This window comes from Falco rusticolus, chromosome 7 (assembly GCF_015220075.1).
Source record: "Falco rusticolus isolate bFalRus1 chromosome 7, bFalRus1.pri, whole genome shotgun sequence".
In the NCBI taxonomy this organism is placed as follows: domain Eukaryota; kingdom Metazoa; phylum Chordata; class Aves; order Falconiformes; family Falconidae; genus Falco; species Falco rusticolus.
Genome location: NC_051193.1, coordinates 10811114 through 11387829, shown reverse-complemented (window position 1 = coordinate 11387829; position 576716 = coordinate 10811114). Strand labels below are relative to the sequence as shown.

At 42.7% G+C, this 576716-nt stretch overlaps 1 protein-coding gene and 2 long non-coding RNA genes across 3 annotated transcripts; 2 read left to right on the top strand and 1 right to left on the bottom strand.

The window, feature by feature from the left end:
- Positions 1–60787: 60787 nt before the first annotated feature.
- On the top strand, positions 60788–66537 carry LOC119151840. The gene is made up of 5 exons (XR_005105570.1): positions 60788–61317; positions 61434–61534; positions 63686–63689; positions 65973–66020; positions 66207–66537. It is a non-coding gene; the product is annotated as an uncharacterized LOC119151840 (long non-coding RNA).
- A 91186-nt stretch (positions 66538–157723) lies between these two features.
- On the top strand, positions 157724–159519 carry LOC119151462. Its single transcript, XR_005105424.1, has 2 exons — positions 157724–158000; positions 159267–159519. It is a non-coding gene; the product is annotated as an uncharacterized LOC119151462 (long non-coding RNA).
- Positions 159520–214949: 55430 nt separating this feature from the next.
- On the bottom strand, positions 214950–547715 carry AGBL1 (ATP/GTP binding protein like 1). Its single transcript, XM_037393817.1, has 23 exons — positions 547557–547715; positions 487776–487839; positions 486317–486463; positions 484008–484139; positions 481818–481911; positions 459253–459290; positions 447976–448184; positions 443034–443199; positions 441982–442055; positions 439125–439241; positions 437839–438440; positions 435853–435936; positions 434677–434763; positions 434158–434306; positions 430719–430806; positions 422201–422345; positions 418596–418749; positions 391624–391804; positions 352188–352317; positions 346576–346707; positions 342369–342545; positions 304754–304914; positions 214950–216812 (listed from the first exon to the last, which is right to left on the bottom strand). The coding sequence occupies exons 1-23, from the start codon at positions 547713–547715 to the stop codon at positions 216506–216508; spliced, it is 3597 nt and encodes a 1198-aa protein (XP_037249714.1). The 3' UTR covers positions 214950–216505.
- Between the last annotated feature and the right edge of the window lie 29001 nt (positions 547716–576716).

Sequence of the window (576716 nt, the reverse complement as noted above, 5' to 3'; positions counted from 1 at the left end):
TTAATCTCAGTTAATGTCACTGAAAGTTTGCATGAGCAGAAAACAAATCCTTTGGTGATGTTTGCTGAATTGATTTTTTTTGGCAGACTTTTTTTACCCATGCACCAGTCTACATATTTTCTTAATTTAGGGCTTATTTCACATCTTCTGAATCCTATTTGCCATTTTGCAACTGAATTGCTGGTTCTTAACCTTTTCCATCCTGCAGTCTCCCCTTCTCCAAATCAAAACTCACCATTTTCCCCTGCTGGGAGCAACCCAGGTTACGTGGTGAGAGCAAGGTGGTTGTGATCTCTGCCTGCCCATCTGACCCCCACTGGCTCAAATTCAGAGGATGAGGACCCCTGATCTGAGTATTGACCAAGGTAGGATCCCTGCTTCTCCCCTACCTTCCACTTCATGTGCATCAAGCACGCTGCTACCCTGGAAGGGGACGACTGATACAGTGTTAGTCAGACTTACAAGGAGACATTTTAAATTAAGGATTTGCAGTGAGGTCAAGGGACCTTTTAAAGTGCTGAGGTATTTACCCTCCCCAGACCTTCCCTTCCCCTCCTGCTCTGCTTTGTCCCTTCTTCTCTCCCCAGCCTTGAAATGAAACAGAAAATTATTTTTTTAAAACTGTGTCGATAATTTATGTTTAGTATAAAGGATGGTTTAATGGCATCACCAAAGGTCATTTTTTTCATCTCCGTGTTACTGCCCCAGCCCCAGAGGCTGTGCGTCCCCTCTTCCCCATAATTCCACTGCCCTCCCTTTCATTCACCTCACACATCCCCCGTCACCACCCCACCACAGCGTACCACACACCAGAAACCTGCTTCAGGTTCAGCCAATGACCATTGGAGAACAGAGATTTCAAACTGAAACCTCCACTCCAGACCACCACAAACTGGAACCATTTCCGCCTTGAAGATAGTCAGTTGCTGCAAATGGCAGGCAGACTCATTTCTTGAATTACGTAAGGTTTTTTTTTAAAGCCTTTTATACCTATTTACGTGTACGCGTGCGTGCACCACGTGTACGCAGTGGTATCTGTGTGCACAAAGGCACACGAATATCTCTCTCAAATATAAATATATTGTATGTTAGAGCTGTAAATATTCCTTGGTCATGTGTCTATGTCTTCTTCAAAGTATCATATCCTCAGTGTTATGTTAACAGCTCCATTTATTGATTGATGAAACTGTGTGTAGACCTGTACCCTCCTGACATAGTTTATGTAGCTCTCTCTTCTCAAATAAAGTACAAAACTACCACTAGCAGGTCCTCCTTTTTTTTTTTATTCCATGATGAACATTCAGCTTTAATTCATAAAAGCCTATGCTGAAAATTAATGCAGTTTCCAGCTATCTCAACAGCGCAGGAACCTCCAGATGATGCTTTAGGACCTGTGTATCGCTGGTCAGGCCAGCAAGTGTAACAGTAGTTAATGGAAGGTAATAATCTGTAGGTAAAATGTTGCCTCAGCTGTAGTAAACGAGGGTCTTGTTACTGACCTGATTAATTCTTCCCACCTATCCCCAGGTGCAGCCAACACCAACTGTAGCTCACTTCATCTTGTTAGAGAGAACAGGAGTCCATGCTGCTCCTCCCCTCTGTCAGTGGGTCTCCACATCTTTACATCAGGCAACCCTCCCACAGTGCAGAAAGCTCTCCTTGACTTAAAGGATCCAGTCACCTCCCTGCAGTGGTGGTGGTTTGTTGTTGCCTGGATTACTCGGCACCTAAACTCAACTCCCCTGAGTAAATCTTGGAGGTGGGAACAAGATTCAGGATTACAGCAAAATCCACTGCTGCCGTTTGCTTCCCCTTGACACTGGCTTCATTCTGAAATCTCAGGGACCAGAGGATATTTACCATTGCAAGTTGGAAAAAAAGCCTTTGCACAGATACACTTACTGGGCAAAACCATAAAGGTGATTTGTGAAGTAACACTTAATTTACTGCAACTGACACCAGACTCTAGCTGCCAGGAATTTGACTGACAATTTCTATTTATTTATATCCTGCTATACAATATCTGCCTTAATGTTGTAAATTTTTCTGATTAGAATTTCACAGTGTCTGCCTGGATATTTATTGATCATAAAATAATCTGCACAACCTGTTAAAGTCAAGGCAGGGGGAACGGGTGCCAGAGAAATCACTCGACAGGATCCGGGTACCAGTGCCCAGGTAACAGAAGATGCTCAGATGCTATTTTTACAGCATTATGTATTACTGAGAGCCAACCTTTTGAACTGCTTTGCTGCTGTTTCCCGAAAGTCTCTTCTGAAAAGCTTCCAAGAGCCTGGTGTTGAGTTCCTACCAGCAACTCGACATGCACCCTGCAACATGCCTCATTTGCAGCTCCTCACCACTGAGAAATCCCACCTTTACAATGAAATCTGGTGTTTCCACAACTATTCACTAAGACAGCCCATGAGGGAAATGTTTGGCTCTTTCTGGAGCAGTAAGACCACTTTCTCTTTTTAATTATTATTTTTGGCAGGCAATGATAGAAGCATAAAATTTCTTCCCACAGGGGAATTATTGTGAAACTTGGTCCCAGCTGGGAGTTTCCATATTGCCCAGTGAAGAGTCTTTTTATTTCGTTCACAGCTTTAGTTATGCAGCTTTCCAATATCTCCAATGTATTTTGCCTTCTGACTTTGGGCTTTTTATTTGTTTTGGTTTTTGTTTTGTTTGTTTGTTTTTGTTTTTGCTTGTTTGTTTTGCTTTCTGTTTTTTTGTTTTGTTTTGGTTGTTTGGTTGTGTTTGTGTTTTTTGGTGGTTTTTTTTTTTTTGCTAAAGGAGACCTTTGCTCCCCTCTGGAAACCAGAGGTGTGCACTCTCCTCCAGCAGGTGCACACACAGGCATACCTCGGTCACAGCCTAACCCACCTTTTCCTCCACAAGTTTACTCATCCCACCCCCAATCCAGCACACACCTGTCTTCTCACCAACAGCCTCCCAGTGTGACAGCCCTCCAAACCCAGTGCATACACCCCTCTTCTGCCTACTCCTGCTCTTGTTCAACAGGAGCCTGCTCTTCTCCCCATAAATGCTGCACTAGTTATTCATTCCTGCTGCTTTCTGAGCCCTCCAAAACCAGGCTGCACCCTCACCCGTCATCAAACACAGCTCCCTTTTTTTTCTCTGTACATCAGAATAATAAACCAGAAGCTAATGATTTGCAATTTTAGCCTGGTGGACAAGGTTCCCTTTTATTACTGAATTAAGGCATATATGTGATGGAGACCTTTGGAGATTCACTAAAAATACAATAAAGAAGAAAAAAATCCTCACAATTTGACCATGTTCCCTAGGAGTCGCCTTGTTCTTCCCCCTCCCTGTACCTGTTGCAATTTGTCTTTGCCTATCCAAGACGAGGTTGGTTACATGAGCATGCAGCAGCTGGTGGAGCATCTAATGGACTGGGAATAAAACCACACCAAAATAAACAGCAGCTGAGGCTGCCTGCAACTGGGCTGTCAGTTTGGAGGCACGTGCCCCGGACCGGACAGCATCCCTTGTGGGAAAGTGGGTGAAGGAAAGACCGGATCCGCTTGGGGCTCCCTGTACTTCATTCCTGCCACAGCCACCCTGAATCACCCCAGTAACCTTTTCAAGCTCCATAAAACCTTTCACAGATTACCCTTTAGAAAGCAGGAAAGGCAAGCAGACCCCTGCCATCCCCTCTGGGTGGAGGGGAGGGAGAGGACCTGGCCTTCCCCCAGGTTGCAGAGTGCACCAGACGAAAGGTTAACGGCACAATGTAATCACAAGGTAAAAGTACAGGGCGGGAGTGGGGGAAATTATTTCCTGTTGAATTGTGACTTCTGTTATTCCCAGAGAAAAGCAGCAGGTATTCAGGAGCTTCTCATTAGCCAGCATGATTTCCATTAGGCTGTCTATTAACATTTTGTGGCCGTAATAAACACCTACATAATTAACACAAAAAAAAGGAGCCCTTTCTAGGCTAACAGAAGTAGCCAGAACAAGCTGGGAATAGCACAGGCAGGCCGGTTCCTGTCTGGAAATTTCTACCTGAAAAGGAATTGCTCCTTTCATCCTCCTGGGACAAATTCCCTTGCAAAGAGTTAAGTTTTAATGTTTCTGTCTGCCTGGCTCAGTCTAGGAGGACATCTACCTCTACAGCTGGGGAAAAATGTTACAGAGCAGGGCAGAAATGGTCCCTGCAGGTCCCCTGGGGGAGACTCAGGACACCCCAGTATTCCCTGGCCCTCCGTCATAGCTCTGAGGAGCCTTTTCCTGCTAAAAAATGACAAGGAAAGAAATCCCTTGGGAACACATGCATGATCCCAACTAGCAGACAAGCCCCAGGAGCTCATACAAAGTCCCCATGGAAAGAAGAGGGTGCTTATTATATCTCGGGCTTGTTTATAACCATGAAGTACTCTAACACTTCAGGTCCACTGAGAACTGATGAATGATGGGGAAAACAGACGCAGAGATAAAACATGACCCTCCCAATGCCTCAGTCACAGGCTTTCCATGTCTTCTCCATCCTGCTAAGGGCATGAACAACATTTCTGAGTGTGGTACTCACAGGGGGAGCTTACAGGTAGCTATGTCTCTTCCACAGCCCTTGCCCTCCTCCCCACCAGTTGCCAAAGGTGCTGCTGCTAAGCCTGTGCACAGGAGATTGAGGACATGCCATTTTGACAGGGCTGCCTGTCCCCCCCCTCTCATTTCAGACTCCTTCTGCTAAGAATATGTGTGCCCTTTATCATAGCTTTGAAATAGAGAGAGACACTTTGGAATTCAATTAGTCAAACAGTTGCCACAGCAACAAAAACATATAAACTTAAATGATTTATACTCGCAGACACCACTTCAAATAGGAATAAATTTAATACAGCAGCTGGGAATGAAATGCATTGTACAATAAGAAAATTGTATTTTTTTCTCTCCCCGATGATAAGCCTCAAGGTCTTAATGCAATATAGATGAAAAAAGATATTTGGGCAGAAGGAAGTGGAATACATTGTGCTGTAGGTACAATGCCTGCTTGGAGAGTACAACACATAATGAGCATGTACATCTAATCACAGAGCTGAGATTCTGTTTGCAGACAGCCACAGATCAAAGATTGCAGCTAGCAAATTGACTGCTTGGTTTCGCTTTCTTTCTTTGGCTCTCCTCCATCTCATGAAACCTTTCCTGTCAGCCCCCACCCAGGAGAAAAAATAAGAAAAAATAAATCTACCCTTATTCCAGCAGCTTCTCCATCCACTACAGAGCCAGATCCCAGCCTGGTAAAGTGAGATTTGTGGGGTTTTTTTTCTAGCAGAAATGCTTTGATTTAAACATAGTGCTGGGACTCTTAAGTAGAAATTAATTCCAAGAAATATACAGGAAAGTTTTTCCTCTGCAGGAAAATTGCAAAAGCTTGAAGGAAATCTAGAATACTCATTCAAAGTGACAGTCACCTGCAGTATTTCTGCCCCTGAAAGGCTGAACACACAGTGAATGCCACCCTCCCTACAGCTCTCCTTTGGCTCTGAGATTCCCTGGAGAGAACTTCAGGTACATGGGCTGTGAGGCTGCACAGAAGATAATACATGTACAGATCACTTGCACTAGCATCTCTGGTGCATCCTCAAGTCCGGTACATGCAAATACATCTTTTTCCAACGAGAAAAGGTTTCACAAATGAAAGTGATGTAGGGGCTTAAAGAAGCCTTATGGTTAGTGTCCAGTAAACAGGAATTGTCCAGAAGTTGTGCAGAAACTTCCTCCTTCCTTTCTAAAGGCACAACTTCTGGTTTGACCCAGAATTGTGGAAAGCTGTGTGCTTGCAGCTCATCTGCCTCTTTGTTGAAGTGCCAAAGCCAGCTGCTGTCAGACCTTGGCAGTGCCTGGACCAGAAACGGCCAAGCAGTGCCTAGAGTGCAAAAGAAAGTGGAGAACCAGCCACTGGCTCTTCATTTTCCCCTAAGTGGAAGTTAGCCTGTCATCCTAGGAGGCATTTTCGAAATCATCACCTGTACCCACAAAGCCTGATCAACATGGACACCTACTACTATCAACAGGAGCTGAGACTGCTAACACACTTGGAGGGCTAATACAACGTTACAAGCAATTGTACGAGATCTTTCATCTGACCTGCTCAAATAGACAGCATTTATAGTGCGAATAAGATCTTTATTTCTTGTCCAGATCATGCTTATATCACCTTCCCCTGCACTTCACAAGAACTTAAACAAGATGAATCCCATGTACTTTGAGACCATTTGTGCAAAGGCAACTTCTCTGGCTTAGGTTGTGTATTGACTAAGTATTATAGGTCTGAGGACAAGAGGGAAAAGGCAGAAAAGTACCTTTGAAAGAAACTGAATACTTTTTTCTGAGTATAAACAAACAAAACACAAGCTGCAGCTCTAATAGAAGTTATGGGCACCTCAATGTAAAAAATCAGTGGGGCAAGATTTTTACGGTTTGTTTTAGGTAGGAGGTCAAGAGTGCTGCTCGTTATTAGAGTTGGCAAGTGGGGTAGAGAGTTCAGGATGCTTTGGGCGCAAATTGAGATCAACACCTGCAATTCTCTTTGGCAGCTTTGGAAAGGAAAGCATGCAGATGCAGAACAACAACTAAACAAAGCTAATAATGAAATCATATTTATGTAGGCAGGAAGGAAGCTCAATTGCCAGGAGAGTACTAAAGTCTACAAGTGTAAATACATACCAAATAAGTCAGCTTGATGAGATGCCAAGTTTGTTCAGCAGAGTATGGCACTTTACTGCTGAAGTGCTCCTGCAGGAGGAAAACGAGGAAAATGTCAAAAGGGTCAATGGGTGAAATCCGTAGCTCCATCAGGAAACTATGCAAACAAGCTCATGTCAGTAGAATTTAGCACTGTCTTGCAAGGTGTTTTTTGGTCTTGTCACATTAAAGTACAAGCATTTTACTCCAGAGCTCTCCGTATTACTGATCTAGAGCTCACTGTTCTCTTCACATGGCAAAGCAGAAAACACCACAATTCATAGAGGAAGGAGCTGATGCACTGAGTTTGCCCACTTGAAGTTTTTGGATTTCAAGCACAAACTCAGAGAAACAAACGTCTTTCAGCAGGCAATATTGATGCCACGAGGGATGTGGTGGGGCAAGTGTGTGAGGTTTTCTAGGACTTGTACGGCCAGTGTTTGACTATGAAGGATCCAAGGCAACGAAGGAAATGAGCTTCACGATATCTCTGAGCCTCACTCTCAGACCAGATTATTCACAGACTCTGAGTCAAGGGGAAAAAAACCCTACAAAACAAGAACAAATAGTACATAGTATCTCTGGAGATGATTAGAGAGGAAATCAGAACCATCACGATATTTAGACTCCAGATCAATCTTCCACAGAGGTTGCAAAAGGCAAGATCCTAAACAGCTGAAAGATGGAGTTGAGCCAAAAGTATTCAGCCTGTGACAGCAAAAGTCTTGACTCAGCTGGGAAGTCCGCTTCATCTCCCTGTTCCTATGAAGTTAACATCTGTTCTACTCTCTCCCTGCTCCATCCCTCTGGTATGATGGCACAGAGAACAGCAGGTTGGCGTGTCCATCCCTGCTTTGCTCCTTCTGGATTAGGGGATGGAGCAGTTCAGCAGCCAGCTCCCCAAGCCACAAACTACATTTATCATCATCTTTACACGCCTTTACACAGCTGGCTCTCCTGATGATAATGTGTTCTACAGTTTCCCTTGCTGGCGTGGCTTATGTTAATACTCCATTAACATTGCTAATCTGAGACAGACTTCTGGCAGCATCTCCAGGGGATGAGCAAATGTTGTCCTATGCCTTTTAGTTTAGGAGATCAGACTTTCAGATGAAATCCATTCCCAACATCTCTGATTTCAGCAATTAAATGAAGCTACAACATCTGGGAGCTGTTCAATGCTGGATGCATGTGGTTCCTACCACTCCAAAATAAGTCCTTTTAAACCCCCTTTTACGCCAATCGTCAGATATATGACATTTGGAACTTTAATTCACTTGGGAAATCAAAGGCTGCTAGAAAGAAGAGATGGAATCAAATCAATGATAAAAGGTACAGAAGGTCCTGAAGGTCTAAAAGTGCAGATGGCTTCATCCCAGGAGATGAAAATCTCAGTGTGGCAAACCTTAGTCACAAGAGATGAAAACCAAGACATGTGATGCATGTCACCCATTAGAGCCTTGAGCAAGTTTACAGGGTTCCTTCTAACTACAGTGTGGTTGCTGTATTTCCTATTCCCCTGAAGCTCTGCCTTCTGGAGAAGCCTCTGAAAGGAGACCATCTGCCAGTTTTTGAGCTGACCCCACCACCTTTTGACACTACTGCTTTGCCCTCCCCTTCTCCAGCATGTTCTCAGATCAGCTTATCCCACCCAGAAATGTAGATTTCAGTTGGATGTACTCCTTCTTACATTTCAGGAATACTTACAGCCCCCCCTTAGCTTTGTAAAAGAAGTCTACTTTTGTTAAGTCAAGTAGAATCTGGCATCATGATGTATTTGGTCTCAAGAAATTGTTTGGAAGTTCTAGCTGCATACGTAAAAAGAAGGCAACTGCTCATTAACACAATTTTCAAGTCACCTCAGACATTAGGTGGAGCGCCATTCTCCACAGGATTCAGAGGGAGTATAAGATTAATATTTGTTAAACAGAGAAGGCAAAAGCCAAAGCCTACGCAATGGAAATAACTTTATTTCCAAGGAAAAAAATCATAAATGGGGCAGAATGAAACACAAATATTGAAAGGAGATGTAATGCCTGTAAATTTCCCCAACTCCCTCAGCAACACACAACAGCTAAGCAGGAGGATGATGCAGTTAAACCAGTGAGTCTGATCAGCAAATTTATGCTCTCATTCAAACAGATGCATAAATCCATTTGCCAGTCAAAATTAGGACACACTTCCTCTATAGTGCTCCTTTTCCTCTCCCCTTGCAGTCCCCCTACATCTCATGACTTTTGGTCTTAAATGGAAGGTACTTCCATTGCAGGAAGCGATGCTTACTGGTGATTCTCAGTGATACAGATACAAGGAAGAACAGCTTGGTTTTAACAAGCAGCTGCAGACCAGTTACATCTCACAGCAAAGCCAACACTTGCCTTTCCCAAAAAAGCCAACTCAATTTACAGAAAAAGGAGAACTCACAAACAAACAATCTACATTAGTATCTAAATGATTAAGTGGTATATGACTCATATCCATTTGGAAAGGCTTCTCCAAAGCCCTAGAGACCTCACCAGAACCTATTTAGAGGCAGAGCTCAGACATACAGTAGCTGCAGGTTTATTTCAAACACTTCTAAGGACTGCGGTTTCTATGCCCACTCATTTTAAAGGTCTGAATTGCAATTTCAGCTGAGAATGTACCATGTTCACTGAAGATGGGGAAAACTGTGCATACATGCAAAGTCCACGGCACATGGATATCACCTTCATTCACTGGTTGGAAGTGATTTCTAATCCATCAACTCATTGCTATAGTAATGTGCTTTGGAGCCATTAATTAACTCACTGCCCTCTGAGGAAATGCTCATTCCCTTCATCATTCATGTCTGCTTAGAACTGCAGACCCACAAAAGCCATGTGTGAAAGCCTGAGCTATCTGTGGGATGTAGCCGAGCAGACCGTGGGCAGGTGCTATGAAAACTTCCTCATACAGCACTTCAGCGCAGCTCCATCGCGTCCTATGGCACCAGACCAATGCTGCCAGAGCAACACTCTCTCACTCTGCTGCACTTAGTTCAACCGCCTACCCCCAAAAACCACTGCCACCAGGACATCCCAAACCTCAGTTCCATGACCTTTGACTCTCCAGCCTCACATTCCACCTTAGCGGAAAATACCAATTAATGGAAGATGAAAAAAAGCGTAGTGAAAACATTTGCCTGTTCCTCCTTGACATAAATTGTTGTCTCTCTCCAATTTATTCATTATTCAAATGTTTTTGCCAGCCTGTTTATGAATTTTTCCCTTCTTGGACTGGAGCTTGTTTGCAAGTAGTTAAATACGTGCCCTCCCTATTCAGTGCCAGAGCATGAGTGAAGAGCTAGCTCACAGACACTGCTGTGATGAGGGTCAACTGCCTTGAGCGAGGACTGAGGTCCAAACCCCAAAGATGATGTGTGCCCCCCATGCCGTTCTGCAATATTAACTATTCTGCAATTCACTTCTGTTTTGTTTCGGCAGCCTCCCTCACTGAATCATCAGAGAGCAAAATTGCTTCAAAATAATAACCAGCTACGTGGAGAGTTATTTGGAGATGGGAAGGGAAGAGTTTTATTCTAGATTTATGTAACTCTCCACTCACACGTTTCACTTGCAAAGTCAAGTGTGCTTACACCTCTTTCTTCAGAGCCAGTGCCTCAGGAGCCCACCCTCTCAGTTTGACCTCTGCTTCCTCTCTTTACAGGTGAAACATCCCCCCTTATGTATCACAGATACCACTTCTGCAAAGACTTTGGACTCTGAACGGGAAATTTTCCAGGTTAGGAACAGTAATGAATGGATTTCAGGCAAACTCAAGTCCCACACACCCCATCTAATATTGTGGGGCTGCTGAGCGTTAGTACTTCTGAAACCTGCAATAAACTAGTCCTGTCAAAGCATATATCATCTCTGGCTTTGACTAACACCACCACACACTCCGAAGCAGGTCTATCCAGCAGATAGAAAGTACATTTGTAAGATTTCCATTGCACTTGCCTCTCTCTTTCACGCACACAAACAAATCTTAAAGTTCAGATTAATATTTAAACAATCAGGGTTACAAATATCTTCCAACCCTGGCAAGAAAGTTCTTGTATAGAAAAACAGAGTGAAGAAAATGCACAGGGGAAAAAAAACTCTTTTCAAATGGGAATTTACTTTTCATTTCCGCTCCCTTTGATATAACCAGGATTAACTGCATTTCATCCCCTTCTAAAGGACACAGTGGGTCCCCAGCTGTTTTTCCACTATCAATCCCTGGAGAGCAAAGCTTAGGAATTTAAATTAGTTTGGGAATCTCATCTTTGCTTTTAATTAATTTGAAACGAATGTATGCTAATGACAGCAAGATTGCCAAAACTTTCCCCGTCTGAATAAAGAAATGGTGAACACCAAAGAGCTTGGGAACTCACCAACCCCTTTAACCCCTACTTGCTGCAACTACAGCCAAAACCTTGGCATGGAGTAAGGTCTGAAGGGTTCAGAGTTGTCACCTCCGTACACCCCATGGACACATCCTGACTGCTCCAAGCAGAGAAGGGAGCTAGCCCTATATGCCCTCTCCTGCTGGCTCTCAGAGTCCCTGCAAAAAAGAATGACAATCAGAAATGCATTTTGCTGGGTTCAGACTGTGAGTAGCAGAACTGCCGTTCCCATGTTTAGAGCCGCACTTCCAACTCTTCCTCTTCGTTTTACATAAATTATAAAACTTCAAATGCACTTCAAATCCCTCACATGGAAAAAATGACAGAAACAGCCTGGTTTCTCTCTTATTTTCCTACCATTAGCCTCACTCATGGGTGGCAGCACTTAGAAGGCTACTGCTTTTTTGTTTTTTAAAGGCAAAGTGGGGAGTCAGATTAAGACAATGAGATGAAGTTTAGATTGCTTCTGGTGCTGACAAGGTGAGCCACAGCAGGAATGAGTCTTGAGTCAGGGATACTGAAAATATGTGTCTAGAACTGCAGGCTGTTAAATCTGAGAACAGCTAACTAATTTTGGCAGGGAGCTTACAGGGGTTGGGGAAGCCATCCTGCAGAGACCACAACCCTAGCTGTCAGAAGTAATAAAAGCTCAGCTCAGACCGTGATACAGAAACGGTTGAGGGAAAGGATAAGCAGGAAAGTGGACAGGATTTGCTGATCTTGCAAGGAGATTCACTTATAGTCACTCCTGGTAAATGGAAAATAGAATGGGGAGCCAGATCTGTGCTAGAAATTATGCCAAACGAAAAGAAGGAAATCTAAGAGAAAGGATTTATACCCATCAATCTGTGTTTAAGGGTCTTCAGTGCAGACTTTAAGGACACTGTGGAGGGGAGAGAAAAAGTTTAAACAGCAGTTCCCACTGCCCTAATTCGGTGGGAACCTTTCATCTATCACAGCTCTGGCTGGCCTCTCTTGTTCTGAGCCTACAGCTATGCAGGAATTAGGCTCAGGGCATCTGTCCCAGCAGTGTCTCCTTGCTTTCCTGCAGAGCTTCTGCCTCTAGTCTCGTCCAGGCTCCCAGTTTGTCCATCCTCTCAGTGCAAGTGTAAATACAGAACATGCCTTGCCGTCCTGTAAAGGAAGGTGCTTGCTGTCAAAATGACAAGGTTCAGCACAGAAACACAGGTTACAGAGGTAAAGATGACCACAGATAGGAAGGAAGAGAACTAATCCATCAAATAAGCTTTGATACCCACCTACTCTGGACCCTGAGTCTGGTTATACAGTCGAGTGGGCAGATAAGTGCAGATATATGTATAAGCACTGGCTGTAACATTTAAAAAGACCGTGCCCAGAGGAGGCTTTTGTTCAGGCAAGACCTAAAGCATTAGCACCAGCCTGGCTATGATCTGAATTTTGTTTGAGCAGGTAACCAGCCTGCAGTCTGAGGTTAACATTAGAGTGCCTTTACAGATGGCAGAAAGCGATTACCTCATTTAAATTAAACAAAGATTCCTATAGCTGCTGTTGTGCAATCGCTTCCCCTCTGTAATTGAGCACCAGCATATTTTCATGGGGGCTTTTGTGGTTGGGTGTAAGTCATTTGCAAGATATTTTTACTGCTTGCGGGGAATCTATGAAAAAGGATGAGGCAGAATGTCTTGGAATGCAAAGTACTGAGCTGGATTTTAACCACTGCACAACAGCAAATGGGTTATGCTTGGCTTTTTACTATTCAGCTGGTAGCAATAAAACAGTGCTTGGCTTAGTCCTTTACAGAGCCAAGTTCTTTATCTTGAAAGAACAACAGTGAAAAAAAGCCTGTAAAGGAAGGAGGCAGCCTTCTGAAAAGTCCCCTTAAGACCGCCTCAGAGCTGAACACAGGAGACTTAACTCCTACGCCTCCAGCCCCCGCGGTGACAGCTGTCTCCCTGGCTCCTCCATGCACCTAGGGTTAGAAAAGCTACAGTTCAGCCTTGTCTCTGGTTAGTGAGATAAGCACCAACACGCCATTTACAGCTACTCATCTTAAGGGACAGAGAGACAACTTCAGCTGCTTCTCAAGGCAGTGCTCACTAATAAAGTGTGGAGGAAAAGTCCTTCCAGGCGGTAACGGTGCACAGCTTTGCCTCTGCATTCTAGGAGCTTTCCACTAACGGCTGCAGAAGTACCTAACTGCATCGTTGGCAGCACGGGTATCTGGAAGGATGATGTTCACCCAGAGGCTCCTAATCTTAGCATCCACTTAAGGCAGAGAAGAGACAGGCCTCAACATCAATGAATAGAAAAGGCTTCTTAAGTAAGACTGATGGGCACAGACAGATCCTCTGGTGCTCTGCTTTACCAGCTCCCAGATCTGTATCAGCATCACATACATTATATGGTCGTCTTACTGCTTGGCTAGGGACACAGTCATGGTTCACTGTTTTAATTAGCCTACTCCAGGCTATCTTGGTCATAAAGGCTCACAGAGAGAAAGCTAAACAGTATGCAGAAATCATGTTAATTTATAAAATATTCAATTAAAGAAAACAAACAGTATAAACTAAGATCATCAGAGCTAGATGATGGGAAAACCATCCTGCTGGGAGTCAGCTGGCTCTGGCCTCGGGCAGGCTAACATACTACTCTGCACTTCTTGCACCAGAAGCTGTCAGGGAGAACAGGACCACCTGGGAGGTGAAGTTACAGAGTAGGTCCTGCAGCAAGTGGTTTTGGCAGCTCAGTCTGGTGCTCCTTCACCCCGTCAGAGATCAAAACACCTGCTTTCATCAAGTTTTCTTCAAAGCAAGGAGAGGCGTAGTCCATCCCAAGTTCATTAATGTGCAGCAGAGTTCTATTTCTTTAAAACCTAGTCCCACCATTTGCACTTCAGACATCTGTAAACTCAAGTATAAAGCTGACTTTCAGAAGCTTCTCTTGCACCCACACCAAACTGGGACTCTCAAGCCCTGTTGAGGAAGGATTATTTTCTAATAGGATGCATGAAATGGGAGAGAGGATGCCGGGAATGAGAGCAGCAGCATGTTCTGCCCCCAGGGCTGGGCACACAGCTGCAGGAGCAGCAACTACATTCGGTGCTGGATCTCATAAAGGAAATGAGGAGTGAAGAAAATCACAGCGTTGAGGGATGGAAGGGTTCATTTACTGTCTCTCCTAGCCCACCAGTGACAGATCGCTCCCCTGTGCTTTGTCCTGTGTTTAATGACCCAAGCAACCAGGGCTACTATTTACTCTCTCAGGGAATGACTCTACAGCTTCCGGAATCTCCATGGGAAGAAATCTTAGAGGCACAGCCTGTATTTGCCCCAGTTAACTCAATGGGGTGGAAAGTGGGGATGAGGATAAATAATGCGTTTAGCCTGTGCTGTGCCTCTGGAGTACTTGGGGCAGGCTTGTATCAGACCTCCCACCATCAGTGCTTCAGCAAAGTCCTTCTTGCTCGTGTGAGTCCCAGCTGAGAGCTCAGCATCTGGGCTATGGGGACCTGCCTCCTTCCCTGCCAGCCTGGCAAAATAAAGTCCCTCTGCGTACACTCCAGGCAGCAACAAAGCAACAAGTAGAGAGCTGCCTGTGCCGCTGGCCCTTGGCATTTCTTCTGCACCTTTTCCCAGCCTTTTTCCTGCAGGGCCAGTGTTGCTTTCAGAGAGGGAAAGAAAGCAGCGACCCTGTGAGTGTTACAAACCGCTAAGCCTCTCTCCGGGGAACAGAGAGACAGGACTGCTCTGTCCTCAGTAAGTTGCATGTTATGTCACTATCCGAGATTCTCATTATCTCCAATGGAAGCTGTGATTTGTTTCTCAGTTCTTGTTTCTCTTTGTACACAGTTGCCTCTCTTTTTAAAGGCAGCTTTTCCTAGCAGCTCTGGCCTCAAAAGTTCTTTTTTCTTCATGTGTGAATTACAGATGTCACAAACACCTCTGACATGGTGCATGATTTCTCATTCAAATGCAGACTAGCTGAGGGGGAAAACAAGTCTTTAGATCTATAGCATCCCCTGGGGATATCAGTATAGGACACATAAGCATGCCAGTGATAAGCCAGACTAGACACTGGATGTCACCAGCACTCCACTGGAAACACGGAGGAGGGAGCAGGTATCTGGCAGTAAAAACCTCCACTCTTAAAGCAAGCAGCAACACTAGCTAAAAGAAGTGTTGGCTGGTCATAAATTAAGAAGGATCATCTAATGTACCCTAGAACCAGAATAAATCCAGCAAAAGAGACCTAGGTGAGGAGAAAAGATGAAAGGAGATTGCTATCCTATCTTGGAGGGAAAAGCAAGACCAAGGATGGTATAAGAATCTCCCAAATAGCCAACAGTCCACAAGCCTTAACAACTGCTAAAGAAAATAGGTGGTGGGATGGAGAAGGCTACCTCTCCTACTGCAAATCCTGCACGCCAACGTGCTTTGAGGGCTCTCCAGAAGGGCCCTGCTTATCAGCACAAATGAGAAATACCCGCCACCATAATCTGACATCTCCCAGTGAAGAAAGCCCATTGATACACATCAGCACCTCGACTTCCATGCTCACAGAAGCCTTTCACTTCACCTTACCAAGCAGTGTTCTCCCCCAAGGCCCTGTGCTGGTATAAGAGAAGAACAACCTTGACAAGATCTCAGCTTGGCTGCTGCTCAGATCCCAACATGGGAGAAGAGGAGGAGAAACCTTTGGCAGAGCTGTAGCTTGCTCTCAAAAGTGAGATCTGCGCACGGAGGGACACAGAAAGGCAAGGTCCTTGAGGAGAGGGGTTGTTACACACGTGGCCTGTATATACCAGACCAGCTGTTCAATCCACAGTAGCACAATCACACTGTGTCTGATGCTTTTGGGAAGGGTCCCAACCTCACAAACACATGTTGCACAGTGGATCTGGTTGCCTCCTTCAGAGATGGGATTACAGTGTGTGCAGCAGCTTAGGTAGATGTGATCCACACTGGGCTGCCAGACGTGGAGCTCCTGGACAGATACAAAACCATGGATCTCCTCAAAGCCCTGTTAGACTATAGGCAGACTCCTCTGAGAGAGCTTAATGTCCCAAAATGCTGTGTGAAAACAGGGATTCACACCTTCGGGTGTGCATTGACAACATTTCCTTCTGGATGGAAAGAAACAGCTCGACTGCCTGTCATAGGCTCAGTCCTGCCAACAACCAGAGCAGAGTCCCTTGTGAGTGGGCTGTGTTTGGGCAGCAAAAGGTGAGATTTTGAAACACACCTTCCTCCCAGTTCTGCAGCAAAAATCTGGATGGGGGCTGTGAAATACAACACAAAGCTCTGGACAGCCATGGCTTTATTCCAGTTTGGGAGGTGAAGGTTCCCACCACATTTTTCCTAACATGAAGGGCCTCCTACCTGGCTGCATAATTATGTTTCTGTGCCCAGCTGCTTTGTTCGGTTGCCTGTTTTAAGCTCTCCTCTGTTTAATACCTGGCTTTTCTGGAACACTGAGACACATGCTTGAATCGGCTGTCACCCTGCTCTCTCTCTCCATAAACGAAAGCATGGCAGTGCTTCACTGACCTTCTAAATACAGAGGCTTCAAATTAAATTATAACATTGCTGATAATCAGCAGACCAGGGATTTAACTGATTGGGGCCCTGCCAGACCAGATTTAGCTTTCATTAAGTTCTGCCCACAAATCAGACTTGCCCATACCCTTGCTCTCAAAGTTATAATGTGCACAAACGCACAGAGGGAGAGTAAAAACCAAAGTACTTTACTGTTTAGAATTCTAATCCTTTCAAGGTCTGGAAATACCTGGAGTCTAGCTACCATGTCGTCTATCCAACATCTGCCGTTAGAAGTAAAAACCTGAAAGCAAGTCATTTACATGAGGTTTTAAGAAGGATGCAGAGAAACTACAAGAGCAGGGATGTAATCAGTAGCACAGAGAAAAATCTGAAAGGAGCTTGTCGACCCCTATGAAATAGAGCAAGAGGCTTATTTAATTTTTTTTTTCTTGTGTGTGTAAATTTCCTAAACAGCTGACCTAAACGAGTTCTTACCACGATCAGATAGCCTAGGACAACAGAGTAATCCTTCTAATAGGATTACAGGCTGTGCTAAAGGAGACTTCAGGCTTTTCTGCTCTGCATTGTAATATGTACACATACGCACACACAGATGTTGTGCCTGGTACCTGCAAACCTAGCATTTTTCCCATTCCCTATTTATCCCCCTCATTACTGAGCCATTCTCACCCCACTTCTTGTTTTCTCCACAATTGCTATAAAGTAGCTGCCAATCTTGGATTGAGAAAGGAAGAGGAAATAAATCAAAGAGCTGAAATCATAAAACTGGACGGATGCAAGTGTGAGGAAATTATCATCTGAAAAGGTTAGTTTCAGTAGGGTTCCAGGGGAACTGGTATTGCCTGATGCCAGTCAGCCTTTCCAATGCTGTTCAGCAAAGCAGCATAAAATCCCTGCCACTAAGAGTTGCAGGCAGTACAAAAACTGGCAGACCAGCATATAGCAGTTCAGCAGGAGGCCCCACAGAGCTTTGCAGACCCCCTGGTATGCTGGACCTGTGCAAACCAAACACCTTAATAGAGGCAAACACAGAGGTATGCATCAGGGAACAAACAAAGCAGGACAGATCTACCTACTAGCTGTGGATGGAAAGCTGCAGGGAAGTCTAAGGGAGTCTCTGTACACTGAGAACAAGAAAAGAAAGCAATGCACACACGCACACACAAAAAGCAGAGTTATTTCCCAATAAAGAAGTAACTGACTGTGAGCTCCCAGAGAAGAATACAGTCAGTAGTGTCTAATACAGTCTTTAGTCACATGCAAAGGGATGGAGAGGGTGGCGTGTAACTTCAGACTGCATGAGCCGAGACTGATATTAGTGAGTAGATAACAGCTTTCACAAATACCTTTTTCAAAGGTTGCTAAGAAGCACTTAGAGATGGTGCTGGGGAGAATTACAAAAACCACCAGATGTAGTGGGGAAAATGCCTTGCTGTGAGGGACTGAGAGTAGCTCAATTTGCTTCATCAAAAAAGATAGTTGTGGGGGATAGGAACTTAAGAACTTTCAGCAGCAAAGATCTCAAACGTTAGAGAGGTTTCTGCTCACACACAGAAAGGCATAGTAAGAACCACCAGCAGCTGCTTGATGGTTCATTCAAAAAGCCAGATGAGCCCAAATGTGAAATCAAGTATACATTTGTAATGATGAGGAATAGGAGGAAAGGACAGGTTCTCTTTCTTTTTCTTTATGCCTTCAGATTAAAACTTGGAAGACACTTGGAAAAATCCCTGGAAGGCATCCTTCAGCCAAACACATTCCTGCATTCGGTGCAGAAGAAAGCAAAAAAACGCCCTGCCTTGCAGCATTTTAGTGTGCAGCCTAGATCAGGTGGTGGTCTGCAGACAGGTCTCTGCTGCAGGATGACTCCATCCTGCCTGCCTTTCCCTGGGGATACTGGGAATAGCTGATTCCATCAGCCAAGAAAGCCCCAACAAAACACCCTGCTAACACAAATGTCTTCTCTTGTGTTCATGCATGGACAGACACAGAACAGTCCAGCCTCTTTGAGAAGTCCATCTCTTTTGAACATGTACAATCTGCATCTGAGAACACTCCCCTCAGCACACACTAGCTCTCATGTTATGGCTTAGAGCAAGTGTCCCAGGTCTGCTCCTGGTCCTGAAGGAGCATGGAAGCGACAACATTCACAGTACTGAAGACTCACTTGAAGACCGGGTCAGTTCACAACATAGTGCTCCTTGGTTTGAGCTTTTTCTGGCAGGACACATGCCAGCCTTCCAAGAACACCTGCTCATTAACCATGTTATCTCCAAAGGACCCTCTGCCCAGCTCTGCCAGCCTGGCACCATCACCTCACCCAAGGACAGAGGAGCTGAGCTCCTCCCCCGTTACCTACCTACCAAAATTGATTCTACAGAGATGCTGATTTTTATTTAATTTATTTATTTTTATAAAGAGAATTAATGAAAAGCACCAGAACAGACACTGCATTTCTTTTGGCATTATGGGCTTCACTTACCAGGAACCAAAATGAGAGCTCACAGCACAGCGAAGGGCTGTCAGATGAGAAGTTAATCCCCAAACCAACAGGAAAGGGAAGGAGGTTTGAAAGATTTAGAAGTAACTTATTGCTTGACCTGGAAAGAAGATGCTGGAGCCTTGGGTCAGCAGCTCTCCTGGGACTGTGATCAAGTAGGTGACATAATACAGATTACTGTGGCTGAAAATTAATTGATGTTACATCCCTTATAAATCTAGACTACCTGGCCAAAGCATAATGCTTTCAAAGTGACTGAGAACTGCTGAAATGTTTATAAAGAATGAGGTATAACTTTGGACTAGCTGAAACGGAGAATTGACCCCATCACTCCCTCCTCTCTCCTCTCTTCCCCCCAAAATATGAAAGCTGCCTCAGAAGAAGGAAATAAAACTTTTCCATTTCCACCGTAACAAAATGTTACTTTGAAATCTCACTTTTTGGAAGTATGTAATCCCTGCAGGCTGCATAGCCCCATAGGTGTGCATGCAATGTATAAATAATATCAGGGCTAGCACCCCTCAGCTCCCCCATGGAACCATACACTCCTCCCAGCAGCAGGACTGTATGAACAGAATTACTTTTGAAGGGGAAGACAAGATGAAGGCATAGGATTCCTTTTCAGATGCTGTAATAAGCCATTAAACACACTCACATGGTTGAGCTTTACTCTAAAAACTATCACACACACAGCAGTGGAAAACTTGTCCCTGAAGCTGATCCATGCTTTGGGAAGGGGAAACGGAGCAAGAGGAGATCTATTGCTGCCAAGAGAAGAAAGCGCTGTTGGAGACCTGTCCTTTACGCAGCCCGTCTCCTAGGTGAACTGAGGGCCCTAACAAAGATTAAAACAGCACAGAAATCCCTGCAGGGCTCTAGGTCTTTCTTGTACGGATGGGAGAAGATGGGAGGGGAGAGGCTAGGGGAGATGCAGTGATAACTAATCCAAGGAGGAGGAGGAAATGAGGAGAGAGGAAATGAAAACAGAATAGAATGGGTGAGGTGCTGAATGAAGAAAATCCAGGCAGGAGCAAGAGCCTTCACATGTGTACTTGGTGTGGTCCAGCATCTGAACCCACATGTCCCTGAGCTGGTCCCCACCTAATGTGCCTCCTTTGTACAACAGACATGAAGTTTCCATCCATCTATCCCCCGTCCAAAGCCAGGCATCCCCATGCTTAATAGCACCTACTTGATCACACAAGCCATGTTTCCTTTAGGTCTTAGCACTAGTTATGAAAATTTATACATATTATATTATTTGTAAGGTATTTTATGATTATATTAATAATGAAAAAGAAATCACATCCATCTCCTTCCTGCTACCCTGCTCTCCCCAGCACAGCTGTGGGCTGCCTTATGTTGTGCATGCATGGAACATTGTCCAGGCTGGACAAGGCTTCCAGTTCTCTCTTCGCTAGTGCGTTTGAACCCTGGCAAGACGTCATCTGTCACCTTAAAGCCTTCTCACTTCTCAAGAGATGGTTTTCACCCTTTAGACATGCAAAACTGCAGCCAATTTCTTCACCAGTTGCCTAACAGCTGTGGCAGGGTAGGGAAATGGGGGATATTTTTGCTTATGGGCCAGGGACAAAACAACAAGAGTAATTCCCCGGGGTCTAATACATGAAGTGCCTGTGTCCATCACCTGCATGGTGGTAACAGCTGTGGCAAGTGCTAAAGCTCTGACTTATCCCACCAACTCTTGGCATCATGAGCCACTGCTCTAAGCTAAAGAAAGACTTAGACTATGCTTGTTAACAGGCCCAAAGTTTGGGAATGATCCCACCATCTCCTCACCAAGGGCAATGGCTAAACTCAGCATGAGGAAAAGCCCGATCTCATTTCTTTGCTCATTTGGGTAATTGGGGAAGAAGTCTGACACCCTCTTAGCCACACAGTCAATATCAATTTATTCCAAGCTCAGATTTGCCCCTCTTCCACCAGCTTCTTCCAACCCCAGCCAAGCATCATTTCCAATAAGCAGCACTTGCTGTGCAACCAAGATCGAGGACAAACCTTGTCTTTTTCCAGCCCTAAGCCCCAGGGCCCTTCCTGGCGGCTCCAGCAGCAGCAGGTCAATTGCAGAAAGGGATATTATTAAAACATCCTTTTCTCCATTGTCTGGGTCTCTACCACAGCTCTGAGCCACACAAGAGCTGATGGCTACAAGAATGACAGCGCTTGGTGAAAAGCTCTCCCCGCTTTGCTGTGTGATGGGTTGTGCATCCAGCAGGATCGGCACTTCAATAGCAGCGCAGAGAATTTTTAAAGGCATTTGTTTATCGCGGCCATGTGCCACCATTTGATCGCCTGAAAAGCCCAGGAGGGCACCTAAACACAATATCTCCCAGAGAGTGACAGTCAGGGCAGTCATCAGTTGATATTAAACAGACACCTTCAATACAGATGGAAAAGACTACAAAAGAGGCATTAAAAGAGCAGTTACATCCCTCTCTTACCCCTGGTGCCTGTTTCAGCTTCCCAGCCTGTCATTAGGGGCTGCCATAGGGGACTGTATCACAAACAAGCAGGGCGAACAAACACAGACAGAGAGCAGCTCCTGCTCCCTCGGCACACTGCCAGCAAGTAAAGCCTCCACAGCAACAAAGAGCAATGGGGTACAGCTACTGGTATGCCAGTATCAGCTACAGACCTCCCTTTTTCCCTAAAGGTGATGATAAAACATGGGGAAGATGGTTTCTCAGTGCAAGAGAGGATAAGCAGCATTGTAAATTTGCTTTTGGATTTCTCATGCAGTTCTGCAAATGCATCAGTTCCCAGTTGTTCATGCTGGGAAAGACATCATGATGGTCTCACCTTCTATGGGCTTGCTTCCAACTACAGCTTTTAAAGCTGGTAGAATTTTTAAAGGCCATCCTGCCTCTCTAGAGAGCTGTCCACCCACCCTACCCCAACTTGTCAGTATTATTTTCCAAGAGAAACCAAAGACAGAAAAATTATTTTGTACTAAGTTTGAGGTTTTTCCCTCCTCCTCTACGGCTTGGATTGAGAGGCAAGCCCCAGAAAATTCTGAACCATCCAAATAAAAAACATATTACTCACGAACACTCTGGGATGGTTTAAAGCAATGAAAAATTCTTCCTGTTCAAAACCTGCAGATTGTCAAAACTCCTCACATTTTGACAAGCTCAAACTATAAACCCTGTAAGGTTCGCTGCCCATTAATGTTCTCAGATGATTCCTTCCTCTATTTGATTGTCACCAAATGCAAACATCAGTTCTTCCAGACATTCTCATGTCTTGCAATGAACAAAAAAGTAAGCAAGTCAGAAAATAATCTGAATATCCAAGATCTTGCAAACGAGCACTCAGTCTACCTATAACTAGATTGCCTGAGTTCATCATCCTTCTTGGCAACTCTGTACAGGTAAACAAAATGTATTTTTACTCTGTTTTGCACAACCAATTTTTCACACAGTGAAACAGAGCTTATGAGGGCATCTCCCTCTCCAGCTTCCAGTGTTACACACCTAGGCTTGTCCAACCAAAATGGACAGGGAACTAATATCTCTGTAGCATAGTAGCAAGGATCCCCCCCAGGGATCTTCACACCCAGGCTGGCTGGGTAAGGAAATATCAGCAACATCCAGGAAGTCCTACCAGCTAATCTGATCCCACGAACGCTCCTGGAAGGACCCTATGGGCCCCACTTTGTGCACACCCCTGTTATATCACCTGGAAATAGTTATGGGTAAGAACTGCACTTTTTTCCATATGCTGTGAGGCACCGTGAAGATCTATGCTTTGTACTTGTGAGTATTTTTAGGCATTGTGGATGGCTGCAAGATGGGCCAGAAGTACCACATGTCCCTCCTTACCCAATGGCCCATGCTTCACAGTGGGATTTGGTTGACAGGGCTAGACAATGGCATAGATCAGCAAGACTCTACACTCCTGTGAAACTACATCAATAAATGTACAGCCAAGACAAGGGATTGCAGGGACATAAATATATATGATTAGATTCCCATTGGCTTGAATGTTTCCTCACACAGTCTGCCTCTGGGCTGCATCTTGCCAGCTAAGTTGAAGCAACAGATATATACTCCATCAGGGCTTTGATATATTAAAAAAGGGAGGTCTCTGAGTCCACTGTAATCCTTTTCATGTGGCTCATTTTTAACCAGGCTTTCTCATAGGAGCCATCCCAAGGACACCTCCTCCAACTGAGTAGTGGGACTGGCACATCTGCAATGCACCAATGACTGAAAAGTGAGGGTATTCTGCAGAAAAAGATCTTTTTCTTTTCTCCTGTCCCAAATATTGAGCGTGACTGGCTGCTGCCACTGCAGCTCCAGTCCAGCTATGCAAATACCAGTCCCTGTGCTAGCTGGGGAGAACCACTGCCTGGATGCTGCAGGAACAAATGGACATTTCACCTGGAAGAGAAGTGCATAAGTAAAACCGATAAAAAGTTTTGGGACTCATGGAACGTGCATAATGTGCTTTATCAGAGATATCAGCTCCTGTGCTTAAACACTGCTAGTGGCTGCCAGGGAAAGAAAAATAAGAGGTCTCTTATAAATTTATTACCCTGTCACTTAAGTCAACAGCAGCGATACCATGATAGAAGCCAGCAGTTATGTCACATTGTTTTATCACTATAATTACATCAAGAACACAGTAACTGTCTGCGAGAGATAAGATGAGGGAAGCAGCTCTCCTGAAGCTTCCTGTTCACAGCACTGGGATTAGTAGACTCGTTTGGGGTTTGGACATTACATTCAATTACTGCCCTTGAGCACTGAAGAGCCATGTCACTGAAGAAATACAACCAGAAGGCTCCCCTGACTCCTCCTGCTGCAGGTGGGTTTGTAGGAGTTATCAAGGTCAGTCCTTAGGACCACAAAGGACCAAATTAATGGAAATTGTCCTCTGGAGTCTCCCTGGGCTTCACAGGCAGCCCAGGCTCCTAAATATCCACCGTAGGGTGGCATGAACACTCCCGCAAAGTGGCGGAGGAGGGCGTATAGCCGCATTTGCTGAGCAGGAATCGACCTCTCCCCAGGCACAAGATAGATAGATATATATATACACCTGAGAAAAACCCATTTTGTAGGCCAGGAAAGGACATGGCATGAAAAAGAAAAGCAATTTGTGCAGCTTGCAGAGTCACAGGGAAAGGCACCGAAAATTCTTCTCCTGACCCTGAAACGATCTGCAGTCCTATATCTCACACACGTGTACCCAAACCTGTCTTACACCATGCCAGGCAGATGCAAAGTGGCATAATCCCTGCAGACCCCACTTCCTCCCCAAACAACCTGACATCCTCCAAGTGCTTCCTTCAGGTGGGCAAATTCCTAATGTATCATGAGGTTGTCACTATTTGCTGTTTATTTACCCTGTCTTTCCCCTTTGCTTGGGAATACACTGCAATGAAGTTCCTTCAGAAACCTAGCAAATTCCCTACTCCTATATCCTGCTGACAACTCATCTCTTTGACCCTCTTTCCCATGGATCCCTCTACTTATTGTAAATTGTTCTGAGGCACCACGACACGCAACACGCTTACAGCGGAGCCTGGAAAGCTGCAATTGCTGCAGCTTTTAGTTGTCGAGTGAGAATGTGAAAACAAAAAATGAGTTTCAGAGGGTAAGTAGTTGTTTGAGGGTTTTTTGAATAGCAAAAGACAAGCTAGGTCACGGACTATTGTAAAAAGGGAGAAGATGCCAGAATGGCCCAAAACCTGTTTTTCTACCACCCCCTTATTCAAAAATTCATTGAATCGTACAGTTACTGGGCCTTTCCACACTTGGACAAACAGGATTCTGATGAGTACATCCGAGACTCTCCTGCATTCTGATCAACAAGTGTGTTTTGATTGCAATTTGTTGTCCTCTGCTTATAGTAGGGAAAAATCTCACAACAGTATTGCCGCCCCCTTCACCCCAGAACCACTGCTTTTCAGGCTGGGTGGTGGCTGCCCTGCAGAGCACAACACACAGACACCCTCAGCAGGAGCACTGATGGGGGGGACAGTCTTTAGCATGGCGGGCACATGCCTCAGAGGACCTAACTCATCTCCTACAGAAGATGCTGTCCACCTTTCAGTACTTCATTAGTATTATTCTAGGTTGCAGAGAAGTCCCAAGGGAACCTCAGTGCTGTGGAAGATGGATGCAGGCACCATCTTCTCCACCAGACATAATGCAGAGGAAGAGGGTGTTGGGGAAAACAAACCTGTTTACTGTTTACGACTCTTTCCAAAAAAGTCTGAAATAAAATATCCTCTTGTCGGAAGTCAAGAGCAACAGGGCTGTTAAGGATGATCTGTCATGCCACAGAACTTTATCACAGTAGTTACATCAGGAACAAGTTTACTGTTTGAAAAAAGAAGAAAGATTACAAGAAGCAATCCACCAGAACAGCAGCAGTGTCACAGCTGAGAGATATGCAGAGAAGAGAAATGCATTACATGGGAGCAGTTGAGAATGAGTTCAGTGTGGAAAAGGCTACATGTTGCTGGATTGTTTACAGCACTGGTGAGCATGTCGGCTTACAAGCACACAATCCATGGTTCTGCAAGCACAAGATTTCCATTTTCATCCACATGTGCACTTTTGCTAATTATGCAAATGGCTTTCCAGAGAGCCTTCAGAAAAACACAGAAGCACACAAAGATTTTTCCAGATTCCTGAAGAAATTAGCTTAATCAAAATCCCTGACAGCTACACAGGCTGGAGCTGTCATGCATCAAGAAGGGATTGTGCTTTCATGCCCCTTGACATCTCAGATGAACAGCACAACCATCAGACTGAATGCTTGACCTGTCAGCAGCTCAGGGAAGGGACCTCTGTTTTTTTTAAAGCCTTGTGGAAGCACACAGAGGATGCTAAACTGGGATCTTGTATTAAGCCTGTACCTAGTATGGCAGGTGTACACAACAGTGAGACGACATGCTTTCTTGCCTGTAGAACAAGGGTTGCATGTCACTGAAACAAAGTTTTTTTTTTCTTTTTTTTTTTCCTCTTTGACTCAGCAAATTCTTGAGGGGGAGCATCACACAACCCTTCTGAGATAAAATGAAGGTCATTACAGCCAAGCCAGTGGTAAGCTCCCAGCAGCAATATAATTTAAGGCATTTCCTCTGCCCTTGGGTCACCCTGGTGTCTTGCTTATCCCAGAAAATTACCCTGCTCACTTTGTGTGTGACCCACTAGGCATGTGCTCAAGGAGGTATATGTGGGAGAGAGATTTGGAGTGAATGGCTAGGAGGGAAAGCCACATGGATCACGATTACCCAAAGGAGATGTAGAGCAGGGAATACAGAAGGAACAATCGAGGCAGCACAGCTTGCTGCAGGCTGATGCAGGCACTAAGGCTTTCTACTTGGCAAAGTCCAGCTCTGCAAAACTGCTGCATGCTGCAAAGTGCTTGACAAACCTGGATACTTCCTTGCCACTTTCACTGAGACCTAGCTCTGGTGTGTCTTAGGAGGTCACCAAGCACAACCGAGCAAGAACAGAATGAGAGAGCATGAATCATTGTCCTCACAAGGAGTGACCTTCATATAGGTCATGAGTTTGACAATCATTTGCAGGGCATGCTCTGCAGCTGTGTCCTCACCTTCCTTGCACAGGAGAGCACAGAATAAAGACCTGAGTGAAACAGGCTGTTGGCTTTTCTCGGGCCTGGATAAAATTGCCATAAAGCCTACCACAAATCATCACCCCAGTAATAAAGGATTCTCCTCTCTCTCCCATGCCAGACCCTGATCTTACTCTTCTAAGCAACTCTGAACAGCACACACCAGTTAGCAGACTCCAGTCTCACCTGCTGGCTGCTGTGATCCCGGATCCTTTCCAGCCCAGCTCCAGGCCATAGCACAATACAGAGGAAACACCATTGCTGGGAAAATTGTCCTATTGTGACAGACTGGTTCACTCATAGCCCTCTGGCTTGATATTTCCATGGTGTCTCTAAATGCGGATCCACCAAGGATTCCCACCCCCTCCCTTCCTCAATGCGCAGGAAATCTGCCTGCTGTGTGATACATCGTAATCAGAGCTACAAAGACACAGCCCCTCTGATCTTCAAGGTGCTTTATTTCAGTGCCTAAACAGAGCTCAGGGTGTGCAGATGCAGACACTGGCCTTTGCAAGCTGCAGCTGGAGGAAGGCACAGAAACATGGAGTTCAGGCACAAGCTGGAATGTCATTAAACCAAAAACAGAGCCAGGGTCCAGTCTGCCCAGGAAAAGAGCCCAACAGCCCATTCATCTTCTCACCGGGAAGTCTTCATGCATGCTATTCCAGGCAACACTTTAGTGGTTATGATAAAGTCCTTCAAAGGTGCTATACTAAAAGGCAATAACTTTTAAGTGCCCAAAGAAGCTGGTAGAAAAACAGGCAGATTAGGAATGGGGTCAAGACAGGTGAGAGGGAAGTTTTAGGAACAATTTGCAAAGGGCAAACACTTTGGTTTTGTTATTGTCCAACCTCCTGTTTTAAAAATCATCAACAGAGCAGGAAAAAAAACATTTTGCATATGTGTGTTTGCAAGCAGGGGGTCTAAGAAGTCGGCTGTCTAACACGATAGCTGTATTATTTATTTATTAAATACCTGGTAGCTGAGGTAGGATTTATGACACAAGTTGTCAAGTAAGTTGAAAGTATTAACAACTAGCCAGCTTTCAAAGTGATTTAAGAAAAAACATCCGTAATAACAATAAAATACAGATGAGAGACCAATTTGCTAGGAAGTAAGCGTCAGTCATGATACCCTGCCCCAAAATATCTTGAGATATGGTGTGGGTAATTCCTCCCTGCCTCCATCAGCAGACTGCTGCTGCAGCTGTGGCTGGGATTCAGGTTAGGGCTGAAGCCCTTCTGAAATCTAATTGTGCCCTGACAGCCAGAATAAGGGCTGGTGTCAGGATGGGGCTTTATCTCTGTGCCTGTATTTCACAGTCAAACGTATGCCAGTGTTCCTAAGGTCCCATTACCTCCAGAACAGGGCTGTTAGATAACTGGGCAGGTACTGCTTGCTGGGGCAGAGGGGAGAGCAAATTCTTCAGTTTTTTTGAAAAGCAAGAGGAAAGCTGGCTTACCCAGCCACCACATGTGTTTTTTAAAGCCATCAGTGCGTTCACCCTAGCATTCAGATGGGTGAACACTAAAGGGACAGACACACCAGGGGTGCACCTGACAGAATGGTTTCTGCTTCCCTCCAAAACCAGATCCTCTCTAACACAGCAGAGACCAGGTTGCAGCCTAAGTTACACCTAGCTCTAGGACAGCAGGGTCCCCCTTCTGTCTGCATCTGCCTGTGAAGGACAAATTATAAACCTATGAAGTCTTTCTGGTATTCAGTGCTTTACAGCTCAAGCACTTAGCTTCTATAGTCCATTGAGCTTGTAAAAACAACGTCACATCCCCCATAACATCACTTGGAGTAACCAACACCATCCTGACAGCCTCTGGTCAGGGCCCAGACAGGCTGACAATACGCTTCCCATGCACATCCTCTGACAAAAACAGACGCTCTCAGTACCCAGGGCTTTCAAGCCGATATTTCACTCAGGCTTTAATCTCCAAAATCAATTAAAAGCAAGCAAATAAACCCAAGAGATTCTCTCCCCTGGGTTTCTTTCAGCTTCACAGGCAAGAGAAAAATTATCCTTCATAATATCACATTGAAAGCACGTACTGCAGATGGCTGTCACTCAGTCATTAAGTGCAGTTTTGCAATTCCACCTATCGCTCCATGAACCAGGATGATTTGTGCATACTCAATGCATGAGTAACATACTGGAGCGTTCTGCATCCCTTATGAAAAGCCATTATAGATAAAACAGCCAGATCCCTGATAAGGCTTCAAAAGGCCTTCAAGAACATTGCCAGTCCCTTTCTGAGATAAGTCCCACTCAAACTTGACTTGCACCCAAGCTCAGTCAAGCTCACTTTCACACTCCAGAGCTCTGCTTCTCATTGCTGTGACTAAATACGTCATCTTGTCTGCAAAGCAAGGATGTATGAACAGGAAAGAGGTTGAACCCAGCTCTCACAGTAAAATGCCTCCTTAGTCACAAACCGAGCAGACTTTTGGATTACCAGATGCAAGGCACAAGTTGTCAGACCCAGTAGGTTTTTACATGATACTTAGCTGAGTCATAAAGGAAATTTTAACTCAAGTCTTCACCTTTTGGTACTGCCAGGTGTCACCTCCTGGGTAGTTTGCATGCAACACTGCAAGACAGCAGTGTTGAGTCATCCTCATTCATTGTGTATCACACTGTGACCAGTCTCCTGAAATTACTTGTGTTGATGTATGTTCGATTAGTTTGTGAGTCACCATTGGCATATAGCTGCTAGCTTCAACTACAAAGGAATATTGGTCCACCTCCCATCTGAAAAGTTAGTGCCTACTTCTTGCCACAAGTGAACGAGTGGTCAACTAAGCCCCTTTGCATGCCAAGGATTGGAGGAGACAGAAGTATAACCCATGAATGTTGATAGCAAAGCTCATATTTTGTTGGCAAGCTTTATAAGAAAGGATCGTTCTTCAATAATAATTTAGATATCTGATGATTTTATGAAAGGAGCCACTAGGACTCCATAAACACTCCCACAGTAACACAACTCCCATGCTCCTTAACACATCCATAACAGATTTCTGAGCATTCTCTTCAACCAGAGCTGCAGAGACACCAGCTTGTTAATTATACTAAGATAAAGAGGAAATCTGGCAATTAAACTCCCATTTTTTTGCATATGTCCCTGGTAGGCTTTTGATAACGCTGTCTGCTGCCTCAAGGCAACATTCCCCCACACAAGGTTTCCTGGAGACCTGCTGCTATGACTAAGCTTTCCATTACTGCTGTGTAATCACGAGCTCACACTAGGAGGTAAAGCTGCTCAGACTGTGGCAGCCATTGTAACTTGAACTTTCCTCACAGAGCGTCTTAGGATGAGTTTCTCTAGCTGCTGAAAGCTCAGGAAAGCAGCTTTTAATGACTGCCAGCAGGAGCTGGTGGAATTTTTTGCCCCTTTATCTAAGGGAGGTGAATCTCAAGGACCTGTATTTGTGTGTTGGCTCTAGTGGTTACTAACGTTTGATCACTGGAAAAGCAGAGGAGATGGAAAAGAGCACAGCTGGTTATTTCAGTCTGCTCACATGCACACCAAGCCTCTCTGAGCAGACACGAACATGGAGATAAGTGTATGGCACATGCCGATTCTGCTTCTTGCCAGTCTATCCCTATTCAAGTGAAGTCTGAGGCCATTAGGATGACCTGAGTACAGTGTTTAAGTACTGCTGTACCTTTGCCAGCAAAAAGCAACCAAGCATGGGGGACAATATGGGAGAAGAGAGAGCAAAAGACACAATACAGACTATTTTGCTACCACATTTCTTCTTCTGGTTCAACAGTTACTGCAGCATGGAGGGTTTCATTCTGGATGTTAATAATCCTCATGAAGCTGCTGGTATGTATTACCAACAGTAATGAGACACAGCAAAAAACCATCCCATTCCTAGTCCCTAGCACATGCTTCCCAATAAAAGAAAGTAAACTGAACTGAGACAACAAGACATCAGTGAAATCTGAGGTAAAGAACCTCTCCACATCCCAGTGACGCTAAAGACCTGTTGACTGTGTAATACTACATAAAGTTTGATAGCCAAACTTTCAACAAACACTACTTGTTCTACCAGCCCAGCAAAGCAAAACAAGCTGTTTCTTGGTTTGTTACCTCCACCCAAATGCCAACCTTTATCAATAGCTCAGGCACAAGTGAAAGGCTTCTTTCATGATTGTTGCAGAGCATCCCCCAAGCTGGCCCTCATCACTAAGGCAGCCATGGATTTGAGGGCAGGAACTGGTTCAAGAAGGAGAAGTACTGGGTCACTTGGGTCACAACAACCCCACACAATGCTACAAGCTTGGGGTAAAGTGGTTGGAAAGATGCCTGGAGAAAAGGACCTGAGGGTGCTGGTTGACAGCTGGCTGGACATGAGCCAGCAGTGCGCCCAGGTGGCCAAGGAGGCCAACAGCATCCCGGCTCGCATCAGACAGGGTGTGGCCAGCAGGAATAAGGCAGTGATCGTCCCCCTGCACTTGGCACTGATGCGGTTGCATCTTGAATCCTGGGTTCAGTTTTCAGCCTGTCACTTCTGGAGGGACATTGAGGGGCTGGAGCATGTCCAGAGATGGGCAACGGAGCTGGTGAAAGGTCTGGAGCACAAGTACCATGAGGAACGTCTGAGGGACCTGGGGGGATTCAGCCTGGAGAGGAGGGGGCTCAGGGGGGACCTTATTGCTCCCTACAGCTGCCTGCAAGGAGGCTGTAACCAGGTGAGGGTCTCTCTCTTCTCCCAAGTAACAAGTGATAGCACAAGAGGAAATGGCTTCAAGTTGCACCAGGGGAGGTTTAGGTTGGGTATTAGGAAAAAAATTCTTCATTGAAAGGGTGGTCAAGCACAGGAACAGGCTGCCCAGGAAGGTGCTGCAATTGCCATCCCTGGCCGTGTTTAAAAAACTCTAGATGTGGTGCTTAGGGACATGGTTTAGTGGCGGACTTGGCAGTGCTGGGTTAACAGTTGGACTTGATCTTGAAGGTCTTTCCAACTTAAACAATTCTATGATTCTGTGATTCTAGCTGAGACAGATTCTGGGTTGGAGCCATTAAGTAACAAAACACGGAGTACAGTTTGAGGAAAAGGACAGTGTTCAAGGGAAACATTATATTTTATTTAACTCTTCAAATAGAGTAGTACTCAGCGTTTAAACAGTGGGCAAACACATTGTCTTATCTCGACCATTATTTAAGTATTTAGCTAGTTTCATCCCTTGTCTGCCTCTGGAAGATTGACTTTTTCTTCTACTTAGCTGAATTAAAGGCCTTTTGCTCTTTCTCCTGCCCTCCAACTCCCAGCCAAGCAAACAAGCTGTTTTCTGAAGAGCCAATATATTCTCTTGGTTTCACCTGAATAAATTCTGAAGTTTGAAGCTTCTTCTGCTTCCACCAAATCTGACCTCAGAGATAAGTGGTAAGTTGGGGTTGAGGAGAAGGGAGGGAAAACATGCTTAATTAAATTAACTTAAAATATCAACCATCATGATCAGGAAGTGGATTTATTCATTTCTAAAAGATCAGGAGAAAGAGGATGGAGGAAGTGAAAAAAAGAGATAAAGGCCTTTGGTATTGCATAAAGTGGCCATCAAGAGGCCCAACTAAATTTTCATTATTTCCTGATAGTCAGTATAAAAGGAGAGGTCAATTCACCACCTCAGAATAACGAGGGAAAACACTCAATTTGAATTGTCCATAAATACCCTGTACTTTGAGGCTTTGCACTGCTGAACATTTAAATGGCACTTTAAAAAGAAAATGACATGAAGGAGAAGGGAAGATGGTACCCTTAGGGGTAAATACAGCAGGCCTTGGGAAAAGCAGGAAAACAAAGATCTTTTTAAGCATTTGCCCTATCAAGAGCTAATTAGCAATGGAAAGATAATGTTTCTTACTATTAGGATGTCTATAAACAGTGGTTTGTTAGAAGCAGCATTTGCTTCTGTGAAATTCAACTACATTACAGTCTGAAAAGCACATGCCTCATCTATAACCTTCGTTAGCGCTATACAAGCCGCTGCTTCCACCAGGGTTCAGACATCTCTGCGCTTGCTCTAACACAGAGGCACTTGAAAGCCCCCTGCTGTGATCAGGGCTCTGTCGTACAAAGCACTGTACAAATACTCAACAAGAAATACTCCTTGTTCCACAAGCAACCAGCCAAACAGGCAAGACTGACAAAGGCAGGAGGAAAAGTATCATGATCCCTATTTTTTGTACAAGAAGCTGAGCCATAGAGAGGTGAGTGTGTACTTAGAGCTCATCTGCTGTGCCAGTGATATAATCAACATGCCTTTCTTGTTTACCTGTACATGCTAGGAGGTCCTGATGCCTTTGTGAGTCCCAGTGTTAACTGCATAGGCTCCCAGGCCTGTATTTGTTCAGATTTGATAACAAGCAGCAAACACAAGCCCTCCACTCCCACGCCACTGGTAACTGTTAGAAAGCCAGCTAAATGAAAACTGAAACACATCTATGATATTTAAACAGATACTGAAGCCCTTGTAGTCAGAGCAGAAATGAATCCTTAAATTGATCTTCAATTCTGTCCATCCTAAAGCTCTCCCTGAAAGGCAACTCTTGCATCCTGCCCTGATGAGCAACCAAATTGTTCTGGGATATATTGAGAGGGGATTTTCCAGCAAGTGCCACCTACCATATCCCTGCCACAGGGTCACATGATCCCAGTCTAAACATCCCTTGGGGAGCACCACAGAGTGGGGAAAGCTCCATTAGTGGGAGGTTTCAGGACATTTACTGCATCAGAGGTCTCACACATGGAGATCTGAACCTTATCTATGAAGTGGGGTAGTGCCTGCAGAGCTATACCCTGGTACAAAGCAGCTTCAGGGCAGTTTTGAATTGAATACATGATAATGTCCTGCTCAATCTGCCTGAAAGAAAAGCCCCTCCTGCCTCATCTAAGGACACAGGGTGTTATTTGGTAGTTATATGATGCCCTTCTATAAATCAGGCTGTAGTTGAGTTGTGTGATGCAAACAGGCTCTTTGGCCATGACTTGAAAAGGGGCCAAAGTCATCAGACTTAAAAGGGATGAAAAGCGTATCCTCGGTAGTAGACATTCTCACTGTATGTCCCCACAAACTTCCCTTTTATTATATTTACACCAAGCAGTTCTCCCTCAGCCTGACCCAGTACCAGCGAATGCTGGAAAAAAAGTCGTAGCTGCAAAATCCATGTTAGAAAACAAACCAGTCACTGAAGTCATCTTAACATATGCTTCCTGCTAATTCCTCCTTTCTCTCATATCACACCACACACATTGTGCAAGGGAAAGTAAAATGGATCCCTTAAACTCAGAAATACACTTCCCACTAGGAAAAGAAAGGGAATTGTTACATACAGTTCAGCCCAGGATATAGAAACGAGTCCTCCTGTTCTACCTAGCCTTCTTTCCATGATCTCTAACCACATCAATAGCTTTATGTAACTAGGAATACCCGGGAGAGCTGATAAGTCTAATAATCAGTCTCACCTTTCTTGCAATTACTGGAGGAACCAGGGGCTCTTATCAAACTCAGCTCTACCTTATCACCTTCTCACTTCTTCCCTCTTGCTTCTGACATACTCTCCTGTAGGTGTTTCACTGCTGGCTTTGCACAGCCAGATAGTTTGCAGACCTAATAAGAGTAGGCAAACAATGTCTATGTCTGAATGATTAGCTGATAAGCACAGACATGGTCTTTGCCAAGTTTTTTGAACACGGAAGCCCAGTTCAGCCTTCCTTTACCCAAGCATCCCGCTGCCAAAGCCCACAAATCACATCAATGTAAGGAACAGGTGGAAAAAAAAAATATCCAGCTCATACTGTCTGCCACCAAATGGCTGCTAAATAATGCAAAGAAATGAAAACAATTTGGTTTGGATGATTGATTATAGGGAAATTGCTCATACCTCCAAAGCGTGGCACTTCCAATCACATCTTTGTTTCATTTGTCAGCAAAGAAATTTCTCCTGGCACAGAGCCTGTGCTATCCTATTAGCTACATTTGGCACACTGCGTTGCATTGCAGCAGTTTCTTGCCGCACTTTGACACCTCACCTGCCCCACCAGAACTGCCAAGTAGTGACCACCTGGGACATGAGGTTCAGCTCCAGTTTAGGCGACTACAGTGGCTCAGCTCTTCCTCAAAGCAGTTCTCCCAGCTGCTCACGTTAACCCCAAATGACACTCACTCCAATCAGCACAAAGTGTTTGCAGCCTTACAAAAAGTCAAGAGGACACCCAGCACCTGAGGATTTGCAGTCTCCTTCAAGAAGTTCTTCCCAGATTTGGAGTTCCCTGCTTCGCCTCTGTGCCATTATGCAATTTTAAACAGAGATCTGACCTTTGGATCTTCAAAGGAATATCAGTAACTGCCTCACACATGAAAAAACACAGGGATGAAAGAGGTACGTTTGTGTTAATAAAGAGCAGAAAACAGTCCCACTGGCATAAAAATACTTCTCTTCTTCTCAGCTCCTAAACTCCAGCAACAAAAGGGATCTTCTAGTCCTGGACTCTGCCACGACAGGCAGTAGTTCTCTATAATGCTTTAAATTAGTTTAGCAAGCACTATTTTAAAAACAAGTTCTGACTTTTGCCCCCAGCATTCCCATTATGAAAGACTGTTTCAGAATATTGCTGTTCTGACAGTTTGAAACTTTATTTCAATTTCCTGCCTAATTTATGCCTGGCCAGCCTTACACTCATGTTGTTACAACAGTGATGTTCTTCGGTTTAAAGAGCTCGCTTTCCTCCTGGTGTCTGCTCTACAATAATGTATTAACAGAACTATCACATAAGGCATATTTTACCTAGTTTTATCATTGAAAGATAAAGACTTTATCTAATTATAGATGGGTTTTTAACTCCTAGAGGAAGAGGCTGTGTTTTTATACTGTGCTTAATTATGAGTACGTATGGCAGAAGGGCATTTCATGGGATCATCAGAGGCAGGATCAAATATACTCAAATAACTATTTTTCCTAAGTTGTTTGTCTAGCCCGTTCCCAAAATGCACTAAGAAAGGGGATACCACATCTTTCCTAGACAGCACACTTCAGTGGTTTACCCTTCTAGGTTTTAGAAGGGTTTTCCTAATAAACATCTTAAATCATCTTCACTAGAATTCAAGCACTTTCTTACACCAGTGACCATGGAAAACAGTTAATCATCAGCATTTTTATAAGTACTATTTATGTGCAGGAAGACTGTATCTCATTTCCATCATTTCTCTTCTAAAATGAACAAATGCAATGCCTTCAATCTTTGTTTGTAGGACTTGTTTGCCTAACTTCTTATCATTCACTTTTGTTGTTTGTTTTTTTCATCCTGGACTCTCTCTCCAAATTTCTTAATGGGTGTAGACAAAATTTCACATCAGTTCTAGACACCCACACTTGGCTGAAGCTCTGCCAGCCCCAAGCAGGTTGTAATAATTGCCTTGCATATCTGACAAAGAGCATTCTTGTCAATGGACTATTGGATACAATGAGTTGTTTTGCAGCAGCAGGGCAGGGTTGATTCATATTCTACTTGTGAACCAGTGCAACCCCAGTCCTCTCCTGCCGTGCTGCTGCCTCATTGTGCATTCCCGGTTTTGTGTTTGTGTATTCTGCTTTTCGTGCCTAAGAGGAGTGCTTTGCACTTGTCTTAATTTCATCTTTTTTGCTTTCAGGCAAGATCTCTCATTTGTAAAGATTGTTGTAAGTGCTGAGCTTTCCTAACAGGGTCCCATATTTACCTGCCACAATGACAGGCAGTATTTAAGACCTCCAGACAACAAGACTACGACGTACCCACTGCATAAGCACACTGCCCTCCAGCACAGCTTAGCCAGGAAATGGATGCAATCTCTACAACTAGTTACATTTCTCTTCCAACTACTATTCAGGTAAAGTTCTCATAGCCCTGATTTTAAAGACTACTTCCCCCAAAAGAGATCAGGTAACTTCTCTTGAGCAACCTTCTACCACAACATCATCCAATGATATTCCACAAGATCTGCCTTTCAGACCTCTTCTCCAACCACCTAAACCTTGCCATCTACCACATGACGCTTTTCCCTACTCTATGGCCTTACTCATTCCTGCCAACACTCTAAATCAGGCGCAGCCTTGAGGCAGGACCTCCACTTTCCTTGAGGCAGCCACATGACACTGTCCAAAGCTGGAATACACTAATGCAAACTTTAGCACAGGTTTCTCTAAGGACAGGTTAAATAAGGAGTCAGAAAACAAACTTACCTTCTGGTTATTGTGTCCCTACAGCACAAAGTCCTCTTCTGCTCTGCTTCCTAGCAGACTTCAGTAGTTCTCTGCATCTGGGTGTCCTCCTTCACAGCTCCATAAAGGTTGGCCAGGGGCATTGAAAAGTTCTCAGGAGTCTCCCACCTGGCACTGCCCCAGTCTGAGTACGTTCAAGATCAAGGTCTCAAAAAACCATCTCTGCAACAGAGGGTTCTCCAGGAGAAAGAGCCCTAGAGCTCAGCCAATGCCTTTTAACAGAGCATGATCCCAGTGTGTGGGGAACAAGCAAATTAAATGCTTTCACCACCCACTCACTTTTGTTTGTTTTGACATAATTCCACTTCTCTCCCCTCCTCACAGCTCAATTTTGGCAGTAAGGGAAGGGGTCTTTAAAGCTGGTGTGTTGTGAAGAGCAAAGCTTTCTAAATTACCTTTCCCTGAAGGACATGACACTGTCCTGGCATGCTTTCACCTGAGGATTTCAAAGCACATCCCAGGACTGTTACCTCCCTTGGCAGTGCACTGAGGTGTGAGGACAGTACAGCCTGTGTGTTAAGCATGGAGGGGTTGCCTCAGGTTGTTCCTTTTGGAAGTGATGACACCAGCAGAAAGCTGCTGAGAGCCCAGCTTACAAGGGGCACTAAACTTAGAACCAGAACTGGTGTGACAGCAGTTTTAAAGCGGAGCATAATACAGGTTAAGAGTTGTCTTGTCAGTCCTCTTGGGGATGGCTGTATTGGTAGTAGGGGAGTTAGAGGCTGGGTAATTGCATTCTTGCACCACTTGGAGAGACCTTCTCTGCACAGTGAGTGCCATGGTCTATCCCTAGAGGCTATCAGCTGCTTATAGAATCATAGAACCCTTTAGGTTGGAAAAGACCTTTAAGACCATCAAGTCCAACCATTAACCCAAGACTGACAAGTCCACCACTAAACCATATCCCTAAGAACCACATCTACATGATTTTTAAACAGTTCCAGGGGTGGTGATCCCACCACATAGCTGGGCAGCCTGTTCCAATGCTTGAAATCAGCAAATGATAAACAAAACAAAAAAATCTTAGGGCAGCTTGGTGCTGGTGCTCGTGTTCCTGTTATAAGGGAAAGTAAGCAGCGTATCAGCAGAAGTGCTGGGCTAAATGGAGCAAAATGAAATCAGGTGGTGCTGCTGTTCCTTGTAAGAAAGTGATCTTTCAGGATTTGTCTGGAAAGCTGCTCCAAACTGCTGTCATGGACAGAATTCTGATTCCAAGCACAGCTCTCTCACCCATTGGCATTTTCCAAATGGCATTTTCTTGTGCGTGCTCAAGCACAGAGCAAGCCTTTTCCCCCTGATGCTGCCTGCTCTCATTCTCACGTCTGCTCTCCATTCACGCTAAGGTAGGGCAGGATCTTCCTGCTTGCCAGAGGTGTGAAGCCAATGTAAATTACTTTCCTTTTTGCATTGAGGGAAAGTCTTATTATCAACCTGTCAGATCTAGTCAGCTGCCAAGATGCTTTATAAGATGAATTAAATCAGGCTCAATCAACAGATAGATTCTCGTCCCTCTTCAGGGGCCCCATGCAGTGCTCTGGCCTTTGCCAGCAGCAGCAATGTAGATTATCAGTTTTTTTCTCTCTCAGCTGAGTTTTATTACTCAACGCCAAGCATGTGGGGGAGACCACAGCAGCATAATACAGTCCACTATCATCAAACAGTAGGTCATAAGAAAATTGTTTCCCAGGCTTTTAGCCAGAGACATCTCACAATGAGCTGACAGAGGAATTACTTGATTTCATCCTTGAAACACATCCCTCTCCAATATTAGAAATTGGTGGTCAGTAGAGACCAGTACAGCCCCCAAAGCAGTTGGCATGCCAGAAGAGAAGACAGTAGCTCTCACAGATAAAAGAAACAAAGAGGGAATTTTGCATGACCGAACAAGATTTTCTGCTTTGCAATCCAGCCAAGATACTGAAAGAAAATGCATCTTCCCCTCTCTGGCTTGGTAGGTTCCCTCCACACATCATTGACTCCAAAGTGGAAGTAGTGGTTCTGGCACTGCTGTGGCAGGGGTCAGGTAAGATATAACTATTGTTTCTGTGGGATGCTCATTTGTTCAGTTCACTTTTCCAGCACTGAGAATCAACATATTTTCTTGTGTTATGAGACCTAATGAGTTCCCAAGACAAAGTTATGAGGCTGGCATTCAAATCCATGTGAAATTCAGCAACCTCTGGCTCCATAAGCTGTAAGCATTTCGTCTTTCTCTACAGGTGTGGGAAAAAAATACTTACTGCACACAAATAAAATGAGTATCTCCTCAGGTCCGTTCTCACCTTGCTCTCCCATCTTCCAAAGCCTCTGCAGCCTGCATGCTTCCATAAACTAGCTGTGTTGTGGATTTGATTTAATATGATGACAAAGCACATTGAGTCTGGAGCCCCCCTGGCTATTCTCTGCTCTGCAGGGTTTCACCTATTTTGCATTAGCTTTGACCTAATTCTCAGTGAGGTCATGCTGGTGCATCAAGGGTTGTGCAAGAGCAGCTATACTGCCTTTCCATTTGAAAGGTTAGCCTGAAGTTAAGGGCTTAGAAAAGAGAGGTAAAGATTTGTAGTCACACCAACCCCTTCAAAAGAGACAGGTCCAAGCATGGCAATGTTGGTCTCACAACCAACAGCAATAGACTCTGCATGACCCTACCCATTTGGCAGATGGCAGTGGTCATGTTCAGAAAAGCAGAGTGCAGAATTCATGCCCAGATCTATAAAGCTGCTATACCAGATCCTAAAGGAGAACGTTTCCAAATGGGATGAGTGAGTTGCATCTTGCACCTGCCCAAGATCTAAACCCAAGGGGACAGGAAATGGATCCTGAGCCAGTTCTCACCAAGCATAAATGAAAAGAAAGGTTTGTGGATACTCCATGTAGGCAACATTGAGAAGACCAGAGGGGAGAAAAGGGTCTAGAAGGTAAAAAATTACAGTTGTCTTGAAAACAAGATGCAATTTTGTGTCATAGACCCTCGAAAGACCCAAAGGTATCAGCAAATCCTTTTCAGCCTATTGAATATAGAAGATTGATTCGGTCCTGAGAAGGTGGAGATGATGGGCAGAAGGAATTTCTCCGGTCATTACTGGTCTGCAGAAGCCAGAGGTGACCAGGTGAGGTTGCTGTCCATGGTGCTCCTGAATGACTCGGATACATGTCACGGATATAGGGGGACAGCATGACTTCAGAACACTGCAATGGTTCAGAACAGCGAATCCACTTCATGTGACCATCCCTTCTTTCCCTGCTTCTGCAGTCATCTCTTTTCACCTCCTCTTCCCTAGGAGGAACATCCTCCATTCTCAGAGCGTGAAAACCTTTGAGATAAGAGAAGAAGCAGAAACTGAAACAATACAGACATAACACTTTTGTTCTCTCAAAACACTCAAATGGCAATTTATAGCCAACAGCTTTTCTGATGGGAAAGGAAAGCTGTTATTTAAATAACCTTTACCCTGTCTGTGCTCCTTACTGCCTTTACAGCAGCAATGCTGGCTGCAGCTCTGTGGGGAAAGATTTTATGAAACTCAGTAGTCATGAATGCAGTGGAAATTAGGGTAGCAAGAGTCTCTGCCTGTCTCATCATTTCCATCCCACTCCTATAGTCTACAAACTGGGATATGGATATGCAGGGTCACAGCTGCATTAGCTAGCTTTTGCGCAAATCACACAGACACACATACGCTCACACTCCCATGGAAACATGCTCATGGCCTATGCTAATGATTTGTCTCATGCAGAACTGACACATTTTAAGATCTAATTATTATCACAAAGCTCTAAACATCGTGGAGCAGACTCTTAGCCTTTGCTTATCAAAGTTCAACTGCTCCCACTGATCTCTTCTCTTGGAGCAGCAGTTTGTTAGCTGTAGGAACCGTCTGTAATTTTGAGCTTGGGAACTATCAGACTAGAAGAGGTTCAGCCCAGGATTTGTTATCTCCTTGCCAGAGGCTTGAATTTGATGCCTGCATCTCAGTATGTGCATTCTGGGTATTTGAATTCTATCCCCATGTGAGCCATGACAGACTGTGGCTCTTGCCAGTTGGTTCATGTCCTAGAAGGTTACAATTTCTGCTGAGGATACAAGGCATCTGAAATGGGATCAGGTAACTGTATGCAGACAAAAAGCAAACTCACATTCCTTTCTTATGTTTTGTACATAAAACAGCCACTGTTCCATAAGTCCTGCTGCCAGGATGCCCTGCCTTGCCTGCAGCAGAATTCTCGGAAGGACACATACTCGGTTTGTCATTGAGAAGGGAAGCCAAGGCATCTTGGATTCCTTCAGATTTGCTGTTCCCTTTGAGCTGGCTGGATTAGGACTGTATGTAAAAAGAAACAGTTCAGCTATAATTTTTATAGCCCAAGTCTAATAGGAAGTCTCCTGTTGCCAGTGTGCTCTCAGGAGTCTGCAAGACATCAGCCTCCATGCAAGCTGGCTGGATGCTTCTCCAAAATCAGCCTACACACCTTGGCAGCACAGCCTGTCACTAATCCCTAGAAAACAACCCCCTTTGTGAGCTAAAAATAGAGGCTATTTTTTTGAAAGAACAAACTAATAATTCCTAAAATTCTGCGTACTAGAACTATTAAGTCTCTACTTTACAGCTGCCCCCAAATTGGCTTTTCACCTTCATTTACCTGTTTCCACACACATCAATGATGACAGAAACTGGCATATCCAGACAGTGCCTGCAAATTAAGTGGTCTGTGAACCTTCTTAAGCCACAGATGGAGAGGCATGAAGTTTGTGTGCAGAGACTTGTGCCATCAGTTTATTGCTCACAGATGAGCAACCCCGACTGGAACAAAAGCATTCAGCATAACCAAACGCCAAGGAATTAGTAGTTCGGTATTTCAGCAAATCAAATTCAGATCACTTCCCCTTGTTAAATCTATCCTTTTTAATGGTCATGGGCAGCACTGAGGTCTTCATAGCAGTTTTTAACACAGAAGAATTTCATGCCCTGGAACTCTGGAAAGAAAAGGCAAAAATAAAATATAAAATTGCTCTGTCAGCACAACACGTTAGTGTTGTGTAGCAATATGGCTGTTTTGTACAGAAGTCTTGTCCATTAAGTATATTTCATACTTTTAGCAAAAGCATTCATATTTTCAGAAGCATGAAACTAATTTTGTTCTTCTACTACTTTCAGTTTTGCTTTTGTAGTATGGAAAAGGAATGAGACCTAAAAGCCAGGGAAGTTTCCATTGAAATCTGTGGGTTTACCCGCAGTGAGGAATCACATAGTCTACTAATCACCATGGAAAGAACCTTTTTGTGGCAACCACCTCCATTAGGGTCATGCCAGCTTCCACTGAACATAAATGAAAAGTATCTGGGATTTCACCAGAAGCTGGATCTGTTCTGCAACAAAAACTTCTTTCCATCCAGCTACAGGAATACAAGTCAAATCTCTGGGACCTTACAATCTCATTGCAAAGTACCACTTTACCTGTTATACATCTTCCCCTACCTCATGGTGCTTATGAGTCCACCCCTGCCAAAGATATCAGCTAGCACAGCCTTGCACTTGTTTGACATTCCTGAGCTTGGTTAGAGCTCAAAGACCAGGGGAAAAAAAAAAAAAAAAAAGGAAAATAATTTCTTATTTGAACTTAAGCTCTGGTTCAATTACAGCCTGGAGTAAAACCTCTGTTTGATTTAATTTTATCCCAATGGCCTATTTCTTCTTTAATCTGACCCCTATCCTTGCACCTGTCATATAAACATATAGAAATAAAGAAAGCCTTAAATCAGCACTCCCTCATTAAACAAGGCTCAGAAGCCTTTCAGACCAAACACAGATGTGATTATTTCAATTCATTCTTATATAGTGGGGTCTTCAGTGACTTTAATCAACACCATGACACTACAATAAAGATTATAAATTAAAGAACATTTTTGAAACCTGGCCTGGTTTCCCTGTGATAAAAAAGGATAAGTTGAAAAAGGTGAAAAAACACTCACTGCACTGTACTGCTATCAATAGACAATCCCTCTAGCTCAACAGTCTTGGATTTTATCATACACACAGAGCTCACAAGATAGTAATCAATTAAGCATTTTGCTAAAGCACTTAGTCAGAGTGGGAACATCTGGAGTTGAGATTCAATTGTCCAGAACTAGCTGCCTGATAATTAATATTCCTGCAAATGGCTCTTCTATAAAGGTGTCCCTCCTGTTTCACCAGCCATTCTCCTGTGGCTTGGATACACTACTGGTAGCTGCTCATCCCCCAGCCCAAGCCTTGTATAGAAGCAATGGAGACAGATGAGCTGGAGAACTTATGTTTCAGCATTGCCTCAGGCATATCCACCAAGACTATGTATGAAGACTGTCACCTCACTTCAACAGCAACAGGAAAAAAACCCACACAAACACTTGAGGAAATATTCTAGGAAATATATTTGTATTGCCTCCGCAGAACAAGTGCAAGGAGTCGTCACCATCATAAGACCTCAAGGCAGTTCACCTCCAGTTCTAATATTCTCATTTTACAATTCTAAAGGGTCACATCCTTCAATGTCCTTTGAACCATGCTCTGGTGCAACTCAGAAATGCATCTTTTGCCATCACTGCTCAGGCCAAGACCTATATCTCTATCTAGCTTACAAATGCAAGTTCAGGCTCTTCAAGCATAAACTGATATCTGTATAATTGTTCCACACTTAGGAAGTGGTTGCTGCTTCTTAATGCAGCCCTAAAAGCATGTCCGGTTGAATTTTAAATATTTCACTCTCACCCTGAGGGCTGGGCAGCAAGGGAGTCCCCTCAGCTGTCTGAAAAACGTCGTTTCAAAGAAACCTTGCTTTCTAGTTGCAAGGAAACAAAATAACTAGACTGGAGGGAATGCACAGACCCTACATCAAGCAGGCATGTGTCTATAAATATTGATAGATTATATGCCAAGTATTGATAATGAGCAGCTGCATATCTTCACCCAAGAAACTCTTGGTACTTCTCAACTTTAACTGAGTTCGTCCATTATTTTCTTACCTTCTTTTTGCCCCAAATCATCTCCTTCTGGCAGGTCTGTACACTGATTTAGAGCCCAGTCCTATCTTCAAAAGTCTGTCCCAGGGCATCTTTATTGCTCTCTTTATTGAGCTCTGCCCTGGGGAAGGGCAAGGAAAATCAAAATTCTGACTCAATCTGCAAGTCCAGCTATGTCTATTTGGTTTCAAGTGCATTTCTAATCACTTTAAGCTTCCAACAGGGAGAGAAGGATCTGATTCTATGCAATCTCATTCACACCTCTTCTCCTACTGCTGTGGAAGCATGGTGTTGACTTCTCAGCAAATATAGCCCCATTCCTCAGGGTCTCTGCATTGCTTGCTTAGCTGAGCCCAAACAAATTATGTTCAAATCACACTAAGACGAGAGAAAAACCAGAATGTGCCCCTTTCATACCTGGCTTTTTTATTTATTTGCTTCTAATAGAATTTATCATCCAGAGGAATTTCAGTTTTTACAGAGCTGCTTCTTTTTCCCCTCTGCAATTTGGGTCAAATCCTACCACTGAGCTCTGCTAAATTTGTTGCAATATTAGCATTGCTGTCCCTAGCCTGGTGGGGATGTGACAAGTAAACATTGCTGAGCTGTGCCCCAAATCCAAGCTGAGAACACCAAAAGGGCCGCAGAAGAAAACTAAGGCATCCTGGCCCAGGTCCAGGGAGCCTGAGACTGGAAGGGGATGAGACAGACACAGAGCAAGTACTGCGCATACCTCGCATGGGAAAGGAGAGCTGGAACAGCCCCTGCAAGCTCCACATTTCTGGACACTGACACAGAGACTCTTCTGGAAATCCTGCTCTCTATGTTGAGAGCTATGCTGGAACCATCAGTCTAAGAGCAGACATAGGGCCAGAAAGAAATAGAGGATGACAATAGAAGGTCAAACAGACAGGGGAGGTAAAATCACAAGGAAATAAAGAGAAACGAGGCTTTTTATTGGGCCCATTCTGATGATGCACAGGTGGGAACATGACAAGGGCTCCTCTGACATGTAATTCAGACTGGCTGTTGCTGAGAAATGGCTGTGTTTCACCAGAAAGGCGGCTGATATCCTCATTTCTGTATGTCTGGAAAAATGGACAGTGTGGAGAAGAGAGTGGTCAGGAGGCACTACCTACCTACATAGGCCAAGAGCTTGGAGCTTTGGAACAACACCAAAACAGCTCAGGTCACCTCAGGGGACGTATTTATGAGCAACAGCACCCTTCACCAGGGACATCTGCCCCCTACTTAATTCAGAGCAACTGCAGTTTTAAATAAGCATCTTCAGCATGGATCTCCATCCCCTACCTCCATTGAGACAGTGGACCAAAGGACCTCGCTAGCACACTATCCCTTAAATACTGGCATGCTGCCCCCAAGCTTATCTCTAGTGGGCCTGGTTTTATCCCTTTACCCCTTCAAATTTAGTTTAAAGCACTTTCAATGAGCCCTGCTAACTCCTGTGCAAAGAACCTTTTCACCCTTTGAGACAGGTGTGCCCTGTCTGCTGGCAGCAGGCCTGCTGTCATATAAACAGACCTATGATTAAAAAATCCAAAATTCTGCCAGTGACACCAGATTTGGAGTCAGATATTGATCTGCTGGCTCTTCCTATTTCTTCTCTTATCATTGTCTGCAACTGGAAGGACAAAGGAGAACACTACTTGTGCTCCTGATCACAAGTTGTCCCAAGGCCCTGAAGTCTCTCTTCATTTTCTTTGGGCTTCTTGTTGCAACTTCATTGCTGCCTACCTGAAAAATCAATAATGGATAATAATCCGGTGGCTGGACCAGGGCAGGAAGCTTTCTCTTCATGTCTTTAACCTGGACCCCAGGGAGACAGCAGACTTCCCTAAGATGCAGGTCTGGCCTGCATATTGGCCCTTCTGTTCCTTCAGACAGGGGTGTTCTATGACGACCCATCTTTTTTTCCTTTACGGAGCAGTTTTGATGCAGCCCATAGGCCAGCTTCACCTTGGCAATCGCCCCACAACAGATGAACCATTGTCCTCGTTATCATTTGGTTCCACTTGCAGAGCCTCACGTGGGCAGGTGGGGCAGTCATGGAGAGACATGCCTACCATGCCAGGCAGGAACCTGTCACCATTCCTCCTTGTCCCTTCAGTCGCTGTGTTCAGCCATGTGGAAACAGGATAGGGAATCCTCTGGATCATGGGCCTGTCTGCCTGTTGGGCCTGTCTCAGGGTAAGTAGGGTGTGAGCCCAGTAGTCTGGTTTTTGCTCTCCCTGATCCTCCTCAACCTACACACCTCCCTGGTGCTCTAGCTCTCCCCAGCGCACCCCCAGGAGCACGGGCTGCTGCCGCTGGCACCACCGGGAGCACCGGGCACGGCCTGCAGCCCGCACCGGGGCGGCCGCCTGCTCCCACCGCAGCCCTGCCTGGGCGGCCACCTCAGTTACTGTGGGTGCAGAGTTTACAGGGGCCGTGGCTTTCTGCTGGGTGGATGCCATTGCTCCCTGGTGGATGCCATTGCTCCCTGGTGGAGCTGGCAGAGCCCCAGCCCTTCCTGCACACCCTCCCATGCCAGCCGCCCCGCCAGGCCCCGTCTGCCAGTGCTCCCCAAGGGCTTTTATAGGTGTGGGGGGCTTGGCCGCCATCGCTCCTGGCCCTCTCCTCAGCTGCTGTCATGCTAGCTGCTGACTCCTGGAAGGTCTCTTGGCTCCCCTGAGGTTCCCCAGACCGGGAATCCCCCATTCACCATGCTGGAGCGCACCACCATGAATCATGCCAGCACCGGAGCTGCTCGCCTCAGTGGCTGGGGAGTAGCATTAGTTATACCACCTTTAAATCTCCCCTGAGATTTAAATGCGTTTAAAGATTCCCCTGAGTCTTTAAATGACTCAGTCAATATGTGGAGGACATACACCTTGGAGCATATGGCATATCTGCTGACTAACACTGTAGATAATGTCAATAATAACGCTCCACAGCACACATGACCTGCGCTGCTCAGCCTTCCAACCGAGGAGTTCAATGCAGGCCTGGCTGCTGTGTCATATTTTCAATGTGTGACAAAAATAGAGATGACGTAATGGGTTTCTGTTTTCAAATAGGCTTCCAACTGTGCCACCTGGCAGTCAAGGAGATGTGGTAGGACAAAACCCAAACCAGTAGGTCATAAAAGCTCCAGTAGAAAGCCAGCTAGCATATGCTAACCCAGGTCTCTTGCTCTCCAAGGTGCCGGTGCTCAGAGCACCCTGCAATCTATGGAAATGCTCACAGTTTATTCCTGCAAATTGCTACAGCCAGGGAGTTTCATGCTCTTGGAGTGGGCTCAAGAAATTGCCTCTTGGTAGGGAATAACAAGTCCTGAAGACTAACCAATAACTGTACCTAATAGCACTGTGAGACAACATTTATTTTCCATATTAGTTCTAGAGCTGAGTCATTGGCTTCCTGCCTTTACAACAGTATCATCTTGGAGGAGATTTGCATCTCTCACACGAGGGGTACCTGAACTGTGGATTGACTTAGCAGCTAGGGTTTTGTAGTGGAGAGACACTTGTGGAAGATACTTGGCAAATAAATAGTACAGAACAGCCAACAGACAGTCTCCCTTTCACAGCCTCTAACGAGCCCTTTGCTTCTTATCAGAACAGGAAGGGAACAGACATCCCTCCAGCACATAACTGGCCCCTCTCTGAGGACCAGGAGATGAAACCATAAGCAATGACTTACAAACATGGAGTATTTCTGAACTCATTTGTCTGCTGATAGGATTCAGGCCTTATTCCAACCTGCAAATGGGATGTGCTTCACTAGTTTTAAATCACTCAGCAGGTGATAAGTGGTTAATGCCTGGAGCCCTGAGGTGCCTTCAAAACATAATTGCTTATTAAAATAAAACAATAAGTGGAAGACACAGAACCTTGTGATTTCAGAAAACTGGATCATTTTTTATAATGAATCTCTGAGGCAGGGAGCAGACAAGGTGTAGCCACAAAACAAGGGAGAAGAGCTGAGTGAGACTTAAGGGCACACACTGCTCTGGCAGCTAGGGAAAGGAAGAAGTGACGTCCATAGAAAGGATGCTCTGGGATGCCACCACAGAAAAGACATAGCTGCATTTGATGATCAGGGAACTATTCAAGTTTGCACTGGTGGGCCAAACTTCAGGCTGAAAGGGTCCAAAATCAAGACAACCATGGCATCCTTTCAGAGTGCTGGGGGAAGGGGTTTACTTGGTGACAGCTCCTGCACTATCATGTGGCTGTGGCCTTGGTAATATGGATGGAGAGTCACAGCTTCTCAGTTCCCTTCAGGCTCCAATTACGCAGTCTCAGTAACTGGTACCTAGAGTAGACCTTTCTGTAGACAGCATAAATCAAAATTTCTCACTCTCCTAGCACCATCCGTCAATGACTGATCTTGTCTATGTTAGGATCCGTGTGCTGGAAACTCAAACAGGACATCTCTTACAGAGTTTCTGATATCTGAGGTGCCAGGAGACACTTTATATTCCTGCATTCCCACATCCTTCTCTCCTAAGCACAGAGACCAGAAGTCTCTACCTCTTCTTCAGGCAAGATCTGCTAAACCCTGCCCACCCCAAGAGCTTTGATTAGTCAGAGTAAAACCCACTGCATTAACTGTTCAGTAAGTAAATACCTGACTGTTTTTATCCTCTTCACCACAGTGTGAGCTGCGTAGTTTTAATCATGTCTTTAGGCTTAATCCTGATTATTTCATTGCAAACTGCAAGAACCTATCATTATTTACAGTGCCATTCTAGGCTATTACTCAGTCCTTCAGGTCAGCAGGTGATAAAGGGAATCCTCATGTGTTACCAGCTTTCTATGCCCTTACTTCTCATGTGATGACAAACTCCTGCAAGCCTAGAGCTGAGGATTAATGAGAAAGCATCAGCATAATTTAGGTCCTAAACTTGCAACCCTTCCAGCTTTGTACACTCCTTGCAGATATAATCCCACAGAAGAGGAACAGGGATATACAAGTGAAAGTGTTACCATATGCCCTCCAAACACATGCCTTGTTTTACAAGTTCACCATAGACAGTAACAGGGAGCTGGTGTTACACACAGAGGGCTGTCCCCTATACTAGGCAGACTATCAAGCTCAATTTGTCTGTGTAGCAGCTTTAAAATATATCTTAATCCAGCCCCAGGTACCACATTGCAAAACCACTTAGTGTTAACTAGCCCTTTCTTAGCAACCTCCACAGAGGGTCAAGGCTGGCTGGAACGGGACAATGGAGAAGCTGTCTCCAGAGTGAACTTCTTACCATCCCCTTCCAGGCCAGGGTAAGGAGAAAAACCAAACTCCACTGTCTGCCCTACAACCGTTCTCGGGGCTCCCCATATTGGCAAGAGGTGCCAGACAGTTTTGGCTTCTAAACATTTCCACATTAAATATGACTACCAGCATTTCCAACAGATCTCCGGCCCCAGCAAGCAGGAAGGAGGCAGCTAAATGTAGAGGCTATTTTTAACCTGGGCTCATTTCTTAGGAAAGAAATTATTCATAACCTGTACGCATGCAGTGCATCGGATACAAGAGGCTTGGCTGCAAACGTTCGTTGATGGAGCTGGCAGCTCCCTCCTTGCTGCACTGCAAAACAAGGGCTCTTCTCGCTGTCTTACAAGGGATTGCAGGGAAACACTGAAGGTGTGAGGATACCTATTTTCTGCCCACCTGCACAATGGCTGCTGTGGTAGGATAGGAAGCAGGGGCTTTGAGGCACATCATAATTTTGGCACTAGCTGCCCAACTCTCATTTCATCCTCGCTCATGCTCAGAGCCATCCTTGTGGCTTTCTCACAGCTCCTGCTTCTTCTGTTCCCTGCAGCCACACTGAACACATTGGGTCCTGCACCCTTCTGGGAGGTCCTCTTCTGAAATGTAGACATTAGCTTAGCCTAAAGGCAATTCACATTTCTCTCCAGTTTTTATCTATGTGGGGAAAGAGCAGGTTTCCTGATGTTGGAAACCCTTTTCTTGCATCCCTCTTGCTTCTCCAAGCACTTACATCCTTTGCTATAAAAATCAGTGGTCAAATGCTTCTGGCCCAGCAAGGGCACAGATCACTTTGAACTGCAGTCCTGATAATTGGGTTTGGCAGGCAATATTTGGCTTTAAGACCTTTCTCATCTTTTTGATTTCACTTTTATAAAGAATTTCAACTCTGAAGGTAAAAAAAGACTATTATGGTCATCTAATCTGACCTCCCACTTACCTGTGGATGTATAAATTCACCCGGTGGTCCTTTACTGAGCTGAGGAACTTCTGGTTGAGCTGGATTGCCTCCTTCAGAAAAGTGATCTGAACTTGATATATTGGATTTAAGTAACAGAGAGCGTACTGCATCCCTTAGGCAACCGCTCCAGGGGTTCATCATCCCGTTGTTAAAAACATCCACCTCATTTCACAATTGGAAATCAATGTTAGACAAACACAGATATTGGATCTTGTTACATTCCTTTCTCCACTTGTCTAAAAAGCCTCTTAACATTTGGTATTGTTGTGTATTTTCCCCTGAACTGTGAACAAGCTACTCCTACCATCTATGCAGTATGCCAGTTTTAGAGCAGAACACACATAACAGATATACAGCAACTCTAAAATATACTGGTTCATCATCAGTCCCAGCTTGAGGAACTGGGCTTTTTGATGTTTTTCTGCTTGAAGAGCCCCACTCCATGCCTGTCCCTAGTGGCTGCTTTCAAGCCCTTGCATCTCAGCCAACTCAGAGGTGCTATGTGCCACTGACCTCATCCTGACAGCTCTTTTACATGCATTAAGCATGAAGGCCAGGTTAGGAAATGTGCTTTTGGTTTGTATTAGCTTAAACCTCCTGCTGTGTTTCAGGCTCCAAAAAGCTTGTGACACCATTGTAAAAACATTCAGTTCAGTTTAGCTGCTTGAAATTAGACTGGGAGTCTCGAGGTCCCTTGAGATGGATACGCACATTGGGGAGAATGGAAGAAAAGAGAAAGAGACAAAGCTCAGAAGTCAGCCAAAATACTTCAGTTCTGAGCTTAGCTCACAAACAGTTGCAAACCATGTTTTCAATATGCTGCTTAAGGACACCTGGGATCCACAGACAACTTCTAAGAGTTCATAACAGGTAGTTAAGAGAGCAAACCGTCATAAATCCTTACAAGAAAATCCATCATGCCACTCAAAAAGTTTTGGGAGCCACATTGTAAGTGGGGATAAGACACATTGACTACAGGACATGGGTACAACACCACAGCTGAAAAGCAGCTTGTGGTCCTTTTCCTCCATATCAAAGAGCATCTGCTTCTCAGTGAGGGGAAGAAAAAATAAAAAAAAAATCACACCTCAATTAAGAAAGCATGGGCATTCCAACTATCTCCAGAAAGCAACTGGAAAAATAAACATGTCTAAACAGAACATAGTTTTTGCTAGTTGCCCACAGCAGACCAGCAGCTCTCTAGCATAACTTCCCCCCAAAACAACACTAGAGAGAAAGGAAAACATCACAGACAACACAGAAGAAAGTTTTTTAAAAAAGATCAGAGCTAGCAACAATCTTCCAGCTAAAGTTGGAGGGGAGGCGGGGCAGGCAAGATACCAAAATTCTCCAGTTAACAAAGCCCCTTCTCCTGACCCCACTAACTCTAAAACACAGGTCCTCCTTCATGGGTCTTTTCAGTGTGCAGAGGAAATTGAGGTGAGTGACAAACTGATGCCCAGCAGCTGGGCCGCTTTGCTAGCCTGGAAGTGCCTGCACTCAGTTGAGCAGCTGTGTGCCCTCTCCCAGGCAGCCAAGAGGGCTATGATTAGCCCTTTCCCCCCAAATTTCTTCCATGAGCTCTTCACTCCAGCAAGCAGAAATATATCATATATTGAACTTGCTTCTGTGTAAAGGCAGATAGTACAGGTGGGAGGGATTAACCGGAATATAAATAAAAAGCCTAAGGTGCAGCAAAACAATGTCAATAAAAATCCACCTTTATCATGAGCTCTGGAGAAAAAAAATAAATCTTTCTTCAGACACTGTGGTGTACACACACCTCCATCTTTTCTATGGCTATGAGTCCTGCACTGCTAGCCTGAAACTTCTTTTCCTGAAAAGAAGTATGAGGCAAGTACTTTTTTGGGGGGAGAAAGGACAGAGCAATCTTTGTATGAATCCATAAACCATAACTTTTCTTATCCCCCCATCTGCTTTCCCACCAGATGGCATGTATTTGCAAAGCAGCCCTTGGAGGCAAGGGAAAAGAAGGAACGAAAGAAAGTTGCCATGAAGAACTCCAAAGTGATGGGAAGTTCTTAGGATAGCTGTTGTAATTTATAATCAGCCCATTTAATACAGAACACTAATGCACAGCTGCTCAGAAAACTTGTCCAATATGTTTCTACAACAGCAAAAAAGTCCTCTGAGGTCATCTTGGCGCCTACGTTATGCTACAAAGAAATTGTCTAATTGCAGAACCTTGTGTAGTCCAGTTTCCTGAAGACTCTTCCTCACAGCCAGCCAAGCAACACAGCTCTCTTGTTTAGAAAGCCTGGAGTAGAATGACCAAGGGAAAATGGATTCATAAATCAAACATGAAGAGTCTTTCACTGTTGATTGTAGATTTATATCAGGAATAATTTGGTTTTGTCCCTGAGCAGAGTACTAGGCCAACAACACAAAGCAGGACTCACCTTAAAACCTAATGATGTTTCCAAGTTCCCTTCTTCCGTCCAACTTGCCCGTCTCTGCCACATCTCTGGCTCATTGTGTAGGGGCTGAACCTGTACATTCTCCTGGCTGGTGCGTTCCCGTGGTTTTAAGGTGCTCAGTGCCTTATGATTGCAGATTCAGAAGGACCTTGGTCCTGCAGACAAAACACAAACAGTTTCAAGGGGGGCCCCGGACAGGGTGAAAAAGAGAGCACAGAGCCCAAGAGAGCATCGCAGTACTAGGGCAGAGCAAATGCACTATTTAATCCTTGTATGCAGGGGACTGGACAGTGATTTGGGCAGCTCTCAGGCTGGCTGCTGATGGAAACTATTAGTAAAGCAGCTCAGTGTCTCTGAAGAAGCCATAAAGCTTGGGAAGTAACTTGGAGAGATGGCTAAGACCTGTGAGCAGAAGTTTCTCCTTGTGGTTTCTAAAGGATCATCATCACAAGCTGAAATGAAATTACTTGTGTCTCAGAAGTATAGGAGGTATCTGCAGACCGAGGTTATGTGCAAATGGGCCCCAGCTAACAGCCAGCTCCCAGAGGAAAGAGCAGTGTGAGCTGTAATTTCAGTTCTTAGGGGTCTACATGAGAATTTCAGGCTCCCACTTTGCTAAGTCTGCATCTCTGAAAAATGGGTCTGAAACAAGCCTCAGCACTTGCTTATAATTTCCAAGTTGTGAGAAGTTCGGCATTGCTCAGGCAAATGCTGTAACTGCCTGTTGACAAACTTTAAGAGCAATCAGCTGTATATAGAAGGTAGAGCTTTTAATTTTAGTTATAAACATACTAAATAAATTTAATTAATTAAATCATCTTGTGTATGTTGGATACTATCATAACACAGCCTTACAGAAATGCTGCTTCTCAGTAACCTTCCAGAAGCCTCTGCAAGAAAGTAAAAGTGTCAATGAACTTTGAGCTCTTGTTCATGCAGATGGTGCTGAGATTGTTAATCAGAGGACAAAAAAATTATGGCTGAGCAGGTACCAGTCTGTCTACAAAGACTTCTCCAATTAAAAGCAAAGTTGTCATGGTAAGGGTAAAGCAAAGGGTTCCCAAGATACTAAATTTTGTCTAATTAGCAATTGCTAAGAACCAGTGAGCATTTGGATTTGGATAAGTTTGGAAAACTCTATGTTAACAAAACCATATTAGAAATGGAAACTATTCCAAGAGATCATGCAATAGAAAGATTTAACTAGACTAGTAGTTCATTTTGGAAGAGCCTAGCTCTTCCCCAGTGAACTTAGGTGTCAGCCCATGAAATATATTTGGCTGCATTGGGATAGTTCTGGTGTGACACAGAAAATGAGGGCAGTTTAAATAATAAATCTACTAGACTATTCCTGATGTCTGTTTGTGGTCTTTGGATTAAGGTCACAAGAACAGTTTTGACCTTTATTATGCTGAAGCTGCTCCCTCTAACATACCCAGTCCTTTAGCTAATTCACAATATTTACTAAGCACTGTGGGGTTCTTTCCTTCTGATCCCTGCCTATTGCCAGAGCAGTGACAGCAATGGGATCCAAAGAGTTTTATTTTTATTTTTAAATTGGTTTGTGGTTTAATATTTACTTTGTATTCGTGTCCGCAGCTTGTGCCTTCGGAGCCTGCAATCCCATCTTGCACTCCCAGTCCAGTATTAGCCCAGCCTGGGATTAATTGGCTTCCAAGATCTGGACTGACTGCTGGCAGTCTGATGTGACCACAGGTGGTTGTGCTACTACAAAGCTTACACTTGCAGTTATTTTCCTGGCTACAAGAGGGTGACATTGTCACACATAGCTTGGCATTAATGCCATTTTAATCAGAAGAAGTCATGTTCCCTATCTCAATTTTCTCGTGGTACTTCTAAGGCAAGAGAGATTAGACGAAGTCTACAAAGGCTACAGAGTTTTGAGCCTGAGCTTGAAAGTTCAGGGAGGAAGGATCCCTGTTTTACTTCTAAAACTTACCTCCTTCCTAACCATTGTAACAATGGGTTTATTTCAAACTCCAATAATTTATGGAATAATTCAGTCTATTAGTTTTGTTTCTGAAATACAGCTAGAGTCCACACACAAAGTATGTTATGCCTGGGACATTTTCTCTTATTTCTGTGAGCTGCTATCAGTTTTGTCCTGATAGATATTTGGCTCCATTGTACTATAAAAAAATCACTGAAAAATTCAAGCATCTTTAATTCTTCACCTTTGTGAATCAAAACATCCTCATTTCGATGTCACACCAGAAGACTCAACACTGAAGTGGCCAGAAGAACAAGGGTCATTTTACAGATATTGCTAGGTGAAGTAGCTGAAAACAAGATTTTGAGGAACCACTTTAGAGGGGATATGAAATCTCCATGGGGAATTTATTAAAGCCAACAATGCAGCTATTCTGTAGCTTTTTGAGGCATACAGAGGATCAGGTATTCAGCCTCTTTCAAGCTTGTTTCCGCACTTGAAATTGCAATTGTTATCCACAAAACTGGCTGCAATTACTGTGCTGGAACAAGTTAGGTTGTGATGGACTGTATCTCTGCACACCCAGCCTCAGGAAAACTAGATGCAAATGCAGAGTGTTTCATTTTGCACGTGAAAATTGGAATTTTCTATCAAAAACTGCGATCCTTACTGCCTCACCTAGTAAATCAGCCAGTTTGAGGTGTGAAGTGAGGATCAAAAAATGGATCATCTATGGCTGCTTTGTAGTATTGATTGTATAAGCACCTTAAGTGAGTCATTCTTTGTCATTTTTGTACTTCAGTCTGGACATAGGAATACGTTATTAGCTCTGTAATTCATGGGAACCTCTAGTTATGCCTAGGGCAACTCTGAAGGAAAGCTGCTGCAAGTTTGAGTTTGATTTCTCCTTCTTTCTTTTGTCCTTTTCATTTCTCTTTCTCTTCTTTTTTTCTGGGGGCAGCTGGCTCCATGTGTTTTGCTCTGTGCAGCATTGCCACAGCCACGTGTTGCTTGTTTCCTACTTTCTGTGTGTGCTTCCCAGACCTGAAATGGCACAGATGAAGCAGAGAGCATCACTCTCCCTGCAAACTTACCCTGAGCCACCCAACACTCATCACAGCTGTGTCTCTGACTTCCTTCTCAGCCAAGCCTACAGCCCAGCAGCTCTCCCACCCTTCTGGTTATACTCCACTCACATATCCAAGGCAACAAGCCTGTAGCTGTGCTGTTTGGATGGCCTTTCCCAGGCCTAACTACTACATGTTTTCTTGTTGTGGTTGAAGTAATGGTTCAAATCCACCATCATTTCCCATTTCCCATTTTTTTACAGAAACAGCTATTAAAATCCTCTTCCCAGAAGCACATCATTTGCTTTGAATTCTTCCTGCACCAAGCTTCCATGTGGGAAAGGATTTAGGTGATTTTTTTGGGAAAAAAAAAATATTTTTTTAATCAGCTAGATGTGGACCAGGTTGTTGGGTTGAATGTAACACTGATGTTTCCTCCTCCATTTTCTTCATATTCATTCTGGGGTAATACAAGAGGCAAGCAGGTTCCTCCATCTCTTTTTGTTCCTTGTGCTAGCATTTCCCCACAGCTTTTTGATTTTTATTTATGGTAATCAGTCTTTTCAAATTATTTCTCATGATAGCAATGGTCTGTCTTTATTTTCCCAAATTATATATGTCTATCCTGGCACAGCCAAGTCATGATCGAACCCACATTAAAGCACCAATTCATATTTATTATCTTGAGATGTCTGGCCATGCCCTGGCAGCTGGGACATGGACCAGGACCCTGCTGCGCTGAGCCCTGTGTGCACATGCAGGCACATGAGCAGGACACTTTGTTCCAGACCTCGCTCAGTCACTGGCAGGATTTCAAAGTGTTAAAGTTCTGATATAGTTTGTGAACCCACCTCAGTTTATATGAGCACTCAGAGAGTTAAAACTAGCAGTTTATTCCATATTTTTTTTTTATAGTGACTGTGCACTTCTCAATTTCTGTATTATTCACACCTCAACAAATCTTATTTCATTAGATTTTGGGAACTGCAATGGTAATTTTGGTGATTAACTTTAAATTGGGGATAATACAAGAGCAGATATTAACATAATGTCAAAACAATTTTGTACAATTGTTACTTAACCTCAGTCAAATCATTTCCACCCCCAGCGTCCTCCCAAATGGACCCTTATTAATATGACATAGACAAACACAAGAGAACCCTGAGCTTTGTGCAGGGAAATGATTAAAGAAGAACACTTACCAGAAACGATCATGCAGGGTAACAAGGCAGCAGGGCAAATCTCTGAATTCTCATGTTCTTAAGGCTGCATCTGGCCTTCAGAGGAACTACATGAATGAGCCCTCGACAGGATGCTCAGCAAAGGTGTCATAAATTGTCTTGCCTGGATGACAACTAGCGGAAGCTCAGCAGCAAGATGTTTAGCTTCTTGCATTTATTATACACAGGTGATTTTAAAGCTGATGGATGGGTATTAATTGCTGTGGAAGCTGAAGATCTTTATTTATATCTTGATGCCTCAGCTAGACCTGAGATAATCCATTTTTTAGGGCTGAAAGAGAGTTCATTCTCTGTGGCCTCTTCAGTTAATGGACAGACCAGAAAAAAAGAAAAAAACGAAACCCACAAGGAGTGGTGTGTCAGGGACACGTTGGTGCCTCACAGAGAACCAGGGGATATGTTTACTCCTATGAGGACTCACTAACTCCTCATTGCAGGAGGCTGCTTGTCTGAGCTGTGTTCATCACTGCACAGGAGCCACATTCTCATCATAAGCTGTAATTGTCAGAGAATCCTCCTGGGCTTTCATCTCATTAACTGTCAGGGGAAAGCGAAAATGTTCAGCCAGGTGTCCAACTTTCAGTCTCACTGGATTTTCTAGGGCCTCATCTTGCAATTCCCAGAGCTTTTTTTACAATCAGTAGACCGGCTCCCACTGGCATCAAGGGGAATAACGTAACTCCCTGGTTACTCCCTGAGTAGGGAACTCCCTGAGGATGGGATGGAGGAGTGCTGGACTTGTTGCAGCCATGCTGGGGGACTGGCTGGCCAGGTACCTACTTTGCACATGTAGTTGCTTGAACAATCACTTCCAAAGTATGACAAAACTGGAAATTGTGGAAAAACTGAAATTTGTGGCTTTGCTCTCCAGCTGGGACCATTAAAGGAAAACGCAGGGTAAATGGGGAGAAAACCCTAATTTGTCAATAGACCAGCTTTTAACCAAAGTGCAACCACAGAGGTTAGTGCTGTTGGCAGAAGAACTCCCCTTTGCTATCTAGCTGAGATTCTTCTGACTGGTTTGACGTTATTTTGTGTAGCCCCATATTCTTGGAGGGGAAATCCTTCCCACAACCTCTGCTTGGTGTAACACCCGGTGGTCCTTCAGGTCTGGACTGTGAAGACGTTCCTATCAGCACCATCAAGCTCTGAAAATGTTTGGAAGTTTGAATATGTTTTGCTCTGTAAGGTATATCCTCTTGTACATGTCCAGCCAAAGACACCCAGCTTCCTAAGAGGGGAAGAAGCAGATAATCACCTTGCAATCACTGGGAATGGATCCACAAATCTCCTTCTGCAACTAAATTCACTCATAAGAACCCTCATTTAGATACTCAAGGTTTTAAAATCTCAAAACCAATGATTGCCTTTGACAGTGTTGACTTAAATTCATCCTGACATTTATCCCAAAAGTGTTGGGGGATAAAAAAAGGAATAAAGGATAAATAACTTTTTTGTTTTGTTTTGTTTTGTTTTGTTTTAGTTCATGTTCTTGTTAGAGTTGGTGTTGTTTTCTTTTTTTTTTATTTCACATAATCGGTCTGAATGGAACATAATAAATCTGAGAAGGTAATAAACAGCTCATAAAAAATCACTTTTCAAACTGTTGCTAAAACAACCTCACAACAGTTGGTGCACTAATGGCTCACTGGAGGGATCAGAGAAAGCTTAGGTGAGCTGTGAACTGCAGGGTAACAAAAAATGCTAGTTGTTAGCACAGTGCCATGGCTTTACATTAGGAAAAGTCAGTACCAGTGCATGTGGAAAGCATGAGGTAACTATTAGGAACTGTTTGCTCCTTTCTTTGCCTTTGATGTCTCCCATTTTTCTCTGTAATACACTGCAGTTTTGCAGGTTTTGTCTTTTCTACACAGGGTCTGAAGTTTATTGCGAGGTCTTGCAGGGAGGTGTTTTGCGGCTTGCGGCAGGTAGAGGATATGGCACAGATGTTCTGGGGAATCATCTGGACTGAACATCTGCTAAGGGGTTGGCAGTGATGTGAGGAACATGATTTGATGCATGGGACAGTCTCTTCTCCATTGTGTTAATAGCTCCTTTTCCGTTTGGAGGCCTTTTCTGTTTCAGATGGATATGGCCAATGCATATGCATTTACCGCATCTGCGTTTTACCAAAAACATATTTCTTAGGGGGAAGAAAAAGACATATATCCAAAATTTCACAGCTAGTAGTGTTTGGTTGAGAAGAAGCCCTTATTACTGCCAAGCCACACTGCAACAAGCCCTCAAACAGAGAGACCATGCATTAAACAAAGAATCATGCCTCTGCCAGCACCTGCTTGAGGAAGGGGGAGCAAAGCATGAGTCACTGTGACGTACACAAGTGAAATTATGAATGATAAGCTAAAAATAAAATGCTTTCAAATATAGTTGTGTTCCTACTTCTGAGGAGCACATTCCTCCAGGGCAGATGATACCTTCCTATCTCAGCTGGGCAGCACTGTCAGCCACAGGCAGAACCCCAAAACAAGCAGATCCCTAACTGCCCTGCAGCTGCAGTGCAGGGATTTGAGCCTGCTAGATGATGCCAGCCACACTCTTACAGAAGATGGGACACTCTCTAGTTGTGGCATCATCACTCTTCACTGCTCTGAAGGCCAGACATCACCCATTCAGAAGAGGCATCTTCTTGTCAGCTGTCCCTTAAAAGGAGACAGAGCATCTTGTAAGACTATCAAAATGTTGCGTTTTGAGCCTGCACTGAATGGAGCCAAAGGTACAGCATTAAATATCACCAATGATAGTCTTTTTCTCTGACAGGTACCGTGATTAGCTAATAAGAATACGTGAGCCAGGCTGTCAATGCAACGAAGCTCCTCCTCAGCTCTTTAGTGCACTGATATTTTACAACGTAAATTGCTTCATCCCGAGAGATGTCCCGGCAATGTAACAATATGAGCACATAAATTCTAAGGCCCTTGCTTGGTTGTCACAGCTTTTACATAGTGTTTAGCCACCGTGCTGAGCAAGGCCAGGGTAAAGCCTAGACTTTAGCTCTGCTCCTTTACAGTTGAAAGAACTGCTAGCTCTTGGTAACACTTCCAAGTACATAGCAGCTCCTGCTGGATGTTACCGAGAAGGGGAAGAAGACAAAATACATGGTGGGGTCTTTTAAAGCTTATTTGCAAGCTTGAACACCTTCCTCTGATTTTGCCTATTTGCATAAAAAAAGGAGAACTCTGACATTCTCCATGTGTACAATACAGCACCAGGCCAGACTAGGATCTTCAAATTCTGGGAAATATTTGGAATTGTACCTGTACTCCCAATCTGGGTCAGGCTAATATGCAAACCTAAGCAACTATGAGTGAGCAGAAGCAAAATAGCAGAAAGCCACCACCAGACAGGACTGGATCCACCTTGATGTAAAGGAGGAAACAGCGTCAGCAGTTGGGTTGCCAGTACGTAGTGCTGCTCCCCATGCTGTTTCCCAGGTGTAGCAGGAGCACTGAGAAGGTGATAAATGAGCACTGCACAAACACATTAAGTGACTTCATGAACATCTGCAGACATTATCACAGGACATGGAGTCCAGGACATTCCTAAGGCTGTGAGACAATCCTCGGTGAAGACAACAGCTTTGCCTTGAGTTTGAAGATGAAACATTGCTGACCTCCATGGGCTGGGGAAGGGGATGGCTTTCAGATCTTTAAAAGAAATGAGGAAACCACAACAGTGCCTGATGTGTGTTGTTTTTTTTTTTTTTTTTTTTTTTTTTTGCTAATGAGCTATTAGAAGTTGGTTTTGAGCCATACTCTTTGCCCTCATTATAACTGTGTTCCCATACGCTCTGCCTGTTGTAATGAGGAGAAGTCTGGACTGGTGCACAGTTTTAATGAGATACAGTATAGACATAAAGCAGAAAGACTAACATCTGAAGCAAGACCTCAAAGTGGAGTAACAGAAACAGGTAGAGGAATTACCTCAACAGAGAAACCTGGGTAGGAGAAGAGGAAACAACCATTTTTATGTCACAGGCAGAACAGATAAAACTTGGCCTCAAAATTGAATGTGAATTCAAGAGGCGATATCTAAAAGGACTTAATTCACCAAGAGGAAAGGAGGGAAGCTAAAAAGAGATCCAGCAGCTAATGACATCTAAGAGTTGAATGGTGAGAGGAAATGCTCGCTGTCGACAACACCAGTGAGGAATGAAACAGCCAGCAGAACATTTCTTTTGTTCTTGTTTCATATCTTTTCATGAAAATTAAAAGGGCAGTTTTCACAGCTGGTGAAGGACTTTTTTTTTTTTCCCTTCGCTCTGCCATCTGATGCTGTCTCCACTTTGAAAACAGCAAATTTATGCCTGAAGCTGAACGGGTAAAAATTGGACTCTGTTGCCTGTGGGTATTTTGCCATGAAGAGCAGCAGGATCTGATGAGAGATTTCATCCAGATCAAATCAGAGAATATTCAACAACATCTCTGTTTTCGCAGGAGACTCTTCCGAGCAGTAAGAGGGAGCCAGGAGCCAGAGCTCAGCTGGGTGCGCCCCAGGATGCTCAAGACAGTCTGTGCTATGACAGGGAGAGAATGGGGTAAGACTGTCATTTTTTTTGTCTGCATTCTCTGAACCCAATGTGCCAGAGTGAGAGATCTCCAGTCTGAACCCAGAGGGGAGGATTTCCTCACCATGCAGCTACATTATGTCTCATGATGCTAAAAAGCAGGGATAAAACTTGTGTGAGTTCCCACCTTCTCAACAAATCTCTGTCTGATGGTGCTGTGCAGGTGCACAACACTGCCCTCTCATCTTTGGTAGCATCCTGTTTCTCCTAGAAAGATCAGTAGTGAAGATTACCCTGAAATCATTCCTGTCAAGCACCAGGACAGGTCATGGGTCTTGAGACAAGTAGGGGAAAACCCCCTTTCTTTCAGGGGTAACTGAGGGCTCTTTTCTGAACCTGATTTACACCAGGGCAGCGCCATTACTTTCTGCTTGTGCTTTGTACCTGCTCAGACTCATGCCTGCTTCTTTGAGCTGTGCATAAGCATATTCATATGCGGAGTACTATAATGGCCACATTCAGAAGATAAGTCTTGCAGCCATAAAGACTAGAGACTTCTGATATTATCTTCAATGAAATTTTAAACACTGCAAATAATGATATGGCTGGCTCAGCATCCCAGTGCTGACTGGCTCGTTCAGACTCTGGCTATGAGTCAAAATTATTTAGTCCCCATGTGTGTCCCTGAGAAGATTTCTGTTCTGGGATGATGGTGGGCTTCAGAAAATCCCATGCATGGAGGGGTTTACTCCCTGAACCCCCAAAACTGCTCTCATCTCCCTGACTGTACTAAACTGTGACCAGATTTCTGTGGCTTCTCATTAGGAGAGAGGAAGCACGAACATTAAATGCAGGCTGCTTTCTGCAGTGCTTGGCCAGCTGCAGCTCTCAGTCCCAGAAGCCTGTTGTGGTGTATTTCCCAGCCTCTGTGCCTCCCGGGACTTGCTCCTCACTAAGAATTGCTCTGCTGTGACGGTGTCTCTCATTTTGCAATAGGACAGCCAACATGATGTTTTCACATGAAGAGGAGTGTGCTGTCCCCTGATGCAGCCTTTGGAAAATGCAGGATTGCTGTTAGATGTCAAGGATTCAAAACTGAGCAGTTCTGAAGGGTTTTGTTATTGCAGATGCTGTTGGTTTGGGTTGTAAAACCATGCTCTGTTTTCCTGCATCCCACCTGGAATGAGTTAGAGGAAGCAGACAATGAGAATGCTGCTTTTTACTAATTTCTTCCCCATTAACAGTCATCAGAGCAGCCACTGGCAGAAAGTTGGTGCATATATATGTGCCACAAAGAGTGTGAAATAAGGGTGAGTGCTTGCATGTGTGAAATGCATAAAGCGTGGATCAGGCAACTGAACACCAATATATACATAATCAAGGGACGCATCTGTATGCATGTGGGTGCCTGAAGTGCCTCTATATGTGCATGTATATGTCTGTGCACCTAAATGTAGCAGGGAGGAATTATGAAGATCCGCTTTGGGTCTAAGAAAGGGTAACTATTGCTGCTTGTAGGAGTACAGATCTATGTTCGGAGGGAAGTGCGCTTCTGTAGGCCAAGGCTCTGTGTGCATGGCTGAAGGACTGAGGTGCTGGGCAGCTTGTAAAGCTGGCACGTGGCATAGAAGGGGTGAGGCAGGGATAGGCCTACGCCCAGTTAAATGGAGGGGCTGTGCAACTGTGTGACATCAGCTGTGTTGCATGACCCAGGAATATGTGGCATCCACTGTTGATGGGGCTAAACTGCCCTTGCCTCTGTGGCAAATCCCCTTTAGCAGTGTCGTGACCCCCTTTCAGACCCACTGGGATGGCATTTGTTGGCTTTTGCAACCTGCTGGATGTTAGTACCCATTCAGTTCTGGAACATTTTCACTCTTGGCAAGAAGCTGTTAAAACTAAAGGGGTGGCAGGGAGGGGGAATGTATCACCTAATTGATTAGCTCCGTGAATCACTGAGATGCCAGCCTGTCAAAGAGTAAATCACTGAAGCTGTCTTTGATGTCTCCTTCGGTCAAGGACACACCAGCCTGCTGCAAATGTTGTCTTTTCTTTAATGTGCTTTCTCTCCTTCTCTCTCTCTTTTAGACTTGTGCGTGTGCATGTGGGTATTTTTTTTCCACTGGATGCCTGCAGCTGCCATACCTTGTGTTTTGATTCCTTTAGCAATTACTAGCCAAGCGAGGTTGGGTAGGACAAGCCTGCAGAGAAGAGATTACTAAGGAACGGGAAATGCAAGGAGGGGTATTAGAGACCCCTCAAGGGATCTCTCTCCCTCCCACCACAGTGCTGTCACTGTCACTCAGTCTGAAAAATGCCTCCCACTGCAAATAATCTTCCTGAAGGTAAAAGGGCACCTCCAGTTAATCCCATCTTGTGGTAGCATCAGTTGCTGGAGGAGAAGGGAAATGCAAATGGAGGTGGCCGTTGGCAGAAAGACGCGGTCTTTTTGCATTATCTAAAGAGCTGTTGGTTGTTCCTTCTCATTTCCAGCATGGCTGTAGATTCACTAGCAGTCATGTAGTGCTGAAAGTCTATAATAAAAAGCTAAGTGATGATGCAGCTTTTGTGATGGAATTTCAGCACTCCCAACAGGAGCTGAAGCCAGAAGCCACATGGAAAAAAAAAAGGTGCTATTCAGACAAAACAGAACAAGTTAACCAAATTCCTCTGAATTTCAAGCCTGAACTAGTTCCAAAGCTTCAGAAACTGTTGTAAGGCACATCTGATCTTGCTGCCAATACACAGCACATCTCCTATCACGTGCCGTCTTGGATGGAAGACTACTCCCCAGGAATGAACTGCTTTTTTTTGGTTTCTTGCCAATGCCACCTGTCCGGCTCCGTCTAGGTAAAGCAACCCAGCAATAGCAAGCATTGGCTCAGACAGTGAGTCGGATCTGGGCCAGGCTGGGAGATGGCCTGTTAGTAGCTGTCGCTCGCTTGGCTGGGTTGGTTGTGTGGTGCTGGGAGAGGGTTCAGCAGTCTAAGGCTCCTGCCAAGATTTTCTGCATGACAGCACCCTCCTTACCGCAGTCTGTTGGCCGGACTGAGTGTCTTCCCGTGCTTCCCAAGAGCGGGCCTGTAAAGGAAAGGAGTTCTGACATTTTCAGGCTGTTCTCCTTGGAGGTCCCTGCAAATACAAGCTGCTCCCTGTCCCAGTGCATGCAGCCTATGTGTTAACAGCAGAGAGGTACTGGCCACGCAGGCGGAGAGAGTGAGGCTCTGGTGCTGGCTTCCTTCCTTGGAGGGTAGTCTGACCCTAAAAATGCTCATGTGTCTTGTAGTCGGAGGATGGTGCTCCCCGAACATGCCTTGCTGTCATTCCCTCTCACTCCGCCTCCCTGAAAAGCAGCTCAGGGAAAGTCATCACTCAGCTGGCTTAAGACAAGCCCGAAGTGTCAAAAGCAAATGAGAGAAACCGTTGAAGGATTGAAACAGCAACAAAGGTACTAGTGAAGAAGGATGACATAGGCAGTAATAATGGAAAGATTCTTTATGCTACATGCACCAAAACACAGTGTCTAGCTCTTACTTCAAGTCACTTAATTAGCTGTTTCTGTCTTCCAGGCTGAGCTTATTGCCACAATGTTCCTCGTGTCAGAGTTTCCAAAGTAAGTCCATCAGCTGGTCTTTGGTACTTGGGAAGAGATTTGAGTCTTTGGACTTAGGAGATTTCTTGTCTTTGAAACAATTACTGATACTTTTTTTTCTGAAAGCACCTTTCATTTGCCAACAGCTTGCTTGAACTGCGAAAACCAGCACATGGCATAGCTTTCCAGTGTGGACACCTGCCTGTAGTTAATACCAGCTTGCTTTTCCTACTCTCCTTTCTCTTTGTCTTCAGCCCATATTCTTAGAGGACACTGAACACATGTTCCAACCTGAAATCACTCATGGATATGTGTTTCTGGGGATCATGGCTTCCCGAAAGAAAGAGAAATACCAGTCTTGGAGGTTACACATGGAAATCACTCTAAGCTATTTCCCTTTTCATTCCCCACCTCCATTTTGCACTCTGTCAGTTTTAAATCCACTTGCCCTGTGTCATGTCATCCTGCATTGTTGTAAATGCCTCCTCAAAATAACAGTCAGTATCTATTCAAACGCTTCATACGGCAATCTTATAATTATCAACCAAACATGTAATTTCCTCCTCCTGTCCATTCCTCAAAAATATATGATCTTAGTTTATTAGATTCTATTTCTATAAAATAAGCCATGGTATGAGGTACAACAAAAATATAAAGAAATGCAGTGAGGCATCTTGTTGTCGTGTTGCCACTTCTGAATTCTGACTGGCTTTCCAGATATGCAAGATATTAAGCCATCATCAAGAACAAGCATGTTAATCCCTCCTAAAATCTTAGCTGCCAGAGCAGAGGTGACCACTGGTGGCTTTTGAAGGGCATAATACCGTTGAACTCAGCAGTAAAGTAACTTGCTGTGATTTCCTTTTGTTTAATGAGAACCCCCTGACAGGATGCTAATGGCTGGATTCATCTACTGGAGAAAAGGTGATTACTAGAAGCGTAGAGATGATGGTTTAACATTACAGTGTAAGTGTAAGTTCTTTATCTTGGACTTGAGATTTTAAAGATCCTCTCAAAGGTAATCAATGGCACTTTAGTACCCTTTGAAGCTTTTATTCATAACACTTGTGTGGTACTTTGTGCCACATTGACTTTACTATTTTCCTACAGTTTTAAACAAAATGACTCCAGACCTGCACTGAAGATGCTGTAAATGTGGTGACTGGTCAGCCCCGTTCATGCAGTGCATCAGGGGCCCCCTGTCTGCAGTAAAATCTTGGGTCACCATTACGTTTTCCTATGCTCTAGGATATGCAATGGACTAATTGTTAAAGTCTTCACCTGCCATTCTGTGAACCGACACACTGCACCTTAAAGGAACACAACAGCATCGGCATTGACCTATCAGAGAATTACAGCACCTGAAAGTAAAATTGATGTAACACTAAAATAAACTGGGCTCCGAGGCTTTGAATGGGCAATATTGTATATGTTAAGTGAATGAGGGCTAGATGTTCAAACAGCTGCTTTAAAAATGCAAAAGCAATTTCCTAAGTCTAAGTCTCCATATATATTTAGGGGTTGATTTGGGACCTTAAACAGGCACCTTTTCTTTTTTCTTTTTTTTTTTTTTTTTTAGCTACAGTTTTAATCTCACACAACCATATGAGCTAATCAGTGTCAGAAACAGCTGCATTGGTCCAGTCTGTAATATCCTTCATGAGAAAGAAGAACCATCACAAACTACCTGTAAGAGATATTAATCACATTCCTTGGTGTAATACTGGAAGCACCCAGATATAATGCTGGTGAAAGTGGTGTGAAAGCCAATTTAGAACAGAAAAAAATAGCTATGTGCAAGGTCTTTGAAGAAGAAACTGAAAATGTGCAACATGAAACAGGGAAATTGTTTTAGCTTTCTTATGATTTTAAGCCATATTTCATTTGCTCTGCGATCATTGCTATCGCAGCAGTGAGGATATTATAAAACCTGTGAGAAGGAGTTGAGAAGGCTTCTTACACCACAACACCAGAAGACTTACTTTTCGTAATCCCTTGAAACTCACAGTACCCCAAGAAATCCCACCACGCTTTGTACTCCACCCCAGAATCCACCACTCAGGGTTTTGCCATTCACCTTGCCTATCCCACTCTGCAATGCCTAATAACCTCTTGCTTTCTTGTTGATTTCTCTATGTGAAAGAAGTCAAAGGCACTGATACATTATGGATATAAATTGGAAAGTGCACCTTTAAAAATACATCCAAAAGTATGATTTCTTTGTCTGCCTGGGACATGCCATGAATTCTTCCATACCTTACGTTGAGCCAGGCTCTTTCCTGCTGCAGGTACTATGCATGCAGTTCTCCTTGCAGCTCAAAAGGCTGGGATCAACCTCACTTCAAAGGAAAGCTTCTTCCCAAGTGCAGCATTGTGACCCACTTGCAGAGAAGACCACAGAGAGTGCAGGGATCAGTGCTCCAAAGTCATGCATGGGCCAGGCTGGACTTGGCTATGCCATTCCCTCTGACTGGGAGTACTAGAGGTTTAGCACGAGGCATGAAATACTTAACCAGACTGCGACTATGTAAAAAAGATAGAGTGTGCCTAAGCAGAACATCTGTCAGTGAGGTGGCAGCTGGCAGAGCCTGGCAAGGATTTTCTGGAGAGAAACGGGTCATAGCTTCCTAATTGAGCTGCGGTGCTGAGCTGCGTGGGAGGGCGAGGGGAGCATGTGTGAATGAGTGTGTTGCTCCAAGAAGAGCCAGAAGAAGAAGCACCCTGAGGAACCTCATTTGGGAGGGCAGACCTGAGTGCTGCAGTGTGAGAGATGAGATAGGGGTGGTTGTGGGGGTATGTGTGCTCAGCGGGGTGGTTCCTCATAGCCCAGGGAATGGTCTCTGACTGCCCACAGGTTCTCAGGCTACCCTGGCTCTGTCAGTGAAGCATGATCCCAGACTTCTTTCCTGGCAGATTTTTTTTTGTATGTGCAGGGGTCTAGCTCCAGGCCTTTTAAGAAGGGGACACCTGAAGCAAGCTGATGGTTTCACCACGAGTCAAAGCTCTTGTCTTGGTGGTCTTATTGCAGATGGAGCTGAGCAGCCCAGTCCACAGGCAGGTATCCAGGACCTAGCTCACCAGAAGGCAAGAGCTTTGAGTCTGAAGATCATTCAGTGTAGTATGGAAAGAGATGGATCTGATACTGCTCTCGTACTGCTTTCAAAGAAGCTATATTTGACTTCCTCCAGGAGCAGACTTTGTATGGCCCATCACAGGCTTGCTCTTTAATGCCACCATGAATCCACTTCTCCCAAAACAGAGCTCACAGGAGGACTTCCAGGGGAAGGGATGCTCATGCTCAGGAGGGCATTAGGAGCTCCCCACAATGGCGCAGGGAGATGAGGCTGAAAGAGGGATGGGGAGAGGTGGGGAGAGGTGAACAAGGAGAGGCTGAAACTGGCTTTGAGAGGGAGCAGGCTTGTGGGTGCTGAGGAGGGATGTTTGGAGAGAGAGCTTCAGAAATGAGATGGTCTGTGAAAGTTAGCCTGGTTGCAAAAGCTCTTTGCAAATACAACAGGGCTTAAGTTCACCATTTTGATGCTTTGGCTCCATGTCAGGGTAACTCCTTATGTTCACACATAAGTAAACACCCCCTGGCTCTCTTCTTTCACCAGGTAATGCAAAGGTGAAGAAATGCAGTAATTTATGTCCCCATCATTACCGCTGCCATCCAGAAGGTACTTCTGCTGGCTTTTGAATTTAGAGTACTCTGAAAGCAGATATTTCCACTTTTTCACTAAGGTAGAGATTGCCAGGCACTAAGAGTTTTATCCATGATGCAGGTCACTAGAAAGGGTTAATCAGCCAGGGGGACATATTTAAGAGCAGGAGTGTGGGAGTGAGACAATAAGAGAACAGAGTTGGACTAAACTTCTTTGCATTCTCCCCCACGCTCCTTTTGGAGGGTGTTTCAGGGACAGGCTGTGAGGAATGCACACTATCTAATCTGCATGTATAATGTAAATATGCACATTTTTATTTGCTCTCTCCATCTGCAGGGAACTTGCTGGCATCAGAACAGCCATGTGGTCTCACAGCAAAGTTTCCTTGTAAAAGGGAAGGAGGAGACTTAGCAAGGCTGCTTGGTCTCTGCCTTGTGCATGCTGTGCAAATGGGTACACAAAATCTGTCCTACTCACACCTCCACATATTTGCTCTTTGGTCTCAGGACCTTGGAAGAAAGGCTGGACCGGGCTCCTTACAGGGAGCTGGTTCACTGACTAAGCTGGAAAATCGATGTGGAGGGAAGGAAAAGAAGAAATTGCACTTGGCCAACCTTAAATCATCATTTAAACCAATTTTTCTAGCAAAGCAGAAAGTTAAAAAATAATTAATATTTAGGATAGGACAAATAGTTTTCATCTTTTGGAACAGACAGAATTAAATGGAGGGAAATTCAAGAATGCTAAGCTTTTCAGCATGAGGAAATCAAAATGTTTCATCCGAGTTGTCAAAATAAAACATCTAAGCTGTATGTTTTGCAGGTTTTTTTTTTCCTGTTTGCATTTGAAGCAGATTGAGTAATTTGCAGATTGACTAAAGCAGCCTGATTCTGCATTTTTGCCTAAAAAAAAAGTAATTTTCATCAAGAGCTGTTACCCAGCTGCATTGTGGCCTTCTGAACAATGGTCATTACATCGGCTGGGAAGCTGCAGCAGCAGCTGGAGTTGCTTGCCCTGCCATCAATAGTTTGCAGTGCTTGAAGCCCTGGTTGCCCTATAAATTGTCTCCTGACTGGCTGAAATATCTGACTTTGCTCTGCAAAGCATTTTAGACTCAGGTCACTTCACTTCAGGGAAAGGTGTTGCTGTGCAGAAACTAAGGGTGCAAAAGCATAGAAGTTTCCACAAAGATACCAAGATCTAGTGAAAAGTTCCTTCATAATGTCTTTCAAGAAATCTGCCTTTGGATTTTTTTTTAAAGGCATGACCAACTCAGAAGGATTTTGGATCTGTTTTCCTTATTGTTCCACAGCATGTGTGTGTATTTGTGTGAGGTATTTGTGTGTATGTGGTTGTGACAGTATAAATATTAATAGCGCAAGGGTGAGAATACATGTGGCCCTCAAATGAGGTTATATAAACACACAGCTGCTGCGCTATTTGTAAATTTATAAAGACACATTTCCATCAAGAGTGTGAAAGTCAAATAAGCATGCAGAGAGAGAGAGCACATATGTTTCATAAACTACACAAGAAGCCTATAGGAATTACATGGTGCTACTTAAATCCTGGTCCCACTGAGGTCGGCTGGAGCTGTGTCACTGACTTCAGTGGGATCAGGACTTGGCACAATGCACTTGCTGTGATTTCCCTGGATAAAGCAGATCGAGCTACTGGAGAAACAAAAGTCACACTCCCATCACAGCAGCAAAAATGCCAATCCCTTGTGCCTTGCTGACATCTGAGCCTGATGGGGATGATGCAGCAGCATAACACCCCACAGAAGAGAGCCTCCAGCCTCACCTCCTGCATACTCTGCTGTTGATGGGAAAACAGGATCTGGATAGGGTGGGGAACAAGGAGGAAAGCAGCTTTACATTTGCCTCCCTGCATTCCCCTGCGCACTGAGCTCTGCTAGAGGGAGGCAGTAGTGGTGCATCAATCGGGGCAGCAAAAGCACATCGCTTGTGCGTTTTAAAGGGTGATAATGTTGACAGTATGCAAGCCAGATCTGTGGACTGCCACACAGTCCCATTTGTGTGGCTTTAGCAGCTGCTTGCACTCACAGCCTCCCCAGGGAGGTTTTGTCGTCACTGTCAGACTGCATTCTGGATGACAGGAGTTGATGGATCTAAGGTTTCCTCCCATGGACAAGGTGGAACATGAAAGGAGATGAGTCAGAGGCAGGAAGATTTCAGACACAAACAGGAATTGTTTGGGCCATGAAATGGATTAAGAAATTTTAAACCCCCTTGTTTTCTGGGACTCGTTAATTCTGAAGTGCAATATTACGTTTTCCTACAGCAGAAGACCCCAATGGCAAGTCTAGGAACATTATTCGAGCCTTTGGAGAAGCTCATGAGAAACTATTCCATATACTTCCTGAGGCAGCCTACCCCATAGGAAGGGTGTTGTGCAAAAATCTGCTGATTTGGGGGGGGGGGTGGTGGTGGTGTTTAGGGTCACTGATGCTTGAAGAATTAGGCCAAGGTGTATTTATGTAGTCAGCCAGTCCTGGGAAGACATTTTTCATGGGCACCAAAGGAAGGGATTCTTCCTTTCTAGCTTCTTCACCAAGGTGTCTAAATTGGTATAAGGTCAGCCCAGAATCCCCAGGTACCCACTGAAGAGAAACATTCATGTCCAGATGGCAATTCAGGCCTTAGGTAAGCTAAGGAAAGTGGGTTGAATTTAAGCTTCATTCTTCCTTTGATCAGGAAAACTTATATTCTAATGGTCTAAGTTTGTCCTCAATGGAGGGCATCCATACGGGGGAGGTATTATGCAACAGGTCGGGTTATAAATGTGTGCTGGAGTGTGCTGCACACTCACCTCCCTCTGCAGACAAGACCTTGCACTGAAATGAGAATAAGAGCTTTTCAGGTAATTGAATTTTCGGTTCACTAGCAAGAATGCTTCTTTTCTGTGTTGTTTTTGACCAGTTATTTTCAAGCTAAAAGTAAAAGGAAAAAAAATCTCGGTTTGAGCAAAAACATTCCTTTTGTGCCTTTATAAGAGGTAACAGCTGGGGTTTGAGCACACCTTTCAAAATAAAAGGGAAGGCAATTTCTAACCAAACTAAATTCACAAAGGAAAGACAAATATTTTGTTTGAAAGTGGCAAAATGAAACATTTAGATTTGAATAACAAATTCAATGTCAAAATGAAGTTTCTAAATTCCCCCTCCAGCTTCTGAGAAGGATTCAGTGAAGCAAATATAAAATCACGAAAGGTTGCTGTTACCAAATCTGCATTGCCCACTGGAAGAAAATAATCCCAGAATGTCTTGCTGATCTAAAAATGATTCTACAAATGCAAGAGATCAGGCAGCTGTTTCTTGGACACAGTGCAGAGCTGTTTTAGCTAAAGTTTCAGCAAGTCACCCCTAGGCTTTACAATAATGTCTCTGTTCAGTGATCACGAATCCCTTGTAATTTGGAACATAAAAATGCCCTGCTACTGCTATCATAGACAGAAGACAGTCACCTCATTCAGACCATAGTATGAGAGCAACCTGGGCTTGATTTATCATACCTTCCTTTATTTGTATTTGTTCCAACCAGCAGACTGGCTTTTGCTGTGTTTAGTTTCATTCTGGGGAGAAGGGCTGAAGGGAGTGAAACAAATTTTACAGGAATGTTTTGTATTTTATCCCAAGCATTTCTTTCTTTCTTACGCAAAACATAAGGGAAAGAAGGGGGTGACTAAAGAAGTTTCCCAGACTAGTGCAATTGTGTGAATGGAAGAGCCACACGGGTTTTGCAAAGGAGGACAGGGAATGAGTTAGAAAGGATTGGCAGATGTTGATCTCCCAGTCTGCAGGGTAGAGGGAGTACCACTGGTCGTCAGTCAGCAGCCAGCCCTTTTCTGGGTGTGTAACATACTGGCAGTGGGTACGGCCAAGAAAAGACTGGAGATGGAGACTTCAACTGACCTATGGGCATACACAGAAAGAAGCCAAGCTCTCAGTATTCTCTAACACATGCAATATCATGGACACCTCATGTTGCCTTTCCTGGGTTAGGATTTGAGAGCACATAGAGGGAGGAAGCCACTACCTGATATGAGCTGGTCTATCTGCAGGCGATTGAACAACGCCAGCAGAACTGCTTTTCTCAGATGCCTCATCACCCCCAACACCATTCTTCAGACGTGTACTTAGCTCAGCTGGACTGCCTGGCCTGACGCACCTGCTCCATCATTATCTAGATGGGGATTTCGAAAGTTACTTGAAATGCCCATGATTGTGCACGCATTAGGTGGCAATTTGCCAGCTGGAGCCCTGCATTGCGGTCGGCAGGACAGCAGGCGACTGGCGGAGATGCCAGCTCCCCTCAGGCAGGCGAGGGGTGGGCCTGTGTGCATGCTCCTTCTTTGCCTTCCCACTGTTGTTCCCTGGGTTCCTCCTTTCTGCTCTGGAGAGCAACCTGTGGCAAAGCAGCGTTGCTAAACTCTTTCCTCTAGGCCTCTCTGAATGCATTTGACAGAGAAGATGATTAATCTCCTTGTGGATGAACTCATGAGCTTCACTTCAGAGGTTGAAATCTGCCTAGTTTTAGTTGCCTAAACATCTGAAATATTTTTCGAGCCATGAGGTCAGGGATATAAAGAAGACTGCGTGTTACCACTGGTGAAGTTATTCTGGACTTAGATCGCTGCACTGAATACATTGCAGTGACTTTTCCTCCCCCATGCAGTCTGCAGGGAGGTGTGTTTGTACATGGAGCCATCAGCCTGGCAGCTTCCATGAGCTTTGCTCAGCTCATGACTTTTGCTTGGGGTTGGTGCTGGTGTGAGCTGTGGCCACTGTTTGGACAAGAATTGCCCCTGATTTTTTCCAGACATACTCCGTATAGACAAATCAAAGGTCCAGAGCTGCTGTCCCTCCGATGAATGCATTTCTCACTTTGATTTTCCTCTCCTGTTGCACATGGAGCTGCCAAGCATCCAGGTTGTATGACTGCATATTCCCCACATCCCTTCATGATGGGTATTAATCTGCTCAGCTTTATTTCACGCTGATATCCTTCAGTAAGCGCTGGGCTGGAGTACAGGAGAAGCTGAAAGGAGTCATCGTGCAAGGTCAGGCATGACCCCTGGCAGCAGCAGGGGTTCAGCAAGGACAGGGCTGTGGCTCCCCCAAGACTGTGTGCTGGGACAGCCTGGGAGTGACATGTGAGATGGAGATACTGGTGCAAACATCCAGCCTAATCAGGAAACACATGAAAGTTGCCATCCTCAACAGAAAATATGTAGATTTTTTGAGGAAGGAAAAGAAGGAAAAGTGGTTCCCCCAAAGGGCAACTTGTGTTCATGTTACAGAAAGTCATTGATGGCTGAGAAAATAAGTAAATCCTCCACATGAACAGGAGTGTTTGGGAATTTCTCTAGGAAAACTGCATACAAAAAGTGAATTTGCTAATTGTTCCACACCAGATCATTTTGGCTCCAGTTATGTCCTCCCAGCAAAATAAATTGTTCCTTATCCCCTACCTGATAAGCGAGCAATGGAAGAATTACCTGAAATACTGCACTTGAACAGGGAAGTCACCATTATTAAAGCTACAACAAACTACAGGGTATTGCTAACTCTCACTGTTCTCCCTGCAATATTTGTCTATTGAGTAATTCCAGATCTATGACACCTGCTATTCTCAGTCCCTTTGAAATAACAATGTCTGCTTTTATACCTCACTTTTCAACCACAGATATCAAAGTACTTCGCAAAGGCAAGTATCATTATTATCATTTTACGGATGAGAAATCCGGACACAGGGAGGTTAAATGCCATTGGACTATCCTACATTTACTCTTCTACCAACAGACCATTCATCTACGATGCAGGTCAAATTTCTCTCTTTCATTCCTGGATCGTTCTCTCTTGCCTGTACATCCCAATAGAATCCCAAAGCTTATGCAGAGGTTTAAATTTATGTGGAGTTATTGACACTCTGTTCTGCTTTTTGTCTTCCTGTGGTTCCTGGAAATTCTGCTATTTCTGCCTGCTTTAGAAAGAGCTGGGATTTGTTTGGTTTTTTTTTTTTTTTTTTTATTGTAAGTACAGATTACAAAACCAGATCTGGTTCACGTATCTCCCAAACTTTGAAGGAGCCTGACTGTGGGAATCCAGTTAAGACTGTTTGCAGGATAAAGGATAATTACAATATTCATTATTTTAGACTCAGGTTTCCACTCCAGCGTTGCACCTGGCTTCATAGGGCAAAATGCTGGTGTCTCTTTATATTGGAGTCTTGCTAGCCCATCTCTGCTCAACAACGCTTATGGTTGTGTTTAAAAATCCGGAGGAACTGTATTTTAGGCAGTAGCCTGTGCCTGACCTTTTTCACCCAGCATCAGATGTGGCAAGGAGAGAAAAGGAATCTTTGCCTTTGAATGATGAAGTGTTTAAAAATGAGGCTTATAATGGCAGCACTGACAGCCTTTCATTTATAGCAGCTTCAGCAGGACGAGGATAGTATATTTCATAGGACAGGAGAGAGCAAGAAGAGAAAAGAGAAAAAGAAAAGAACAATATTTATCTCTGAGGGTTCCCCCAGAAAAACCAATTACTGGTCCTGTTCTTCTGAAGGATGTGAAATGGTGAGCAAAATATCAAATAATGGTGCAGAAGATGCTTTTGTAACACCTGGATTTCCCTTTGAGACTTGGATAGGACACCAAAACCAGAACAGATGAAAGGACGTAATTCAGTCTGTCTCAGTAGATTTGCAGATGCTGATTCGTGCCGGAACCTTCACCCTCTGAGACTCTTTTCTGTTAGTGCAATGTACACTCGTGGAAGCAGTAGACTCAGAACATCCTCATCAGAAAAAAATAGCTGCACAGGGGCAGCTGTCTTGGCAGGGGTCTAAAAAAGAGCTTAAAAATAGGGCAAGAATTTATGATGCTTTCCTTACATCTTCCTGAATGTCTGATGGTCTTAGCTCTTCATTGCTCTAGTTCTCCTGTTGCACTCCCTGTGCACAGATACTTCTGAGTGCACATCATGATACTGTACAGGCATTTGCATCTAAATCTTGAATCCGAACAATGAACCTCATTGTGTAGGGTCCCTGCAAACTAAGGTCAAAGCCACTTGGATCACAAATAGAGATGACTACACAAAGGCTTTAGACTAAATTCTTAAGGAAAGAATAATTGGAGACATGGAATTAAATGTAAACCAGGATAAAATTTAGATAGATTTACCAAAGACACAGAGAGTGCCAGACTAACTCGATATCCTTCTTTGATAAAATAATTGATTTTCTAGACAAAGGAAATGCAGTAGATCTAATCTATCTGGATTTCAGTAAAGCATTCGATATGGTGCTGCATGAGAAATTATTAGTTTTGTTGGTGAATATGGGGTTTAACACAGGGACTATAAGGCAAACAAGGAAGCAGCTGAAGGGGAAAGAGCAATAGTTTTGGGTTTTTTTTTTTTTTTTAAAGGAAGAAGCATCAGGTGGAAAGAAGGGTAGAAATGGCAGAACTAAAGGGGCTTCCTGGAGTCTCATCCATGAATACTTGGTGTATAAAAAGTCCATATTACATTTGTACCTGTAGATATCAACCTGGAAAACATGGTAAATGGGAAGTGCTGGAATATTGTAAGAAGAGTTAGAAGATTCTTAGAGTTCCAGTAACAGAAACAGGATGGGATCTACTAGTGTAGACCACTAGATCATGTATTTAGGTTACAGTAGCAATATTTTTTACTATGATCTGTGGATCTGTCAATTGGCAATGACATAAAAGGAGAAAAACACAGGTGTAACGGTTGATAACAAGGTATCTGTGAGCCACCAATATGATGTCACCATTAAAAAGTCATTGTGGGGTTTAAGTATAGCAGTTGGTATTGTTCTTGAAATAGAAAAGTGTTGATGCTGTTGTGCAAGATCAGACCTCCTGACCTGAGATTTGACAGTCCAGAAGGATGGATTTGAAATGGAGCAGTTGTGGAACAGGACAATGTGACCGAGAGAATGGAGAAGTAGTCCTACCAGAAAAGCTAGGAAGACTTGGCTTGTACAGCCTAAAATTTTGAAGACTGAGATAACTACGTAGTGCTGTAAACACCAGGAGAGGGCAAAACCACTTTAACCTAAAGGACAAGAAGATACCTGTTGGTAAAAGGTATTAACAAGCATGATTAGCTTAGATTTCAGAAGACGATCTCCTTCCACCAGAATACTGAACACCAGTTAGGAGAAATGCTTTTTAAGAAAGCCTGCTAATTTAAAGATGGAAAGGGATTGATTGTGGCAGAGCTGTTTTGGGGAGACTTGAACAGCATATGCCCAAAATATTCAGTCTCCAACACTGTTTTTCAGTCCCTTTTTAATCAGCACAGAGAAATGAAATCATAAAACAGTATGAATAAAGAAACAAACAGCCAGTCTCCTGGTTATATGTTCTATCAGTCCCCTGCTGGTGCCTTGGCTTAGAATTATTTGTGTTCATTCTCAGTGTCTCATATCTTAACAGTTCAAGTTGATTTCTAGCACATATTTTTGCATTGCAGTTAGGTGCATTGAGCTCAGACTGAAATACAATATTCACAACTCCCTGATAGCTGTGAGATTCCCTTTAATATGGATTCGAGAGGTAAATCCTGCACCCCAACGACAGGGACATATTATTCACCTTTTAAAATGACCTTGCCTTTCATCCAGACCTCAGTGGTCAATCTAAATTGTATTGCTCCTATAAAATGTAGTTAGGTGATGAGGTCAGAGACATTATTTTTTCTTCCCTAGGCAAAGCCTGCAGGCTTAGTTTGTACTGGGTTAGTTGGCACTGATAGAGTGATCTCTGCATTGGAAAAACAGATTGACATGATGGGCATGAACAGTTTAGCAGTCTGGAGGCAGGAAAGCAGGGGTTTACAAGCAAATTGGTTTAAGTACAGATTGTTTCGTTTTTGAGAACAGCAGCAGGGTGCTCTGAAGTTGCATGCTGCTGCAGCTGTTTAGCTATTAGTTGAAGAAAATTAAAAAAAGGCAAGACAAGGGAATAATCTTTGAATTGCAACAAAATATTTCGGAGTAGGGTAAAACTTTAAAGGGCATCTTTTTTGAGTGGTAGGGGACAAGAGGTGAGGTTGGCATCAGCAAGATAAATAGGGATGACTATATAGAGTAAACTTGAGAATTCATGCTCTGTACTATCCATAAAACACCAATTCAACACCCTGGACTGGGAATCCATTTAGTAGGCATGAGGATAATGCAAAGCAAGCAGTGTAAATGCAAAAACAGAGTAAAACCAAGTAGAGTTAAAGCAGCATGTTTCGCTGGGAGTTTGCAAACAGCACGGCTGTGACAGGGATTACACACTGCACAGCCCTGTGGGGCTCTGTCCCTGCTGCATGCATGAACAGATCAAGACATCACGGTAATGTCAACACAGCTGCATTCTGGAGCAACTTCAGCCTTTCATCAGGAAGGTGTAAACTTCTCTACTCGCAGTCCCTGCTATTAGGGTTTTAGAAGTTATTTAAAGATTAGCTGAGATGTTATTTCTATCAAGAGCTCTTTAAGCTTGACCATTAGCAGCAAATTGGCTGTGAACAGTGTCAGAGGACCTTTCATTCTGAAAGACAGCTTACAGATGAGGGACTTCCTGCACTAGAGGTGATATCCTTCTATTTAATAATCCCTTACATAATTTTCTCTCCATATTTATCCAACCACTTTTTAAACCCATACAAGAAATTTAGCATCCCAAACATCCCATGACAAGGGGTTCAAAACCGCATTGTGTGCAGAGCAATCTCCTGATGTATTTTTTGAACTTGCCATCAACTAAATTTATTTGATAACCTGTCATTCTCTTATTGAAAGAGCCAGTGCATGACAATTTCCTGTTTATATTTTCTACAGTGAAGTAACAGCAGAAGGAAACAATCTTCTGGTGTGTCCAAGTATCTAATTTCGACCACAACATCCTCTGGCATGTCAGACTTTGAGGGCATGTCAGACCTGGATCACAAATATCCCTTTCTGCACAGCTGGAACAGTGAGATGGCAGAAATTAGGACATCCCAAAGACCCTGTGTTTGCTGCTTTTTTTTTTTTTCCTTCCTTCCATTTCCCACACTTATTTTGAGAATGATCTGCTTTACAAAGCCAATGTAACTTGCAGGTGTTTCATGTCAGTTTTATTTCTGACCATATTGGCTGAAGCTCCCATTATACAGGGAACAAGGCATATGCACAATAAATAGGTATTTTTTAGCTCGAGACAATAATAACAGGACTTAAGTTTCACTGATTTGTTGTCAATGTCATAACCTGCCTATGAATAGCATAATAGCACAGTCATAGAAACATAGCTAATTGAAGTCCATTTTGGTGAAACTACAAGGTAATTTGGCCTCTTGTTTAACAGCATTCACTTAATTTACTATGTTCCAAAGAAAGGGTCAATAAACAAACAAAAGAAAGCTTTTGAGTTTATTCAGCAGAGAAAGAATTATGGCATGAAGGATAATGTCTCCCTATTTTATAGTACCTCTGGCAATAATATATTGAAATTGTTATGAAGCCATGATCATATCAGAGACATTGAGCAAAGAAACAACCACAACAAAACTCAATTTTACGTATATTCCCTCACATAAGAGACAAATCAATCCATTCTCATAAATAATATACAAAATCCCTTTAATAGCTCAAAATTCAATACACTTATTAGAATGTCACTAGAGCCCTGGGAACAATGTGCATAAAAACAGAGGTGGAAAGAATGATCCAAGTTCCATCATTTCAAAAATTCTTAGATAAGAAGTGGTCATTAAAGATCCCATCAGATTTTATTGGAGGGAAGGGATTTAAGGTATTACAGGGACCATACTCTTTGCTCTCATGTTGGTCAGCTGTGTTTATTGAGAGGTTACTAGGTTTTATGCAAGGCAGATGAAATTGGATGAGGATGTGGGTAAGACTGGGGATTAGACATACAATTTATCAGGCTGTTTGGGCTAAGAAGATAGTACATCTTTTGTAGTAATTTATAATCTAATTTTTCACTGGTTTGGGTAACCTTTGTGTCCTAGCAAGGTCATATATAAAGATCTTTTTCTGAACATAAGTTCCTCCTTTTTTGTCTTTCTGTCTTTCAGGCATGCTTATATCCTGGTGCCCCAATATGAAAGTGCTGTGGAACAAGTTCTGAGTGTCAAAATTAAGTTGGTTTATGCAAATAAAAACTGCTGAAATATCAGTTCTTTTACTGGTCATATCTGGGGGACTTCACATACAAAATGGATTAAATGAAGATCACACATGGTGCTGTTCCAAGGCAGAGCTGTTTCATATTTTTTAGCTTCATCCGCCTTGTCTGTGCAGAATTAGTAGCTATCATGTCTACAAGAGATAGACCTCTTCTTCCTGCTTTCACAAAGGCTGGCGCTGGCCTCAAACTGATATAAATCCTCTTCTTTTGGAGGAAGGGACTCACTAAAGTTGCTGGAACCTCACAAGTATTACATGAGAATAGCAGGCCAGGTTCAATGTGCTTAGCTCCAGTCTGTAGGTCAACAGTTGTCTCCCATCCTAAAGCTTTACCCAGTGCATGGAAGAGCAATAGGTGTCTCTTGGGACAAATATTATTATCACTGTAAACAGGGATCTCTAAACTAAGCCTAGAGCTGCTGTAACTTTGTCCCTTAAGGTGCACTAGAGTTTTGCTTCTAGGTTCTTGCCCCATCCTGATCTGATCTTGCTTTGAGCATGGGTGTTTCACAGAAGAGTTTTGATTTTGCTTGGGATGTTTCTTACTTTGCTAGTAAAAATCTCCAAGGGTCATTCCTGGTAGTAACTAACCTGTACCCTGACACTGAGAAGTATGAAAAAAATCCATGTACACTGCAGGATACATCTGTGTGTCCTCAAACCCCATCATGTGCATATTTTGCCTCCAGACATCTGCTGTTTGTTGATATTCCCATAATCCTGAGTCTAGAGACCCCCAGATTCTTCTGGTTCTTCTTCCTTCCTCATACAGCATCCCTGGTGACTTGATCCACACTAGGCCACCTTGTCCTTCCAAAAAGGCTACTCTGGAGTCAGTATTCCATCTTTCCTCACTTAAACCTTCTCCAACATTACCTTCCCTCTTGCACAGGCAGAGGGGAGTGAGGGTGTCAACCAGCCCCACACCAAAAGCAGGGCTTTGTGCAGGCTGTAGGGCTGAGAGAACCACCAAGTGATGGATTATTTTACGACTTGTACTGTGTGTTTTTTAAATAAACTCGGGAAAAGCTACATCTTACTCTGAGCATATGACTACCATAACAGTTTGTCTCATAACAAGATTGTTAGCCAGAAGGGAGAGTGAAATTGTTGGTTTTTCTGTGTGTAACTAACCATGCCCGGACAGAAGGATGCTTTTGGAATAATTCGAAACAGTGATGTGTCTCCGTGAAAGTTCCCCCTCAAGGCTATGGGAATACCCTACTGGGTGCAGTCTGGGGAGTTGGAACAAACCCTGCATGATGTGCACAAAGTGAAAGTAATGACTGAATTACTTGAGTATTTTAGGCACAGATAAGCTTGTCTTGACAATGACAAGCATGTCAAGAGTTCAGATTCTGCGTCCTGGAGACACTAAAGCAAATGAGATGATTCCTGCTAAGTAGCTACCTTGGGAAGAATTGTCTTGTTTTTATTATTTTTAAATGAAAAGCTTTTAGAGATTCCAGAGGACTGAGTAGACCTAATGCACCAGGAATGCTGAATGCTGATTCTTCACCATAATAAAACCACTGATATGAATAAGAGAAGGAACAAACCATACCAGCATAACTGGACAGCCTATCCTGGTGGTTCGCTTCTGTGCTTTGGATTAGAGTTCCTCCTATCTTCACAGCCCATTTAACCAAGTCCAAGTGTTTCCTTTCACTGCCTGCCATCCTAATCTATGTAAACCAGCTCAGTCAGGCATTTTTCATTGAATTAATACATATTAATGGGCAGTAATACATTTGTACTATTGCATACATTTTCTTGAAGTACAATTTTCCATCAAAAGCATTTTATTCACATTGCTGCATGGTAACTGCATCCACAATAATATCTTTAGTGATTATTCATTACAGGAATAATACTGCTGTGCCAAACACTATATTTTAGTGGCTTTTTTTTTTTTAAACAGAATATGCAATTATATTTCTAGACTAATGGTATTATTGTCATTAGCTGAATAAATAATTTTCTGCTCAGCTATTGGGAAAAATAGTGGACAGGTAGAAGTCAGGCATCTGTCAGATATGAACAGAAATTGTTTTCAACAAGAGATGGAAAACATATGGGGTTTGGACTAAGCTCAACTCCATGATTTGGATGTAGAGATTATGAAGCACATGAAAGGTAGTAAATACACATAAGTGCCAAATGCTATTATAAATTGGGCAAAACTGTAACTTAGATTAGATGACTGGAAAGTTGTCAAATAGATACATAACTCATTCACATTGGGGTTTACATGTACTTACAGACCTGGCAGATATCCTATCGGTGTCTGTGTTTAAACTCAGATAGAACTGCGTGTGAACGAGGGACAGTTGCTCTTAATGGTCAAACAGTTGCTCAGTGTAACGCAATGCACATGTAGTAAGTAGGCATTGGACCTTCCTATGTTTCCTTTGAAATGAATACTATGTAATGGAGAAATAAGCAGGTAAAGAAGGTGGTGGAAGTAAATTTGGCTTCAGTGCACACTGAGTGATCTTTTCTCTGGGCTCACCTTTTTCCTCGTGCCCTGCAAGATGCCCTCACTCCATCACGGGGTACCCTTGGGAACACAGACAGACTGTTCAGTGTGCCTCAGTCAATTTGCCGCCACAGTAGGAAAAAACAGAGATACAAGACACCATGTGGAACAAGATTGATGGGATAATAATGTGTGTCCATCTTTCTCACTGGAAAACTTCAGCATCAATTAGTGTGTCATCTGTAATTGTGTTGTCTGTTGAGGAGAGGCAGACGATGCCATTGTTCTAACGAGGCAGGAGGCTCTGTCCTTTCTTATCATGATCCGATATCTTCCTGAAGGTTATAAAGGCATCTTTTGAAAACTTAGCTGTAACTGAACAGGTAAACCATAATTAGCTGCAGCAAAATAATTAGCAATATAAACACCTTCAGGCAATAAGCAACTCCACTTACCCCTACGGAGGCAGTTTGACCTCACTTAGTGTCTGTTATACATAACTTTCTAGAGTCTTATTGACACTATTGTGCCAAGACCTATGGGATCTGCCAAAGTTTGTTTCCATCTCTTACCAAGGAAACAGCAGTTCTACAGTTGCTTAGGAGATTAATTAACTTGTCAAATAATTAAGTAGACAGCCTGTAATGGAGGTTCCCATTTCATAACTGATTTATCACTTCACAAGGTTCCCAGATTTAGCTTCTTTACATGAAGACTTCCATACCAAGAGAAAAATATGAAGATCTGGCTGAGTTGAAGGGAGCTTTGTGTACGTTTAACTTACCTGTCCAGGATTTTTTCTGATTTTGCCCTTGGTTAGTGAGGAATGTGGTAGTGGTGTAATAAATCCCACATATATTCCACTGGAACAACAAACTGCAAGTAATATGAGAATTTTGGGGGCTGGATGACTATTTTATGTTTTGGTGGTAGCAGATTAGCATTGGCCGAATGACAAGACCAGGTTTTTAAAATGAGCTGCTACTGCAGTGAGCATTAAAATTGTTTGGTCATCTGCTGGTCTAATGATCAGGTCATGATTTTGGCAGACCCAGGTTCAGCTGTCTCCTCCGCTGTGCAGCTACCTCGCTTTCCTCTGCAATACTGGTCAAGTCTTGCAGGACTGTGAGAGGTCCTGCATATGAGAACCACATTCAGAGTTGCTTAAGCTCCCACTGCAGCACTTAAAGGCAGATATTCCAGTTTGTTTCACCATCTACTGACTGAGGATATTGGGGTCTTTGGAAAGCCGTGGATCCTTCATCATATTGTACATCACCTGTGGACTAGGGATGAATAGGATTGCCCAGCAGCCTGAGGGAGGTGGGTCTTATGGGAGACGATGAAGTGTTCAGTGATGAGCTAAGTACTGAGTGAATTAACACTTTTTATGTGCATTAGCTCATATTTGCATTTACCATAGTTAAAGGGCTTCTTCGGAATTTGTAACACTGAATAACCAAAATTTCACTGATGTATTAGTTATCTGAGATGGAAGGCAGTAAACAGAAATACCGCACATGATTCCCCTTGCCCCTGAACATAGAACTTCATGTGAAAGTGTGACACACAGGACTGTGAAGGCTGGCTCTGCTGGTAAGATAAGTTCATTTTCATTGATTTTATTAGAGGAGTATGTAGTACTTACATGAAGATGCTGACATTTTGTTGGAGCACACGTAAAAAATTCTGTCTATTTGCCTGCCAAAGACCTTCTCAGGAAAACAGTTGTGCTAATCTGTTTAAAGAAAGCATCCACCAGCATATTTTAATCCTGGGTGAACAGAAAAAATACATCAAGAAACAAATCTGACACTGGATTTTGAGCGCGCGTGTGTTCTGAGGGGACATTGGTCTGGGGCAGGTTATTCCAGCCTCTAGTTAACATGAATAATTGTTTTGTCTCAGGCCTGAAACTCTTGACTATCAATAAAATGTAGTTGGTGTAGTCATCCTCCTATGGGGTACTTAATGATCCATAAAACTGTTTAAAGGGAAGCTGCCAACCTGATTTTGGCCCAAGATGTGACTTTAGTTTTGATGTATCTATATTATACACATGCATATTTGCATTTTTTGGCTACAAAGTGGAAACTTCAGAAAGTGTAGGACAGTCTGTTCAAACTTCATTTGCCTCTTTCATGCACCTGGAATTGCATATCATATTTCATGACATGAGTGTGACTGTAGCTTTCAAATCACCAATGCCCTGTGATCCTTCTCCCAGAGTGCTAGAAGACAGGGTAATGTCATTATGGAAACAATGGAAAGATGGACAGGGCAATGAAAATGACTGGAGAAGAAGCCTCCACCTTCAGTACCTGTACAGATGTGCATGCACTTGCTTAAAAGCATTACTACCACGCTGCTTGCCTGGCCACAATGCATGCGTACATGCATCTTCTTACATCCAGATGTGCTGAGGAACATGTGGCAAATATGATTCGTGATTGCATCATGCGGCTGTAAAACACCAGCGTGTAGGCAGTGACATGAGCACGGCTAGGATCTTGCAGACAGTTGAGACTTTTCCACCCCAGCTGTGGCAAGGAGTATGGCATCACAAATTAACTTGGGAGCATCCATTTGCCTTGTCTTCGGCCTTGCTTCGCTCGGCTTTGAATGTTCTCTGCTGAGCCTATCAGGACGGGAGTTGACAATGCAGTTTTCTACATTCCTGTTCCTTCCCCCCCCCTCACTTTAGACTAGTGCATCTCACTTGAAATTGGTTGCTGTCATAGTCGATTTCTTTAAGGACTCACGGAAGAACACACTAATTAGCCCTGATGAAGTGGTAGAAGCCAAGTAAAGCCTGGTGGCTCTTGCTCTCCTTATGTTTGTGTTTCCTGCCGTGTATACTTGTTGGCAGAATTTTAGACCTGGCTAATTGCTCTTTATGGTGTCTAGACATCTTTAGCAAGTGCCTCTTTCCTTTCCTACTAGTTCTTATAATTTATATTTGCATGCTCCACCCCCTTTGCCTTGCACAATCTCCAGACAGATACGTCACACAGCACTTTACAATCAAAAAAAGAATGAAGACAAGCTCAGAGGAGCCTGGAAATTGCACCATGACAATCAGCCATGATGTCCCAGATTCTTCACTTGCTGATGGATCCTTGCATCAGTTTTGCATCACTTGCATCAGCGAGGGCTTCTTGCATCAGATTCTGGTCCTCGCCTCCCAGTCTCCCAAGGAAGATAAATCAGATCTTTCACTGCAGAACCATTGCAGATCCAAATAAATGGTATCAGCTCCTCACCCGCTTGCTGTTATTTTTCTGTCACAGTGAAAGAGCTCCAATGATGAGGAAAGTATATGTCATCTTTTAGAGAAGCCATCACATCATGTGAATGTAGGTGTGTGTTACTAGTAATGAGAGGGCCATCTACCCTAGACTAAATAGTCAAGGTGGGATTGTGGGAAGAGATACACCTCTAGACATAGAGCTGTGAAATTGCACAGGCACATCAGTGGAAAAGCTTGTGGCAAAAAGGGGATCTGTTGGCCTCACCTCAGCATTTGTCCCCCCTCAGATGTATTACATTTGGGTGTTACACAGAGCACAGGGTTCAAGCTTATGACCAATAACGCTGATGTGTCACTGTATCCTGAAAGAGCACCAGGAGTTGTCCATCTATGCTGAACCTTCCTCAGTAGTCTGCTCAGGTCCTTACACCATGCAGTGGAGCGTAGGCATGGCCCAGGGTATTGCAGAATCAGTCCTTCTCCCTTCAGCTGCATCTCATTTGCTCCCTCTGTGTGTCTGGAACATGAAAGGTTTTGTAAGCTGTATTAGAAAGCAAAATCTCCCTTCTACTCTGTCCTTCAAGAGAAGAAGCACAAACAAGCCAGATGCCCAGCATATGACTTTGTTAGATATTGGTCTAAGACAGAACAGATGATCATCTGGGAAGAAATCATCCCGTTGTTAATAGATCCTTCAGGAATATCAGCAGATTGCTGTAGCTTATGTTAGTCTCTTGAAGCTCAGCTGCTTTTTCCTCTGTGCATGTTCCATATTCACCCTTCTCTTTCCCTCCTTATAGATAAAGCCATCATCTTCATCTGCCACTCCAGCAATTTTCCCCAACTGACCTTTCAATGATATTCCTTCACTTTTCTCAGTTACAGTCCATAGTAAATGTAGCATTAATAGGCTAATATCTAACATCTAGTTCTATACCAAGGGGATGGAAAATAGTTAACTTCCATGGGACCAAAAATAACCTGAAAACATTGTAATTCAATTCCTTGCCTGCTGTGTGCCTGCTTTGGAAAATTTGGCCCATGACAATTAGGAAGGTAATTTTTGTGCATGAATTGATCAGAATCTGTGGAGATGTTTCTGTGGATGAAATGCTCCTTTGCTCCTACCATGATTGCTGTCTCGAAATTCATCAAGCCCAGTGTAATAATTATATTAATCACCCTGCAACTCTGTCAGGATGTCATGCATCATGAAACCGTAGTCTGCTACAAAGTGGTTATTCAAACCTTCCCCCTCGGGAGAGAGCAGTGCATGGCCATCCCTAGGCAGACACCCAGGTCAGAGCTGAGGTGCTGTGTAATGCATCTGCGATGAATTCTGCTGTGAAACAACTGTATTTGAAGCCAGCAAGTTAAGGCAGTTAAAACTTTTGACATGGAACCAAAAATAGATATGTTGATGTGACAACCTTTGAATGCTGTGACAAATGAATGCTTTTTTTTTTTTTTTCTCCCCTGAAAACTGTTCCTTGTTTTTAAGCAGTTCTGCTAGCTGAAAAAGGACAACGTGTACATGTTGTCCTGAAAGTGTTCAGGAAAAGCATTTCAGGATGACAATGCACAGCCATGAAAGTGTGTCTTTAAACCTCCAAATCCAAGAAACAAGGCAGGAAGGCTTCCAGGGAGGTGCATCTTCTTGGCTAATTTCTGAAACAATGGCTCTGAAACAGAGCAGGTACTTCCTTCTTTCTCCTTACTTCCCTCCCTTTTCACCCTTAGTAGGACTGGCATTCACTTGTGAAATGCCAGATTGGAAACAAATGCTGCCACTTATTAATAAATACCTCCCGATTAAACACTCTGGGTAATGACTGTGAAAAACAATGGGCCCTGGGTGACTCCCTTCCTCTCACAACAGTTCATGGGCTTCACTGCAATTATTTCCAATGATAACTGTAAAGATAATACCATTTAAAATATCTAATGTTTTATTCAATATTTCGGTGAGTTTCAATTACTTCCAATTATAATTCAACAGTTTTCTATTTAAAACAATTATTGTCCTTTATAACCTGTTTCAAGTCAAATAAATTGTTTGCTTTTATTCATCATTGGCTCCTTCCATAGGTATTCATTTTAGGTCTCCCTTTGGTTTTCCAGTTCCCCATTAACTTGTGTGGCCTTTCATTAACCACTTGTGTGCCCTCCAACTCTACAACACAATCAAGCCCCTGACAAAAAGCTGTCAGTGCAGCCCCTGAGACAATCACAATCAATTAAACTCATTAAAATTCAATATAATTCAATTAGAAGCAACAAGATGCAATGCTGGTTGTTCGAATAGTGCTGGGGTAGTTGGAGCTGAGCAGAGGTGAGGATGAGTTCTGTCTTTAGGAAATGAAGGTGTCACCATGAGCAGCGACTTCTTACGTGAATGTGAACATAAGGCAAGCGAGGGGAATATTGCTGTGGTCCATCTTCAGACAGGAATACTGTGGGGTAAGACTGTTCTTTGGTTCATTGACTTTCTGGGGAAATAGTGCTTGAAAGGAAAAAGTCTCTCCAAGATATGCTTGTAGTGATGTCAGTCTAGATGTTATTTCCTTATCTCTTTGAGGCATAAAATATAATCATGCTCTGATAACAGAAACTGGTTATTCTGTGATTTTGAAAAAAAAAAAAAAGTTTGATCATAAAGCTATTTGAATCTATGAAAACCCCCCTCCCTTTTAATATGGGACAGGAAGAAACCCTTCATTTGCAAATTGTTGTCTCCTTGCAGTTCTTTGAAGGTGAGAGTTCCCAGTTCAGTAGCTTTACATAACTGCAAGAGCTAGTAGAGAATAAAAAAGTTTATTTTGTGTAGATGTAGAACAGAGGCACTTTGTCCTTCATTTGACTCAATTTCTTTTTCTTTTCTTGATGAAAACTTGCCAGATCTAAACCAGTCTTTGTTTATTAAAAAAAAATATTATTCATTGTATTTCCTAAAAGAAAAGAAGTAATACACAATCTTTCAGTTAAAACCCACAATTTTAAAAATCTTTTTTTCCTGATGGGATATTACTCAAATTGAAAGCATGTGTTCTTTTGTTTGGATTTTTTTCCACAGTGTTTTCGTTTAAGTAAGATTATCCCCACTGCCCCCCCCCCCAAAAAAAAAAAAAAAAAAAGTACACATTAAGCTTTATGGATGTTTTTAGTCTAAAAAAATTCCATTTGGGATTTTTCTTTGGAAATGGAAAATTAGATGAAATCAAAATAGGTCAGGAAAAGATTTCCATTTAGCCAAAACAGTACTTTTGAATTAATTTATTCTCAATCAAAACACTTCACTCAACTCTAATCGCTGGTCTGAAGTCACCCTGCAGCATTCAGGAGTTGATTTAGATTCTCCTGTGGGTTGCCATGAATTGGAAAAATAATCAGTCAATCATCTTCCTGCTCTCAGTTTACTGTTGTTGAGTAATTCTCAAGATCATACTATCCTCTCGCTGTAACACTTTGTCTGGCTTATATTTTTACCCAACAACGATGACTGCATTGTCTACATCGCCAGTCCAGCAAAGCACTTTACACATATTCTTTAGTTAACATAGTTTCCTTGATGTTAATGAGATATTCATGTACTTAAAGTTAAGTCCAAGCTTAAGTGATTTGTTGGACAGAGCCCTAAGCCCTGGAAAGGGGAGGTGCTGAGGTCTGTTTTGTGCAAGTGTCCACAGCTTCTAAAGCAGTGTGGTTTGGCGGCAGTCAAAAATTGTATTGATTCAAGTAAATCAGTTTAGAAATTGATGAAGATCCACTTAAGCATCTTACTTTCAAGGCTCCTTTCTAAGTCTCCTTAAAGCTAATTTGATGAGAGGTGCTCTCCAAGCAGTTTAAACATGGGGCTTGCTCTGACTGACCGAGATCAGTTAGTGAATGATTTGCTGAGCTCCTGTAGGCATCTGCAATGAGTAACGGATTGTGCTGAAAAATGTGAGATTTGTCCCTGGACACACATCAGTAATCACTTTGCTGAAGAGGAGGTCTGAACAAGTAAAGTCAGCTTGCTGAGGTTTTATACAAATTACATACTTTATAGCCATTTTTTACATCAAAGTGATCAACCTATTGTGGTCAAAGCTCCATTTCAGGTGCTATAACCTGGAAATTACATTACTGTAACGTATGTGCTACTATTAGTTACATTAAAAAAACCAAACACCAAAACAACCAAACAACCACCATTACATGTAGTTGGAGGCAAAAGAAGGTTCTTCCCATCTTCTTGCACTTTGTAATCTTATGGATCCCTCTGAAATGTAGCAGGCAACATCACTCAGGTTGTATAAATACAGCTGTGCAGTGCAGTGCAGTGATATCCCTGTCCCTAGGGCTTGTCAGAAAATACCATGTCTTTCCTACAGAGGAGGAAAAAAAAAATACATTTCTTGAAAGTCACCAATCAATTGCTTCAGTGTTTTCCTCCAGACCTTACATAAAAAAAAATATGTATTTGAAATGTCAGTTCAAAATGATTCAGAGACAAGTTTTCCTGACTGGCAAAAGCAGACTCCTTACTGACAGTGCTATAAGAAAAAAAAATATCTGCTGAAAAACATTGGCCAAAGCCTTTGCCTTGGTCTGGGAAGCAGATAATGCAAAAGGATTGTGTGATTTGATATAGGTCCACTGTTGGGCCAAGTGAATTACAGGTTTGGCCAATATCAGTAAAGTACATCTAAGCGAGGCCCAATTTTCCCTGTTGAACCTAACATATACTTCTGGCACTCAGATTTGGGTGGGTTTTGGTACAGCTGTAAGAGGTTGCCATGAGCTCTCAGATGATCCTGAAAAATCCCAATCTGTGAGTTAATCTGAGATCTGTCAGGTACAACAAAGAGGCACAGTACATTTTACTGCTTGCATATTAATCTCTTCTCTCTACAGAGAAAAGTGATGAAATATCAATGTATTAAATCTCTAATTCATTGATTTCAGAATTAGTCTTCTATTTTATCTCTGTACTGATCACAGCCATCCAGACACAAGTGACAGGTATAAGAAATCCATAAGTATCAGTGTGTGGTTAAAGGAACAGCTATTCAAGATAACACACACCATTTAAACAAGGACAGAGTGGAGTCAATATGCCCAAGCATATTTTAATCACTTCTTAATAAGTGGAAATTTTTGAAAGACTTCATAACTCAATTATCTTCTACTTTTTCCATCCGTTCTTCTAAAAATCCTCTGTTCCTAGTTCAGGACAGGGTGGGAAAAGATGCTGGAGCACACTAGTGCCTCTTGCTTATGCTGGCTGGATTGGGGATGCATTGGAGTCCATTGACAAGATGGGTCCCAGTGTATTCCCATGCCTCTGGCATAGCCCAGTAGAGATGCTGACCCCTTCCTTTCTCCTCTGCCATCGTTGCCTCTCCACCTTCCTCAGAGGGTTGAAAAGGTGCGTTTCTGCACTTCTCATCATGGTTCCACCTGGTCTTGCCTCCAGCTCTGCCACTGCATCCCTGTGCAATGCCCAGCATCTGTAGTCCTGGGTTAACAGTTGGACTTGATGATGGAAAAGACCTTTGAGATCATCAAGTCCAGCTGTTAACCCAGGACTATAGATGCTGGGCGATGCATAAATAATTATAGGATTCTACCCCTGGGGCATTCTGTGCAGGTCCATCACTGAGCCTCACTCAGCTCCTGCAGCCCTCTTCACAGCTTGAGTAGCCAAGCTGGTTTGGGCTGCTGCCTATTGGATCTGCCCCCACACCAGCGCTCTCCTCAACCCTGCTCAGTGATGCTCGGTTTCTTCTCAAAGTCTGCCTGCATGACAGTTTCCCCCCAGGAGCATCTCAGTACACAACCATCTATGGTTTATGTTAGCAATGGGGACAGATAGTCAGGGTCTGCTCACTTGAGGCAGGGCTGCTGCTGAGGTGAAGTGAATAAAGTATTAACTGCTGGAATAGCTGTCCATCCCACTCATCTCAATCAAAAGCAATTAATATGGATTATATATATATTTTGCGAGAAGAATATCTTTCCTTTCAAACCTTGGAGTAACTCCAGAGAGGATTAGGTGGAAGACTGAATGAGCTAATTTGCATAAATTAGGTAAAATGTGAATAGCAATTTGCATTCAGAAAGGCTCTCTTTGACTCTTTATGATATATTGATGCCATCTGGAGAACCTAGCTATGAACCAGATATTTGTTGGAACGATTTTCCCCAGGCTGTTCCCACTAACTTTGTGGGTATGTTCAGAAATGTTCCCCTTCCCTCTTCTCGCTTGGGGCAGGGTGAAAGACCTTTTTATGTGACTGGTCTTTTTTTATTCAACAGAGGACAATTCAGATAGCTTAAGGAGAAATAGATGGCATGTCGGAAATACTCTAATTGCTGTTCTTCACCTGGGGCAAATGCTTCCACAGAGTGCTATGTTGAATGCCATGTTAACATTATAGCAGGGTACCAGGATAAGGAAATGGTCAGGCTGGAGTTTTATATAATTTTTTTTCTTGACTTACATAATTTCTTTGGGAACCGTATTTTATGAGCTTCTTTATGTCTCACTTTAAGTTATATGGCTTTTCCTTGCAATATATTATTTTTCAGCCACAGTCCTTCCTTTGAGTCAGGGAGATGTCTTATGTGCTACTGACTTTCTCACACAGTCACAAGGAGCTTGCTCACCCGTGCCCAACTCCATGACAGGCTAGAGCCAGTAATGTCATAGAGACTGTCCCCAGTGCCTCCAGAAGAAGATATCTGCTGATTGCCACCCTCTTTCTCTAGTGGTCACCCACTAGAGAAATCACTAGAGGTGATTGCCACCCTCTTTCTTTAGTGGGTCCCCTGCTTTTTACAAAGGCAGGAACTGAGGCAATTTGCCACAGGCATCCTTAAATCTCCAGGGCTCATAAATATTCTTCAAGACAAGGGAGTTTTTGCTGCTGCTTGGAGCTGCTGGTGCAGCCATCACTACATACCTGTGTGGGTGGTTAAACAAGTGACTTGGTCTGTAGGCTCTCCTCCCAGAGCTGCTACTGTTTCTGAGGCTCATAGTAAGGACCTGCTGAGCCTCAGCATCACTACTTTGTACAGACAAAATCATCTGGCTGGAGCTAGACCAGGCACAGGTAACGCAGTTGGGGCATTCGTGGAGGAATGACAGCTAATGCCATAAAAGCTTTACATGCCCAAAGGTTTTAGGGTGAAAAGACAAAGACAAAGGGTCAGAGAAGTTCAAGATGCTGGAAATGAGCAGAAAACCTCTTTAGATGTAACCTTTTTAAAGCACGATGGTAAAGCAAGCTGGCATCAGGTTTTGACTGTGATTTATAGTATACTTATAAAATCAGAATTGCCACCAACCCCCAAAAAACAATTATTTCTACAGCTCTTCTCAAGACAAATGTGTCTGAGCTAAGAGAGAAGCACGAACTGGGGCATGAGTCACTTGCTCAGGCAGTTGCCAAGTTCCCAGGCTGAACTCGGTGACAAGTCAAGCCTGTATCAGCTGCCCATGCTTGAGAGAGGCTGGGTGTGAAATATCTGAGATGAACAGCACTTACCTAAAACTGGTGAAACTAGGTTAGTTGTAATAAGATCAGATTTATTCTAAATAAGCACCTTCAAAAAGTTAAAAGGATGGATAACGGTTTGGAGATTATTTTATAATTGTACAAAAATAAACTTATATAACCTGGAATAAAATTCTGAGAGCCCTGGGAAGCTCTCCTAAAGCTGCAGAATTAAAGGTTATTTCCATGTGACCTGAAGGCTGAGATGGTATCAAAAATATCTGAGAAGTTTCAGACTCTAAATCCCTGATTGTGCCTAACTCCTGTAGGCCGTTATTTTTTCCTTTTTGAGAACACCAGTAATAACTTTTTATGAAACTTTGTATGTATTATATAAACTTTTGATAGTAAATGGCAAGCTGACAATTTTCAGATTAATTTTTTTTTTCTGGTTGGTAGTGTCAGTAGGTCAATACAAACTGTTTGTAGAGAAGTTCAGTTTAAATTAATTTTCCCATTTGAAGAAACCATAATTTTTTTAAATGGCAAAAACATCCTATTTCCTCATTTTCAACAGCTAAGTTAATTATGTTTTTATTTCAGAAAGCTCAACACCATCTAAATGAAATATTTTCAAGGTATCTAAATGAATTGTGCATTGATCTGATCTGTACTTCTTTTTCAGATTCATGCTGATGAATCCAGAACAGGGAAAACCATTTCAAAATCTTGCAAATTCCCACAGATAGAAAAAGCATTTACTTCACTGATCTAATAACAAATAGCAATAATATTGAATGTCATAATTACAGTGATCGTGAGAATAGTTATTGGCAATTTGATTCAAACCTCTCCCAGAAAACAGGGGGAGGTGGGAAGGAGTGAGGTGGGTGGATGATAGCTTAGAAGGATGGTTATTGATTGAGTTGTTCATGGTGGATTAACTCAGGAAGGGAGAGTTAGGTTTATTTTAGCTTTTTCTGTGAGGAGACATTGAATATTTTCTTAATTTTATTGCATATGTATGGCATAACTTGATGATTACACACAATTTATAAAAAAACCCAGTTAAACCCCAACATACGAAACCAATTAAATACTCGTTGTGTTAGTTTTCCTGGCTCAGGAGGAGGACTAGATACTTCCTCAGGGTCTCCTCCAGCCCTGACTTCTGTGCTTCTATACCCACAGGCCAGCCCATACAAAATGGACCTTTACTGGGCTGGGCTCAGAGCCACCTGGGCAGCAACAGGAATTTCCATTAAGATCCATTTTAAGTCCAAAGAGCATTTGGGTAGGTGGCTTGGCCAGGAAAAATGGGAGGCTCTTGTACACTCTCCCTAGGCTCTAGAAGAAGTTATATGCGAGTGTTTCTCAACCTTTTCCAGTTTGCTGGCCTCTAAAACCTACTTGCTTTCTATGTGTAAGCCCCGTCCAGCAATTCTGAACCTACTGCCAGTAGCTTTACAGCTCTGCAAGATTATAGCTGCCCACTGCAGGTCCTTTAGGCCAGAGATCCTCAGGCATCCTTGGGTCAGCGGGTCAAAACCCACTGCTTTGCACCAAAGGACTCCCAAAGAAGACCTGCAGAAGGGTGGTGTAGCACCCTGAGCGGGCTGGAACTGAAGGGACAGGCACAGATCTGCGCTGGAGGTAACAGAGTGGAGAAGGATTCATGGCTTTAAAACTGCCTGCTTGGGTACTGGTTACAATGCAGCTCTGCTTGGCAGAATTTGCTTTATTCTCAGGCAGATCTTACAGCTCAGTGGTGCTGCTCGGTACCGTGGCGCTGCCAGAACCACACGGTTTAAAGCCGGTTTGCGACCCAGCCACTGGCGGGCACTGCGGGCGCTGCCTGTCCCGGCAGGGAGGGCAGAGAAGGTGCAGTGAGCATCAGGGCTGAGCCGCTGTTTCCCTGGCAGTCCCGGGGGCCTTTTCCATGTGCTTTAGCTCAGGAGGCTTCAGAAGTCCCTGCCAAGAAAAATCATTGATGACTTTGTCTGGGATAACGCTGAGAAGTCCCAACTCTGATTAAAGGTGGCTTGTTTGCTTGCCCTCTCTGCAGTTACTTGCGGGTACGAGGTTTGCCTGTATCTGCTGCGCTTTCCCCACCGGAGAAAACATCTCAGCAGTGCTGAGAGGAGTCTAATCAGGTATTAAAACCAAAGTGAATTGCAATTGCTGTAGAATCAGGGGTAAATTACCAGTGCAATGATAGAGCCCCTCTCCTGTTTTAATCCATTTTAATCTCATTGTTGAGTTAATAAAACCTATTGGTTTACTAAATCAATGTAGGGTGCGATTCATTATTATGCGTGCTGGTACATGGATCCTAACGCAAACTCTGCTATAGACCGGAGCATTACTGATCCAATGGAAGTAGGCTCCAGGGAAAAATTACCTCTTACCAGTTGCCATAGAAAGATACCCGCTATGGTAAATTTTTGCCTCTGTGAGACAGAGTTTTTATTTGACTTTGTCGATGATGACTCCACTTGAAATATTTTTACAAATGATTTAATCTACAAACAGAAAAGAAACCTCCTTTTGTTTGAGTTCATATTGGATTCATTTGTGACCATTAAGCAAAACAGCTATGTCCTATAATGAAGAGGGATTAGTAGGGAAACAAATATATTTGTTAGTTTTATTCTACCCCCCTGCATTTATTAGAACAAGCCTGTATTTCCAGTTTGCATTTCATTTTCTTTATGGCAGGCTGCTGGAGTTGAGACATAAGTTAAAAAGATAAATTTATATAAACCCTGAATTTTTGCTGTTTTTCTGTCTCAGATCATATCATTCTTGCCAACTGTCTTCATTTAGGAGGGTCAATCTATAGTCTACTAGAGAAACAAACACCATTTTTTCATGCTGTTCCTCCCAATAGCTTTCTGAAAGCTATGAAGTTCTATGAACTTAATAAGTATCTATTTATAGCTTTGCAGATATCAGAGATTTGACAGAACCTTTTTCTTCTTTAAAATCCCTTTTCAGTTTTCATTTTTTTTTTATTTTTAATTTTTGTAAAAGGACTTGAAGGGGCTTGAATCAGAAAGTGCTGGTCTCTTGGGAGGTGTACACTTGTTTTCCTGATCAATAAAAAGCAATCTGTCATAGTCCATGTAAAAAAAATCTAGATAAAAAATCTGTACTACGTGCAGCCACAAGCCCTTGCAAATAAGAATACATCCCAGGGTAACAAAACCAGGACTCCCAAGGACTTCATGACAGCTGTGAAGGACTTCAGGCTCTGACATATGATCAAGTGAGAGCAACTTAACAAGTTACCAAACATCAGAAGAGCTGAGGTAGCAGTCTGGGCATACATTCTTGGCTTGTGACGAGGATGTAATAATGCAATTTAACTTAGCTGACAGTGAAACAAAGTGAAGCTACATCATATTATTTTGCATTAGCTCCAGGCAAAAGGCATATGTATGGACAGGTACGTTTGGTCTGCTGATGTGCAATAACGCATTAAGTCTCCATGACCCGATGCTTTATCCAAGCCCTCAGATCTTCTTGCTTCAAATATCTTAAGCTTTTACCACATCAGCCAAAAGAGATTCTTCAGCCAATGTTCATCAGGGAAAGGCAGCAGTGGCACACCACCCCCAGTGCGGATTAACGTAATGAAAACAGATTGCACTGAGCTAATATGGGGTCTGCAGCTCAATACCACCAACACAAGGAGACAATGTGCCACAGGACAGACTCAAATCTTCAAGCAGAGGCCAAACACCTAAACCTTAATTCACAGCTGGGTCAAAAAGAGGCCTCAGCTGCACAATTGAAAAGCCTGGATTTCAGCCTCCTCCCAAACATCAAGGGATTTTTACGGACTTAAATGGCCTTTGCTCTGTACTTGTTCAGGGTGCCCTCTTCAGCGAATGGCACTCTGGAGGCTTTTAAAGAACCAGGAAAATGTAGGGAATTTACTTTGAACCTGGTGTATTTAGTTTGAGAATTAAACAGAAAGAGAAAAGGAGAGCTTGAAAGTGGAAAATCAATCATGAATGAGTTCATTAGACAGCAACAGTCTCACCTGAGAGGGTTGAGCCCCTCTGAGCTCCAGTTGTACACTGCTATAGATTGCTGCGCTGTGGTGGTGGTTGCCCTAATTTCCTCCAGAAAGCCAGGTTGGACCTCAGAGGCTGGAGTCTTCCTGTAGATGGGGCAGGATGGTGGGATTAGTGCTTACCTTGGAGAGCTAAACTATGTGAGAAGAGAACCTGAGCATTGGTTGAGTAGAGAGAGACAAGGAGGGCTTAATTTATTGTATATCTGGAAAGCTGCCTATCTCTGTGCTCCCACTTCAGATTGCCTTCTGCTCCTTCTGCTTTGGCATCATGCCAACAGCTCTCAGCAGTTGCCAGGGATGGAATTAATGATGGGAATGTTTCTGAGAGTTATATCCCAACCAGCCTTCTGGAAGCTGTAACCTCCAGGACTCTTTTCAAAGCTTCCCTTTCTTGTCCCTGCTGAAATCTGAGGCCAGCCAGGGTGAAGTTGTCTAGCTTCAGCCCCAGGCCTGGAAAACAGGTTGGGGAAATGGGGAAGACCACGTTAACTTCCATCTATGAGAAGATGATGGAACTGGAAGTGCGAGGGCTGATATTTGCTCTCTGTATTATTTATAGAATAGCAAATGAAAGAAAAAGGCAAGTAAATGTCTAGTTGGTTGAGATTATGGTTAGCTGCCTATTGATTCTCTCATTTGTCCCGTTCCTTCCTATTATTTTCTCCTGGCTGGGATTATATCTGTTTAAGAAATTGTCCTTTTTCCTCTAAAGTTGCCTGGTGAACAGCATACAAATGTTTTGCTCTCTGCAGCACCTCCTGGCACTACTGTAACACAATTACCTGGATGTGGGAGACAGCCACATTCAACGTAACCTGCCTGGCTCCGCAAGTGAGTTCATGGGAGAAAAAAAGTAGGTAAGGAGGACAAGGATAGAGCTCCCACCTGGAAGAATGCAGGTATCTTCTTTCATCTACTTGCTGAATTGGCATATCTTGGAGCCCTGAGGTCCTAATAATGGATTAAATACAGCAGAACAGGGTCAGCAAACTCTTCCTGTAAAAGTCATCGCTCAGATCAGCAACAGCTGTGGAGGGCAGTTGTGCTTCTGGGATGCAGTGTTCCTTCCTCCCATGACACCTGCATGCTGGAGTAGGCTGGAGAGGAAGTTTTGCCCAGCATCTGTGCCTCTTGCTACCTTTCCTTTCACGGTTTCCTTCTTGGATCATGAGTTTTGAATCACCAGTCCACCCTTGCTTTTATACTACAAGTGACCTGGCAAGAATTGCATCAGTAAAAAAGATCCTTTGACTGAAATTCCAGCTACAAATCACTGTCACACTTCAGAGATGTCTTTTCTACTATGGAGCTGGAGTAGACGCGTGTGTGTGTGTCTCACCAAAAGAATCTATTCATCTAGTCCGTGGAGTATTTTCAGTTCTTGACCCAGGGTTACATCTGCGTACAGAAGAAGAGGAGAGGAGTGCGGAGCAGGAGACAGAGAGAAAAAAAAATAGGACAGTAGTATCTATGCTCAGTGGTACAGTTATAAATATGATTATAAATATGAATTAATTGATTTAGGGCAGTATGACAGTGGGGGCTGCTGAGGTTCCCCTGATTTTACACAAGCAGGTGAAATAGCCATAAAAAAGCCTACATGGAAGTCTCTGACCGTTCTGGCGTGTCTCTGCTACTCCCAGTGCAAAGTTCTTTCCTTGTGCACTCGTGTATGAATATGCCTACGTACCCTGGAGATCAGGTTTGTCTTCGAATGAATCCCCCGGTGAGTCCTGCAGCTCGCTGGCAGCTGCCACTCCCGGCTGGCCAGGGCTGGATGTGCCTGGATTGTGCATCCTTCTTCCCAGCACGGGGCAGCTCCAGCAGGGAAGAGACACACACTCCGTTTTGTGTCAGGGCCGGGAAAAGAAAAATCTTCATGCATATAGCTTGTAGGCAGACAACTCAAAACTCTGGCACAGAACTAAACTCTGGAGCCTTCATAATACCTGGAGGATTGTTCTTCTTAACCTACTTGCATTTTATTTTATTCATCTCTTATTTCCACCTCTGCCACTCGAATCGCTAAGTTACAAATCTGTCTAGTAGAAGAATCTCTGCTTCGTCAAATGGCCTCCCTGGGCTTTAGAACTCCATTAATTAGCATCTTTTAAGTGGTTGGGTAATATTCGTTTCTCCTTTTTGAAACCATTTCCCCAAGCTCTAATTTTAATAAAGCTGGTGCTCATGAACATTTGAATATTAAAGCCCTTGGTTACAGAAAGACGAAAGAGGCATTTTAAGAGACAGCGGAGCAAGGATTACTTAAATGGCTGACATAATTTTGTGCGTATGTGTGAATGCGCAGCACCTCTCAGATAAAACATTGTCTTAAAGGCATTTCTGTGTCAGTGTGTGTAAGGTCAGAATAAGTGTAATTTGGGAGGCGGCTGTTTCTGTCAGGATAGTAACAACATCAGGGGCCCTGGGGACATGTAGTATGGTGCAATATGTTTAAGTGTGGATGAAAACTTACTTCAAAACACACCAGAAAGGGCTGTGTTTGCTTTGTATAGTTGCATGCACTGGTTTTGGTGTGAAAGGTGAACCGAAAGTTACTGTGTACTCAAAGATCTTATCCTGGGAAGGTTGTTTTGTAATTTTTATCGAGAGCATAAAATTGGGGTTTCTTTACTCAGACTTTACAACCCCACTAGCTGGGGCTGATGGTGTCAAAGGCAGAAGCAGTCTGCCTGATTTTTGTGCAAAGCACTTACCTGATGGGGATGATGCTACTGAATTCAGATAGGTGTATTTTTTTAATTTTTTTTTTTCATTGGAATTAAAGACATCTGGTTCAGCAGGGTATCAGTAGCAGGGGTTTCCTCACCTTGCCAGCCAGGTTCAGCTTTGCCCTGGAGGAACCAGAGGGCAGCCCAGACTTTGTCACCCTTTCATTTTTTCCTCTGAGGCTGCCAACAGAGGTGTCAGACCGATGATTTTTTTGTAATGTTGAAACATCTTGTCATTTCTGGACAGGGCATAGACTCTCCGATTCATATCTCACAGGCTAGCAGGTCAGATGGCAATGATTTCTGTCTTATTACAAATCTAAGGCTTGATGATCAGTGAGGTATAAGTATTTTTTCGGATACTTCAGCCTGCCTGGGCAAGATTTACAGCAGTTTCCTTGCTGAAAGGCTTTATACACTGTCAAACCTCTCCAAAGTCAGAGCGTTGCCTATCAATGGGTCGTTATTTGCTCAGAAAGCAGCTGTGTTTTCCCACTAAATGTAATGGCACAGCCATGATTTGTAGCTGTTGTAAAATGATGATAATCTGTTATTCACAGCCCACCAGAGGTGTGGTCATGGGGTTTTGCTGAGCTGTACCTGCTACTCCAGCTAATATAATACCTTAAAAATAGATTGGAAGATCGGTTCTTCTTTTAATCCACCTGCCATGCCCCGATCGCTCTGTCCTCTCTGCTTGGCCCATTGCTGACCCTGAAAGCATCCAAGGAAACCTTAGGGAGCCGATCCCAGCTGCCAGCCGATTCACACACTGGCGATGCTCCTCACCTCTGGTGGAGCTCAGCTTCACGCTAAAAGACTCAGGTGACAGAAATAGCCCATTTTTCAATAGCTTAATTCTCTGTATTTGATTCAGCGATGGATTTGGGCAACAGTTTCAATTCTTAAGCCATTTTCTTCTTAACAAAAAGGCTTTTCAGGAACCCTGAAGCACTCTCTATCTCTCTTGTGCAGGAGCAACGCTCTGTGTGACAAGAATGTGTGTGCTGCATGGAGTCCTTGTCCCTTCTGCCACATGTGGGCCTCTATCAACTTAACCTTAAGGAGGTGTTCTTTAGCTGACCCCGCTCACAGGACAGCCATAGGTGGTTAACATTGTACTTTGGCTTGCAAACAGAAGGCCGTGCTGTGTTTGGAGGCCAGCATGTTGAATTCGAAGGAATTGCAGCAAAAAGATAATGCAAGAGAGCCCTCAGGCTTCTGTGCTAAACCTAGGCCATGAACATAGCTCCTCATTCCTGGGCAATTCCCCCCTAAGCCATTGGAAATGTGCATGGTGCAGAGGATCTATCTACAAAGGTCTGACTGCAAAACTCTGGGATATATATTCATGCTTTGCATGGTCACAAATCCAAAATTAGGGAATAGAAATTTGATTCCTCTTCCCCCTGCTTCTTTGAGTCATCTTTATGGTCTGGGCTTGTTTCCAAAGTACACCTTTGCAATTCCAATTGCTGGGTGCAAATGGAAGCTGGGTGAAGCAGAAGTTAATTTACATTTGCTGCAAATAAACCTAAATGCAGTCTATGGGTTTGGAGATACTAGTGAAAAGCTGAAGTTGAATGGGTAACACACAGGAGTAAATGGCTGGCAAGAGTGACAATTGGCCACGCTGTGGCTCTTCAGTTGCATGTGGATCATGAGCAGGTCTGTCTTCCGTGGCTGCTTTTTGAAAGACAGTTCCTTGTCCTGCAGCGGACTTGCCCAGCAGAGCACCAACCATCACACACCACTCCTGAAGCTCCCCTGCATCCAGCTTACCCAGTGTGTGTGGGTCCTGAGTGTGAATATTTTGGTCTCTGGTTGGGAAAGACAGAAAATTTACACTCTTAGAGGAGGTTGAGCTTCTTTACCTAAAGCAAGAGCAATCAGCTGCCAGGTCAAGGGATGCAACAGCAAATGCAGTGTGACAGAGACGACATTTTGCTGCTGTTCTTGTAGGGTTTTGCCAGCTCCAACCATCCCACGATGCACAGGATGAACGTGCCTTGTTTCCTGCACTGCGCGGTCCTGTGCTTCTCTTAAATTTTGCTTGTCGTTAAAATGTATGATGATTTGGTTTAAAACTTGGAAAGCTCTGTCTTGTCCACATTCACATTGCAATAGAAATCTGATCTGGAAAGAAAGAAAGAAAAAAAACAGAGAACAGGAATTTTAAAAGCTCAAAGTCAACTATTTACTTTCTCTATCTTATTTCTCTGCATCTGATAAAATAATTGCCTAGAAGTGGAGACTGTTCTAGGTGAGATGGAGAATAATAATTTTTTTCAGTAAGATGCATAATAGGTGAAAGCGATGATTACTGGTTCTAAGTGCAGAATAAAACCCAGCTTCAGGCCTTCTTGGCTTAGGATGAAAACATCTTTTCATGATTTCTATGCACATGGAGGAAAGTGAATCTTTTTCTCTTGTAGTAATTGCATTTTTAGTCACAATTGCCTGTTATCTTTGCATTTCCCACAGGTGGAGATACTGGTTTCCACAGAGGCTTTGCTGTAGCTGTTCATATCTCAGAACCCTTTGTGATATTATGAAATACCAGGCGGCCAAGTAATCAGCATGTTTTTTTTTCTAATGAACACACATGCGCAGGCAGTAATTTGTTTATTCAACTCCTTGTGCAGGTTTGCAATTTACTTCAAAAGCAAGCAGTGGCATACAGAGAGACCAGATTATGGTTCAGAGTAGAGATGGGGTCCCTTCTCGGGGAGTGCCCTGGGAACAGACCCAAAGGCCATTCCTTCACTGACGGTCCATCACACCCCTGTAGGAATCTGTTTAACTTTCCCCCATTTGGAGGATTCGAATTTGAATTGTGGATTTCTTTATCAGGAAGCCTTTCCTGTATCATTCATGAAGTCTTTTTGTCAGTATGGAAATAATTCTAATCACCTAAGTTTATTTTCCCCTTGCTCTCTATTTTTACTGCAGTCTGATGAAACTGGTTTGGTCAGCTTCCCATTTGTTAATAGGCAGATTCACTTTTTGATTTTCAGTCACGCACAACACAGCAAGAAAACAGCTCACGGGGGTGATCAAAACACCTCACTGCAACCATTTCTGCTTATTTTGTGTTTTGCAATTATTCTTTTTCTCTTTTTCCTTCAGCATCATGGAACTATTGAGTCAAAATTAGGTTGCCAACACCATTTAAAAATAGATGAACTATTTTAAATCCCCCGTCAGTGTTAGAATCCATAGGCAGTCTTCAAAAAAAAAAAAAAGGAAATATTTATCCTTAGAATCACATAATTGACATAGTTGTTCTTTGTTTTGCCTAACAAGCTCTGAATTTCATATTGCTTGCATTTTTTTTTCCACTGGTGCTGGTGAATATCAAAAGTGTGCAAGCAAAGACAGAATGCCAGATTCCTGAAGAAAAAAATTATTAATCCATTTTCCTCTTATCCTCTGGCTTCAGTCTGTTGGGAGGAGAGGAGTGTGAAGGTGAAAAGGGCAGGGAGACAATTTCTGAAAACCTGTGCGGTGGCTGCAGGAGAACAGCATGAAAACAGTTCTGAAACTCCTTGAAGTATTGTTTTATCCCTGTGATAACCTCACTCAAACCATCTTTCACCTCCTTATTAGATTCTGCCACAAAAGAAAAGGGGAAAAACAGGCCAATGAAGAGGGATGGCAAGAGATTTTTCTGTTTCAGTCTTTCCCAGAAATTTGGTGGTATCAAAAAGGAACGGACCCATTTGCAGGCTGAGCTTTAGGCTGTACACTTAATGAAGACCCAGTTTGCAGCAGATTTGAGCTCTGCAAGGCCAGAACCACCCTTTGCCGAGCAGATCCTGTCCTAGAAGCTTAAAGAGAACTGTCAGTAATGTGAGGCTGGTGGTCTTGCCACTGGGTGCTGCTTCCATGTGGGGCTGTGAACACCAGGCAGTCAGCAAACGGTGGTCCCTGGCAGTGTGTGGGAAAAGCGAGGCTCCTGAGCTTGTGCATCACGTCCTGCTGCAAGAAGGGAGCTGTGATATCAAAACCTTCCTTCCCTCAGAGCGGAGACCTACCTACCTGTCATGACTCCTAACTTGATGTGTTTTCAATGCAGTTTTACATGATAGACGGTTTGGGCCCCCTACCATTCACCTGCCAAAAGTTAATGTAAATGCTCCAGAAGTTTGCAGAGGAAATGAAAGCCCAGGATGTTTCTGAAATCTGGGAGACAATTAGTGTGATTTACATCCTTGGCATTACAAGGAGCTTAAAATTTCTCGTGTTCCCATGAAACGTTATTGGAGAGGTGGGGGTTTGGGAAAGTTGTATTGGCTGAAATACATGGATCAGGATGCTTGTGAATAGTGTAGCTGGTAACACAGATGGAAAGCTGATAACAGGCTAAGGGGGTTTCAGATCACGCTGCCGCACAAGGACATGCTTTTACAGATGCTGGCACTGCTGACTTAAGTGCTTTTCATTTGAAAACTACTGCTTTGAATGGGCAAGAAATGTCTTTGCTATACTTAGAGGTGGATTATGCGATGGGAAAAAATAGAAGGGCTACTTCATGTGCCAGCACATGAAACTGCCTCGAGTATTGCCAGAAAAGGAGAAAAGCACAGCAAAAGCTTCTCAAAATCTGGCTCTAATGAGGAGCAGGTGTGAATTTTGCGCAAATGTAGGTTGCAGGGTGGCTCCAGGGGAAAGGCAACATATTATTGTGGTACGGAATGAGAACACAGAGGAGCAGAGAAGCAGGAACCTCTGGAATCCAGGCCTTAAGATTCAGTTTGGTGACACATGACTAACTATCCAATGCTCGCTGTTCTTGGACATCAGTCACTCTCATCATCAGGATTGAGGCTGTGGAGTTTGGTGGCAGGATTGCTGTAGGTCGGGAAGGTCAGAGGGGCACTGGGTACAGGGAAAATGCTGCTTGGCAGAGAGGAGCCTCCACAGGATGGAAAAGCCTCAGTGCTGGAGGCTCTGAACCAGAACAAAAACACAGGACAGTGGCAGTCAGAAGTGAGGGATGCTGATGGAATGGAGCTAATATGAGGTTTCCCTCTTTCCAGATTATTTAGGGAACTAACCAGTGTAATGGTGCCTTTATTATTTTTTTTTCAAATATAATTAAACCTTACACATTTTTGCCCTGTATAACCTCCTCTTGCCATAGAGATTATTTCAGTCCACGCGCTGGCGAGTCGCCATGGTGACTACAGCCATGTGATGGCAAGACGTGACTCCACAAAGCTGGAGCCTAACCACTTAATTATTTATTAATAGGCTTTTACCCTTGTAGCCTCAAGAGATGCAACATCTTGTTCCAAAGGCTGGGAGGGAAACGAGAAACAAACACACAAAAAAGGGGCAAAAAACACAGGCAATTACAAATAATTAATTAGAAACCCTATAAACATGCCAGGAAACAAGTAATAGGAGTGGAAATTGAACTCAAAAACCTATAGATCAATATTGTTTAGCTGAGGAAATATCTGGCTAGGTAGAGGAAAGACACTCAATGTACAGGAAGGTAAAGATTGTGGCCTCGGTGTCTGCAGGGTCAGTTTGCTGGGTGCAATCTGCTGGGGGTTGTGAAAAGATATTGTGCACCTTCTCGGCTGGAAATGAACCCTAATGACTAGACCCTCTTGCCATGACTTTAAAATCTTGCTGTAAAGATTTCAATCACCCACATCAGGGGACAACAGGACCATGCGGCTTTGATGACTGGTCCCAATTTCCGAAGTGCAGAAGGGTCTTTGGAAAATAGGTGTGTAAACCTCTCCTCACTGCCTGAATTTTTGGTTAATACGGACCTGGCAAACAATGGGTCGATTCACAGAAATGAATACCAGTTTATAAAAAAGGTCAAGATGCACAGCAAGATTTCCTTGCTTTGCTTTTGTTGTAATTGAACAGCTAATCCAGCCTATTATCATGGAAAATAAGTAGAGGCAAAACACTTATTCCAGTCATCTTCTTTGTATCTCTTTACCTTGCTTTTTCCCCAGACCTTTATAAGAGCTACAGCATTGACAGACCAGGTACCATTTTTTCTGAAGTCTTCTGCCCAATCTAATTAACACAACAGTTTTCTTAGGGATCCTTGTGACTGCTACAATTGGTGACTTTATTCTAGGAGGAGACTGAAAACAAGCTGGCACTTTTAGAGGGCTTGTAAGGGGACATCTGTGCCCTCTGGATAAATATCAGACGTGACAAGACAATGCACTGGGCAAGAAAAGTGAAAATAATTTCATAATATGCCTTCAAAGGGAAAAAAAACCCCAAAACCTTCAACCCCAAGTACAATATAAAGCAAAACTAGAGGAAGTGTATGGCACAGAGCCAAGCAAATTTAAGGAACAAATCTAGCAAACAATGAAAAGTAACAGCTCTGACCAAAAACAACCATTAAATGTTAAATGCTGCTCTTGTAACTGACAACACCAACAACTTTAAAGGGCTGTTTTACTAGCATGTGTATGTGTGTGTGGGGAATAGTTAGCTTCTCAAAGCTGACTGTAAATTTGTATTTCTTGTGGTTTCGATTGGGGTTTCTTTGTAGGATTTGTTGTGGTTTTGTTGTGGGGTTTTTTCCCTCCTTTAAAAATTTGTGATAATTGAAGGTGAAATCTAGAGCCCAGCTAATCAGAGTCAATGAGGTTGGAGAACTTTGATCCTGGTCCGCATGGGCATGAAGGACTGTAGGCATTACATGCTTGCTTACCCTCAAAGCTTTAGGGCAGGTTCACATGGAGACACCTCATTCTACCGCACATGAATGAGGCAGAAAATCTTGCAATGACTGAACAGAGAGGTGAGGCAGTGGAGCACCAGGAAGGGAAAGGGTTTGCTGGCATTCCAGTACACTTTAAGTAGCGTTTCCATTCTTTCCTCTTTCCCTTTGCTTGTAATGCACTCTCCAGAAGCGTGATGCACTTCTGGCTGCATAGGTAGCCACACAGTGGCCTTAGGTGGGATCTCAGTGTTTATCTCAAGCATTGTTTGGTGTCCAGGCTTCTGGCATTTAGGCATCCAAGAGTCTTTATTGTATCTTTCCTCACCGTTTCTTCCCCCGTTGAAGAATGATAGTGTTTGGGTCAGCCTTTTCTACACAAAGGAGACTAAGGGGAAGGACTTGGGTACAGAGGAACCTGGGGCCATTGCCAAAAAATGATGTCCTGGTCTTCCCCTGACTGGCACAGTTCAGCAGTGTACATCAAACCCATCCCCAAACACTTTTCTTGCTAGTCCTTGAATGCTTTTGCTCATGTGTGCAAAACCACAGAGCAAAAAGACTTGTTCAGGTTGTTCGTGTTGTGGGGAACAAGGACTTGGGTTACCCCTTTTTCTTTGCTGCTCCACTCTTATCCTCTTGTTTGTCCTCCAAGAACCCCAAAGTCTGTCAAGTTTGTCTCATCAGCCCCTGTTGACTCAGCAGTGCATTTGTAAGGAATCATCCTTAGCCATCCCCCTGGATTTTTTTGAAAACAACTCCTAACACTCTTGTATTCCCTGACACTAGCCAGACGATTCTCTAATCATATTTAATACAGCAAGATTAACCTGTCATTAAAAATATAATTGTTCTTCAGTTTGCACTTCTTTCTTAAATGGAGCCTAAGCAGAGCTCCGAAGCCCTGACTGGAACTTTGCTGCAAAGCCTCTGGCAACAAAAAGCTTATTATTTGCAAAAGAGGAGATCCTAATTGGAAAATATGATGGAAAGAAAACAGTGAATCCCCAGTAATCTCCTTCCAAAATGATAATGCATGTGGTATAATGAATATTAATGTGTTATATTTATAAAATAGGGACACTGGAAAGCACAAGATAAGTTTTCCTTCTCTATGCGTTGTATTTGACAAATAACTCTGTGGAGTCATGTTCAGCCAGCAGCCATCCTCCACACCTCTGTCTCACACACAGCTGAACTGCTGCTAAACAAAAATGCACCCAAATTTCCTTTATTTATCACCCTACAATAGCTACCATCCCACCTCTGGTATTCCCTACCCACAAGCATCTTCTTGGTCATTGCCCATCTCATTCAAATATGATACTACAGCCTTGCCCATCCCTGTGAAGCCAGGAAGTCTCATAAACATGGACCAGCTCTGCTGAAAACATGGTGTTGTTCTAATTTTCACTATTGCTAAATACTCGGCATCAACCTAAGTGGTTTTGGAGAAAGGGAGACGCCTTATCTCTTAACATTAAATTTTAACATCATTCCACTGGATTTTAGAGCGACTTTTTCAGCCTTTCCTGGCCTCTTCAAGGCACAGGAACTACTTGTGTGAGTAGGTGCTAAGCCAAAAAAGTCAAGAACTCATAAATTAGCCCTTACTGTTTAAATATTAAATGCTAAGAAGTACTGAAGTTTGTTCTGAAGCCCTTAGTGGAGATGCTGTTACCCAGAAATCCCCCCATACGGGCTAAATTCTTGTTTCCAGCACTGTAACCATAGTATATAAGTTTTCTAGGAGAATTGCCTCTCTCTTAAGTATATTCATTACCTGTTCTGGCAGACTCTGTCGTAATCTAACGTTGTAGACTTTAAAAATAATTCCCAGAGTATCGAGGTTTATTGGGGAGAAATATTCTTTTGTTTACTTGCTCATTCCCACAATAATATCTTCCTGCTATCTGCTTCCTTTGGAATTAAGTGGTTAACATCGTTACTCTGCAGAAATGCAGATTTCCCCTGGCACTCCTTGGAGTGAAGAAAGGGTAATTTCAGACATTTTCTTCTTTAGGTAATGCATCTGCCAGAACTATCTTGATATTTCTGTGGGACAAATGAGACTGACAGCCTGGGGGAGCAGGAAGGGAAGAGCCATCACACTGATAAAAGAGCTGGGTGGCAATCCAGGGATCTGCACTCAGCTCTGGCCACAAACTCAGTGTGTGACCTTAAGAAAACCATTTAATCTCCCTATTCCTTAACTCTCTACCTGTCAAGAAATTTGCTTTCTTTCAACTCTTTTTCTACCATGTTGGTGTAAGTTACAAGCTCTTAGATATAGCCTCCATCTCATCCTGTCGTGTTATTTAGCAGAAGGGAACATGAATCTTTGCAGGAGCCTTTAGCAACTAGAGAAGAGGTAACAATAACAATGACAATGGGAAATAACATCCTCAGGACTACAGTCCTCTGATTTCAGTCCACATAATTCCCACAGAGGATCACAGTGTTGCAATCATCATGTAGTCCCGTTAGGTTTACAGAAACGATTCACCTACAAAATACTTCATCAGTTAGCACTCTTAAAATGACAATTTGAATGTAAGGGTGGCTCTGGGGATGTCATAGATCTTTATGAAGGCTGAACGTGATGTGTGACAGCAAGTCATGCGTCCTGGTTTTAAACTTGGTCCCTGCTACTTCTGATAAAATAAGGTCTCAGCAAGTTCAGCTTAGAGGCTGTGGCACAGACAAGACTAGTTTTGAATACATCCACAACAGGTTGCCATACACAGGACATAGTGGCATATGCCCTGTAGGGACAATGGGACTTATTCCATTTCAATACATTTGAGATGTGCTTCCTTCACTCTTGTCTCCAGCAAATGTGAGGATTTGCATCCACATGTGCTATTTCAGAAAGCATCTAGTGCTGTGAGAAAACACATCCCCCAGGCTACCCAAAACCTTCAGCCACTGCCACTCAGGACAATTGCTATATATGGAATAATTACTTCAATTAGGAGTTGTGTTAGAAATAGGGTATGTGCAGCTGTTCTGTGGTTCCCTGCACTTCCTGGCATGGCTGCCTGAAAAAGTGGATTAAAACTGTAGGTGGAAGGGTAGTTGCCATGGGAACTGCATCATTGGAAGCTTCATTTTAATCTTTTCTTCCTTCTGATCATTTTCTACCCATTTTACCACTCTGAACAGGTACCATCCCATCTTGGCTCTCCCTTACCTTCATCAAACTATCCGTGATGCCATGAGCCGGGAGTCAGGGTTTGGAAGTGAACTTAGTGGAATGAAACATGGGGAAACAGTGTCAGGGTTGCACTGGGAGGCAGTTTTGTGGAGGTCACGAGAGGAGCTGCTTGCCTTTTGGCTCAAAGGCCAAGCAGAAGACCTCAAGGTGTGGGACAGAGTGCCTTTTACTGGGCTAGTGTTGTCAGGAGCCACCCCAGCCTCTGCAAGGACTGTGCTGTGAGTGCATCGCTCCGGTGGCACCGGGTACCGCCTCAGGTGTGCCCACCTGGGAGAGCAGTGTCCTCTGATTGCCCAGGGACCACCGGCCACTTGAGAGTTCTTCATGGGCTTATGGTGGTCTGGAAGTGGGAGGAGGAATGGGGGTTTTCTGTCAGCTCAGTATTATTTTGAAGGGCATACGAGAGAGGTCATTTTCAGGGCTGCCTTGAGCGCAGCAGGTGCCACTAGCCAATGTTTTCTGTGAAAACTTGTTTGTGCTAATGACTAATTGAGATTAAGTGCCTTGGCATACCTCTGTGACAATGAAATACACCTGAATTAGGCTGTCTTCTGAGGTGAACCAGTGCAATGGATTCCAGGTCCCTGGGACTGGAGTGGAATTATTAAGCGTGTTTTCTGCAGCTGGAAAGGGAATGGGAAGGGATGCTGGATGGAGCAAATTCACCGAACACACGAGTTAAGCAGGATACGGAGGCTAGTTTGCCCTGCTTCTGGAGGAAGGTGTTAGGTGGACTCTGCTAATTGTGAGATCATATTCTGAAGTCTTGAATGACAGAACTTTTGGATATTTCTCTGAACCTTTCCAAGCTCACATGCACTAATCCCGATTCAGACACAAAGAGCTGGATAATTGTAGCACAGAAAGTCCTTCCAGAGGACTTGAGGACAGTTTGCTTTGCAACGTTGCAAGCCAAAGTGAGAACCTAAAACTTGCCTTCTCTGCCTTTTTGTCCGATCTTTGAAGCCGGTTCCTCCAGACACTCCTGGCCGTACAAACTTGCATTACCGTATTTGTCTGGCTGTTCTGGTTTTCACAGCTGCCACTTCAGGGCTGTGTTACACCATTACATCAGGTAGTGGATGTGGCTCTCCAGACTTCCTCTGCTTTATATCTCGGATGGAAACCTTGACAAGGTCTGATTAAGATGGAGGAATTAAAGGGTAGGAGTGAAATCCAGCTACTTTCACAGCAACTGTAATGCAATGGATCAGTTCCTCCCTGCTTATTTTACAGTGGTTCCTACTATTTGTGACAGTTCCACTGCTTCATTAATATCATGAATTTCAGTGTTACGTGCACAGCCTCTGACAGGTCAACTGGCTTTTCTGGGATTATTTCTCAGAGAGCTGGAAGCCTGAAGTTTCATTCTGGGTGTGCTGGAGCACAAGGTTTGTAGCAGCCCTTAAGCCTTACTATTTACTGCTGAAGTTTGGCTGATGAATTTGCTTACTCAAGGGGGAAAATTCCAAATGGTACAAGATAAATCATCACATTAGCTAATTTGTTTATTTCTTTACTCATTTCAGGAGGACTTGGGGTTGGGAGAAGTTTGGTTTAGTCTAGCACTCCTGAAAATGGAAATCCTTTTGCTGGCTCAGGCATAATACAGTCCCTTACGATGCAAGCTTTCAACCATCTTTGTCCAATACTACCACTCACCCTAATGTTGGGTAAAAATCTTGTGTTGCTGTCCTAAAGAAAATAAGTCTGGTTTTACTAGGAGCCTTTCCCAAGCTCCAAACCCAGATAAAGCAGATGGAAAGAAGAGCAACCTAAGAGAAAACACCCCAAACAAACCCTAAAGAAATCTGCAGTCCAAGCAATGAAACTTTCCATTAAAATCCATCCGCACTGAGGACAAAGGTGTACTGTTGCTTTGTGAGAACAGTCTGCTTGACTCCCCTCTGTGGGGCTCGGTATGAATACGCAACCTCTGCTCAGATAAAACTCATACAAGATGCCACAGCATCCTCAGTCATTGCTGCTCATGGTAGGGATATGAGGGCTTCCTCATTACTGGTGGACTTTGCCATCCTTTACAAACCAGGCTCTGGCTTTTAAAATAGAAGGCCCTAAACATTTTGTACCTTCATTGGGAGCTCACTTTGAGTCCCCCCTCTGCTTCCTTTACTCTGAGCCACTTGCCCTCCTCAGAGACCGTTAGACATCTGCTGCAGGGTATGAGTTAGATGGACTTCATACACAGATGTCTGTGTAGGATCTCTGGTCAGGGTTATACGGGCAATCAGCTCTGTAGCCCCTTTCAAAGTCAAAATCCCTGACTTGCCAGTGCTTAGTCTGCAAAGCTAATGGTTCTGATATTGGTACGCTCGTGATATCGTGTTATTGGTTCAATACATTATTTTAACCTGCAGTTTGTGCTGAGAACTATTTCCCTTAACCACATGGCTGATTTTTATCTCCTCTTCATTGTACAAAAACACACAGGTGATTGAAACTACCCCCAAGAAGCCTAGTGTGACATTCAAGGATATATTTTGAAAAGTTATCATCAGCATTTTCCTTGCATATTATGGTTCTGTAATTAAGCAATACATGTAGCTTGAAAATCCTTAATAAATCTTAGCATGATTTATGGAGATCATTTGTTTCAACTTCTTGTTAAATGGCAGTAGATTTGGAGCTTTTATTACAGATTGTTTTCATTTAGTCTTTAACCATCCTCCAGCCTCTGGATAAAGCACTTATTTGCTGTGTGCCATTTTTTATCATTTAGCTGCTAGACCTAAAGCAAAAATAGAATGGAAGAACTGTCCCAGTGGAGAGAAGCAAATGAATGAGGCAAAGGGGTGAGGAGGAGAACAGACAGACGAGTAAATGAAGAAGCAGATTGGGTGACTGATTAAGGAGCCAGTTGGAGAAACTGCGGTTGAGAATGGAGGTTTTAACCTCATATTGTAAAATAGCAAGTCTTGGCATGGTTTTGTTCTTGGCTAGATTTGAAGTACAAGGGTGTGTAACAGGGAGATCAGCAACTGATTCTGATGGCCAGGACAACCCCAGCCATTTACGATATCTGTGTAGGTGCAGCTATCCTGGAATCAGGCTATCCACAGAAGAGGGCCACTCTTCTTCAGAACTCTTCTTCAGGCTATCCACAGAAGAGGGCCACACTTCTTCAGAACAAGAGCATTTGCATCCTCCAGAGTCATTTGCATCCGTGTTCTTCAAGCGCAGCTGATGGTTGAGGTTCAAGACTGCTAAATATGATCTGAAGTGGTCCTGAAAGAATTAATTATCTTCAGTTTAACTTGGGTTTCTAGTTTTGCTTTCCCCAAATCCCAGAGAGCTCCAGTGTATCCAGACAGTGTTCTCAAACCCCTAGAGCTTAATGAGCTTTTGTTCGGGTCATTATTCAGTTAAAAAAGAACAAAACCCCCAACTTTCCAGAAGGTGTATTTTTTGTTATTAGCATTTTTCTACCCATTACTCTCAGTTTTGGAGAAAAACCAAAACCACGTGGTTTGAAAAACCAATCAAGCCACGTGAAAAGTGAACAATTGGGACTAACGAACCTGAAAATGATCAGTCCAAATTATTGAGTAAATATAGCACTTAAGAGTAATGAAGCTACTTACACAGCACTGGGACTGGTTTCAGAGCTATTTGCCAACCAGACAGCAGTTTAAATTTGCAGCAAACGCTGGGCCTGATTCATCGCCGTGTTTTCTATCCCCGTGTGACTCCGCTGGCTGTATTGCAGAGTAATGAATTGAGTTCAGTACGCAAGATGCGCGGTCCCTCTGCTCACACCAGCCCGTCACTTCCCATTCAGAGAGATCTGGCGGAAGTAGGTTGGATGTTATGCAAAATCTAAGTTTTAGTTAGTTCTTAGTGGGTGCAGAAGGCAGTTGGTGGAACACAGGAACAAGAGCAGAGCCACCACCCAGTAGCAACCAGTGGTTTGCCCTGACTTACGATAATTTTTCTACTGTTTCCTGGCCATTACTCTATTTTTTTCTCCCGGTTTTGGTTTTATCTGAGAAGCAGAGCCCCAACCACAAAGATGTCTTGGCTTTGCACTGTTATCTCTGCTTTGGGTCCTTAGAGTGCTCCCCAGAGATATCCGTGGAAGGACACCCTCAGCTGAGGGTCTTAGGCTTACAGAAATAACTCCAGAACATGCACTCCAGAATTACCTGGCTCTTTCCATATCAACTTTGGTTCTTTGCTGTGCGAATAAAACAGAATCTAAACCAGAATCAAATGATTCTATGCTGATTTAACATTGGAAACTTCAAATTCAGCATCAATTGAAATGATTATATGCTGTGCAGCCTGTTTAACTGTCCTTAACACTAATAATGGTAGCCAATAATAGTGATGATTATTTGCCTGTGTGTGTGGCAGTGCCTGCAGTGGGAGGGAGGCTCAATGGCAGAGATGAACAGCCCTGACTTCTGCAGGTTCACAGCTCATGTATGCGAAACACTGCAGCCAACAAGACGAACACTGCTTGGCTGAGAAGAGAAGGGCATGGATGTGTAAAGGCGAGCTCAGCCACGAGGAGCCTTCAGCCCCCAAAATACTTTCCCTTCTCTGGATGGGGAAAGACTAGAGTCCTCTGTCATGAATCAGAAACCTCATTGCCAGCTACCTGCACATCACATCCAGAGCACTGTGGCTGGGATGTGGAAGGATTTATAAACATGTAGGCTGGACTTTTATTTTCTGATAATCTACTTTAGTGTGACAAATAGCCCCATGAACAGGACACCCGCTGGCTCTACCTGTACACGTCACTTGGACAGCCTCCAGCTTTCCAGCGCCTGAGGTGCTGGCTTCTGTCCCAACGCTTCCCTCTATCTGCAGCCCTCCAGTGAGTTTTCAACACTTCAGCCTCTTCCGAGGCAGTGACCCCGACGTACTGGTCACACAGTGTTCTTGAGGTAGCCATGACATTTAGCGACATGCCTGAGTGCCAAACACAATTTAGGAAGTTAGATGGTGCTTTGCTTTCTTTACTATCCTTCTGCTCTCCTCCTCACTGCTCGCTTCCTCCCTCTCTGCTGCCCCAACCAGGGAGGTCTTGGGGGAGTTTGTAGGTTGCTCTCCACATACTTTTCTAGTTCTACTGCTATCTTGCTGTGCAATAACCAGCAGCCCAGTCAGCTCCTTCGAGTGTGAGTTTACCTTGCTGTGAAATGGGGATATCATTTGCTTATCGTGCTAGACAGCTCCAGGCTTAATGTCTCCAGTTGTTAAGTCATGTTTAAAACACCTCAGAAGGGAGTTTCAATACCACTTGCACCAGATGCTTGTCTTTATCCACCTCTCCACTACCACTCACCACTCTGCTGCTTTCCCACCAGCTTCACTGATTCCTTGCCTGTTGTGGATTGTGAAGCAATGGAACAGAACCATGGAGTCCTTTATACAGAACCATGGCAGCTTGATCCACTATAAACAGCCCCCCTGGCACCCCAAAGTCCCAAACACATCCAGGTGATGGAATGAGTGTTTGTGAGAGTATTCAATATCTCTGCTGAGCCCTGCGTTAGTCAGATGAGGTGGTCTGAACTGATCTCATGATTTCAGGGGTACCTTCAAAGAGGCCTCAATTCATCTTAGAGTGCAAAGCGTTATTATGGCAGGGTGGAACTTGCTGAACTGCTCTTTTTTACAAGCAGCACCAGCAGGATATGCTGAGGGGGGCACGTTTTCCAAGATGCAGAACTTAACATTTTGCTTGGGTACTGTGGGAAAAGCCTGGTAAGGCATCTGCACCTGCAGGACAGGCCCTCTCCATTAATGCATATATGCACAGGTGGCATTGACATATATATGTATTAATATGTGTGACACACCCTCATGTGCTGTATCCAAAAGCAAATGTTGTATACCTCACATTCATATTTCCGTATGAGGCAGACTTTTATCTAACGACTTTCTGATTATGCTTGAAAATTCAGCTATTGCATTCACTGAATCACTGCAGTCCAGTTCTTACACAGAAATCATTAGCCTATGAAAATACTCTCTTTTTTACCAGCAGATGAAGCCATGTGCTCATCCAGAGGCAATTACTCTTCTAATACAAGTTTTATAATAACCTTAAACAGTACAGGATAGCATAATTGTTTGCTTTAATAAATACTTCAGAGCACTTTAGCTGCACTGTAAAATGGCTTCACAAAATTTTGTTTCAGCTTCTCCCAGTCTGTCTGTCTGCAATGACCCCCACCCTTTTGGCCACCTTTTTTTTTTTTTTTTTCCCCCCCTTGGAATTTTGCTGTGACATCCAAACAGGAGCATTTTGAATCACAAATGTGAGGAGTTGCAAATTCTTTTCTCTTTCTCTTTTAAATGATTTTTCATCATATGTTGGAGCCAAGTATCTATCAGGGTAAAATCAATAGCAGCTCCCAGAACTAAGAGAAAATGCCCCAGACTTACACTTCATGCACAGCCACTGCAGCTGTATATCTAAAAGGAATGTAATAGAATGACTCATTCTACAGGTTACTGTCATTTGAAATGAGCCTGTTGCTCAAATGCTTAGGAACAATGTAATTCTCTAGCATTACAATTAAATAGGACTCCCATTTCTTTGACTTTATGGATACATCTGAGCATCAACTATCTCTCTGGTCTCAGTTCTTAATATCTGAACACCTGTGCATGCTAAAATAGATATAACCAAACAATCTCTTTCTTCTTTTCTTCATTCCTGTGGGAATGCATGTGAAAAGTTGTATGTTGAGTGGCAAGGACAGAGAGGAACTGAAGAGACATGGCCCTTTGCTTCGACTTCAGCAGCCCATTGCCTGTTCATGTGAGGCTGGAAGCAAAGGTCAATGACCCGCTAGTCTTTTCTATTATATTTTCTTTTCTAATATTTATTTCAGATGGGTTCAAGGCTCCGTTTCCCTCCTTTCTCCCCTGCACATTGTGAAGCAGCCAGTGTGTTAGGAAGTATCCTCTGGCTGACAAGAAACATTATTTCAAATAAAATTATTCATCTGAGCACCAAAACTTCATTGAAGACCATCTGAGTGATACACGTGACACTGAGCTTGCATGTAAATGCAACCTTTGCTCTTTAGGACAGTCTAGGTCAGGCACACACGGTTGACGACAACTTTGTTCCCAGCCCCTCCATGAAGAGTAGGACACAGAGGACTATTAGCTGCATATCAATCAGGGAGCACCAGAGAAAACAGCAGAAAGACATTTCTCCTCTCCCTCCCAGGTCCTGCCATGTGATCCATCCAGAATACAAAACACACCCTGTGTCCGGGAAACTGCAACCGAAAACCACCCAGAGACATAAATATCGTGGCTGCAACACATTTAACTAGTATGTAGATGAACAAAACAGCAACGGTAATACATATAATTCAGGAACATTAAAGAAAATATACTACTTGCTGGGAAGCACAGTGCTGCTCTCCATCTGCCTTATCACTGGATTCCAATGGTTGGGTGCCCACAGACCTTTTGCATTAAATTTTACATTGATTTTTATGACCAGTTATTACATGTAATGTCTGAGCACTCCAACTGCTCTGTCTCCTCCCTGGTGTGGTATGAAATAAAGTTCATGGCAGTGGTGTAATGGATGGCTCGGACCAATTCCAAAAGTGGGGGTTTATCAGGTGATTATTTGGGGGGAGTCAGAAAATGTTTGCTTTTATGTCTACATATAAAAACTGCATTAAGTTTGGAAAGAGCCAAAACATGTCATATCATGGGTTCCCAGTGCTTATTAGTTTGGCCCCATTTCTTTTTCCTCCCTTTCCCTTCCAGAGGAGCATTTCTAGGCCTCTGCTTTGTTGGGAGGAGGCCAATTCCAGTGTCCCATCACTCACAGCCCAAGAAGAAAGGGATGCACTGGTACATCCCTTTCTGGAGCACATATAGGTACGAAGCTGGATGCTGGCAGAGCACAGGCTTTTTAGGAGCTATCAAATCCAAAGTCTGCATAGCTCCCTTTATAAGCTATAATGTGGCTTTCAAAATTGTAAGTGCTAAGGCTGCCTTAGCAGGTATTTGGTAAAGACGTGCTAATACTGCCTGCACCCCGGGATTTTTCCCTATGAGAAAGGTGGTTCTTGATGCTGACTTCAAGGGGAATTGCACCCTCACCAGGAAGGCTCAGCAGATGATGGATCTGCATAGGCTTGTTCTCCACATTTGCACATTTCAGCATTTTTTCCTTAAAAAGACTGCACCCCTAAAAAAAATTAAAGTGTTAAACCATTTGCTAAGGCGAGAGTAATGAGTTTTAAAGAAATGGAAAAATTCCCCTGGATCTCTACATGTCATTTGCCTCTCTGGGGTACAACTAGGTGACTGGTGGCTCAGACTGGAAAGGGGATCGGCATCATTTAATTGTTATGGAGGGGATTGTGCCTTTTCTATACATCTCATTTATATCTATCTGGGAAGAGCTGGGCCCATTGTCTCAAAATTGCTTTGAGATGGGACAGGATGAAGCAGCCTGCGGATACATGAGCTATTAGAGCTATTAGTGATGGTGATGTTAGACAGTATCGCTTGTCGGTCTGCCTTACAGTTATAAATGTGTATCATTTAAAATACAATAAGGGGCCAGATGCTCAGATGGTGTCTGACATCTATCCACCAGGTTCCCACTGCTGCAGCTTTAGCATAAATCACTGTATTTCCAGGGAAGATAAATATTAAAAAAAATTGTTGTGGATTTTGAGATCTAAGCTCTGTCCATGACATCTGGATTCACTGCCCTGTCACATCTCTGTGGATGTGTTTTTTGATTGTGTATACATTGTCCTGAGATTGCAAATTGGGAGTGGAAAGAAGGGTCCAAAATAGTAAAATAAGACCTTTTTACTGCAAATCTTCTGGGAATGCTGGCTTGTTCAAAGACAGAAAGTTAAAATTATTTTATTTTTAATTTGTCAGGGACCAAGTAATCCCTTCTCTGCCAGCCTGGACATCTTACTTCAGAAAATGCCAGTTTAACATGGGTAAAGGAAGATGAAGAGCTCTCTGAATAACAGTCCTTGGTTTTATGTCACCTACATGTCTGCATAATGCTGCTGGACCAGCTGCTGAGAATTATCTCTGGTTTCTAATCCTCTAATTTCAGAGTTCTTTTGTGCAGATTATTGCTAAAAACTTCATGTAATTAATATCAATTATTTAGATTTGCAGTTTAATCAGTGTCAGATATTTTTCATCTCAGAAAGCAGTGTTATTCCTGTTGCTGTTATTATTAATTGCTAGTCTCGGTCATCCAAATAGATAATAACAGATACAAATGTAGATTCAGTTAATACCAGCACTATGCATGACACAAACTGATAAAAGCCAGGAAATTCATGAGAATCACATTTTTATTCTTGTTACTCTGCCTGAATCTGTCCAGTCTGACAAATCCAGTCTCTGTGCACCTCCAATGTCCCTTTGCTGCCAGGGAGCCAGTGTGTTCAGGTTTATTTGCCGTTGAACCACTCTGAATAAACATGCATTTAAATACTACATTTACTCACAGCAATAATGCTGTGCTCCTCGTTCTCTGCCAGATCATTCTCAAACCTAGAGTACAAGTCTCATGTCCTTTTGTTTTAAGAAATGGCCAGCTGTGACTTCTGGACGTGAAGCGCAGTCACAGAATAGTCGATATGTGCCTGTGGCCATCGCGGTAGGAAATACAGCAACATTTTTTCCAGTGGATTTCAAAGCCAGGTGGACACTACCCCATGACCAAAGTGCTAAGAGAAAGATTCTACAGAAAAATGTGGTTTACCCAGGACATGCAAGCTCATGCCGGCAGCTCAGGGAATGGAGCTGATGTCTCTCGACCCCGACCATAGGATCAATTCTCAGACCTAAATCACCCCATGTTTTACCAGCTCTGACAATTTGGTCACAGGCCCCTGCTTCCCCTCTTGAAATCAGATGGTTCAAGGTGCTGCAAAAATTAACCCTGGCAGATGCAACTGTGTATTTGAGATTAGGAAGCTGGAGGGTGGAAAGCCAGTGCCTGGGAGATGGAAGCAAGCAGCCTGGACGGTGCAGCTTGCCTTGGGAGCACACGATGCAGCACAGGTCGGGGCAAGGAGCTGTGCATTTGCCACTGCCGGCAGATTTCCGAGGTTTGAGTGCTGTCTGGGCTGCAGCCAGAGGCAAAATGAAAATGTATTTCTGCAAGAGGCCTACAGGAGCTAGAAATACTTGTATTTTGGTAAATATTTAAGTTAAAAAGGCACAGGTAGGTTGTGCTATAGTTGCATAAGCTACAGGCTTATGGCATAGCTTAATGCAAACTGTTTAGGTGCCTGATTGTATGCCAGATGATCTTGCCTTTTTCGTTTTGGATTCTGGGTTGTTTGTTTGTTTGTTTTTTAACTTTTACTTTTCACAATGTTCAGTCATTTATTAGTATCTGAAGTGGTAGAATCTTTTTGCTTTACTGATGTTAAGAAATTCTAGTAATTTTATGGGAAAATTCTACAGTCCACATACTCTGCAACAGAGGCAGGAATGTAATCGGATGGTGAGGAGATCATCCTGTATCAGAAGCATAAGGTTTTGCCTGTATCTCACCTACCTTCTTTCAGCCAAGTCACAAACTGTAAAAGAGACAACAAGAAGCACATGGACTGTCGCAGCACTTGTAGTTCCAGACTGTAGAGCTTGTAATTATGGCATGGCTTAATTTGCAAACACTTGCTTCTACAGCCTTAACACCCTTTCAGTGCAGTGTTTTGCACATACTGCAGGACTCCACTCGTCCCTCAGTGGGACAGTATCTTAGAGTGATTTAGATGCTGAACTCCTACTCAGGTGTTCTGGAGCCACAGTGGCTGCTGACACAGGTATGGGATATCAGATGTGCTCATAAGTGACTGCTCCCGACCACGGTCAACGTGCACAGGCAGGAGTGGCAAGGGACCCTGGCTTGCCTTTAGAAAGGCTCCAGGGGTAGGATGGATGATAAAGCTCATGATCTGCGTGCCTTTTTCTGGAGTCTGAATAATACTGTCAGTCTCCAGCTTTTCAGCCCAGTAAATGCATGCAGAAAATGTTAAGTGTTTTTATTAGAAAAAAAGTGGGGGGAAAAACGGAAAAAATAGAAAATTATGCCCCAAGTGCTAAACTGTTTATAATAAACTCATCATTTTGGAGGGAGAGAATGTGGCATTCTGCACTTTCTAGGAGAGCATCAGCAGAATAGGAAGAGAGAATATTATCTCTAAAAGCTATGCATCATTCTCTTAAAATGTTAATGTCCCATTTCTAGCTGAACAAATAAACCTCTACAAGTTAGATGCAACTAGTACTAATGAATCAGAGTGCAGACTGAGAAAATAAAGAACCAGCCTCTGACTGCAAAAAAGCATCTTTCAAGAGAAAAAAGAAATTAAGTCATTATTTTAAAATTGTTCCACTAATGTGTTGCGAACAAAGGGCTGTTAGCTTGAAAGGACCAAACAGCTTTTATTTTGGAGTACTTTATTTGCAGCAGGGTTATAAACAAGATCCTCAGCAAATCCTTCAAACAGAGCATGCGTTATTAAAAAAATTCAGAAGCCTTTTCCCATTTACCATTTCCTCGAGATGTTTTCTGCTTTGCCTCTCTAATGTATTTACGACGAGTGTGCAGTCTCCATGTGGTTTCACATCCAAATCAAAGACTGGATGGAGGCAGGCAGCGCATTTCATGTCTTAGTTTTATGGTTTTCATTGAGTTCTTAGTGCCACAAAACCCACTTCAAAGATCAAGCTAATGCAAGATCTGATCTCGTATACGCTCATGTTGAGTGCAATGTTGAATGAAGACTCCAGGCTATTTTCATCATCCAAGCGCTAAAGTTTATTATCTGTAACGCATTCCTGCCTAGAAGTGCTAACCAAGGTTGTGTTAGACACTAAAAAGCCACCTGGAGTTCTTGCCCTCAGGGAGAACTAAATTGGACAAAACCAGAGGAAGGTGGTTAGAAGGCAGAGATGAAACGATTTGTTAAGGGATGCAGAGCAGGCCAGTGGTATAGATGTCAGCCTGCATGCATTGAGCTGGTAATAGTGTCCTGATGGCAGTACCTTCAGGGGTGATGCTAGGTGTTGACATAGCGTTTTTCAGGCAGCAAAGTGCCTTTCCCAGCTGCACAGGTCCAGGAAGCTTGGATGACTGTGCCTCCCATGCTGGGAGAGATCCTGAGCCCTGCTCTGGGCATCCTTTCCAAGCACGCTGCCTCCTCTGTGATCCTTCTGCTAGTCCAGTGCTCTGTCCATGGGATGGCAGTGCTCAGTCCTGCCCAATCTGCTGAGAGATGTCGAGCCACTTCTAAAAGGCTGTTTTGTTCTTGAAAAAGACGGTGAAAAACACAGTCATAGACATAGCTGTCCTCAGGAAAGCTGATACCTGTATTTCACAGGAGCCTCAGCCGCCTTTTTTTTTTTTTTTTCCCCCTTGTGGCTTTTAGAATAGGCTAGTTCACTCTCAAACTCACTGTCTTTATCAAGCTGCTGGCTTCCACCTAGTGCTCCCCAAATATTGCAGTTTCTGTTCTTTCCATCCCAGAGAAATTTCAGAGAAGACTGAGCAAATTCTGAAAAAGGACCCTGGCATTTTTAAATTTCTCATGAAATGAAGTTTCCCTTCCTCAAACTGCTTTTGAAAATTGCCTCATTGCAACGTTTGTTGGTGTATAATATAATTCATATGAGAGCCAACATGATGAGGCTGAAACAAACTACTTCAACCTTACCCAAGCAGAATGTTAAATAAAAGTCAGATGAAATTGATACTGTCCCTTGAAACATTCAGATTTTCAGAATCAGCATTTTCTCATAGTAAGCTGTTCCATATCCCCTGCTGGCAGCAGGCTTAGAGGCATCAGCTTTTTCTGGAAAAGCTTTAAGAGCTGGGTATTATTATTGTTATTATTATCATCAATAATATGCAGAGGAAATGGAGCTGGAAAACAGAGGCAGAAGGATAAATTCTGCTACAACTTTCTATGTTTACTAGTAATGTAATTTTGGATTCACAGGGTCACAAACGAGAGGAGAATTCACCTCTACAAACTACTCTCCACCTTTCTTTGCCTCCGTGTTTCTGTTTGTGAGTACACTAGGTGTGCTCAGCGCATTCCTCAGCTCCTTGGTGAACTTGCTCACATGCTACCACTGCTTGGTGTGACATCAAAACTAACTCCTTAATGCTCCTGTTTTGCTTTTTCCCAGTTGGATAGGATATAAAGGTAGCACCAATGTGCGGGAGAGGGAGGTGTCTGGACTGAGGCGAGCTCAACAGCACTCCAATTAGCTAAGCAAGGTGGACTCACACAGTGTGACGAGGCCATCGCCACTTGCTGGCTGCACAGATTTATTCAAATATCTGGTGGACAAGTGCAATTTAAAAGTCTTTAGGATGGATGTTAGCACATACACGCATGCTTATGTGCCCGTTCGATGAGCAATCCCATTAGGTGGCTAAGCCTGGATGACTGAGGGCAGTGGAGATGGGAGTGGGGCAGGATGGGTTGGTGTCTCACGGCAGGAGCTGCTCTCTCAGGTGTCAGCAGTAGGTTTATAGCAGGGCACAGAAAAACAGGTATAGCTCTCTGCCTCTGAGCATTTTCTTCCCAGCTGGGGAGCCCGTGGCTGGCCATAGGACTGCCGTTGCCTTTGCATGCCATTAAGTCCCTAAATAGTATCTATAAATATATTTTCCTTTAGAATGGATTATTGACACACGTGGCTGACACATATCTTTCCAGGCTTGGTCCTTCATGCATGAAATGTATTGTCTTCCCCTTTAAGGAGTTTACTGCCTCACTGACCTTTATATTCTGCAAAGAGGCATTTTAATCTCCCACACTGCTGCGCTGCTAAGTGGTTTCGCATTTGACTTGTGCTACTCAATGGTCTTTCCATGTTGACGGGCTCTATTAAGACACTGGGAGTTAGTCTGAAACTCTTCTAAGCTGTTATTTTCAGTAATAACACTCCTATTTGTTCCCCAGGTTCGCCGCACCCACAGGAGGGGGGAGGAGATGTACAGGCACAAATTCTCATTAAAAGGAAAAGCAATTTTCTTTGGAAGTAAGCTACTTCAAGGCGACTGGAAAGGGACAGAGCACTGGTTCCAGTATAAGACAAGCTGAGACTGGAAATCTTTAAATAAATCAATTCTCCTGTTGACGAGTTTCCCAAAATGGTATTTATCACTCACAGCCTGTCGGGTAGTCCCTATGAGACTAGAGAGTGCCTCAGTGTTTTACAGCTGAGTGTTGTAAATGTTCACTTCTATCAGCGTTGTCTGTGTAGAGTTTGTACAAAACCAAACACTTGAGTGCTTATTTTTCAGTGTTATTTTCCATATATGTCACCAGTCATGTGATTTATTTTCTTGAAAGGAATGGGGAGGGGGAAAAAAAGCAAGAATGATCTGAAGAAAACCGTCCATGGAAGACAGAAGAACATGCATTTTTCACTGGACGCATCTCTATCCCAGAAAGGTTGGGAGCAGCCAGCGGTGTGCCTGGCACACAGGAGCCAGAGGCACCAGTTAGCTCACCCGCTGTGGGGGGAGTGCAGTTACAGGCTGAATGAGCAAAGGGCAGAGCCAGTCAGTCAGCCCAGGAATTTCCCTGTCCCCTCTACCAGAGAAATTAAAATGAACTTTCTCCACCATTCTCTGCTGCTGCTTTATCCAGTTGGTCTCTTGCCTCAGCTCTGTATTCAGCGGTCTTAAAGAACAACAGGAGGTGTAGCCCTAATGGTATTTCCAAACCTTTTTTTTTGGAAGTAAGCACAGTCAGGAAACCCTCTGACTGTGAGGCTTTTGGTGCAAGTGCCTCGTGTTCCAGTTCTTGTTGGTTGGAGATGACCACAAGCCTTTGCACTTTCACTCCTCCCCTACTCATTCACCAGTTCCACCCTGTCTTTTCCCTCTGTTCCCATAATAAAAAGCTGTTTTTATACGCCTGTACAGCGATAGCATGATGAGGCATGGGGCTCCTGGTCTAGTGTCCTCAGGCACAGCAACAGTGGCCAGTAATGATTGGGATGGGGATGGGACTGCCAATTTGCCTCGCCTGAGGGCTGCCTCCTCTGCATCACTTAGTTAAAATAACCAGCACTGGTGTTTGCCAGTGAGATCGTTAGTGCTGGAGGAATAAGAAAATCTAATGATGAGGAAACTGCCTGTGGATGATGCACTTTGACTCCTCCTGACTGAGCAAATGTGCTAGCAAAAGCCTGTCGGAGCCACGTGGCTCTTGTCACCCAGACAAGACACTGAAAAATAACAGGAGGGGCTGGAAGCATCGACTCAAGGCAGCAGGCAGCTGCCGGGCAATAACCTCAAAAACTGGCTGAACTCTACCCAATACTGCTTATTCTTCACCAACGGTGACACATGGAAAACCAAGTCAGGACTAGGACAAGAACCATATTTCCCCCACCCAGATGTTGCTCTCCCCATTTGGTTTCCTGCAGGATGGCCTCTGTTTTGTAGTATTATCTTTATCTTTTAACTTCTCCAGAAGTTCAAAACAGGGACAAGCTGCCGAGTGTCCCAGGGGGCCTGCCTGGTTTCTCCCAGTCACAGATCCAGCTGGAGAACCCTCTCAGGCTGGAGGACATCACAGAGGCACAGAAATGGTCTCAAATACACCTCTCTGGGTGAGCTTTTGTTCATTATTTTCTGGGCTAGCCACAATGAAATCATATAGACATCCAGTACAATAATATCAGCCTCATAATGACTAGGGAGAGGACAAAAATTGTGGTCTTTATCAAAAAAAAAATAAAAATCTCTTTTAACAACAAATTGTAACTAATTAGACTTTGAATGGGAAATCAAATGAAACTGCATGAAGGCTCAATTTTCCATACAGCTGACGATCTGACCTTTTTAGGAGTGGGAAAGAAAATTATTTTTAATTAACATGACTAATCATTTCCTGTCATTTTCAGATAATTGGCTTTGTCGAAAAAATGAGCTGTTTTGGGGGGAAACTGGGGGGGGGTGACAGTGGCAGCTCCACTGGCACATTTAACCTTTTAGATTCTGTCTGCAAAGGGAATTTTGAATCCTTGTTATCACAGCAAAGAGGCTTTATATGGAGATTTGGTGCACTCCCCCTCTTCCTTTCCATACGGCTCATAGAAATTCATATATAGGGAAAAAATATTTGACACACTGCTGGAGTTCTTTCACCGTGAAACGCTCCTTTATTAAAAAACGCAGATGAGGCAGTTTAGCTAATAGGCTGTTTTCTGGTACATCTTGAGGTCGCTCACATGATCTAGGACACAGGGTCAAATCTTGGAGTCCTTAATAACATGGTCTGCTCAAACTGGTTGGGCTTGACTGAGTGTAGCCAACTTTTATTCTGACTAAAGTGAGCAACTGAAGGTGGCCAGGCTGGATGCTACAGAGATGGTTTCATTGTACCTGCTTGCTCAAAATGTGGAAGCCTGGAATAGAAATCTTAGGCTACGAGATATGACTTTGCTCTCTTTTAAGCAGCAAAAAAACCTGGTGTATCGGAGGCTTTCCTAGGCAATTGGCGTAAGGTTTTAATGCACACTTCAAGGGACAGGCAGAGTGACTGGGGAGAGACCAAAGGAAAGCAGGAAGATCAAAAGTCTCCGGAACATGACCTGCAAGCAAAGACTGAACAGCCTGGGATGGTTCAGTGGAAAGAAGAGAAAATTCAGTGGGGAACTTAAGTTTTGAATAACATTAAAAAGGCACTTAGGAAGGCTATAATCTGTTCTCCGCTTTCAGAGTTAGTAGGGTAAGTAGAAATAGGAATCAATTGCAACAGGAAAGACTCAGAACAGATATCAGGAAAAGCTTTCAAGTGATGAAGAGAGCAGAGCACCAGGAATACAGTAGAGTTCCTGTCCCTGGTAGTCTTTAAATGGGACAGACATCTGTCAGGGATGACATAAGGAGAGTTCATCTTGCTCTGGGGCAATGGGATGGTTCTGCTGCTCTGCTGAAGTCTGTTCCAAATGTGATGTCCGTAATTGCACAGGAGACAAAACCTTCCTGTTTGATATCAGCAGTAAGGCTCTAAAATAACGAGCAGGTTTTGAAACGGAAGACATGAGCATATGCAACGTGAGTAGCGATGGACATTGGATGTAAATGCAGGCACACAAAAAAGGACCCTGGTTAAGGAACTGAGTCAGTACATACAGATCCTTTACCCCAGGCAGGAGCTGCTGCTTGCAGCGTGGTGCCTGCTTGTGCAGCGCACTGCTGGGGCAGGGTCCCAGCAGTTCCTCAGGCTGAGGGGTGGCTGCTGGCGCAGCCATAAACTGGTTTCTGGTACACTTGACTTGATATTATATATTATCTCTTGGCCAGCATGGATCACAAGACCAGGCTGAAGGCATTCGCCCTGGTGTCTCTGTTACAGTGATGGTGTTTGCTGACACAGGGAAGGAACAGCTCAGCCTGCTACTTCTTTCAAAAATCTCCTTTCTTCAGAAAAAAATAACTCATGACATTGTTCTTCCATTCCATCCCCACCAACAAAAATAAAAGCAGAGAGGTTAGAGTTTAAACCAAATTTGTGCCCCATGCAGAAGAAATATCTCTGACTAGAATTTTGCAAACCCCTCTTTCTCCCATTGCCCTCACTTGCAAAGCATTCCTGTTTCAGGAGGATGAGGAAAAAGTGATATATTTCTAAACTACATAACAACAGCAACTCCTGTCCTTTCCTCTTCTTTAACTGACATATTCCATAGCCATGCAATCCCCTATTTTATTGATATTGAAACCGTACAGTCATTTCTATTCATGAAGCAGGTCAGAACAAGTTCCACTAATGACTAAGAGATGTATTTGGAAGTGCAGAATTTTGCAAATTAGCAATCAAACACAATAAAAAAATCAAAGATACTGCATTACATAATACACTTTGTTCATTTATTTTAACAAGTATCACTTATTTTCAATTATTTACAGTGCTAGTTAGCATACTCATAAAAGTACTGTGGCATATTGAGTTAAAAGTAATAGATTCTTAGTGCTGGGAAATCTCAGCAGAGCACTCTGCTATTAAACACTGGCAAAAAAATGGGAAGGAAATGTTACGGTGGGTTGTTTTCTGGGTTTATTTTGCTTGTTGTGGAGGGCTTTTTGATGGGGCGAAGATAATTGGGTCTGCAGATTAAGTGAGTTAGGAATTAGCTGAATTCTCACTGTGTATAATTTTGTAAATTCCCACATCCCACTATGTCTTCCAGCTCCTCTCTCCCTTTAACAAATCCAGCATTCAGGGCCTTATCTCAGGGTGTCCTTTTTAGTCTGAATTCTCTGGTTTTCTTCAGCTGCTCATCATTTAAAGACAGTTATTTTTTTGGCATTTCATTTCCTGCTTTTTTACTCTTCTTCTTGCATCTTTTATAGACGGTGATAAATGTGAATAACAATGCGCCCAGTGTGAAAGGCGGAGTGTAAAACCCAATTTCATTCGATTTCTGTTTTATTCTAACTTTAAGCTTCAGATTTACCCATGTCTCACTCCACTGGACCTGTCACCTGAATTAAATAGAGACTCTTAAAGGTGATTGCTGCAAGGAAATAGATCTTAGAAGCAAGAACGTAACAGCATCTTAAAGAAAATTTCCTATTAATTGTTGAACCTCATTTAAATTTTATTTCTACCCCTGAGATATGGTAGCAGCCCAAGGCTAATCAGAAAGGGAGAAAAGTGACCTTAATTTTGGGTGATCTATTTTCAAAATGCTGTTGAAGGCAGCAAAATACTCTGCTAATTCACACATGATGTAAATGGCAGAGGAAGAGGGGCAGGCAGGCAGGGAATACTGAGACACGCTTGTCTGCTTTTATGCGTCACTGCTGACACCTGCTGCGTAACTGCCTGGCATAGCCATCTTCCTGAAAAACCTGGAAGAACTGGCTCCTCCAGCTTGGTAAAGGGAGTCCCAGCTTTTCTAGCAGGAGGGTCGTCATGTCAAGTTTGTCCGCACTGTGACGAATGAAACAGGTTTAACAGCAAGCAAAGACCCCATCTTGTCTGGGTTTGGGAGGAGAGGCTTTTTCCAGCTGTATACCTTTTTTCCCCTGGTATTCAGGGCTTTTTGCCTGGTTTTTAATATTTGTTTAGCATCTTGGTAACCTGAGCTTTTTTTCACTATTGCAGGCTCTGAACTGGACAGGACTGAGCTTCCCTCAGACTCTGGCCAAGAACGAAGGGATCAGCAGCAGGTGATGCTGTAGTCAGAGCTGATGTAAACCCAGGGCAAGGTTGGTTTAGAAATAAAAGTGACCGTCTCAAGAGACATTTGCTTCTTTAGGACATCTTGCTTGCTTGTTGAATGGGTATGGGATAATCTAGTTGGTGGCTCCCTGCCAACACGTGGGAGTTGCTCTGGCAAAATGTGTGGGTTTCTCTCTGTTCCTGCTGTAAAATGAGGAGTCCTCACCTGCCACAAACCCTCATGTTGTAAAAAGCTGCTCAAAACAAGGATTTGCCCAGCAGTGTCATTGTAGTTATCAGACGTGACACAGTAAGCGTTTAGGAGTCATATTGCTTTGCCATGGTGGAACCTGATGAGGAACCTGATGGACAACTTGTATTAACATCATGGAGTGTGGGAGGCGAAAGAAAAAAGAAATGAAGATTAATTTTCTCTTTAAATAGATGCTTGATAAAAGAACAAGAGGCAGGTAATACATAGATTTGCTGAGTTAAGAAAGTGTCCATAGTATTTGCATTTTATAATTGTCCCTGCAAAGGTTAGTGTGAGCTGAATCCCAGCCCAGATTTCTTGTGCTTTTTCTTTTCTTCCCATGTGGAGTGACAGAATGCTAAATAGCTTTGTTTCCATCATGCCAGGGGTTGCAGCATGTTCTCTAGTCATTCTTCCACTGAATGGGAAACCAGTTGCCACCCCACCTTCACCCCCAGCAAAGGGTCTGGGAGTGAAGCCTGGCAGGAGCCATCCCTGGGGACTGCTGCAATGGCAGTGCAACTCACCCCCCCGGTCCCCCCCGAACAAAACAGACCACAAGTGGCGGAACAGTGCTCCCCCATTATTAATCCCACTGTGATTCTAAATGTTGTGTTATTACTGTATGCACAAAGATACTTGAGGGTTTTCTGATTTCAATTATAATGATTATCTCCTCTGAGAGATATATTTTCTGCTGTTGGGAAATCTCTTTCGCTGATCTGCTCTGAAACAGAAGTCCTGTTTGTATTAAGTGTGCATTCCGGCTGGACTCCCCGTTTTACTGAGGTCTCCTGGCTTTGCCCCCCTCTATGAGAGATGGTGGAGACTCTCTCAAGATGGGCTGCAGGCAGCAAGGATTCCACACTCCACACGCTCTGCCAAAAACACTCTCTTGTGAAACAGTCAGGAACAGCACCTCCTCTGTGAGATGGGCACTGCAAGGCTGGGAAGTGGTGGGACCAGTTGTGTGTGTGCTGAGACCTGGTACCGGCACAGGCAAGGGGAACCCAGGCGAAATGGACTATGCATTGCTGCTCCATTTAAGTCATTTGTAAAAAGGATGATGCCGCTGTCAAGCCATGAAGTGATGCCCTCTAGTCTCCAAGAAACCTGGAATGTCCCAGTGCAGGTTGCTGACTGCAAATGATGTGGTTTTGTTCTGTTCCGTTAATTTACACTATCTTTTGAACTACCTATGCCAAGCAGAATTCAAGATTTCCACTTCACAAACATCACCGCTAAAATTTTTATTCCAAAGGACATTTGCTAGATGTGAAAATAGGTCAAATACATTTGTCCCAGGCCTATCAAATCACACCACAAATATATGTGTTCATGTAGACAAGCTTTGAAAGCACCATGAAAGTGTTAGTGCTCTGGGAACAGTGCGTGTGCTGCTGCAATGCCATAGAGAAGAGCATGGTGACATCGGGCAGTGTGAATTTTGAGACACCAAACCATGCCTGGGGTCATCAGTGGGAATGTAGCTCTAATTTATGCATGTCCTTCAAGGAGCAGTACACAGCAGAGCGGCAGCAGCTGAGCCCTGGCACCATCTATCGGCTCTCCAGGGACCCCAAACATGACCTGAGAGCTTCACTCCAGCTCCCAGGGGATAGATGTCCACAAGTAAAATGGCCAGAAGAGTTCACCACCTCTCTGTTGGCCTCAGCAAGGCGGCCAAGAGCTGAGTGGGCCAGGAACAGAAATCGCAGTTAAAGCAAGAGGAAGACAAATGACTAACAGATGTTTGCCCTGCTGTTCCACCTGCACTACGGCTAAGGGGTCAGTCCACTGCAATCTACAGGATATATCTTTTCCCTGATGGTAAAAATGCTGAATATTCAGTGTCCCAGATACTTGCTGGTGTCTGTCCCAGTGTGCCAAGTTCATATAATCTCACAGCTACCACACCTCCAGTTACTTCATTGTGCTCCTGCTTTTGGATATGAGCTTCCCTTTCTCCCATGAAGCTTCTTCAGAAGCTTCTCTTCCACACAAAATTAATATTAGAACCCCTTTCATTTCAAAATGACTCTTCCTTCCTTCCTTCAGATGTCCCTTTCCTGGGATGCTGCGTAAGTAAAAAAGATAAAGATGCTTCCTAACCTGAAGGCTGCCACTGTCTGCCATTTCTTACAAATGCTTTACCAAGCCTCCCAGATGCACATTAAGCTTGATGTGGACTCTCTAAATCTCAAGAACATTTAATAAATAGGGAATTAGTCTGACTAAGTTGTACTGGGGATGAATTTCTTACATCGATACGATCTCCAATGAGCACTGCACTTCATTTAATAAATGTATTTATTAAATACATAAAAGATTTGTAAATGGAGCTCTTGTCTTGCTGAACCTTATTAGCTTCATCCTTATTTAACATTTATTTTCTTGAGATGAGACAATATTTGTTAAATCTTGAACACGTCATTGCAAAATCCACCCATGGTTTATTCAGTCTGACTCTAAATATTAAATTTCAACATTTGCTAGACCTGGCTCCTTGTTTAATCTACCAAGATCTCTAACAAGCACAAGGAAAGATTTGCTAACTCAAAAATAACTGTTATTGAATCTCCAGTGGGTTTGTAAAAATCTACATAATATTTAATAAATCTGCCCTAAGATTTGCTTAAATCTGTTTAACCTCCATTAAAACAAGAAAAGGAATTTGTTGGAGTCCTTGTCGGATTCGTGCAAAACTTCATAAGTACATCAGATGTTACCAAAATCCTATTAAACTGCCATGTGAGTTTTCTGTTTCATTTCTCATCATTGTTGATTATTAATGTATTTTGTGCATAAATAGCAGCTCTCTCATCCTAGGCAGTGCATCCCTCCTCCTGTCCTTCTCACTCGCTACCATCAGAATTCTGCTGGTGGGATATCATATGTCACTGCTAGAGCCAATCCCACTGCATTTCTGCTACGCCACCTTTTAGGTTGCAGCCCGTAATTTTGCAGACCTTAGCTGAGAATGCATAGATTGCCTTTGTCAATTTTATACATCTTTTCTAAAGAGAAACATTCTAAGAAAAAGTAATCGTGCTGTATCAATAGCAGAAACAATGCTTTCCCACCTCTTATTATCCCAGCATCTCGCCAGACTACGACAGACAGAATAACAAACGTTGTGCTTAGTTTTCGACCTGCATGCAGAGTGTTTTTATGTCTCCGTCTGCTTCCAGTATTTCTGGGGCAGCCATCCCAAATTATGTTTGGCCCAGAACCACTGCCAACTTGCCTTGCAGATCACCCTGCACCCTGATCATAAAATTCCACTTGAAAAGAGAAAATTGAAAACAATTATGTTTTTTATGTGCTTCTGTGTGCCACTCCCTCTGGCCTTTCAGAGTCCGGGGACTGGCAAGGCACAGCCCAGGAGCCCTTCCCCGGCACACGGGCAGTATAGAAACATTAAGTGGGTAGCTGAAAGTAGTCTAATTTATTTGCTTTGTGTTTCCAGCCTTTTCATTTCTTGACAGTTACTTTGAAATCCCCTTTTTTCCCATGACAATTAATGCAGATCCTTTCTTTAGTAGGTCTGACCTTGGAGCAGGTAGCAAAGGGCAGCAGATATGCTAAAACTCTCCATACCGGAGACGGAGGTTCAAACCAGCTCAAGGCTAGAGTGGAAATGAGCTCAGCCAGCTGAATCCTGGCACCATTTGTCAATGGCATGAAATATCCCACCATTTTTCTTGCCCAGCACTGCGCAAAGAAGGAGATAGCAGGAATACAACAGCGGACAGTGCTGCTGGATGCCTGTGTGAGGACTCACCACCTGAATAGCAGGTAGTGCTACAGTGCAGAGAGAAGGGGCAGTTGCTGAATGCTCCAGGGATGTAGGGCTGCCATAGCCACAAATAGCAGCTGTTCTTGGAAACACGCTGGCAAAGCTAATTCTGGTACATAATGGGTAAATGCAGCTCTTCTTAAAGGAGTTTCATGGCAGTGCTATCACTCTCCCCTTATTTCTTATCAAAATCCTCTTACAAAAACATGATGCCAGTATATTATTTAATATGAGTGCTCTGGTATGACAGCGAAGAAGACCAGACAGGCCATGCATGACAGATAACTGTTGGCAGTTAAAGCTGCTACTAAAAATAAAGGAATTGATTTATTAAAGGGTTACAGAGAAAGGTTCTGCTTTCCAGCTGATGCCATGTACAGGGGCCCACATATTAAAGGTTTGAATTTGAGCTCAAGTACAACATGTAAGTCTTTACAGATTTATAAGTTTGCCTGTGATAATTTGCTACTGGGTTCAGGCCATTCTCCTAGTGATTTATAGTCTTGGTAGTTCTGAGCAATATTTGTTGCATCAGATAGTAGAGCCAACTTTAAGGGAACACTGGTATAGACGACACAAGCCTCGTACATTTGGGGATTTAAAAAATACCATCTATAGAGTGGCAGAATTGTGGGAAGTTCTTAAGGAAATCAGAAAGAAAAGACATGGACAATGTAACTACAGACACTCAGAAGCGGTCGGTGATTTTCTGAGTGTCTTAAGAAATGCTGCTACATCTAATTTTAGAAAAAAAATGGGCATCAGTACACTGAGAATCCATTTCTTCTATGTAAGCTGTGGCAAGAACACAGCATGGAGATATGCAATATATGCATCTTCTTCTGGAAACCTAGTCCTGTGAATTACTAATAAAGAAAAAAACAAAATTGCGGAACAAAAAAATCAACCCAAAACACCCCAAGGAAGATCTCAGACTGCCTATATGCTAACGCAGTTATTCAGCATTTGAGCTGTTTTATCCTGAAAAGAAACCATGTCCCAGCTAGGCATAGCTCTGCAGTCCTGTTAATGCAGGAACCCAATGAACATGGAAAGTCTGGATACAGAGTTCTGAGATCCTGCAGGAGGAGAAACAACTCCTCATTCAGTTCTGGATTTGAGAGACAGCTATTCAAGAAACAGTCTGTAATAATAAGCACAATCTAATTCAATTCAACAGTCTTTGTAGGACTGAGAAACAAACTAAACCTTCACTTCAGTGGCATTAGCATTTATCTTGAGGAAAGCCAACTTCATAAAAAATGAGGCAGAATATCAACAGCTAAGAGGGTAAAAACTTTTTCTGTGGCATGAAAATTATTTAAAAGTTCACATTAGATGCCCACTAAAATTTATAGCATCAAAAATTGCAGAAGGAACGAGTACAAGGAAAAGGGCTGTTTGCTTCAGCTGCAGATTTAAAAAAAGATACTTCAAGTAGAAGACATCCACTGAAGAGCAGTGGATGGACCAAAAAGAGGAAAACAAAAAAGAGAAAACTTGGCCAAGTTCAATATAAAATTTGTCATATGGCAGGGCAAAAAAGATTTTCAGAAACAACTCTTAAGAGGCAATTGAAGTAACAACTCAAGCGCATCAGAAATAAGAAACTTGTCAGATATTTTACACTGGCAGTTCATGATTAGGGTGTAATGGGTGCTCAAGGAAGAAAAGGCTACAGTGGAAAAGCCTAATAAATTCTTTTATCGGAGTTCACCAGGGAGGAGGTCAGTACTTTAAGAGAAATGAATCTGAAGCATTCTTTATTTGAAATGCTAGTAGAAAAACTTCCAGAACAGTTTTTTACAAAGTAAATGGTAACAGCCCTTCCAGACCAGAAGATATTCTGTGCTGATAAATGTAAAGTGATGCACATGAGGAAAATCAATTTCAATTGTAAATACATAGAAACGGGTTCCAAATTAGCTAGTGTCTCTCTGGAGTTACCTTGGAATCATAAATTTTCAGTTCAATGTTCAGCAGAGGTCAAAGAGGCACACAGAGTATGTTAGTAGTAATTAGGAAAGATCTAGACTGCAAAAGAAAAAAAGTCATTATGCTTCAAATGGCTTACATCCCGGTTGTTCTGGGTGTGCCATCTCAGACAACATTGCTGTAGAAATAGAAGGAGCCCAGAGATGGCTGGCAAGTACAACTGGATGGGTATGGAGCAGGTCCTGCGCACAGAAATCAAAAGGCTAGGGTTCATCGAAATGGAAAAAAAATGAGCGAGGGGTGTATGTATGGTTATATAAAATCATAAATAGCGTGGAGGAAGCGACTGCAAACAATTATTCACTGTTTCTTGTAAGGCAGAAATAAGTGGCACGAAATAAACCGATCAGGCCATAGACTTAAACAAACAAAAGGAAGTCCTTTTCTACACACAAAGCATAATCAAACCGTAGAGCTCATTGCCCAAAGTATAAATGGGTTCAAAAAGCAATTAGACAAATTCATGGAAGAAAAGTACATCAAGGGCTTATTAAGCACAGTGAAGTGGATCCAAGCTCCAATCTGGGACTCTTTAAACTGCAGATTACTGAAAAATGAGGAGGGGCATTGGCAGGGAATTTGCTTTCTTTGCTTTTTCTCTTTCTTATATTAATTTCTAAGCACCCACTACTAGCCATGGACAGAAAGACTATTCTGCTCCAGCTGGACGTTCGCTCTGAGACTAGCGGGTTGTTCTTAGGCTATTATCTTCCCTGTTGTAGGACTGTGCAGAAATAATTTCCAATAGCTGCCAGCCTTGTTTCTCCAAGGCCACTTCCTTTCACCCGTTGCGTAGGAGCAGCTGTAGGGGTGCAAAGCTGCTGCCTCTACAGGGAACCTCCTGTGTAAGCCAGGACCAAAGGTAGGCAGTGGGGGGTCTCGCTGGTGCTGCATTCTGCACCTGCCCACTGTATAAACCTGGAGCCGTTTGTGCCTTCAGCATTCACGCAAAGTCAGGGTCTGGGCGGAAATCTCCTAAAGGCTGCCCGGGGATCAGCTCATGGGTGACAGCCCGGGCAATAGGCACAAGGTGGGTGCTGATGGAAGTGCGCCAGGCTGACTAGCTCAGCTAACACTCCAGGCATCAAACTTCTGTTGCATAGACAAAGCTGGTGCTCAAAAGCATTCTTTGGTTTGTCCACTCCCAACTGATAAATGACCACTAATTCACTTTGCAGACCTTTTGAAACAGAGCTCCAAGGTCCGTGTGGTGGGTCCAGAGAGTGACAAATATGTAGCACTGAGGAAACCTGGAAGCACCATACCACTCTTATCACAGTTAATCTTTGGAGCCACTTAATCATACAAGGGCTTTCAGTTACTAAGGTCCTTTTTAATTTAGAGTGAGAGTGTGTGATAATTAGCCTTAACCAGGTCATTGATCTTAGGGGAATATACTCGCTGAGAACCTACATCCATCTTGCATACTTGTGGGAGGGAAGGGCTGATAAGCTTGACATCTCAGCTCACGGTATTAACAAGGCAGGTTAATGCCGCCCTTCTTCTAGGGTCCTTCACACCTAGCTGGCCGTGGAAATGGAAAGGTATTTCTCCCATAAGCCTGATTATTCCTTTGGATTCTGGAGTATAATTGTACTGACATGATTGGAGGGTTTTCACCTTTACCCACTTTAAGTGTATGCGTGTTCTGCATGACCTGCCATCCACTTCACAAATATTGCCAAGGTTTATGGACAGTTTCAATAGGGACTTTACTCCCTCCCTGATTCTGCTTCTCCCTGGGGCAAAGCTTCAATCCCAGGTCAACAACTTGCTGCCACGGTAAGAGCTGAGGTGCCACACATGTGCTGTCCAGCTTTCCATGGGCTGCAAGGTTGGAGATCATGAGAAACCAAGAAGAATAGATACATCTCAACGGCATGTCCCTTGCTTCAAGGACAGAGGGATAGAGGCCCTGAACAGGCACTGTTTCACACTAATATTGTCACATCTAATTTCTTCAAAATGAGCAATCAAATTAGCCAAAATCATTCAGCACCTGACATTTCATCACATGAGCCGCTTACTGTGACCATGCCTGTTCTCGACATTAGGCTCAAGCCCAAGGTCAAGCAGCAATCGTCATTCCTTATCACGCACCAGGTATTAAGGCCTGTTCAACATTAACACTGCAAGGGTTCTCATTGACCTTAAATTTTTAAATTTCTGCTTGGAAAGGCTCTCTTCTGGCTTTTCAAGATTTTTTTTTCTTTTTTGCAAATTTGGCTCTTTAGGAAATTCTACATGGACTAATATCTCACTTTCCCATTACAGCCTTTGTGGAAGACAAAGGAGAAGTGGGCTGGACCTCTCCCCTGCCCAGATTTCCCACATCATGTTGTTGTTATTGCCAGGTTGTGGTTTGTTATTTTTTTTTTCTTTTTTTCTTTTCTGGGTCTCCTGCCAAACATTTGTCTGCTTTGTCAGGTTTTTTTCCCGTTTTGTTTTTTGTTGGTGTTTTGTTTTGTTTTTTTTTTCTGGGGAAAAAAGCCTGTTTAATCTTAGCAAATGGGTTTTTTCCACTTCAATAGCCTCAAAATTTTCCCTGGGGAGCTGTAAGCCCTTTAAATATATTTAGGTTGCCAGATTTCTTATGTTCTCTCTCCAGGATGCCAATTTTGCTTCTAAGCTCTTGAGAAAGGGCCAGTCTCATCTTTTCTTGCACTTTGAAGCTGTTGTACACCACCTTCCCTCTTTTCTCTTTTCTTTTCTCAGTCCTCCTTAGGTTTAACACTTGTCCCTGAGGTAGCATAAAGGCCAGAAACCCTTCCCACGTTTGTGTTAAGCTCCTTATCCACTCCGGGGTTTTCATCCTGTATCCATCAGCAACTCATTCTGGTGTTTCATGACAGTCGTCCCCATGTGCATTGCTGTGCACCAGGCTGAAGAGACTAACCACAACTAAATGCTTCAATGGCTGTGCACCTTGCTCTGATTCAGAAGCTCCATGGGGGATTTTCTTTCTTTCTTTTTTTGATATTTCTTTTTTTTTTTTTTTTTTTTTTTAATCAGCTCTTTCCTCTTTAGGAAACTCGGTATGGTCCATTATCTCATCTTGCCCACAACAATTTTTGTGAAAGACAAAGGTGTTCCCAAGCTCCCTTTTTTCTACTGAACATCACCCCTGGAACACTTGCTGGGTGTGGAAATCCCAGAACAAAACGGCATCCTGGGATCTATCCAGTTCCTTATGACCCAAACTTCTTTTCCAGATATCTCAATTTGTTTCTGTAACACTTGAGCATGATCAGACAAAGATACAGTGCCTAACAAGTCTCACCGCACATGTGGGAACCAGCCGGGTTCAATTACGAGAGGAAAGTGATTCCAGCCTGCAAACTGAAGGCAAGACAGCTTATGGTGTCTGTAACTGAACCAGCAAATGAGTTGTATAATACGTGACCTCTGGGACAAACATAAGTACCTTCTTCAGATGTTGGCAGGTTTATAAACAATGCAAAGGAAACAGAAGGAAAAAAAATGCAGCTGAAGTGTTCTGTGATGACCTGAGGAGAAGAAAGATTTACACTGCTGACTGACTGGCTTCATGGTGAGCTTGGAGCGGTGTAAGCAATGTGTCTTCAGACACTGGGGAATAGGCAAGGCTACTCAATAAAAAGTGCTGTTTATTTTATAATCAACAGTTCTAACACGAGAACCTCTCGGGTTCTCTTATTCATGATGATAAATTATTTCTGGGATCAATGGGATTCCCTTTTACTGGCCCCCTACTTAACATATATAAAAATATGCACACATTAATGTGCTTAAATAGCACCTTTCCAGCCAGGAATTAAAAACATGCTACACACATTATTCCATTAATATGTCAAGGCTGTTATTAGCCTAAGACAAGCTTTCGCCAAGACACTGTCCATCTGGTGTCACTAAGGTGCAGAAGGGATTTAATAAGCCAGAAGTGCATCTGGGAACAGACTACGGGTGCCCTCATCTGTGCTTTAATGAGCGTGTGTTCATCTCAGAGAGATACAGGGCTGCAGTGTGCCAGGAATACTGCTGTTGTCCACCAGCATTCTGGGAATGGGGAATTATTCCCGTGGCTCATCAGAAAATGGAATTTCCATCTTGTGGGGAAGGACAAGATTTCTCTGGTTGTTTTAATCACGAACCAGGACAACAAGTTAAAACATTGCATTTTTATTTTCATGAACCAAAATCTTCTGAAAATGTTTCCTTTCAGTCTTATCAGAACCCTCAGCCATGACATTGAATTGCTTGCAAATCCGTTCAAATAATAGTTGCAGTGCACTCACGTACAGAAAAACATGAGACCTGTTGCACTTAAAATCTCAAGTCGCTGCTTGGTTAACCTGGAGCTCTGCAGCATGACCTTGGACCTGAATGCTAAAAAAGCAGCTGAAGAAAGAAAAGGGTCCAGGTGTAATTACAGCAGGAACCCGGCTAGTGAGAAACACAGAGCAAAACACAAATAGGATTAGCTTCCATGAAACCTGGACAACGGCGGTGTAATTTATACAGGGTTCTTTAACTTGTCAGCATCGTTCTCGCTTTCTGGGCTCCACTCTTTTTATCTCAGAGCAGGAGAAGGCTACTGTTGTTCTCCTGCCAGACCCAATAGCCTTCAGGCAGATTTAAGAGAAAGTGGCTGTGGGAAATGAAGATTAACACTCTGGAGACAGGTGAGATTATCTCGTTGAAGGTCATTATAGTTTCCATAAATCGAATATATATGTCTGTATACACACACTAATGTCCAGCAGATCTACAGCACAAGGTATAAATGGAAAGCCTGGGGAATATTTAATCACGGGGACTTACCATATGGGTCTGGGTGAGGCAATGTGCTGTGCAAGTGGCACAAAGAGAACTGGCTAGGAGCTGCTAATAGACATGCAAGGAAGCATGCGTGACAGACCCAGTGTGTGGGTCTGTGTGTGAGTGTGCCTTTACCTTTTCTCTAATAGAAGAACAAAAATGAATCAACCAGTAATTAAAAAAATCCTCAGCCTATTTATGAAAAAAAAAGTAATATCTTTCCATAAGTATTTGTATTATGGAACAGAAGCTCTGAATCCAAATGCTCCCTTTATTGAAGTATTTGCTCCCACAGTGCAATTCCGCTTGCCTGTTTTTTTGATAGCCCGTTTTTTGTTTGCTGTGTTTGGGACAGGGTTATTGTTCTGAGTTGTGGGTGGCCAAATTAGTCACTTGTGTGTACAAAGCACAGTGTGCATACTACATCTTCCTCTTGTTTCACCTGTCACCACAGGGCCACAAACACCAGACATAAACCAGGCATCCTCACTAGAGAATGGCCAGAGTGGGGGTATCCCGAGGTGGAGCTTGGAGCCTGGCATGGGACAATTCACACTGCCTGGCTCAGCAATGAGCAGGGCTTAGGAAAACCAAAGCAATTTCCCTAACCCTGTTCTGCCTGGGTCCCCAGCCCTCACCAGTACAGCCACAGCCCTTCCCTGAATGTCACTGTTAGCAGAGAGAGTCAACGGCAAAGTAAAGGGCTCTGTCAGGACATGAAAATATGACTCTTCTGTAACAGCAATGAACTGCATGTCTGATTTAAACAAGAAAATCAGTTTTCTGGTCGAATCGGCTCTAGGCTTCAAAATATATGAAATGCAACAAGCTGCAGGTTTAGCACAGGGCTCGTCACTGGGTTGTGAAAACACTGCAAACCACTTTCGTTTTGATCTGGTGAGTGCCACATCTGCAGATGGCTGGACAGGTCTGCGTAGCAGCTCACAGACAGTTATTGCGTGTGCTGCATGCATTCCGTCCCCTCATTACGTAGCAGCTCCAGCAAACACTTGTTGATTGTGCTTCTCTAATTAGTTTTTCAGGGTAGGTTGTCAGTCACCTTCTTTCTGTCTCTGATCAATTATGGATCTGCCTGGCCATATGTCTACCTCTGGAGAAACCATCCCTCCAGCCAGGGCAAGACCTACCTGGGCTGGAGGGGGAGAAGGTGAGTGAGCAGCAGGATTGAGAAGGAGCCCAAGATGGGAATTCGCTGAAGGATTTGCTTGCTATGGATTAGTGAGGCCATGAGCTCTGTGCCCTGTGCAATGTTGCCAGAAACCAAGCATTTGCATTGCAGGGAGGCGGCTTTCTTCTGTCCCAGACCCAGGTCTGGCTCTGTAGTCTCTCTTCCAGCTGTGTGTTCCTCCTTAGTGCAGATATCAATCAAAGCAAGAACCTGAAGATTGGTTGTATAAGGGGAAAAGGGGCCCATCCGAACACGGCACCTCTGGGGTTCCTCGGATCTTCTGCCACTGCCTTTTTGCTCTTGCCAACAACAGCTTGTGCTTAGAAGGTGTAAGGCTGTTTCCTGAGCTCTGCAGCTCATACATTAGCTGGGTCAGCAGATCCCCAATGCCATAGGTAGAGGGACAGGCATGAATCAATCCATAGTCTCTTGGCTGGAGCTGTGCTGCTGCAGCAATCCAAATACCTGCCAGCGATGTCAAATGAAGCACCGCTCACTTTTTCAAGGAGACTTTATATGAGCTTTTGTTTTTATTTATGAAATAAAAGTCAGGAAGAACATATTAAGTTATCTGTGCAGGGGAGAGCATAATTGTCTCTTTGGGGTGGCTGTGGAGGAGTTCAGTCACCTGGGGAGCATGGTGAGCATCCCCTCATCAGGAGAGATCATCTCCAACTTTTCCACAGGACCTCAGAACCCTTCAGCATTGATGCCCATTATCTTGGGGTGCCACTGAGGCTGCATGAAGTTGTGTACCAAGAGTAAGTATGAATGATCATAGGTAATCATCTGAGCAATGGAACACTGATCTTGCCACAGTGAAGAAAAGTGTTGTTTTCTTTTTTCTGACGTATTCTGTTAAAAAAGAAGCCCGATGTTGTATGACAAATAATTCAGACTTGTTTATTACAATCTCAGGAAAAGCAGCAGAACCTCAAAGGTAGCAACCTGGCAATAAGTGGCTTTTATGTACCTTTCATTAGACCAGCAGAGTGTCCTAGGGACTTATTTCCAGACAGGTTCCCACCAGGATCCAGAGGTAAATCAGGTGGCAATCCTGAAAAAACGAAGGAGAGATGGGATGCAAAATGGGCCATGTCCTGACTTCGCTAGCTCTGCCCCAGGCACTGTGAGCCCCTCATACTGGCAAGGGTAATGTGAATGAAGTAGAGGTTGACATAGAGGAATGCAATAATATGAACATGTAGAGGCATCACTTGTGGCTGGGGCTCCTTGGTTTCGGCATTCTGTCACTACCAACTGAGATATATTTCCTCCCCAGGAGGGAATATGATCTGAATAAGACAGGAAAGGAGTAATAGGAAGTATTATTCTTCCAGTGTAACAGATAGGCAGCTGAGGCAAGCAACTAAATCACACCTCTTTAGTGAGCCTGCAACAGAAATTGGTCTTAAATCTGCATCTCCCGGGGCCTATTGCAACACTTAAGCCACAAAATCAGTTTCTTTCCCTGTAGACTATCTTCCTTCCCTGTACAAATGCTCAACCGGTGTTCAGCTGTTCTGCAAAACAGGGCTGGCCAACTCAGAGGACCAGCCTTTCTCGTGAGTCTCCCAGTGCTGCTGACTCGGAAATACCTTCAGCAAGCTGGAGGATCAGAGAAGGCCCTTGGAAAAACTGGCAATTAATCCCTCAGGTTCCATCTTCCACTTCACCTAAATAGTGACTGTCCACACGAACCACACAAGTCAGCCACACTTCATTTAATGATGACTTTTAATACAAGTCACACATGGAAGTAGCTCCGTGCCAGTGTTTTCTAACCTCCATCCACTAGAGACGGCTTTGTCAGATGTGCTCATATCCCCTCCCTCCATGCCAAGGAGTGGATTTGCTCTCATTCTTTCTGTCCATCTTTACCATCACACTTTTTCCATCTTCTCATTTCCTTTAGACGAGAAAAGCAGCATAAGGACAGAGCATGTTTTATGTTCTGGTTGCAATGAGATGGAGATTGTCTTTAAAGCCTGGTGCCTGATGGATCTGAGCTGTCTCTTGCTATCCAAGCAAAATTAGAACACGGTCACCCATCATCTTACCAGCTGGCCATTTTTTGAAACTGGGGATATAAGTGGTCTTTTGAGCAGATACAAATTCATACACCTGCCACTTCCTCCAGTCTTTCCTCTCTCTCTCATTTGCAAACCATGTTTGGGGGACATGGAAAGAGGCATGAAGCAAAATATTAGACATATATGTCACCTGTCAGGTTTTTTTTTTTGTGTGTGTGTGTGTGTGATCTTACTAATCATAGCTTTGAGCATGCTAACACAGTGAAAATAATATCTAGTGATAAATGTTACTGATACTGAACCTCAAAAAGTATCGGTGAAGATTCATCTGCCTGGACATCTCTCTGAATCTTATCGAGCCATCTGAAGTTCTAGCATCTGTGAAAGCGTGCTGTCAGAGACAGACTGCCTCACTAGCAGAGGTGCGTGTGTAAGGGATTCTTTTTTTCCAGTGCTGGATGATCAGAAAGGACATTGATTTTCCAAATACACATTTTAAAAAATGTTCTCAACAAACAAAAGGTAAACTTGTAAATTGGAGTGGTTCAGTTGAAAGATTTATGGTGAACTAAAAACAAAGTTTCTTTTAGCTTTTGATATTTTTTTGGAAATATATCCCAAAATACTCATGCCTTTTTTTTTCTTTTCCAAAACCTTCACTTTCTTGAGTTAAAATGACTGACTGAATTGACCAACATTAATGAAATGTCTGGACTAAATTGACCAAGCTGTATTTACTGTTTAAGAAACAAACAAACAAACCTACACACACACACACCCCCAAAACACCTTTCATACAGAGATCCAACCCTATCAGAAAAAACTTTCTGACGCCATCACAGTCTTACTGCTTTATTCAGATTGTCATTAAAATAACTAAGGTGAATGATTTGCCAAAATTTGCTCTAGTTTGGTTTGGGACATAAATAACTTCTTTGAATTTTTTATGTTGCCTGAACATTGCTGTCAGCTTTCACAAACCAGGCAGCATACCATCTTCCTTATTTAACAGAATTTTAGAAGAATTTGAATCAGCTTCTTAGAGCAGAATAAAGCAATTAATAGGGCAACATCAAAGACAAATTTTTAATAGGATCTGACCACTTAATTCCCTGTCTGGCTGCTGAGTATTGGTAAACCTAATCAGAGCTGGCAATAAATAAAATGTTTGTGACATCAGCAGTTCTGCCTGAACACTCAACATGGAAAAAGCAAGGCTCTTTATCAGCAGTGGAGACACTGGTATCTTGGGAACATGGGAGGCTTGCACAAGCATCCAGGAATTCAGTTCTTTATTCAGATCCTTGGCTAATATTCTCAGCACTTCTTAGTCTGCAGATCTTGGCTGAAAATCACATGCTAACATGCCCTTTGCTATTACCGGGGCAGGATATTGACTGTAGAGGTCTGAGTGGTAAACACCATGGAGACACCTTTGCCTTGGCATTTCTGCACTCTGCATGCCGAATGGGAGTGGGAGGAGCAGCAGCAATCAACATGTATATTTTAAGTTAACCACACTCCCCTCCGCCCCCCCCTTTTTGAATCAGAAAAGAGCCTTGCTTTAGAAGTTAAGTAAAAGGATTGGGGGAAAAAAATAAAGGAGATTCATAGTTTGTCCTTTCCCAGCCATTGAATTTCGGTATACCACTGGGCAAATACTGCTGCAGTGTCAACACAGGAAAAAAAAAAATCTTGATGAGCAATACTTAAATAAGCCTATTGAAAGCAGAGCCTCCACATCATCACAGACTTCAGAGCTCTCATTCTTTGCTTACAATATGCAGACAAGTTTAATGGTATCAGGTTTGTCCTGCTTTACCTACTGGTGCAAATGAGATTGCTGCTCAGATCAGGAATACCCATTTTCTTAACACAAGCACCTGACCGTGCTCCCCTTTGGCTTTCTGGCACCCGTAAGCAGAGGAAAACTGGAACCGCGTGGCAAGCACACTGCAGTGTGAACCAGCTAAAAGATGTCTATGTGGCAGGAGATGAGTCCCTTAGGGATAACTTCAGAGGTGTTCAGGAGGAGTTCTGCTAGGCAGAGGAAAAGATGGGACCATTTGGCCAACTTTCAGACATGTCTCTTCTCCCGTGGGTATGAACCGTGGGGAAGTGCTGGGTTTCTACAGCCTGCGAGCTCTGTGCCTGCCACCGCTCAGCCTTACTGGCGCATCTCTGTGCCACACTCAGTGGCACAAGCCCCAGCCTGCCATCCCATTCACTTTGTGCAGCACTGACAAAAAACCTGGGCGAAACACCAACCTGGGTTGAAATCAGCTGGTGAACTTACCAGTGCCTGGGGGAAGAGCCCACCCAATCATCTTGGCAGTCAGCAAAGTCAGGAGCGGTTGGAGAATTATATTTGCTTTGCTCAAAACATGTTGCAATTTAATGAGAAAGAATTAGAAGCTTGATGTCACAAATACTACAGTTCCTTTACAGGCTGAAGGAAAAAGACTGGCAAAGGATAAGCAGAAATGCTCTCTACTGAAGTACGTTTTATTTTCATTTTTTTTTGCTAGGTACCTGTTAATTAGGATGAAAGTGGGAAACGCTATCTAACAAGGTTCCTGGGAGCAAACTGGAAAAAGCATTAATGAATTCAACATTACGAGATGGTTCCTAAGCAACAGAACATTTCAGCTGAATATTAACTCTAGTCACAAGGAGAGAAAAAAATGGTCTCAAGAATAACCTAAATGTCAGTGAATTAAGGCAATGTCCCTTCTGTGCAGAACTGCTATTGGACATCTTACGGCAAGCGTGGTTTGGGTAATGTTTGAACAAACTGGTGGCTGACAGTTTAATTTCCAGACTTTTTTGGGATTCATTTGCTGCTTTAGTATTACTCATAATTACGACTGTTTATAATAAAGCATCTTAGAAGCTGAGGTAAATCGCAATGGAAAGACATAAATCCTGTAACATCAAATTTTATAGAAACATACTCCCATGAGTGTACCATCCATGAGTATAGACTAGCCACAGTGTCTCTTCAAGTTGAAAAGAGATGAACATTGCAAAATAGTGGTATAGAAGTTAGGTTTTGAGAGATGAGAGTACCAATGGGAGGATTATGTAGCTATTTGGCCAGCTAGTGTGTAGTTAGACGTGGCCAAAACATTGATCAGTACAAAAAGTGGGATTGCATACCCCAAGATAGGTTACCACAGATGTTAAGTAGTAGCCAAGCAGCTGACTAAGGGGAAGAAATCATTAGGCCATGGAAGTTCAGATTTTTCCAATCACGTTATCATATTCCCAGACAAAAATCAAAAGTCCATCACTTTCTTCTGTGCCTAAGCAGGATTTTATTTCTTAAAGATAGACAAAGGATAAAGCTTTCCATCCTTAAAATTATAACTCTTACCCTTTGAGTATGCAGTGAAGTTTCTGAAGATGTACAAGTAAATTAATTTGTTTATGAAATAAAATAAATCATGAATTCAGTCCCTTCAAAGAAGAGCAGCATCTAAGATGATTTCCTCTTTGTTCCAAATGGTTTGAGAAGACTGGAAATACAAACTCACGTAAATCAAGAACTTGCAGCCTAGTTATATTTAAATAGATTAAGTTAATGACTGTATCTGAGCTTGTGTAATTTTATGGAGGTTACCAACATTCTTCTGGTTGACAACCAAGGGAAATCTAGTTCAGAGCAAATGGGGAAAGTGTGAATGTTGGGACACTGGTATGTTTTGGCAGCTCTGCCAATGCAAATCAGGCAGTAAGTGCCAGTTGTCGGTGTTTGCCGGCAGCTATCTCAGAGCCGTGATTTGCAACCTGCAAAGTCTATGGACTAGTTGTGCCCACGAAAGAAAACCAAATCAAGCAAGTTCTTACAATGTGATATATTAAAAGAGGTTTTTAGTTTCTCTAGTATATGTGTAGACTTACAAAGACTGAAATTCAATATGAAAATCTGCCCTTAAAATGAATTTTAAAAAATACAATTTAAGGCAGATTCTATATAACTGCTAATCTGTAGCACTATTATCTAATAACAGTCTCCTTGGGTTTCTTTCCCAGTCTTGTATGACATGTCTGATAGTTAAGGGAAAACAGAGATAAAATTGAAAAGCTTTGCTAGACAAAAATGAAGTTAAAGTGGAGTTTAAATTGCATCATGTGTGTAATGTACAGGTGAAAACTTTTTGAAAGAGACTGCAATTAGCCCCCAAACCAAATCTTGCAAAACCTGGTTCAGATTTATTACGCTGAAAAGAAAAAAAATAATTTTACATTCAAGTAGGAAAAGTAAAGGTGATAAGAGATCTCAACGCTGTCTGCAGTGCTTATACTGGGGTGAGAATGTGTGAAACATAATTGAATGAGTTTTTAAAGACCAACACTTAGAAGGTGATGATATTGAGTATCTGTTAAGTGTAACCACTTTCTTATTTCATGGCGTGACAGTGGCCAGGCTAGGATGGCTCAGTGCTTCTTCATGTGACATCTGAGCACTGGAGCAAAAGAGCTTTGTCCATGATGGTCAAAAAGAATACAGCTAAAGGAGGATCTGCTTTGGGCTGCTGTATTTTTAATTTTCCTTTTTTTTTTTCTCTTTCTTTTTTTGCCTTGGCCCATTGAATCCATTTCCCCTCGTACCTTTTTCTCTACGTATGCCTACACAGTGGAGAAGCAGTCCCCGCCTAAAAATAACCTGGTTTTATTCAGTGCAAAGCATTAGCAACCTTGCATGCAGGGCTGGAGCAGGCACTCGGATCTAACGGGCTGCACGGCATCAGGCAGTGAGGGAGAAGGTGGTTCGGGTGAAGTAAAAGCCTCCGAAGGGCAGGCAAAGAAACACTGTGCATGACAGCGTGCACCACGCAGAAGGTTCTGCTTCACTAGGAACTGTTAATTGTCCTCCACGTGGAATTAACTCTCCACTCATCCCAACTACTACTGCTGCATCTAAATCTTCTCTTTAATGGGCTCTCAGGGAGCAAGCGGCGTGCAACCTGAACTGTGCTTGCCACTACATCAATCTTCCCCTCATCACTCTCACGCTATGCAGCAATTGAGAGGAACAAGCATCGAATAGAGCCACTTGCCCTGGCTGTAATTCCTGACCCTGAGCTGCTTTTCCAGTGCTCAGAGAGGGATTTTCTCAAAGAGGGAGGGTATTTTCGCAAGAGCATTTCCCACAGTGGAGAAAAACCTTGGGATTGGGCAAGAGGGAAGAAGGGATTCTGGGCTGGGCAACAGAAAACAAAAATGTCTATGGGAGGGCCAACAGAGAAAGCAGAGGGGTCTGCACGTTTTCAGGCAGGAGGCACCTCTTGATTTGGAAGGCTGATCTGATGCATTAGAGACAGGCTTTGGCTGTAAGCAGTCTAGGATCAGATCTGCTTCTGTGTTTTCACAGTCTCCAGCACAATGGGATTGTGGAAATAAATAGGAATAAAAGTGATTGGTTTGAGGAGGGAGCAAGATAAGGAGCTCATTGGGAAGACCAGGGCAGGTAGCCTTTATTTCCATGATCGCCTGGGGATCCTGACTTGAGAAAGAGATCTGGTTAATTATAACTGGTCAGGCATGCCATTCATTTGATCAGGGAGCTGAAGTGTGTGTACACAACTTCAGGAATCCAGTAATTGTTTGTAAGAAGCAAAGGGTCAAGGTGAACAGTTCTCACCATGTGTTGAAGGCTTGAATTGATTCCCATAAAACTGCCAGCTGAATAGTCCAGCTGGCAAATATAAACTCATGAAACACTTTTGCAAACAAGAAAAAAAAATCCATTGATAGATGATACTGTTTACATGGAATAAATTCTCCGTCTCTGCTAAGAATAAGGGCTCATAGCTAAGCGACTGATTTCGCAAGAGAAGGGTGGGAAGTGAGCTCTTTTTCCCCCTGTGACCAAATTACATGCTTTCCATTCACACATCTAGGTGCAAGAATAACCTTTCTGCAGACATTATTTTTTTAAGAGTTTAATTAATATTTCTGTTTGCCTTGAGTAGTTCACAGAAACTGGGAGGCGGGGGGGGGGGGGGAAGGCAGTGTAGCAACACAGAAAAAAGAAAGAAAACCCCAGTGTTACTTTAACACTGACAACAAAAGTCACCCTTAGATGAATTAGTGATAAACTCCTGGGGAAGATTTCAGCTCCATATGGTGATATTTAATATTAGTCACGTAGAAACGGCCAAATCAACTCCATATCCCGCAGTACCTGCGGGACCTGGTCCTGCCTGTTTAGCATTCCACTGCGGCCACCGGTGAAACACTGCAATTGTCTCTCCTGGTATAAATAAATAACTCCAGAATGCCAAACAGAAAGGGGTGGGGATGGGAATGATAAACCCTGAGCCAGAGGCAACTGCATGAGAAGGCGAGTGGCAGGGCAGTGACTGATTTAGCGATGCTAAAGAGCCCCGACAGAAAGAGCCTCCAACAAGTCCATGTTGGTAGCACAGGTCCTGTCTGATGAAAATCAGGTATTCGAGGTGCTGTATGGGTTCACAGGCTCTGTGGCTCTGACCCACTTTTTCATTTCTGAATTCTTAGTTACAAGAGCACCTTTTCCTTCTCATCAGAGAATAAGCCTAAGCCTCCAAGTCAGTGCATGCATCCAGATTTGGCTCACTGAGGCACAGGGCTCAGCGTGTTCATGCTTGAGCTTTGGGGTTTAGGCTGATCTCGATGGAGAAGACAAGGCAAGAACAAAGCTTGTCTGGGCTCTGCTCCATCCTGAGCAGCTGTTCTTCAAAAGCCGCGTGTGAGAAACTTACTTTCTTTGAGGAATAAGCTTCCCTGTTTGTCTTTGCTCCCTGATGCTCACAGTACAACTACTAATCCTGGCCAAGCATCCTGTCTCTTGGAGCGTAACCCAAAAGCTGGAAGCATTTGACTCCGCTCAGCAGGAGTGACTGAATCATTTTTCTGCCTCTAATGGGACCACTACAAGCCCTCTCCAATTAGCCTTAAATCACCAGTACACCAAGAGCTGTTTTCAGGAACAGAATAGAAGCTGCGCTTAATCCATGCTTGTGTGCCATGTAGCACTGCTTCTCCCTCTTGAGTGTGACGTTCACAGGAAAATAAATCAGTACAATCCTCTCCCAGCACCTGACCTGCTCACTTTGCATGAGTATGCACTGCTAGTATATAGGTTTTGCCACAGATTCACAAAGATGTTTTATTTGGGGCTTGTTTTTTTGCAAGCCCATCGACAGTGCATCCCTGATCTGTACACTCCAAAGCTCATAGCTATGGAGAATTGTCCTGTTGACTTCCCAAGGTCCAATATTCACAGAAGACTCCAAGGCCATGGTAAGGTGGGAAACTCCTGGCATACAGTCTTTTTTTATGGATTTTTATCGTTTGTTTTCCTAAAGCGATAGAAGCGGTGAAGCAGCAGCCACCAATGAAAATAAAGCCTCACATGCTTGGCAGCAGGCAAAAGCTGGGTCCTGACTGAGACAAATACCCTGGGCAATGGCTTTGGTAAGTTCCACCTTACTACCCTTACATGTGTGAATACCTCCACACACACCCGCAGCACAGATATATGGCCCACATGCACTTACATGGTATTTATAAGCAGAGTTTTATTTCCCCTGCCCTAAGCCAACTTATTCTTTGGTTTCCTACTGCCCTGCAGTCCATCAAAGCCAGTTGCCATGGAAATGGTTGTGATGGGCTTTCACAATGTCGTTGGCTGTCCACGGACATCAAGAGCTTTCTCTGCTGATCTGGAATCACCATCATAGCTTGTGGCTCAAGATGGTCATGTCACTGCTGGTACCTGTAAGCTCTCAGAGGTACAACCTGTGTTTCTAAGCATCATCAGGGTCTGAAGTCTGGCACAGTAGCTCCTATTTTTGAGCTAGCTGGAAATACCCAGCTTACTAAGAAACTGTAAGGTCCAGCCGCCTGTTTCTCACAGTCTGCTTGTCATTTGGTGAAGCGTGTTTAGCTAAGTGACCAGAGGAGCGAGGGGAAGGAGAAACTTTGCCTGTGGTGGGACTGCTAGAGAAAGCTCTAAAGCAAGAAACTGCAGGAAACTGCAAGGAAGTAGGAAACTGCAGGGGTATGAGAAGTGTGGGGTTTTTTTTCTTTGTTTCAGCAGTGCTATCAGCCTAGGAAAATTGGAAGTGACCTAATCCTTTGCCCAAGCAGTACTTTTTTTCATTTCAGCAAAAGATGAGTTCCTTCTGCAGAGTGGCAACACACAAAAGCCCCTTTTTCACATTTGCCATAACAACTTTAGGGGGACTGAGATTAATGTATGACTTTCACTTTACAGAGTATCAGTAATTCTTCCATGGGCTGAGCACACTTTGCTGCCTCCCGAATACTCCCAGGAGCAGCAGAGCTAAGGATAATTATTAGCATCATTTGTTATTATTATCTTCTCCCTTAAACTATGGCTTTTTAGGAGACCTGCACAGGACACAATCTGCTACTAGGTCCCAGAGGTTCTTGCAAGCAAAAGATTTGCAGGAGCCGGAAAAATACCCCATGGTTTTTTTCACTTTCATTTTTAAATTGTTTACTTCAGAAATGTATGAAAGCTGCCTCTAATCTATGCACAAATCATCCAAGCTACTTTCTAACCCCCAAGTCTGGGTTGAAGTTCCTTGGAGTCACAATTAATAAAAGACCTTTTGTTTCCTCCAACCACTGCATGGTTTTGCTTTACTTTACGAAAACTAGAGAAAAAAACTCACCACAGATTATTTAGGAGGGAAACACAGCAATTAAATGGTGCAATAGAAGGGTAAGGGGCAGAGGGGGCTGCTGATGTTATCTGAAAATCTCAGACAGAATTAAGTCGACCAAGCACAGATTATTTTCCTTCCAATCCTGATTCATAGTTAGTAATTGGCACAAATAATCAATTGGAACCACGGCTCAAATGCATACAACAGAGGGGCCTTGGTAAATGATTCTCTTCCATGAACTTATTACAGCTGATTAAAATCTTATCATTGATTTTTTTTGAGCCACCCTGGGGAGACCAGACATGAGGTCAAGCACACAATGGATAGGTGTATCATTAAATCTGGTCCTTCTAAGAGTTAAGAAGAAATGCCAAGAAGTTACATGGAAGTTTTAAACGCTCATCCTGAGATCTACCTGTTTCATAACGTTTCGTTTTGACAACAGCCATCCCCCTCACATCCCACACCCCAAACCAACGAGAGATTTAGTCACTGAGAAGAGAGCATTGTGCTAAATACCAGCTCACAACATTTCCAACCTGGGGAATGAAGTCAGGCTTATGTGACCACTTTCAAGCCCCTAAACCAAAAAGTTTGTTGTCAAGTCCTATTTCTTCCCCACCCGTGTTTTGGTCTCTTCACTCAAAAGCATGGGCACAGGACCATTGGGAAGGGGTGTATGGCATCCTGGAAAGGAAAGGATGTTGCCCAGAGCAGGTTGTGAGGGAAGATTAGCCCAGATTTATCCAAGTCAATCAAATTACTCTAGCCTCTAACTGTAACCTCCTCTATAGTCAGTGAAAAGACCTCCAGGGAGCGATTTAGTTTGCTACCATCTGCCCCAGTTAGACATTAAGCACTAAGTGAGGGCAATTTGAGCTTGCACACAGATTTGAGGAAGATGCCATTCGGACTATTAAAAAACCTCAGACACTACAGTCATTCTACTGAAATTTATGCAGGAGAAGTTTTTAGGTGTGGGTAACATAGCAAGAAGCCTCTTTGACATACATTTTGGATGCCTAGCTTGCATGGCACACAGTCCAAGTAAAGGCAAGGCACAGAGTAATGGAGCAATGTCAAAGCTTTAGTGAACTTTAGCCTGTTTCTATGAGATGCTGAGCACAACATGTGAGCAACCAGATACCCTCAAGGGCCACTAAGTCACTGAGAATTGAAAGCACATCGAGCACAAGTTTGGATCAGGCCTGTTTTTCTACCTCCTAATCCACTCCACCTGGCAGAGCAAAACCCTCGCTGCGTGAGCGGATGGTCCATGCCTGTGAAGCCTGGAGGCACCTGCTGCTCTTGCTGTACCTTAGCAAACCGCTGCCTGGGAACTTGGGAGGGATCCAGGTCCCTGCAAGAACAGACAAGATGCTGCTTCATGTAAACCTCATTAGCATTTCTACTCTAAATCTTTTTCAGCTCTACCATCCATATGTTTATCAGGGAAGAAAGGCAAGGCAAGGGAGAGAAGAAAGCAGCTAGCATCTTTTCTAAAATCATTGCGCTCTCATTTTAACTTCCATTTCGTGCTGACTTCCCTCCCAGCTCCACCCCCCCACCCCCACCCTAAGTTTTTTCAAAACCTTCCTCCCACTTTCTTTCTTCTGTTCACTTGTCTTAGATCTTCATTAACTGTGCAAACCTGGAAATGTTTTCCCTTAGTAAAGACATCAGATTTAAAACAGTAACAACAGCACAGCATCTTCTAATCCACTAGTGCTTTTACTGTCCCTTCATGAATGATTCTGGTTGAAACTCAAACCTCTCCGGATTGACTGATGGAAGAACCATGTGGGAAGAAAATAGACAATGAACTTGGATAGCAAAGGCTTCCCAGTGATTAGGAGAGGATGCATCAGCTTGAAGGGAGCTATTTAAACCACAGAGGCGCTTTTTTGAACTCCCTGCGTTGGTAGATGTGACAGGTTCAGCTGGAGAGGAGGGACAGGAGCTCACTACATTGCTAGGCAGGTGACTCTTCAGCGTTTGATGCTCATAATAATATTGCTCAAAGGTGGGCAAAAAAGGATGCTGTGAGCAGTGTGTCAGCACCCAAACAGCTTTTCTGGAGAGGTAGTATGAAGAAATCTAGGAGATTCTCAGTGCTTCATTTCTGTTTTTCTTTTAAACAAAACCTTTTGAGGCCCCGTTTTGGAAGATGAACAGATTTTTCCTTTAAAGGTTAAACCAAAGCTAAAAAATGAAATGCAAATTGTTTCAATTTAACTCAAGTAAAATGGGTCATCTGATCTGGGAACATTTCCCTGTGCTGCCCATTTCCTCGGTTCAGCAAACAGCATGAAGATAGCAAGCAGTGCCCCAGCCAGGGCTGCTGCGGAGCCCCTCATCTCCCCTCAGCCAGAGAGGGAGCAGACTTCGAAATGCAGGTTTTCCTTCTGCAGACCAAATGATGACATCCAGGTCTCTCTGCTCAGCTTCTTCATCCACCACTAAACCGAGTAACATACTAGACCAGTCACGTATTTCTGTGCAGGCAACTACAGAGCTCCACGGGGAGGACTGAGGCTTTCTCTGGTCTGGAGAAAAACTGGTTATTTTGCCAGACACATAGTTTGGGTTGTGGTTATTTTTCTTTGTGTGAGATCAGGTGGAACTTTCCTCTGATGTCAGCTAAGCTTTCCTGTCCCTGCTGGTATGCTGCATGGTCTGCCTGATCAGCTCACCTAGAAGTTTGATGTAACAGCCACACCACTACTGGTAAATCTAGGACATGAGAGACATCCTCTGTCTCTCCTGCTGCCTTCTCTTGTGAAGATTAGGTATGGGTTTGGGTTTGTTTTTGTTTTTTTTTTTTTCATTTTTCATTCCAGGTCACTGACGTGGGGCAGAGGGCGATGGGACATGTTATTTGACGGCAGGTACAGCAGCTGTTCTGCAAATATTTCTCAGACACGTGTCTCCTGTATGGCTGCCTCTGATGGAAAGGACAGGGTTCGCTGACTTGAACTGGTCCCTTCCTAGTCCTATGCCTCAAACAGCTAAATAGTCCCTTACTGGTCTCAGAATTAAACCCCGCACCGCTCCTGGACTCTCCCATTCTCAGGGATGTTTGTGAAATGGGTCAGTGCAGTGCCACAGCTAACTGAAGCTTAAGCGGGCAGAATTTCTTCCTCCCACAAAGAAAGTAGTTTAGAGTTAATTGAATCAGCAAAGGCCTTCAAATAGTTCCACAAGTGACTGGCTTCATTTTGGCCTTACAAAGCCAATCAAATCAGCAGAGAATCAGAAAAGCCAGTCAATGACTCACATTAGTTGTCTGAGAGCGCAATGGGGGAAAAAAAAACCCAAAATAAACCCAAACAAAACAGGAAGGCAAAATAAAAAACCCCAACCCAGACTGCAACTCTTAAAAAACTTGGCTCACCTCAGATATGGAAGACCAGATGAAAAATTTGCTCTGTGAATTGCATTATAGATTTTGAAGATGGGTCTGTTTCTGAGAGCCTGAGATTGAATGTCTGGTACATGCTGCTGAAGCTTACTGCAGCAGGGACCAGCCTGCACTGGGGAACGCTGGAGAGCACATGCGACAAGCCCAGGGCTGACTGCACAGATGTCAGAGGGTCTGTGCTCATGCACACTCTGCCCAGGGTACTGGATTTGCTGTATGTACTCAAGCCATTTGCTTCTTGCAAGTTAAACAAGTCAAGCATGTGCACAGCAGGCACATGAACATCAGCAGGTGGCCCCCAGGGCCCACCCTCAGACTGGAGAGGGCACCTGAACTTTGTAAAAACATCATCATACATCCAGGAATTTTTTCCAGAGCTAAAAGCAGGACTGCCTTCTTCAGTTTTTCAGTCACATATATTAACTGAGAGGCTTTGAATTTTGCAGGTGGGTGTCCATCCTTCTTCACAAAGGAGCACACAGAGCATCCTTCACCATTCCGGGCAAGTTACTGTGATACATAAATGTGGCATCAGTATCACACAACTGGCACAACATGCTTCACTGCAAATTTGCTCCCTCAGTTGCCATAGAAAAGGCACACCTCGGAGTGCTGCAGGCTGCAGTCATATGGTGTATTAAATCCTTGCAACTTCTCACCCCAGATGAGTACAAAACACCCGCCACAACCTGGCAATTCTAAGGCAGTGCTAGAAAATACAGTCAAAACAGAAAAGACCAATTAAGCCACCTGGTTCATTTCCCTGCCAGGCAAAGAATTAGGTTGGATTTGAGGCTCATATTTGCATCTTTTTCTAGTTTTTATTTTTAAATGAGTCTGTTATAGCAGGCACCAGACTGAGAGCTCATCCTTCATCCCAGTTTTTGTATGCTCTAGACTTAGATTTAGAGCTGGTAAATATTTTTTTTGAAGATCATTTACCGTGTCCTTTAAAAAAATGAGCTATATAAGGAAAAAAAAGAAATCATCATGAAAAGGATTAGTTTCGATGAATTTCTTTGTTCAAAATATTTCAGAAGATCTTTTGCACATGAGAGTTTTTTGGGTTGGCTCTTTGGTTTATTTGTTTGTGGTTTTTTATTATTTTTTGCCAAAAAGCCCTGGTTTTCATTACTTAGCTAGTGGGTTAGTAAGGGTAAAAAATAGATCACTGTGTGTAAGACAAGATGTTTCAGGCTCTTGCAAAAAAATTTAAAAAATATCCAAACAAAAGATTTCTTTCAGATTTTGTCTCAAAAAACACATTGAGGTGTGATTTTTCCTCCAAAAATGTGGAACAGAAGTACTTTTGAAGGACTTGAATTATTTTGTGGGACAAACCCCTAATTTTATAGTTGTACTACAAAAGCCCTGGAAAGTAAAAGATGAAAACAGAGCCCTGTATTGCACTTCTACAGCAACAAAAATAGTAGAAAGGGACAATCGTTATTTTATTTTACTTTATTGGTAAGAATTGGCTATGCTAATTTTGATGGAATAAATGGGCACAAAAGATCAAATATAGTAACATATCCAAAGCAAGCAAAACACTAAAAATTCCTGAATGAACTTCAGAAGCTTTCTTTTTTTGTTTGTTAGAGTTTAGTAAGCAATGACAAGCTCTAGTGGCAAGCAATCACAATTAAAAATCATTTAATACTTTTATTAAATATGCAAAACAGTGAAGAAATCTCCACAAAGAGTCTTTGTAGTGTAGAAAATCATGCAAAACTTACATTTTAAAAGATCTCTGATTCCCTATTTCTTTAGCAACAGCTTCAGTTGTGTAAGATAACCCCTTTAGTCAATCTTTTAGATAGATTTAAAGGTAGCATTTATGGGGAAAGGAATAAAGCATTGTGAAACTCGCGTTCTTGCCCCTGTTTTTAGAGCCAAGATTTTTTCCTTAAAAACAAAACGAGATCAGCCAGATGAGGAAATGTGATGCAAGAGAAAAGAGCAAGAAAGATAGCAAATAATGAGACCCCAGTGCTGGAAAAGGGCAGCTGAAATCTTGGTCACCTTAACCTCTCAGAATCTGGGCAAAATCCTACCACTGCTGGATTTTTAAGATACTGGTTTTGGCTGCCTTTGTATTCATTGTTGTTTTGTGGTGTTCTCGCACAGATGCAATCTTGTTTTAAGCTTTTTTCTTTTTCTTTTTTTTTTTTTTTTTTTTTTTTTAACAAGGCAAAGCAAAGATAGGGATAGGTTGGAGAAGAAATAAGGGGAAAGAAGAAAAAGGGAAAAGAACAAACCCAGCTCTGCTGGCAGCATTGCCAGCTGTTTGGCGGAGGTTGCGGAGACAGCACTGTTACTTGGTGCTATCTCTAGAGCTCATTGCAGTGATTTTTTTCTCCCTAAGCAAGATGGCAAAAGCCTGGCTCATCACAGTGACCAGAAGAACCTGTGGCCTCAGCATCTGCAGTGGTAAAGCTTGTTTCATCTATGCTCCTCTTTTTCTTCTAATGTTGTACAAAGGATCCTCAAGGATAGAGACAAGGCAGCCTAACCTCTCACCACACAGTCATCCAGCAGATGAGGAAAAACTAGGAAAAAAACAGTTGTTTCCTGTCTCCCAGGTGAATTCCCTGCCCATTGGGATACACCACAAACTCTACAAATCCAGCATATCCCCATCACCACTCTCACAGCTTTGGAAAAGGTAAAGAGTCATGGTCGAGACAGTTCAAGCCTTCCTGTTCTACCTTTCACTTGTCACTTCTCATTCAGGTGATGAAGTAATCTGATTAGGTGAGTTGGGAATTATCAAGATTCAGTCACTATCTGCATTTTCACATCACAGGCAAAGGCAGAGATTGCCAGAAAACTGTGAAATGCCTGCTGAGAGCCCAGTTCAATTCCCGTGCTCCCAATTTTAATTCTGAAATCAAAAGATCTGAACCATCTTCTTGCTCTATTCAAAACTCCGCCTGTCTTCAAGCTTCTGCGAGAGCCCTTTTTCCCCAGCAGTATTCTGCCTGACCTAACCACACTCTCAGGTGTCTGTCCTTCCCCTCCCTTCACCATGATAGAGCTAGACTGGTGCTCTTCAGCTGGATCATTATAGTTATTAATTATATGTACAAGTAATAGAGATTTTTGTGACAGACTAGAAAATCACCCAGACATACACATAAATATCCTGCAAGTGGAGATGCTCCTGCTCTGAGGGGGAGAAATCACTGATGCAGACGTGGTGCATTGGAAGGGCTGGCTGGGTAACCTAATCAGCGCCACAGATCTCAGCAGAGTACATCTACATTAATGAATGCCCAAATGGACAAAAGGTGGGACAGAGAGCTCAGTTTATCACGTCTGCGTTCAACTGCAATGTCTTTCTGGCCTCAGTTCTATGTAATCATGTTTCTCAGCACGTGTTGCGCTCCATGTACCTTCAAGCATGTGGTCTGTAAGATCTTGAAGGAGGAGATGGATCAGACCTCGCATGTATGTCATGCATGACCTACTCGTTGGCTGATGCCGGCCACCTGCAAAATTATGTCACAGAAAGGACTTGGCTTTATGGATGGTCTCCTAGGAATGGTCATTGCCTATTACTTATGTATCTTGGAACAGAGAAGCAGGACACTCAGGGAGTGGGAAGAGGGCACAGGGATGGGAGGATCAATTTTTCAGCTCAATCACAGCAGTCAGTTTATGCTGTCATAATTAAAAAGGAAAATAAAGAAGCAGCAACATGGCACTGAATCCTCATTGCCTTGCTGGAAGGGGAACTGCAGCCACTCCTTTGCTACACAAACTGCTTCATCTAAGCCAAGAGTTTAGCACTTCTGGCTGGGGGACAGGGTGGGGGATGTTTTTGGTAGTGCTGACTTGATCCTGAGCAGTGTAAACCATATGTGATTCATATATCACAAGCATTAAGAACACTTCTCTCTCTTTACCTCCTCTTTTTTACTCTTTGCAGGTGAGCAGAGAAGATGCATGCTCCAGGTTTCAACCAAAGCATTTGTGTTCTAGGGAGATTTTTATTTTTGTTGTTTAATCCTCAAACAGGAAGAAATACTAATCCCAGAAACTGGGATGGAGATACGTGTCAGAGGGAGCAGAGAAAGCGTGCTGACTGAGGCTCTGTGTGGTGAGCAGCATGGACACTGCCACACAGCAAGAGTATTTCAGATGCAAAGATAATTACTACTGGACTCACAGCCAAAAAAAAAGAATATATGCAAGCAAACAACCAAAAAAAAACAACCCAGAAAAAAACCAACCCCAAACCAAAACATTAAACAACTGGATTTCACAGGGGAAGGGGTACTTTTCTGGGAAGGTCCCTCAGCAGACATTTTTCTCCAAGTCAGTGCTATTCTCAGAAAACCATGTGGTTTTTTTCAGTACAACAGTGCTGCTGAGCTACAGAAGTCAAAACAGACAGTAGAAGAGACAGTATTTTGCTCTGCAAGCAGAACAATATTATCAATGAGAATTATGTTTGCAATGAAAGACCATCGCTCGTCCAGTGACTGGAACTCTCCACTGACACTTCAGGAGACTCACACATTCTTCTTGGCTTTACTGCACAGCCTTGGAAAAGCTGCTTTACCCTCTTGCTCTTTTCTAACTTCCGCCAGCATAAACCCTTGGTGTCTTTGAATATTGACACTCTGTTAACATAAATGGAAAAGTTTCTTGAACAACACAGCTGCATGCATGAGAAGGACTTTCTGTAATTATTGTGGTAGGGGAAAAAAAAAGAATTAATTCTTCGAAAGTGCTCGATGCCTTGCTATCGATTGAAGGTTTTGGTTTGGCTTCTGAAAAACAAATTGAAGAATGAATTCCACCTTTATTTTTGGCTGGATTTTGCTTTATTACATCTCTTGATTTCAAAGTAGTCTGCTTTGATAAGTCAGTTGAGGTTTCTTTGCTTCCCAACATAAATCGGATCAGGACATTTCTGACTACTGTACCAGATTTTCAGGAGCTGGCATTCAAGCAACACTGCTATAAGCTCTAGTTGAAACTTACTGGCAGTAAAACTCAAAATTTGTGGAAAACATAAGAAGTGGATGATGAGAACTTGTTTAAAAGCTTGAATAAATATTCACCAGGGAAAACAAAAAGGCTGTGCTGCTTTCATAGAGCTAATATTAATTTACTGATTTCTTGATTAAAATGAAAATGGAAAAGTGATTCCCAGCAGGTCCTTCTTTTCTTGCTAAGTTAATAGCAGGGATGCCGTTACACTGAAAATGATACATTTGATGTTAAAACCTAGAAATGTGCTCATTTCTTCAATTCATTCACCCAGTGAGGCTCAGGGATGTTCCACTTAGTTAGAACAACATTCCTGCATTTGTTAGATTGAAAGAGGAGGACAGAAAGAACAACCCATCATTACATTCCTAAACAACTGGCTGTTAACTGGAGCCCAGGAGTCTGATGCTATGAAATGAACCTGAATGGGCAACACAACAGCGATCCAGTATCGCTACTGGTCAGCCACTGTGAGTTACAGAATGGGAGCAGAGAGTAAAAGTGACTTGGGAAAGACAGAGCAATGTGGGATCTCTAACTTCACAGAAAGAAAGAAGCCACCATAAGCAAAAGATAGATTCTTGATCAAAGCATAGGAAAGATTACTTGTTTAAATACATTCTTTACCATGATCTCAGTTCAGGCAAAGACAGAAGCTCTGGGAGGTGTTCCTGGGCACTTGGAGCCCAGCGGTCATTCCTTTCAGTAGGATCTCTGAGACATCTGTTTGGTCTGGCAGAGGTCTTTTTGCGTCTCTGTGGTGTTTACCAACTCATGTTGACATTTGATGTTAATAGTAATTGCAGATGTTCAAAGATTTGTGTCCTTCACAAAGATTCGATACTATTTATTGCTTCTACTGTCATTTTGCCCTTGCTGTTGCTCCTTCTTGGGTGAAGCAAGTTAGTGAAGATAAAGTCAAGAAGTTTTTTTCACAAGGACCCCGATACCTGATGGGAAGACTCATGAGGTTGAAAGGGGAAAGATCCAGCTGCAAAAAAATCATGTCCAAAATGCCTTAAGACACCTGTAGGATGTGCTGCCTGGCATTCGGCTAACAGTTTCAAAAAGTTGAAGGTGTCCACTGGGTCCTGGATATACCTGCCAGCCTCTGCTGCCCTTGGGCACCTAGCATGCCACAGCTATGTTCAGATATCTGGTTTTGTCTCAAAATGTCGGTGGCTTTCTATCAGTTATGTAAGGGGGACATTTACTTTCAAAAGAAAATTTAATCCCTGAGCCAAGAAACTTGAAGACAAAGGGTCTGATGAGGTACAGCTGAAGTGTGCAATAGTTTTGGCAAGTGCCCAGTCCAACTTGGTTATCACCAGTCGGCAGAGCCTTGGCTGCTCCATATCAAAGAATGATCCTTTCTGGGCTGCCGAAATGACATGAAGCTGATAGACAAGTCCCGCTTGTTATACACCACAGCTCAGTGGTGGCCACACACTCTGTAAGTACCCAAGAGAAACCCAGACTTTGCAGCTGAGTTACAGTACAGATCCTCACAGTACAAGGTAGCAACCATCATGTGTAGCTCTGAATCAGCTGTCTTTGGAGAGCTGAATGCACTTGAAAAGGCCGCTGCTACCAGCTGCACTTCTCTAAGGTGAATTCTGCATTTAGTGTGCAATTAATTTTCCCTTGCATGAATGAAAGGGACGCTGGATTCCTCAGGGACAAACATCCCTGTGAGCTTGGCAACCGGGCAAGAGATGTTTCTCATCACAGATTCTGGCAGGGAGGGTGTTTCATTTTAAATATTTTTAAATACTAACCAGGATAAACATTTTTTGTTGGATTCCGGAACTCCTCAGGGAGAAAGTCCTTGTTGTAGGAAATGTGCAAGTAGTGAAATTCCAGCAACAACACAGAGCCGATTGTGTTACTTGTGTTACTGTTGTGCCTCCAAAATCAATGCAACATTAAGCAGTCAAAAGCCATTATAAGGCTCGATCTGTTTAGCTGGATGCATAATGCACTCGGACTTATGGTCAGGTCTGCTCTGTTCCCAATAACTAGAATCAAATGAAAGTTTAGCTTGCAGAAGAATATGACTTGAACCATGTGTGCAAGTTGGCTGTAGGGGCAGTGTTTGGGTATAAGCCATGACTATCCTAGTGTCGAAACTTCCCAGCCTGGAGAACAGATTCAGTAGGTCCAGACAATAGAGTGTGATGCAATACAAAGGCAGTGCTAAGGATCAGGAGCATAGCACTAAATAACATTATAGCACATAATAGTATAGACACAGACTACAAGGCTGTAGAAGAGCAGGGCAACTTTTAAGACATAGCATTGTGAAACGCAAAATTAATACTAACCCTACTATGACTGAAGAAGAAATCATTCCCAGAAGAGAAAAAGCAGTAGGAATAACACTACAACCTGTCCTGGCATTGTGGTTCCAAGGTGATCACCAGCTTTTGGATTGGGAAGTTACCTGAGGAAGGAACATGTTCGTACTCCCTGCCCCAAAAGGGAGTGAAAAAGCCAAATGGTATCTGAAGGGGCTACAGGACACCCAAAGGAAGAAGATATGACAATTAAGTATAGTATTCATATAAGTTGCGATTGTTTGGGACCACTGCAAAACAGTTGCACAGATCCCTCAGAGGAGTGACTGAACAACCAGCTCCTGGCAAACAGATCACCCTTGGCCGGTCTGGTCATGGTTCTTTTCTTATTTTGCACTTGTAGGAAAACAGAAGCCTGATCTGAGGGTACTGTTCAGGGCTTGCCATGGTAAGAGGCAGCAGATGGAAGGATAGGGAAACTGCTGATCGTGTGCTGCACCCAGGCTGAGGATACCCTGGGACTCCAGGGGTAAACCCATACCTTTGCATGAAAAATGCACAAATAAACCCCTAAAGGAATAAAACCAGAGAGAGTCTGATTTTCTGAAAGGGCCCTTTAAATGATCCAGCTTGTGAGTTCTCTGTGCACAGAGCCAACATAGTTGATAAAGTGATGGATTATTGGATCAAGCCTGGCAAACATCTGGAAAACCCAGACCAGCGAGCTGGAAGACTTGCTTTGCCACATCCTAGAACACCATCCGGGCTTTGATCACACACAGATCTGTTGGGTTTGGGCATTGCTTTCTCCCACAAAAGAGCCAAGGAGCAGCGCTGTGGAACACTTGCACTTTGCAAGGGGAGCTCTGAGAGCAGGAGCTGATGGAGGGAGGCAGCTCACTCGACTCAGTGCAGAGCTCAACAGCAAATTCTGGCTCCAAAGAGCATGTGAAATTTGCAGTTCACTGCAAGCGTTTTTGCTGATTGTGTCACACCCAGTTTCCCAAGGAGGAGGCAGGGGAACTCAGTCTTATTTGCATGAGTTTCACATCCCTCTCCTTGGCTGAGAACACACTGTGCTATTCGATGGACAGCTCCTTTCTGATTCACTGCTCTAATTATGTTTTACAGCCGGAATATGGTACTTATGTCAAAGCTGATGGGTAAAATTCTACTGAGAAGCAACAACGTTTTGTAGCACTCTCCTGTTGTTCATTTCCATGGCTTCCCTTCATTTTTTTCCCCTCAAGGCTCATTTTCCAGGCACTAGTCATTCTAGAGAGAGATGTTCTCACCTCCTTGATGCTTTCTTTTGACTAACAGCCATATTCTTTTTTTTTATTTGTTTATTTATTGTACATATGCAGGCATATGGTGACAGAAAGGGAAAATAAGTAGAACAGGTTTATGATTTGTCTAAAGTAGCTGGTAAAGAGCTGTAATATCTGTCTTCAGGTAGACCTCCACAGTGACAATAATCCTTTTGCACAAGAAAGTAAGACCATACAGGTTTGGAGATATGTGTACAGCTTTCCAAGACTAATTCAGGCCCCTGTGCTAAATGGAACTGCCGCTGGTATGAGCTCTTATCCCCACATGCAGAACTTCACCTGGACCACACGTCAAGGGAGAACAGTTATCAGTCAGCTTCCCCTCTCATCACAGACAGAAGCCACCAGCTAGAGCCGGGCAGTTATCTCTTAGTCCCAGCCATCACTGGAGGGACAATCCCAAATTTAGGGCATCTGCTCACTCTGTTTTGACTTGTTTACTGCTCCTGAGAGGCTCAAAGAAGCCATCCCTCGATTGCAAATCTGGCCTAATTGTTCCTTATGCAACCAGCTCACAGCACTATGCAGCCCTTCCTGAGGGAGAAGGGCTGGTGCCATTCACCCCCACCCTGTGGAAGAGAGGAAGAGGCTATTTCCGAGGTGACAGTCACAGACAGCATGGGACTCCAGAGCACCAGTGCTGCTGGGCTTCGCTTCACGCCATTTTCCTTGTCTCCCCTTATTTTCTTCAGCTCAGCCAATGCTGGAGCCGTTCCCAGGGCTCGATTATTCCCTGGCTATTTCATGCTGTAAACTACAGCAGGATGCCACACCATTACGTACAGCCAGACAGATCTAGTGTTTCTGTGCGTGCTTGGCAGGTACAGAGGGGAGAGGGAGGGGCGAACATTTACTGCTGCAAGAGCAGCGGGATCACAGCTTGGGTAAGGGGGGGCGGGGGGGAAGAAACCCAAACATGATCTCTCATTTAACTGCGCTGAATGACAAATTGCTTACAGGCAAGGCTGCCCACTGGGGAAACCAACACGAAAATGATTGTATCTCATTTTCTAGAGGCTGCTGACCAAAGGAGGAAGGGGAAGAAGGTGCATTTGAAATGCTGGTCAGGTGCTTTATGGTGCTCGACCACAGATATTTTCTCCATTTTCTCAAGAACATTTGGTATAACATTATTCTTAGTCCTTGGCAACATTCAAATGAAAAGAAAAACCTCAGGTGACTGTTTCAAAGGTAATTTTCTTTCATTGCTTAACTCCAAATACTGCTTCAGCAGAGCTCAAGGTACAGATGGTTTCCTTTTCTTTTTCTTCTTCTTATTTTTTTCTAAACTTAAACCTGCCAAACTTAGGGTTCAGAGATCTGTCTTTTCACACTGCACCTGCTGATGGTGCAATCACCTACACTGTGCCGGAACAGTACTTTTGCATCACCCCTTCCCTGCCAAAAAACACATTCTGCTGTTGCTAAGGAAATCTTGTACCCAAATCTTGGCAAGGGAAAATAAATGCTTAATTTAAACAAAAAAAAACCAAAAAAACAAACCAACAACCCACCCCCCTCAAAAACAAACAAACAAAAAAACCCCACCACCACCAAAAAACTTTTCATTCCTTTGTTGTATTTGTTTGCTGTACCATACAGTGCCTATTCATAAAACATAAGCTTCATTTTCTTAGAATTACAGAATAATCTAGGTTGGGAGGGACTTCTGGAGGTCACCTAGTACAAGTGCCTGCAGAGCTAACTTCAAAGCAAGTTCAGGCTGCTGAAGCTCTTTTGTAGTCGCATCTTGAAAGCCCCAGGGATGAAGAGCCACACCTTTCTGGGCCCCTGATTCTGTTCTACAAAAAACTCATATCACATTTTTTTTCCTTATATACAGTCAGAAATTCCTTTGCCACAACTTGTATCCACCAGCTCTTGTCCATTTATTATGCACCTCTGAGAAGAGTTTGGCTCTGTCTTTTCTGTAGTCTCCCTTTAAGAGTTCGATTCACTCACTAGCTGGTCACTGTGCTGAAGCAAGAATCTCCCAGCCTCACATATGTGGGTCTGCTCTGCCCTCCCCTTCTCAGGTACCTCATCCTGCTCGCATTTTCTTCCCATTTTTTCCCTTTATCTTTGCCTGAGATGACCCATCCCACACATCCCAGCATGACCAGGCTGAGCAAGTCTATCATGGAGAAGATGAGAAGGCAAGATGCATGAGACAGATCTGAACAAAACATCAACACAGGTGCCCAGACAAGGGAAATAGTCTCTGTGGCTTCCTCATACCCATCTGAACACTCACTTGGGACAGACTGGCTGCTGACTATTTTGCAAACATCAAGAAAATCATCATTTTTCCCATTTCACTGGCTCAGCTTTGTTCCACTTCACATACACATATTTTATCAAAAAAAAAAAAAAAAAAAAAAAAAAGACATGTAAGATCAATAATGAATCCAAATTCAGCAACAATCTAACATTTTCATCCCGAGAGTGAAAAAACACTTGACAGAATTAACATACACTAATTAATATATATTTTAGTGTCAGAAACGGTGTTAGATAAGTTTTGATTATATTTTTGTGCTTGATCTTTGCATTTCAGTTTCAGGATGCTTCATGTTGTGTTTTTATTCTTTTCCTCTTACTCATCCTGATCAATAAATTTCTAAATTCTGGCGTAGCTCTAAGCGGGCCAAAATCTCTGCACTTGACAACTCAGAAACACCTTGAGCTTTCTGGAATTGTACAATGACAGAGTCATGTTAACAGCTTTGAGTCTATTTTCCAGCCAAATTTCAGATAACCTTTAAATAGTCTTACAGAGGGATTTCTCCAGAGACTATCAGGCCAGATTTGTACTTAGAGATCATTTTGTTCCCTGAATAAACTGAGGTGACCAAGAGGTGACATTTCAACAATGGCAACTGTTCTTATTTCTGCAGTAATACACTTCGATAGAGCTTGGTCTGGGATGTACTGATGCATTCCCCAGACACATCAGGAATAAAGAGCTCATAACAGCCGTTGATACTGAGGTGGGCTAAACCTGACTTCATGGCCTAAATTCTGAAAGGAGCTTTACAGTTTCATCATCCTTACACTGTTTCATCATCCTATTGTATTTGTTTGTATATGTAATCGAGTATCAACAGGAGGAGAAAAAAAATGCCAAAGGGAACAGGCTGTTGCTCTTTCTGTCAAAAATGTTTTAAAATGGTTCATTAAATAAGATAAATTGTTTTCTTATTGCTATTCAAACGAGTAAATAATGCATTTTTGAAGAACACTTTATTAATTAAAAATGTTTATGTCTTTACTGAACAGAGTGCAGCAACTCCTTCTAATATCAAAGATGTTGTTATTCCTCTTGTGTTGTCATTTGCCTATTAAATTATGACTGAACAAACCCAAAATGTTAAATATTTACCCCTAGAGTCAAACTTAACCTACAGAACCATACAGGGACCAGCTCTCCATGCCTGGCATCCAGGCTATTGACTCGCTTGAAGAAACAAGGTTGATACCTTGCAGAACTTGTACCTTTTGGCCTGAAAAAAAAATACCAACATGAGAAAAGCAAAAATACCACACGAATCAGGGAGATTCTAACAAGCATTCGGGGTTGAGCATGTACCTGAAAAGGTTCCTAGCTCACGTTCAGAATAAACTGCAAGAATAGTTTTTGAGTGTGTGTGTGAATTTAGAAAACTAATATTGATTCTCACTATTTGCACCAGGTTTGATTGGAGGGATGGTTGGGGTATTTCTGTAGAAGCAGGACTGAGACACCAGCTGGAAGACTAGATTGCAGTTGCACCTGAAAGGACTTCAATTTTAACCTCCTGCACACAATCCCAATATTTGCTATGCAAAGCCACGTGGCGGTGCTGTGACAAGATAGGGTAAGAGGATGTGTGTGGCACTGATGGAAATGACTTTGGGGATGGAACCAACAATTATGACTTTTCCTCCTAATGACTTGCTCTTCAGAAACGTATCTGTCACCTTTCCTGTGGGAAATGGAAGTTTCTCAGTTGTCTCACACAAAACACAACCCTTTCTAACCCATGTGACATTTAGACCAAAGGCTGTGGAAGCGCTTACATCAAAAAATGGTGGAGTACTACTCTGTTAGAGAAGTGAGAAAGACATCATTCCTAATGCTGTTCTTTGTTCCATGGCCAAGCCCTGCAGAAATAAAAACAGCTCCTTCTGACTTCTGAAGCAGACAGCCATCTCTTCCCCTCGCAGGAGATGTTAAGCATTGCTGACTCAACTGTTGAGAAATAAATGATCTTTTATTAAGGGAACTTCTGGTTTATGTATGTTTGCTGCTTTTAATACAACATTCCAGTAAGAGGTTTTCCCTGTCCTCCCTGGGTGATAAATTCCTTCTCCTAGCTGGACCCAACATGCCTCTTTTTGAAAGATCTGATGTTCTATTTCTCTAAAGGTCTAAAGTTTATGACATTTCATGACTGCCATCACTTGCATCCAGCACACTTATAGGATTCAAGGCAGCGTTAAGCTGCTAGGCTGAGGTACAAGGCTCTTTCTGCTGCACCCCAGAAGGCACTGCCCCACAGCCAGGCTGCAGCTGGTGTGTATCTGGCTGTAAACTAGCTTCAATGGCTAAATAGAATGGCAGCACTTTCTGTTGCACACCTACAGAGTCTTTGGACATCCCTTTGGCTTTTTTATGACAGGAAAAGATGACAGAAGGATTCAGGTTGGTACATGCGCAGGAGCCGGTCTGATGTTTGCCTTGGAGATGTCTGGAGTTGATGTTTCCGTTGTTCATAAATGCCTTGTGGCAGGAGGCGCGGACTCATGGCCAAATTTGAAGTCTGACCCCAGCACAGCTCAGACTTTGTTCCACAAGAAGGAAATGTCCTGCCTTGTCAGTGTCTCAAAGGTGCCACTCAGCCCAGTATTCATTGCAAACAGTGATCCAGGCAAGTCACATGCAAAAGTGGGATGTCATTGCTGCTCCTGGAAGGAGCAGGAAGCTGGGAGCATCTCCTAGACCATGCTAGTCCTGAGCTCCTCTGGGTCCTAGATCACAAATGTTCCTCTTCAATTGATGGTCTGACACTCATTTCAAAATACAGGATGGAAAATGGATACCCTCGTCTTATTGCTGTGATCCTTGATATAGGTTGGCACTCAGTAAAGCAACTGAGAGATTGAGACGTGAGGTAAAAAATACATTCCTAAGTAAGACAAAAATGTAGTCTTAAAATTTCACAGCCTAGCCTTTTCTACTTCTCTCCAAAATGAACAAAGGGACAAATCCATAATCTGAGTTTTGGAGCTCCCACTTGACTATTCCTCCTGAAGTAAGCATGTGAGGTGAGCAGGGGAGGCAGTGTCATTAAATGGAAGAAATGAACTAGGCAACACAGTTAGTCTGAAGTTACAGCACTTTGGTTTCTCAGAGCTGATTGCTTGAATGCTTTTTTTTTTTTTTTTTTGTATGAAAAGCTTTTTCAGGAGGCACAGCTTCATTTCCAAAATGTTAACAAAGCTAAGGCCCCAGGAGCAGGCAAGAAAATTAGAAACGTTTGAAAGCATAGGAAAATAATCCCTTTCGATTTTCAGGAGAGAAATGCAGGGAGCTGCAGCAGTGTACATCACCCTGCTGAGGGGACCCAGGGCTTTGCAGATGGGAAAAGGGGCAAAACCAGCCCAAGCCACATGCAGGCAATAAGTAATTGTCAATGTGTTATTATCTGATGATCGTCGACTTCAGATTCTTAACAGCAAACTGTAAATCTTGCTGATCAACAGGACCCCTGGGATGAGAAAGCTCCTCTTCACTCATCTTCTGAGTTTTGAGCCTGTTCTGGTCCCAGAGCCCTCAGTCTGTATGGCACATCACAAATTCACTTCAATTACGCCACGCTGTTCCAGCCTGGGCTAGCCAGCAGCTCTCTGTACACATCTGAGTGCAAGTGGCAGAGCATGGTCACCCCCCAGCTGGAGTCCCTCAGTACCATCAGTCTGAACAGGTATGGAGAGCGTTGGGAGGGACAGGAGGCTGCTTTGCTTTCCTAGGCTGAGCAGTTATCAAAAAGGGCCCAGGGAAAGCAGTGACAGCCTTGCACAAAGGATTAAGGGGACAACAAACCTAATGAACTCTGCATGAACATCCCAAACACCTTCATGGTCTTGTTTCAGGTGTCTCCTAGGCTTCTGCTTTATGATGCCCCATAGAGTTCAGTATGCCTGACTGGGAAAAAGATGCAGGATGATATGAACAGATCAGCAGCAAGGGTCTGAGAGAGGTGAGCCACTGAGGCAGGCGATGAAGGATTGAGAAAGGGAAGGAGCACGGAGAAAGGGAGCCAGGGAAGGTAAGGGATCACGGGGTCCTGCTGGGGCTGTGATTGAGAGGGAAGAGGAAGCGAAGCAGAGGTGACTGATTAAAATAATGTTTCCTCTTGAATGTGTCTTACATTTGGATGAGACAGAGTCTCTAGTCAGTATTCAAAGCAATAGCTGCCCAGACAGGTTTCTTTCACCGAAGGAAAAAACAGTTTTCCCCTGTATATAAAGAAGAAAAACCCTGACTTGATTTTTGTGGGGAGTGCTTTGAAATCTTTTTAATTACCAAGTAAATTAAGAAGCTTAAAGGCAGGCAAGAGTCTAGCCAGTTCCCTGAACACCTCAGCTGCTGAACCTCACTTAAGACAATCCCAACTTTTGCTCATCTCCCATTTAAAAAAGGTGATTAAGTGAACTGGAATAATTCTGTGAGGAAAAGCAAACCAACCTCAACTTCAGGAGGAGGAAAACTCACTCCGAGCACACATTTCAGTCTTTATTCCAGTTATTTATTCCTTTTGTCTTTAAACATCCAGCAATCAAAGAAATTAAAAGGATTAAAAAGCACGCACACAACAAGTGATGGCTTAATACATCAAAGCAGGTGTGACAACGAGTGGAATAGGAGCCAGGGAAAGAGACAGCTTCAAATTAGAGCTCAAAAACTACATGTGGAGTGGTCACAACACAACACACAGATCCCCATAAAACACAATTGCAATTCAAAGTGCAGCCTGGTATAAAAGCAGAGCAAAACGCACTTGTCAATGTTACAGATGTTGCTGTGTCGTGTGACACTTCAGATTAGAGATCACCAAAGCACATCCCCTTCTGTAGTTAACGCCAGCACAAAGCTGCTTGCCCAGTAATGCATTAGGTTGGGCTGTGCCACTAGACATGCAGGAGGGTCTGGATGTGCCTGCCCACTGCCTCACCTCTCAGGTATTGTCAAATACTCTTTTCCTAAAATGAACAGGTTTTCTTAACAGTGTATTCCTTCCTTTCCCAGCTGCAGTTAATGGCAGAGACCCTAACCTGCAGTGACAGGAGTGTCTCAGCACAAGGTTCCCAGACAGATTTAGCCTAATTAGAATGTCCACTGGAGTAACACTCAAAAGCTACACACAACCTTATAAATATCCCACGCAGCTGTAAATTGAGTATTTCCTCACACTTGCAGAAAAGGTTCCTGCCTTATCATGTGCTCCACAATCATTTACAACTACCCCCCAGAGGGCTGTAAATGAGACTAAATTAACAGGGGGTTCTGATGACCCACACTGCTGCATATGGAGGTGGGGAGCAGGTTCAGGACGCTGCAAATCCCATTTTCAACTGTATCGTGCTCAGAGCCTGGCAAAGATCACGCCTGTTGGATACAACTAACAACCTGAATCAGGACAGCCATGGAGCTGCCTCCAGCACAATCAGCATGTCCCTGCAAGATCAGAAATGATCACCCATAGCTGAATATCATCACCCACCAGTGGGAGGCTGGCTTCATCCCCACTCCCACCTCCCTTTGACTGAAACGTTGCAACAGATTGTGCAGGCACTCCTCAGTTGTTTCAGTCCAGAGTCAGTCTGCCCAGCTCGAGTCCCTTCCCTTGGGATACGTCGATGCCGTGTCGCACTGACATGATGTCGCTGCAGTTGGCACTCTGAGGGGAGTGCCATTCCCCTTCTATACAAATAACTGAGATTTGTACTGAGAATGTACTTTTCATTTCAAACCGGAGCAAAGCAAAGAGAAAGTACACACTTTGCTGCCTCAGAGCAACGTACACGCTCAGATGCCTTGCTGGATCGGGTCCTCAGTGTAGACAGGATCGATAAAGTTCATTGTTATGAACCACAACATAGAATTTCAATGCCCTGATTTAAGCAGCTCCTGGTCACCTGGGACACAATGGTTGCTGATGCTGTTACAGTGGAACATCTTGTGGTTACTCAAAAACATCAACACACTGCAATGCAGCGTGCAAGCCGGAGCATTTGGCCACTTAGAGAGAGTGGTTGGTTTTCTGCCAGTACATCTGGCGATACTGCTCCCAGTGACTATCACCAGTGCATAGTACAGCGAGGCACCATCAATACTGGCCAGCTTTGTTATACAATGAATGTGGGAGGGATACGTTTTCCAGACAAATAATAAAACTATGCAAAATGAATATTGTATTTGTTGCCCAAGGACATGAAAATTTTGTCTTCCCTCCAATTGCTATCTTGGTAATCCAAACTGATGGGGGTAAGAAGCAGCAGGAGAGGGCTCAGGATGCTCTGACTGAATGACATGCTGTTCAGCCTGTCATCATGGCCAATAGCAGACAGCCAGGTTTTCAATTAACTCGCTGTGTGTGATGGAGTCAGATAACTCTTCTATTAGCAGTACTTCAAAAGGCCAAAGAAACAGCAACACTTGTCTCCTTGAAGTACCATAACTTCTCAACATACTCAAAGAGGTTTGCAACTTCAAATAAGCCCTGAGCCAAAATTAGGTCTTGATTACAAAAGCTATTAGAAGGTTAAAAAAGTGCAAGTTGAACGGAGGACATAGTTGAAGGCACATCCCTAGCTTTCTAAGGAGAGACAAGAAAGAGAATTCATTTCTCATTGGTGTGTGGTTCAACACAATTTACTAGTCTGTGGATGAGAGCTGTCTCTGTTAGCAATGCAAGTAAAGTGCAGAGCTGTACATGGCTCAACGGAGGGTATCTGAAGACCTGCTCAATAGGTGTCTGCAAGAGAAGTTTGGGAATTACAGGAGATAAAATTTAGATAAGCCTCTGAGAGAGCTGAGCTGATGATGGTAAGTGGAGGTCTGCCTCCTAGCTAGGTTCTTCCAAGGGAGAGTTAAAGGGGGAGTGCCTCTGGTGTCTTTGGTGCCCAGTGTGACATCAAACAATGTCTTTAGGACATCATTTAACAACAGAAATCCTTCCTACCACCATCAGCAGCGCAGTTGAGCTAGGAAAGAAAGCAAGCTCCAGTGGATCAGCGTCCTGTATCTCTGCTGTCCTTAAGAAGCCCAGTTCTCACTCATGATTCTCTCTCACATATAATAATCCTATCTCATCCCTGAAGTTCTCCCCCAACTTCCATTTCTTTTCCATGTCATTTGTATAAGGCAAGAAGACCCCCATGTTGCAGCTGTGTCAGTCCTGCACACGTGCTGACCAGCCATCTAGATTGAGCCAGCACAGGTAACTCTCATGGCAGTCCCCATTTAGCAGAAACATGTAAAATCTTGCTGCCTATTCTGCTCAAAGGGACATAATTTCCCCTGTCCAAAATGGCTGAAATTGGTCAATTAATTCACAGACCATTAGAGGAAGACTGAGGGGCTGACAGACCAAAGGTGAGGGAGCATATAGTTATGAATTCTTAGTTTCTTGGGGAACCAAGCTAAAAATAGCAATAGACTAAGAAAGCACCGAACTATGAGATGCCCTGAGTTATGCCCTGAAGAGGTCTGTCTGTGGCATCACGGAAGCAAAGGTGGGTGGGGAAATCCGTCTGAAAATCTGCTCAGAAAAGAAGTTCATCAGGGGGAAGTCAGTGCTTGCTATTATCTATCTATTCCCTGGCCTCAGGAAGAACATAATTGCATTTCAGCTTAACTGTAAGGAAAAGAGGGTGAGATACTCCTCGCCTTTGATCACATAAGATGTTTTACCAGGGAGAACCGCTATCTCCCCCTACAGGGTGATCCATATCCGAGGCTAATGAATCTACTAATGAGGATTAGTACAGCTGCCAGTCTCCGGCTCCAGAGAGACACCTCCAGAGCGAAGTGTGCAGTTCAATTCCAGAGGGAGAATCACCGTGGGAGGACAATGCTGGGACACCCTGGGGTAAAGTCAGATATAGTCATACAGGGTAACTGAAGGAATCCTGTGTTGCTAAAAATTGTGTTGCTTCACTGCAAAACTCTGATTTGTTTCTTTCCTCTCGTTATAAGTCGAGAAAAGAAATATGTTCTTTCTTCCCCCAGGCAACACTCATTTGGACGCAAGTGGGAATTTCTTTTGGTGCTGTTCCTGGCTCTTCTCTTCGACAGACAGGGGAGTGCTTATTAGAGCAGATGCAGAGAACATAAGAGATAGCCTGATCACATTCCCAGTGTTAGTCAGAGAACATTCAAGTAAATGTCTGTCCACCCTGCAGTGAAACGTTTGCCAATCTTCCCAGGCTGTTCAAGAACATAAGCTCAAACAGTGCTTCGAGTAACACTGCAACATATACCGCTTGTCTCCAGTAATCGAAGGAATGGCAGATCTAAGCAGTGCTTCTCCCACCACAACCCCCACCAGAATTCCTTAGATTAAATGCTGTTCAGGGGAGGAGATTCCCATATCCTTCAGTAGGACCTAGGAGCAGACTAGCCCAGGAGTCACAGCCTGCAGCTCAGAGCAGATCAGCCAGGCAGAATCTGGTCCTTATCTTGCACTGCAGGTAATGTATGCTGTCCCACATCTCCTGAGTGCTTAGCAAAAAGAAGTCTCCCCATTTTAGACCTGTTCCTGCTCAGATGCAGAAGGTGACCCCACTGCTTAGCAGTCCTTCATGCCATCAGATCATCACACAAGAAAAGCAGAAAGAGGTGACAGGGGGGCCAGAAGAGGCTGCAGTCTCAGCTCCTGCCTGTGCAGCTGGGCAGTGGCATTCGTGATGCTGTTGCTGCTGTGCCAGAGCATCGTGAAACTTTCTGCTGCCAGAGAAGGGAAAGGGGAGGGGTAGGGAAAAAAAAAAAAAAAAAAAAGAAAAGAAAAGAAAAGAAAGAAGCTTGTGAAAAGCATGTTGCTCTTACAGAAAAAACAGATACCAGATCAAAAAGGTCTGCTTAAAGACAGTACATATGCCAGCTCCAGGGGATTTCAAATATTTATGGTTTGCTACATTTTTAATCTTTAAGAGTTCCAGGGATGCTATGCATAGAATATGATGTGAGCATATCCCATGTCTGACATGACTGTGGCTTGTAAATTGCTGCAGCAGGGGAAGGGGAAAGCAGGCTCACACAAGGGTTACTGAGGCTCACCTCGCTGTGAGCCTGATGGGTTTTTTACTTGTACCCTAGAAGCAAAGTCTGAAATACGCCCTTACCTGCTGGCCCCGGCCCAGTTTCTGCCCCTAGCTATTCCATCTGAGGCAACATGCACAGCCCCTTCGGAAGAGCTCTGGCTGCAGGCAGAAAGGTGCAAAGAAGATACAGAGCGAGATGATCACCTTGGGCCCACGGCCACCACCTCCATCACAGATGACAAAAGAGAGTCCCCATTCTACTGCATGGCCTAAACAGATTTCTTGCCTTCCAGATGATTAATAACTTGAAGCAGATTAATATTTAAGATCACACTAGGGAGTAATTTGCACAGTACAACCAAGGTTTTGATTCTTCTGGTATAGAAGCGTGGACTGAAGTGCTTTAGCAGGAGTTGGGGGGGTGTGCAGAACACCCGAGGCATAACAGGACAATGCACCCAACAGAGGTGCTGGAATTCATGATTATTTCAGCTTATGTCAGCTTCAATTAGAAGAGATTTCAGGTATGCTTGTTTATGTGCCTCTTCTTCTCTTTTTGTGTTTCTTGAATAAAATAAACCCAACACCCAAGGCTGCGCCCGTATTTCAAGGAACGTGGTGGCTGCTGCGCACTGGCTGATGTTTGCCTCTTAGCTTGGGGTGGAGCTGCATAAATTATTCAGGTTCTTGTATTTTAACTGTCAGAGAAATTTAGGATCCTTAACCCATTTTGCCAACTATTATGTGAGCTGAGGGAGTTTGGGAGAGAGAAAGTACTTTCTGGAGGGCAGAAATGTTCACTCTTGCAAAGAAAATATAAGATGTGATATTCTCGGGGATAAAATTCATGCCCTGTTCCACTTTTCTTAGAAAGGCTTTACTTTTGCTTGCTCTGAGGAGGCTGTAAAAGCCTGTCAGGTCAGCACTGCTAGGAAGGTCACCATTTAAGTTGTCCCTCAGTGAGTACACCCAAACCTCAGGTGCTAAGGAGCCAACCTGCCAGCAGCTGTCCCTGAAAGCCCTGGTACTGGGCTGCATCCTTCCTGCACTAGCACGCTCCGAGACAGCCGAGCACCAGCCATCCCCCTGTGCCATCCCATGCATATTGCTTGAGTTTATAAACCTGTGGGTTATAGCAGAAAAGGAGCACATCAAAAGATTGACCTGCCCACTTTCCAAAAAGTGATGGGTCTGAACCATTTTGAGAGAGCAGAGTTATCCCGCGGGGGTAATGTAAATATGCAGTATTTTTCTATAGGGTGCATAAAGATTGATAATTTTCCATTTTTTTGCCTGCCTACCATAATCTGGCAACAGTGCAAGGACAGCTCATTTGAGCAGCAGTTAAGGGATTACAACTGGACTGTGTCTGACTGTGCTTTCTTTCTCTGTACAATGACCAGGTCATAATTAGGACGGGAATGATGGTGTTCAGCGATGTGGAGAGGCATTAAGCTGTTGAGCTGCTGGCGCCATGACCAGGCATGTGCTGCCAGGTTTCAAAGTTCAGCAGCTTTTAGGACTGGCAAAACCATGGCTTCCTGCTGTGGCACGGCAGTGGAGGCACATTGCATTTCTGCAGAGCTAGGCTGTGCCATGGAAAAAAAAAGAGCAGGCACAGCAAGAACCGCAGCGCAGCTGGAGCAGCACAGCCTTGGTGCTCAGCCCCTCCATCCGTACCCAGGGAGACATGCATGGCCCAAACCTTGTCCCTACCCAGGAAAACCCTGCAGCTAGATGCTTCACTGTTCAACATGCAGATCTGTGGTAGTTTCACTGGAATTCAAGCATACCTCCCAATTTAGGCAGAGCTGCTGGAAATGCTATGCAAAACCAGCCCCTTCCTCAACAATATATTTCTAAGAAGTGTTGTCTTAATGCTGCTTTTCTCCCTTTTTATTTTTTAATCCACCTGACCTTTTGAGAAAGAAAGTTATATTGACTGGCTTTTGCAGTGTTGTCACTGTTCTGCAGCGTTAATTATTTATAACTATATAAAAATGAGTCTAAGTACATGAGGTTTATGTGCCAAAGCCCCATCTCTACTCTCATGTGTGTTTTATCTGCCCTTCATCACTATGTGTGCATTAAAAAAAAAAAAAAAAAAAAAAGCCTAGAAATTTCAAGGCCAAGCTGGATGGTTCTTGGAGCACCCTGGTCCAGTGGAAGGTGTCCCTGCCCATGGCAGGGGGGATTGGAACTAGATGGTCTTTAAGGCAACTTCTGACCCAAACCATTTTCTGATTCAATATGACAATTTGTCAAGAAATAAGTGGCAGTACACAGGACCCTGTAACTTACTGGCTATTCAGCGTCCTAAGTGAAACAGCTTTCCAGTCATTTTTATTGCTAGGCATGGGTGAGCGTGGGCTTCTGTGAAGATGTGTATACAAAGGGGTGAATAAAGGAGTGTAAAAATGTTTGCCCATGTGTCACAGAAAGGGTATCCTAAATATTTTTTAAGCAACCTTCTATTGATAAGACATGGGTATTTTTCTTTTTTTAATTCTGCAGTATGGCTTTGTATTTTGAACATGCTACAAACACATGGTATGACTTCAAAACAGAACCTTTACTTCATCTGTGCATTTCTTGAAAAAAAAGTGACTGCTTTCTGATTTCTGGTTAGTTCAGAACTATGCTAAAGACCTTAGAGTGTTAAAACATTTTCCTTTTATGTCTACTTTGTTTCAAGCAGTAGTAAAAGGTGGTATCAAAGGATAGAAAATGCACCTTTTTCTGTCGAAGGAGTCTACCCTGAGATTTCAGTCATAGTTTCACCATCCTGAAAGACTATGAAGGATTATTTATCCGCCTTCCCATCTATCTAAGGCAATATGGGTATCATCTGCTTCTATGATAAAAGCCCCCTGGGAGGCTATGCTGGTGCTTATCAGATGTGGCAGCAGCTGAAATATCAGAAGAGTAAGATAATAAATAATAAATGAGCCTATATTTTTTAATCTGATGTAGGAAAATGTTAACTGTTAATCTGGATAATGGAAACTCCATGTCCTAAAATCCCCTACCCGTGAACTTCAGGCAACCTCTCCACGATAGCTTCAGCCTTGACTTCTCACTGAGGATCAAGCTTCTGAAGGCATCAGCATTTCTCAAGGACTTTCTCAGAGGAAAGCGCAGCCCCAACAGTAAATAGGTTCATTTGCTCGGGGCTGGTAATTAGCATTCCTCAAATGCATTTGCCATCTCGGGACTTGGATCGTATGCTTTGAGAGACACAGGGAACCACTACTGGTGCTTCTGTCAGTTGTCCCCAGAATAGCACCTTCCGTAAGGGCGCCTCAGTCCCCTCAGCCTGCTGAGGCCTCATTCTTCTAAATCAGCCTTTCCCCCATCTTTGCTTTAGCTGGAAGATTAACATTTGAAAGCCAGGTATGATGCATTTTTAAAGATTCATTCCTGGAAGTTTCTGGAGGGAAAATGCTTGAGAGCTACAGGTACAATAAGATACATAGAATTGCTTGTTCAAACCAGGCCACGGCTGATTATATCTGAAGGTGGCTACAGCACAATTACTGCTGTGACTTGAGTGATGCTAGCAAGCACACCACCAGACAACTACTCAAAACAAAAACCCTGAGCAGCAGCAATGCTCTTAGCTCCTGACTGGGGATCTCTGCTGAGAAACCAGAGACTGAGAGCTAACACTGACCCTTTCTCCTCAATCTCTCAGGCTGGGGACCCAAAGAAGCAAGCAAAGCAGCAGCCCATGTATAGTTTCCATGTGGTGTGGATGCACGTGTCACGTGTGTGTCCTTCCCAGCAGCTCAGCTTTTCCTTGGCATGACCCACACCTTCTTGGCAATAAGGGGTCAGAGTCAGGCTCCATCACCACACTATGCTGAAGAAGCAATACCAGGCACAGGAATGTAAAGCCAAGCACCAGACAGTAGAGAACCCAATTTCGTCAATTCCTCAAACGACCGTGTGAATGATGTTTATGTCACAGGTGGCTTTTGCTACATGTAGCATCAAAATATAGCAAGTGTTTTATTTACAGCTGCCATGGGGAAATATAGTCTGATGTAATTGTTAACGATCTGTTCGTATTCCAGACAGCAAGCTACCATTTACAGGATGAAATTGTTTGCTGTTTAAACACTGCCAGTCAAGGACATTAATTGCTGTGGGTTAAATTAAACTAGATGGCACAGCAATAAGATTTGAAGCCTAAGAGAGGGGTGGGGAGGAAGGAGGAGGGGGGGAGGAATCTTCTCTCATAAATAATGGGATCTGAAAAGGAATGTTTATAGGCACTGATTAATCTACAAAGAGCCAAGTTGAAACCTAGTTCACATCCTACGGGTACTCCAAGAAGCCCTGGGGAAGGCAAACACTGCCCCCACCCCAAAAGCAAGATAAGAAGCTTCTATCAAGGTATATATTCCAAATATCTGGTCAGTCTCAAGCACCATATTAGAAGCTGGCTGCCTCGCAGGGTGGGACAAGCTGCCCTGTGTGACCAGGAGAGGACATGCTGTCTTGCCATTTTTAAATGAAGCGGCAGCAGGCAGGCAAAGGAGCAAGGCCACACGGCAACCTTTTGTTTTGGTTCCTTGCAAATCTCTTACATGCATACACATACAAAGACAGAGCAACACATTCATTGTACTTTGCAGGGGGAGAGGTAATTTTTGGTCCAAACGTCTTGCACTTGTGTTCACTCTGGGTGTGTTGCAATAAGCTGCCTTTCTCAGCTCATGGGAAGGCATGTTATTTACTCCTTTACAAATGTAAGCCCAATGTAAATAAATAAATAGCAGCTCTGGGCACTTTATTTTTAAGCTGTCTTTAAAAACACTAATCAACATGTAATGACAGGCTGGCAGCCAGCTTCACTATCTAGACTGTTGATAACCAGCTACGCTTTCCAGCCACAAAATTAGCATCACACCCATAAACAAAATCATCTTCCTGTCATTCACCCTGTTCCAACCCTTTGGGAAAAGCCAAAAAAACCACTGCAACCCCCAAAACAAGAGCTTTGCAGCATGTTTTGAAGTTCAAGAAGTTATGGCACAGTTTAGATCAAGCATTAAAGGAATTTTTAGCATGAGACCAGCAGACAATACCTGTGATTTCTGCAGTCCCCACCAGCCCCATCTCCTCTGACAGTGGTTTTATAAGACATTACTGTTTGATCTGCTATAAACACCTGTAATAGGTACATCAGAGCAGCTATGACCTTCCCAGGATAACCCGTTTGGTTCACTCCAAGTGAACAGGGGTTTCTTTTTCCAGGCAGGAAGGAGGTGGGCTGTGCCCATAGGAAGGACAACAATCTTTGTCTTCTCATCCCCAGCAGAAGGGAGAGGAAACAACTACTATTTCATTGCAGTAATTGTAGGAAATACAACCTGCCAGAGCCGAGCACTGAGCCATCAACACCCAGGACACGCATAGACATCCCATCCGTTCCTGCCTCTGTTGGGAAGCTCGGAGGGAGTAGTTTAAATAAAAGGACAGACAGAAGTTGACCCTCAGCATTATATTAATTTCTTACACCTCCAAGTATTTGGCTTTAAAAAAATACCTTGCGGCACCCCAAATTAATTGCATGCCCAGTCAGATGAAGACCACATTAACAAACCAGGACCTGATTCCTTAGTCTGTGCAATCAGTTCTACACTGGGGTAATGCTATTGACTGCAGATGATCTGGCATACACAAGTGAAGGCCTGGGGTTTTAATCATTGTTTCCAAAGATGTGGTGCAGGCAGCAGTGATAACACCAGCAGTACTTGCATCTCCCTCCCTTAGGGCCAACCCAGGGCTTCCAGCTAAAAATGTGGCACTACGAGCTTTTAGGTGTTAGGAGAATGAAATAATTTTCTGACCATACTATACCTAAATCAGTATTTAACTTGTATATTAAATAAATTCTGTGATTATTAGGCACAGGCTTCTTGTAGTTGAACCACCAGGTAGTTGATAGCTATCTATTACAAACTCCAAAAGCCTCTGTAGAGATGTGCTTAATAATTGTTTGGCATTAATTTGTCATGCAATAATTATCCTATTAAATCTAAATTAAACCCTCCACTCAGACACTTCATTTAAAGTGTGAACATAAAGTGAGAGCAGGGGGGAAAGGGGGGGCTATTTCTGCATCATTTTCAGCGTAAGATTTTGTGCTTGGTGACTAGCAGCAAGAGCAGCAAAAGGGATTTAAGGTATTGCATTGAAAAGACAAATTATTCTGAAACTGAACCACCACAAACAAAAAACCATCACCCTACGTTACATATGGTGCACAGTTTAGGATAGCATCTTGCTACACTGTAAACGTCAATGCGTTTATTTCTCTACCATAAGGAAGTTCTGTATTGCACTTCCTTTCTAAGGAACAAAAAGGAATTAAGAAAAAAAAATAATTAGGCAATTGACGAAGGCTGGGATTGCTCTCATCTATCTAGCCAAATAACAGCTCAAAATCCAGGCTGAATTGTTTTTCAGCAAGCTCCTCCTGTTGTCAACAGCCAGAGATCAGGGTCTCCAGAGAGAGATTCATCCCACCCACCTCAGAGCTCAGATCTGACAGCTAAAATGAGGGAAGAACGAATCCCATCTGAAAGCCAGACAGGAAGCCTGGAAAGAGAAAAACTTAAATCTAGTTCTCATGTCCTAAACTGAGATTTGAGGCACAGAGCTGTTCTTCCACATAGGATAACAGAGCTTGAAGTGCTTAAAATGTCATTAAGTAGCACTGCTGAGCTGAGGACAGTCTGTGGGTGTATAAGATAGTTTTCTGGCCTCTTTCCGACTGATTTAATTTTGGGATCAAGAAGAATGGCTTTTTTAAAGCAAGACAAGATCTCTTTCACTTGCAATTTCTCAATGAATTTCCACATGGGTTGCAGAGTAGCACAGTACATGACAGTCACAGGAGGTTTTCTTCATCAATCCAAACCATTCTTTTCACAACATTTAGGTGTCTAAAAAAATGCAATCCCCTTCAATAGAAGAGCATCCTCTTTAGGTAAAAGCCCTGTTCAGGACTTTTTTTGGTGTGGCATTTTTTTTTTTTTTCTTCTAAATCACATTTTCCTTAGAGACAGCTGTTCTTTGTATCCTCCAGAATCCCAAAATACCAGCTGTATTGGTTTCACAGTGCCTGATATTCTCTCTCCCTTTCCAGGCTGCCCAAGACAAGCATGTCTCTCCCTGCCATTCTCCTAGGAGATAATTACCTCTTCACCTTTCTCTTCCTCTGCTAACACTCTCTGCTCTGCCAACTGCATTTTCCCACAGAGATGGTATTACTCATCTCTCTAACAAAACTCTGATGATTTCTCAAATTATACTTAGCTCTCCTGTCTGACACTTGTGTCTCTGTTCTTCAGCTGTATCAGTCTAATACATGTCTTATCTAGATCTTTTGACTATTACAGCTACAAACAACACAGCCTTTTTCAACCAAAATGTATTCCTCTAAATCACCCAAAAATATGACGGGAAGTTTCATCGTGGATTAGACTGTATACTGACTCTATTTGGCTCCCACGAGCCTGTTCCCAACCACACAAGTCAGCCTGGGTTTAAAAGGTTGGTTTAAAACCTGCAGGAAGAAGATATCAAAGGGAGGAGGAGGACATTAAAAAGGAAGAGCCACACGCTCGGATAGCGGGAACAAGAACAGAAACTAACTAGATCTCTGAAAAGTTTATTTGTAAAATTTAAACACAGATTAAACTGGAAAGGAAACTTGCACATTCAGAGATGTCTGCCAACAGCAGGCTGAGGAAGCCAGCATAAACAAGGTCTGTTCAGGTAATCATAAGCGAATATAATTCAAAGCAGATTCAATCGCAGACTGTTTATCGTGAGTGGCACCCACACAGGGTATATTTAGTAAAGTTTTCTTTTAAGTGCATTTATGTGCTGGTGAAAGTGGGAGATGGACAGTCCAGAAGGCTCGTTTCAACCCATGGGGAGGGACGGCCAGGCCAGAGCAGCGCCTGAGGCAGAACCTCCTACGCACACCTCCACATGCTCCCTGTGGATCACCCAGTGCCTTGCAAGCCATGGACAAGCTAAAAACAGGTTGTTATGCAGTCCTCTACGATATTGTGAGAAGAGGAAACCCTGGAATCTATGAAATATTCTACAATGGGAACAAGGCATTTGTGCCCAGTCCCTGTCAGGAAAGGATTGTTCTGTGCTCCAAAACATTGCTTCATGCAGAACTGCAAGGACTTTTAAGCAGCATTACCTCATTCCCATGACAAGAGGTCTTGGATTCATCATAACTATCCATAAAACATTTCCTCATTTGGCCACAGACAGGGAAAAGTTACATATGGAGCTGCAAAGGAGACCTCAATTTTTTCTCCAAGGCAATTTTAGAAATGAAGCAAAAGATGGTCATAGGAGGATTGACAATGCAGTTCTCTGAAATCTGTCATTGAGATCATTACTATTTAAGAACTGGAGATTCATTACCACTGTTGCCTTTATGGAGCTAGTGCCATTAATCCCCTTACTTGAGCAAAACCACAGGGTGTGCTGCTAATGGCTTCCAGGTTGCTTTTTGGATGGTGTGAAGCCTATTTGATAATTAGTTCTCTAAATTAGTGCTGTTTCCACTGTAATCACTCCCCTCCCCAAATGATTTCACATCACTGTTCTCTGTAATTTTTTTTTTTTCTCATTTCCCATTATCACCACTGGAATCACATTGATAACATTTATTTAATCTTATTCCACAGCTCTCCTGTACATTTACTGTCACCATCTGCACACACACTGCATTGATCATACGAGACTTCCTAACTGTATTAGTGTGTGTGGACTTATGAATATATCAAGTGTTTAAAGAAGCCTTTGTAAAATTTGTTACTGGCTGGCTGTGTCCCTGCTGGAGCTCTCTAGGGAGACCCAAGGAAGAACAATTGTTTTATCCTTCCTAACAACACTAATACTGCTGCCTACCCCTGTTCTTTCAAAGGGCCCTGGAGATCTTTTATAGCATCCTACACTGGCACTACCGTGCTGTTAAAACCCTCATGAATGCATCAATGAATTAATAACACCACCGTATACCATAAACAATTGCTAACACAGAGGTAGCAACAGCTCTCCAGCAACACCACTACCTTCTGATGCTCAGTCAGTGGATAAAACTAAATTGTCTGGTTCATCTTGCTCAGGCTGCTCAGAAGATATTTGCAGGCTGATTTCCTTCCCTGCCTTGTTTTCCCCATCTTTATTTATTTTGTAGGAGGCAAACTAGGGCTCAAAGCCAAATCCAAAATATCCTGGGGCTTTTTGCTGCCTTATAAACAGTTAGTTATAGTCATTGATACATTGTTGGCATCTAATAAACCTTTTAATGGCCAGATTTCTTGTAAAAATACATATCTATTATTGTGCTATGTAACAGTTGTGCCTGAAGGCCCTCTTTGAGATGAGTTCCCCTTAAAATTAAGGCCCAGGCATGTTCAAATTAAACAGACACTTGATAAGTCAAAAAACCTTACTAGCCTAAATATAGAAACTAGAGAAACACTGTGATTTACCACAGGTCACAGTGGAAGTGTGTGGCATACATAGGAATAAAAGCACACCTTCTATGGCAATTAAATACTCTAGTTAATTCACTCACTGGTTATATTGGCAGGAGCTGAAAAGGAGAACAAGCTGGGAATGTAATGCTCAGCCACAGATGGCAAAATTCTGGCCGGGACCTACTAGAAAGCTAAAGTAATAATGCAAGAAAACAATTTCTGCTGCTCTCTGCTGGTGATATTCTCCCCTTCCAAAGTTTCACCTCCAGAAAAAACAGACTAATGAGCTTCACCTTTAATCTGAACAATGTATGATTTTTGCAACATGCCTGCTCTAAGCACCATGTACCATAGGAGCAATATCATGACCTCCATGGCCAAAGTTTCCATCTTCTCCAGCTTTGGGACTGGGTGACCACTAGGCAAGACCCTGCTGTCCCCAGACCCCTGCCAGCAGTGAGCAGGCACTGGGATTCACCTCATTCCTGTCCAGGGCAATGACTCCGGGCAACCCAGCCTGGTTTTGCTCAAGGCTGAAAGCAACAAGCAACAGCTGTTGAGCCAAGTACAGCAACCAAGATACATATGTCTAACCAAGTTAGAGGAATTTGGTCTTTCAGGGCAGCTTCTTGACCTGCTGAGCCTGAAATAGCTCAGAATTCTCTGAGTCAACTTGTTAAGTGCATACATATATATGCAAGCGCAGAGAAAGTGCCTTGGTAGACTGATCTTAGGCACTAAAATGAGCAGCCAAGTATTTAAAGAAACTGTTAATACTGTGTTTTCTGTAAATACACACTGTACAGATTGACAAAATGCAAACTAAGGAGCTCATGTCCTACAGAAGTCCTTGTAAAAGGTAAGAAGAAATTTTAAATGAGCACGGCATGCCCAGGGGCTTATGGATCATGCATAATGGCTTAAATCATATTAATATAGTATTAGTACATACATACAATTTCTGCTTGCTCCTATTTGATTTAAGCATTGTACAGAGCAGACTCACACATGGAGGACACATGCACAGTCATTCTGCTCACTCCACGGGCAGGGGAGAAGGACGCAGTAAATCACTGTAGCATGCTTCAGGTTGAAATACACTGTGACTCTGTGACTTTCAGGCTGTGTAGTAACAGGTAGATAAATTACTTACGTTGTTTCTGAATTTGCATCTGTATCTTTTTTTTTTTTTCCATGAAGACCCAGTTTAAAATTCCTGAGGCTCTAATAAGCCTAAGAGAGGTGTCCTTCCTCCAGGCACCACCACCTCCTAGAGTGACCAGCAGAAATGCTCCAGCAGGAATCCCTGGGTTATCAGGGTGAGCTTGCTGCTTGAAGAGTTGCCTCATGAAGTCACGTTTTCTCAGCTTGAAGGCACAGCAGATGGGCAGAGCTCATGAAACTGGGGTTTAGAGCGAGTCACTGAGTCTGTGAGTATATGGAATACAAAGATATAGAGGACTAGGCAAAATATGTTGCTGAGTTTGCATTTCAAGCATTCCTACTCAAGACACCAAATAGGGGCTACTGCTACATTAGGGAGCCACTCAAGTCAACAGTAGCTTCCACCGTGTCCTTGGGTTTCAGTCTGGACAATGAAAGTGTGACTACACCAGTATATTTACTCTTTCATGCAACAATCCCAGCTTTGTTAATGGGGTAGAACCCATGGAACGTGACTTCAACTGAACCAATTTAGCCAAGGCTCATATTCACTAGGTTCAACAATGCCTTCAAAACTGAAAACAGGATGCTCAGGGGATCCCACCCCTCTGTCAGCTTGCAGCTTATTCATGTTGAGATCCCCTTCCTGTAGTTAGTCCAGAGCAATCTTTTTCTCTTAAATAATCTAGCAGTTCCTTCCAATTTACTGATTGCTGAAGAACCTCGCCCATGTAGCAGGACTAACAGCCTACAATACTGTGATTTAAGGAATATCGCTGTTTCCAGCTGGAAGAGTGCAAAAAGGCATTGGAAATCCCCGGTGGTCATGGAAATTGGTTAAAGAAATAATCACTGCTCTAACACACAGATATTTGCATGCCAAGTTTCAGTCCGAGTGTTTTGAGAAGGGCTTTGCTAATAATGCCTGAATTTAGGTATTCCTGTACCTTAAAATCAAGAAGCTGAGAAGTGTGACCATTGGTAAGGTGTGTAGGGCTGTGTAAGACCTGGCTTTGACATTGAGTTGTCTCTGCAGGAGGAGCCTGCTTCAAAGACAATCTTCCCAGCTTGTAATTGTCATTTTCACAGTATTTCTTAGCGGCCTTATTTGTTGGACAGTCATCATAAGAGTTTAACTGCACCTTCCTACCCCCTGCCTTGTGATAGGAAAGGCTCAAAGAAAACTGTTGGTTATTATTGTTTGTTTCCCTTGAACATCCCGTGGAGACTTCAAGACTATTTACTGCAGTTGTTCTGAACAGACAGCTGATAAAGTTTCCATTACAGATCTTTAATGATCAGACATAGCTGGGGAAACAGAGAATTTACCTTCCCTTCACTCTGTGTTCACCATTTCCAATCATAGAACCATTCCCCTTTCTCCTGCCCCAGCTCCTCCTCTCCTCTCTTTCATTTCTCCTATAAACTTGAAGGTCAACTCCAGGTCAGGTAAAGATGGAGACAATGCAAACAGATGTGACCCTGCCAACCTTGGCTTAGTAAATAGTTTCCTGATAAATTGGATTAAACCACTTTAACTTGTCACCTCCAGAGCATATCCATCCTCACTGTCAGACACTCATGCTGGCAACCGCTTCCCAGTTCACCAGCTTCACACAAGGCATGCTGGCCCATGCTTTCTTTTACCTATCCAATTAAAGCAAACCCCAGTAATAAGACACTGGATCGCTGAGGAAATAAGGTTTTATTCTCATTTAAGAAGATGTTTAAGGAACAGCTATTATATAATTTTCTCAGCACTTTCACCTGTAAGTGTTTTAAGAAACCATAGGGAGACTGTGTCAGCAACATTCACTTTTCTAGCTCCTATCAGCCCTTGCTGCAAAAATCTTCCAAGTGTAACTTTCTGTGGCTCTCAGCAGTCATCATCTATTCCCCGCAACAAGACCCTGTAATTCCTGCCTGTGTTTTTATTCTCCTCTTTCTGCAAATGGACAGACTGCAGTGCATTAACACCTCAGGCCTGTGCATTTAAAAATGTGTCAGTAGGGCTCGGATGATGACAATCTAAGATGAAAAGCAATTCTGCAGAAATCCATGGGAAAGCAGTAAAGTACCCTCAACAAGAATAAGAAATTAGCAAGCAAGCTTAAACTGCTCTCCAGCTCCAAAATAACAGTTTGTGAATTCAAAATGCCAAATTTTTCCTGGCTTTCCATATCCCTAGACAAGTCATCAGATCTCAGTTATTCCTAACTTTGGCACACATTAAAGAGATGGCAAATCCACTATTACTTGACTAGCTTATTCCTAAAGCCAATTTATCTTAGTATTAGGTATAAACTTAATGTGTTTCTATGGGTAATCAGAGTGAAATGAGAAACTGTATGGTTCAAGCACAATTCAATAGGGGTAAAGATGATAGCATATGCTTAGAGGACATTTACATGATTGCTGTAGGAAATACACTTTAAGTTCCCTGTGTTACATTTTAGCTGAAACCAGATACAGAGAAAATCCCTAGGAAAGTCTTGTTCTTACACTTTTTCTGCCTTGCCCAAAAACAAGCAGCAGTGTTGAAATCTTGCAGAGAAGCTCATTCCCTTGAGGTTGCTAATCAGCATTTTAGACAAAAGTTTGGGGAAGCTTCCCACTAAGACTTCAAACTTATCTGAAGCAAACCAGACTTCCAAATCACGTTCTGGTTTTGTAAGACAATCATTAATAATAATAGCAAAATGAGAATTATGAAGATTATTTTTTCATGTGTTTTATTAACATGAAGGCAGAACTCAGATCAGCGCAGTTGCATCAGAGATGAATTTTGTACATTATTCAATTAATCCTCCAATGCACTCCTGTGGTCGAGGTAATATATTATCTCCACTTCTGTTATTCTCATTACAGACATTAGTTCCAAGAATGTGAACCATTTATTGTCGAGGGTCCTGATCCTGTAATAGGATGTGCTGGCAGAGACCCCCAATGCCCACACCAAATTCCACTACCCTGAATGAAACGCAGCATCCATTAGGACAACTGTTGCAACCCGCCCCCCCCCCCCCCCCCACACACACATTACCTCCTATTGCATCCACCCAGTTGAAAAAGTGCTTGCACTATTTAAATTGAGCTGGCAATAATTAAACAAAGAACCTGTTTGCATTTACTGTAACTGGTGCATATTTAATTGAGTGCCCTGCTTTTTGGAACATCTCCTTGTCCTCACAAGAAACAAAGAAGAAAACACAAGCATACTATGTGTCAAAACAGAAGTGCTCCCAGTAATCAAACAGAATAGACCTACAGTGAGCACTCTCCACTTCCCTGCCCATCAGTCAATGCAGCTGACTACTTTTAAAGTAGTGGTAGTAAGTTTTTTCCTCTTTAACAAACCGGTAAAACAACTCTCCTTTTAGACATTTGATCCACCTGCGTTCATGTATTATTTTGCATCAGGACTGTGCCTTTAAAGAACATCTCCACCTTGTTCCCACTTACTGTATTCCCACTCACATTGTGGAGTGATTGCAGCTGGATTGCTTTCAGGTGTGCTAACCAGATTCTTTCTGAACAACACTCAACTTGAAGATATGCTCCAGGAGCATATAAATGCTTTGACCACTAATGAGTATTCAGTCTGCAAGGCCAGAGTAGACCTACCTAAGGGAAACCCCTTGGAACATATACAGCATGGACACAGAATCCTCAGCAACTGTTCTATAGTTCATAGTGTTTGCTAACGCAGAGCAATCCACTGTCTTACACCTTTGACCTGCAGCTACCTCCAGTGAGCACGGTATTGTACAAGGCAGCCAAGCTGATTGCATTGCTGTTACAGGGCTGTTAGCACGGACACCTGCCCATTGTGAGCCAGAGCAATATTCTGGCTCTTTCAAGACTGGTCTCTAAACAGCTATTAGGTAGCCCAGGAACCTTAGCTGCAAACACTAAGATTCAGTACAAAGTAATTCTGCTTGCTAGTTAAACTGCAAAAAGCAAATAATAATAGCAAGGAATGCAGGAATGACATATATTTTATTCATTAGCATTGCTAACGTGGAAAATGTTGTTTTCCCTGTGATGAATCTTACTCATTATACTTTGAATATAGGAGCACATATTCAGAATGTTGTGTCAAACATACAAGTACATACTATATATTTAAAGTAACACTGAAAATGGCCAATTTGGAAATATTTTTAAAAGAAGGTTTTTATACTGCCACATATATTGTACACAGATGTTCAATACATTTTCTGAAGTATATACTATATCAAACATATTGGAAACCTTCCCCTCCCTTTCTGTGCTCCACCTTCTTTATGGGATACACCAGCTAGATTAATGTTCTTAGTAAAAGACCCAAGGACCATAGATTTATGGTGTGATCCCTGGCGTTCATTGTGCTCAAGACTGGACAATGCTAACTAACATTTGGAGGCCTATCAGGTATTGCAACTGGTAGCAAATTCCCTCAGATAGAGCTATATTTTTTTTTATTATAATTCTTGCTGGAAACTGGCCCTTTTAGTAGAATAAAAAAAAAAAATGAGCCTGTCTTTTTAATCCCTGCGAGGACCTGTTAATTTACATTCGCTTACTGTTTAGTTTTCATAGCTCCTAAAATTTGCACAGGGCCTTGGGGTCTGCTCTGTTCCATGATTAAGTGAAGCGCAAAGCCAGAAATGCTGCTCTACAGCTCTTCAGTTACAATCTGCTTACAAACAATAGATCACTCCATGATGTACAAGAACAAATAATTTTCCTGCTGTCATTTATTAACTCAGACAAATGCTTCCTTATTTACTGCCGTACTACAGACCACGGAGAGATCTGGTTCTGCAGTGGACAGGTCACCTGGGTGGAAATGGGATGCCTGACGTCAGTCCCAGCTCTGGCACTGAAGCGCCATGTGAGTTTTGAGTCAATATCTTCATTCTTTCCATTGTGGATTCTCCTTCCCTTTCACACTAATGAGGACTAGTTTTTTTTTCACAGTGGATTTCCCCACTGACTACTTCAAAACAAACTATTCCACTAAATGAATATACTTCATATCCCCTGGAGGGAGTGACAGTTTGATTTAGAAGGCAAATGTTTATACGCCTTGATTTCTATATTTTTCCCACTCTCTATATATATGCACACACCCGGAGTAAGTATATGTATTTATATATACTCCTAGAAGAGAGGTGAATCAAACTTTTCACTTGTAAAACAGCCACAGTGAAGTATGAAGTATGAGTATGCTCGTAATCTCTTAAGTAACTTATTCCTGTTACAGTTTTCTTTGTGCATAAACGATAGAAAGGCTTCAGCAAACGCAGACCTTGTCCAACATAAACCATACAGTGACAAATCTTTCACTGTGTTAACCAATGGTCTTACATCTTGGACTTGCTTTGCTAGTGCAATGCCCACCCTTTGGGTTCCTTGACAAAAGCTATTAATGACCTAGAGGGACTTTACCTTACTGGTGTTAATAACAGATGCCTGCATACAAACGTGGAAATTCCAAAATAATTTGGTTGAAACATCAGTTTACTAACCTTCTACACCACATAAAAAAACAAATATAAGACATGACTAAAAAAAAGTGCTTTTAATGCTACAACAGTACAGCCACTGAGGAACAACTCTTACAACATGAGTAAGTGTGAAAAAAAAAGGCAAAAGAAAAGAAAGCCACTTTAAAGAAACAGCCAAAAGTAAACTAAGAAAAAAGCCTTTCCTTTGCTCTTATAACAAATAATGCCAGTTGGAATAAAGATCAAGTTTCCCATTTACACTTTCCATGGCTTGCTATTTTTTTCCCCAACAAAAAAGGATCGAAACATGGAAGGCAACATGCTTTCTTGTTGAATGTGACCGAGTGCTTTCCACGGAGGCATGCCATGGCCACCACATGAATGGATTTCCTTTTCACAGTTGCAAAAACCTTTGCCTTTGTACATAACAGAATCCAAGCAGACAAAATAACTTCTTTACTAGAAACAAGCACTTCCATATGCAACCAAAGGGAGGATTTGGTTGAAGGAAAATAAAGTAAACATGGAAGTGACAGCTGGAAATATGTTTTCTAGCATTTACAAACACTGATAGGATACTATCCAGTAGGATTTGTTTTGGCTTATACAAATAAGTGTTTATTTCTAGAGAACAAAGTACATTTGCCAGAGAATAAAAAAATAATCTACTTTAAGAGGCACATGTTCAACATCATGCATAGCCCTTCCCAAGCAGAGATTACATGAGAAAGACACGCCTATTTCTTCCATAGTCATATTCAACTTTTTCATGCTATAACTATTAAAATGAAGGCTGAGCCATCGAAGTGTCATTGAGCTGAGAAAAGAGAATGAGCTGAAGCTAAAGCAAACCACTCATTATGAACAAAAACCAAGGACATTTATTTTAAGCAGAAAATTTATATATTTCATATTAACCTTATGCCAAAATCTAACTGCAGTAGAAGGATTTCTAATTTTTCTGGTTTAGTTACCACTGAATAAAGATCTTTAGGTTTGATCCCTACCTTATAAAAACCTTTAGTGAAGGGACAATGGAGTAGAGTACGATCCTGCTTATGGCTGCGTAAATCTCAAGTAACTTCACTATAATCACATTGCTATAAATATTTATAGTTCATTGTAGACATTTAGAGAGTTGTGGCATGATCAGGCTTTATAGAGCTATTTTAAATATTGGAAATGTAGGTTTTATACTTGCAAATGCCATCCACAGGACTTTACCGCTGTGAACACTTCCTAGTGTAATGCAAATCCAATTCCTTCAGTCAAGACCCAAAGGGTTTCACTTAGCCCCTTGTTTCTTCGGTGGGAGTTGGAACAGGTTCAAGACAAATCTCAAAGCACCATTGGATGGGTTCATATGCAAAGATGGTTGATCTGTTCTGGTTAGGTCCTATCAGAAACCTGGGAGATTGCCCATGTGAGAGAAGGTAGGGCAATACTTTGGGGCATTAATCCAATGAGAATCTTGTCATCCCTGGTTTCTTTATTTCCTAAACACGACATGCATACTTCAAATTACACATTTTTAGTTGTTAATTATTTAGTAAGATAGGGATGGTGTAAGCAAATCACGGCTCGAGAAGGAACATTTAATTTCCAAGAGCGTCCTGAGAGATGCTTCATTGAGGGGAGCCATAGCAATTACTTGCAAATTCAGTGGCAGGCATCTCACTAATTCAGGAGTCAGGAAGACAATGTGCATTAGCACTAGGAAGGTTGTAGGTAGTGATAATCAGATAATAAACATCACAGTGGTGCATCTACAGACAGAAATTGCACAGCTGCTTGCCTAAGATTTGAAAGGCAAATTATTTTGCAGATTTTCTCAATGAACTCTAGATCCTTTTTAATGCTTTGTCTTGGTATTGTTGGGATAATTCCTTATTTACCTCATGACCTTTGGCAGATGCTTGAACTTGCCTTGGTGATGAGGATTTTGGCTGGCAAGTGTTGAACGCAATGTACTTTTCAAGTTGCAGGGGAATTAAGGACAAGGAGCAAAGACGCAAAGCTAGCAGTCAGTGGTGTTACACCAGTGCTACTGGATCAAGCTTTGTAAATGTATTTCTCAACAGCTGGATCTGACTACATATTAATACTGTTTATATCAGGCCCTCTTGGGAGAGTCATATGCTTAAATATAACTTCCAGGGTTAGTTAAGACAAAAGTCGCAGACTGAAAAGCAAAATAATGTGCTAACATCAGTGGATTAGATCAGTCCCCTGGCTGATAATGTCGTGAAAGGTACGGAGCATAGTAAAACTGCACTAATTCAGGTTCTGTGGTAAACAACACTTAATGACAATAATTGAAAATTGAGCTGGTCAAGCCTTGGAACAGAGAACTGCTGTCCTCCTAGTTCTTTCCATGAGGGAAATGCTTTGATTCACTTTACACCAAGGGGTGACATTGAAGATAAGACAAACCTGGCCGCCAGCCTCCTGTGCTGCTTTTCATATTGCTGCTACAGAGAGGCAAAACCACTGATAGATCCATGCAGGAGTCCTTCATGACAGAGATTTTCTACAGAGCATTAAAACTTCACCATAAATACAGGGACAAGCTGTACCACCCTAACTGTGCTAGTAGTACTGTACACCTGGAGTATCCTGGTTGAAATTATTGGTGGCATGAATCAAAGTGGCAAGACCTGCCTCTTATCTGTGCTCACTTAAATTGAGTACTTTGTGTGTGTATCTCTAATACAGTTGAGCAGTATACTCAGCATCAGTGATAGAGGAGACTCAAGTACAAACATGTACCAAATGATATTTCTGATTCAGATGGTTTTTATCCTTCCCCCATGCTGGGTAGGAAAATATTCTTCAGATGTACTGTTCCAGAATGTTCTCTTTCAGGATCTCACTACTTTGCCCCCAAGATTTCCTCATTCTCTTCCTCTGAAGTTGCAAGAATAAATTACAAAGATGAGTAGCTGCAACCTTAAATGCCTTTGGCTGCAAAATGCTAACAATCTTGATGTTAAATCTTATCACTGGACATTGGTCAAATAGCAATTACCCTTCTTCTGATAGCTGTTGTCCTGACTTCCCACTAATGATAAGTTATATAATCATGGAACCAATTAGGTTGGAAAAGACCTTTAAGATCATCAAGTCCAGCTGTAAACCAAACCCTGCCAAGTCCACCACTAAACCATGTCCTGAAGTGCATCCCTGAGGTTTGGCTGCTTGTGCTCCAAGCCAGCTTGGATGTGGTACAGCTGTATAACCTTAGGTCTGCGTGCTGTGTCATGAGTCCTTCAGTCATTTGCTAATAGATGGAATTATTTCCTTTTGCTGAAAACTGTTTTGTTATTATACTCTGTTCATCACCATCCCTCTGAATCATGATAAGAAATCTTAAATGCTTTAAGATTAGGTATATGGGTAGATAGCTGTGAAATTTTATCAGTTAATATTTGCATAGTGCCTAGAGACTTCAGGATAAAGGAGGCATGAGAAACGCAGAGGTTTCTTGTTATGTTTCAATGCATGAATGCAAAAAGAAGAAGAGAGGGAGGGAAGAATCGAGTCAAATAGTATGGTAGGCCTCAGAAAACTGATCGCTTTAATCCATGACTTCCCTGTTCTCTACCATCTCAACTGGCAGTTGCAGAGCTAGACTTCATTTGTTTCCTCTGAGATGTTCTTTTAAAAGGGATCTGACTGGAGCTAGGGATTTCTATAGAGCACAGGTAATTAGTGCTGGAAGACTCTGATTATCTCTTTATACCACTCCTCACCCTTTGACACAATTCCACATAATAAGCTTCCCTTGAACAAACCTGGTCTGAGCCAGTATCTCCTAGGAGGCTGATTCATGGCATGAGGAGAAGGGCTTCAGCCTTCCGTCATCTACAAACACTGGTCCTTTTTCTTCTTCACCTCTCATTAATGCTTATTGGAAAGCAGAAGAACGATATACTGCACTGAAAGAGAAAATCCCTGTTCCCCTACCATTTCCTGCTGGTAGGAACTGTGGGACAACCAACTGCTCATCTTTTTTCTCATTCTAATTTCCTTTCTATGCTTGTCCTATTTTAATTAAAGTGAGATGAACAATCCATAAGTAAACAAGCTCGGGAAAGCTACGCTGAATATACATCTGCATTTTAGTTTAATAAAAATTTAAAAGTTAGGGTATTAAATAAAATAAAACAATTTCCCCTAAACAGACTGGGAATTAAAATAAAACCCAACAGCAACAACAAAACCAGGAAAGATCATTATCAATTAACAATGAATATTGCATTGCTTTGTGTTTGCCACATATCAGTTCATGCCCAAAGAGATAATTGGGAAGAGGGGAAGAACTATTAGGGATGTTTAGGGAAATACTAGCAAAGCCAAAAAAGCTAAGCTGTAAGACAGAATAACAGACAACAGCAAAAGACCTTGAGGAACACGAGACTAATTAGAGAAGTCGGCCACACTTTTTGTTATCACCCCATTACAAGGAATGGAAATGAGGCCAGGGGTTGAACATCTCTGCTCAGAACACCTTGGGAACAGGAGTAGGGAAAAACCTGATCTGCCCTTGTATTAGTTATTTAAGTTCAGAGAACTAACTGATACAGGGTTGATTTCAAACAGACATAGAAATTAATAATCACTACAGATCAGAAGCTGAGAAAGCATTCAAAGAGGGACTGGGTAAATAAAATACCCACAGACTTTTTTTATAACAGTCAATGGGGCAGGCGAGGGAATCCAAAAGAGTAAGAACTAACTATTAAACTTCATGGATACTTGTTTAGAAACAATTTTCTTGTGCCAATAGCTAGAAATGGTGCAAGCTTCAATTCTTTTATCTGTACTTAAACGAGAGGCCACTTGTCAAATATTTGCACAGAAAAAAACTCAGTTCAAAGCATTTGAATATATGCTTTGCTTTAAATATGGTAGTAATCCCACCTCTATTCATCTGAATACTCGAAGTCATGCTGTGCTGAACCATATCTCATCTGTCTCTTGAGATTCTGCAATAAAAATTATTGTTTTACATTTCAGCAGCAAACAAAGTGATTCCCATGTACGGTTTGTAAAACACTTTGTCAACCAAATGGGTCTTAAGCAACTGCATATTCTTATAAAGCAGAAACACCAACAGAATTCCCTCCCCCAACCCCCTTTCCAAACGTGAATGGCAGTAGATAAACATGACAAACTGAAGCCAGCTAGACTGCCGATTCCTCTGGGAAAGACAAGCTTGTTTGCAACAGCATCAAAGACAGCAGACGGCCAGCCCAGCCTGCTGCTGGGATGATGCTAATGAACAGTTTGAAGGTGCTAAAGTAGATGACACGGTGCTGATTCAAGAATCAGGCCCCATAGCAGGCATCTGAGGATAGGCTGGTGAAAATGCCTACTGCTTCTCATTCTAGCCATTTTTCAGAATGATTTTGCTGCTCCTGCCTAAGCTTGTGATAGAGGGAGTATTTTTCTTTCTGTAGACAAAGACCCATTGTTTAATGCTTCTGAATGCTATGACAGCTAGAAGGGTGAAAGGCAACCTGCAAGTGACAGTAAATGCATTCTCTCTCTTTTTTAATATCCAGTGTGTATATCCGTAATGCACTGTTCAGCATGATTCTCCAAGGCTGCTTCAACAGACAGCTGAGAAAGTCAATCCATTGTCAAAGCAATAGCAGCTTTTGCTCTTCACTCAAGTTTTGGGTTCCTTGTTTCTACGTTTTATGATGATATAGTGGCATCAGCTGGTGGCACACACTGACACGGGCTGGATGCAAAAAATGAAATGCATTCCCCTATCCAACCAACGCTGCCTGTGTTTGCCCCTTCTTGCCCTTCCTTTCTGTAGCCTGGCTTAATAGATCCAAACAGCTTTCATACCTACGCAACAGAGAAACATTTCCTTCCCGGTCAGCAGAGATAGTTTCACATTTCTACTTAAACTCAAAGTTTTCAGGACACAATCAAAACAGAAGCCAGATGTTTGGTAAGTGTCTTGGCTAGGTGGGAAGACTGCAATATACAAGGAAGGAAAACAGAACACTTTCATTCCACCTAGGCGAAAAACACATTGTTTTCACATTTGCAGCTGAAATCTGGATTGCACCAAGAAAAGGTACAACTAGCTTTGCTCTGGTTTTGGAAGCATTTTGGACACTGATATCCATCTTGTTCTAGTAAATTTGACAGCTTCTCTTGGTTAGATAAACTGCTGCCCCCTTGCAGGTCACTAGATGGTGACGGGGAATATTTAAAAAAGCTCTGAACACAGACAGTGAAGCTGCAAACCTTGCTATAGTTAATGAGTGAAGGAACACTTGCTGCTCCCCACCATTCCTTTCAATTCAACTTACAAAACGTAATCTCAGACAATACAAATTACCATCAGTATGAGATACCAGGAATGCCTCAAAAACCACTGTGGAGTTCAGTGCAAGAGGTGGAGACTGAACAGCATCTCTAGGCTATCCCTCTGGGGTATAGCTTTAATTAACAAGGTTCTATCTAAAGAATTTGAGTTGGTTATTTGAAAGAAAAAAGTCTGTCTGGGCTCCTAGAAACAGGGCCCATTTTAAATTATATTCCTTTTCATACAGCTTGGACACAGCAGAAACAAATGGCCAGAAGGGAAAAATCTTCCCAAGATAAAAAGGAGCTGGCTGCTCTCTGCTGATCCTTTGGCACCATGCCTACCAGTATTTGAGAAGAACAAAACTGAGAAACAGAGATTCAACACTGATAAGATGTAGCCACTATCTCTGAAGCACTTGCACCAAACAGCCCACTAGAAAAATCACTCACAGACAAAGCCTTTAGCCTGAGAGGGAGACAGGGAATGGGAAGCTGAGCCACTGACATTTATGAATCTGTCTTGTTAAGAGAACTGCAGAAATAAACACTGGAAAAATATTAGCTGATATCCTTTGTTACAGATTTCAGGGGTGGGGAACAGAGCAACTCGGAAGAAGAGAAGACGGGACAAACTCTCTTCTGTCCCAGTCACCTACCTAGAATTTGCAGTGGGAATTCCCAGATCTACCCACTGGCTTGGGGCCAAAAAATCCCTTCTCTTTTCAGGAAGTTCCTCTTTTTTTTTTGTGCCTGCTCATATTAAAACACCCTGAATAAATTATTTTTTTTTAAGTGCTGACAAACTGGAAAGTATTCAAAGAGCAAGGAGAAATGAATTATGAGTGCTGGAGGGACTCGCTCACAAGGAAAGATTAGAAGAACTAAATATGTCTAGCTTGGCAGAGAGATGACTAAGCAGGGGAGGGGGGGAGTGATAAATGTCTACAAATATTTGAAGGGCGTATACACTGAGGAGGCAGAAAGATTCTGTAGTGTGAGCCATACCAGGTGGTAGGATTAGGAGCAAAGGGATGGAATCAGAAAAGGAAGAAAACAAACCCAAAAAGCCTCACAAAGCAAAAATTCAACTGAGGGCTAGACAAACAAAAGCCTCCATGAAAGTGATATATATCCACATTCCCCACACTGGGAACAGTTTTTCTCAGAGGTAGAAAACGCAGTATACGAGACATATGGGAGGGCTGCATGAGTGCTTTGATACATGCAGAACTAAGGGAAAGAATTGTGCCTTGATGCTGGGAGACCAAAAGTAGCCTCAGTGGACAGCAGGCATCCCACCAACACTGTCAATTAGAGAGTTTCATACAGGAAGCAAAGGTAGTGGTTGCATCCAATTGAAATCACAAGAGGAAGGTTTGTTTGGATTATTTTAATGACCCTGAACTTGGTAGAGCTACAGGACTTTATCTACCCAGATATCTCCAGCCAGATGGTCCCTGGAAAGCAGAATGCTTTGGGTCTGTTAAGCATTCAAAAAGATGGTGGTGGATAGCCTGAAAGATCAAGAGGGAAGACAAAAGCATCATATTCCTCCATCTTAACCCAGGTTAGCTATCCCCTAGAGCTTAACCAGAGTGAAAGGAGAAAGGGGAGAATGTGGTTCATCCCCCCCACTGAGTTTCTGATGTAAACCACACCAGTGCTCCCTTTAGTACATTGAAAAGCCAGGAACTAAGTGTAGCCAACTCCTCATTCAGGAAAACAAAATTCCCACATTCAGACATGGAGGACCCCAACCATTAAGCATAGACATCCCTCCAGTACATAATTTCAAGTCCTGTCCCCCTCCACATCAGAACATCCACCTGTGAACAAGCGGAACGACAAGGCCATCAAGGGCTGAACCTCCAAAGGCATGTAACTGCAGGTTATATTCTAAGCAGGGTTCAGCAGGATTCCAGCCAGGACATGGAGCTCAGCTGCTTTAGGGACGCAGATGAACAGTGCTTCCTCCTGCCAGTACAGGAGGGGCAGTCCTCTTATTTTTGCCTTCCTCGAACTGTGTTGCTCAGCCCTACGTCCACAGCACTCAGCTGTTCTGCCTGAGGAGGCGGCATGGGTCCAAGCCAATGCTTTGAGCCCTTCCTTGAGAAGCATCTCCAGTGTTAAACCTCTCCCTCGTGCAATCTTGTGTAAACCAGGCAAAAGGAGTCCCCACAAGTCTGGATATGGGAAACATGTCAAGGTCCTTCTCTTTAAACCGGGTTTGATTCAAAGTTTGATGGAAGCCCCAGCTTGTGTTTTCCAGAATACTGTATATCCCTAGCAGAGAACTGCCAGGATGAAGTCCCACACCTGTGACAGGGAACTCCCTGTAAACTTTGTGATGCTCCTCTGCTTGGCAAACAGAGATAACTTGACATTGGGCTTTTGTAGGGGGGAGCAAAAAGAGAGAAGATATTTGACCAAAGTGACATTTCAAGCTGATGATTGCATATTCCTCTAATAACCCATGGAAATAGGGATGCCCATGGGGCAGCCAGAGGTCACAGCAGTTTGTGTGGTGGATCAGCCCAACTATAAAACAGTACCACAAGGGAAAAGACATACTTCCTCTGTCCCTGCAGAAGACTAAGACATGGCCAAGTATGGCCCTTCACACTTGGAACAGCAGCACTAAAAGCCTCAGTACAGCGACTACCCCCATTTCAGCTGGTAAAGCACAGACAGCAAGGGAAAGCAACTTTGAGGGACAGGTGGTAGAGACAGAGGGGATGTTTTCCAGCATTTCCAGGACTGTAGGCAAAACCAAAGCCAGCCCTTGTTTCCAGTAAGCCAAAACCTTTAAGCAAAATATATTACTTAATAACGTCATTCCCACCAGAAATTACACTGGAGAGCTATCACAAGGTCCTCCCACCCCAAGCGTGTTGGCTGCTCAACAAATAGATTCTTATCAGCTGTAAGAACCAAGCCCCAGGGCTCCCTGCTTACAAGCCAGTACTAGGGCAGAACAGCTGTGATGACCTTTACATGCAGAAACAAGCACGAAACAACCCAAGTCAAACACAGGGGAAGAGGTGATAACAGACACCCTCCTCTCTCTGCTCCTCCTAAACACATGATCCGGCTGCTAACAGAAAGGATGAGAGATCTCAGCAGAGCTATTACGCAGCTCCTGCTCACCTTATGTAGGATGAAACAAAACGACATACCTTGGTCTGAGTGCGGCACAGAGTGAGATAGGCGTTGAATCCGCTGTAGGGGCAGGCTGGTTTTTGATTCATCAGGGAAAGCAGCAGCTACTGTTCGAGGCTCAGCTGAGCCACTTTCAGGCAAAGTCTTGGAACTTGTGGTAATACAGTCGTAATGGAAGAGCCAGGCTTGTCTTCAGAAAACAACACAGATTCCATCACCCCAGCATGGCTGTAGGAAGTATAGTGCTGTTGCAGCTCTTTTTATTAATTAACCAGATGTTTAACTTCATCATCCTGGCTAAAATCCAATGTGGAGAATTGAATTTCTTACCTAGCTTTCACTCAACAGCTTCAGCCAGAGAATTCCACCCCCCCCCCCCCCGCCATACTCCTGGTGCAGTTATTGCAGAGCAGGTGCAGTGTATCACCCCAGAGCAAGCTGCATTTCAGCAGCAGGTGGGAAATCGTTCTTCAGTCTGCCTGACCCAAAGTTTCATGGACCCTACTGTGTAAACATAAGGCACCATCATCTCCACTCTTCACATGGAATCACTTTATGGAATTTATTTTTATTATTTGGAGCTCAAATTGAAACCCTCTGGCCACATATGAACGCTAAGCCTGCTTAGGAAATCCAGGAAGCAGTTACAGTGGTGAAGAGGCAAAGATTTATGACAGACAGAAAAGAAATCTTCTTTTCTAGCAACAAGCTTCATATTCATAATCTACTTCTGCTGTTCTTGCTACTCTCCACCAAACTTCTGACAGGTCTTAGAGACTAACACTTACCATGCTGCAAGCTGTTCCTCTAAATCCTATTTTATCATAGTTTATAACCACCTGGCTAGATTCCCTAGATGGTATTTTTCACTTTCTTGTAGCCCCCTAAGAGTATCCATATTGCCTATGCCATAGCCTCCATCTTTGCTACCCCTTTCTTCCCTCCAGCATGATCTCAGCTGCTCTTAACTGGGATGCCTTTTATCTCCTCCTGGGGAGCTCCCACCCTTTCTGATACCCATTCAAATCATCACATTAGTGAGACAGACTGACCACAGCTTTCACCTGTCTCCTAAAAAGGGATTACAGCCCACCCCCCACCCCCACCCCTTCCTTTGCTTCAATAAAACCTAGTTCTGTAAGATCTTTACAAATATATTTCTCCCCATGATAAAATGATATTAGGTGGGGATTTAGAGGGAGAGCTGTGAAAAGAGAAAAATAGCAGTGACAATGAGGAGTCCCTCCCAAATTGTCTTTCTGAAAGCTCCAAATGGCTTTGTAACAGCACGAAAGTGCTTCCTGATTATTTCCAAGCTGAGACTCAGGAAAACCCTGAGGGTGGACAGGAGTGGGGAGAGCATGGATGTCAGCAATTGGATATGAACACATCTAAAGGAATGGAGCAGTAAGGAATATATAAAAAGTTGCAAGAAAAAGGTGTGTGATAGAAATGCTGTGGTCCCTGACACTCTCCTTGTGGTGCTACAGCAGCCCCAGAGGTACAAGGGGAACTCAAGGCTCTACTCCCCCTTGTCCCTTGAATCTTTCAGCTAATCCCTTTGAGGGGGGGAAGTCCCTTGGTCTCTAGGTCCATGCAGACCTCTCCCATTATGATCTTCAGCGAGATTTTGCAGCAGAAGTTTCAGCCAGAACTTATCAATTCCCCTTCAAACCATCAGGCACATCTGCCTATTTACAGTGACTTATCCCTTCGGATCTTCCTCTCATAACATAAATGGGGCTGACCCCCTACTCCCTGACCCAGATGCCCTGGGAGAGCATGTGGGCAAGACCTGGACAGATGCCATCAGTGCTGCATCACACCCGTCCCTAGAGCCAGCAGCTCCTGCTTGCAGGAAGGAGCGTGGCTAACACAAACCTCATGCTGTGTTCCCATGGCAACCAAAGTGTCACGTTCATCATCGTCTCATTTCTGGAAGAAAAAGATATAGGTCCGATGAAGAAAAATCCAGGAGTCCCAAAGGGCTTTGCTAAGGTTGGGCAGATTTTTAACATCGTTGCTCACAGCGTTCACCCCCGGGGCTGCTGGAAGGCGCAGCACCCAGCGCAGCAATGCACAGCAGTTTGAGCAGGGGGCTTTCCAGGATTCAAATGCATCCAGTCGGATCCGTACAGTTTGCGTCTCATCTGCTTTGTGTCACTTTGAAGCTAGGGACGCATGATCAAATTACCACGGCTATAGAAGTTACTAGATGTTAGTAGAAGAGGTTTCAGCTTCACCCATCCTGTCTTACATTTGACACGACCAGAGTATAATGGTTGCTATCAGTTACCCTTGCTCAGTTGCACATGGTGATTTTTTAAACCATAGTAATTTAATAATATCTCTGGAGGTGGAGTTGCTTTGCCCAAGGCAGCAGAGACTTTTGTGTGGATCAAGTCCCCTCCTGGACTTGGTGAGCTGCCACTGTCTCATTGTCCCAAACTTTTCTCTGCTGCTATCTGTGTCCCAGAAACCAGATCCAGCCGGGCTTTAACATTTGCAGCAGGAACAACCAGTATGACCTTCTCTGCTGCGACTACACAGCAGCAATTAAAGTATTGCCATGCAGATTTGTACCCGGTGAAGCTCACCTTTCAGTTCTAAGACAAGCATGCTACGAAAGGGAGGATGGAGATGCATCACTGGACAATCTTGGAGTTCCCTGATATGTTCTTGCTGGAGGCATGACAAGATCTAAGACTGGTGGATTCATTTCAATCACTTTAAAATCAGTTCCCACAATTAGTAGGTTTTTTCTATGGAAAAAAAAATTAATTGTAAGAGGAACTTCCAGCCTGAAGAACAAAAAGGGGAGACTTAAAATTATGTTTCAGAGGAAGTATCTGGCTGCAAAGGAAAGTCGTGCCTATGCTTGAAAGGAGAAGGGGAAGGGAAGCATGGAAGAGAATTGTGGCGTTATACAAAGGGTCCCCGGATAAGGCAGAATAGGTGGTTTTAACAATCCACTGTCTCTAAATCCCCATACCAAAGCATGACTCCAGCAAGATGCAATATTTAGATGGTCTAGTATCTAGTATCATAAGCCAATGCAGATCAAGGGGAAATATCCCTTGAGACTTGGAGGCTGAGGATAGCTAAAGAAGTCTGAAATCCAAAACACTAGTGAAGCTGCTATTAATCCTTAGTTTTAATCTTCAATTTTATTTTTATTTGGTTTCAGTTTCCCTCCCTGAGCAGTTTAGCTGGCTCAGCACTGCAGTGCTCAAGTCAGATTCATATCTGTAACTGGGGCAAGCACCTTAGCTAAGAGGTTTTCTATATCTAGAGCAACCTTTTCCTCCTTAAAGACCAGACAGAAGCCTCTTGCAGGCACCCTTTCATGAGAGAGATAAAGAGAAGCTGCTTCACATGCTTTTATGGGAGAAGAAAGTAGGCATTAAGGATGACAAATGTCAAGGTAGATGGTTCCATGGATGCAATGAAATTTTGGCCTCTGCATGACATCTATGAAGGATAACCTACAGGGAAGGACTCAGTATTGTCCAACGGACCCTGGGCTTTGATCCAGGGGAGCTGCATTTTGTCCTAGGTCTCCAAGTGATTTATAGAATCACCTTGTTCAAGTCACTCAGCCATTTGCTCAACTTTTGGGATGCCTTCTGCATCCAAGAGATGACCATCCCAGTCATTTCCATTGCCCAGACCACAGCTCTGGGCAGAGGAGAGAGAAATAATTTTCAAAGCTTACTATTTCTTTTCTGGACTAACCCAAGCTATCAATCAGCTGTGAGGGTAATACAGATGGGAATACCTGAGGGGCCATTAAGGTTCAGCCTGGTGTCCTGTTATTCCGCTCATAGGCTGGGAAACTAAATACTACCGTCAAGGTTAGGTGACATAAAGGGTCTGAGATCACAAATAAAATAGTTCTGGATATTTTTAATTAAACACAGCAGTGTTCATGCCTTGCTGAGTGGTGTTTCTGCAGAGGGGATGAGCCATTCTGGCGAGGTGAGTGTAGAATTCCCTCCTCTTCCCCTCTGGAGCAGCCAGGCAGGGGGCAAGCATCTAATGAGGGAGATGCGCTGCCTGTTTGCTTGCTCCTGTGACTGGCTGCCTGGTTAGAGGCTGCCAGGGAGCTGGAGCATGTGCCAGCCAGGTTTTTGCATACATGTGAAAATTATCAAATCACACTCTGAGCTGGAAAGGGCAGATAGTTGAGAGAATTAAAATGAAGGAGGAAAAAAAAAAAGGGGGGGGTGGGGGAGTGGGAAATGAGGAAAAAATAAGGAAAGAACAGGGAGGTGAGCCAAAAGGAAACTTCAAAGGTCCACAGCCTGCAGCCTACATTAATGACAACAACAAAAATAAGATGAGACCCTTACATTTTAATCAAAGGCAATTACTTTTTTTAAAGGTGTTATAACTCTGCCATGCAGGACCAGGCCTGGCCATGCCTCCAAGTCCCAGAGGTGTCAGCATGGCTGGCTGGCAAAGAGAAGCAAAGGTTTGCTTGGCCACCTTCTCTCTGCACTACCTGTGAACATCAGTGAAAGGAAAGCAAGAGTGAGTGGGTGCTTCAGGAGAAATGCCTCTGCGGGGAGAAGGCTTAAAGCTATAGGAAGCCAAAGGCACTAGAAACATGACTGAAATATAAATCCCGGCTCCCTCTGGGTGGTGTCTATATGAATGCTGCATGTAGGATGTTAACTTGAAACCCCAAGGCAGCTGAATCAGACCAGAAGCCAGCAGGTAGGCAACCACAGGGCACTGGGGCAGAGTGGCACCTACCTGGGTAGATTTAAGCAGAGATCTCAGGTATAGATATATAGAGGTGACTCAGATATATCAGAGAGAGAGAGAGAGAGAGAGAGAGAGAGAGAGAGAGAGTGTGTGTGCGCGCGCGTGTGCGTGTGTGTGACTGTGTGTGTGACTGTGTGTGTGACTGTGTGTGTGACTGTGTGAGTGAGTGTGAGTGTGAGTGATAGCAAGGCTAGAGAAGGTAAGAGTGACCTCAAAAGCCAAAGATGCTTGCCTCTAATCCCTCCCCTCCATGCAGTGAAGAAGTCCTTGTCTCCACTGCTGAGGCAGGACCAAATGCCCATCTGCAGCCACTGGGGCAAGTGGTCCGCACAAGGAGGTTGGGTGGAGGAGACCAAAGCAAGGCTCTCACTGGGATAGCGATGTTGGGGTCTTTGTTCCCAGCATGTCTCTGCAAAGGAAGAGGAGAAATGCAAAAAGGGAGAGGAATTTGAGCTGCACAAAACCTGAGGGAGGAAGATCAAAATAAAGCTGAGTGTGTCACAGGATGAAGAAACTGTCCTCAGGAAACAACATGTAATTGTTTCAATTAGTGTAAGAGAAGACACAGTGAAAAAAGGAAAAGGCTTTACAAAGGCAAAGCCCCAATTAAAAAAAATCAACAGCAGAGAAAGATAGGAGAATAATTTATGAAACACTGACTTATTTACATTAAGGGAAGACAAAAGGTTGTGTATTTAGTTGTAGTCAGAAGCTGAAATTTTTCATGTTTTTTTTTAAGGCAGTGCCACATGTAGTCACAAGCAACAAAAGCCTGTGATTCTGCAAAATTTCCATAGCAGTACAAAAGTATGTAGTCCAGAAGCAGTTGCCCTGGATTAAACTTTTCAGCCTACCAAGGCCTGTGTTTAGTGGGCAAGGCTTTAAGACATCATGTTTGGATAGAAGAGCTGAAGAAAAAAAATATTTAAGCAGCCCTTCAAAAAAACAGGTACATTCCTGCAGGTGGTAAGATGCAGAAAACAGATTGAAAAAGATTAAATCCAATTTTCTAATACACGTGAGAAACTGTTAGCCTATTTTACTTAAAAACACCTAAGACAGTATGCCACTCAAAAACTCTAATGCAGAACTTTCTCGCGTATTGTCTGCACAGGTTGTTCAGGACTTTCAAAGGCTTGTCGTGATTTTTTTATAACACCTGCAGCATTACTCCAGCGTGGGCACTTTCCACAAACTAAACTCTTAGATTGTTGCAATTGTAGGTAGTTAAGAGAAGTCCGTTCTGTGCAAATATTCCCTTCTTGCTCCGAAATGTTAGGACTCACTGAGAAGAAAGGACCAGCCTAATGCTGCATGAAGTCAGAGAAAAATGGGTTCTTCATTCCACCCAGAATTATACTGAGGGAAGCAGAACTTCTAGCTTCAAACAGAATATTTTTTTGCGCCTCAAACCCCATTTCTGCTCAAATCTCTATGAAGTTTGCTAAGTGTCTCTTGATCCTCATGTCAGCATTGGGTCTGATGGTCCTAATAGCGCTCTGTGTGTAAGCACACAGGCAGAAATGTATTCCGGAGTTGCTACCTGCTGGAAATGCCTAGGAGTTTGGCAAAGTGTGCTAGCATACAAGCCACATGGGATTTGCTCTGTGAGATTAATTTATAGTCCTCCAAAAGTGACAAAACTTGATGAAGGAATACCGTGCCCGAAAACTCTACATTCCAGTTTTAACAACTGGCCTCTTGTTGCAGACTTGGTTTCTCTGGTATTCTTAGGCTGTTGCCAGGGCTCCAGCACCACTACCCCAAGGCTCGATGCTTCTGACAAGGTGGCGTGGTAGCTGTGCTATGCTGCAAAGGACAACCGGCTTTTTCTGCATCCCTGTAGTTGCTTAAGCAAGCAGCAGCAGCTCTGAGCCATTTAGGGTTTGCTCACAGCTAGCCACACTGGGAAGAATTCAGTGACCTTCAGGATATTAATAGATCTGAAGTCCCTTTGTTCCTGGGGAGCGGGCAGGGGCCACTTCACCATTTACGACTTGCAATTACTCTCCCACCCAACAGAAAAGACTTTGTTGGTTGGTGCGTACAACAATTACCAGGGCATGAGTGGTGTCATTTCTAACAGGGCCAGACAGGAGCGAACATCCTGGTGTGCCACTGTCTCACTGTCCGTCTCAGTCCCTCTGCGATGCTCAGCCTGCTGAGTGCTTCCCATCACTGGCGTGAAGTTGCCAAGCAACATTTGTCGCGTCCCTCAGTGGGCTGCGCTTACCACTCTGTAGCAGCTCAGACTTTGAAGACAAGGGTTTGTTGTGAAGAGAGAAATAACTTTCCTTCTCTCTTTCTCTCTCCTCTCTTCCTAGTTGATGAGGTGAAAAATGAATCATTCTGAATATGACAGATGAAATCCTGCATTCGATTGCTCTGGGGTAAATCTCGTTGAAAATTGTCTTTGGGGAATAAATTCACTGCTAGATGCCAAGGACTGGAGCTGCATACCAGGCACACGTATCCAGAATACAGCTAAGGTTCCCCCACCATACACATTCGAAAAAGCAGCTAGAACTGGTCAAATCATAGATAAAATTATTGGCAAATAAGTCATTCAGCCATAGTCACAAAGGAATTAATCTCATCCTTTATTCTCAAACATGACTCAACCAATTCCTGGAAATAACACAGCTAAAGCCTCTTGCTCTGAGCTGCGAACCCTAAGATTTAAATTCTTATTTAATTCCACAGCTCTTTCCCTCTTGTTATTATGTTCAACAGTGTGCCGCTGCTGCTGTTCGTGTGCCAATGATACAAGGTTATAAGGCTTAGACAGTTCAAAATGTTCTCTCTGCATCAGTAAAGCTAAAAAGTACAAAGCAGCTCTTACAACCGAGAGCAGTCAGGCCATCTGGCACAGTAGCTTCAGTGTGCGCTCCCGGCTCCGGGCTTTTGGCATCTACCTGGGCACCAGCCACCAGTGAGCATGTGCTCTCATCCCGGTTTCACCTGGGGTGTAGCTCCCCAGATCACCAGTATTTACTGAATTTTGGCTCTGAAGGGTTGAGACCGGCAGAGTAAGGGATGGGCTTACAGAGCTGGATGGGGGCAGCTCCGGAGCACAGCCCCGTGCAGGAGAGGCTGGTGGGTGCGTCAACATAAATAGTGGTGTGTGAACACGGAACTGAGTTTCAACAAAAAGATTTTGGATTTATTTTTTTTTAAAAAAAAGGATTTTCCATAGTGTTGCCCCAGATATTTAAGCAAAATAATGCCCTGCCGAGTGTGGCTGTGGGATATCGTCTTGGGGTGGGTTTAAAGCTAGGTGTCCTGTCTCAGCTGGTTGTTTAGCTTCACTCAGAAGTAAATGAGGCAAGGGAATATCTCAGCAAAGGATCCTTTCCACATATCTTAGGAGAGAGTGTAGACCCTCTGGAGGTGTCTGTTTCTACATTTACTCTGTACAGAATAATTTAGCCTAGGTGCCTAACTTTTAGAAGGCTGACCTTCACCGACATGAAACCCAGCCTTCATGAGTAATTTCTCAGCTAGTGTGCTGCCAACTTACAATGATTTAATATAAACTCTATTTTCTTCAAGTTCCTTATGAAAATATAATGTCAGAAAGTATTGAAAGCTTTCCTAAAGCGAAGACATATGTTACTTCTACCTTATCCTCTAAGCCAATTAGCAAATAAAAGAAGGGAATTAGATCAGCTTGGCAAATCCACGATGATTGTCTTTTACCACCTTCTTATCCTATAGCTGCTAATGAATTGTTTGTTTCATGATTTGTCAAGGTTTCTCTTTAGTCTTTCAGCTTAGCTGGCTGATTTAAATTCCTTGGTTATTCTTTTTTTCCATCTTCACAAATAAATACCCTGTTTGTCCTTTTCCAGTCTGCAGGACCCTCTCAATATAGGAGGAGATGCTGAAGTAAATCCCTGACTGTTCACAGTCGGCTTTCCCTGGACAACTTGCAGGGGAATTCCCTTAGGTCCAACAGTTTGAGTTCACTTACTCAGTGTAAGGATTCTTTAATTTACACCCCTTTGCTCTGGCCTATTCCCATCCCAAATCAGTATGACTCCTGTGATACAGATATCTATAGTAGTGACTGTTTAGGTGATAAGCAGAGTTAAAAAGGCAATGTTGATTCCAATCTGTTGCACGTGCTCTCCTTCTGTGGTACACAGTGCACACTTTCACTCCTTCGAACATATTTATAGGATTTCTTTTTCTTCCCTTGTGTGTTCCTAGTCACCCCTAGCTCGTTCTGTGCTAGGACCTTTCTGATTTCATCCACATGCTTTGGTATCGTTCTCATTTCTAGTCATCTGCTGCCGCTTCAACTTTTTTAAACAATTATTTTCACATTTCAAGGCATTAATGAGGTGTTCACACACCTTTAGTGTTTCGCTTTTCTTCTATTCTTCGCCCTGCCTTAGGAGATCTTGTCATTGCACCTTTGCTCTAAGTCAGTGCTTACTGGCTGTACTCCTCCCTCCTTGGCCCAACCTACCGATTCCCTGATGGTTCACAGCCAATTAATCCTTGTTCTGCTGTTCCTACTTTCTCTTTTCCATGTGTCTGGGAAGCTGATTAACTCATAGCTTGGTATATGTACTAAGGCTTTATATTCTTCCTGATTAGCCCTTATACTCCTAACGCTTGGGCAGAGACATTTCAGATTTGTTTACCAGACTGCTCCATCGTTCTCCCAAGTGTCCCATTTTCACCTCTATTAAATTTCCCATTTTCTCAACTCACTAACCAGCATGCTGCCTGGTCCTTGGAAGACCACTGTGCTGTCAAAAAATCCAAAGCCTTTTTGTCAACGCTGTCCGTGCTTTCACCTCAAGGATTTGCCTTGGCCCACTTTTGCCACCTTCCATGGAGACCAAAGGAAACACAACTGTCCCTGGAAAAGAATTAGCAATGATCACAGTGATGGGCAGTATTTTTTATTTCAGTGATGGCAGATATATGATGGAAGCAGCAATTAATCCCTCCTGTTTGCCTTCTCTGAGGATATTAAATTGTGTTGTAAACACTGGTGATTTAAACCCCATTGTGACCCCTTTCACTGAAAATCAATGTTAATAACCCCACTTCGTAGATGGGGAAACAAGCACAGAAAAGCTAAATAACTTTTTATGGAAATGTTGAGGCAAAGTCAAGAAATCCTTGCAGATCTGTGCATGAGCTGCCAGAGCATACACTGGAAACCATTCAGGAAAAGCCTTCAGTCAGGCGTTTAGTAGCAAGGGGGCAAGAAACAGGGTAGTGATTGCAATTACATCAGCTGGTGAGGAGCCAGCCCACAATGCCCAGAACTCGGTTAGCCAAAGGCTATGATAGTTTACTGGGACTGGAGCTATTGCCAGGGCACCCAACGAATGATTGTTTTTAGTGGTAGATTTGTCTTTCCCTCTTGCTGGTCCCTGCATGAGCTACAAGCAGCTTAATCAAAGGCTAAAAAAGCCCCTGATGCAAAAATAGCTGCCTCACCATCTTGCTGGGGGTCCTGCTGGACTGATAGCAGGGCAATTCTTTCTGCCATCTCCTTTCTCTCTCACTGCCTCCTGCTCACCTCCTTTTTCTCTTCCCTCCCCTTCTAAACAGTGAAATAAAACAAGCAGAGCAAAGCAAAGATGAGGAAAGTAGCCACAAACTGCTGCATCGACAATAATATGCCATGGATCTTCTAGAACATGTCTGAGGATGTGAGTCCCTGGAGAGGAAACCTAAGGCCAGAAATGATACAGGCTTAGCCATCATGAAAAGCACTCACAGAACACACAATGCGGTGCTGAGGATACAGACTTGGCTGCCGTTTATGGAGTGGGGAATACAGTGGCAGATTTATTCTACAGTAGAGAGGGTTGTTTCTTGGTAGTGCTAATACTGACACATTATCTGGGGACGGAAGAGGATGCACAAATAGGAACAATTCTCCCATTTCTCTGCCTGTGTTTCCCCCAAATGCCCCCTACTCCTATTCCCGTCTCCCCCTTCCTCTTCTCTTATTTCTTTTTCTTTAGCCTTCCTCTTCATCTTTTCCCGATGCTATTATGCGCACAGAGTTTTTAGTTCTCCAAGCTTTTGTATATTATCTCCAGGTGGAGCCTTGCATTCAGCCCTCTGCCTGGAAAACCATAAAACCATACAAGAGTTTTCAAACACAGAGTTAAACCCTGCTCTCTCTAAAACAGGTGTAGAAACTTCCATGCTGTGAGGACCAGGCCATGGGACAGAATAGGCAGATAACAACCTGCAAGGAGAGACTTAAAATTATCCAGCACAGCTTAAAGAGGAACAGCCTAACAAAGCATCACCGTTGCTGCACGTCGTCAAAGTGGAAAGCAGTGATGGCAACTACCACCGCACTCCTGCAAGGAATAATTCCAGCTGCCTTCTCATCTGGGAACAGCTGGAATCAGTCTAGAGCAAACACTTGGGTGGTTTTACATCCCTGTTTCTTCCCCTCCTTCCCCCCGAAGCACACACCCACTTTCACTCGCACCTTACCGTATTGGCCGTGAGGAATCAAAGCCATGTCTGTACCTCACATCAGAACTAAGGCTGGGAGCTGCGGAGGAACAACTTGGTCAAAAGCACATAAGAGATCTGTGGCAGGGCGAGAAATACAACCCAAGTGTCCTGAATTGGCTGCCAGACTGTCACCCACGCACGCTGTGTGTCACCAGGTGCTGGACAGGGGCAGTGGACCTTGCCCAAGGACAGATAAGACAGGAGATAGTGCTATCACCTGCACCTCTGCTTTTTGGCTGAGCAGAGCAGCAGCGGAGAGGGGCTGCTGTCTTTCTCCCTCCCTAACCCGCTTCCTGCTTGCTCCAGAAACAACCCAGTGCACGGCTGTTTATTATTATTATCACTGTTATTTTCCAGAGTGCTGTAAAACCAGGGGATAGAGCATTCTGACAGCCTCATAACAAACAGCAGATAAAACTAATTAGATTTTCTTCTTCCTTCAGTTTGCTGACTTGATTCTTTTTATTTTTATTGTTTAATTATTTATATTTAGCCCAGAGGTTTACACACACATGCGTTTCACTAGACGCTGGCAAGGCATCCTTAGGATCCTCTCTGATAGGAAAGAGCTATTGTGGGCAGGCAGGCCTGAGAGCTGGCAAGAGGCTGAGACAGAGGGTGCAGTGTGAGCGCTGCTCAGCACTACATCTTCTACCCATGTCATGTAAACCGTGAGAGGGAGGAAAGAGAGCGGAGCCATTCACCACAGCTAAGAGAGTCAGCGAGACAAAAAGTATCGGTAAAAAAAGTTAATGTGCCTGGCAGGAGCCCAAAACCGCTTTAGCAGTGGGGACTATGTGAGTGCCTCTGGGACACCGTCTCTTCTGGCCATTATGGAAATATTTGGCTTGCATCTCAACCTGACAGCCCTGCTGACTCTTGAGGAATGGCAACGGTGGGGAGCAGGGCAACTTCCCTCTCCTCCCTCCCTTTCTCCATCGGCTGTTTCCAAATTCTTTGGGATTAGCTAGCAACAGCAAGAAAAGGCACTGGCCTCACTGCTCAGCACTTAGCAGGCTGAAGTGAGGTGACATGCCTCAGCACAGGGGACAATGGCTTCATTCACTGGGGAAGTACCAAACCAGAATTACAAGTGTGCAAGAATAAACAAGGCTGGAGTTAATCTAAAGTTGTTTTACACTCTGTTTTATTAAAGTCAATGCACTTCCGTTCCTCTGTGCAGAGCCTAGTTCTGCTTAATTACCATGACTCAGGGAGAATTTTAATAACATGGAGAGAGCCCTGCACAGTGGAGGCCCTCTCCTGACCTCTAGAGGTCTATCAAAAGAAGAAGAGCATCTGCTCCCCATAGAAGTTCCTGGAAGAAACGAGGCAGCCCACATAACTGCTTCTGCTGGTGGTTTCCAGGTGCCATTCCTGACAGGTTGGTCACCCAGCCTTCTCGCTGTACTCTCTGCTCTCACCTTCTCAGCAGCAGGCTGAGCATCCTTGGGCTGGGGGCTTTGGCCAGCTGTTGCCTTTCTGCAGCATCCTCACGGCTTGCTGACAAGTTGTTTGACACCAACATAGGAAGCTGCCAAGGAGAAGACTTGGTCAGGCTTTTCATGTTGCACAGCAGCACTTATGCAGATGTTGTTGATGTGCATGGACGCTTTGCTCCCAGCTTGACTGCTGCACTTGGATCCCAGACACTGAAAGCACCTTAAGGGCCTTTGCCATCTCTCCATCTCCTGTAGCTCCTAGATCAGGGATCTATGAAACAGTGGTACTGCTCATATACATTCAGCTCCAAACACATATGGAAGCTACAGCTCTGCTTTTATTGTATTAGAACAACTCCCACACAGTCCACTGATTCCATGAATCACAATGAGACTGGTCTATAGTATTTATAGCCAAAATATTGGTGTCTCATTAAGAAAAGTGCTGATTTAAGATTTTTTTTGTCCCTTTGCAATAGCGTGTACCATCAGCAAGCCTTGGCAAGAATTGTTCTGCTACTGTTGTGGCAGGGCATTGGTACAGAAAGCAGTGTGGGAGAGAAAAGCAGCTCTGGATGCATACACACACATCTACAGACATATATGTATAATGGTATTTTTACCTTGTGCCCTGGGGATGTGCTGAATGGTGAAGGTCTTAAAGTACAGCCTGTGTACGCTGCAGTCTGGACCTAGCACAGTGTGAGTTTTTTGTCATGCATATGATAGATGTTGGATTTTGATATTAACTATGCACATATATCATTTCTTATTAAAGAACTTTGAAGAAACATTGTACAAACTATTATAATAGGAACACCTGTTTCACCTCTGTCCATTCCTGTGAGCCAGCCTTTTATGAAAATTCGGTATTGTGTACAACAAGCTGCACACTAAAGCAAGCAGAACAGGACATCTGTACAGAGACACACACCATACCTAATGAATTAGTTTGGTCTAAGAAGCTCAGCTTCTAAAGACCCAAGCTGCCTGTCTTTTGAGCAGCATCATAAAAAGAGAGCGAGAGACACAGAGAACTCTCATGTGCTGGTGAAGACTTTAAAACACCCAGGTACTGGAAACCCAGCAGGACAGGAAGAGGCAATTTCTCCAAAGAGCAAGCTCCTGTGGGAACGTATGTCTAGGTAGTCTGGGAAAAGGCGTTCAGACATGCATCAGATAAAACCTCATTCTGCACCAGCAATTCTTTCCACAAACAGCATAAAGATGACAGGATGGTGCTTTTATTCACACATCAATATTAATAATAAAAATCACTGGTAATGGAGGCCTTATAGGCTGTAATGCTACAACACAATATACATTCATCCTTCTCCTTGAGCCTCATAGAGTAGTGACAGAGTTAGGAGCCTCTTGCATCATGCAATTAATTCCATTTGGATTCAGGGCAATTCCCCATTTGCAGCAGCAGAGTCTAAGACACATGAGAAGTTCAGGGAATATGAGGTGTGAGATGCAGGGACGTGGGCTTCATGCTTTAGGGATGTCAGGCACACGCATGGGTCCTCAGCCCATGTTGCGTTCTCAGGAATCAGGATCTGTTTGCAGGTAATTTTAGAAGAAATTTAATTTTATGTTTTTCATTTGGGGATCGAAAGAGAAGCTGTTCTGACTCCCTTATGAGGTCACTGGTAGAACATGTCCCATATATAACCTCCCAGTAAAGTCTTCTACTATAGGTGGACTTGGCAGTGTTAGATTTATAGTTGGACTTGATGACCGTAAGGGTCTTTTCCAACCTAAACGATTCTATGATTCTGTGATTCTATATTACTGTCTGGCACAATGGAGTCCTGTTCCATGAACTAGGTTTTCTTCATGGTACCACAATAAAACTAACAAAGAATAATCAGTCACTGGACTGATGCTTGAGCTACATTCACTCTTGGACATTGCCACCATCACTCATCTATTGACAGAATATTGGGGGACCCTGGCTACCACAAAAGAACATGTTTTACTCCTTAAAATGCACCAAATCCCTCTCACTCCCAATAACTTTAAATAGTAGCTCTAGCTCTCCAGGATGGACTGTTGTATCTGTATTCTCTTAGCTGGAAGGATGTCTCATAGAGAAAATATAATTTCACAGCATCTGTGAAACAAATTCTGCACTTAGGCCCATTAGTTCAAGCATGATGTGACTCAATTGAGATTACACTGGACTAGATCATTCCAGTTCAGCAAAGAGGTGAATTTAGCCCAGGTTTCCAGAAGACCACTCTGTACTGTCACTGGTGCTTTCCTTACTATGGCACACCGGATTTCTGACACTGTTGCTGAGATATGACCAGCTCAAAAGCATGCACAGCCTGACCCAACCTGTTGAACACGCTGTAAGAATGGTGGTCAGACAGGAATCGGATGCATGCTCTACAGCTCAAGAGAAAAGAATGGCAGTGGAGAGCTCTGGCCAAAGGCATCAGTGACTGTCACTTGTCTAGGCAAAGGCTGCTTCCTGTAAGAGCCTAAACTAGGAAAAGGAGAATCATTTCTGGTTCCTTGGTCTCAGAATACCATTCCTCAGGTCAACCTGTATGAAACCACATAGCAGAGGCAGCTGTAAAACTGGGAATTATGTTTAGGAATCAACTATGTTCTCACACCGTATCACCTGGGCCAGTGGCCCCTCACTCTGCCTTGTGTACAAAGCATAAGGAGTCATTATCAATATAAGTATGTATACAAATAACACAAACATACAGCCAATTTTCTATTCAGAGCTGGAGCAACACATTTGGGAAGGATTCTGAAGCTGGCAAACAGGCAAACATGAGCAGTAACCCACTTCCTTACTGCTCTGCGAGTCAAAGCCTTGCTCACACAGGACTGCTCTTGAACCCACTGTACACCCCAAGTGCTGTTGAACGCAGAGGCAGAGCCGTACTGTTGGATGCTGGTTGGCTGGAAATGTAGAGCCCCCTGAGAGCTTTGGAGTTGCATGTCTGTCCCATGGTTTCTCCTGCATCTTCTGTCTCTCCTTCCACCCACGAGAGGCACTCCTGGATCTCTTGGTCCAGCTCCAAGAAGTCCTCTTCACTATCAGAGCAACTGTCAGTATTATAATCGACTTCTTCCACACAAGGTGGCTCATCATCAGTCTCCAGGCTGCTGTTGTTGCAACTTCTGCAGAAAAATCACAAGAAAAACTGGACATCATCAAAGGAGCGTGTGTTGGTCTAGGGGTAAGAGCAAGCAACAGGGAAATGTCTTTCCTGGGTTTGGTCCTGTCTCTGCTAATAAGGCATGAGATGGCACTAAGCAAGATCCTGTATGTCTTTGTGCCTGTTTCACCATTGGTAAAATGAAGAGTGATTCTTACCTACCTCACAGGAGAAATGCATCATTATTGTTATCATTATTATTGCTATTGCTTATACAGAAACACAGTGCTGTATATACAGACAACACCATTCTCGCCTTGAGGCACTTACAAGGTTATCGAAGCAGAAATATAGTAGAGGAAGAGATATTCCATTTCCAGAAGGTTGCTGGTTTAATCATCATTCACCTCATTGTAGTTCCACATTTAGTGTAAGACCTAATTAATCCAGGTGGTTGAAGTGCTTTGGCATCTTTTCCTCCTGGTCTGTGCAAGCTCAGAGCACTGCTAACAAGAGGTGGTACAAACAAAACGTGGGGGCTTTCAGGTCTTCAAGCGCACTGGCTCCGAGAAGGGCAGAAATACCAGGAGCGGTTGTGTTTTGGAAGGAGAATGAAAAGGCTTTGACAACATGACTTCCTGAGGAAGGGCCAAATTCAGAGGCAAGTCTGAATAGCTGAGGAAAGACTCTAAATGGATGTCACAGCTACGTCATCTGGCTCTCAGAAGGGTAGGTTACACCAGCTTAGCCTCCTGCCATTTACTTACAGGAACAGTCGTAGGCTTTCTTTACATGTCCGCTTTTGATTCATACTGTATTAGGTTAGCACGATGCAGTATTTATGGCAGAGTCGGAGCCACTAGACTAGATGGCTCCGGGGGATAGGGTCGCTCTCCTACCTAGCTGCCTAGTTCCCATTTGGCCCTGAGCCTAGGAGGGCAGCTGGGTAGTTTTTGAGACCAGAAAGAAGCTTGTGGTTTTAATGCTGCCGGGGTCAGAGCCTGGATCAATCAGGAGGACAGATACTGTGTTTTTCACCTCCAGGTCAATGTTTTCAATGAGACTCAAAGCAGGCGAATGTATTGCTTTGGGGGACTGGGAAAGGAATAATAATCTTCCACCTCTGGGCCAGAGTTTCTAATTTGTCCCAAGCTGGGGAGAATGAATGGCTTGGCAGATGGAGCATACACAGCTTTAATGTGTGGTCTGCTCATTTACATGTCAGTAACCGGAATAATCTTCCAGCTCTCAGCTGTTTCACAGCAGTGCCAGCATCTGAGGTTTCAGAACATACCAAAGGTGTGAAGTATTGCTTTTGGATGTATCGATCCCTCCTCTCTTCTGCACTCCAAAAAAGGTATGAGATTTTCTCAGCTTTGAGACTCCAGGTCTTAACTGTATACAGACTACTCCGCAAGCAGAAACAAGTAATGTCAACCCACTTCTCTGGCTGATCTCTGGCTTAGTTTACTTCAAAGGCTGGGTATAAAGGATTCTATGAAAGCTTAATAGAGCTGTACAGCTTAAAAATAAATAAAAGAATAATTATGCACTCTACAGTTTCTGGCTCCACTTCAGTCTGCTCAGAAATCTGGGTCAGGAAGAATTCATACTGAAACTGAGTATGTGACATGAAACAAAACAAACCAGCCAGGACAATCCTCCCAGCACAAATGGCAACAAGCAGTGGTCTCTAATGAGTCTGACCAGTGGGTTTGATTTCTTCTTTTTTTATCAGATACAGGTATGACATGAATTACCATGATACCAAGTACCTATGATAATGTTCAAAGCTGACTAAACTCAGGGGAACTAGATTTTTCCTTTATAAGCTCTGCCTTTGTGGCTCTGCAATCAAAAGGAACCAAAGCATAACTATATTCAATATTGCACTTGGGTGTTTGGGAGGAGCTGCTAATGCTGTTGGGACAGAGCAGAGCTGCCACCCAACTCACTGATATTTTACAGATGGAACAGTTCAGTTTTCAACCTAGGAACAGCAGGTCAAACATTTGCATTAACAGGATAATTTTATTTAAAAACTCCCTATTATTACTTAAAGCTGGGAAAACAAATAACAGAGGACCTTCTGAATTTTTTGATAGCTTAAATGATTTTGAGACTGGATTTCTGACAAGAAGGGTAATATGAGTCCTAGCACAAAACCACTTCACTATGGAAGGGAAATCTGGAAGACAACAAACAATACGAAGGAGAAAAACATACAAAACTGCCATTTCCTTATATTGAAGACTTAAGGGATAGTCTTTAGGAAGCAAGTATTTATGCATAAAACTCTTGTAATGGACTTCAAAAGCTCTCCCTTGTTTCCTGCATACACAGTACTCAAGACACCAGGACTGTGGCAACTGAATACCTGGGCAGATATAATGCAGGGAGAGGCTGCCCGCAAATGAGGATGTCCCTCGACCATGACTAGAGGTCAGGAAAGAAGAGTTTCTTACTAGTTTGTTCTGCCCTTTGTCCCTTCGCTGTGACAGTGAACGAGCAAGCCAATTAGCACTGACCTTAGTAGTAGTTTCTCCAATTTGGACTGATACCCACTGGATCAATGCCACCACCACATATCACATAATGAGCTACCAAACAGCAAATAGATGATACCAGCTTCCTCTCGCTGCCAGCACAGGCCGTAATCACACCGGTGACTTAAACGTTGAAAGGCTCTTTATCACACTACCAAACTCTACACACCAGTTACATGTCTCTACTATATGGAATTTTCCAACCCAATAATTCACTTTCTATTGCAGGAAGATTTAAAACACATAGCAAAGCAAAACAAATGGGATAGTTCAAACCAGCAGGTTAGAGGTTTCTCTGAAAGAAGAGAGGTGGCAGCACGCGGTATTTGGGAAGCGGGCTAGACCCCGCTAATGAAGCTGCCAAAGTCATTACATGCTGCTTCTCCACATCACAAAGACCAGCTCCTTTAGGAAAGAATGCAAATGATGAAACATAGTAATGAGTAGAAATGCCAACAACTAGACTATTGCATAACATTGCAGAGGGAGTGCCTTGCTTTTTTTTTTTTTTTTTCCAAAAAAGAGTTGTGGGGGTTTTGTTAGGGGTAGGTTCTTGGCATTTTTGTTTGTTAGATCCAATTTTTAAAAGCTGCAAAAGAATTCCTACACACACACACACACACAACACCCCCCCCCCAAAAAAAAAAAAAAAGAAAAAAAAAGCCCTCCAGGGGACATGAAAAAGATTTACCGAAGAATAATGATGTTGTCTTACAGAAGGTAAACAATGAGGAAAACCAATGACATTACATTAGAGAACTCCAAGACAAATATGGTCTATGAATACCACTGAACGTGAACACAGTGCAGGAGAGGGGGAGGGAAGGCTGGTAATATTTCTACAGCCAACAGTCCCCCAGCTAACACAATAAAACATGTACACATGTTGGTTGATCTACTAATTCAAAACCTACAGTCTCGTAGCCCTCGTCTATTCCAGCCGATGGGAACACAACAGCAATTTGCAACTTTATGATGTGATAAATAGATTTTCTTTGTTTTGATTTGTAATTTGCTTATTTATTGGGATATGACTTGATCTTAATTAGTTTTCTTTTTTTCCATGTGGGTGTGGGTGTTTGTTTGCTTGGTTTTGGAAAGCAAGCAAGCTTTGGTACCCTATAAAATAATTCCGGTTTTCTGCTGACTTTACATGAGGAGAAGGAGAAGGAAGCCCAGTCCCTCCTTACATGTCAACATAACTGCAGCTTTCTGGTATGACTGAAACCCACTTCTTTTGGTTGCTTCCTGAAAACCCCTTATTCTATATCAGCTTACCTGTTGGGTCACAGCTGGACAGAAACCTTGCAAGTCAGCTGTCTTGCTGAACTGCACGTAAGACAGTCTATAGTTGTGGTTGATAAACTAGAGCTGCTTGCTGTACATGGGGATGACTGGTGATCCCTCTTCCATACATAATTCTCCTTCACTTGTGCATACACTTCCAGGGCATAGAGAAAAACCTGGAGATTTCCTAAGTAATTTCTCAAGATTTTTCACTCACATTTTGGTTGTGTGGCAGGTCACCCACTCTCTATCTATTCTACTGACTGGCTCAAAATAGAATGTGTTTTATTTTTTCTGCTGGAAAGAACAGGCACTGACAACTGTCCCTCTTAGGGAATCTGTGACTATTGTTCAGGGTTGCTGCTTGACCTTCACTTGACAAGCCTCGCAGGTGCAGTGTGTTAGAGAAGGAAATGAAGCATTTATTCCTTTTTCACATTGCTCCTCTCACTCTTAAGAAATTTGCTGCAGTCTTGCCAGAGCAAAACTGGAAGTGAGTGGTTAAAGGCTTCACACAAAAAAGAGGAAAATTCTAAGTCTGGAGACCAGTGCTGGTTATGGACGTACCAAAGACTCCCTGGGAAGAATGCATCAACAGACAAGTAAACATGTCTTCATCTCTCTGCAGTGAAAAATAACACCCCGGTAGCTGCACAATCACCCTGTCTGTAACCCTATTTTCTCCTTTCCTTAAACTTTCTCGTTATCATGACATCCCAATCCTTTCGAAGCTGCCCAAAGCAGGGATGTGGCTGCATATAATGAGCCAAGGACGTCTCTGATACAGTTCATAAACTAAATAAGGCAGATTTTTTTTTTTTCAAAATATCAGTCATTTCCCTGTGAGAAAACAGAAAAAAAGACACATGTCTGACCTACACAGGCCAAGTTCTCAGCAATTACAGCATACACCTGAAAGAAGGGTGCACTTTTTCTCCACTCAAGCAGGGATCAGAGACCCCAACACGTTCCCTCACCACAGTTATCATACGCACAGAAGGGGAATCTCTCATTCTTCTCCAACAGTTTTACCAATTGTATGAACATGTGCTTATGTTCTGGTAAGTAAAGTGTCCTGCAGCTTTTAAAGATATGCTGTCCTCTCTGCAGTGAATTGGGATTGCCTCACCCTTCTTTTTTTTAACATTAAAATTCCACCTACACAACCAAATCTGAAAGGGTGTGTGGTCTTGCATGGTTTTGCTTTTGAGGAATCCATATGTTTTATTAAAAGTATTTTACAGGAATACTGCTTCTGAAGTCTTGTAATGAATCTAAAATGAATCTTAAGCAGCTGCATTTGCTGTTATCCCAGAGTACAATTCTCCCTTTAATAGCTTCATAAAGCAGTATTTTAGGACATAAGTGAAACAACTATGATGCTTTCAGGTAATTACACCTGTAAGAAATACACTACAGCAACAAGATGCCAATAAAGAAGGACTTTAGTCTGCCCTTTTTGTCTTGATTTGCTTGCTACAAGGTTTGGTGCACACCTTGTAATGACTTTCTAATTTCATCTCTGCAATTCAGGAGCTCCCCAGACAGCAGCCTGGCTTGCCCTCCTGCCTAAGAAAAGCCAGACAAGGCTCTATTTAGTCCCTGACCTTGTGCCATGGTTTAACCCCAGCCAGCAACTAAGTACCAGCAGGAGCTTGCTCACTCCCCACACCCCCATCCCCAATGGGATGGGGAGGGGAACTGGAAAAAGGTAAAACCTGTGGCTTGAGATCAGAACAGTTCAATAATTGAAATAAAGCTAATGATGATGATGATTACAATAATAATAATAGTAATAATATAGTAGTAGTAGTAGTAAAGGGAGACAACAAAAAGAGAGAGACAGGAATAAAACCCAAGAAATACAAGTGATGCACAATACAGCTGCTCACCACCTGCTCGATGCCCAGCCAGTCCCCGAGCAGTGATCAGCCAGCCCTGACCAACTCCCCCAGTTCGCACACTGAGCACGATGCTCTATGGCATGGAATATCCCTTTGGCTAGTTGGGGTCAGCTGTCCTGGCTCTGCTCCCTCCCAGCTCCTCATGCAGCTCCTCACTGGCACAGCACGGGAAACCGGTAAGTCCTTGGTTTAGAGAAAGCACTGTTTAGCAACAACTGAAACGTCAGTGTGATATCAACGTCATTCTCCTACTAAATCCAAAACACAGCGCTGTATCCGTTCCTTGCCAAGGGAGGGAATCAGCTAGGTACTGATGCAAGATGGCTCCAGCTCTAAAGAATTATTGCATTTGCCTCCTCTGTTGCTACACAGTAAACAATAATGATACGAACTTTGTAGGCTCCCATGAGATTTCCCTTTCCCAAGACTCTGCCAAGGACTTTTGCATCTTACAACATCTCCTGAGAAAATGCGTGCTAAGCCCAAGGCAATGCCAGGTGCCCTGGCTTTCAGCCCACCACGGCACATCCTTTCACAAACAATACGAACATAATTAAATACTGCCTTGAATTCTGTTTGCTATGGCTGAGAGATGTTTGGTCTTGTTTTGAACGTAGGGTTGTTTTTTTTCCCCTCCTGCTGCAAATAACCAGGAGAAAGGTGTAATTCATTGCTGAGACTTGTACTAATCAGTTTTTCAGGAGTTCCCAGGGTAATTGTAGGCTGTAATATTTATAATTTATTTTGCCAGATTAAAAATGGATGTCTGGTGCATCAGATAAGCAAGGAGCAAGTTGGGCTTTATCGTTTAGAGAGAAGGGAAGACAACTTGTAAATAAACAGAGAATGAAGAGCAAGAAACCGGCTGACTCCTGGCCAATACTGTCCCCTAATGTTCATTCAGGCTTGCAACAATTTAGCCCTGGACAGATTTTTACTTGCGGCTTGCAGAAGCTCTCTGAGACATCTCAGGACTGACTGTTTCCATTCTCCTTATTGGTGAGAAGATGGCTGGTGATTGCTGTAAGAGCAGAGGGAATGATGAGCGCACACCTCTCGTTACACATGGTTGGGAAACTGAAAAGCCTTGTGTGAATATGAAGAACTGCATTTAATTGAATTGCACCATGTCATTGGTACAGCTTTGATCTTTCTGTGAAAGATGAGTTTGTATAGAGGACAAGGAGGCATTTTTGTCCCATTTGAAGGGTACTAGGCTTGACATTACACTAAATTCCTGGATTCCAGCTATCTCAGTTCAAATACAGGCGCATTTCTAATGCTAACCAATAAAATTCACATGAAATGGTCTTTAGACTTGCAGAATGGAAAAAATGGTGAGAAGCCAGAGGCTGTGGATTCAGTCTTGTGAACGATCATTAATTTCTTCCTAATAGAGAAGCAATCTATATAGCAGTGCAGGGTTAACATTGCATCTTTAGCATTCTTATAGCTGTAGGTTTGTAAGCATTAATAAAACCCACTGATTTGAACAAAGATGAGTCAGCCACGAAATGGAGCTAGGACGGTTGGTGCAGACACCACAGCTAACTACTTTTCCTTCTCTCACCCTTCAACAGTTCTTAGGTTTTCTCTCTTTCTATCTTTAATACATTTACCTTTCAGCACGTGAAAGCACCACCCTGTGTGTACTTTAGGAGGCATTTGTGACCTTTGGTTTGTGATGATGCTCTCTTTCACATAGTGCAATACCTGGCTTGGAGAAAACACTGAAAACCTTATAAATATGCTGCTTGGAAAGGCAAGTGTGAGCAAAGCAGTTGTACCCCCATCAACATTGAGAAGCTAAAGGGTATCGAGTGAAGTTTCTACTTACCTATGGTGAGAAGAGAGAGACGAACCAAAGCAGGGGCGTAAGCATGGCAAACTGGCTGTATCTGCACAGACATACCATGCGACCTGTGAAATTTCAGTCACACCAGACAGGTTCAGCTCTTCTGCACAAGTGGGGAACAACTTATTCACCTAAAACTGGTGCCCAGCACTGGCTTTTGTGTGAAGTCCTTGGCAACATGAGACATCCCTGAAGAAAACTTGAGACCTGACTTCCTATATCTGCACAGCACCATGCTCTTGAGATTTGGGCCAAAATTCCTGGACACCAGAGCTGAAGCCCCGAAACACAAATTTTAAACAAGTTGAAGACCTTTATAAGAAGACATATGATATATTCAGGCACTGTTGGGAGACTGAGCCTGGGTTAGAGTGTCTTGAGAAAGCATAGTCCTGATCTTGCTTTTTAGATACTTATTACACTAAAACTTGGTGTTTATTTAAAACAACATCACACAGCATCAGCTCTGGACAAGCACAAAGGCAGCTCAACCCATGTTTGCTGTTGAAATCCTTTACAGGTTTGTTTTGCTACCTTTGACTAGACATTGCAGTCTTATGCTGAGCAGAAATCCATGGTCAGCGAAACACCTAAGAGTAAATGGTTTAAGATCTGGTCCATTGTGATCTTGTTATATTCATTAAAAATGGGAGATAAATTCAGGAAGAAAAAGATAGGTAGCATAAAATAGATTATATCCATCCACCAGCCAGCACTGTCAGTGACTTGGATTTAGTCTGACTTTAAGAATCAGAAGAAATGTTTCCAAAACAGGTAACATTTTGGCTTTCTATGGCTTAAGCTTCCTGTGGAAACATGAGCAGTCAAGTCCCCCTCTATGGGAAGGTATTTACTAAGACTACCAGAACTCATTAGGACACTGAATAATGTAAGAGTTGCTGAATATGTTTTTGAAAGTGTTTGGGAGCTCTTCTCACAGTGTCTCTACCTCAAGCAATTTCTTCTTAAAACGATAATCATGTTATTGATGATACTTAGCAGTCCAGCCACAGTAATACAGGAAGATTATTGGAATCCTTGCAATTGCTTTTGGATCCTTCCAGTAACGGAAACATTGGCACTGTAGGGGGGAAAAAAACGTGGAAAGATTTTGGCTTAGACGCTGAAAAATTGTACTGCTGAGGATAAATAATGTAAAGACATGCAGGTTCTCCTGGGTTCTTCTTTCCCTTGGTGCTGTTTCATATAATTCTACTGACTTCATCCGAATTTTGTAATTGGTTCTATATGTCTAATTTCAAAAGTCCGTGTTCCAGATGTATATACCCTTAGTTCTCTCTGAGTGACTTAAGGCATTTGGGATTTTGAAAACAAAGTGTTTTAAGGTGGCCAAGACAGATCTAGGCTGCACTTTAGTTACATAACTGTTTTATGTACATGGGTTTTGGGTCAGATAACTATGCATGCAAATATTTGTTTGCACACCAGACAGACATGTAACTACCTGTCTGAACTAATGACTGCTGTATATGACTGAATTCTAACCACTATACCCCTTGGAGAAGAAAGAAACCTCTTGGTTGCTAACTTTTCTTCATGAAAGTCTATTTTCAGCTGAAAACCACTCTGTTTCAGAGAATCTATCGACGATAAATTTGTATATGTGTGTGTATGTGTCCTGGTTTCAGCTGGGACAGTTAATTTTCTTCTTGGTAGCTGGTACAGCGCTGTGTTTTGGATTTAGTAGGAGAATGACGCTGATATCACACTGACGTTTCAGTTGTTGCTAAACAGTGCTTTCTCTAAACCAAGGACTTTCCAGTTTCCCGTGCTGTGCCAGTGAGGAGGTGCACAAGGAGCTGGGAGGGAGCAGAGCCAGGACAGCTGATCCGAACTAGCCAAAGGGATATTCCGTGCCATAGAGCATCGTGCTCAGTGTGCAGACTGGGGGAGTTGGTCAGGGCTGGCTGATCACTGCTCGGGGACTGGCCAGGCATCGGCCAACAGACGGTGAGCAGCTGTATTGTGCATCACTGGGGTGTTTTTATTGTTTGGGTTTTATTCCTCTCTCTGCCTCTCTCACTTCCATCATCATCATCACCACCACCACCACAACAACAATAATAGTTATTATTAATATTAATATATTTTATTTCAATTATTAAATTGTTCTTACTTCAACCCTCAATTTTTACCTTTTTCCTGAATCTCCTCCCCAACTCACGGCAGGGGGCTATGGGTATGATCGAACAGCTGCATGGTGCCTAATTATCAATTGACATTAAATCACAAAATATATAAATATGTCTATATAAGCACACAATATAGATCACTATCCCTTAGCTAACTTTCCTTATGGGTAGATAAATAATAGATACACATATACGTATATAGGCATATACTCAGACACCCACACACCTACACAATTACATGGTTTGTTCTGTATTCAGAGCACAATTTTCATTACAAGACCTAGGAGGTGTCAGGAGACCCTCCTACAACTAGCTGAGAGTTGACAATAGATGGTCACTGAACCTTGATGTTATCGCATTTAAGTGGAAGCAATCCCAGTGAAAGAGCTGGCTACTGACCAGGGCAAACCAGTTCTTTGACTCTTGTCTTCAGGTGAGTGTTGACAAAGGAACAGGTCACCTGAAAGGAGACTTAGACCATCTGGGTAGGGCTTGAGATATAATAGGATTGTCAACAGGCAGGCAGAAATGGTTGTCTAAAACATAAATTATGTTAATCAGCTATTTAAGAGCTAAAATTAGAAGCTAAAAGCAAGACTGTGAGACAAAAGTTAAGATCTTGGATTCTCAGTAAGGAAATATGGACATATTCCTACTACACGTGAACCTGATTCATTTTTGTACCCTTTAAATTAAGGAATGACTGTTTTAGAAACCTTTCTGTATAGCTTGTTTTTTCTTTCACAATCATATCTCTTCAAGTAGGTAAGCAATGACTGGGTATGAAAGTACTGAGCTCTGGTAAAAAGAATGATTTGTTTCTGGAGTGTCCAAAGACAGGAGAGCATATGGCACAATATGAGTGTTCAACAGCTGGTTTACCATTGAATTCTGCTTCTAAAAAGACATTCAGGAAAATCTCAGCGTAAGAGTCAGAGAAAACAGTTTCTGGAGCATACTGAAAACAACTAATTTATGCCAATATGATGGCAAAGCACCGAAGCCTAAGAAGTTCCAGCTGACGGACATCAGTCCATATGGCCATCTCCCAAAGCCACTTCATCTCTACAATGTCCCATGTTATCACAAATTTATTGAAAGGATTCCAACACACATCTGCAAAATCATAATCCCCCTAAAAGTTGTGCTTGTCATTCTAGGAATGTTCATCATAACTGATCTGAGAAATTTTCTGTAGTGTAAGAAGCTCTGAGACTAATATGGAACTTTTGTTCTCTCACCCTTTCCTGCGGAGAGCAAGCGTGTTTAGTCAGTATTATAATTAGGAAAGACAGAGAATCTCTCTCTGTGTGTGTACCTATAAGTATAAAAAGCAGAGAAGGCAAGGTCAAAGAAATCTATCTTGCTTCTAAAGCAAATTGAAGTGGGATTATAGCAGAAATGTCTGATGAAGTATGTGTGATCATAGAGAACCGATAATAGTTCCAGGTTAAAACTTCAGCCTCTGCCCTCATCCTAAATCTTTTCTCAGACTTAATGAAATTCAGATAAAACAAATCTCAACACTCTTGTTCAATATATTTCAAAACATTCTGATCAATTATGTTTTTAACACCATATGGAACCAAATCCAAAACCTCGCTTAACCTCACTCATTATGCAGCTGATTTGCGTATGCTTTGGACTCCATTAAGGACAACAAAAAATATCAGCTACAGCATATAAGTGGCAACTCTTGCTAATTCCTTGATCTTGCCAAAGCCCTACCAGATGTTTCATGAAGAATAGCAAATATTTCATTTTGCGCTCCCTGCCTCCTGAAATTTGTCTGTCAGGAGTTGCAAGGATGAATTTTAGTGGTTTGGCACACAAGAAAAACCGTAGGCGTGGGTGGCTGACAAAAACAGGAGGCATCACCTTCGTCCTACTTCAGAACTCAAGCAGGGTTTAAAGGGATTCTTTGCGCCAGAGGGACCTTCCAGCCAGGAACATATGATTCCCAGTAAACAGGAAAGAGGAAAAACAACCATTACCTCTGATCTAAGGAGACAGCATTGCCTGGCAAAAAGAACATAGTAAAAGCACATCTAAAAGTTTTCATTGCTATTTGTTGTACAATAGATCTCCTAATACTTTTCTGTGTTCCTGTTGTAGGTATTTAATAAAGTTTCATCTATATAACAGTGAGATGCTGTTTTGAAATTAATTCATTTGTAACTTGTAGCATTTATCAGTTCCCAGCAGGGAGCAATTTTTAAAATCGCTGTTCACAGGAGTATTTCCCAAATATTTTATAAAAATCAATTTTCAGATGCCTGTCAAAATGGTCTGTGTTTTTTACCTGAAAGTTGCATTCCATTTTCTTACTTTTTCCGTATGTGGATATGTGTGTGCATATTTATATAGGCATATATAAATGCCCACTAAAATTCTTGAAAGAATTCTAACGCAACACAGAAGCAAGTGTATTCTGAGTGAAAGCCGAAGCAACATAAACTGACAAAAGTATTCATTTAATCAAAATAAGACATGTATTTGAATGGATGGAGCAAATTAGAGCACAGCTTGCAGAGCAGTGAAACAATCACTTCATAGAGAAGCACCCCGAGCATTTAATGTCACACTCTGATTTACGACCAAAAATGATAAAAGGTCAGTTTCTTGTATGCAGAGTAAGTGACTGAAAAGATATGTCAGACTGTGCGTCACGGGAAAATTGAATCATGAGGTTAAAATGTTTGGGTTTGAAAGATGCGGGTTTAACACTCAGTGGGCTTGCAGTCGGTTTGAGCAAAGTGCTTTTCTCTCTGTGCCCCAGTCCCCCCACAACACTGGTGCAGATGGCTCCACCAGTCTACCTGCCCAGCCAGCTTATGGCACGGTGGCAGCACCAAGGTGTGTCTGAGGCCCTCCATCACCTGCCCAGTCTGAATGAGGTTGCAAAGCTCTTTAATTGCCTTTTCTCTGAAAGTGCCTTTCTCTCCGCTGAAAGCAGTAAGAAAATAGGTGCTTAATAAATTTGGTGGGCCTGGTCCAACACCTTCTCTCAGCAAACCAAGACTTCAGTAAAGAAAATAGCAAGTTTCCAGATCCATTAGGGAAAGAAGTGAGTATTCGTGATTCTGCCAGACAGGAATGAAGAGTTGAGCTGGAGGAATGATGAGGATGTAGGACTCCTGCTGACATCAGGAGGAGAGAGAGGTGCTCAGTAAAATCAAGGCTTAGCTGCCAGATCGTATTTCAAAGACCAATGTTGTAATTCTTGCGGTACTGAAAACAACTGGTCATAAAAGTGAAGGAGAGATTATTCAGATGGGAAAGAAACTGTCACGAGCTGCCAGATTTTCTGTACCCAGCCTGGCCTCTGATTTTAAGCTGTCCAGCTCGCCTATCTAGCAGAAAGAAGTCAGTCATCCAGCTCAAAGAAACAAAGACTGAGGACTTGTGAGTGCTGGTTCCAATAGACCTGAAAACCTCGTTAGTCAGGAAATCTTGTATTTCCTGGCATTTGCCTTCATATTTCTGTTTTCCTAGCCCCTCATTTTGTCTCTTTGCTTCAGGAAGCTGTTTATTGCACCAAAATAAAGTGACATCTGCTTTTCCCATGGTGGAGTCTGTCTTCCAGGAACTGAAACACCAGGAAAAGACCAGATCGTGATTTCTGGCTCATGGATTGTCCCCTAAGGCATTGAAAAAGCCCACAAAAATGAGATTTGCCAGTACAAACAGCACAAATCCAGGTGCTAGAACACACAAACACATTTTACAGAGGGGTGCATTTAGGAAGGTTTTATTCAGGAATGCACACAGGGTTCCTGACTGCTGTTTGCTGTGATAGAATCTCTTGCCTTGTTCCTTCTCCATCAAATCGTGGTGGCATCATTTTCTCTACAGAAATTTTGGCTGCATCAGCTTCACACAGGTACCCCTGCCATAACAGCTCTAGTGTCAGTAACACATAACCCCTTAAACAAAATGCTGTATGCTGTGGAAGAACCCAGGTTCTCAGAATTCTGGAGATAACGGTGGTAGAGCAGGTGCAGCCCAGTCAGACTGCTGCTGACTTCACCCTGCATTTGCCAGGCTTACGCCGGACTTTCTCCTTTTCTGCACAGCCAACCCGCAGATAAACTGTGTCAGATGTAATGGTGCATGATACAGGCAATTCAGAATCAAGGAGGAAAAAAAGCATCTCTGAGGCAAGATGGGTTATCAGCTCAGCTCAAAAAGCAGCATATCAAGAAACACTGCCACGACGATTTTAGAAATCTATAATTTAGATGTTACCTTAAAGCCTAAAACTTTGTTTGAAAACTTCATACTTCTCACAAGCAGACTAGCAAAGCTCAGGAGGGTCAGACCAGCCAGCTATCAGTCCAGATGACAAAGTAATACACTTAACGTATATGAAGTGCTGTACACATGAAAGGTACAGGAAGGATGGCAACGTTATACAGTTTTATCCTGCAAGGAATCAAAAGCTGTTATTGCGCAGCAGTTTTCTCAGAGCTATTACACTCCATTGCTTACCCACACATCAGCTTACCTTTCTGGGCTTCCCAGCAGTATGAATCACTTTCAAATAACAATGCGTTTACTTTACATACAGGCTTTACAGCCTGAAACACCCCGTACTGCTTTCTGGAAAGGGAAGCAGTCTGATGATTTATCAGGGAAAGGTCTGCTGATGTGCATGGAGCTGCACTGGCATGTCCCATCTGAGCAGCTGAACTCCTGAACAGCATAATTCACCCCTAATTTTGCAGACATTTCTGAGGCAGGGAACAACACTGCTTTAAATCTTCTTGGGTTTAGAACCGAAAGTGAAGAATTCTAAAATCAGTGAACAGCCAGTGCAACAATATTAAGGAATGAAAGAAATACGCCCTGTGTCAAAACTTGGCAAAGGTGCCAAGCCTAGATCCCTAACTCTTAATACTCAGAGTATTTCTTAGTTTGCTAGTGAGTAAGGATTGCTGCGCAATGACAATCATTTGATGATAATTACAACAGCAGTGAGAGCCTGTGCCACTTTTCTCATCAGCCTTACACACTTACTCCACAGATGGGCACGATGGCAAGGCACGGTGCGAATGGCAGGCGCTCCTGGAAGAGCAGTGCCTGCTTGTGTAGTTCTGGGAAAGCATGGCATTTGGGAAGTGGCAGAGCAAGGTCTGAGGGGCTGTATACACTGATGCAGAGCATCCCTTAGGCAACCTTTTTCAGCCATGCCCTTAGTAACAAGTCTCAGTGAAAGCGCACAGACCCTGCCGGTTGCCTTTCTCTGACACACATCTATTTAATGTAACTGGCTCCTATGAATTTAGGAGCAAAAAGCCCAGAATTAAACACGTTTACACAATTAGAGCCATATTAACCTAAGCTGCTGAGGGTGAATTCATTAAATCATATGTCCAAAGATCTTTGATGGTGGAGGAGCAAAACCAGTCACCACAAACCAATAGCTCTAGCTTCAGAGATGTTTCCTTCCACCTTCTCGTGCTGTTTTACACATTTCCAATGCAAGAGAAATCCACAGGGAAACAATCAAGGAAGAAAAAAATTTGCTGAGCTGTCTATTCCCTTGCTCCTTTCAATGTCTGCCCCCTCAGAAGCTTGGCATACCCTTCTCCCACGCTACTCCTTATAGCCAGGAAATGCCTATCATTTCACTTCTTACAGAGGGTCTCCTTTGAGATGGATTAACCTAACACTCCTTAAACTCAGACCTATCAATTTCCTCTGCTGGAGACTTTGAATTCAGATATCTTTGCTGTACTGGAAAATATCCACTGATAACAAGCAATTATTATTACAAGATATATCCTTAGAGATAGGAACTGGCTGCTAGGAAAGAGTGAAATGAAGGGGAGAGGGGAAAACCAAAAATACTACTCTCACTTGAACCTGACAGGGTTTTAGTCCCTTTCCCAGCATGACATACCCAAGAGTCCTTGGACAACTTTCTGAACAAGATTCAGCTGACACCTACCATTTAAGCACTTGAGTGTCTCACAATAACTTTCAGCATCATTAATGGAAATGGATGAATGTTAATTTCAGATTTAATTTGGTGTTTGAATCCATAAAAATATGTATAATCTCCTCTTCTCCCCACCAACTAGTATATGGACCCTGAAGGCAGCATCCATAGCTAGCTAAAAGATGGTTTGTGGATTTCTTTCTGTGAGAATTTATAAGTGTGCATTAGATTGAATGATATATAAAATATATACCCAATATAATGCCTGTAATAGCAGGGACTGAAATAAACCAGTTTGTGCTTGGGAGTGTTTTAAAATAGTAAGTGTAGTGGGGAGGATGTGCTGTCGAAGAAAAGCAGAGGTTAATGCGCTCCTCTTTCCATCGCTGTGGACTTGCACATTCAAGTCAAGAGGAACTGAACGGAGAAAACCAACCCTGGCATATGCCAGAATGACTCTGAGGTGCACCATAAACTCTCAGAGAGTTCAGAGCACAGGGGGACTGTGCTGAACAAGCAGCAGTAGCAGTAGCCTGGAGGATGCCTACCAGCGCCCTGAGAAGTAACTTGTCTGCTTCAAGGGCAGTGTAATAACACATGCTAAGCAGAGATTGATAGCCCCATAACGAGCATCCCCGACATGGGGCTGAGCAATCAACGAAAGCAGAGATCCTGCCAAAGCGCAGAGTATGAAGGTGGCTACAGATGGGAACAAAGCAGTAGCTGGTACAGAAGTCAGGCAATACTGACAACCTCAGTCTAGAGCACAGCAAGGAAATGGGCCCTCTGCAAGGCCAGGAGAGGCCTGAAGAGAGACAGGACAGACACTGAGGGTGGAAAGATGTAAGCCATGGAAGTACATTCACTCCTCAGATGCCCTGTACTCTGGCAGTCCTCAGGACCACTGACCACAGGAACCACAACATGATCTGCCTCCCTGGAAAGTCTCTCAATTTGGTCAGCATCTGCCAGGTGTAGGGACAAGCCTGACAGCCCCAGCAGGAACAGGCATCCCTGCAGACGACAGCTCTTTCCCAAAGCCCATTACAGGAGAACGGGATGTTCTGCACTGCTGCCAGAGCACTCAGTAGCAGAACCTCCGACTGCTCGCTGAGTCCATGAGGTATCTGGGGATTGCTGGGAGTGGAGCTCCCTGCACGGGCTTGTGGGGTTATAGCAGCAGCATGGGACAGTACAACGTAGTGGCAGAAATTATTTTGAAACATGACATCCCCTGGTAAGCCTGGATACAAGACTGGAAGCTTGTACCCAGATTGTGGCCTATTTCCAATTCTGAAATCCAAACACTGTTATTTTCCCATTTACTCATCCAATGTTGCTTCAGCACTTAATTGTCTACCTGCTGGCCTGGCCTTTTCTGCCATGCTGCTGCCAGGCCATCAGTGATGTGTCCATCAGGGTGAAATGAGCTTTGAATCAGGTGATAAATTGCTGTTTGTCTTGCAGCTGCTAACATCTTTTAAATTTTTAAACAGTACGATCACACACATATCTAGTAGCTGCTTGGTTATGTTTATTTTGGATGAGATGCTATGCAGTTTCTTAGATGTGTGTGTCAAATATTCATAGATGGCAGGCTAGTGAAATATCTTTCTGTAGTATTTATTTATAGAATTTATTTATCAACAGAATCAATCTTTATGTGCCTAGCTGCAGCATTACTTGTTGCCTTGCCCATTTTTCCTAGACACTGTCTGTCTTTAACAATATCCCTCTCTTTGCAGCATTTATTCACAGTATGTCTGTACCAGGTATCTTCCCACGTGTACTCATAGTATCCATCTCTTTAATTTTAACTATATATCCACTCCATCTAATGCTTGTCATCTATCTGAAGCACTTGCTGTATCTCTCCACAGCATCTCTTTAGTCAATGGTATCTGTCTCTGCATGACTTTATCCCTTTCTCTCAGTCACACACAGCACCAGAGTGTAATTATGGATTTTGGACTACAAAAAGTTTTGGTTTTTTGCCAAATCAGTCTCACAAATCACCGATTAATTTATTTGCTTTGCTGGAAAGCCTAGATGTGAGAAATGGGCTCTGGAAGGGTATAAGTACTTTTGGGTCAAAAACTTTTTCCCAGGATTATTTGTTTCCCTGCTGTGTATGAACCCTCACTACTATGGGAGCAGGGAGCTGCACTAAGCTTGACTATTTCCTCCCTGTTATCCTCCCCCTTTCCCTTTCCCATTCCCTTTTTCTTCTCCCATCTTTCCTCTTTTCCTTCCCCCAACGTTTTGCATTCATTCCTCTAAGTTTCTCCGTTCACTTCTTTCGCCCACTTGGCATTCTCAGGATGACAAGTGAAAGTCCCTCCTTATTAAAAATTCACTGCCAAATAAATATTAAAGCGGGAGGGGGGGGGGATCCATTTGGCTCTGTGTGATTTATTGTCATCTGCAATACAAGGCCCAGCACAACAGGTTAAATAGGTTTCACATCCTATTTACCCACTTCACAGAGGTGTGAAGGACTCAATGACCCTCAGCTCTTAGAAAGCCTGTGATGGGGAGGGATGTCCTCCCCACCAAGGGCACTAGTCTGAATGAGATGGAGAGTGACACCTCTCAGGGCCAAGAGAGGAAGTAACAGTAAAAACTAAAACTTCTTGCTTTTTTTCTTCCTACTTTTTCTCATCCAGATGAATTGTGACAAGAACAGTACAAAAGATGGTCAGGTCACCTGGAAGCGATCAGAGAGTCTGTTAAAATGTCAGGAGCATCTGAAAGAGAGGAAAGGAGGGGTAAAAAAAAAAAAAAAAAAAGGAAGAAAAGAAAAGAAAAAGCAAGCAAGCAGAGCAAACTGACAGAAAAGGAGGGAGGGAAAAGTTTCCATGTCTCTGGTTTTGGTTCCCTGAGCAAAGACCCCAGCAGTTCATAATTTTCCTTCAGACAGGGCCAGTATGGTTCAATGGCAGAATAAAATATGCAGTAATTAATGAACAGCTTCACAGTTTTATGGACAGATTTAACTCTTTCCCTTATTTAGAGCTGCTGGAAAAAAGACTGAGACAGATGCAAAGTAAGACACAATGAATTAATGGTATTAACATGGAAGAAGCAAATGATATTTTCACAGAAGGCAGCTTATGGACTTCAGAGGGGAACCAGAGAGCAAAGAACCTCTGGGGACTTTCTCCAAAGTTGTCCAGGAGCAAGGACAAGAGATCCCTAAATAGAAGCAAAAATATTTGGGCCCCAGCGGTAGCTGTCAGCTGAGGCAGTGATAGAAATTTGAATTACCTGCCACGGGCTGGCACTGTGTCGGACTGGACACCACTCCTCTGCACCAAATGCCTGGTACACCTAAGGATGTATCCTATCTGTCTTTGTTTGGAATAATATCAGTATGTAGGTATGTGATGTGTATTTCAAAGAGGCCAGTGGAAATACTCAAATTTGTTTCAATTCAAACCAATATACAGGCAATAGGAAGAGAGACTCAAGTAGCAGACCAGAAAAGAGTATTTGAATTCCTCCTCTTTTAGAGATTCTTATCCCAGCCTGGCCACCAGTTGGCCATGTGTTTTTGGCAAACTGCTTTGCACATTTCTGCTCCCACCACAGTGTGCCAGATCTGTGTAGACTACCTGCTATGACTGCTAGTCTGTGCCTCCGTTTCTTCATGGTGAAGGGTGGGAACAACTGTGCTCTCAGGGCTGGCTATCAGCCACATGAGGACTAACTCTCAGGGAAGAAGGTGAGAGATGGCAATGCAGCCCTCAGATGAGAAAGCAGAAGAATGAGCTATCATTCTCCTTTCCTGATCTAACTGGGTCTGCTTAATAGCGTTTTAAACACGCAACATCCATGAAAGAGACAAGTGCTATGATAATTAGAATGGGGAAAGTTTTCATGCAGAGGCAAGCTATGAACATATCAATAGATCCACAGGAGATGTCTGAAGTTAGTGTTTGTCTCCTAAATAAGTAAGCTACTGCCATGCCCAGACTCATGGCAAGAAGCACAGGAAGAAGGAGCAGTGGAAGATGGAAGATGGTGAATGACGAGATCAGGGGTCAGCTGCTCAAGAGGTTTTGCCCGAATGTCTCACCTCGATCATGGAGCGAAGGCAAAGTATGTACTGATTGGAACAGGATGTGGAGACACTCCAAAGGTAGATCAGAAAGAACAATCCATCTCATCTGACTGGGCTATATAATTTACTCATTGTGAGCAGATGGGTTATGAGGTCTGCCATCAGTGATGAATTATATTCATGAGAAGTCATTCCCAGCTAATGAGGATCCATTATCATTAGCTGCTAAGGAAGAATAACGGCTTGCCAGGGCAGAGTGGGGGTTTCACAATTTCCAAGGAGAAAATTCTGGGCTGGTAGCCACCTGGCAATTGAATTTTCAGGAAACTGAAAGCTTTCCAAGATGGATACCTTCTGCTTGCTTCAAGCCTTAGCTTTTAATTTCTTTGGGCAAGTTCAGGAGAGGGAATGTAAGAGGAGCTGGAGGAGGAGGAAGCAAAGGAAAATAGTAGTAACCGTATCTGATAAGACTGTGATTAAATCAAGGTCTCACTCTAATTACACTGCATTTAAATAAACTTTGCCGAGTAAGTAATTGTAATTAAACTGCATTTAAACATGTATTTATATCACCATTTCCTCCCCTGCACAGCTGTCTGTTCCCACCTCCTGTTGCTGCTGTCTACTTGCCAAACCCGCTGAATTTAGCACAAGGGACTTTGCATTTCCTTGGACTTCCTGGAGGAGATGTTGTGGGGGGCAAGGTCTGAGACTCCCCCCATGCTCCCTCAGTGCAATCAACTACAAGGAGCTTCTTTTTTCCAGCTCTGTGTAGGAAGAGAGATGCAGCTGATGCTGCGATAAATTAGATCTGAGGAAAAGGTTGTGAGGGGCAGATACACGAATGAAGGGAAGCGAGTGTCTCTTTTCCTCTCACAGGAACTTGAAAAGGTACATATCTTCCCCTTTTTGAAATTTCTTCACATTTGGGCTAGGAAGCAAGCTACCCTTCTTGTCTTCTATAGAGCACCTTTGATACAAGTATGTTTTCCAAAGCCCCAGGTCTCTGTTTACTGCATCACGTTTGTGCTTGTTCATTGCTGTATGTGACATGGAGCAAAAGAGCTCACTTACCTACATAGCACCTACAGGTGAGAGTTCAGAGCTGGCAATAAAATTCTTGAGCTCTGTTTTCAGCTTTTTAGTACTCACGTGTCTCAGTTTCCTTTATTTGCAGCACTCAGCTACCTATACATAACAACCCTACAGGTGGTCTTTAAAGGTCTTTAAAGTTGTGAACAATCAGGTTAGGGAAGTCTGTTATGGAAAAAAAGGACATTCTTGCTATTTAAAATGGAAACTAGCTCCTGTTAGGAGTCTGAAGGCGGTAAGGAAGGGAAAGGAGTATAGGAAGAAACAAAAGAAGAAATAAACAGCTAAAGGGAGAGTGATAAAAATGAGGAGGTGAACACACATCACAGTGCAAAGGGTGCCTGGGGCTAACAAAAGCAAACCAGCCTCTCTGCCCTACCTCCCTCCACACCAGAGATGATGGAAAACGTCTCCATTTGTGCCTCTGCTATCACATAGCTCTAATTAAGGGACTGGAGAAATACCACTGTAACCCTCATCTGTTTGTGTTCAGTTGCTGAAAGGACACCATGCATCTCCCTGACAGCTAGTCATTACAGCTTCGTATGAGCACCCTCCTTCCACCAGAAGTATTGAGCCCTCTGTTAAATACCTCAGACAAAACCCTCGCTACATTTCTGTTACTTGAGGGAGGTGAGCCATGAAGCCCTTATCATGGGAAATCACTGCCGGCAGGATAAGGGCACCTGAGGGAGGACAGGCTGAACGCTAGCCATGCTAGCAACATGCTAGACGTGTTGCTTCAAAAGACACACAGCAAAGGAGAAAATCCACATGTAAACATGTGGGGTGACCAGAAGTGCATATAGGCACAGTGATATAATAATTATAATTTAAAAAAAAATAATAATCCTTAGTTAAACAAATCTGTTTGGTTGCTGGCAATTTCACCATGACCGCTGTGTTATAAGCTGTATTCACTCTCTCCTTCCCTCCCCTCCTTCAGACATTTATATTTTCTCCCTCAATAACTGGTCTGATGAAGGTCCTTATGCCAGGTATTAGTGAAAAAGAGCAGAAAGGCATCTTAAGCTTCATTTTCTGATGTGACAGTAGTCAACCTGATCTGGTGTGATCTGTCATGTCAAAGAATATAGATCCCAACTCTGCTACTCTCAATTTCCTCCCAAGCCTTTCTTTAACCTACAAACCTCAGTCCTACTTCCAGAAATGGGAGACAAAAGCAATACTACTGGAGTGACATTTGTCAGAGGGAGGGTTGGACGTTTCCTTCCCTGCAGACTCCAGAATCACTATTTATCGGTGAGCTCAGCAACATCATTCACTCAGAAACAATCTGATCAAAATGGTCTCCTTTCCACAACTGGAATCCTTACTTTCTAAACCCAAGGGCTTAAAATCCCCAAAGGCTGTCATCACCCACAGTTCCCCCACACAGCTCTGTGGCACACATCCTTTCTAAGCAGGAACCAGTGAAAGAAATGCACCATTTTAAGGTATGTGAACTGGTGCCCTCTCTCCCTTTGGCAACCTGCTGCCCACAGAGACATACCGTTGGGTCTGTGATTGCTTTCGGTTTGAGTCAGCTCAACTTCCAAGTGCAGTCAAAGGAGGCAAATGACCATCACAGGTCAGAGCCCAAACCTTCCCTTCTCTTTAATGGCTTTGAGTGCCTCAGGCTTTTTGTTTTCACTTGCAGCGAACTCAGTTCTGCTATTAGGCAAATGGAATAATGTGAACCATTATCAGCTCTGGGTGCATTCTCAGTCTTACTATTTTAATGTAAATACATCTATTTGCAATCATAGATGGCCTTAAACCCCCTTACAAGATACCCAAGACAAATCTTTTAGAAATGAGGCTTAGATAACAGTCTTCTGAACAGTTGGGACAGAGTGTCTGGCAGCATGAATGGAACCACTTAAGCCAGTGCAAGAGATGATCTTGCTGTGCCTGTTTGTCCCACATCCACCAGCCATCAGATCCAGGCTGTGCGCTGCAAGCACCTTGTGCACAACTGCAGACTCATTCACTTCCAGAACTGAGTGTTGACAATGAATCCTCACTCTCACATTGGCTTTGGTTGACTTATTGGAATCAAAATGAGCCACAGATAGATTAAAAATACCAATGAGTACAACACCCCTTCCCTTCTGTATTCATCTGCATTGGAGTGGTGGACAGCAGCTGACAAAAATCTTTCAGTGCAGGGGCTATTTTCTTCTCAATGGCCCACTAGACTGGTAATTTTTACACTCTAGAGCACAACCAAGAACTATCGATAGGAATAAATGTTCTTCCGTTGACTTAGCCATGGAAGAATAAGGATCTAGTTACTAGCAAAACCCAGATACTCACTGAAATCCTGGAGTAGAGGAGAGCTGTGAGGAGAAACGGGGAAAGTGGAACAGAAAGCCTGTGAGGGTAGAGGCAGGAGGCTATGAGACATTATCCTTCGTTCAGCATGCCGATGAGTTTGCCAAGCAGGAAGCAAAATGGAGAAAAGGTGTCTGATGCATCACATGTCATCTCTGCTGTCACTCACACTCTTTAATTACCCTTAAATCAAGTGCAATAGCTTCCCCAGCCCTGAAATACGTGCTGTCTGTCTCCTTACACACATAATAAGGCCTGCAGGGATTTCAGAGACTTTAGCCTTGCGTGTCTCATTGCTCTGATCCTCAGGTTTCTTTTAGCATAAAATCAGCTGAAAAGCATTGCAAGGCACATCCGTATTTTTATAAATCCTTATCCTGCTTGCCAAACCTAGCTGAGTCAATGAATGCCCAAGATTGTGATTTGGATTCTCCTTCGCAGAGTATATTTGTGTACTGCTGTTTCCATATGTCATCATGTACTTGTTATGCTGCTTGTTACTCCAGTCATATCTAGCCAAGGAAGCAGCCACAGCAGAAAACTTGCAATATTTCTAATTTACATGAGATTTGTAGGGATGTGCAAAAGCTTTTGGAAGGAAAAAAAAAAAAAAAAAAAAAAAAAAGAAGCCCCAAACACCTGTCCCCTCCCCACGCTCCAGATTCCAATAAAAATTTAGTTCCTTCTAGGGGAATTAAGGTTATGAAAATTTAGCTGAACTCTCTTTTTTACTACTACTATCTCCAGTTCCTGGCCTTCCATTTGCTAACTACAGTGCCTTGCCATCCCAGAACACATGTACAAAATGAAGTACTAAACTATTGTAGGAAAGGGTGGAGTTAGTCTGAGGTAGTTTAGCCACTTAGATTCAGTCATCTAGTCCAAACTAAGTTTTGTGGCTACCATCCAAATCAATGGAGGAAGATAATAGATACATTGTAGCCATAGGTAAATAAAGTTAATTGAAATCATCTTTTAGCAGCACCTTCATCTCTTCATGAACTACAGAAGAGGGTATGTAACCAGCTCTGTTTACACCCCCAAATTTTATGTACAAAGGGCTACAGCTTGCAAAACACCATGCTGCTGAGAAGGGACACCCCAGCGAGATGCATGAGCAGAGATAGATGAAGGGTATTAAAATGGTCAACGCAGAAAGAGATGAGCCTAAACTATTAAATCTACATATTCCTACAAAGTTCAGCACCAAGGCTGTCTGAATATCCCATGTCCTGAATTTTGGATACATGTCATTGAACTAGGGAAGTTCTAGAGCATGCAAAAGATAAGCAGAAAAAATTGTGTTTTGCTTAGGTATTTGCTTGGTTTTCTCTGCAAAGCCAATGAATGTGTTTTGCATTACACATGATGCAAAGTGAGAGCAATTCTCCCCTAGAAGAGCTTGCATAGGAGTGGCCTGGAATATAAAAGCAGTATGATAATATATTAAGTGGCAATACAGTGTTATCCTGAAAATCTCAGCCTGTTAGCAAATGATGGTTTTCCTAAGAAACATGATGTGTGGTTTGCTGGCTCAGTCTTGCAGGATATTTGTTTTCCCATCTGGATATAAAGAGATGATCCAGAGTCCAGGCTGAGCAGTCCTTGAGGAGGAGACCTGGGATCAACATAGTTTAAGTGGAAGGCGTGGACTGGATTTTTGACTTCATTTTGTGAATAAACGAAACCAGAAACCTGCCACCTGCTTGGGATGAACTTGAAAGTAAAGAGAAAGAAAAACACTGCAGGAGCTTATGATATTACAAAAATCCTATTCTTTAATTTGATTCCCATCTTAGAGGCATCCGCAGGAGGGATCGGAGACAGGAAAGGGCAATGGATTAGGGAATCTTTTCTACTACCAGTAGAAAAGAAAGCTCGTTATGGAAAACAGTGTTTTTGTAAAAGCAAGACTGTAGCAGCCTATTGGTTCCTAATACCCTGGCTCTTCTCTGTTGCTTAAGACTCCAGCCTCCTCCCATGCTAAATCTAGTTTAAAGCTCTCCTTATACAAGTCTAGCCAGCTTGCTGGTGAAGACCCTCTCGCCCCACTTAGTCATTTTGTGCCCATGCCCGAAACCTGAATAGGAAGAGGTGTGTTGGGTAAAGGTGGCGATGCGTTCACACTGCTGTGGAAGAAGCCAACACATTCACAGCCCACACACTCCTTGTATCCATCTGGTGCTACCACCTACTTCACTTTGTGAACTTCTGAATACATTTTACCCATGTAAAAATAAACACTGCAGTAATGATAAACAACAAATGGTAAGCATGAAATATGACTGCTGACCTCACATGTGTAGCACAACAGAGAGTAGAAAAGGTTTCCATGAAGCATAGGAGGCAAATCAATAGCTGACTTATGATGTGGAAGTCAGCCTGGTGTGGCTTGCAAGAACTCATTGAATGTGCAGGCTAAATTCATCACCTGGCACTGGCATGCCAGGCACTGGTTCTCAAATGCTGTCGCCTAAGCATCAGCATTGCACATGCCTACTGTGTATATCAGATCCTTTGGTACGTGACGTGAATGCTTCCATTCCTATTTGTCTCGCTTCTCAGAAATGCTGAGCACAGCACGTAAAATCAGCAAGAGCAAGGAGGGCTCAGCACGTTTGAAAACAATGCCACAGCTAGGTAAATATCTGAGGAAGGATTGAGCTGCCAAACATCAGCTCCTTGTCTCCTTTGAATATTTTGCTTCTTATTTTTACATATGCACATGCTGTAAAGCCTGTTTATCTGTTCTCTACTTGCGCTATGAATCTCCAAAGCCTCCTGTGCCCTAGCTATGATTCATTTCCGAATAATTTCACGAAAGGCAAACAGCATGTTTCCAGTTCCACACGCTTGTCTGATATTTCTGGGCACTTCATCATTTGGAGGCAATTTTTTCCCACTTGTCTCAGTCTTCCCTTTCCCCCCTGTACATGTAAAACCATTGCCCCTACATTCTGACCCCTCAGAGATTGCAAATCATTTTAAGCAGAGTGAAGGTTGAGATTCAGCTTTGTGCTTGATGCATTTTGTTTAAGTTGCTCGTGCTGTTCCAACATCTGTCATATCCTCCACAGCAGTGCAATCAAACTGTCAGGGCTGAGTGAAGTTTTGCTGATCCAATCTGCTCCTTCTGTGATTCCTGTCAAAAGCATCAGGAGGTGGTAGATACAGTTGTGTGCTCTTTAAACAACAGATCTTTATTTTTGCACATTAGAGGAACTGTTACTGTTTGTTTCTCTTAAGCTCACAAAGCACTCTCTTTGCTTGCAAAGCGTGTTCAAATGTGGTTGCAATCACGAGCCGGGCTGTACTTCCCAGGCTCTGCTGCGTTCCTATGGCTCCGCAGTTTTACATCCCCTCTTCCCATGTGAGGTCAGAGCACATAAATATTTCTCAGTCTTGCTGGTGTCTGTAATTCCACAACACATCTTGGAAGCACCCAAGAGGAAGTTACTTTTTGGATCCTGTGTTATTAATGAGGTAATTAAGCCAAAGGGTTGTGGGGGAAGGGGAGGAAAGACATATTTTAATAAGCTCCCTTCTGGGATACTGCACTGTGAGTTGCCAGATGAACGCTATTGCCTGTTAACGATACCAAAAGGATCTGATACTAATTGATATTATTGATACTAATATAACTAATCACCTTACCTAAGAGGACAGGATGTTCTTTCATCATTTAAAAAGCATGTACCTTTGATGTACCTTAATAACTGAATGAATTAAGAAAAAAAATATTCCATTTGTGCTCTGTTAATATGCAGCATGTATTTTTAATCAGCTTTCCAGCATGATGCATGTTTTTACTTCTGACTGAAGCCTTAAACTCTTGCTGTGAAATGGAAACTTACGGTTTTATCATTTAATAAAAGGAACCTGAATCTGAGGTGAATAGTATGGTTCTGCCCCGTTTCTGTGTTGGCCTCGTAGCCTATGGCTTTCCCATCAAGGCAGAAAGTCTTCTAATTACAGCAAAGCACCAATGGAAAATGGAACTTAGGATGCCACTGTGCCCTCTTCTCTGATACTTATATTGGCTGGTGACTCCTGCTGCGATTAAAAAGCAGGTTCAGAAACACTTTGATTCATTAAAGAAAAAAATGCTTTTTTAAAAAAATGAAAAACCCTAAGATAACAGGCTTTGGTTCCCTAATACATTTGCTTCTTTAAAAATCTCCATCTCCAAACCTAACTGGTAGGAAAACATGTTCAGCTTTCCATGATCTGACTTTACCCCATTCCAAAGCCTCCCAGTCAGGGACTGGATTATTCTCCATCAAACAAAGAAGAAATCTGGAAGCCCTGGCAGAGAGGAGTCCAGCACTGCTTATAGTAAAGAAAAAGGATCGGCTTCAACTTCCAGCTTGGATACGGAACTTTAAAATACACACACACCTAGTGAAACCATAGCTTAATGATGAATAAACTCTTTTCTTGAGTCCAAGTGCACAAGGCTCAGGGCTCCGAAAATCCCACTTGGTGTGTGACTGTCATCACTAGGAGCTGCTGTTTTCTTTTTTACCACTTTTTTGGCTTCTACCATGGCTGTTCTGTAACCAACCCTTTTCCAGGGAGTTCACAATGTGGATAAGATAGACCCTAAGACAACAATCTCCCAAGCAAATAAAGTTAAAGGAGTTAAATAAAGCAAGTTAAAGGAAAGGACACTCAGAGCATGCTTCTGAAAATCTGTCTCATGTGACCTAAACACCTCCTGTAAAATAAGGAAGGGGACAGAAAAGCGAACAGCAGCGCTTCCATGAGACTGAAAGCTTAGCAGGTTGGTTCTACCTAGGAGGGCTGTCACAGCTACTGATTACACATCTTCTCACACTGTGTTAACAACTCAGTCTGACTCCAGTTAATGCTGAAATTTCTTTTGAATAACATCTGTGTTGTATGATGGAGTCCAATTGTGAGCTTTCTGGCAGCTGTATAGAGTACTAAGTATCCACTAATTTGAATTCTTTTCTGAGAGTATACATCTTCGGGGAATTTACTGCTCACTCCTCTCTGATTTCAAGTAATACGGCACACAGAAAAACAAAATTGAACAATGACTTACAACAGAAGCTGCAAATGAGAATTTTGCTGGTCACAGAACCTGTCCTTATAATCTGGATCCATTAGACCAGCTGAAGTGAAAAAGTAGTCAGGGAAGAAACATTTTCAGTCTTTGAGGAGCAACCACCCTCTGAGGAAGAGAGAAGTGTATTAATGATTTTGACTAAAACAATGAGTTCCCAGCTCTTATCTGAAGTTGAACTTTTAGCAGTGCACCCATCCTGCACTTTAAAGGAAATAGTTTGGAAAGTGAAATAGAAAACAGGGATTTTTGGCTGGTAAGGACTGGGAAATAAGAACATCCCCACCTTTTTTGTTTGGGTTTTTTTTTTTCTTCTTTTTTTCAGGTTGGAAAAAGAGGAAATTAAGTCTGAGTTGGCCAATTATCCCCCACAATCCCCAAAGGCAAGACGAGATTTTTTTTCTGGAAAGCCTTGAGGTGAAGCCAATTCAATTATTTTCCACAGCAAAATTGTCAAGCCTCAAAAAACTAGATGGAATAATGAACTGATTAAAACCTGTAATTGCAATTCAATGGAGGAAACCATTAATCATGGAGATGGCAACATTCTCTCGTTTCCAGACTGTGCTTGGGTGACTTGCCAACAAAAGGGACTGTAGGAATAAAGGGCTGATGTAAACTGGAAAAGGAGCATCCTGGATAGAAATTTGTGTGCTTCCAAGACTGACCTGAGGAAAAGAAAAAATTTCTCTAGATAATGAAAGAGTAATAAAAAAAAAGATATAGGCGTATTTTTTTTCTTATTCTTAATTCCTCAGCTCTCAGTGGTTAACACCACACATTAGAAAAGCTCATGGCCTGAGTGTTAGTGGTGCATTGGAGCACACTCAAACCAAACTCAAAAGTCATTTCTTCCAACTTTAATTTCTTATGTTTCCAATATTTTCTTCTCTTACCCTTTTCTCTTGCCCATCCCTCCACTACAGGTGCTTTTGGTCTCATCTTCATAATGGTGACCAACTGCTTGTGATGTTCCCAGAGCAGTTGATACCCAGAAGAAAGGGGACCCACTTTGCCAGCTGGCAGCTCCTCCAGAAATGTTTAGATACTGTCAGCACCCATACCTGCTGCTGCTTTCTCAGCTGCTGCAGACGCTGTCATGGCACATGCTGCATTGCAAAGCGAACCAGGAAAAGGAACCTCAGTTCTATTCAAATAAAAACTGATTTTAATCAAAGGTAGTATTTTAACCTAAGTTTTGGGGATAGCTCTACAGCTCAGCCAGGTCTTCATGCCAGGGCTCTTCATCTTCAAAACGTTCACCCAACTCCTTTCTCTCCAAGAATAAACCATCATGATTAAGTTCAAGAGGCCAGCAAATTCAGTCACCCTCTCTTCTGTCAGCCGAGGTTTTTCCCTTAGCTGACTCCGCTACACCCTATCTCTAAAGGGAGGGGTTAGGCTGGGGTTACCACTAAGCTACTGAAAGTGCCAGGCCAGGCTGGAATGAGATCATGCAGGATGACAAAGAGAAATGGGGTGGTGGCAGAGAGTGTGAGAAGAGCTCTAAAAAGCCAATATTGCATCAAGTGTGCGCAGCGTGTAAAACTGATCAGGAAATTAAATGCAAAGTATGATGGGGACTGCTATATTTATGCCAAACCAAAATGAAAGTTAGTAGAAGAGGAAAAAAATTAGCTGTTACTTCATTTTCAGAACTGATTTGTCAGCATGTAATAATTTCCAGGGGTTGGATACCATTTAATCTAAAATTCTAGTGAACTTGCAGTTGCTGTCCACTAAGTGGCTCTTTTACAAACAAGGAAGGTTCAAACTGGAGACAGGAAAATTGTCCAGCTTGGAAGAGGGAATGTGAAGAAATAGGGTAAGAATGAATGAAGGCTGCTCTTAGTCTAGCAGACTCTTCCCCTGGAGAGCTCTGAAGAAGAAAAGCTTAATTAATTGTAGCACTATTGAAGCTCTGCAAAGAAAAAGCTTATTAAGTCATGAGCTCCATCCTTCAGACTGCAGTCCCATTCCCATTGAGCTACCCAGGATGGTGGTCAGTGTCTCTAGTGACAAGGTTGATGGAAATACCAACTCACTGAAGCACTTTTGTGTTGAACAGCAAAAGAGCTCTGGTAACTTTGGGAAGAAAAAGGCATAAATGCAGCTCTTGTGGTCTGCAAGACCCTTCTCAAGTACTGGGTCTTTGCTTGAGATGTAAAGTAGAAAAGTAGAAGGTGGACAAAGGAACAGGGAAGGTAGATTTTCACCTTTTTGGCTCCATCCAAATTCATTCTTGCCTCCACAAATGTGTTTCCTACCAGAAGACTGTTCTCCGCTTCAGATGTCAGAACTGTAGAGTTGTTACAGATAGGCTTATTGTCTCTCATGAGTTATTGCAGCAAGCAGAAATGCAGCTTATTACAAAAAACCAAGATATAAGCTGTTTGCAAAACTTACATGCTTTTGAACTTGTTGGAGACATACCGAGCAACTCTGCCAACTACCTCACTTTAAGAGTGAATAAATACAGCCTTGAATTAATGTGGTGCTTTAATGGACTGGCTTGCTCCCTCTACCTTTTTATTTATTTATTTATTTTATATTCTAGAAGCCAGCTGCAACTTCCAAATCTTGCTCTTAATATGTATAAAACCATTATTTATTTTATATATATACACACAATTTGTTTATTATTAACTTATTTTGCCACTAACAATCTGGGTGTAGGCTTGCCTGTCAGCTAACTCATGTAAAGGGAGGGGGGGAAAAAACCCAACTTGATTTAAAGGCTGCGGCTTTTAAGTTGTGGGAGCAATGTGAGAACTTAGAAGTGGGATACTAGCTCCAGGACCGGTTTAGAGGAATGGGGGGTTTTAGCATGAAGTGAGGGTGAATGTATTACTTTGCCACGGGGAAATTAAGAGCCACATTAAGCAATCCATACTCTGGTCCTGACAATGCTTCCTGAAAGACCATATGGGAGGTAAAAAAATAGGTTCACTCATTTCCATCTGGAAATAGCCTTCCTAGCATTTCACTGAGTAGAAAACTCACTGCCTCCAGGCTGCCTTGAGGTGAGATATTTTCAAGGTGCTCTCTGAATTCTTAGCCCTGTTATACTGAAGAATATCAACAGGATTCCCAAAGTAAGCTCCGAACAGCCTCCTATCCCACAAAATTCATCTGATCTAGCTTCCTGCACAGAAGCTTATTTCAAGCCTTCATTTTTTCTGACTTTACAGGAGTAGGTAGGAACAAGCAACCTTGTGTTCATCAAGGATAAGAGGATGCACACAGGCAGTACCATGACACACTTAGCTGAAAATTCCCTGTCCTGTTCACTTGGCAGAAACTTATTGACATAGCCAGGTCATAAGGGGTACAAGTAAAAGGACCTGTGAGTTGGGTGGGCACCAAGATAATTCTAAGACAGCTGAAAAGTATGTACTGAGCACTAAAAGATGAAACTATAGTGCTGAGACAGACCTCTGGGGCTCCAAGACCATTTACAGACCCTGGACTGTCCCTGGCTTCTCTGTTTCAGGATCCTAGAAAATCAAAAACTTGAGAAGACAGCCAATGCCAAGATCCATTTTTGGAATCTCTAGACTCTGTTGTTGCTTTCCGGGTGACCTCACCAGTCTTTCTGAAATCTCTAAAGCTCCTCTGGGTCCCACAGAGATCATACTGGGATGAGTTTACACCGCCTTTCACTTCTGTTTTCAAGACCTTGGCCATGTTTACTGATTTACGCGTTGTTTCACAGCACTGCATTTCTGCTGAAGGTGACCCCGTATCTCCCCAGGCTGGAGCGTTACTCTTTCAAGGTCCTGCTCTAACGCCTGCCTGGCTCCTGTAAAACATCACTCTGAACTGCTCCTGATGGATGTTTTGGCCAAGAGTTCTGCTTATAACATGTCAGACATGGTTCAAAAATGAGCACAGACTGACGTTCTTGATGAGGGGATGCTGGGATTCTGTCCAAGTTCTTTGTGTTTTAAAGGTCAATACATCAACTTTTAGAACTGGTCTTCCTATGGCTGTTAATTGCAAACCTTTTGCTCAATGTTATCAAACAAATATGCCTTGAAATATCATGAGTTGGTGGAAAAAGATCTCCTAGAGAATTAGCATTAGGGAAATGAAACTTTCCGCCTTTAGATCACAGGAAGAAATCAACTTTTGTCTTTAGAAATCAAATGATCCTGCTATTTTTCAGCTCTCCAGCTGCCTACCAGCTGCTGATAGAGCTCCACTGGATCCAAGCTTTCAGAGAAAGTGTTCCTGCAGATGGGCCCAGCAACTGGTATCTGAACTCTTTATTAAGCTGTTAATTTTAGAATGCATGAGAGTCATGCCACCTTTATGTTCAGTATTTAAAATTGAGATAGGAGCCAGTTTATTCATCTGAGTTCAAGACTGTCAGCAGAAGTGTCCAGCAGACACCACCCCTCAAACACTACTATGTCACAATATGCTGTACATATACCCACCTCATAGTGTTAATATCCTAATGCCCATTACTGGAAAAAAATTTCAAAGTAACTCAAAACTTTTCCTTGATTCAACCAAGCCATTGCTGCTTATGCTACTGCATTTAGAGAGTAAATAATTCCCTTCCCCAAATGATTCGTATTGTTCCCTGGAAGGTGTTTATAGACTTCAATCATATCCCCCCAAGTCTGCTCTTTTCTAGACTACATAGTTTCAGTATCTCACATCTCTCCTCCCTCTGTTTCTCTAATCCCTCCAGGGCTTGTCATTATACATATTTTGTTCCAGGTTTTTGTATCGCTCAGAAACTGTGGAGGGTGAGAATCACATGCTATTTCTAAGTGCTGCAAAGAAAAGTAGAATAGCTAACAGTGCTAACAGTACCCATATTTAGGATAGTCTGAATAACAAAAGACAAGGTATCGCAGCAGTATAAAACAGCACAGCCCTAAAAACACGATACAAACTGTCTTGATTTATATCAGCAGAAGATCTGGTCATAAATACATCTTTACACATCCTTACAAGATTTCATCATATGCTTTGCCAAGAACTGGGGGGAATTCATGAAGAATGACACTGTCTTATTTACAGATTCTTGTAGAGAGGACAGAGAGAACAGGAAAATCCAGTCTAGATTTTACTGCCAGGGAAAAAATGCTTTGAAGTGTAATGGAGTCGGTGTGTTTGAGTCGCCACTTCCACTGAACGACACAACACTGGATGATAGGATTGCAGTGTTCATATCAGCACATGACTTTCTGAAGTGATGTACAGCTGTCAAACTGCAATGCTGAGTCATGTATGCCGTGATGAATGAGATCTGTGTGATTATTCACCTGATAAACTGAAAGACGCATCCATAAAACCAGTACTGCTTCATGCGTTTGCTGGCAGCCCTCCATAAAATGCCACCTCTGGCTGTGTACAGATTGCTAGGAGCAGCCAGGCCAGGCAAACATATTCAGGAGCGATGGAGCTGGCATGGATCACCAGTTCCCAATGGGCATTGTCCAGTGCATTGCTTCTTGGACACATTTGTTTTTCTTCATAAAAGCAAGCTTCAATCCCCTCCTGTCATCAGAGATATTTTCAGGAGTATTTCTATAGGCTAAAGAGCTGTTTAATCTCCAAAGAAGATAAAAATTTAATTTTTTCCTATGTTTAATAACATCCATAAACTGTGAGCATAGTTTTGGAGGGTTTTTTTTTTTACATAAATTAACCAGATTCAGACTCTGCTCTGCAGGCATTTCATCCTGCCACAAAGATCACCAATGAGCTCCAGTGTCTTTGCAGTCACCTCGAGTTTACTGCAAGTGTCTCCTGAAGACCCATGACATCTGGTGATCCAGGCATCACTTTCCTAGCATGCCCCACAACATCACTACGTGTCTCTCCTTTCCTGAGAAATCACACCCATTTTTCAGCAGCTCCTGAGGACTGCAACACCAAACAAAACCCCAAATAGAAGAATATGAAAAAGAGACAAGACAGTAATACAGATAACATCCTGCCATTCTGTGTAAAAGTAGGTTTCATCCTCTGATGGAATAATGTGCTCGGGTTTAGTCACTAAAAAGGCCAAGCAGAAAGAGACACAGCGGAGGGCAGCAAAAGTAGATTGCATTATTATACAGGGGGAAGAAAGTAATCCATTAGGAGGAAAATGAAAAGCTTTAGGATGATGAGGGGTAGACAGTAAAAGAGGGAGAATAGATATATAAGGGAGCACTGCAGATAGTGTCTAGAAGGGCAATTACTTGTTCCCTTTCTCTTCTACTCTTTCCCATAACACAAGACCTGGAGGGTAATTTGCAATTAAGGGCCACCCATTGAAAAAGAACAAAAATGAAGCACTATTTAACATGTAATTAACCTGTGGAACTCACTCCCACATGGTATTCCATGGACAAAGAACCCAGACAGAGCCCAGGAAGGATTAGACACTACTAAGAAGAGATAAGATAGCATTTCATGTTCTACCAGCTTGGATAAAAATAAAATACAAAGAATATCAATCCTCCTGCTTCGGGGCCTAAGTTGTTCATTGTGATCAGCAGCTGGTAAAGCTCAGCAGGATGTGAAAGATGCAGTTCTGCCAATGAAAGCTTTAGTTCGCTGCCCTTTCCTATGTGCTTCTTGTCACTTATCTCGGATGCTTATGTGGCTCCCACAGTTCCAGTATGTGAGTTCATTACAATCAGTAACATATTCATCATCACAATAGCCTGAGAAGGTACAGAAGAGCTTTTCTCCCTATTGTACAGTGAACAAAGAGACTTAGGGACATGCGGGAGGTCACACAGGGTAAGGGAGCAGAGCACTGTATGGCACAGAGCACCTGCTCCATGCATCCATCCTGATCACTGGACCCTGCTGCCTCCCAGATCAAAGAGCTTGCTGGGAAAGGAGACAGTAGGTCCATTCCCATGCCCCTTTCAAACACAGAAGTCCCAACACTAATCATACTGGCACCTTAACTAAACAGCATCCCTAGCAGGATCAACACAACCATTTGCATCAGCCAGACAGTGACCACTGTCTCAGAGAGCCAGCCCTCAGCTGGCACCTCCCAGCAGGTTTCTCTGCCCTTGTTGATACCCAGCACTGCTCCAGCAGTTGGTTTGTCCTTTGGGATGAATTCCAGCTAGCAGTACTGGATGGCATAAGGTCTCTTAGTGGGTGATGTTGCCCTCCCGTTGTGACTTATCTAGACAGCTTTTAGTACATAAGTACCCCACTTAGAGTCAGGCCATGCAGCTGCTGCATGTTTTATTTACCTAAGTGGTCCCAGCGAGTCCAATGGAACCACTTCCACTGGCTGCAAAATCCAACAGTTTTTTTTAAATTACAGATGTACAGAACCCGTGACTTTTCTCCACCCATGTGAAGATGGGTCACACATCTTTTTTTAATAGCTGTATGTATACTATACCTCTGTGTCACTTTCTATATTGTAGTTTATTTTAATATACGTTTAACTAACAGAGGGATTTCTCAGTCAATCCGTGATGATAAGAAAACTACAGCACTCCTTTTAGTGTTCTCTCTCTCTCTCTCTCTTTTCACCTTTTTCTTTTCTTGGACCAGTTTTGCCCAAAGATGGAAGTGTAAAAGGTCCACCATGATCTTTGCTGGAGAAAAGAGTCCCCTTTGAAGCTGTGATACAATGAATGCACAGGTCATTTTAAGAATAAAGCATAAAGACACACTAACCATGAAAGTTTTATTTCCTTCTCAAGTGATAAGCATGTATGAAGGAAAGATATTTTTTTTTGCTACCTTTGGCCTGTTGTAGAACACTTGTTAAAGAAAATGTTCCTTGATACTAATCTCCAACTGGTGTTTCACTTACCTTGAACTCTCAAATGTCACCAACTTTCAAATGGTGCTGTGAAAAGGCCTAACTTACATAGCTATAGAAGGAAAAGCTCTATTTTAATCAAGTTTCTTTCTTTCTTTCTTCCTCCCTTCTTCTTTGCCTTTCTTTCTTTCTCAATTCTGCCACTGCATTTCTGCTTTGATTTTGATTTCTAACACAAAAAAGGGCAAGAGGAGCAGCTTTACACTATACAGAGTAAGTCTACTCTTAATTTAGCTAAGTCCCCACTAAACTAACACATTTTCCCTTAATCTGATACAGCACAAAGATTTAACCAAATGTAGATTGTAATAGGTTCTTCTACTTCAGCAGGGCCACAGCCAGCTTTTCTAAACTGGCCATTGGATCCTGAAGAGATGCCAACAGCATCCCACACAGGTAAGGACAGTGCTTCTTCAGAAATGAAAGTACATGGGATGGGAAGGGAAAAGTGGATGCTCACAAAGATAAGGAATGAACAGCTTTAATGTCACCTCTTCCGATGCAACTTGCAGATCTATACTGAAATGTTACCATGAACAGAAAATACCCTGTCACTTAGATTGCGTGTGCATGGCCATAAACATGATATAATTTCATCGTACAGTAAATTTCCATGTAGCCCCATTCCATAGTCAGGTAATGCAGGGGACTGGGAGGCACTTCACAAAAGGGAAGCACCAAACAATCAAGGATCCAGCTCAGAACGGTACTGACAGAGATCAGTAGAAAATTGCTTTATTAAGGGATCTTGTTACAAATTAGTAGATCAAAAATCTAATTAAGCACGTTCCACAACTCTCATTGCAGGGAGATCACAAGTGAATGCAAGTTACAGATTGCTTGATCATTGGCTTAATGGGCACAAGAATCAGAACAGAGTTGTGCAGCTGGACAGATGGATTCAAAGATAATGATGACATTGCCGCTTTGGGAAATAAAGGACTCAAATTCCATGTTTGGCAAGATGACTAGAAATTGTCAGTGCTCCACATTACTCCTTAAGCTGAATCATTGTTGGATTATTGACTGTGAAGTTCACACGCTGAAAAAGTAATCGGGTTCTTTAATAATGCAATCTAGGTACAGCACCAGTGAGCCAACATATCGTAAGAGGATAATTATATGGGTTGTTCTTGCCTTTCTACTAGTGTCTTATCCCTTAGATCTAAACAGCGGACACACTTTCTATAGTACTGCTCATCTGAGCATATCAAAGTGCTTTACAGACATTCATTATAAGTAATTACCAGCTGGCACGTGTGAATAATTTACAGGGTGGTAGAAGTGAATTTCTACTGCTCTCTCACTTTGTTTCTCTGCCCATAATTTTACCCTCTCTCTTCTTCACTCCTCCCTCTTTTTCTGGCCCCTGTAAATTAGGAATGTCAATAATTTGAATATCTTCCTAAATCACACCTCAAGGTGCCTGTACCTACAAATATCTGGCCTTAAATTTGGAAGCAAATCTAAAGCAGAAGCCTAAGACAGAGATCCCTTCCCAAAACCGGCAGTGCCAGAGCAAAGGTTTGTGCTTTTTAGCTTATGTGAAATGCTCCATCCGCACAAACTTAGCCTTTTATCCAGGTAAAACATAACAGTAACCAGTAAGTAGGTATGAGCTACAAGGCAGTAAGTGGGAGAGATACACTCCACTAGTATGTTGAGAAAGCCAGAGAAATTTACAGACCTGAACTCATTAAATTCAGTTAGAGGCACTTCAGAATGTGTCTCATTAAGTCAAACACAGCTTAAGCATGTGAAGTTCCTTTATGGAACAACAAGGGGAAAAAAAAAAGTTTTATTGGGTATTTTCCTCCATTTTCTTCAGATATTTTAACCTATTCTGTTCACTTAGTCTTTGCCTTTCATTTTTCTCTGTCATCTTTGGGATTCTGTCTCCCAGGGCAGCCTACATTTAACAGCCATGAGCATTTAAAACATAACTGGGAATTGTAATAATTGTCAGTTTGAGAAGAGGCTGGGATTTCTGGGGTTTGTTTCCTTTTTTCTTTTTCTTCCCCTACAAGATCTTAATTGCCTTTTTCCATCACAGATTTTTTTTATTAAAAAAAAAAAAAAAAAGTTGATGCTTGCGGGAGTTTAATACTTGAATAAGAATAGTGACCACTCTCAGACATTCAGAAAGTGACTCAAAGAACCAGAAGTAGAAAGGTGTGGCAAATGGCTAAAGGGGTGACACAAAGACCAGTGAAATACGATGGCTGACCACAAAGGAGAAAGGAAAATATACAGCAGCTGTCTACCAAACGAATATGAAAAGGCTGAAATGTTAAATAATCAGAAAGAAAAAAAAGGAAAACTTTCATGGCAGGAAAAAGAAAGGGCAAAAGAGAAAGAAGCAGCACAATGATAACATAGCTTTATACACACAAAAGGAAAAAAGTAAAGTGTCCAGTGATAAAATGTATGGACAAAGAAAAATAACCTCAACCGCAGATGGATTTCCCAGGCAACATGTAGAAACCAAACAAAAATTAAAGACAAGAAATTAACTAGGTGAATTTCTTAAAATCTCCACAAAAAACCACACCCAAAAACATCTTGAAAAAAAGCAGATAACCTTCTCCAGCTTAACAAAAATGTTCATTTTCTAAAAAGGCCATTTTCCGACACAAGTTCTTCCATTCAGCTAATGTCAACCAGCTGTAGTTATGCATTCCATGTCCCTAGGGCAAAGCATAATCTATCTGTGTCTGAAACGAGAACATCTTTGCTCAGACCTTAGGCCAACAGCAACCCAGGGACCCATCAGTGCCGTGGAGAAAAGCAACAGGAAGAGAACGGTAGGGGAACAACTGAGCACACTTGGAATGTCAGGTAGTGCCCAAGCAGTCAAGCATACCTGAGCCAGAAAGCCACTTTAAATATCCATAATTCATCACGGCACCTTCAGAATATTTCAGAGCATCTCCTTCCCAGCCAACTGCTACAACAACTGCTGCTGGAGCAAGTTATGAAGCTTCTCCAATATGCAGCTGTGCAGTAGCTGCAATGTGCTCTTTGTAGAGCCCTTCAAGGTTTTCCAGGTCTTCAGGAAGCTGATCTCAAGCAGATCACCCAGCTCACTGCAATAAGGAATGCACAAGCAGCTGGACAGTACGGGTTCATTGTTTCAGTCCATCTCATAGAGGGCTTCACCCAGGTGGGGCTGCCATCGGTATCTCCGCAGTTGCTGTTTCTGCTCTGTGCACGAGCACAATTTCACCAAACCAGCATTCCCTTCCCAAGGGCTTGCACCTGACAATGCAGCACAAAATCCCCTCCATGCGCTAAAGCACTGGAGAACGGATGGAAAGCTGGAGAACACTATGCCATTTCAAAGCTTTGAGCCCAGGCTCTTTTTTCTATCTACCGCAGCTCTGATTAGATGGAGGAATCATTCTGTAATCAGAGCCGCCAAATGGACAGATCAATAGAGAGCTATCAGCAATTAACACCATTGTAACTGCCTCGCACATTTTTTATTTATTGAAGCAGGCAAGTCGAGATGCCTGGGGGATAAGCAGTCTCTGGTATAAAAAGACATAAGAAGAAAGGGAGAAAAGGGATAGCGTTGTTCATATTGGAGACTACCCGTTTTCCCTCCCTTCACTGCTCCTACAGCTTTGAGGCACGTGAACACGTGTGCATCACGTATCATTACAGAAACATCTGATTTGCAGCAGCAGCCAGTGGGACAGGAGGCTAATGCATCTCTCTCTCCTTTGGAGTCAGAGATGGAATAAGTTTGCCAGTTTCAGAGTGTTCCCATGTGGATTTTTTTTTATTTTTTTTTTGCCTCAGACCTGTACATTGACTTTCTTCACCCAAAGGAGTTTCCATGACTGAAAGAATTGGCAATGCCACAGGCTGGGATTTAGTAGAAATGAGAATTGCCAGATGGGCAGAACTGGGGAAAACAGATACAAATCAAAGACTTGGATGTGTTAGCAGAGCTACATGTAAAGGCTGTGGTGAGAATGTCTGGAAATATCCATGTTCATATGGAGGAGAAAAAGAGCTGAGGAGAGCTCTGTGCAGGCCTAGGACGAGCAGAAGTTGCCATTCAGAACTCTGAGGTAGAAAATTGCCGTGGCCTCTGACCAGCGCTATTGCAGCTTTCCTTCACCTTCATAAACAGCAGGAAAAACACCCAAGATTTCAATAAGGAAACAAAACACCTTATAGCAAGCACTGATTTTTAAAATGCAGTTTTAGTTATATGATCTATCCCAGTTGGTTTTGCTCTGTTGGTATTAGCTGTTTCTTGAGGCACGATTGCTTCCAGTTTTGGAATGCATTAGTGTTCAGCTCATCCTACAGGAGAAAGGCAGGGTGAATTTTTAAAAGAGCCAGAGAGTGTTATTATTTTTACACTAGTGGCTACTATTCTTTCTCACAGGAACACCTCCCTGCTGGTGCTGCTGATCCAAGTCAGTCCTCACCCTGAAGGGCACTTCTAGTCAGAACTTCACATGCAGCTGTAAGAGCTCAGCCATGAAAGGAAGCAGCAGGCACATCCTACATCCCAGCCGTAGCTCCCCGCTTCTCTGCTGCTTCACCCAGCTGGAGAAGTTTGGCTTCACTGTGCCCTGACTAAATTAATCCAGGTTCAGGCAAGCTCAGCACGAGCCTTCTCAGTCCCCAATAAAGAGACCAGAGGGAATCATTTAGGATGCTGTCATTAGTGCAGATACACAATCTTTGAGTTCTTGGGGGTAACTTCAGCTCTGTTTCTATAGTTGATAAAGTCTATTGTCTACTGACTTGAGGCAAGTGCAGCAGGGTATTTCAAGTCAATCTCAACTACGCCTGACAACTCCCCCCCTCGCCTCCTTTATTTATACCCAACAACTGGACATTGCAAGTCAATGACCATTGACAATATGACACATGGATCTACAGACCTAGCAAGTCTAATATCAACTGAACTGACAATGCTGGGTTCTGGCTACCGCCTGAGGAGACACAAACATTCCAGCTGCCAATAGATGTGCCCTCGCATCGCCCTTGCATGAAGCACCCGCAGCCTAAGGGAGCAATAGAAATGAATTAAAATTCTTTGGAGTGCCACATTCTCTGCACCTTTCAGCAGCTTCCTCTCCTCCTCTGCTACAGGTGGACCACTAATCAGAAACCCTTTTATATGTGTTTATAGAGCAAACAGCTAAGGCTTTAAGGAATTAACAAGATGGTAGGGTCTTTTTGTTGTTTTCTGATAGAATCAAGGATCTCACCTCTTCTTCAAAGCCCACAGGACCAAATGTTTGAAATCTTTCATTGATTCTGCAGTTTTCTTTTCCAATCTTGTTTGCAAAGAGCTCTTGAAATTTCTCCTACACTTGAAGAGGACATTTATAGTTGTCACTTTTGCCTACTCTGAGCATCCATCCTCTACCCAAACAACTTCTCCCTAGAGTCAAAGAGGACATCTGGTACTTTCCAAGAGGCAGGTTTGCAGTAAGGATCTGCTCACAGGGGAGAAGCAGCAGCTCTGTTGAAAGCACGCTTCAGCTGTTCTGGCCTGCTTAAATGTCCCTTCAGGGTACACTTCAGCTGACTAAGAGGAGCTCTGGCTAGACCGTAGCTAACCCCAGGATCTAGTGCCACCAGCAGACAGAGGTTTAGCACAACCTTAGGTGCCAACACAGCTCGGCCCTATTACTCTCTGAACCCACAAATGTCAATTAGCGGTGAACGCAGACAGTGGTTCTCTTGAAGCAATCAGAAAATGACAGATCATTTCCTACAGACCACCCCAGAGCTACACAACACCAAGAATTCTGCATTAATGTGGGCCTGAGCTGCAGCTGAGATGATTGTCTTGAAATGCAAGGATCTCAGTTGTAGCTGTAATGCTTCAAAACATGAAACCTCCCGTAACTCACTTTGCAGACTAGCAAATTAATTGTGCAGCCATGGGAAAGTACTCTTACCCCTTTCAGCTTCCCAGAGCCAGACTCTGAGAGTAGGGAGCAGAACATGGGAGCACTGTGAGTGTGGACTAGGCAACAGAACAAAAACTAGGCAAAGTGAGGCAAAACCTGCTCAAAATAACAGTAACAAATCCAAAAAGCACTCATTCTCTGTCTCTGTAGTTGGTGGTATTGACAAACCATATCTCTTTTGCTTTTTTTCACAATTACACTATCAACCAGACTTCTGGAAGCAATAAAAACTCTTTATCTAGTATTGGCATACACTGAGATTTGAAATTACTTTCAATGACAAAATGCAGGTTTGAGTGCTCTCACTGGCATACACTAGGTCTGAGACATTAGCACCAAGAGATGCTGTGAATGTGTCGTGGTCCTTCATTGCTCTCAGAATTGCAGATGATATCTGCTAAAAGGGCACTGCAATTTGCTGGTCAGAACTTTAGCTTAAAAGGGACAAAGTATCCCCAAGCTTGAGAAGAGCTTGTTTCTTCATTACAAGCTCTTCACCCATCTTCACAGACACAGGCTTGTAACTAATGGCTGCAACAGGCTCACCGGAGACCCTGCAGAATTTGGCGCGTTAGCCTAACAGCAACTGCTCATTGCTGAGTGGTGATTATCTTGTCACACCAGCATTTCCTTCTCTTAGGCAGAGACAGTTAAGTTAGCCAGAGAACGCCTAAAACACACATTTTTGAGAGAGAACTGTGGGGTGATGGATTATGGGAGACTGCCAACATAGGCACCGGAGCCATTAAGACTGACTGAGGTCTGATAACAGTTTTGCATAGCGTAAGGGCACATCTGAAGAGGTGTAATTTAAAGGCTCATTGCTCGCCTCCTACCCAGCATGTATGAGACGGGAAAACTGCTGGAGTCTGGTCCATTTGAAATCACCTGTTTGTGTTCTACTACGGAATAGTCTACAAAATCTCATGAAATACTAAGCAATGAAAATGCATTCTGAATTGCTTCAAAGTGATCAGCCAGCAATTGGAAAAATAGAGCTGGAATTGATGGAACATTCCCTGATATTTGCTTTTTGTAACTCCCCTGAAGTAGGAAGCCTGCATTTCATTACACTCACTTTCCTGAAGAGAGCTAGCTATTTTCTTACGCGTTTCCTTACACTGTTTATTTTCTGCCCTGCAAAGCTGCTACTAGTGCGTGCATGTCCTGTAATACAAGATTTCTATAAACCAAGAACTGGATTAGGAAAACGAACGTCACCTTCTGCCACTGAGAGACAGAGGCTGGAAAGAAGCAGTTTTTATTTCCATAATGACCCTTGTTTATGGCTCTGCTCTATTACTTAGGAGCAAACTCGTTCAGACACAGCAGCTAGGACTGGCAGAACATGTTTGTCCTGTTGCCTTAGATGCCAGCTCTGTTCTGACTCAGAGAGAGCTGAACAGCGGATTTAGGCTTTCTGAGTTTTCACGCATGGGGGTCAGCAGTAGTTTTTAGTTTAGCAATATATCATGAAGCAGGGAAAGATTTGGGGTTTGCCTTGAAAATGCATGTCCTCCCCAGGTTGTGATGGGGGCTTCGGATGGTTTTGAGGTGTTTGCTGTGTATTTTTACCAGTGGAGCTCTTGTTAGAGAGACAATTTTTATTCTGACTAGCTTCCACATCCCAGTGCCAAACGCCACCCACTCTGACAGTATTTCTTTCTTTTTTTTTTTTTCCTGCCAGGATCTACCTGCCAGTCTCTGTCGTGTTGCTGTTCATACTCTTGTTTTTTTCAATTCCTGTGTCCCTTTTTCTCATTCACTGTCTGACACTCCTGTCAGACACCTTGAGCAGGAAGCCGCAGACCTCCTAAAAAGACCTCAAGCCTTAAGCATATCCAGTCGGGTCATCAGGAAAACTGCTGCACCAAATAAAAGAAGACTATCTTCAGCCACAAGTAGGCTGAGTCCCAGAGCCATCAGTTAAAAAGATTATTACCTTGAGTCAGCATATTTCACATGCAGACAACACAGCATCATGCATTCGTTAGAGAAAAACCTGTGTTTGCATGAGCAAAGCAGAAAAAACTCCAAATTTTGTGATCATTTGTAAACCCAGTGAGCACTTGAAATCCTCTTCGGGGTTATAAGCATCCAAAGGACACTGACAAGGCTCTTTGCATCCTGCCCCAGCTCACTTTGTCTTTCTTTCATTCAAAACCCAGCCCAGGAATCTGGAAGTGTTTGCCCTCTTCCCCACCCGCACAGTACAGGCTCCTTTCCTTCCCACCAGAAAGAAAGGCAGTTTCACCGTCAGGGCAATGGTATCTTGACTGCTAGACCAGGTGATAAGAATTTCGCTTTGCAGCAGGAGCCGGTCCTTGGAGATCAGGAGCCCGCAGTAGCCTGAGCCACAGCAGAGGTGCTGGCCCTACCTGTTATCCATGCTGCAAAGCTGGTCCTATAGTGGCAACCTTGGGAATAATACCGGGGCTTCAGTTTCCTTGCCTAGCAAGCCCCTGCCTTTCAGCAGCAGCATATTGTCTAGCAGTGACAAAACGGGGAAAAAAGGACTATTGGATTTAGATTTAAGGGGGGGAGTGTCCCCCACAAAACAGTGGATTTCTTCATTTTTTTTTAAAGCCTAGACTTGGCTGCTGGAGGCAGCTGACTAATATGATAAGAGAAAGGAGTAAGCAGGTATTTTAAGGGTGTCCTGTAAAAAACATTTCTAAAAATACCCTGACAGGAATCATACGAGGCCTGCTGAGATCAATTGGAACATGCATCTAAAGAGATTACATGATGGGGAGGAAGAAAAAATAAAATAAAATTAAAATAATTTCACATGGGGTAACATCTTCTTTAAAAAAAAAAAAACAAAACAAAAAACAAAACAACAAAAAAACCACACCACAAAAAAACACCAAACAAACAAAAACAAAACACAAAAAGGCTGGGAGCCACAGAGGAAACACCAGGCAGTTTCACAGCGATTCCCTTGGGAGTTGGTTGCTCTCCTGAGACTCCTAATTAATTATACATGCTAGTGAAGAGATATAACTTGGCTTTGAATAAAATAAAAACCAAAATTTAAAATGAAAGGGATGGGGAGAGGGAAGACAAAATGATTTGGTTAATACAAGTTTGAACTAATTTCACTTTAATCAGGAGTTGACAGGAAGATGGTAAACCCCGCTGCTTGTCACATTCAGCAGAGATGTCCCCACTGTCTAACCGACAAAACATTTCACTGCTGACCTCCAGTGGGAGGAGAACTTTTCCTTTAATGCTGTTGAGTGCTATTTCAACAGATCTCAGTACTTATTACAATCTGCTCCATGGTCATTGCTCCATCAGCCTGAACAAATGGGATTTTTGTGAGTCTAAATCCTTTTATTTTTTTTTAGGGCAGTAGGGGTAACCAGCTTTTATAAGCTGTAAAGTCCTCCAAAAGAAGGCCAGCCCAGGCAAATCGGGGTTAAAAAAAGACACTTAGCCCACCAAAACAAAGGTGAAAAATCTTTTCAGTTACCGTAATTTCAAATGGTCGAACATCAGATTTCGGTCTTACAAATCTCCAGTGTTCTGACCCAGAGCCCTGAGTAATCCATAGAGTTCACAGAAACCATCTCCATCCTCTGTATGGCCTCTTCCTCTTCTTTAGACCTTCTAGAATGTAGCCCACAGCTGGTGTTCATTTACTGAGTTTTATTTGGATTTCTTCAATTAAAAAAACAAAACACCAAACCTTGGTTGCCCTTGACTCCAGTTATCAAAACAAAAATAGAACAGCGGCATATCCCAAGAGCCAAAAGGGTATAGGTCTTCCCAAGCAAAACACGAAAGTTGTCATATGAGCAATCCCCTCCTGTCCACACAAACAGATGTGCTATGTGCCTTGCGTTCTGACAGCAAGTCAGAATCCCAGTCACTCTGGACCAAGGATGGGAATTTCTCCCACTGCCAAGGGTCCTTCGTAGAGGAGGCTTTTCACAGAACCTCACATGCCTCCACTGAACACAGCTCAGGTAACAAAGTGCAAAAAGAGTGCCTCTCTCTTTTCTCAAGTGGGACATTTCAAACAAGACTTCAGGTGAGAGGCACCCTGACAATTGAATCTGAACGTCAACCAGCAGGCAGCTTGGCTCCTGGAGCACACGTGGTACGGGCTGCCAGGGAAAGGGGTCCCCTCTGCAGCAATGTTGTTATATTCTTTGACTGCATTTTGATGGCCCAGGGGGTGCAAGTTCTCACTGAAGGGGAAAAAAAACCCAACCAAACCACCAAATAATAAAGTCATCAGAACAGACATCTTTAAATCTAAAGGAAATGGTGATAATACCTAGCTACTATATCTTAACATGCTACTATATGTTCATATGCCAACAACACAGGATCCAATGTTCTTGCAAGACTGAGTAATTGTGCTTTAGGTGGCAAAGGCACCACCTCTTCATGGCTTCCAGTCCTTTCCATTTATACCGGGGTGTGTGTGTCAGTCTACTTTCTGCCTTTGTACTATCACACATCTTATTTAGGGGTGAGAGGTCAGTTATTCTCTCCAAACATCGCACAACACCAGCTCCATCGTGCAGGCTTGCTGGATTTTCAAGCAACCATCTCTAAGACTCACCTCATACTTACAGGGATATTAAAGGCATCCTTCAAATCACTCATTAACCCTCCCATTTGCTGTGATGCCTGTAAAAATATGGAAATGACAGGCTATAATTTCTGACTATTTTGCTGATTAGTATTGGCAAATCATTTCCTCTCTCCCATTTCTGGACTAGTCCATCTGTGCTCTCTTGCCTTACCCATAAGCTGTGAGCTCCTTGGGGAAGAAACAGCTCTTCTGTTCCAAGTTCGCACATTGCCTAACACAGTGGGGTCCCTGTTCACAACTCTAAGATGCAGCGGATACAACCACTAACAACAGCAAACACAACCCGTTTCTGCTCCTGCTCACTTGCATCTGGACTGAGCGTCAGTATGTAGCTGGCGTGTTAGTCCAAATCTCATTTTACAGGAAACCTAGGGGCAAGAGACATCTCTCATCTGCAGAGATGAGATCTCTCTTTTCCCTGCCCGTTTCCCCATGGCAACAAACCCTGGCTGCTCTTCACCAGTTGTAGACCAGATGTGCCACTGGTCTGATGCCAGTTATATTTCTGTAAAATAAGGGCACTGAAAAAAGCCAGGTTAAAACCAAAGAGATTCTCTAGGGCCAGCTAGAAATAGGGCAGTTGGATATGAACAGTCCTGTAAGGAGGGATGGATTGAAGCCACCAATTAACCTCAAGTAGGTCAAAGAGCTATTGCGGGCTAACACGTCCTAGTCACAGATGACAGGGGCTGAATTTAAAGCAATGGCCTAAAAGAGGAAATCATTATACCACACGCCTAAACTCCTGCGTCAATCTGCCTTCAGAATGAAGTGTTTTAGACTCTGTTTTTATCAATTTCCATGCACAGCACTGTGACTCTCGCTGTGGCAGCACAGACCTGACACCTGCAGTTAAACTTCCCTCTTCCAAATGCATACAGAGCTATACATTGCAGGGTATGAAACCCCACTTAGTTTTTATCAAGTATTAAAAAAATCGCTGCTTTAACTTTCTTCTGACTCCCCAAATAAAATTATCTGGATTACTGTCGCTAAGGAAAACTTCATAGTATTTAATGTTCTGTCTTCATTAGTATCTCTGAATTTGGAACTTTGCAGATGCCTCTCCAGTTCTCCTGACCACATTCAGGTTGGCAAAGACATTTTGCCTTATAAAACCACTTCAGTCTTTCTTCTCATTTTAGAATGACTTTTCACTCTCCCATTTATGGTTTTCTCATTTAAAGTATGTGCTATAGACTGGAGCTCTCCGAGCCTTTATTACTACCAGCTTTTTTAATCCATGACACACCAATGTTTTCTTTGTATTTTGCTCAATGTAACAACATTAAAACTTAAGCCATGGGGTTTATGATCTGTAAATTGCAACAGAAAAATTGTGCTACATGACCCCATGTACCCACCAGGCCTAGCATTGCAAACAATGTCTAAAGACGCTTTCTTTTTCCTGCTATCCCTCTATAGATTACACTATTACTTTAATTTTACAAACAGCAACTCTTCTGCACTTTTCACAGTTCCCATCCATTCAGCACACTTTGAAAAACACATCTATTGACATGTGGTATAGTTTCAGCTAAAGAAATACAATCCTATAAAATGGTTTTTTTGTACTATACTCAAAGTTAACGTCACCTCCCATTCTTCAAACACATGAATGAACCTGATGTTCGCAAGGTTGGTGAGAACTCATAAAGGGCTGGAACAAAACAGAACCAATAGACCAACAGACCAATACAGCAATGTCTGCTGTGTCACTGCTGGCCAGTTTCCCTGTAGGACTGTGTGCAATTGCTTGTGCTTCTCCAGCACCAAACTCGTCACTCAGGCCAGATTTACACACCTCATTGTGCACATGACAGTGCCCAGTCCAGCCACAGCAGGAGAGGTGACAGTCTTTCTAGATGTTTATACAATATCACACAGAGGAGACTGCTCATTAACAATCAAACACAACCGAGCTGCCTCCAAACCACAAATGATGAGCCAAACTGCTATTTTCTCTGCCCATTTACAGCATGAACAGAAGATTGAAAAATACCCTATGATTCTAAGAAGATTTTTTCTCCTGTGTAAAACAGAGCACGTGAACAATCTCTGCCAAACTGCTGTGCAAACCACTAATCAGATTTGCACCTGTAGAGTGCACAGCCTCCTGCACGCTTCCTCAAGGCTTTCTGCCTTTGCTTCACATTCTGGCATCTTCCACCCAAGCTGTTCCCAGCAATTCCAGACCTGTCAAGAAGAGGTTTTGCTTCTCCTTGCATGACCTCTATTGTGTAGCCCTTGCATACTTGATAAAGGTATCCTGAGAAAGGGGGAGAGGGCCAGGAGTATAATACTGACTGTGATGCACAAGAGCTGTGTTTTGCTTCCCACGGCTCAAGACAGGTGGAGAAAAAGTCAGGGCAAATCTAAAGCTAGACTGTGTCTGTTGAAGAACAAAAAACGCAACAGTGATTTGCAGCCACTTTTACTTTAGAATCTCACACTCCAACTTCTAGCACAGGACCAAGATAATGAGAATTAAGCAAAAGGTTCCTGAGGACAGAAGCACTCTTCTTGCAACAGCTGATAAAAGTCAGTTGTAGGCTGTCATTACCTTCTCTTGCTTGAAGAACCCATTTCAGTTCACCAAGGTAAAATGGCATCAAGGCTAACACACAGACACATTTTGATCATTCTGTTCTATATTTCTTCCACTCTCTGACAAATGAGATGTTACTTCTTCAAGCATATTCTCTACTTATCAGCCCGGTTTCTTGTTTCACGTTGGATTTTGCAGACACTACACTTTACGGAGTCAGAGTATGATGGAGTGCCAGCTAATGCTTGAATAAAACAGTCTCTGAATTCTAAAGATGAAATAGAGAAAAAGAAAAAACTATGTCTTGTACAGATATGTCAAACTTTATCCTCAAAGTGGTGTTCTTCCTTCTGGGAAGCAGCTAGAATCAATTTGAAAGAATCTTTAATCTGTGCTGCTCACAAGAGGAAGGGGTTGCTACTCCAGCTTTTCTCTACAGGCATTAGGTCACATATAGGGAAGCAAGGGAAATTTTTATCACTTGATAGTTTAAATCAACTCTCCACATATCTTTCTTAAAAGAGCACCTTGTGTAAGGTAGGTTACTCCACTTTCAAAACATAATAAACTTTCTTCAAGTGTCTGTGAAGTAAGACTTGAATTTATCCTCCACCCCCTGTTTTAGAAGCCTATTTCCAGAACTGTTCACCCTATATTACTTCTGTATCAACATCCTCTCTGAATGCAATTAATCCCATCTGGGATTCAAATTGTCCATGGAAAGTCCTTCCTCCCCCCATGGACTGTGCAGCCTGCTAAGGGAGCGACGCGTTCTCCTACACAGCCCTGTCATGGGCTTCATCTGGGCTTCATGTTAGGTGGAAAGACTTAGTCCGTAACCTCCCAGAAGGGACACCAGAACATTGCAGTGCACATTTGCACATAGCTTACTGCCTCCCTGCTTTCTCCATGCAGAGGTATCCTTAGACTGTCCCCCACTGATATGTCCAGACTGGGAGGAGAAAGTGGCAAAGACAACTCACAAGAATGCATGATAAGGAGCTAGAAACACTCTTCTTGTCACATGTGGGCTGAACCAGTTACCTAGCAGTGGGAATTAATGATGCTACCAGCTTTTGTGAGGCACAGAGCAGGGATTAAACAGGTCCCTCTACACGAGAACAGGCTGGTCAAGGACATTTCCAGTAAAACACAGAACTATGGACCTGATGTCTTTCAAGATCATAAGATTTGCTTTTCAGCCAAAGCTCTGTTATTTCATAGAAACTCACAGTACTTCCAACTTGATCAGTACATAGTTCACGCTTGCAGACATTTCTTTCCTCTACTGCAGGTTACTATAGGAAATTCCATGCCAGAGGCAGTCATGCCGACCACTAGTTAATGTGATTAACTGTAGAGACAGAAAGTGACAGATGTTGTGTTTAGAAAGCAACAGGAGTTTGGCATGGGAGCATTTCTTACAAGCTGCAAACATGTGTGTGAGCAGATCATCTCATGTGAATAGAAAGTACTCTACTGAACCATAACTTGTTCTACAGTTACCCCAGTAGCTAGAGAAAAATCATAAAACCCAAAAATAATTCAAAAAGCATTGAATATAGTTCTGGGGAATGCACTGGATCTCATTTTTAAAGCCTTCGCTTGCTTTTCAAGCCACGGCAACTGCGGGAATCTGTCGAGAGGCTTGGATTACACAGAGCCTCTGTGGACCGGTGGGCAAGGGACAGGTGATGAGGTGCGAAATGCAGGAAGGTTCATCACAAGAGTTCTGCAAGTTATCACAGGGATAGCACACATCCACAGATGTACACAATCTCCATGGCTATGTGTATGAGTGTCTAGGAAACTACCACACCAAATATGCCAGTTAATGCAGAGGGAAGCTAATAAAAGACAGCAAACCAACAACCCGGAGCAGAAACCGTAGCTCCACTGCAGTCCCAGAGAAAAATCACAGTGACTCCTTAGGGTGAGGTTTTCATCTCACTCTAGTCCATGAGCTAGTTTCTTTCAGATCAAATAAAGAACTGGCAGTGGAAGATGAAGTTTTGTTTTAGCCTTTGCAAGAAAGACACACAGTTGAGTTATGGGACCCTTATGAGCTATGATATGCTGGCTGAGTAGCACTAGTTTCGTTTGACCTGAATTTTTAGCAAATAAATTGTGACCCAATTTTTTTTTTTTTTTTGGTGCCACTTAGGTGAAAAACTTAATCTCTTATCAGTTTTGCAGAAATCGGATCACAATGGTAGATTGTGCAAAAGGCCATGAAATCGACAAAGCCATAAATGAGAACGTACAGTAAATCTAATAAAAAAATCTTATTCTTGTCCATGTTCCTACTAAATCTTTTGTCTCTTTTTATTTGGTGGAGGGGATAGACAGCCTTCCAGGTCACTTGTCTTTTAACTTGATACATTTCTAATTGAGAGAGAGAGTGTACAGGCATAAAGAAAGGAAAAGAAAAAAAGAAAACAAACAAAAGACAGGCACATCCTTCAGCCTTTTGTTTCCATAACATCCACTGATATTTCACTACTACTGTGGTTTTTCAATGCATTTAGAAAGTCATTGAAAAATGTTAATGGTCTGGTGGCAAAGCAGCCATTGGGAATGAAGAATGAGCCAGCAACGGAATAAGGGTGTGCAGCTAATGATTTCCTACACGAGCTGATTAAACATTGCCCTTCCATCTCTTGCCACCTAATTCCCTCCACCGCTGATTTATGGGAAAAAAACCACCGTGTATGGCTCCTGCAGTTTTATTAGCTGGTAACAATTTAGCACCACAAGAGGTTTTTTTCCCAACTTCTAATTTTCTTATAATGAAGAAGAAAAAGGAAAAAAAAAAGAGGACGGAAAACCCAAAATCATAGCAATGTCTTTCCTTAAAAGGTGGGGGGAAGGGAAGTGAGGGAAGTTAGCCCAAGAAACCTAATAGAAATATCAAGGAGGACACCAGGTTCAGCACTTGGGATCCTGTCTGTGATGAGAGGATCATTACTTCACAGAAATCATTATCCTTTTCAAGGCACAGAAGACGACAAGTACAAGTTCCTATAAATGGAATCTGTCTGGTGCTATTTCAGTGGGTTTAAAAATAGCTCTACACCTCATTTTCCCTATTACAGCAATGCCTGCTGCTAGACCCTTTCCAGTAAAAGATTCACAACATTTCTTGAAAAACTAAGTGGAGAGGATAGGGGAAATCTGCCTTACTTCTTTTTATGATTTTTAAGTTTGTCTTTTTTCAAAATTAGGCCCAGTTCTGGAAAGAAAAGCATAAAAGCTTAGCTGCACTCCTCGGAGGAGCAGGAGTGCAGATGTGGGATATCCTTGGCACAACAGAGGCTGTGCAATTGCAGGGGTTCATGAGGAATCGGGGAACAGCTGCAGCCAACCACCAGTGTGATCACCCTGTGATTCCAGGCTGGGGGAAGAGGTTTTCATAGTGAGACTCAGTAGAAAAGGAGTTGCCACAGGTTTCTAACCTCTAGGAGGAACCAGCAGCGCATTAGCAAGGAGTTTACAGCAGTTCAGATGCTATTTACTTGGCAAACAATTTGGCACCTTATAGCCAGAGAATTAATCTAAGATGGTCAGCTAGGAATCCTCTATTTTAAATAGAAAGATTGAGCCCATCTCAGACTGCAGCCAGGAGTGGGCAGCAGTTAGACTGGAAACCATCTAGGTATGAGTTATAATGCATCTCGGGAATGTAGGAAATTACATACTAGTTCAAACCTACACCTGTCCTATCTCCAACATCAGTCAGTACCAGACATTTTAGAGGGAAATGCAAGATATCTCCTTTAGTACAAGATTATTTGATCTGCCCTGCAGATTTTTTTTCCCTTTAACTTCATTAATGGCAGTCTGGGTGTGCACTGGACCAAAAAACCCCAAACAAACAAACAAAAAGGATTATTCAAACTCCTTCCCAAATGACTGAAAATTTCATATAGATTATATTAGTTCTGTATAAAATCTTAGTATTCTTGTTATGCAAATCTTACTACTCATTATGTGAGTAATTTAGCAGCACTGCAAGAGTTATTAGTGAAAAACCATTTCACCAATATGAAAGATGCACTTTGCATAGGTCACCATATAACTATTGCAATAAATAAACTTCAATCAACTTGGTGTGAATTCAAGCTCCATATTATATTGCTGGTATGATGGACTTCTGACAAGAGCTGATGGAAGGTTTTTCAGAAGTTAATGTCAAATTGAACCATGGTCACTCAGAAGGGGTCATAGAAAGGAGGGGGAAGAGGCAGGGCAGAAAGGCAGAGCTGATAAGAATACAGACTGGCAAACCAGGCTGGCAGTACTCACTGGTGCCGTGAAGACAGAGAGACAAGGTTTTTCTGGCTTCTGTGAGGGTATGGCACATCCCAACCCCTTCCTTAGCTGCAGAAAGCCTATCCTACCCCTATCTTGCAAGGAGCAAGGACTGCCAGCAACCTCCTATCCTAAGCAACTGCTGTGCTGCCTATGCCTAAAGCTGGTCCCTGTTTTCCTGAAACTCATTTAAAGAGATGGATCTTTGACTATGTAGCATCTGAAAACATGAGATCATTAGAAACCAATCAACCTTTTTGTTGCATTGGGTATAATAAAAAATAATCAACATTCACATACAAGCAAATCTCCAGGATCAAACTGAGTCTCATTTAGGTTTGACTAGAAGCCCAACAAAAGTGACACTGTGTCAACTGAGGACTTTTTTTTTTCTATGCTTCCCAGTTTCTTGGAGAAAGCCTTGTACTGGGTGTAATCCAGATCAAATGACTTCATCTTGGCCAGGGCTTTAGCTGCCATGGCTTTAGCAATGAGCCAGAGCCTCAGCAGGGAGAGATCAGGGCATTCCATGAAAACCCATGGAGCTGCATCTATTTAAACCAGACACGAGACTAACAATTTTCGAAGATTAATATTGAGCTGTAACTGAAGACCAATTCAAGAGGCAGAGAGGTAGACATTTCTTCTGATTTCTCTCTTGAGATCAATGAACATATCTGTTTGAATTTTCAAAAGCAAGAAAAAAAAGTTGGCCTAGCTACCTCCTCAGTTATGGATGCCAAAAAGTAGTCACCTATACCTACATATATTTTTAACTCTTCTAACTCTCCACACGCACATTTTTCTTTCCTTGAACAGACACTGACACCAGAGTCCTTCATTCTGCAGAAATATTTCCAAGTCTGCTTTCTCTTCCCCAGACAGATATATGGATGACACAATTTCCCCGCCATCATTTCAGAATGAAAAGCTTTTGATAAAACTTAAATTGCAAAAGGTGTTTGTCCCTCTCATTCTCCCTGACTAGTGCACTGAGAATATGCTACAGCAGAATGAAATCCAAGAGAGAAAAGAACGTGTATGTGTGGAGAGAGAATGATTTAAACAACAGAAAGGGCACAGTCAGATTTCCCTAGGGTTCAAAAATTCACAATGACCAAAAGGTCATCTTGATACTGAAGGAAAACTGAAAAGTTCTAGGAGGAAGGCACAAAAAGGAACTGTTTTGCACAAAGATACTAATTGCATTAATAATTATGCATTGAAATAAAAGGCGTAAACTGTTCTACAACAGACTCGTGCTTCATGCACAGTATGCACACAGCTTCAGGGAATCATGAATTCAGAGCCATGGTTCTCTTTACAGTTATACAATGTCAAACTATGATGTCCCCAAATCTTAATTGGCGTCTGCAGCCCCTACCGTAATAATAGTAAAAGGAGCTATTTAAGCTGCTGCAAATAACAGACATTAGCATACGTCAATCAAAAGCCTTCTCAGTTCTGTATCAACAGGCTGTGTGTGCAAAGGTAGAAGGAAGAAATGCCTGATGTGCTTTCCTGGACCAAGTCCTGCTCCTGCTGAAGCCGAAAGCAGAACTCTTGTTGACTTCACTTACAGCATAATAGTGTTTATAAGAAAGAAGTATTATTTCCCTGTTGACAGTTCAGTCTTTGGGCAATGCCATAAATAAAAGCTTTGTATTCTCTGCTCTGCCTTTTACCCTGTTGCCCAGAAAATGCAATTCTTGGATTTACAGTCTGTACAAGACAGGTGAAACAGTTCTGACACAGAATGGCACAAGCCCACAATTCAGATTATTTACAAGACAGGCCAAATGACAGGGGAATGATTTGCACCACCAGAATATCATGGGCAAAGTCAGGTAAGAAAGCTTTACTTTGGCATGTATAATTGTGTGAAGGTTTAAAAGAGCTAGTCAAAACTCTAAATTTCTAGAATTTCATCAAATTAGAACACACAACTGCTGTGATTTCCCCCCCTGAAATAGGTATTTCATAACAAAAAATTACATATTCTGCATTACTAATACTGAAAGAGTATGAAAAATTGAAAAAAAAATAATAAAAGTAATAGAAAATTAAATTAACTTTTTTCCTAAAAGAAAAAAGAAAAGGCATTTTGAAAAGGATTTGTGTCAGGAAAATATCTGTTCTAGGCAGATTCTTGGAAACCTCTTCAGTTTCCTGAAAAAGATGCATTTTACTAAAGCTGTGTTTTCTCATGGAAAATGGTTTCAATTAAGTTTTCCTGAACAGCAATATGTCATATCCCATATGCAAGCTACAGCTGAGTGCTAGTGATTCCCATGTTTGCTTAGATATTTATGGCATCATTTATAGTTACTCCATTATGGTGAGAAATATTTTGACTTCATTCTTCAGATACAGCGCAATGGGGCTTAGACAGTTGACAAATGACAAATCAGAGCTAGTCGGTACTTACACCTAGCATCTTTTTAGGATACATTTCAACCACCTGGCTGCATTGCTTCCTCAGACCTGCATGCTGCACAGGATTGCCAGTAATCATTAAAACCACAGGGCTAACCTGTAAACCAGAAAGTCTCCTAAGCAGAAATGACAAATACTAATTTCATCAAAAAGCAGTGCAACAGGCTCTATGTAAATCCTATTCTAGATTTCCAGTGTGTCCTTGGAAAGAATTTTGATCATCCTATACCCTTCACACAGTTTAAAAATAAATATTATGCTCTTGCTTTCATTAATTGTACATTTATGTCAGTTTACAGAAGATGCAGCTTTGCCTTCCCCTGCCCTCAAAGAACCTATACCAGGTGTTCTTCCAGTCTTGGATTATACAGAGAAATACAGACACCCAGATTATAGATTCTTCCTCGAGTAAAATTTCCATGAAGCTCTATGATAATGCTAATTACTTATTGGGGTTTCAGAAAACACCGTGTTCAGAAGTGACTGCTGCCCTTCCATTTGTGTATGTCTTACAAGGATATTAAAGGTCTTTGTTGCAGTCAGCAGGTTTCTGCTGGCCTGGTTTGAGATGCACTGACAGCTGAGTCAGGCTCTCCAGCAGAACTGCGATGTGTGTTACTAATTCTCTTGTAAGCATTGCCTGTGGAACAGATCATTCTTCTCCCCTTTCTCCATCTTTATCATAGTACAGCAGTCCTTAATCACTTAGCTCCTGGAAAAATTTTGGACCAACTCGGTATAGCATGGAGCAAAGTCAGGTGTGGCTGGAGCTAAGCAGGTATCTACTGTGCATTCTGGTGCTCTTTGGTGGGAAGTCTTAAAAGACCTCACTCTAAAGGCCAGGATTTATTATACCCATTTCTGCAGACAGCAAAACCAAAGCACAAAGATGTAAGAGCCAGTACTTTAGGCACTTTATGAAAAATGTACGAGTTGCTGGCTCCCAGCCATTGGATGTGGAGGAGAGCTCAGCCTAGAATAGCCCATTAGTTTCATAAATGGTCATTTTCAAGTCATTTTAGCAGCATTTTTTAAATGGATAAGATAAGAAAAAAAAGTTTCAGAAGAAGCTAGACTAGCAAAGCCCAAGTTGTTGTTGATTCACCTAAGCCACTTGCGGGCTCTGTAGCAGCCCCCATTCCCCAGCAAAGTGCTCAATGAACACCAAAGCCCTGGACCGAGTCCACAACAATCTGTAGGCTGACTAACACCAGTATGCCAACTGGCCAGGCAGCCTGCTGCTGCAAGCAGGACACTTATCAGCCAAAGTCTGCCTGCCCTCACCCATGGAGGTGTGGTCAGGGGTCTCTCTGCTCCTTTTTAACACCTATTTTCAATAAACCATTACGATCTTAAGAAGATTTTTATTCCCTCTTCCACATTTGGTTGCAACTGGATAATGCATTCCGATGTTATCGGGGAAGACAAAGAGCATTGTCACTAAGATTTTTTTAAGCAAACTGAGTGATCAGCAATACTGCTGACGTTCATCAGTAGCCCTGCTGGTTAGATAAGGTGAAGAGTCAGTGTGCAACAAAGGACCAGCTGCATTCTGATTTCTGACAGTGGTTATGTCTGAAGACAAAGAAGGTGATGCTTCCCTGATGTAAGTCTTCTATGTACCAGAAATTTAGCCTGTATCTTCAGCCTCTACTTTCACTAGCATTTGTTCAACCATTAACAGTAGATTCATCAACATTTCCCTTAATTTACAGAAATATACAGAACTTCAAAACCAGTGCTTCATTTACATAGCTAGAATATGCCTGCTAAAATATGGCAGGAAAAAGAGATCCCGAGAAGAACGCATATAAGAAACAAGGAGTGCAGTGGAATGAGGGGGACAAGCTGATGCTTACAGCTTTCTATTTACCATCCCACAGCCAGCCCAAGGGTAGGCATTACTGCTTTTAGATCTGGCACTTGGACTTGGTCTCTATCTAGCCTGGATCTACAGGTTGAGATATTAAAGCCAAAGCAGAATGATTGATGTTCTCATGCTCTACCATAATTTACCGCTTAGTTTTTCTTCAACTGTCCTCTGATTTATCTGTTCTGTGGTTGTGACCCTCAACTGTTCATTAGTTAGGAAGGTCACTTAGTAAATTTTCTGCTGACTTCTACTAGGTACCAGCCCTGAGTTCTTCTAGTGCTCAAAGAAAAAGCAGCCTAAACTTCAGTTACTTGTCTCTGACAATTACTAGGTAGACATATGCATATATATACACATAATGATATTTTTCTTAATTTTATTTTTCAGTAGAGCTTAACAGCCTGAGAAAGCAGTGAAACCCACTAAGGTAGATAATGTACAGACACAGAGCTTTTTGACACAATAGCAACATTCTATAGGGAAACGTGCTCCAGGTGTTGCGCATACAGGCACGTGATTGCCACTTGATGGTACACACAACTTACTCTCTCCCTCGTTCACTATACCGCAGGATTTCCTGTGTTCTCATCTGCACTAACACAACACTGTGATCGCCATGGAGCAGCAGATGCATTGTGTTCATGTCAAATAATAAAATACGGCATCTTTTCTCAAGCTCCCAAAGAGATCTTCTGAGCACCGTACACCTAATTTAGTTTTTGGCAAGTGAATATAGCCAAAGGAAATCTGGTTTTGATGAAGAGTAGTAAACCAGTACTTGCAACTCCTTAAGAGTATGATCTTATGATTTCTTACAAACCAGGCAAGTCTGCACCTGGATGATGGACAGGCTTCTAAGGAAACCTCAGTAAAGAACTAGCAATTAAAGCGGGATGGTGTTGCTTGTTAGTCTGTACCAAACCAGTACCCAACATGTAGCCTTTTTTTTGATAAGATATAACATCAAGGTCTTGATAACCCTGTCCTTTCTTGCAAGCACAAAACTTGTGAAACCCAAGATTCTGGCCAAATTTCAGTTAAGATATTACACTTTGTCTGCATAAAATACAACTGTTGTTTCTCTCTTCACCTGTTAACAAATTTGATGCAGTTTTTGGTGGAGTAGAGCAGTTGCTGCGTTCCACCCCAGAAGCGTTGCATTTCAGCAGGGAGTGAGCAATCTCTTTGTATGCTGTGAGAAAAGCCCTCTGGGATTCTTTCGAATGAAAGGAGCTAAATAAATCTCAGTTATTGCTATTATGACTTTCTCCGGCATTTATCCACAGAATAAATGGATAGGTAAGTTGATTTTCAGGCTGCTTTTCATTATTTGCTGAACAAAACTACCTGAAAGTGCTTCACTATTACTTATACAAAATTTAATTTGGTGACTAATAGACCCAGGCAACTAAAGCAGGCAGAACTCTATAATCAATGTAAGGAGGCTTGTATTTATTAGGTAGTGACTGGGGAATCCCAGGGAGACAAAGGTTCTGTGAACTTTCCAAATCGTATACTGGGCTTCTGTAAGGCTCCCAGGGCTCACCTGAATGCAGAACTTTTCTTCCTGTGTAACCCGTCTTCACATGGCTAGATCCTAGTGCCCACTTCGTCTGCTTTGAAATACAGGAAGAAATCCACTGCTGGCTTCTCTCCTTCCTGGCTTCCCACTCTTACAGCTTTCCCACAAGGAAAAAAAAGTCTAAAGAAATAGCTTGTGTGGCTAGGATGTCTTTATGGCCTCTGTTGCTTAGCTACCAGAAAGGTCCTACATGGCTACTGAGCTGTCACAAATATGAGCAGCTTGACACTTCTTTTCTTTGCACTGGCAGGCTGCTGCATCCATTCTTCACCCTGCTGGTGTTTTATTTATATTTCACTGGACTTGCTCCTCACTCCTCTCCTTCTCAAATGAAAGACAGCACAAAATGAAACCATGGATAGCCCCAGTCTAGCTGCAGAAGCTTCAATCTTTGGAGACCATCCAGAGGGAAAGGAACAGGCTCCTCAGGCTTAATAATTCAGGAGAGGGACTTGAGAGTGCAACCCAAGGAAGGATAGTGCTCACACCTTGTCCGAGCAAAGTTAAGAGCAGGAACATTCTAAAACCAGAGCAATAAGGTTTTTATACAGCGGGATCAGATTACCGAAGATTCAACATCGGCCTTCTGCCAGACCGTGGGTAGTCATCCTTTCCCAGCATTTGCATGCCCCAGACATGTTCCTTTCACTGTATGAAAGACTGTAGGATGCAGCTGACTGCAACAGCAGGGTAACCTCTCTCTTTCAGGCAAGAAATCTACTCTGACCCAAAGGGAAAGGATACTAAAAGCCACTGCTCAGGAGAGATGCTTTCATACCAGGTTACCTATCGCAGAATCACAAGATGAACCTCTAAGGAAAATCATTTCTACTACCTGATGATCATTCAATATATAACATTCCTAAATCCTGAAGAACAAGCCTTGCTGACTGATCCTGTCTCTTCAGATACTCACTGTAGCACCTTTTGATAATTCAGGGGTCCCAAGCAAATATATCTTAGTAATCCATGGACAACTTGCCCGTCTATATTAGATGCTCAGATACCCTGGCACAGGGATGAAGAGAGATATACATAGACATCTAAAGGGCAACTCGTTTGTATTCATTCTGAATACACTTGGATTACTGAAACGCTAGAATGATTCTCAAAGGTCTGGTGGACCCTTGCACTATAAAGGTTTATACTGTCTCTTATAAACTCTTGCCACAGAAGCAATACACTAATTTTGTAACACTTACTCTACAGAACCTGCCTGCAGCTCAGTTACTAACTCAGGTCAGGCAGTTACCTATACTGATTAAAGAGCCTGTGCAACTTCATTAATTCATTTTTATAAATAACAGCTACCTTTCTAAAGTTTGGTTCACTTTTACAGCTATCCATCTCCCTGAACAACGAATAGGAGGTGGAAGTATCAAGCTTCTATGGAAAAGAGGTTCTTTAAAAGCGTTACCTGGACTAACCAGATAGAAACAGAGACTGTAACAGAAACCTGTAGAACTTCCATTTAAGTGTGGTGCTGAATTATTTGCTGCTTCAAGTTCTCTTGTCATAGAGGCAACCATAATTCTTTGTATAACTAAACTTTGGGAGACAGTTTTGTATCTTCGCCTAAGACTGGGAAGTTAGAAGTGATCAGCGTGTCCCTCCTCCCTATGGGATCTGATGTCAAGCTGCTCAGAAGAAATCAGGCCTTTGGGCTACCAGAAGCAGATAGAGATCTGGAGCCAAGCACAAGAGTACAAGGCTCTGGGCCGAAAGAGAAAGAGGAGTAAGCCACTGTACAGGGATCCATCATGATGGGTGGACAGCTAACTCCAGAGCAGTGGTGTACACAGCAGGGAGCTTCCGCCATACACACTGAACCAAGACGAAGGAAAAGGAATCGTACAACATGAACTGTTAACCTAGTGCTCAAATCTGAAACTGAAAAGTCTGTGCATTTAACGACTAGACACTAGCCTCTGTCACAACAACTAAAATGACAGCCAGTAGATGGAAGAGGTCACAGTTTAATCAATTCTCTCCCTCTCTTTGTTTTACATAACTGAGGGTGATAGGCAGCTAATACATTTCACAGCCATGTGATAAATTGCACTGTCACCTGCACTTTGCTGGATACTCCTTCTTTGTCAAGGCTATTTCCACCATCCCTACTCGCACTCCAACGCAACTGCACTAAAAGTCACAAGTGTGTCAACTTCTTTCCTCTGACAAGTGGAATTTTCCCATCAATCTTTCTTGCTCACAAGATCTAGGATGGGGTATCTGTAGTGTGAAACCCATAAGAACTTTCACAGCCCCAGTCAGGATTTCTATGTTACTGCAAAAAGGGATGTCTCAACTTTACCCTGTGGCTGGCTGGTTGTGCTTCTTATTGCAAAAAGGCCAAAGAAGCAGAGTTTAAAACCATGAAACTTTCAAGTAGAAATAAAAATATCTGGGATTTTTTTTTTTTTTTTAGTGTCAATTTTCTCTTTCCCTGTATCTTGTATAAGTCAGATTTTTGTTAGTCAAATCATTCAGTTTTAAAGGCATGTGTCAAAGAAGTTCCCTGGCACTTGGAAGGATGACTTTCCATATTCATTCAGGTCTTTGCCATGCATGATATAGCATCTATCCCAAAAGCAAAACTAAAAATCACTTCACCTCATTGAGATTCTCCTTTAGCTCTTAACAGCATAAGCTGTAGGGAGACTGCATGGCAGGTGTATTGCCTGTAGACCATCGGCTTCAGGGACATGGCTTCTTTCTAGCGCTTACACATGGATTTATGGAAACAAAAGGGGGTGGTACATGCAAACACTGAACTGGTATCTTGGTAAGGTCCTGAAATTTAGACATGTTCATACAGAGTGGAGTATAAACAGGAGGAAATTTTAATTCCACCGAATAACCCCAAAGGACATTATTCTACATACATATTTGGGCAAATCATTACCTTTGACACTGAAGTAACAAATCTCAGCTGCCTCTATAAGATAAGACTCCCAGGCACTGAATTCAGCCTGGTTCAAATTGCAGATGAGTGCTGCAGTATTTTTCTGCTCTCTAGATTCATCCATGATGAGTAAATATAGCAGCAGCATGATTGGAAAATTGTCCTCAAAGGTGATGAAATACAGGATTCATCAGATTTTGATATCTCCCTGAAAATGAATAGTTGTCTTTTCTCACTTGGCATCCTGGAAAAATTAGGACTTGGAGACACACTGCAGGGAGCAGAATATATTCCTGGAAGGGCAGGACTTCACCCTTACTTTTCTGCAGGCATCCTTCTCTGACTCCCTATTTCTCTCTTCCCTCTGCTGCTGCAATGCTTTCTTTCTTTTTTTTTTTTTGCTTCCCCTAAGAGGACTCCAAAGAAGGTGTTTTGCATTGCAGCTTTGATCTAATTAGAAGCCAAGATACGATAGCCTCATTTCACAGAAAGCTCAGCATCAATATGCTCAGAGTGTGAGCATAATGCAAAGCTAGAGAAGCACTCCATCAGAGTAGCGCAGTGCTGTGCAGGATGAAGGCAGGCAATTTCTATGCCTTTGCTTCTGTTTTCACAGTTCTGTTATCTCAGGGCACCACATCCCTTCCCCCTCCACCTTGAGTGGAAAAGAATGGTGGTAAGAAGATAAATGTCTTTTTGCTTTACCTTCCTTATTCTTTAGTGAAGTTCTGTGTGGTGGGAACAAGAAAGCTCTAGGAAGGCTGACACCAAGAAGAGATGTCAAGCACTTGCCACTTCCTATTCAAGAGGTATTCAGAGTATCTTTAACAAACTATTTCCCTTCACACAGTCTTTTCCTAGAAAAATACACATTCTTAATGTTTCCTGATCTAAATCTTTGCTGAAAGAAAAATCATTAACAAATATGATGACAGATGGATGTAGGGGAAGATTCCTTCTCATTAGTCTGCTTTTCCCAGTGGCACTAATCTTTCACCTTTGAAGATCAGGCTAGAAACATTCCCGATCCTCATTCATCACAGCCCATCTGTGTCCGAGAGGATGGCTCTCCCTGACATTTACCAAGATGTTGAGTCCAGTTATGAACACACTAAATCTGTTGCCTAAGATCTGCTGAGTTATTTTAGTGCAATCACATATGCGAACACACTATTGGACTACAAGGTGATTTAGCTAAATTGGAAAACTGATCAATTTAAGTTAATTTAATTTGGATCAGTTATTCAAGAATCTGAATTGTGCCAAAATGGGCTACAATCCATGCTCCTTTTTTTAATCTATTATTTAACTTCTATCAGGCTTAGGGAATGGACATACTTCCATAAAGCTGAAACAAAACTTTAGGACTGGTTAAGATAGAGGAAATAATTTTAGGTCACAAAATAGAACTTTCTGAACCTCAGGAAAGGGAAAAAAAGTCAGTTTCATTTGTGACTTAGAAATGGGGACAATGCATTAATATACCATTTTTCAGGATATTGGACACAGGCTGTTATCAAATGTCACTCTCCGTCACCATTGCATATTTAAACAATTCCTTCTGAAATTACTCTTTCTGTACTCAGAGAAATTATGAGTAATAATTTATTCTGAAACCTTTGCCTCTTTTCTCTTTATGAAAATCTGGATGTAAGACTATGATTTTTCTTCAGTGTTTTGCCATATGCACTTAAATTACGAAAGTTATTTCTGTTTCATTGCTGGAAAAGCTCAGCTTTCAAAATCAACAACACACACAATCACAAGCTCTGCATGTCCTTCCCGTGACTGTTCTATAATCTGTTCTTCCACCTCCCTCCGTCCCAAATCACCCCTATCCATAATGCTGGCAGAAAGCAAGACAAAAGGAATGCAAACCTGATCAAATCAAACCCAAATATTCACACTTGCATTTGTTGGAAATGTTTTGCAATATTTAGCTATCTTTTTTCTTCACGGTCACAAGACAAAGCCCTGGACACTGGGCAGATAAATACTATTCATGATGACATTAACAATATCAAAACAGTGGAAATATTCTTTGGTTGTTGTTCTTTACACCAAAAGCTCAAAGGCATTTACTGTTTCCTTTGTGTCATGTTGTAAAGAAGAAGGAAAGAGCTAATTAAAGCCACCAAATTTTGTTGGAGCTGCCATGATACTCTTACGTAACTAAAACAGTTCACAAGAACAGAAAATTCTGCTTAGAGATCTCCGTTTCCCTGTTCTCTACTGATATAGCCGCTAAGAAAGTAGCCAGTTTGACTGAAAAACCTGAGGTAGTTCTCCCAGTGCCTGAGGTACCTACGTGAGGAGGAAAAAAATAAACCATCCTTTGATTTGTAAAGTGAGCAAAGTAGATTTGGGCGTCACCGACAGAGACTGAGTATGACACCCCACGAGGTAATCTTTGCTGCCACTTTTCTGAACTATAACTATATTTTTACGCAGGGGTAAAAGGCAAGCAGAAGTCAATGCAATAACCAGGACTCCATAGAAATCAGAACTGTTCTGGCTTATCTGAGGGAGCCAGGTACTATTTTCTATTCTCATTTTAAAACTAATATCCTCTTTTGTATGTATTATAAATACAGATTAGAAAGCCTTGGCTTCATAGATTGTGGCTGGAACAGAGGGAGAAGAAGAGGCCAAAACCATAGAAGAAGAAACCATTAGAAATAGGAAGCTGTTGACTGGGATAAAGAGAGCAAGAGAAAACAAAACCAACTGCTCCAGGAACTTCCAAGTCACATTCTCCAAGGTTTTCCAAAAACTTTTGCTTCAGAGTTAAGCTAAGTTTTCATATAGAACCTCCAAAAATACATGTGCTGGTCAAAGAAGGCAAGTTCTTACACACACAGCAATTCAATACAGCAATCAAGCCCTTGTTTCTCAGCACTATTGGATCTATTCTTTTTTCCCTCACTAGGAACAGAGCCCTAACAATAGCGTAGGATTCAGAACAAATTACAGTCCCTGTTTGTGCTTTCAGGGACAGGATGATGCCTAAACATAATCAACATGTGCTATGTGAACCTGGAGCATGTACCATAATTCTAGTCTAGGGCTGTCAAATAATTCTGCTAATGCACTAAGTCTTCAGCTGCACTACCTCCTGGTTTTCCAGTCGTGCCTCATTTCCCAGCTGCAGCCCTCTCCTGTCCCTGTGCTCAGCCCCAAGCCCAGGGCAGCTCGCTGGGATTTACACAGAAGTTCAGTCTCGACATTAGTTCCGAGTATATGCAAGGTGAGGGATCTCATTCATCAGTTGTAAAATGAAACAAAATCTCTTCCCAGACTAAGGACCTTGCAACTTAAGAAGAGTACTTCCAAGTTTGTGTTATCCTTCTTATGTAACCTTATCCCTTAGTGAATGACCAGACCTCAGGAAATTTATAGCGAACAGAGGAACAGCAACGAGGGAAAGAAAACAGAAATTCATACAAAAAATCTTGCTCTTTTCTTTTTCCTTTCTTCTCTTTTTTCTTTTCTTCTCTCTTCTCTGTCTTTCCTAAGGTTATTCTTTGCTTTAAAACACTGAACTTACAAATGTGTCTACTACTTCCCTGAAGGTCTAAAGAATAAGATCCCAAGAAAATTATTTGTCTTTTTTCCTGTTATCTTCTCCTCCCTCTTAACATTCAGCTAAAAGGCTGCATCTCAGAAATAATTATTATTCTACAAACTGCAGCAGGACATCAGAGTGCCTTTTGCTCCAAGAAAGATACAAAGAATGATTAGATACAAATGTGATAAAAAAAATATGAAAGTATTGAAATTTCCTTGCTCAGGACTGCATTCTCTCACACACCCTGCACCCGAGGTCTGACTCAAAGCTCACTGAATTCAATAGAAAGACTCATATTATATTCAGTGGGCTCTGGATCAGGCCCTTTCACCTCATGTCCCCCTCAGTCTAAGTCTGTATTCACAGAACAGTTTTCATCTCTTCAGGTAGACAATGGCATTGATAAATGGTAGAAGCTCCTGTTGTTCTTTCACCCATGCAGGGAAGGTGCAGTTCCACTGAACAAGTGCTAAACACAACAGGAAAGGACAAGTCCCTGGGTCACAGAACTCCACCTAAATTAACATCGTCCCATATGGCATGAATTAAATGCACCTGTTCTTCTTTTATTCTGGAAGTAAGCAGGCAAATGCTTTGGGGTTTATGTCAGAAATTAGCTGCATCATTTTAAATACAGCCACTTTAACTAAAGACATTAACTAATGTAAGCCAAACTGAGCTCCATATAAAGGTGTGCTTAGCTAACAAGGCACATACTCGTGTTTAAGGTCACACCTTCACTGGAAACAAGGCAATTTTGTACATGGGTCATCTGAGAGAACTTGAGGTGCTCAGCTGATCCCGCACACCTCTCAAGATTTGGCTGCCATTTAGCTGCTACGTGGTATCAAAAGTACAGTTGGTGCATACTGCTAAATACCAAGGATCCAAGCTATTGAGTGCCTTAGCTCACAAAATTTTGATGAGAAACAAGAAATACAAAGGCACAATGAATTCCTCAGGGCTCTGCAAGATTAGATTTGAGATTTTAATTAAGAATTCTTATCGAGTAATTTGGAATCTATTATATAAACCTATGGATGAACAATATTGAGCAAGCAGTCTGTCCTTTAAGCCCTCAGTTCTGGTCCAGAAAAGCAAAAGACTCTGGAGTGAAGTGAATGCACGTGTGGTCACGGTATACTGTCATATTTCCTTTTCCTTTCAGTTTCTCCCATTTTTTATTTATTTGAGCTCATCACTTCATTCTCCCACTATACTTTCCCCAGCTCAAATAAGGTCGGTCTTCATTTTTCATTGGTGTCTTCTCTGCCAGATAAAATTCCCCATCATGCTTTCTATCCTATGGGATACGCGCTTTTCAGCGAGCTATAAATCAGTATGAGCTAGAAGTTGCTGTAATTAGAAGAGACACAGACCCAACAGAGTGCAGCTAGAGATTTCAATCTTCAGATAATAAACACTAGGGAAAATTGATAATATGCTCCAAAACACTGAAGCATGCGCACTCCCACACCTAAACACACCCACCTCCATATGTACCCACAGAGATTGTCGTCTGCTCTATCCCAGTAAGCCTATAGTCTTTGCAAGGAATTTTAAAAGTTTGAACTTCTTGACTGAAGAGTGTGCTATAAAACAGAGAATCCTCACAGGGAGCCTAGGAAGTCTTCAGTGGAGAGAGCAAACAGGCTTTGTCAACATGGGCTGCTCCGACACATCACTGTTGAGAAGTCTTATTGCTACAGCTGCTCTCAGTGTTCAGGGAGTGACCAAACCCTCCGTGCTCCAGCCTTGAGCCCTGTTTTCACCAGCAGTGGAGAGAGGCATGAGTAATTACGTCTCCAGAATAACATTTATGTCCTCCTTCCTAGGACAAAGGAGCCTGCTGAGGACAAACCAACTATTGGATAGGAAAGAAGTCGGCTAATGATCTTTGGGGGCAGGCAAGGGGATAATTCACAGGTAGCATATGAATATGAAGGCGTACAGGTTTTTCAGAATGGACAGGCAAGGGAATTAGAGACTTGTGTGTTAAGGCGTTCGTGCACTTCCTCTGAAATACTAATTAGAGTGGGAAATAGATTTGCTGACAGTGCTTGCATGATGATTAAGGACAGTAAGTAAATGAGCACTGTGACAATACTGATACACTATATTACCAGTGAGATCAGTCATGGGAGCCTGCCAATAAATCTGCTTGCATTTGAATGTGTCATGTTTAGGCTCTGAGCAGTGCAGAATACCAAAAAAAAAAAAAATCACATGAGGAAAACTTTAACTGTTTGCATCGTGGTACTAATAGGATATTGTAATCAAAAGCTTAGCAGGGTCGCTGACAGCCCACACTCCAGCATGATGTAGGGAATGGCCAACGAATGAAATAAAGAATTACCTACGCTACAGTTAGAGGGAAAAAAAGTAAAAATTGCTGACACTGACCAGTGTCAAGGCTATTGAACTTATTGGATTCCTCCAGATTCTGTAAGGTAAACCAAGGGTACCCAGCGAGAGACCTGAAAGCAAATCTTCATGGGTTTACAGTCATCAGGCATCCCGCTGGTATAATCAGATGATTCAGTAGGCCAATTCTGGGTTATTACAGAGCATCAGCCAGAATAAAGGACTGTCAACATGCTGGAGTCTACCTCCAATCTACTTTTAATACCTTCAATTGACCAAAACCTCCTGTCAATACCTTCAAAGAATGAAGAGACTTTGGGAAACAGAACTTGCAGAACGAGAGATAAAGCCAAGGTCTTTAGATAAAAGGAGCAAAAGTTCTGCTTGTCATTTTGTAACCACAAACGTGATGAAATTTACAATCTGTGTTTGAGCTACACTTTAACAGAATAACGTGGTTTTATTAATCTTGTAACTTTGCCTGAAAGTAAGCATGATTTCCAGGCAAAGCTGACTCTGAACAGGAACTTCATTTCCTTCAGAGGCAATGAACTCTGATATCCAGCAGATTTTCTCACTTTTAAAAACCCTGTCAACCCAGCACAAGACATGCAGTTCTCTAACTTTAAAGCACAAATTCACATTTCCCTTGCAAGCAGCATCAGAAGAGAAAGAAAACATAAATTCCAGAACCATGCTTCCATGCAAGAGCTCCACCGAAGATTAGCAAAAGAGTAAGATCAAGCAGATAGCGCTTTAAGTAATTCTTCCACAGCGGAGAATTCAGTAGAGATGGGTGAATGGAGATCTTTAAGAATTTCCTCTCTAACAGACTTAAGGACTGTACATTCCTGAGAAAAATGACATAAATGCAAAGTATGTTATTACAAAGAAAAATAGCCAAACTATTAAGAGACCAAACTGGTCATACCACAGGGTTTTAATCGACTTCAAATACATGGCAAAAGTACAAAGTAAGTTGAAAAAAATGATTAAAATAGATTGGTTAATACTTACGAGTGCAAAAGCACAAAAAGAATGGTTAGGAATAAAGCTTGAAATATGAAAGCACAAAGTGAGATGAGACTGGCAAAAAGTCACACAGAAAACACTATCATTCTTTAAGTTTATTAGTAGTAAAAGGCAGCATAATTTGTTAGTCCACTAACAGTAGAAGGAAAACTTATTGACAATAAGGCTGAGAAGAATGATTTTACATCAGTTTTCATAAAAAGGTCAACCATGATGAATTAACATTGTTCAGAACTAACAAAGAAGAAGGCCTAGAATACAAAAGGAATAGGTTACAGAAGTTACATAGCTTAGATACTTCCAACTGAGCTGAATCTGCTATATTCCTTCTGCAGCTCCAAGGAACTGACTCAATCAATCTCAAAGGTGTTAACAATTTTTTTTTTTTAGAACTTAGGAAGGATTGGTGATGAACTAGATAACTGACACAATGTAGTAACTATCTGTTGAAGATAAAAAAAAAAAAAAGAAGACGACAGCAACGACAGACCTGTATTTAACTCCAGTTCCTCAGAACAAAGAAACAATTTGGAAATATCTAGGAGAAAAGCAGCAGTGGGTATCAGTCAACACAGCTTTGTCAGGAACAAATTATGAGGACCCAATCTAATTTGCTTCTGTGAGAAGGTATCAGGGGAATACCCAGTGGAGAAGCTGTCATATAGCAAAGACTTTTGAAACTATTGCAAATTCTCAGAGCAAAGCAGCAGCACGGTTTACATGAACTACAGCAGAGTAAATATATAAATTGTTTAGAAAATTGTACTCTGAGACTAGTTTTCAGTGTTTCACTGTCAAAATGATTAGATGTGTTGAATGAGCTTCTGCAGGTCTCAATCATGGATTTGGTGCAATTCAATATTTTCATTAAAGATTCAGATAAAAAATGAAGTATGTAAATTCAATTTGCAGATGAAACCAAAGTATGACAAAGATTGTATTAAATTCAAAATCATTTTGGCAAACCGGAGATGTAGCCTGAAGAAAACAGTTGCAATTCAATAGGGTCAAGTACAAGTTACTGCCATTAGTCAGGAATAATCAATGGTACACACACACAAATAAGGAGCAGCAACAAGGTAGCATTTCTACTGGAAAAAAACAATTCACGTTACTGAAGATTACAAGCTGAACATGAGCCACCCATTCCTTTCTGTTACAAAAGTGCAAATATAATACTGCGTGAGTATAAAGAATGTAAGATGGCAAGACATGTAAATCAACCTGTTCTCTCTTGACCCAGCACTATTAAGGTCTCCACTAGTATTCTGTTCCCAGGTTGGGGAAAGCAATTCAAGGAGGACTTGGCACAACTGAAAAGGGTCCAGAGGACACCTTGAAAAGCAAATAATCCATTCCCTATGTCTAGGCTGGGTAGCGTGAAAAGTAACCGGCAAAACCTTCCTGTAGCAAGACAGAGCTAAAGTTAGATACCTGGAAAACTTAAGGGTAGTAGGAGAGAGACAGATTCTGAAACAGATTATTTGGAGAGTCTCGTAGTTCCGTTATTAGAGCTCTTTAAGAACAGATTAGACTAACATATCAGGAATGGTATAGGTAAAGTTGGTCACCACTGGAGGGAAGAGGTGACCTGTGGAGATCCCTGCCAACCCTTAACTTCTCTGATTTTATACAAATACAAATGAAGCTAAAAGTTTGTTCCCCGCAATGATAATATAGGAGGAATAATTTCCCTACCAACTGGCAAAAAAAGGAAAAGGAGCAGCAGGACCGCAAGAGGTCAGGTCTGCTAAAGTAGCATGGGATGACTTCCATCACTTTCCACCAACCGTAGCAGGAATAGTGGCATATCAGAAATGGGATGTGCTAGTAAGGCTGCAGATGGCACCCAAACCAGGAAAATCTATCAGTGCTGGAGAAACAGTATTTAAAAGCAAATCACCGTAAAGTCACCAGACAAGAAAATGAAGAAGTGCAATTTCATACCAACATGCACTGATTGAACTGTTCAGTGTTAAAGGAAAGCTTGAATAAAACTCAGCTCATGCTACCGCTAAACCTTGGGAGTATTACAGGTCACTCCTTTCTGGCTAACTCACTCCTCCTCACAAAAAGTCCATAGAAGATCAGAAGGAAGAGAATTAGAATGAGCTTTTATTGATGAGCTGTTAGGTACAAACAGATTAATGAAAGCTCTGTACAACGCACCAGCAGTGACCAGCCTTGGCAGGGCTGTTATCGCTGGGTATTAGTTTATAGCAGCGTAGATGAAGGAGAGAGGCCACTCTGGGCAGAGCTGCCAAGTGAGTCATAACAGATCAGCAGCAGAGGGCTTCCCTTCAGAAGGCTGAGCTGGGAACATGGTACTGGGAATTCTTTTTCTTACCAATTTAATCTAATCTCTTCTCTCTAAATCCCTTTTCTATTCTAGGCTTTGTTTCTCTGGAGCCTCTTGCAACATCCTTTTGTTGTGACTGAAGAAAGGAAACAAAGCAGTAGCAAAGTATTTTGCTGTATTAAAAGCACAAAGAAGAAATGTTTTGCTCACTGAATTTGTACTCTGCATTCTTAACTGTCCTGATCCAAAGCACAGTAAAGTTTCCAATTGCCCTGGATCACCTCCACAGTACAAGCTGATAATTCATGTCTGGTGTTGATTACACAGGGCTGAATTATCGCAGCATAAATTTGGGACTGGATTTTGCATAATCTATGGACCTGGTATCTCCTCTCATTTTTTCATCTGCATTTTAGCAAGGGCTGCTGATAGGTGTCTTTCAATAGGGTTTGAAGACACACATTTCCAGCTTTCACACTCTGATAGGAAGAGGCTTAGACTCTGAATCAGAAAGGAAAACAGGTTACAGCCACAGACTGTGCCTTCTCTTTTTATCTTTTTCTTTTTTCCCCCACTCTCTGGAGAGATAGCTTCCCCTGGTTAGTTACCCTGGTACTAAATCGAGGTGGAACCTATGAAAGGTGTTTAAAATAGATGGGATAAGTTGTTCTTAATGACTGTAAAAAAACATTTTGATAACTGACATGATCAGGTTCTTAAGTTTTAGGTGGTTAATAAAGTTGATGAATCCCATTTAGTAGGCCTGGAGGACTTTGGTATAGTTTTCGTTTGTGTGTGTGTGTGTGCGATTTCCACCCTTTGCCCCCTCCGCTCCAACATTAAGTGGCACAAACTTTACCATGACAAGCTACAGGTAAGTAAAAATAATGTGTGCTTTGTCTTTTGCAGTAATGAATTGGCTCTGGTGCTATAAAATCTCTATCATGTTGGATTCAAAGGCAGACTAACACTACACACAGCAGAAATATGGACTGTTGCTGCCGGGACATTTATTCATGTCACAACCAAAGTACCTCACACGTCCAAGAGGAGTAAGTCCTTTGGCTTTTACCTCTTGTGACATCCTCGGTGCGTTAGCTTTTCCATCTACAGACCGGAGCATATTAGGGATTAATACAGCTCAGCAACTCAAAACACACAGACTGTCAGTCTCAGTAATCAGCCTGAAGAATTTTGAGGACAGTTGTTATTTACAGAAAGTGATAAGAGACCCAGCAGAACACTTAACTCTAAATAAACAATGTAGAAACTTCACTACCCAGAAAGTCCTAAGTGGCAAATAGGCAGCTCAGATGTTCCCCAGAACAGTTTGATTGCATTCACGCTGAGCGGTAGCAAAAGCACAAGATGGGAAAGGGTAAGGCAGAAAGCAGGGGGCCTTTCTCACATGGGTTCACTCTCGTTTCAACTGGTGTTTAGCTCTGGTTTGTTAGTTCATTAAGAACACGTTACAAACCCCAGCCCCAACACACTGATCACCAGCTCCGTTGTGGTACACCACACAGCTCGGCAGGAGGGACCTTCTGGCAGCTGGGCAGCTGCAGGTCCTGCTCCGCAGGCTGCCCAGGGCTCGGGGGGAGCTGGCAGGGGTTTGTTGCGGCACAGAGTAACAGGTGACCCTAAAGTGAATTCTTCTCTCTCCTCCTACGTTTCCTTCACCAGACTATCCGTACTTGGCAACATGAAGGGAGACGTTTCACTTACACAGCGAGCAAGCTTGTGTAGAGTGCAATGAACAAGACAGCATAAATCTTGCTTTAACAAGAGCACTGCTGTGTGGATCCTGAACTAACCCTGGGTCCAAGCTGCAGCTCGGCCTAAGAGGGGGTCCTGTAAGGAAGTGTCCCATTAAAGCAGCGGGGAGACTGCTGCCAAACACCACCTCCTTGGAAACATGAAGTGACTTACCTCCATCCCACCCTGCCCCTGTGAAGTTGAACAAAGATGGTGAGTTGAGAAAGAAAAGAAAGAGAAGTGCAGCACGGAAGACAGTTAGCACTTTACCTTACTTAAATCTGCATGTGGTTTCTGCTCACCTTCATGCTGGAAAAAACCACTCTCCAACAAGCTGCTACTATTCACGCCAGGACTTGCAATTGAGCTCAAAATGCAGCAAGGTGGCACAATACAGAGGGCTCCAGCACTTATGTTAACACCAGGAGACAGAGCTTAGCAATGTGAATGGGCTGATAATAGCTGCTGTCCTTGGGCACTCTGTGGTTAGACACTGCCAGCTGCTGAATTCCTTCTAGCAGCTTATTTTTGATATACCATTATAACCAGGCAAGTGTCGGGCTAAAATAAAACCTGACAGAGTTCAGAAATAAAATAGTGTGCCTCCCAAGACCAATCCTTGCTGATCTTTGAACTCGGTTGTTATCTTGAAGGAAATCCTCTTCTGAACTTTGCTATGAATCTAATTAATGAGTTAATTCCCTGCTAATCTATTCTCTTCTTTGTGTCTGTTTCATGATTAATTTAGTTCTAGTGAATTTCCTTTACTGACTGCAGAGTAGAAACACATTTCCTACCCTATTAATCTCCACTTCTGACCCATCAGCAGGGACTAAACAAGGGCATATGCCTCCATGCCTTTATTTTCTGAAGCATTACAAAGCACAGGTAAATTCTAGAAAAGGAAGGTGTGAACAAGTAGGGAAATTCTCCAGGCATACTTGTGCCACGAATATAGAGGAGATGGAAGTAGGCTGGACACTCAGAAGGTGTAAAGGCTGTGAAGTAGTTGAAAACTCTTCCTAATTACGTCAGCCACAGATCTAGCTGAGAAGACACTCTAGCAAGGCTGCAAACTGCACAGGAACATCACTCAATGGGCAAAGGATCAGAGAAAAAAAAACATGCCCAGACTTTGAGAAGATAAATTACTGTTGAGGGAGTCGCAGCAGGGATCTGTGGGTTTCACTACTCCTGAAGCCTGAGGCTCCCTGATATGCTTCCAATATTATTTGTGGAAGGGAAGGTGTTGTCTGGAGGGTAGACAGACTTTTCTGTCTCCCTCCACCTTCAGCACACTTGTTAAAAGAAAGGAAATTTGACCTGTTACTCTTCTACTTATTGAGGTAATAATTACTTTTTCAGCATTTTTTTTTAAAATAAATCTTAGAATGGAGAGTCCCCACCATAAAAAAAACCCCAACAACGTTATTTGCTGTTCAATTAAAAAAAAAAAATAAAATAGAGAAACTGCAAGGATGGGAAAGATTACCTTCCTGGGATCACAGACATACCTCACAGCTCTCATACACACTTCAGGGAAACAAAAAAAAAAAAAGGAAAAAACACAACAACAACAAAAAAAGAAAAACAGAAAAAAAAGTAGAAAAAAAAAAAAGAAAAAACAAACCACCCCCCTCCCAAAAAATTAGAACAAAATGTAATGGGGCTTTCTGTGTAACATCCATGGTGGAACAGTGCTGCCGGCAATTAGCATCACAAATCTTCCTCCTGATGCCATAGTGTGTCAAGGACATTTTTAATGATGGATCAAGGGCACCACTGTTTGTGAGGTGTTGTATTTAAGCTGTGTTAACAGCAGCCTTCTTAGCACGCAAATCCAGCATCCCACAAGGGATGCAGGGAAGGCAGGAAAGCACCACGAGGCAGGAGAGATCTCTATGCAAACGGTTATGCTGTTTTCATGGCTGTTCCTGTCATACCTGCAGGGGAAATAATCTCTGAAGTTTCACTAGACATCTTTCTATTGCTTCTTTTCCAAGAGCTTGGTTGCCTGAAGTCACTCTGTAAGTGCATGGAAATGCAAAAATGAGACATGAGAAAAGATACTCTGAAAAGGACAGAGACCTCAAGTGATCCTATCCATCATCCCTTCTCAGATACATTCCAGCCCCTATGTCAGAGTATTATATTTCTGAGAAATGTAAAGGAATTAGTAGACATTGCATTACAGAAGAGCCTTACAGACATCTGCCAGTGGTGAGGATGAACTCGTGATGGACCATGCCACCAGAAGGACCTGAGCTGGGAAAAAGAACAAAGATCAAAAGTTGTGCAAGGACACGGAGTACATCGCTCCCGACTTTGCTGTATTGCCAGGTGCTGGGTCATGCATGACTAGATTTCCAAAATAGACTGATATACAGCCAGCAGCAGCAGCACTGTGGGCTTAGCCTTCAGGCCTTGCTCTCCAGGGACCTTCTTTGCTCAGAGATGAGTCTTTGATCCTGAACAGTACATTTTCACAATGAGAGTTTGGATACAATTTTAAGAAGCGAGAGAGAAAATGAAAAAAAAGCCATGTTTCTGCATCTCATGTCTCCAATCTGCTCCTCCTTGAAAGGGGCAAAGACACCTCAGAGACACTGTCAAAGTGCCTAAACCAATTTTTCAGCCTAATCCATTATTTATTTTTCCGCCCAACCCTCTTTTTTTAATCCTGAGTTCCTGAACTAAAGCATCAGGTTCTTTGTGGTATTGAGAATCACTTCCATGAGCTGCAGGGGAAGGCAGGGAGAGGGATTAAACCTTGGCCTGCCCTTGCCCTTCCATATCCACTTCTTACAGGGACCCTCCATCTTTTGCTCCCTGTTCTGTACCCTACACAAACTGTCAGCACCACATCCTCATCCATTTGTTTGTCTCTTTTCTACTTGGTCCTTGTCTGGACTATTTAGGTAAGAACAAGCACTGTCTTCAGGCCAGACACATAACACTGAAATCTAAAAGGTCTAAAAAAAAAAAAAAAAAAAAGACATGATTTCTTATGGCCATGTACTTCCACAATGAAAGACTACAGTTTCTTTCATCAACCCCATCTGTGGCCAGTAATCTTCCAAGGTAATTGCTTAAAGATAAGGTGGTTTGTCCAATACAGTTCATCAAACCAGGTGAGGATACAGCTGATTAATGCAGGAGCATACCATCCTCTTCAATACACTAAACCTCGACAGCAAGGCACGTGGACAACACTGAAAATCTTACGAAACTGTTATTTTAACAAATGCTACACTTCCCCTAGCAAAACCATCTTGAATTCTTGTCTTCCTAAATCTTAAAAGATATCACATAAATAAGCAGAGTTCCAAAGCAGGTGGTAAAAGTAGTTAGAGGCACAAGAATACTAAAAAAATTGAGCATCTTTCATGACCAGATGAGTGAGAACAGAGGTGATAGTTGTTTACAAAACAACCAGCAATTTGGACACTCCCAATTATTCTCTCTCATAACAGAGGAAAAAGGTGCATTTGCAAAGGTGAAAGACCAGCAGATAAAAGGAAATACTTTCTCTTTCTGCACAACACACAGCTAATCTATAAAACACATGATAGTGGGGTGCAGCCAGGAGCAATGTGTAAGATTCAAAAAGCATTAGGTACTTATATAGAAAACAAGAGCACTGGAACATTTCATTAGATAGGATTATTGTTATAGTTATTCTGAAAGGCTACAAATTCTCCTGTTTCCAGGAATAAATAAATAAATAAATCACTGTCTGAAGTCCAAAAGGCATTCCCCCAGAGGGTCGGGGTATTCTGTAATTGCCCACTACGGCAATTTCTTCCATCCTTTTTTGAAATCGCCAATGCTGAGCACTGTCAGAAAAGACACTTGGCTGTATTAATGTACTGCAGTGGATCCTCTCTTCTTACAATTCACTTATTCATAGATGAAAACACAAGTTGTGTGCTAGAACAAAAAATAAGTATTAATACTAGGAAAAGCCTGCCAAGATAAATCCAGGTAGCGATACTTTACCCAAATTCTTGGCTGCCCCCTGCAGTTCAATGGAAGATGAAACACTGCTTTATTATTTGAAATGGGTGTTTGCTTTCACTTTGAATTGCATTGGACTTTTATCTTTTAATGAGATGCTGGTGCTTTTCGGAGGATGCTATAAAATGGCATCTTCAGAAACAATTCTGAAGTAGAGTGTGATGTAAAAACTTGTTGGGTAGAGTAGACAGAGCAAACAGATTAGACGGAGAAGTAGATAAAGAACAGACATTTTCTATTCTTCCTCTTATTCTTAATTTCTGATGATACTGGCCTGATAGCAGAATCTTTTTCTGGCATTCAGCTTGTTTCATTCAGCTTCTGGCATTCAGCAAACAGGCTTGTTCTGCCTTCTAAGCCCAAATCCTCAAACTCTAACTCATGTTGAAATAAGGATTTAAGGTAGTAACTGTTAACACTTAAAAGGAAGCCATTATAGTTTAAATGGTGAATAATGTGCCACAGATAAAGCCGCTGATTATGTGTTTTTAAATTGTTAGGGATATATTTGAAAGCCTAACCATAAAGCATGCTATTGTTACTTTAAAAATGAAAACCTACCAGAAATTAACTTTTTGTCCACTTAAACCCCACAAGTTTTAACAGGAACAAATGTAAGTAGGAATGGGAGATAAAGAAGGGGCAAATACAGAGATAACATCCCCAAATAGACGCAAAGGGAATGTTTTTTCCTCTTACACTACTCTGAGTCTGCCTCTCATTCCTGCTCCAACCTTGCCCTGGCACATCAGCTTCACTTGTGGTCCAGACAGCAGCTGCCTGAACCCTCAGCATCTGCCCACAGACACAGGGACAGAGGAAGCCACAAACATTCGCTGGGAAAGGAAAGGTCACAAGAAACAGGTGGGGTTTTGTTTGTTTTGTATCCCAATCCAATTATTTCAGAGTTACGATTTTCCAGAGTTCTGCCGATGCATCTCAGCATTCTCTCCCACTTCTCCACCAACGCACCCACCTCTGTGCATACTGAGTCCTTCCAGCATATCACAGGTCCACCTAAGCTATTCCAGGGCAGAATCAGTGCTACAGCTCTCACATTGCACTGTGACAGTGATAAGAAAGTGACAATGTTCTGTCCTGGAATTCTTCCAGGGAAGATCCCTTATCTGGATAGCATTACTAAGTGCTACAGACTGGCCAGGGCCAGAAAGGGATGGATCTTCATCTTGTACTTGAAAGTGAACTATCTCCACATTCATGGGACCTGGATCTGGGATTTTAAGCTTGAGTACCTTTCCGCTCTGCAGACAAAAAATAAAAGGCTAAGTATTGATTTCACGTGGATCTTCCCCCTCACATCCTTTCAGTCTCAGCTCCAGCCTAATTCTCACAAGTTCTTTTTGCCAGCATCACATTTAACCTATACATCCTAACAAACACGTATGGTTTCTGAGACATACACTGAATTATCAGAAGCTACAGAGACCGGCTTTCACTTTTGTACCTCCATGCCTAAGCACTTCTCCACACTGGTACATGTGTGTGCTGGCCCTGAAACAACAACCTGTCTGTATGTATCTCATGTCTCACCCGGTACCCCTGTCATGACTCTCTTTACAATATCTAGCATGGCAGCAAGAGGCAGGGTCTGTGTGTGTGTCACAGCCACAATCCACTGAGCAGCCGGAGCCTCTGACAGAATATACAATACAGCTGAGATGTCAGTGGAGGTGGCTTTGAAGTACCTTAAAATGCTGTTCAATTGCCAACTTTCACCTCCAAATACAACACTTTGCTCACCCACCCACTTTCCTTCCAGGCTATGACGCCCCTTTACTGCAACTTGACAGCTTTAATTACACATTTCTCTGCCTTCTCTACCCCTTTAACCATTTAGTCTCTCATTTGTCTTGCTAAGTTTTTTGATATGCTCCTAGATAGCGGTTGTACGCTGTCACCACAGTACAAGGGGCCTGGCCAGACTCTCATCTGCAGGCTGGGCACCAGACCAAAAGGACTTGCAGTACGCTATTTCCCTCGAAAGCAGAAATCTCTACTCATGCTCCCTTTGCAGAGAAAGGATGCAGTGATGGGGACACCATGTGCCTAGGAGCATCATTATATCAAAACCATTTGGCTCTCTTCAGCTCTTATTATCTGAATAACTTATACAGGTACAAACTTCTGACCTGGTGAAAAAACGGATTCCACTGGTGGTTTTACAGGGGATTCAGTTCCTTCTAGCCCTATACATCACTCATGACAGGAAATCTCCTTTAGACAGTGGCAATATGCACTACCGTCACCACCACTGCTATGCAGCACTGTGAAGCTCTGATGCTACTGATGAGTGGGGAGACATACTGGCATTCATTTTGGTTTCTTTCTAAATTTTATCATACCTGGACATCTGAGCCCCTATGCTGGATCCAAGAGGTGAGAACTGCACATGGTGAAGCATTTGATCCAAACAATCCTGATCAAAAAGTGTGTTGTTCCTGTGATCTAGGCCCTATAATTAACTCTTCAACACATGGAAGAGAAAAGCCTGTTTTGACCCTCAAACAGTCTAATTTTTACCTACATGAGCATCTTCTTCAAGAGGCTCTGTTAGGAGCTGTGGACAGATTAATTAAAGTCACCTAAAGTGACAATTGCAACAAATAGAATGACTCATCAGAGGCAAAATACACTACTTCCACAAAAACATAATTCTTCTAAAGGTATGGAAGTGCATTTTGCCTAACTACGATCCTGCTCTCTCATTCCTTCTCTTGCCTGAAGGAAGTTACTGTAGCATGTATTGGTATGAAAGATCTGTCTGTTCTCTGGTTTTCACAAGTCTCAAGTTCTTTTGGGACTCTAGGGACACCATTTGGAAAAGTCCCACTACAAAACACTCATTCACCAAGATCCTTGAAATATCCTCATTGTTTATCCATGGTTCCACCAGCCCAAAGATACAAGGACTTCCACCACAGTTATGCCTTGTTATCCATATCCTCTTAATAAAGTCAAAGAGCCGAAAGCAAAGGACCAATATCATCAGTAGAGTTGCACTGACAAAGTTATCTCCTCCTGCTGTTGTGCCACAGCCCCAAATCTAATACAACTGGTGTTTCAGCTGCTGCTGCAGTATACATATTGTTTATATAAGGCTATACGTAGACGTCCGAACCTGCCTCTTCAGCACTAGACCTGTGACATGTTCAGCCTGAAATCCAGCCTCTGCCTGCATTCAGGATGACTAATAGGCTAAACAGGCTGATGCTCCTATCATCTTTTGCACCCTCTTAGAAAAACCCCACCTGTTCTCTTTCAGTGCCAGCACTATCCTGGTCTATATAAAGGCCACCTCAAAGGAAAGTGTGCGTCCCTCATAATGCTTTCCTCTGGGGGATACTTCATAAATGGGAATCACTTCTGAAGCCCTGATAGCTATCAGCTTTATTTTTTATCCCAGCATGTGAAGGGCCCCAGTGGCTTTCATATTTCAAGTTAGATCTTAAGGGGAAAGGACTGCAGCACAGAAATACAGACGCTCCTAATCAATACGAAAATGTCTAATACCAGACAGTACTATAGCAATATGCCTCACTGAAAGGGCAATGCAGACCCCATTTGTTCTGCTGGATATATACAGTTCATTATCTGTAGTCCAGTCAGATCTGTAAGTGTACGATAATTTGAGTAACCTCAGACAGATAAGATAGCAAGCGGTGCTTTAATGCGTGTTTGAAGCTCCTCCTATGATCTCTTTCACTTCCATTTGCTCTTTTCCTCTCCTTCCTTTCTGCTGCTATTTAAATGGCTATTATTAGCTATTACAAGATAAATTAATTAGCTCTGAAATAAGCATGAATAATTGTAGCCAGCCTGGCATAGCTGGCACTGGCATTTGATAACAATCAACAGAAGCTGTGCAGCTCCCAAGCTATTTCATAATAATAATAATAATAATAATAAAAATCAATAGGAGGAAAATAGCAATGGCTCCAGAAAGTGTTAATGTAAAGTTGCGGAATTACAGTGGCTCACCTGTGAACAGCTACATGAAAGCCTTCTGAATACCAAATATATTCATTATAGGCTGCATTGCTTGGCTGAACCTCCAAAGAATTCACTGGGCTTGTATTCTCACATAACAAAGACGCTGAAGAGTGCAGGATAAGAAGTATGAAGGGGTGGATAGAAGAAGGTATGCATTCTTATTTAGAAAACCTGATTACCAAGGCACATGATAGTAAAATCGAAAGTCAGTAACGGATCCAAGCTTGACATCTGAGGTTTTTTTTTTTCTCTCACTAGCAAAGGCTGCAATTCTTTACATCAGACCCTGGAGGAGGCAAGAAGGTATCACTCTTTTGCAACATCAGTGTGAAAGATCACTGGAGAGTGTTGTATGTCAGTCAGGAGTTAAGGCATTTCCTGAACTGATCCTAAATAGTTACAGCAACACGAGAGCGCTCCAAAGCTGAAGCCCAGCTTCAGCTACTCACACCTGTCACATTGCATTAATGTTAGACTGTGCTCTCACAAGTGTGAAACAAAATACCTTAGAAACTCCTTTTGCCCCATGCTCTACACCACCAAAGAGACATGGTGGTTTGCCTTAGTTAGGTAAATGCATTTCCACAGCGCTTTTCTCTCCAGCATGCAAATACAGAAATACCACATCCAGAGATGCTCATAAAGCAGTAGAAATTTCAAATTCCTTTACCAGCAAGAAAATCTGTGACTAAGCTAAAAAACAGAATCAATAAACAACCTCCTCTTCTGAAACCTGCCACAAAGTATTTAATGTCTACAGATGATCAAGGTTAAAAACGCGCTAAATCCTTACTTAAAGAAAAACGAAGCTTCAATCAAATAGAAATCTGAATCAAAACAGTCAAATAATTCCTGCTGGTTTTTTCCCCGTCGGGTTAGATTCACTAAATGAAATTATGAAAGAGCACTTTCATCTTCATCCAGATGTCAGAGGACTCCCCAGAGTCCAACTGTCCAGTCTGCCTCAGGGGACTGGATGCCATGAGTGCAGGTATACCCTGATTCTGGGGTGATGGGGTATTTCACAGGGTGAAGCACTATCTTGCACTCAAACCCTTCAGCTGAAATTTGTTCCAGTTTGTACAATCAAAACAAATATAACATCAAGGAACAACACACACATTCATCTGTAAGTATAGGAAGACCCAAACCAGCAGACAAGGGAACCACCTCCCATCATTGCACACAAGTATAATACTACATTTCTGCTATTCAAAGATGCACTAAAGATACCCCAAACAAAGTGAGCACACTGCTTTCCATCTGCATTATTTTGTTGTTTGAACTTTCCTCTTTCTTTTCTGCTTCATCTCCCCAAAATCGCTAGTTTGATCTGAATCACATTTTGGTCACATAGCTTAAAAGGTGAGCGGAACTGCTTGCACAGCCGTAATGAGAGCAAGGTGCATTATAGTGAAAAGATGGGAAATCCAAAAGTTCAATAGTACCCAGGATCATGATGGTGCATCAATACGGTATAGAAGAAGAGCAAGCACAGTTCCAAACGATCTGCAAATCCTTCTTGTCAATTCTTGGATTTGCCATCCATACGCTGACCAATCTAACTCCTCTGGGCATATGGAAGATGAAAAGATTACATCTGGACAAAGGACCAGAACAGTACTTAAGCCTTCTACTTTTGATTAATAGCAGAGCTAAACATATTTACCATCTGGGGTGGAAAGAGATTTGGCTCTCCTCAAGAGAGGTAAGAAATGATGAAGAAACACAGGAGATTAATAGTATCTGAGTCAGCAGAAAATACATAATGACTTCACAAAAGCTTGTCTCAACATGTAAGATGTGTCTCATGAACAAATGGCTACAATTGTGGCAGCGTATGCAAAACACTTCCTAGGCCCAACCTGAAGGGCAAAGGAAAGGAAAATAAAGGAATGTGCCACCAGTTCAAACCGTGAGGAAGAAGGGGAGGATACCTATAGTGGAAGGTTGTTCTTGCTTTCTCTCTTTCTCTCAAACCTGTTTTAGGTGAACAGTCACTTCCCATCCTCATGACAAATGTGAAGTTACCTGGACAGCGTTGACTTAAAACCTAATTGCTTTTACAGCAAATGAGGCATGAAACCTATTATCAAAAACCACAATGTCCAAAGTACAAGCTGGCATTTCATTTTCCCAGCAGAGAGCTTCTGAATGCCAGCATTGTCTGTACAGCACGGTGGGAGGCTGGAAACACAAAATTAGTGATTCGTCCTAGGGCATGGCTATAACGTGCTTGTGAGGCCGAGTGTGAGAGCGGGCAGAATAAATTGCCTGTATGAACATCTGACACGTGACTTTGTCTTCTGAAGGTGGCTGCAAAGCCCAGAAAGTTCTCCACATAGCTGGCCTCTGACCTTGGCAGAGTAGACCAACCCTACTCAATGCTGGTGGGAAAAGGGCTATTTGATGCAGAAAACCACCTAAATATCACTTGTGGGGAAAAAAGCCACAAACAACTAAGTCCCCTAAATAGCTCTTGTGCAACCTGAGGGTGAAAATGCCTAAAAGAAATGTGAAAATTAATATGAAGTGTTCCAGGAGCACAGGTTGATAATTAAGAGACTAACGAACACCTGGAGCAGTTTCACCCCTCTTCCTCGCCATCACACATTGTAGCTCTAATGTTTCTTATGTGTATACTGCACCTTATACTTTCTCCACCTTTTGTCATGTTAGTGAGACAGCTGCCACGAAGATATGTAGAGGACCAGTGACACAGGAGCTGTTAGGCCAGCTTCATGATGTCCAAGGACTTCCTGGTTTTAGGGGAAATGCTCTACTGTCCCACTAGCAGTACAGCTCCACAGGTGGAGGTTCATCCCCCCCTTACTTATTCTCAGATGCAGCTACTTTGCTATTCTGCCTCTGCTGCGAACTTATTCCAACAGTTACTCCGCTCTCTCGTAAGTGATTCTGTTTACAGTTCACTGTAGGGGTAAGATAGACTGTAAACTGGGGGCAGGAAGAAATTCTTGCCTGTGTACCAAACTATTTAGTTAGGTCTGCTAAAGGTTTCGTCCACCTTGGCTTCTTGGAGACACCACACTGAATACAACGGCTGTGATGTGGTGTGAGAAATCCCCCATTCACACAGGATGCCTCCATTAGACCAGTCACTTCCCTGACAGCTATTACCTTGCTCCAATTTACTGACCACTGATTCTGACAGATCTATATAAAGTGCACAGCAAATAGTTTATTCCAGGGAAGCGAGCAGGGTTCAGCCTGCTCCTTCATCCCCTTCACAGTAGCGGTGAAAGAATAAGGCTGCAAAATACCCAGAACAGAGACAGCCTGAACAGGAAAATTAAAAGACAGATACAGTTATAAACCTTGACAGGTGAAAATGTTTGCTGTCGGAGGGAGATGCTGAGATGCCAAGTCAATGCCCCGCACACCAGACACTAGGGCAAAGACAGACTAATACAGGACATGAACTGCAGGGATTTCACAACAGAAGAGACCTCTGGCTCCACAGCTTTTGATCTACGTATCTTTGCAACGAGACATTTCATCTGGGAGTCAGCTATATCCAGTGCTGGATTAACTTCATGTTCCATGGCTTGACCTGTCACCCAGAGTACTACAGAGATGGGCACTCAGAAACGCGTATTTAGGAAACACATTAGATCAAGGTAGACCTATTTAACATAAGTACTGTGCAGTACACCACACTGCTCACAGCTTAAATTCAGCTTGTTTTCCACAAAATAAAACCCTAACAACCAAATAAAATTAGCATTTTCATCAAGGTTGAACAATACTAATTGTTTTCTCTGATAATGGTGAATACTGCTTTGATAAGAATCACCCGCATTTGTACCGTTTTCTAGACATGTCAGCAGGACATTCTGTGGGACACATCACATGTTTTTTGCCAGAAAACATTAGCTACAGTCAGAGCTATTACTTCACACCTAAATATCTATCATGCATAGCATTTCCTGGGACCAGGACAGTGCAGACCTCTGGAATTAGGGATAGCCTGTAAATTGTTTAAAGCTACCACAGTTCATGATGAAAAGCATATAAGAAAGAAATTGCATAAGGCAACTGACCAGACTTTTCCTGTGTTGCACCTGAAGGATCACCAAGTCTGGCTCTGCTTTGACAGATGTACACAAAAATTTGGGTACGTTCATTCACACCTACTCACATTTTCAGAAGCAGAGAGTACAGAAATCATCCAAGGATGCTGTGCATGCTTGCGTTAACCACAGAAGACAAGGTCAACAAACAATTAAAATGTTGAATTCTCCTTAAATGCATAAAGATGGGTCTAGTCTAGGAAGCAGGTGAGTATAATTTCCATTGATGTAATGATAGATCACCAGTAAGCTGCAAGGCTCTGGTGACCTCCTTGTGCTACCTAAAAGAGCTAGATTACACTTAATCTTTACAGAGTGAGACTAGACTGAGCAGTACCCCTCAGCTACCTCCAGAGAAATGTTTTGATGGAGAATATTTTTTTTTCCCCCCAAAGTGAGTTGAGACAGAGGTGTCAAAATAGCTGCCCTCCCGCCAGTAGCAGTATGCTCTCTGTATTCTGCATTCTTCCATTGGTTCCAGAAGGGCTCCTATTCCCACTACAATCAAATCATGCAATTCTCTCGGCTAGACTCACAGAGCCCCAAGGGCAAAGTATTAATTTTCTGAATCAGGATCAATATACTGCACAATAATTTTCCATGAATTATTTATTTTTTAAAAAAGAATATGCTAGCAAGCCCTTTGTTGCCTGCATCTCCTTTCCCCCAACTTTCTGCAAGAAGCCCCTGCAATATGACATATCTAGGTGGCACTAAACAATGCAGCTGTTAACCTGGCCTGCAAAGGGTAACAAATTGCACCTAAGCTCTAAAATTCCACAAACCTGCAATTATACCCAGTGGAGTAAAAACGAACAAGTAACCGTCTCGTTGCCTTTCAGCAGTGACATTACGTCCCTGGATGCCATGGAGATAGTCATTAATGCCAGGCAAACCTGAAGGAGCAGGAGGCCTTGCTTTCAGCTACTATGGGCACATTTGTAACAATATGGGAGTTCTACAAAGTAAGGGGACTTTTTTTTTTTTTCTTTGTTAAGCTTCTTTGAAAATATTTGTAATTAGAGAGCTTTTTACTATTATTTTGGTAATGATCAACTGCCACATAATACTGGGAAAATGTAATGAATTCACATTAATATAAAGCCAACTAAAGGAAAAAAATAAGAGAAGCCTACAAAGATCAAGGAAAATGCTTACCAAGTTACTGAGACCAGATGTTTTTTTTTAGTGTCTGAGGCTAGTCAGGATTCAACGTTTTTCTTCCCATAAGAGAAGTTACTTTTATGCAAAGGCCCTTCTAGCTCTAGCTTGAAAGTGAGAGTTTGATTTATATCTCAAAATCATCCGCCTAGCCAGGCTTCAGTAGTTCTCTCTAATGATATACCAACGATTTGTTGGATGGTTGTCCACAACATGGATGGTGGTTAGCATACGCCTTAACTGCTTCCTTTATATGTTCACACATACAAGTGAGCACAGCTAACCCAAAGGAATGTTCTCTGCGTTTTAGCCCTCTTTTTTCATTGTCCCTCATAAACATTAAAAACTGTGAACAAGCTTGTAAGAATGGTTTCAGCATGAGGAACAGGTGGTGGTAATGTCGGTTAAGTATCCCTGTAGGGAGAAGACTGGAAGCCTGCTGTAAATTATGGGGGCATTTCTGCTAGTGAAAAACTTGCTTTTCATTGATGAAGCCGAGTGCTCTTTGATGACAAAGCGATTGGGGAGCTTCAAATCATATCGCTAAGTTTTCTTTCTCTGTTTGTCTTGGAAAAACATTATTGCAAGCATATGCGCTTGCACATAGCGCTAACAAGTGACAGTGGCCTAGAAAGAATATATATATTTCTGCTTTATCACAAACTCAAGTTGAAGAGTGCCATACTCTTGATACTTATCCAGATGAAATTCCCTGTATATTTATAACAGAGCTACCTCACTTAAATACATCCCATTGAATGTAGGAAGCAAATTAATTTTGCAGTTTGGAAAAACACCTCCTAAATAATCAGTGGGATCACAACTTTGTCTTATACATCATAAAGTCCCAAATCTAATGCTCTAAATGGGAGTATCCTTGAAGAATCACGCCTATAGTTTCCAAGCCATGCCACCAAAGTCCTTTTTGAACCTGCAATACTTGTTCCCTACTCTGCAGCTCTAAGATTGTAAGAGATCTCCTCCATTGAGGACCTGAGGGGGGCAGAACACCACCTCCCACTCCAGCAGAGAAACATTTCCTGCTAATGTATTTTTCTGGGGCAGTACCACCCCTATGCTTCAGTAATGTTTTGATAAGTAAATTGAAATTCAGTGGAAAATATAAATCAGGTGCTTTTCTTTCACCCTTTTTTATCCACTTTAATGGTTGCAAGGCATGGAACCACTGTTTTAGTAGTTCCTTTGGAAGTCCGTTGTATATTCGTTTCCAATTACTCTCAATACACTCCAGTTCCCAAGGTTCGAGTTTCAGCTATAAGGAGAGTCCATTTCTGTAGATTAAAACCCAAAACATATCCCCACCAACGTGATTCCTACAGGAGAACCCTCTGAATACTGCTATCACTGACCTTTGTGCCCGGTCTGTTATCTCCTCCTCCAGATCCAGCAGGCGTGCTGCCTGAGCCATCACCTTCTTGCTGCAGGGCAGGGATTTGAGGTGCAGAATGAGCAAACCAAGGCAGAACTTGCTTCCCATCTCCTCCAGCTCTTGAGTTCCCAGCTGCAAGCCCTGATGGAGAGGCGCAAAAAGGTTCAGTGCCGAGTGTACATTTCATGATGACATGGAAAGGGTCAGCATTCCTCCTTCCATTCCGCATTAGGGGTTAATTCACATTTGCGACGTATGGAAATTTGCCCACAGAATTATTTGCAAAATTAACTGACAGCAATTGGTCTACAGAAGCTGTTCTAAAATAGCCTCTACTTTGCAAATGGGCAAACACAGGCAAATAGTTTAACTACCTCAACTACCTTTGCAGAAGTCATCATTGTAAGAATTAGACTCACAGCCCAGGAGGATCTCACTGTAAATCCACATTTACAAATCATTAGGACTTGTTTTTTCTTTCTTTCTGTAGACAAGTCCCCTCCCTAAGCAACAGGGAAAAAAATAGGTCCTAAGATTTTAAACACTGGGCAGTGACAAAGATAAAAAAGGAAACTGTGGGGGGTGGGGAGAGAAGGGGGAAAGAGATCTTTAACAAGTTATGAATTGGTTTTTAAGAAAATCAATTGTAAAGTAATTGCAAAACAACAAACACCTCTAAGGAATTTCTCAGTCTATTAAAAGCTGATGTCTTTCTAGCAGAGACAAGCAGAGACAGAGAAGCACAAAAGGTTTGGATTATCAATGTAATCTTTCAAGGGAGAACTCATCCAAGGTGTGGATCCTTGCTTGGAAGAACCATGATTATGAATAGTCCGAATTTGTTTTTTCACTAATTAAAAAAAATAAAATAAAGATCTAGCAAAGAAGGAACACACCGAGGACCTGCATGGGAATAAGTCCATGTCTGACATCGATGTCAGTTTCATACAAGCAGTGAGAGGGCAGGAGATAAACAAAGCTCAGATATACTGGAAAGAAACTAAGAAACTGCAAAATCCCTCATCTTTGGCATTCAGTGACTGAATCATGTGTAGTCTTTAATGCTAACACATCAGGGGTTGAATCAATTGCTGAACAATTGCTGCCTCTCCCAGTACCAGCCCTATGTGCTTTTGCAGCACAAAACATCTCTTCAGCTCCATCTCCAAGACCGTTTCCTTAGCAACTCTCAGGAGTCCACGCTCACGGGGCTGGCACTAGCCTTATGCGTGGTGTGAGCGCTGTGCCGGCGTGGCCCGAACTTGACTCTCTACTAGGTATTTGTTAGTGGACATCTTAAGGGTAATGAAGCCATACGTGCTCTGGTAATCCATGACAGGAGCCTGAGCTCTGATATCATGCCGATTTTTATATCTTGTTTTTCAGTGTAAAGTTGTTACATTTGTAAAGTGCTTTGGGATCCTTGGGTCCGAGCAGCTCTGTAGAGCTGAAAGATTATTTCTGAGCCAAAACCAGGCAGGTGGATGGAAGAAAGGAGATTTCTCACATAAACTTCTGCAGCTCTCTTGTAAAGCTTTTTTTGTGCTTTTTTGTTAGAGGAAACAGGCTGCTTGGACAGGATGAAAACCACTGCTTCACCTCTAAGAGTTCAGCCCATACGAATATCATCTAGCATTACAAACACCCTATCGAATAAGAAATGCATTTTCATATAGTAATGATATTGTAATGCTGTTTCCTTTCTGAGACCCTGTGAGCAAAGCATGAATCTGTAATTATGATGATGAACATGAACACCACAAAATAATACAGAGCTCAAACATATACTGAGTGGCTGGACAACTAGATAAGCACAGGACCTGCCCAGAAAAGCACGCAGAGAATCCAAGAAAACATAGCTGCAGCGATAGGCAGGGTCTAAGGTCTCTGGAGTACTGACTTCTGCTCTCAGAACAGTCTCAAGTATTTTTATCACATTGGGCAAATGTCTGACACCATTTCTTCTCTCCATCCCATTCACCTCCATTGCAAGCCTTAGGTACAATGAACTGTAGCAATAATTAATAACAGTAAGAAAACAGAAGGAGAGGTTTATGGGAACAAAGGGTCATTAACACAAAACAATGAGAGTGCTTAGCAGCTCTGCATAGATTCCTAAATGTTGTATTATTTTACTTTAAAAGACACAGGATATTTTAGTGTGGCAGAGTTACAGCCGGCAGACAGAAGTGGTGACATTTCTGAGCGAAAAATATATCATTTCCACAGCAAAAGTTATTTTCTCAGGGGCAAAAAATACAAAGAACATCTCATGGCTTTCCCTGGGGTGCATCTCAGGGTCTTGCTTCCAAGATCAAGGCAACATACTAAATACCTATCAATCCAGGAGATGTGAACAGTGACTGTGTTAAAACTCAGCCTGTGGCTTTATGATTCCCTGGAGCTTTATTCAGGATATGAAGAGGCCTTAAGAAACTATGAGCAGAGAAATAATAATAATAAAACTATAATACAGCTCAGAAACCTCAGACAGTAATTGCTCACGCACTGAAGTTAGCTGCTGTACGATGGACCCATATTGCTTTGATACCAGACAGCTCAGGAGTAACAGCTGGAAACCTCAGCTAGAGGATTACTTGTTAACATACTTTATTCACTTCAAACAGACAGACTTTTATTTTTTAACTCAGATAATTCTCTCTCTCCCCTTCCTCCCTCCTCAGCTCTCAGCAGAGGGTGGAGCTGGAGATGTGTAGCATGACTACCATTAACTGAAGCTGTTGACAGAACTGACATATCAAACTAACGTTATTGATGGCATCTGTCAGTAATGCCAGGAGCTGGTGTAGTGGTTAATAATTGGTCCCACTTGCATTGTTGAAAGGGAAGCCTGGTCTCCAGGCATTTCCCTTGTAGCTGTGCAGCGCACACAGCTGTAAAAACTTTGAGATTGCGCCTACAAACTCAGAGTTGTGAAAATATTTTACAAGAAATGCAAGAAAGAAGAAAGGAATGGCAGAAGTGGTGCGCTTTGGCTTGGTGTAAGAAGCTGGTGGAAAGCATATCTCCACGGCAGGGAAGCTGTCTTGCTTTTACATATAGTGACACTATACGGTCCGTTTGTCACAGCTGTGCAGGAGGAAGCTGCTCTGTGTGACGGCATGTCCCCTGCAGTGTCCTGCCACTCTGGATTCTCGGTGACCCCATCTTTCTCCCTAGCACAATGCTTTACAGCTCTGTCCTCCTCTGGACACATCTGTGCGAGCAGCGGAGCATGGTGCAGAGTATTCCAAGCCAGCAGAATCTAAGTAAACTCTGAAGCAGGAAACAGTATCTGCACCAGAAAGCTGCAGACAAGCTCATCAGTCCTAATTAGTCCAGCCTCAGAAACATACTAACAAAACTATCCTACTTTGATGATCAGCTTATATCTCCACACAGTTTCTGCTTTCTGTTACATGAAGGTACCAGTGTGGACCAGCATCAGCTTGATGCATCATGCTCCACTGCACGATACAAATTGGTCCCACGGGTCTTGTCATGCAGTCTTTTGCAAGCATCATGTTAAGGGATAATAGGTTAATTTTTTCCTGGCTGTTACAGAGACTAATGGAGCTAAACAAATTTTCCTAATCCTTTTTTCACATTGTCAGCACAGGAGAAGCCAACACCTAGTAACAGTTCAAGTTTTGGACATATTTATTTTCCATGGGAAGAAATAAATTTCAGAGGTAGGCAACACGGCCAATCAGATGAATGAAACAGACAATTGGTCTATTAAATCTTAGTCTTGTTAAACCAATTAATTTCTTGCCTTTTCTGCCAAAACCATTGCTAGCATAACTGCTGGGACAGTAGGATTCTCACATCTCTCAGTTGACACCATCTCAGTAATAGGAAACTGGGGAGCACAAAATAAACCTACTCCTTGACTTATCACTTCACCAGGTTGTTGTCAATACAAATTTTCCTAAACAAAATTGATCAAATAATGCTGGAAAAACAGTTCATTCATACTCAGCACTGATGCATCAAATAAATATCCACAACTAAATGTTTCCAGTATCTCTCATCTTGCCCTCAAAATTCTTCACAGGCTAAATGACAATGCAATGGAAAAACTTTGTTATTCGTTACTCATATGCTTTAAATACTCCCACAGCCAAAGGCAGCAGTAGTTTCATAACACAGAGATTGTTGAAGAAGGTGGAAGAAATCCGGAAGTTAAATGAGAAATTTCTCCACAAGAGTAACAAAGTAAAGTTATAATTGGAAAATGCTAATAAACACAAGTAGACGGAAGATTTCGGAGTGATCAATTGTTCCCTAAAAGGGATCTTTGACAGGCAACACGGCCACTTCAGTGGCCTCTCCCGCTTTTGGTCACTGTTCAGTCCTTGGGGCAACAGCTTTTCCCTGCAAATTCACTTCCAGTCAATACATATACATACACACTTACAGAATATTTTCTCCATCTCGATAGCTTTACACATGCACAACGGTTATGCCCTAAGGCTGGGTATAAATAAATTGACAGTCTGGTTTCTTACTAATTTCATCAGTGAGCTCTCTCTCAGAATACTAATAGAAACCATTTGGAGGCTCTAGAGGATAAAACAGGGAGCTGAATGAAACATTTGGTGCCTGGTGTCTGAAGCCTTAATTTTACTTTGGGTCAGCACTTAAGGTTACTGTCCTTTCAACCCCCCGTGAATCAAAGTAGGCAGACACATGCCAGGGAACTGGCTGTTTAGACAGCTGAGACAGTAGGGAACAAACCAGGTTTTCTTGTGCCCCGGAGATGCCTAAGTAGCAGGTATGGTATGCAAAATAGATTGAGTGGAGGGGAAGGGAATTTGGGCCAAAAGATTCAGAGGATGAAGCAAGCCAGAAAAGGCTGAAGAGTGAAATAAAAAATAGGTTAGCAGGAATTTCTAGAAAGAAAAATGAGAGGGACTGGAGCTTGAGACAGAAGATAAAGAATGAGAGAGATAAAAGGATGAGAAAGAAGGAGGGGTTGCTGGGGTCGATGAATGCTGATATAGAGGAATGATAACAAGAGGAAGCTAGTGGAAAACCTCTACCCCCTTTTCACCCTTGGAGAGGTGTGCCTCACTGAACATCTGTCCTCATACAACTGGTACTTTGGCCCACATGGTTGAGGGAACAAGGCCCAGCCTGCTTTAAACCCCCTCACAAAACTTTTGCTGAACTCAGCTGGTGTTTTGGCTGAGCAAAGTTCTTGGGTACAGAAGCAATAGAAGCAGGTTTTTTTTTTTTTTAATCATTCAAATGGACTCTCTTCCCTGGTTAAAAATATGTATGTTACAGGCAACACAGGAATGGATTGAATAGGAAGATGAAATACCTTCTCTCTCTGATCTGCTGGAGAAAGAGTCCGGAACACCTGCTCATAGGAGAACTGGTGATTTAGCAAACAAAACTTGTGGCCAAGTTCTCCAGCAAAACAATTCTTTAGATTATTAATTCGCAGGTCTACTGTGGGTAAGGGTTTCTTCCTTTCCACTGTGCTGACTAGCTATTTGTTTCACGTCCCATCTCCACACCTTCATTCAGTATTTCTACAGCTGCCTCCCCATTCTTTCCCTCCACCCTTCTCTCCTTCCCGCTCCTCCCTCAGTGTCCTTTTTCCCTTCCTTAATCAGCTTACATGAATGACTCCATTGCTCAGCACATGGCAGGCTCATCATATACTGGAAGAGCCAAAGAAATTATATGTGTTGCATTTGCCAGCCTCAGCTAGCTACTGTGCTGGCCACTCTATCCCACACACCACTCCCTTGTATTTTATAACAACAAATTGCAAACTATGCAAGATGGGGACAGAGGTGGATTTAATTTCCCACCTCCCCAAAGACTGCACACATCCAGAGAGGTACTAGTTGGATAGGGAATACTTCCAGGTCCATCGGATGCTGTTCTGCATTGCATACAAGACTGGAGGAGTAGAGGGTACCAGAAAGCCAAGCTTTGACAGAGTGCTCTTGGGCAGCACCAGGGCAGACTATACTATATAGGTTGTTGTTTGTGTGTGGTTTTTTGGTTTGGGTTGGGTTGGGTTTTGTGGTGGGTTTTTGCTGGTTTTGGGGGTTGGTTTTTTTTTGTTTTGTAAGCCATAATTGTTAGGGTGGTCATGTTTGGAACAAAAGATTAACAAAAAGAGAAAGAGAAATGAGGATGCACTCCCCTAAGCAGACAAATCATATAGGAAGAAGCTATTCTTTGCAGAGTTCTTGCTTTCTATTAGAAAGTTAAGTAGTACATTGGTTTTCTGTCTCATTCATTACTGTGTGGACACGCTAGGAACTATTTTTAGGCTCTGGATGAACCTGGACTAGCATCGACAGAATATCCCTCTCTTTGCAGACACTGAGCAATCATTCACCCCTCTCACAGTGTCTTTTCAAACAGAACTGAAGAGGCTGAGTGAATGATATGCCATGCCAGAAAACGAGCATTTTGGAAAGAATCTGCATTGTTTCACAGTGACAGGGTCAGGAGTATTTCAGTTTCAATCTACAGACGTGCAGACAGTTTTGGGGAAGAGAAGCCTGCTGCACCATCCAATGAAGAAGTCTTTGGAAGTTGACAGTCCAGAGGGCAAGTTTTTGATAGTAGAGCTAACAAAAATCATGGACAATGCTATTTTTTTTAATTTAAAAAAAAAACCAAAAAACACCAAAACACACCAACAAACCAAACTAAAACACAGTGCAAAACCCCCAACACTCTGATTTCTAAAGGACAACAAATGCTCTTCGAGGATGCTTAAACCTCCTGCCTGGCAGACAGGGGACAGAGCCAGGGAACTGTTCCAAGTCGGGTAGGGATTCTGGGGCAGTGTGTGTAAAGAAAAAACAATTACCTTATGTTGGTGACAATCAAGTGCTTTATTCAAGCAAACACCTTTCTCCCCCATGCTCCCAGTATTTGCAACAGGTTAAGTGGTGTCACCCCATCTGACAGTGCCTTGAAAATTCATTGGTAGTCTATCCCTGACTTACTTTCACATACCTACTTTTTCCTGCTATCCGAGCACTGTGGAACCTGAAACAAGTCACAGACAAGTTATAGCCTGAGATATCCAGAGATTAAGTGTGGAGGTGGGCTCAAAGTATGTCTCAAAATCTGTGTCAAATGAATTAGCTCTCAAAGAAGTCTGGAAAAAGCAAGAAGCTGAAAATTTTGCAAGTCCTAAATTGCCAGCCTAATCCTTGGATCACTTTTCTCTGTCCTCTATTCCACTTAAAAGTTTTGCCTGTGTAAATAACCTCAGTGTACAGAAAAGTGACCAGATTCCTGGCCCACCAAAGCCTTATTTTCAGCTATGAATTTAACCAGTTTGGCCGTATTTCACCATAAGTATAAAATAATTTTCTAATCCTGGCTGGTGATCACCACATGCCTTAGAACAAAATGATTTATTATACTTATAACTTTATTCTGGCTAATGTAAATGCAGATGCTATTCATAGTGTCTAACCCGCTTTAAAAATTCTTAATAAGGTATTTGTCTTCATAATGCCATCCACTATGGGGATGTCCAGGTTGATTATGTGTTACATAAAGAATCAATTATTGCATCTTGATTTCATGAAATGGCCACATATCCTTGTATTATATTACACAACACTGTTCGATTTCTGTATGGCTTTAAAATAAAGTATTTAAATTAGCAATACTGGGAACTTCCAAAGTAGTTTATATCTTAAAATTAACTGTGCTATAAACTGCAATAGAGGAAACCTTACAGTCTTTTCCCTCTCCCCCCAATAAAATATACGCTATTCTTCCCATCACAGAGGTGATGAAAGTATGTATTCACCAAAATGACACAGCAAGGCTAGTGAGCTTTTACTCCCCGTTTAAAATGAGACCCCAGGATCATGATACCTCTCATTTTTGCACCAACACAGGGACTGAAGCACTAGATTCAGTGAGAAGCTGACACAGCATGACCCAGACATCCCTGTTGCTCCAGCCCGGTAACACCCTGCCCCACATGATCTCTGCCACCCTGCTCCCATGCCAGCACATTATGGAGACTAGCAGGCCAGTGAAACTGTCTCCTGGCCCAGCAGCAGTGTTATGTAGATGGGAATCCAGTGGGCTGGGGAGCCTGGTTCCTGCTGCACTGCCACCAAACATCCACGTCATGGCAAAGCCTCTCCCCAGCACCGCGCTTAGTGTTACTTCTGTGCTCTCTGCACCATAACGCTTTATTCCTTCCCTTTATAACACAATAGCTCTAGTATCCCTAATGTTTTCCCCATACTGAAGCTGCCTTCCAGGCCACCAAACACTTTCATCTGCTCCCTCTAGCTCCTCTTTATCACTGCTTTGCCTCTTACAAAAGGAACAACCCATAACAAACTACTCCACAGGAGGTATCACCATTCATGTCTACAGGGATACTACAACATCTTCCAAGCCTATGTCTTTCTTCACACATGCAGACATCTTACTTTTTTCTTCATTGCTGCTGCTGCACGTGGCACACACATCTTCATCAAGCTGTCTTTATAATAGCTACTTATGTTTTCCTAGACAGTTAGAGCTAATTCAGAGCCCAACCACGTATCTGAATGCTTTAAACTATTCCTTTAAACATGCTTTACCTGGCCACTGCCTATGTATTGTCTTCCATTCTAGTAACCACATCCTTTCAGTCCTCCTTCCTACTGTGTAATTTGTATCATCTGCAAACAGTAAATCTTATTATTTTACTGTTCTCTTTGCCTTCCAGTCATTAAAATTATAAATACTGGCTAGCACCAATTCAGAGTGGCAGCTGGAGTCACATTACTATCAATTTCTTTCCATCCCAAGGATGCTTATGTATCCAACCTACTTTTTTTCACCCTTTTAACTAGTTTTTGACTACACAAACAGTCCTTTTTGTGTCTCACTCCATAACCTCCCAAAATTTCTGAATGCCTTTTTTTTTTTTGCAGGAGGCTCTCTTTTTATCAACCTGACTCATCTGGGATGCCCAGCAATCCAATTTGCATGAAAATTAACCTTGGTTCACCCTTGAAAGCCACTGTTGAAACTTTATATACCATGTCTCCTTTTGTCTTCCAATCCCTGTACCTCTTTAAAAAAAAAATCCACCATATTATCAAGGCACTATTAATACTCTCAGTCATTGGGTCTCTTTATCTTTGCATTACTCCAGTGCCTTTTTTTTGTGGTTCTTTTCTGCCATGGAGTAAGTTTTGAAACATACGGAATCATAATAAGCACCTTGATAAACATGTTTTAGACAGTCAACTATCAAGTCTGCTGGCCATTTTTAATGAGGTTGGTTTGGTTTTTTTTTTTTTAGTAGTTCAAATCCCTTGTTTCTCAGTTTCGTTACAACTCCTAGAGGAACAAAATCTGGGCTTCACCTGATTCTGTGAGTTATAACCTTAGCCTAATATAAAATAACACAGCAGATAACCTGCAAGCATTTTTTCATGTGTAAAGGAGCTGACGCGGTACCACAGCACATCGCTTTGTTCCCATCCTGGCTACCTACCAGGCTCTGCCAACGTACTTGTGGCTCCAGGGCAGCACAAATAGCTCCAGAATGCATCCAAATCTCAGCCTACACAATCTTTTATTATTCCAGTCCTGAGGGTCCCATATTTTTTTCCAGAGCCATTTTGACTGTGCCTTGAAGCATACTTCTTTCTTCCAGATCTAAGTTTGCCCTTCACAAAATCACTCATTTCCTTCTGCCAATGGCCTCAGAGCAGAGCTTCCACCTGGTGATGGTTTTCCTGCCCAGACCACATCACATGCCACATGCCAGCTTCCCTGGTGGAATAATTGCATGCATGTGTTCATGATAAAATTATCCTGAGACCCTCTTTGTGTTGGTCTCCTTAACAACTTTAAGTAGGTCCTCACACAGAGATCCACAGGTGAGAGGTAAGGACACAGAAACATCTACAGCTCTGTGCCTTCCTCTCCTTTTCCAATTTTCATCACACTAACCTTTCACGCACTGTATGTCCATCCCCTTATGCTGATACAACTCAAGAGCTACCTGAGACTTTTTTCCTAAATTATAAATGGCTCCCCCCAGGCTAATTTCTTTTTTTCCATATAACAAATTCTCTTTGGTCATCTTCAGCAAACACCATCAAAGCTGTCCTCCCCACCTGTCACTCCCTACAACCTCAGGATCAGTGACAGAAAGCAGCTATGATTCTACAATTTATTGTATTAGCACTTCTAAAACAACAAAGCAGTCATTGATTTTCCAAGCCAAAGGCACATGGGAAAGCACAAAAAGCATCTATGCCCAGCTTAGATCAGAGAGGAGAGAGACACCACACAGGAGAGGGCTTCCCCCAGCCTAGTAACTGCTTCCTTTGAAGCTGAAGGACGGGAGTACAAGCAAAGGGATACTGTTGGCTGTTTTCTTACAGGTGTGAGCATAATCATTCTGACACAGGACCCTTCTTGCTGCTTGTCACACTTAACAGAAAAATGGACAATAACAGTGAAAAATGTGTCTCTTTTTTCTCTTTCTTTTGAATACTCTGTACTAGCCACCTAGAGAATGGCTGGTAACATTGAGGGTAATTCAGGTAAAGTACTGCAGGACCATCTTTGATGTCTGCTCTGATTTAATATAGGCTCGTGTAACGAATATGTAATACAATGATACCATATAAAGAGTTAAAGAACACATGAGAAGGCTGGGTCAAAAGGAGATTTTACCAGACGGCCCAAGGGCAAGTCACTGATCATTTCATTAAGAGTCTGGGTTAGGAAGGACATCCCTCACTGGGAGCTGGGAACATGGACTCCACAGTCAGAAATCAAACACAGGGAAGTTCTTTCAGGTGGCAGCTGCCATCAGCTGCTAACCAGGGTTTAAAGGTCTGCAGAGTCCAAAGGCTCATTTTATCACCGGTCCACATGTCCAGCGATACAAAGTAAACTGACAGCCACTAAGATGGCTGATGGATAGCTTTTACCTTAATTCTGGCTGTAAAAACTATGATTAAAAAGGAAACAAAAATGGAGATCAAACCCGAAGCTTCTACTTTATTACAGGAGAGATGAACCTGTGGTGCTTGTCCATGGGAAACTGACCAGCAGCATGCAGAAGATTTTAGACATTCGGACTTACTTACTAAGGAGGAGTATCAGTTAGACCTGGCAGCTGGATGCAGACCTTTGCAAACCACCTATATGCCTTTTCCCCTATATAATCCCACCAGCATAGGCTCAGTTTAACATCTCCACTTACTATGCTTTTGGAGAGAAAGAGAAAAAGAAAGCAGGTCTTTGAAGACTGTAAAGAACAGACTGAAGAAAGGGAGACAAGATCAGAGAGACAGAGCTAGGGTGAGGGGGAGGCAGTTATCTCTAACAAGTGGGATAACTGACGTGACTCACAAAAGCAGCTTACATTTCCCCTTGTTCTGCCGTGGATATTTCCACGTTGGCTTTTTTGGAGATGGAGACCAGCAGGAAGCAAATGCATAGCAGCTGATAAACACTTCACCTCCTAGAGCATCAGGTGAGAAGCATACAGGCCTTGTAAAAATAAACTACAAGTCTCCGAGTCTTTGAACCTAGTGACTGTTCACAGCAAAGCAGGCAAACCTTTATGAGCAGAGAAGATGCTGACTCCAGATTACAGCCTTTCAGGATTTCTCATTTTGCAGCTGTACCACCTGAGAAAATTTGCATAAGAACAAGCTGCTTTTTTCTTAGGAGTCCTTTTCAACCTGCTTTTATGATTTCTACTGAAAATGATAATCCTCTGTTTGTGACATTGCAATCATTTCTACTACAATCAAGTGTTCTGCCCAAAAGGAGGATTACAGCTTCAGTTTGGGGAAGCATACAGACTTCAGAGGAACAACGCAGCCAGTTTCCAAGCAAATGACCTTGGTAATGGAGAACAAAAGATGACAAAGATACAAAACCAACACTACATATGATCAGATCTGCCACTTCCGAGAGGTACCCGATGCCCTTTAGGTTCATAAAAAATGGCGTTTCCTACAGATGTTTGTACGATAGAGTTGGAAAAAGCAGCAAAGAGACATTTCTCTTTGCTGTGCCACTCCAACATTAACTCATATTTTTCCTTTGACAGGCTAGTAATGTTTTAAAACTGAACATCAGAGATACATATACAGAAAATCCACTGCAGTACACAACTCCATCCTTTCAGCAAGTGTCCTGTGAGGAGGAGCATCACTGCACATGGTGCTGAATGTCAAACAACTGGCTTAAATCTGTGCCTCTGGCAGCTGCGCTGAAATCCAAAGAACAAACAGTTAAAAAAAAAAGAAAAAGGTCTTTGTTTTTCCTCTTTTTTTTTTTTTGGCAAGAACATAGTTTAGCATGACTCTCCACAGAGCAATTTGCATGGGATTACCCACAATGCAGTGCATTATGGTAATACACTTCAACCTCTGATGCATATTAGACTGACAGTGTTAAAAATCTGTCGAAGGAAAAATAAATGATACAGGAAAATGATGGTGTAAGACAGGACAGTAAGTGTTCTGCACTTGTGCAATCTGCCAAAATTCACTCTAAAATTGGCCTGCGAAAGAGAACAAGAGTATTGTGTACTCAGAACAGCTTTAGGGAATGTTCCCAGCTCAAGCAGAAAACAATACCTGACTGAGACACGGATGTAATCACGGTGAAATGGGAAGTACAACAAACCAGAACTAAGAGCTGAATAGGAGACAAGGAGAGATTTTCTTCATTTCTTTGATTTCCCACTGGGTAGCAACCTGGGGGGAATATTCCCTCTTGCTTATCCAAGGATGGTTTGGTTCACTGCGCTTCACCAGACAATTTGCTCACTCTGCCTTCTGCTCCTCCCCAAGCCCTGCTGCATCTTCTGATGCTGGTAGCAACACCTAATAGATCCTGGACAGTCTCTGTGTTCAAAAGCAGCTGTCTCGAAACACTGAGCTCCAGAGCTATATCAGTCACAGAAACCAAACTGCCGGCATCTCCTTCCTGCAGTCATGGATGGCTACTCTGCCCTTCAGCTTCACCAAGGGAACAAAAACTCCCTAACATTTTCTAACATGGGTCTTGCACTTTCCTATAAGAAACAGCCATAGGAAAATAATACCAAATGTAACTCTCCCCTTCAGTCAATTCCACATACTGTTTCCCTAGTAATTCAAGTAATCAGATATTAGTCCCCAAATCCCTAATCAAGGGATAAGTCTGTTTTGGTATCCAGTGAAGAGTCATTTAACTGGCATTGGGACTTTTCTGCAAAGCTTTCAGACAAACAAGGGCAAAAGATGCCAAGGGGGGAACAAAGCATAGGGTTGGCAGAGGGGAGGGGATACAGCGAGAAGCATATTTCCCACCTAGGTCTTTTCACTAGTTCTCTCAAAGCGGAGTCACAGGAAAAAGAACAAAAATAAGGCTGAGGCCAAATTATATTTGCTGAAGAGGAGTTATAGAGATTAGCGTATTAATTAATCAAGACAACAGTGTCAGCAAGGGCCTGACCTTTATTCCTGCTCTAGTAACAGCTTTGCCCCTAGTGACTTTCGGCTTGCTTGCTAAAGCCATTTAGATACATCCCTCAATTAATCGCAGGGTACCCTCTGGGAGATGGGAGAGCAGTACTGCAAGCTGCAAGCAGGATGCTGAATCAGAGGAGGAGTAACCTAGTCAAAGGCAACTTGTCAAGGGCATTGGCAGAGCCAGGGAGAGAGCCCACAATTCTCTTTACCTCTTGCACTTCATCTCTCACTGCTAGGAACAAAATAGTTTGAAGCTATTAATCTGGCATTCTGCCATACTTAAAAAAAAAAATAAATTAATCATAGACCAAGAAGAAATAAATATTAAGTTTCAAATAAAACCCACACAAAATCCAAAGAAAAGAGTGTTTTAAAAAGCACTTGTATCTTCTTTTTGTAATAAACCAACAGCAATACACGAAAACTCACTTAGACAAAATGACAGATAACTGCTGAGTGCAGGACAGCAGTCAGATCTTCAGTTACCCCCTGCTTCTCACTTTCTCCTGAGACTAAGCCCTTCCCTCAGGCAGATTAGCTGCCCATCCCCATACTCTGGGGAGCCCACATTCCTTTACTTAATGTCTGTCATACAAGAGGTTCACTCTTAGCTTCTTGAGTACCAGCCTGAGGACAGACAGGTCCAGCAAACCTCTGAGCACCACTGTCACTCTAACGAAGAGCCTCCAACCTCTAGCAGGTGCAGCTGGATGACGGAATACAAGGAGACAGGGAGCTGCTGCTGTCCCCACACAGCAGAGGCACACAGGGGTGGAATCTGGACAGGCTCAGGGAGACAACATGACCATAGGCTTTCAGGCAATAGGAGGACTAAAAAGCCATGTGAGTTCAGGAGGGAGCGGTGATGCTCAGGGATGGCAGGAGATGGACGCAACACTGGAAGATATCTGCTTCTATCAGAATAGTTGTTATTACAGCAACTGAGAACCTGTCTCTGGTTTTGCTTCCCAAGCAAAAGCAACAAACATATCTGCCTATCAATCTTCCCCACAGGCCCCATCAGTCTGGACTCTGACCCATGGACTGTCTTCACCTTGGACCTGCCTGGTCACTGCAGACCTACCAAGAGATTGCTAAGCTGAACCCAGTCACCATCACTGGACCTGATCCTGAATCACTGGCTTGACCTTGGATCTGTTTCATCACCATGAACTTGTCTGGTGACTTGTCTGGGCTGAACCTGACTGTCCTTCACAGGCCTGGAACTCACCTTGCTCGGGAGCAGCAGGACAGGGCCTTGGCTGGCAAGGAAAGACATCTGGTATTAACTTCATTTCTCTCATTGCTATCACTGGCCTTAATTCTTTCCTCGGTACAGGCACTCCAAACTGTCCATCTCAACCAGAGATAAGCAATAGTGCAGAAGTTGTAGCTCAGACAAGAGAAACGGGTCCCTCAATGGGTCTGTCTATCACTAGCTGAGCTGAACCTGCCTGTCCCTTCCATTTCAGTTCTACAGCCCTTCACATTCCATCCTGATGCTGGGGAAGTCTCAGACAAGAAGGGTCATGGTGCCGATGGAAGCTGGACTAGCACATACTCAGCTTTTTCCCACACTCCTCAACACAGCAATTACAACTTTCTAAACCACAGCCAGATTAAGACCAACCTCACTGCATGACATTACACATGCTTGTCCAACACCTTCCTGTCCTTAAGTAGCTAACACATACCACCTCTCAACCATCACATTGGAATTGGATCTAAAAGCTTTCCAGTACAGATAAACCTTTTAACTTCAGGTGCCAAATTAATTTTTGTTAAAGCCAACAGGGTTACCTCATGTTAGAATCCAGCTACAAAAATAGATTTTTTTTTTTCCTGTTCCCTAGCTATTGTTGGCAAACATTAGTTCTAGTGAAAGAAGCTATTTCTGAACTTTTATTGGCAAGTCTTATGTTCAGAGACTAAAGAAAGGAACTGGCTGACAGTGGAAAAAATGTTAGACATGACTTCCAAGAAATGCCAGTTTCTGCCAAGATCTTATCCACATTTCTCTGGAAAAACAAGACAAAAAAAAACCCCCACCAAATGCATTATTAGCTGCTACTAGTAGAGTTTATATCTGTGAGGATCAGTGTGAGAAAAAGGCACATATGGGAAGTTCTGTCTCAGACTGACAATCAGCTGCATGGTCACTGCCATAGATGCCCTTTTATACTAATTTCATCTGCGCCTCTTCTTTTGCAGAGGAAAATCCCCTGCTTCTTAGTACAAAATGAATGCTAACCACAATTGAGATTAAGTTGCTAGAAGATTTTTGGACATCATATTATCTCCCGCTTGAGCTGATGCGCACTCATCAGACACGCTCATACATCTGTGTATATACACACACACACACAATCGCAGATGCACAAGGACACATTTAAGACACAGGTACTATGACAAGAAACACCTATTCATAAGTACACAATTAAAATAATACGTTCATCAGAAACACCATTGCACTTCTGCACACTTGAAGGTCTGAGAGAACATGTTTTGGACTAGTTCCCATACTCTCATGCATGTACCCACATTCAACTGTAGTCATTCAACACACACTGCCAAGTTTGCGCTCACAAATATTCACTGCACATAAACACCCCACCAGTAAAAACACTCACCTAATGTGTGATTCAGAAAAGTACAGGCAGGTAAAGGGAAACACACAAAGATTCATATCTGTATCTCTTGTAAATTCTGCACATGGTCTTCACGCATTTATTATCATCACACTAATAATTTCTAGTAATTAGTATTATAATAGGAAAGCATAAGAATGCAGATCTTGATTCTTTATAAGTAAATTAATTACACCCGGTAATACCTGTCACCTCCAATATATACAAAGAGATAGCGCAGAATTGTTTTCTATTTCCCAGGCATTTGCTTCAGTATAACTGGGATTTATTCATCAACAAGCTAAGAAAAAACACAATAAAAATGACTAAATGGAAACATAAAAATTAAGCCCTTTTACACAGAGCCAAGCTGAGCAGTACTGTTACCCAGACTCTTCCAGACCCCCTAATGAAAACAGGAAAATGATTGGCAAATTATTTGGAAAAAATATATCCTGTTCTTTTTCACTTCTTCATCTGTATGTGAACATAGTACACTTGTCAGCAAGCAATAGATTATGCAGGCTATAGTAATGCATAAACATGAAACTGTGCTGTGCTCTGTGACTCGGTGCCACTAACCCTGCCGTGCTCATGGTCCTCCACCCTAGTCTCTACCATTCTTGTTTCAGACTGGAAAATGCAACAGGTCCCACCTTTAGCAGGTCCAGCCCACTAATGAATTCCCTGCTGCAGTTCCCCTAAAGCCACTCCAAAGTCCCCTAGTCTGGTGTCAGCTTTAAGCTAAGGAATGGCAATACAAATATTCAGCTACTGCAAACATTCAAATCCACCTGTGATTGAACATCTCCTCCCCTTTTGTTCTGCCCAACTCTGCAGCCTCTCTTCTGCATCCAAAACCCACTAAGGATTATGTCCAATCAGCAAAGGAAAGTCTTCAGTCCCTACAGGTTCTTTTACCAGATCTGTAAAACCTGTGGCCACATACATTTAACAGGGGCAAAACATTCACTCCTAGACAAATAATAAGCTCACAGATGCAGGTCACATAAATTACATGTGAAATTATCCTCTCTGTGTACACTACTGCTGATTTTCCCTCTAAGGGAAAGCAAATTCTATACAATTTTATAGACTGAGTTCTCTATATATAACAAGTAATTTTGTGCTGCTGCACACAAAAGCATAACGGAGAAAAAAAGATCTTAAGGCTTTGTTTTTTCTTTTTTCCCCACCCTTTCTTTTTAAATTCAAGCACATATACATAAATGAGACGTGTTTTGGGGTTATGCCAAGCCTCTGTAGTATTGACACAGAAATATCATGGGTAAAACAGTTCTGGCTATCTTGGGAGCGTTCTGGCTGTCTCAAAGGGAAGGCCTCCAATTACTGATTCTGCCTTTTTGGAAGCTTTTTAAGGTTTAGATTCTGGATGAGGAGTTATGGGATCTCACATTTAATTCAGTTTATCATAGCTGTACACTCTCAAATTAAATCAGTGGAACTGACTGGAAAGAGTAGGATACTTAATGAAGCACCTTGGGGATTGAAATATCTGTTATTCAACGTTCATGAAATAAGCTTCTCCAAGATTTTACTCTGTCTTATTTCAACCAGTCAGGATCTGCAGCAATGCCAGCCTGACCTTAAATGCCATCTGGACTGTACTTACGTATTCTGAGCAGGCCTAGAAGAGCCACATGCTTCCCGTTCTTGCGATGTATGAGCAGTTAAGAAGCCAAATCTGTACCACAGTGAATCTGATCTCTCTTCAGGCTGTTCTTCTTTTAGGAACCCTTTCACATGAATTCGTAAATTTAACTGAGCTTTTTCTCTCCCAGAGAGCAGCACAAAAGATTATTACAAAGAGACAGAAAATACTGATTTCTCCTACTTTCTAGCAATGAATTCACAGAATATATCATTTATGCTACACCAGTCAATAGCAGATACTAAAATGTTAGCTGAAAACCCTGGAATCAAGTGTCTACCCTTGTAATTAGTATCAAACACATAAATAACAAGTCACCATTTACACATCTGTGGGGTACTGAGTATCTCTGAATCCGTGGGTTGAGGGTACTTAAACGGGATCTAACTCCCTATCTCCAGTTGAAATGATCTTGCTTTGTCCTGTCCTCCTCTGGCACAAAATCCATCCATGCTATTTCCCAAAATGTTTATGCTGAGAAAGACATTTCTAAAGAGCAGTAGAAGACCCTAAAGAAAGGCGAGAAGAGTTAAGGAAGGTATGGTGCGCTCCTTTCAACCTTTTGGCCAACACTGGATGAACAGTAAGGAGAAAACATTACAAGGGATTAGCTGTTTCCCCTTGCTCTACAACGTGACAGGGAACATCACCTCAAAGAAGCAGTAGCGCCAGGCATTGCCTGTGCTGTTTTCTTTTCCACTGTCTTGGTACCCCTCATACCAACAAGATGTCACTGAACCGGATCACACAGTGTGAGGAGGCTGCCCTATCCTTCTGATCCACCCTCAGCTGGCAGAAGGGATGGGACAAGACCTCGAAAGGCATCCATCTCCTCTGCTGTCCTGTGGGCTTCCATATGCAAGCAACACATGCAAGAATACCACTAATTAGTTACAAACGTAAAGGAACTCAAAGACCGATTTCTCCCCTAGCTTTGCGTTTACTAAAAGGTCACCAAGGAAGTGTGAATATTTTTCCTGTGAACAGAAATATCAGAAGGTAATGAAATCTGTACTCCTTCATTGCTGAATGCGTTTTCTTTCCAGTCTTCATTTAGAAACAAGCTCCCTTTCCCCTACTACAGACTCCCACACGTACTATGCAAGAAAGATTTAGCAGGAAGGCTGAGGGCTGCGCATCAGTGCCTTCTCCCCACCCTATGAGCACTAGCAACTGTGACAGCAACATACGACAGCACAATGTTGCAAAGTGCATCATCATTTTAGCTGCACCTAGCCGAATATAGACCCACAAGTAGCCCCACGTGCTATTACACAGATACACAAGATACAGAAACTTATATATTTCCAGCAATACTGATGCCAATTATACACCTTTTATGTTCTGCCTATAAGCAGAGATAAATTCACTCACGCACATACACCCAGTCTTGTGCACAACTTTTTCCAAGCATAGTATACAAAGATCCCCTAGTGTGCATACAAGCACACAGCCAGCTACAGCATATACAAATCCGCTTGAAAAGCATAATCATGTACATCCTATTACTCACCGGTGCTAACATGCCATTACAAACTTGCATGCTCATGTCTGTACTCAAACACACACCTCCCTGACCCCCACCTCTAGAAAGCAAGAAGCCTGGGAATCAATAACCACTTACAGCCCTTCAATCCAACACTGTCAACTTTGTTCTCCCCTGTTTACAGTGACAGACAAGCAGACTAAAGATACAGGACATCAGTATGCAGAGGAGGAGAGGTGGGCACTGTATCAGCATAAGAAGCAGGCAGACACTGCTGAATCCAGTAGAGGCTGTTCTTGCCTCCTGCAACTGAGCAGAGCTGCCACCATCCCAGAAACCTTCTGCTTTACTCCCAGGACATCAGTGTAAGCAGACAGAACAGAACAGGGCAATAAGCATGGGCCGTTTTCCTGAAATAATGTAATTGTACATAGGAAGATTCAGAAAGAATCCAATTCTGAAGCGTAAGCAATGATCTTGTCTATGTAAAGATGTGCTACATGATAAGCATCACACCAAAACAAATTGATACCATATCCTGCAGAGGAGACAGCATGAAACTAAATACACTTCAGGCACAGCAGGCTGCCTTTAAAATTGTCAGGGTGCTTTGCTGACCTTTTAAAGTGAATGAGCATGCAAATGCAGTGCACCTGAGAGTGGTCAATACCTGTGCCAATGAATTTCAACCAACTTTGCAGCATCCAGAATAACGAAAAAGCTGTCAGTACTCCCAAAATCTGATGGGTTCTAGTCATGCACCTTTTGTCACAGCCCACAGCCTCACCTGCACAACCAGCACTGAACATCCCAGCGCTACTCGATCTCAGCCCACAACACAGCTTTGTTCCTCACAGTCCTGAGTTTCACTGTATCTACATTCAGAGATCTCACTTCTGCATTATGAACAAATCCTATTATGCCAGGCTTGAATATCTCCTGGGCAGAGACCAGCATTAATATAAATATCATAATGGTTGTTTAATAAATGTATGATGCCTCCCGATCTATCTCGTTAAATTAACCACAGGAGTGAATTTTGCATTAGTCTTTACAAGGCCCATTTTCAAAGCTGACATTTAATACCAGGCCCTAGTACAAATCATACTTCAGGGTACACAAATTGAAGGATTTGGTGAGTATCTGTGAGGACTGAATGTGTGAAACCACAGAAGCATTTTTGGTGGCTTGCTGCAGGTATCCAGTCTGTGCAACACATTTACTTAGAGCTGATCAATCAGATAAGAAATTAAAGTCATTTCGGTGTACGTGAGGGTTGGCGGGGTTGTGCTTGACCTAGAAAAAGCTTCAGTGCTTTGACCCCTGGAAGCCCTTCCAATCACTAGGCATACTGGCTTGATCAGAAAAGTGACCTTTCCGTCCCTCTTTCAGAGCCAGCCCGAGCTCTGCTTTCAGATCCCATTTATTTCATTCTCCCTCACTGGAAAAGACAAAAGGGCTGCTCTTAAAAGGTCGTTGCAAAATTGGTGTCCAGCTGCCTACTGCAAAATCCATATGGGCCATCAGACTGCAGGGAACAGAGCCCATCGCATAGCATATTCGTTGCTTTCATCTTTGGTGGAAAGGTTCTTTCTAGTGGCGTAGGCTACAGCGTGCCTGTTCACCTGGGTGCAGGACAGCTGAAGGTTGTGAGCAAGGTACTGTCTCCCTTCTTCCCCATCATTACCAGCTGGTGAGGTATATATGCTCTGGGCCACTATGACATGGCTATACAGCCCTTCTTCCTAACTCAGACAACAGCCAGATCTAAGCTTATGACTTCTCAAGACTAGGAAGAAAAATATAAGGCAGGCAATAAAAATGGAACAGAAGGTATAATATAATGGAAAAAGAGTGGCAAAGTAAATACCTTCAGAAGTACTAGATTCCTTCTCCACTGTTTTCATGTAGAGATAGCTTTTCAAACCAAATGTCCTTTTCATGCAACTTTCAATTATCTTGCAAAAGAAAATAATTTTATAAACTACTAGCTTCCTCTCCCAACTGGAACAAGTCTCTGCACTTGCAAGCTTCTGGCCAACAGCTTTTAAAGGAATGACTGCAAAAAGAAAGTGTATCTTCCACTGAAGTGCAAACTGCCCTTCAGATCCTATGGCAAAAGCAAATCTATATATTTATCGTGAACGGTATTTTATAAAAAAGTGAACTCCAGCAGGAATAAGCAACTGTAAAATGGACAAAAATTCTGGGCTTTTTTAGCCCTGGTTGCACATAGCTGTATTTCTCTCTCAAGCTCATTTGCAGTATCTTCCTCAAACTCATTTAAAAATTCTTTCTCATTGTTGCTTTGTATGAATCTCTGATTCAATTTTACTGTGGAGTTCAGTCATTACTTCCAGCATCCCCATAGGAGACTTTCTGCTTTATTCCAGAAGCTAAGAAGAGGTGGGGCACAGTCGGAGATTTGGTTAGAAATGTTTCACAAAAGCTGGCTTTTTATCTAAGCCAAAACTTCTTTGTGAGCATATAACAGGTGAGAGGTGACTTTTCTCTGGAATTGCTGCTCAGCTCTCGGGTGACATTTCTGATCAGACCCTACAGGAAAAATACCCTTTCCAGTTGAGCTCCCCTCTTTCCTATGAACAATTAAGTATTAATTGGAGCAATGGTTTAGACTGGTTCCATTTCAGGTGAGTACCGCTGCTGCTGAGTTATAGAATTAGTGTCTTTCTGACTCAAGGAATATTTCAGTATTTACACAAGACACACCAATTATTACATCAGAAGCAGGGACAAGCTCAACACAGGACTTTCTGGTGGTCTAAGTGCTTGCTTTGAAACAGGCAGACTAGAATCTGAGTTTTCTTCCACCTAAAAGAGGGTAATGTTCTATTCCGTGACCAGCAATTTTTAATTTTTACAAGTTACTTTAAAAGGCTGTGTTTTCTTCCTAGCTCAAAATGGGAACATTAGCTTGAAATATCAAAAGATTTTAAAGACAATAACTGCTTTACACAATTATATATTGATATTTTTCTCTCCTGAGGTGAACAGTGCTGAAGAAATGTTGGTTGTGGTGATGATGATGACAACAGAAAAGGAGGTAAACCATCTTTGGATCTGTGTGTAAGTCTTGGTATCAGCCTGGTAAGACTTTGGTCTCTTTAAATCCAATCTCTAAAGAAAAATAGTTGCTAGGACTAAGCGGGCAGTCAACATAGCAGAAGATTTCCCATTTCTGGGGCAGAGGAACAAACTGAATCTTACAGATGCCAATCCATGGCAAATACAAGGGGTCCTGAAAAGAAAAAGCATGTTTCCTCTGCACCTAGTCCAGTGACCTAATAAATCCCAGGGGAAGACGTGATAAGGGAAATGATGATCAGTGTTTAGCATCATCATTATTGAGTGTGCCGAGGCTATAACGTACCATAATATTAGGAAGGAGCAACAACATAATGGCTAGAAAAAGAAATACCACTAACAACTTAAAGGTACTACTTTAGTAGGTGTATCTGTTTAGCAATATTATCAATGCAATAATTCTTATAACAGTGTTCTAGAGCTTATTTTCTAGTTACGGTACCAAACACTTACTTACAGTTCTTGGTATTGACTGCCATGAATTTTTACTTTTTAAGTTTCTTATATTCATTTCTTACATTGTATCAGCTGGTATCTGTTTTCCCTGGGGGGTTTGTTCAGTGACAATAAATCTGTGCTAGTACCCCTCAGAAGATTATTTTCATCAGCCATATTTAGGAAAATTACCTTTGCTTTTGTCTACTCATTACATTCAGAAATAGTAGTAAACAGTTAGTGCCAACAAACAAGAAACTGAGACTGAAAATAATAGAAATCTCACTATAATAAATCTATTATGTAGATTTTTCCATCAATATTATGATTCACAGTCCTCTAATTATTGCCTTCTTTTTGCTACTGAACCAGGATCAGCGTTAATTGAATATATCCTCAATTCTTGATTAGAGAATTGTGCCTTTTTAGATATGTAACAAAACCTTTTTTTAAAAGGACTCAATTTTTATTCATAATATTTCTGTAGAAATTTTTTCTCTTGTGGTCTGCTTTACCTATAATATTTTCTCAGATCTGGAAAACCAGCCATTATTTAGGAAAAAAAAAATAGGAACACTTGTTAATAGGAACACTGTCCTCTGCCCATATTGAATGTAATTGGGTCATGATCACTGGTGCCTAGGTAACCGCAAACTCCCACACCAAAGACTAATTCATCCTTTCTTGTTATAATGTAGTCCAAAACAGAGTTACGCTGGATACTATAACCTTTGTGTTAGAAAAGTATCATCTGTAATGTTTGGAATCTTTAACAGTATTTACTGCTCCCGCATGCAATCTCAGGTATATCTCACCCAAACTGAAATCCATAGCTACACATTTCATTTTTGTATGGAACACAAGTGCCTATGAGGTAACTTAACCCATTTTGTAGTTTGATTCAGTGTGTCAAGCAGGCTCATTTCCTAGACTTTGACAGCATACCTGCCCAGTATATGTAGAGCTGAATTACCAGTAAATGAAGATGTAACACACTGCCATTCCCCCCATCCCAGCCAGATATGCTTACTATCCTTTCTGTCCTCCCCAAGCAGGACACAGACCAGAATCTAGAGATTTTGGTATTTAAAAAAATGGAATTCCAAAATTTTCCTAGCAGGTTTCAATGCAACTAATTACGTTATACTTTATCAGCAAGATCTTTCAATTGGTCTTGCTCATTACTTAAATGCTTAGCAGCAGTATGTAGAAATCTATTTCTTCTGCAGTTTTTCCCACACAGATTCAATTATTTTATGACAAGCTATTAGAGTTTGAACTGCATTTGCTTTCAATAGAGCTTGCTTTGTTGCTTTTTTTTTTTTCTTTTTTCCTACTTCAGCATTATTTTGTTTTGCTTGATGATAGATTAGTTCTCTTCCTCCGAAGCGCAAGGGTCCCTCATCCATGTGATCTCCATAAACACTGGAACACGGTTCACTTCTCAAAAATGTCTTCTGCTTCACAACAGCTATGCAATCAATGGTTATCTTTCCATCCTTCCTCCCTTTTATTTACAGCTTTAAAAAGCTCTCTGACAAAATAGCCAAAGACCTTTGTATTTAATTTTCATCAAAAGCCTTGAAGAATCCTGTGATATACCACTCCACATATTTCTCTGCCACGTGTTCCCAACATGCATCATCCTAATCTGTTTTTGCATCTTATTATGTTGCTGTAGACAAGCAATGCGCTGTCACATTACACTTTTGTTTACTACTCTGTCCACTTTTCCGAAATGAGGCTCACTTATGACACCTACTTGGTTGAAAATATCTGAATGTTTTCTTGGTTTACACTAAAAGGCTTTCAGAGATCTCCTTCTAATTCTCTATATGGCAGCAATTGTCTTACTGAGTATCTGAGAAAAGAATATCATGCAACATCAGCACTGGACATTTCCAAATTCTCTTACTTCTCTTGTCTATGAGTAACCAACATCTTTTTTTGATTTCTGCTATCTTCAGCCTCCTCATGACTGATCCTTCCACACTTACGGCATGTGTGCAAATGATTTCTGAATTGTCCCAGATATCTGCATTTCCATGGGTTGTATGCTGTGCTGAAATGTCTCTTTCTAGATCACATATCTTCACTTGTAGATCTCTCACAATTTGGCAATACATGCATCAAAATATATTCCTTAAACAAAAATTAGAATATAACACATCCAAGGCAAATCACAGCAGTTTTTTCCTCCATCATCCATATGCAGTATGCAATATAGGGTCTTATCTAAAGATAAACCATGAAACTCGAAATTCCATTGAAAACTCTCCTGCTAGGCTTATCAGCTTCTGTCTCAGAGTTCATCTAGCACGAGCATACCCTTAGTTTATAAGTACAAGTTTATCACATACAGAAGCGCATATTTCTGCTGTTATTAAGAATTAAAGTGTTTGTAATTCAGTTTGGCTCAATTTACTTTAGAAATGAATTAAGCCGAATTTAATTAAGGCCACCTTAATTCTGCTTCAGACTGTTGACACGTAGCTTAACATGGTTTAGCATAGGACTCTCTGCTTGCATCTTTAGCTAATTCAGAGGCACTTTCCTGCATGTTCTGATAAAGAAAAACTATTAAAGAATTCAGCCTCTTTAATTATCAAAAAAGATTTAAAGGTGACTTGGTTGCATTGTGTAAGTACTTTTTAAAGAACAATGTGCAAGTTACTAAATGTCTGTCTAAATTAAAGAAAAATAACAAGAATGCAGCTGAAAAAAGCAGGCAGATGAACTCAAATTAGAATCAGGCAATAATATTTAACAGTTACTGACCCCTGGAACAAAATACTAGGGGACAAGATGGATTTCTGATCGTGTGATGTTCTCAAATCCAGTGTCTGAATTTTTTTCTACGAGACCTATTCACAAAAACACAAGTTATCAGGCTTTGTACAAAGCTGCTGGGGTGAAGTCCAAAAGTTTATACATCATAAAAAGGTCAAACCAGAAGAAATAGTGGTCCCTTCTGATGATTATAACTCCATGAATTTGTTATTAAGATTCTGCTTTCAGTGCTTAATATCTTTCTTAGCAACTGCAGCCTTCCCTGCTACAGGACAGGCTGCATCTGGACAGGGCAGACGAGCAGCAGTATTGAGCCCCCTTTGCTCTTGCTATGACACTGGAATACCTGTCAAGTCTTCAGTCCAGACCTGAGACTTCTTTTTCCTGCTTCATATGCCACCACACGCATATATCTCATACATGTGCAGTGCAGCATCCTGGCCTCTCTGCTACTGTTCATTTGGAATCCCCTACCACCCCCTTCCAGCGTCTGAAGCCACAGGAAGGAAGAGAGGCTGTGGAGCTGTGCTACATGGAAAGGCACTATTATCATACTCAAACAGCTGTGCAATAGAAGCAGAATCTCCAAGTGTGGGCTCATGCAACACCCACCTTCTCCATCTGGAAGACCTGTCTCTACCCAAGGACAAACCCACTACATGGTGCAGTCTGCAGACATGCATGTATTATTTATGATGTTTAGAGTACCAGGCAAGGGCACATATTGTCATTTAAACAAAAAGGAATGTCAGTACTCTGCCAGTGAGGAAGGAATATAGTACTTTTAATGCAAAGGAATTACAGTCAGTCCTGGTATATTGGGTACTCTGAAACACATTTTGTGGTAGAAAGTAAAAAAGGAGAGAAAAGGTAGCTCAAGAGTTTAGCACACCTGAAAAAATTAACCTGGATTGTAAAGAAAGTAAGGAAATCTACCAAAGAGCCGTGAGCCGGATGGAGCCAGGATCTGTCTACAGATTTTGAGATGGGAAAGAATGAATATTTGATTCCTCTAATTTGATTTAGAGGACACCAGACCAGGGGACCTGGGAGTAGATAACAGAGGCATAAGGATGGCAGCAAACATGGATAGAGAGCTCACAGACCAAACTGGCATCAACTGCAGCTGTGGGAAGCGCATCTTCCCTGGATACAGAAACCAGCAAAGGGACAGAATGCAGAAATATGTCAGATCAGATTTCAATAAATAGTTTACATATGATGATGGACAGCATATACGTATTACAGGCATCAGCTAGTGGAATTCAGTGCTGCAGGGAGCTCTGTCTGAGAAAACATTATGAAATGGGATGAAAGAGTGCCATAATTATTCACAAAGAACTTAGCTCATTACTTCAAGGTTTGGATAACGATTATCAGGCCTCACGCTGCAGCGTATGAAGTGGAGGAGAGGCAGGTCAGGCTGGTAGGATTATTTCCTTTCTGTATCTTAGTGTAATTGAATCAGTTGCATTACAGGCTGGTTTTGCTTTCTTCTGAGCCATGAGGAACCAGCCTCTGTATGAGGCAGGATACATGATTATATGGACCAGTGGTCTGATCCAGCATAGCAAATTTTACGATCCTAAAAGGAACACACTCCATCTTTGCAGAAAATCCTGTGTGTGAAATACTTTGAAATTTAGATGCTTCTAAAACCCATGCAGAGTGAAAGACAAACATGGCTTTTTTAGCCTCTGCTTTTGCCACCTCCCCATTCTTATTTTCCATGCCTGAGGAGTTCATGATTAGACTAGGAGCTTCATCAAAGGGCAATTTTCAGCTGCCAAATAGATTTGTACAATAAATTCACATGGGGCCAGATTAACAAGCAAGAGAGACATCAGAAATCAAAAAGCTAGCTGCTGTAATTCCACAGAAAACTTGAAAGGATGATGTGCATTGATATTTGGACATTTAAAGGGACACAACTGAAATAATGCAGTTCGTTTTCATTAGGAATGTTGCTTTTCTACCCCTTATCCTTCCCAAGAGCTTTTTCTTTACCAGACTGAAATCCCATGGACATTCAAGGTCATGCGATTCAGAATTGCTTAGTGGGCTTCAAATAAAAAATGACTTTTCATCCAGAAAAATCACATATATGTGTGTGTGACTGCAGTTGTCTGATTTGTCACACCACTATAATATTTAGAATAGAAAATTTAAAATAATCTTTAAACATCTAGCTTACTTCTGTAGTTTTCTGTTTGCTCTAATAATGTGTACTGTGAACGTAGCTAAGGTTCTAACAAAACCACATCTGAAGCCAAACCAGGTTCTCAGCTATACCCATAAACTGAATAAATACAATTCAGAGATTAGCCTGACAACAATAATTTGCTAGTAATTTTCAGCCTTCTGGCACTACAAGAGACTGTTTGACTTCTGAGCATGGCAGCATTGATTTTAATACTAGTAGAGTTTGTTCCTCCTTACAGCACATGGAAAGACCCAATCCCTCAGTCACAAGGCGACAACATTTGTTGGTTTTATGTCTCTGCATGAATACACTGGTTTTGTTCATCTTCAAGTGGGGCCACAAAACAGTATCTTGTCAGCAGAGTGAAAATACAGAGGTCAGCCATTAATTCATATCTTGTACCCCTTGCAAAATGCAATCTCTTCTCCATGCAACAACGAGTGCAATTGCAAAAGGATTTTTTGCTTCAGGCATCTAGGTTGCCCAGACCTGTCATGTCCAAACCTGGGATTCTTCCATCTAATCCTACTCTATGTAGTCTTGTTGCTCATTCCCTTTGTAGAGAAACAGTTTGATAAGCCCTGTCTGTTAACCATCACTTCCTTTCTCCAGTACAGCATTGGAATATGGGAAGACTGGATTGCAACGAAGTATCTAGGGAAGTGCAAAAGCAGCTGAGGGAGTCAGACCCCATAAACAAAGCAGAAACATCAGCTGATTACAATGGACTGAGGAAAAAAGACATCTAGAGGAACATCAGCAGTCAAGACAGCAAAGAGTCAAGATAATTCCCATTTTCCACTCCTCAGATCCAAGTAGTTTGCTTTGTCCCTTGGTTTAACAAAAAGGGACCTACCAATTAGGAAACACAAGCATTATTAGCAAGTGAAAGGAATGCAGGAGATTGTGGCGACTTGTTGGAACAAGCACTCCAAGGTTGAGTCCCAAACAGAAGGGGCAAACAGCAGAGCTAAGAGAGCTGTTTCAATTATATGATGGTGGAAAAGGATGGGCCAAGGAGGAGGTACATGATTGCTCTGCTTTGCTATTCTGCATGCCAGCCATGTCCACTGAACCTCAGAACTAGATACCTCTCAGATTTGCAGTCAGATCTATTATGATCTCACTCCTGTCATCATTTTTTATTGTGCTGTAATTTAACCATATAGCATGGGACCTATTCTCCAGTTACACAGCCAGTCAGCACCCAATAATTATCAACAGCAGAGACAAAGGAGCTGATTTAAGTTACTCATTCTGCCAAAGGGCTATAGATTGGGCCAGACTGTCTGCTTAGGGGCTGGAGAAGCAGACACCTCCTCAGTGTCAATTTTGAAAATGGTTCCAAAAGGCAGAGAAACTAGCAAATTTTTCACTTCTTTGTGGTTCAGGACCATGTTTTTCTCTTTTTGTAACATGTTTTTACCAACAAAATCTGGGTTAGGATATAGCACCCATATTTTCTGCCAAGCCATGATTCGCATCCTATTTCTTAGCCTGAATGGCTCAGTAGGAGAAACAGGGAAATGTGATTTGCGTGACCCTGAGGTCCTAAAGCGGGACCTAAGAGCCTGTGTTCTTCTACCTACAGCCTTTTGTATATTCCATTTTATGCTAATCTTATCTTTAGCTCTCCTGCCTCTGCAAATATATATCATGGAGTGTCTTTACACTGAAGGAGAAGGAAACGAGGGAGATGTCCGTGCACACAAAATAGCATGAGGACAACACTCGAGCCCTAAGTTAGGGCTAGGTTATCTAAGCTAAGTTGTCTCTAGCTGCTAGGAGTGCTCCATGACAGACTGCAGCATTACCTTGAGGTGCCTGTGGAGAGTTCTGATTCAGGACGAACTCATTTGACTCAATACAGCCTAACAGGACCAGAAAACAGGTTACGTGGCTACAAACCAAAAGACATGTAATTTCAGCCTAATCGCTACGTTGCTCTGGCAATCAAATATCATAAATCATTCATTTTGGCACTGTTAATAGGGCTGCCCATTTCCATACTGTAACAATTCATCACTCCTGTGTGAAAATGCTGTGTCAAAACTTTCAGACTAAAATATCTGGAAATGCCAGAGACCAGTACTAACCTACACTATACTAACCTTGGCACACAAGTGCTAATCTTGGTTGGAAAGTTCAGAAGAGGATCACACAGCAAGCTTAAAAGACAAGTGCTATGGGAATAGGCTGTGATACGACTTGCCCGTGGCTCATTCCCACTAAAGATACCTCAAACTGAGTTTGAGGTGTGTTTAACTCACCACTGTGACTGCCCTTCCATACAGACTTTCCCGTTTTCTTTAACCAAAGCTCCGCAGTTAGAATAACTTACTAACCAGTACATTAACTGAGGAGAAAATCTGTTACTGATAAAAGCTAGGAGAGGCAGCAGAGCTGGCAGAGGCACTCTTGTTTCCTTCCAGACATGGTCTAAGAGGGAGGAAACACATTCAATAAACTATTCCCCAGTGCGATGCTAAAGCATCTTTTCTTCCAAGACTGTCAAGGTCTCTGGAATATCTCTCCAAAGCTAATTATCCAAATCTACCTTGATACAACACCACTGAACTTAGCGAGTCAGGGATAAAGCTGGCTCAACATCTGAGGAGAAATAACCAAAATAAACCTCAAAAATTTAAATTAGTATCTTCTTCCACAATCTAGCTAGCATCAATGATTATCATTTTTCATACAGAAAAAAAAATCATCTTTGGGTACACTAATAATAGGAAAGACTAAAACACTGTTGCCCGGTGTCCTCTGACAATTGGGGTTTAGTGATTCCTGAGTGCTCTGCGGACAAAAAAAAGCTGTGTCCATTCTTCACCATTAAGTGTCATTCACCTCTGTTTCTAGTAACCATGTGAGTTCAAACACAACAAAACATCCCTCAGTCCCCTGACACTTGAAACTTTCAACCCAGGAACAGGAAAGCAGATGGCCTGAGTGACAGCCGAAACCCACTGCAGCAGGTGCTGGGGAGGACTTCTTCCAAAATCTGCTTCAAGGCAGCATTCACGGGACATCTCAACAGATGGACTAGTGCACAGCATTTGGCAGGCAACCACCCCTATACTTACTTCTGGAAAGAGGTAAGGTATTATTCAGTCACCCTGACAAAACAATTGTTTGTTTTTACAGCAGCAAACTCAGTCTATTGGATCAAGTGTCCGTTGCTTTTCCAGAGTCATTCACAAAACATCTACATTTGACAAACATTGGAAGAGGGGCTAAGTGTTCTCAGCAAAAGGCTTCAAGCAGTCACACTAGTGCCAGAAAATGGGTTTTGCCCTATACAGGCTATTAAAAGAAACCAACCAGTTCCCCTGCCCCCCAAAACCCCCAAACAAATAAGAAATAAGCCTTCCTCAGGAATTATGACAAGAATAACAACCCTTCTCAACTACTGATCTTTTCCAAAACATCAAGGTTAAACTGACCATGGAGTGGATCAGGAAATAGGAAAACAGCATGGAGGCCTGAATTACCTCCTTGCAAAGTTTTACAGACTTTTAAATGTACGTAAATGGCCCTCCCATCTGACAATATTGAGCACCTTCAGCAAAAATACAGTAAACTGCAATTATACCCATGACTTTTGGGAACAGAGATGATACTTGCATCTCATGTTGTTTTGGTCCCACTTGCCTTAATACAACTGTCTTATTACTAATCAAGAAAGATAAGACTAGCCAGGATAGTCCTATTGACAAATTCTAGTTTTTCTGGAGATACAAGGGCCAAAGAATCCCTACAGAGTTCTCCCAGTTTTCTAATTTGCTTTTCCAAACAATCTGAGTCATTGCACACCTTCGGTGCACATCTTCAAACTCCTATTATTTCATGTGGCACGAACCAAACAAATCTGAGCACATTTAAACATGTGATTTCTTAGTTAGCTTTCTGTCAAATAATTAAAACAAACAAACAAAACACTAACAAACACCTAATGAAGGAAAATCCAGCAGCGGCTCATATAAGAATCTACAAGGAAGACAAACACCCACCATCTCATTTGTTTGCTCAGAAACCCGTTTTTTCCTATTCCCCCCACGCCTTTCCCCCACTTCCTAAATGTCATTAATCCTTAAATAACTATGAAGCAAGGCGCACAAGCCTAAACGTACAATTACAATATCTTATGAAATGAATCACCAATCAATTAGTGCAAGGGGTTGGTGGAAAAAACAGGAAAATAAAGCAAATATGATGGAAATTTCTGCCTTGCATAACAACTTAAAAAAACAGAACAAACGCCTAATCTGAACTTTCAGCTCTTAGATTACTATTAGATAACTTTTTTTTTTCCCTCTACTTTTCTTGCTGTTACAGCTGCTTCCAATTTGAGCCACTTTGGACCAGAACTGGAAACAGAAGTATCAGAAAGAAAACCATTCTTTCTTATTCTCAGCATCTGCTTTTGAATGAGATCCCCAGAGCACTGAGAGTCAGCTAAACACACACATTTTAAAGAAGATTTTTTTTTTTTTGAAAGAAACTTTTGAATGCTTTTGAGACTTACCCATACTTAGGAAAAACGTGAGCTCTGAGGAACAAAAAAAAAAATCAGAAATGAGGAAAAGTCTGTTAGACTTGCAAAGACACTGTAAACATTTTCTGGAAGCATATACCAGAAAGCATAGAGTATATCCTATTTCTTTACTTTTTCTTTCTGCAAGCACTTACCAAACATGCTTTATGGCAAGAATATTGCTGAAATATTTTTTGTTGGTGGCTAAATACTGGCGAGAGGCCAAATTAAAATTATTTTTAAGTTTGTGCACCAGACTTCCAATTATAAGAACAATATACATCTTACTGGAGAACAGAAGCATGCCATGTGACCTGCAAACTCCATCAAAACAACTCAATTTCTGACTATTAACTGTAATAAACTGCTTATGAGTAAAGCATACATAAAAATCCTGCACAGTAATTTGGTAAGTAACCTTCAATAGTAAGAAAGATGAAGAAAATATTTCATTGCCTACAGATAACTATAAAGAAATAGTGCTGTAATTTAATGTTACCAGTGTATGATTTGTCCAAGCTGGCTGATTAGAGACAAGTCAAACCAGGACTAGAAAGGGTTTTCATCTTGGCATATTGATTTAGTTCAGCTGTAATTCTATGGTAAATCACTGGTACTTGGCTGATTTTAAGTATTCCAGTCCATGTTAACCAGGTTAAAGGGGATGGGTACCATCAGATCTTCCAGTCAGGCTAACTCTCACCACTTTTGTTCAACAAAGACATTTTGAATTACTGTCAAGAAAGTCTTCAGAACTGTATAGCTATGCTGCTTGATGCTGATCTCTCCTCTTTCCAGTGTCTCTGCGAAGGGGTGGCTTTTCCCTCTAATCAAGTCTAATGAGAAAATTTGGGGTATTCAGTTCCTCTGACTTAGAAGCATTAAACTGGAAAGAAAAAAAAAATATTTTTTCTCAGTTCTCCCAAACACTTTCCTCAAAAAGGGATCCATATCACTTCTAAAATCTTTTTCAAAGGGCACTGTCAAGGTATCTGCAATAATTTTAAAACTCATTTGTTACTCCTTGTTGTTTATAAACCCTTCTAAGTAAGAAGTTAAAAATCTATTTCTGTTAGTACTACATCTACTCCATCAGGCACAACACTCCAAGGAAAATGCTTTTCCAACATTGCACGTACTCACAGAGCATGAAGCTGAATTTTTTAGATTCTCAATATTACCACTACATATTGTTTGGAACTCAGCTGTATACCATGCCACAAAAGGTATTAACTTGTAGGATGATAAATGCAGTAATGAATGGAACAGCACAGTGCGATACGCTATAGAAGGGTCTTAATTAGTAGGCTAGGTAACAAGGAATTAAGAAGAATGGTGAAACAGTGTAATAGGATTGAACATGGTAACAGCGAAGAGATACGCAAGTTTAAAAATGAATCACACAAGAAACAGGAAAATATCAATATGTGTCACTGGAGATTTGATTCTTTTGGCGTCATGACTGTACCTGACTGAACCTGTACTCAGCAGAACATCTTACAGTACAGCCTTGCTTCCAGTTCATAAACAAAATACGAGAGGGGCTCTACATCCCACAAAAGTGACACAGCAATAAAAATCACATGGTGAGCTGGAGGGGTAAAAGCTCCAACAAAGGAACAACACAGGCTGCCTTCACATAAGCAAAGAAATGGTAAGCAGTTGTCGTGGGTTGGGTTTTTTTGTTGTTGTTTGTGGGGGTTTTGGGGGGGTTGGGTGTTTTTTGTTTTTTTTGGTTTTTTTTTCTGATTTGACTGTAGGGTTGTAAACTGGTGGAAGCAGGAGAGAGAATTCCCTGCAGAAATTGGCTGCTTTGTTTTTAGCAACTTTCAAATGGAGACATTGTTCCTCTAAGACTGAATTGGGCAACTCAGACAAAATGAAAAAGAGTTTGGATATTTCTTCCCTTTTTTTTTTTCTTCTTCCTTAGGTTGAGCAAAACCTTAGATAACATCAATAGTTTCTTTAGTTTTATGTTTCACTTCCTTAAGGGTAGTTGGCTTATTGCGTTTCCATTGATCACACAGATGGGGAGATTCGACAGAGACAAACCATCTCTTTTCTCCTTTCATTTCCACATTCCTCTCCATTTGAAACCAAATGACTTTTAAAAGAGGCTGGGGTCACTATTCTTTCTCATTTACATATCAATAGTACCAAACTCCTGCCTTATCTTTCAGTCACTAAACTATTTTTAAAAGGCTACATTTCAATTCAAGAAAGGACAGACACATTCCTTGGAAAAACACATCATCTTTTTTGGACTGTCTATCAGAAAAAAACAGGTTCTGGTTTACCTTAGCCTTTCCTTGACACGCGGTAAGAGGTGGCACACTTACCAGCCTTGTGTAATTAATATTTTAACGTCTTGATGCCTCTATAAGGCTTTCTTGTCTTCCCAAATCCTTTGCACAATCCCTATCAGATGTCTCTGTGATTCCAAGCACTGTACCTGTGCTTGTAGCCAGCAAAGCAGCTACTTGAATGAATTACTTTCATCACTTACAAGCAGGAAGAAAACTAAGGACCAGGATCCAGGTCTGCTGCACTCTACTAGAAGTTTGACCACTAATTCACTGAATGATGCTGGACTTGGGAGAATCTGCTGCATATAATGAGATGTTTTAAGTCCTAACTGCTGTTTGTACTGTACTTCAAGGTATAAAAATATCAAAAACATAAGGACGTGCTTGTCCAGGGGAGATTCTGGAAATATCCCTACAGGGAGATGAGTCTTATATGATCAAGAAACTGATTCTATTAACAGTTAAACACAAATATACTAATCCAAATATCAGAAAGCTATAAACATGGGGTGCTGACATCTCCTGCCTGAGCATTAGTCTCAGCCTATTGTTTACACACATCAACTTGAAGGTCCAAGAGTGAAGAACTCAGATTGAAGTCTCTAGAAAAATTCTTATGTGATTAATTTTCAGTTTACAGGAATAATTTCAGGGATTCCAGATACTCATGAAATAGTTTTGGCCTGATAGTTGGAAGCTGAGTATTAAATGGTATTATGCAATGAAATCTTCATGTTAGCCTGTCAAGTCCATACCCTAAATAATCCACTTGTAAGAACAAGCAAACAAACAAGCAAGAACCAACTCTAAAGGTGACTAAAAAGAAGAGGAAATAGCTTATTGATATCATTATTTGAAATAGATAGTTTATGTATTTATATGCAGCTCCTGTATAAATGTCAACATAAGGAATTATATTCCACTTTGGTACTAACAAGTTGGGTACTTTGTATACTTGGAAAAAATGAATGAAACTGCTTTAAAGCTGCCTGAATCAGGGAAAATGCAAAAAGTGTTTCTATTATTCTTATGATGAAGAAATGCCCCTTCAAGGGAATATTTATGTATCTTCCATCTTTGAGATGAATGAAAACCCTAAACAAAGAAGAAAAAAAAGGGATATGTGACCTCATAAAAATAACCCGATGATTCAACTGGGACTCAGCTTTTCAGGGTGTTCAGAATGGAAATTTCAGAACTGCTTTACAGCTTACAGACTTCCTTATGGGCCATAAGAACATTGGATTCTGTCACCAGTTACAAGTTCTCATATGTCAACGTGCTCTTGTCCTCAGTGGTTGCCTGTGGTCCTGGTCGATGATGAAAAAGAGGACAAGAGAGAACGTGGAAAATAATTTCATACATTTTAAAACATTTCTTTAAAAAAGAATCTTGAGCCATCTGCATTAGGTCTTTCTGCTTATTTTTGGTACCTCTACATATAATACAGAGCCCCTGTGGATGGCACAAAGTTTAAATGCCACATCTGAATGTAGCATTTAACATTACCCTCCTACTATTTCAAACATCTTATGGCACAAATTAAGCAAATTTGGCCTAAAGACCTCTCAGATGCTGAAGGAGAATAAATCATTATATACTGATACTATCTGTTGTGTCACTGTTTTTAGGTCTTACTGTGGTTATCTAGGAAATCAGTGAATTCCTCCTCTATGGAGATCGTTAGGAGTTTTGTCATCGACTTCACTCAAAGTAGATTTTCCCCCACTATCTAAAAAAGATTCAAAACCACTGTCTTGACCTGTGGTGCCTATTAAAAAACCATTAGCGCTTCTCAGGAGTAGGGAGTGTTAGATGTAATGCCCAGTGCAATTATATTCTCTTTCTTTAAACTGTCTGCTGTTTTTTTCTTTTGCCTTTCCTGTCTTGGAATTGATGTGTGTGTAGTACAGCATAGTCAAAAAAACACCTGAGTACTTCCTGGCTGCATTCTACAGAGAGGTAAACGGATTAGTATAGAGCTTCCAAAGATAATAATTTGAATGTCTTATTAATTAATTGTTATTTGTAATGATGGTTCTTTCCTTAAGGGTCTTTCAGGATCCTTAACTGCTTATTAATGCTGTATAGATAAGGATTGCTCCCTAGTGGGAGAATCGATGTGGAGTATGGAAGCCTTTCAATGAAAGCAACAGGTTTGGGAAAGGAACAAGAGAAAGAATTCACCATTTGAGTGAATAAAGAATTATGATCACCCAAATGCAATTACCAGAGTTCATCCTGTGTACTTAAAAAGTGCCAGGGGATCTCATAGACTGATGTCTCTGATGCATTCAGTATGAGTACAGCCCTGCTTACCCAGATTGGAACCTCATTTGATGTGGAATTCTGGTCTGTCTAGATCACAGTACAGGCATACCTTGAGCTCGTGGGCAGCTGCCAAAGCTAGCCTCGCATTAGCTACCTTTGGCTTCAGGCAACTTCAAATGCAGGATTCTCAGTTCAGGCTCTTTAATTTGGCCAGGTGGATGCTCAGGTAGCTAGCCTGTACCAAAGAGCTTGGTGCCACTGGCATTCAAATTACTTAACTTAGAACTAGGCTTAAAGATGTCCGTATGACCTGCCAACACATTTTTTACAACACAGTGAATGCCCTCACAGGGATAAGTGCCCTGTATCATCTCAAAAACACTCCTTCCTTCATCTCAATGCTTTTGGCTCCAGACTGGAGTTTCTTTTTATTTCACTGTTGAATGAAACCACAGAACAAGAACTCTCCTGGCATGGAAGGCAAAAAGAGTGAGGGATCACAGAAAGATTGCACTGAGGAGAAACTCAGAAGCATGTCTGCATGGGTCTGGAGAGAGAAGACAATGCTAAGCCCTGAGACCATGGCTATCGCCTCTGCTTTACCCTTCCAGAATGTGCATTAGGAGAAGGGTGACACAGGGGTCTTTGATTTACTCACTTTGTAGAGCCCATGGCTGCAGCCGCAGTATGTGCTCTCCATGGTGTAGCTCCTCAACACACCCATTTCCTTCCATACCACCACTCGGGCCGTTGACTCCCGAGACTTCTCCACCAGGAAGCTGCAGCTGTTCATGACAAATGCAGGGGCCACTCTATCCAGTATTTTAGGAAGAGTCTATGAGAAAATATCAGCACTGATGAGAAAATGAATTGAACAGATGTGCATGTGTTTGTATCATACATACATATACAGAGACACTTGAGGTTTTTAACGTGTATATAATCAAATCTATCGGCAGACACTGTTACTGAGAGCTCCAACCAGTGTGCGTTATGTCCATCCCACGTGAAATCCTCAGATACTACAGATACCAACATCTGTTTCACCCCAAAGACTAAAATGCAAAATATCCAGTACACTCGGTGTATCTCATTCAAAATAAAACATTTTCACAGCCAATAGTTTGGAACTGCTGAAGTCACTTCCAGAGTTTTGTTTTCAAACTGCTTTGACATTAACCTACGCCTTCCTGGTGTGCTGACCAGAGGGCTGCAGTCATAGTTCAGCACTTGATATTCCCACTGTCCCCTCTCCAGCTATACTATATCTCCTTCCATCATGCATCCACAATTTGACAAGAGATTCAGCTGTGGGAGGAGTTCTGTCTGAACCTAGCACAGAGCAGAGAAAGGGGATGTGTATTCTCATGGAATGTCACACATAATTATATAAAAATAGAGCTTAACATTTCACTAACTTGCATTGTGAAGCAAACCAAAATATTCTCATCTGAGTGCAAGCGATATATTTTATACACTTCATTTAAAGAACCACAATAAAAAGTAATCATGAAAACCCAGTAAAAACTACATCTTAGCCCTGAGTGATTTCCTTATTCAAGATATTTCCCACCAAAGTCCATAAACACTCCTAATACACTGCAGCATCAAATATTTCCGTCAGTGCAGAGGCAACACTTAGCCATTACACAGTGCTTAATGTGTTACTTCTACACTCCATAGAAACATATAATAAATACACATTAATACTAGGTGTGCTTTATGTAGAAACCAGACCTTTAGGTGCACACACACATATGTGCACGTGTCTAAATTTTAGTGCTGGTATGCTAACCACAACATATGCCAAAAGACCATTTGATCCATCCAAAGAAAAGCAAGGAAAACAAGGACATCCGTTATTTCTTTGACAATCGCTTACTTAAACATCTGAACTGAATGGAATCATATCAAAGGAATTCCCACTTATTGCTAATGGCATTTACCTTGAACTTCATTCAGTTTGGGTGGTGAAAGCCAATCAACTAATTTCACTTTCCAATAGCAATCAGTTTCACCTATTGATTCTGAGCAATTGTAGTTCTGTTTTGTTGAGCTTTACTTCACAGCACTGCATGGGGATATTTGGTTTCATTGAAAATGAAAGAATAATTTTTTTTCCTAAAACATGTTTGAAGTGAATGATAAATCTTTGGCCTAAACTTCTTTGCAATACCTCTTACAAACAACTTAAGCACTCACAAAATTTCATTTTTCAGTATATGCTGGCCACAGTTGTCAATAGACTTTATCACCTCTCTAAGGTATAGATCTTTAGATCTATAAGGTCCGTTTTTCAGATGAAAAAACTGAGGTGGAGAAAACTGGAACAAAGTAAGGAATTCCATTTTAAATTCTGAGACCACCACAAGTCTTATCTTCAGTCAAGATCTCCGGTGTGTTACTAAAAGCTACAGCATACCCTTTCCTGCGGGCGCACTGGACAGAGGAATCTCTAAGACTGACTGCTTGTCTTAGGTGAAGCATCCAATGTTTCTGGATTGTCTTCATTGTGCTACTTGCTGCATGAGGATCACAAAAATGCCTTCATGCGGTGCTTCTGTGTTTTCCCAGACTTGGGTTGAACATGAATTAAAAAAATACAGCAAAGCCATATTACCCAGACATTTATAAGCCTCAGAACAACCATGAGATCCAGTTAAACTGTATGTGAAAGCTCAGCTAGTTTTCATTCTGCCCTTCTGCAAACAAACACACAGATGTTTTTGTAAATATATTCTACCAAATGCAATACTTGGATCCCTAATCCAGTTTAGCTTTTTAAAACAATTGAAATTATATGCATAATCAATCTTTTACATTTAATTAAATAAAATTGCTGGCAGGTTACAGTAACGTCTCTGTATGCAGGACTCATTTAGGACCATTAGCAAATCTGAATTTAATATTCTTTTCATTTTACCAGCATTCACTGGGCTTCACACTAATGGTTCTTTCTTCTCTACTTATTCTTCTTATTAATTAACTTTCAATGTTATATTTTCAAAGAGCAAAACCATACCCTTTTCAAGGATCTTTCATGGTAATGCAGCAGTGTGACTGTGGGCCATTTCTCGAACACAGCTGGATTTAGCATGCACAATAACAAAGGAAGCTACTCCCTTCACGCAGGACCCTGTCCATAAACCTCCTGCCCCTTTAGAAAAGAATGGAATTATATTTCTTTACTGATGTCCCTGCAGACACTGCTGTCAAAGGGCCCTGGAACGGCTCTCAAAAGGACAAATCTTCAATTTGGGCTTTGCGATGCCAATGCTGTGCAAGTCACCCAAAGCCACCAGATATTGGAAGCTAACGAAGATCTGTATATTGTCAAGGGTGAGAGATGAGTCTATGACCTATGAGGCAAAGGCTGTTCCAAAACCCAACATTTTCTTGAGGTATTTGGTTCTTGCTCCCAGGGAGAAAAATCAATCGCAGAGGCCAGATTAATCCCCAAATACCTACAGGAGGCAGGAGAGAAACCTGTGCAAACAGTGCAAGAAAGCAGGTGTGAGACAGGTGATCTGCTGCAGTTTGCTATTGCAGATGTGTTCTCCTATATACCCGAGCTGATCCAGACTAAGAAGGAAGAAAGTGACCCATCAGCAGGAACTGCAGCAGGCACCCATCTCCTGTTTTGTGCAAAAGAGGATTTGAACCACAAAATCTTTCTTGTAGGCCACTGCAGAGTATTCTTGGCCAGCGTTGAAGCTTTTCTTCATTGCAGATTCAAGACAGGCTCCAGACGCTGACAGCAGCATTTGAATTCTGTTTGCGTAACAGCAAACCATCCTCAGCCTTTTCAAGCCCTCTGAATTCAAACACAGCAAAAGATTTCCTGACTGTAAGCACTCTCCCTGCTTTCTTTGTGAAACAGGGTTTGCCACAGGGATCCCTCCTGACGAATGCTGGAGCACTTTCTTCCAGTAAAGTTTCAGTATGCTGTGTACAATGCCAAAAGATAAACACCGATGCTGCGGCATCCTTATGGGAAGATAATTATTATTTGCGCTGAAGTAGTGAAAATTATACAGAGACATAAACTGAAAGAGACTTTTCAACCTCTTTCAGGTTGGAGTAAACCAAGCTATACCTCTATAATCAGCTTAAGGCCACAATTAATGTTTTGTGAAATTAACATTTTTTAAGACTATAATTAGAGCTTACAAGATTCTTTTTTCTCCAATAAATTTGCCATTTAGGAGGGAAATAGCGTCAAAACAGGCACAAGAAAAGAGATAGACAGGAAATCTAGAGAAGAATTTGATGAGTGCAGACATTCACATGCAGTAGAAATAAACCAGATTTTAGTATTTATTCTTTATAATTTAAAAAAAAAAAAAATCCCTAGCTATGACACCAAGCGCTTGCTGTGAAGATAACTCCACTACATTAGATCTGTTTGACACCCACTGAATTCTCTGGTCTTTTTAGTGGCACCAGGAGCATTTTGTGATGAAGCGATTCAACTGAGTAGGACAGTGGCATGTTGTCATTTTCTCAGGTTTCATTACGTAATTCCTACTTATTTTCTTATTATGGTGGTGTGAGCAAAGTTCTGCATATATTTAGAAATTATAAACCACACAAAAATATGTCTGTCCTACTAGTCTGTTGCCAAAGATTATAACACAGCATCTTACTAAAATGAAATACATAGGGAGCCATCTACTAACAATATTCTTGCTAATATCCAGGATATGAAGATATTACACATTATTTGAAACTCTCTGGACCATTACTCCTCCAGAGTAAGGGAAGCTTGCACCTATCTCCAAAATTTGTGAGCTGGCATTGTCTTAACTATCTACAAAGGCGCACTTAGACACCAGTAACTGCAGAAAGGAACAAAGTGGACCTACCCTGTAGCCAACATCTTCTGTGATAACTGCTGTGTCAACCAGGCAGCCTGCTTGCCACAAAGTCTCCTTGATGCTGCAACCGTACAGAAAAACATTCTTTTTCTGGGAGTGTCCATGGTAGTCACAGAATACCTACCAAGATGAAAAAAAAAAAAAAAAAGAAAAATCTTGAACATTGAAAAAGTTTCCTGGATTTTCTTAATACGCACTATAAGATCGCAGGTGGGGTGTTAATGTTGTTGGGTTTTTTTTCCCCCCGTGTCACTTCAGAGTAGCCTAGACTCTGGGCCATGTCTATAACCTGTGTCAAACTTTGTTAGTCAACTGTATCTTGCTTTATTTATTCGATCTGACATGGTCTCAGGGACCCAGAGTCAAGACTAGTGCATTTCTGTCTGCAGCAGAAACAAACATGACACCTGTGCAGGAATCCATGGCAACTCAGGAACCTAAGGGTTCATGGTAACTTATGATACAACAACAGAGCAATTTGTCAGGCGCTTTCCACTTCTGAACTCCTAAACTTCAGCTTTATCCCCACGAGATTTGAAATCTGTGCTTTCCCAAGCAATTAATCATCAGTCTGTCATCTTTAAATTCAAAACCTGTGCTACATAACTTTCAGGAAAATACAATTGTGCAATGGTATTGCGCGATGCTGTCAGATCTTTACATGAATTCCTGGAAGCTGAGCACAGAACATGACCAATCTTCACGGCCAATAATCTTATTCCACACTAATCTATCTGTCTATCTAATTCATCTCTCTTATGTCAGCTGTCATATAAACTAGGCGCAAGGCACATTCCCAGTTTTAGCAGAAGTTTGAATAGCCTCTATAAGCAGATATCGACTCCTATAGAAATGAAAATCACGATTTAATGACCCAAGAGGTAAATATTGACCCAAGTCTTAAAGAATAATCAATCTCAGTGCCCTCTGAGATATGAAGTCAATATACACACTGCTGTTACATATATTCTCCATGTCTTTATCAGGAATATTCAGAAATCTGTCAATGAAAAGACAAGAACTTCTAAAGAGAAGGAATTGGTTCATTTTAAACCAGTATTCACCACTGAGTAGAAAGGACTTTCAAGATTTCATTGAACAGTTTTCCAGGGTTTATTTTGAAGACAAAAGAATGGGTGTAGGAAGGTGGGGAAGAATTACAGATTGATATAAAAAGAGATGGGGAGGAATATGGGGTAAAAAAAAAAAGAATCATAGAATTGTTTAGGCTGGAAAAGACCTTTGAGATCATCACGTCCAACCGTTAACCTAGCACTGCCAAGTCCACCACTAAACCACATTCCTAAGTGTCACATCTATGCATCTTTTAAATACCTCCAGGGACGGTGACTCCACCACCTCCCTGGGCAGCCTGTTCCTGTGCTTCACAACCCTTTCAGTGAAGAAATTTTTCCTAATACCCAATCTAAACCTCCCCTGGTGCAACTTGAGGGCATTTCATCTTGACCTATCACTTGTTACTCGGGAGAAGAGACCGACCCCCCCCTCACTAGAACACTATTTGAAGTGTGGCCACTCCAGTGCTGAGTACAGGGGGATGACCACTTCCCTCATCCTGCTCGACACACTGTTTCTGATACAAGCCAGTTATTGGCCTCCTTGGCCACCTGACCACACTGCCGGCTCACATGCAGCCAGGGGTTGACCAGCCCCCCAAGGTCCTTTTCCACCAGGCAGCTTTCCAGCTGCTCTTCTCCTGGCCTGTAGTGTTGTGTGGGGTTGGTGTGACTCAGGTGCAGGACCCAGCAGTTTGCTTTGTTGAATCTCATACCGTTGGCCTCTGCCCATTGGTCCAGCCTGTCCAGATTGCTCCGTAGAGGCTTCTTTTCCTCAAGTAGATCAACACTCATATATAAATGTATATATATAAATACATATTCTTGTATAAATACATATACAAGAGGGGAAAAACAGATGGAGTAGATGAACTTCTTCCACCAACTGTTAGGGCAAGATTTACCCTAGTATGTTTTTTTCTCAGCTATGCAGTAATTAAGTTTAGCTGCAGCAAGTAAGGGAGTTTATCTTGGAATTGAGCATGTACATTCTTTTAGCTCCTCTGACAAACAGTAGGTTGATATACTGGAGAGGCTAAGGCACCCATGGATAAAGAACCATCTCACCACTACTAATTAGGTGGTCAATTATACATATCTCATAGCTTATACACTGCTCTTTCTTTTGGTTTCTGACCTATCAACTTTCTTTCCTGCATCACTACTCACCTCCAGCTTTCTTTGCAGGGCTCTGGATCTGCACATCACCACCCCTGCAGCATACACTTTCCACACCTGGAGCATGCAAACAGCAACCTACTCAGCAGCAACTGCTCTTGCTTTATTTATACCCATGCCACCCAGCAAAGGCGGAAAGGAGAGGACGAACAGGGCAGTCTGAGAACCGCTCGTTGGTGCAAACCTACAAGCAGCATCATTTCTAAAGGAAAAAAATCCATCATTGCACAGACCCCAGAGACTCAGCCCCTCAGGCTGTTGCGTATTTTGCAGGGCTTCTGCAGCCCCTGCATTTGAAGTAACTGTCTGAACCACATGCAATTATCCTGTAATGTCTCCTCCAAAGAGCTGCATTTATTGGTTCTGCTAATGACAGACATTTTTCCAGCTAGTGTTTCATCTAAGCTATCAGCAATACACAGTCATAGCTTAGGTTAACCACAGGTACCATCTAGAATTTATTCCTATGAATATCAAAGAAGATTTTATATCTTTCGTCTTATTTCAAGGCAGAGAACCCAGCTCAACTGGGTATCAATTACCTGCCAATTTACAGAATTACCAACACACAAGAGACACAATATATTATCTGCCTAAAATATTATTTTATATATCAGAAACTACACAGGGATGATCACATAGTCAGATAGTGGGGCTGCCTGATCAGTAGCAGGTCTATAATTCTACACCTCAAGAAACCTGCAGATGAATCCTTAGTGACAGGTCTGGAATGAGACTTTATTGATATAATGGATTATCAAAGCCAGGCTCTGTAATATGGCTGTTGTTTCAGGTCATGGCTGTCACCAGCTTCCACAGTAGAAGTGTCAATACTACTGAACTATTCTTCTATTTGCAAGTTGCACAGAGCTATATTTTAAACAAGTTTGCTGGATACTGCAGTCACTCCCAATGTTTATATGCAGTTATTCATTGTAATACATTCTTCTGCCTCCTTTTCACACTACAGGGTAGCTTATGTCTCACGATTCAGCCAAGGCTAAGCTGTATTTTGTAGTTTGAGCACCCAATACAGAATTATTCCTGGGATATGGCTGGGCAAACACTAAGCAAATCTGAGACCTACCAGTCCTTTTCTTCCAGCCTGTCTTTCTGTATGGCTGGGACACTAATACACACAAACCAGTTAAACTCCCAAGGCTTGCACTCACTGGGATATGACTCAAGATACACTTGCATATTTTTATCTATTTAAAATTATTTGCCAGCACTGACTAAAGGTAAGGACTGCTTTCTAAATCAAAATCCAACCCTCCTTATGAGTCACAGAACCAGGCACCTTTTAAAATAAAGGAAAAGCAAAATAGAAAATGAAAAGCAAGAAAATCTGTTGGAAAACAGAATATTTTGACTTTTTTTTTTTTTTTTTAATGTGTGTGAAGTCTATTTTTTTCCTTAATAGCATTATGACAGGACTTTGAAACTCAGAGTTTGGAGGTAGACATGCCTAGGGGTTTTTTCCTCACAATGAGCTGCATTCCTTGCAGGCAGATGCTTGTTTCCAAGCTCAATATAACACCTTTGAATGGCACCAAATTGGACAGTGCCTCCTGGTCCCTAGGAAGTTCTTTACATCCCCTCTAAGGGCATCCTGCTCTTCACTAAAGCTCAGACTCTTTATACAAGCTACAGGTTCCCTGTTGATTGCTGCAACTGCATTGCCAGCTATAACTTTAAACCGCAGCAGTTTAGAGTTTAGCACCACAACTACTCAAGGAGAGCACAACTTTCCTTTCCCCATCAGACCTGGCTGCTCCCAAACAAGGTGGTCTCCAACACTCCCGCTTTGCTGCTCTCAGTCAAAAGGAGATCCCTTGCCACAAAGTGCTAAAATGTCATAGCACATCCAGTCCCTCATCTTACTAGGGTTCCCAGAGCCAACAAGTAAAAAAAAAAAAAACAACCCACCACTTAGCAGGCTGTTCTCTATAGAACCTACCAATTAAAATGGCTTTGGTTTGAAAGGCTGTTAACTTTAAAAGTTCTTTCTTTTTCTCCTTCAAGCAGCTTTGCTTTGAAGAAACTGCTTGCACATCCCCAGGATAAATGAAACTAAGTCACTTCACAGAAATCATTTGGCTATCAGTGAACTTGGCTCCCTGGGATCTTGGAGGTTGGAGGAAGGAGAAAAAAAAAAAAAGAATAAGGAGAAACCCAGCAACCAGCTATCTTCTGGAGGAGGCATTTTTGAGCATGTATAAACTAAAATCAATGTATTCTTCAAAGGCAAAGAAAAATCAGTTTACCAAGGCTGACATGCAGCCCATGAGTGAGGGAGATGATAGGATCAATAGCCTCTCTCCACTTAGCAATAATGAGAACTTGCTCTGAGTGTTCAACTGTATGTACCTGGATATGACAAGCATGGTTATGCATTAAAAAAGGCCAAATAGCAAATCACAGGGTAAAACAAGACTGATCCTACACTGCTCTGAACCAAAGGAAAAGGTTGGTGACTAAATTCACAATGGAGTTGAATTTCCACAGTATTCCTCAGCCTGCAGAGTTGAATTTCAGGGCTGTTGCCTTAGCCAGAAACCATCTTCCCTCAAGAATTCACCTAAAGAAGCTCAGACATTTTCAGCTTGTCTGGGGCTTTTCTCATCAAACCCAGAGGGAATTTGATGTCTTTGGACATTTCCTGACTGACCGTAGCTATCATTAGCCAACCTGCCAGTCTGTGCATCTATGCCTGTTCATTAAAATTCGAACCTCCCTGTGGTTTTTCTTCTCAGGGGTCAGAACTATCTTTTTGTTCTGCTGGGCAACAAGATTGAGCAAATGGAATGGGCCCCAGCCCTTTCTCAGTCGCAGCTTTGAGAAGAGACTCATGTCTCATGAATTTCTGGTACCCCCAGACCTAGCCATTTTTTTTTTCATTACCAAAACAACATGCAAGTTCAGACATTTTGAGGGCTGCTTCTTGTGTTTTTGTGATTGCATGGTTTGTTCCAACATGGGCTTTTGAACAGTCCATTCAGGCTAAATATTTGTGGAATTTCTCCTATTTATTGCCATGAAGATAGCAATAAGATATTCATAGTATTTAGCTTAGTTGGAGTACTTCAAGGATATTAATGGGCTTTAAGGAATTTATTTTCTCACTTATATTCCAGGTGTGCAGAGAGTCTGAAATTTGGAGTTGTTGGTTAGAACATTCAGTAAAGAATAAATATCCAAGACTTTCAAAACACTCAGTAAGATGAAAGTGAAACAGCACATGATGCTTTCCAAATCACTCTAGCTTTAAAACAAGACTGTTCATGCAACTGCAGTAAGCAATCCATATACAATAATTCACAAAAGATCATGGAAGAGGCTTACCAGAGGAGCCCGGCCAATGCTGCGCAGGTAATAGAGAAGACCTTTGGCATGGTAAATAGTTGGATGGAGCTGCGAACTGGGTGTCAACCACTGTCTGTTCAGATCATCTCCACTCAATGAACAACGGTGGCTGAAATCAGAAAGAAACACATCACAAACTAGCAAAAGCTGATTCCAAAAAGTTTCTGATTCTGGCAAGCCCTGGCATCAGGACAGGGAATGTATATTAGAACACGGACATAAAGGTTTTGAATATCTGGCTAGAACGAACCAATTTTCATTATTATATTTTATAGGTGCTTATAGTATATGACTTTTATAATTTCCTTTCCTTCCTAGGTTCACATAGTGCACAGTCCTGTCAGATCAGAAAATAAATGCAGTTTTTCCTTTACCTAAGTACACACAAATAAAAAGACTACTTATAAACAAATATTCTTCAGAAATATTCTAAATTCTGTGCTGTCTATGAAATTCACCCAGCTTACACAGAGCACAGGCTTCTCAAAATCTCCACGGCAAACAAGCACATCCAACTCCTACTCATTCTAATTGAAGACAGGCACTTGAAGCTCTTCGACCAGTCTGAAATATGAATGCACTTAAATGAGATGAGCTGGATATCTCATTTAAGCTTCTCCCCTCACAAGAAATGCCACTATCTAAAGCACATCAAGAAGATCTTGATGCATGCTACATCATTATGTAGAACAATTACCTAGCTTCACTGCAAAGGCTGAATAAAAAGCTAAATAAGGATCCCAGATCTGCACTGAGAAAATGTTTCTCTTACTTGGCTCGAAAATATTCCGTTACTGACTCAGTGATCAGTGGAAGGTTGTGTGGGATACTTGACCGTATGGAGCAGTATGTCACTGTACAATTTTGCAAAATCCAACTAATCTCCCTTGTTAGTGACTGTGTGTAGATCAGAGCCTCCTCACAGTTCTCAAAGGATTTGCTGTAATTTGCTTCACAATTTTCAAATTGTGGTGTGCTGATAAAATTCAGGAACCAGTCCTGGAGCATGAGGTACTGTGGTAGGCCCTCATCTTCTCCATACTCTCCAGTTCAGCACTAGAACACTTCTAGTGGCATTGTAATCTTGGACTGGCTTGTGCTTCAAAAATTTAAAAAAATATATTTTTAAAAAATCTTAAGTATTGGATGAACTTCTAGCTATGGAGCTGCATCCAGCTTTGCTGATCCAGCCTCCTAGAACAAAATAAAGCACAAATGTATTTGTGGGGACACAGCCCTCTGTTGTATTAGCAGAGCCTTGCACTGGAGCTATGGTAACATCTTTGGCATTATCAATGCATTGCAAATGCTGCTTGAAGAAAGAGGTTGTAAATCAGGTAAGCCTTAAAAGAAAAGGGAATAAACAATGGAAACTGCTTAAGAATGGAAGACAAAGAAATAATAAGAGTCACTAAGAATATTTCATACATTTTTAATGTAGAAAAGCAAGGTCTCTAATGCCATCTTGGGGTTTCTGGCAACATCACAAGATCCATTTTCCAGGTTTACTGTAGTTTCACTGTTATCTGAATTCCCTTCTTTCTTCATAATCCATAGTACCCATGTCACTCATTCAGCAAATCAAAAAACATTAGCAATAGCTAACACATGGGAGCTCAGCAAATGCGGCTGTGATGCTTCTGCCAAAAATTCTACATGAAAACATGACAACTTCTGTTACATTTGTCAAAGGCTCTTCAAATAAAGTTACCTTTAGGCTCACCTCTTCTGATCTTCAGGACAACAGCTACTCAAATGAGATTAGCAGCTGTACTTCTGCCAAGAACTTGTGTGCTTACACAGTTTCCTTTCAATAGGTATAACTTCACATAAAGAATCATTGGCTTGCATTCAGAAACTCATCTTTCCCCAATGTAGCCAGTAAAAAAATAAGATCCAAACACTTCCTTGACATAAGCATGTGATGTCTTCCTGCACCACAGTTATATCAGGGAGCACAATTAACTGAAAATAACAACAGAATTTTAATTCTGAGGGAAAGGATCATAGCTGGAATTTTATTCTCATACTTCAATTTAACATCAAGAAGGAAGAAAAGGAAAAGTCTTATTATTTCAGACCTACAGAAATACCTTCTTAACATTGTAATTGCTTACAAAAACCCCTTCCACTCTTTCCACTTCTCCTGTGGGGATTAACGCTAGCTTGTGCCTACCCAAACCATCTGCACGTGTGCCTTTGCTAAAATACCTTGATACATGCTGGAAGAGTCCAACATACAAAGCCAAACATACAGGGGAGTAAAAACAAAACCATTCAGTTAATACAGATATTAATGCCAAACAAACTCCAAGCTCAATTTTTATTTCACTATTTCTTAGACTAAAAATCTCCATTAAAAAATTCCTTATTCCTTCAGAACATATAAAGAAATACCATAGACCTGTTAGAAGACCATGTAAGAAAAACTCCTAATCAAGTCTATTAACACACATTAAACCCAAGTAGATGGTGGGACAAGGCACTAGTGTTTCCTACTGCTGAAGCTGGTTCCACTGTGGCCCGTGGACTGCAACGCATTACTCGCACATGAACAGAGCTTCCACGCAGCATGCTGACATCTCTGCAGTCCACAGCACCCTCACTCTTCAGACAGGTTTCACCCTGTCCATAATACAATTTACCAACTCTCTTGCTCTGATACAAATTGTGACTCTTCTTGGATGTGACTCTATGACAAGACAATCCCCTCCTCTGCAGTTCACAGATGCTGGTGGTTGCTTAGTATTAGTTTAGTAAGTGTAATCCAAATCTAAATCAATAACTTGAGAGCTCTTATTTACTGCAGGGAAGGAAGGTAACATCCCTGCATGTAGGCAAGAGCTGCAAGACAATGTTCAGCTTTGCCCCTTCAATGATTAACATCTCTGCTCATTTAAATAACCTTTAAATATTAGCCCAAAGCCTGACAGCTTGTATCCGCAGCTCTTAAGGAGATGCAGAACATTAATTAAATTATGAGATGCAGATTTTTCCCATTCTGCTCCATCCTCCCATACTGTTAGTCTGTTTACTTATGTAGATACCAGCTCCCTGGCAGCCTTGTTTGCCCTTATCCCTTCCTTTCTTCTCTCTCTTTCCTAACAGTGATGACATCCTCAGATAACGGTTTTGTCCGTTATGCTCTGCAACCAAGGGTGAAGGTAAAATATTAAGCTGATTCCAACTGCTGATAACAAATAAAGGGGCTGGGAAGCTGAGACTAGCTTTGAATGTCTGGCAGGATTTAATGAAATTCACTGCTCAAATCAAAGGCATTTCTTACAACACAGTTCCAAGCTATTATATTTACTTTAAATGTTTTATGCGCCGTTTCGCCTTTGCAGCATTAGCAAGACTAGCTGTCACCTTGGATGGGACTAGTAACAGCTGAAAGGAAATTACAAAAACATTTTCCAAAAAGAATTCCAATAAGTGAAGAAAACCCCAACTCTGTGTTTCTGTATAGCCTACCTGTAATTCTATTTGTTACGTATCTTCCACCCAGATACATTCAAAACAATTAAACTGAGTTTCTCCTGTTCACAAGCCTGATGCTTCTGTTATAGCCCTGCCTCCTCTTCTACCTTCACATAGCCAGGACATTCTTTGATGTGTATCAGCCTATGGGATAGCTATTAGCGACCTCTGGGGCAGTGCGTGGCTACGAAGCAGAGTAGAGCACAAGGAGAAGAAACAGATGCATTTGACCTTCTCCAAGCAGACCCCCACGGTATTTCTGTATCTGTAGAGTGACTCAAGAGAAGCTATGGAGCTGGTGGAAGAGGAGGTCCTCTGATCCTTGCTAACTAGACTCTTCTAAATAGACATGGCCAGAAAACAGATTGCCACAATGATACAGAGCAAAGCATTCAGTTAATGCAAAGTTCAGCATATACTGTTGCCCAAGAAAATAAACACTTGGGTAGTCTGTCCTTCAGATGTACTCCACCAGTGCCACCTAGTTCAGTAAGATGAAAAAAATCAAAGCACTCAAGCCATTCAGTCCCTGGAGAAAAGGTAACTCGTGACTGTTTCCAAGCAGAGTGAATTCCTCCTTAGGTGATTCTGTTGGTGAGTGCTAGCTTTAAATATCATCATCATATGGCACCAAGAATATTCCTATTTCTATGCAATCCTCAGCTCTAAAGATTGATAAATGCAGGTAATCATGTAGGAGAGCTACTCTGTGAAAACAGGATCCCTACCATCTGAAGCTGATACACCACAGACAGAAAGATCAGGTTGAGATTCCTCTTCTAAGACCATAGGAAGTAACTGAACTTCTGATTGGAACATTAGACTCTTGCTTTCAAGGCAGGGACACCTCACAGGGCATTAACGAGAAAGAGACTAGGTAGCTAAAGAATGGACTTGTTCAGTTTAAGACAGAATTGTATTTTACAGCTGTTTGCACTTTTAAGACTTTGCTTTTAATCTTGTACCTCAAAGCCTGACATTAAGTTTTACTAAAGATGTGTTTTCTTTGCCATTGTACTCTTAAGCCTGCTTGGCTTTGAGGACAAGGTGACCTCAAATACTGCACAAGCCACATATACAGAAGAGATGATACCTGGTCCTAACTTAAGCCATAATAAGGTCAAGGGCACCTTTTAGTTGATTGCAATAAGCCTAGATCAGTGCCTTACACAGATACAAAAATGGGAGGGGTGGGGAGAGAGAGAGAGAGAAAGAGATAGATACATAGCAAAAACAAAACAAAAGGGAACAGGAGGTGCAGAGTAAAGAGATTGGGGATAAATATAATACACAAGATATTAGACAAGGAAGAAAACAAAAAATGGAGAGAAAAGTTACATTTTAAAGAAAAGATGTTGCTGTGCTTGGAAGATAAAATGATTCAAAGTCTCCTGTCCATTACAGATAAATGGAAAGACGGGGCCTATCATATTGAATGAATGATGTCAAGACCGATAATAACAGCACCTGGGTTACAGGGAACTATAAAATCTAAAGGGATGCATTGCGTTTGATATGTAGAGAGCAGCATCACCATTCGTTGTGCATCTTAAAAGCAGACAGTAGTACTAGCGCAGGATAAGAATATCTATGTAAAAGGAACTAGGCACAAGTAAATATCAGGATGCCACTGAGCAGCACGGGGCAGCCTCAACCAGCCACAACATGCTGGACTTTATAAATAACCACTGCCTAGGATGGAAGCAGAAATATTTTCATTAATGTGTTTTGGTCTTGCCATTAAGAAAGCCCAGAGCAATCTGGAGAATAAAAAAGGCTGCGTGTGGGGGGTGTGGGCAGGCAGGATCCTCCATTTGTCCTAATTTTAAATTTTCCAGAGATCAAGATCAGTGATGTGAGAAAGCATCATCATCTTTAAATTATAAGCCCTCCCTTATAATTTAAAGGAAGTTGTTAGAAATATAACCGTTATTTTCTGTCTTTGACTGGCTTTGTTCAAGCCCATGTGCTGAAACCATCATGACTATACTCATCATATGTATACTTCACAGAGATGCTCATCCAATGCCACCAGGCATGGTGTCATGGTATTGCCCTGTGATGCCAACGATCATTCCAGAAACAGAATATCACCAGAACAACATAAATATTGGAGGCTTTACATTGAGAGCAATCCAATGAAACAGCACGCTTATGTGATTGTATTGGGTTTGTTGGCAGGGTTTGGGCTGCGGGGGGGCTGCAGGGGTGGCTTTTGTGAGAAGCTGCCAGAAGATTCTCCTGTGCAGATGGAGCCAACACCAGCCGGCTTCTTGACAGACCTGCTGCTGGCCATGGCCAAATGATAATAAATTGCACTGATTTCCCCACTTTGGGTCTGTTTTGCTGGCAACGGTAACTGCTGAGTGATGTCCCTGCCCTGCCCTCCCCCAGGACCCTCTCGTTCTGTTTTCTCTCCCCTGCCCAGCTGGGGAGGGCAGGGACAGAGCGGCTGGGTGGGTGCTGGGCATCCAGCCAGGGTCAACCCACCACAGAGTGATGTAAACCAAACTGGAATTTAAATATTTGGATATTTTTCAGAAGCTTTAGAATGGCAGCTAACTAGTCTTCCATCCCCTGAAATTTCTGCGTCTTAACAGCATAAGGCAAAACACGAAGTGCTGAGAACTTCTTTGTAGAGCTCTTCATTTTATAGCAGACATATGTACAGACTTGCAGTACTGCACTGTACAGCTGGAATCAAAGACACGGGAACAGAGGGCAGGGTATTTTTTCCTACCATACTCTGGACTGCACCACTGATTTCATAATGAAATATCTTTCCCACCATGAAAATGAGCCACTTAAAGCTCCCTTTGGGACATCTCACTTTTGCATCTTGTCAAGCCCCAGGGTATCCCTGCAGTGAGGTGATCCCTTCACCTGGTTACTCCAAGAAGGGAAGAAGGTGATGTTTTTCCTTTGTTCAGGGGGTGAAGTTATTAGAATTTCCCTTGTTTACAGTGAAATGCAGGTGACTAGCTTCAAGGCGTATACACAGACACTGATGAATGGAACAGTTCCCATCAGCATTACTGCAGACAACAGTTCATTTCTGATAATTCATTCTTTCATTTTGGCTGCAAGCAATGTGAACACAATGTGAGCCTGTATAGTATAACAGGCTCAAGAGCAGTTTCCCTTCCCAACATAACCAAAGCGTCTGGGAGTTCAGCAGCCACAATCCTTATTCCATATCTCTTTTTCCTCAAGCATGCATTTCATTCCTAAATTATATTTACAATCCCCTCCCCACTTACTTATGACCTACTGCAATGCTAATTGCCCTCAAGCCTCATTTGCACCACATCTTACTATCACACCTGCTTTCACCATGAGTAAAGGCCACAGTTAGTATTAGAGCACCAAGACAGACATGCACTGTTTAACTCAATGATGAAAACCAAGGCTGGAAAGTCAACTTCTCCCAAGAGATTCTCATAAAGTACCAAGCAAAGGTGATTTTTCAATCGTACTGTGAACTCTTACTGCCTATTTTACTCCTAAGCCTGTAAGAGGAATTTTTTTTATTACTTTCTTCCCTTTTTTTATTGCACCTTATACACGCACACAATGCCAAACTTATATCCTGAATGACATGTGCTCTCTGGATACCAGCCAATTTAAGGATGCCTTTGAAAGGATCTGTCTCATTTTGGACTGTGGCTGCTGTACGACTCTTCCCTCCCGGCACTAATGAATCCATGACGTATAATGCTTCCTCTTGGGCGAATGCTATCCTGAAATATCACACTGCCAGCTTCTTCTTGCCTCCCTACAGCTGAACACTGATACTAATTAGCGTAACGAGCCTTCAGTGTTTCACTTGCTACATCTGACCGATTTTGTCACAATGGACAATCCTTGCTTCCCAAGATAAACGATGCAGTTTGTGCTCTTCAAGTTTGGTGCATGTAACTGTGTCTCTGTGCTTGCCCAGTTCCCTCTGTTATAAGGATCTCTTTTCTCTCCGTGGACACATTTCATTAAGTTGCATTTGGGCACAAATCAGTTAGACACACAGAATGAAATCTGCTTCACCCCAGCTAATGCTGTCAATGTCATAATCAAGTAAGACAAGAAGTTCACATGACCTACTGAAAAGGTCAGTTAACAGCATTGCCACAGATAAGCGAACCTCCCTCCCAGTTCCACATCAAAGGATGCCCATCAGACTTCTATTTCTTCTAGTTGTAACAACAGGAGCTATTAAATTCCAGATAATTCATTCACTTGTATTTGCCCACACTTTGTACCATCATTTATGAGAAAAATGCAATAATGCTTTGTGCTGTTTTATGAAGGAGCAAATAAAAACAGCGTTCTCAGTTTCTTGTCATTGTCCATGAGATGGGGTCATCTCAAGAGTCTTTTCAAACACCTTTCAAATACTTTGTATATAATTGATTAAAAAGCCTTAAACCAGCATTTTAAATCATTGGGTTTGGATGGAAAATTCAATTTTCAGCACAGGTTTCATATAACAAGTATCTACTTTCTGCAGGACGTGTTGACTTTTCCTCACCAATCAAACACTCTATTCCCCTTAAAACTTTGACTTTTCGGCCAAAACTCCAAATGGTACCATCCAAAATATCAGAACTCTTTAAGAAAGATGTCTCAGCATATGTTAGAAAACAGGCACTTGAGGTTTTTTAGGCACCAGTTCCTCTCTATCAGAGGGTCTTTTTGCCTGGGCCACACGTCCCCGAATGCAACATGACAGCCATTCAGTAAGATGCAAAATTATAATGCAACATGGGAGTTGTAGTTTGGCTGGGGGAGCCAGGACAACAGGACAGCCAAACAACTCCCAAATGGCACCATGATGACACTTCCAAATGGAAATACTGCTTTTAAATGGGAATATTTGGCTCCAGTTTTGACTACCTGTTATTCATAGAAAAGCTTAAGCTTTGCATAGTGGGGAAAACCATATTTTCCCAAACAGCACCACTTACATCCTTCTACAAGCAATGTCAGCAAATCCTAATTTTGCAGGCAGGGACATTGAGAAGTGAAGCCACTCAGCAACAAAGCAGTAAATCAGTGAGAAACCAGGAAGAGAACCTAAGATCTGATGAAAGCATATCAAATTAACTAAAACTTCACTTTTAAATTAGTGTCATTTAGCCTGTTTCTAATTCCTGTATTCTGACTTTCTTATTTTAAATGTGGCTTATACCCATATATTTGAAGAGGATTTTTAACTGACTTAAGCTAATTGCTCACATATGGGTTGCATTGAATTAACTGAGTTGATTTAAAAATCTGTTAGTTAAATCAGTGCAATCTCTGCATATAAATGAGTACTAAGAATTGCAATTTGCAGATGATTGTTCTAAAACCTGAGTGAAAATAAATAATGCATAAGGGCAAACGTGGCATCATAGATTAAGAGCGAAAATCACATCCAAAGGGGTTTGTAGAGGTTCAGGAAAAAAATATAAATAAAAAAGAATGTGCAGTGATGTCTTCAGATCTGTTAGCTTTTCCTAGAATCCTTACTTAGCTGAAGAGTCCAGGAGGTAGTGTTCATTCTTAGTGTCCTCTACTTTTGTGGAATTTAAGTTGTAACTAGAATGGGAGGAAAGGGTCTCAAAGCAGTTGCTGTGAATCCGTAAGTTCAGGTTCCTCCAAACATTTTGCTAATAAGTTACAGAATAATTGGACTACTACAACATTACTGCCAGTAAGTAGTGAAGAACCCTTGTACTTGTTTTTTAACAATGAGGCAAGCCCTGCACAAGGAACATGCTGCAGGATACAGTTCTTTCCTGGACCATCACTAGACCATCCTGGCCTAACCCTATTCAACATCATCTATAAGGTTTTGTCCTGTTTCTAATGCCCAGAATTCAAGGACTAGGCATTGATTAGAGCATCACCCCCCTATCCCAGAAGACAAGTCTGCTTGGAAACCTGCAAGCCCTTTCCAGTCTGGGGTCTGCAAAGCTTTTCAAGTACGGAAATCACACTTGTTTAAGCAAGCTAACACCCCACTGCAAAGCAGGACAGTGACCTGCCAGCTGGCAATGAAGACAGAAAAAAGGGAGAAAAAGGCCACAAAGAAGAGATAAAGGTGAGGAAGACTGAAGTCACTCCTCCCAAGCTGAGGCGCATTATGTCCCCTTTCCACCACCTCAGCCATCTTCCTCAATAAAAACAAGCAGCAGGGACAAGTCTCTGCGAGTCACACCTGCATGACAATAAGGTGGTGGTATTCCAAAATAAGATGTCTTTGAGCACATATATTTTCAGCCCTATAGTGGCTGGAAGGTTGTTTTGCCAAACTTGTTCTGTTGTGTTCTGAAGAGAGGTTAATAATAAACTTTAAAAAAATAAATTTAAACATGGCTGCTCTAGATTAGGCAGGATTGCTTGTCCCCCTGTAATGCTGAGTAGGCTCACACATTCATCCTTCAGCATTAATTACCATTGCTCAAAACCCATGCTGTTTTCCTTCTCTAAAAAAGAACTGGCACAGGGTAGGTTTATTTTGTCACCAAGTTCCTCAGCTTAGTGTAGAAGCACAAAAAGGGACCTCATTTTACATGAGGTCTATCAATATAAATGTGATTTATAGTGCAACTGGCCATAGGCTGACATACATGAAGACACGCTATACTTCCTCCATTAGTAAATTATAGTTCCGACAAAGCAGCATTAACTGAAATACACTGAGTGGTAGTTTACAAAATAACACAAAACCAAGTAAGTAACTTGCCAATTCCTTCAACTCCTTTCCTTTGCGAGGCAGGCATGGGTTAGCTAAGGAAAGTAACACTAGATTTTGTAGCTGTTCATGCTAGAAGAATTTCCTCTTTTTTTCCCCCACACCCTCCCCACCCCATCCCCCTTTTTTTTTTCCACCAGCCTTGTTGTAAACCCAAGTATTTTGAAGATATCGCTGCTAAGATCTACAACATCACAGGAAATTCCCACTGTAGTGGCCTATAGTATTATGGGACTTGACCTCTACCAGCTTCACAGGCTACTTGCATGGCAAATATGATCTCTCTGCAATAAAGCAGCATTTCCTCACAGGTTACTCAGCAATGACACATATGAATGCAGGCTTGTTATATTTCTTCTTTCTGATATGGGATTTCTAACTGCCTGTGAATTCCACTGAAGAGTCAGGAGTTCCTATAAAACACTATTTGCTTTCTTTGCAATAGCTGTCCCCATCTGTGGAGATGAACAGTATTTATGGATCAGACCCGTTTGCAATACAGATTCCAAGTCAAAACAGAAACCAAAAAACCACTCCGTCACCACCACAAAACAAACCCAAAAGCAACCCCCCACAAAAACCCAACAAAACCACCTTCTTTTATTTTCTTGTTATACGTTCCACCTGACTTTGAAGGGATGTGGTTGTTTTCTATTTAACCGGACATATGTTCCTGCGTTCTTTCTTTGCTAGCACATGGTATCTTCCTTAGAGATGTTCTAGCCCTATATAATACTTCTCTCCAGTGCTGTGAACTCATGGCTAACACTTTGCCCGAGTCCCTCATGTATTCTGGGAAACCATTAAGGCTTTGGAATGCTTGAGCAATAAGTTAAAAATACCATTACTACCAGTAACTGGAGATTGCTTCATGCAATAGCTAGTAAGCAATGCATAGCAAATAATTTGACAAATCATTCCAGCTACAAAACAAAACAAACAACAACCACCCCAAAATGCCACTTACACTGTTGTGGACAATCCTGCTTACAAATCTGTGTACTATCTCCCCTACTACATCCTTTCTGTAAGAGTTTTAGGTAAAGAAGAGAAGAAAGATTGAATTCTTCCAGTGCCCAGGCCAGCAAAAATATGTGTCTTAGGGCTGCCACACAAAAGATGAATTTGCGTTGTCCCTATATGAAACCTGGCAACTACTACCAAGGACACGTCCAGCCTGTAGACAGCAAAGTTTTACCAAAAAAAAAAAAAAATGCATCTGTTCACCAGGATAAGCACATTGAACCATAATTATTTAATAATGGTAAAGCGGAGGGAGACAAAGAGATAACAGTTCTGCAATTCTCAGCAAAACAAATTCAGTCCTCTGCTAGCATGAAGCTAATCCTTCAGCGTGTCCTTAGAGATCAGGCAACAACCACTCCAGCATTGCCAGAAGGGCGTTTGGGGGACTGATCTGCCAGCAGGTAGAGCAGGCAGTCATGGAGAAAAAAAGCAGTTTGGGGTTATGTCTGTAGATGTACTAAGCTCTCTTTATTTGTTTACTTTCCCCCGTGCACATGCACTATGAGCCTTCAAACCTCGGTTGAATGCTAATTCTGATCCTAAAAAACTAAAGCAAATTGCACTTACATAACTGCTCATCCAAGCACAGTGTCTCTGGGCACTTCACAATAGTAAAGTTAAACGAAGCATTCAATACACACTTATTAAAATAAAGTATCCACTAGAGAAACCTGATGGGCTTGCAGAGCTCTGCAAAACATTCAGAAAAAAAATTAAAAGTGTACACATAACAAGCAGCAACTGATAGAATTACTGTAAAACCACAAACCTGAACCAAATTCTCCAGAAAGCTCACAAACCCTAGAAAGACTTGGACAAAAGTTGTGGAGAGTTTATTTAAGTGCTAAGTACAGCTGGCACTGAAAATTCAGGGTGCGTAGAGATTCAGGATTCCTAAGAGGTGCTATAAGAATTTCAGGGGAACTGAAAGACTTGCGGTAGATACCATCCTGAACACATTAACTGCAGAAATCTCACTGTAAGTTTCTAGTAAAGAAAAACTAGGGCACTAGATAGGAACAAATGTATGAAAGTGGTTCATATATACTTGTGTGAGCAAAAAATCTAAGCTGTTTTTGCATAGCAATTGACAAATTTAATTGGGGACTAGTGTGATCAGAAAATTCCCTCTTGAAACAGATTTCTAAAGAGAAGTTACTTGAATACTGAAATAAATGACCTGATTTTTCAAAATATGGAGCTACTCATCACTGCCTATTGAAGTTCAATAGACTTGCAAGCACTCAGCATCTTCCAAAGCCACGAAATTCTTAACTAGCATCCAAAAAAAAAAAAAAAAAGATTGGGGCAACTAAATTGTGGTCCTTACTGTTCATTTTTAACTCTGTTCTTAAATCGAATCAGGAAGTTTGAAAAATCAGAGGATATCATCAACATTCCAAAATGGAGGATACAGTGCTTTATCCAAAAATTTGCGGCTTTTTTCCCCTTAGCTCTTCCCTACTACCCCTTCCACACACTTGTTTTTAATGTAATACAGAAGAATAATCTTTTAAAGAATAACAAATTGTGAAGATTTTGGGATTGATGGCTAAGTGTGAAGACACCCATGAAGAAAACTGATGATCAGCATCCCAACTTTGTAGCAAAATGTTTTCTTTAAAAAACCTTTCAGATAAGTGGCACTGTCCTTTTTCAGTGAGTCAAAAATATCCGATCCTGATCAAAAGTTGCAATATTTCATAGAAAAGTACATGATAAAGTACCAGACTGAGTCCCTTATTTAGATGTGGAAAAAAGGAGGAGAGCTCTGATACAACCCTTTGGTCACCTCTTGTAGGACGTATAGAAGGGTAATTTACAGCTATAGCTCTTCTACTTGGAAGACCCATGGGTAAAAATTGATGCAGTGCCATTGAAAGCAATTTATATCTACTGGCTGATCTAACTCAGCACACTCAGATACTATCCAATAGTACCATGGAATAGGACCACGTCATCTGTCTTTACAGAAACCAACAACTGAGGGCTACAGTGTTTCTCTGACTAAACAGAAAAGTCTTTTTGACCTCCTCATGGGGAAAGATGATTTTGCATAGCTGTATAAAAGAGCTGAACACTTTTTAACTTTTCATACACATTTAGAGTCAATGAGCGAATGACAACACTGATGTACTGCAAAGCCCATCATACAGGGCAATACAACATTGCCTCTAAGGAGAAACCATGCCAAGCTCGAACTACGAACCAAGAGGTTTTCAAAACTGTTTATGGAAAAGAAAAACAATATTCTGTCACTGCTGAGAAACAATCCTAGATGCGACTCGAAGACGTTATTTTCTGTGGAGATGTACTCATAATGTGTGTCTCAGTAGAGTAACATTGAAAGAAAGCACAGAGGAATAAAGTTTTCTCTGTTCCAAGATGGATTTGAAAGAGAAACAAGCATAGTGCCTGCTTACAATCCTAACAAAAGGCAAGAGGGCTAACAAGCCTCTAGAATATTTCTGATGACATGTGATTGTGCTTTTTTTTTTTTTTTTTTATATAATTTCTGCAGGACTCCTTCTTCATTGAGCTATCCTATCACTCACAGACCCAAGAGAGATTAACGACTCAGCTGTATAACGTTTAGTCAATATAGATAAGCCCATAGAAATATCTCCTAGAAAAATCAATGCACAAATTCAAGTAGGCCATTCTGATCAGCTGGAATAAAGGTTGCACAAGGTTGCCAATTATTTTGACCAAGACTGTGAAAACACTGAGGAATAAAGAATGGCATAGGAAAGACCTTAAGATCTAAGTTGTCTTCCTCCTACATATAAAGTAACACAGTTCAGTTGTCACAGTTTGTATTTAGGTAAATCAGTGCTTTCTCAGCTTGGTGACTTCTCATCTTTTTGGAATATTTATAAGCAAGTGAAGTCACTTGTGCCCGCAGGATAGGACCTAGCTAAAATTCCAGCCAGTCTTCTGCCTTTCTTGACCAGCCCCATTCCAACAGTAATGTGTAATTAATAATGCTATATAGTGCTGAAAAATCCTTACCAGTTGTAATTTTTAAGATACAACAATGTTCTCACACCAGAGAACAAGAAAATTAGCTAAGAAGAAAATTACCTCTATTCCAGCTGAAACCAGGACAATCCACCCTTCAAAAAACCTCTGAGAAATATACAGCATTTTCTGGAAAGCTGATAAAGTTTTTGTTCTGATTTTGTGGCCAGCTGCCAAGTTGATCACCAAAAATTGCCAATGATTTAAGCAAAAAACATATACTAAATCAATCATAGTTGCTGCCATTTTTTGGATGTCAGAAATCAAGATCTACCATTTTAAAAAATAATTAATCAACCCTACCCTCCCTGAGAGTATGGAAAATGCACTTTTAATGTGAAATCTCCATTTCAAAATGGCCATCTTTTTTCAATCACTCAGACATTTTGAACAATTATCATTAAACCCCAAAAGCTTATTTAAGGTATTACTGCCACCACTGTATAGATGGGTAAAATAATTAGAGAACAGTTTAATGACTTGTCTGAGACTGAGTGGTAAACATTGGAAGAAAGTGGAAAATTGATGAATGAAAGAGCAAAATAATCATTTTTTTTTTTTTTTAAAGCTCTTCACAACCACTGAAAGTAATTACTTTGTGGTCCTCAAAAGTTGATGCCATGAAGGATGCTTATCTCTATTCCTGAGCACTGAAAATTACTGGTGACACAAAGCAAAAAGGGATTGCAACCAGAAAAAGAAAAAAGGAAGAATTAGGTCTATAGAGCTCATTTCCCTTCAGCTCACAAGGCAAATTTGTTGGCCTGAAAAGCACACTTACTGAATTGCAGCACTGAATGTATTTCTCATGGTGTGACTCCACAGCTGCAAAATCCCAGCTGCAATTAGGTAACTGTAGGGCTGGACGTTTTATCATTTTTATATGTGCAGGCACTCCAGCGGTGGCTGTGGCAGGCTGCAGCTGGCCTGCCATCAGTCCCCAGCTGCTGCCTAGCAGAAAGGCAGTAACTGCAATTGTGTGTAAACATTAGTAAAACACAAATTTTGTGGGTGTTGAAATGGGTTAAAATTGCTTAGCGTGGTTTCAGTCTAGCACTTCCCAGCTCTGTCAGGTGAATACGACTTGCTTGGAAGAAATCACAGAACATGGTTGTACACCATCAGACAGGGAGACATGATTAGGTGACCTCCCAAGTGTTAACTCTTCAAAAGGAATCACTGAATTTCAAAGTAGAAGCATTTTAGAGGATATAAACCACTCATGATTCCAGTTGTGAGCCATTCTCCAGTGATTAAAGATTAGGATGGTTCCTTTTCCTCACACTTTCCTCAGTGAGGAGGATTCCCATGTCTTCTGCAGCACACAGTACTGGTTGCTGTCCAAACAAGATGCTAAGGATGAATTAACAGCATAGCAGTTTACATCCCAAACCACAATCTCATGTCTTCCTCTATATTAAAGTTACACCTTAGATGCTTCATGTTGGTGAATACTTCTGAATACATCCTCTGGAGGGTACAAGCACAGCTCTTGTTCAGCTGGTATAAGTCTAAAGTAATTCCATCAGAAGACACTGACAGTGTTAAAAGGACTTACTTAGTGCTCAGCACGCATTCAAACCACAGGATATTTGAGAATTTTGCTTGACCTATGGCATTTGGATGTCCCATCTTTCCCTTCTTTGATCCCCCAGTCAAGCCCATTTGATCTTTAGACACATTCATACCAGTTATAGATCTGAAAATGAACTCACAGTGAACATCATTTAACCTCCAATTACTTATCTCTCACACTAACTCCCAACAGCTGCAAAGTCTCTGTTGACCAACAAGTTTCGGAGTTATACAGAAAAGCAAACAATTTTAAACAGCACAGAAATAGTCCACTGTAGAGAAGAACAAGGTACTGAGACTCAAAACGGTTCTCTTGGACAACAGCAAACCAACACAGCACATATGCCCACTATGGGTTTCCTTTTAAGCTTCCAATGCTGCTCAGGAATTTCACATTTGATCCTTATGAAGGCCATCTCTCCACCACCCCAAGAATTAAGCAAGCCTTTAACAAAATCTATTAAAAAAAATAATGTTGAAAGCTGTCACAACATCAAAGACAAGACAAAAAAAAAAAAAAGTCTACCAACTATCCTCTGCAAATATGCCTCCTATAGCCTGCTCTGCCATAAGTTGCTGTCCAAGCAACTTAAAGACATTAACTAGACCAAGAAGCCTTTTGTGGATAAAGATGAGAGTATGTGAGGAACCACATCTTCCCTCCCTGCCTCTGACAAGTCTGTCACTTTACCTGTCTATCAGTAAAGCATTGAGGAAGAGTTCCACTTGGAAAGAGTTTTAATGTCATCACACTCTGTTGGCACACATGATACAAGATGTGTTGCCTACTGCTGCAACACTTGGAAAAAGAACGCCAAGCCCCGTCATTATGAGCAGACTGTTTATCATTGACACCAAAGAGCTGCAGGACCAGGAAGACCTGGGCCCAGCATTGCCAAAAGTGAATGTTTGGTCTGGCAATGAGAAGATAATAGGATGCCACAGGGCTATCCTAAATTATACTACTGGCAATACCTTTTGAGCAGAGCTCACTATCTTGAATTGGCAGAAAGACATTAGAGTTCAGCACCACTCTCCCCTGATGACCTTTCAATCTATCACAAAGAACAACCCACGTGGATGGTGAAGGGAAATAGATGATTTTTTTTTTCCCATGCTAAGATGATCCTCTGTTATACAGTTTAAATTTGTTCTTTGGAAAAAAAAAAACCAAACCCAACAAAAAAAAAAAACAAACCAAAAACAGAGTACAAGCAGGAGCAAGCCTAATTTAAAGATCTCTTCTGTTGGCCTACAAGCAGAACAGGATGTGTCAGTAGTCAGTGACTGATTTGCTGTCAGCATTTATTCCAAAATCCCTATTTACTCTAATAAATCCTCATGCTATTGTCTTACTCCAGAGGACAAATAATCACCAGGTCTTACTCATCTAATGGGGTCAGTAAGACACATGCACAAAGTCACTCAGCCTCACAGACAGCAACAGCTTTGGGCTTTCATGGTATTCCTTCACAGCTACTTCTGTTCATTCTATAGGGTCCTCCAGGGATGATTTGTCATGGTCCATAGCAACTCACCTAACAGTTTTTTGCATAATTCTGTGACAGGTTACATCGTTGCTTCAACTGGAGTGCCTCAGGGGGTCTCCTCTTTCTTGCTCTTCCCTTTGCCAACTTCCACTCACATCTACCATCTCAGCAGGGATGTTATTTGAAGCAATGACAATGCTTTGGAACAAGTTCCAAGGTAAATTAGTTTGCATCCATCACAGATTCTGCTATAAATTATACTCACATGACACAAAAAGTCTCCAACGTAAAAAACTTATAAAAGCAGCAGAGGCTCAACGAAGGTCCCAGTGGTCATTATTGACATGAGCTCTCCATTAAGAAGCAAAAGGAATCTCATTGCAGTGGTACTTTGGGAGATACCACTTGAACAAAGTAAACATAGGAATCAATTCAGTCAAATCATATTTGTTACAGGTTAGTAAATCCTCCTGAAGCAGAGGAAGTGTCAAGAATAAAGCTTAGAACAAATGGGTGGACATATTTTTTATTACTGTCTGTGTAAAGTAACTTGAGAGCCTTGAAGAAAAGAACCATTTCCCTGGGTACCTTGATTCAGCGAGCTGAGTTGAAGTTCATTCCAAAACATGTTCCCCATTATTGCAAAGGGACATTTGAGTCAACTATATTCTCAAAGTATTATTTACATCCACTTTTCATGATTTCATCAAAGGCAAAGCGACTATGCTGATTGAATGGACATAGCCCCTTAATCGTATTCAGAGAAGAGAGCTGCTTGAATTTTATTTATTTATTTACTTACTGATTTATTATTATTAGTTCGCTGTCTGCTTGCAACTGCAAATATGCCTTTGCTGCTCTATTAACCTGATCGTTTATCTACGTTTCAAACCTCAGCCCAGAATGCCCATGCAGGAAATATCTATGCCACGTTTGGAGAAGCTGTGCCTTGCATTTATATCTGAGATTGTGGGTTACATTTTTAATGAATACCTGAATAATGGTACCTATTCCAGGTTTCCTGCATAGAAAATACATACTCTATAAGAGACTGTGTGTGTGCATATACACATCAGGTCCTAGCAAGAGTTGCAATGGCAAGGAATAATTAGTGTATATCTTCCTTTTGCTGTTCCCAAAGGAAATAATTTCCTTGCCATCGCCTAATGTACAGTGTTTGGTGTTTGTTGGCAGAGATGCAAATCGCATTTCCTCTGCCAGCGATGCTTAAGCCAGATGTTTCACTGACAGATTCTGATTGGTTGACAGATAAAGTTGATGACTTGTTCTTAAGACAAGGGGATGAAAAAAGAAAACAGTAGCAATTTACACAGCACAATTGGGTTATGTTTCCAGTTATACTGTCAGACTCCAGAGTAACTTCACTTACTCCAGCAGAGCAATCGTGAGTTTACAGTGTGATGCAGGAAAACTGAATCCAACCATAAGCCAAGGTGCCTACATTGACCAATTTGCCCTTCAAGCTAAAGGCTGTAGAAATGCTTTACAAAATGCTACTTCAGAAGGCCATAGACGTCTATTTACCATTTTATGAAACAGAGGAAACAAGAAAATTAATCAAATTACTGTTTCCTTTTTTTGTATGACCAGCCAGCAGAATACATGTTTTCAGGATCTTCATAAATTTAGGTTCTAATGCCAAAGATACCACTGTTAGCATTTGGTGCATTATACTACACAACTGGGGGGGGGGGGGGGGGGAAAGAAAAAGAAAAAGAAAAACAGGAATTTGTATTAGTAACAGGAACACATGGAAATAAACTCTTTAGAACAAAGTCATAAGGATTCTTATTCTTTCTGTTCCTGGGCATAATATTACCTGAGCAAACAGACCAAAAAAAGTCTTCCCTTACCACCTATTGCCATTATAATGGCATGCTCAGACCTCAGCATCAACGCTTGATATCATGTATCGAATATGATGATGACAAATGTCAGGTTTTGTCCTGTTGGAACAGGATTACCATGTAATACCTGCCAATTCTTTACTATGCTTTTCTACGTTCCCTTTAACTTCCATTATATTGCATGTTATGAAAGAAAAGATGTTTTCTTTCTATTGACAATAAACATCTTTGTTACACTTCAAAGTTGCAGTGATGAAATGGTTACAAATGGAGAAAAACATTGCTCAAAACAGAAAAAAAAAAAAAAGAGGAAAAAAGAGAACCCTTGTCTTTAGAGGACTGATCCATCAATGACCTTCATATACCTGGACACATCACAGGTGTGTCACAGATCATTCTAAGTAAATAAGGTGATCTACCTCTCAAATGTACCCACTAGCAAGCCTGTGGCAGAATATTTAAAAAGAAAAATCCAGAAATTGTACATGAGCAATTCTTTTCTCTTCCCTACTGGATATCTATCATTTTTACCTCCAGGTATGACAGTATATAAAAGCAACTCCCTTCCCAAATCCCTACTGGAAGCAACAGGAACATTAAGTTACAATCAGCTCCACACAGACAGATGTTTTATTCATATCACACAACTAAAAAAAGCATATACCAGTTAATTTTATCTAAATAAAAAAACACAATGTGGCTTTTAAATGATTTCAAGTTCTTTTCCTACCCTGCTGAGGTACGTTTTACCTATTTGGGATGAGTGACATCAAATACAGATGAAACCCCAGAGATGTTTACAGTAATTCATGGAATCCAGGGGGCCTTCCATATATCCTGCAGATAAATGGATTGTTACTGATATGATTTTTAAAACAAGTGATCAAACCAAATCACACTTCACTTAGCCAAATGAATTTCAAGGAGGAGAAACAGAGAAATCTGCTGCCATTTCCAAGGTTGATAGTTGCTCTTCTCTTCTAATTCTTGCCCACCACCTGCTTTGCACAATATGTCAGTAATATTGTGATCACTGAATTAACTAGCAGAGAATTTACAAGCACTGCTTGTTATTTCTTGGTGATGAAGGAAAATTGCTATAGAAATGAAAGCTGTGGTTTGGAAGATATAAACCCAGGAATCTTTTTAACGCAGTTTGAGCTTGCTCCAGTTCTGAGGAGAGTTTAAGCTACGCTAAAGATTTCTGAATGCTAATAATGAGACCATTTAACACTATTATTTAATATTAAAAAGTTCTACATAAGTAATAGGGAAAAATATTGTAATAGTGCAGGCCAACAGGGAGCAAAACTACTTAAGGAATATCATATAACCCATTTTGTTGAATAGGAAAGGAAGAATTATTTTACAAATGCAGAACTACTAGGCCAGAGGTTTCTCAGATGACAGCATAGATGGATTCCACAAGGAAACCACAGAGTGGCGGCAGAAAGAGAAACAAGGCATATCGCACATCAGAATATGGTATGCTGAAGACAGCGGACATTAACAACACACCTTTTCAACCAGTACCACATCTTATACAACTCATAATACCCTAAATAAATCATAGGATCTTATCAGATACCAAATCTATATCATAATCTGCCTACCTGAGAACAGCTAGAGACACTTAAAACCTTTTCTATATGCTGTGTGGAAATTTACCTCTCTGAATTACATTATCTTGTGATACCCTTCTTTGAATCCATCTGACAAAAATCAATTATTTTCTAGCAGTCTCTCTACTAACAGGGAACAACTGTAAACAGGGCTCTCTGAATGGTCCAGGGTGCTTTGGAGCTTCCATGATCCTTGGTCCACATCATGCTAAACAGGAACTTTATATAATCCCAGGGGATTACCAAAACAAAGATAAATAAAAGAGTGGGAGAGTGGCAGACAAAAAGCAGAAGCAGAATTGCATGGGGAGAGAAAGACATTCACAGAGAAAAGAAGGGCAAAAGTGAAAGACAGAGATTCTGAACCAAAAAAAAAATTAGGATCTAACTCCCTAAGGGGTAAAGCAAGAAAAAAAACACTGCATGCTGGGATAGCAAAGAAAAACAACCAAAATATTTACATTTCTGTTCACATAACCAAAAAGGGGTAAAAGATAAGGAAAAAAAACCCCCACAACCCAGCCTGGTTCTTGGGGTGTTTCTCAGTGTTGTTTTGTTTACACAGAGACCCAGGACTTTGCTTAGAGCATCTTCCATTAGCTCTACTGCAGAGAATTACAAATGAGGAATCAGGTCAGTCACTGGAAAAGATGCTACTATCAGTCTCCTATGGCTAAGGAGCTTCTGCAGTGTGGTGGTTCTGGCTGACAGTTCATGCTGCAAATCCAAGTAGCAGTGGGTGAACATCTGATTGCAATCCTGGAAAAAAATGCCAGACAAACCCTCGCTCATATCAAAAACCCAGAAAGATGAGGAAAGACAACACTCTCATCATTCAACAATGCAGAAGACAGGGAAGGAAAAGAAACAAAGTGACACAAATACTGAAAAGAATCTCATTCTCAGTACACTCATTGTTAGCAAGAATGCTAACACAATTTATGGACTATAATTATAAACCAGACAGTGAAACATACAGGAACTGAAGACAACAGCTGTTCTCAAATCCAGAGCTAACAATACAATCTTATCAGTCACAAAAAGCAATTAAAGCCTACAGGACCTTTAAACCAGAAAAAAATGAAAGTCAAAGGCAGATAAAGGTAGTCTCAGTATCCAGCCTGAGATGCCAGCCCATCATTTGTGACTGTAAACTATTGACAATCTGCTCTGCCAGGTTGTAAGATACTGGTATCATTTACCTATTACTGAAGTGCGGTTAAAGCATTCAAATATGATAAAGTAACACCTCTACATCATGTTGGAAAGTAAGCAAGCAGTTATCAACTGAAACTAGTGCTCCAAGGGAGGGAACAGCACAAGTGTTTAACATGTCATCAAGGATTACTGCCCTGTTTAACAAGATTTCTCTGGTTATAGGTAATGACAACAGCGATAGCTAGTAGCCTGGACTATAGCTTTCGAAGACCAAAGCAGAAGGTGCTGCTTGGCAGTCCTGCTGATCTTCTGAACCCAGTGCATGAGGGCTCAAACTCTTGAGTGTTCTCTGATTCTGGAGAAAATTCAACAGCCAGAACAGAAAGACTCAACAGGTACCATAAATGGATTAAATGTTAAACGTTATAACATCTGAAGAGATACCTTCTTGTCAGAGCTGCTGTGGACTTTTTTTTTGTTTGGTTTTTGTTTGTTTGTTTGGTTGGTTGGTTTTTTTAACCTATCATGTGGTAAGCATAAACACTGAAAACAGAATACAATGGCTAGCATGCTACCGATCTTCATTGGAGTAAGACAGCTGAAAGAGCGCAGAGGGTGTAGAAATGCTTTTCTTCACTCTGTGGACTGATTCTCATGGCTTCTTGTATTAAATATGAAACTGAATTTTAGAATTTCTCTCTGCTTTGCTTGTTCATCTTTTCTCTGAGCCTGACCCTTTTTTTTTTTTTTTTTTAAACTTGCCCTTAGGATTTCTTACCCCTGGCTCTGTCATTCCAAGCACTTCTTTTCTCTGTACTCAGCCAGGTCTCCCTCACTGTAACTTCAGCTGTAGGTGTTAGCAAAATTGGCTGCTTTGATTAGAAATATGTGAGTGGAAGGCAGACAATAGCCTGGCTCTCTACACCTGATCTCTCAGTGAGGGGTCATTGATAGGGGTCAACAGCCAAAATAAGTGTCTCATCACATGAAGAGTTTGTGAAAGGAAAGCTGTACTGTCAAATAAAGTGGAGCACAGCAGCACTGGGAGTTGGAGGGGGGCAGAGTTATCTATATATTTAGGTTGGGTTGTTTTTAACAAATTTTGTTCTGGGCAGGAGCTTCTAGCTCAACAGCATGGAACCTGAAATCCTGTATTGAACTACAGAGCAGATGCACCTGAGGGACTTGCAACTCCATCTTCCCAGAAATGGGTGTGTTAGAAAGGCTATATAAGTTGTAGGCACTCTTCCACCAAGACTATGCTCTTGTCTCATCTCATGGGCAATAAGGCTGTGGTAATAATCTGGAAGAAAGGGGATTTTCTTAAACCACTTTACTGATGGCCTCTGATTAATTTATCTCCAGAGTAATCCATTTGTTGATTGACACTTGTTACATCAAGACCATCCCTGATCATTTGCCAATGGCCACTGGTGAATCATCAAGTTAAAGCCTTTACTTTAAACGCTACTGTTACGAATGAAATGTCAAGTAGTGACATTTGATATTCTGCACCAATTACTACTGTGCATGTGGGCACATAAGCACCACTTAAGCAGAGTCAGAATCAAGCTTTTAGGAGTTCAGGGATTAAAAGAGACAGAGTACTTGTCTTGTCTAGGTTTATAGACTACATAGCTATTGAGGGTCCATTAATCAAGTAGGGGAAAAAACAGCCATTACTGCTGATGGGAAGAAAAAAAAAAAAAAAAAGATGGACTAAAGAAGGTTGAAATGGGCAGGTGCCTGTTATGCCACACATCCCTCACTCCTCTTGAACAGCCACTAGTGCATGGGTCAATCTGAAATGAATGAAAAAAATAAAGAGGTACTATTGAATTAAAGGTGACAGAGAGAGAAGAAATCCGAGATCAAAAGCCAACAAACTTTCCAAGAGTGGAAGGCACAGAGCTGTGAAAGCCTGCCCCATTACTTCTCAACTTGAATGGTCAACAATAAAAGAAAGCGTCCTACAGAGGATATTACTGTATCGGGTGTGTTCAGAGTCAAAGCCCTGCTCCTTCCATCAAAAATATTTTCTATCCTTTATAACAAAAACTGTACCACCCTGCTACTATGTTTGTCTATCTTTCCCCTATACATAGAAGGCATAGGAAAGTATAGATCATTACTTTTACTTCACTGCATTTCAGACTCAGGCTACCAAACAGAGGTGACAAGGAACAGAGAAAGACTGGGGATGTATCAGGGGACAGAACTGTGATTTCAGTCCAAAACTTCATGGTAAATAACCTTTCTTTTGAGAAAACTTAGCTGATCAGTGCTGAAAACTTGGTGGGATTTTGAAATCTTTTGACTGAATGACTTCTGAGACAGCTGTTGAAGATAAGATTCATTCTTGACAAAGATATAAAACTGTGGTACCTCAGACCTTTAAACAAAAATTTACTTTAAAATTCGGAATTCAAAACTCAGAGGTTATTAATTCCCATGCAAACATGCACTTTCCAGCTTTCTTATTTTCTCTTTTGAGCATACCACTGACCCTACCTACAGCTTCCCCCAGCTGTTTGTGTAGCTACTTCTCTTTATAGCGGGAATGTGTTCAGAGGAAGCCAGCATGATGGATAACAGAAGTCCTTTGACATACTGTGTCATTTATCACGTAACAGCCTCAATCCTGCTAAGAGGGCCTTCTCCATATGTCACTGTCAACTTCTGCGCCACCCCAATGCATCAAAAAGAAAAGTTTGAATATGAAGCCCTGTAATTCCTAAGTCACAGCTCATTGCAGCTTTCCAGACATGAAGAAGCATTCTGTCTATCTGCCAGCTTGTTTGTTTAATTTTCACTGTCTCACATATGTGAGAAATTAAGTCTTCAGTGTAGAAGAGAACCCGGAAAAAAAGTCAGAGGTATAGCAGAGAGAAGATAAAAATCCCTAATTCCATCAGGAACCCAATGTGACATTTTGAAGTGGAAAAAGCAAAGGCGGCCCATGAGCACTAGGTATTAGACAACTACTAAGAGACGCATCTCCTTCCCAGTCTGGGAAAGAGGTTCTCTAATGGACTGATGTGAAACTAGCAAGCTTAAAGCAATGCAGATAAGCTCCTGAGCTTGGTTGCCTAATGGAGACATATCTTATCTCTTCAGGCCCTTCAAAGGTACAAAACTAAGCTAAGGCTTCCAGGAAAGCCTCTTGAGATTATCCAGCAGCTCCTGCTGCGGGCTACCTAAAGTAAACAGAAATCACTCCCTAATGCAAAATTTCAAGAAGTCAGGTCCCAGGTGACACCTGAAAACACAAACTCAAGGAGACTGCAGCCACTGCTGGGGCCTGTGCTCTGTTACACTGACACAAATCCACGGGTATATGTGGTGTCTCCCGGGCGTTAGCACAGATGGCAATCAAACCATGATCCATTCAGGCTCTTTTGCCATTACTCTGCAGGAATGTAGCCTGACCATAGTACTGGCTCAAATTAATTGCTTATAATATCAAGTTTGGGCTGCCTGAGCACAGATAGCTGCCTGTAGCACACATCTTTTCTTACTACATCCTGAATTACTTCCCCTCCTCCGTTGTTAAATAGCCAAGGCCATGACTCTCCACTGAAACTTCTAGTCTCCAAAACATTCATGCAACAAGGTCAGACTGCCTTTCTCAGCTTATTCTTGCAAACCTTGTCCTGCCCTACTCGGAGCCCAGTCTCTGCAGAGCACCCTCAGCACAACCTGGGTATCCATGGCTCTCCACATGAGCACAGAACAGCCTCTTTTTAGTCAGTGTCCTTTAAGCACTTGTAACTGAGCATAGCTCCCACATCTAACCAGGCAAACAGTCATACCATGCACCCTGCGTGTCTATAAATCACTGTTTAGAAAGTCAAAGTTATAACTTTCCTTTTCACATTCTTCTAGCAATTTACAAGGCTTTCCACCATCATTTCTGGACCAAACTTACATGAATATTTCATACCTGCATTTTGTACCCGTTAGTATTTCCCAGGTTAGACCAACTTCCATATCAATTTGAATGGTTCACAGACTCCACCCAGTGTGAATGGTGTTAGATTCCATGAAATAAGATGCCATTTTGGATCACAATGAGTGATTTTAAAAGTATGGTTTGCCACTTCATTAAGTCATTGTCGTGCAGTCTGTCTATTGCCATTTCTTTTTATTTTTTCCCCAAAAAAAATCACAAGCAAATTTCAGCTTAAAAGTTAATCAATAAACCTTTATTATGCTAACTCTTAATAGGATTATTAATATGAAGAAACTTAAAATTTAATTTCTTCCTCACCAAAGGCTTACTGACAAAACTTCGTACCTCTGCAGCATTTACATTGCTATTGTCCTTTCGTGATGTCTACTCTTTCTTAAAGGAGAATCACAGAAGGTACATTAAACACAATCTTCTTTACAAGCGTTATCCCCATAAGCTGAGTCATGAGTCAGCGAACTCAAAGTTTCCTAATTTTGGTGCAAATTTCAGTGTGTTCAAGGTGTTTCAGGAGCAGTTTAGCATCAGCCCAAATAGTCTTCCAGTCCCAAGTCAGACTGGACCTCTTCATCCTCTCTGTTAAGTACTTGAAGTAGATGCTCTATACAGATACATTAAAGATGTGACAGAATAAGAGCCTGGTGAGCCTCCAGGAAGCCTATGGGCCAAGTCACCAAGAAGCACTTCAAAGGCCTTCATACTCCTATGAGCAGTTTTCTCCCCAAAGCTGCAAGGATGGAGCTCTGAATCAACAATATAGCTTCTGCTTTCCTTTGTATTTCAGAGTGAGTTTGGCATAAAGACAGACTTGTTTATGTGTATGAAGGGAAAGTAAGAAGCGAAAGAACAATAATTCAGCTAGGGGCAAGCCTCGGTCATTATTTGGACCACTAGGCAACAGGGTTGAATTATGGCTTGCCATGACAGTACCCTAAATAACTGTTAGCTGGAAATATTATCTTACATTACAGAAACAATTACGAGAGTTAACCATTTGGAAAACAAAAACATGCTGCTGAAGAACTGCCATTCAGCCACCACAGTTCACATTCCTTAGATTAGAACAGAAATTTCAAGGGGAGAAAAAGATAAATCAATCCATGTCCGAGTAAGGCAACATGTTTTCAGGATAGCACACAAGAAAACATATGCATATTTGTGTTGCTGATTTGCACAAATCCATTCCTGCAGGATGAACGTAATAAAAAATCAGAGCACAAATGGCCATTTAAATGCCTAAACTCCAACTTGAGTAATTGCACATGCAAATGCATATGTATTTTTCAAGCACAACTGCATCCTTTCATTCCTGACAATCTGGATCAAAATAGCTTCTATTACCATGATTGTATATGCACTTACACACATAGAATACTGTATCATTTGGACCTCAGAGGTTTTGGCAAACCTCAAAGCAAACTCCTTATTTAGGCTCACATCAGGTTTAAGCAAGAATTAACAATGACAGAATCATACATGCACCACAGCTGATTTGTGGAGAATTAGTGCTTGCTAGATATATGCTCTTTAGGGACCAGCCATCCCATTTGAGACTGTGCAAGTAAAAATTACGATTTCAGAGCTGCCACGTGTTTCTCAAAGATTAATAAAAGGCTTAGGGAAAAAACACAAAACAGAAGGGATTTGATTGCACCTAAGTGATTTCTTTCCAAGCCACTCTGTAGTTTGCAACATCTGCTGCAGACCTAGCTGCCACAGCTTCTGCTCAATGGCTTAAACCCAACTCCCAGCACTCAGAGGCAACGTGATCAGAAGTTACAGAAGAGCTACTTTGCACCAGTCCAAAGGCGGTACAGTAAGGAACACCTGAAAGTAAAGCAGGTAATTTGTTACGGCACTTTGAGACCCTTTAGGACAAAAGTTGTAACAAATAAATTGTCGTCATCGGTACACACAGTCAGAACCAATACATACCAGTTAAAAAAAGGAGAGCTATGAACACTGGTAAAACCAGTTCATTAGAAATAGCAGCCCTGAGCTGGACTTTTTTTTTTTTTTTTTTTTTGGTAAGAAAGTGTGTAACAAGAAGGTATACTTGATTCAGATTATCTCTGCTGTTCACAGCAACAGAGGCTTTTCCTTAATATTCAATATTCTCCTTTTTATTTACATTCCCAGCTGTATTAGTGTTATGACTCTGAAAGCTCAAAGCCATTGATATGGACACTATTTGATTTTGAACAGATTGTGTTCAAAACGGGATTACATACCATCCAAATCTGTCTAAAGATAGATAGAGAAGTTGCACAGTTCAAGGGTGCCCTCACCTGCATGTCAGTGAGAGAGACAGAAATTACTGTGACTTAAAACACTTGGCTCTCCTCCACTTCAAAACTAGCACTTGCACAAGACTACACATGTTCCTCAAACACTGAGTTATTCCAAAGCAAATTCTCTTTGTCTAACATGCATATCCTAGAGGAGAGAAAAAACTATTGTCCCACTGTCTTCACTCTTGATTTCCACGTTCAACCTTTACACGTGTTTATAGCAAAACACAAGACAGGTAAATCAGCAGAATTATTTTGTGCAGGTTGTTCAACTCACAAAGCGTCAGCTGCCTTTCAAGAGATCTCAGCCTAACCTCAGAGATGTTATTCTTGACAACTAAAAATATCCAAATAAAACATAGCTTAATCTCCCATAGCCCCCGCTAACTTCACTTTCGGACCTTGTGTTAGCTAGCTATCACAGGTATAATCCAGACCTGCTTTGCCTAACATTATATCCCTCTAAGCATGGAATTCACTGCTACCTCAAATGCAGTACTAGAGATTTCTGTGATATAGACCAAGATCTGGTACAGACTTGGATGAGAGATCACCAATTTTTTTCACGTCACTGGAACAAGGATTTAAAACCATGATAGTGCTCTGGAGAAGTGACTGATTAGTGCAATTAACTACATTGCTACATAAGCCTCTTCCCCTCCTTCTTCTCATTTCTAAATGGTATTAAAATAGTTTACGAGTGTTCAGCTGCTCTGCACTTTATATCCTCTTATGTGCCATAACCATTACAGGGAAGACAGAAAAATTGTCACTTTTTTAATCTTTGTCTTTTGTTTTTGTTAATGAACTTTTGTTAGCTAAAAGACAATGAATACAGGAAACGTTTCTCAAGCAGTCTTCATTAGTGTTACTGGTGGTAGAAAACACCACAGACCAGAGCTGGAACCGGGAACCAAATTCCTGCTTTAGGCAGTGCTCAGTGTCCCAGGAGAACTGGTACTTCCCTCTCCTTCAAAAGCTGAGCTTATGAACATCTAGGGAAATGAGGGAACATGGGGGACAGAGAAGGAAACTCTACTACTAGAGGTGCTGCCGTGGGATGTACGCGGGAAGAATCCTTGTACTCGCACCTTGTGATTGCCTGATAACTTCACAAAAAAAACCGAAACAACAGAAACAGCATTATATGAAGATACTGACCTGATTATGGACTTTTGTGTGTACATCTTTAGAAATCAATCTTTTCCTATTTGAGTTCTGTAATATATACACAGTAGAATATAACAGCTCTTTGCCAACTATTGCAATAATATGCCCAAAGTCCTTGTCATTTGTGACAAACAAACAAAAGCAATCCAATAGGTAAATTAAGATCTATGTTGTTCACTACCACTTCTCTGCATTCTGCTTCCTCAGACATGAAAAAGTCCTGTGGGATAAAATGGAACGTATAACCATTTTATATAAGGACACATCCACTTCTGCAATTCAAGAAGCCAGTTCTAAAAGGCCATGGAAAAGTTGCTCAGCTCTAAAAAATTCTGAACTTAACTGCTGTAGAATTTTACAGCATAAATCATCACTATTCCCATGCAGTAAAATATTATCACAGTTACCTGAGAGTCCCTATCAGGGTCACAGTATCATTGAGCTACAGTGTGTTTAAATACTACGTTTAGGGTTTTGCGGTAAGTTTAGATCCAAGGTGCGCTGTTACTGGAACTCTCTTCCCTGCCAATCTCACTGACTGCTCCCCGCTCAAACCTGGACTATATGACTTCAAAAGCTCTTCAGTTTTTCTACCCCTTCAAGACTCAGAGCTGCTTTGCAGCATTAAAACTGTGCTGCACTTTTTTTTTTTTTCCTCCTGACTCCAAGAAACGCTGCCTGTTGGGTTGCAGAAGATGTTTTGATTTCTCTCTCTGTCATTCCAACATCGAGTCAATTTTCTAGTTTTCATTTTCTTGATGTTTCTGTGGGACAGTCAGCTGGATTTATGAATTAGGGTGGCAATTTGATGAAACCACTGGAGCAAAATTTGCCCATGTAGTTACCCCAATGCATGTGCAATTATATGAGCCATGTGCATAGGTTAAAATTCAACTTCAGCTGGTTCTTTGCAGGTACATTTTTGCACAAGCAATTTTGAAAACACAGACTTTCAAATGAAGCACGTTTTTGTGGATAAGCCTCTTTGTCCCATTTCTACAAACACCATTTTCAATTGCCAGTCTATTTCTCCAACCCAAGGCCATTATATATCTCCTCTCCTATCACAGTACTTTGCCAGCTTTTATTGTTACATTTGAATAACAAATTCCAAAGAGAAGGGAGGGAAAAGTGAGAAATACAGAAATAAATAAAAATGTTAAAGACCAACAGTAACCAAACCACAGAGCTAATCCAACATAGAATTTTTTTTAAACCAGACTCATGGAAAAGCAGCTTTACAGCACCATAACTAAGCTCCAGATTTTTTTATTCATAGGCTTTCAAGAAGAATTTCTGTGCATATTTCACAAAAAACGATGTGTTTTAATACTTCAAAGGCACTGAATGGTCATATAAAATGTGAAATGTCACTTGGAACTCCAGGTATGTCCAGTTTTCAGGGCAAAAGAAATAATGCCTGATTTATTACACAGTGTAATATATGAAGGTATATTACAAGAGACAATAACCCTCATTCCTGGGCAATTTCAGCTTTCCAGGTAGTGTGGATATTGCAGTAAAGTATTGGACATTCTTCACTGCGTCTATAAAAGTGAAGTTTTTACAATTTCATTTTGTGGACTTCTCTTTTCCCACCCTATGAATAACTACTCCATCTCTAAATCTGTAGCTTCCAATAGGTGTTAACTTAGATAAGCAGACTTGATCTTGAAATAGGCGACCAAAACAGTCTCTTTATTTGTGACATTAACTCATCTCCAAAATATTCAACTTTGATATCAGTATTTGATGCCTACCGCAATCAGGTAAGAAGTAAAATCCAAGGTCAGCAGCAATTGTAATATTTCTCAGTTTACATTCACCTATGTGGCCAGCTGGGTTAAGGTTTGCAGATACCTCCTGCAAATTCCAAGAGTTATGAGGAGACTCCTAATTTTTAATACAATTCTCCAATTCCTGCATTGATGATACTGAGGTATCCTTCATGAACCTTCATTAGGTGGCTGTAGAAGTCATTGCTGCAAGATGCTTTCCCTAGCCCAGAATATAATACTGAAAGAGAGCTGTAACTGCAAAGCTTACACCTCCATAAAATGCATCACGTGGCCAGGGCTGAGAAGACTGATCAGGCTACATGAAGGCCAACAAACCAGCATCCTTTTCATTCTCACCAACCTTAATGCATAGGCTGTGCCACTAATGCTTCAGTTCCTAACAAGGGACCCGCTGCTCCTTGCCTGTCTCTATACAGAGCCTAGCACAGGCACAATTCTTATGGGAGTAATATACCACAAAGGGGACTCAAAATAAACATAACAACAAGCAAAAAGGGATAGTGATACACAATCAAGCGAACAAGAATAATATAATTCAATCATCTCATTAACTTTACTAAAAGCTAGCTTTGTACGCCAGTCTCCTGGCTCCTGAAAATATCTTCAAAGGAGTACACACATCTGATTATGAACTCCTATCGCCAGTCAGGAAAACAGACATGAATGCAGAACAAAATAATTCCTTTCTGAGCCCATGAAACATCATGTTCATATCTAATATTCACACTAACTTGAAAATACAAGGTAGTACCTATCTAAAATGAAATAATTCCCAAGGCTAAAAGCTGAAATGTTTAGTGGTCCAAGACAGTAATATCACTGAGACCACATCAAGAGACTTTTGTAGCTAAATCTCAGGTGACTTTGCATCACCAGCATAAATTGTGTACAAAAGAGCCACGGGAGATGCACTGAAATCATGAGGTACCTTTACTGTTTAAGAGCTTTACAAAGACTGCATGTGCTTTTGCAATTGGCAACTAAAAGACTAATGAAACAAGGGACAATGCATTAAATACTTCCAGTTCTTGATATGTCCATTAACTAATTAGTTTTCATAGCCATTTAGAAGAGAGATGGTACTGTAATCTCCACTCTGTTGGCAAGCAACAACATGGTGCTTTCACAAGAAACCTACAAGCAGTAGAATGAGGTCACAGACTTCAATGTTTAACAAACCCTAGACCCTGTCCATACCAGACTTTCTGCTGCTGGGACTCTTTTGTTCTCTACCAAGGCACACAGACAGTTCTCTGGGTAATTTGTCAAAAACTAGCAGTTGTGTTGGTCTATTATCAAGCTGAACACTGAGACAAGCAGTTATAATGCAATAGATCGAATGTACTCTCTGGCCTAAACTCCTGGAAGCACATGAGATATGCTGGAAAATAAAAGGAATGAGAGCAAAGCACCCAAAATTTCAACTATCCAGCTTCTGGGAAACAAAAGCACCAAGCAATAAAGCCAACCACTGACACAAGGCTGGTGCCGAGTCCCATAGACAATATCATACAGGCTGCTGTTTTAGAGACAGCCACACAATAAATTAGGTGCGGGTGTTAGAACAACAGCTGGCTGCTAATTAGTCACGGCCCCCCTCAGCAGGGTATCAACAAAGTGGCAGAGAACATCTCTAGTAAATTAAATTTTAAAAAATTCTACTGCAATCGCTCCCCCGACAGACCCTTCCTTCATTTCCCCCCTCGGCTTTTTATTTATTGTAATTACTTTAGTAATAAGATTTGTTTCCTTGTTATTATATATATTACTATGCAGAGCAACAACAACAACAACAAAAAAATAATAGCTGGGAAGAATTATGTAGCTTATTTATCTCCTTGGCTGTTATTGGGCCACTGGGTGGAGAGAGCGATGAGGTGGGGGCCTGGGAAAAGCAGTAAATAGAAGAGAAAGCATATTCCTCAGGAGCAGAGACGTATGGGGGCATATTTACGAAGGAGGAAACACTGACAATGAGTGAATAGAACTAATAACTCAGGGGGCCCAGCAGCTCTGGCTGATAAGGGAAGGAATAAACAATACTGCATCAGAAGCACTGTCAGAAGGGAGAGTTCTGGGGTGCAGCTGTCTGCAGGCGGATGTTTATCACAGAAGGAACTTGGTTGAAATCGGTGCACCTCTGACAGCACAGAGAGGTACTCAGAAGTGGATGGTGCCGGGCCAGACCCCACTTCTGGCTCCATCAAGAACAGCTGGCAGAAATGAGAGGGGGAAGAATACTGCAGCTTATATCTTATCTCATGCTGTGCACTCACTAGCCACATTTGCTACCCTAAGCTCCCAAATCCATCACTGCCATCTTGGTGGAGGACAACAGAAGCAACACCTGAGGCATCAAAGCAGGAAACATCTAAGAAAACTTCTACTGCACTAGGGGAAATTTAGCCCCCATGTCATGCACACTTCCCAGAGCCATGCACCAAGCCAGAACAGATGCTCTGAGAACTGGCATTTTTGTCCTCTCTGAGGTCTTGAGGAAACTATCAGTGCACACAAATATGCCACCTTACAGCGTCCAACATGGAGCACAACCATTATAAAGGAGTAAGGCTTGAATCTTTTACAAAATGCTCTTTTATCCAAGTATACCTTGGCTTCTGCCTATGTCTACCCAACTACTTTGGCATGGTGGTGCCAATTTAGATACAGGGCTTCTGAAGGCAACAGATTCATACAGCACCTGCCAAAGAACAGCAGCGCGCTAGTCCTGTAGTACCTTCCTCTCCTAGAGACAAACTTCCACTGCATTAATTAAAAAAAACATTCCTTTCCTAGCCTTCCCACATCTCTGCACTATCCTTAGAGAAACAAGCACAGATTACCTAGTCTGGAGAGAGCCTTTGGAATGTGTTTGCAGAGTGCATGGCACCAATTTAGTTTTACAAGGCTAGATTCTGAGAATTAAACTTTTTCAATCCCTTGACCGCAGAGAAGCAATAAAGAGAAGCAGGGGAGGAAAGGAGGGGTGTCTGCAGTCACACAGCTTTGTGTGACATCACCTCAAGATTTAATCCTTGAGGATGTGGTTCTGGATCATTAACTGACTCCTTAGACTGGCCATTAGCTTTTTTTTTTTTTTTTTCCTGTCCCTGATCAGTTCTGCCTCTTACTGTCTAAAGAACACAATGTCTCAGTGCAGAAGAGTAAGCATTAATATAGGAGATTAAAAAAAAGCCATATATCCAAATAATCTGTTTTGGGTATAGAGACATGTGCGCTTCTGCCCCTTCTCTTAAAAGCATCCTTCAAAAAACAAAGAACCAGGTTCCAGAAAATATGTGGGAGGACACTCATTTTTCGTTTGTAACTTTTGAGGGTGTGCAGAGGAAACCTGTTCTGGAAAGGATTTTAGCGAACATTTCTACCTCTCTATGTCAGTAATTGTCAAAGAAGTAAAGCTTTTCTCTGCTGGATTTGGGAAGGTTATGAACAAAGCCTGATAAGTAAAACAGGATGGAATAAACAGCCTAAATAAAATGGAAGCAAATATCAATGGAGAGATCAGAAACCGAGCACCTCACCTGCCTTACCTTTGAGCAGCAGAAAAGTTTACTCAGCCTGTGTTGTGCGAGGGCAGTTGTAGGAGGGAACAGGGTGTTTTTAAACCAGATAAAGAATAGTCTATGGCTATAATCCAAAATGCAAATCAGGACTTCCTCTTCCTAACTGCTGCTATGGTTACCCCATGGGTTTGAAGAAGTCATGCCGTTTCCAAAATACTCATCTTCCTTTACCAAGAAAAAGACTCGCCGGCTCCCATCTCCACTGATTGGTTCAATTCATTTAAAAATGCATTGAGTTCTTCTCAATGAAAAGCTTCTTTGATTCAATGGGAGGGAGGGAAGAGTGAGAAAAGGGCAAACAGACAAAAAGAAAGAGGAAACATTAAAAGGAAGTAAAGGAAGAGGAAGAAGGTGGCAGTGTAGGAGTGAGACAGGGACTCAGAGAACTGTGATATCGGCCAGTTTGGGATTTATCAGTGGGAAGAGAATTTCTGAATACACAAAATACAGACACTCTATGACCAGTCTGCACATGAAGTATTTTTTAAAACAAAAATCACTTCCCCAGGAGCTTCCACTTCTCAAACGATCAATGATCTTGCAAGGCCAATCATTTTTAATTTAATACTTCTGGGAACTGGGGGAGAGGGGAACCTTCATCAAACAGGCACAGTTGGCAAGCATCAAGTGTTAGCATTTGGCATCATTTATTACTGTTGTTTATAGTGATATAAATTAGGTTATAGTGATATAATTAATAACCCTAAATTTGGGTGTAATAAATAGCAATATTTATCTAGAACTGCAGTGTCTAGAGAAGTCCAGCCAAACCCACAAAGCATTGAATAGGATGTTGTGACTGTGAGCACACACGTGGGAATGCCAGGTGCGGTGTAGATGGCTTGCAGGTCTGAGCAGATGCAGGGAACAGCTGCGTGAACAAGCTGCTGACAGGAGGATGCACAGCAGGTGCACACAGGACAGCATATGAGCACATCAAAACTTAGCATGCAACTGCACAGGCATGCATGAGCCCACACACAACTCAGTGCTCAACTGCGTGATGAGTTTATGTGGAACACTGTTGACAGCAAAAAGTGTTCTGTTTCTTTGTAAAAAAACTCTTTTCTTGCTACTATAATTTGGGGTTTTTTACAAGTTCCCACACTGAACCCTGCTTTCCAGGTTTTATACAACTGTGACTATAACTGACCTAGTTTCAGGCTGCAAAGATTTCTGCTGAACAGATAAACTTTTTAAAAAAGCAGTTCAAAAAGTTTCACCAAAGGCTACGCTGCACCATTCCTCATAAATCTAGAGTTATCAGAGAACAGTATTTTTCCACATTCTACAAGTTAAAAACAAGCTTAATAGTTAAAACGACAAGTAGGTCTAGATTGAAGAGAAAATGCTCCCAATATGCATACCTCAGTCTTGATTTCAAACTGCTCAAAGGTAACGGTATGTCAATAGCTCATTCTCTAGAGAAAACTCAGTCAAAAGGAGGGGGTAGTGACCAAGGTCTCATAGTCCATTGATAGCAGAGCCAGGAACAAAGCACCTCTCGCTCACTCACTGCATTTTATTGTCACTTTCATAATGAAAATGATACTCTTCTTCATAGATTCTCCAACACTTAATAGAGATTAATTCCTTTTAAAGCTTTCCTGTTTTATTATGATTGCTTTAGTTTAAAAGGGGGCTACAGGTATGGTGAAGGTGGTGAGCCATAATTAAAAACAATGCTTACTATTTTGGAATCTCACAGAACAACTTGTACAAAATAAAGTCAGGCTGCAAGGATACTGTCTGTTAAGTATACGGCTGTCGCTTCAAACTGACTTACACTACTTTTCTGGGACATTTAGATATTAAATACAAGGAAAAAATAGTCTTAAGAAACAAAACTAAAATACACATAACAAAATATACATAAAATACAGCATAACAGGTCAGACCACAGGTCTATATGAGGCAGCATCCCATCAGCAGCAGTGGACAAAAACCAGCCTTTGGAAGAAAATGTAAGATTAACTCTATGAGAAGCAGTATCTATTATTTAATTTAAAATATATAGCCATTGTCAGATGAGCTGAATATTATTTGACAGACCCTACACCTGAGTGCTGTTCAGGATGGAGCAGCACACTCAGCCACACACAGCAACATAACTGTTCACCAATTCTTTCTGGAAGCTTTCTTTTTGGCAGTGATCTATATTTTTATGTGATGACAACCCCACTCATACATGCACGTTTGCATAACCGCTACCTTCATTTAGGACCAGTAACGGGGCTACAAGTCTCTTCATCGCTGACAGACAGGAACGGATTTGCAGAGCACTGACTGAAGTGAAAGGGAGGGTAGAAAGCTGCTTCCCAGCTCAGCCACGCACAGCCAGAGCATAATCGTATTCCTGCAGTCCTATCTGGTGTTAGAAGAACATTCTCCCCATGTAACTTTCAGATCACATTAACCAAAGCAAATACCAAGGCCCTGATCATCTCGTTGCTGCACGAGGCTCCCAAAGCGCGATCGGGTGGTACCCTGCTGGGATGAGCACTCTTCCACCGAGCTGCGCCTGCAGCAGGGAGCCAGCTGGGGAAGGGGCACAGCTGGGCTGTGGGAAGAAATCCTTTGTAACCACGCACTGGCATTGGTCTCCGTGATGAGCAGGGAAGGTATGTGCACCCCAACACACAGGGCTGGGGAGGACGGAGAGTAAGGAGATTCAAAGAACCATCAACAAAAAAGAATACAGCTTTTTCTTAAAGAAAGCAACAGAGGCACCGAAACAGAAGAAATCCTTATTTCACAACAAGAGATAAGATCACCAGTTACCACATGTAAGTATCCCCAGTGTCCAGCACAGAGCCAGGATATTTGTTGGCCTGGATAGTGGATTTGATGCATTCAGTACATCTAGCCTTCAACAGGTGGGAGGTGTGAGAGCACAGCAACTTGCATAAAACTAGGAAGTTCCCCTGCTCCCATCTTTGGCAAGGCTTACCAAACTTTTTAACCCATCACCAGATTTAACTACAGTTTAAGCTCATCTGCACCAGGGAAGGCAAAATAACTTCCAGCGTGACATGAGCTCAGGCAGTACACTTTGTCCAGGTGTCACAGAGAGCCAAGTCCTCCCCTCCTGAGGGTCCCTTCTCTGCTACACTCGCTCCTGACAGCTGGAGAAAAAAGGTCAGACATTCCCTCCAGTCCTCCATCTGCTGGAAACTTTAATTAAGTGCAGTGAAAGGAAAAAAAGAAGAGGGGAAAAAAAGCCACAACCTTTCTTTTTTTGCTTCTGCTGTCTGGAAGGATCAAGGAAGCATTTGGTGCCAGCAGAGGCTTCGAATACTCTGGAGCAGTATCCAGCTACTCTGAACAGTCCTCCCAGACTACAGATATGCTCGAGTCCTGGGGAGCGTAGCAGCACAAAAGCTATGACTCTTCATAGTCACAGACTAGAGACTGTCAGAAAAGCCCTGGCTGCTCTCTGCTGAGCCACTTACCCCAAAATGAAATGAATTAGTTTAGAACCAAACTCAACTCATTTGTCGCTCAGGACTGTTCTGTTTCTGCAGCTCTCAATCTGCAGTCTAACCCAAAAGCAGATGGGAGAGCATAGCGTAAGAAAAGTTGTTCCTCTACACTTTGCTGTGTGTTTCAGTGCTTCTCTAAGCCAATCTTTCACCTTGGGGATTTGTCATGTTTTCCACTGCAGCAAGCCAGGAACACAGCTGTTACAAAACCTGCAAGACCTTATCACCAGGTCAAAATGCACATCTCGCCAGCTACCAGTGGGATGTGAGCATAATGTCCTGCCAGTGCATCAGAGGCAGGAATGACAGTTATTAACTTACAGCCACTCCACAAACACCCAATGAGGTGAACAAACTCCACTGTCCACAGAGACACTGGAGATTTTTTTCCAGTGAAGTGCAAGCCTACTTTATCTTAGTGCAATCTGCAAGCCTTCAGAGGGAATTCCTTTCACTGGCTGCATAGCAATAATTATTTCATGTCATTGTATTAGGAGCAGAGTTATAATTTTCCCACTCATGTACAGGGATAGGGATGTCAATTTAGTGTGGGTGGGTAGGGATGGTATAAGGCTAAGAATACAAGAAGGAATCAGTATTTTCCAAGCTCAGATTCAGTATCTCTTAGGAAACATGTGGGAGGGAAGATTGAAAAGGAGGTGGGAGAAGGAGGGAGCTTCACTACAGGGAAATATTTCCATGAAAATGTGAAAATTTAATAGATCCTTACTCATCTTCCCCCTGCACCGGGCTATACAAAGCATTAATTAAAGCCAGTTATTCCCAAGCATATCTGTCTTGCAGGTGTAGTCTGCCCTGCTCCTTTAGCAGAATAGTAGGCCTCCATTTATCAAGAAAGATCTAGTTTCTCTGGCACCACTAATACTCCATCCAGGCAATTGAGACATCTTATGGCCTTATACAGTACAGAATCACGTACATCTGACAAATGCAAGACAGCACACTGGCCTGTATCTCAGATTCACATTTTCCATACAGGATCGGTAACAGGGTGAATGAGACACAAGACAAAGGGCAATCTACTGACCCATAACATTGAAAATGAGACCTGCTACGCGCCCAGGGGTAACACCTGCAGACAAACCCAGCAAAAGCCCAGGATAAGCATATGTCACAACTCACTTGCCATTGATGACTCCATCAGGATTAAGCATGGGGACAATCTTGAAAATGAAACATTTCCGCAGGAGGTCAGCAATGGGATCACTGCTCACAAGGAACTCCAGGGTCCCCTTCATTACCCAACTGGCATTGCTTTCACTAGGATGAACACGGGCAGTGAGAAACACATAAGGACGATTGCCTGTAAAACATAAAAAAAACCCAAAAATAAAACCAACCCTAGAGAGGACTTCTCTTTGAATAATATCTTTGCAAGTGTGTTTTATTCCTTTTTAATTAAGTTAATAACCCAAGATGTATTTTAGGGAAAATAAGTCTCTAAACGGTCCAGCCATTTACCAAAGGTGCTATTTGCCAGTTGATCCCAGGTTTGGTCCTCAGAACCAGCATGTGCTACTTTCACCCCTATCCCTCTGCTTGTTCATTCTATGACATCTTACAGATATTTACATATACCATTTTGCATGTGCATGTGCAAATTACTGCCTCTCAAAATGGCGCCAGCATACTTTCTGACAATTCTTGAAAGTTCGATCTTATCAGACTTCACTAAGGTTTAAAAGGCAGCTAGAAATTACTTAATTTCCTGAGGTCCTGCTCCATTTTCAGTGTTTCACCATTAACAACTGAGAACTTTCCAAATCTCTAAGCAGATCTGTCAACCCATAAGTGTTTCAAGGACATGCAAGCTATCTGATCTCCGTCAGTAACCTGTGTTTTAGGGTCGGAATCATAACTAATCAAGTTAAACTGGTGTAATTAAAGAAAATTTATGAATGAATGAACGAGACAAGTGGCAGAGGTAGAGTACTCAAAACTAACCATCATTTTGTATCCATCCAACGAAACGTAGAAATAACGCAGATAGCCAAAGCAGGCTGTTACTTTTTGTGGAAAGACAGCTTTCAGTTTTATAGAATACAGGTGCACGCTCATATTTGCAACACTGATTTTTCAGAAGTTGCATCTAGAAGAGTTTGACTGTTTCTAGCAATACATTTGGTATGGGAGACATAAGCTGTGGGAATTTAGGGTAAGAGAGAGGATTTGGGGGGCTGTGTGGATTTTTATTTTTTTTAATAATCAAAGTCTTACTAACAGTTAATTGATAAGCTCTACTGAACCTGTTTCAAAGTAGACTTGCAAATTAACAGAGAAAGTTTCCTTGTTATCAGATATGCTATTTGCTTTTCCTGTGGAAAAAGCACCCACATTTGGTCTAGTTGTAAGTCTCCAAAAACTTTCAGTATACATATGCTTATAAAAGACCAAGTTTGACAGCAGATTCTTTGAGGATCCCATCTGTGCTAAGCGTACTCCAAGGATGGGCCAAGGAAACAGGAGTAGGCAGAGGGAGACACCTGTCAGACGCAGAAAATAAAGGGAAAGGACAAAGCAATTTTCTGTCTTAAAATGATCCTTTTGTGAGCATTCACGATCTCAACCCCACAGACTTCAGTGGAAACCATTATCTGTCAGGGCATCACAGCGATGCCAGGATAGCTTTGTCCTGCTCTAGCAGGTAACATCAGAGCCTGTGCGAGTTGGGTGACCCCAACTGACAGCCTTGGGAGTCGTAACAGGACAAAAAACAGAACCAAAGGCATTAGCAGTGTGCATGTAAACAAACGCTGAATTGGCAAGTTATACATCTTCGCCCTTAGCTCCCAAATCTGTCCTTCAGTTTCCAAATGCTTTACAAACCATTAATCAATTAATGTCGAAACAGGGAGGTAGAACGCTGTGCTGGAAAATACAGATGTTATTAAAGATCTGTTTAGTGATTTGTCTGACAAAGGCTGTGTCTGAGCTCCGAGAATACAGGTGAAACGTCTCATTTCACAGTCAAACAAGGAACAAAACCTAACTTTTCTCCTTAACTGTATATTCTGTACAGTTCTGCTCAATATGTACATTACAGTACAATTTAGTTACATCTTTCAGGGATGCACTCAGATTTGGAAACAATCCCCCCTCGACGCCTCCGCGCTTCCTTGCTTTCCTCCTAAGCAGTTGGTGCATGCTAACAGAATGAACTGCACTCTCAGCTCAAAGAGCTCACACAGAACAGTCATATTCTGGTCCAGTAAAGCAACTGGAGCTCTGTTTCTCAATAGCCATACATTAGTCTTTTATCACTCTTACTCCTTTACCTTACTGTGAGACTAGTATATTTTGTGTGCCTATGGCACTTCTGTATTGCAAAAGATTCCTTTTGTGGACTACAAAACTGTGGAACTACTAGCCTTTCTGGGGTTTTTCTTTTTCCAAAACTGGAGTACACAACTTCTATTCTGGCCCAGCTAGTTGTGTGTTATGGTCTACCTTAGTAATGCTCTCAAATAGCAACAAGCAAAAAAATAGCTTTCATGAAGACATGAGCTGCATTTTGCCATTTCCAAACATTTTCTTCTTTCTCCCATCACACCATGATTTAGTGCTGTTTTGCAGGCTCATTGCTGGGCTAAACTTATGGGACTGTACTGTTGTAGCTGAGAATGAGGCTCTTGAGGACTCCTAATGGACAGCAGCTGTAAATAGCACAAAGCAAAACAAAATGTGTTCTCTTTTGCAATTGATGAATACAGCTTTAACAACTCTTATCTCTTCTATATATTGAGAGAGAGAGCACGGGTTCTTGAAAGCTTCTTTCCTCAGTGAAAATAAGAAAAAAGAAACTCTAAACAAGGACTTTCTCATCTCAGAAACCCAGGAAAGTTTGCCATAATTCTGCTGATTGCAAAGAGTATGGGACTGACACAGACCTGAGTTCTGTTCTTCCTCTCAAGGCTGATCACAGTCAAGTTTGTCTTAGATTCAATGTCAGAAAAGCTTCTGGAGTTTCCAGATCTTAAAACCCAGGAAATGGGGGGTGGGGAAGAGACCAGACAGAGATCATCTACATTGTTTCTCTATGGGTGACGATGGAGGGGCCCATAGCCTGTAGGTCCAGTCCAGGAAATCTACTCCAGTTAAAGCTTCCTTTAAAAGCTCCCCTTCTGACAAGCACATCCGCAGCTCTGACATCCCATCCACAAAAGAGTTGTACCAGTGAGGAAACCACAGAGCTTGTTAATGGCCTGTCCCTTCACGGAAGCCATCACAGCCAAACCCCACACTGTGCTCCCCCAAACTGCACCCAGCATGGAGGCTAATGAAGCAGTAAATAGAGCAAAGAGCTGACGACATGGCCATAAAACTTGCTACCCTTGAAACACCTGGGAAACAAAGATTTAACTCTGTGGCAGGCAGGAGTCATTCAATCAGCATCTCCAGTTACTAATCGGCCTTGATATTATTGTGATAACTGGGATAAACATTAGAACTCGTGAAAGTAGAGGACAGGAGCACCAGGCAGCCATACTCAGTACTCCCAGCCGGCAAGCACCAGTCAAGATTTCTGCACTCAGCTAATCTGTTTCACTTCATTCCTGACTTCCAACACTCCCGTGACAGCAGTCCTGACCAGACCACCTCAGCGTTACCCAGCATAGCTTACTGGCTTACACCGGTGCCCTGCTGCCCTTCTCTCTGTGTTGTTTCAGAGTCCCTTGTACTACCCTCCCATACCCTACTGCACCTAACCTCAGTACACACAATCACAAGCTTTCTCGTATGCATCATTCCAGGGTCAGAATTGAGCTTAAGTCTTCAAAATCCTCAGGCTGACACTTAGGCAGATCCTCCCCAAGTTCTGGGGAAGCTGCCAGCAAGCTTAGGTCAGCCATTTATCTCTGCAAAGCCCACATGACACGTAACCTTCTCTGGGAATGTAAATAATAAAAAGAGAAAGCAGAGGAACCTTTTCATGCTACATAAAGCCTTATGCAACAGATCATGTCTTCTTACACTGTGTTACATGTCGACATGCCCAGAATGTAACGTGGCACCAACAGTACCCAAGGTGAGAGATTAAAGCATCACTGATTCCTCTGGCAACACTTTGCGCAAAACCCCTTTGAGTAGTAATTCGACTAACGTATCACCTGCTTCCCATGTCCACTTGTCTTTGACTGTGGATATATGCATGAAAATAAGAGCTTTGTTCTTCCAGGTCTGCTAACTTGCTGCTTAAACTCCTGCCTGTTATAAGGATCCACCTCTAGTCATGTCATCACCAAGGTTCACTAAGAGGTGACTTTGATGTCACTAATCATGACATCAGTTGGGGAAAGAGCAGCCTGAAAGAAATGAACAAAACCCCATTAACACAGCAGTGTCCCTCATCAAGAGGAGCACAGAAAGGAAATGAAATGCAGTTCCAGATGCCCTGACCTGGGCCGATGTTCTAAATTATTTCAAGCTGAGATTTGAGCTATGCCATTTGTAAAGGGACAGGGCACTGAAACAACACAGGGCTAGGATTTTGTAAGGAGCCAGAGGGAATTATATACACAGCATGTGAGAAATTCAACCTAGATCCAGGTCTTGACTGGAATTTTTCTGGCTGTGCTTCTGCACACCCCTCTTCCCTTTACCCAAGCCCAGCACCATTAAGACATAGAATTATTTTATTCCCTTTTGCCTAAATACAGCATGACTTTATGATGAACATTACGTAAATTGAAGGGTCAAGTTTACCCCAGGACATAGTATACAGAAACTGAGAAAGGTGAACTCTCCTTCCAACTTAGTTGTGGCCACTAACAGGGTATTCTGCGAGTCAAACGATGGGTAAACAGGAGGAGCAACACGTAGCTCTTCCACATGTCACAGCTGCATCCCGTCCTGGATACATCTGATACGCCCAAGGCTGCATAGTCATGCAAAGTCAAAGAGAACACAGGATATGGTGTGACGTACAAAGAATATATTACAGTATCTTTGTAAAAAGCATCAAATACTGAAATCACAGAAAACACAAGACTGACCTGAGCCAGAATCTGCGTCAGACACTTTACCCTCCTCCTAAAACTTCCAATAGTTGTCAGTCTTCCAGTTGACTTAAGACAGAGTAATTCTTTACCCATCTCCCCCCACCCCAACATTGCTGTCTCCTTGCTGACCCTGCTTTTGGTTAAATGCTCCAAAGAGCAGACACATCTTAAGACAGAGGCAAAATACACAGTCTGGCAGGACCAGCTGTTATTTTTCAGAATTATCAATGAGCTATTCCCTTCTTAAATAAGCCTATATTATATGCATTATTACTGTTAGCTATGGCAAAGAAGTGAACGTTACAAATTGCCTCAGCTGCCTGTTCTCTACCTTCGTAGCTTGATGGGGGAGTTTCAGGCTCCAAGTTGCTTGGCAACCTCCTTTTGTGCATGTGTTTTATGAATTCATTCACCTCTGAATCAGAGATGATCAGGGACCTGAACATGGGTACAGCCTGCCCAGCCTCGGTGCAGCTTGACATCCTGCTATCCGTGGTTCTTAATTCCAGGAAATCGGTAAGCAAATTGTCAAGCCCATTTTGGGCAGACTGTAAAACCCCAAGCTCTGAGGGCAGTAGGAACCACCCCTATTATTTAGTGTGACCTTATGTACAACTGAGGCCAAAGGAAACCCATGTGAACTAATTCCTGTTCAAATCAAAAGGTGCCTCTTGCTGAAGATTGGGGAAGAAACAAATCCTGTATTCAAAACTTGCTCCCATGGAAACTCTACTATAACTTTTTGGAAACTGTCTCAGTTTATAACTAACATTTCCATCCTAAGCAAGCATCTATACCTGAATTAATCTAGCTGAAATTTCCAGTCACTGCATTATGATCCATTTTTGGATACGCCAGCTCAACATTCACCGGCATATCCTGCCCCGCTCCGCACACCCCCTGAACTGCTCCGATAGCATCCAGCTTCAAATTGAAACCATCTAGCTGTTGCTGTCTACCTTATTAGACTGCTAATGTGAGCAACCTTGCACTTACACCGAGCAGAGGGTTCTCTCCCCAGCGCACTCCCAGGAGCACGGGCTGCTGCCGCCGGCACTGCCAGGAGCACCGGGCACGGCCTGCAGCCCGCACCGGGGCGGCCGCCTGCTCCCACCACAGCCCTGCCTGGGCTGCGGGTGCAGAGCTTATAGGGGCCGTGGCTTTCTGCTGGGTGGATGCCATTGCTCCCTGGTGGATGCCATTGCTCCCTGGTGGAGCTGGCAGAGCCCCAGCCCTTCCTGCACACCCTCCCATGCCAGCCGCCCCACCAGGCCCCGTCTGCCAGTGCTCCCCAAGGGCTTTTATAGGTGTGGGGGGCTTGGCTGCCATCACTCCTGGCCCTCTCCTCAGCTGCTGTCGTGTGAGCTGCTGACTCCTGGCAGGTCTCTTGGCTCCCCTGAGGTTCCCCAGCCCAGGACCCCCTCCATGCACCATGCTGGGGCGCACCACCACGAATCAGGCCAGCACCGGAGCTGCTCGCCTCAGCTGGGGAGTAGCATTGGTTACACCACCTTTAAATCTCCTGCCATTTCTCCTGGCCCTGCCCAGGCCCCCTCAGCTGCTCCTGCAGGAACTGTGGGCTCCTGGTAGGTCTCTGCGCTCCCCTTAGCCAGATTCTAAGGGAATCAAATCAAGATGGGGGACAGCTGGTTAGGAAGAAGTACTGCCAAGAAGGATCAGGGGATTATAGCAGATGAGTTAGTGATGCAAAGCAGTCCCAAATATGGCAGCTCTCCTGGGACGAGCTACAGGCAAGGTCACAGCTAGGACAAGGAACGTTGTTACTTTGCTCTGCTCAACCCAACGAACAAAAACAAATAGCGGTAGTGCTGTGCTTACTGCTGGCCACCATAGTTTAAAAATTAAGGCAATGAAAATTGAAGAGGTCATTAAGAATGATAAAAAATGCAGAAGTCATAAGTTATGAAGAAAAATTGGAGAAAATGGGTTTTAAACTCAGAAAGGAAAGACGAACAGAGGAAGGAGATAGCCTTTACATTGCAAAAGGCTGCTAGAAAGAGACAACAATCAGATGTTCTCACTGTTCACTGGGACTAGGTTGCACTAAAAAAAATACGAATTACTGTCTATCAGGTAAGTCAAACTGTAGGGACTTGACTGCCTTCATTGGCATGCCCACATATTCATTTTATCTTCTGCTAGGTCCTTATTCATAAGGTCCTACAACAAGCCACTCTGCCACAGTGCCCAGAACAGTGTCAGTACGAGGCCTATGGCCACCTAGGTCATTCTAGCTACCCCTTTAGAAATTTCGTCCAAGATTCCCCTCTAGTCTTCTGAAATTACCTCTGTGTCTGAGAGCTGATGGAATCCAGTCCACAGGGCACCTCAGCCATCTCCTTTGATCTCCTTGATGCAATGTGTCTGATTACTACTTAATGTTAGCCACTTTAAAGTATGTTAAATATTAGCCACTAACTAGCAACTAATCAGAAATATTTCATCATCATGATATTTTGTCATCACTTGGGCTTCTTCCCACATAGGGATCTGAAACATTTATGGAAAGTTCTGTCTTGCCTGCTCAGTTCGTGACAGTCCTGCTACTTTAAAATTTCTGTAATATAATTACCGGGATTCCTTTCATTAGTAACTATCTTCCAAAGCCCCTCTATTATCCTTAAGTCTACCAGCTCCCAGCTCCTCTGTAGGTACCCTGATAAAGAGGTTAGAAGCAAACACTAGGATCAGCTCCAGGAGTCCTCCCAACAGATTAACTAGCTAGTTGATGTAAGGAGCTCCAGATTATCTATCAATGGCAGGCAAGGATCTATCATCCCCTGCTTCTATAACTTGCACATTACGGCCTTAATTTGTTCTATGGCAGCATGCAATTTCAGATACTCAAGTATTTGGTCCTGCCATGGCCTGACTATCAATCTGTATGTTTTTCAGCCAGTGTGGAAGGAACACAGATTGCCTTGCCGAGACTCAAGACTTCTGAGACATGTTAAGTAGGGAAAAAACCAAAATTTTTCAAGTTAGGTACATGTGTGACTCTTTTACCTTCTGGGTTTTTCATATAAAGGTAACAAACACTGGCCCAAGAAAAGAACCAGTCAGTGGATGCTCAGAAGACTGGAAGACACTGGAGCAGAGGTCCATCAAAACTGACTACACAGTGTTCTTATTCAGTATGATTAGAGAAGTGGCAGCATTGCCCCGGACTGTCCCATGCCCAAAAGAAGGTGCAGGCAGGAAAGAAGTGCAGACATCTGCAGAATAACTTGTGTACAGGCAGAGTGCAGAGATCCATAGAGCTATGAAATCCATGGGCTCCTTTCTGAGAGAAGGATTTCGCCTGAAATTAAATCAGGCAGGAGGAGCAGGCTGAAAAAGCTTCCATTGTCATAAAAATATCTCCCTGGGTAATCCACAGTGATGGAAAAAGGAAACTCTGATAATTTATGTGACAGTTTAATGGGATTTTGGTGACACACGATACTTTAGAAAGAATTTGCACAAATAGGACAGACAGGACTTTAATAAGGCTTCAGCTCCAAAACAGCAATATTTTCACCCCTTGCTTTTACATTTAATTCTATATACCCACCACGAACTCACAGCCCATCTATCTCATTTGCAAGGCACATTTCCACACTGTAAGAGCAAGAACTCTGCACTTTTTAGTTACGTCCCTAGCCAGAGAGACCTCTGAGTATCTGATCCCTAAAGGGATCAAGCTGACTTTGCACCTAGAGGGCAGAGCATCACTGAGCTGTGAATTTTGAGGCATGAACTGCCCTCCAGCCATGTCCCCAGTTCTGCGGATGGCATTAATAGCTTCTATACAGAAATGAAGGGCAGCAGATGGACAGTCTGCAGCAGGAGTTGATTGCAGAGGGGATGCCCCCAGAGCACACTCTAGGAGTAAATGGCTTTCACACTGTGAGTAATGTCTGGACCCACATCTCCTGCTTATGAGATACAGCCTTTACCCCAGTGTAATACCCCATACCCTTCACTGCCATCACTTTGAGAACAGGCACAGCAGCAACAGGAATTGCTTAGAGTACTAAACTAGGGTGAAGCCAGGGTTAATGGGATGTAACTTCACAAAGGAACATTTAGGCTGAATATCAGTGAGTTATATTGAAGAGTCTCCCCTGTGGAGAGGTAGAAGTTAACATTAAAACCACATTGCCCAGAGCACAAGAAGCCATTCTGTACACAACAATCTTGCACTAGCTGGGGACAAATATAACCCAACAGGCATTTGTTTTCTTTGCTAATTTCAATGGTTCCAGTTCTGAAGCCCTTGTTTTTCTGAAAAAACTCCTTCTAGAAACCTAGGTAGGAGAGAAATGATAAAAAACTGTGTGAAGATCTCAATATTTTTCCCAGTCCTTCTGCAACTGCAGCAAGCTAAGATCAACCTAGGACCTGCACTGGGGCCTGTTAGCCCTAAAATGGGCATGGAAAACGGAGAACCTGTCAGTGTTTTTTTCATCACTGGGAATAATAGCCAAATTTAACAGGAAAATAAATTAACTGCTGTGTAGTCCTTCAAGGTTTCCTGCTCTACAAAAGACAAATTCTATACTAAAGAGTTCTTTTGCCCATAAGCTGTCTATACAGAACAGATTTAAAACACAACTAATGCCACCTACGGCATAAAGCAATGTTTATTCTTAAATATGTGCTGTGTCTTTAAGAGGCACAGATCCATCTCTGCCTCTGACTTGAGGTCTTCCTCAGGGAATGACTTGTAAGAAATAAAATATATTAAAAGGAAGTGCAATCAGAGGCTTTCATTATCAAAGGGATAAAATATCAATTTTTGTTACGATAAAAAGCATCAGATTGGCTCTGATGGGAAAAATTAAATTCTTATTCTTCACTTGATTTGATATTTATCACTCCATTGCTCCAGAAATATCCTGGCAGGGAATGTTTCTTAAAAATTTTCTCCTGCAGTAAGCAAGCTATGAGAGTTTTAGCTTGTATGTTTTGTTACGTATGGAAAACTCAGGAGAAAAAGGAAAGAAAGCAGACAAGTCGACAAAAGACACCGTCTAGCAATTCACTGTGTCAACAACTTCACAGTAAAGGCCCTTCTGCAGGTGCACCTCGTTTGTGGCATCACTAAATTGACTTTTACATCATTGCTGTCCAAGTCTATCCTAAAGTTTAAAACTGCATTTCACAGAGCTGACCCCAAAGGAAATTCTCTTTCTACAGACAAGAAATTGATAAGGTAAAACTGTCTCCCAATTTTGAATAATGAATCTTGTCTTGGTGACAAGTTCTTAGCTGAACTCCCCAAACAACTAGGCAAGAGAATGCAAATAAGGGAGCAACATAAAAGCTCTTTCAATTGAATCATCATGACAGCAAAACTGATATTGGCCCAATGATCTTGTATCACGACATAAGCAGCACCACTTTTAATCTTCTAGACTATGTGACACGTTGTGTAAAAGACGCAAAGTAGAGTTGGACTAAACTGAAAGTATTTAACAGCAGAATGACACAGAAATATCTTTAAACTAGAAAACTATCCTACTGTCCACCCCTGAATGGTACAGCTTCCTGCCTACTTTAGCCTTGACAAGAAGCCTACTTCTATGTATAAGGTTTTATTTTGATAAAGACCAAAGCGGGAGGCACCAGCACTTCATGTCTACAACATGATAAATGGAACTTCTTTTTTTTAATTCATACCAGTAGCTGATCTAGTATAGGTGGCAGGTCCTAATCTCTATTTCCCTACGGCCCTCCAGTAGTACCCTCAAAACAACACAGTGTTTTAACATCTTGTGTTCAAATCTCAGATCAAGAGCTCACATTAGTTGTTTAGGCCATAAGTAGAACATAAGTTTCCCAAGGAAACTAATAGAGATGAACATTGAAGTTCATAAGCAAGCTCATACTGTATTATTTTCAAGCAGTTCTACTACTGAAATACCCTGAGGATGAAGAAAGAATCAGGATCATATAGCATAATCAGAATTCCAGAATACTTGACAGAAAACTAGGTGGAACAAAATTTGCCACTACATAAAATAGATAACATGGAGAAATTTCAAACAGCACGTGGAAAGACACTAAGCAGTCACTGCCTAAGTCAGTAACAAGTTCTTCCCTTCAGATGCTAGCAAAACTGTTTCTAATGAATGATGTGTTCCTAGATCAGTCACTATGGGGACTGAAACATCAAGCTAGGAAGACTAGTAGTCTGGTTGAGAAAAAATATTGCTTCTTACGAGTAAGACATTAGGAAGGCTAGGGAAAGGAAAAAATTGTTCTTTTTCCCCACAAGTTGCTACAAAGCACAGAAAAAGCTACTTGTGAGTAAAGGAGTCAGGCTGTAAAACAGTTTTGGCGAACCCAGAAGGAACACAAGTAGAAGTAAAACATGAGATGTCCTTCCTCACCACTCCATGTATCATTGCAAAAGTGGGAGTTTTCACACAAGAGGTTTTGTTCTTTATTTCATAGTTTCCTAAGTGATATTCAATTTATTAAAGAAAAAAAAAAATACCCAGAAGGTTCTTTTAGGCAAATAATTTAACAGCACAAGTAACAGCTGCTAATCAGTTTGAATTTCTGATGTGCATTGTTGTACAGACTAGCTTCATGAAGCTAATACTGGGGTACATTTCCTCAGTCCCAGTGCCTTCCTGCATTTGCAGCCCAACATTTCCCCAGTAGAATTTTGAACTTTTCCAACTGCTGCTGTCACAGAATCCTCAGCCATTCTTTAGAGCCTGTACAATCCATGGCATGAGCTACTTTCTCTCACTTGCCATAAGAAGCACTCATATTGAAACCATTATATTTCAGAGCTTTCACTGCCACTTCATCTTCCGCTCTGTAAACTATCAGAATGCTTTTAAAAGAAACAGTTATTTAAATAAAAGAAAAACCCTGTAAATCATGGTCATGACAAGCTAATGGCTAGCATTGAAAAGATGATTTATCTCCCTGTTATATCTAACAAAGCTTCTTATGCTGATACCTTGTTTTCAAAATATGAAGAGACTTCTAATGGATGTTTTCTAACTGCAAGAATATACAGATAATGAGAAATACCTTACATCAAAGAATAACCTTCACCTGCCATCTAACATCCCCATCAACTCTCAAAATCAAAAGTTGTTCTTAAATTATTTTTGTTTTCTGTACTATTTAGTGTGCCTCCTTCATGGATGAAGAAATCAACTATTCAGTTTCACTGCCTGTTTGTAAGCCAAATTAATTTTAGAGTTTGCATGCATTAGCTGCATGCTTTAATTTGATTTATTTTATTTGATTTCTCTCTATTAAATTACATTTCAGGCAGGTTAGATGGCCTCACAGGGAGCATCTCACCAGCAACACCCTTTGTGCAAACAGCAATTATTTTATCTGAGCTGAGCCTAATTTCAAGTTACATCTTCATAGGCTGACAAATAAGGTCATGGTATCTGCATTGCAAGTGATAGCTCAACTGGTGAGAAAAGACCTTCGACAAGCTAGAAGGTGGGTCCCAGGAATGTTCTGATTAAAAGGGTACGATATAGGGTATGAAATTAAGCAAGTCATCACTGATGGGCAGGAACACTGTTTCAAGTCTAGCTACAGACATGCTGCATAACTTGCAGGTCCATCACCTATGTCAGCACAGAAACTATAAGCATGTCACTACATTTGTATTGCTCGTTCACTAAGTGCTAAACACAGAGAGAACAGGGATAATGAGGGCACCGCAGACACTGAGACCCCAAAGTCCTTCATCTGTCTCTTGCTCATTCTTTTGCCTCTGGCCAGTTGCTCTTTGTGAAGAACAATTCCCATGTGTTGAGTTGTGCCTCACGGTGACCCTCTGGCTGTTGTTTTTGTGCCCTTTTAAAATGCTTGACAAAACTGTCACAGAAGGAGTTTGGCATCTGGAAGCTGTGACAGACACAGTATGACCTGATTCATAAAACATAACTAAACAGCTCGGGCTGCCAGAGGCCAGGATTTACAGGACTGCGTTTCCAGAACGGCCTTCAACGCCTGCTCTACTAAATGCACTTTCCCACTCTGCCGCAATACAAACTCCTCAGCTGCGTTAGGGTGACCTGCAACACTGAAGTGACAAAGCAGTCGAGACACTAATCTTGTTAGAGCCTACCCTGTCCACTGCTGGTCAGGAAGGGGAAGGAATGACCCCGGCTGCAGCTGCACCTTTTACACCAGGCTACAGGGGTAGGGAGCACTACAAAAAACAAGAAAACGTCATTTTTCAGAAATTCCTCTAGCACAGCAAGCACAAAGGAAAAACCAAGTCACAAGATAGTTTCTGCTACATTATCCACTACAGCCTCTTTTTTATGATAAAATCCTCCCTTCATTCTTATTTCTGGCAGGTGCAGCCCAAGCCACAAGGAATTTAAGGACTTCCTGCCCTCCTATCGATCTACTTCATCTCCACTTCAATCATGAGTTACAGTCTTCTGTTAGGTGCTAAACCATGGGACCTAAACACCCTTTGGGAGACCTGCCAAGGTCAGTCTGATGCCACCAATAATGAATTCCATCTCACTCATCCTCTCTCGAAACACTTCACAGACTGAAGATTACGTGTTTCAAGTGTATTCCAAGTGTAGAAAGCAGGGATTTGCAGAAAAATCAAGGAAGTTGCCCGAGAATAAAATACAAATCAGTCACAGAGCTGGAAGCTTAACATGCATTTCCTAAGTTCCAGTCATGAAGTATCCTGTGCCATCCATGCTCACCCAAGAATTTCTACATAATCCATTACTTAAAAGCACTCCTCCTCTTTTCATTAGCCGTGAAAATGAATAGAATACTATACCCTATATCCTCTCTCAGTTGTGTTAGATGTCCTATACCATGATGCTACAACACAGCTCCCATTTTCATTCTGAAACCCACCCACCCTTCCTAGAATTAGCACTGAACACATGCATTTGCAGAATGCTATCATATTCCTGCATCCATCACTATTACATTGCACTTTCAGTCTTGGGGAGAAAGTGAAAGATGACACAAAAGCAGTAAGGGAAGAACAAGGAAAGGAATTAGGAAGTTGTAGTAGGCGTCTCTGGTTTTCTAGAAAAATAATAATAATAATAATAATAATAATAAAAGTCTAGAACATTTGGGAGACTCAAAAGAACACTCAGTGATGCCTTCTAATGTTTCCCCCCCAAGTCATGCACAAGTCCTTTCTTTCTCCGATGTACCCGTTCCAATTTATTCATCAACTCATAATTACCACCTGTACCCCTGTCATGTTTTAACAAAACTTTCTGCCAATTTTATTTAATCTCATCTATTTCAAAGACACAGAAGCAGCACCTAGCCCAGGCTAAGCCAGTAAAATCTTCAAAACAGTTCATTAAACAAATTCAATGAAGAAAGAAAAGTCTTGTAGAAAGAATTCTAAAATGGCAAGAAAAATAACATTTTTTTTTCCTCCACAGCTAAGTAGCACAACAATTGCAATTGATAGAGCAAATTAAATTATAAATGTGCTGGTGATTTGATAGATACCATTTTCTGAATGTCACTGAAAAAACGCCTTCTTTGGGAAACAGAGTTAAGATCTAGAACAAGTCCTGTTGGTTCTGGGGCCTGATTCAATCATGCAAAGTTCATTAACCTAAAGTTAAGACTGAGCAGGCAGAAAAATCATGGAACTTCTCTAAAATGCCACACACCTTAAGAAAAACTCCTGACAAAAACAGAAAAGCAATTCATTAAGAGGTCTGTTTACTGGTTTAAAAGGTAGCTGGTGACTTCAGAATGCAACCTGCCCCCCCTCCTTCTATTTGGAAGGCCAAAAGACATAAGAGATACATTGACTAGTACTGTTTCTTCTGCTACCTAATTCTTCAAAGTCGTATATCAAAATGAAGCAGAGGAAATCAGAGAAAACCCAAAATTACCTAGAATGAAAGAGACTTGACGCACCTATCTTTCTGTCAGCTAAAACCCAATATCCAACGGCCACATAATAAATGCCCTGGAATGATACAGAAGTCCAAGTTTAGCTCTCTGCAAACACTGGAGCACTTTGCTGTATCTACAATGTCGCTCGTCAACTAGTCGGTCTTATCAGCACATTTGCAGTCTGAACATAGCAGCTGTCTCCCCTTGTTTATTAGAAATTTCTATTTCTGCATTAGAAACAGGTGGGCAAGCTCAGAGAGCTAACAAGTTTGTCTTTGATGTAGAGATGGACAAACCCTCTCATTAACAGAACAGCATTTAAAAATCATTATGAAGTATTTTTGATCCTATTTCATTTTTGTATTGCTGTATAATTACAGCCCATTAATGACAAATACTTGTTTCTAAAATCTGTCAGTTATAAGACACAAGAAGTGTCAGCCTGTGGTGTCTGCAAGCTACTAGTTTCAATAAATTGCTGTACTTATTTTTACGGGTATAAGATTGGCTGCATCAGTCACATAGCAATGGATCCTGTTCTCCAATTAGGGAAATTAAACTCAGTTAAAACAGGTTAGGCAGAAATCTGCATAGACCCTCCCAGCAAAATCAACTTACGGGTGGGAATTAGAAATAGCAGGTGTTCAGAAGTACAGATAAAACAACAGGAGAAAAACAAATATACAAAGTGCATTGCAAAAATGCCTCCTCTCTCACTATTGCTCTCAGGCAGATTAATATTAGGATCATCACTGAGAAATACCATTTACTACATTTCATGTGAGCGTAGACCCCCTTGCACAGATGTGGGCAGAGTAGCTGAACAAAGTATCTGCTTGCAGCTCTGGCAAACATGCAGTAAAGCTGCTCCCTGCAATCCAAACAACTCCAATCATTTGTAACACATGACAAGCTAGGTCAGCCTTTATCAGACAAAAATGTGTAGCTTGGAACATTAAATCCAGAAATTGGATCGTTGTTTTCCAGAAAGTTTTGAAAGCCTTGAGGTATCAGGTGAATGACTTTTCTATTTTAAAGTGAGCCGCAATAGACAGACTCTCCAAACCAGTCAGCCAAGACTTAAAAGCACCAAGAAACTTCCCAAATTAAAAGGGTAAAGGTGAAGACAATATGAAAGTTATAACACCACCCACACTGTTTCCCAACAGTCTGTTAGTTCTGTGTATCGAGGAAGGGTTTGCCTATGCATAGCAGAAGCTTAATGTTAGAGTGAGAAACGCAAGATTCATAGGATCGTGAAAAAACACGTAAGAGTAGCAAGCAGCCTTCCCTGCTAGCACAATGCACTCTGGTTACTGTCACAGCCTAGAAATTCTTTAAATCAATCTGTGCAAGACAACCTTCTTCCCTTAAACTGTCCCCAAGCTGGGTTCCCAAACTAAAAGCAACGGTTTGCTAGCAGAGTGGCAGAGCCCAATTTTTGCCCACTCTTCCCAATCTTTCTATCCAGGTCCAGTCAAAAAACAGTGTGTTCCCATAAGATCATCAGAAAGCAATATGTACATAGCTCAAATCTGTGTATCAGAACAGTCTTTCTGTTCCAGTAAGGAAAAAATATCGAACCGGAGACAAAAGCTACACCGTACGACAGCGAGCGCAATTGTCTGGGTCTGACAGCAGCTGGTACACATGCTGTGCTCCATGAGCTTTCCAGCCATGGATTACTCTTTCACAAGACCAACCTGCCAGCTGTCCTGCCCCTTACTCCCTGACCACAGCTTGCCTAGGAGTTATCGATGAGAAGGTACAACCAAACAGAAAGGAGAACAACCGGTCACTGGGACAGCCCAGCGGCTCATCCCCTCTTTTTCGAAGAGTGCTTCTCCACTGCCTTAGAGCAGACAGGGCAGAGAAGACAGGAAAAATAATTTATAAAAACAAAACAAAAACAAAACAAAAAAAACCCCAAAAAAACCAATCACACACAAGCAACACCTCTACCATTATAAAACTCCCATTTCTTACCTTACAGCAGGTTTCTATGCCAGAGGCTATAGGAACCACCTTACTGGCCTTTTATTCAGGGAGCAAGGGTGATCCACAGACTGCCCCAAAGGAACTGATTTAACACAGGTGTTAAGGGCAAACCAAACTACCTTCAGGCCAACCCACTTTATATCCTGCATCAGCAGGTGTTCCACACCTTGTAATTTGTGAAAAACAATGACCTGTGCAGTAAGACACGTGACCAATTGGGCAATATTGTGACCAGCTGGAAAAAAAACCTTCCCTGACCTCTGCTTTTACCTTGAGGCACAAGTATTAACTTTTCACCCCTTAGTAAGCACGCTGCTCGTAACAATATCCAGTCTCTGCAGTCCACCTGACCCTAAAATTATGTCCTCCTTCATAGAGCCCATCTCTGTCACATTGAGAACAGATTTAACTCAATTCAAATGCTTCTCAGGCTAATTTATACAGTACCACATTGACCTTTTAGTGTATGCCCCGCAGGACAGTGTGTGACTGGAATTTATGGCCAGGCATGGGAAATGTGCAGCTCACTGAAATACAGGAAGTTTGTTGGGGTTTTTTGTTGTGGGTTTGGTTGGTTGGTTTTTTTCATGCCATGATTTGAAGCTGATAACAGAAACCTAGCAGCAATTCAAAGCCTGTTCACCATTTGAGGGAGTAAAAGCTGCCTGGGGGCTCTGGTGGGCGGTATTTCAATACCTCTACCAGATACTCAGATTGGCCATTGGAAGCACATCATCTGCAGGTTTGATCCGATTTTTTTCCACCTAAGGAGAAAAGATGATGGTTTTTTCTTCCCCTTCTGTTAAGGCAAGAATTTGGGTGATGTACCACTCCTGTGGAAGCTTGTAGCTCCACTGCAATGAGGCCAGGGCACTGCGGTGTTGCAAGACAGGTGTGTTCCCAGCAGCTGGCTGTACATTTCTAAAGCAATATAAGGAATATGTAAGACCAAACTGTTTTCGGTTTCATTCATAATTTTCAATGCCTTATAACAAAAATACAAGTAGTACCAGGCTCCTGTGAGAAGACACTCCTGAGACACTTGACAAACCAATTACAAATGAAAATAATTATGACTAAGATATGTGCTGGTTTAGATTTTCAAGATGTTTAATTCATTAGCGTATCAGAAAAGGCTCTGATATTCTAGAAGACTGGAGCATAGCTGGTGCTAAGCACTACTGATGTTCTAGCCCAGGTCCATACCAACCAAGACAATATTGCTAACTTACGTTCCAGAAAATGCTGCTGTTAATCAGAACATTTCTTTTCTGGAAAGGACATGCAAAGGTTATAGGTCTCTTGGGACAAAGACAAGACTGTTATAATTCAAAGAAGGAAAGGTAACAGAACAAGTGCTGAAGAAACAGCAGAAAATTCTGTAGCACTATCTCCTGAGAAGAGGAAGGGATTAGAACAAATCTCCAAATTCCAGAAGGAAGGTTATTTAAAAAAAGAAAAAAAGGCATAAAACTAAACACTACAGATGAATGAAGAGCAGCCACTGCAGTACCAATTATCTCACTTCAGATGGCTGTTCTGCTACCATGCTGCATAAGACGAAGGGTGGGAAATAAAGGAACATTACCCTAACATTACTTTATCCCTTTGCAAAACACACTGTGGTGGCTGCCTAAGCTTCAAGGCCCATTTTTGGTGTCCTTGTTCATTGTTTTCTGTGCATTGCTTGCTGCCTTGACTAATTGGATTCAATATATTAATACATGTTTGCCAAACTCACAGAAGGCTGACCATAGTGTCAAAGCTGTGCTGGCTGAGTCCGTTCCACCAAATGCTGGGATTCAAAGAGCAGTTGATACATCATGAAAAACTCTGGCCTCAGTCTGCAGCCAGCCATGTGTCTGTCTCACAGATTTAATCTTCTGTTCAACCAGCTTCCACCTTTATGGCAGCAGGCTGGATACTCAAACAGGAACATAGTTTTGCAGGATTTTGTCTGCTCTTTTTCTCTATGGGCTGCCACATTGTTGTGACTGGGATATCAGAAAGAAAAGAGAGATGTTTGAAATTAAAAGACAACTCAAGATATTTAGAGCACACTCCATAAATGTTGCCTATCTGGAGATCATTGTTTTGGCTTCAGATGCTCAATAAACTGCCTATTCAAGTGGAAAAAAGAATTCGTATTCTCAATTCTGTGATTACTTAACACTATAGAATACATGACAATTTGATTCAGCTTTCCTTCACTACTGCATTAAAACAGGATCACAGTTTTCACAACAGCTGAGTCTTTCTGTCACCAAACCCAAACTGTTTGGTACAAAGCAAGAGAGGAACCAGCACCTCTGCCTGGGATCCCTGCAAATTAAGAGCCAAATCTTCAGTTCAAGGGAATGCACAAATGCAAAACTCACTCCTGCAGATGCAAAAATAAAGCAAAAAATATTTTTCTTCATGCTTTGCTATAATGATCACGTCATTCAATTTCTATAAACACTAAAATCTGTTCACTTTGAACTATAATCACAAATAAGGAGTAGAGATAGAAGATGAAAGGAAAAAGCAGAACGGGTTCTGTAAATGGAATATTTTAAGGAAACATTAATGCTGGTGGACTCCTTCTGCATAAGATTGCTATTTGGACCACGTTAAGTACCTAGATAGCTAGAAAGACAATCTATCTGAGACAACATCCTCTGCTCACATTCAGTGGAAATACAGTCTAATGCGGGGGGGGGGGGAGCACATGAGGAGTGGAGGCTTGCTTCAATTCTTGGTTTCTCTCCTGAGATTTTCATCAATAGTAGCAATGGTTCTTCTTGTATGACACTTGCAGTGTAGAAATTCCACTATAAAAGCCTATCAGTCCTTTTCACAAAAAACACTCAGCATCCAAACAAACATGGGGAACTGGATCGCTCTATATTTGGCATAAAAATGTGACCTAAGGGTTCAGCAGCATTGGCTATACTGTGTGCATGTGCGCTGGAGGAGGTATGGCACGCAACGACACTAGAACAACAACAGATGCGCTTGCTGTTGTGAACTGTTTCCAACCAGCACAATGCCAGGTTAGCACTCCAGCTGAATTGCTACAGGCAGTTCTTCTGGCTGCTTGAGAGATCATTACCAACCAAAGCAGGTCATTCTACCTCCCTATCTCAACATTATTACATGAGAGCTTCCTTTAAAGAGTGCATTTTCCTTTGGGGCGGACTAACTCCAATAAGGCATTGATCTAATTTGATCCCTGTTGCACTAGGAGATATGTCATCTCCAGCTTTGAAAAAGTTATTCAAGAGAAGAGAGCTTGAGCCTGTCATAATTAACATGCAACACAGGTTGCCATGCAGGGAGCAGGAACAGTTATAATAACTTGGAGTCAATAATTCATAAACTATAATGCATTATTAATCAATTATCGAAGCCTGAATTACATTTAATGAGATTAAGCTGATTGGAGCACTAAGCTGTTTGAATCATATTGATTTAATCAATGTGCTTAATTAAACTGTGTACATTTTCCACATGATCATTATTTCCCAGTATCCTGCCTAAGTGGCCTCTGCAATTCACATTCTCTGCTGTTCTTTGCTCAGAAATTGCTCTTTGCTGCAAATTATATTTAAAGGTAAAGGGTTTGTTTCTGTCTGAGAAAAGATCAAAGTTGCAAAACAACCTTCTAAATAGCTTATACAAGCAAATTGAGAAATGTTAGAGTATTTCTCGCAGCAACTATGTTTGTCTGATTATGTAGGCTTAAGATGAGACCAAGTAAACACACCTCATTTGTCTCACTTTATCCCTCATTCCAGTTTTAGGAGCATCTGCAGATTCAAAGGGCACAAGAACCTTGCTGCACCTATGCCAAAAACATTACTCTTTCCATCTTTAGCAACATGTTTAGACTCAGACAGAAAATGTATTTCAATTCCCCAAAAGACTAAATTTAAGATAAGATAAGCAGGTGTCATTATCTTTTTATGATAATGTTCATAACGGTTTTCCCAGCCTTGCATAAAGAGGACATATGATGATAGAAGGGCAACTCAAAGTGACAGCTATTACAGATGTAAATCCATTTGCTAGTGTCATATTTTGTTTAATTTCCCTCACCACTTCTGCTAGTCAGCTTGGATATTAGGTTTAACTTTAAACTCCACAAATTAGCTCTATGATGCTACACATTTTTAAAAGGATACTCATCAGGGGTGTCCCCAGACTGGCAGAAATACTCATAACACACCTCAAAATCAGTATTATTAATGGGAATCACAACAGTACCACCAGCCACGAAGACAGCTTTGCAATTACTTTCTTTGTGGTACCATAAACAATGACTCCCTCACCCCACTCTGTGGAGTGACACTGTTCTCAGTGGATGCAGGGTTAACCCCCATAACAATATATGATGCTCGTGTCTTTCAGCTGAGAACACAGCAATGCTGGAGGTAGTCAGCTGTACCACCCTAGACCCATTGAAATCTTCATTCCTCTAAGGAATTCCTTTGGGTCTGTTTCAGTTATTCCTCTCTATTAACATTAACCAGAACAGCACCTACTGTACCTCACATCACTGCAGAGGTGTGCTCCCTTTTCCCTTCCGTAACTAAAGGCGAGAGCTAACCGACCCCAACTCTGCACAGCCACGAGACACCTCCTGAGGAACGTCCCTATGGCAAGCTCAAAACAGCACAGTGTAAACTGTCCTTCTCCGATCAGTCACTTTGCAGTTGGTGGTTTTAATTCCATCACTTTGTTAACATTAGCAACGTATCAGTGTCCACTACTTTCTTAACTAGAAGACAATTTTATCATTGCCTGTATATGCATGTTTAGATCTTTTCCGTGCACATCTTTAGAGTTATCTGTCCATTTTGCTCTGCCACTTACAACAGTAACCTACAGCTTGCAGGGTCCAGTCAGCCGTCTGCCTGGGAGTTTGGTAGGACATAGTTACTACTGCACATTTGCATGTGTAACACTGTGAATTAAGGGTTTGCAAGCAATTACTGCGCACAGTGCATGCTGTTAACACTACCTTCACTGGGCTGTATGTGGCAAATGCAAGAAATCAGAGCTCTGCAAGCACCTATTAACTTCATTGAGCAGGGAGTTGACACCAAGGCTGGAAGCTCTATCATTCTCACTGTGTCTGCATTCATTTGAGAATGGTCTAAAAGATGTTTGGAATTGCTCTCCCTTCAAAAATCCCTTTAACTCTCATTAGGCAGTGATTAAGGCTAGACCTTACATAGCCAGGAACAAAGTCACAAAAGAGATGCCTGTCCAGCCATTCCTTCCTCTCCACTGGCCAACTTCCTTCCTTTTCAAAGGCTCCTATCTGATAATTCCATATCCAAAGCAGGTGGAGTGTACAGGCTCACCACACATGTAAGCTTGCTGAAAACTGTCTTGCCTTTTTTTTTTTTTTTTTTTTTTTTTTTTTTTGCGGGGGGCGGGGAGCAGGGAGTTGCAGGGAGAGGAGCAGTGATTAAAAATTTCTGAGAAGAGCTACAGTCCTTGAGGAAAAGCTCTGTGCATAATATGGAAGGTCAAATCTGCCGAGTCTTACTCTTTGTGAGAAGGAATAAAGAGGTAGGAAAGAAGAACATGGTGAAGACAGATAACAGAGGAGACAAAAAGCAGGCCCTTGTCTTATCATCAGTGCTTCCCACTCACAGTCAGATGGAAAACTAATGGCTTTATCTTTACCACAAGACTATGGGGGATACTGGAGTTACAATGAGTAGCAAAGACATCCGTACCTGCTGGATGCTCAGCATCCATATGATGACAGGAAGGGCAAGTTTAAAATAACAATAACAAAAAACAAGAGACGCCCTCCCAGTTTCCATTTGTACAAGCTGCAAAGCCCATCAAGGACCACGGACCAGCCTCGGACTTTCTGCTGCAGCTTTCAGGCACCCACACAGATGTTGATCAAGTGCACATGGGAATTGTGCTGTTTGTAACTGAGCTGTTGCATAACGGATGCAAAGCACAAGGAGCTGAAGAGTTCCTGGCTCACTGCTTTCTTTCTTCATTTCAGTTTCAGAACGGAGCATTTAATAAAAATTATTCAGTACACCACCATCGCATAAAGGGGAGATAGAGAGGAAGGAGAAAGGAGCCTAAAGTGAATATCAAAGCTGCACATAAACAAGGCATAATGAAGGAAAACAGCAGCCCATTTTTCTCGCCTTCAGTATGCGGTGAATGTACACTGCCTGCAAGCATGCATGGCTTGTGCTTCCTATTAACAAGGCACATGTTAATAAATTTAACTCAGACAAATTTAACCATCCTTGGGCCACATTAATCAAAAGCCTGACAAGACCAATCTGAAAGAATTGAGCAAGGAAAATAGAGCACAGCTGACACCGAGGTTTGCTTTTGTTGTCCTTTGTTGTCCCTGGGCTGCTCCCACTCCATCAGCACCTCCAGTATCACAATAACTCCTTCCCACTGCACTCCTTATGGGCTGATCACGCTGTCCTCCCAACACTCCTCACCCGCCCAATGCCTCTTCATCAGTGATGTTTCCTACTCCCCATGTGTCCGTACTACAGAAGGATTTAGAGTATCTAAGTACAATCACGCCCAACAGCTACGAAGTCCTGGCGAGCTTTGTGTTTTACCTGTGCCGCTGGCATTACAGAAAATCTCTTAAGGTACAGATTAGTCAATGAACAAAGGAGAAATAAGACATTTGATAGGAAGCAAAATGACTATTTCTTATGAAAACTATTGATTGGTCAGAACTAGGAGGAAAGAACAAGGGCTATCAATTTTCATTCATCACCCATGCGCCAAACTCCCTAGTGCTGGAGCTCCATTTCACTTCTCAAGCTGAAATACAGATGCACAGAGACTGTACAAACCAACGGGAGTTATTTCTGAAAAAAACTCCACCCTTTGGTGCCTTCACATTTAGTTCTACGTTGTTGCTTTTGAGTTATGTTTTTAGCACGGAAAATACCGACATATAGGTCATTCCATCAGCCAAACCACTTCACAGAGAGAAGGGCATGTCATACAAGATGAGAAAACAGAAGTAACTGCTGATCAAAGCCTCACAAACCAGCACAAATTAGGCTAAGCGCGTCCCCAAAAGCCATAATTATCCAAGCTGCTTAAAAAAAAATAAACACATACGTGATTATTCAGATTTGCCTAGAGGCAACCCCACAGCATAAAACATGGTGTGCTGCCTTTCTGCTCCTCTGCTTGATAAAACAACAAATATTTTCATCACCTAAGAGTATTGGTGCTTACTTTTATATTCTTGGAAACTTGAGAGAAACTGTGTTGACTTGCCTTGCCTTGACCCTGTCTTCCCCCATACAATTTCTGTTTCAGTTCAGACAACTGGGTTTTCTACACGTTCTGTTTTGATTGAGTTCAATTGGTTCATGGACAGATCTAGGAAGTCCTCAATCTTACTGCATTTCAAAGCTTTAGAGGAAGAGTTGTTTAGTGGCACATGATTTCATGGTATTTTAGCCAGCACTCAGGCTCTCACTGAATTCACATAATATCACAAACCAAGGGATATTTCCTTCTCTTGAAAATAAAGAGGATTTCAGCTACATAATCGGAATTTTAACTCAGATACTTAATATTACAACAGCCTGAAGCATTCAAAACAAGTGTCTGTCCAAACTGCTCATAGATCCTTTATGAATCTTTCAGCAAATCTGTGCTAAGTTAGCCAAGCTTTGCCTTCACAGACAGGTTAATGACCTTTGAAAAACTGCCAGCCTCTCTTCTAACTCTGCAAGATGCATTCTGATACATTCTGAGAATACAGTGCTCCAGAAAATGACACCACTTCCTAATATTGTCACATTTATATCACGATACTCCCTAAAAGAGGTGCAATTCTTGGGGTATTACTGCGCTGGTCGGTACTGTGTTGTCAGTTCCTCACGATCGTCATTTCAGCATCTGTGCCTCTCAGTTGTCTTGAATATAGGCTGTAAGTCCTGCATGCACAGAGGTTGTCTGCTCTCCCGTGCTGTACCACACCTGGCACAACAAGGTTTCAGTTCAGGGCTAGCCCCAATGACTGTAGATGGTATAAAGCCTGACACATTATCAATGTATGCAGCTATGTTTCCCTCTTGTCTCTGGTGCCAAATGTGAAAACATTCTCAACTATTCCTGCTTTAGTTCCATTGGTACAGATATATACGATTTCCTTCCAGTTCTTTTAGTCCTGATCACTGTATCAACGTGACTGCAGACCTGGGCATGTTGTGGGGTTAGTCAGAAAGCAAGAACGCTGTTTTACAAAAATGCTGGAGATGTTGAAATTGGTTTTTTTGCTTTCCTATGACAAAACACACATTTCACAAAGGTCCTTTCAAAGCCAAAGGTGCTGAAATTCAGTGTTTAGCACTGATCCACTCCAAGTCTTTGCTTTGATCAAGTCTTAGCTTAGCTTTTGCTTTGTACCTTCATTGGAAAAGCATACTCACTGGGGCAGAAAAACTGGCTGATTGCATGTCTCTTCTGGATGGCTCAAATCCTCAAATAAAATATTCCAACTCCAGTTTCTTTCAGTTTCCCTATTAAGATCTTCCACCATGAAGTTTAAAACTTGCTGTCAACATTTGACATCTAACCAGGTGATCATCTGCAGTGTGCCAAAGGTTTATTTATATAACCAACATCCCCCAGCACAGCTCCCACCCACTCGTTTTCCATTCTATATCATCATTATCCCAGAACAGAAGTATTTAAGGGCAGGAATTATTTCTTTGTATCAGGCATGGACAGCACCCACCACAGCCAAACCCCCTAATCATGTGTTGTAGGTGCCATCATGGTGTAAATAATATTAATAATAGCAACACTAACAACCCAATTTTCTCTCTGACACTGCTTCCCATTCCTGCCATTAAAGCTGTGTATGTGCATGCACCGTATGAATTCCCATGTAGCCTGTACTTGGTAATTTTGCTTTAAGATTTCAATCTAGAAAAGAACATTCAAACTCTAAAATTTGCTAATTCAGGGTACATGCTCAATTTATAATACAATTATTATAATAAGAGGGTATGAGCTCAGGATGACGCTGTAATGTCAGCATAACTGCAGTCACTGTGCTCTAAACCTGAACTAGAAAAGATAGCAATAATTTTCACCAACTCCAGTATTTGAGCTTCTTTTAGTTTATGCATATAGCGTGGACATTATAAGGTGTCCTACTCATGTTTACCACATACTGCTGCAAGTAGAATTCTGCAGAAACGTGGTTCTTATCAACAGAATCCTTTTGGATACTTCTAGCCTAACATCTCAGTGAGATAATGATATATATTTGCTTAACACCCAAAACAAATCTTAAGACAATTTACATTTCCACATTCCCTCAAAGTTCTCCACCTATGTTATGCACGTGTGAAGAGCAGAGATTAAAAAAAAATATGAAAAACTGTTTATGCCTTGTCACTGACTCAAGAAAAAAAGTTAACCTACACACAAGTAGTTATTAGGCTCTCAAATCAAAACTAACCCAATGTGATGCTAACCAGAATCAACTTGTCACTTGCTGCTGATTACAGAAACTTGCATATCTTAATCTTGCTAATCAACGCCACTGAAGGTCTAAATCTTTGACTTTCACAATGAGAAATAACCACCTCTAGATATAACATGGCAGTTATAACATTTACTGTTAGATAGTACGCCATCAGTTAGGACTCGGACAGAATACAAGGAGCTATATTGTGTTCAGATGGATCTACCAGGCCTGTTGGAGAAGCTGGAATTTCACCAGAATACTTCAATTGCTGCCCACAGCTGGAAAGTTCTTCTTGCACTTTTTTCTTTTTTTCAAGTTTGAGACCTCAAAATACATAAATCATTTCAATATGGACCAGCAACACACACACAAAAAAATATCAAATTTCTTGTTGAATTGTTTACTTGAACAAAGTTTCTTTCTGTTGGAGATATTTGATACTGAACTTTATAATTATTTCAGATCATTAAAGAAAAATCTGAAGTAAAAAATAGTGTCAGCTCTCCTCCCTTCTCTCTGTAAATCTGTGATTTTAAAAAAAGCACTGTAATTGGCTATTCCCCATATTTAGATTTCTTTTTCCAGAATGAAGAAGGCAAGAAAATCAACATATTCACAAAACAGGTTGTCACTGCCACTGCTGACATGACCGCAGCTTGCCAGCATCTTATTTAATGCTTCATTTGTCTACTTACGGAATTGCTCCAAGTCATCTCTTTTTTTAGATTCTGGCATGGCAGTGATAGTGAGCAATGGACATAGATTTCCTCCCAGCGTCTGGCACAGTGTGTGCTGTCTCCAGTAAACCTTCTTCAGGTTCCTGTTCTGTTCGAGGATATCAAGATGGGACTGAGAAACAAGCAAAGAAGCAGATTTATAAATGAGTTCACAGCCAATAAAAATCTGATTTTATTCCACTAACTCTGTTATTATTGGTACTAATTCTACCTCTTGCTAACTTGCCAGCTCCTCTCTTCCACCACTTAATATCACCACCTTTTACATCCCAGAAACATACACAAGCCATCCAGAATACATCCCTGTTCACTGAAGCTGCACAGAACTACTTACTCTTATGCCATGATCTAGTTGAAGATGTCCCTGCTCATTACAGGGGGTTGGACAAGATGGTCCTTAAAGGTCCCTTCTAACCCAAACTATTCTATGATTTTACCCAAACAGTTCCTAGGTGCTTTTCTTATTAATGTAAAGGACTTTGTTAGCAAATTTTCCAAAAGAGAACTGCTTACTCCTTATATTTTAGTAAGGGTTGTGTAGAAACATGAAAAAACTCACTGGGTTTGAGTGTTTATAGAACCAACTGGTTAGCTGTCAAGCACATGCCAGTGGAATTCAGGAACAACTCCACACCAGGGGGCAGCCAAAAAGTTTACAAGAAAACAACATTTTGTGCAATCAGGAGTGGGAAATTTGAAGATTGTCATTCCAAAAAGTTATTTTAAGAGGAGAGTTTCTCCCCCAGCCCCTCCAAAGTTTATGGCAGTTTTAAACAAATCTTAAGTCCAGCTTCTTGAGAATTCGAGAAAAAGAATTGGCAGCTTAAAAGAAATGACTTTTTGGAACAAATTCTGATTGCCTCATTAGACACATAGCCACTTGTCACCCACACACCAGATGACGTGTAATTCTCTCTGTTTACACTGTAATTGCAAGTGGTAATTAGTGTAATCCCATCACTGGGTGTTGCTAAGTGTAGTGGAACACCAGTTGTCTCTTGATTGGTAGAAATAGGTGTAGCACAGTATGCACGCTTGTCCTGACAGTACTTAAACTAAAACACACTGATTCACCGAACAACCCTTACATGGTAACTTTTTTTCCTTACAAGTTAAAGCTAAGTTTTACCCAACGTTTATGGGACAAGACATTCCTGTTCCTCAAACCTTGGAGCTCACATCTTTCAGACTGCTTTCCCAGTATCCATTTGAATGCAAACACAGAACTGAAATTTTCACTCATCTATGTCATAAAACAATTAACATACTGCTCTATAAAGTAAATTCAATTATTAGATCTCATATAGATATAGAGAACTCAATATAATCATTTACTTATGTTCCTGGTGCCCAGTGAAACTTAATTGGGTATAGCTGCCACAGAGATTTCAGTTAGATATCCAAACAATTAACACTGTGATGTAAAAATAGGCAAATTACTGTTCATAAAATAAATGTAATTACTGATGGACAAAAAATAATGAACTGCAGAGTGCACCCAGCTCAAATAGGATTCTGCAATGTGTATTTCCTGTAAATATGTCTGTAACTATTAAACATATGTGACATTTAAAAACATTTTCAAATTACTAACTCCATATACAAGTTTATCTTCTTCCCCAAAGCGGTATGTATTTAATTGAGCCCTTGGGTTTGTAATCACTTTTAATTTATTTCTGATATGTAAAACCAACATACTTCACCAGTAGACATATTCTTTAAAATGCAATCTTATTGGTGCACAAAGCTGATTTAGTTTATTTACTGTGGAAATTAAAGTAACATGGAAACCTGTAAATTGCATCAGTCAACATTTTAAATTAGTCCAAGCAAAGAAGCCTTTTAGAATTATTAGCCAAAGCAAAACTGTTGTTTCTAAAGAGCTGGACATGACAATCTATCGATCTTTTCCATCTATAATTCCCATTTACCAATCTTTATGGTCCTTACTGGGTCCAAGTTCATTTAAACTTTTCCTATGGCAAAATTCCCTTTAACTTCAATGAACATTTGATTTGAAGAGGCAGTGAAATACTTCAATACTTGGCCCTGCAAGTCTAGAAATAACATCTTTTTCATCTCTATTCTATTCATTCAGGAGCAGGTGAGATATTCAGGGATTCCCAGAGCATACAAACTCTCCAAGTCCCTCTTGCTTTTGTGCCAGCAGAAGATAGAAATCAATAACAGTAAAATAATGATGAGGCACTGCATTTCAGTAATAAAGTATGGTGGTGAATAAGCCTACCCAAGTCTTTAGTATTACACTCATCTTTTCCCCTGCAGACTGTAGGAAATACATGCCTTCAAGGTTATAGGTCAAACCCCACTACTGCAGCATACTCTCTTCCTCATTGATTTTGAGGTGTAACTGGTACCCATAAGCCTAATGAGAAGTGAGCTGGAAGGTATATTTTGGACAGCGAAGGCTTCACTGGCCCTCTCCCAGATATTGGAAGCAGTTTCTTTGAACATCTGTAATGGGATGCAAAGCAGTTGACAAGAGACGGTTTTGTGAGAATTAATCTAAGCCTAACTATGCTGGCGTGCCAAGCAACACGGCTAGTAAGCAGGAGAGGACATTGTCTCACTTGAAAGCATACTCTTTCACATCTGGTAATGGGAAACTGATACCATTATAAAAAAAAAAAAAAAAAAAAAAAAAAAAAAAAGTGAGCCCAAACTTTACTAACCCTCACTAGCAGTTACTGCTCAGAATAAAAAGGGTAGACAATGGAAATTGAGGGGAGAAAGAATGGGAACTGATCCACTGGAACTTTGCGTCTTCATTTTCAGTAACATTATTATCATCTTTGACAACAAAGCAAAGCTACTCCCAAAACTCTTTATTTCCCTTCTTTTATTCTACCTTCCTTTCAGAACCTGGGCTGTCCTACATCAGTCACAGAGAAAACACACCAGGTGCATTTCACAGAATATTCCCTTACCATCCACCCCTGCCCAGAAAAGGCTGTAGAAAACCAATCCTTCCCCAGGAAGCAAACTTGGTACAACTCAGTAACACAATTTATGCCTTGGACTTGTATTCTTTTAGTTTCTGTACTGACAGGTCTGGGGGGGGTGTCAACTGCCTACTGATACTCCAATCGGCACAGCGGAGACAGCTGACAGGGCACTGAAATGAGGTCCAGCGAGGCGGTGCTGCTGGGTGCAACTCTGAAAGCTGAGCCTTACCTTCTGTCAGAAGGAGGAACTGACAGCTTTCACTTCTGAGTTGCTGTTATCTTTAACCTCCTGCTTCCCACCCTTCAGGAGGAGGATCCCGCAGCCCCAAGCAAATGGAGACATCTTTGGTTTGCATTATGACTGGTATAAGTGCTAATGGTTTCTACCCAGCTTTTCCTATATAGAAATTTTTCCTACAGCACTCTGGGCTTCAGACCTGGCAGGGGCTGCAGTTGCAGACACAGGGCAATGACAACACCATGGTCACTAACTGCCTGTGAAAATGGTCCTCTAGACTATCTTAAAATCTACACATACCCAAGCAACTCCAACCTGTCAGACCCATTAGCTTATCTAGGTGGATGTATCAGTATTACCATCATTGTAGAGTAGGTATAGGGGTAATGGTAGGCCAGGTAGCAGACATCATCTTTATGAGGGAACTTGATGCTGAAGGTGAGTGTGTAGTAGCACTTTCCTCTCACACCTCCTCCTGCAGTTGCACTGCAGCAGTAGTGGTTTCTGGAACAAGAGAAAGAGCGGGGAAGTAGATGATTTTCACTTCTGGATGCACATTTGGAGCAGCCATGAAAGAACTAAGCATTCAGAGAAGCATCCACCCTGAATGAGCTTCCATCTTATGCTGTAGATGGGCTTCAAACTCAACCAGTCATTGCACTAAGACTGGGAAGGCCCCACGCCAAGTACAATCAATCCAACCCCAGCAGTGACCGGGTACAACAGTATAACACAGCGCTCAACAGCCTCCAGTAACACAGCAACGCACCTACAGGCTGTATGAAAGAAGGAAGGTTAGCGAAACCATGGCTCTACTAAGCGGAGATGGGAACAGGATCGTGATGGCGAGGACCGCTGACTAAGGTGGTACCCCGTTTCAAGGGTGCCTCGAGACTCCAGCAGTACACAAGGACCAGCATGGAGTCAAAAGGCAGAACCGAGCCCAGCAGTACTGGGCACAGCCAGTCACGTGCTGCTGACGGGTGGGAGTGCTCTCATATAGCATAAGTTTGTTTCATTTTTTGAAGGCGCAAATAAGAAAGAAGCCAGCTAATACCAGTATGTATAGCACAGTCCAGGCATATTTAAACTAATGCATTCAGCTTACACTGCTGTATTGCTTCCGACATCCAAATTATCTTGCTCAAAGATGCAAGTACCTATTCACAGCCCTGAACAATGCCATGTGAAAATATTCTGTAAAAGCCCGGAGATTTAGAAAATACGAACATCCTACCAAACCAACCATTCAGTTCCACCACAGGAAGAAAAGGGATATTGCAGGAATTGGAAAAAAAAAAAAAAAAGTAAAAAAAAGTAGAACATACATAAAAATATTTTAAATATCATCAAAAGGTCTTTGCTGAGTAGGAAGAGGAGTAGAGTAAGTTTGGGAAGAGACTGCAGGTAGAGGAAAAATGAACTCATATAGATTTGCAGGTTTTGAGCTACCCAAAATATCCTCTCTTTTGGATGCCTTCTTTTCAGAGACTTGAACCTCTCCCTGTCAGGGAGCAGCAAGGACCAGTTGCTCCCTAAAAGACAGGGAGCTGAGCTTGATATGGAAGCCAGCAGGGCAGTGTCCCCTCGCACAGTACCTGAGCAGGGCAAGCTCAGGGATGGCAGACAGGTTCAATCACATGTCCAGACCATCAGACAAGTTTGTGGTCAAGCCAGGAGGTTGGTTCATGGGTCAGGATCCAGATCACCAGAGCTGATATCAAAGCATGGAGACAGCAGTGCCTGAGCTGGAGCCTGACTGCCACAGAGCTCAGGCAGGGACTGAGTGACCATGGCAGAGCTCAACTAGAGCTCCTGGGCCCAGGAGCAAAGGGTGTAGGTGGGGACACTGGGTGACACTGGTCAGGATCATCAAGGCCTACTAGTGCACCCAGGTCCTTGACATTGCCTTCATTAAAACCACAAAATCTTAAAGTGAGCTTCTCAGTCTAGTTCCAGGACCAAATCTCTTGCAGGAGACTTACTGTGATAAAGAGATGACTTTAGGCTGAGTAAAAAAGTTTTCTTTCAGCAGAGATGAAGAGACAATTCATGCACTTTAGTGAGAAGCCTCACAGCAAATCGCATCCATAAGTACATTTCAAACAATATTTTTTCCTACATTGCGCCAATTACGCTGTTGCCAAACCTTCTGATTCTGAAGGACTGTGAGGTTTCTTTGACAAATGTTATCATCAATGTTGCATTAAAATGCAAAATAGAAGAGGCAACCAAAAGATGCAATTTCAGCTCCTGAAATTTACAATGCTAGTTTATTTTGCTGCTGTTCATTTTTATTCAAAGGGGTGGAGAGAAGAGATAATTATTCTTGTCAAATTCTCCAAAATAATCAGCTCTTTTTTCATAAGGAAGATACAATACAATGCCACTGGGTTTACACCTGAATTTAATAGTTAAGAACACGTGGAGTGAGTGATACTGACTGGATCAATAGATAGTACAGGAACACATAGTCACAGTGGCAGATTGAAAAGTCTATGATTTTATTCTCAGTTGAACCCTTCACCCCAACATTTCTTTTGCAAATAAACCACCTTAATATTAGACAAAATCTCACAGAAAAAAATATGCAATGAACACACAAATATGAAAACATCTACTTAGCTATTATGTATTTCAGCAGATCCAGGATTTGAGGTTTTTATTAAATTGGAACAATGACATTTAATCTAGTTCCTGTTAACTTTGACAGTGAAGGATAATTAAGAACCATTTCTTGTATAGCACATAAGGAAAGTTGTTATGTCCATAGGTTCTCTTACATTGTGTCACTTGGAATGTTAGATGCCCTTATTCATAAAGAACTGTCAGAAAGTGCTGAGAACTTCTACGTCTTCCCCTTCAAATTCACTTTTGTAGTTAGAGGTGTGGGAGGAAGCAGGACCCTGCAGGCGGATACTGCGGTATCTTATATGCTACCATATTTATATACACGTTATTCCCACCTGTCCCTTCAGTAGAGGCTTTTCCTCCTATAGCCTGTAATTCTGCAACCAAAAATGTCTCTCTTGCCTAAAATGTCCCCATTAACCCCAGAAGTGTTGCAGCACCAGACCCTCTGACCTTGATGCTAGGCTGGTAGTCAATGGTCCTTACTCCTGACAGTGCTCAGATCCCATGGTCCGGAGGGCACCGATGCACAGCACTCTCGCTGCACTGCTTAGCAGAGCATTTCATCCTGGCTCTGACCACCTCTGCTGTTCCAGCAAACTACCCACCCTGAACAGGTATTTCCAGACTTTTGAACCACTCCTTAACATCTGCTTCAATCTATAGCAGACTATCTGGTAGTAACAGGAAGTTTACAGGTGGCTTTGTAAGACTTTAATATTCCTCACTCATGCATAAAAAAGAAAAACCACCTGTGTGTAAGCAGCGTAATGATCATGTATTCTTACTGCATATCATCTGGTCTCCTCACAATCCATCATACAATGCAGTAGCTATGAATCTTTTTAAAACAAACCAAAAAAATAGCATTTTTCCTCCTTGCCTCCCTCTCCTTCTACTGCTATCACCCCATTAGAGATGGCTCTATTGCCTCCTTGTTCCTCCACCAGGCTGTTTTGCTTCCTCACCCCCTTTTCACCACAACACTCTACCATACCAGCATGCAGTCCAAATTAACAAGAAAGGAAGAAGGAAGGAAAACAAGACCCTAGTAACATCTAGTCCTCACTACCTTATTTGTGTCCTCTATAAAAAAAATATTCAAAGTCTCCCATGCTCCCTAGAAAGTAATGTGTTGATTAATGGAAAGAAAGAAAGAGAACAAAAAGTAGTGGTTGTTTGGTTGGGTTTTGGGTTGTTTTTTTTTTGGGGGGTGTGTGTGTTTTGGGGTTTTCTTTTGTTTGTTTTTTTGGTTTTTTGTTGTTTTTTTTTAATTAGCGTGCAAGCTGTATCTACTGTGGCTTTCAGTCATTTTGTAAAAGTGAAATGATTTTTTCTTGCTGTTCTTCAGAAATAATGTACAGGTAGTATATTTCTAGCATAGCTGTGATGGAAAGTTAATTAATAATTATTATAATACTACTTATCATTTACTCTGCACAATGATTTTTTGAGCTTAAAAGACCTTTGCAAGCATTATCTAATTAAAACTTACCTCCCATTTATCTATTCCCATTCTTTGGGTGGCAGATAAGTGACTCTAATTTTCCATCCTCTATAGATGGGGAAAATGAGACACAGACAGGTGAAGCCACTTGGCCAAAGATACAGGCAGGTTTGTAAATGAGCTGGACTGTATCTCGGGAATTCAAAAGCACCAAGTGATACAAGAACAACATCTCTTGGTCATCTCCTCTTTAGACTCCTGTCTAAAGCATTTTCTGTAGTAAAAAGCACTGGCAGGTGAAGGAATATGGCATTGTATCAGCTTAGACCAAAATGGCTAAAGAAAATATCAGTGTCCTAGAACTCTAGGCCATTTCAAAACAGAGTCCACATGGAAAGTAAACTATTTATCACTTCCAATCTGCTGGTGTACTCCCCTTTTCCAAAATACTTCTACTACCTGGAGACTGGTGTCCTTGTTTTACATGCCCTGACCTTCTTACATCTCTAAGTGTGGCTGCTAAGTGCAATATGCTTTATTAACACCCTGGTTCATACCATAACAAAAAGCAGCATTTAACAATTTAAAGGGCATGGCTGTTACTTTGGGGTCTGCCACATTGGTAACTGGAAAATGCACAACAACTTCATTTTCAAGGGCAAAAAATCCATGTTAAGGCATCTTTATTGTTGAGATTGCAGGCAGAATCCCAGTTGAAGCAGAATATTCCCACAGCCATCTTGCTACTAAGGCCTTCAGTCATATTGTAAAGGTCAGGTGCTCTCAGAGAGAGACCGGTGTCTCAGCCCTCTCTTGTAGACATCATTAGAGCTGAGCGGTTGCCTGCCAATGCTATGATGATGATTTAATCTAATATGATTATAAAGATGCTGAAAAGAGAAGACCTAGTTCTGACACAGCTATGACCACCAAACAGCCAAGTCTTTAGTGGTGATGTGAGAACAAAACACTCCATGTACCTCATTACTATCTGTGAACTGACTATTTTATGAAAAAGCTGAGGTTAGATAATATGCTTAGAATGAGCCATGAAACCAAAGGCACAAGCACATTGTCACGATTCAGCATGCTGCTATTGTTCCTTAAATAATTTGCTGGAAAGGAATATTATTCAGCACATAAAAGCTGCCAAGACAGCAAGTGAATTAGATGATCTTATAGTAACTGCAACTCTGTTTATCATGGGTGTATCCTGTCACTTCACAGAGAGGCAATAAAATAGAGCAGAAGTGTCACTCAGCTCCCTTTTGACAAGAGCACTGCTAATATTCTCCGTAACATAAAAACTCTCGTGAGACATATGGGAAAGGTATGCGATGACAGAGCTGTGCCACAACATTCATCTTTATGAGTGAACTACCGCATCTTCAGTGAAGATGAATGTCAGCAAAGATCAGCCAACATGCATCACCCAGATATCTTGCAAATGTGCTTTTCCTCCCACTGTCCTTCAGCTCAGAGGTTGCTCTCAAAAAGAGCACTGCTGCAAAAGCAATTAAGGCATCTTTGAGTTCCTCATTTTTGTAAATATATCACTCTTCCCATACTTATGAATAACTCCTGATAAAGGTAATTAGATTAAGCTCCCTTCAAAAGGCACCAGTCCCACCCCAGGACACCTATGACCAGGGTGAATGGAAATGAAATGAGCTCTTTACCCAAAACACAGGCAGCATGTTATCACTACAGCAATTCCATCTCCTCCTATTCTGAGCAACCCCAAACATACTTTCTTCACATTTCCTCCCACCCAAAACTTCTCATGGTAATCTCTTTTATAATCACTGAAATAAAAAGATTAGAGTTTCAGTAGAGATGAAAGTGCATATATGTGTGTGTGTGAGCTCTTGTGTATACAAAAACATGTGTAAACCTGGAATAAACTGTAAATGAGACCGGCAACTAGTTATCCTGGATGAATATGTTGACATATAATTCAATGTACAGTTAGAAAACACAGAATATTCCAAATCAACAAAACTCCATTCCTTCACATATTCTGAACAAGAATCTGATTACAAGCTTAATTGTACAATCACAGCTTAATCTTGGGAGTCAGCTGCTGTTTAATCACTGCACTATAACTGCCTTGTTAACGACACAAGAAGCCACTGCTATAGCAATCAGCACGTGAGGTTTGGCCCACCAGAAGCTCATACTTAGAGAAGGCAGAGGTTACATGCATGCAAATGGAAGCCATGGCACCACAGTACGTTAGCTCTTGAGGTAGAAAAGGTTACGTGAATAAAGGTTAGTGAAGAGTACTTGGAACAAAATAAAATAGCTACACAAATTGTTACAGACAGGATGCCAGGTTGAGAGAGGAGAATACGAGCCTTCAGCCCACCTACCCTCTCTCAAAAAAAAAAAAAAAAAAAAAAAAAAAAAACCACAAAAAAAAGAGAGGGAGATGACAAGAGAGATTTGGAATGACTTGGAATTTTTCTCTGTCAACACAAGTTTGAGGCTGTGCTACTTTTGGAAGGCAGCCCACTGCTGTTGTTTGGGTTTATTGTCTCATCAAATCCACTTGTGAACATAGCCACCTCTGAACCTAACAGCAAATTGTGAACTGCAACACAATTTCTTACAAAGAGAAAACTCATCATTTCACATCAGTGTCTAAAATTCAGCCACATCACATGAGTTCATGAAGAAAGGAATACCACTCAGAACATCGGAAAAGTTCAGCTCTGTCCTGAGAGCACTATTTATGATGCCAGACAATTATCATTGTTCTTAATTGTGTTAACACCTTTCTGTTTTCTTTTATTTCCCTGCCTGTCTGCAGTCATTGTGCAGCCCAAGCTCTCTGCTTCAACTGCCAGGTATTAGGGGCAAGGACCAGACTTTTGCTTTGTTTATACAGTATCCATAGAGTTCTGAGACACCGAGATGTTTTAGTGATGCAAGGTGGTGAATAGGAACCATGACACAAAAAATAACTAGAAGAGGAAGAAAAAAAAAAAGGGGGGGAGTGTGTGTGGCAGAAGGGGACGCAACTTGTCACTCAAGCATTTAGCCTGGAGAGGAGGAAGCTCAGGGGGGACCTTATCGCTTTCTACAGCTGCCTGAAGGGAGGATGTAGCACAGTGGGTGTCAGTCTCTTCTCCCTGATAACAAGCAACAGGACAAAACAGCCTCAAGTTGCACCAGGAGAGGATTAGATTGGATGTTCGAAAAAATTTCTTCACTGGGAGGGTGGTCAAGCATTGGAACAGCTTGTCCAGGGAGGTGCTGGAATCACCATCCCTGGAACTCTTTAAAAAACATGTAGATGCGATGCTTAGGGACATGATTTAGTGGTGGGCTTGGAAGTACTGAGTTAGTGGTTGGCCTTGATGATCTTAAAGGTCTTTTCCAACCTAAATGATTTCATGATTCTATGACTCCCAGTCTCAGCTTTCAGGTCATGACTGGTAAGGCCAGGATAAAATAGTCAATTAACACTAAATGCTGCAGTATTTGATTACAAAGTATGTGAACTTCACCCATAATGCTCTACCAGTATATCCTCAACATGTGAACTCTTTTTTTGCAGTGCAGGGCTGCTCTTCTTTCTTGCACCACCCCATCCAACAGCCTTTCCAGACATCCCACTCACAGGCACTCGACCAAATACATTTACTCACACCTGTGATTTTCCTACTTGTTCTATTCTGTCCTCCAGCCTTCAACTCTGCACAGATTTTCTACTCCAAAACATACCAATTATCCTAGTCCTGAAACCCCTCTTAATCATCATCTTTAAAATAATTAATAAATGATGTGGATAACATTTTGGAAGCCTTGAGAAAATAAAACATGGTTCGTTCAACCTACTGAAACCCCAAGCTCTACACTTGTCTCCTTTGACTGTAATAACCAGAACGAATCAGGGGTCAGTCATGAGATACCAGAGGGAGACTTTCTCACACGAGTCAAGTTCAGCTCAGATGCAAGTTAAAGTTGAGTGATCTGGTGTTTTTCTTCAGAAAGTCTGACACGCTGCAGAAACAGCCTAAAATGGGGAACTTGGATAAGTATCAGCCCTGAGCTTGTCAGAACTCCTTTATACCACTGCCGCCTGGTCCCAGAAGAAAGACAGAGTAAGACTAATCCCTATGGTTTTGCCATCAGGCCAGTGTATACGGTGCCAAGAAGCATGGTCCACAGAGCAGCTTGCCTTCTGAATTCCAACTTTGCAAAGAAGGGAAGCTCAGGAAGAGTCTAAGGTATAGGCATAGATTCACAAACAAATAAATAGATGTGTATTTGTATATGTCTATTTTTACATATGTTTATATAGATGTATATAGTATATATACATATACACACACCCCCTTCAAAACACACCCATATATATGGCTAATCCTTTCTTTAGCTCATCAGCTCTTACATCTCTTACACAAGTCAGTGTATCCAAAAGAAAAACAATGATCCCAACCAGCTCATTTCTTCCTGGACAGCGGAAAAAGTCAGCTACGCTATCTTTGTGGGTTAAGCTTCCTTGCATCCCTGGCTGCATCAGTAAGGTTTGAGCACTCCCCGTTCCCCTTCCTCCTCCTGGGGAAGTGAACTCTGCACATACCCTGTTTTTCCTCAGGCATCTAATATAGAGATCTCACTTGTAGCTGTTCTCTGAAGGTGGAAGCACGTAACACATTGAATTAGCACCAATTTAGAGACATTTGAAACAGGTGGCACCGGTGGTCAGAGGTTAACAACATCGATACAGTTAACAGGAGGGGAACAGATGGGAAAGGAAGCCACAAATTATTCACCAAAAATGTACTTACTTGTAGTAGCAGATATCATGGCCTGCCCGAAGCCAGCGAGGCCTGCCCTGGAGAGCTTCCTTCACGGAATACATGACCAGCTGCATGCCTACATAAAACAAGACAGTTTCAAGTGACATGACTTCCCTGGCTAGAAAGAACAAGGGTGGGGAGGAACAGGCTAAACAAGAAGCATCGTTATTTTGTCTGTGCTCTCTCTGCAGGTAGTTTATGCAGAGTGAATAAATTTCCCAAAGCCTCATGCTCTGTTCTGATATAGGCATGTCTGTACAAAAAGCACCTCCAGAAGAAATGAGCTGAATGGAGTTCATTTGAAAATAAATTATCCTAGCAGCCTTTGCAAAGGAAGACTTCAGGCTGCTCCATTTACTAACAGAGGAAGAGAAAGAAAAGAATAGGAATCAAAGTATCAACAAGATCAGTAATTTGGTTAGTCCAGTATTTTATGCTTGGCTGCACCTTTACTGAAACCTTAATCCTACCACTGCATTAGAGATGTGTCGCGCATCCAGTCCTGTCAGAATGTTGCAAGCAAAGCTAGAAGATTTTAAACTTGCCATTAGACCTAAACAATATCGATGCGTCATAAATACTGATAATGACAGCATCCATCTTTGAATACCACATTATACCAGAAGAGGACTTCTTCCTGACCTCCAAAATATTACCATTTTGTGCCCCCAAGGTACAAGGCTTTCTCTCATCCAAGTTGCGTATGTTACAACTCCGTGAAACCCGCCCATCTGCAGGCAGTTTTTGTATCAAATTCCTTTGCTCTACACACCTGTCAGCTCTTTCACAGGTATGGTAAGGATCCTGCCCTCACCAGTGAAGCTCTCTGCACAAGATGTCCCTGGTGAGCTGCTGGGGGCTGCAGGGCTGGCCTCTGCCCTGGGGTGGTGCCAGACAGCTCCAGTGGACCCAGCACAGCTTTGGCTGAGCCCAGCAATGATGGTGGCTGCACTTCTGTGAAAGCGTATTTGAGAAAGGGAAAAATGCCCTTTCAAATATTGATGCATGTTGCTAAGTTGCCCCCTGAGCCTTCTTTTGGCTGTTCTTGTGCTGGGAGGAGGTGATGCTTGAAAGGCGTTAATACTGATGACATTATTTCCATGAGCAGCTATTCAGTTTCCCTTCTTCCTCTGGGTTTCTCTGATAAACTCTCCAGCACTGTAAAAGCTAGCAAGTCTTTCCAGTTCACCTTTGGCTGAGGTGTGGGGTAGCACTAACTAGCCTACAGCGAGGAGTAACCTCTATGTTGCTCTTTCCTGAACCAGCACTGTGAGCCACATACAAGAAAGAAGCAATTCTGTGTTTGGTTCTAGGACGTGGGCCACAGTGAATTTTGAGAGACACAGGCCTGCCCAGAAGCCCAGTTCATCAGGTGGGGGATGTGAGGCTCAGGGGCTGCAGTGCTCCCAATATCCCAAACGCCAGCTTCTACCCTTCTCTGGGAGTCCAAAGGAGACATGCACCAAACTGCTCAGAGCAATGGTTGATACTGGTCTGCCATCTCATTGTAATACAAAATAAATTTTCTAAAAAGTGTCTTTCCTTTCCACTTTCCCTATGGAAACATTCAGTTTTAGAAAAAAACCAACCAAACAAACAAAAAAAAACAAACACCAAAACACACAAATCAGGCTTTTGACAAAATCCCATTATTTCTCATGGTAGAGTAAGTTAGTGGGAAATGGGAAAGGAGAGAGGCAGAGGCTGCACCTCCTGATTACTCTGCTCCTGGTCACAACTATTTCACCAAATATCCTTTTTGATGATTTGGAAGTTACACAGTGCCATCTAACCAAGAGGAAAAGGGAAAGGAAAAATGAAAAGAGAGCAGTAACCAGGAGCCGTGAAGTATTGCCACCACATCCCGACTGGAAGCTTTTAGTATTATAGCATGGGCACTAGCCCAGGAAAGTGGAGAGGGAATGTAACAAATAAACACCATCTCTTACCAAGAGTCTCTGTAAATATTATGCATGTGCTAGAAGGGGTAGTGAGCCTTGCTCAGCCAAGCCAGATAAACTAGAGCTTCACTGCCCTCTCAGAGCAGCAGAAGTAACTGACAGAAGAACTGCTTTAACAGCCAGTCCCATGTACAAGCCATGCAAAAGCAAGCCATGGCTTAGCCTCCCTCCTTACGCCAGATGCTATTTTCACATTTTTCTTCCAAATAGATTTTTCACTGCATGCTTGAACATGAGTCATGTACAATTTCAGGTGCACAAAATGAGACTCTAAATGCTGACAACAGCCAAACTAGTAAATAACAAGCAACCTTCCATCAATAATGTCCAGAATCTGTAACTATGAAGCTACTGGTGGCTGTATCAGAGGTACTATTAGGGTTTAGAGGAGGATGTCAAGGTAGTCCATTTCCAGGCTGCTACCAGACACACCACACTGAATTGTTTGGTAATTCAGGGAAGCAGAGTAAGATGACGAGGAAAAAAAAAAAAAAAAAAAGAAATAATCATTTTCATTTGGGATCTATATGAATACTTGAACTCCAGCCTTCAGGGTTAAAGAGTAAATGCCTTATAATTCATTGTGCTGTTCATCCAGCCAGTTTCACAAATACAAGTGACAAGTCATTCCAGCTCCCAGTGTTATTTGTTTTAGGTACATTGATCCTGAGAGACTTCTCCTGGTGGTGTTGAAGGCTGTATCCACAGGGCTTCAGAGGAATGCAAGGTCTGATATTAGGGACTTATTAAACATTCTGCGTCAGGTCTTGAGCTGGTGTAAATTAACAGAGCTCCATGGAAACAAATAAAAATACCAGCCTATGCCAGCTAAGAATTCAACCCACAGTCTCCATGCAGAAGATACAATTTCTTTTCTAAAATGGGCACTGAAGGCTGGGATTTGCCCTGCCTGTTCCTCAGCAATACCGCCTTCCTCCTGAACTGCAGACTGTGACAGGAGTTCAAAGACAACAAGGAAAAGTAATTTTTTTATCACTAATATCAGCAGAAGTCTCAGCAGGTCTGAAGGAAGAGATATCTTTTTGGGTAAGCCCAAAAAATCATGGATATTTGTCTGAGGATTATCTGCTTTTACTTGAATCTTAGAAGCATTTTCCAGTACTATGCTTCTCATTCAATTCCAATGGATGGTCTTTTTTCCCCTCTCCCAACCCTAGTGCCATTCTTCCTCAGTTCTGGTCTCTAAACACAGAATAATGACAGGCTTTTTTCCCCACAAATCCTCTCCCAGTTCTCGGTATTCAGTTTACTCCTCAGTCCTCCTGAGGATAGAGAAAGGTCCTTTGACAAATCTAAAGTAACTCTTTAAGTGGATTTCAGGGCAGATAAGGTCAAACTTACAGTTTGCCTTACACTTACAGGCATTGGAAGTTTGAAACCTTTACAGCACTAAAAAAGACATTCTTCTGAACAGAGGACTACCCCAATTCTCCAAAGACCCATACCATAATTAAATTGGCTATTGAACTTCTCACAGTTGATAATGTTGAAGCGATAGGGAACTGCTAATTTCATGTCACGGACTTCAAAGTAGAACCACTGGTGATGCTGGTTGCTGTTCACATCTCCATTCATAATTAAGTCATACTCAAACCTGTAAAAGACCAGAAAAAATGGTGGCCATGACGACCTGAGCAGTCTGCCACTGAACCTGCTGAGGACAGCAGGCTGTACAATCAAGTTCATTAATACCCTGTGAGAGTCAAAGAACACCATCAAACTAGCTGTGCCCAAACACACCATTAAATACTCACACTGTGTTAGTCACGTCAAAACATTTTGAGCTCTGTTTTCCCACTCCTCTTACTTTCATGACATCTAGGTGTTGGAAGGCATGATAAACTCTGTGTCATGTAACCTGCTTCCCTGGCTGACCCTTTCCAAACCCAGGAGAACTCCCTCATTTCACACTGCAGTCACAGCAGAAAGGCAGGCTGGGACACGGCCGCCACAGACGTACTTACTCACGCACTTGGATGGCTTTGTGAAGGTTTCCCGACTCAAACTTGGAGAAGAATGTCAGGCAGCCTGGAGCACCTGGGCTTGAGTTACTGCAGCAGATCAAAGCAGGGATACATATAGCAGGTTGCTTCAAAGACAAGCCTTCCCCAGCACCTTTTGTGCACTAAAATAGGGGATTATATATATATATATATATATTTTTTTTTTTTTTTTTTATGAGCAAGACCCTGAGAAGTAGCAAGAGGTGAGCAAATCCATAATCTTCCAATCCAATGCAGCATTTTTCTCTACCGTTGCTTAATGACTCTAAATCACATTTTCTTTTCCTTTCCCAATACTCCTTTTTGTCCCAGTTCACATTTGCTTTCTATATTTCAGTTACTTTTCCCACTGACTTACTCCCATCAGTTTAAGTGCACAAGGCAGCTTTATACAATTATGATACATTTAATCTTCCCTCATTGATATAGTTTCTTTCTCGTAAAGCTTAGAAACCCTTAAATTAATCTTGAACAACTTCATAACTTTCTTCTACTTCAAACTGTCCTTCACCTTTTTTCCCTCTAAAGTATGTTCTCCGAGTCACTCATCCTTCCACTGAATGCAATTTCTTCATATTTGGGACCCTCTCAACTGCCCTGTGCTACATCTTCTCAAAGACCACAATGGCTGGCCATGGCCGAGCCCTTAAAACAGTTCACAAGGCTGGATGTACGCTTTTCAGAAACCTTTTTTAAGTGCCACACCTTCCAGAGTACATCTGTAGCCTGTGACACTGGCTGCACTCTCCGTGGGAAATGCTCCTTCAGGGTGCAGAGAGACTGCTTCTGGATCCACAGGCACAATTCCCAGCATCAGCCTGCATGCTTCTGTTCCAAACCACCACAGGCAATGCAGGCAGATCCAGAGACATCATGCTGTCCCTTTGATGTACAGATTTTCTTGTTCTGTCTAAAAAAGTTTTGAGACTCTCTTGCTCCAGTGACGTCCACAATAAATCCTTTCCCCAGAGCCACGTACAAGGAATCTAGTCCTCCCGTAGATTTTTCCTGTTGGGCTTTTACCTCCTAGGTTATTTCTTCTATATCTTTACCAGAGCCGAATAAGTAAACTGAGCTCACAACCTAACCCAGCACTGACCATGCCCCTGGTTACAGTACTGAAATTAAGTTACCCACCTGGGCTCGTCTAAATCAAATACAGTTCTGCCTATCATGTCACCTGGCTGGATTAGGCGGCGAACATCATCTAGTACTTTGTCCCTAGGGAAAAATAATAAAAAAGGCAAATTATAATGACACTGTGAGAAATCTCAGTATAGAGTGATTTTGTAGAAGAAATATGAAGAGGCTTAGGAAATTCTTTTGAAGAACTGGTAAGAAAGAGGACATCTTTGTGCTAATTTCAAGTGAACTTAATTCCAGGTGAATTTAATTTGTTAGGGGCTTTGTGGGGTTTTTTTGTTTCTTTGTTTGTTCGCTTTTTGTTTGTCTTTTTTTTGGGGGTGTGTGTGTCATTTTTTTTCCTTGGTTGGTTGGGGGGTTTGGGTTTTTTGTTGGTTTGTTGTTTTTTTTTAAACCATGAGAAAGCTCCTGTTCCCATCTGTAATTCCCATTACAACAAGATGCCTTTTGGGTTAAATGACTGATTCTGTAAAATTTCTATTCTCTACAGTATTCTGTCAAGTTTTATTTATCCCCAGTTCTTCCCAGTCACTGTCAGTCTCCCAAGCAGCCACCCTTGTTCTGTGAGGAAATACGTGCCATAACTTATAAACCTATTAGTCTGTCTCATAGTGAATCTTCATTCTAAATCAAGCTAATTTTCACTCATTATTAAACTGAAGTTCTCTGATCCCTAAAGATAGTCAGATGTGGAATACCAGATTTTCTTCCTGACCTTTGCAGCTATCATGTCATGCCCTAAAGCATGATATAATTATTCCCATTTTAGCTGTACAGTTACACATGTTATTAGAGTCATAAATGCAAAGCTTTTAGAGCAACAGTGCAAGGAGAAGATTAACAAGTGATTTTGCCTCTAAATAAGATTTTTAGCCTTTATATTTGCTGCAGAAAGAATCACCATCTCTCTAGAGGTCAGAAATTAGTGGTCTTCACAAATGTCATTTGATTACCGTTGCTCAGCTTTAAAGTTTACCATAGAATCTAGCCTCTTTTGGTACCTGCTAATAATTCCCTATACCACCAAAAAGAAAGGTCAGGTCATTGCACCAGTCACACATGGAACAGACCTTGTCCCTGCTGCTGCTCTCTGACTCACAACAGACTTCCCAGAAGCAGATACACATGCTAGGGAAGGAGGAGAAGATTCTGGAGGACCTTTTGAAGCAGGCAGAGAGCAAGAGGAACAGTAAGAAGGGACACAGCAGCAGAAGGGTAGACGGGGAGATTCCCAAGAGCAACCTGACACAGACACACAGCTCTGAAGGGACAGAAAGGATTTTTCCTCAAAGAGCCAGATGGGACCCAATGTTGCAAACACTAAAGGTGGCTGGATTAAGAGTAAGACTGAAGGCAAAAACATATCCCAGAAGGATGCAAAGTCTTCTCCATCTCGAAAATGAACTTATTCTCACTTGTACTTAACAAGGTCACAGATTTGCAGCTCATTCTGGATCTTGGTCTGCTTGCTTTAAGAAAAAGCCACTAGTAAGTCTATGTCAGAGCTTTGAGCAGCTTAGCCCCATCACACACATAGGTACATCGATACATTCATCAATAACTAGTTTAATCAATAACAATTTGGAAAATGAGCTAGGGGAGTCTTTATGGATTCACAGAAGTCATAAAAAAAAAATCTTACTCCAGGGTAGACACTACCAGCTTAATCTAAGAGATAGAAAGCAACGCACAGTCAGTTCACAACTCATCCACTGACACACAGAAAGTCCGTGTCAGAGATAGGAAACAGGCTGGCCGATTCCTAATCCTGTTTGTAATCCAGTTGGATACCATTTCCCTTTCTTCAGGAAGAAAACCCAAATAAGACCATCCTGCTGTTTGGCCTTGCGGCAAATCATTGGATATCCCAAAATTTGTTCTAGAACTTCTTAAGACATTCAGAGGTGTTATAGTTAGAACCTACATAAACCAGTTTTGAGGCTGAGAGAGCTCCCATTGTGGTAATTAAAGCACAATCACCTTTGAACCCCATATTTGCGCTCCAGCATGGGCTTGCTGTAAGAAGGCGGCTGGTGACCCCAGAAATCGGGGAAGGCCAAGTCTTTGTAGTCCAGTATGGACTTAACACACTTGGCCTTAGCTACGTAGAAGCGAGGGCTGTGGAATGGGATATCCCCTTGGTGTTTCTCCAGAAGATTTGTCACTATGTCTGAGCTCTCCAGCCTCCCTCCAGGACTAGGATTGATTGAGGCCTCACAGTCAGGGTAAAACATATTTTTGTACCAAGCAGCATCTTTTGGGAGAGGACGCAAAGCAAGCGCATGACTCCTGGCTGGATCTTCCTCTTCACAGGAGTCTACACCTTGGGCTGCTTCTCCAATGTCTCTCTTTTCGTTGTTTTGATCCCATCTGCATTTCTCCTTCTTTGTCCAGCTCTGCAGTGGGACTTTGAAGTCCTTTTCCCCTGGATCTGGTCCTGCCTCTGTGACACTTTGATTTCTCCATCTGTAGTTCAGATGTTTTGCAGAAGTAGCACTGGGAATGCAATGACAGAGAGCAGAGGGAAGCCTCTCAGTCCTGTCCTCCAAGGTCTTCTCTTCCTCAGACTCTGATTCAAGCTCCTTTAAATTTAAAAAGCAGAACAAATTAAAAGAAACTAAAGACAGATTGTGCCTCCTTCCAGAGGAAACCTTTCAGGGAAGAAAGAGAAAATATTTTCTCAAATCTCCCAAAGCTGTACTCATCCGATAAAACAGCCAGAGTAAAATCAGCCCATGGACCACCTGCCAGAATTTCTCTATCCACAAAGCTGCTTCAACAGTAGTCCTCAGAAACTAAAAGGATCAGATTGAGTCATTTGGGTGAGTCATCTCCAACCAACACTGATTGTTCTAACAAATTAGGGAACATAATTTGCAAGGCATTTTTTAAAAACGTAAATGTTACAGCAGGGTAAAGGAGGCCAATCTGTCATGCAAAACTCCACCCCTGCCTTCATGCAAGTGTATAATTTAATCCCATTTGGCTACTTATGGTCATAACAACTGTCACAGCATTGTGTGTACAGCAGCTATATTAAGCCAGTTGTCCTTTCCAGATTCATATTTGAAACAGTTTTTAGCTCTCCTAAATTCCAAGACTTGTAACAAGTGCAATACTCTATTTCTTGTCCCAAACTGCAATAGAACAATGATTCAAACTGTGCATTTCACTCAGTGGCAGTGCAATCTTGTCAGTACCCCCTTTCAAGTATTTCTTAAACTCTTGAATATTCACAAATAAAGGAAGCCACACTGTGACAGTACCTGAAAATCATGGGAAAGTTCTGGGCACATTGCTTCATATTGTCCAAGCTCTTCCTCTGGCCGGTCAAGCACTGGCCTCGACCTCAATTTGTTCACATCTGTCTCCAAATCATAATCCTACAACACCAGAATTAGAACGCATTTTATATTAAACGTGCCCAACAAGATGACTGTTAAAGCAATATTCTGCTTAATACCCTTGGTTTCTAATGACATCAAACTCATTTAATGAGTCCTATAACTGTTCTTCTTATAGTCATAAAGGCTGTTAAAGTCATTTTAGGAATGGAAAATAGAGGCACAAGAGGAAAAAACTACACTCTGAAAAGGTGGAATTTGATGTTTTGGTATTTGAGCACTTAAGTAGAGATACCAGGAAAAGATGGTTTCAAACAGGTCTCAAGATGGAAACTTGAACCTTTTTATAAGCACCTCAGCTTGGGAGGTTTCAAAATAAGAAACACCAACAACTACTAGTTATTTCTGAGCGTATCATCCATTCCCTTGCTTATGCTGCATAAACCAGTAGGCACAGGTCGTCAAGGTGTAATCGGTAATATTACGATTCAAAGAAACACTAATCAAATAAATGTGTACTTAGCAAGAAAATTCTCAAAGTATTTTGAAGCCAAAACTGTCCTCACAGGCCACCAGCAAAATTAGAAAATTTGACACCTCTACCTTTGATTTAGGCTACCACGTGGTTTCTCTGAGTGCCTACCAATCAACTGAAAGGCCCACATCCATATCACTGAACTTGCAGGCACTAATTGCCTATATTTTATTTCCATCACTAAATGCTGCTTATAAAACCCTGTCAAATTCTTGCCCAATACATCTTCTAAAGTCTCCAACTTTCCCGATACTTTTCTATCAAAAAAAGCTTTTTAAGTCTCAACCATCAGCTAATCGGGGATAAGAACTGTTATCTGAAACTTTCACAAAGGCAACTCTGCATTGATATACAGCCTCCTCCATAGCAGATATAAGAACCAAAACCAAACTGTTCAGTTTGTCAAACATTCAGGCATTTCATAAGAAACCAGGAAAATATGGGGCAAGAGGGTGGGATGGAGACATGACATTGACTATTGGACATTACACTACAGCATTATTCAAATAATTCAACATGTCACTATTAATTATGCTTCATCAAAGGCCAGCAAAAAAGTTATTTGCTCCTGATAAATAGACTAATTTCTGAAGCTGTTATCAAAAGAAAAAATAATAATTGCCTGAATGCAAAAGCGTCCATGACATTTCAAACCCTGAGCCACACTTACATTGCAAAGCGGAGTTTGAACTGCTCTTTGGGCCAGAGTACGAGGTCAGTTAAAAGGATTTGCCACTAAGCGCGCAAGAATGATGCATAAGCAGCTTCAACCTTGCTGAAGATTTGGGTTGAGAAGGGTAGATGGTTGATGTGGTGATTTTGGTTTTGGTAGAACTGTCTGAACAGCTACTGATGGAACTGTAGAGCCAAGTTTCAGTTTGGTTGATATTACTAGTATGCATAGATATGTGTTATGTAGCTGTGAAAATGTTTGTAAGCCATATAAATATCAAGAAACATGGTGCAAATGGTATCTCATAAAAAAAAAAAAAAGATAAACAAAGTTCATTATCCATTCCCTCCTTGCTTTCCCTTTAGAAAGATTTGTCACAGGAGATATATGACCGGCATACCAGACAAATAGTGCTTAAAACTCACATTCAGAGCAAGCTCTTAGGAAAAAAAAAAAAAAACAACAAACAAAAACACAAGAAAAACTGCTCACATCTACTTGGTAAATCCTTATGAATAATGAAATAGTTCAGAGGCATATAGGCTCTGTTTCTGAATGAATAACTAATTAAAGAAGGAGATAAATTCACTATGAACCTTATTCCTAATGAGCATCTTGATGAGCTCTAATATTCAGATAAAAACAGTCAGACAGGGGCAAGTTAGGACACTGAGCTAATGTGGGTTTTTTTAAAAGGCTTCCTTTTTTTCCATTGGAAAAACTTCAGTTTAACACTTGAGGAGAAAAAGACAGGGCAAATAATGAAAATACCCTTCCACAAGAGTCTCAATCATATCTAATTAGATGGCATTTGCAACTTACTTTCTTTAATTTGCCTTCCCAAACCACTTTATATGGATAAGAATTATTGCAGCATTCACTACTTCACATTTGTGTATGAGCTTGCATGCATTTTCACAAAAAAACCTTTGCACTCTCCTCCTCAGCTGGTAGGGGTTTGTTTGCCAGTTAGGTCATGACAGGGAGCGTGCAAAGGGAGAAGTCAGAAAAGTATTGAATAATTCATTGTATTATTTATCTGTGCGCAGCAGCAAATAAAGAAGTAATATAGGTTCACCTGCCCCAGCTGTGGCTTTAAAGAACTAGCCTTTTTCTTAGGATGCACAGCCTAAATATGCTCTGATATGGGAAGAAAAAGAGGGTTGGTCTTTCCTAGATGCTAAGTCAATTTTCCCCTACTAAGTGCCATTTCTGGTCTATACCTAGAGGAATCAAAGATCCATCATTTATCCCTGATGGTGCGTGTGATTCTAATAGTCACTGGTCAGCCTCTGTGCAGGAACAGAGAAGTCACCAAACCCACACCGTCCTGGGTGACAAGCATGGCAATTAATAAGCTAAATGCAGGGGATTCTCTTCAATGAAAGTCAGAGCTTTCTCTTTTCCTTCTTTCAGGTATCCTTCTATAATTAACGAAGTGTGTTTATGTGGGACCACATGCACACCTACATTCTCTGCTTAGACAGCTTATCAGGATGTCAAAATGGACACCGAAAAGTTTTACTTTCCAGTATGTGGATGATTAAGGAAATTATGGCTCATATACCTACTTCCTCCTTACTCTCCACATCCTCATTATCCAGGTCTTTTTCAGCCTCTTCATCTCCATCACTTTCATAGTCACCTGCAGAAGTAGAAAACAGGTAGAGGCAAGAGCACTCAACCTAATAACCCTCTCAGGCCCTCCACAGAATTATACGTAATCTCTTCTATGTGTGCCACACATGCCTTCAAACTACAATGCACCACTACCCTGATTAAACCAGATCCCATTTGTTAATCTAGTATAAATGAATTTGGCACTAAATCTCCCACTTTTTAAAGCTCTTTTCTCTTGGACTGGAGCACTGCCTTTCAAAACCATGACAAATGTCACTGTGATATGGATCCAGCTCGTATTACAAAGCAATACAGAGATTTTCTGCTTGGCTGCAATGATATTACAGGACGCTTTTAATCTATATTATCTAGATTAGAGTGGTTTACTGCTATCATCATTATTGTATTTGAGCATCTTCCACATGAAACTGAAAGGGACAGAGAAATTGCTTGTGTGTATCATGGAGTCTGCTGTTTCTCCTTTTCTGTGGGGTGGATATCCTGCCTGTGCTCGAGTTCTGCTTTTCAGCAAGAGCCCACATCTTTTACTCATGCAGCATGACTGCTATCTGCTTTTATTTTATGAAGGAAAAAGGATTCCTGCAATTCTTTACTGAAAAAGCTGCAGGGCAGTGCTCCCTCCACAAACAGTCACACACAGGCACAATTGTCTCTCCCTAAGTTGTTGCAGAGTGATGGCATCTCCAGCTTCTGCTATGCCCATTCTGTTCCATTATTTTTTGGATAATAGAAGGATTTGGGCTTTTTTTTCCATTTCCTTGCTCCTTTTAATCTTATCTCATTTATTCTCCAAACAGAATCTCCAGCTTCAAGAAGACTTGGGAATAGCTTCATTTCTACCGAGTGACAATGTAGTCCATCAGATTAATTTTGACCATAAACCTCAGGACTAGGCTGTCAAGAGTCCCCTACAGAGACCCCACACTTAATCCTGATGTTGCGGTCCTTTTTGTCCTACTGAACTCACCCTTCAGCCATTTACCTTCAGATCCCTCACATGAAGGTTCAGCCTTGGCATTCCCAGGAAGAGGGAAGGAATAGGAACTTCTTACTGTCACCACAGGCAGAGGCTCCTTGGGGTAGCACTTTCTCAGAATATGAGTCACAGTGTTTACGATAGGATCCAGATTTTTGCAAGATAAACAGTCCTAGGAACCAAAGGAGAACAACGTTAAGAACTGCCTCTGACAATTGCCCTGCCTATTACATGCAATCCCTCAGAGCAGAGGCACTCTTCCGATTGGAATATGAAATCTTTATATCTATAGTCTCCTCCCCTCCCCCCTTCTTTTTCTCCTTTCTTTCTTCTCTCCTTTTTACTATTAAAGAAATATGCCTGGAACAGCAAGACCTCAAGTTCTTGCAGTCCATTGCTTACAGAAATACAGGCTAGCACAGAGCTCAGGGGACTTGCAGTGATGCAGAAGACACTGCATCCCCTAGCTCTGCTCTAAGACATTACAGTCAGGTTATACCGAAGGAAAGCATGATAACAGCATAAGCTGAAATATCCTAGCTAACACAAGCAACAGTAGTACGGAAGAGATATATTCTTTAATATGGATTTTAAAAAGTCCTACAGGGAGCCCATGTATATGTTTTGGCTGCCAACACATGCCAAAATCTGTGCTTCTGCATCTTCAGCACAACTATACCCAGAGCTATCATGCTAAAACCAACACAGGTAAACTATCACAGTTAACACCATTATTTCACTGTAGTCAGTGTGCACAATGTATACTCAGAGAGAGCATTCCCGCTGTACTCTATTCTACATGGCTAAGCACTTGGCCCAATAATTAGTCTGAAAGATCACTATATATTACCTAGTCATAAAATACTGAGTTCCTGCAGTATCCCACATTTTTTACTCCTATAATCCAAAGTAGGAAATAGAAGTGTAAGAAGTTACAAGAGCTCAGATGTTCTTTGATGATGTAGAATATTTTTGTATTTTTATTACCATGCTATGTAAGTGAACTCCTTGGTCTTTTGTTGCAAAGAGAACACACCACCACCCCCACCCCCCACCACCCCAAGAACTACAAGCTAAGACCCCCCGGGAGATCACAGTAGCTGTATGTCTTAAAAATAACAGAGACAGGGAGTTTGGATAAGCAAATTACAGCTGCTGCAGAAAGGTGAAGTTTTTTTTAAAACCGATAGGTGCGATGCTCAGAAGACCAAGCCTTCAGATTTTCCCCCAAAAAAGCACATCTGTACCACAGCCTCCATCAGAGAGGGTGACTGATCAAAGTAGCATCCCACCTAAGTTCACGTGTGCCTATCAGCATGTTATCTTTAGTGGCTTGGGACTGACACTTAGCTCATCAGAACAAGAATGAAGTCAAATAAGCAGCATGAATGTGCTATAAGGCAAAAGAGGAATATTACAATATATTCTAATACTATTTAATATTTTTGCATCCCTTCAGCACAGATAAAACATAACAGCCCAGAAGGCAGAACAGAGACTTTGCACCATTGTCTGACAGCTCATAATTAGGATTTGGGCTAGACAATAAAAAAATAATAAAATTCAGTAGAACCAGGGAGGTGACCAAAGAACATAGCAAAGTGCTTTATTATAATCAGGAACATGAAAATGGCTGTATTGGGGTGGTTTTGGTTGTACAGGATTTCATTCTGTTTTCTCATGTATGATTGAACAGCATTATAAGAGTCAGTGGGATTAACAAGGATCCCTGTAGGGAGGCTAGAAAAATCATCTAAAGCTGACATGCTTACAAGCCTCACTACAAGAATCTTAATACGTATTTCTAGATTTCTGGCTGTTAGGAACAAGGGGGAGAGAAAAGACAATTTTGAAAGCATCTCCAAGGAAAGTTTTATTCTGGTTAGAGCAAACACCATGGAGAACTAGTTTCTATTCCCAGTGTTTCAATTTATTCACATGGCGTTCGGTTGCCTTTGTTTGCTTGTTATTACAAGAAAGATAGGGAAAGTTTGTCTACATGTGGGAACAGAATAACATTCTTGAACAGTACTATTATAGTTTACTGAAACTGTTCTGTTTTTACTAGAACAGTGAACAGAGCTGTATAAGTGTCTGCCTTGGGCCAGCCATCTTAATTCGTTGCCAAGTGAAATGAGGTAGTCAAGAACAAGGCATGTTCATCTAGACAATGAACTTCCACACATAGAGTTATTCAAGGATGTTGCTTGAAAGCCACGTTTTTCTTTACAGCAAATTCACTTACAAATGCAAACAAGCCTTGAGATACTTTACAGGGAATTTGTGGGACTGTTTTCATTACTGTTCATAAAGTGCTGTCGATTCCCAGATAACAGAGTTTACAGATGACTGAAAAAACATTCCACCACTGTATTGGAAAAGCCTTTTTTTACTGACATCTGAGAAACAGACAGAAGACTGCTTTGTATGTGTGTAAACTATCCCATTTATTTTGTAGTGAGATATTGTGAATGAGGAAAGAGTGAATCCCTAGCTCAGAAAGCCCATGTAAAGCTAGCCCAAATTCAGGGGATTTGCTTTTTAGCCTCCACACTCAATCTTTTCTCTAGCGAATCTGGAATACTCCACATATTCTGATACATTAAAAAAGGGAGGTTTCAATATGACAGTAAGGCAAAAGGTGATGATGCTTATGGATGCTACACCTGGGAAATATAGAGTGGAATATAGGATAATATTATCTGAGAGTAGACCCTAGTGCAGGAAGGTTGAAAAGAAATCAGATGAGCTTAAAAAGTCAGATGGAAAAATGATAAAATAGCAAAATAATGTTCAATGCACCAGTATCTTCTAAAGTGGGTACAAACCTGTTTTCTTGTCTCCGAGCAGGCAGCGCTTTGTCAGTGCACACGAAGCCAGCCAGTTGCTAACATCAGTATACCATTTAACTGCCATGAAAGGCTAAGCGGAGCTTGGAAGAAGAAATGGGAGCAGAAAGTGCTTCCTTTTCACAAATGATTTAATTATCTAAAATAATTTGTCATTCCAGGTATGAGCAGCACTCAAAATATTTCTAAATTCTCCTCAAATATCTCTAAATTATCCTCAAATAAAGTAGCGGTCACTACTAATCTACACAAGCTTTGTAAACAGGAGTTCCACTGAAGGTTAAAACAAACCCATCTTGGCAAAGCTGTTTCCATTGCAGCAGAGATATAGATATATATATAAACTAAAATGTTTCAGCAGAACTTTTCTAGCCAGCTCTTAAAACCTTTAAAATTCTCATTAGCTGCCTAGAGTTCAGTCAAGGCTAACCACCACAGCCAGCAAATTCCTAAAGGTACCAAAATACTGTCTGCACACACAAAGAGCCGTTGCCTTCCCAGGCAGGAGTTGTTTTGCCTGCCCTGTCTCTCTCTGTCTTACTACAGCCCGCAGCTCCCCTCAGGAGAATAGCTTTCCCATTTTCTGTTTACTATGAAGATTATGAAGATTTCAGAGCCACAGCAGCCCCCACCTCAGAACAGAGCAGGGAAGAGCATGAATAAGACCTCCTAGGGCTGCCAGGCTCCCCCCGACACTTCATGTCTTGGAGACACACGATATCCCAAAGTAGTACGGAGGGAACGCTAGCTTTGAATTTATTAACCTTGGTAACTCCCCTTCCAAGATGTCCCTAGCAGTGCACAGCAGAAGAACAGAGCAAACCGGAGGCCCCTGCAGCTGTCGTTTCCGCTCCACTTCTAACCTTTGGAAGGATTAGCGTCCTCCGTGTTTACTGGAGCCTCCGTATGTCATTTCCTGTTTGTTCACCCAAGGTGACACCATATTTGTACTTTCCATGGGGTTGCTCCCAGGCTGAGCCATCAGGAGATGTTAGCTCAGAAAGCTACATGGGCTGAAGAAGGGTCTTGAGTGGGAACGAGCTGACATCTACCCTCAAGCAGCTGTTGCCATCCACCCTACTCAAGTTTCTGCAGACCAGGGACTTCTCATTAACAGAGGTCATACTCCCTGGAAAGATCTGCTTGTCCTGGCCACCTCAGCCCACCTGAAAAAGCAGTCAATTCCTCATGAGGAAAACAAAGTGAAAAAATTCTACAAGTCTACCATTTACTACTGGTAAGAAATATTTCGGTCACAGGAAAATTGCTCATGACAGCAATGGGAAAGGTGAAGAAGCAAATACACTGGATCATAAGGCAATGGATTTTCTGGAGGAGAAGAGGACAGGTTTTTCATTCTGTCTGTCATGGTCCTAGAATGAGACAATGCACTGGCCAGGAGGAATGACAATGGAAGCCCTCCTTGTGGAATCACATGGGTCAGGAACTGAAGGTTTCTCCATAAGTGACTTCCCCAAAGAAGCCTAAGGAAGCACATGGGTGAGAGAACCAGAAGGAACTCTTGCTGTCCTGTACCTGCCCTTTCTATACCTTACAGGGATCCCATCCTCAGAACCATGTCATCTTTCTTGGTGAACCCATATTAATGTTTCACAAGATTAAAACTGGGCTTCCTGAAAAACAGTTGATGGATGTTTCTCATATAGCAAAAGCCTGGCTAAGTCAACACTTTTTTGTGTGAAAGACTGATTGGGTGGAACTATCCATCCGGATACTCGAAAGAAAACACCTCATGAAACACCTAAGCAACTCTTCTGTGGAGATACTGCACTGCTGTCAGATGAAGTCCAAGCAACAGTAAGATCCACAGGGGTGGGGAAAACAAGCATTAAAAAGCCTGAACTACATTTTTCATGAAGCTCAGAAAGAATTAAAATTAGTTTTAAATATAAACATTTCAGCTTTTCTGTAGCACTAGCTGGGAAAAAGTCCATACTTTTTATTTTAACAATATCAGTTTTTTTTTCATTTGTATGTTATTTAAATTCAGGATAAAACTGTGGAATTTCCTGCGCTGTGAGGTAGGACCCAGCACTAACCACCAACCCATCTCACTTAAGCACAAAAGCACCATTTACCTGTACGCTTGTAAAGAGAATCTCCATACCCCGGGAGCCAAGGAAAGTCTCTCTGCCCAGCTGGATGTCGGTGATGTGCTTTAGGCAGAGCAGAAGACCCCTACGAATATAAATGTAGTTGTTGGAGACATCATTGTGATGCCAGTCTTGATACAGTCTCAGCAGTCCACCCAGGTAGCCTCTGTTCACTGCCCGTCGGCTGTTAGACTCTAGAAATGAAGGGAAAAGGCTGAATTAAACTCTTTCCGCTACTCACGCTGTTTGATAACCACATGGCTACTCGGAGCTCAAACTCAGACTGTAACACCTGCTCATTCTTGCTTAATGGTCTCAGTTTAAAAAAAAAAAAAAAAGTTGTTGGGTTTTTTTTTTTTTCTTTTTTGACAGTTTAGGATGTTGTTATTTCCTAAGGATGAGCTAGGCTCTTAGAATTATACATTAAAAAACATGAAGCTGTATCTCTCCTGTCCAGGTGGAAATGGATGCTCCAGAACCCTCCAGATGAATCAGACCATGGGTGGGGAAAGGGCAGAGCCTGTATCTCCTTCCAAGTGCTAATAAACTTGGTTTCAAGTGCAGCACCGTAAGAGTTCCTGAGGAGTGACAAAAGCTAAAAACCACTGAGATTAGTTGACAGCAGGTCATATAATCTTCACATACCGCTATACTTCAGTCTCAAGAGAACACCTTGCTGAGATCAACAAATCCAGAAACCTTTTAGCTGTATAATTCTGTCACAGCCAGTGAAATTATTTTTAACTTCTAAATGTATTACCACATATACCTGTATAATGAAAGACATGAATCAAATCATTCTAGAAACTCGCAGTATTTAAAAATTAACAAAACACAACCAACATAAGCAACAGCAGTTTAGGCTCCTTTTTTGTTGCTTTCTGGCTCTGAGATTTTAAAGGTCACATTCAAGTAATGTTTAAAAGGCTTTACTGCATGGGCAAGAAAACAAAGAATATACTTTTTCAAAAAACAAGCTTTATAAAAATATGAAAGGAAAGCTGCAAAGTTCCCTTAATCATGTATCTCCAGGATATCAGGCTAAAAGGAAAAGACTATAAAACTTGTGATAAAACACAAATTCTGCGGAGTATTTTAAAACACATCCCTTCACTCACTGGGTTCCTTGCCCTGCTCCACAGGACAAACATGAAGCCATACCAGACTCTAGGCTCCCTCCCTTCAGCCTAACCCTGCCTAAACATATTTTCCTGACTGGTCCTGACATTCCTTGCTGTGACACACATTAGAAGCTGTCAGGAGCTCAGTAGTCAACCAAGGGGCCAGGTAGCATACGTAAGACTGGAGCTCAGCTCCCTGAATACCAATCAGCATTTGCAGCTCACAACAGATGGCTCTTGGTATGGGATCTCCAGAGCCAGTAGGCTCCAATTCATTTCCAGTTCATTAAACAAAGTGCCAGAGCCTCTCACACCTGGAATGTTAAAGTCATCAGTGGGGATTAACAGGACAGGAGAAGCAGCTAGAGGTTAAGAGAGAGAACAGAAAGATGCTGCATTAAGCAAACCAGTAACAAGTGAAGGCAGGGAGCGAATAATCAGGAAGCAGCTAGTAGGCAGCAAGCCTCAGTCCCAGGGATGAAGTAGATGGAGGTACTGGAAAGTGGAAGGAAGTTGTCTGAAGTCATCTCAGCCTGCTTGCTGCCGTATATGAGCAAACCCTTACCTGGAGAAGGCACTGGAGGGTAGTTCTGCTACCTAGTCTTGTCCTGCAGTTTTCTCTACCATTGGCACCACAGGGCAGGCAATAAACAGCACCTCCAGAGCAGTTTACCATCTCTTTTTAATCCTGCTCCGCACCTTCACGCTACCCTGTTGAGATGTTTTTGCACCAACCTGCTGGTCTCACAGATCTGCCTGGTCTCCTATACCTTGGCCTGCAGTTCTTTGTAGCACCTTAACCCCTTGTTGTTAACCATCTCACACTAACTCTACCAGTACACTTGTATTTGAGGGCTCAGCGGTTGTCAGTATGCAGGAGGTCATCCTTCTCCTTTGACCTTCACTCTGTTTCTTTTTTCTAGTTGACTTTCTGCAAGAAAACTTTAATTGCTTCAGAATCCCTTATCAACCCCAATGATTTTATTCATGATTTCCTGTTAATCCTCAACCAGCTGTCATGTTTACTAACCTGCAGGATGACTAACCCCTTAAATCAGTCAATCTTCCTTGAAGAATTACTCAGAAAGCTCTGTAAAAGTCAATAAATATATAAAACATGACAAGAAGAAGCGAGTCAGGGACTGTAAGGTAGCGACAATTTAGATCAGACTCAAAGCTTCCCTGAACGGTTCAGAGGCAGACAAAATTGGACTAGATCTAGGGATTTACAGCCCCCAGCATCCAGTGCCTGAAGCCTAAGCTTTCTGCATCAGTGTTGATAGGACAAGGGTATTTCCCTTGTCCTGGAAAAGCACTATAGGTAGAGCTTCTCGGGGAATTTAATTTAAAAAAAAAATAATAAAAATCTCCTCATAAAATGTGTTTGTGAAGTTTTCCTCATGTCTTTCAGGACAGGCTTCCGTGTTTGGATCCCAGCTCCATAGGGACCAGAGCACACAACTGTCCCAGGCTCCAGTTTTTAATCGCTGGGTGAAAAGCATGGAGGAAGCTGAGCAAAATAACTTCGCTGTGTTTCCCTTCATGTTTTCTGGAATACTTATCACCTTTAAGATCAGAACAGTTGCTTTAAAAAGTGAAGCTGAGATAGCCTGTTCTGTGAGGAGATGGAAGAGGCAGGACTATAGTTTCCTCAGCACTTTGATCAGAAGCAATGATAATTACTTGCTGAAGGGGCAAAAAAACCATTTGTTTTGTTTGTCCTGTCTCATTTCATTGATTCTCCCCTGCTCTCCTGTGTTGTCAGTGTTTTTCTTGGTTTTTTCTTCCATTTTTTTCAGTTGTATAGTCAATAAATTAGGGAATAAATGAAGGAGGGAGTATGCCAAGATCTCCAGAAGGCAGAATGGAAAAAGGAGGCCTCCCCACCTGTCTGTGTCTGTTGGTCTCTCCATCTAGGGATGCACTTGCATGGGTATCTATCTATATTTTGGCACAAATACAGATGGTGGAAATGAATCATACAGGTACGAGCAGCACTGCACAGATTTGTAGGCAGCAAGAACCCACTCCTCCTGGAGTGAGTATGCATGATCTGTGTGGTAAGTGGGAAAGTGTCCTATGTCTTTTGACCTTTTCGCTGTTATTCTTTTGTTAGTCCCTTTCCTCATCCCTGGATGTGCCCAGTGGAAATGGAAGTTCTCCCTCCACACAGCTTTCAGCAGTGCCCAGGGGTGGTGCTGCCTATTGCGATTCCTGCATGGTCAGTGTGGCAGATGCTCTCTTGTTTGAACTAACGGAGCTTTGGTCCAGGCAGGCGCTCAGCAAGCACACCTAACTGGAGTTAATCCTGTTGTCTGAGGCTATTAGTGAGAACTCAGCACCAAAAAAATAGTTTGGCTGGAAACTGGGCTGATAAGCAGCCAAAACTATATTGACAGGAGAAAGTCTGACTAGAAATCAACCATTTTATGTTATAAATATCTGCAGCCATCAGGGCTTATTGAACTCTCCTTCCATACAGCTGGTTGCATGGCGATGATCTCCCCTTGAGCAGGGATGCCTCTCCAGGTGACCCCTCAAAACTGAGGGACCCCTTACCTGATCACCAGACATTCACGTGTTGGTAAGTGACATTTTGTTGCATGCACCTAACACTAAGATACGTATAGTAAGCTTATGATGTAGTTTTTGTATCCCATATTAAGTGTAGTGAACAGTAATTGACTGCCAATCCATCTGTACTTATTAAATAATTTACATACCTATTTACTGATTAAATAACTACTGTATCAGATCTGAGTGATCTCTGACTCTTCTGTGACAGCCTGTCTTCCTAGTCTTATTCTGGCATCTCTGGCTTTCTTTGCAAGGGTTTCAATTCTGCCTGCTGAGGCTGGGATAGGTGACAGGGGAGTGCTCGATGTCTTCTTAGTTTCACACACTTCTAGAACTGACCCTCCGTTTCTGCCTTGCTGGAAGCACTGCTGACCAGTGAAAGTTTAAGCACGGCAGCACAGAATACCTGGCCTGAATAATCCGTGCAGTTAGCCAGAACCGTTTGACATGGATGCACAGCCAAGGCATGGAAGCATCAAATGGTTAAAGATGCATCTAAATTAGTGAGGGGATCACACTACAAAGAAATCCTCGGGTTTGAGCAAGTTCTGATTTTGTGCTGGGGGACGAGGACAGACTCTAAAGCTGGGGTTTTAGTCTAGTAGATAAAGTCTCATGACTGCTAGTGTTTCTGTGGATATTCCTGAAGCCCTCCCAGCATTCCAGTCCCCTTTGAAGCATGTGCCAGGAACACAGGGACCACTGGAAAACACGAAGCCTATTTAATCACAAAACTGAATTACAGTCAACCTGAAATATGATGAGCAATGCACTGCTTACCAGGCAGAACAAAGAGATATTCATCTTTTTGTCTATCTGTTTAAATCTCTTTGTTGATGCCACTCAGCTGATTCTTTATGCCAAGAACATACATTAGTACAGTTTGGAGATAAGAACGCTCTGCTAAATTAACCCTATGGCCCCTTAAGCAGTGAAAGGAATAAGAAAATCTCCAACTTCCCCACTCTGCTCTAGTGATTACCTCTTGGGAATAAAAGATGTGAGATATCTCATAAAGTGAAGAGAAAACACCTATTTTATTCAGTCATTGAGAGGTCATTTTTTCTGGAGATAAACTTGGAGGTTCCCTATAGAAACAAAAAGAGTTGTCCCTATGGAGAAATGTAGTTACCCATCAAGTCCTGGAATGAATTCAGACCCAGTGGGCTCTACAGTTCCAGCAAGAAGCTGGTATTAGCTCAACTCTTGTTGGAAGGCAGAAGACAACTGTATTTGTGCCGTGTAAACTTCACGGAGTCCAGGCACTTATTTAAGCCTTGAGGACAGATGAATAACTGTCACAAAGGCAGAGAACACAGGCAGGATTTGCTAACAGCTACAAGTGCCGTGGTTTTGCTACTAAACCTGGATTCAGCCACAAGCTCAGCTTCAGTACAAGAACAGCTCATTCTTTCTACTCCAAAATATTTGTTTTGGTTCCAGGTTTTGGCTAGTTCAGTGGCAGTCATACAGACTGTATTGTGACATGGTGATTATTGTCTAATTTGCCTTTGTTACATTGTTTATATGTAAAAATCAAGAGAGAGCAACCCATCCCCTTCCAAATCTTTCAAACTAACCCCAGAAGGAAACTGATTTTCAAAAAGGTTTCCTTTTTCTCCTGTGTTTTTCAGTTTCACAGCATCTTCTGGTTGTAACCCAACAGAAAGCTGGAAATCCACAAAAAATATACTTGCACAAAATTTGCAGCTTGATTTTTCTGACCAGAGTGGTTTGAAAGAATTCAAATAAGGATGCTAGAATTTGGAAGACTTCCTCAAATTCAGCCACTGAATTTTCTGAAGATGGATCATCACTGGAGGCACAAACACTGCCTATGCCAAGACAAAGGCAGTAAGCAATCACTATTAAGGACGGTCAACAGAGAAGGAAGCAGCTCCTCGACACTTTGGTTCCATTGTACCCACCCTGAGGAGCAAAACACTGGGAAGCCACGATGCCCCAGGAGATGAAACCAACCTTTTTCTCTGGAGCACAGAGTTACTTTCAGTTTGGAATATATCTATGAATGAAGAGCAGTTTGGGGGAAGGAAATATAATGGACATTCAAAAACATATTTTACCCTATAAAGTGGCTCTTCTCAGAAATAAATGTAAAAATGAGGAATCAAGACTATTTGCATTCTGATAATCAGGAAGAACAGACAGGCACAGAACTTGGGTTAGATTATTGTGAAAGGAACTATTTGCAAAATTCAACTCTGATCACAACACCCTGCAAGTTGTGATGATAGATTTGGGGCCAGGCTGATAATGGAGTTTTAATCCAGAGGTGGGTAACGAAGTCTCAGACTGATGGTGAGAAATGGGTGCCTGGTGAAATATTAGGCAAACCACAGCCACCGTGCTGGTGGCTACAGGAACCGACATGGTGTAACCTTAGGGCTATTTTGACACAAAATGAGACACCTGCATCAGTAGATCTGTTGGAAAGCATTATGAATTCAGACATAGAGGGCGCAGACCTTTCAGAAATCATAATCTGCTTATGTGCTAGAACTTCGCTTTCTGTTTCTCAGAGTTACTTGCCCCTCCTTGATGCCAGCATAAAAGGAAAGGAATGACACTGATTATTTTATCCTGCCAGCCACAGGACATAGTCCTTATGCTTTGATTAAAAAAAAATATATATCAAAAATAAAGACCACACACCACAGAGCAGGTGAAAGGTTAAACAAAGTTTAGTTGATGGAAGATGATGAAGGAAGAGCTGGAAATGAGAGATGAAAGGCTGGGGTGAAAGGGAAGGCAAGATGATAAAGATGACAAAAAAGAGGAAGAAAAAGATATAGAAAGAGAGGGGCAAAGCCGTCGGCAATAACTGCTGCTAGGACACAGAATTGTCTTGATGAAATAAGCATGATCAGGGGTCACAACAACCTGTATATTAAATTGCTCATCACAGTTTTACTAGGCAAGTGTTGCAACCAGGGCCCTGCCCGTTTCCCTAGCCCTTTCCTTCAACATCCACTGAGCAAATGCCTCTGATATCAGCTCTAGCTAATTTCCTTAAAGGCATGCAAGCTGCTAATTCTGGGAAGCACAGATAGTCAGGAATTACAAATACAACCAAAATTAGATTAAAATAACCTGCTGATAAACAAATTACTCACCCAAAATAAGTACTGGAAGATGCTCCGGTGGGAGCGGGGATCCCTATAACATCACCGCCATCGTGTGGCTCCGGGTGCTGGGTGGCAGAGGCCAGGTCAGTCCTTCACGTCACCTTCAGCCTGCAACCCCCTAGGTATGCACTTGTCTGCGCTTATATAGCGGGTGTCGTTTTCTTCCAGTGCCCCAAAACTGGGAGTGGTTTGCCTGCTTTATTTGGGGTGGGGGTGGGGGTGGTGGTGTGAGTTCACTAAAAGCAACAGAGCCCACAGCTAAGAGTGACACAGAGGACAGCCCTTGCCTTCCACTGCTGCTCAAATGGGCTCCAGCTGGGATATACCCCCTCCACACCTGAGCATCTCGCAGGCAAAGGAGGGCTTAGTGATGAGCTTCCCAAGCCTTAAGACAAAACTGGAGCAAAATACGAAGGCAGATGTACAGAGAAGGAGAACAAAGCCAAAGGAGGCTGGAAAAAGTAGCAGGTGTACCCTGGGACAAAGAGAAGAGACTCTGGGAAGGACGTTGGCCTCATCCCACCTCAGTTTATCTGTAGCTATCAGTATCTACCCCCTCACCCCCACGCTGGGCTGCAATAAGCATCTAGAAATTGAAGGAAGGATGGGAAGGTGTAACACTGGAAACCTTGACTGTAACATCCAAGAAAAGAGTAAAAAACTCCTGAGGCTCTCATGGCATTTCAGCACCATTATAGATATTTACCAAGCAACATGTTCAGCCTGTCTAATGATGTAGTTCAGGTCAGAGGGAGTTAACAGCACAGTGGAGGGAAAATAGATATTGGAAAAAACTAGAACAGAGGAAGGAGTTGCTACAAGCGGTTTGCTGCATGCTGGTGGGGGGCATGGCAGGTGGAGAGCAGCAACTGGGAGAGTAGCATGCGAGGACTGGTGAAGTACTCTGGGATGCTGGGAAAGAGATCAGAAGTCAGGAGTGAGACTGGCTGATAGTCAAGCAAGAAACATCTTCTCTATGTCAGTAATCCAAGTTTCCACTGAGGCAGCACTGCCATTAGAAGGGACAAACTTTTCCTTTCCTCCGTTATTCACTGTCTCTGTGACTATTACCGATTTCCACTCTGCTCAGGGGAACAGGACAACCAGGGTCACTCTTGCCTAGCACAGGGTTTCCAAGCATTTCTTCCCTGTTGTGGATAAAGCACAAGTTTGTAGTGTCCTATCACTTATTTCTTTGGCTAATCATAACTTCTCCTGCAACACACAACAGCAACAATTTCCCAGGTACCACTGGAGCAGTATTTTTTTCTTAAACCGATGCCTCCTTTCCTGGCAGATCTTGCTTCTTGCAGTTACGCACCTGTTAAGCGGGCATTTAGCACCAGCTTCTGGGAGGCAACGGAGGCCAAAAAGTTTCTAGCCAGCCCCTGCCTCTTGCAGGTGGACCGAGCCCCAGGCAGAGCTCACGGCAGCCTGAGGAACCGCGGGTGGATGCTGTGAATCCATCGGAGAGGCACACTGCCACCTGCCCGCTCCCGTCAAAACTGCCGTGCGCTTTCCCGTTGCAGCTCGCTGCCAAAAGCAGCGGGGACCCCCACCCTCCAGCGGGGACCCCCACCCTCCAGCGGGGACCCCCACCCTCCAGCGGGGACCCGCGTATAACCACAACCCCGCTATCGCTTTGGGCTGTAGCACTTCAGGAGACGGCAGGCCCGCAGGGGGACCCTCAAGAACGGGTGTGTTCTTGTCCTGCCGGTCTTGCAGCCTTAACCCCCAGGAAAATTGAATCTCACCACCAATCCCCAGCAAGTGGGTTACTGCCAGTCTCCAAAAAGGCTCACAACAATCAGCCAGCCAATTCAGTACTGTAGGGCATTCCAGGATTCCTGCCTCCCATTTAGTTTGTATCCCATCTAAAAGATGCTAAAGGGCTTCTGGGTGCTTTGCTGTGACAGCTTTACCTCTTGTTTTCATAAGCAATTTTCAAGTGCTGCAGCGTTCACCAGATACGTTTTTTAACTTTCTAAGAACCCTGCACCATTCCAAGGCACTAAGGTCATGGGCATAAATAATTTAACTGTGACAAACAAAGCTGTCCTGACACAATGATGGAAAAGAATCCAGCTCTTTTTCAGCCATGGTGAATTTATCTCTGGAGAAAACAGAGCTGTTTTTCACATATCCTGACCCACACCCCCCAAAAGACACCGCCTGCTCATTTGTATACAGCTATCAGAGCAGTCTGCTCCAGAAGCCTGGAGCTTCTCATGTCCTGAGCCACAGGACAAGGAGAAAACTAAAAGACATTCTTGACCACTCAGCATCAGATTGCAGAAAACATCAAAAAACACAGTTCAGGCTGCCTTGCAGGCTGTGGTGCTCAATTTGATTGCACAGTATTGGCACCATTTCCCAAATCCCAGTTCCAGTGTCTTAAAAGAACATCAGCTGAAAATAGACGATGTATTTTCCTAAAATAACTTTTCCATGGAGGCATGGTAGCTGGTGTTGCTGCAACAATGTTGTTTAGTTGTGAATAATAAAGGAGAAAAGGACACATAACAGCAAACGGGAAAGGGTGTCTCAAAAGCAAGAAATGTCTCTCTCAAGCAATGCCTTTGTTTGCAACGGGCAGCAGTACAAATGACCACGAGAACCCTAATCTGTACATCACAGTGATCGACCAGAGTGCTGTGAATGGACCACTTTGCTCCATAGATTAAATTCTCATTGGAGTTTGGGTTTTGTACATTCTGTGAAAGCACCTGAAACAAACAAGCAGACTGATCGGTGTGTTCTTCCAGTATGGAAAGCCTCTACACACTTCCTACAGCATAAAAAGCACAAAAAGGAAGGACCAGCCAAGATGCCTTCACAACCTAAATCACCTGAGAAGAGTCACACAGAAAATTCTAAGAGTAAATGCCTTTAAAAAAAGCTTACCTCACTCCAGGAGAGAAAAGGCTGGGAGAATTTGGAGCTGAATCCCATCCTTTTAGATTCCCTAGATCATTCTCAGCTTCCCTACCAAGTTTCATAACATGTATTTACAACTCCCCAGGAGACGACATTTCACAGCTTCCTTGGTAATTAGTCCTCTACTTTTATATACTGTTCTCATCTCTAGGCCCAGAACAAGCCTTCCAGCACAAAACTTATCCTATAAATATCTTGGGACAACAGAATTTCACTTCCCATTCATAGTACTTACCACAAAACAGGAGTGCAGGAGAAAAGCTCAAGCTGCCAGATGAGCTTTCAGCTCTTGCTCCACTTCTCCAGCCTTCTCTGTAAATTTCTTTCTACTTTGAAGGCTAATTTTGCTTTTGTATTGCAAGCAGCTGTGGCATGGCCCCACAACTCCCTTATTAACATCTAGTGCCCAAACCAGAAGGTCTTTCCTTGTTGCAATAATGTGACCTTTAAATCTAGGCAGCAAGGTTAATACTGAGGCATTATTTCAGAATTCATCACTTGAGTTGCTGCAACTCAGACACGATCCCATTGCAGCATGCTCATTTAAGCACTCCTTCCAGTGCTACAATTTTTCACAAATGCATTTATTCTTAATACTATGAAAATGAGAAGGGGGGGAGGGGAAGGAGGGGGAAAGAGAAGGACAATACGCCATTGTGATTTATTGTAGAATAGATTGTCTGCAGTAGAAGAGTGCTCTTTCTTAATCAAGGCTTTATTAAATTCTGCTAATAAAAAGCTAAGTGTTTTCAGATGGGATAAAGGCAAAAAATGGGTAGCACGTTCATTTCAGGAACGGTCACACCAGTAGTGTGTGACTGAGAACCCATGTTAAGGTCTTCAACACCACAAGCCAGCTGGTGCAAATGTTAGGCACAGCCTCCCACAGCAGGGCTGCACCCCAGCAAGCACCAGGTCTCAGCCCTATCTCCACATTATCAGACCTGACAAGCTTGTGAGGGAGAATAAGGACGTCTCTTTTGGACTACAGAAGTTTTCCAGGCCTTTGCCAACAGCATCACTGTTACCAAGTACAAAGTACAACAGCACCACAGGACAGACAGGTCCTGGTCCCACTCTCCAGTGATGCTGGAACAGAGCAACAAGCACTTGTCCCTGGCTGGAGAGGTTCCCCATTGCTTCCACTGTACCAAGCCTCAGGACAACCACTGTTCCCTAAACACTCAGAATTTAAAGAATTTAGAAAAAAGGTCTAGTCTGGCTCCCTCAGCAGCTTGCTGCCTGGGACCTAGGGCACCATGTCCCATAGGGCTGTGTGCTCACAGAGCTGTGGGGCTCCAGGAACCATAGCTAAACATATAGGAAACTTCTGCATTACTGCCTCTCTCTTCTAAGCAGTGCCCTTTGGGACTAAGGGAAGAGGGGATAACAAGGGAGAATGAGGTTCAACAGCATCGTTCTGTCCAGCAGCACAGCACAGAAAGGGAAGTCAGAAAGAAGAGGAAGAAAAAAAAGCTTACTTGATTTCAGCAAAGCTGCCAGAGCCTCAATGGCTGCCCTGGGGAAAGAAGAGAGAAGGAGAAATAATGTCAATTTCTTCAATAATTTTTGTAGCCTTCATCTTCACAGTCTTTTGGGCCAGGCTTCCCAGCTGGTCTAAATTGACAGCTTATGATAGACTTTGACAGAACTGCTGTGTTTCACACCAGCAGAGGATCCAGTCTTTGCAGCTGACTCAGTTATTCTAAAAAGCCATTAGCCCTCTAGCTTTAGTGTTACACTGATTTGTAGTGACCATTAAATTTAAAGCAACACCCACATATCCAAAGTAATGAAGCAAGTCTTTAAACTGCTGCCCCAGAGCTATTTCTTTGTATCAGAAACTCAGCACATGCCCACTCCAGACACCAGCGCTTCTATCTACTTCAGAGATAACTTCCGCGTCAAGCTGGGACATCCATGTCAGTATTTCCAGCCAAATTCCACTCCCTTGTCCTTTTTCCAAAAACAAGCTTCATCCCCATCCTCCCTCCCACCAGCTTTAACTGAGAAGAAAATTTAAGTTCTTTTAATTGTAACAATATCTTAACATTGCAGGGGCATATAAAGGTCCCCACTCAGATCAGGACTTGTAAGAAAGATGCTAAAGCTCTGCGGTAAGACTGCTCACCCCATGGAGCTTAGAGAGATATACAGAGAGATTTCTGCTGACCTGCTGTGTCGTTTCAATGTGCAGGTAAGCAACTCAACCTGCCTGAGCCAGCACAGCACTGGCTTGAATAGGAGCTGGTCACTAACACTGGCAGCTTGAAAAGCTGAACTGAGGCATCCTTGCTCCCCACCATCTGGAGACAAGTTTCTTCCTCATGTGGAAGAATATTTCTTCCTCATGAAGGATTATTTCCTCATTTCTTCCTCATCTCCATCCCACCAGCCCCAAGAAACACTCTCTTTTCTAGCCATGTTCTGCTGGAGCAAGGAGATCCATGTTCTAACCCAGCTTACTGCTGTGACGTTTCAAGTGCCCACAGCTTGGATAAATAAATACAGCTACAGAAGCCTCCATGCCCAAGGATTCCTTAAAGTGTAATCTCTTTACAAACCAATCCCCAAATAAAATCATATTAACTTCCATACTGAGCCAATTATCATCCTGCAGCAAAAAAAATAAATATTTTTTTGTTATCAAGCTGCTGTTCATTGTGTGTCCTAACAGCAGCTGAGACTAAGAAAGACTCAAGAGCTGGTTCTTACTGACACTGGGTTGACATCCCTATCTAATACCATTCTCTCATAATGAATGTGTCAGAGTTCAATAACAGCATTACAAACAAACTGCAAACGAAATGCACACAAATACAGATAGAACAGGAAATCAGTAGCTAAAAATCTCTCCAAGCACAGTCATGCTCTCACTGCTTCTTTAACTCCACCTAAACAGAAGTCATTCAGCTGGTGGGAGGAATACTGTCATCCACCAGCAATTCACCATGCTCAGAAAAAGGATATGCCACAGCCACTGATCATTCAGTCTTTCCCTGAACTTAATGTTTAGGACAAAGTAAACAGCTCAAGCAAGTTAGAATTCACCCAGAGTGTCTCCCAAAGCTAACACTCAAGTATGTATCTTTTAAAGGAGACTACATACCTATGTGTGTGGGCTTAAGGTGATGTCTCAATCACATCCCAGCACAGCAGACCAAGGAAGGAAGGACCAGAGTGCTTCTGGCTCCAAGCAGAAGAGAATAAGAATTTCCTGTAGGCATCTGGTTTGTTTTGGAGGATGCTTATAAGCATTGCAAAAAGTTTCAGTAGGGCTACGCCACTGTCGTAATGTCAATATCGCCAGCAAACCTCCCGTCAACCAAACACTCAGAAAATCTGGATTCTCCAATGCTTTTCTGGGGTCTGTAGACCACATTGCATACAGACAATTTATCTTCAGAGGATCTCAGACCTCCCAAACCATGTTCTCAGACAGTGTAATCTCTTATTGCTACTATCTTTGAATCCCCATTCTAATTTCTTATCACACCTGGCCCAGAGGAACCTAAACTCTTCCCAGCCATACCACAGCTGATCCTTCAACAGCCTTAACCACCTCTAGTCACTTCTCTAGGCCTGGAGAGAGCTGGTCTGCTCCAAGTCAAGGGATAAGAGCTGTTTGTGCTTTTTATGCAACCTGGTAGAACAGGTTTGCAACTGCTTTGCTTTTAGAGCTGAGAAACCCAAGACTATCATAAAGTTGTAAGTAAATTCACCCAGATGGTACTGTGGAATGGAAAATTCAAGTATGTCCTTAAAAAAAATAAAAAAATAAAAAAATTAAAGTTGGTCTCACCCAGATCCCAACACCACCGCTCCATAGAAACAGAAGTTTTCATAACCACCACCTCCTTCTGAAGCAACACTACAGACTTGCAGCTGTAGCTAGCTGGATTTTCTACATCCCAGGCTAACAGCCTAGACACATCCTCATCTCAGTCGGTGCCTGTACAGAGTATTGCAATAAAGTGGAACCAAACTAGTACATTTCATCTCTTCAAATACTACAATTCATCACAATGGTTTTGGCATAGGCAATATGCAGTGTTCCATATGTCCTACAGCATGTACTGTACACTCAGTCATAAGTAGGTGCAGACAGACCCGGTAGACTGACCTCAATAGTATGCATTGCTTCAGATCAAATTTTGAAAGAAAAAAATGGAAGATGTGAAGATAAACTGCAAAACAGATAAAATGGGTTTAAGAGGAAAAATGAATTCACTAAAACTAGGTCAAGCCAGCCTAACTTGATATCTTCCTTTAATAGGATAACTGTTTTTTCTAGACGAGGAAAATATGGTAGATCTAATTTATCTGTACCTCAATAAAGCATTTGATATGGTGCCACACTGGAAATTATGAGCCAAGCTGGAGAACAGGGGGATTAGTACAAGAATTGCGATGTGGGCAAGGATCCGGCTAAAGAGGCAATGACAGGAGCTGTGCCGAAAGAGGAATTATTGGTCTGGAGGGAAGTTATGTGTGGAAGTCCTCAAGGATGTTTTGAGACTGATCTTATTTTATCTTCTCATTAATGACCTTGGCACAAAAAGTCAGAGTATACTAACAAAATCTGCTGACCGTGTGAAGTTAGGAGCTGCTGCCAATAGCAGGGAGTTCAGAATATCTTTCAGGAGTAACAGGATGTTCTTGATTTCTGAAGCAATAGAAATGTGATGAAATGTAATAGTCGAAGTGCAAGGTTACGCATTCAGGGTTTAATAAGAATTGCTGTTATGAGCAAGGGCTTATAATTTGGAAATGAGTAGGACATTGGATATATGAGCCCATTAGAGGATGAGGACAAGCACGACCCAGCAGGGTGACAACCATGAAAAGGACAGATCAGGTCTCAGGAAAGCCACTGCCAGTGGAGGAGGGAAAGCAGGAATGCTTTCATACAGAGCTTCACCTGAACAGCCGTTTGCAGTACTCAGAAGGAACCGTGCAGAAAAGCGCTAAGGAAATCATTATGGTAATGGAGACGTAGCTCATAAGGAGTCTTAAAGATGACGGGCTTTTTCACCTTCACAAAATGTTGGTGAAGAGGTGACTTGGTTGTTCTCTATGGACACGCTAGGTGGGGGAGAAGTAAACACTGAGGAAGGCAGAGCGCTACACAAGCTAAAGAACAAAGTTGGCACAAGGTCAAATGGATATAAAATGGCCACAAATAAATTTCAACTGAAAATAGAAGGACGTTTTTTAAGCACTGTGAAATGAAGCTCTGAAACATCCCGTTGGCAGCGATGGGACGAACGACCTAACGACTGTGAAAAGGGAGCCTGAATTGCTTATAATGGGACTGTTAGGCTCAGTTGCCAATGAACAAGGGTCTGAAAAAGTGAGCCAGGAATGGCTGTAGTCCTATATCCCTACATTTTAATCATAGATAAAATGGTAGTGAAATGAGAAACAGGTAGTCGAAGTGCAAAGCTAACTAACCAGGCCAGAAAAGAGCAGCTGCACCAGCTTAAGCTCAAAGTCCAAATAGTCTGGTATCCTGTGGCCAACGGTGGCCCAGGGAAGCATGTAAGACCATAGGAAAAACACAGTGCTAGAATTTGCAGAACAGCCTCAAACTCCAGCAGTTTGCAGTCCAGAGATTTCCTAAGCTAGCAATGGTGCCTTTGGGAGGCTTTTTAGCTCTTGGTTGAACTTGCCTCCATATATTCGCCTGGACACTTTTGAACTTGCGCAAATTCTTAGCATCTACGATTATTCTGGGAAAGGAGTTCACACCTACTCTGAGTAATAGGTTATCTACCTGCATTTGCTTTAAGTTTGGACTTAAATTGCAATTTACACTGTAAGTCAGATGTCAGCAAATATCCCCAGAATATTATTTATCTTTGATGCTGAACAAATTCAACCATATGAAACACCCTATGGGAAACAAATAAGAAGTCACAGAAGATAATGCAGAATGGACTTTCACTGAAAACAGCAGCAAGGCAAGCCGATGGATGCATCAGTAGGCTTACAGCAAGCCAGGCAAATGGTGTTTGTGATAATATCGGCACCTCTTAGCACCATACGGCAAACAGCATCTTTTCTGGCGTCGGAACATATAATGAGATGAGTAAGCCTGGGACAGGAAGACAGAGAGAAAGGAGATAATAAATTGTGCATGACAGCAAGTATAGGGCGGGGAAAGATGGGAACAGGAGGAAAAGTTTAAGAGCACAAGAAAGATGACTCGATCAGCCATATGCTAGACCAGAGAATTTGATAGCATGCCCAGTGCAGAACTCTGCGTTTGTCTCAAGGAGGAGTGGGGGGAAAAAAAGAATTCATTAAAAAACTTGCCAAATCTGTCCAGATGCCTTCCTCTGATTTTCTGTTCTTTGTGGTAATACGTTAGTAAAATCTTAGCTGTTTTGTCAATCCCAACGTATCTCAAAGGAGACTCACGTATATTTTTTTTAAAAAAAAAAAAAAAGAGAGATGTAAAAATAACATTGCCCTATCTTAAAAGGCATAATAATAAGTGCTGCTCCATAATCAGAAAAACATTAAAAACTCCCTGTAGTAGCAGTCAAGACAGCCAGTCTGAAGAATGGAAATCTTTGAAGTGTTTCCAAGTCAGCAGCTTGGATATCTGGGCAGGAGTACAACTAGCAGACAGATAGGCAAACGCAACCTCCAGATCCAGGGCTTAGGAACCAGGAGCAACAACAAAAACTGCACGTCCCAAGCCAAAGCACAATTGGATTAGCCAGTAAAACCGGGCTGCTAAAAAGCATAGGCAAAGGAGTCTTATGTCTAGGTCACCCTTTCAGATCTGAATTTCAGATCTGAGCTACCAGGACAGTGTTAACGGGAAATCACTGCAAACAGAGGAGACAGACAAACTCTTAGGTTTTCTTCTCCACCCTGATCTCAGCTCACAGGTTGTAGTGCTGGGCAGTATGATGGACAATGCTGTGCCTCTGTTTCTGTCTCTTGAATAGATAATTTATTTGTTAAAAAAAAAAAAAAGTAAAAGACAGACTCCTAGCAATGAAAAACCTTGCTACAGAAGAGATGATGCATGGTGAAATAAATGAAAGGATTTTAAGACTCATAGGACACATTGACGTTGGTGCTAGTCAGGACTAGCTTGGAACTATGGGCAGGAAACAGCAGACAAGCCAAAGACTGAACAAAGAAATAATCTAAAAGGGCTTTGCAGATCAGCTCCCGGGTAATTTAACCAACCTTCCTTCTCCTGCAAGATTGTACTTCTTACATGCTTAAACCAAAACATCCTCTTCAAATTATTGAACAAATGACTTGGTGCTTCATTAAATACCTCTTCATCTTGATGCCTGATCTAATTCCTAAAGGCAATCACACCTGGATAACGAAGACATAAAGCATTGCTTTCATAGAAATGTAAGAAAAGGCTCTGCCCCTGCCTGGCAACCTGCATTGCTTCAGCCCATCCCCTCCCCTTTCGCCCTTCACCCTGCTATTTTGCAGTATACTCACTTGTTGCTGTCATGTTTATTTATATCACAGGCAGCATGGGGCAGGGACCATGCTCTATATATTTGTACAGCATCCAGCACAATGGGAACCCTAACCGAGGGCTCAAGGTATTACAGCTTACAGGCTTAAAGCCCCTAAGCTTTCACAGCCCCAGTCTCTGGGAGGAATTAAGTGTCCTTGGGTGTACATATTGCCTGGCTGCATTTTGCCTCCAGCCCCTGGGACTCATACTTAACTACGGGAGTTTATACAGTCACAGAGCAACTCACTCAAAAGACAATTTAACATTTGACAACTGAGAGACATTTAGAAACAACATGTAGGAACCACGGCACTAGGTGCCTTATAAATCCTACCAGAAGGTAGATCTCATCCGAGACAGATGCCTTGAATAGTCATTTCCCTTGTGGCCCAGAAATGCAGATCTTAAATATGCAGGCACTTGCACAGTGACTTGTTTTGTTTTAAAGGCTTAAAACCAGCAGCTTCATAAGTCTTGGAAATATGGGTGTGAAAATGCTGCTTATGTTTCTGGCATTTTCATAGCACTGCTGGTCCAGGACTTATGCAAAAATAACCATCGTGTCCACTTTAACTCCAGCTTGTTAGCTAAGCATTAAAACTTACGCTAAAGGCAAAGGCTGCTCAGTTTGCAACATTCCGCGTGCTGCCAACAGGTGGGGTTTGGAGATCCAGCTGTTGTGCACAGATGTGCTTTTGGTGCAACGCTGAAAGAAATGGAATAAAAATCACACACTCCTTTTCTAATGGTTACTTCCATTCCAGTGACCAGCTTGCTTTTTTCCCTAGTGGAGCAGCACATTCTGTCCTTAATAAAAATATGCATCTTCTATGGAACCTATTCTCTGTGACGCAATTCATTTTGCTGAATAGAATTGGTGACCAAACAAAAAAAGTACAGAAATTAAATGCATACTGAACAGTATTTTTCCTCCACACCTTTAAAGATTTATATGGCTATTAACTCTAAGAGGAGGGTTGTGAGGGGGGAAAAAAAGCATGCAGAGGTGCCAAAGTAAAATGCTAATAGCCAACAAGACTTAACAGCGAAAGGAGTGATGATTCCCTGCTTTTTAACCCTACAACAGATCCAGGAGCAAGTTTTCTCCTATCTTACATTTTGGTGAGCTGAAGCCAATGTGCTCTCCAAAGATATGCTGCTCCTTGTAGGGAAGTTATAGTCACGACGCAGAAGCCAGAGCGTGCGGTCCTCTCTTGCTCCCATGGCTAACACAATCAGCGTATCTCATTCCCAAGGTCAGCTCAAAGCTTTCACTGTAGCATCTTCCGAACATCTCTGCCTGCCCTAGAGCCTGTTAGGTTAAAATCAGTGAAAAGGTATAGCTTTCCAGCCTGACATCCCTGCCTCCCAGAAAGAGGAGTCACCCCAGGGTTATACTCCAGGCATCCTTACAGGTAGCTTACTCTCTCGTGTACAAGCAGTACAGATGGAGAGAAGCTGTATCCCAAAAATTCAACCTATTTACAGGTCTAAATTAAATTAGCTTCGAAGTAGTAACAAAGAAGAATAAGGTACGTGAAATGCACTTAAATCCTTGCCAAAAAAATGCCCAGTCATTTCTTACAGCATGGTGCAGATCTGGCACTGCTTCCTCAGCAGAAGCCATACCACAGAAGATTTCCCATTTCTGTCAACTCCCTCTCCAGGGTCAGATGTCACCAATATGGCTGAGGTAGGCTGTGACAGCTTGTCATTCATATCAAGATGAAGGGGCTGGAAGGCTCACAATCAGACAGTATACTTAACAGATTCATCACCCAGGCAGTTCCAGGCTGACAGTGTGAGAATCCAGCTCTCCCACCCAACGGATGCACATAGCAGGACTGAAAAAGGGTCTTGATTCTATTCTTTATTGATTAAGAGGAGTGGTAAGGATACCAATTGAGGCCACATCTGCTAACAAGCACCAGCACAACCCTACAAAACATCTCATACACAATTAAAGCATGTCAGTGATTGGAGGTCAATCTCCCTCCTTCCCCCAGACCGCTGTCTTCCAGTCCCAGTTCAGCTACTAGCCGAAAAGACCCCGGTGGTCTCTTTGCTCTCTCCTTAGCTTACGATTTATTCGCAGCTTATCAGTTCGCCGTGCCCATCAGCTTTTGCTCTGGAGACCCCAGGGACTGACATGCACATTGTGCTCATGGTGAGGCAGGTGCTCAGTGCACAAGGGAGAGACCCAGACCCATTCCTCTTGCTTCTGGATCGTTCTGCCTTAAACTTTTCTGAATGCTGTGTATACCCCGAGTAAGGGCAGGGAGAGGGATGCATCCATATACCTGGTGAAACTCTGCTTACTGCATGATGAAGCCAAAGGGCACAGCTTGGTGACATACCCAGAAACCCTAGCCTCAAATCTCAGCAGGGCAACTGTGACTTCTGTCTTCATTAAGAGAAATTGAATTGCAGGTGCTTTGCCATTGGGGAGTCTAATAGCGAACTATAAAAGAGAAGGTAGAGCTTGGGGGTACCTGGAACTTTATCATGCCATAAAATGAGCCTGCACTCACACTATACTGCCTGCAAACAACTGCATGATTTTTGTTTTATGGGTACTATCAATTGCTGGCAGCAAGATAACCAAGGGCAGCTTGCATCGCTGACAGTCCGGGTAGCAAGGTATCTCACATGTCACTGCCTGTGCCCAGAGCTATTAAAGAGCACAAAAGGGAGGCTGGTTTCAAAGTAATCAAGGCTAAGAGCTGTAGTTCTCCCTGGCTGCTGGTTAGTACAAACTATCTCTAAGGCAGCGGTAATCTCAGGGTACAACATCTTTAAAAAGCAGTTTGTAATGAAAGGTGCTCTTGAGCTGTAAAGCAGCAGCATTTGAAATAGCAACCTTTGCTGCATGCAGCTGGGCTGCTGCGACGGGTGGGGAATTGGAGTTTTCATTTCAGGTGTTTCTCCAGTTTTGCTGCTTAGGATTTTGAGGCTTGTTTTGTTTGAGGGGTTTGGTTGGTTGGTCTTTTTAACCAAAGAAATAAACAAAAAGGAAAATTAATTTTTAAAATGTGCACAAATTGAGAGACTTGAAAAGAATATGAAGCATGAAGCTGAAGGACAGAGAAAGCACCATCTTCCTTGATCTCTGCCAAGAAACAAGGCTGACTTGTGTAGCAGCTTTTCCTTTAAGCAACAGTCAGATGCTTCAAAATAAAAGAAGAAATAACTGATATTGAACACAAGATGAAAAACTGTGTTTGTTCTTTTTAATCTAATGGTACTGTTTCCATATTACAAGGCTCTAGAAATAGATCCATCAGTTTGAGTTTATATGGCATTTCACTTTCCCCGCTGGTCCTATTCAGATGAAGCACATCCATAAAGTCCAGCCAAAGGAAACTTTAAGCTTAAAACCTCTAGGGAACAGAGCTGCCTTGCAGAGTTTCTCTGAATATGCCTGAGCAAGAAGTTGCTCCACACAAGCGTAGCTACTGGCATCACCCTTCCTGTGCTGCATGATAAGGTGCAACTTGGGTAGTTGTGAGCTGGCAATAACGTCACAATATAACCCTGTAACCCTACCGAGTTCTGCCTGCTGGTGGGCGCCTGGTGACAGTACGCCTGTAGTACTAAGGCCATGGTTTGAATGTGTGAGTAGCTGTTTACACATCAGCTGCAGCACTGACAGCACACAGTGTTATATCCACCTTTGCAGTAGAGAGCAAGTGGAAAAAAAAGATATTGATGCCAGTTAATGTCCTTGCACGCAACACTCTCCATTTACCAATTTTCATGTGCTTCCCCAGTAGGTAAGCATCATTCCCCTTGCTGTGTGCTCAGGTTGGGCAGTTTCTATATATTGCTCTTACCTAAATCCCAAAGGATGGTGGTCAGAGCTAATGCTGCCTGAAAAGCTCACATGCAAGTAGAATTTCAACAAGATATATAGAAGAAAATATGCAGGAGCTGTCACCCATTTCCTCCTGTTTTCCAGCTATCCCCACTTCTCATCTCTTCCAATGATTGTGTTTCCTCAGATACATACTTAGCCCTTCAGCACCAAATTTATTGTGAATTGGGCACTTGACAGTTTGATGGTCCAAACCGCTCCCGCCAAATGTGAACACGCTTGGGAATACTGGGATCTTTGTTTGTAAGCTGTGTGTGTACGCAATACTGAGCTTGACTGGTACTATTAAATCAGTCTCAAATTGAGAACAATGCATAAACATGCTTGAAAAACACAAAGTAGCATTCCCTTAGATTCACGTTAGGCATCTTGACCTGAATTTAAAAGGCATTTTTCTGTCTACACATGCAGCTAACACTCAGCAGGACTTTTCAAAGCCTCTTTGTATATTCAGGACAGAAGTACCTTTTGACTATGAGTTAAGGCCTTTAACCTGCTGAGAGGTTTTCTGCCATGGTTACATTCCCTTTGATCTTTGCATATCTAAATATCTCTGAAAATCCAGACATCCATTCAGAAAACTCAGTCCTCACTGATCCAAGTCCCTTCAGTCAACACCAATAGGCAGTTTATAAGAAATTTTTCAAATCCATCTCATATGCAAAAGAAATGCCAGTTTTACCCACTGTGTGTTGTCAAAACAGAGGACTGCAAAACACATGTAGAATGGTGCTAGAAACATATAGTACTGACTAGTTTTGCCACAGGCAAGTACAGCAAGCATGAAGTCTTTGGGAAAATAGATGTTGCAATTGCAGAGCAGGGAGGAAAGCTTATTAACTTGCCTGGGACTTTCAATAAAGGTTTAGCAGAAAAAAGCCATCCTGCTATTCACCTCCATCCAACAATTCCATGGTTTCCATCTCACTTGACATGTGGGAGGGGGCAATGGGGATACTGGTGTATTGTGTAGTATACGCACGGAGATACGTCTTTGCAGGAAAAAGAGCCAAGGTGCAGAAAGCGAACAGCATCCACACTGCCCTGCAGCAGCTTTGCTGAGGTAAGAGCTCCAAACTGTGACAGGAAAGGCAGAAGAGTCATCTGAGGACACGTGACCAGGTTCAAACTAAATAGGATAGATGTCGTAAATGAGGATGCATCTTCTGCAGGAGCTATCTGGGCAAGTAGGCTGAGCCACCATCACAAAAGGCTACAGCTGCCAACAGCAGCAGATGCACCACCATTCCAACACCTGCTGTGAATTTGTCCTTGTCCCGTCCTCATCTCTGCAGCTGAGGCAGGACAGTAGTAGAACATCTTACTGCAGGGAAGGCAACCTGCAGGCTGCAGGTCAGAGATGAGGCTCTCTGCAACACAGTACCTCCAGATACTTAGTGTTTCAAAGAACAAAAATGGGCTATATAAGATGGCAGTGGGTAGGGGTAGGGTTATAGGTAGGGGTCCTGAGAAAGAAAGAGAAGTACATGTAGTTTAGTAACTGAACTACGCCCAAGCATCAGAGATATAGCATTCTCAGCTAGATCACCTATGCTGCTTTCCATATAGCACTTCACCCAGCTGAGATTCAACACGCAGGCTGCATTAAAATGTTGGTAGGATGACTGTACTACCAGGGGCACCCAAAGCACAGCCACAGGTTTCATCCCTACATCTACAAGCAAGGAGATTTGAGAACAGGCAGTACGCACTAGCCTCGAGTGCAACATAGGTCACTACACCATCACAGAGCTTGCAAGGCTGGTTGCAAGCCAGCATCTGGCAGTTGTGGCTGCTCCAGCCAGCCACCCACCAATCATATTTTTCAGTTCCGCATGTATAATCCTTTATGAAGCAATAAGCTGGTCACATCTTAGTGCTGGTGCCTGTTCTTCACAACGTTTAGCTAGAGGATTTAGAAGGAAGAAAAAGTCAGTAAACAAGCCAAAACGCAGCAAATAATGGGTCAAATTCTCTTGATATTTGCTGTTTGAAAGCTGCAGTGTCACACTGGCATAACTGCAGGGGCTTCTTGAAGCAGTAATTTGCAAAAGCCTAAGCAATAAAAGTTAGGGGTTTGGGTTTTTTTTTCATTTCTCCTTTCATTGGAAAGCTTCCATCTTATATAATTGAGCCAAACTCTGGGATTTGAAAACACCATATCAAAGCCAAGGCTGGTAGAACTTGAGCTGTAAATATAAGGATGAAGCAATGGGGATAAATAATTTAAAAGCACAGTTAAAATTATGGGCATTATCAGGATGGTTCTTACCCGTGCCCTTGTTTTTTCTACACAGAAAAATCTGGAAGGTGGTGAAAGCTGGAATAAACACAAGCATGTAAGTGCAATTTAAAACAACAATGGAAAACAAGAAGGGAATTAAACCTTTGAGTAGACAGTGAGAGCTGTTGTGCCATTACAATGTACATCCTATGATCCACACAAAGCCCGAACTATATCCGTTTAACACAGAAGAGGAAAGAAACGCACAGAGTAGCTGAGCCAAAGATACGGGACAATTTTCTCTTTTCTGTTCTGCAATAGCCTGGCTGTGGCTGCAGCCCGACAGCAAAAGCTTGGTCTCGGAGCCTTGACCTTTCCAAAGGTTTACACTTCAGGGGGAGTTTCCATTCCCAACCCCAGAGCTGCAGCCGTATGGGGAGTCAGCAGCCCTGCTCTTCCTCACCAGCCACTTCCCCAGGTTTTCAGGTTCTCCTCTCCTTGTTTCAAGCCCTGTCTCTGAACACATTCCAGAGCAGCTCAACTCTGGGTTTATTTACAGATTTTACTGGCATTGCTGCCATTCCAAGTGTTGCCCTGCAGATAAAGAGACTGAGAAAAGAACCCTGCCAGCGTCAGCAAGCCAGGGAGCTGCGCTGCATCTGCAGCACCGCTGCTACAAAACCTTCTCTCGCTAACAAAACTCATTTCACCTGTGCTTGGTAAATACACTAGTATTTATAATTTCTCTTTTATTATCTATAATCAGTGTTCAATAATTACCCAAAAGAGCCTGAAAGAGACTGTGAAGACTTTGGAGCTCGCTCACTCTCTTCTGCCCGCTGGAAACGAGTCAGTTGTGTTGCCTCTGCATTGCTAAAACCATCTACCCTGCTGCTGGTAGCGGCTGCTGGTGCAGCTCCAACAGTGCTATCGGGACAGGGAATCCTGGGGTAGAGAGGCTGTTGCTAAGGGCTTTGACACCACCTCATATAACTCTGCCCAGGGCAAGTCTAATCACTGTTGTGCTTTAAAAGCACTGATAGTTCTAGAGACTGGCTTACCCCTCACATGCCAGCATCGCCAGCACTGGGGGAGCTGGAAAAAACCCACAGCAGCCCCAGGAAATTTCTTAGGGCTGTGTGGCTTGCAGGGACAGCACCTGCCCGGGGCCAGCATCGTGCAAAATTGTTGCTGTAGCAGCTCTGTACTGAGGTTTCTGTTCACAGTTGTTTCCATCAAGTTTCCCTTTACCTTTGGATTGAAAGCTTTTGTGAGGAGGATTTCAGAGCCGCTTTCTACCCTCTTCATAAGGATAACAGGCTTCTGGGTGGGAGGAGAAATGACAATAAATCAAGCGAAAAGCAAAGGAGAGGAGATTCCTGGGCTGTCATATGCACTGACACACAAATGAGTGCCCTTAGCTTTATCTACTGACTCTCTGGCCTCTATCAGAGATTTACATCATTACCCAACTCATTTATTTCAAAGGGAGGAATCTTTCTTTGCCTTCTTGACACAGGAAAATGGAAGCAGGTGAAGAGGTAGGGTGGATACCTGTTCATCACCTCTACAAGCCAATTCAGACAGGCTTTGCTTAGAAACCCCTTCCCTCCGGTCCCAGTCCTCCAGGGCTCTCTGGCTGATGCTTTCTGAAAGCTTTGGCTCTTAACATCCACCCCAAGCATGCTTACAAGGTCACACAACCATGCTGCTCAACCCTCTCCTCACTCTACTCTGCCTGTTCTGCATTCGCTACACCTGCATCCTGCCTGAGCACAAACCTTCCACAGATTCACTACTGCTTTTCTCTCCCTTTTCTCATTCCCCCCATCTCTGTCCTCACTGAATGCCTTGGACACAACTGACTACACCCTCACCGCCCTTAGGAGGGCATTAGAAAGGTGTGGGTCTCAGTGTATGTATTGAGCATATAAAAAGCCTGACCCAAGGCAACCCGTGCACAGCAACACACCGTGTCTCAGATCAGCACTTCAGACATGAGATCTTTTGTCTTCTGCCATTAGACTTTTCTCCTTCTTTACCCTTATAGCCCTACCATCACTGGCGAAAGCCTCCCCGCTGCACCTCCAGACCTGGAGCAGCTTGCCCGCTCTTCATCTCACAGATAGCCCATCAACTTCCAGAAGTCCTCCCAAATCCTTCATTTCTTCCTAGGTTGCATATTATTTTGTAATCCTTCTAGCTCTGGTCTCACTTGTCTTTGTTTTGATTTATTCCACTCTGTTCTGTCTGTGCTGCTTACAAAATGCCTAGCGTAACCAGTACGTGCCGGCCTTGACCTATCCTCCTGTGGCACTGTCACACTCAGCTGCAAGGAATCACGGTGAATATTAACAATTCATTTAACTCTGGGAAATGCTCTGAGATGCAACTAGTTTATGAAATTAGGTCCTACCTCCCGTTTGGATGGGAGCAACAGTGGTTTCCCCAGCTACGTGGGCGATACATCTCACAGAGAGCTTTTAAGAGGCAATGCGACTGCAGTGCAGCGAAGCACCCAAGTGTTAGCTTTAATCTAGTTAGCACAGACACCAGCAGCGAGACAGATACAGCAACATGAACAATGCTCCCAGACTGGATAATATGTCCTAGGAAGCTTGGGTAGCCCACGCTGGAAGCCCTGCTGCAAGCCTTAACAGCTGTTAGCAGAATGAGGTAAATAAAACCTAGGGCGGAGAGAATTTCCCACCCAAGGAGCACAGAGTCGCCTGCAGTATAGATATACCCAAAGCCATCACGTGAGGTCGGCCACAAATTGCATCTGCCATAGCCACTGGGTGTGGAAAGTCAAGAACCTGAGAACAGCAGCAACTTGCCCTCATACCATCTTTCCAAATATAACCTGCTAGCTCGCAGTGGAAGAAATAATGGGCAAGCAAAGAAAGACCTTAGACTGAAAGCATTGTTTCTTTTCCAGACTGTTACCTCTACCTGAATTAATGTAAAACATAAGCTAGACCTAAAGGAAAAAAACCCAAAGATCTCTTTCCAAATAACAGTCTCACTAAGTGGGTCCATTTATAAACCACTTCCTCCGTTCCCATGACATGCCGTTAAGCTCAGAAGTGGATTTCTCTTTATGTAGTGTTCATTCACCAATCTTTTATGCCACGGAGGTGGGTGGATTTGTCCTTAATCTTGCCATTCCAGAGGCTACCAAGAGATGGCGCCAGGGTTTCTGTATGCAACGTGTTTACCCAGCCATCTGGAACAGCCTTGCTATTCCTCTCTGCCTCATCAACTCTTCATCTATTTTCAAATCTCATCTGAAAGCACCTCTTTCTCCTTTGCCTCTGCCTCTTAATTTTTCAATTTCTCTCATCTGCTGCTATTAACGGTACAATGGCAGTAAAGTATAATTCTGAAATGTAACTCTATTTACTCTGCAAAGCAGCCCTGAGATACCATCAGTCTGAAATGAGATTTTCTAACTTATTATTAATATTAGAACAGGTCAATCTTTGAGAGAAACCATACAGACCACAGAAAGAACAGAGGAGAGGAAACTGCATAAAACTGGGACACCTTTGCCTCCAAGATAATTTCTTCTATTACAATGGCTCATTGCATTAGATTTGAAGACTAGGCTTTACTTACTTATCTCAGTGATGGACACATGTCTGCTCCATGTTATCTGAGATATTGGTCAAGTTAAAAAGATGCTTGATATACACAAGAATTTTAAAGACAACCCTTTTCCCCTTGTTGATGATGGCATCATCTCATTCAGAACACTATTTACCAGTTCTATTTAGCAGGAATTCTAGGCTAAATCCCATATAGATCAAGGCCAGATGGGAAGCATGTCATTTAGTTGTGACATAGCTCAAAAGAAAATTTCAGCCCCTCCTGTGAATTTTCCACAGGGATCAAATAAACCAAACAGAAATTTGAGAATAAGCAGGCACTAAACATTGATTAATTCTGACCACATTCCAATAGAATCATGTGTTACTTTCCAATTAAATATCCAAACCACTCAACACGATTAATGGCAAAACACAGACTAACAAGTGGAATTAAGGATGATTTGCTTTTGATGTCCTATCAGGAACCATTGCCAAATAAACAAAGGCATAAAGCTGTATGTGGAGCATTTCTCAAAAAGAAGCAGTCACAACAGCTCCCATATCAGATTGCAGAGGAACTAATCACCATGTTGGTCTGTCGAGTTTCTTCTCATTCCCAAAATATTGGCTGGCAGTGACCATGCAACATGTTCTTCTGTTCAAACAGAAAGCAGCTGAAAGTTTAGGACAATCCAGGAGATGGAACTGTAGCAAATGTATATGGTGGTCTACCAGCAAGAAGTTATCCAGGATTAAGCCTGAGGAAATTCTTAACAGCCTGCGCTGGGTCTAGGTTGCATTTGCAATTAGATCTCTTCCATTTGTCTTTCCATCCTTCTTAACGGAAGACGTAAGTCTAGTATTCAGGTCATCCCTGCTACACATCTCCTCTTTTTCTTTGTCTAAAAGAGACATAGCCCACTGCTGTTCCAATTTCTTCTGCTGTTGTTAAGGTCACAGGAGGTCACTTTTACAAGTATTTGCCGATGTGGCAGCTTGGTCACTTTTCAACACTATGGGCTCAACACTTACATTTTATCTTGCATGAAAAGCACCAGTTCCAAGATGAGAAAACAGAATCTCAGCTGTGTGCAAATAGGTTTTATAGAAAAGCAGAGTAATACATATATATATAAATGTATAGTCGTATATTGACTATATATTCATACAGTCAACACCTATTTTGAAACTATATACAGCCTCTTAACTTATATTTTCAGCACTTCCAGGGCTTTCATATTCCCCTTGGTCAATCTGACACAACGTCTGATTAAATAGGGACCCATCAGAACTGGGCTTTTAGCTTTAGATGTGCCTTCTTGATCACCTTGACATTCCTCTCTTCGCTTGCACAAGCTCTGCTTTCAGTGCTTCAGTAAAAACCTTTTCAGCTCACATTGTGACAGAAGCATGTGACACAGGAACCACTGCCCAGCCATGGCAACAGTGTCATCGTTATTCTTGCACATTTCAGATTCACGAGTCACTCCCCACCTCAGATCGCCCCTGAGCACACATCACCAAAGACAAGGCACCTGGTGCTCTTATTTCCTCCTGCGTTTTGAGCCCTAATGCTAGCTGGGGAGGACTGCATTTTCCACATCTCTCTCAGCAACCATCTACCTGAGCCCACCTTAAACGCTCATCACGCTGCTTCCAAGCTAACCCCTCCAGACTCAGCCTCCACTCAGCAGAGAGAAATAAATGCTTCCAAGCCACCTGAAGCTTCTAGAGGCAAACATTTGATACAGGGGAAGAAAACTTGCTTCTTTTCTCCTTTAGCATGTGAGGAGTCCAGATATCCACCCCGGATGGAATAGAGTTACACAAGAGGATTTCCTTCCTTTAATGGAAAGAAAGATTATGGGCAAGGGTCTGCGGAGCTGGGACCATTCAATCAGCACCAAACATAAGAAGAATGGCGATCAAATGTCAGAAGTGGGCAATGCTGGACATGAGCAAAAGCAGATAATTTCTGCATATCACATTTTTGAGTGAATTCATTTGGCACCATTCCCAGACCTTTTTTATTCACTTTCCACTTTTAATTAAGTAGTCAAACTTTACTGGAACAGCCCAGTGTAGAAAGCCAAGGTTTGTGAATGCTCACAGAAGGAGAGGTTTAATTCTGACAAATACTCATTCTTGCGGCAATCTCTCATATGAGGTTTATGCAAACACTCACCATTAGCCAGCTCTGCACAGTGTGGTAAATAGATGTACTCACAAAAAGCTTTGAGAAACAAAGACATTTTAAAAGACTTTCTAAATTGCTTTTAATAAAACTGCAGAAATAAGACTGCCTGCCAACCTTTTAACAGAAAAAAAATAACATAATGGAGGCAACAACCCAGACACAGGTCACACCATCATTTTCCACATAGGAAGGAATCATAAATTCTGGGGGTTTATTTTGACTCACTTTGATAAACTGCATTCAGCTTGAGTAGTCCTAGAAGAGGCCAGCACAACACACAGCCACGGACAACACAGAGCCTCCAGCGCCGTTGGCCTGACGTGCCAGCAGCCTGGGGAGGATACCTGATGCTTGGCCATGTGGAGACAGCGTCCTACAGAAGGGACCCAGCTCCTGGTTGGGCAAAGGAAAAAAAAAAAAAATCTACCACTGTAACATTCTGCGTCCAGCTGCTCACAACACATCCAAAAATCTCACAGAACAAGTAAGTTGGGAAAACGAGCGAGGGTGTTGAAAGGGATGACACTGGAAAGCAAGGGAAGGGTAGAAGATATGGAACATATGGGGAATAAAAAAGGTGAAAGGAGCAGGGACCATTGCACTGTGTGGGACATCAGGGATGTTGCATTAGAGAAGGTGTTGATGGAGTGAAGATTTCAGTGTCACACACACTCGCATCAGATATCCCAGCTACTGGCATAAACAGAACATCACCTTGCTTTATTTTACACTGTCCCTATAAAAGGTATCAGAAAACTCTCTGCAGCACAGCATTATGAGAGATGAGCAAGACAGCCTGACGTCTCCATCTCTTGGATTTCACAGTGCTTAAGAGTTCTCTAAACCTCAGCGAGTTTCACAATTTTTTCGTATGTCTCTTACTTCAGATATGGGTTGTCCTGGGGAGATCCATACAGTCATGGCACCAGCAACCTGAAGACCTCAAATGCCCAACTAAGACCAATAAAGTCCATGAGTCACAGTCTCAGGGGAATCAGAGCTACTTGGCATGCACCCAGAGAAGGTCAATTGGAGCATGGGAGACTATTTCTAAATAACCCAGAGCTTTGCCACTGCAAAAAATAAATAGGACTCTGTATCTTGTTTCCACATCTTAGCTGGCTAAATAAATAGCTCTCATAGTGCGCTCTCCAGGGCAGATTCTTAAAGTGACCTTGGTCCTGCTGCTGCCCAGAACAGGAGAATGCGGGTGTATCCACAAGAGAAGTGGTGCCTTTCCAATGCTGTATTCCTGGCAGCTGATCAAAGAACAGGGATAATCTCAGCCCCCACAGCTGCCAGCTGTTCCTACCCAGCAGGAAGGCAAACGATGGTGGCACATAGTTACGAAATGGAGAGAAGGTATCAAGAGCAAATACAAAAGGAGGATCAGAGGCTTGCTGGCAGGACATGGGAGTTTTCCTCCGTAGGCAGGTTACAGATAAGTGTTCTCTTCAAGTTCTGTCCAGATGACCAAGACGAAGCAGATGTTTTTGTCACCAGCTAACTACGCAAAATAACCCGCTGCAGATTTCAGCATAGCCACAGCAACTTTGGAAGAGCCACACCAGTGTCAGATGACCAGGAGCACATGCTGAACTAGACAAAGCACGTGACCCCTTTTTATTTCTTTCTCCCCATCTCAAAAAAAAAGTACATAATCTTCCTCCCCCAGTCACCCTACAAGTTATTAACTAAAACAGCTCAGAGAAAAACACGACATTTTCCCATGTACCCACCTCCATTTTCTGATGAATTCTAAAGACGCCCAGGATTTTCAGACCATAGCTATCCCAGGCATTCACTAATACTGGGAAAAAAGATTTGTAACCCACCCTACATCCCAGACTAGTAGTCTCAGGACTTAAATTCTTACCAGTGACACCTCTTGAAACCACTATTCCCCAGTGAGAAGAGTGTTTCCAAACAGACTGCAAGCAAGTACAAACCCTACCAAATAATAAGAGACTAGTGCCTTTAAATAGGTTGCAAGCCTTTTTTTGAAATAGAGCAGGTTTGTGCGCTTCTTCTGATATAAACCAGCCTGTCTCCACTGAGCCATTGACCTTCTCAGCTGCTTCTAGTTATTAAATGAAACAAGCGGCTCTGAGCACTAGGCAGGCCAGCTGAGTGTCTACCAGGCTTCAGCTGATTTATGGCTCTTGCTCGTTAAACCAAGTGTAGGTGGGGACCACATCACCTTTTTCTGTGAGCTGGGTCCCAGGAAAGATTTTATCTTCCATTTGCATATAAAAATATGCTTTAAGAACACAAATATCTTAAGGAAAAAAAGGAAATTGGGAAACTGAAGTAGCAATGAGGATGCTGAGGTAGGCAATGATTAATGTATAACATACCTTTCCCCAAAGGGAAAATAAATCCAAACTTTTCAGCTGTAAATAAAATGGCCTATTAGAAATAAAACTGGAGTTTTATCGAGGGGAAATTTTGAGTTTGCACTTTCTGCGGGGGGTGTGTATGTCCCAAGTGGAAAGAAAGGTCCATTGAGGAGTTCAAAACAATTCTTCTACAATCAGATAGAAGAAAGAAAAACCCAGATATTGCACGTTAACAACCTGGAATCATTGAAATAAAAAGCAGTGTGTTTCTTTGAAGGGTATTTCTTTCCCTTTCTGCTAAGAAATGAGTATTCTAGACCACTTTAGAGCCTATGTTACAACAGTCCTCAGCAGCACTAGCTGCATTTCCAAATGAATCTCAGCAAAAAGCCAGGCTGGAAATGCGTGACAGATACCAAGTTTTCTACTTCCCTCAGAGGAAACAGCGAGTGCAAAAGGCAGCTTTGTACAAAATTCTTCTAAAAAACCTTTACACAGCCAGCCCCATTGCTTAACAGAGAACAGATACAGGCCCAAGTCCCATTACACACAGATCCTGGCCCATGAGGCTATCACAGCAGTAGAGCTGCTAACGCTAGTTTAATCACAGCCAACACTTCCACAGGAAGGAAACTAGGGAATCGAGTGGAATTTGCTTTCCTAGTTAACCCAGCTCTGGGTGTAACTCATCCTGGGCATCCCTGTCATACATAAAGAGTTCTCTGGGCTCCCTGACTCTTAAAGATTGAAGTTATAACATGAGGTCTGAGGGTTATCTTACAAGGTGCTCAGATATCCTAGGAATAATATCCTAGCAATAATATTCTAGTAATAATATTATTTGGGTTGGGTTGGGTAGTGTCCAAACCCCCTTGTAGGAAACATCCTGATACTATGCTTTTGGACAGACCATGCCAAAGAACCACAGGTACTCTGCCTAAGAGAGAACTGAAGCTGTGAAGCAGTTCCAGGTGCTTAACAGTATACTAGAGAGCCAAAAATGCAGGCAAAATTGAGCTGGCTTCCATTAACAAGGCAGCTGCAGGAAGCTGTGCATCTGCTGGGCCCACTCAGTATCTTATTTAGCAAAGTAAACCGCTAAAATTTTTTTATAGCCCCAGATATGTAGGCAGAACTGGAAGAATGCTGCATTTAGCAAATAACAGTACCATATGTGTACACGCAAGTTCATCACTTGCGGCTAGTGGAAATTAATTCAAATTGCTTCCCATGCAATGTATTGTGTAACTGGCGGTACTGGGAGAACTGGTACCAGACCTTGATGATAACAGCAGGATGGACATTGTGTACTAGTGCCCTTATACAGAGTGACTGACCCCTAGTTCAACCATAGCTAAGCAAATACCGGTCAAACTGTTGTGCCATGTCTGTCCATCCAATTCTCACCTACATGCTCAAACTAAAGCTACTTCCTCAGTAATCAGCTGCCATGAATCGTGTCAGGTCCACGCAGAAGCCCAAACTGACTGAATGTTGCCACGTCCTTGCTGAGATGTGCATGAACAAGTGGGGACTATGTGCTCCACAAGGCATTCCATGTCTAAGCAGGAGAGCTGGCAGGTTCTGTGTTGCTTAAGCAAATGGGATTGTGTGGGCACAGCTCATAGCAGTAAATTCTGCCTCCTGTTTGTAATGAGCAAGCCCCAAAAAATGTGGTATGTCCTTCTGTGGGTGTTTTCTACGTTACAAAGTTTGCCTTGAAAGACATCTGAGGAAGTGGTCAGAATGGACAATTCGGGGACTAATGTTCAGCGTTAAGGTGTAGATATAAAAGGGACTTGCTGTCTTCAGAAAAAAACTATTTGAAATATTTGGGATGGGCTTTAAAACAGACCTAGATTAATCCTGCCAAGAACTGTCACACTTCAAAAATATCACGATGACCTGATCACAACTGTCTGCAAAAGAAAGATGAGGCACCACTGCCACGATGCCACTGTACCTGTCCCCAGACCAGTGGTGGCAGCAGGCTCTTGCTAAGGGGTAGGCAGAGCAGTTTGTCTGCTGCCAGTACATGCTTCTCAAAATCCAGTCCTTATTGGGTGATACCTTGCAATCAAACTGCCGTCGCTGTATAGGGTACGCTACAAATCAATGGCCACCAGCATGAATCATATGATGAATCACAGTATTAACGTGTCCTTCAGGGAACTATTTCTGCCTCTTAAAAAACCCTGCAGATTTAACGTGAATGGAAATTGGGCATCCGTTTCTGATTTCTTTGCCTCTTCAAGTGGAACCAAAATTTTATTTCTCGCTGTCCTGGAAAGATGAGTTCCCTTGGGGCTACCGCCTACCTGACTGTCCTGACGTGTCTCTTGCTGTAGGGGGTGATGACTTTGAAAAGCAACTCCATGGCTCCATTGATGCCAAGCGTAGTTCCTGTGGTAACTGAGCCAATAAAAGAGAAAAGCTGTCAGATCTGAAGCAGGTGGTCTGCAATATTGTGTTTAGAGGTGATGTGGAGAAGGGGGTAGCTGCCCCTGTGGCAATGAGCAGATTCTCTGGGCTCCCAGCTGGGCTTCAGAGGTCACTTTACAAGCACAGAAGCTGAAGCACAAAACTGTGGACACAACCTGAGACAAGATCAGATGCAAAAGCAGTCTTGCAGTTCTTCCCTGAGTTCCCAAAGCCCCTTTTCCTGTAAAAATTTTACTTACCAGAGGACAAATCACAGTTAAATATGTAATAAACTGTTAAATAGTAAATCCCAGCAAAATGACAGGGCTCAAATTCATCCCACATTTCCCACAGGCAACTCCATGAGGACAGCTTATTTCACAGGGGCATGGAGGGCAGAGTTTTTCTTTCTGTGCTATTATTCAGCAGTATGGAAGGGGCTTTCAGCAACCTGGGCTGGTGGGAGGTGTCCCTGTCCATGGCAGGGGGCTTGGAACTAGGTGGTCTTTAAGATCCCTTCTGACTCAAACCGTTCTATGATTCTGTAGTTTTGGGGGTCAGGAGTGTTTCTGAATGCAGCTTAATTTCAGCTAGGCCATTAAAGCTGTTACCTTTAACACAACTGGTTGCAGAGATTGTGAAGGGAGTAACCCAGAGCAAAGAACCGATGTGTGTGACAAGGAGTCATCTTTTCTGCTTTCATAACTAAGCGCTCTCAGATTTTTATATGCTTCTGGATCCTCTTTAGTTCCACCCCATAAAAATAAGGTTGGGAGTATGTAATCTCCTGGTTTGGTACCACATCCCCACAGATCTGCACCTGACCTCTCCCATTGCTTCCCAGCTGGGCCACAGAGCCCCCAAAGTCAGCGTTACCTCTGGAGGGGGAAGCACATCTGGAGAATGCTGGATATACCTGGAGAGGGACAGAGACGCTCCAGCAAAGGAGCAGAGGTGGTGTTCTGGCGTCTGAGATTAACAGCAAGGAGGCCAGGCTGCAGTGTGCATCCTAAAACCTCTGCAACAACTGCAGCTGAGCTGAGATGCAGGTGCACTGAAGCAGGGACCAGGGAAGCGTGCAGATTATTTTGGGTGGGAGGCAGCGCAGGGTCACTACACAGCTGTGAAACCCAAATAAAGGCACATTTCAGCTTCTGGCCTTGGCTGCATTTTCCGTTACACTCAGCCTTTCAAATACTGCTTATCACAGGGAGAGGGCTTGAATGTTGAGGCTTGGCTGCTTGCCTGAGAAAGTCCATTGCATGAAGCTAGCTCCCGTACTGATAGAAGGGACCTGCAGGGCTGAGCGCCAGGAGTGCTAAATCTTAGGATGCATATAGCAGACTGCAGACAGGATGGCCGTCAAGAATTATCTGCTGGGTGAGGGATGTGGGGAAGAAGAGGAAAGAGTCAGAGTCAGCAAAGAGAAATTTGTGCTGACAAATGCAGTGCTCTATAGCCGGGCAAGCCTGTATGAATCTGTACTGATCCTGGGAGAGAATACTGGAAATCCCATCGCTTGAATCATTTAATATGAGGGCATTGCCAAGCAAGAAAGGCTGGGACAGTGCATGGGGTGGGGGATAGGAGGGATACTAGGTGGAAGACCAGGATCTAATATGTAATTCCTGAGGGACCTTGAATGAGTAGCTAATTTCTCTCTCCCTGTTTCTCCACCTGTATTTTCCTTCCTTGGGAGCTGCTCTGAGGATCAATACAATCAACAACAGTGAGCCATTAGGCTGTTATGGTAATGGGAACTGCATAGAGACTTAACGTACCCAAGTCTCAAAGCAAAGGAATCGACTCCCTGTATTCTAGAATAGGAGAACACTGCCGTTAATATTTTTCTCTACAGTGCTTTTATTTTCATAGTCCATAGATGAAATACACTGTAAAGGCTGTATAGCCCCCGTGGGGACCACCTCTTTCTATGGTCGTTCTGGCTTTTGTGCCTGATTCTGTATATTAACAGTGCATTCAGGCAGTAACCTTAATCAGGAATGATGTTTCTTTGCACTGAAATGAGTAAACAAGAACTCTGACAGTTGTCACAGAGAGGAAAAGAGGAAAATGCAGGAACTCACCATTAGAAGCACAAACCCGCAGGACCCAGAGGCAGTGGATGAGGTGCAGGTGGTGACCCAGGTTTCTTCTTATGAGGCTCAGTATTATATCAGTTGCTTCTGCCTTCTGCACTTTCAGCCCAAACTTCCTATCTGTGAAAAGCAAATAACTATTACAAAGACCAGATCTCTGCAGCAGTGCTGATAAACATATTTGCACCCAGTCTTATAAATCAAGATCTCATAACAAATGCATTCAAATGTATCAATGAGTTAGATCAACATTATTCTCACTGAAAACAGGAAAAAAAAACCAAAAGCATCGAGTCCCTCAGGCATGTCAGCTGCAACGCCCAGCTTGGTGTCATCTGCAAAATTTCTGAGGGTGCATTCGATCCCACTGTCTATGACATTGACAAAGATATTTGACAGTACTGGTCCCAATACAGACCCCTGAGGGACACCACTTGTCACTGATCTCCATCCAGACATTGAACCATTGACCGCTACCCTCTGGGTGCAACCATCCAGCCAATTCCTTTTCCACTGAATAGGTCATCCATCAAGTCCATATGTCTCCAATTTAGAGAGGAGAACGTTGTGGGGGACAGTGTCAATGGTGTTACAGAAGTCCATAGATGACATCCTTATCTCTTCCCTTGTCCACTGATCATAGAAGGCCACTAGGTTGGTCATACAAGACTTGCCCTTGGTGAAGCCATGCTGGCTGAGTCAGATCACCTTCCTGTGCTCCCTTTGCCTTAACCTAGCTTCTAGGAGGCTCTGTTCCATGATATTGCCAGGCACAGGGGTGAGCCTGAGAGGCTGGTAGTCCCCAGGGTCCTTCTTTCTACCCTTTTTAGCAATGGGTGCAGTGTTTCCCTTTTTCCAGTCACCAGGGACTTCACCTGACTGCCATGACTTTTCAAATATCATGGAGAGTGGCTTGGCAACTATATCAGCCAATTCCTTCAGGATTCTGGGATGTATCTCATCAGGTCCCATAGACTTATGTATGTTTGTGTTCCTCAGGTAGTCTTGAACCTCATCTTCTCTTACAGTGGAGGGACTTTCCTCCCCCAGTCTCTGCCTTGATGTCCATCCACTCAAGAGGTGTGGGAATGGAGGTGGCCAGTGAAGGCTGAGGCAAAAGTGTTGTTGAGTACCTCAGCCTTCCCCTTGTCCGTTGTTACTAGTTTGCCGGTTGTGTTCATCAGGAGGAATACACCTTCTTTGACCTTCCTTTTCTAGCTGACATAAGTATAGAAGCCCTTCTTACTATTCTTTGCATCCCTTGCCAGGTTTGGCTCAGCTGCACCTTGGCCTTCCTGAGCCCATCCCTATGTAACTGGACAATGTCCCTGTACTCTTGCCAGCATACCTGACACTGCTTCCACTGCCTGTGCATTTCCTTCTCGCTCTTTAGTTTGACCAGCAGGTCTTGACTCAGCCATGCCAGTCTCTTGCCTTCCTTTCCCGATTCTTACATATGTGGATTGAGAGCTCTTGTACTCTATGGAAAGTGTCCTTAAAGGACTGCCAGCTCTGTTCTCCCTTATCCCTGAGGGCAGTTTCCCGGGGGCCCCTATTGACTAATTCCTGCAACAGCTGGAAGTTTGTTTTCCTAAAATCCAGGGTCCTGGCTTTGCCTCTCCCATACCCCTCAGGACTGTGAAATCTACCAGTACGTGATCACTGCCAATCTTGACATGCACCGCAGCACGGTGGCTTTCAACTCCTCCTGTTTGTTGCCCATGCTGCATGCATTGGTGTAGAGGCACTTCAGCTGGGCTGTCAGCCCTGTCACCTTTTTTCCTTTGAGGTATTTCATCAGAGTTTCCCTGTTGGCCCCATTACCTCAGGAGCCCATGGGTCACCTCTGTAAGACTTCAGGTGTGCTTCAGTGTACCCAGCACGTCTTGGAGCAACAGGCTGAGGGCCCTTGCTAGCATCCCATCCCTCTAACCTTGACATGTTGGCCCACAGCTTGTCATGGGCTGGTGTGATATCCCCTCACCCTTCAAGTCTAGTTTAGAGGTCTGTCAATCAGGAAACATCAAGCAAATTTTCTTCTGGGAGGACTTTTAGCCACAAGGCCAACCCAAAGCAGAACAGGGGTGAAAGCTGTGTTTAGAAACAGCTCTACGCACAGATACGCCCTCCCTGTCCTGTCCCAGGATCTCTACCTGGCCAAACCACAGACAAGCAGCACACCCCCGACGAATAAACTCACAGCTGTCTATCAGGCACTTCCCAGCGCTGATTACTGCTGGGGCCATCCATTAGTTTTGAGCCCCCCACCCAAAGAGCCCCCCACGGCTCAGCAGTACCTCGCTGGCCGACCCTGGCCAGCAGGCGAAGCAGGGGCAGGAGGGTGCTGAGGTCGGGCGGCTCGGTCCGGGCAGCGGCAGCGAGAGCCTGCAGCAGCGCCTCGCTGCCCCCTTTGCTGATCACGTACTGAATCCTCCGGCCGGTCCCTGGGGAAAAGAGGAGAGACTCTGCTCAGGGCATCCTTTCCTTGAGCCGCTGCTGTCGCAAACCCTCACCCCGCATGGAGCACACAAAGCTCCCATGACCTTCCAACGATGTTTTGCAGCTATAAACCCAAGGGCATCTGCTGAACTGATCGTGAATCTCAGGTGCCCCTGGACTAGAGGCATGGCTAATGGCTGCATGGTGAAACTGTGCACGCTACTGCCTCTTGCTCTGGCAGTCATTATCTTTACAAACCCACGTCCTGCAGTTTTTCATTGTGCATTGAAATGCAACAGAGAGGAATAAGCAGAGACACCAACAGGTTTCAAAGGAGCAGAAGGCTCAGTGATCTTTTCTTAGATACTGGAAATTAAACAAGCAAAGGACTAAAGCTGCAACGGGCTTTTGCCAAATGAAAAGGAATCCTAGGGAAGCTTTGGAGACAGATTTCAAACAAATCCAGGTATCCAAAGAAACCACACGCTAATCCTGCGAGCCCTACTGTGTCAACAAACATTGATCCATGGGCAACTTCAGCTGCAACTTCAGGCTCCATGGATGGAGGAAGCCGCAGGCTCAGCTCCTGGTGGGTGACAGCACTTCCTACCTCCCAGGCAGGGAGCCCATCCCGCTAGTGGGAACAGCACTGCAGGGCTTCGGAAGAGGGGCACCGCGATGTCTGCGGTGGGCTCAGAGGAGCAGGGAAGGCAGGAGGCTCCAGCACTCACCACTGCAGCCCCCGCAGCCCAGCTCACGGGGTTCAGAATTGTTTAGCAAATGACACTTCTGAGGTGGAGCAGGAAGGAAAAGAAACTCCTTTTTTTTAATTTTTTTTCCCCAGTTCTTTTGCCAATTCATTTATTTTCTCATGTGGCTCAGGCACAGGCAGAGACGTGCCTTCCCTGCAGCCCTGAGGTGGAGGTGCCTGCCGTGGAGATGCTGAGCTCTCTCCATCAGAGTCCTTGTGCCCTGGGAAGCCAGGCTCCTCTCCCTGTCCCACAGCCCTCTCTCCAATGGCACTGGTGAACATTTCCAGTGGCTGACTGCCAGAGTTTATGAAATACTTTGAAACTCATGGGCATCTTTTAAGCAAAAAAATAAAATTGAGACTCTCTCTGAATCTTTTTTTTTTCCTTTAACCTACTAAAAAAGCTCAGTTTTCCAAACACAGGAGTAAAGACTGCTGATCTATGGACACAATTCCTGTTTTCTTCACCTTGCAAACATCTGGCCAAGTTTATGCAGGTATGAATTCCCTGACCTATTTGAAGATCCCTAGCCCACAGGCATTGCCTCAGACCTTTGCTTCCTTACCCAGAGAGAGCAGGTCAGTGAGGACACTAAGAACACTCAGGATGACATCCTTGTCACAGGAGCTCTGAAATGGAAACACACCAAATTTAGGGATCAGTTCAGAACAGCAAATTTCAGGCTACACAGGGTTGCAGCGCATCATGCAATCTAGAGGCACAGAGATCCTTGTTTGATACTGAGTACTTTTTGTGCCATCTGGCCAGTGAAATGTGGAACCATACTGATAACACATTTTAAAAACCTCTGACAGACATACTGATCATACTACACAACATCCTTAAAATTATATATTCTTAGATAATTCTTAGATTTAATAGACAGTAGCATTTCTGCAAGGTTTACATCTAAATTCTAAATTACATCTCTCTTTCTTGGTTTGGTCTGCTACCTCAAAGTTGAGGAAATTCTGTATCACACAGAAATGACAGATGTGGGGTGCTCTTCCATGACAGCATCCCTTCTTACTGGGAGTTGAAGAATAATATCTTTAAACTATATTAAACTCATTTACAAGAAAATTCTCCCGTCTTTGCAGCTTTGCAGCTATAGCCACAAGGAAGCCTGGAATTTGGGGACCAGAAAGATGCCCTAAACTTATTTTTAATCAAGACCAAGTAACCATCACACCTTGACATCACACATTCTGCTTTAGATTCGCTTTAAATTTTGCACTAGAGGAAAAAGATATACTGTATTTGCAGAGAAGGAAACACATGATATCTACCACCCATGAGACACAAGACCCCTTCTTTAATCCTTTGACAACCAGATTTCACTGCTGCAACTGAAGAATTAATCACAATTCTGTATTGCTGTATGAGGGATTTGGGTTAAGTTCTAGATGTCTTAGATTCTGTACGGATACAATACGACACAGTACAAATTTCAAATATAATAGAAAACTTGCATTTCTGTAGGCTTGGTCCTGAAGAACCTCAGGATCACATGATCTATAATGGAAACACTTTATCTCTCATTAAATTACTACAATAGGATAATATTTTACAAATAAATGGCTCCTATATTTCTGAATGTTGAAGTGCTTCAGCCACTTAACCTGCTAGTATGTATTCTAGATATATGGGATCATTTTACCAGCTGAATTGATTCGACCATTCTCTGACATATTTAACATTATGCAGCTGAATATTTAAGGCAAGGAACTCAGAAGTAACACCTAGTAAAAAGAAATTCTAGAAAGAATATTGGGGAAATCTAATTCAGATCTATAATAATGACTATTATTGCAAATGGAGTTTTCTTTTCCAGTGGATCCCTGCTGAAGTCACAACATAAGCTGACACAGTGCTGATAGTTATGTAGCTAGTTAGGGAGCTGCGTATCATACCTCCTCCTCCTTTCTTATAGTTGGGGAGCATATGCATTTAGTGAGACATGGGAATGAAGCGAGAAAATGGCCAGTCTTCACAGTCAGAGCAGGTGACTGTCAGCTTGGAGAACCAGGTTTCCACTTCTGTTGCAGAACTCCCATAGGATGCTCAGCAGTTCCCTTCAACCAAAACTCATTCTTTAGTGGCAAATTATATGTGCTGTCTTCTGCATGTAATAATCTATATTACCGCTGAGTTTCCTAACTTCAACATCCTTAAAATTATATATTCTTAGATAAATTTTTAAAAATCATAATTATTAACAAAAACAAACTCCAAATCTCTGAAAAACAGAATTACCATCATGCTGGTTTTGGTCAATCACCAGCGCTGAGTGCTCAATACACATTTCATGCTGGCATGAGTGAGCAACAGGGACATGAGTATCAGCAGGGGAGTGAGATAAGAACAAGATGTGGTCAGGGGAAGGGGATGGAAGAAAGAGGAGTCAGGCAAGGACGAGAGATCGGAGCAAACAGTCGGAGAATCACTTCTGAAACAGGGGACTCAGGGGAGGAGGGTCTGTGAGCACTGCTGCCTTTCCAAAGACTCACCTTACTTCTGTTGTTAGCTAAAATCCACAGTAAAAGCACATCTCATCCCCATCTCAGAGCTGGCCCATGCCCAGAGCGAGAGCCTGCTGTTTCTATTCATCACTACATTAACTCAACAAGCAGAGATCTCTGCACTGAACATAAAAGTTCGTCCCTTTTATGAACCATGTTGAAATCAAAAGGCTCAATATAATAGGATTACTGCTTCTTTCCAAGCCAAGACAAACAGAATACGTGGCTTTAAAGAAATCCAGTAACTCTTGGTTCACCAAGTATTGCCACCCTCACCTTACTGGAGGGGTGCAATTCATGTTGCTGGCTCGAGGGACCACACAGAGAGGAAAGTCTGCAGCAGGGTCTCAATACCATTACTTCTAGGTAACACATAGAGTTTTAGTCATATGTTAATCTTGCTAATTCATGTCTTTGTTCATTAGTCCCTAATCTAGAGCTGTCTCGAGTCTCCCAGAGCAAACAAAGAGCAATCAAAGCTCTCTTCCCAAGGGTTTCTTGGCATTTTTTAGCATAGGGACTTAATAGTCAGAGGCAGGCTGTCAGGAGTGATGAGTCTTCACCAAATTTACTGACTCCAGGAAGAGCTACGGTTCTCAGCACCTTTTTAAATATCAGGGTTGCCTAAATCAGACTGTCCTCTGGTTTTGTCTTGCTGCCTGTCAGTATCCCTTTCCTCTGTAGGTGGATGGATTACGCATTAAGGTTTCAGTAATGAAGTCTTCATTGATTTATGCTCCTATTACACTGGGTTGTTTATTTTAACTGATTGGATTGTGGGTTTCCTAAGCCATTAACACAAATAGTGATGACATAAGATATCCTCTGACTTTCCCTGCACTTTACCCAGAGACTCAGGCGAACAAAGAACTTGAGGGGACATGAAAGATCAACCTTTAAAATGTGCAAATTAGAGCTGGGTGATGTTGCCAAATACTTTACCTGAGTATTTACTCTTGATGTTTTAACACTAAAACTCCAACTGTGTTGGTGCCCCATTGCTTGCCTTCCTCCAGCACACTAGTGAGGGAATTGGATTACTTGTGTGTTTCCTGAAATGGTGGGTAAAAGTGTAGTCCCATTACAAATTCTAAGATATTTCCCACTAACTTTGGTGGCACCACTGAATAATACAGAATAGTACAGAAGAACACAGCTCCAATTTATATAGCAAGACAACACAGAAAAACAACCCTGAAGTTGCTGTTGTCTTGCAAAATGGCAACTTGCCTGTTGAAAACAAAAAGCTCAGATTTTGACAAATTAGCTTGAGATTTTCAAAGCCATCAAAGATATTTGGACATTGAAATCTATTAGAATCAATTGTTTAAATTAATACTCATAGCAAACTGTGGATGAATTGTCAAAAAATTCATTCATTAAAAATAATCAGTAAATCTTTTTGAACAGTAAGTACAAATGAGAAGATCACAACTTGTGCCTGATCTAAAAAAGATGAATAGAGTAATTTCTTTAATGCAAATTACTTACCCAGCTCTGGTTAAAATAAACACATTAGTTATTTTTATTGAAAGATGCGTTTGATGGTTCAAGAACAAAGTATAAGCAAAGAGAGAAGTAAATTCCCTCTTCCTAAATATTTTCCATTCCTGCCAGCACTTATGAATGTTAGATACAACATCTATACACACACAGACTAATGAAGATGCATTCATGGTATATGGGTGGAATGAGAGCAGAGAAAAGTTCCCAGAGGCTCAAGTTAGATTACAAAATCACCAGCCTCCTGCAGGATTTCACTAGAAGGATTTGAAGTTAGAGCTAAATTGTTACCTATTAACAACGGCCTGTAGCTGCCTTTCACGGCTTCCAGCTAGACAAAGGCTAAAGTAGCAAAAAACATCATTTAAATGATCAAGCATGGCTGTACTTTTTGGCTGGAGCCCCTCATCTTAGCTTTACTTCAGCAAAGGCTGCTGTTTTCCTCAGCCAACTCATCACAGGGCTGAGTTCAGATATATTTAATCAGCTCCTAGCTGGTAGTTCCTTTCTCAGCTTTTTCTGGGAATTAATCCCTGAAACACTGGGGCTTTGGTTAGCTTGGCTGAAGCTCCTCATAGATAGATAGCAGGACGATGGAAAAATCCAGGAATAAAAGAAATACCCCAGTGCATAGTCACTGATACATTACAGGCAGCAAGCGATTAGTTGGTGACATTGGGTTTGGAGGACAACAGCTTGATCCCAAGATCCTTCTGACTGGCAGCTCGGGTTATTTTGCTGACCCACAATTAAGCAGGGAAGGAGTTCCTGTCTCCTTGTCCTGCTCCTGGGAACACACCAAGACAAGCTGTTATTTACTCAAGATTATAAAATTGCCACTGAACTACAGAACAAGTAATTTCATTTCATCAGGGAACTCTCCTGGGACGTTTTCCGCAAGATTTGAAGACCCAGCAGAGGTGGGATTTTTCCTGTCCCACCTGCCTGGCAGCAGCTATCAGTGCAGTTCCCCTTTTAGAGCTGGCTTAAAACAAAGGCTTCCTATAAACTCAGTCTTTTGTGCAGTTCCCGGGCTTTCATGTCTTTTGCCCAAAGGCAAGTATTTCTCCAAACGAGACATGCAGACTACTGAGGGTGTTTGCTGTGAGACTGGGCATTAATGCTGAAAGAAGGAGAGTGCCCAGGTAGAAATCAGACAGCATTAATTTGTGCAGCGCAATATTTACCAATAAATATTTTATTTGGGGAAAGAAATATGAAGCAGTTATTCCAGTCACAAAAATAATAAATGCAAAATCAAAATCGCTTCTGCAAGACAATGCATAACATCATTTCTACCAATACTCCTATTAAATTAGTTGTTGAATATAGCCTCACAAAGCCATGTGACTGCATAGGGAAAAAAAAACCCACACACACACACACACCAAAATGGTCTGTTTTTAAAGAAAAGCTATTGCTGCACTGGTCTAAGAAACTTCCAGACCTGGTGGTTTTTAGAGAGACCAAGGAATAAGATGTCCAGTTCCAGAGGTTGGTTGTTTGTTTTTAAATAGCCTGTTTCTAAATAGGGAAGCAGGATTTGACCTGCTCAAAATACATCCTTCTTTCTTCTCTTACCCCTAATAAATTTGCTCACACAAATAGAGCAGTCAGAAGCCTAACTGTCTGTGTAATGAGACTTGCATCTGCAAGTAAGATTTCTCACTCCCTGCACTCAAAGCCTATCGAAGAGAAATCCTAGCGCAAAATTAATACCAGCTAAAATCAAGACTAGCTTAGGGGCTGAGCAGCATTAGTCCTCGCTCTGTCCTGAGACCTCTAGAACCTATTGGGCTGCTAATAACTGTATTAATGCTTAAATCAGAGACTCCCCTCCCGACGTTCTGCCACCGGCTGGGCAGCGGGGCTCATCAGACCCGACTGCTGGGCACAGCCGCTCACCGCTGGCAGTATGGATTTGCCAGCTGGACGTCTTCTTTCCACAACTGACTATCCAGCTTTACCATAACTGTGAAGCCAGGTTTGGTGCTTTACATTCTGTGCCTTGTCAGACTAAATTGCTTTTTCTAATTTAAGTGGAGCTAAAAATTCACACTTAAATAAGAGGGCAAAATACCCTGGAGAGTTTCTTGTCTGTGCGCTCCCATCCTCAGCCTCAATATTCAGCCAGCTAACTGTGATTTCTTCTTGTTGGAAGGTTATTATCTACAGTATTGGATACAGGGAGGTTTAGAAAAAAAAATCTAAGGGGGAAAAAAGGGTTTAGGGATCTCTGAAATATCACTAGGCAACCTCAGAATAAACGAGTATTCAGATTAAAGTGATTACAAACTAAACCTTGCTCTCTCTGAAGCACTTTGTAACAATACTACCATCATCCAGCTTTAGAAGGATCCCAAGAAGTTACAGTCCTGTTGCCCCTGCTCCCAAAATACACATCCAAATGTCCTCAGCACCACCAGAGACGTGTCCCCCCCTCTGCTAAACAGTAAGTGCATTTCTTTAGCTTTATCTGGAGTTCCTCTGCCAAGAAGCCAGATAGACCTGAGCAAGCCAGAAAACTCAAAGGAGACATGGGAGGGAAAGGAGCTATTTAAAGACTCAGAGAGGAGGACCTTGCTGCCCGGGTAGTGTCCTAAGTGACTTCTTTAATCCTGCAAGAAAGGCGTCCGCAGCTGCGTGGGATCACGTAGCCCTCAAACTGTATGCAGGGCAGCCAAAGGGCCTCCCAGAACAAGGCACGTGGTCTGACAAGTTCTTGCTCCTGTTCCCGAACTTTAGAGACAAGTCCCTCTCGCTGGTTCCTGCACACCCCTGTGAGGCATGGCTAGCAACCCATTGACCCAAGCACCAGCCGTTTTTGTTCTTGCTGATGCTTAACACCAAGCCAGGCTCTATGCATCGGCCCAAAGCAACAGTTGTGGATTTTATACCCCAGAATATAGCAAATACTAATAAAAACTGTCCCTCTCTGTGGCCTGCTGCAGTCAGGTGGGTAGCTTTTTTCAGGGCCTGCAGTGACCTGAAGGTGTATGTCTTCTCATCCTTATTTGCACTTTGGTGTGGTAACCTGCAACATTTTTTTCAATAGCACACTAGCTGACTGCTGGGCGTGATGATTCCATACCCTGCACAATGGATGGCGGCTCACCCAGGTGCTGAGCAGAAGCAGTGCCTCAAAGCCAACATCTAACGTGCTATCACACAGGGCTTTGCTCCTACTCATTGAGCTTCAGGGCTTCTTCTCCAAGGCTACATGCTACACGCTGTGGGACTGCACTGCTTCAAGGCAGAGACGGGCAAATTCCAAACGTACATCTGAATGTCTTCAAAACGCTGAAGGTGTTGAGATGTAACAGCTTGGCCTGAGCTGATCTCTAGCCAAAATAACTTAGTGAATAACATCTTGGTGGAAATCGTCTGTGCCAAGGAATCTTACTATATTTAATGCAATAAATTGCACTAACATAACACCTTTCATCACAGGATCACAGATTTCTTCACAAATATTAATTAACACCTGTCCCACTGCATCCCTCATCAAGAAGATCATATTCATTGTCCCTTATTTTCCTGGTGGGAGATATCACCCTATGGTGGGAAATTGACTTAGCCAATACCTAAGCAGATTGGTGGCAGAGCCCACAAAGATATTCCAATAAACTGAAGCAGAAACACTGCACACAAGTATTATAGCTCGCAATCACGCATTTCCATGTATTTGTGGGGGGCTCAAAGATTTTCTTCCCTGAGATCAGTCTTCTTCTAACTTCCCAGGAAGTGCAGCAGAACAGACCTGTCCCCTGCAAGGAATCCTAACGCCAGACTGGGAGAGGAAAGGGCTGCTCACCACCGGTGAGTCCCAGACCTGCTTACAAAGTGGTTCATCCTTGTGCCCAAGGACAAGGGGGCTGCTACCTTCAGTTCATCCATATGAGAATTAAGAAGCACATAGACCATGACCTGACCCTTTTCCAAACGATGTTTTACCTGCTGTGCCACAAAGACTCCAAGGTGTCTCACCTAACTTCAGAGCAAGGTTGTTCATCACGTCTGTGTCGCACCATTAGTGTGTTACACTAATAAAATGTATTGTCACCCAGATATCTGCTGGACTTGTGCCCTGATAGATCACGATACCTTGGATACTGTTGGCAAAATAAATTGCTTTTTTCTTTCTTTCTTTCTTCATGCCAAAGTTCTTTCTATGTTCTTAAAGAAAAGATTGCCCTTGTGCAGAAGTTCCTCCTGATACAAAGTTCCTTTGTGTCACTTGCTCCTCTCACTAATGCATCTCTAATAGAGCAATTACTTTATTATGCAGAACTGGTGGTAAAACACATTATTATATAACCTTAAAATGCTTCTGTCAAATTGGAAGCATTAAAAGAATGAGGAAACTCTGAGATAAATCAAAACACGTGATATTCTGCAAAAGGCTTTTAGACTTTGAATATTTCTAAAGTTCTTTGTGTAATTTCTACTGCAGATAAATTCTCACAGGTTTCATCTCTAATTTCACAATAAGTTACCTATGACACCTAAAGATTTTGACTGGATTTAATATTATATTGTTCATTTTTTCCTCTTTTTAATCTATTTTTATTTTAATGCCAAAATTATCCTAGCATATGTCTTTCACACTCTTGATAAGTTTCTATAAGGCATTAACCGTTCCTGCACAATGATCTCGATATGCATGTTAGCACTTACTGTTGATTGCTGTTTCTTGGATTTATTCCTGTATTTTATATTACTTTAGCTGTTACTGAACTATTTTAAAATATTAATGTTTTGTTCAAGTGCCACTCTCTTACAGTTACTTAACACAACTGCCACCCAAACTTAATAGGGAGGGATCTGTTTTTTCCATTCAGATACAGTTTTCTTTTCCACCACTAACGATGAAAGAGCAGCGTGGTGAAACGTGCCACTATCTTCCCTTGTGAGATTTTGAGTGTCAGTCCAGAAAACACTGTATTTCAAAGAAGAAGTGCATTTGCGAATTAACAGGTTTTTTTCAAACAATGGCATTTCTCAAAGTATGAGTGAGTCTGGAAGACCTTTGGTAAATTTCTAGATGTACTTGCTTTTTAATAAAGCCATGGATTTTGAATGCTATAGCAAATGTGAGTGTGTGCATGTGGAAATAGCCTTAATGAAGGGGCTGCTATCCCTGCCTTCCTTGTGATGTCCTGCTTGGGCTAGGCACGGTAAAGCCACAAGAGTCCCTATGTCTGCTTTCAGTCGGCCCTGGCACTTGCCAGGGATGATGCTGTTTGGGTCTGGGCTTCTCTCTGTATTCCAGTGCTAACACTCCCATTTGCTACCATTAGTCTGACATCAGCTTGTACAGGCTGAAGAAAAGGATCACTATAAGGTATATTCCAGTTAGGAAAAACACCTGTCCTTTCTCTTACCAATACAAGTGTCCTTATGTGTCAATCTATCCCACTTTCAAAAGTGCTTTCTGGAATGGCAGTAAAAAAGCCCTTAATCAAACAACACTTAATAATGGTGATTGAGGTATGGGTAGTGGAGACAAACTGCTAATAACTATTGTTAGTCACAGCTTATTTTCTTAAAAGATAGAACCTGAAAGTGAAAATGATGAACCTATTTTTCCCATCGAGTCTAAGTGAAAAATCAAACAACAAATGAAACTTGGCATCCGTAATGAATAGCAAACTCTTTCAAAATTCTAATGATTCAAAGTATTATTACTAGTAATGTAAAGCAGAACATCTGTTTAACTGCATTGCTCAGACCCATTTGTCTAGATTTAAGCAGCATTCTCTTGAAAGCAAAGCCCTCAGTTCTCTGAGAAGGCTGCCAGGTTTTTAACAGGTATAACAGGGCTGCATCATTTTCCATCCAGAAGGCAAAAAAGCTTTTCATTATCTTTAGTCTACACCTCACGCAAGACACCCAGCAGCAGCAAGCCAATGCCATCATGTTACAGAGATATGTTTGGAGCTTTATTCAGCCCTTGCTACTTCAGTTTGGTCACTCAGAAGCACTTGCAAACAAAGCGCTAGTCAGTCAAGTTAAAAAGCATTTTATTAGCTCAGCGAGTGAGCCCACTGCTGCGTTTGTGCTCCAGGAAAATGTGACAGGAGTTAAATTTAAAAATACAAGCTCACTGTCCTCTCAGAGGCTTCTGAGCTGAGATCCAGGCTACTGTAGATCAGGGACATTGCAAAGTGAGAGATGAATGAGAGCTCTTACTCCTACTGGTGCCTTTCTCTGTACAGCAAGACCATGGTGCTTCTGTGGTGGAGCACGCTTTGGCACGTGCTGTGCCCACAGGTCTCTGAGGGGCAGCACAGACCCAGAACATCCTGACCCAGGGGGCAAGGAGCATCCCCTGATGTGCCATCCTCTAACGTTGTTTAGCTTCATTCTACTGTGATTCCCTGTGGACTTCACCAAACCAAACTCCATGGGCTGTCTCTCCTGAGACACAGGGACAGGCTGAACATGTGATGGCGTATGGCTCCGGTGCAAAGAGGGATCTTTGGCAGGAGCCACGTATTCCTCTGGTGCTGGCACAGCAATGGGCAGAGACTTCTGATCTCTCCATGGACCCACACGTGTCTCACTGAGATCTGAGGGAATGCAGTCTTGATGTCTGGATGGGCTCATCTCTGAGAGAAAAGTGAATTCTTCAGCAAATATCCGGTGGGAGATTTGGTCTATGTCAGTCTACCTCCAATGCCTGCAGCCATTGCCAGTATGGAGAGGCCACCAAAAAGAAGTTGTTGCATCCTATTTTATTTGAGCATGCTCTGAAGGAGACCTGTTGATGTAACAGTGCTCTACAGGCTTTTTTAGGAACTAATCTGGGAAGATTTCCAGCTGTTTGATCAGCCAGCCATTCAGACAACCACCTTTTAGACAAAATCCTCCAGAGTTTGCAGTCAGTGAGATACAGCTGCTGCTGCAGGAGCTTTTGAAACAAACCGCTAATAAGCATGGGTTTCATCTCAGAGAGCAAGTCGTTTTAATGCATCTCTACTTCCAGCTGTCCCCTTGAAATCCCTGTGCATTATGGGGAGATCAAATGACCTCAACCCTATTGGAAAAGGGATTGTCAAAGAAAGACAGAGCCAGGCACACATTCTCTTTGTCATTTGTCATCTCCAGCTCTCTGCCCCACTTGCAGAACTTTAGCATGGGGCAAGAGGCTACTCAAATGCAGGTTTTCCCAAATAGAAGGCCAGATAAATCACAGCAGTAGTGCTGCTTTCCCCTAGCCTCTCCAGAAACTGTCTCCATGTTGATGGCACTGGTTTATTCCTGGAAAAATGGAGGGTAGAAAGAGGCAGTTCAGTTTGTTCCTCTGACTTCATCAGATCAGCATTTTAATCATAGTGAAAGGTCAGGTGGACCATTCTCCCCCCTCCCCTCCTTTGCAGTGCAGACAGGTGGGCATTCACCATGCCAAGCAAACTGCTTATGGAAGGGTATCTCTCTCTCCCTGTCACGCTCCTACTTGCCAGGTTAATCCTGAATAAAATGGAGGGCCAACTGTAGCTGTGCTGCATTGGCCTTTCAGAAGGAACCCCCAAAACCCCAGAGGATGGCAGAGGTCAATAGGCATTGCACTGATTTCACCCAGGCTGCGTGAGGGTCATCTGTTCATGGAGTACGTTGTTCCATCCTTTGATTTGGGAAACAATGTGAACTGAGACTCCCTCTGCCTTAACTTGACAGGTGAGTTTTAGCTGCATTTGCTGACCAAACGGAGAAATCTGGAGGCACAGATATCAAATGAGTCTGAGCTGAAATAAAGCCCAGGTCTCCTGCCCTAGCCATCAGTACACCATCATTCTCCCTTTTGAAAGGAAGGGAATAGGTAGCAGAGTGCGGTGGAGCAGATGGGCCCAGGGGAGAAGAGTCTGTCTCTGTTTGCTGCAGGGATCAAATTCCCATTGGGCCCAGTGGGAAGCCTCTGCCTGTAAATTACACCAAAAATTAATGTGCATAAAAGGCTTCACAGAGATTGATTGTAGTAAAACACAATGCCGTGGTGCTTCCATGGCTCTAGGGTCAGAAAATACATGTTTCAGTTTCAAAGCATCCCTTGTTGAAAAGGGGGGGGGGGGGGGGAAGCCAAGATTTCTTTGGTAGAGTAGTTATTTCTCCCACAGGAGTTCCGTGTCAGAATTTTCTAATAAGAATAGTCATGAAAGTTTTGCTGTTCTCGTTAATTCCAACTCAACCCACAGAGCCTTTTGAAAATAAGGCTATGTTCTTCCAGGAGAACAGACCATGAAGAGAAAAAACCCAACCTTGTTCTCTAACCCCCCTAAAGGAAGGGGGTTTAGCTTTGCCCATGGAATTCCCTGTCAAGCAGATGTTATTCTATCAATCAATAACTGGTTTCAAATATTAATTCTCTTTTTTGTAGCTTAGTGGTGCCTGTGGGCAGAAGAATCTCTACTATGTTACGTTTGTCCTCTCCAGAAGGCATCTTATGAAATCAATGACAAATTCTTGATTTCTGAAACCTTGGTTTCTTTATAATGTGGTAGGTCTCCACTCAATAAAATAAAGGCTGTAACAGCGCAGCAGATCAAAAAGAAATACTAAGTCATGGATATGCATGTGGTGTGTCTCCACTGACCTGTGGAAGAGAATGACCAGATTTCCATTATTTTAAGGGGCATTCTTCATCACATTAGACTTTCCTTCCAAAAACTGTACTAAGAGAAATTGTTTTCCCTCTATGAAAAGGCAAAAGATTATCCAGTTCTTGGAGATCTGAATCTTTACCCAAAGAATGCACCTAGGCTATCTTTAGGTCAACTTCTCACAAAGATGAAACAACCAGGGGAATATTTTTTTTTTTTTTTTCCAATAAAATTATAATACAAAATGTCTACAATTACTTGGTTTGGACTTATGTTCTTATTTCAAAGTCATTTTTAATTAAACTGTTTTTTCTGAACTGAAACTGTCTCTTCTGAACCAGCAGCACAGTGGTGCTTTGTGTTGCACACAGCTTCCAGGATTGCAGGCACTGATGACCCACCAGATGTCAGCTGAACTGGACAATTTAGTTATACGAGAACAAACCATATGGCTTCCCCCTAAGACTCATTCCTCACATCCTCCAGCGAACTTGGTTTTGTCAGTGGGAAGAAGGGAGACCGTCTGGTGAGATCGCTTTGTACTCTTCCTGGTCTCCCTGGAGAAGGCTGTAGCTCCCTCTCAAGGAGTATATCTCACAAACTTCCAGGCAGGTTCTGGCCTCACAATCCCCTGGGGACTGAAATCAGCCTGCTTTGCCCAGGAATCACAGCCCTTCATCCTTTCCTGCAGGGATAAGCAGCAAGCCGGGCATGCGGAATGGCCCCAGCTGATGGATTGGTGCTTCTATCCTATGGTCCATCGGGCCCTGTAGGCAAACAGGTGCAAATAGACTGTCTGTGAGACAAGCGCTTATTAAAAGAACAGGGAAAGGCAAGAGAGAATTATTTTCTATCCTGGTCTGGTAAGAAGAACATAGCCACAAGGGTGGAGGCTGGCAGAGCCCAATGACATATGTGGGCACATTATGCCTATGGATTTAGGCTTTTCAAAGACATGTGAAAGCCTATGGTTCTCAGGTATGCATACATCAACACTAACACACACAGAAAAGGGCCCCCTCTCCCCAGGAGCACGGCTCGTTCCATGAGGAGCAGACACTGCCTTACTTCTCTGCTTCCCACTGACTGCTGCTGGAGCCCTGCGGAAGAAGGAGCTTCCACCTGCACTGCCAGAGGCATAAACCCTCTCCAGATTTCATTGCATGAGTAATAATGATACCTGTTGTGTTACCTATCCTGGGACAGACAGCAGCAATCACCAGAGGCAACGTCCCTACGATGGCAACCACTGCAGGAGCAATTTTCAACCCTGCTATCCCTAACCAAGTGACACAAAATCCCTCCCCATCTCTTAAACTCCTGGTACTTGTATGAAAAGTTTTTCTTCCTGTTAACAGATAACAGTAAACTCTCCGCTGGTGTCAGTAGACACTGCTAAAGTTAACCATTGTCGGCCCACACATTTTTCAATACAAGTAACTTTTTTGCCCTTTTTGCTAAATGTAACGTAAAAAAACTTCAAGACATCCATAAACATATTTTCTACCACAGGCATTTTTTTTCTATTATAGATAAAGCTAAGAGGACTGGACCACTGCATCGGGCAGAAAAATGTGTTGAAAGTATCTTTGAGCCATCACAACAAAATGCAGCTTAATACACTGAAAATAAGATTATGCTATACAAAGAAACACAAGCAAAATCTATTCAAGCAAACACCTCTCTGTATGAAAACATCTCTTCATATATTTCAAAGAGGGAAATTATTAAAGCCTGAGAAAAGGAGAAGGTGGAAATTTTTCATTGACATAAAAATATTGATGTAGTATATAAATATAACTGTACACATACAAAACACCTATGGAAGCTAGATAGCTACCAATAATTATTCCTGACTTACAAATAAATAAGCAGAGGCATTTTAATATATATTTTATACTGTATGTGAAAGATAAGTATTTTAAACAAGTGCCTCCTTACATAATGTAGGTTAATATGTGTTTATGTCTATCATGCAGCAGTTGTACAGAAACACACAATATAGAGCTGCTTGACATGGTATAATGTGCCATTATATTCCAGCCGAAGAATCTAAGTTAAACAGCCTGGCCTTGAGCATGAGGTCAGGTCCTCAACAGCTAAAAAGCCACAGTTTTAAACCATTCCTGATGTTTCATTTTGCCCCCTGGAATAACTGCATTTTTAAATTTCATGACAACTTGTTTTATTTCACAAAACCTCTGCTTCAGGATGAACAGTGCCTGCTGCCTGGAAAATCACCCCATATAGCTTTTTGTCCTCATCATTTAGCATGTGGTTCTTTGCATTATTTATTGTGCAGAATCCAAGCCCTGCACTGAAAACAAATTATTAATTTACTCCTCCATTTTTTTTACTGCATTGTGTCCAGAACCTTAGATATTTTTTCCCCAATGTTCGTTGCCTGATTTCTGAAACACCGAAGTGAGGCATGGTGGGGTTTTTAGCCGTTTTACACATGATTAACTCAGATGCAGAGAGTTAAAATCCATTTTGCCAGATCTGCACTCAACTGATCTAGCAACATGTCTATCCTGTCGCATTTACATTTCTGCAGGAAAGGAGAAAGGGGTCTCCAGGAACATTCATGACACAATCTCGTTTGTCCTCACAGCACAAGCTACACTAGGGGAGGATGAGGGTCAGCAGAAGACAGACCGAAGCCCGCTTTCCTTGTTCAACACGGAAAGATCTGCTGAGACTCAGGCTGCAACCCACCCTCTTGCTCAGCCCAGCTGTGGGTGCTGCCTCTCCGACCCGGCTCTGGGTACATTTTGCTCCCTGAGGTCCTGAATTGTCATTCATGTGGTCACAGGCAGCTCTGGGCAGCCCAAGGGGAGGCACTTTCAGAGGAGCTGGCAGCGTGCTCAGAGAAACAGCTGCGGCCAGCCTGGGGACAGAGGGCGAAATTCTGGTCCCAGCTCGGTCGGTGGAAGGGTTTCAGCAGAGTCCAAGACATGCCTCAGCTTCCTCTGAGGGCTTTTAGTGTTCGGCCCTGATTCACAAGAGTGCCAAACCTCAACATTTCTTCCATGGCCTGACAGGAATTTGGGGTTAATGCATGGATGCTAGCCTCCTTTCTTCTTTCTTGCTTAGCAGTGCCTCATGGTGAGCCCGGGATTGTAGGGAAGAGCTCTGGGTTACTTTTAGGTTCTCCTTGGAGAGGGAGAAGATGACAGCTGAGGTCAGAAGAGCAAGCAGTGACCCTGCAGGCTGGGGTGGGGGTCTGCACTACCTCTGTAGGATTATTTGCAGAGAATTATTCCTTTTCTTGAACAGTTAAAGCAGAAAAGTTGCCACACAGCCTAAGCAGCATCGGTAGTAGAGATACAAAAGAGCTGCTGGAGCATCCAGTGTTTCCCCAGGAAGGGTTTTCCCTTGAACCCTATAGAAAAGTGTCTCACTGCCCTAACTGTACCACTTTTCTTGTTCCAGAGCTAGAGTATTTTTGTAAGGAACAGGAGGACACTAAGTCCACTGCTGTCTACTTTAGGTATAACAATCTCAGTAAAACTCAGTTAATGAACCACATCAAAATGGCCATCTGGTTTTGAGTTGATTTTTGGTCCCTCTAAGGCTGTTCCACAAAGCCCTGCCTGCCAAGCTGCCTCCCGAAAACACAAATCCAAACTGCGAGCTCCTCCATCCCCAGCCCAAACCAGTGGGCATTCTGCTTGCTGAGCAGTTCCTGGGATTTTTGCATCTATTTTGCTCAAAGTCAGGAATCTCAGCAGCTTTGCTGACAGAGTAAGTGCAAGGATGCAGAGGAGATAAAAGCATTGCGTGCAATACGTTTATTTTCATTGTCACTGGAGCAGCATAGATATCTTCCCACTTCAGGATAACAATAGAACTGCCTTGTCAGCCCGCCAGCAAAACAGCTCGGAAGAGGCAGCGCGAAGGAGCAGGGAGGTTCAAGTTAGCAAACAGCAGATCCTCTGTCTGCTCCCCCGGCACCACAGCCATTCAGAGGAATCGCTTCATACAAACACCACCCTCCACTGATACATAAGGTTCTCACCTCTTTGCTTTTGCACCGTAGCATCTGGGAACCTGGGCAGTCCAACACAGCAGGACAGTTTGAGCCAGAGATCTGCCAGCGGCCCCAGGGGTTGCCAGTTTTGCAGAGTATGTGATCGGGGACTGTGGCTTGGGGAAGCATGTGAAACCCATGCTGAGAGCCAACAGGAAATCTGGGACTCCTCAGACGACACAATGTATGCTGCCATGGAACAGGGAGAGGTGCTCAGGGCTAACCGAGGCAGGTTAGCCTTCACATCTGGGCCTGGCAAGCGAGGAAGAGAGCAGGGATAAAGCAGAGTGAGAATAAAAATGCTCCTTATGTAGCTAACTGGCTAGAGGGTGGAGTGGGATGAGGGCCAAGACAACCAGGAGTAGAAGCTAGGATGCTCCACAGTCTCAAGGGATTCAGTAGTCTGGGACGCAATGGAACATCTTTCTTCAGTTTTCTATTGTTCTTCTTAGCAGCTAACAGCTGTTTTTAACTAACACCCAGATACTTCCTCCTGGCATTAAAATAAACAAGAGATTTAATCCCAGATCTCTCTGGGATTTTGCACTAGGAAAGCTGCCTGTAACATGGAATGTCAGGCTTTTTTCCCTGTCAAAGCCATAATGGGGAGGATGTTTATTTCTGCCACGCTGCGGTCAGGGAGCAGGGTGAGGAATGGTAACAAGCCCAGCCCTGGTCTGAGTACTGCACTGTCCAGGTATGAGAGACAGAGCTGAGCTGGAAGTGAGGCGAGGAGCTTGATATCCTGCAGCAAGAGACAGGAACAGGATGGGATAACACTATCCAAGCCAGAGGGATGGGAGATGATAATTGTAGGAGGGGATGGTCAAGAATAGAGAGCAAAGAAGAAGGTAACAGGGTTAGAAGCAAAATGAGAAACTACAGTAAACTCCTAAAAGCTCTGCTCTTCCTTACTAACACCAAGCCTGTCAGACAGGGAGAGGCTTTTCTTAAATTTGAAATTCACATTTTAAAGCTGCACCTTGTAAGCAATGAAGCACTTTTTTACCTAGAGATCTGAAATGTCACATCTTCCCTGCGGTGACATTTTGGTGACAAAATGCAGCTGTGCTTTAAAAGCAGTTTTTGCTTTTCACCTTGTCAGTTTTCAGAACATCTGTAACACATTGCACTTTCAGGGGTTTGAGCTGTCTTTGGAGGATCATGCTCCTTTGTCGCACTGGGAACACTTCTGTAGAATTCAGAAACCAAATGTGTTTCTTTCCTTGACTAGAGCAGGAGTTCAATTACAAAGTGCACAGCGTTCTGGTTTTGTTCTGCTTAATACCATCCTTACCAAAGCCAGGCTGTGCACTTGGAGTAGAAGAGTCTACGCTAGGAGGAGATGGGGTAGATGGCTTCTTGTATATACTTCTTCTCCCTTAGCTGAAGGTGGTAGACCCTATCTCAGGTGGGGACAGCCCTCCAACTGAGAGTAATAGTCTGTGCCAGTGCTTAGAAGGTAGGTAAGAAACTCAGCCCTGCGTGAGCGACTGAAGGAGAAAGGGTGTTTTCATTCTGAGGTTCATAAAGACTGACTTGGTGGGTGAGTGCTCCCTCACTCTTCACCTGAAAGCTTTCTGCATACAAAGCAGTATCATGTGCTAACAGAAATGGAAAATACACAGTAATATCCTGCAGAATAGCCACTGTATGCAGCAGACATGTCCTTCATGCCCAGTAAAAGGATATGAACCAACACAGACAATCCAGCAGGACACAGAAACAAAGCAACCATGTTTTGGACAGCTGTGGCAGAAAATCACAAAGTGTGGAGAGATGCTATCAGCAAATGCAAACGTCAACAACAGTTATTATTTCTCAGGCCAGTGCTTTCCAGCTGTGTCAAGTGAAGGCCTTTTTTATCACCCGATTTTTGTAGCAGAGATAGGTGATGTCGTTACAGAGTTATGCTGATCAAGTTTCAGCTGGAAGTAGGAGAAGGAGGTGAATCGGAACATACCATAATTGTCACCAACCACTTACTTTCTATCCTCTAGCACCCAAACCTCTGCATCTAACTGAAGATATAACAAAAAGACTTTTGGTTTTCTCTAAAAGAATACAGAATTTTTGGAAACATGGGTCTTGTGGCAAGGTTAGATTTTGTAATACTGGAGATGAATGCTGTACTGCCTTGTGATTTTAACAATACCAACTATTACACCTGCAGCGTTCCTAACTAGTTCTAGACTAGTTAGTCTAACTAGCTCTAGAGTAATTCACTCTGTCAGTGAATTACATATGTGATTTTAATCTACAGCTCCCAATTTAATCCTGGGCCTTGTTCAGTTCTGTTTCCAGATTATGCAGAGAGCAGTAGGACTTTTAATGTTAGAGAGAATAAGAAAAAACAGGGGACGCACACTCAGCTCTCAGTTATCCAAAGTAGTAGGGAGAGGACTATACCCTGGATACAGCAAAAACATTATCTGGTACAAAATATGCATTAAATAAGCTGTAAGAACACAGGGCAAGCAAGTTATGCTGCCAAAAATTAAAAGGACAGTAGGACAATTTTCTTCAGTGTGCCAGCTGACCTGCAAAACTCACTGCCATGGGGTGCCATGGAGGGCAAACCAGGGTTTGACAATGTTATAAGAAATAAAAGTTGTTGACTGTTACATAAGCTTGGATAAAAATGTCAAGGCTGATCAGCCCCCACAACTCTAGTTTCGAAGCCAATTGCGTATCATGGGGTTTTACAACCTCCTCTACAAGCTTGCGACGGGTGACAGAAATTTTCCAAGACGCAGGGCTGGCAGACATGAATCCTTGGGCTGATCTAGGGGGATAAGTTTGTTTTAGACACCCTACCCCTCATTTTCCGCTTCTGCAGTGTGTGAGGTTTTGACAACACACGTAGCAGTCAGAGGATGCTGCTGCCTCCGACGTGAATCTCCCAGCCCCATGGAGCTGCATGCAGGGGCTCAGGGCACCTGAGAAGTGCAGACAACTGGCTTTTCAGTGTAAGTACCTAAAAGCTGCTTTTTATGCAAGCAGCTTGTCTTGGCAAAGCAATTCCCGCCCACTCCTCATGACAAAATGATGGCTGATGAAAGCACAAGTTCTCCCCCAAAACACCAGCCCTGTTTCATCAGGTAGCTCATGCCTCAGCTGAGACATCTCCTGCAAGACCAGGAGGAACACATCCACTCTGGGGGAAAACAGCACTGAGGGGATCACCTACAGACAGCAGAAGAGATACCTCTCCTTCATCCCGTGGCCAAGCTTGTCCGACACGTATGATCCTGGAGCAGGACACTTCCCTTCCCTCTGCTCCTTGGGAGCATGTACTGAGCACACCTGATGCCAGCACCGATCCGATCTCAGCCTCAAGAGTCTTTGTCACTTCCCAGGGAGTGCTTAAGGGTCCTGATGAAGGCAGTTTGACAGGGAGGAACTCGCTGCTTCCAGGCAGATCTGTTTACTCGTCCCCTCAGCCCCGGGAGCAGTGGCTTGCGCTGCTGGGGCTTGCCTTGCTGACAGACTGACAGCGCTGTCAGGTCCCATTCATTGCAAGGCTGCCGATTCCTCACACTGCTCACGCTGCCCTCACTGCCCCGCTGCACGCAGCCAGGTCTTGGGAGCTGAGGCTCTGCTCTCAGACGGGGCTGGGTGATTGATGCACAGCAGTGATCGCCAGTGCTCATCTCCGAAGAGTGAAACTTCATTTCATAAAGGCTTTTTAGGGTGGGAGGCGCAGGTCAGGACTCCTGCACAGCGATGCTTCTAGAGACAAGCCAGCAGGGAGCTCGTATGAACCACCTCAGCCCAACAAGTCGCTGCTGGTGAGTGAAAGAGGAAAACAAGCCCAAGCGCTTCTCTCATTAGTTCAAGCTGTTCTTACCTGGAGGGTGGAGAGAAGGACTTGCAAGCCACTGGCTTCTTGCTCTGCCATGCTGCTCACCACTCACACTCCCTCTCTCTAGCAGCAGACACAATGCAGCGGGAAAGCAAAGCTGTCAACTCGCCTTGCTGCTGCCCCTGTGCCGTTTAAGAAACGAAGAAGCTAAACACAGATCCCCAGACACATGCACACTGCTACCACCAATAATCACAGCAATGCAACTCTAGACCTCAGCAGGAGAGATAAATGTACCCCCTCCCTCCCAGCTCTCCCACTGTGACGAGAAGATTAATTCCTATATAAAGAATCCTGGGGATTAAGTAAAGTGCTCAGGAAAGGTCTGGGTGCTTGGTGTGTAGCAGGGGGAGTGCGGGGAGGGTGGCAATAGCAACAAGAAAGCAGAAGAGCTACAAACCTCAAAGAAAGCCAGGGAGAAGGGAGGGAGCATGCTGGCTGCCTGACAGGCATTCCCAGCTGACCTGCTGATCCGTTCCAGACCCTGCGTGGACTCGTCTCCGTTTGACTCTGTTCCAGTGAAATTGGAGACACGGAGAAGGCAAAGCAAGCAAGAGAGATGCCCTCGGTCTTAACGAGCGCTGACAACGAACGGAAGATACAGCCGGCATGAGGGACAGGTGGAGAGAGTTCACCGAGGCTCGCGGAGGGGTTTTGGCTTCCAACCCCGATGGTTCTTCCGAGTTGCAGCCGCTACGGGCAGCACCCTGCCGTGCTCCCCATCTCATGGATGGCTGGCAAAGGGCAGGAGGAAAGCCACCCCTGTAAGGTGCAGTTTGGGGGAGAGTTTGCTCCAAGGCCACTACAGTGATTCACGTGTACCTATATCCATATATAAGTATAGTAACTCACTCTCCAGTGCACAAGACATGCTGTAGTACAGTTGTAGTTGTAGATCAAATTCCTAGGAGGGCACGGAGTCCACTTTTAGCTTTAGCTGAATGATATCAAAGGACTTGGTAAAAAAGAAGGAGCAGGTAAAGAAGTTGAGTAGAGGGTTAGATGAGGATTTTCCAGCAAAATATTTTCAATATGAAAATGTCAATCAGTACAACACAAATATTTTTTTTTTAGGGATGCAGCAATTTCACTTCAGCTTTCTTAACACCAGAATGGCATTTTTGGTCCAGACAGACATCACTCCAGGGTGGTTTGAAGGCTGACAGTGGAGACAATTACTTGATATGCAGAAGACAAACGTTAGATCTTGCTTTTCCAATTTGGGGACACTAATTTCAGTCTTCTTTCTCTCAAATAAGCACTTCATTTTGGTGTGGACCTTTTTATTCCCTCCAGTAGGAGCTTTTCTCCTTTGAATGAATAACTAAGGGTTTTTGAAGCGGTAACATGAACCTCGGTCTCTGGGCAGAAGGCAGATGCTTGCAGGACTCGGTACCACACAAAGACATACCAGACAGCCAATGTGCACACACTTGTCTTTGCTGTTGTCAGCAAAGCAATCACAGACTGGAGATAAAACCATAACCTTCTGAGAAGCAGTTAAATGAAGAATAAAATGCTCTACTTTTGGCCAAGGACTACTTTCACGTGATGATCGTTACACCCTGCAGAATCTTTTCATTGATCAAGTGCTTTAGCCAAATAGTAAGACAAATCCTCCCAAGCTCAGCCCAGCAATGTGTGAACAAGTGGCACAAGCATGACATTCCTTGGTTTCTGTGTATGCCAGCAGGGTCCCAGGATGTCACTAGCAAGTTATAAAATAAACCAGGTTAAAATGCCTTTGCCATAACTATGGAGACACATCAGTCCCTTCAGAGAGAATGCTGTGAGGACAATTGATTGGTAGGCAAGATGTTCCACAAATTACTAGGCAGAATAAGAAAAGAAGGTATACGGACAGCTTTCCTACGGAAGTTCAGGTTCAGAGATTTTACTTTTCTTATAAAAATGTTTGATTTCATTAAAAAAAAATATCTGTCACACTGCATGAAATACCATACTTCAGATAGAGAGCTGGTATTCTGCCATTACAGTACCAAATTTTTGGCCATTTTGGGTGAGCTGTATGGGTATTAAAAAGTTGACAGTTCGGGAAGCACACAGAGGGATCTGCCCATCCCTCCCTTAAAAAAAGATCCATCCTAAAGGCATTGGAAACATCCAATGCCAGTCGTAAATGCTCCAGGACCTAACACATTGATGAGTGACTTTGAGGAAACGCTTTTGTGGTGGGCTGACCCTGGCCGGACACTCGGTGCCCACCCAGCCAGGCAGGGGAGAGAAAACAGAACGAGAGGGTCCTGGGGGAGGGCAGGGCAGGGACATCGCTCAGCAGTTACCGTCACCAGGAAAAAGACCCAAAGTGGGGAAATCAGTGCAATTTCTTATCATGTGGCCATGGCCAGCGGCAGGTCCATCGAGGAGCTGACTGGTGTTGGCTCCGTCGGCATGGGGGAACCTTCTGGCAGCTTCTTACAGGAGCCACCCCTGCAGCCCCCCCGCGGCCCAAACCCTGCCACCAAACCCAGCACAGCTTTGGGGTTTCTTTCTCATCAGCAGGACTCAATAAAACCAAGTAACAAACCGTATATAAGGAGGGGAGAGACCCAAGGGAAGGCAGGCGCAGTGTCCTCACATGTGCTGGGTAGGAGGAAGGTGGGTAACGGGTTTTATGAGCAGTGCCAGCACACTATGTCTTTCACAAATTAGCACACTGACAGAAAATTACTTCAAAGCTAATTAGAAGCAGTCTAAAGGAGCTCTTCCACATTGTCGCTTTGTTCTCTTTCTTGTGACAATTGTATCTGTCACTAGAGTTGTGTGGAACTATTAATTCCTGCTGTGTGGATTTCCAGGAGGCAGTGAGAGCTGATGGATGTAAGCAGGCAACGGCTGCAGGCAGCCTGGACAGTTGGATGCCCTTCCCTACCACGTCACACCAGCAGATCCCCCAGCCCTCTTGCACTAGGAAAGGATCTTGAATATCACATAGTGATCACCTCTCCCTGTTGCATCCTAAGATGCTAGATGATCATTTAGCTTGCTGCCCTACCTAAACCACAACATTGGCCTCTGTCAGCCTTCTGTAAGCCCGTACCACATCCCAGTGACCTGGCTCTTCCCCTCTGTGGGAAGAAGCTTTAGAAACAACTGCAAAAATTTCACCACAAATGAATCAACTCAAGAGGAAGGGAGCACCAACAGCAAAGCCTGGGGGAAAAAAATCTCTTACCTTCTTTAAAATTTTGGGGTAGGTAACTTGGTTGTGCCCAGAGAGTACAAAAAGTGTTGTATAACAGAAAGCTCTGGAACTTACATTAGATTTGACAAGACACAATGAGAGGAGCAATTAACACATAAAATGCTAATGAAAGACCCCAAAAGTGACAGTGGAGTTTACATTGATGGAAGATGTACAGCAAAACCCCTTTGAAACCAAATTCCCAGCTATAAATCTCAGAGGCTTCCAATTATTCACTGTTCCATAACCATTTATTCCAGATTTTGTTGAATTTCCAATTTCATTCCTAGTTTCTAAGAGCAGGAGGTCCCCCACCTCAACACATAGAGGCTGAATAAATTACAAAACCTACACAAAGATAAATGACAAAAGCATACAGATTCTCCCTTTCCAGCCAACCCAGTTTGAAGATCAGCTTGTTAGTTTATATTGATGTCATTGTTGTTTCCCCTGTGCCCTTAGGTTTATTTCTTCCTTAAACAAAATGAAAATTAAACTCATGACTCCAGCTTCCTACTAGTGCCAGAGTTAATGTTCTTGTGGGGAGGACAGAGGGGATTAGAAGCACAAAAGCAGGACCTCTGGGCTCTCTGCGGGTGCTGCACAAGCTCAGACAAATAATTTTCTTCTCTTGTGCTCTAGGGCTCAGACACACAACCAAGTTAGAGATGTCATCTGGTCTTCAGTAAATACGTATACATACTTTTAGCCCATAGCAAAGGGAAGATAATTCAGGATGATTTTACCTGCATTAAAAGAGCACTCAGTTCAATTATTTCACATTTTATGAGCACATGCAGAAGCCATTACCATGGATCAGCTGGCACTAAGTAATATATTAACTACAGAAACTTTTTCTGATGTTTTCCCTACCTGTGAAATTTTGAAGTTTTCTTTATGGAGATGTTGCACAGCTATAAAAGTTGCAAGACTTCATCCTGAAACATTATACAGAAAAATGTATTTTCAGCTATAGCGTTGCATTAGTACGTTATAAGGTTAAAAATCTCCCTGGATAAGATAATCTGGAAATTTTCTTTATGAACAAAGTGATGAGAGGAAGACAGAAGTCCTCCACCAGGTACCTAGCAACCATAGTATTATTGATTTGTAAATTAACAGTGGGAAGCCTGTACAAGAATTTAACATCTTTAAATAACATTTTCCTGTGCTATTTTCACATTTCCACTAATTCTATCACCTCCAAGACAAAATTCAACCCCCATGTGAACCCCCACTGAATTGCATTCGAAAGTAATTTACAAGCTAAAGCAAAATTAGCCCAAAGAAGACTTCAACACAACAAATGTTGCACCAGAATCAATATCACCAGCCACAGCCAAGCTTCGCATTTGCTGTCTAGAGTCTATACCGACAAACTGCAGAACTCATTCAATTTTTGGACGTTAGCATTAAATGAAGTCCAAATACCAAAAATCAGCTTGGAAACCTGAATTAACCTGAGGATATTTTCCTCCTGATTCTCAAAAAATTGACACCAGTTTTGCACTCACATTGCACACTTGCTTCCTAATAGGATTGTTTCGGTTTTAAAACCAGTGAGATTGATAAGAGGACAGCCAGGTTCTGTTAAAAATAGGAGGAAGGGAAAGAAAAAGCTCTAATTAGATAAATTATTCATTCCAAAGCCATCCTGAGTTTTATGCAATGCAATTGAAATATCACTGTGTAAAATACCCAGTTAGCTGTCCATGTTTCATTTATATTAAATAGAGGAATGAGTTTCCCTGTCTAAATTATGTGTAGCCAAGAAATGTATATATTTTAATAAGGGGATATTGCTTTTTCTAGTTGGATGCTTTTTTTTCCTAACAAACCCTTGATTTTCATTGTCTTTCATTCAAGCACAATGCTTATCATAAGGAACCACCAAAACAAAATGAATATGCATGAATGTGGGGAAGAAATTATCTTCCATTTGTGAACGCCTGTGTAGAGGATTATCCTTCTGAATAATGCTACCCACCCACCCCACCCCGAAATAATTTACTCTTCTGCAGTAATGACATGGTTAAAATGGAAGTGGAAACGCAAGTCATGACACTGGAATTGATTTTCACATGCTGCTGAAAGTGACCCAAGGCTCCTGCAGCCACTGGATGGGAAGATATCTTCTGGGTCAGAAACAGAGCACTGGAAACCGCTGGTGTTGCGCTGGTTTAATATGAGGCTGGTACTGTACAGAGAGCCTGGGGCAGAGAGGGGAACAGGCAGGCTTAGGCAGAGCTTCATTTCTCTGGAGACATCCCTATCCATCCTGCCTTTCATTTTGGCACTGCACAACAGCATGGCCTGGGGAGCATTGGCTGGAGGACAAACTACGGCTCATTTTTACAGCAGTGTGATGACCAAGAATATAGGATATGCAAGATCACAAGGTTGGTGTTTTGAAGACTACTGTGGATATGTGGTATGCTGTGTCAGGGTATGATACAGGATGTTTTCTTGCATCACTGCTCTTTCTAACTAGTACTGAGAGGTCTGCTCCCATAGGTGCTCCCACTTCTTTGCCTCCAGGTCCCTAAAACCTATACCATTTATAAGGGCATTAGTAGAATCAAATAGAGAGACAGACCTGCTGCAATAACATGTTAACCCAGGCTTGAGAACACACCCTGCATTTGCAGCCCAGGCTCAAATAGCATTCATGTGACCTCCACATGCTTTGGATCTCTTTTGGAATAACAATGGACAATATTTTAGCGAATCAGACTTTGAGCCATGAACTGTTTCATAAACCAGGAGTGGAAGCACGCTGGCTCAGTGCCATGCTGGTTTTTTCTTCATTTAAGAATAAAAAGTTTCATTTGTCAAGTACAATGTATGTTTCTTACACCCTGACAGACTGTCAAATTTTCTGAAATATACTTTGTTGGGCTCTTATTTAAATCTAGTTTATGAAAAGCCAGTCATATATTAAACACACGTACACAATTTAACTTGAGAAAGATGTATTTAACCGCTTGCTGTCAGATGTTCCCACTTTGTCCCTACGGAGCCCCTTGCTGCGTTGCTAAATGTGCCAGATACAGCGGGGAGACAATACTGGCCCTTCTACTGAATGCTACAAGTATGTCCGAGTCAGATCTACCTGTTGTGTTCCTGATTGCTCCCGGTCCGCTGAGAGAGGAGGCAGCTGCTATGCCGGTGAAGCTGTGAGATACAGGCAGGTAGAGCCCCTCGCTGGGCTGCTGAGCATTCTGGCTGTTCACAGAGCGCACACAGCATGGGGCTGACTATCCCGCCTCCAGCCAAACAGCCCATAATGTCGCTCTAGTATTGAAGGACAACAGTAGGGATGTACTGAAGAAGCAGGGGAGGAGGATGAAATATTAGAGAAATAGTTAAATTATCAGTGTTGATGCTTTAATCCTCTTTGTCAGGTCCCTAGGCAGCAGCACAAGGCAAAGGCCCCTTGTTCTGATGCTTGCAACTCAGTAAATGTTTCTGCCGGACAAAACATCCTCCCTGTTTTCCCGCAGACATAACTATATCAAGCTTTTTGATTGCTTATGAAAGGAAACAATTCTTTTTCCTACCCTGACAACTTGTTCTCCTTTTCTTTGTCACTTGTGTCATCAATTTTGTCTGCTTAAAATGTCTCTGTTCTAATTTAAAAGTATGTGGCACCCACATTGCAAAAGTGTGAGCGCAGACAGAAATGCAAGATGAGGAAGAATCTGATTTTGTTGAATATTTAAGGAAACGGACTTTATGCCAGCCAGACACAGGAGTACACAAAGCTTCCCCATTAGCAGAACAAGTTGTGTTATATCTGTCTTTTCTGTTTGTCTCACGTTCAGTGTCTCTGACACACAGAGCAATATTCAGTATGCAAAAGTGCCAGAAAGAGAGGTGGCTCTGAAGGGTAAGAAACAAAGAAAAGGGAGAGAATTCAACCCAAATGAGCAGTCTGGTGGGTTAAGCATTTTAATGAACTCCGCAAGTGGAGGAGAGCATGGAAAGTAGGGCTGTTAGAGGTGTTACCACATCAGGACATAGGGACTTAACTCCAAACGGGATTACCCACTGCAGTTTTTGTAGAAACCTGTCTGGATTTGTCACTCATCTTCCTTCCTCTTGTTCTGCTTTGATTGGCACAGGCTTCAAAAGTGAATAAATATCAGTCATCCTCCAGTTCAACACAGGGCTGAACTGAACGAGCAAGAACACCCATAAAAAACCCAACAAGCAAAGCAAAAGCAAGATGCAGGAGGTACTGGCTTGCACAGATCACTGAAGTCTGGTAATGCTGTGCTTAGTTCACATTTAGTGCTATGCAAACTAGCTTGACTAAAGCCACGGCTGAAGGGCATTTTCAAGGGATTTTGAAAAAGGAAGCATCTGAGGAAATAAGAAAGCATTTTAGACCACTAGACCTCTAAACTTGACCTTCACAGAAATAACAAATGCTATGACCCCCTATAAGTTTGCAAGTACTTTATCCCATGCAATCAATATTTCCAGCAACAGCAGGCTACTGAACTTTATTAATTGTATTTGACAATCAATACTGAATGACTTTCTCTACACACCCACCCCAATGCATCAGAAGCCATCAGAATGAGTGCTCTTTAGTGTAACTGGCTGCAAACAGACAGACTGCCAGGAAAATTCTTCCTTCATCCTTGTCTCACAAGGCAGCAGTGACAAAAACACTGATGGTGGGAGAACTCCTGTCCTGTTTCCCCTGGGTCCATCAGGCCTGGCTTTCTCCAAAGCTGGAGCTGCATTCTCCATGTCTGGAGGAGCCTCAGTACACGTACTGAGATTTGGCTAAGACTGAATCTGAGTAACAGTTTGTGACCTAATAAATTTAGCAGTGCTACAGGGGCCTCGGAAGCAGGCTGTCATCATTGAGGGCTGCATGAGAAACAGTTGGAATTGAGGATGGCCCGTTATTTACAATGCTGCATCATTAAAATCCTCTCCATCCCAAGTGATGAATGGTTCTCCTGAGAATAGGAACTCAACAAAATATGAAATGCAGGGAAATTTGCACTGCAGGGAAGGAAATAATCTCAGAGACAGAGAAGCTTAAGACTGAGGGACAGCATTTGTCTACATTTTGCTTTGACCGATTGACAGCAGGCAAAGTTCCCAGAGACATGGCGCTGGAAGCAACTCAAGAGGACCTCTTAGGAGGATAGGTCCTTCTGACTTTCTTCTGCTCCGTAGCACTTGGAAATACACTCCACCTCTCAGCCCTTTGGCTGTGCAGAAAAGTGGCTTCTTGCAAACACGCAAACACCATGGGAAGGAAGCAGTTCAAAACAGCTGGCCCAATTTCCCACATCCATGAACGTGATGGAAACACTCACTACTGGCATGCTGTATTATGCCCACAGATCCTGTCTGTGATTCCAGGCTCTGCCTCCTCTCCCCACCATACAGGCTTTTTCCCTGCTCTGATCGCTTCTGTGTCCCTGCAGGAACCCTTGCAGACCTGCAGAAGCAGCGAGCTTGATACAATTTCAGAAGAGCCCTGTTGTCAATGTGCAAACCCTGTGGAAATCGTCTTGGGTAAAAGCTGTTTCTGGAAGCAATGGAGTTACTGAAGCTTGCCTTCCTACTGAATGCAGTTTCACAGTTGACCAGCTGTGTCCACGAGCACCAGCTTTCCAGGTGAGATGTCTGGGGCAATCTTTTTCACACTTTCCTGGCCCACAGAGCCTCCCGAGTCTGTTAGAAAAACCTTTTCCTCATCAGTGGTCCATCGTGTGTGCCTCACTTATACCCGGCCACCTATTTTTACTAAAATCCTAGGCACTCCCTTACCTTTGGGATTTCTGCTTCTCCGTAAAACTCACTTCGAAACAGGCCAATGGGTCTGAAGTTTTTAGGGTGGGAGGAACAAACCCAGGAAGGGCAGGATTGTATCAATGGTGTTTCCAAAGGAAACTAAACTAAAGGTGCTACTAGAAGAATAATTATTCAATACTATTTTCACATAATCTCTGAACAAATCAACAATGTGACCTACTGGTGCAGGCACGTTACAGGCCCCCCCTGCCCAGACCTATGGTGATTGCTACGAACATGACATAATTGCTGACAATCCCCAGAGTAGTCCTCTTGTTCACGCCATGGCAGCTCATCCTTTTAGCCGTGGATGTGCCCGGCACATTCCCTGGTGTGCCTATCAATAGCTCTTGACATGTGCAAAATGCAGTATATATTAATCCATCAAGTCTCACTGCTCCCTCTCCGGGAGTTAGGCGATTAGGTTTTTCCAGCTTACACTTTGCTGAGGAGGTGTCCCTCAAGGCCACGCACGGCATCAGTGGCGGAGGCAGGGGGACAATACAGGCCACACTGCCTCCAGTGCCACCGTCAGAAAACTTAAAGTGGTGATATCTGGGGTGGAAAGGAAAAAACTTTGTCATCTATTCAGCTGTTGAATTTTTTCTCCCTAAAGTCAAAGACACTGTGGCTGGGTGCGCATTCGTCAGCATTTCAAGCTGATTATTACTGATGCCTGAGTGTTCGTCTGAACATCTGCACCCTTTTGTCCTTTGGGCAGCCTTTGTTTTGTCCCAGCAAGCTTGTATGTGAACCTGCCTTCTTCTGGAGACACGTTCTGTAATAGCGTCAGGTTTTTGGCTCATTTCTAATGAAAACTTGCCTCAGAGGCCAGCTGCAATTAAGAGTGGCTGCAGAGGTTCACACCTCCACCTTTCTTACTGCAACATGGAGCCCAGTGCTCGTTATTCCAGACCTGTCCTGGGGCTGCTGGTGGGACATGCTAGCATCTCTAAGGACTTGGCCTCTCAGGGAGAAGTCAACACCTTGTGAATACAGACATCCCGGGGGAAGCAGGGAAACAAACACACAGCCAGGCAGAGCCATATGAAACAAGCCGCCTCTCAACTCCATTATCATAAGTGTTTCTTGTTAAGCTCGTTGCAGGAACCCTGTTCTCCGTGTATTTCCTCCAAAATTTGTTAGGGGAGGGGAGCCCCATGACATGATATATCCACTTCACCTCCCTCCTCCAACTGAAAACTCCTCAATCACTGCTGACTCTTCTTTCAGTAAAATCTTCATTTCATTAAAATTTAATTATTGATTTAATTAAAATAGGCAAGCAGCAGTGTGAGATGTGTATGTTTTTTTATGGCTGAAGGAGATTGTAAAGTCCTCATTCATTTCCCAAAGTAGTTTCCGCAAAAAATTGGGCTGCCTTTTTATAGGCCAACTCTCAATGGTGCTTTCAAGTGGATCCCACAGCCATTCATATAGATTAATTTGGGCAGTGAATCAGATCCTGCTCATTGGCTGCCTTTCAGAACATACTGATGATGCTCTGGGAGCCCCTGGTAGAGCCCTGAGAGCTGGCGGGACTCTCCAAATGATTAATTAATCCTCATCCAGGCATTTTTCAGTTCTGTCTTAATTTATTCACATTGCAAAACAAATTTAGTCTTGGTGAAATAGGCCGGATTGACAGGCCTCATGTGACTGTTATTCCCACAGCAAATGTGGACAGGGCAAGGTTTTCCTATACTGGTGAAACCTGTGCCGTGATACAGGAGGCAGCCTCAAAGGACAGTCAAACCCTAGCTTCTCTGTAAAACTGGTAGTGTGAGGGGTGGCCCACTGCCAGGCAAGACTTAGAGGTAAGACCCTTATTATTAACTTTTTAAAAGACAAAAAAAACAGTGGTGCTTGTCTCTTCTCAATGATTTCTTCAGCATCCCTGTCCCCTTACCTAGCATCTGTTTCCAGCTGTCCCACGGTAAAGATGGAGAAGGGACGGTAACGCTCTGGAGTGTGTGGATGTGTTTCTAGGGGTAGAGTCAGCACCACAGAATAAGATGTACTAGTGCAGCCATGGTTTCCCTGAGAACAGAGTCCATTAGTTGCTAATGATCTTCAAGCAATCAAAAGTAGGTTTGACCTCACGACAGAGACTGAAATCTTTAGGCTGTCTTAAATCCCCAAACCATCTGGTCCTTGGATTTTATTTTTTTTTTTAATCACTCTTCTTTTTGCACCAGTGAATTGAGTTTAAAAGAGCTGTGTAGTTCTTTGTAAATGCTGGTTACAAAATAATCACAACAAAAAGGGGAATATTGAAACTTTCGAATATTTTCAGCTCATGCTTCTAGGCAATGCTGAGCTGCCTTCCCAGGGTTTTGCAATCTTCAGATCTCTTTAGCTGTCGTCCAGAAAGAAATGAGAGAAGTAGCCTTTCATTCAGAAGCAACCCTCCAGACGCTTTTGCAAGTACCTGCAATGACCTTCATTTACCCAACCCTCTCCAGCAACACTAGCTGAGAATGCAAGTAAAGTGCAGGGCTGGGAACAGAGTGTGCTGTTTCAAAAGGCTTTTACATCTCTTTTGTACTTGCTGGAAATCTACTCTCATCATTTTTCATTTTAAATATCTTCCTATATATGCCTGGAGGTTGTGGATCTCTTTTCATAACAAAAAGTACAGAACAATCTGCAGGTAGAGGTCTAATTTTCAACATTACCACCGAGTTCCTGGGGAGCCTGGCAGCACTTGAGAAAATCACATAACAATGCTGGTACCCCTGTTTCTTTCTGCTGAAGGTAAGAGTATTGCACGATGGTGAAATGGAAGGACTTCTGCCTTCTTTTCTCCACGTGGCTTGACAGAGCAAACCCTCATTAACCTCTTGTTGCTGATGTTAAGATGCTACCTGGCTCCATGGATCCTATTGGATCTTAATGGATCCATGAAGAAGTCCAAAGGTCCTATTCAGAGTTATTAACATCATTAAAACCAGCTGCAGTTTAGAAAAACTTAGAGCCACAGATTGGATGCAGTTTTGAAGAAAAGAGTACTTGAGCGTCAGAGAGGGTTTCTCACTGGCATACATACAGGAGAAACAATGCTAGGCTAGACAGACTTTCTATCAGAGCCAGCAGAGCCACAGGAGCTGGTTTTATGCTGTTATGTTCCATTTCTTTGGGCTCTCTTGTCTTCATCAATAACATTAGACTCACATCAGAAGGGCTTGTGAGGCTTTGCAACTTTGAGCTCCTCAGTGAAAGGAGCCAAGTAAGTGTAAACATAATTGTATATTATTGAGGAATGCTGCTGTATTAAACAGTCCAGCTGTAATATTTGTGTTTATGTCAGCACTTAAAAAGCATTGATCTGCAATAAACTCGGTGTGGGGAGAAGGATCTGATCCAAAGGCCAGAGAAGAGAAGTGCAATTTTCCCCATCAGAGCCTGAGAGAGCAAGGCTGCAGAGCTGCTGCAGGGAGCTCAGCCAGGGAAACCGTGGCTGCATAAAGCTTCACTGCCGCTCCCTTCCCCACTGCTAGAACAGCACTCGGGAGATGACCCAAGATCAAAGATGCTTGCGGCAGCAGTCTGGTTGCAAGACTAATCATCATTAGTCTACTTGGACTGCCAGATTACAGGTAGCCACCCACCGCGCTGCGTGCTGTGTGCCAGTGCTGCACAGGCACTTTTCAAAGTGAGAGCGAGCCTCCCGTATCCCTGTGTGTGGCAGCAACAGGGTGAGCTCTGTGGATGTCTACTAACAGATTTTGCTCCAAACAGAGCCTTTGAACTAGGAGCTGCCTCATTTCATTTTATCTGGGAACAAGAGAGTTGCAAACAACAGGTGTTACAGAGAGCAGCAGCCCAGATGGAGCCTGCCCAGGGCACAGGCTATGGGACATACAGAAGCATAAAACTCTGCTCCCTAGCACCTCGGTGCAGTATGTTGCACACTTTATCCCCCAATAGAGATGCTTCTCTCCCCCAAAGGCAGACAGGTTAACCTCTCTCAAAAGAAACCTGAAAATCTCCTCCTCAGACAGCTCCTGATATGTCCCCTTGCCCATGAGTGACAGTGGCCACCCTGCCCATCCAAACGATCTGGGATTCTCCTTTCTCCCACCTCCTGAAAGGCAACTTCACTGCTTGACACCCCTTCATTCAGTGAGTGACCCAGGACTCTGGTCCCTTTTCTTCTCTGTTGCCATGCATCCCAACCACCTACTCGGTGTGAAGTTTGTGTCCTCCTATCCCAGAAGTGACCAGGGGCCACCCCTGCTATTCCCTGCTGTCCTGCTATGTCCTTTTTTAGCTCCTTCTCTCTCTTTCCCCAGCCTTGTTCTTGAAGGCATTACAGCTACCTAGAATGGAGACCACCTCCCAGTAGCTGGACCCTTTGGAAATGGGATTTCTGGAGTACAGCGTGTTCCTGCCACATGATCTCCCCAGCCCATGCCTTGCCACCTCCCTGCTCTGGGGGCTGCGGGGAGTCCGTGTCAGGAATTGCCCCACCAGCTCTGCTGCAGCTTCAGGGTTGCTTGAGGGTGAACGAGTCTGCACTCAGATGAAAAGGAACCAGGGGGTCTTTTCTGAGTCACCGCTGACAGGCTGCGTGGGACAAGCCAACCAAAGGTGGTCTTTCGCTGGTCCTAGGACATTAAAGGGGAACTGCAGAAAAAAAACGGAGAAAGCAGATTGACTGTGCCCCTCCCCATGCATGACATCTGGGAGAAGAGGTGCTGCAAAGGCAGGGGGCTGGCAGCGATGAGGAGCAAGACTAACAGAGGGTGCCAGGGCTGGCTTCAGTGATAAAGCAACAGTAAAATAGCAGAATATCATCATCTGCTAGCTCCTTCCTTTAATCCTCCTGAGTCTGCACATCCATAATTGGGGACTTGTCTCTACCATCTAGGGCACCTGGCAGCCCACAGCTCTCCTCACTAGAAGCGAGATTTGTGATCAGATTAAAGCCCATTTCATGTTCCCCTGGCTCAGGTCTCTCTCAGCTCACTGCTCCCCCTGATGTTTACATACGATGGCTGACTCATTTCCACATGAAGAGCTGACATTTCCCTCTCAAATCCTGCGCAGGGGTCACTGGTTGCTATGTTAAAAGCAAAAACTACAAGGAAGAGATTTTTTCTAATCACTGCATCAGATTACAAAGGAATGTAAATCACGGAGCAGTGGTTGGTTTGTTTGGTGGGGGGTTTTTGGGTTTTTTTTTTGTTAGAAGCGAGAGCAAGATTACTTCAGGTAGTTCTCAAGAGCGTTTTGAGATCTCGCACGATACGCCCACGTGCAGAAGCTCACACGCATTCGCACACACAGGTGCCCGGCAGCAGAGCACGGCTGTCGCTGGAATCCGTACGGCTCGGGGAAAGGGAGGCGCTCGGAGGCTGAGCAGTGCCTCCGTCCCGGGCTGCTTGCTCCCCACAGCTCCCACCTGCTCTCCACAGCGTCACTTTTTGCTCTGTGCCTCTTTCTGCCACCTGATAAACTGGGGTAATGTCCAGTCTGTGCTCTGGCAAGGATGGCTATGCTAAAAATATTTACAGCGAGTAAGAGGAAGCATAGAAATAGGCGAGGCAGATATGGGACGTATTACCGTAAGGTTACTAACAATAAGCTAGGACCAGATTTTTCTGCATATTCACACAAACATCACTAGAGACTTACAAAAAGGCCATGATGCACTTAACCTTAATTTTGTACCCTTCCCCTAACAAAGCTGGGGTGGTTCAAGGCAAGAGGGGAAGGGAACAAATCAATAAAAGGATATAGCAAAATTGTTTCTTTTGTGACAAGCGTGGCAGGGAGTGGGAAAGAGGGTAGAAATTGTCCTGGCCTGGAGCACCCAGCAAAGGCATTAAAGGTGTTACAGGCATTGCCTGCAGTGTTCTTGCGATAAAAGCAGAGAATACATTTTGTGTTTGTCACATTTTTGGGATTTTGAAAGAACCTCTGTGAGGCACCAGCTAAAGTCCTGCTTCGGAATAATGATGAAAAATGAGGAGTGTTTAACTGAACCCCACTGAAACCCTCCGGAGGGGTCTCCACACAGCCCTGCTCCAGCCCTTTGTGTCTTGAAGGAAGATACAGAGGGGGCAGAGGAGGGGAGGTCAGATGTGAACTGCCTCCCCGCTGGCCAGCAAACTGCCACCCAACTCAGGCAGCACAGTCAAGGGAGGAAAAAAACTGGAGCCCATAATCATTTTATGATTCTAATTTAACTTTTATGAACATGTTTTGAGCTCCCCTAGTCAGACTCTGGTATTGATCTTTTCAGTATTGTTAACTCATAACCAGACCATATTTGAAGACATAAACTTTAAGAGCGATAATAAAGAATAGCCAGACCGCACTGGCTTTATTCTTCTCAGTACAGGGACTGGGAGCTATAAATCCTGCTGGAATCAGTGAAACTATGCAAGTGGAGATTAACTCCTGGCTGTGCCATTTTTTGAGATGTTGGGCACCAGTGACATCAGCCTTCATTACTAGTTCAAAGTGGAATTGTCTTGGGATATAAAGCAATAGGAGAATAAGAAGCTAAACAAGGGAAAAGCGAGCTCTGACTTCTGTCCGCACGCTTTTGAGAGACGGGCCAAATTGCAGCATTTTGACCTGTTTCTGGACCAGCTGCAAATTCTCCACAAATTACTCATTGCTTAGATTCAGGTTCTTCCTTCGAACTCCATTCAAGATTTGAGCTAAGCAAGAGCATTTATATCTTGCAAATGGTGTTATTCTTTAGTGAACAAGCTGACCCTGAGCCACTAGCACAGGGTGATGGATATCCTGGCTTTGCTGTATTGCATGTCTGCTCTGTGTTTCAGGTCAGGGAGGCTCATATAGCTTGCTCCATGCTTCTGACTGATGGATAACATGAAAAGCCTAAATAACAATGTTAATGGACTTTTTCCTCTCCATGGTAACAATAAAAGAAGGAGAGTTTTACAGGCTCTGGCTGCTTCTGGGGAAAAAAAAAAAAAAAAAAAAAAACACAAACAACAAAATATGTGACAGGTTTTCTTTGTTAAATGGATGCTGATCTAATGAAGGGAGGGCAGGTGTGGTGAGGGGTTCTGCTTTCTGCCCCGTGCATGCACGATGTGAAAGGTGTTCTCAGATTGAGTAGCAAGCTGAAAAATCCTGAGGCAAAACTCACTCAGTTTCTCTGAGGTGTAACCTGGTATTTGAATTTACAATGCTGGCTGGTAAACTGTGAAGTGTGAATCTCCATCTGCTTGCAGATGGACTTAGTGGCTCTTGTGCAGACCTTACCCAGCCCCTTGCAGCTGGGAGTTGCACCCAAAAGGTGATGGCAAATTCTCAGTGACCCCTTTTGTCAAAAATGATCCACAGCTCTCAGTTTTCAGTTCTGAACAATGCCCTGAAACAGGTGAGTTGTTTTAACTTTTGTTACAAACACTTGAAATAGCACAACTCACTTCCCACTGCATTATCTCAAATCCCCTTGACACCCTTCGTCTCCCCAAGCTTGTCAAGGTTGGAACACATCCCACAGGCCCTAATTCTGCATTTTCCATGACTCACACCACCCAGCATCTCCACGCTACCTCATGCCAGCTGGAATTGAAAGACAAAGGGGATCTTCAAAAAAAAAAATAAAAGCCTGTGCGGTACATCCTTTCAACAGCTTGGAGGGAGCTCAGAGAAGAGCCACTGGAATAATTAGGGAACTTGAGGCAGTGACTTTTGAGGAAAGATTAACATTGTTAAAAATAGTCCATATGGGTAACTAATGAATAGCAGGGTCTGTGATAAAAGTCTCTGTGTATCTAAGGGTATAAATAATCAAGGATGGAATTAAATTATGTAGAGTGCACAAAGGGCAACTACAGGAGTGCACTACTTGGAGTAGTGGCGTTAAACAAGGTAAGTATGAGAAGCAAAATGGGGACACCTCCTCCCTCCCTATGACTGAACTCTGCTTAACTAGGGCTTGAATTAAAGCCTACTGCAGCCACTGGAAATTTCCCTCCAGCACAGTAGTACCCACTGCAAGAAGGTGCCAACCATAATCTAGAATTACCTTTTCTGAGTTTTTTTAGAGGCACATGTAATCCAGGACATTAGACTGGAAATCCCTCTTTTTCCCCTCAGTGGCCTATCTGCCCTGCAAAAATGATGATGTATGGAAGGAGCCAGATCCTGCTCTCTATCCAGAGGCAGCAGCTCATGGCAGCTGGCAGGGTTACAGCCAGAAGGGATCATTTTTGTTGTTTAGTCTGACACGTGGTCTTTGTGTTTTGCATCTGCTTCATCAGGTAAGGCAGGTACATATCACTGAACAGAACAAACATTGTATTCTTTGCTAGTCCTTTCTCTGTGTGACCTTAGAGTTACTGTGGCGTCAGCACAAAAGCACGATTATGAGCTCTACGTTTGTCTAAGGGAGAGAGATTTGCTTTTCCATTCTGCACTTATTTCTCCCCATCCCTTAGGCACCCCGTCTCTCTAGAGCTCATCTACACATCTCCATGCCAGGCAATTGCCTTCCCTCTTGCACTGAGATCCATTCTGTAGCTTTCTTACACTGTTGGGGTATTACCAGACAAAGACTATGTATATATGTTAAGAAAATCGTAGTATGCTTTTCTACTCTCTTTCCAGGGTAGGAGCCTACATGCCTAAGAAAACACTGTAGCTATGCTTTATTTTGGCTTTCTAAGTTTTTAACTGTCAGTGCTCATGATAAACTAAGGATACATACTCCTATTTTCTATGAAAAGCTGTTTGAAAAGCCATATCCAGGGTAATAAATGGTTCATTGTTAGACTAGCAGGGTATGTCTCATGGAGAATTGACGTGGTGCCTCTCAGTTCTGGTGCTGCTCAATATTTTCATTAATAGCCAGAATGATAAAATAGAAAATAAACTTATTAAATTTAGTCACAGTGCTCTGTTCAGAGCAACTAATAACACACTGGAGGACAAGCTTAAAATTCAGCACAGAAGAGTTGAGCAGGGACGGTCAACAAGATAAATACAGAATGGCAACAGCTGGTTAAATAACTGTGTAAAAGGAGACCTATAGTTACTACTAGGCTGAAAAAGAGTAAAAAATGTCTCACCGCTGAGAAAGGGGCAAAACGTGCTGGGATATATACACAACAGTAAGGCCTGCAAGATGCCTGGGTCAGCCTTTCGTTGGCTTTGAGCTGGTGCGGGCACAGCTGGAGGACTGCAGCCTGCTGCAGCACCGCGGGGCAGCGGTGAGATGCTGGTGGGGAACAGTGAAACAACATCCAGGTTTTGGAGAACTGCAAAGAACCAGAGCAGGAAACAGGGCCACGTGACTCACGGAAGACAAGAAGGAAAGGAGGGGAAGAGAAAGAAAAACCTACTGTCACGCATAAAGACTGCAGCAAAGAAAGGAATAGTCTCAGTCTGGTGCAGAAGGGACAAGAAGTAACAAATTAAATTGCACCAGGACCAGATACTAGGGTAGACCAAGTGATAAGACTGGTGAAGCACTGAAATAAACTGCGTGACAAGATTGCAGCACCCAGCATGGCCAGTGTTTAAGAACTGGCTACACAAACATCTATAGAGCACTATATAACATGGTCAACCCCACCCTGAAGTAGGCAGATGAGCTGTGCTGTCCCTTCGGGGTCCTCTGTTCAGACATCCATCCCCTCCCATGTCACTTAAGCTACTAGTGCTCATCATCATTACACCTTTGGCAACCTGTGTAACTCCGGTAGTAACCTTCACCTGTGCTTGAGACCTATGTGCTGACTCCTTTTCAGTTTATAAAGAGGTGACATTGGATCCAGTCAGGAATTTTCGGGATGCTATTTTGTTTTATTTGCACTGAGCCCATATTTATTTTATTTCATCTGACAGCTGTTTTAGACCATTTCACTCTCTGCTGGAAGCATAAGGTCTGAAATGTGGATTGTAAATAGCCAGGCAAACTGCACATTTAAGTCTAATTTTATGTGTAGCATCTTTTATTAATGTTGCAACATTTATTGTGTATTTTAAGTCATCATTGATTTTTATTAAAAGAAGATACTTTTATTGTATGTGCATGCTGCCAGCAAAATAAAATATTATGGTTTTCCCCCCTCAGTATGAATTCTCATTAATCTTCTCTAAGTGCACAAGTAAGAAAGAAGCCAACTCTCTCAGTCCAAGGCAGCATCAGTGCCGAAGCTCTTTGACTGAGACATCATCATTTATTCATTCCACTGGGGTGCAGAAGGGCTGCTTAATCGCATAAACAAACATGTGTAAGGTGGGGGCTGAGGAAACAAAACACTCCCCTGTGACTTATTACATCTGGGACTGATTAGCTCTGTTATTATATAATTAAGATCCAGGGGAGAGGCATAAAATACCCAGCAAGGACAAGGAAAGCTTTCTGAGGTACATGCAGGCAGCTGAGAGGGGTGGGTCAGGCCAGGCACAGGAAAGCAACAGTGCATTCTGCACTTGGTCTCCAGGTGTTCCCTTAGGTCAAGCTCGGTTGGGTTTTATTGGTGATACGAAGGATGTCCAGCAGTATAGCAGTGCATGCTGAAGAGATCTCGGACCCCCGAGAAGCCTCATTCAGAGTTTTGTTACCTAGCATACATAAATGAATAATGGGTACGATGATTTTTGTTTGATTTTCAGCTAGATCAGGTAACATGGTTTTGTGTTAATTGAAAGCTTGAGTCCGACCTTGCATTAACGGGGTAGCAGGCTATAAGGACATGATTGCTCACTAGACTGGGATGCAGGTAAACTAGATCCCAGACCGGTTTGGTTCTGGGCGCTTTGATAGGACACTTGCAAGCATTGCTTATAATAGTAACGAAGCCATGACAGCAGGGTGAATGCAAACATGGTACAAATATAAACAAATAAATGCTATAACAACCGAACATGGGGTATGATAATGTATACAATTAAGGAAACAAATACATAAAGTAGATACATGGTATATAAAACAGCATATGTAAGGCTAGAGGTCTCCAAAGCTCTTCTCCCCAAGATAATGGCTTCAACACTGGGGGACCATGTTGCCATGACACACCAAGAAGTTGGTGAGCACATGAACGGAAGAACTGCCTGCTGGCAGATTTTGTGTGTTGCAGCATTACTTTGATTTTAATGATAAAGAGGGCTCATTTACCTCCAGTTCATCTTTTACCATGCAGGCGTGCAAAAACTCAAGTGCTAGTTTCAGGTACCTGTTCGGACAGGTGAGCCTGCATAGGGAGGCCACATGGCCCAGTTCCATCCAACCATTTGTGGTCACAAGCACCTCTGTAAGCATCACCTCACCACAATGGTGTCTGCTGAAGGTGCTGGCAGTACCAGGATGAGTCTGCTTGTGTGGGCCTAGTTGGGAACACCAGGCCTATGAGAAAAATACCTCCATTTCCCTCCCAGAAAAATCTCCTCCAAAAGTGGCTCATTCCTGAGCTTACCTTCATCCCAGCACTTAGGGATCATCCGTCATGGAGCAGAGATGCTGGTCCAGATGCTGTCAAACACTCCACAGAAGCAGAGTCCACCCTCCCTGAGGACTTTAAAGCTCCATGGCTTTTCAGTCTTTTTCTACTCATCACAATTAAGGCCCTGTAATCAGCTGCATTGACACTGCAATCAGCCCCAGCAATCAGCCTCCTGCCTCTGAGGCTGATGAATGGCAGGAAGGTGCCACAGAGTAAAGAGGCCAATTGACCACTTTGTAAAAAAAACAACAACAAAAAGAGGAGAAGGTGGAAGTGCATTTCTGCCCCCAGATTTGGGAGGCCCAGGAGGGAGTCTGGTACCTTTCTGAAAGGCCAAAGCTAGTCTGAATTTGCCAGTTGTTTTGTATTTGTTAATAAATGTCCATGTGGTCATCCAAGAGACTGATCTGATCTAACTCTCCCTGAGCCTCAAATCAGGGGGAACTGGTGCATGGGCTGGTCTGGGATGATAAGTACACATTGATATCAAAATTACTATCAGAACTATCTCTCAATCCAACACTTGTTAGATGAACCATTCCAAGCACTCAGTTAATGGACAACCCTTCCTTTCTCTCTGGTAGTTTAGGTTTGACAAGGTAAAAAGAAATCTAGGATTGCTGAGCTCCTGTTAAATATTTATTATGTGTATTTTCACGGTCCTTAAAGTCTAAGATGTGAACTAGGTTCCTGCTTTGTATCAAAAGGAGAAAACAGTCGTACAACGAAGGCATTTTGCATATTAATCACAGCTTCTCCAAGTTGCTCTTCATTTTACCCACTTTTAACACACCTTTTAAATCACTGCTGGTGATTTCTTTGCCCAGGGCTCCACAACGGAGGCAGATGGGAGATGGCTGAGAGACAGAGGGGCTATGCTTCTGTTGTATTTCATCCAGATCATGGCTGGAAATTGGCAGCGTTCCTGCCTGAGAAATCATCTCCACCTAGGAAATCACCTTTGAAAAGGAAAGATTTGTTCTTGTGTTTCAGACGCATCACTCTGTTTATTGACCCATTAATTATTGATCTGTGTCTTTTGATGGTCCAGGCAGAGCAGCATACTGGGAATGATGATTCCAGTTGACTCTTGTGAGATAGAAATAGAAGAACTGTTCGGCCCAGTCACTGTAGCAAGGTTATAATGTAAAGCACTGAGCAATTAGCTGGGAGATTTACCTCCCTGTCTTAAAAGCATTTTTATTACTTAATCAATCACCAGCAATTTATAAACAACGCTGAAGTTTTACATGGAGCCATAAATCTGTCTTATTTGCTTCCATGATAAAGCAGGAAAAACAGACCCAAAGTTTCAAAAGACATTTGATCAATTAAAAACAAAAAACAAAAAACAAAAAACAACACAACAAAGCAGAACTACCTCAAAAGAAGATAAATAATTTTTTCAAAGGGAGGAAAGACTTTAGCTGGAGGAAAAAAAGTCCATGTATCTGTCTATTTGCTAGTCTATAACATCATCCATAACAGTGGCTTGAAGTAGTAGCATTGTAAAGTGAAAATGTGAGTCGTTTGGGGCAGGGACTTTGTTTGTCTGTGCATGCCTTCCTCAAGCTGGATTGCAGCCACTGAATGCCAGCACTGTGTAATTGCAAAATAAAAATATTAAGAATGCTGAGTCGGCAACAGCATGTGTGCTCCAGATACCCTTTTTGCTTGTAGAGCTTCTGGCTCAGTGCCAGGACAGGATGGCATTAAGAACCTGTTAGGTAAAGATACGATCCTTGCTGCCTCCAAGAGAGCTTCCCCAAGCCACAGGAGTGCCTAGACCCTCTTCATTTTGTCTTTTGATTTGCCTCGTCGTTAGAAGGAGGTTACTGGAAATAGTTCACTGGCAGGATTTCTGCATACCAGAAGCAGCTGCCCATGTGGTGTAACACAGAGATACACAAAGGCACACAAAGATGCCCCGATCTGAATCCTTCCTCAGCCACCGAGGCCAGGAGGCTGTTTTGCATCCCTACCCCACCGCTCTCCCAGCATATACTGGTTGGACCAGTTAGATTTCCATACCGGGCCGTTGGGATAGTTACCTTGATATAGATGGAATCAGCATGAGCTGGCTGAGTGCATTTTAGTTGGTTTGGCAGCAATCCCAGCTCCGCCAGTCCCTCTACCTCTGACATTCAGCGTCTTGGCAATACTGCTGACTTCTGCGAAACCGGGGCACCGATACAGACATGAAAGTCCTGCTTTGGAGAGAACTACTGGAGAGGTCTGTACAGCACTGCATGCGAGAGCTAGACTGGAGGCTGAATTCACCTCGATTTATGGTTATTTAATTGTTCCAGCATTAGCTTTTTTCTGGGTTTGACTGCTCTGATCTTACAACTCCCAGTCCTGATTCTTCTGCCATTTCCCACCCCACCTGTCAGCTCATGATTTACACCTTCCCAGAGCAGCAACGTACTGATTTTGATTCAGAACAGTGCTACATCTGTATGTCCCCTCTATTAACCAAGATGCAAATTGATGGAAAAGCAACTGGCTTTCTGAGAGGGTGATCTTAGGGGACTAAATGGAGCAGATGCTCTTGTGTTTGCACGGCATTGTGAGTCCAAGGCAGGTTCACCTTAGAGAACAGGAGGAGCTTCACCCAACCCCACTCCACCACATCTGTGACTGAGGAGATACGGCAATCTGTGCTGCTCCACATCCCAGGACAGCTGCGCCCCACCATGGGGAACAACACCCTTCCTCTTCCTCAGGGCAATGACAGAACCCTGAAATGCCCTAAAACTTCAGACAGGCATTTCTGCCCTATTCTCCTTGCAGGAGCACCCTTGTACCGCCACCCACCTCAAACCCCAAGCTCAGACCTCGCCTGGGCAGCTGAAGACAACATGAGCCAGCTCAGGGAAACACTTTGGACGTTATAGCTTTTCTCATAGTCTGCCCCATGTTTCAGGTTCATCTGTCTAGGAGGCAGCAGCAATCCTTTATAACTCCATGGTGACAGGAAGGAAAAATTGCCTAGATTAATAGACCTGTTCCCAAGGTATTCCCAGCCAAGGTTTCCCCTCGCTGAGGCAGGCAGGAGTCTCCTGTGCCGGACGGGCGCTTTGCAATCGCAGCATTTGCTCCACCTGCAGCGGGACCGCCGGGTGAAAGCAGGGTGGGCTGCGTGGGGGCGTCCCACGTGGGTCTTGAGTTTCAAAAGCTAATAAGAACAAATATGTCATCACATAGTTCAGTGATCTCACAGCTCTGAGTGTTTTTGACAAATAGGTGCTTCCTGGTTTCAATTCGTACACTTTTATAGCAGGTAATGAAAGTCAGATGCTCGCTGGTTCTGCGCTGAGGTCTTGCATAGCTGAAGCACAGCTTTTGGCCAGAGTGGTGTGAAAATTTTCAGTCAGAAACTGTCACCTCTGCACCTCTGGGTTACAGATTCCTGCCCCATCCTGACATTGAAGAACATATTTAACCCAAGAAGTGTATGTCATAAAACTATTATAAAATATTTAAAAATTAACGCAGGAGGAAATGTTGACCCATCTGATCCTTTCCACCATAACAGCCACAAATAATAGATTCACGTAATTCCTTACAGTATATATAGCATGGATTTATCGTTGGATGATTTAGTGTCCCAGCCCACCACACCTGCACAAAATAAATACCTCTAACTGGTACTGAAAATGCTGGATAGGTTTCATTGCATCCTGGCACTTATTGTCAACATTATTTATTATTGATCAAGCACTGACAAATGCATTCAGTGTTTTACAAACATGAGAAGATAAAGACCTTTCCCCATTAAATATACACATAATGTTGAACTCTGAAGGGCACCAAGAATCCCATTAAAGTCAGTAGTATCCATTTATCTTCTCACGTGAGTGCCCATAGGCAAACCAATTCAGACACATGTAATTCTCCTGATGAAGGCCAATTAAAATGTGCTGTGAATGATACTGTCCTCAAAACTGTGCTCAGTCACAGCCTTTTCTTCTGTGAGGACGTGTTAGGATTTAACATGGAGAGGCAGGGAGAAGCAGGCAATGTGCAGCAACATCCATGTTCTGATAAATACTCTGGAAGACAAAGCAATGAGTCAAGATGGCAGGACCTCAGTATCTAAGCCATCTCAATAATACTCTTTATTTCTTCAAAGAGCTCTGGCTGCTCACACCAAAGAAAGAAATAAATTGATATTTTTTCCCTAGACTCTGAAAATCTTCTGACCTATTCCTGCTCCAGAGCACAGAGCACAGATGGGTCCGCAGCAGCTGTGGGAGAAGGTTTCCTTCCAAGATTGTTCCAAATAAATACCAACTAACTAGGAATTCTGTCAGTAGCTAACTGTCCTGGTTTCAGCTAGGACAGAGTTAATATTCTTTTAGCAGCTGGTGCATGCCTGTGTTTTGGATTTGGTGTGAGAACAGTGTTGATAACACACTGATGGGTTTAGTTGCTGCTGGAAAGACTTTTCAGTTTCTCAGGCCCTGCCAGTGAGCAGGCTGGGGGGCACAAGGAGCTGGGAGGGGACACAGCCGGGACAGCTGACCCCGACTGACCCAAGGGACATCCCATGCCCTACGCCGTCATGCTTGGTATATAAAGCTGGGGGAAGAAGAAGGACGGAGGGCGATGCTTGGAGTGACGGCATTTGTCTTCCCAAGTACCTGTTGTGTGTGCTGCAGCCGGCGTTGCTGGAGGTGGGCTGAGCACCTGCCTGCCCATGGGGAGTGGGGAATGAATTCCTGGCTTTGCTTTGCTTGCGTGTGCAGCTTTTGCTTTACCTGTTAAAGTGTCTTTATCTCATTGTGTCAGTTTTCTCACTTTCACTCCTCTGATTCTCTCCCCCACCCCACCAGGGAGGAGTGAGCAGGCAGCTGTGTGGTGCTTAGCTGCCTACTGGGGTTACACCGCAGCACCAACATGGACTATTTAGTTTCTTTATAATGTTGAGCTGTTGATTATCTGAAAGCAGACTTCATAGTGAGAGTCACAAGGCATATTCAAATATGTGCTAAAAATGCTGCGAGAGTAAACTATTACGGTACCTCAGCATTTGTGAGTCCAACTCTTCTGCAGACTGAAAATGAACTTTACTTCGCTGAGTATACCACAAAACCCAGAAAGATTTTAAGTGAATTTCAGTGAATTTCAATGAATTTCATAAACTTCTTTGAATTAGCCAGTCTGTTCCATACATCACTACTGCAAAGACTGGCTGGATCAGCAGAGGTTTCGGGGTGAATTTTACAATAGTGTGCTGCTTGCAGATGCACAGATCTTCGAGACCTCTTCAGCTTGCAGGTCTTGCATTTTACTTCTGCAGATGTTTAAAACTGCATGAAGGATCTAATAAGAAATATTCCATTTATTTATGTGCACCTACACTTCAACACTTCATGAGCTACTGAAATCAGGCTGTGTGGCAGGTTTTGTTTCCACTTTTTTAATAGTATAAATGATAGCTTGTACTCTGCCCTGTTTCCTGCTCCAGACTGGCCTCAGCAGCTATGCACAACCACCCAGAGTCTTTCAAATGCTGAAATTTAGATACATTTACTTCCCATCCCACTTCTGCCATTCTTCTGAGTTGCAGGCAATTGATTAATACAATAAGCCTCATCAACTACAAACGCAGTACAGCAGTTATTGAGCTAATCTATCTTATTTCTAAGCAGTTTTTATCAAGTAATTATTGCAATCATTTTAACAGACAAAAAATTTTAAAGTACTAAGAGCTTGCTTCTCCACTCAAGCCAGAAATTAGCAAAAGAGCTTTTCTCTTGTTTATTTAAGCACCAGAAGCAGTATTGGATTTTCAAAAGAAAAAGAGCACAGCACAAGTTTTACAGCTTCTGAGCAAGGATTAGCTTTAAACTGTGGAAGAACATGACTAAAATAAGGGGTAGTCAGAACAGCAGTTGCTGTACCTATGATGGGATATTTAATCTCCAACTTGTAAGGAGCAAATATGAACAGTGGATTTTGTTCTGAACTGTTGCGAACAAAAACAGAGGGTGTTTTTTAAGAGTGAGGATGAAAACCAATGCTGTGGCAACTATTATCATAGAATTATCTATGTTGGAAAAGACGTTTAAAGTCAAGTTCAACTGTTAACCTAACCCTGCCAAGGCCACCACTAATCCATGTCCTGAAGCAGCACATCTACACATCTTTTAAACACCTCCAGGGATGGTGACTCCAGCACCTCCCTGGGTAGCCTGTTCCTGTGCCTGACCACCCTTTCAGTCAAGAAATTTTTCCTAATCCCCAATCTAAGCCTCCCCCGGCACAACCTGAGGCCATTTCTTCTTGTCTTATCACTTGTGACCTGGGAGAAGAGACCGACCCCCCTCGCTGCAGCCCCTTGCAGCAGCTGTGGGGAGCGATAAGGTCCCCCCTGAGCCCCCTCCTCTCCAGGCTGACCCCCTCCAGCCCCCCCAGCCGCTCCCCATGGTTCTTGTGCCCCAGCCCCTTCCCCAGCCCCTGCCCGGCTCTGGACACGCTGCAGCCCCTCAGTGTCCCCCCTGCAGTGAGGGCCCAGCGCTGACCCCAGGATTCGAGGGGCGGCCGCACCAGTGCCCAGCGCAGGGGGGTGATGGCTGCCCTGGACCTTTTCCCTGATGAATATAACTCCAACAGCTCCTTGGATTGTATCTTAATGCCCAACCTGCAGTTTATCACTGAGCTAGGGTCAATGATGTAAGGAAAGGAATGAATCACCGTGGTTGCCTTTCTAAATTCTTTACTTGTCAGGCCATTTTTCTTACAATGTTCATATGATGCTAAACAGTAGATGGTAGAAAAACGGGAAAAACAAACTCACAAGTGAATGAATGTTGCTCTTATTCAGCAGGATCCTCTGCAAAACATATTTTTATTCTTTGGAACACAGTTTTATTTATTTGATATGTTAAAATAACCTATGTGAAACATTCAGTTTTGACATTCTTCACTTTCCCTTTTTTCCTCAGTTTTCTTCTCTGACCTATTTTCCCTTATGTTTCTTTTTTTCCCTGTTTATCACAGAAAAGGAGGCTCGAAACAGAAATAAACAATACATTTTTAAAGACTTATTTAACCCAAATATTCACATCTAGAAGAAAGAAAAGGTAGTCAGGTTCAATAGATACTGTCAATAACAAATCCCCTAGTTCTCTGGGAAGTGATTAACCACTGATTGAAAATAAGGTGGACCTTTTGGTAACTGTCTTGCTACTTCTGCCCTTAGGTCAAACACAGCAGAAACCTGCACATCTGTGGAAAGGTCTCTGGGGACAATCAGTTTAGCTTCCAAAACTGGTCTCCTTAATATAGATTTGTCAAATGCTGTAAAATACTGCCTGAAACCTTTCTGTGCAGCATTACCTTGCAGAGCTCAGTACTGCCACGGACTGAAGAACCTCTCTGCTGTTTCTAACTCTCTGATTCTGTGATCTGCAAAGAGAGTTCGAGCTTTTGTGACTTTAAAAGTCTCTGGGCTGTACTTTCTGGGGGTAGTGGGGTTGCAGGAAGGCATGAATGATGTGGCTGGGCATTGCTCCTCCAACCTCAGCCCACAGAGCATCATCAACCAGCCAGGACAGAAGTTTGTCATCACACCCTTCCCAAAAACTGCTCTGCAAAGATTTGGGCAAATACCTTCAAAAATGGATCCCCAGTCTGGTCTTCAGTCGACTTAATCTCCCTCTTTTTCACTGCTAGGCTCTTCCCAGCTGTCTGGACAAGGGCAGAGAGCAAAGGAAAGGAAACAGACTCTGTGTTGTGAACAGCAGAAATATTCCACTGCTTGCTGCCCTCCCTGACACCTGCTCTCTTGGATGTATGTTTTACCCTGTATATCATCTCTAAATGGGAAACGGACAGGCATAGTTGTGCACACACACTTCTGCCTTTTGATGCCTCTTGCACCTGTAGAAATCGCGCCTTTTATGCCCAGATAGCCAATGGATCAGTGAGATCCTGGGTAAGCACATGTCACGCTCATAAATTAGGTGCCAGCAGCTTTGGAAAACGGCCCTTGGCATCTCATAGCATGTTCCCTTCCACACCATTACTGCAAAGCTGTGATGGCGTTCACTGGGGTGAGAAACACTTCTAGGGACTCTGTCAGCCAGCAAAAAATGCACTTTGCTGTACCTTGCATAAAAATATGATCTTTTTGTGCACAGGAACTTGCTATGCCAACTTTGGCAGGAGTGCTTTCTTCCCCTTGCACCCTGCTAGACTCTCTCCTGCTTCCAGAGCAGGAGCTGTGATGTTCCCTGGGGAAGTTCCTGACACCTGGAAGGATCAGGCTTATCTCTCCCTGCCTTATCAGCTCTCCACTTCTTTTCAACATTCATTTTAAAATTAATGTCTCCTGTTCTCCTCGCATCTACCTCTTAATTTGGCTCATACTCTGCTATGAGTTTTCTGGCTGAAATTTATTCACCAGACAATGTCTTTATGACTGCTTGGCCTCATTTCATTCTAAAAAAGAAATACTTTGCAATCCAGTTTCTATAGAAGCCTCCTAACAAAATTACTTTTTGTTGTATGTTATGGAGAAAATCTGCAAAACTCTTACACTGCTGCATGCAGGACGTTAATTCCAGCTCATGAACATGTTTCTCTGAAGTCCTGCAGCTCTGTAAGTGGAATAACTTTGATGACTAAACTGCTAAATCAACACTTGTCTCATTCTCTTTAAAAAAATAATTAAATCAACCCTCATTCACCTGCCACTGAAACAAACAGAAAACAGACAAATTAAGACCCCTTGTTGTGACTTAACATTCTCAGCAGTTACTGAATCCTGTCATCATTATTTTTTTCTCTTCTGTGAATAGTTTTACATTCGCATTTTATGGCAGAAGCAATAGAGGTAGAATTTCCATTTTCTTCCTACTTTCATGTGTTTCTGCTGCTTAAAAAGATTTCAGAAACCAGAGAAATGGATGGATTAGCATTGAGAATGGACAGAGGTGCCAAGTAAAGCTGTGTCACCACGTCGCCCCAGCCTGCACAAATGGAATAGCACTGCTATCTGGTGGCTGCTCCATGACTCATGGAAAATGCCTTGGCTGTCTCAGGCATCTGTTTGGAGGTATACATAGCACAGAAGTTTGCAACACAGTTGATCCAACGAAGAAGCCAAGGATTAGCCAGGCTGCTGAGCTTAAACTCACTTTGACTGACAGGAAAAAAAAAAAAAAAAAGGGCAGAAAAAAGGCAAAGACCGCAGTTGGGAGGGGTGTAATGGGAACAATATATTTGCCAGATTGCTGAGGGACAGGCAGAGGTTTGCAAAAAATGGTTTTCATCATGACAGTTTTTTGATTGTCATCACATTTCATTCTGCAAAAAAATGAAATAGATAATTTCAGTATGTCTCACTCGTAATAGTCTCAGAATTGAAAGCTGTCATGTTGTGGCTCAAAACATGCTTTTGAAAAGAAAATGGATGTTTCTTTTGTCAAAAAATATTGTTTTAAAGAGCTGACATCTGAACTGAATGTTTCAGTCGTGTTAAAATGGTACACTTTGACCCAAGATCAATGGGAATGTGGGATGTGGAGAGGGTTCATTTGATACAGTATTTCCAGTCTTTTCAGTCCTATCTTAGTCTGGTGGCAAAATCAGATTTGAGTAATATATTTTCAAGAGCACCAGGATCCCGGCCATATTTTGTCAAGAAAGTAATTTGGAAGAAAGAAAAAAGTTCAGTTGGAAACAATGCAGACCATTACTGCAATTTAGGTTTTGGCCGTACAAAGATGAGCCAGCCATGGGGTCTGGATCCAGAGGGATGCCCAGGAGCAGGGCTTCTGCCAGTAAAAAAGCCTGTGTCCAGCAAAGACCATCCACCCAGGCTGAGAATTCTGTATTGATGAGCCAAAGATGTGTCACAAAGAGGTCTGGACCAGCGAGCTGCAGATGTTAATTACAGCAGACCCTTAACTCATCTTGTGTTTGACCGTCAGAATAAACATCGGTATTGACGGAGGCGAAATGAAGCAGTGAAATCTATTCTGTGAAGATTGCTCGGGGACTTTCAGGCCCACCTCAGGAAGCCTTGCTTTCTCCTTGACAGTTTAAAGACTAGACATGAACAAGTGTGACTGTGACTTGCTGCTCTAAATATAGAATACCACAAATTATCACATGCTGACAGGTTTCAGTTCCATGGATGAGTCTGCCAGCAAGGCCTTGAAAGCATCTCCACTCAGCCGTCCATGAACGGAGCAGATAAGCTCTCCGAATAACACGGTGAAACCAGCAGTTTTCTTCACTATACAGCCCAGCTCATCTCATGCTCTTCCCCAACCCTCTTAGGATAAACTAAGTCCATATGAGCACCCCACTCTTCCTTGCCACAAGATAGATGCTTTTCTCACTGACATAACTTGATGGGGGAGAATTACACCCCTGCATTAGACGGTGCCTCATTTTTCTCTTATAGCAACAGTTATAAATCTGTGCCTGGCACTCTCTCATGTACATAAATCTGGCCCTGGAGACCACCAGCCAATGTATTTTCCTACTTCCCACACAATTAAAGGTGCCAAAGATATTTTTTTCCCCCTCTCAAGTCACACTTCTGACGATTTTACAAAAACAGTATTATGGAGGGAAAGAGCAAGTTGTGAAATGTAACGATGTTGAGATGTTTAGCATCCCGGCATTTCATGCAATTAACCTTCGTAATGCAAATTTATTACAGCTTTGGAAAAAAAACGGTGTTTTGAATAAAAAAAAAATAAAAAAAAAAGACATTCTCAGAAAGTGTTAGAAAAAAAAGCGTTCCAACCATTTTGATGCTAAACTTCAAAATATTAGTTGGGAGGTCTGTAATACAATAATTTGTGTCATCTCTTTAGATACAAGTTTTGACTAGCAACTGGCCGTACCAAACGCCCGCTGGTGTGTGCACAGAGCTAACCCACTGCCTGGGAATGCACAGCAAAAGAGGGCAGCGCCTGCCAGCCCATCCCAGGGGACTGTCACTAAGGTTCAGCAATGAGTAGACACATTTAACCCTCAAAAGCAAGAGAGTTAGTCCTCTTCTCCGCTTTCCCTGCAAATCTGGGTCTAACTGGGATTTCCCCTGAAGCAGCACTAAGTCAGAAGCTGTTAAAAGGGGGCGGGGGGGTGTTTGTATATTTGAAGGACTCGCCAAGCAACAGAGGTGAGCAATGGGGCTGTTTTCATAGCATTGGGGACAGCATCTAGTGGTGGGACCAGTGGGAAAAAAAGGAAGCAGATTTGCAGGTGGATGTAGGGTATGGGGGGAAAGGTGGTGATTAAAAGAAACCACAGCTGTAAAGCCAGCTGTCTGGGCTCAGAAGGACTCTGACCAAACACACAGCAGAAAGGAAAACAGAGCAGGCAAGTGCAGACAGGGTTCATCCTTCTGGGGTGGGTTGGTTTGTATTCTCCTCATAAAGATGCTGCGTTGAAAATGCCTGGAAAACCCTCATCTGTTTTGTTTTATTATCATGTGTCCCTGGAGATGTAACTGCAAACCCCGAGGGAGCAATTCATACCACCAAAGTTAGGCAGCTACCTCAGGCACCAAATTAGGAGTCTTATCACCTGTCCAGATAATCATGGAAAAGAGAAAGGGCACTACAGCTTGCCTAGGATACAAATTACCCTCCAGAAGCGCTTATCTGTCACCACTGGTTTTACGGGGAGCCTAGGGCGATCAGATCTCTGTGGAGTGAATCCCCCTGATCCCTCCGGGGCACAAGGTAGGGCCATGGGAAAGAGCATGCTAAAGCCACCGGAGAGCAGCTGGACCATGGGCTCCATTCCTGTGATGGCAGAGGACCCTCTGCCCACAAAGAGTGCCATAGCAGGGCACCCCCAAAGCTGACTGAGATGTAAGGTATAAGTCTTTGACTTAGCATGACCTGACCTTTTCCAATGTGAAATTATTCAGCCAGCAAACTCCCAACCAGCAGCCTTTCCCTCCAAGTCTCCTACCCAGAACATGGCAAGCCCCAAAGGCCTTTTTTTCTCCTCATTTCATATCATCTGGCAGAATCAGCATTGCAACAGGGAACAGCTTGTTCCCTTGATCCTCTCCCTGCCGATGCCTCATACCCTTTACTTACATGGTTCCATTAATGCCTTGCTTTGAGCACATGAATGCAGGTATTTTGCGAATCTCCTTCACTTCAGGGACCAGGATTACTCCTTATTCAGGATGGAAAAGCATATAAACAGAATATTTAATGGAATGACTGTAAGCGTCAGTTACACCTGAACAAAGAACGGCAAATGGCCTTATAATATGCTTTATACCTGCTTCTTCTCTTAGATTGCACTGCAAGCTATTTACAATTCACAATCCACATACCCCTGCATCTGAAATGCCTTTCTCACTGACTCCCTGATTAAGTGACAGAGTCTAATCTCAGCACAGCCTCCAAAGTTGCAGCAAACACAAATCTTCCCAGAGATAACCAAAATAGCTGGTTTATTTATTTTCATTCTTTTGCAACTGGTTATTTGCATATTAGAGTGGTTATTGGGGGGGGGGAAGAAAAGTCATGGATGCAAATTTGACATTCAGATGTCAGCTCCTCCATAAATAAGGTCAACAGTGATGAGGACACTTGCTAGTCTCCAATTATAGGTCTCTTAATGCGTAAATAACGCTAATGCATGGCACCTGCTATCAGAGCACAACTCATAAAGAAGATGTTAATCAAAGCCAACCCAGCTGAAATTTGCCCCTCTTGCTGTTTCCTGGCTGTTTGGCTCAGAGGGGATTTAGCAGTTGACCTGAAAGCAGCTTGAATCACTCAGCGTGCATAGCTGGGTTCTGCCCAGTCCTCCTGGATCAAAATGTGTCCCATGTCACCTTTTCCCTGTCCCGGGCACCCTTCCCAGCCCAGAGCAAAGAGTGGCCTAATTTTACAAACCAGGGTGAACCCAGCTCAGGTTCCAGCCCAAGCGCTGCCACCTGCAACTCAATCCCGGTGGAAAGAGGATCTTGGCCCTTTCCAAAGAGGACGCTGGCCACCGCCACGAGGACAGGTTCTCTCAGCCCATCTTCAGGAGCTGACAGGTTAGATGACACTTCTCTCAGAGGCTTAGTGCCTTGGAGAGACGGGACTGACAAAGCCATTGCCTGAGCCTGGCAGAAGTGCCAGCGTTTGACCTCTTGCTATATTTTCTCAGGCAAAGAGCTCCCTGCAGGGCTGTATGCTTCCGATTGCGCAGCACTTAAAGCTGGAGCTAATTGGTGACCCCTTTTTATCACCTCTCAGGTATCATCTGGATAAACTGGCTCTATCACTCTACAGCCCCAGAAATGTGAGGAGGGTAACGGGCTGAAGATGAGAGCCCAGGGCTGGCTGCCAAATGTTTCTGGGGCTTGTTCTGTGGGCATCTCGGTTCCTCACTAATACTTTTATCCCCTCCTCATAAATCTGTTTGCATCAGGTTGATATTTCTTGCTTTTTTTAGAGCAGTGCCATGGCAGCTGTCCAAGCTGGAACCCCTGGTGCAACCTTCAAACAGAAAGCGAAAGGCTCTCACGACCAGCGAGGTGATAACAGCACAGGCAGCAACACAGGGGAGATGCTGAACACCTGGGTTGTTTGCCTGGTTTTGTCTGGGCTTTCAGGGGAACCTATTTAAGCTTTTTATGTCTCAGTTTCTCAGGAGCTGCTTGCAGCCATCTTTGTAAAATGCTTAAAAGCTTTCTGGGTGGGAAGTCCACAGCAGCAGCGGCTCACTAATACCAGGGTGCGATAGTTTGTCTTTCTCAGATCAGGGCAATAAAGTGCTGATGCAAAGAGAAAGGCAGCAACAGTTAACACTAGGGAAAAATTGACTTCCATATGGTACAATAACTTCCTTTGGGCTTTCTCCAGCTCTGCCTCAATAATCTCCCTTTTGTTACGCTTTATATGAGTTTCAAATTCCCTGGCTGCAGAGGCTGGCGGAGAACGAGGTGGAGCTGCTCTTCTGAGACAGCTCTTTTGGCTTTCTCCAACCTGGAGACTGGAGGTAAGCTGGAGTTGGGAGCAAAGGCTGTGGAGAGAAATGTGGGCAAACAGCATGCTGCCCACTGCTCTCCAGCCTCCGTGTCCCTCCTTGTAGCAGCGACATGTACCAATAAACCTGGAGTTACCAAAATGCACTCGCTGGGGCTGAAGAGGGAGACCAACAAGTTGGAGGGCAAGGGTCTAGCAAGAAAAGAGGGCAAAAGAAAGGCAGGAGGTACCTGCAGCTGAAACCTGCAGCTGATACACTTGCAAAGCTTTGTTTACAAGCAGCGTGAAAAAAGCTGTGGATTGAAATCTACCTTTGGAGCAGCCTTAAGAGCACAGCACCGCTCTGAAAGCTGGTGGCTCCCAGCACGCAGAGAAGCCTTTCAGCCTCTTCCTGGCCTTGCGAGTAAGGTTTTTATTTACAGTTTCATGTAAGGACAGAGCTGAGGCATGTCTGGATAGGGAAGGAGCAGTCACAGGGAAGGCAGCAATTTTGTCCATTTTTAAGAAGCACCAGTGAGCTGTGAACCCTGGAGCATTCAGCATCTTTGCTTCCCTGGTCATTCTGGATCACTGTGAGGGCTTCCCTCAGCACTCCTGCAAAGTGATCCGCGGAGCTACACCTCCTGCCTGGGAGAGCACCTCTCCTCCACACCCACGAGGCATGTGCAGTGGTCAAGTGAAAACAAGACCAAGCCTTGGGTAAGTGATAAAATCGGTGCAACACCACCAAACCTTGGGTTACTGATGAAGTTAGGGCAAAAGTCTCGGAACTTGTTTTAAAACCTTTTTTTCTTCCAGCCAGCAGATAACCATTAAGACAGATCAAAGATTTCAGTCTCTAAGATATTTCTTCATTACTACATTTAATAAAAAGTATTTAAAATCCTCACACCCAGCAGCCTAAAAACAATAAGGAAGAACAGCTCACACTCAGGCAGCAAAGTCTGGCTCTGGGCTTTGCATATGACCTCAGCCTCTCTTGCCTTTTTCTGGGGTTTTTCTTATTGACTGGAATTCACCAGCATAAAAAGAATTGCTAACAACTTTTGGATCAAAAAGTTACCCCTTTGTATTCAATGCAAATGGGGAAAAGCAGTCATACAATACAAAATGAGCTAATATACCATAATCTACTCATATATTGTAAGACTTGCTTATTGCTCTGGTGATTGATTTATTTTTAGTATGCAAGATGCTGAGCACCGTGTGCCTTCCAACTGCTTGAGCACAATTATTATATTGATTTGATGTGACAGTAGCTCTGTGTTTAAGGTGGTTTATGTTTTTTAATTTGCAATTAAATAAAAGGATGCCTACTCCCCAAGATGGCTGACAGTTGTTTATACCCTGCAGTAGTTGATGAAGCAAACTTTTATTTGGCTTCATAAAACATACTTGTTCTGTCACTCTGAAGCACATTAGTTAGAGTTCTCAGAGTGGTTTCTTACCTAGCAAAAGATAAAACTAAACTCCAATCTATTTTAAAATAGGCCAGGTAACAACATCAGTGTTGCAATGGGACTATAATGAAGTAAGTGAGCTAGCAATATTGTACTATTGATAAAAGTAATAGTGATAATATATTTCTGTAGTGCCTTTCGGCCTGAAGGATCCTGAAGTGTGTTGGGTATTCACTTGTTCCTTTGCTACTTCCTCCCTCCCTCCCTTCCTCTCTTTCATTGTATGTATATTAATATACTTATAGATATATATACTTTATTTAAACCCTCCTTTTCTTCCACTGCTTAGAAAGGAGGAATCTTGACAGCTACTTAAAATCAGGTACTGCACAACAGTTACCGAGCTACAGATGAGACTGCTCCATTGTCCCTGACTCTAAGGGAAGAACCCTCCAGAGGAAGATCCCTATTGTCTCACACAGAAGCAGGCACGTCTTTACGCTCATGCTGCTTGACTGCTTCACAACTATGAGGTGCTGCACAAACAATGGAAAGATAATATTTTCTCTCTGAAAATGTGCACTCTTGCTTTCACTCAGTGAAGGAGCCATAAATGTGAGCTGGGCACATCTGTGGGTCCGTCTCTTCTCTGCAGACCATCCATGATGATGACAGAAGACTTATCTTCCTTACACATGTAATATAACCTCATCTGAAGGTCCCACACTTAAATGTGGAAAATTTTCCCTAGTTGGGACTGCTAAGGAAGAGAGGAGAAGAGGAAAATCATCACTAAGTGCTCCCTTGAACACTTGATTCAATATCTCTTGAAGTTAATAGAAGATTTTCTACTATCTTCAGTGGCTTTGAATTGTTCCCAATTCATTACAAAGGCAATGGATATTTGCCACACCAGATAGTTCAGCCTGGAGGGTCTATCAGCCCTTGCTGCTTTGCTGCCTGCCAAGCTAGAGTTAACTGGAGGACATTTAAAACCAACACGTTTCAAGCATAGATAAGGCTTGGTCTTGCTGACCTACGTCCAGCTGGCCTGAGCCCAGAGCTATAACCTCCAAGTGATTCGATTGCCATCTCTCCATTACCTTCTCCATTCCAGAGATGCCTCCTCACATGAATGTGGCATGCAGAAACACAGAACACCAGGAGGGTCAAATGTTTCCAAATGTTGTATAACACATCTCTCCAGCCTCGGGTGGGCCTCCAAAAATTCCACAGATTCTGGGCTATCCATTCATCAACCTAAATTGAGTTCTCGTGTTTATCGTGCCATATGAAACATGTGTTGATTATCAGATGATGTACTATAGCAAATATACATCAGAATTACTGTGTCACCTTGTGCTTGCTCAGACAGAAAGAGAACAAAAATAATCTATAAATATCAGGTCAGACCCTTAAAATGGATTTGTTTTGACTGCAGCAGTGCCACTTTTACATGAATATTCCAGCAAGCAATTATAATGGGAATGTAGTAGAGGCTAATATTATTGAATGCTCCCCTCAAGGAGACTATTAGACTAGTCATCATGTCATCATTTGCCGTTATTCAGCCCAGGCACCTGACTTCAGGAGTTGGATCCATCAGTTGTAGGAACCACTATGTGCCACATGATCTCAACATCCACCCCAAACAACCGAAGTAATAAATTATGAATATCAAGTACACCAAACACTGTTGATGGCCAACCATTTACAAGCAGCCAACATGCTAAAATGTGCATTCCATTGTCTGATCAATTTATAGGGCAGAGTGGACAATTACATCATGCAGCTACTAAACAGGAGAGGCCGTTATATTTCAGTTTACCAGCTTTAGATAACATAACATAGACCATCATCCTGGTGTAATGCATTGTTGAGACACTGGTGCACAGACCCAAAGCAAGTTTTAGTAGTAGCTGAAGGCACATGTGATGTAGATTTATGAAATACAGTCATATTTCTGGCAAGTTCTGCCATGAGTGAAAGTGAGATTAGCACCAGATTGGCTCCACAAAGGGACGGAGGTGGAGAGAATGCTCTGAACATTTACACAGCAACAGAAACTCTGATTAAAAATGCATTAGTTACTGCATGTCATTTCTGAACTTGCTTCTTGCTTAATCCCAAATCTTCTGGTTTTGTGGGGAGTTTGGAGAGTACATGAAGAATAATTATGTCTGAAACATAGATAACTAGTATTGCAGAGAAAAAGAATTAAAAAAGCTATTTTACTTCCACCATATATAGAGCCTTTATTCCAAAAATCTCTTTGACTCCACGCATAATAGCAGCCTCTCATTTTAACTGCAGGTGATACTTTTAAGTGACAGATTTTTGAGCTATCCATTTTCCAACTCTGTCATGTTGCTCTCAGTTTAAAGCACATTTAAAGAGGCACTTTAAGGTCTGTATAATTTTACAAAACATTTTCAAAAAAGTTCAGCTTGTAAAATAATATACACTTATTATTCCTTTCTTAACAGAAAACAGGTTATCAGAATATCATAATTTGCATATTTGTCAAATTACTTGGAGTACAAAAAAACCCCCAAATTAATGATGAATATAGGAGAACCAGAAGAAACAAGCCAGCCCACATGAACCCAAAGAAATACACTCATCTAGTTACACCACCTTCCCCTGGCTTCAGGGGAACTGTGCTGTCCTACACCAGCTGCAGATGTGGCCACACGTGTTAACTGACACGTGTGACATCTAGAGTGTCATACGAGCCTCAAACAGCTACAGTTTTGACCCAGGATTTTTGAGTTGACAGAAAAACTTAATAGAAATAAGAAAGGTTTTTTAAAGAGAATGATTCATTTCATGTTATGCAGGCATCTGAGAGAGTTATGTGGTGCTTGGATTAATAATGACATGGTCTGTCTCGTGTGAAGAAATGACCTGGCTGAATTGGTCCCAATTCTCTCAGCTCATGAAAACTTTGTGGCAAACCTTGCACAGACAAGGAAAGATTGAACGGCAGAGAATCCGTGGTTGAAGAAATAGATTTCCATCTTGCTTACTTAAAGCTAGGTATTTCCCTTCTGTATAAATGCATGTGGCAGCCTCAGGCCATCCCTGAAATACAAGCACAAGACCTGGCTCCAAAGCTTTCAGCAGATCTCTGCAAACCGCTCCCGGGCACTCTTTCCCATAGAGCTGCTGGCAGGAACTACATAAATGTTCCATAAATACCACAGCGCGGGGTCCTGCCCTCTGCCCGCTTCCTTGCCAGAGAGGAAGGTTTGGTAAATACTCCATAAATTTTTAATGGTATCCTCTAGTCTTCTGGTTGAAGCTGTTCTCTATTCAGCCATAAAACGCACATGCTTTTGGGGTGTGCACAAGAAGGGCACAGCGGGGTTACCCCCAGAGGTCTGGCCGTCCTTACACACGTTGCTGGAGTTGCTGCAGTGGGGACAAGAGGAGGAGAGGGGCACGCAGCAGTATGAGCCTTTCTAGCACGTGGATATTTGTTAAACCGCCACTCATTTAATACAGATGCCAGGCTGTGATAACTGTAGCCTACAGCCAGCTTGAGTTTTGAGCTGACAGCCCTGAGATGAACAGCTATTGGTGCTGCTAGTTTATGTGACTTAATTTTCTCCCTCTTCATTTATGTCTCCTGCTCCCATCTGCCTTCCACCCAGAAAGGAGACGGGTGCTCCACTTCAGTCCAAACTGCGCTGGCTGAAGAGCAGGCAGTAACACTGACAACAGATGCAGCAATGAGTTATTATTATTTCATTTCATTTTCATGTGTCTTTGAGCTGTGAAGATGCTTTCCACCAGATAAAAGGAAAAAGCAAAGGACCCCACTTAATAATTCAGATCCCTGCTCAGTATCATCCCATAAGGATGCTGAGTAGGAATGCTTTTCCCACTGCTTCAAATGATGATACAGAGTTTCCTTTCCAAGGAATCCAGGTCATATACACATCACTGTCTCTGTGCATATGCACATTTTTTACACACCTCAAAAGTACAGTTCTCATCACAGAGCACTAGTCGGTACTCAGGAGGAACAAGAGAAGGATCTGCGGAGGAGGTGAAGTGGCACCAACCTTCAACCAACGTGGACTCGGTTTTAGCCGTGTTTAGTCTGTGTTTACCAAAGGCAACAGGTATGTACATGGTCATAATTCTAAACTGCTCTGCGACACAGGCCAGACTCAGTTGTCCCGGTTCTAGGATTCAGAAAGCCCCTCAAACCCACCGCCTCCCCCCATAAGAGCTGAGGACTACAGCAGGGGCTCCTGTAAACACAGCTCTTTGCACACCACGTGTCCCAGAAGTGCCATCCAAGATCTCATTATCCTCCTGTTCTTCACACATGACTCGGTTTCAGTGCCGAAAGCAGGGCCCAAGACTCAGAGTCTGCTGGGAACAAAGCCACACTGACATGGTTGTGTTCTGCTGCTCAAAACAGCAGACTTCAACTCAGCATCAGTGCAATGTTGCAATTGCACTGTGAGATGTAAGACCACAAACAACATGCGCAGGAAAAATCTTTCCAATCCTGCAGAAAAATGTCCAGAATTACAAATCTGTTCTTATTCCACACTGGGGAGAAAACAAATTCTATTGAAGATATTTGATGCCACAAGAACCCAGGTCCATGTCTGATTCAATGACGGGAACCTCAGGGTTTGCCTGTGCTGTACACTGCTTCTGAAATCAGAAGTAGCATATCCACATCATCATGATTCCCAGACTAATGATTGCTTTTTAAAGAGGATTATTCCTGGCCAACACAGCCATATGATGCTGGGAACCATAGTGGTGTTGTGTGGTGCTGTACTGGGTACATGCACAAGCACATGTGGGTGCTGGTATGCCTCTGCTTCACACAGCATGGTGCACTCACCACAACACATTTCCCACAACCTAGTTTACAATCCAGACCAGGATATTATTTGCTGTTTTAAGGAGGCTGCATTTCTCTCTCCTTTTATCTCTCTCTGTTTTTCTCAGAGATCTTGGACACAGGACTGATTAACAAAACAGCTATGAATACTACTGTGAACATTCCTGTGAGCATTTCCATTTCTTTGCACAAGATAACCTGTGCTGTGACCCTTCAATTTTTATTGTATCTTGTAGCACTAAAATAGTCACCTAAGGCTGTGCAGAGAGAGAATCTCCACTGCAAGGAGCTGGCTAATAAAACAGATGAGAGAAGTAATTTCCTTCTTGTTCACAGAAAAGTTTTATTAATTACACACATAACTTCGGCTCATGGGCACAGGCACTGTAATACTCTCAGGCACATATATCGGGAATTGTTTCAAGGATTTAGCCCCTAGGATGGTCAGTTGGGCCCTTTCCAGACAGTCAGAGATGGCCAGTGAAGCCTTTGTGTTTCTGAGTGGCAGTCCCACAGATGTGGACCCTCCTGGGGTTGGTGACCACCCTGTGCCCGTTCCCTCAGTGACAGCATCCTGTTGCTTTGAGCTCTGTGCTACCCTCGCTTCCCTTGGCACAGCTAGATCAAGCAGCATACGGCATTCTTTGAGCGATACCCCCAGGCAACTGCTAGGACACAGGCAGGTTGTCGTGCCGGTCTAAGGCATCACTTGGAAATAGGTTGGTCATGTACAGGAGAGGCACCAGCCAAGCACTTCACACCAGCAGTGGGGATCGTCCCTGCAGGTGCTGTAAAGGCTACACTTCAGGCTCTTCGGAACAAAGCAAGGTGACAGCTGGTGGGCACTGGCATGGGAGACTGCCAGGGAGCCTCCAGTCATCCTGATGACACTCTTTACAGGACTTGTTTACCTCGGATTCAGTATTGCCCCAGCTGTAAGACCCTGCAGCTGCTGCAATCCTGGAAGTGCTGGCATGGGCAAGAAATCAAATTCAAGCTTTTTCTTTCCCAAAGTTTAGTTTTCCGCTATTTGGATCTTTCCAGTTGGCCATGATCCTTAAAGACAGAAGGTAAAACTCCATCCTTGTGAAGTGAAGACCATCTCCTCACGCTCTGATTTTAGCAGCCAAAGGTTGCATGCCATCCCTCCCTAGGGCAGGACTGGGAGTCACTGGAGGTAACCAAATGAAGATGGCTGAGTAAAAGTCCAGGGGGAAGAAGAACACCAAAAAGTGGGAGACTCTTCTTCTGGGTGTGCAGTGCACTGAAAGTGCATTTCCAAACACACAGATCCAGCCGCGCATGGACAGATTGCAGCCAGATTTTTGTGGCAGTTCCTCTGGGAGCAGAAGTTTCTATTTATGAAAAGATCCCAAAGGCTGGGAGTGATTTTAACCTGGAAAAGAGACATGTAAAAACATGAACCTGCCCCCATTGCAGTCACTAGGTGTTTTATCTTTAATTTTAAAGAAAGCAGATTCAGCCTGTGAAGTGGGGGGCTTGGCAGCTAAGAAATAAAATTAACTCTGTGGTGAATCCTGACCTAATGCTCCTCTTCTCCCCTCCTCCTAGAGTGGGGGGAGAATTTTTCATTAAGCTAAAAGGCACAGAATTTGGAAGTCATGAGAAGAAAACTGTTAACTTTTTAGCACACTGCAGACACCCTGTGAAATTAACTATTGCAGCAGGTCAACAAGTCAAATAGTTTTTAAGGATCCAAACTGACTCACGTTGTCTTACGAGGACAGACAACCACTGGCAAGAGCACAACAGCCAGCTAAAGGAGACAGGGAGAAAATCAAGCTGCCTCCCTCAGACCCAGCTTGTCGACCAATCTTGCCTGCAGAGAAGATGAAGGGATGGCCACCAATGCAACAGCACGGGAGGAATAGCCTCAGAGAAGGATGATGCATCTATTACAAAGTGCTACTAAATCTTACCCACTGCGACTGTTTTCCTCTCCCCCTTGGGATGCTGAAATAACTCTCTCCACCAGCTCCTGATCTTAGCCTCAAGGGTTGACAGAGCTCTTCAGGAGACAGAAATCTCATCCAAAGGAAATATTTTCAGACACAAAAACCAAAGCAAGTTACATTTGGAAGAACCAAATGAATTGTTTCCACACGTCACATAAGGCTGCCTCTACATTAGCATTTTGCTTCAGAGTAGGAGTGGGATTTTGAAGTAAATCTCCCAGTTACCAATTTACCATGCATTGGCTCCGTTTGGAAAACTGTTTTGACGCTCATGAACTAAATTCCTTTTGGAGAAAATTAAACCAGAAGCTCCACTCCAAATGTGTAGCAAATGTGCTCCAAACCCCTAAGGCAGAAAGACATAAGGCATAATGACCAAGTTGATGCCTGGTCCTCTGGGCAGCTTTGTATCACATGTACAATGGAGACACCTCATCCATGGGACCAGACTAGGTCTAGCCAGAAAAATACTCCCAAGACTCATGTAGCATAGCAAAAAGGCCTCAGCACCAGCTGCTTCAAACCACTCTTCTACTACACTGATTTGCTTGCTGATCCAGGTATAACCTACTAAGTAGGGGCAGGTCCACACCTAGAGCTTTCTCCATCTAGTCAAAGGAAGAGAAATTAAGAAAAACCCAAATACAAAGAAGGATTTCTGGCATTCCAGGGTAAGTAATGAAGTAAACAGGGGCAATTTCTGCCTGGATGGGAAATGTGTGCCTATCTCCATCAGAGAGTGACGGAGCTGACACCATGGGCATTTTTTGCTGGTTAAAGCTATTCAAGAAGACTCCAGTCCTTTGTGTTCCCTTTTGAAGGAAATCTCTAGGCTCACAGAGTTAAACCATAAAAAAATGCAAACACGCTACCAAATAACAGAACATTCACAACCCATTCACGAGAGGCAGCTCCAGATACAAACCTAAGACACCTCATTTCAGCATTGGATATAGGAGAAGAATTCCGACCCTGAGCTTTCTTTCTTTGCCTTTTGAATAGAAAAGCCTGAGTCCATGTGCAAGATAAATTTAGTTATTAGTTGAAATATTCCTTATGTCAGCTTGGTATATTTAGGCCTTCATTCTTGCATTCCTTTGGGTTATTTCAAAACTTTAAAGAGAAGACAAATGTTAGAAGTAAAAAGGTCTTTTTTTTTTAAGATCCAATAGCCAACTAAATGTTAATCTTACGTGTTTTTCTAGACTCTGGTCAAATCCATCATCTTTAATCCTTGGGGGTCGTCGTCCTCTAATTTCTTCACTCAGCTTCCAAATCTTTTTCCTCAACAGAATTTAAACAACTCTTCAAAGTAGTTAAAGAATATTTTTTATTTGTATCAGAAGTTGCCAGCTAGAAGGACCCCTATTGCTTCTGCTCTACTTATTTGCTGGAAATACTGGCAATCCTAGTGAGAATGGATGCAGCTTGGGAACAGTGCTTGCATGTTTGTAGACAGGATGGAATTTTAATAGTTTCGATAACTGAAATCAATTGAAAAGGTGCCTAGTGGTTAGTGCACATGCTAAAATCATCCTTTCTTCAGATACACTGTGGATTAGCATTGAAGAAAGGTATCTCCTGGTTGGTTTTTTTTTCCTACTCAATTGTAACAATTCAAAAGTAAGTGGTATTTTGAAAGCAAGCTATATTTTCAACCCCTTCTACTCAAGCTAAAAATCTGCTGCTATCACCTCATGCTGTGACTTTGAGATCAACACATGACCTGTACAGCAAATCCAAAATGATGGAGGTGGTTTTCCAGCATCAGAGCTAACTTAAGCACTAAATTCCTCTCACTCTAAAGCTTCCTGAGCGGAGCAGAATGGAGCTAGTCCAGTCTAGATTTGGAGCAGAAACCTGGGGAAAGGTTAATTTTCAGAACCCTGTGGTGTTCAGAACTGAGGTTCCAAACTCTGGCTTTTCTCTAATGAGAAACAGTTTGTGCATCCCTTCACACACAAAGGGAGCATTGCTCAGCTTGACCTCCATCCAGCTTCACAACTGGGAGAAGCATGATACACAGGAAGCAAAATCTCCAGACAAACACTGCCAGAAAATTCCCCCACTGAGTCTAAAAATGAGAGACAAAATTGGATTTCAACCAATTTAAAGTTTTGGGAAAAGAATAGACTGTGGGCTAGCATATCAGTGCAGTGTTATCCCCCTGATCCATTCTGGCAGCTTGATCAGGCTGCTCTTATTAGTTCCAGCGCAGCAATATAAAAATCTGAAAATTGCCTCCAAGGCAAAAAAAAGATGTCGATGGAGAGGAACAACTCTGTGCCTGTGAGAGGCCCTCTTTGTGCGCTGACTGGCCTATAAAGTCGTCACTGAATGATGGATAGGTGCCACAACCCCTTCCTCTCTCTTCAGGTGTTCTTCCTTGAGACATCAATGAAATAACAAACCGGTGAGGGGTTGAACTTGTCCTACCTCTGCCCACCCTATGGACACTGCAGCCACTGGCCACAGATCTCCAATGCTGTCACTCATGCCCTCTGTCCCACTCTGGGCTGGCACCAGTTTCTCTTTCCATTGGGATGCTAGTGAATCCCACCAAACTGGGTTTTTTTCAGTAGTTCCATCCTTTGAAGAACGATCAATGAAACCAGAGTCAAGCCTCATCTCCCTCTCAGTTTCCCTTAGCTCTGCAGCATGCCTATGCATAATGTACACAGCACCTAAGTGCATTTTAAATAGTCTGGAAGTGGGTCACTTCTGCAGAGCTCTGAAACCCTTCTCTCCCTCTATGTTGTGAGACAGAGGAAGCCACTGATACGCTGTATCGTGTCTGCACTGAGTCGCCACAGTGGTTTTCTCTGAGAGATTAAGCAGAGATTTATTTCTCCCCTTCAAGTCTGTTTTTATGCTGCCACCGAGCCTGGATTTCTGACTTGAGCTTGATTGGGCTTTAATGGATTTTCTACACAGCATGGCCATTGAACACCTCCTGTGTGCTTCTGGAGTGACTTTGCTGCGCAGGGATATAAAGTGCTTAAATGGTAGATGGTGCTGTTACCCACTTAGCTACCAAGGTCTTGTTCTAAACGACGTCAAAAAATTCATCTGGTGTTGCTCTCCCTGATAGCACCATTTGCAGGAGCCAGTATCCATCTTTTTAGCTCAGGTTAATCAGCACTGGAAAATGTTATATCTTAGACAGGATGTTTATTCATTTGTTACAGGGCTCAAGCAGGGACTAGCTCATGCTGTCAGGCTGCTTACCAAATGCGCCTGCTTTGGACTGGAAGTAAATAGAAAAGGGGAAAAAAAAAGATCAGTCCTTGGTGAGTCTCCATCCAAGGGGGAGCTCTGCAAGCTTTTCAACGACAACAACAAAAAAAAAACAAACCACCACCACCCAAAAAAATACCAAACAGCAAATCTCAGCTGAGACAGTGATATGATAGTGGGAGAAAGGCAAGAATTTGCCTACTTACTGGCTATCTGGACTCAAACCAGTGCTCTAAAAGGTTATTCTGCCTAGTGAGAGATCCACAGCAGGTTCTGCTCAGTCTGGCCACTTATTACCAGTTTTTGGCATGGGAGAACAGCAGGGCTGGTCAAGAGGAGGCTGGGGCTGAGGACTGTCACCAAAGGACAGGAGGCACCCACCAGACCAGGTGACTGAAGCTGCAGCAGCAGCAGATGGGGCTTCAGAGCTGGTGGGGCATGTAGTGCCGTGGGTCAGAGCCAGGTGCTGGGCTGGCCCAGGACCGATCGATGCCCAGGGCAGGAGAGGGCAGTGAGGAATGCTTTCCACATCACTGTGAATCAGCAAGTAATGCCCTCAGACTACAATCTGCCCTTTGCAGATAACCTGTACATGACAGCACAACAGAGAGGGACCAGCAGCTTACAGTTTTCTCTCTCAAAGAGGAATCTAAACAGCCCCTATGAATATTTTTATTATCTCAGGTCTTCCAGAGCCGTGAGGAAATTGAAATTTCCTCTTTAGTGTTTGCCCATTGCCTCTTCAATAGATACAAGCTTCACCAAGCACCCACACTAAATCTGCCAACACTTATTTTCCACCATCTGCATAGTAATTGCACTAGGAGCTGAGTTTAATATCCTTAAATTCCCATTTTGACACGCAGAAGAGCCCCTGGCGCACAAGGTGCAGGGGGTTATTTAGTCTCAGATTATTGACCCAGAATGAAGAAACCCAAATACCAGCTTTCCTCTCCCCTCTTCCCTCACCTCGATGGCTCCATCAATTAAACATTTCTTACCTCTTCAGCAGAGACAGCTCTCCTATCACTGGGTCTATCCACCCTATTATTGTTGGCTTAGAAGGTCTCCTTCCAGCTGGGTCCTTCTGTGTTTGTTGGATGGTGATGTGTAGCGGATGTTTTCCCTCTTCCTTCGCTTTGCCACGAGCCATGTTTTCCTGCCATATTCCCGTGTTGCTGGGCAGGCTCGCGGTGCCTCCCCATGTCACACTCTCAGAGAGCAGCTGGTCTGTGATACGAGCTTCTCAACTGACCCTCTAAGGAGCCCCAAGGCCCCGTCTCCCCATGCCCCCAGTAATCTGAATAAAACTGCAGTTTTTGCAGCTCAGACCTATGTCTATCTGTAATTAAAAAGTGGACTTTTTTCTCAGAGGAACGCTCCTTCTCCTTCCACCCAAGGAAAGCACCCTTGGAGGCTGTGAAATAGGCTGATTTACTGGTGGAGGGGTGGGGAGGCCATGGTGTGGATCCTTTACTGGTGAAGACCTCGTTCCTTCTTCTCCGTGAACTGCCTATCTATAAAAAATAAAGATGCTACTGAGCCTTATGTCACTTTGGGACTAAATGCAAAACTCATCTCTTTGACTGGGCATTCCCAAAATACACTACTAATGCCCACAGAGCCCCCAGACACACCTCTGTCCCCCACGGAGCTCTCCCAGCCTCCCGTTCTGCAACATCTGATAGTTTGGGATTAGGTGTCTTGATCCAGCTTTATCCTGCCATCCCCACTCATTCACGCAGCAATGCAAAACCTTCAACACACACAAAAAAAACCCAAACCAAAAACAAACAAAAAAACCCCAACACCCTGGGATATCTTGTGGTAAAATCTTAGTGTATGAGACAAAATCCCAGGGCTGGTGGCAAGTCAGGTAACTGGTTCGGCCCCACCGCCGCAGTGCAGTTCAAAAGCTGGTCAGTCTTTGCAGGGCATGTCTGTGCCTGAGCGTGCACCGTGGCCCGGCGCTGCACCACTGGCCAGGTGTTGCTCTGGGTACTCTGACATGTCTTTTCCATCCAGCAAATTCAAGAGGATAAATCTGACTGGCAGGCGATGATCTGGATGACAGTGAAGCATTGCCAGCTCACCCGTGTCCATACAGCACACTTCTCCAAGGCATCGCCTTGCTGGGAGCAGAGCAGAGCTGCCTGTGTTCACCACCTGAAAGCTCATCTTTAGAGATAGGTGAGCCTGTGTGCAAGCACACAGATACTATAAAAATACTTGTCTGAATACACTCCAGCTAGGATTTGGCTCTGTTTGTACGCTACTGAAAAACAAGCCTGGTAATAAATATATTCTTCAACCTTCCTGGGTGGAAATGGTGCAGCTCAGGCACAACACAAAAATACTCCTTTGTGTTGGATCTTCCTTGTATGCATGCGGAGCACGGCCTGACTGCGGGGGTGATACTCACAAAAGGCTCCCATCACGTTCCGTGAGAGAGAAGCTCTGTCGGCAGGAGGATGCTGTCACAGGCCATGTAGTCTAGCAAGCGGCGGGGGAACGGCAGCCCTCAGCCCTCTCGCGAGTTGGCTCCGGGTGGGTGTCACGCAGATCTCCCTCGGGAAGCTGTGCAGGGAACTGCTATGTGCAAAAGAGATCTGCAGCACAGGCAGAGAGGGGAAAAGGGGCCTCAGACTGGAGAATAGATGGAAAGCTGCCCTGCTCCTCTGAGTAGAGGTCAACACAAGCCTTTTCGAAATGGAACTTTTCTCCTAAAGTGAGAAAATCTTTTTTTCTAAGCATGGTGAATTCAGCTTCTCTGCAGACACCAGACCTCACAGCACCGAGAACAAAGGAGCCTGGACTATCCAGCACAGTTGTTTTTTATGACTTTATTTTTATCAGTATGCAATGCCACAAAAGCATTTAGTTAAAATAAAACAGTATTTCGTGTTAAAATAAGCCATAAAACACACTACAGGGCTCATATTTTGTTACTAAACATGTGGGAAAGACAAAAGCTTTGGAGGATTTTCCATTAATACAAATATTATTTACTCTTTGTCGAGGGAGATCTCTCACTGAGTGTTTTAGAACACCACCATTACCCATCAAAAGCATGAAAACTCCCTAGATTTTCTGGAAGTTTAACAGCTAGTGAGATGTTAGAAAAAATAGCAAGCCTCCCATTTTACGAATTCTGTAGTAACTTCTAATGTCAGGAATCACATAAACACAATACCCACAAATGAAAATTCACATCTAGTTTGGAAACTAATTGCCAAAAGCAATTAGAGCAGACACCAAAACCGACATGAAACAGAAGCAAGTTTCTCAAGTGCTTGAGCTGACACAAGCACATGAATATAGAAATAGGGTTAAAAAAAAAAAAAAAAAAGTAGTTTGAAATTATTTTGGTTCTCCCTTAACATTGAAAATAATAATTTATTTAAGCTACTTCTTTTTGTCTACTGATCAAGTTTTTCAGTACTGAGTGGCTATTTGCAGAAACGTTACAGTTTGGGGATAAAAGGAGACCTTTATTACAGTTAGGTTCAGCGTACTGAAAAATCATTGCAGTTCCTAACCTGCCTAAATCAGGATTCAATTTCATGTTCACACAGACCCCGGGAGCCTCTTCTAAGATCCAGCCCCCAGAAGCCCCCCTTTACTTTTGCATATAACGTAAGATTCACCAGAGATGTAGGAGGAAGCACATCCAGAGGCATAGATGAGCATCCAGGCTCTCATCCTCGCTGGTACACTTCTGCCCTCTCCCATCAAGTTATGCAGACACTTGGGTGCACATATAACCCCGTGGCAGAAATAAACGCTGCTCCTGCCTTTGCACAAATTGGAAATGAAGTGCACCTGACTAACGCCTCTGCTGCTGCAGCTAGGAAGACAGAGGAACATATTACTCAGAGGTTTCCACTTTTCTTCATCTGTATGCATGTTGCATAATGTGTAGTACTTTAAAATCAGGACCAAAATTTTTATTATGCAAACTTATTGTGACTATCAAGTTCTCATTGAGCATTAACAAGCTCTGAAAGATACTATTAAATGTGTCACTTTAACTTCAAATTGAAGCCTATGTATTTTTAATTAATAAGTAGATGTATATGAATGCAGCAGACGCTGACATTAACTATCTTACCAGGTTAGGGAATGGCAAGAGCTTCCCCAGCACTGGCTGTGGGAGCATGTTCTTCTATAAACTTGGAAACCAGCGTACGGGCACATGCATAACAAAACCCAGGCTGTGGCTCCAGAGAAGAGGGCACGCTTAATTAGACCTTTCATTTCATCTGTGTCTCTGATCTCCACCTCTTCACTCCCATGATTTTTCCCTTTTCTTCTCGTGTTCCCATCTGCAGCTGGAATCAAAGGGTGCACGTAGGAGGGGTGGCGTGGGCAGGATTTCAAGGGGACGGTAAGATGCTTCAGCTGGCTGATACATAGGAACAAAGAAGCCACTGGAAGGCTCCCAAAGGCTGCAGAACATGGCCAGAACATGGAAAGGAACTCAGGGGAAGAAACAACCTCACAGCGGTGGTTGCTTTCCATGCTCTGAACCAGATCCTCATCTCCTATACATGGGAACAGGTCTTTCCAAGGTGAAGGAAAATACTCAAGAGGCAAAGATTTGGTTTCTAATCTTTACCTTGTCTGCAAAAACACCTGCCTTCCCATGGTAAATTGTTTCAGCTGGAGTTGGCTGTGACACAGGTGCTTGTCATCCCTTGACACTGTAAAAAGGGATGGGCTATTCAGGACCCCTCACAGAAACCCTGAATGCTTTAAAATCCTCCAGGCTCTGGTTAAAGATTGTGTGGGGTGCTAACCCCTTGGGCACTGTGCTGGGTGCTTGGGCATCCCCTGGCCTTTGAAGACAGGAAAGGGATCTGAAGAGAAGCAAAGGGATGGTTATCCTTAATAACAAGCTGTTGCTGCAAAGGTAGGATAAGCTGATTACAGTGCAGTCTAAGTATAACTTTAAATAATTGACAGAGCACTCAGAACTCGTATCAGGCTGTGTTTTTGCTGTTCATGCATCAAAAGGAATTAAATATATTAAATAAATGTATTGGAAGGGTGAAGTACATTGAGCTGGTAAATGGATACAATCTGATATCATGCAAATTCAGATCAAGTAGCAGGAGATGATTTTGCTTGCAGTGCCTCTAGCTAATAAGAGCAGTGGAAAGAGGCTATGCCTATTCCTTCCTGCCTTTGCTACTGGGCTTTGTTAAGCTGTATCTAAAAGCCTGCTGCTTTTCAGACCTAGATGAGCACCCAGAATAAGAGGGGAATTTGCTTTTTGCTCTGATCCCAGTAACTCTTGAACCTTGTTGTTCAAGGCCATGTGTGCCCTTTTTAAATAGGTTCCTCAGTGCTGTTTGATATGTCAGATATAAAACTAGGCAAGAGGAAGACCCCTAGAGCCTTAACAAAAAAACCCAAAAAGCATCATTACCTCAAACTCTCTAGGCTCTCATAGATTACAGGCCATTGAATTCAACCCTGGCATTTCTGTTGAGTATGAGAATTTGTGCCTGGCTAAGCTGTCAGGGCATCTGGTCTGGGAACTGCAGAGATCTTCAGATGAAGAAACTACAGGTTCCCTTGATAGTTCGTTCCAGTGGTTAATTGTCCTCATTATCATATCATATGTAGGTTATACTTCTAGTAACTTTACTGTGATTTTGCCTTAATTTATTGAACATGCTTTGTATGCTTATTTGCTGCTCTGTGGGTGTATGTGTTGTCTCTTCCTACTTTTTAAGCCATTTAAGCAAAGAAATTTTATGAGGGGTGAAGTTATCTCTGTAAGTTTAATGTAGGAAGGGAAATCTAACCCAGAGAGGGACCTCAGGAATTTGATTGTGTTAAACATCCATTTTGAAAAAGCTAGTAAATGTTAAGGGTATCTTTTCCCAGGCAGGATGAACAGGAATTTAATTCAGTCTCTTTTGGTTGCATTGGTGGGATGTCAGCAAAGCCTAAACTGTTCTGCTGAATTTTTACAGTCTACCTGGCCACTCCAGCATAGTCATGGTCCATTACTATATTCTAAAATGTCACCAATTTCACCAGCTGGCAAACCCATCAACAGTGGCATTGTCTAACTTACAGATAATGAGCATCTTAATAGGTGACAATTAAATATTCATTTAAGAACTGATGGGAATCAAGTCACAGGGGATTCAGACTTCTAAAAAGCCCCCTTCCACAATAATTGCCTCACTTATGCAAAATGTTTGTGTCTCCAAATTAAGGCTCTAACGCTGGTTGCCTCAACAGCTAGTAGAATTTATGTCTCTATATTTCTCTCTCCTTCCCCATCACTGTCCAGGGTTATTTGCAGTATGAGATGGGAAGGAGAACACCAGTAATTCTCCCTGTCCAGCCAGATGGGTAAACCACTGACTGGTTTCCAAAACGGGTCTGAAGTAAGAGGACATTTGGGAGCATGAGGGATATTTGCTTACATTAAATTTCCTTTATTCCAGCTATAGTACTATAATTACCAATATACTGCCACTTCATCTCCAGTTCATCGAATTCTTCTCTGATGGGCAGTTAGTTGCAAAGGATGCCTTTATGATGGGAGGAGGGTGAGAAAGAGCTTCTTTGTCTTCAGAAAGAAACCATCTCTGTTTTTGAACTACTTCCTTCAACACTGATAAAAAAGGCCTTTCATCCTCCTTTAAGTGCATCCATTTTAAGCTGGAGTCAGTCAGCTTTTCAAAGTTAACACAACTTGATCAAAACTGAGTTAGCCTTGGAAACTGCACATTAACTAGAATTAGATGTTAGATTGAGGAAGCAGAGGAAAAGTAAGAGGAAAGTTCTCAGACTCTTTAGATTTCTCCTGTAGGAAGCGTTCAGGCACTGCCTCATCTCTTCTGCAACTCAAATGAGAGGTAAAAACAATATAATGTAGTTATTATTTAACCTGGGAGGGATACGCCAGCTCAGGTGCTCTTCTACAACAAATCTGGCTGATTTTGCAAGCTCTTTGTGCAGGTACAGCTAGGGCTGGAAGTTGCTGGAGGAAAATAAGGGTGCAAGAATTCTGCTTATCCTGCATCGTTGTGATAAAAGCATGTTTTCCTCATGGCACTTGTACCCTCCACCCTGACTAAAGGCATCAAGGCACAAAATACATCAACTAAAGGACTAAGAAATTATTTTGGCTATTGCATCTAAGCAGGTTTTGGCTTGCAAATTCAGCTTGTTGGTAAGGTAAATGTATATGGATCTGGGGAAAAGCGGGCCAACTTGTGGGGGGAAAAAACCCCTAAGAATTTGGAAAGATCAGGTTATTTCTATATAGACCACCAAGTCAAAAATAATTTCTGGATGCTTCCAGCTTGGCCATAAGCTTATTTCTGTTATGTAACACTTTAATTCAACTGCTGAAACTTCTGTGAAGACACAATTAGCATGAGAGGAAAATGAAGTTCATAACGTCATCTTTCCATTATATTCTGAAACCTCTCATCCCACTGTTGTACCACTAGCAAAAGTTATCCTGGTCTCTGTCTCTTTAGAGTATTTTATTGCAGTGAAAAAAGTTACAGACCAAAAAGAGAGGCTGATTTGCAGAAACACAATGAACTGCAACCTAGTGTTGCAGTATCGAATTGAGTATAATAGCATGGGCATTTCAACTCGTAAAGCAATTTCTTGATGGTCCTCCAGAGAATCTGTGGCAAAATTAAGCCACATAGGCTCTCTTGGTGGGGCTGCTAATATTTCTGCTGCAGGAGTCCATGTGTTTCAGACCTTAGTGACTCTTCTCAACCCCGTCGCCTGTGACGTCCTTCTTAAGACAAATATTACACAGAAGGAGCTAAGCCAATTTCCTGTGCTTTAGAGGCAATTTACTAAACCGTTCCTTAAGAGCAGTTAGCACTTACTTTTAGTGATAGGGAAATCTCTCCAGTGCCCAAGCTACAACTTTATTGAATATTCCACTGCAGGTTATACACATTTACGAGTGGAAATAATCATGTAATTAAGGTTGCCACCATGTGTTTTTCTTATTTATGTGGCCAATTCCTCCCCCAGAAAGCGGCTTTCACATCATAACCGAGAGAGAGAAATCCCGGCACTAGAGCTGCTGCGCTGCCAGGTCTACCTCCGAACTGCGCGGGTGCGTCGCAGCCCGGGCGCTGGCTTGCGAGGGACCGACGGGCAGGGGACACCCCCACCCCCTCGCTGGGGACACCCGGAGCTGCCACAAGCCCAGACCCTTCCCGGAGGCCGCCCCGGGTGCCCCGTCCCACGTCGAGGGGCTCTGGGGCCGTCTCCGCCCCATCGATGGTGTTTGACGGGGAAACGCAGCCCTTCGAGGTATCCTGCCCTCGACCCCCGAGGGCTGGGAGCTCGGCCCCGCGGCAAGCGGGGAGCCTTTCCCCCCGCCAGCTGCTGCCCCTGCCCGCCCGCCGGCACCCAGGGATGCGCTGGCGGCGGCTGCCACCTTGTGGGCAAGCGAGCGGCGCCAGCAGACGGCCCGGCGGGTCGGGGGCGCCCCGGCTGCCCAGCCCGCCCGGCCCCGCACCACCGCACCGGTGGGTCGGGGGCGCCCCGGCTGCCCAGCCCGCCCGGCCCCGCACCACCGCACCGGTGGGTCGGGGGCGCCCCGGCTGCCCAGCCCGCCCGGCCCCGCACCACCGCACCGGCGGGTCGGGGGCGCCCCGGCTGCCCAGCCCGCCCGGCCCCGCGCCGCACCGGCGGGTCGGGGGCGCCCCGGCTGCCACACCGCCCGCACGCCCTGTCTCGGTGCCTTCCCCCCTCCCCCGTGGGCCGGCCGGGGTGCAGGGCTCGGGGCAGAGGTAGCGGTGGTCAGGTGAAGGTGCTGGGTGGCTTTAAGGAGAGGTGCCACAGCCCCCGCGACACAGCGTGGGGCCACCGCCGCGGCAGGCTGCTGCTCCCCAAGCGTGCCAGACTCGCTGTGCCAGCGCCTTAACCCAGAGTGTAAGATTCCCACCTGCAAACATGTACCCGTATTTTAGATTGCACAAAGGTGAGATAAATAATTCAGCGGCGCGTTTCAGAGTGCGTTCTGCCCCTTCTCGCTCCCAGCTGCGCCTCTCTATGCACTGCAGTTTGCAGCACCCTCCATCCACAGTGTCCGAGGAATTCTACAGTCGTTTCCTCATGTAAGACAGGTCAACATGAATATGCACAGCGGAGAAAATCACAACACAGAAAAGGGATGTGCCGCAAGTCATGAAATGAGTCATTGGAATAACTGACACAAAGGAGCCCACTGCCATAATCACATCGTATGTTCCCATCTACTCTCGGTAACATCCCAACCAAATTCCACCATCGGGGATATCAGAGCAACCTCAATAGCAGTGAGGTTGCACAGATGTAAATGGGCACACGATCTGGCCAGCTCACATTCTATAGTGTTTGTAAGATCTCTTTTTATAGAGTATTTAGCTGCAATTATCCTTCAGTGCTGAGCCAAATGCACATCTGATAGAAGCCGCTCTGGGTGGCATCCATAAATGTGACAAAAAGGGATCAACTTTAACATCTTTTTTAATACATATACTCAAGTCGTCTTCCAGCAAGACTCCCATCAGGGTACCCGCTCCAGAGGACTTTTTTCTTTCTTTGAGACTCTTCCCCTCTTAGGTTTCGCTCAAAAGCTGAGACACTCTTTCCTTTGTAAAAATTTCTTCAGGCTTTCAAGAGCTCAGCAAACCACATTGCTGCTGCAGCTCTCCTGCTGTAATCCACCTCCCCAACACCCATCCGCTCTAAGCAACTTCCTCGCCTCCCTGCAACCCCACAACCTCCATCTCCCCTCCTACTTGCAGTCACTCACTCGTGGCCAGCTTGAGCTCTGTAGTCAGCTACTTCAGCCCAGCTGGAAATCAGAAACATCGGTCTGGCTTCTGGTAGGGCTAAATCTGCCCTCACATCGCCTAGCCAGACACGCTTAGAGCCTTCCTACATCCCACATGGTTCTGGGGAAATCCTGACCACGCTGCTGAAGTAAATTGCAAAATTCGCTTCAGCCTCCAAAGAGGAAGACTTCATCGCTGTTCTAAGGATTTTGATGTCATTTGCCAGCACCTGGGGGGTCCGTTTTCCTGGCTAGACCTGTCAGTCTCATCACAGTCTACTCTGAGCGCTGCCCAACAGCACCAACAGGAGACAAAGGAGACAGCTTGCAAGCCTGCTCCACTTCTAATTCCAACCATTTTAATTTCTTCTTCCCCTCATCCTTTTGGAAGGCGTTGGTCCCACGCCACTGTTTCTTTGGGGTGTTTGTTGTTTTCTCTAAAAGGCTGTTGTGCTGACAAGCCCGCTATGTTCTTTCTATAGGTGCATTGATGCTTTCTCAGCAGACAGAGGTTCATTGGAGTGACTCTTCTGCAGACACCAGCTATAAGGCAGTTTGCCATTCTTGTGGGGAAAATAAGGTGCTGCACAATAGTGAAAGCATGTGAAAAAGGGATCTTAGAACCCCATCCTCCCTGCAGCTTCTTCCCAGTAGGGAAAGTTAGCCTGCGAACATACAAAATGTAATGGAGAAATAAAATGCTTTCTAATGCATGACTGGAATAAAGAAGCGTGACACAGTTAGCTTGGCGTTGCATTCTGATCAGTCAGATGGCAAAGACATCATGCTTCACTTAGCTCCAATGCACCAACTGTGTGACAAGTATGAAAAGACATGTAGGAGGGAGAGGAAGTGAAAGCTCCTCCTGCTCCAAAAGACCTTTCTGGCCCTTGCTGCACTCACAAAAGGGGTCCTGCATAGAAACCCAAATGAGCCTGGGGAATATTCATACGATCTTAATGTACCATGACTGCTGCCTACCAGCGCCAGATAACTTGGATTAATAAACTGCCTTTCGCTTGTGACACCTCGACATGAATTTTGCATTAGGCTCAATTCAGTAAAGTTCACAACTGACACGCTTCCTTTTATGACAATCCTTTTCAATTGTTTTTTGCACTGGGATGTCATAAAGATATTTGAGCTTTTTTTTTCTGGTGGGGAACTGTCTTTTATCTTGAAAAAGAGCTTTTATAACCCACTCATGCCAATAGCACTCTTGAATTAAGCTGGAAGGCAAAGCCCCTGGTCCGTTTATGCTATTAACAAGACAGGCATTTTTTAGTGTCAATGAACGCGGTGATGTGCTTGCTTCAGTGCTAGGCTTGTCACAGTGGAAAGTTTCAATGTGATGGGGGTGGGGCTGATTAAAACACAAAGAGGACATGATGTGATAAGATCAGCAGAACCTTTTGGAGTTATTAATGCAAGGCAAGTGGATCATGTCCGCCAATTAGAGCTTACATGGCACTTGTTAAATTTATCAGACCATGAATCTGTTCTTCCTTAATTGATAAGCAGGTGGCGTGGCTGATCTGCATCCAGATTCTAGGAGGATGGATAAAAATGGATGGATGGCTGGATGATATGATTATATGTGTTTATCTCTAAATGATGCACACTAATTAGATACTACCTCTCTCAGCAGCAGCTACTCAGGTCAGGGATCATTTGAAAGATGGATCTCTACTGCGGCTAGATGAGAATGAGGGGTATAGGTTTGGGGGACTACTTGGGGGGCAACTTCTCTGCAGCCTGAGAAAATAACAGAAATCGAAGCTGGCTGGAGCATTTATATTCCTGACCTGAGATGCTGGCTCAGAGCCACTATACAGAACCCAGTCCTGCAAAACCTTGCGGAACTCAGCTAAAGTCAGTTCCCGAACAGTTTCATCTATGAAATAAGGGAAATACTACCGTAACACTTTTTTCTCTTGCCCTCTGTCTTTTGGGCCTCTTTAGACAACATGTCTTTCAGATAAGGAAATGCTCCGCACTATGCACAGAGCCTTGATCTCACTTGAGGTATCACAGATACTCAAAAACATCTAGCTGGGCTGCAAAGACCCACCTGCTCTCTGTAGCTCCCACCATTTACCCCCAGGCTACATGAAAGGGAACTAGGTGCCATGCTACAATCCCAAGCGCATTCTGGCTTTCTGGGTCCTTTTCTTTCCCCTGAGCATAAGTGGGGGCAGATTTAAGGCTTGCTGTGTTGAAGGGAGACACATTTTCTAGACAGCAGGTTCGAAGTGGCTGTGCAGATCCTTCCCTTCCTCCATGAAATTCTAAAAGAAGATGGAAATGTGGTTCTTGAAATGATCTAAACACCTGACGACCCTGAAACTTCTCAGCTTAAATATATGGAAGACCACCTGGAAAGAGTAGGCAGGTTTCATCCATGTGCACTTTGGGTGACTGCTCTGCTGTTTCATAGCTTCAGTTTGATAAACCACACATTGGTTCTATAGCTTATCCCAAAGAAGCTATCAAGTCCTATATATTACCTCAAAATTGCCCTGGAAAAGTTATTCTTCAGTTATATAAAATGTATTGCAGTTGTTTTCATTCCTGCGCTGACAAAGTCAGGTAGGTGTCTTGCTTGTTGCTGCATTCAGAGAAGCAGGAGAAGCAGCACATCCGAGAATGGCTTAAACCAGCTCTTTGCATAACCAGTGCAGGACTTCAGGGATGTCTACACAGATCGGTCTGACTGTGCTCCCTTGCAAAGGGTCAAATCTCCCATTTTTCACCAGGGGCAGAGCTACAGTTTCTGGCTCATCAGGTAATTTTACAGGTAATCTGACTGTAATTTTACAGGTTCAGAGCTTGCTGTCTGTTTTTTGGGGGTTGTGAGTAAGGAACATTTCAAGGGGAAGATGAGATTATTTGATCCACCAAAGCACTAGGGTTTCTCAAAGGGCTCAGAGGAGAGGATTGGTGCAGTCAGGAATTATCAGCCATAGGAAGGAAAAGGACACATGAACCCAGAAGACATTCCTAGGCTCTGGTAACTTTACAAAAACATGATCCTGCAAACCCTTGTCCCTTCAAATCAGCCATGGACCTTTCTGTTACGAGTGGCTCATTCCCTCCTTCCCCTAGAAACACCATCCTATGTTTGATGTGCTGTTTCCATAGCAACATTTAATTAATATAAACCCCCCCCCGCCGCCCCCCCCCCCCCCCCCCCCCCAGCACAGGTAGTATTATCTGCAAGTAGCATTTAATGTGAAACAAAAGCAAGGAGTTCAGGCAGCAGAAGATCTCACTCCAATCTCAGGTGTGTTTACAACAGCAGAGTGGTGCCTGTGCACTGAGGAGGGGAAGAGATGCTCTGGCTTTTAATTACATGAGATGTGCATAGCAGGTAATTAATATGGAGCGAAGCCTAGAGGTGCTGGAGCTTCCAGCTCTCTGATCAGCAGCGCAGCGCCAGCACCTCAGATCACGCATGTGTGATGCAGCAGCCCCGTGCACGATGCAGCATCCTCTGAACATCTCCACAGCTCCCCGGGTACCCCCTGAGGCACAGTGATTTGGGGATGAGGGCCAGGGCTCACTTTCCACCTGCCACCACAGCTGCTCCCCCCAGCCCCTCCTTCCACAGTGTCTGGGAGGTCAGGACCCAGATATTTCTGATTACCACCCCAACACACCCTCTCTCCCCTCCTTTGAGAGCCATTTTAGCATCTCCTGACGGAAAGCATGCAGGCTGCAGTTACAGTGAGGCATTAGAAACAAACAGTTCTTATCATTTATATGAATTGCAGATGTGTGGATGTGTGGAGACTTTTCTGCTCATAAATTCTGAGCTGTAAATGGATCAGGCATGTGATGTTGTGGTTTCTAAAGATAACAAAGCCTCTGTGTTTTCACTTATTCTGCCAGAGCAGCTTCACAACATAGGTGCTTCCAGGGAGTTAAGAACAGGTGGGAAGATATGTAGATATAGAGGAGAAGGCACAATGCTCCCTCTGCGCCACTGAACGCCTGTTCTGATTTCTTTGGCTTCGTTGTTTGCCTAATTTAATATGAAAGTATTTAAGAAGTCATTTGGAATGAGGGCCCCCATAGCTAGGGCTGTCAGTATATTATCTTGCACAGTCCCAGGGATCAGGGATTTTGGGGGTAAACCACTCTGACTGCAAGACACCATCCAGGTAGACAACACTTCACGAGGTCTCCTCTCCTCTCCTCCATTTCAGCGATCCAAGCCTTGGGGGTTTTTTTGTTCAAGTAAAACTTTTTTAGGTGGCAGTGGAAGTCCTTGAATTTACAAAGGTACTTACTTTGGTGGTGTGAACAAGACAGATACGGTCAACATTAAGCAGGCAGCAAGGACTATAGTGCTGGCAATAGCCTGCTTCAAGTGGGAAGTTGTATCACCTTCAGATGTCAGTTCCAACCAACATTCCTATGACCTCAGGAGTATATATCTGCTCCCCTCTCCTGGGGGACACTCCTCAAGGCAGTTCATGGCTGAATGCCTTACAGCACAGAGATGAGAGCCCCACTCCAAAATGAGGGACATTTCCTTTCCCAAGAACATGAGGACTCTAGGTAGACCTGCAGGACCTGTAGGTGCTCCTCTCAGATGTAGAGAAAGATCACAGCTGGAGGCTGAGGAGCGGGATGGAGGGTGGGAAGTGGCACTACAGCAAATGGAGAGAAGATGTGCTGTCTGCTGCCTCCCATGCTGCTACGGTGGCTTAGAGCAGAGCTGTGGGCACCACCATTCTCTACATCCTGGTGTGGTACCTATGGCTTTCCCGGAGACTGGAGTAATGGGGGGGAGGGAAACAGAATGAGCCTACCATAATTCTTTCCTCCTTTAATTTTCACTTAGGCAATTAGAGTAAGGAGAAAAAGGAGTGAGGAGGGGAGCCAACAAAACCCAAAATGAAATGAGAGACCATCATTCCTGGAAGGAAGGAGGAGCAGGCAGATACTCAACTAGGTACCTCTGAAAGAAGGCGACGCTTGGACCCTGCACTAAAGGCCATGCATTTCTCAGCTGCCGCCTCTGGAAACTCATTATAAAAGACAGAGAACACCTGTCTCCCCTTTGTGTGTGAACAATGGCTCTCATTCACATCCCTCGGGTTTTCTGGTCTCTTGTGGGAAGATAAGGCAAGGCAGAAGCTGCAGGAGACATCCACTGCTGTTCACCTCAAATCCAGCGCCCAGAGAAATGGGTTTCAGTCTCACTCTCCCTGGCGTGTGGGAGGAATTTGCTCTGGGTGTCAATAGCCAGGTTTCATTCTGGGCTTTAAAACAAATGTCTTGTTTATCTGAAAAAATTCTGTTATCCCAGTGCTTCTCATCTAATCTAGTTGTTCTGGCATGTCAGTTACCTGCTGTCTGAGTAGTTTTCTTTCCTGAAACTTAATCCTCATATCTGTAAAGAGGAAGAAATTAATCCAGTTAGAATCTTACAGTGAAAAATTTTTGGATAGAAAATAGTTTTACAGTGGAAAAAAAAAAAAAAAGAAAATAAATTTAACAGTCTTTGTTAAAAAAATGTAGGTTTTTTAAGTCTTTTAAAAAAATGGAGAAATTTAAACTACAGAAAAAAAAAAAGGAATTTGGAGTCAGTAGCTGAAAATGGACTTTCTGTTTGTCACTGAAATTCAGCATAAGGTCGAGGGAAGGTTTGCATGAATATGGTGCATTATTTTCCTCACAGTTTTCACTGGTGTGGAGAAGACGAGGAAGGAGAGGAAGAAAGGGAACTTTCCCACTTGGATGCAACAAGATCTGCTCTCCCAGGGCCCCGGCAATGGTCTGTTTGTTAATCCCCTTGTGAAAAGCCACATTGAAAGTGCTTTGAAATCCTCCTATGGGACACGGCAAACTCTACAGCCAAACAACAGACCCCCAGGGGCTCATTTCTTTAGCTGAAACAACACTCTAAATCTCTGTTACTTCAGCTTTATGAAAACATCATTATTTACTAGTACGTAATATTATTGATTTGGACATGAAGGGATATATAAACTAATGCAGGCAGGCAGGACTGACATGTGGTTGGCAGCTCAGTTTAAGTTTACAGTAAGCACTTCTGAATTCAGGCTAATTAACAGTGACACCAGCGAGCATCTGCACCCTGTGGAGGGTTTGGCAGAGATAAGCTTAAAGCCTTACCTCTCAGCAGAAGTGTTCAAGGAGGTGTCTGCGCTTGCTGGTGGGACATCAGGCCTGAAGAAAAATAATTAAAGGAAATCAGTGGGAACGGACCTGTAAATTCAAACACATACCAAATACTGCAGCTTTTAGCTAGAAAAGCTTCACAGCTAGACCACGGAGTCTGACTGCATGGAAAGATGAAACGTTATAAGAATTATTTGAATATATGGTACTGTATTGCGTACAAGGGCCGGAAAGGTGGAGGAATCTCCAGCCTGGGAGGCATCTGGAGCTCAGCTGGGCAAGTCCCTCAGCAACCTGGTCTAGCTGGGCTTGTGTTAAGCAGAGTGTTGCACCCGATGACTGCCTGTGGTCTGTTTCAGCCTAAATTATTGTGTGACTCGGGGATTATATTATTTTTATGTGCTTATTCAAATATAGGGCAAATATTGAACAGAACAAATACTTTTAAAAAAAATTGTTAAAGCTTCAGTCCTCTGAATTGCTTGTTAACATGGGTGTAGTAGCATTTTAGGAGGCAGCGCCCTCCAGTCTGCTAATAATTCTATAATCCCTTTTTATCTTGGTCTTTTTGATGCTTCTTAAATTACACAGCCCGTCAATGACTAGCAGGTTGTCTTCATCAGGTGCTAATACAGCTATTACCATGCAGAAGCTGGGACTTCAAGGGCAGTATTCGGGGTGATTATTCGGAGGGACTCTTAGGAAAGAAAGAGTGTCCAATTATTTGGTTGCAGCATGTGAGAGTATATTTTGTAATGAGGTCTTAAACCTTTGTAAGATTTCTTCCTTGGTTGTGAAGCAGAAATTGAAGCACATTTGAGAAGACCCTGGCCTGAAGGGAGAGAGAGGGTTATGGGCGTGATGTTCTCATTAGGAAGGGGAATACCTTGTCAAGGGTAGTGCTTTTCTCATTAGCAGAGGGATGTCACAGCAGACAATATTTTTTTTTCTCCTGGTCACATATTCAGATTGATGCAAACACCATTTGGCTCAGCACTGGGTATGGATTTTGCATAAAGCCCCATCCTTGGACTGATAGAGCACAGGAACAGAAATAAAGTAAGCTTGGGGGCAACATGGGAGGAAGGAGACAGAAAAGGGGAAAGGGAAGAATACTTCAAATTACTTGGGTTTGAAATCTCATCTAAGCCCAGCTGCTCATCTAAACCCACTGCTATGGCTGCTGGAGATGAGCTGGCCTATGCTCCTCAGCACTGTAATGCTGCACCACCATCCATTTTTTTGTCTGTATTTTTAAATGGCAAGTATTTTGGCACACGTGTGGTGACAATTCTGTGTGCAGGTTCTCTCTTCAGTCAGTTCTCTGAGCAGAACCATCAATAGAAACTGTGCGGGCAAGATCCTGAGTTATTTAGTGCATATAGGGTTTCAGCCTATCTCTCTGGAAGAACATGGGCTAGCCTTGGGTGGGAGATGCTATATGGAAGCGAGTAACTGAGGGATAGTGGGGAGGAAGATCGGTTTGTTTGATTTTGGACCATTGCCTTTGACACCGTTCATAAATTGTTAAAATAGTTACATTGGATTTGGACATTGACATTTTTTGTAGGTGCATTTTTATGTAAATCAGAAACAGAAATGGGGGCTGAGCGCACTGGGGGGGGCACGCTTGGGCGGTTTGTGAAGCCTTCACCACTAGAGGACTCTGCAGCAATAGTGAATTGCCTCTTCCCCCTCCAACACTTTTTTTTTTCTGTTTTTCTTTTTTTTTTTTTTTTTTTTTTTTAATATATGCACCCTCTGGTAATCCTTTCTCGGAGAACAAGAAAGCCTGCTCCAGAAGCCCCAGGTGCTGAGCCTTGGCACTGTTGGAAATGTGTCTTTACAGGCCAGATTTTGAAACAAGTTCTCAGACAAGGCTGGACTGGAAGTCATTGAGCTTGCCCTGTTTAACATGGAGAATAAACGACTCCACTTTCAAGAAGACAACTCACATGCTATCCTGCTGGGAAGGAGGATGCCGAATGAGGACCTCCTGGGATCACCTTTTTGTTTCCTGCACTTGCCCCTGCCAACAAGAGGGAATTTGGGCTCACGGAGGTGGACAGCCCAGGGATATTGCCTTCAAACCCTAGGAGTGAGTAGGAAGCCCTGACGCAGTACTGGGGCTGATTCACAGCAAGGCAGCCTGTCCTCCCTCTCCTGCTGACGCGATGCTGTCAGGACCACTGCCCAGCTGGAGCCGCTCGCTGCTTCCCCCGGAGCCCCTTGGCTCCCGTCGGTCCCCCCCAGCCAAGGAGGGCAGCCAAGGGGCCCCCTGCGCGCCCCGGCGACGCTTCCTCTCCTCCTTTCTCAGAGTCAAGGGATGGCAGAAAACTGGCCATTCACAGATAAATGAGGTTCTGGGGAATGCTTTTTGATATTTTTTTTTCTCCCCTTTTCTGTTCCCTCTGGAACTGCTCGGAAGGAAGTCTGGGTCTAAAACACAGACATTAAAACTCCGGGCAGCCAGCCAAAGTCTGCGTCTGCTCTCAGACCATGAACACTGGGAAGCTTCACACGGGGTCAGCAGCAGCCCTGCTTGGAGTCCCATGTGCTGATACGTGTGGATAAGCTGGGACCAGCTCTCCAGCTGTCCTTGGAAAGCTGAGACCTCATGATGTTTGCCATTTGCCATGTCCTTGAGCTTCAGTGCTCACAAGTCAGCTGAGTCCAAGGCTCGTGCTGGCAGGCTGGCCTCATTTAGCACAACCTCATGGTGTGAGGACATCTCTCCTTCAGCTGAGCTGCTAGGTCTTCCAATCCTACGAGCACATGGTCAATGAACAGCAGGAGCACGGCAGCTCTGACACGTTGGATGTGTCAGCCTTCACCACAGGAAGGTAATGCTAGAGAACGGTTGCTCGGACAGCCTCTGAAGGGAATGGGGCAACCCATCCACCCACCTGCACTGCATAGGAAAGGCTGACTGTTGCAGCTCACTGCCACTCTGCTAAGACGGGTTGTTTCATGCCATCTCCAGAGGAGAGCAGCACCTCTGCACATGGCCCTCCCTGATTTCTCTGACCTTGGACACCTGCGATGGGTACCTTTCTGCAAAAACTACTCCCAGTGCCTGCCCCCACCACACACCATGGAGGTACAGTGCATGGGAGAAGGGCAGCTCCAGGACAGCATGCACAAGGGTACAGCCATACTTCCACCATTAGAGAAGTCTCTTCCAAATTACAGCAGTATTAAATTTGCTGTCAGTGAGCTACCAGCAAACCTCCAGGGTTCCTCTCAAAGAGGCGTGATGGAGGTTGTGATGTTTAATGGGATACAGAGCATACTCACAGCCCATGGGAGGCTGTTCAGAGCCAGCCAGCCAAGCCAGGGGGGTCAAAACTGTGGTGGCTGTGAAGCACAGCAGTCCCTGGAATAAGGGCGATCAGTGCTTACTGCTTCAGCATCTGCAGCAAAGTCATTTGTCAAGAGGACCACTTTTTAATTCTGGTTGCATTGAGGTTTGTGCCAGACCAGGATTTGACATCCCTCTGAAGCAGAACGGTGCTGAAGGCAGAAATGGTTTAGGATCCTGTTACATTCCTCTCCACCACTCTTTGGAGTTGCTGAAAGCTGCCTCAGTGCCAAGAAAACCCTTTCTTTTTCTGCGGCTCTAAGTCACTTGTTCCAATATGCCTTTGATCTCTCGTGATTTTCTGGCAGTGTTTGGAGAGCATTGTTTGAAATCGATAAGGATCCCTGTTTATGAACATCTTTTAGGTGTAAAAGGCCTGGGTGTCGATTTAGCGATGTGGCATGTTTCCAGGTCTGTTGGAAGTTGGGTGTGCAACCAGCAAAAGGAGGTGGTGGTGGTGGTGGTGGGGTCAGGTCCCATTAGCAGTGCCCATGAGGTGCACGTTGTCCCAGGCATCTGAAGTGGCATGGTAAGCCCAGGTACACAGAGCAGCCTCAGGCACTACACCAGGGCGTGCTGCCATGGCCCAAGCTGGGGGAGAAAAAGGGCATTAAAACAAGATCGAGGCTTGAATGCAAAGTCTCAGCTCAAGGGGGATCTCTGCAGTGCCAGCAAATTCGGCAGCTGGGACCAGCCTTTTGGTGAAATGCCTGGTAGTTTTGTTTTGCAGACAGCTTTGCTGGCTCCAAAGAGGTGCCAGTTTGGAACCCCAAGCAGAAGACACTGATAGAAGGACACACAGAGCCTTGCCTGCCTGCCTGCCTGCACCTCTGGGGGAAGCTGGTAGGGCTGAGGAAGGGAAGGAGGAACAACGTCCCGTGCTCTGCTTTAGACCATGCACAGGCATTGTGTGCCATGGGGCTCATCTTGTACTTGAACACCTGCTTGGGATGAACCGGGGACCATTTGCCACCATCATCTCCTTTTCTTCCTTTGTAGAGTTATCCTAGGCAAGGTGCGTGTTACTTATCTGGCTGACTATTTTCCCCAGTTGCAGTACTTGCTATAAAGATCTCAGCTGCCCTTTCATCTTGCAACACCTCAGAGAGTCAGAGAGCAGCCAGGATAGGATCTGATTCCAGTGTTATGCTAGAATTATTTGCTTTGAAACAGAATATTAAAATCACTGATCACTTGCAAATGAAAAAAGTCTTTGCCAATTACATTTTGATTTTGAGTGGCTCAGATGGATTTCAGCAGAAGGAAAATCTCTGGGTTACTCTATCACACTATGCGCTTAATTTGGACTTGGTCTAGTGAGGATTTTTGGTGACTTTGTATCTACTTCCTTGTGTTTTTCAGGATCTCGTACACATGGCCATTGTCCTGGGGATGGGGTACATTCCTTCTGAATGCCTAATTAAGCTCCGATTAGCATTTCTTCTAGGAGCAGATGCAGCTTTTCCAGCCCAGCAAACAATGCCATCTGTTGTTCCCTTGTTGTAAGTTCCATGTGAAAGCCTGCCCTGCTTCTATATTTAATTGAGAAGTTTCCTGCTGCCAAAAAAGTAAGGTCGTTTAAATTTGGCATCAGGAGGAAAGGGCCGAGAGGAAGGGAGATTGGATTTTTATTGTTACTGCAGGGAATGCTAAATTCGTTCGGACTGACTGGCAGCACTGCAGCCTGCTCTCCTGGGCAGGACAAGCCAAAGGGTGAAAACTTCAATCAAGACTCCCGCTGCCACCTTGCATCCTCTCCTTGAGGTCAGGGATGCCTCTACCGGCAGTCTTCAGTAGCATTTTCCTACCTTTGCCACCACCACTTCCCTGAATAGCTGAATTAGAGGTGATAGCATGGTCCTCAGACACTGGCACTCACAGCATTGTGCCCTTCTCTGGAGACTTTTGGCATTCACAACAGAGGAAAGTATTCGCAAGCAACCTTGCTTATGCTCCTAGCCCTTGGGAACTGCTGAATTTGCATGACCTTGACCAACCTGCTGTGACTGCCAACAAAGGAGCCAATTGGAGTAGTGATTTTTGGGCATCTGTCAACTATCCTCTGGCTTGAGACCCACTAAACTAATTTCACACAGACCACTTAGCGGCCATTAGTTGGTTGTGGCATGACCTGTGGTGGACTGCAACCACTGGCCTAGAAGGGAATTTATTATTTAACCCCTTGAGCAGCTGGGTTTGGCAAGATGGGAATGCTCAGTGAAAAACAGAAAAAGATGCAAAGAAGTTAAAGTGGTTTCATTGGCCAGATTTTATCCCTCCTGTGACTTCTGTGGATGTCACCTACTTAGTCAACTGCTTCAGGAGCTAGATCTATGATACAAATGGATAAAAACAGCTAGTGAATTCTGGCTAGGGTAAATCTTTTGACTCTCCACCTTTGAGAAAGCGAGGATTTAATGGGAACCAGGCAACAAGGGCTGATTTCTATAAGAAGTCAAATCAAATGTTTAACTTTGCAGATGTTTAAACGTTTCATCCAGAATGAAAGTTACGTTAAACAAATACAGCCAAAGAATAAACATTATTTATGTAAAACTTTGGGGCTTTTTTTCCAAATTTTGAAATAGTTAACCCCTATTCCCTTTGATGGGTCATGATGAAGGAGAGGATCTCGGTGAGCAGTTTTCCAACTCATTTTCAGAATGTCAACAAGTTGCAGAATCCTGTCCCATCCCCCCCCAGCAGGCTAATACACATTATGTACATCAAATCAAAGGCCAATGCAGGGCATGATTTGTTTAATAATGCAAGACAATTTCCCCTATACCCTGACGTCATAATCACAGCACTAGTCCCTTCAGTACCCTCGGGGATGCTTGAGACCAGTATCGTAGGTAAGGAGATGGTGTTAACATTCATCATACGTTAAGCTTCTTTTCCCTACCCACGCCAAGTTCTTAAATCCTCTTTAAAGAAAGGTTTAAAAACAGTTTAAATGTCTGGTGGGTTTTTTTTTTTCTTTGCTGTTGAGTATTTCCTTTGTGCTCTCCCTGCGTTCTCTCATGTCTGGCTCTGCTTCTCCTTCACGGTGAGGAGCTCCTTGTCAGTCTGTGTGTCTGGCGTGCCTGTCACTGCTGTATCTGGCCTCCTGCTGCTCCCTCAGAACAAAAGCTAGTATCCTAATCCCGTCTCCTTGAGCATCTTAACACCAGATGTGTGCACTACGACAGCACAGGATGTTTCCTGCACTGTTTGCTGTGACTGCCCTCTGTTTAACTTTGCCAGAGACAGAGGGAGAGAGTTACACAGCTAGAAAGCTGGTGGGTGGGAGATTAGCATTAGACATCGTGTCTTAGAAGCACCTTTTGAGGTAGTTTTGCAGAGAGCTCCTCTGAGCTTTGGAGGTCCCCGTGACAGGCAGCTGCCAGAAATTCTCCCTGCCGCGCTGCAGAAGACAGGCTGGGTTCGTACGCACAGCTTGCAGGGACAAGATTTTGCTGTTGTAGCAGCACCCTGAGAGTGCCTCAGAATTAAGAAACGTGACCTTACTTTGCTCCACAGCTCCTTCATACTCTGGAGCAGCTGGGTAGAACTCAGGCGGCAAAAGGGAAAATCAATTTTGTCTTTCATGTTGTTGTTGTTGTTGAGCAGATGCGTTCGGGATGCCACCACACCCGCCTCTTGCACAAATCCCTGTTGTCTTCCTGAACAGCTCATTAAAGTCATTAACAGGCCCCGGGACAATTTTCAGCCT

Bases quoted from the DNA above. Each gene is read 5' to 3' on its own strand.
- AGBL1 (XM_037393817.1), bottom strand. From the start codon at position 547,715: ATGTACATACCTGTTGCCTTTGGTAAACACAGACTAAACACGGCTAAA. The intron at 448,185-459,252 runs GTAAGCTTTTTT...CTTCATTTCTAG, and splicing joins GGCAGCTTTGCTGAAATCAA to AGTCTAACAGCCGACGGGCA. The intron at 352,318-391,623 runs GTGAGTTGTGAC...TTCTGATTTCAG, and splicing joins GATGGAGTCATCAATGGCAA to CCACCGTTGTTCATTGAGTG.